The sequence below is a fragment of the Triturus cristatus genome, chromosome 7 (assembly GCF_964204655.1).
Source record: "Triturus cristatus chromosome 7, aTriCri1.1, whole genome shotgun sequence".
NCBI lineage: Eukaryota > Metazoa > Chordata > Amphibia > Caudata > Salamandridae > Triturus > Triturus cristatus.
The window spans coordinates 1,362,811,648-1,363,388,363 of NC_140590.1; the positions used below are offsets into that span (position 1 = coordinate 1,362,811,648).

Genomic DNA, 576,716 nt, shown 5'->3' on the forward strand with positions numbered 1-576,716 from the left:
TCAAACTCCTGGTTTCCCAACTCAGAAGTGGTTTAGGAATCCATCCTCTTTTGGGCCCCTTTAGAGATCCATTTTTGTATTATCGTTGCCTTCTCACGCCTTCTGCAGTAAGGACTTGAACCATCTTCCTTGTGTCCCCCTGGGTACCTTCTTGGACACTCTGGTGCTGAGCCAGAGATCTGCTTCCTTCCAAAGCTCTCTAGGAGCAATGAGCTAGGTGGCTTTCAGGTGCTGGCTTAATTCTCTAAAGCAGTTACTTAAGATGTGCTCCAGCATGATCACATTATACAGTCTATCATAATCTATCATTTATCTTCTCTACCGTAAAATCTGTGGAACAGGTTGCCTATGCACCTTAAAACCAAAAGTCGCATGACCATTTTTCAGAAATCCATCAAAACATGGCTGTTTACAAATACCTGGTCTCAAGTGATATCCTAGAATGATTCACTTCTATTTCTGCTTATTGCAGTCTAATGTTTTCTCCGACTCACTAGTACCAAGACGATTATGGACAGTTGTGCACTTTATAAACTTTTTATTCAGTCATTCATCCTTTACATTACTGCCCTTTAACCAACCATCCATTACCTTACTTCACAGGCCCGATGTTTACCTCTCCTAGGCACTTCTAAATCAGTGCTACTATCATCCCACATCATCACTGGACTCAGATGCTCTTTGGGACTTCAAGTCCATCTTGCACCTACTCCTCTCGTTGGTCAGCAGGGCCTTCTCGTCTATGGCCATGGTCAACCATTTCTCCTTTGCAGCCAAGGTCAAGGATAAGAAGCAGACAGATGCAATTTCAAATCTCTCTAAGCATGTCTGTCCTCTAGCTCCGACAGGGAAACCTGTGACAGGATACATTGCTTTCTGCCCTAGATAACAAAAGTGATGCTCTCGACAACAAAGGTGATGCTGCTCCTTTGGGAGACTCTCAGGTACTGGGGCCTCCTTAACTACCTCCTCATTTTCCTCCAAGGTGGACTGTAGCTGACGGAGTTCTTCCCAGTCTCTGAGAGCAATATGGTAATCCACCTTCTTAGAATCCCTGCTCAACTTTAGCACGTTCTTCAGCTCTGCCATCCTAAGGTTTTCCAATCAGGTCCCTCTCCATGTTCCCCAAATACTTAAGGTGAAAAAATGGATTCCTGGAATAAATTTAGGATATATAGAAATTTAAATAATAAACAAAACAGCCAATTAAAAATGATAAATATATATTTTCTGTCAATTTGTAAAGGTATTTTTAATTTCAACCTAAATCACTGCGTGGTACTGCAAAACACAACTCATGGATCCCACCACTGAACACCAGTGCAAGAAATAATTATTTTAAGTGGGTGGTCATACACCTCATGAGATAACAACACTTGCTTCTCAGAGTGAATCTCAACATTACTAAATTATCATTAGCTCAACCCTCTGGTAGCTATGGCATAGAGCAGATAGATCTAACATGGGGTAATGAGTAAAGTATTCATGCAGTACCAACACAATAATAAAGTCAAAACACCAACCAATAAAAGTTATAAACCGAATTAGAAAAATAGAGTAAAATATAGCAACAAAACAACATCAAATGAACAAACATCCAAGAAGGGGAATCGGAGATATGAATTTTTACATTTTTAAGTAAAAATAGCATTAAAAAAGCACTAAGCACCAACGATAGTCTATGGAAATGATAGGCTGGGACCTATGCATGATTTCAGACAACTGCGATGGAGTGTGGGCCGGACACACGAAGCGAGGATACACCAAGCAAGCTTGTCTTGGTCAAAGATTTTAACTTCTGTCTTTTTTATGGAGCTCAAAACCTTCCAGTGGGTCGAACCTGAAGCTGTATCTAAGGAGGACGGCATTGAAATTGAACAACTCTGCTGAGAGGTTTTTTGACGACTCCGAAGGTCTTGAAAGTCCAAATATTTTTAAGTCCCAACCGTTCAGGGTGTCTGAGCAGCTCTTCTGGGTCATTTCTGAGGCTCCAATGACCTCAGAAACAGCACTTAGGAGCCAGGATTCACACCACCACCAGCCAGCAGCAAGATCAATCCAGATCTACTTGTTACTAGTCAACTTATCACTTCAGGAAAAAGGCCTCTTGCAGCATGCTGTGTCCCTGTAGCCACAGAGAAGGTCAGTCAACTCCAGCCAACTAGGTCCAAAAACTATTCTGAAGAGGGTGCTTTGGAGTACCCAGGGCTTTAAGTGGGATGAAAAAACTGGGGGGGTATCTCAAAGGGGTGTGGCCAATGTAATTAAGGGCTTGGCTTAAAAACATGTAAGCTAAAAATTTGCGCTTAGCATAGTGTGCCACCCAACTTGTATTTTGCTGTTTCTGTAATTGCATCAAGATATATGATACAACAAGTAACATTATACCTACAACAAGTCCGGACTATTGGTTTTGTCAATGGTTGTTAGTTGCATAAGATAAATAAGCAGCAACTATGGCTTGTAATAGCTTCCACTTAAAGCCCTGGTAACACCACAACAATGTTGTTGCTCCTGAGTTTCAAAAAGAGATTGGAAATCCACAGAGAAAATGATTATCTTTATGGGATTTCCCTTCCCCTACAACGCCCACCTGGCATGACGTCATGCCGTAACTTCTCCACTATTAAGAAGTGAGCAGTGTGAGCTGCTGTCACTGCAGTCTGGGAAAAAACAGACCGCCTGTGTCAGGGCACAAACCAGAGCCCGATAGAGACCCTTTTCGAGGCAACCTTTAAAAAACTGCCGGTGCTCAGCAGCGGTGAGACCCGGCCCACTTAAAGCACTGGGAGTACTATATTAATGGTTGGCATAGTATATGGTGCAGAAATATACTCATGTCATGCACAGATAAATGTCATTTGTGGACTACAGCACTAATTGTGCCATCCAATACAGCGATAGAGAAAACATGGCTTCAGGCGTACCATGTGTATCCCGACTGCAGCAGCCTAAAGACTGCTATACATACCTGTCGAAATAATTTGTCGTGACAGGTAGGATATCCTACTTTTAAATATTAGTAATTCACCCATAAATACACCTTGTCATTCACAAGGCAGGGTGCCTGATATTTAAAAGTAGAACATGTGCGAAATTAAAATAGGCATGTCCCTCCTGTGGCTAGGCCCCAAAAGCTATTTTCACTTGCAGAGCTTAGCTGCATCTTAGAAAATGTCAAAGAAGTGATTATAAACTTTAGTCTGTAACTTTTTAATAGGAACCACTACAAAAGTCATTGAATACTATGTTTAATATTTAGTAAAAATCCAGTTTATTGGTGAAGTCGGATTTTTAATATATATTTAGGAACGGTAACTTTTAGAAAGTTACATTTTACGTGTCTGAACTACCAGTAGGCCAATTATCCTTAAGGAGGTGTAAAAACTGTTCCTAGAGTGGAAACAATGACCTGGGTGTGGTGAAATGCTTTTCTTCCCCTTGTAGGAAGACCAGTTAGGGCGGACCGTGGGACATAATTAACTTGTAAGTTGACCTGCCCTTTTACAAGTAAATGTTAGGTGAGACATGGAGAAGGCAATCCTTTGTCCCCCTAGAACAGCTGGAACCAAATCAAATGGGTAAAGAGCTACCCACAGAAACGGTTTTGAGTGATCACAGAGGAGGGAATTGCACATTTTCCTGTGCACTGGCTCTGCACAAGGGAAGAAGGATTTCCCCTCCTTGAATTTTAGGAGAAAGGTGCACTCCAGAATTATTTGCAGTAGGGCCAGCTGGAACTACTTCGAAAGTGGGTAGGGTTATCCATGGGAATGTTTACCCTATAGGTTACGGATGATCCATTAATCTCACTCACCTGCTAGCTGGTGCCGAGATACACATCTACATCTAGAAAAATGCATACATGCTAAGAAGAAATCTCATCTTTGAGCCTGAACTTCTCATTGACCAATGGCAGGGCCCCCTATAGGTGGACACTGAGAAAGACTTCTGAGCTCCAGGTTTGCAGGTCCTGGAATGCCCACTGCTCTTGTCAGGTTTAGGAATTGGAACTTGGCCCTGCACTGTGCAGACTGATTGGCGAGGAAGCATACTGGGGGCCTTGAGAAACAAGTGTCCTGAGGAGTTGTGCAGGAAGAAGTGGAAGATATCTGTCAGTAGCCCAGGAAGGAAGCTGCGTTCTGACTTCCAGCTGTCTTCTCCCTGCACCTTAAAAATAAAAAAAAACGAACCCCTAACATAGCGTTAGGTGATGAAACAGCCATTTTCTGGCAAAAAGTCTTTGCTTTTATCCAAAACTAACAACCTTATCGCATGAAAAGAAATTCAATTATACTAAAAGGTAAATCTAAATCGTATTTGACAAGCACAGACTTGATTTGTTCCACTTGTGTCATCCTTTCTTTCACATAAACAAAGTCTACAATGATATTGAACAGTAGCACACTTTTTAGGTCTCGGCTAAACAGTGCTGTCTTGAAGAGTCTGCTGTATCTAGTTTGTGGGCTTCAGCCCGCCCATAGGCTTCCCATATGCTGGCTCCATCGTTGCTCTCCTAATCTTTCTCCCCATTTGCCCTTGGCTATGCATGCTTCATGTGTCTTCCTGTGTTTAGACCTGCCCGACAGCAGGGACCAATTACTGCTATCCATACACTGCAGCTCTTTTAGGAAATGCTTTCTGGACTACTTTTTTCTTTGCTGAACATCGCTTTTCACAAGTGCTCATGGTTTCAATAGTTTCCTTCTCCGTTTGCCATTCTTGCACATGAAGCCACAGTTGTCTTAGCACTAAAAAAGCTGGGAATCTTTCATCAGAATGTTGTTTTCAAGAGCGAGAACTCCCAACCGATTTTTCCTGCCAGGCAGCCGGCGTCTTTCTTTCAGGCCTTGCATGCGATAACCATCCTGTTCACCTCCTCCTCCTCCCCATTCAGTAAAGGCAGGCCTTCCCGCTGCAGAGTCACTCTGGTACGTCAAACTACAGGGCTAATGCATGCTAAATTACCATTCAGAGGCAAGAACTATAGAGTATGGCTCTGGCTTGCTGAGCTGAGCTTCACTACGTTTTATGTTTACGGCTTACTTTTGCCCCCTGAAATCTTTTTACGATGGCTGTCAAAGAGCACAAACAACAAAATCCACTATGTGCAGTTCCAAGACGTGTCATAATGGCACACATTACTTAAGACAATATCTGCCGGAAACACAAAATACTCTGCAGTTCATTGCCATTTTGCTACCCTAGACCAGATACCAAAATAAAATTCTACATAACAAAGTCCAAAAGTGCCACTCGAATAAAACAAAACTAAATATAAATAGCACAGTCTCTGATTAATCCCAGACCCGCAAGTTTCACCGGTAAAGGCCTGGACTCCTCTGGTACTCTAGATAAATGCAGCAACCCTAACCTGTAATGGCCGTACCAAGTCTGATCAGCCAGGGAAGCTAACTTTTAACAGAACAGGGCAATCTTCCCTGCTGGACTATATTTTAGTGGAGACAAGTATGTGGCGGTGGGTGGTCGATTTCGCTGTCATACCAAGACTTGACAGTTATCATAATGCCCTGTATTTGGACCTTGAGCCTCCAGAAATATTTAATCCCACGTCTTTTGGCACCTCCGCATGTACCAACCTAATACTCGCCAATAATAGAAGGAAAATCAGGTGGGGAAAGTTTAAGCAGTCACCAGATAAGATTGAGCCAAATATCGCTGCAGCAGCATGGAAACGGCATTTCCAAGCTCTCTATACAACCGAGGAACCCACAGAGCCCAAATATGTAACGGTCTTAGCAACTCCAGGGAATCCCAATAAAGACCACCAATGGATTACTTTAAAAGAACTCACAAATGCAATTAGGAAGCTGGGGACTTATTCAGGGAGGAAGCCAACATCTGGGGACCCTATCTCTGGGCAATATTCAACGCCATCCTGCTGGGTATGTAGATTCCGGATACGTGGCTAGGGGCCGAAATCTTCCCAGTGTTCAAGAAAGGCTCACCCCTCTTGCCCTCTAACTACAGGCCGATTAGCCTCATAGACGTCACCCAGAAACTGTTAGCCAGGTTCCTTCTTGAGTGTCTCCATTTCTGGATGGAAGAGCATGAAGTCCTGAGTGCATATAAGGCTGGGTTTAGGAAGAATACCTCCACCATTGATCAGCTCTTTAGGCTCCAACTTTTATACTGGAAGACGGTGTCAATAGAGGGTGGCAGTCTCTATTTGATATTCGTTGACCTCAAATCGGCCTTCATTCTGGTCCCCCGAGCTAAATTGTGGGAGGTTCTGGAGCAGCTGGGTATTCCGCCCTACCTGTTTTCACTGTTCATGCGATTACATACATGTAACTTTTCTCAAGTTAGGCATGGGAAATCCGGAGAATTGACCCCCCGCTTCCCAGTAAACAGAGGAGTGAGACAGGGGTGTGTGCTGTCCCCCACTCTGTTTTGCCTTTTTATCAACGCCCTGGTGGCTCAATTAAACGAGGCAGCGGACAATGATGCCCCGAAGCAGGTGCAAGGCAGGGTGCCAGCAATGATGTTCGCGGATGACACGTTGTTGTTCAAGTCTCCCATGGGCATCCAAAAGATTCTAGACAGTTTCTCTCTCTTTTGTAAAAATCGAGGGCTAGAGATTAACACTACTAAAACCAAATTTATGTTTTTTAATCCAGCCAAAACATCTCGCCCAAACCCCTCCCTAAATGGTACCCTCTTAGAGAGGGTGACTGTCTTCGATTACCTTGGCGTTACGCTGTCCAAAACATTTGAATGGAGCCCACAACTAGATATGGCAGGCTTGAGGTTAGCGCAGCTGGCGGGGGGGGGGGGAAATCACTAAATCTTATAGGAACTCCTTATACAAACCATCAGGCCCTGTTGTCGAAATTTATAAAGTGCAAGTAAGGACAGCTGCAATGTATGGGGCAGAACTATGGGGCCACCGCCCCTCTGGCGGATTGGCCAAAATAGAAAACCAATTTATGAGAAAGCTCTTGGGCTTACCGCCTAGTACTCCCCTCATCCCTTTGCATTTGGATTTAGGAGTCAAACCAATTGCAGAAGAGATTGGTCTAAGACCACTGACCTTCTGGCGCAGACTGTGGGCACCTCCTGAACTAGCATCCTACTGAATTGAACTCAAGGGGGTCTACCAGGGGTGGGAAAATTGCCTTGGTTTAAGCACATCAAAGAAACCTGTGCCAGAATAGGTATACCCAACCTGTGGACTAAACCCGAGGAAGTTTCCCCAACAATATCTTGACTACAACTTGTCAGAGCTTATAGGGCACATAAACTAGTCGATTTGCAGGCGAACACTAAACTCGGGCATTTAACGGCTGAATTTTTTAACATAAAAACCGAGTATCTCTTTGAGTCTTTTTTGGATTACATACAGCCTCCCATGGCAAGGAAGCTGTATGTCCAGTTCAGAACAGGGACCCTCTCGGTCAATGCTTTCATGAATAAAGTCAAAATATCCCTCTGCTGGTTGTCCTGCCTGTAACAGCTCCGACGAGACCGACATTCATGTTCTCTTTTTCTGCCCTGGTTATAAATCTGCCTGACGGCATTGGCTCATACCATTATGCAGAAACATGGGATGCAAACAGTGCTTGGAGGTGTATAGAATGTTAAGATCTGATACGTACCCCCCTATAGTCTTTGCCGTGTCCCGGTTTCTTAATTCTATGTGGCACAAGCGAAGGGCCTTTTTTAACACATTTCAGCAACTGTAAAAAAACTTTTTTGCACTTTTGCCATTTTTAGCCTTAAAATTTTAACAGTTTTTATCCGGTTTTAATCATTCTTGTTTTTAATGGTATAAAGACATTGGACATACTAAAATGTTCTTTTGGGATATATTATGTAATATACAATCAATGAATTGTCAAAATCTGTTTATCAATGCTATACTTGTATATGAATTTCTACTTTTTATAGTCATTTATGTCCAAAATAAAGTTTGTTGAAATGGTAAAAAAAATATAAATAGCAGAAAACTTCCATAAAAAAACTTTTGCATGGAAGCCTGACTGAACGCCAAAACTTGTTCTTATTGCTATCTGACCCTTGGGTTATGATTTCATTCACTATCTGTTTTTAATTCCTACCTATTTCTCCTTCCCTGTTAACAAAACATTCCTATTTTTCACCAAAATATTTATATCTTATTTGATATGAAGTAAAATGGGTGCTGTTTTAGCAGTAGTGTGCAAACTTCAAACCTATCCGACCCTTCAACTCTCATGTTTGCAGCAGCAGAAGCCCTCAGGTAAACAATAGCTTTGCTTTTAATGGCAGTCCCTGCCTGCCCGTGCCTGTGTTTATGACACAAGTTTTTTGCAGCCAGATGCTCAGTAATAGAGTGCGAATAACCCCAAAAAAACACAACAAGGGTTTGCAATATCTGACCGTTTTTATGGTAGGATGGGCTATCATCTGAACACATCTAAATTGGTAACTCAATTGAGCGAGTGATGCTGAGGTTAAAAAGATAACAATGTGAAGAACCTTATGATAACCTGTTTTCGCTATTGTGGTCACTACGTAATATTTTTTGTTTGTGCGACAAAACAGAATATCTGCTTAGTCGACTGATCTCCTCTTTTTTCTTACTCCTATCTAATTTTTCTTATCCTGTTTATTATTGTGCAAGAGAGGTAGTTAATATTGTTAACAATACTATTTGCGCCCATCAATGGTCTAGGAAAGATTAATAACTGTGTCATCCATGTCAGATCTCTAATTTCCAGTTTAGAGAGATGTAAGCTGCTAGAGCTTAACTCCCAGTACTATCTTGCTGGCTGTAGGATAGTAGGTGTGCTTTTAGAAATAGTCTTCATGAGTGACCTAAGCCGTGTTGGTGCACAGTGATGTTTCAGGTTGTCTTTAACGCTTAGACTGGCCAGCTTGTGCATTTGCATGAAATACACTTCAGAGAGCATACAAAATGGGGTTAGGCGTAGGTCTGAGGATAAAGAAGCATAGGGGAGAAAAATACAAATTGCATTGACTAATGGTCTGTCAGGGTTGCAAGAGAAGGCAATTCTATGTGAACTGCAGTCTTCCTTTTTTTATTTTTGGACAGAAGACAAATTGGTATTTTCCATGCTAGTTGCGCTACTGAATATTGACCCACAGAATATTGACCTATAAGAATACTGTGGACATAATACAGAGGGACAAAATATCGAAAGGTTACTATTCCTAATGCCACATCTACATACCTTGAATAAATATATGACCATGGTACATATTTGTGGAGGTAAGTATAGAAAATCAATTAGGCTTCAAATTTGCTGGCCTGGTCCAAATGGCATAGCAAGATGCAGCATGCCTAACGCAAAGGAAGGAAAAGAAAACCTGGCCACCACCAACCTCCAGTAATTGCACTACTGCTATAAAACATGGCTAGAAGACATTTCACATTGGCAACACCAATACACCAGGCATTCCTGAGACCTATTGGCTTTCCCAGTGCTTGCTCTCACAGTAAATTTTCCGTTTCCCTCCATACTGAAGTTATATGTTATAGCAAATGTATATTTTATTTTGACAGTCTAAAAGAAATCCTTTTAGTTTTTTTTTAAACAAAATTTAGAATGTACAGGCTAATTTTAAACCAAATCTGTGAATAATAACCTTTCAAATCCAAGCTCGAAACTGACAAAACATCTGCAAAGATTTTCCGCAAGTTGCGGTACTTTCAACAATACTCTGTTGTATGCAACTAAACTTGCTAATGAAAAAAAACATATCAGCGCAGTGATTGTAACCACAAAAACGTCTTTGTGAATGTCATGTTTGTATGCACCTAACTTCTAATTTCAAGCAGCGTCTTTATAAACACATTTATATAGAACTACATTTGAAAAAGTAATCAGGATGACGTACATTTTCCTTTAAAGTTTGAATTAATATTACTGTATGAATTATTGTATAGAATTAGGAGCCAAAATGTCGACCATTAATTTTTCCATATATTACAGAAGCAGCAAGGTACACATAGCAAAGTTTATTTTGGTACTAGTACACTTCACTCCCATTAAAAATAAATTAATCAGCAAATTCCTACACAGCTAAATCCTCTTTTATGTAAACACAACACAGCTGTAATGAATTACAAGGTGTTATTATCTCACATTTAGTCCATAATACTTCACACATAAGAGGGTTCTCTACACAGCTCACCTTGCAACAAAAGCATCTTAAATAAACTGAGAAAAAGCTGTTTGGTTTGTGATGTTTTCACAGAAGTGGGCTATTCCTAACTCATATAAGGTTTCTTTATATGATTCATTTTATAACAACTTAAACTAAGGAAGTTTGCTTTGCCTTTTTTCTTAATAAAAATACTTTTTTTCATTCTGGGAAAAATGGGCACGAAAACCTTGCTAGTGCTTCCAACACTGAACATAGTGTTCATATAGCCTATTGACATGATGCACCTTGTTTTATAATTGCTTCATTAAATTAGGCACAACTGAGTACGTTTATCATTCAAAACAAGTGAGAAGTGAGAAAGATCGTCCCCAATGCAAGGTTATGCAGATCAAATATCAATTTCCATTTTAAAAAATTAGTTTTTTTATCTCCAAATTAACCTAGCTGAAAACATGATGGTAGTTCAGGTGGTGATAGCAGACAATCTTACCAGGACTTGGACATATTATATACAATTTTCTTTTTACCCCAGGACTTAATGGGGTCTGTTGAGAGTTTATGCGCAATGCTCAAACGCACCTGATCATGCATCAATCAAGTCATCATATATCTAGATTTGAAACCGCTATTACAATTAGATGAGTTCAAATATCTAATGTACGGAATAAGCACTTTCAACACGCCCCAGCAACATTAGTACTATACTAGCAACTCACCTGACATCACATGATAAAATGTTGAAAAAGAAAACAGGTTTAACTTAAAAGGGGAAGCAGCCACGTTAATTTAAAAATGAAATAGATTCCCTGTTCATGCTTGCCCATACCACAAATCAAATAAGCATGATAAAGGTTAGCCAAGAAACTCCCTAAAAAGGACTGTCTTGTATTTTAAATATTGAAGAATGCCAAAAGGCTAAAAAAAATGGGGATACCACTCTCGACTTTAAAGAACACTGTGTACATTTATTCAAATAATGCTCTTACTAATAACAGACTGCGAAATGATTTATTTCATACAGCGCTGAAACCCACATTGCCCGATTACCCCTCTATACCTTTGTATATCTATGCACACACACATACACACAGTCTTCCTCCTTCTCAGTTTCTAGAGTTTTTAGGCTTCCTAACAGATACAGTAAAGGCTCAACTAGTTTCCAGACAATAAGATAAAAATGATAAAGAACGAGGTATGCCATCTAGAGAAAAAGAAAGAGGTGTCATTACAGCGTTGGTGTGAGTAATAGGTCTCCTTTCTTTTTCAATTCAGGCAATTTTTCTAGCTCTATTATATTACAGAGCTTTGCAGCGCCTAAAAGTGTCAGGTGTGTCAAAGCGACTTGGGTACAGAGACTAAGTAGAGATGACGGAGGAAGTGAAGGAGGAGGTAACCTGGTGGTTGTAGAATCTAGAAGCATGGAATGGAAGAGCTGGTTTTGGTATGGTACCGGATTGTGTGATAGAGATAGGATGCGTGCATATTCGACTGGGGTGCAATGTGTTTGGGAAAGGAACAGGAGGACACTGGAGTTAGAAGGAAAGACAGGAACATATAAATACATTGAAAATGCTTTCAGAGCTGTTTGCTCTCCTCAGTTTAAAAAGATCAGGTGAAGTGAGGTACAGTGTCGGTGTGTGAGCTGCCTCCCAGTTGCTGCTCGGAGGCAAGATGGCGACCGCTAGCTTAGCGGTGTGAGCTGCCTCCCAGTTGCTCCCTGTTTCCCTTACCTGAAGAGAGCTGATGCCGAAGTGAGATTATGTGATTTGCTGATTTTGGCTTCATGGATTCCAGGCTTTGTGATACCCGCGGCTGACCTCGGATAAGAATTTACGAGTCACTGGCACGAAAGTTTGTCTGATTATGCTTCCCTCATCTTCGACTTTGTTGTTCGTGCCATGATTGTTACCAGCGTTGTATCCATCTGGCTTCCTCCTCATTCTTGCTGATTTGGGTCTGCTTCATCGTTTGTTTGGCTTTCATTACGCTCAACTTCGTTGGTGCTGGGCTGCTGGGCTGAATGCACTGCTTCTCAGCTGATATCTATGTGGCCTCTTATTATTCGGCTTCCTCGGCTACGTGATTTTATCCGGCACCTCTTGTTCTGCTGGGCGAGACAATCTGCGCTTTGCTCTGTATACATCATGCCGCCAAAAAATGCTAATCAACAGGCGAAGCCTCTAAACACGCGCAGTGGCAAGAACAGGAATGCCCAAACTTTCCGCACAGAAGAACTGGAAGCTGGTAACCCGACTCGAGGATTAGCTAAATCCGGTGAGTCTACATCCACTTCTTTCTCGGCAAAAAAAGGGGGAGAATCTCTGAGTAGAGCTTTTAACCAAACAGTTCCCGCATTATTTAACAAGCAAGCTGCCAAAAATGTAATTAATCTCAGTACAGTATCGGCTTCCTCCCCTGCACCCGCACCTGTAGATACCTCCCCAAAATCTGTTTCCGATCCCGGATCAGAAGCGTTACATTTTCCTGACTCCGAGCATGTGTTTGGATTAATGTCGCACAGCACTCTGGGATCTGGAGTCCTGAACTCTTTAATTACTACCGCTGGAGGTGGGGAGGCGTCAAAACACTATGGCAAATGCTCAGATTACCTCTATTTCTGCTCAGCCCATAGCAACGCCTATTGAAACTTTGTGCCAGGAATCTGCTTCGGAGCCCACTGAAAAAAAAAATTCTATGTCTGATCTCACATCTGACGAAAGCCTGGATAAGGACTGGGCTGATTATTCAGAGGACAGTAGCTTGGGAGAGGAGACGGGAGTAAGCGAGACGTCACCTGTTTCTAGTGTGACCGTAAAGAAACATAAGGTCAAGACTAGGAGGATATCCTCAACCAGGAACCAGTCTAATGGTGTAGAGGACCTTTCAGTCACTCAATTTAATCCTTCAAATGAACCAGCTATTTTTGAGGAACCTGATGCTGATCTTTGCCCGGAAGTGACTCTCTCCATGATATATCAAACAATGCTGGCTCATCGATCAGACACAAAAATGGAGATTGCTCGTACACAAGGTACATGTCAAAAAGTCAAAAATGCCGTTCGTCGCATCACGAAATTTTGTACTGATATGACGACTCGAGTTTCAGAAGCCGAAACCAGGATATCTTCTCTTGAAGATGAACTAGCTATACAAAAGAAGGAACTTGTTTCTATAAAAGCACAACGGGACGATGTTAGTTTCAAGCTTGCTGAGATTGAAAATCAATCACGGAGGAACAACTTGCGTGTGCTTGGGGTTCCCGAGAATCCAGGTGGCACAGACATGCGGAAATTTATCTGTGAACTTTTTTCTGAAGCATTTTCTGAACTCACATCTTGGAACTGGCCTTTGATTATCGAACGTGCTCATCGTTTCCCGTTTCAAACTAAATCTAGACCAAAAGAGGGAGAGCACTCTAGAGCCATTCTGATCAGATTTAATAATTTTTTAGCAAGAGAAGCTATTTTTGATCTGGCCAGACCGGATAAGAAACGCTCCGCTAAAGGCTGCAGTTTTTTCGTAAGACCGGATTTTTGTCAGTCCACTGTCACCAAGCGATGGCAGTTAAGACAATTAATAGCTGGCTTTCAACAAAAAGGCGCTACTGTTTATTTACAAAATCCGGCCAAACTCAAAGTTATTTTTAAAAATCAAACAAGCTTCTTTTTTTCCGAAATTGCTGCAAAAGAATATCTTGACTCTCTTTGATTCAATGTTTATTGTTATGTCGGCTTGATATTGTTGGCTGGATTAAGGTGTTTTTTTAACAATATCTTCTCTTTTCAGGTCTGGGAGGGGGCGGGAGGCTCTCCATGACCCCAGGGGCTGGCTATCCCTGTGCCTCATAGGGTGGGTTGGGGTGGGGGTTGGGGTTGGGGTGGGTGGCAGGTGTCAGGGGTGGGGGGGTGGTGGCGGTGGTGGTGGTGGTGGTGGGGGTGTAACGCAACATCAGTCCAATATGAGCAAGATATAACGATTTTGTTTAGTTACTTGTAAGCCATGGAGTACTGCTCAGTCTGCTTTACTAATGATTTAATACTGGGTAAAGTAATGATTTTTCTTGTTATGGTTGTCTGTGTCCAATTTTTTATGGAACCATGTTTTATAGATTCAAGTTTTCTAATTTTTCTTTATGCTCTATCTTTAAATGGATAAGACAATTAGAATTTGTACCTTTAATGTCAATGGTCTCAATGATCCGAAAAAGAGAGGTATTCTGTCCAAAATGATCCATTTGTTGCAAATTGATATACTCTGTCTTCAAGAGACTTATCTATCATGGGGAAAAAAGGACTTGCTAAAGAACTTGGGGTTGGAAGTGTTAATTGTTTCTAGGCAGACTGGCATTAAAAGAGGTGTCGCTATACTCATGCGTCGGAATTTGGGCATTCTAATTAAGACTGCTGCTGATAAATGGGGCCGCTGGGCCATGGCAGAACTTTCTATCTCTCAGAACAGGCTTTTGATCTATTCAGTTTATGGCCCTAACCTTGATGATTCCGAATTATTTAATTATCTTAATCAGGAGCTTGCTCTTAGTAGCATCCCTATTATTTTTTGTGGGGATCTCAATATTCATATTGATTCTGCTTTCAATATTAGAAAAAATTCAAGGTATAAAGGATCAAAGCCACGGTCTTTTAAGGCTCTGCGGTCTCTGGTATTAGACAATGCTCTATCTGATGCTTGGCATATTGCTCATCCAGATGAGGATGGCTTTACTTTTTTTTCTGCCCCGCACAAGAAACACGTTCGGATTGATTATTTTTTTTATCTCAGTTTTTTTTGGATAAAATTGGGTTAGAAATTCTGCCTAGGCTATTATCGGATCACAATCCTCTTTGTTTAAAGTTTAGTATAACATCAAATGAACAGGGCCATAAACCAATTTGGACGTTTCAACGAAACTTACTTGTACAACCTGACTATATTCAATTTATGTCTAAAGTAATCCAGGATTTTTTTTAATTAAACAATGACTCAGCCCCTGTCCCAGTTGTTTGGGACACGTTTAAATCTGTGGTACGGGGAGAGACGCTAAAATTTACTAATTTTCAGCTAAAGAATAAGTGAAATAAATTTAAAAGGGACTGTGAAATGGTATTTCATGCAGAGTTACGGATGGCTGAATGCATTAAATTAAATAGGGACATAGAAGAAGCCCAATTAGATCTACTGATTAAACGTAGCTCTGTTTATGCTCCTATAGCTGAACAAGTAGCTCTATATTATAATCAACATCGGACTGAAAGCTACGAATTTAGCGAACAAACAGGGAAAGTCTTAGCACAAAGACTACGTCAAAAAACCACTGCTAATGAGATTCTCAAAATACAAGATCTTCATGGGGGCTTCAAAACCTCAAAAGAAGATATACTTGCAGCCTTTAACGAATTTTATCAAGTACTTTATCATCAACCGGATAATGTGTCTCATTCTGCTATAAAATAATATCTTGACAAGATTTACACTACAGAAATGTCAGCAGAATATGTGGAGCGTCTTAGTACTCCAATTACCTGGGATGAGATCGAACTTGCTATTATGAGTCTTGCGGCTGGAAAAGCCATGGGTCCTGACTCTATTCCTCTGGAATTTTATCGAGTATTCAGAGAAATTTTGAAGCCAGAACTAATGAAGATTTTTTTCCCTGGCTTTCGCTGGTAATCCACCTGAGTCATGGTCCCTCGCAACGATAGTAATTTTTAAAAAGAAAGGTAAAAACAGCGAAGAATTAGGCTCATATCGACCTATCTCTCTGATCTCCACTGATAGCAAGATCTATTCAAAAATTCTTGCCAACAGACTTAACCCAATGATGCCGACCCTTGTTTCTATCAGGCAACACGGCTTTATATTGAACAGAGATACCACAGACCACGTCAAAAAAATAATAACATTATTAGATTGGGCTCAGATATCCGAATCCCCGGTCGCGGTGGCCCTGTTGGACGCAGAAAAGGCGTTCGACAGGGTCTCCTGGGAGTTTCTTTGGTCTGTCATGCTCTGGATGGATTTTCCTATCTTATATATTAACGGTGTGAAAGCCCTTTATTTTCAATCTAAGGCTGCCATAATAATAACTAACTCTCTCTCGAAGGGCTTTCCGATAACAAGGGGGACTAGACAAGGTTGTCCCTGTTCCCCCTTGTTGTTTGCTTTATACTTAGAACCATATTTACGTAATCTGTCCCTTGCGGCAGACATTATACCTGTCAAAATTAATACCAATCTATTTAAAATATTTGCCTACGCGGATGATGTCGCCGTAACTACCGTAGATATTGGATCTGCTTTACCAAAAATCACTCTTTTGGCGGAAGAGTTTGGCCAGTTATCTGGCTATAAATTAAATATAGCCAAAACCCAATTGATTCATTCTGATTTTGGCCGACCTAAAGAAATGGTTTTTGATCTTGCTGCTCAATACCTGGGGATAACGATCTCTTCCAGGGTGGACGAGATTGTACGTTTAAATATCGAGCCTATTCTGAACTCATCTAATACAACTCTAGAGAGACTAAACAATATGCACTTTTCTCTTTATGGCCGAGTTAATATTATTAAAATGTTAATTTTACCAAAGTTTCTATATTTGTTTCGCACCATACCACTCCTGTTTCCGGCACACTATTTTACAAAAATTGACAGAATGATCTCTAGATTTTTGTGGGGGTATCACCGCTCTCGTCGAGCTTTGAAATGGTGTTTTTTGCCTAGGCTGAAAGGGGGGTGGGGTATCCCTAATTTTCGGCTGTTTTATTGGCTTATTTCTTTAAAATGTATGGGTACACTTCTTTTTGTGGACTCGGTTACTGAAGAATCCGTCTACCTCTCAGTATATGAATTACTACTAGGCAAGGCTGCTCCTCAATGTTTAGTTAAAATCATTGAACCCAGCTATTATTAAAAAAAACAAATTCAAGACTATTTTAGCCTGTTTCACAATCTGACGACAATTTAGGAATAAAATTCTTGGTCTGGGTGACATCACTTATTATTCTCCAATTCTCAATAACTCTGCCCTCCCCCCGGTGTTTAACGATCAAATCACCAGAGTATGGCATCTTTCCGGAATACAGACTCTGGGAGATTTATACGAGGGAGCTCAATTTTCTTCATTTATGGCTCTTCGCACTAAATATGGATTACCTCAGCATCATTTTTTTAAATATCTTCAGATTCGAAGCTTTCTGGAATTAAAAGGACTTCTTATTAATCCTAGTATGAATTCTCACAAGATATTAGAAATTAATAGGAAAACAAAAAAAATAGGCCCAGTTTATCAAATGATTATTAATCAGCTCGAAGATGACTTATCTGTTGTAGAAAGTAAATGGCAAAGGAAGCTAGATATAGCATACATTGACATAGGAAGATCAATCGAGATATCCATGAAGGTACTCTTTAATGGGCCCCTTCAAAGTCAACACTATATGTCTATCTTTAATCTTTATTATTCACCCGCTAAGATAGCCAAATGGAAGGCCGGCGGCGATTCAAGATGTAATCGCTGCAAAGAGCTTGATGCGGATTCTATTCATATGTTTTTTAAATGTGAAAAACTTCTCCGGTTCATTACTGATATTGAATCCTTTATCAATAATAATTTACGGATAGTTGTAAAACTCTCTCCTGAGGTGGTGATTTTTGGTATTCAAACAGATCAATCTAAGATAAGACCTTTCGCCGAGGAAGTATTTTTGTTTATTTGTATGTCTGTTTTCCGATTTTGCATTACTTCCCGGTGGATTGATAACGAACCCCCGACCTTTCATCAATGGCAATCTAAGCTACTCTCCATTTATCATATAGAAATGGCTATGTAAAAGCTTAAGGGGATAAAGAAAAAACGACTAGGCTTGAAAATTTGGGACCCGGTTACTAAATGGATTTAAAAGACATCTTTTATTTTTTGTATTATTGCTGCTTGTATCTGTTTTCCTTTTTTCCTTGTCTTTTTTTTTCCCTGTTATATTGCTCATTGTACGACTGTATGTTGTTGCAAAACTGTAAATAAAATTTAAAAAAAAAAAAAAAAAAAAGTGAGGTACAGTGTTATTGAGAATGGACAATGTTACTGCTGTGAATTACATAAATAAGTTAGGAGGAAGCAGGTCCAAAAAGCTCTCAGGTTGCAAAAGAGTTATGGGAATTTTGTCGGGCACACAAGATGCAGGTAACAGCACAATATCTGCCAGGAAAGGACAATACTGTAGCAGATTGGAATTCTCGCTATTTGAGAGATGGCGGCGAATGGAAGTTGAGAGAAGATTTGTTCAAGGATCTAGAAGAAAGTTTGGGTCCGATAGAGGTCGATTTGTTTGCTTCGTGTCTAAGGTGTCAGATGAAGAGATATTTAAATTGGAGACCAGATCCACGAGCATTAGCGGTGGATGCTTTCACTCAGAATTGGATAGCTCTGAAAGATTATGCGTTTCCTCCTTTTACGATGATTCAGAGGGTGTTGGTACAGGTGAGGAGAGAGAAGAGCCAAATTGTCTTAGTAACACCTTTTCGGTGATACAAATTTGGTTTCCATGATTGGTGGGAATGGCAATAGAAAAACCTTTTTGAATTCAGTACACAGTATTGTGGGTTTTTTATATAGCGCTAGAATCGACTCCCGGAGAAGTATCTCCGCGCTTCGACCGCTGGGGAACCCGTCTTGGCTCACCCTGAGAGATGGTCCCTAGTGGGTATCTCTAAGGTGCGACCAAGCATCCCCGGCGGTCTGGGGGGGCCGTTGTGAAGATGAGGCAAGCTAATGCCCAGAGTTGCCGAGTGTGGTCCCTGACTGGAGTAGGCACCGAGGCGAGAATTATCGAGCCCGCTGACCCTGGTCCACGACCCTGCCGCATCGGGAATCGAACCCTGGTCCCGGGCCGTCCTCTGCTTACGGGTCTGCCGCCTCTAACCAGTGAGCCACACCTCTCCACTGTAGGAATGTTGACAGAAATAGAAGGGGGAGAGCATACTTTTGGAGTAGGCTTCTGAACTCCTCAATGATTCATGGGAACCAGGGACTAGGAAAAGATACAAAGGAGCTTGGAATGTCTGTGCTCCTTGGTGCTAGGAGAGGGATTTAGATCCAGTGGAAGCCGATGAAGTAGAAGTAGCTAATTTTTTGGCTCATTTGCTTTCAAAAGGTTATCATATAGGTCTATTAGCTGTTATAGGTCAGCTTTGTAGCTGGACATTCTTTGTGGAATGGGTTATCAATTGGAAAGACACCTTTGATTTGTAGAGTGATAACATTAATCAGTATAAATAAAGTAACTACCTAAGTCACGGTATGGGAGTATGTGGGATGTTAGTTTGATATTAAAACTGTTTCAGTCTTGGTCAACAAACAGATATTTTTTGCTCAAAGAAGTTGTCATGGAAATTTGCAACTTTACTTTGTTTAATTTAATTTAGGAGATTATCTGTTTAGGCTTTGGAAATTACCAGCAGATTCTATCAAACAGATGGAGTGTTATTTAAGATATGGAGAAGGACAATGACGATGTCAGACTCCATTTTTTATCCAGAATTTGAGAGTTATCCGACGTTTAGTGTGGTTGGGTGCATGATGGAGTATAAATCCAGAATGCAAGAATTCAGAAATGATGGTGTTAATCACCTATTCGTTTCTTCTAAAAAAAAAAACACATACTGTGGTGTCAGTGGCAACCACTGCTAAATGGGTGAAGGAATTATGGCGTAAACTGGTGTTGATGTTTCTAGATTTAAGGCACATTCAGTATGGGCAGCGATGGTTTCAGGTTTTTTTTATACCAGGAGCACGACTGGAGGAGGCATTGAGTGCATCAGATTGGTCAAATGATGAGCTGTTCAGGAAGATCTAATTTAAGCTTGTGGAGCATGTGTCAAGTTTAGCTTTCAGAGGCTTTCAACATGCATAATGCTAGACTCCTGCCTTGCCATAAAATGATGATTCGCATGGTTTTTAGTGATTAGAGAATCATGATTTTATTAAAGACAAGGAGGCTAGCATTAGCCCATCCTCCCAAACCAAAAAAATAAAAATAAAGGGGTGAGGGGTCGGCCCAGAATAAGCCTGTTGAGTTTATGAGTAACAAAGAGAAAATTAAAGAGATTAGAGATTTGAATAGAGAAAATTGTAATGTTTATGTGGATTTTGTGGATTTTGATACAGTAACATATATAGTAAGTTTTTTAATTGCAAATTCTTAGAAAATGTATTTGGCTGAATTGGAGAAAGACACAGATTGGTTAATACGAGAGCAGCACCAAAAGAGGCAGAAGATAGAATTTTGGGGAGTTTTATGGAATGAATATTCAGAATATTCTTTATAAGTCACACTTTGTTCTAGTATGGAATTGAAGTTTGCTGCTAGGAAGTGTTGAATAAAAGTGACTTTATAATGCATGCCTGCTTGTCTTTAGTAATATCATGATTCTCTAATCACTAAAGCTATGAGAATCTGCATTCTCTACATACACATGCTCTCTGGAGCTGTACTGGATCAGGATTTGTTTCCTCACATTAGCCTCTAACTGGAAGATGCTAATGCTAGTCAATGAATACAGAATGGAACCGTAAGGTCCTCAATGTGAGGCCAGACTGGAGCCAGTGACTTCAGTTTCGTCTGTTTGTCCTTCACCCTTATCAAGGGTAAAGGTACAGAGATGGAGCCTTTAAAAACATAAGAGAAACAAAATACCACATCATCCTAAGGGGAAGCAACAACTTGATACGGAATCTGAGGGAGCTGGCATATCCTTCTGAAAGGATATCACAGAGAGTAAGCAACTTGCTCTTTTAATGCATATTTCTTGAATGAACCACTGCCAAAGAAACTCTGAGGAGGGAGATTGAGGATACCACATGATTAAACCAGAAAGCTTTGAAGCACTGCACTGCAATGGCGCTCTGTTCTGTGCGTCCAGTCAATAATGCAGAGCGAAAGAATGAAATGATGCCCAAGCTGCTGCCTGATGTAAAAGAGCTGAAAGAGGACACATCTGCCAAGAGTAGAGGTTGCATCCTTCCCTCCCATGGAGTGGGCCCAGAACCCATTGTGGGGGAATTTACCAGCCACACTGATTAGCAAAGCTTGTTACACATTCAAACCCATCTGAAGACGTTCTAATTTTTATAATGAATAAAGTTCTAAAAAATCAGTAATCATCTACATGGAATTCTGCTGACCCATATATACAATGGCTGAGTGTGATGCATCGCTCCATAAGAAGCAGTGCATAGAGTGTGGTGCATCGCTTTACAAGAAGCAGAATATTTGGCTGTTGTTGGATGTCATAAACAAATATTTCTCCAATACACCTACCATCCGAAAGACTGTGCCTACCACACCCTAGTTGAGCTCGTATTTGTGATTTAGAGAGTAAAGTCTGGTTTGACAGTCAGATCAACATTCTGCTACCCACCCAATGAGTGGACGGCAGCTTAATGTATTCCTCTGTGCACCATGACCACAGAAGCACTGCTTGTAAAAAGGAACTTTAAAAAAATCTTGCTTCGCTATTTCACATAGAAAATAGCAAAGTGTTCTCCTTGAGAACTCGCACTTGCTATACAGGTAGCCTCAGAAAAAAGCCTTCAAAGGAAGGTGAATTGCCGTAAATTCTAGAAAGTTTAAGGGCATTACTCTCTCTTCTAGTGATCAAAGGGTACTGATCCCCATCACCTAAATGAGACCCCGAACCATGCAATGATGTGCTGCTCATCGGGCTCACTTGAGCCCTCACAGCGACTTCCATTTGGAAATATTTGCAGGACTGGTTTACTACTGAACAGTGGCAGCTCCTCCGCTAAAGCGCAGGAGCATCACCCCACTGCTTGTTGAGCAGTGGAAAATAAAATAGTTATAAGTTATTATTTTATTTTCCTTGGGACCCCGGGCGTGGCAGGCGGGGCTGGCTCGCCGCAGAGGGAGCAGGAGTGGTTTGCACTCGTCCCTTCATGCGCATGACGCGGAGCAGGAGTGGTTTGCACTCGTCCCTTCATGCGCATGATGCTTTGACCGGCCCTCTATGGCCGGCCAAACAGTCATGCTTAGTTGGCATGTTCTCCATTGGGCTGTGTTGCACAGCCACATGGAGAACTTTCCCAGCCTCCCCGGGTACTGCATGAGCAGCCAAAAAGGCCGCTAAGACCAATCACGTGACTGGCTGGCAGTGTCGGAAGCCTGGGTGCTTCCGGTGCAGGCTGCAGGCACAGGCCAGGAAGGAGACGGAGGAGAGGCATGCAGTGGATGCAGCGTCAACGCAGGTAAGTTTATTATTATTTTTTTCATCCTGACCCCCCCAAAGCCCCCCCACCTCACCACCCCCGTTAGAAGGCAGCCGCCACTGTCACTGAAGAATGTGAATCAGAGTTTGTGGAAGATATCGTCCTTGAGGTGAATGCAAAAAAGATTCCAATGTATTCACAGAAACCACTGAAGACCTCTCTCACTCACAGTCAAGTCAACCGCACCGAGAAACTGCAACAAGTAATCAGCCCCCAGATGCAGAGAACCAACATGGCTGAAATTAATTCTGTACAAACTCAGTAACTGTATTTAGAATATGCATATGCTAGTATCTGCTTAGAGGGCTTGAAAGGCTTGTTGGTCCGTCCAGAATTTCCCTAATAGACTGTTTTCTCTGGGATGACTGACGATTTTTACAGAATTAGTGAAAAGTCGACCTTTGCAAAGGGATTATTGCAGCCTCAAGATGCTGCAGCACAGGATTCATGGAGCACCCTTATCAGCTAGTCACTCAAGGATTGGTAGAAGTGCATCCTTTTATTGCATATGTGCCACCACCACCACAGCCTAGAACGTTGTGAAGCATCAGAGAGCTGAGAAAAGGATGTCAAACTGGGAGTGATCACCTCCCACAACAAATCTCAGAAAGTGTTTGCACTCCTCTTCAAAGGTGATATGAAAATGATCATTGTGGATCCTTAGGGAACCACCCTGTTTTGTGATTGGAATGCTTGCAGAATATAAGGAAGGGTAGCCATTTCAAACTCCTCCCTTTTCAGGAGAAACCTCAAATTTGGGATTGGTCATTATTATCTCACTTTCTTTGGGCCTATGAAATACTTGGAAGAACAGCCTCATACTCCTTAGTCCAGATGGACCTTTTGAAGTGCACATTTCGTCAAAAGAGAGGAGATTTGCTTCATCAAGATGGCTGTGAGAGCGTAGGGTGGGGTCTCTTCAAGAAGGGAAGGAAATAACTGCATTTTCTAATCTGGAGGACCTATTTTTCTATAGTTATTTCCTCCCACTGCCATGGAAAGAATGCTATCTGATTCTTAACTGGAAGACTGAATTCCTGGGTGGACAAGTTTTTAGAGTGATTTGTAGTGTTGGATTTTGAAGAGGAAGCAGAGTGCGCCTATTTTATCTGCCACTCCTTCCGCCTCTTGTAGGACAAAAAGTGCTGCCGAGTATGGGTTAAGGATGTTGACGATTGCTGGTAGCTAAGTCTTTGAAATTTCTGATATTGCTGGTGGAATATTTTAGCAAGGAAAGCAAAATCAGGGGCTTTGGATTTCGCCCTGGCCAGTTTGGAAAGCTCTAATGACCAATCAGGTTTGGACATCGCCTGAAAATCCAGTGAGACCAATCCATGTATGTATTCCTTTTAAAGATAACCCCATTTCCCACAAAGCAGAAGACAGCAACCACTGGTGTCAAGGCCAGACTTCGTAGGCGGCTTGGTAACATCAAGCCTGTACTTGACCAAGAAGCAGCAGGAGTCTCTCATGTGATCTGGTAAACTGGGCATGGCAAGTACAGGCATCTCCCAACGTGCATGGGACTACCTGTCTAGGAGGCAACTGCCAATCGTCCTGAAAGACAAAAGCCCATCCAGGTTCTTTCAATCTCTATCTGGTGGGATGGTAGCAAATAAGTTTGCCTTAAAATTGGTGGACCAAACTTGGACCATCAAACTCTCCAGTGTAGGATGTGCTAAGAGAAAGAGTGGATCGGAAAGAGTAGCTATGAGTTATCTAGGTCACATCTGAGACTGCAAGTGCAGATTGAGGTTTATCTAATTCCTCCTGATTTGTACTAATAAAGGCCTAACTAAAAGGTTGGACAGCTCAGATGATAACTAGCCAGGCAATATTACATCTGAATAAAATGGTCGCTAGTTGCTCAGAATGCACAGAAAATCTCCGAGCTGTCTACACCTTTATAAATAACCTCAGAAAAATAAGACTGGCCTGCTGTCATATGGTTCTTATAAAAAGAACACTAATTGTATACAGTCCAAGGAAAAGGGCAGAATCATTATGTTGAAGTGGAAGTAAGTTATCCATCATCCTCATCCATGAGTAGTACAGGTTGAAAGATGAAGGCTCTAGAATCTAGTCTCTGAACCTAGAGAATGCTTTAACTTTTGTATCCTTGGGGATTTGATGTCCCTTTAATCTATTAGGTATTTAGAGGACCTTTCAAGAGTCACTGACAGGATCAAATACATTACTGGTGTTAGGTTCGACTTAGATGCTGCCTGGGCTAACATTGAAGTTGACGTCAAAGTTGAAGAAAGCGGCTCTATGAACCAAAGGCCCACAAACCACTTCAGTATTCCTCAAACTTGAGGAAGGACCCGAGTGAATTTAAGCTGAAACTACGGATACTGCTTGAGAGTTGGCCGGCACAGGAGATGCATTAATATGAATTCAAAATGAAGCCGGTGTATCCAAAGAGTTCTACAAACAAATGTCCAACATGGCCTTCTGGAATGTTGCAATCCGGTGCTATGAAAATCCAGGTGGTGGGAAACTTCCTTGGGGTACAGGCTGAAGCACACGACTTGCTCAGATTAGGAGTTAAATGCTCCTTAGGTCTGCTGTGTTTCTTTTCCCTAACAAATGATGAAGGCTAGCACGTGTATAAGCAGTGTTTCTTGTGCTGTCAATTAGTGGAAGAGCAACTGTAAGGGTGATATTAACCAGATTGCATATCCACCCAGGTTACATTTGCCAAAGGGTTGGAATCGAAAGTCTATGGGGGACATAATGTCCATTGTGAATCTGACTAGAGAAAAGAAGTCTGAGAAAAAAAAAACTCTCAGAAGCTTTGTTACTGCACCTGCCAAGGGGGTAAAAAAAATAAGAGGAACTGATGTCATAGGTATACCAGCACCTTACATGGAATTTCAGAGTTTGGAATTGCATGGATTCTCGGTATCACTTCCAGAACCTTCTTGCTCCATGTGTGGCATTGACAGTGCTGTCTGAAGCCAGTGACATATTATTGCTAGAAACAAATCTGGACCCAGTGTGTTGCCTGGGAGAAAGTTCATATCAGGAATCAGTGTCAGTGAATAACCATTAACATTTAGGTTTTCTTAAAATTCACAGAGTAAATGAGTTTTCCCATAACAGGTGCACTGATTGTGAGGGTCATGGCATGAAGCTTACACTTTGAGCAGCATCACACCTTTTTACATTAATTACTCTATCTCTTGATTAACATTTGTTAAGCAGGCCGAACTGACCTTGTTGTTGCAAAATTAAGCCCCTCCATCGAAGCACATGTATACCACCATATTACTGTACATTCATGCATTTGCATTACGGAAAGAAAAAAAAACAATTTCGGGAATTCTCTTGCGGTTTAATTCCTGTGCAGACCTTTAATCCACTTGTCCATTTGTAATACCATACTGTTTCCATTGGTCATGCAACTGTGGACCTTAACAGCTGAGACACACCCCTGCACAAGTTACATCTTTTCTATAATATACATTTCAGAGTACAATTCTACAAAGGTTGTTCCCACAAAATAAAGAGACTAAAGGTTTAGCGCCCTCTAAGATAGCTTTGTTTTTGTGAAATATTTTCGCAGCTTATCAAGTAGTAAGCCTGTTGACATTGCGGAAATCGGAAACATTTCATCATGCGGGAAATACTTGGTGACTTTCATCAACTTTAATTACGTTTACCATCAGAATATAAGGAGCATAAGGTCGAGGTACCATGTGTAGTTGAACTATTAGTTCGAGTAAACAAGGATCTTTAACGGAAGACCATCTTTACAAAATGCATAATTCTTAAATTCACAACATATTAACTACTGTAAGAAAATCCACGCATTACACCCTTTTATATACCCTACAAAATAATAAAAATATATTATTTTAAAGTTTTATATTTCAAGAGTAAATATGAATTCCTTTTCCCCATCCATAATCCGAGGCAACAGCTTCACATTTATGCACTGAACATTTCCGAATACAGAGACAGTTAATTTCTCAGAGGCCTTCATCGTTGTATGTTGGCAAAGATGGTTTTAAGATACTTTGGGCGTCCGTCTCCACAAGGGGGCGCCAAGTCACATCACCAGTTAATAGGAGATCTTCTCCATTTATTGAATCTAGGTACTGCATCTGAGAAGCAAAATAAAAATATTCATTCTTCCGTTTCATAATAACTGTAATAAAATAGAGTACTTTTTTTATCTTTAGAAGTAATTTTAATAGGATTTATACAATTCTCAAAATCATAAAAACTAAACAAAACACCAATCTGGCATATCGTGGTTTTAATTTGTATTAAACAAAGGATCCCCTGGGCCAAATAAATCCTGAAAACCGAGACTACAAGTTGAATGCTGCTTTAAACCCCATGTGGCCCTTGGAACGTAACTATTTAGAGTCATGATTTACAGGTTTATGGTGAACTTTAGTTCAAAGCCCCTAACTCAGAGCTGTGCTTATGGCATTCGTCATGTTAAACAGATCCACGATTTAAGAAATAGAGTACATTTATAGACCAGGTCCCCAGAATTACTGTACGTGCCTATGTACGTTTCAGCTCAATAAATAATGCATTAACCATATGAACATTACGGGTCATATTAATTGACCCAGGTCATCAAACAAGAATTGCACTGCAGGGAATTTACACAGGATTTTACTGCATGTCAAACAAACCCCGCAGCGTTGATACACAGTGTAAAAATGCCAGCAGTTAACCTGGGATATGCTGCAGGGGCACACGCTGAATAAGGTATAATACAAATGCTATATGCAATCACATTAACAACACACCTAACTTGTGCGATTGGCAAACAAACAAAAAGCAACATTTTAACAATACGAAATTAAGGAAAAAATATTTCTCTAACTGCATGCACTCACCCCCCAAATTAATTGCAATAACTTTAATTGCAGATAGTCTACCCTCTAACACAGCAGGCACACACAACACCGCTGGCACACACATTCTCACAAGGGCACCCTCCAGCATACAAGGTTCGAGGACACACGGGAGGAGCTTAGTTCACCCTTCAGCTCGGCAGGGCCCGAGATCACACTCGTGCTGATGGCTCTCTGGGGGGGAGGGGGGAGGGGGCACTGCAGTGCCTCGCTTGGTAGAGGGTACGAAAGCTGGAGCCATGTCCTCCGGTGCCTGTTGTGTGAGCTCCTCTACTGACTTCATGACATCAGAGGGTGCTGGGTGCATAAACTGTTACTCTGGGACCTGGCATCTGGAATTCTAGCGGAAGTCCGAGCTGTCCTTGTGGGACCCAGCGCCTAGCATGTTGGGGGTGCATGAGTTGCTTCTTACAAACTTGCACCTCTGTTCACACGTGACTTGCAGGCAGGTGCAGATCTCTGTGTTCAAGTGCATTTGCACATATGACTGCCTTTTACATTAATAAGTATTTAGCAAGTAGTCCACCTTGTCAAAACCCCGGGCCCAAGTTATTGCTGCTCAAGGAAAATAAATATGATCAGCCCAATGGCGTAATATAGTAATTCTCAGTTTTGTAAGGCAATCACTGTGCAAATTCACAGGAATATGTAGCACGACCACTGTTATATGTCCATATGGGCTTATATTGAAGTATTCTGACAAGAGCAATATATACAGTGCTTAATTTGAGCTAGTGGTTGCAAGTGGAGCCCAACGACATTCATTTTTGGGACTGACATTTTTCCTCAACAGAATAATTCAGAGCAAGAGAGAAAAAGACGAAAGATGGAGGAAGAGAAAGACGGAAAAACAGTGAAAGAGGCAGAACACAGGGATGAAAAAGACCTAGAAAGAGTGAGATAAAGGGGCAGGGAGTGTCTGGTGAAGGATTTAAGAGGCATGAGGTGGAATCAACACATTGAAGCCATGGTATTCAGCACCCTAACTTTTGATTGAGCTGGCTGCAGGCTTCCGAGCAAAGCTATGGGCACCCACACTTATTCGGTTACAAATTAAGTACTGAATGCATATGCATCTGCAATGGAGGAATTATTGGTAACTGCCTATTGAAGACTCTTGCTGAAGTGACTGGCTCTTGTCCATTCCTAAAACTTCTTCAAATCTTATTGCACATCTGGAATTGGGTTGAGGGTTCATGATCGAGCTTATTTCCCAGGCACCTCTTTTATCATGGAGGAAGTTATGGAGCTCCCTGAAGGCAGATTTTTCAAGGAAGGTATTGTCAGATTGTTTAAAATTAGGTAACATGATTGCTATCCTACGGTTGACTTCTGTGCGAAAACACCTTTATCAACCTGAGGTACCGACATCTGTTTGAGTCACCGCAAAAGTGCAAGTGCTGACCTCAAAATGAAAGTCGAAGGGAACAATGAAACTTATAAAGAGGGAACTAGACTAGAAAAGTCTCTTGATATGCCTACAGTTACAATATATATGCAGATTTCTACATCCTTCGATATGGAGCCTTACTTGAATTGGATAGTAAATCCAGAGCATAGATTTTATCTCACCAGGTTGAGATTAAACACAGTTTACTTCCTTGTGGCTTTCCCACTAGTGGGTTCCTGGTTTGCCTCCCTCCCATGTTGTCCTTGTGAATCTGTTACTGTCCAGTCTGTGCATTTTATGTTCTTTTGTACGCTATATGACTCTTTTAGATTCCACTCTTTTTGCCCCATCCTACTGCATAAGCATTTTAATTTGTATAAAGAGGGTATGATTTATTTGAAAAGTTTACAATCACTTGATGTTTGCACTGCAGTTTAGTTACATCATTGCTGCTATCAAATTGAGAAGAACTTATGCACTTTGATGACACATTGTTTTACAATGCTTTTAAAGTGTTATTTATATATTTAAAGATGTAAATGTTTTTATTATGTGCTTTTATGGTCAAACTATGATCAAACAAAGATGATTTTGATGGACTGATTGGCAGGCCACAGGTGATCTGAGGACAAACGGTTGAGCCACGTTATGACGAGTTTACTGTGATGCGCAGTTGTATGACATGTTCACACCATATGTATTACCGGGTCCCAGCCAGGTTGGGAGAACTCAAGCAGTCGGAGTGTTTGGAGCGGTGACTATCTCTTTTTAAAAAAACGTAATAACATTATTTTAGGTCGTGCATTATCTGTGTGGAATGCGAAAGACATCTTGGGGATTTTCAGAAAGTTGACCTGGGAATGCATTCTGCCCGTTGCTTGCCATTGACTTTGTGGTTTGTAACTCACAGTTTCTTGCTTTCCATGTGCTGGCATAGGCTCTCCAGGTTCACTTTGTCCCACCCATGCCAAAACATTATCTACCAGTATCCTACTGAGAGCTTCCTTTCTGCAAACAGGCCGGTAGATCTGGTTCTTATCTCATCACATTTACTGTGCATTCAGAGAAAGGTCAAATGTCAAGCTGTGTCTTTCAGAGAGCTCGGTGTTTACTTTGACTTCAATCCCCGCATGGAGCCCACTGGTGCCCCTCCTCTGCTCCATTTACGAGGCTGTAACGTAACCCTTGAATGGCACATCATGTAACTTGCAGATGACAGATTTCTTTTTTTAGACACAGAAAGATAAGTGACTTGCCAAAAATCACAGGATATTGCAGCGGGGAAGCTGACCCTGATTGTTAAAATAGACCATACCTGCTTGGGTTTAAACCTACAAATTACACATACATGTGCTTCTGTAACAAGAACTACTCCCCATCATTACTCATTTAAGACCCCCCCACACGCACCTCCGTCTCCTGTCCGTAGCCTTTGCACTAGCACTTCCTGGAGAGTAATTTCTATTCATGCAGCAAATGCAGTGCCACCAGGTCACCGAGGAACCCGGGACATATTGAACACAAGCTATTGCTTCATTTTATATTTTAAACAGGAGGCAAGGAGCCCTTTTTCCTTCCTGGCAGTGGAGGCATCGTACTCTGTCAACCCCACTGCTCACTTAACACACATTGTGTACTTGGCTCCATTGTTTACTACAAAGTATGCTGCCAGCGCTTTAGTGACCTCTCCACTACCTGTCACCATTCTTCACTGATCAGCCACCCCTAACACCCCCCACTTCGTCCCCTGTCCAACATCGTCCCCTGTCCAAAACCGCACTTACTAGACCGAAGCTTTCATTTGTACAGCAGGTGCAGTGCACAGTGCCCTAACTACACAAACCCAGTCCACCCAGGCACTGCTTTATTTCTACATAGCCCACTGCCTTCCATAGCATTTACCCCCGCATTTCCAGAGTTGTAGCTTCTGTTAGTGCAGCAGGTGCAGTGGCTCCGGGACAATAGTCTCTCTCGCATTTGCTTTTCATCACGATCCGCACAAGTTGTGATTTTATGCACCCTGCTACATGTAAACGTAGAAGCCATATTGTTGTTCTCTGCACTCCCTCTATTCACCTCTCTCTCGTCCTGTTCCACTGTAAGGCTCCCCTTCATGTCCTTTAACCTTTTTGCCCCCCTTGCTTCTACTTACATTGTCTCATCACAGGCTGCCTGTCTTCCTGGAATTTACTTTTAGCATTAGTAGAATTCTACTCTGCATCAATTACACTCCATCCTTCATGCCCTTCCAGTCTGTTCAAAAATACAAACTATACTTGTTTAAGCCGTGTCCTTTACTTAAACTCACCTAAGCAAGGTATGTAATTGCCTTACCCCCAAACACGCCTCCAAGTCTTACTTTCCACTCCCTGCCCTACACAACTACACTTACCGGGCTGCAACTTTATGATGTGCAGCAGGTGCAGTGCCACCGTATCTGTAGGAAGCTGGCTCTCTATATAGTGTACTAAAACGAAGTACACTGTGCAGAGAGTCAAGTGGATCCCTTTATGGTACACAGAGGTTGAAGTAGATAATACACACTTTTTGTGGTAGTGTGGGCGAGCAGTTAGGCTTATCAGAGGGTAGTGCTAAGCATTTGTTGTACTCACAGATGCAACACATGAGATGCACACTAAAGAATAAATCCGAAATCAATTTATAAAAATAGTATTGATTTTTATGTATATTTTGAGACCAAGAACTTCGATCTATAGTAAGTACTTTGGAAGTTACGATTTTTAAAAGTTCGGAAAATATATCACTTTTTTGCGCAGTTACGCACCATTGAAGTCAATGGAAAAAAGTAAGGAAATGCATATACAATCAGGCAATTTTTTCACAATATTCATTTTCCCTTTTTTAGGTTGATGGCGGGACCAGGTCCAAAGTTCCAACAGCAGAATATTGGGAGCGGCACGGATTCTGCCGGGAATATGGAGGCTGAAGGTGCTGGTAACTGGTACGCTACGATGAAGGGGGATACCTGGAAAGATACTGCACAGGAGGTTATAGGTAAGTTTGGTGGGTCCCACTGGAGGGAGGAGGTCGCAAGGGTTGCAGGACCACAGGAGCATGGCTGGCTCGTCGGTATCGGGGCCGGAGGGCCCAGTTACAGAGTAGATAGATCAGCCGGGCATCGTGCGTTGAGAAGTCCTCACGGTCAGGAGCAGGCAACTTATAGAGGCGATTACAGGACAGCTGGGCCACTCAGGATGTGGGTCTCAGGGGTTTCGATGTCTCTCGATGGGTGTTTCTTTATGGTGCCATTGGAGTCTGGCACGGACTCTGTCGCTCTGTTTGTTGTTGATGTTGGGGGGGGGGGGGGGGGGGGTCAAGTACCCCGGGTATTGGTACAGTGGGGCTCTGGTAGGTCCTGTTGTCTCCAAACTAGGTGAGGATACAGATCTGACTCACCGGAACTGGTGTACCTCTTTTGGTGCGGATGTTGCATCGAAGTCGTCAGGGCGCAGCATGTTGACAAACCTGGATAGGCGCCTGTGATGGGCAGGGGGCTGATGCCTTCGCTCCAAGGGAGGTTCTTGGTGCTTTTTCGAAGGCTGGAGGAGCTCCGGTTTTCTTGGTGCCTTCATAGGTTCAGGATGACACAACACACCACGAATGTCGAAATGCTAGAGGCAGCAGGCAGGGTTTGGCGCCAACATTCTTCTGCAGCAGGGCTTCGGTTCTCAGGCATCGACTCTTCTTTGACCTGGTCTTTTTCTAGTCTGTCGAATTTAGGTTTTACGTTCTAGGGATGCCACCTAAATACTGAATTTAGGGCCGTTATATGGGGAGACAAGTAGCAGCTATGGACTACCTACCTTTAGTGTGCCCACACCCTCTAGTGACAACTTCCTTTGGGAAGCGGCCCTACCATAATACCCTAACCATGACAGGATGTTTCCCACAATCTCAAGATGATGGAATTTCGGGAGAGAGGTTCACATCGCCTGCCACACCCTAGGGGAGGTGCCAGCTGAATGTGGACACTCCTACTCCTTTAAAGCTTCCCACTCTGGAAGGCCATTCCGCACTGGAGGAGGTGTAAAGCACTTCCACTCACATCAGGTTTTGTTTCTGGGCTCCAAGAGCACAGGCTCTCACCCCATGAGGTCAGAAACATGTCTGGTGGTGGGAAACTGGCTATGACTAGTCAGACACCACACCAGTGCTTGGTAGGTTTTCAGGGGACTCTCTAAAGGGTCTCCTGTGTGCATTTATTAATAAATCCCACACTGGCATCAGTGAGGATTTATTAAGACAATATGTTTCGTACCAAACATCTTAGGGTACAGTGAAACCTTCATGGGGCTAGGAAACTTGCAATGACAAGTATTCAGCCCAAGCCCTCTTTATGTCTTTCCTATGCACTTACAAAATCCAAGACTAGCTCAGATATTGTAGGATCATATCTGCTCATGCAGATATGTCCACACATGGGATATAGTGCACTCTGCCTTAGGGCTGTAAGGCCTGCAGTAGTGGTGACTTACCCATATCTCATGCAGTGTGGGAGGGCATGGCAAGCAGGGCTGTATACCATGTCGACTCTTCAGTTTTCTCTGCACCAAGACATGCAGCCTGGAATGGCAGTTTGCATGGTCTTGGTGAGAGGTCTCTGGGGAGGCAAAATTAGTGATACAGCCCCAGTGGACCCTCTTCAGTATCCATGCCCTGTGTATCAGGGGTACCATGTACTAGGTACTTACGGGGTGGCTGAGGTTGTGCTAATCGTAGTACAATTTTGGGAAAGAGATCTGGCACTAGGAACCTGGTTAGCAGGGACCCAGTGCACTTACAGTTAGAAATCACATCTGGCGTCAAGCAAAAAGTGGGGGCTAGCAATGTCAAAAGAGGCACTTTACTACAGTACCCCAAAATATAACCAATCCAGACGAATGCTTTATTTCACTTCTCTCTATGAAAAGCAGCTGCCCATTTCATGACTTGCACTGCACCCAATGTCAAGCTGGCCATGACGCTGCACTTTTTAAAAATGTACTATGTAGCGGCTGCTGGTATTCTCACCAGAAAACAATGAGGACATTTACTTCTGAAACAAAAACAACAAGCCCTTGATCTTCTCTGGGGCTTCTCCGGTTCCTGCCCTTTGCATCTGCACTTCCACAAGACTACTTTCTATTCATGCAGCAGGTTCAGTGGCACCAGGACATGGTGGCTTCAGGGACCAATTGACCACAAGTTAATACTTCATTTTAGATTCTAAAAGCACCCAAGGAGCCCGTTTTCTTTTTGCACTGGGGCCATCACACACTGTCTACCGAATTGCTCACTTCCACACATTTTGTACTTGGCTCAGTTGTTTACTACAACGTGTCCTCCTTCACGTTTGTGCTATAATAACACCACAAGCAGCTGTCACCCTTTTTAGCTGCACCCCTTCCCCAACACACTTCTCAGTCCTCCCCGTCTGTAGCCTGCACAGCTAAACGTCTTGGCTCTTAGATTCCTTTTGTGCAGCAAGTACAGTGGCACAGTGCCCCAGACAAACCTATTAACCACACACTTCTGCTTCATTTCACCCATCTACATAGTCTATCCAGTCCCTAGAGTTAGCTCCCTATTTCCAAGGGTGTAGACTCCATTGGTGCATCAGCTGCAGTGGTGCCACAACACCTTTCTCTCTCACATGTGCTTTTCATCTCAAACCATGCTAGTTGTGATTTTCTTTTCACCAGTGTTACTTGAAAACAACCACAAAACACAACAATTGTCCTTCTGGAATACCACCCACTCTCCACCTTCCTGTTCCACTTCAAACCTTCACAACCTTCAATCACGTTCTTTATGCCCATTAGCTGCCACCATTTAATTAATTACATTTTAACAACATTCACATGCTGCTTATGCTCCTTGTTGGATTCTGTTCAACACCAATTACACTCCATCCTTTGTGCCATTCCAGTCCATTCAAGAATACAAGCTTTGCTCTTTCGCACACAGTGTCCTCTTCATTCAAAACCAACTACTGAGATATGTTGTTTTTTCCCGCCCCTACCCCACACTTACTTGGCTGTATGTTCATCATCATGTGCAGCAGGTGCAGTACCATTGTATAAATAAATGCAATCATTTACAAACAAACATTAGCAAAGTCAACAGCTTAGTGCTCACAATATAGGGCTGAGACCTGTTGGCTTTGCCAGTGCTTGTTTTCTAACGCACATCTTTTGCATCACTTCAATATCACCTACAAATCCTCTAGACGTAGAAATTCTGACCATTGCACTACTACAAGCTACCAGAAGAATGTTATGTTAATGTTAATTGATTTTTATATAGCTCTAATCACCGGCGGGTCTCTAAGCGCTTATGAGAGAGTTGCCAGAGGTCGTAAACGGGTGCATGGCCGCACAGTAAGGCCAGTTAAACAGTGTCCAGGGCCTCCCTGAACAGGAACGTCTTAAGCTGTTTCCTGAATGGGAGCAGTGCCAGGTTCCTTGCGCAAGTGATCGGGCAGTTGGTTCCATAGTTGTGGAAGCAAGACGGAAAAAGCTCTGCCCCTTTGGAAGCGGTATTGCATCTTGGGGTGGCCAGGCGGCAGGCCTCAGAAGACCGCAATATGCGGCCCAGAATATAGTTCTTCAGGCGTTCCTTAATGTAGGCCAGGGCTTTGCCGTAGATTGCTTTATGGGCTATGCAGAGACCCTTAAATTTAGCTCTTTGCTTGATGGGAAGCCAGTGAAATTTGCACAGCAGAGGGGAGGCGTGGGACCGTCTTGGCAGCCTAATGATCAGCCTGGCTGCGTCGTTCAGTACCACCTGCAGGTTATTAATAAGCTTTTGAGGGAGGCCGATGTATAAGGCATTGCCGTAGTCTAGTCTGGAGAAAATTGTGGCCGATACGATCGTTTGTAAAGAGGCAGTTGAAAGGAGGGGGACAAGTTTCCGTAGCTGTTTCATAAGTCCTATGCAAGTTCCGACCACTGTGGTGACTTGGTTAGCCATGGAGAGCTCTGAAACAATTTTTATGCCAAGGCTTTTCACGGCATGTGCTGGTGTGGGGGTGACACCCAACTCCTGGGGCCAGAAACGGTTGCTCCAGGGGTTGTCTTTTGTGAGGATGACAAGGACTTCCGTTTTATCCGTGCTGATTTTTAATGAGTTGGCAGTCATCCAATTTGCTGTGAATCAGAGGATGTTTTGCGCCGTGTCCTGGGCATAGGTGGACTTGTCAATCCGGCGGATGAGCTGGGTGTCGTCCGCATAGTTGAAAACTCGGCAGTCCATATGGGCTAGGGCTATCACCAGAGGCTGTAAATAGATGTTGAAGAGGAGCAGGGACAATGCGGTACCTTGAGGGACGCCGCAGGTGAGGATGCCTCTGTCTGATAACCCACTCCCCTAACTGGATCCTCTGGGACCACTCTGACAAGAAGGATTCTAGCCACTGGTGTGCTGGACCATGAATACATAGGTCCGTTATTCGATTCAGCAGCCGAGTGTGGTTGATTGTATAGAACGCTGCTGAAAGATCTAATAGAATCAGGGCGCTCAGTTTTTCATTGTCCGCCATAATTCTGAGGTCATCAAGAACCAACAGCATCACCATTTCCGTGCTGTGGTGGGTCTAAACCCAGCTTGTCGCATCTGGAGTAGTTGGGGTTCATCCAGGAAGGATGAAAGTGTTTTGAGAACATGTTCTACCACTTTCGCCAAGAAGGGCTGCTGGGAGATAGGCCTATAGTTCTTGAGACAAGCGGCATCTGCTCCAGATTTCTTTAGGAGGGGGGTGACTCTGGCCTCCTTCCGGTTGGATGGTAGGTGGCCAGTCTCCAAGGAGATATTCAGTAAAGCGAGGAGCTGCTTTTCCAGGCAGGGGAGGGCCATACGGAAAATCCTCAGAAGGCAGGGGTCTGCGGGAGAGCCCAATTTAATGCGATTCATCAGTTGTGTCAGTGACGTAGAATCCAGTATAGGGAAAGTGGAAAGTTGCTTGCCGGGAAGAAGGGGGTCAATCTCAGAAATGATGTCCCTGACCTTTTGAAGGAAGTAGGTCTGGAATGTATTGCAGTCTAGGGGTGCGGCTGAGGATTTCACCTCAGACTTTTGGCTGAGTTCTTTCAGTATTCTGAAAGTCTCTTTCTGCTTGTTAGGCGCGTCTGTGATTCTCGCCTCGTAATATTCAGCTTTCCTGACAAAGATAGTTTTTTTATACGAGGTAAGTAAGGATTCATAAGTTGCCAGCCCTGCTGGGTCATAGGCTTTCCGCCAACGCCTCTCGGCGTGGCGAAGGCTTTGCTTCAATTGCCTCAGAGTCTCATTAAACCAGGGGCCCCCTTTCCCTTTGTCTCTCACTCTATCTATTCACTCCGGTGCCACTTTGTCTATGGCTCCGCGTAGAGTGTTAGGCAGGGCATCACTCTCCTGGTCGAGATTCCCTGCTCTGAATTTAGGGTAGGGGAGCCTAAGTAGGGTTTCTACTAGATTATCAGCTTCAATATTTTTCCAGTTTCGCACCATTCTCCACTCTGTTGACTGTCTGTTGGGACCCAGCAGCTAAGTAGCGCGTGGTCCAACCATGCACAGGGGCTGATGGCTATTAGACTGGCCCCTGGTTGCGAGGTCCAGATAAGATCCAGGATGTGCCCTTTTGAGTGTGTAGGGGCATCCACCAATTGGTGGAGTCCCATTCCTGTCTCAAACTGGCTGGCTGGCGAGCAACTCTTTTGGAGCTTTATCCCGTTTATCCCAGAAGGACGTAAGGAGCTATCAGGTTTTAGAATATATTGTAATGCGTAAATGATCTTGCTGAAAACCTGAGTGGCCTCAGGGTTGCAACTTTGCTCATCTTTACCACTAAACAACTACACAGAGAGGTAGACAGTTTTTTATTCTGATGGTATGAGAAGGTTAGGAGAAGAGCGGGGGAAGGTTAAAATAGGAGAAGAGAGGAGGAAGGCAGGCGAGGAAATAGAGGCAGAGAAGAAGATAGGGAAGGGGAGGGATATAAAGGGGACAGAGGGAAGGAGTGAAGGGAGAGTGAGGAGGGGGCGGTGAAGGGAGAGGAGAGCATGGAAATGGTTACATACCTGTAACCCTAGATCAGTATTGTGGTGAAATAATACTAGCTATGTGTGGCACCTGGAGCACTTTATCAAAATATCTACAAAGAGTGCCAACAATAGCATATGAAATGCTAGAGAGAACAAATCAAGGCTCAGTTTGTTCCAAACAAATTACACTAGTCGATCATTTCCCATTCAATACTACATTGCATGGTCCTAAAGACTAAACTGCTGCCTTATGGTGTACACAACAAAGATAAAAAGGAGGCCTGACAAGGTATAAAGTTAAAAAACTCAAAAAGGCACCCTCTGTCTTTTCAAAGTCAAGAGGTTATCAATCGTAGAAGGCCTTGTACGTGAAGTTGCCTCTCAGAGTCATCTTCTTTTACGAAAATACAGAGATTTTCCAAAAGGAAGCTTTCATCTGGTTTATCCCATTTGTCAGAGAGACAATTCGTGGAGTTGGGAGGGTTATTTATGACTTCAATCAAGACCACTATGATGGAGATCCCGGACTAAAAGTAAGTATCCACTTCTTCTGCATCGTATGATTTTCACTGATATTCATGAATTTTAGAACACAGTAGCAAGCAAAACTCCAACATTCTGTGGCTTTCAGTCATAAGGGATAAAGGGATGCAACTCTTCAAGGCCACACAGAGCTTTGTATGAAGCATTAAGTAAACGTTTTATTAAGTATTAAGTATTGTTTGATCAGTTATAGTCAACTCTCATATCTAAATCCAGACAATAGTGTCTTGTACATGTCTGAACAGATTTCCAAGTGACTGCCTTGGAAATCTCAGCTGCCACAATGTTTCTTAATCTCGTTTTAGTGGTTGCTTTTCCTCTGCTGGAATGGCATTTAGACCTTAATGGCCTAGTGATAACAATAGGAAATGTAAGAAACAATCAAACAAGAAACATCTGTTTTACGGTTGCTAAACCAGGACATATTAGACAAAAATAAAATGGAGTTTCTAACTGATTTGATGTTATCTAGATAAAAAACACAAAATGCTCCAAACACCTAGTGAGAGAAGAGACTGTTCAGCCAATGTAGATGGATGACTTAAAATTACTGCAAGGGTAACCGTTTGATTTATATGAAATTATAAGACCACCTTGGATAGAAAGGAAGGGTGACTTTTTATCACAAACTGATTGGAAGGGAAAACTGTAGAGGATTCGACAGTTAATACAGCTTGCACATCAATAACTCCCTGAGAAGAAGCGATGACCACTAGAAAGACTGTTTTCCATGACAAGTACTGCAATGAAGCCTTGTAGTAGAGTTGGAAAGCAGGGCCTAATAACTAGGAAAGCACAAAAGTAAGCTCTAAAACAGGTGAAGAGGCTCCTATTGGTAGAAAGACTTTCTTTAGTACTTGCAGAAGTTAAATACTGAAGACTTTCAAACGGAGACTTAATTCAGATTTTTTTGTATGTTGTTACTGTTTCAAGGTAAACCTTGATTGTGGAGAACTGTAGCTTTAGATTCAGCCAGGTGTAATAAGTATGGCAGAATCACTACTTCTTAACAAAATATGCGTCTAAAACTAGGGGTGCACGAAATTTGCGATATTTGCTTTGTGTCATAATGTGAAATGACAGCAAATTTAAGTGAAATTACGGGTTATGTCATGTTATAACGACTTGTAGAGCGTACTAATCAATTGAGAGGGTATTCAGGTGCTTGTACAGGAGTAAAGGCGAGAGGGAGGGGAGGATCTGATGTACTGAGGGAGTTTGTTCTGAGTTTTGGGTGTGATGTAGGAGAACATGTGCCTTCCTGCTGTGCTGTTGTGAAAGTGTGTGTGTGGGGGGGGGGGGGAGTTGACAGGGGTGTGTGCGAGTGAGAATGAGCGTATGTGTCTGGTTGGCTGGTGGAAGTGTATTCGGCTGTTCGGGTATGCTGGTCCGGTGGAGTGCAAAGCTTTGTATGTGTGCATGAGGAGTTTGAATTGGTCCATTTGTAGAAGGGGAGCCAGTGGATCTCTCTTAGGTGAGGTGAGATATGGGTGCGGTGTGGGAGGTTGAGGATGAGTGTTGCAGCAGCATTCTTGATGGTCTGGAGTCTGTATGTGAGCTGCTTGGAATTCCAGCGTAGACTGCATTGCTGTAGTTGAGTCTGCTGGTGAAAAGTGCCTGTGTGACTGTCTGTGTGACCGTTCGTGTGGTGTTCTGTAAGTACAGTTTGAAGATCTTTTGCAGCATGCCTAGAATGTGGAAGCAGGCAGCGCTCACTGTGATGACTTGTGCCGTCATGTTGCGCTTGTTGTCCTGAGTAATCCTCAGAGTTTTTGGCATGGTCGGTTGGTGTTAGTCCTAGTTCAGTTGGCCACCAGATGGTGTCCCATGGGGGCGTCTTTTTTCCAAAGAACACTGCCTCCTTCTTGTTTGCGTTAGGCTTCAGGGAGTTGGTTCTCATCCATTCTGCTACCATAGTCATGCAGTTGGTTTAGTTGGTTCTGGTGGTGTGAATGTTGTCTGTAGGGAAGAGGATGAGCTGCGTGTCTTCAGTGTAGGAGATGATGTTGATGCCTTGGGAACGGATAGTGTTGGTGAGTGGTGTCATGTAGATATTGAAATGGGTAGGACTGAGGTACGATCCCGAGTGGACTCCGTAGATCAAGTTCTTGGACTCCGATGGGAAGAGGGCAGAATTACTTTTTGGGTTCGTCCTGTGAGGAAGGAGCAGATCCATTTGAGTGCGGGTCCTTGGATGCTGACCTTGGTGATTATGTTGTGGGAGACTGTGATGAATGCTGCAGAGAGGTCGAGCAGGATAAGGGGCACTGTCTCCCCTTGGTCTAGGATGGTCTGGATGCTGTTAATGGCTGCAATCAGGGCAGTTTAGGTGCCGTGCCTTTTTCTGAATCCCAAATGAGTGTTGTCCAGCAGATGGGGTAGTTCAAGGTGAGTTGTGAGTTGCTCGTTGGTGGCCTTCTCTATCACTTTGTCTGGGTAGGTGAGCAAGGAGATCGTAAGGAATTTACTCAATTGGCTAAGGCCAGCCGACGATTTTGTAAGGAATGTGTTGGCCGAAGCATGCGTCCAGTCTTCAGGGAATGTGGCGGATATGATGGAGTGGGTTTATGATGTGGGTGAGGGTAGTGCTAATTGATGCTACACCTAGCCTGTATATGTGGTGGGGGCAGGGATCTATAGTGGCCCCTGAATGGATGGACCTAATAATCACGGCTGTGTCTTCTCTGGTGAGAGTTTCCCTTTTGGTTATGTGGTCATCTAGGATGGTGATGGGCAGGCTGGCAATGAGATCACTAGTGCTTCGTTGTGCAAAGTTGCTGTAGATGTTTGTGATCTTGTTGTGGTCTAAGTCTGATAGGTTGTTGTAGAGTTTTTGGACGGGGGTTGATGGAGGCCAGGGGTGTAGTGAAGTACTTGATGATCAAGAAGATCTCCTTGCAGCTGTTGTTGCTCCCTTGATGCGTTCAGCTAGCGCTGCTTCTTGGTGTCTCAGTCGCTCGTAGTAGTGCCAAAGTGTAGCCTATTAGGTGGTTCAATCGGTGGTTTTGTGGCTGGCTCTTCCATTTTTTTCTAGCTTATTGCAGTGCCATTTGAGGTCTGATAGATCCTATGTGAACCAGTTGGCTTGCTTGTTGGTTCTTCTTCGCTTGCTGAGCTTGAAGGGTGCCAAGGAGTCTGCACAGTTCCTGATCCTATTGTTGAAGTTGATGATGTCTTTGTTGAGGTTATCCATCGGGTTTGGTTGATCTTTGCTGAGGATGTTGATGCAGTCTGTCTCTCAGATTTTGTTCTAGGTCCTGCGTAGGCTGGCGCTGGTGGGTGTGCTGACTTGTGGTGTGTTGATTTGGAAGTGGATGATGAAATGGTCAGTCCATGTGAGTGGTGACATGGAGTTGTACTTAATGCTGTTGTTAGTGGTGAAGATGGGGTCCAGTATGTGTTCTGTGATGTGTGTTGGTTCTGTGACGAACTGGGTTAGTCCAATGTTGTGAGGCTTTCGAGGAGCGCTGTAGAGCAGGGGCCTTTAATCTTTTCTAGGTGGAAGTTGAGGTACCCAAGGATTATGCAGGTTCTGGAGTCGATGGTGAGGGGGCGATGAAGTCGGTGATGAGGTTGGTGAAGGAAGGTCGTGGTCTTGCTGTTTGATCGACGGGAGTTTTTGGAGATTTCAAGTGCAGGTGTTTCATGAATGGGGTGTGCTTTTTGCGGACGGTGAGAACTTTATGGGGTCTTTGTAGATGACTGCAAGTCCTCCTCCAGGCTTGGAAAGGTGGTCTTGTCATGCAATCTTGTAGCCTGTTGGGATTGCCAAGGTGATGTCAGGTGCCTATGTGGGATTTAGACAGGTTTCCAGGAGAAAGAGGTCTGATGCATCGGTGCTCAGCAGGTCCCAGATTTCAGTTGCGTCTTTGCTGAGAGAGCATGTGTTGAATAGCATGCATGTAAGTGAGTATTAGGGTGCGGGTTTGCAGAGGTATGTACTTGTGCGAAATGCTAATTTAGCAGTTTTTGTTATTCTTTAGCATAAAATGCGTCATCACACCAATTTCTGCAAGGACGCATTTTAATAAAAGCACTGCAAATAACAGCCACTTGCATTCTGAAGTTCCTGACTGCAAATTGCATGTTCGGGGTAAATCTTTACTGCCAATTGGGTGTACTTATGCAAATAGGCATAATTTAATAATTTCAGGAATTTCATATAATAAGCGTAATGTGAAAATCATGAAAGTACGCCTATTATGCCAGGGTGATTTAGTTTCATCCAAGTCAAATTAAAACCTTGTGGTTGACCCCATAGACCAGACCTATTCATTTTGGAATACAAGGCCCTGGTTTAAGGTGTTTTTGCTTTCTTTAGTATTTCTGTGCAAGGCTTAATGAAAATACTGTTTGATTTCAGGAGCCATAATGCCAAATTCAGTGATGCCAGGTTCTGATGAAATACTTGACTTTGTTGCCTGGTCAACAGATTCAGTTTGCACAGAACCCTCTTTGGTAGCGAAAGTGAAATTTGTAGAAAGTGTGTGGGCACCATTATCTGTACTGTTCAAGAGCAATTATTATTGATGTTGCTTTGGAGTTCCACAACTTCAAAATCACAGCTGGAGGCATATAATAAGGTCTCTGACTAGCACATCAAAAGAGCATTGACTAGTGGTCCCAAACTCCTGGCGGTAAAGGTTTAAAATTTTGGATAGGTCTATTCCTACAAACCCTGGTTCAGGAAAGCCCAAGAGTACTTCTAGGTCAAAGACTGACAGCTGGTTTTCTTTTGCTATTTTGGAAATGTTTTGGCAAAATTCACATTGTGGAGTGTACAGTGAGCTTGGAAGGCAAATCTCCTCATGTGCGCCACTCTGTGGCTCTGACTCCTTCAAGCGCGAGGTGACATCCCAAATCAAACTACCATATGCAATTCAGACGCTGCTCTCATACTGTGAAGCAGCAGGAGGGAAGTGCCTGGATTGCCTGGAGCAGGCTGGCTCCGAAAGGCACTGGAAGCCTGTGCCTGCTCTTTAACCCAGCTGCCTAAGACAGCTGTGTTGGAGAGTTTAAATAGTGCATGTCAAGCTGGCCGTAGCAAGCTAGCCGGCCAAACCGACATGTGCACTTCAAACTGAAAGGACCACTCCTCATTGCTGCCGATCAGCAGCAATGACGCACTGGCCCGCCCCGTACATTGGCAGAAAGCTGAAAAGATAAAATGGCAATAAAATCATTTTATTGGCATTTTATTTTTCCAGCTTCTGTTCAGAAGTGTTTGGGGGGGGGGCGATCCTTCGCTGGCATGGTTGAACCGCCACTGGTACTCAGTTCTTTCAGGAATATATCCATAACTTGCTGTTTCATTGTTGAGTTCAGTAACAGAGTTGTGTCCATCTCTTTCCAAAACACTGTGATTTGGGAATAATCTCAGCAGGAGTGTAGCAAAGGCACCTGCCCAGATTGATCGAGGACCTTGTTATTGCTGTAGATTATCCTAACATAGAGTCATTTTAGAGACCCTTGCCAGATTTTGGTAAAGGGCAATTTTTTTACATTATGCTACTTACTGACATAAGAATCAGACCAATTTTCCCCTGTATAATTAGTTTAGGCAATACACCTCCTAGAAACCCGGTTCCACCATTTGCAACCCAGGTAATAAAATTTCCCCATCTCCCCCTCTGCCAGTATCTCAGAAAACTCTGGTTCTTGAGGCAATGCCATTGTTACAGTTCACATCACTGATTCCAGCATCCATTTTAGAACTCTTAGAGAGTGCATTTTTCTTTTAGTTTGAGAATGAAGCATATTGTGGAGGTCTGCTTGAGTCTCAGATTCTAAGATATTTCAACCCCGTCCCACCTGAGATGGCAAAAGATGAGTCCATGTATAGACAATACTTCAAGAGAAGAAAATGCCCAAGCGCATGCTCAAGCAAATACATACCGCAGTTTTCAGCATGAACTACTCAGATGTGTTTTGAAATGTACAACAGAGGTAAGTTTCAATTATTCCCCAACAACTACTGCCAATTAAATAAAACATGTTATGGGCTACATCACACCTATTCAAGTTGTCCATGCTTAAAACTCATTCCTGGTTTGCTAGCAAGTACAACACAATGATAAGCATGAATTCAGAGAACAAATATTACACCGTTCTTGCTCTCAACAACTAGGATAGGTCAGGGAAAACAAGAATGCGCCTAACAAAATGGCAATTGAGAAAGCATGGTGAGTCTGATTTATAGAAACATCCAAATAGGTTTCTAAACAAAGAGAACAAATGTGCCAAAGTGAGTTGTAGGTGGACGGTGTGGAAGAATCTAAACAACAAAAAACACACTGCCAGTTTGTCACTTTCATACTCCATCTAATGATAGCTATTCAAGGGCAAAATTTCTTCGCAGGGTGTCTGTTCGACACATGGGATTTCTACCAATGTTCCAATTTTTTGAGCTAAGGTGATAAAATCCTTCTCATGATGTAGTCCTTTATAAACTAGAGATCTTCCTCTGTCCAAAAACTGAAGACATGGAAGGTGGACCACTACAGGTATGCAAGGGCGAAACTTTATGCATATTTCCGCAGAGGCATGCCCAAGCCAGTCACTACCAGTGGCGGCTTCTCCGCTAAGGCGCGCCTCACTACTCTGCAGCAGTAAAAGAAAGTACAAAATAAAATGATAATAATGTGATGTTATTAGCATATTATTTTGTCCTCCTAGTGTGACAGCTTTGTGGGGGGTGGGGGGGGGGGGGGGGGGGAGGGCTGTGCACCAGAGCAGGGAAGGAGTTGTAGATCCCTCCTAAGTGTGCAATGACTGTTTGGCCGGCCCTCTCAGGTCGACCAAAACAGTCATGCGCACTTTCCCTGTTCTCCATGCAGGCTGCATTACAGCCTGCGTGGAGAACATGCCTACCCCTCCAGCCCCTGGCTGAGTACCGTGTCATGGCGCTCAGACCAAGCACAATGCTGCATTGCAGCGTTGCGATTGGTCAGGGAAGCCTGGCTGTGCTTCCTGCTCCTGGAGTCGGACGCAGGAGAGCAGGAGCAGAGACGCAGGACCAGGGGGGCAAGGTAAGTGTTTATTTTTTTTTAAATTCTTTTTTTACATTATAACCCGCGCCCCAACACCTCCTCCCCCCCGCATCCGCCCCACCACCCGCGAGCAGTGCTGGTCACTACCCTTTATTTGGAATCTTTCCTCTTGCCCATCAGTTCCAAATCTGACGATAAGCTGCCCTAGAGTGCAGCCTGCATGATTTCCTTCTTTGGCAATATTTGACTAGCTAAGTCATTCTATACTCTTTTTGTCCGTCTACTCCAGTCATCTGCTAACATAGCCCTCTTAGGGCACCCAAAACCCATAATGGATTTTTCCTTTCTTCCATTTGTCTTTTCCTTTCAGGTGTTTGATGTCTTTTCGGGTGGCACAGGAGTGAGTGTTTCGGTTTTTGTTTCCGAAGGTTATTATTTGCTGTTCCCCTTTGTTTTTTTTGTTGTCAAAATGGGTTTATTGAAACATTTATCATAAAGTGCTTAATAATCACAATGCGTTTCAAAAGATTCAACGGGTACAAATACCATGCTATAGGTAGCTAGAAACACAGTTTCTAATCAACTTGGTAAGCTCGTTCCCCGCCATAGCATCTCAGGAATCGGCGCAATATATCAAGAGGGAACAACCAAAGGCCCGGTAACTCCTAGAGTCGCCGGGCCCAGTTCTACATATAGAGCGAATACAGGTATACGCCCTTGAGAGATGAATAATGCGCTTCCAGTGCAAACGTGCTGGATGCCTGCTGCAAGCAGCCTCCGGCTTGTAGTTAAGTGTAGAACATAGATCGAGAACAAAAGGAAAATAAGAGTAGAATAATCGGGAAAAAAGGGAAATAAGAACAGTCAAACTACGGTGATACCCAGAGAAGTTAGTGCTGTGGCAGTATGGGCTGTGAAGGGGGGGAAAGGAGGGGGAAGGCCAAGCCCCGACGAGGGCCCCCCATCATCCAAACAGGCCATTGTCGCCTTCAGGACCACATCATTAGTGCTGCTGTCTTGAGGAGGGGCAGGATCCAACTAAATCAAAAAGAGGTGAAGCGCCCTCAATTTAGGACTACACGCAAAAAGGGAAAGGCACTCTGAAAGGTATCTAACCAGGAGGGACCAGATATAGTTAAATCCCTTCCTGGAATCTTCTGCTATGTCAGTGAGTCGTTCCATTGCTATTGCCTTCCACAGTCGAGCATGTCATTGGGAGAGAGAGGGGGCCTCAGGTTTTTTCCAAGCTCCTGCTAATGCCATCTTCGTGGCCCCCCAGGCATACCCACAAAATAGATCTATCAGCGTGTGTTTGGTATTTGAGCAGTGGGTCGCGGAGACCTAGTAGAACTTGTTCCATGGAGTCACCAATTGGATAGCCTAATATGATTTTAATTTGAGATAGAATTTCTTTCCAAAAGATTTTAATGACCGGACAGTCCCACCAGATATGTTTAAAATCACCCAGTGACCCACAACGCCGCCAACAACGATCGGAGGTGCTTGGGAAAATAGAGTGTAGTTTGTGGGGGTGAAGGTACCAGTCATATAGCGTTTTGTAATGGGCTTCCCTGAGGTGCATGGATTGATTGAATTTGACTATGTCCCTATATAGGGATTCCCATTGCTTATCCGAGGGCGGTGTCTGGAGCATATCTCCCCAAAAAGACTCTATGGCGTTGGGTGCGTTGTGGAGATAGTGTGAGTAGATTATATAGGAAGGAAATACATCCTTTGCCCGTGGTGCTCGTCTGTACAAATGTCTCTATTGGTGAATAGTCTCTGGTGGCAGCTTGGCGTATCTGTGACTGCTGGACCCAGTGTATTAGTTGTGTATAGTGGTAGCGTTCAGTAATTGGAAGGCGAAACTGGTTCATACAATCATGGAAGGACCGTATCATGGTGCCTTGAAAGAGAACAGAGATCATGAGGCATCCCCCCTCCCTCCATAAATCAAAGGTCCCCTCTAGGTGTGCAGGGGGGAAGTTCTTGGAGAAGTGTATGGGGGTATAAGGGGATGGGAATGTAGTCAATGGGAGCGATTTGGTTACTGCATCCCACGAGTGGAAGGGGTGGAGGTAGGGACACTAAGGTAAGCATTGGGAGACCTGTCCTCCTTAGCCTGCCAGGGTAAGTCCCAAATCATCCTCCCCGTCACCTGTCTGTCTGTATGGAGCCATAATTTGTCAGATTCTCGTAGCGACCATTCGCTCAGCACTCTTAATTGGGCCGTCCTATAATAGGTCAGGAAGTCTGGCAGGGCCAGGCCACCTTTCAGCCATGGCCTCGTTAGTAAATGGTAGGAAAGCCGTGCGCATTTTCCTTGCCACACGAATTTAAGTAGCAAGGTTTTAAGTTCGGGGAAGTGTGCCCTGTCTGGTTGGATAGGGAGACCCTTAAAGAGGTAAAGAAGGCGAGGTAGTACGTTCTTTTTAATTGTGTTCATCCTCCCGATCCATGAGATATAGGCTGTGCTTCATTTTATGCAGTCTGCCCGTAGTCGACGAAGAAGGGGTAGGAAGTTGGCCTTGTAGAGGTCCATAAGGTTGGGAGTACTTTGAACTCCGAGATAGGTAATGTCCTTATGGGCCCATTGGAAGGAGATGTCTCTTCCAGAGTCTTTTGAGTGTCTAAGGGTAGGGTAAGATTTAAAATGGATGATTTAGAGAGATTCACTTTAAAGCCGGAGACAGCCTCAAATTGCTCAAGTTCCCGACTAATGGCAGGTCGGATTGGTGACTGGTAGAAGGATGTCATCTGCGAACAGAGCGATCTTATGGTCATCCTGTCCAAAGCAGATTCCCGTAATGTGATGGTTAGCGCGAATTCGGGAAGCAAAAGGCTCAATGCTGAGATCGAAAAGGAGCAGAGACAAGGGACATCCCTGTCTAGTCCCTCTCGCCAAGTTGAAAAATGTTGAGGCCACCCCATTCACCAGTACCCGGGACTTAAGGGCACTAAAGTTGGCATGAACTATCCCGATAAAGGCGTCACAGAGACCGAATCGGCGCAGAGAAAGCTCCCAAAAATTCCAATCAACGCGATCAAAAACTTTCTCCGCGTCGAGCGATGAAAGTGCGGCCGGGATCTTCTTCTTTTGGGATTTGTCTATTAAATGAAAGATGTGTCTGAGATTGTTGTGAGTCTGTCGCCCTTTGATAAACCCTGACTGGTCGGGGTGGATAAGATCGGGGAGAAATTTCTCAAGTCGTGTAGCCAGGATTTTGGAACATAATTTGGCATCGAGGTTAAGAAGGGCAATGGGAGGATATGATGAGCATTTCTGTGGGTCTTTCCCAGTTTTCGGAATGATAGAAATCAGGGCTTCGCCCATGCAGGGTGTCACTGCTTGTCGGGTTGCAATGTCATTGAACAGTGTAGTGAGGTGTGAACCTAAGTCAGCCGAGAAGGTGCAATAAAATTGAGCGGTAAAGCCGTCAGGCCCTGGGGCCTTGTGACGTTTTAAGGAGTCAATTGCAGCCTGTACCTCCTCCAGAGTAATATTCCCCCCTAGGCTATCATTGGCGGAGGCCGGGGGTTGGGGTAGGTTGAGGGCAGCTAGATATTGTTTTTGTTCAGATTCCCTAAGAGTATCAGCTTGGTATAAGTTTTGGTAGAAGTTACGGAAGATCTGTGCTTTCTATTCTTCTTGGACGTGGGTCGTGCCCTGTTCATCTATGATTTGTTTTACAAAAGCTTTTTCCTGCTTGATCCTCAGCTGTTTGGCTAGTAAGGTGCCCACCTTATCTTTCCCTTTGTTACCTATAGCCTAAAGTCTCAAAAGTGTCTTCTCCACTCTATTTGTGTATATTGCGTTAAGTTTCCCTTTGAGGGCTGTAACTTTCCGCAGAGATGGGGCTGAGGGAGCGGCCTTATGCTACCCCTCCAGCTCCACCAACTCTTGCTCCAAATCCACATGTTCCCTGGTTTGGAGTCTTTTGAGGGAGGAGGCAAGGGAGATACAATGACCTCTGATGTGTGCTTTAAACGTGTCCCAATTGTTCGCTAAAGGAGTGTCGGCTGGGTCATTAAGGAGAAAGAAATATCGTATCGCTTTGCGAAGATCGTCTCGGTGTAGGAGTTCCCTGCAGAGGAACTCTGGGAAATACCACCTTGTCAGTTTAGAGCGTGGGGCCGGCCAGTCCAAAAGGCAAGTCAGAGAGGAATGGTCGGAGAGAGCAATGGGAAGAATGAGTGAGGTCGTGACTGCGTGAGTGAGCGATTGACTGATAAAAATATGGTCAATACGGGAGTATAATTTGTGGACATCAGAAAAGAAGGTGAAATCCCTTGTGCTCGGGTTAAGGTGGTGCCATACATCTATGAGCCCCGATCTTTGTAATGCTTGCTTAAGTGATGTGAGAAATAAACCCCCTCCTGTTCTGTGGGTGTGTGAGGAATCCAATTGAGGGTCCCAAACAAGGTTAAAGTCCCCCATGATAATTAGGTCCCCCGTTGCAAAGCCCTTTAGGGAATCTGGGAAGGAAGAAAGAAAGTCAACTTGCCCAGTATTTGGCACGTATATAGAGGCAATAGTGCAGGGACTATCCAGCAGTGACCCCTTAACCATGACTAATCTACTCTCCTTATCCTTCTGTGTAGTCTCATGAATGAAGTAGGCGGACGAGTGAAATATCAGGGTGACCCCATTTAGCTTTTTGGTACTGGTGGCTTGGTAAATCTGGGGATAGCGCCTGTGCTTGAGTCTGTTTTCTTCTGTCCGTTTTATGTGGGTTTCCTGAATTGCCACAATCAGCAGGCCCTGATCTTCGATGCATTTCCAGAATTTATGTCTTTTGTTAGGGGAGTTGAGGCCCCTGAAATTCCAAGATAGGAACTTAGCCCTCATCCCCTCAATAGAAGCTGGACCGGCTGTTATAAGAGCCCCCCTCCACCCCCATCGTGTCCCCCCCCAACCCCTGTATAGTCGCCCCTGGGTAGAGCACCTAAAAAGGAAAAAACATAAACAATAGACAATAGAACCTGAATAGAAGTCATCGCAAACCTCGGGGTCTGCATTGTCGAGAGTCCTATGGGGCAGGACCATTTCCGCACCAAACAGTCCACAGATTGCTGCGAGTGTCCCTTGCTAGAGAGTCTCATCCTTTGTTGTAAAGTTATAGGGTTGTCACCATTCCATCATAGGGACTAGTGGGAGCCCCGTAGGGCCTCTTCTAGTGATTAGATGTCAGTGTCCATTCTGCTCGCAAAGCCGAGGTACCCCCGGTGATCTCTGGATCTCGCATTACAAAGAGTGGTTAGGGGGTCCTCTTGCCGCTAGCCGGAACCTTGTGCCATCCTCCATCGGTGTCCGTGCCTCCTTGTGCTGTTGTTTCTTACTTCCATTCCATTTTTTGGAATAACATTGCATTGGCGGGTGTTATTCAAGTTTGCACACTCTTGGTGAATGAAGATATTATCACCATTAGATATGATGGGTTAATTTGGAATCCGGTGCTGTTCTAGAGGGATACCGCTAATGTCCTGTTGCCATTGGTGTCCGTGCCTCCTCCCTGCGCCCTGGGGCTTTCTGAGGGGGTAGTGTGTGTCTGTGTCGAAGCACCGTCGAGGCAAAGTAGGGTCGGGGCTCCTTCAACCTCGGTAAAATGGTAATGTTTGTTGTTGAAAGCAAAGGCGAGGGCGAAGAGGTAGGTCCACCTGTATCTAAATTTGCTTGTCTCGATGAGTGGTGGTGACGAGGCGGAACTGTTGTCGCCTCATTAGTGTGGCCTGAGCAACATCTTGATACAACGTGCATGTCCCCCCTTGATATTTAATCGATTCTTGTCCTCGTGCCTTTCTTAGCACCAGGTCTTTTGTCTTGAAGGAGGCAAAGTTGGTTAGGATGTCTCAAGGCAGCTGATGTTTCCCTTGCTGTGCCGGGCCCACTCTGTGAACACGTTCTAACTGGATAGGCAGGCTGGCATCTCCTATTATGCTAGTGAAAAGACCAACTATGAACTGCTCCAGATCAGCCCCTTCTCGTCCTTCCTCCAGGCTGCGCACTCTGATGTTTTCTCATCTGGAACGATTCTCTAGATCTTTGCATTTGAGCAGCGTGGAATTCAGTTGCGCTGTGAGGGCTTCTGCACCTTCTTCTAGCAGTTGAACACGGTTTTCCAGAGTCTGACATTTCGCCTCCAAGTCAAGAGTGTGGGTTCCCACCGAGTCCACATCAGTGCGCAGGTCACAGATTTTAGAGGCCATATCGGATTTGAAGGCGTCGAGAGAGGCGTTGATGTCGTCGCGCAATTCACGTTTAAAGTCTCTAAGCGTGGCAAGGAGCTTATCTCGCGATAATGCCATAGTACCCTCCGTCGTTTGTGCGCTGCTTCTGACCCTTTCCTTGTGTTGTGGGTACTAAAGAAATTGGAGACCTCAATAGATTGCGCTTTTTTGGGAGGCATATGGGCTTTGTCAAGGTAAGGGCACTCGTGTGGTTTCCGCACACCTGGTCGCGTGCGCTGAGCTTGTGAAATACCAGGTACGTCGCGGGACAGGGTGCTTCTGTTCCGCTATTGAGCTCGTCTTTCAGGGCCTCCAAGCACTGTCTTTTGTAGGGTCGCAGATTACGGCATAGCCCTCATGAGTCCCGACTATCACAGCACGAGGGAGAGGGACGCAATCTTAAAGTCAGGCAATGGGGTCAGGCAGATCAGTTTACAAGACTTCTCTCTCACATGCCTACCTCAGCCTCCAGCCCTGTCTCAGTTGGGCCTACTCAGTGCTTCGCGCCAATGATCAGAAGGTGAGTAACTTGTAAAGTTCAGGGACGAGTCTCGGGCAGTAAGGAAGTAGCGCTGCTCCTCACCTCTGGGTAGCGGTCTCCGCGATTATAGGTGCCGTGGTATCGGACGCACCACCGGTGTTGGTAGATAGTCAGGGCACCATTTGTGATCGCCTCAGGGAGGCTCATGCAACCGCACCAACAGGCCATGCTGCGCAGGTTCTCCCCTCCTGACCAGCTGCCATCTTATCACCACCACCGGAGTCCACTACCGGTCCTCTCCAAAGTGAGTGCTTTACCTTCAGTTGGCGAATCGCTAGATCAGCGCCCCTTTAGCAGGGGGAGAGCTCCGCATTAGCACCTTCGCCGGTAGCTGATAGCACAGCCCAGCTCTGAGGACACATCAGCAGAAGAGCCCGGCTGCCATGTTGAGCAAGCGGCCGCGCTCCGTCACGCTCGCAGATTCATGGCAAGGGCACCTCCTGGACTCTGCTAGATCTTTAAAGTATTCTCTGCGTATTAAATAGTCATTGTATGCTTCCTTCCCACGGTTTTGGCGAGTGGAAAGTCCCGATGAAAGCTAAGGATCGGTCTTTGATGCGGGAGCCGAGCAGTATCACGTCCACGCGGCCATGATGGTTGGCCACACCCCCCTTTGTTTTTCTTGTCATTGGTCTACGACTCAAATAAAGGTAACGTCTTTCATACCTACTAGAACTGTCCCACATCTAGAGGCAGGTCTAAATGTGTGTGAAGTGTTACAACATCATGAAGTTCTCTTCGGATATTTGTAATGGTAGTAATGAAAAATTATAATAAAGACCATTTTAAAATACAAAAATATGTACTCCTTTATTACATTCGTTTAACACAAGAGTTTGAAATTGGTTTTCTCCTGGGAACTCATCTGTGCCCAAGGACTGTGGTCAGCCTACAACTCAAAGGACACAGAATAAGGCATTGCGTTTTTAAGGGTCAGTAAACACACTATAGATTCACCTTCTGCTGCCACATGATTGCAGTATTTTCAAACAAGCATTTGCAATGCAATATGTCTCGCATTTACACGAGTTTAAGCTATTGGCATTGTAAATGACAATTCCTTTTATTTATGTTTTAAAAACCAAAACATAAATAAAACGCATTGTCATTTATAATGCCAATAGCTCAAACTTGCGTAAATGCGAGACCTATTGTATTGCAAATGCTTGTTTTAGGTTTGGAACGGATTGTGCCATAAATAAATAAATGAAATAGAAAGCCACGCAACCTTTCTAATGCCAATGAAACACATTTAACACCACATAAACATACCAAAAGGTGCCAACAATGGCTGCCAAGAATTGGTCAAGTTTATCCATTGTCATCTCTTCCACCGATTACGCCAGGTAGGGAGCTTTCTAGCACTGTGCCATCCTGGCTCCCCAGAGGGGCTCTGGGGGTGTCCTTCGGTGCACTGACCCTGCCCATTTGCAGGAGAAGATGGGGTGGCCACTGCCATATGACTAGCACCTGCATTTTGAGATGCGGCCCACTGTCTCTAGCAGCGGGCCGCCAGACTACCCCTTGAATGCAGCAGGCCCCCCACAATGGACAACCCAAGGAGAGGCATGTAACACGCAAGGTAGCACTCCAGCAGCGCAATCCAGTCCTCGGGTAAGAACTAGGGGGAAGGAGGCCTGAGGGTGACAAGGCTGGAGCCCAGTAGAAGTGGGAGGCGAATGGAAAGCACGACCGGTCAGGCCATGAAGCAGGCAGGGCAGCGCACAGTGCCAGCCTAGTCAGGACCCTGATCACCTGGTGCTTAGCACGCCTCTGGTTTCTGGCTGCATGTTCAGTGCGGTGCACAACTATATTAGGCACTCCAAGCCCACAGATCCCGCGCCTGGGTTCCATATCTCAGGTAACAGAGTGGGGCTCTCACCTGTCCAGGTTCACCTCTATGGAGAGGCTGGTGGCGTCCTAATTGCTGTTCTCTCGGACCGTGACCCTCAAGGGCCCCAGCCACGTGGCCTTGGCCCACTTCCGCTGCTAATTCCTGCTACAGGTACCCCAAACAGCGTCGGGCAAAGATTGCAGCAGCCCCAGACGCCGGTTAGGCAGGAAAGTCTCCCGTTCCCCTGTTGATGATGTCAGATGGTGACGAACTGGAGCTAGGAGCTCGCCTAGTACACGTCCGCCATGTTTGGCAGTTGGCCAGGATCCCCTACCCTGTGCTTCTTTGGGAATGATCTGGGATGAGGTCCTAAAAAACATTTGGCCCTTACATCCCAGACAATGAAGAAATATGGTCTTATGTGTCCCAAGAGGCATCTACAGCCTTCCTATATGTGATGGATATATGTGATGGATTTTTCTTTTCACCTGGATCGTAGATGTTTCCCATTGTTTAAAAAAAGGGTGGTGGATAAAACAGCATTTCCCCCATTTGTTATAGTTAAGGAATATTACAACCCCCCCCGCCCCCCATATAAATGGCCAAAAGACAGTCACAATATAGCAACCATAAGTGTTCATCAACCTCAAGAGAATCTTTAGCCAAGATCTTCCAATAAATAAAATGAGGAATTTGTGTGCATATCACAGCAATGTGCTGCATTTCAGGATATGCAATATCTCTGTGCGCATATCACAGGTAGAAAATTCCATTGATTTGTTCTTATGTTTACATATCACAGACAAGTAGCAACGCCCAAGGATATGCTCCCAACTTGAGCGTGTACCACAGATGTTGAGTCCCCAAAACATTGCAAGCTGAAGAGTATTTACATATAGTTCGGCAAGGAAGAGATGTCTTGCTTCTTTCCTGAAGCTTGCCCAACGAGCATCTAGCAGAGCTTACCAGTCCAATGAATGAATGAACAGCCCAATGCAAGTGCAGCATGCACACACTTTCATATACTTAGCGGGAGTGGGAGGAGCACCAATGTTGCTCTACCATCAGATCCAAGTTGTCGGAGAAATACCACCTCCCAGTTTAGAGCTATAGGAGGACACATCTCTCTTGTCCTCCAATGCGATCCTGCAGGAACAACGAATGCCGCTCCAGGTGGTCACCAGCCTCTCGACATGAATAAAAGTCGGAAGAAAAGGAGCGCTATACAGCAGAGCTGGCCTGGATAGTCCTGCACTCGGGCGGCACACGCAGGCTTAGAATAAAAGCCTGGTCACGAGACCTAGCAGTATGGGCCACTCTACAACCCCCGACATCAAGAGCTACAGGCATTGGGAACCGCTCTGGGTGTATCTCGCCCACCAGCAGACAATGACTCACAGACTTCACCTCACTGTTGAAAACATTGTAAACTCTGACATGGGCAAGGATTACAACAGAGATGAGGGCTAGTCTGTGAAAAGCTTTGCGTGCACACGGGCGGAGCCATCTGCAGTGATTCACCGACAACGTAAATTAGTGGACCACGTTACTCTCGTGTTCACCCATTTCTTCTCCCCCCCAACCCCCGAGATGTGAACTAGGTACGGGTCGATTGTTACAGGAGGAGGGCGCCTGTGATAATAAGCGGTATATGCGTCCCCTTCTGTACCTTAATTGAAGCTGTCCTTGCTTTCATCTGTGATGTACTGAGCACGTGTTAAAAAAGAATAAAAGTTATGCCGGTGCTGACAGTAAAGTACAGTCCAACGTTCAATACCAATAATGAAAACCGAGCACGGAGAGAAGTTGGTAAGTACTTTAATCCGGCATACTCTCCCAGCTGACCCGCCATCGGTACTGGAATCAGTCCAGATACACAATGTAAACAAGTCAGCGAGGCCACAAGACTGACCCGTGCTGCATACTAAAAACAAGCATTTGCAATGCAATAGGTTGGATTGCATTGCAAATGCTTAAGTTTAAAACTGAGTGCTAGTTTTTTTTTTTTACTTTAACACTGAGGGCGGTGTCCTTGAAGCGGACGCTGTGCTCAGTATTAAAGTTAAGAAATATAGAAATAAACCGAGCGCGGTGTCCGTAAAGCAGCGCCGCACTCAGTTTTAAAGTTAAAAAAAACAACACAAACAGAGCGTGGTGTCCCTGAAGTGGACGCAGCGAAAATATAAATAAACAAGAAAAAAGTGCTTAGCGGCTAATTAAAAGACACCATGTCACGCTGCGAGTAAAAGATCCAGTCCGAGTGGGCGCGGCCAAAAGGAGACAGGGCGGTAACAAGTACGGACTAAAAAGCCTCACTTGCAATGTGAAGCCGGCGTTTAGCATGGAGGATGACAAGCCAATAGAAAGAAGGGGCGGAGCCTACACTCCACTTCTAAAACAAAATCGTTTACAAGAAGCCTCGCAGGGCGAGGCAGCGCATATGCGCTGCAACGCTAGGCGAGACCTAAAAAGAGACTAGGGCAAAAACACAAATGGTCGTCCTTTCTGATCTTATCAGCAGCTTGCTAGCTCGCGAGTGGCAGCACTTCCTTTCAAGAAATCTTAGATCGACTCACCCTTGTGGGACAAAGAAACAAATGTAGAATTTCCGCTTTGCATACGTCTGTGGGATAATGTCCAAAACACTATAATCATCAAACTTCTTGGACTTTTCAGGAATCCAGAACAAAAATTACATGGTTGTAACATTTTGCATTGGAAGGAACGTGGGCACCTCTTAAGTAATATTTACATTCATAAACCCATTCAATATTAATTCAGCCCCAACATTATTCCACATTACATATCGTGTTGGATGCAATGTCCTTGAAGTGTACAAAAAACAAAAAAGCAACAAAAAATTTAGAACCATAACCAGGTCCTACCTGCTTGCGCACATATTCTACCATGAGCTCCAACTGTCTTGGATCTTCACACTGCTTGTTGAAAAGGTGTCGCCAAAGTGCTGCACCCAAAACGCGGTCTTCTGACAGTATCCCCTAAAGCAAAGGCATAAAATATTCAAAGCTGTATTCAAAACCGAAAATATGTATTTTTCATCTTCACTTGGGAAAAGATTATTATTTTCAAAACATGATTTAATGGTGAAATCTCATTTTTATAACATTAGAGTAAAAGTATTGTGGCGTAAAACTAGTTCTGCCACTCATCACACTTCCACAACTAGAACAAACATCATTGCCTTGTAAAATTAAACATCCTGGCTCAAAAGACAAGAGACTGCCTCTGAGCCCAGGAAGAACAAAGTGGTGTTAACCACTGGCCGCTTAGAGAAGATCAGCCATCAGGAAGGGGTGTAGTTTGACTGGCAGAATAAAAGTCATCCCTAACACCTCTTCTTCTGACTTGCTGATCCCAAAGGGGACTGACAGGGTTTCCTCCTATTCATCCTCCTAGATGAACAGATTCTAGTAACAGTGGGCCTGAGAACCAAATTGTACCCTGTCAGTGGACCTCCGTTCATCAAAATAGGGGCGCGGCTAGGAAGCTGAAAAAAGGCCTATCTGGAGCAGTTGGTTTCTGCCACTAAGAAACAAGAGCTCCTGTTTTACAGTAAGATGAAGAGGTAATGCTGCAAAAGTTAGGTGGGCAAAGGGAGAGAAAGTTGTGAGAAAGTGCCATCTTTCTTGCATGGTATGCCCCCACCTGTTGCTGAATTGCTGAATGTGCTTTGACTGAGTGTGCCCTGGACTCCTGCCAATCAGCTGCCCAGGGCCTATGTTCCTTTCCTAAAAACCCTGGCCACATGTCAGCCCCTGGTAAATGGTACCCTAGGTACCCAGGGCCTTGTGACCAGGGAAGGCCTCTAAGGGCTGCAGCACTCATTGTGCCACCCTTAGAGGCCCTGTACCCTAACACACACACTGCCCTTGCAGGCTGAGTGTCTGGGTACAAGACAAAACAGAGAGTCGACATGGCACACATCCCTGTGTGCCATGCCCACCACCTACACTGCCCTGGCATACATCAGCCACCCCTCTAGCTGGGTGCCCTATGCCAGTGGTGTGGGTACAGGAGCATGAGCCCTGTGCCCCTACAGTACCCAGGTCCATTCCTGGGCACTGTAAGTGCAGTGCTGCCATTTAAGAGTACATGGTGCTGAGAGCTCGTCAAACATGAACTCCACAGCACCATAATGGCAACACTGAAGACTGAGAAGTTTGGTATCAAACTTCTCAGCACATTAAACCCACACTGATGCCAGTGTGGGATTTAATGTACAAAACACCCCAGAGGGCATCTTAGAGATGCCCCCTGAAACCTAACCTACAATCCACGTCTGGTCTGAGGGGCTGCCTAGGCTGCCACACAGCAGACATGTTGCTGGACCCCTAGGTAGAGAGCCATCCGCTCTTCTGGGCCTGCAACAATGCACATCCTGGGCGAGGTGCTAGGTCTCCTCCCCCAGGATGGACAGGGGGAAGCTTCAAAGGCATGCAGCCTCTGTGAGCTTCCCCAGGCCACTTGCTGCCCCCACTCTGGCGGGAAGCATGGCCGGAAACCCCAAATAAGGACAGGGGATATACCAGCCTGCCAACCCCACCCCTCAGGGGGGGGGAGGCGAGGTGAAGCACATCTCCGGGCCCTTGCCATCTTGAAGATGGGAGGCCCTGCCCAATCAGGACTAGGCTACTGCCCCCCTCCCACAGGAGAGTGGCAGAATAGGGGGTGTACCCATTGGTCCCTACCTGTAACGCCCCTAAATCTAGTATTTAGGGGCAGCCTGAACCTTCGTTCCGCAGATTCCAGATTCCAAAATACAAAGAAGAGCAAGAAAAAAGAAGACCTGCCCTGCAGCTGCTAAGAAGAGGAAGACATCAACTGCTTTGGCCTCAGCCCTACGGGCCTGTCGACCCTCGACCCTGCTCCTGCTACAATCCGGCACCTCTTGTGGCCAGCAACCTCACCAACCCCGGAGGACCTGGCTACCTTTTGGCTCTAAGCACCTGGGACTCCTATAAGCAGAGGCTCTGCTTAAAATCAGCTTCTAATCCCTGGCATCAGCCCGGAACCGCGAACCCTGCACCCGCCAAGCCTGGCCTGTGCCGGAGTGAACAAAGACCACGAGGACGACCCCCCGGCGACTGTGACACCGAGTCCGGCACCCAAGGACTTCCCTCGATGCTCCTGACGATGCCTGCAGCCTCAGAACCAGGTACCCTCCAACCGCGATCAACAGAGGGTAAGATTTCCTGACACCAAAAGGCACACCTGCACCCGGCGCCCTGCGGCCCCCTGTGCCCAACTCCTGGGTACCTACCTATCCTCCAACTACCCAACTTACCTCTCGAAGTGGTGGTGGCACCTGAAGAATCTTCGTCCCCGAGCTTGCAGCCTTTTTTCAACCAGGAGCTTTCCCATTGAAACCCATTGAGCGCCCCAAGACTCAAAAGCACCCTGCACCCAGCCGCCCGAGTGGCCCTGGGAGTGTAACCTCTACACCTATCTACTTCCCCATTTGCCCTGAGCAAGTGGCCAGGAGCCCAGCTCCCACAGCCTCGTGGCCTGCTAGTCAGCAGCCACCAACCAAGGCCCCCCTGCCACCCATAGGATAATATTGGGCCTAACTCACTCTGCACCCGGCTGTCCCTGTGCCGCTGAGGGTGTAACAACTGTACCTACCTGACCCTGGGAGACCCCTGAGTCTGTGCCCAGAACCTTAACTCTGCCAGTCGAGTACTTACCCAAAAGCCGATAACCCAATTTTCTCCATAGGGTAAAATTGACTGGTTTCTTCTGAGAATTTCTTCTAAGTGTGGAGTTTCTAAAACTTAAAATACTCACCAAAAGTCGGCAGAGTAACGAAAACGAAAATACTCACCTGCTATTAGGAGAGATCCCAGTGCTAGATCTTGGTGCCCAGTACTGACCCTGAAAAATATTCACAACCGTACTTACCAGTAACTCATTTTTCTTCCATAGGAAATCATTGACTGTTTTTCTGTGAAATTTCTTTTAAGTGTCGATTTTTGCAAACTTTAAATATTCTTTAAAAATCGTACTAAGTATGACAACGTAATTACTTACCTGTTTTAGATAGAGATCCCAGTACTGAGTCTAGGAGCCCAGTACTGGATTACAAAAGTAACGAGAACCTACTTTACCTGCAACTTGAATTGTCTTCCATAGGTAATCATTGACTTTTTTTCTATGAAATTTCTTCTAAGTGTCAACTTTTAAAATAGCAAAATATTGCCTAAAAATCACAACAGTAACTAAGTCGACTTTATCACTTGTTTCTAAGAACTGTCCCAGGACTGAATCTAGGATCCAGTCCTGGAGTTACAAAAGTAATTCTGGAAGTAATCTATTGCAAATAACTTAAAACTTCCATTGAACTCAATGCATTATTGTGTTTGAAATTGTGTTGCCTATTGCAACAACCTGTAACCAGTATTTACCAAAGTCAATTGCATATTGCAAAAGTATTTACCTAAAGCATCTCATTCTGAGAAAGTATATTTTAATACCTATGGTTGGTTCTAAAATAAAACAGACATATATATTTTATATAAACCATTGGCCTAGAGTTCAGTTATTGAGTGTGTGAGACCATTTGCTGACTGAGTGTGTACAACAAATGCTTTACACTGTCCTCTGATACCGCCTTACTGCTCGACCAAGCTATCACTTTAGAGAGTAAGGTTATATCTAACTTTAACCTCTGCCAAACTTCTGGGGACTGTGGACTCTGTACACACTGTACCTATTTGGGAACAGTATATACAGAGCCACTTTCTCAAAAACGTAGCCAGAGAATATTCTCCTATCGCATGATAGTGCACAGGACAAGACAGGCAGCTCACCAACACCTTCTCACAAAACTCCTGATCCTGGGAAGACTATTCCTGAAAAAGAAGGGATTAATGACTCCTGTTGGAAGAAGAGACCTAAAGACTCCTGATTAGTCCTGGCACTCGGACAGGAACTGCTTTAAAAGCAGGGGCATAGCTCTGTCAATGAGATTCGAGGGGTGTGAATCTCAAAATCCCCAACTAAAAAAGCCATGGGCAGAGGGTGGAGAGGTGAAATGACCAAGGTTTGGCGTGAACTGTTCCCATGACGAGCACGGTGAGTACTAATTTGCATCATGTGGGCCTTTGTCTAGAGTTGCACAGTGGGTGAAAAATTATGGGTTGGCATTCTCCCACAAGTTGTTGACAGAGGTAGACTATTTGGAAGCATTTTTTACACCACACTTTTTGTGTTTGATTGCCAGTTGTATGCTTGGAAACATGGGGCAGCCTTCCAATGTTAGCGAATTCGAAAAAATAGTACATTTGCACGCATTCCAGGAGCACTTCTGTGGGTGCAGATTTACCGATTTTTGGTCAACTGGTCAAAATATAAATAAATATATGTACCTGACAAAAAATAACTACTCAAAGCCTTTGGTGAATCGAGAATGAGGTGAAATAAGGATGATGAGAAACACCAACATAGGCAGTGCAAACTCGACCAAGGGCCCCAAGATCCAACTACCGAGGCAACAATGCATTTATTTCGGGGGTGTCACACCCCAAACAGTACCCCCTGAAGCAACACCACTGTGCCCAAAGGGACTCATTAAAACTGAAGGAATCATGACTACAAGAGAGCCCAGCTGTTCATAGAGGACAGGACCGTTTGGAAGCATTGCCTAGGAAAAGATCTGATGCCTAGAAGCCTGCCCTGAGGACCTGGGACTTACCAAAAAAATACATTGCCAGCTGTTGGAGAAAAGTGGGACTCGGTCCTTTTTTTCCACCTCTGAAGTATCGGGACCAGGCTGCAGAAGCTTGCCCAGGAAGGTCGCCTACAACTCAAGGAAGGCAAGGCACTATGTCTGTCCTGCTGACGCCCCAGTGGTAAAGGTAGCTGGCATCACAGAGCCCTGCCTGACTACAGTTTCCAGCCTTGCCCGCTGGTGGATTTTGAAAACCAGAAAAGTGACTAAGTCTTAAGATGAAACCTTGAACTGGGGCAAGATGGCACATCTATCCAACTAGTCAAGTGACCTTGGCACCTATGAAGTTCAGTTTGTCCCGTTCTGAGCTTCTGGCACCAAAATCAACAGCTTCACAGGGAAATAGACAACATATTCAACTCCAAGGGACTAAACTCAGCATGCTAGTGGAGCTCTGAAACTGACATTTGCGAGAAACTTAACTGATGGGAAAAGAAGATTGCATTTTTATTAAACGATGTTGCAAGCATGTAAGTCAACATGTGCATACAGAGATACCTTTTCAGACTAGAGTACAAAACGGGTACACTTAAAACTGGGGGAAGGTGGGCTTGGCCATGGGGCAGCTTTAGCCAACATTGGTTTATTTATGATCATGTGTCATGACAATAGACACAAAGGACTGAAAGGAGGTGGAAATTAAATGCACTGAGGATGACAAAGTCAGGAAAAGCAGAAAAAATGTGACATGCCAGAATACTGTGTCAATTTTGTTCTGGAGTGTTAAATTAGTGGTGCCAGTGTATCATTTTCACCATGAGATTTTTGAGAGTTGGTGTCACTGTTGGTGTCAATATTAACCAAAAAAATAAACCCTTTCATAGCATATTTTGTACAGCATGATGGCGTTGTTTACCTTATGGTTACAACACTACAGAACTGTATATGTTCTACAGTTTGTATGCATGAAAGGAAAAGGGAGGTAGATTGCAATCATAGGAATCAGAATAAAACTGCTGAAAGTGAAAAACCAATATGGCAGATATAAAATGTTACCCAACTTTGTTATACGAAGCAAATCAACATACAATTTTGTCATGGAAAATGTGATTCAGTTGGCTCACCAAAGGTTGTGATGGCACATATGCTAAAATTGAAATGCTTCCAAATCCATGACGGTTGGATCTTAATGTTGAACTGCATTGTCTGTAGGACTATCTGATCAAAGGTGACAATCCCCGTCATTAAGGCGAGAGATCAACATATAGTGTACCAATGGCTTACATGCAAATGGGTACAGGGTAGACTCCTGTGCAGTGTCAGGCATTTCTCAGATCCTTAAGGTTGTTGAGACCACTCAGGATAAACACTGATGGTCTGAGATTAAAAGATGGGCCTCTAAAGCCTCCTTGATCTTGCAAGTAGCATGGCGCAGCAATCAGGGCCTTGCTCAGGGAAGACAGTGTAAAGGCAGAGACTAGATATATTATCACATAGTTATAAGACATTATAAGGTTGGAATGCCAAGCCAGTGATTGTAGTTAAAACAAAATAAAACACTTTAATAACACCTTCATTTATAAGCCTGTAAAAATTAAAATAAAGAATGAGACACTACCACTTACTGCCCCAAAAAACTGTTAAGCTTCCATCCGCATATCTACTGTTCACGATTGCACTGCTGTGTGCAATTACTGAAAGTAAGCAACATGTTTTAAAGCACTGTCTACAAAATTAACAAGTTACTTACCCTCAGTAACATTCTGATGGAGATGACTACTTCTACAAATTCTTTACTTTGAACTTTCCCCAGAACCGGACTAGATCCAGAAAACGTTTTACACCATGTAGAGTCACAAGCAGAAAGTGGTGCTGCATGTCAGAATCACAGTACAATGCGATCATACAAGAAGAGTAACACAACAGACGCTTATAAAATTCCTCATGTATAGATGAAGTCAGTTTCATCCATTTTCTCTAGATGAAGCAGAGCACATGAAGGACAGAACTGAAAATAAACCTAATCAAACAGTATCAGCTTAAGAGCGGAGGAGAGGCAGTCTTAAAGAATCTGCGGGAATTGTCCTATTCATTAGAAAGACAGTTAAAAGGAAGCGTGTTCTTCCAATAGATACAAACTCCAAAACATTCTCACTTTGATCCACTTCTACAACATGTTGTAATGGAGGAGGGGTGAGTAATCAATAACACTAAAAGAGAAAATAGAAAAGAATCACCTCATTGAGACTTACCACAGTCCTACACATCTAAAAACCATGTATCAGTTCGAGAAATAGTATACGTTTTACTAGGGCAGCGATAGCTGCCATACCTCAAGTAGATTGTGTTCTAAAATAACCCAGCGGAAGAGACTGGCCAGCTAACTGGGAGCAATGATTAATAGTCAACTAAATCTATCAGGAAATTGTCTTTTTTTAAAGCCTCCCCAAATTCAGCCCCTTGAAAACCAACAAACGCATGATGCTGCACCCTAAAACAGGGAGACCTATAAAGATATGAACTAAGAGACCTATGCAGGTCTAGCCCACGAAGCCTTAGTAAGATCTTTAGTAGGATAATATGTTAAATGGTAGCGGCAGTTGCAGTCGATAACCTTTCAAGGATTGCCCGGCGATAATCGCCTCTTATACCATTCGATGATTTAATCAACAAAAGAGGCAGGCGCCGGAGACTGGAAGGCAGGAAACAAAGTTTTATTCCGTCAGAGTAGAACACATCAGATCAGACAGCAAGGTATCGTCACGAGGTGCTCTAACTGCATCTCTGAGGCCTGGCCTCTTATACACACATTTATGGCGATAACACCAGTTTATTGTACATGGCACATTCTTGAGATTGCTTTGAAACATGAAAGAATCCCCAGTTCAGATCCACTCCCACACATGACTACAGTGGAAGTCCCCACCCCACCCGCAGTAGGAGATGGCTATCACACAGCAGGATATTCCGCCAGTTCCCGGGGGTGTGTGCAACCGGTCGGGTCTCAGGGGGTGGGGGCCTTGATCTACCGTAATCCCTTTGATGTGAGGTGTTTCCTTTACAGTAGGGGCAATATACAGCATCCGCAGGGCTAGGTGGTGGTCTGGGATCGGTCCGGACAATCGGGTGCAGAGGAAGGGGGTTATCAAAAGGATGAATGACCATGTACGGGATGAAAGGAGGTGTTGGTCAGGCACGGGGTGCGATTCCATGGCAGGGTTGCGCAGAAGGAGAGGTTTTATGGCCCATGTATGAGAGAGCGGGGGTGGCCAGCGCGCGGGGGATGTTCGCAGCGCCTGAGGGACGTGCTGCTGATCGGCAATGAGCGGGGAGAGAGAGCGGGGTGCCTAAAATGGCTGCCGTGCGTTTTCTGTGCGTGGCGCTGGCGAGAGGCAAGATGGCGCAGATAATGTTCAGTTTGCAAGCTAAATTTCCACAGTCCTCCCTTTTAACATATCTCGCCAGCTTGTTTAGTTCGGATCTATCCCCATAATACTACGAACTTCCACCTCGTACAGGGCTTTCATTCGTTCCGCTTCAAAGTTCAAAGTCTTAGGGCAGATGCAGTTCATAAAAAGCGAACATACAGGTGGCAGACACTGAATCCCCAAGCAACATCCACATAGTATCATGATCGGTATTAGGATAAACGAAAACAACCTCCACCCCCAGCTCTTTATTGTGTCCCCAAACCAACTCCCAAGCGACCATCCTTCCTGTTCTTGATGAATCTCTGAGGAAAGTCTGTGGAGGTGTTCGATCGCCTTGTAGACTGAGGGTGAGTTGTCCGGTACGTAGGTACAACAGCTGGATCCAATGATGCGGCATGCTCCTCCACGGTCAGCCAGAACCACATCTAGAACAAGGCGGTTCTGAAGAGCCACCAGGCGGACGGCCTGTAGCTCGGCGGTGTTGTTGGTGAGGATGCCAGCCGTAATGTTCATTGTTGTTTCGACTGCCTGGGTTAAGTGGCGGATGGCACGCCTATTTGCCATTGGGCCCCAAAGTGGAACAAGTCCTTTTACTGCGTCCATGAACTGTGCTCCGGTGGAGTCGGCTTGCACAATGTCTTTGGCACGTTTTTGTCGGTGATGGTTTGCTGGAGCCACATATGTCGGAGGAAGGACAAAAGCGATGTAGCAGGTGCCTCCCCAACCTTTCGGAAGCCAGGTGTAGGCCTTAGTACCACAGACGAAGTACATATTTGGGGAGGTAACAAAGGAGGGTGGATCAACTGAGTCCAATGTTCGGGTGATGAGGCAGGAGCTGTGGCCCACCAGCTGCGCCCCCAGGCCTTCGAGGCACACAAGTCCAGTGATGTTGATGAGGGATAGGGCCACTGTTAGGGTGGCGGCCGTTCGTTTCCGGAGGTAAGAGAAGGTGGGTCTGGCTGGGTTGTTGAACACCTGCATTTCAACTCGTTCTTTGGCAGGGATGTCCATGTGAAAGGAAGTGTTTGATCTCAGAGGACAGAAGGGAGCAGAAGTTTTTCCAGTTTTGTTCAGCCAGAACCCATGGTAGAAGTGTGACACAGTTTTCCCGGAAGTGGCATTGTCCTTGTAGCTTTCTTGCAGGAGGATTAGCCAGGCGAGGCAGGAGCCATGGACAGAAAAAGGTGAAGGGATGAAAGGGATAGAGTGTCCAGTGGCATGTGGTAGCAATCCACAGATCCAGCAATTAGTGGCATTGGCGGCAAGATTGTGTTGGTGGAGCAACTGCACAAAAGAGTTATTCCAGAACTCCTTACGCCTTTCTCGGAGTTGGGGTGAAAGTGAGATCAGATGGTGTTCTTTCATGGTGGTAGGTTGAACGGTGGTCAGCAATGTCTTATGCGGGTGCGCTCTCCTCCATGATCCAGAAGGTGACCACGAGGAGAAGGCAAAAGAGAAGGGTAATAAAAAGTGCAATAGTCTTTGAGCTGTGCATTTTGTCAGTCTTTGGGTTTTTGTAGTGGATCATCGGACGTCCGGTTGCTTCCATCATCTTCAGGTCGGGTGCTTCCATCATCTTCAAGGGACTCGGTAGCGGGCAGAACCACAGACTTTGTTTAATTTCTCTTCTGGAGGCCTTTGGGGTGATTAGGCTACCGTTTTGAGATTTCGACTTAGTTCGTGGTCTGCTTAGCCGAGGTTCCCTCCTTTCGTCGCAGGTTATACCCTTCCTGGGATGGCACAGTGGGATCGGGATATTTCATTAATTCAAGTGTCTCTGTATCCGGGTAGCAGCTCAGGGATGGTCGGTCTTTGTCCAGGGGTTCCTCTTGGGCGGTGATGTTGTCGGTTACCGTCAGGGTCGGTGATATCTTCTTACAATGGTGTGCGTGCAGCCAATTACGCTTCCCCTCCACTCGAAGAGCTGTTCGGGTGGTGATTAGGACTTGCAGGGGGCCCGTCCACCGGGGCTCCAGACTCTTGGTGCGCTGGAAGTTACGCACTAAGACAAAGTTACCGGGTTGGATGTCGTGCCCGGGGCCCCTGGAAGCATCGAGAATGGCTTGCAGCACCTGCTGATGGATAACAGACAACGTTTTAGTTAGGTTGTACAAATAGTCAGACATGAGGACGTCCGGGACGTCGTGGATGGATGTCGGTTTCGGTGCAGTCCAAAGGTTCATGGGCAGCCCGAAGACGACCTCGTAGGGGGTTAAGTGGTGTTTGGTAGGAGTGGAACGCATTGATAGCAATGCTAGCGGGAGAGCGTCTGGCCATTTTAGTCCTGTGGTTGCAACTATCTTGGCTATTTTGAGTTTCAATGTGGCATTATGTCGTTCAACCAAGCCCGCAGATTGGGGGTGGAAGACCGCATGAAATTTCTGTTTTACACCCAACCCTTTTAAGATGAGTTGGATAACTTCGGCTACAAAGTGGGGGCCGTTGTCGCTCCACAGAATTCGACAAAGGCCGTAACGGGGGAAGAATTCTTTCAGCAATACTTTTGCGGTAGTCATAGCAGTGTTGTCGCGGGTTGGGTAGGCTTCCACCCACTTGCTGAAGGCACACACAACGACAAGTACGTACTTCAAACCTTGGCACCTTTCTAATTGGATGTAGTCCATTTGTAGGACTTCAAAGGGGTGATTAGGAATCCCAAACCCTCCCCGGGGTACAGCAGTTCCTTTCCCAGGGTTGTGTTGGAGGCATACCAGGCATTGTTGGACCAGACGTTTGGCTGAGTCTGGGATTTTGTCATTGTGCCAAACTTTGGAGATGAGTTCGATCATGGGGGCAGACCCTATGTGTGCGGGGGAGTGTGCCATGGTCAGCATGGGGATCAAGTATGAGTCAGGTAGTAACCATTTGTTCGAGTCTTTAGTTCGCCAGCAACCGTCATCGTCCTTCAATCCCACCCGTGCCCATTCAGTCAATTCGTGTGGTGAGCTGGCTAATTGGATGTCCCTAACCGTTTCTCTAGCATTCTTCCACTTCTCAGTTTGTGACCTGGTCACATACATGCGGGTCGTGGACCTATTCTCGGCTGTGGTTCGGGCAGTAATGTCAGCCAGAGCATTTCCCTGTCCTATAATGTCTGTCACCTTCTTGTGTGCCTGGCATTTGATCACAGCTAGCCGTGTGGGGAGGAGGACTGCTTCGGTCAAAGCGGAGACTAGATCTCCATGTAAGATGGGTGTGCCATGTGAGGTCAGGAATCCCCTCTCTTTCCATAGGAGCCCAAAGTGGTGAACTACCCCGAAGGCGTACTGACTGTCTGTGTAAATGTTTGCGGTAGTCCCTGCTGCTAGGATGCATGCTCGTGTGAGAGCGATCAGTTCAGCCGCCTGCGCGGATCGCTGTGTGATGCGGGCTGTCTCTACAACTGTTCGGGCTGTGGTGACTGCATAGGCGGCTGAGGTGGTGCCATCGGGGAGCTTGATGCATGAGCCATCTACCCACAGTTCTCCGTCAGGGTCCGGGAAGGCAGTATCTCGGAGGTCAACCCTACTCTTGGTCTGTTCGTCGGTGAGGGTCACGCAGTCATGTATAGGGGACGCATTGGGGTCAGTGTCAGGGAGAGGTAGTAGAGTAGCTGGATTCAGAGTGGTGCATCGTTTCAATGTGATGTGGGGTGCAAGCAGAGTCAGTTCATAACCAGTCAGTTGTGCGCTAGTCAGGTGCTGAGTTTTGGTCTGGTTCAGGAGGGTGTCAACCGCATGGGGTACTAATACAGTGAGGGGGTTCGAGAGCACGATCCCCTCACTTTGTCGGATAGAGACAGCAGCGGCGGCTACTGCTCGAAGGCAGGCGGGCAAAGCTCTGGCTACAGGGTCAAGAGTGGCAGAGAAGTAGGCACAAGGGCGTTGTTTAGGACCTATGGACTGGGTTAGAACAGACAACGCGCATCCCTCCCTTTCGTGGGTGAAGAGGGAGAAAGGTTTAGTGTAGTCTGGGGTTCCTAGGACTGGTGCTGAACAAAGGGCATCTCGCAATTCTTTGAAGGAGGACTGGCATTCGGGTGTCCAGGGGAGGGGGAAGGGGACGTCTTTAGCCAGCTGGGAAAGCAGAGGTTTTACAATGAGGCTGAAGTTTGGCAACCACTGTCGACAGAAGGAGGTGAGACCAACCAGGGACCGCACTTGCTTCTGCGTTTTGGGGACAGGGGTTTCTAGGATGGTCTGAATTCGGTCAGGTGTAAGTTTCCTCCCGTCTTTGGATAGTAGGTGGCCTAGATATGTCACTTGGGGTTGGCAGAATTGCAACTTTTTCCTGGAGACCTTGTGACCGTTTTCCGCGAGGAAGTGGAGGAGGTGAATGGTGGCTGTGACGGCAAGTGGAGTGGTGTCGGCCGCCAAAAGAATGTCATCGACGTACTGTATTAACACCACTCCATCGGGTAGTTGGACTGCATCTAGTTGTCTCTTGAGGGCTTGGCTATAAATGCTGGGACTCTCAGTGTAGCCTTGGGGGGCCCTACAGAATCTGTATGAACGGGCTTTTAAAGTGAAGCCGAACAGGTAGCGGCTGTCTGGGTGGATGGCGATGGAAAAAAATGCGTTCTTGAGATCAATAACGGTAAAGGTAGTGGCAGTGGACGGAATCAGGGTGAGGATGGTGGTGATGTCTGAGACCACGGGGTACTGAGGTATGACTACTTTGTTAACTTCTCGTAAGTCAACAATGAAGCGGTATGCTTTCTCATCTCCCTCGCCTTGCTTCTTTACAATGGGTAGGATAGGGCTGTTGCAAACATTACTGACTACTTCTTCTACCACTCCTGCATCGACTAGGGACTGGATGATTTCCACCAATGCCTTCTCGCCTTTGGGCGATATCCGATACTGTGGAAGCTTTGGGAGCACTGCGTCCGGTCGGACGGTTATGTGTACAGGGTCGATCACCATGCGCCCTACATCTGAGTCGGTTTTAGCCCATAGATGTGAGGGTAACGTGTCGAGTAGGGACAGGTCAGCATCGGTTATAGAGAACATACATTGTGTGAGACAAGGCCTGAACAGATCTGGGTTATCGTGCAGGATGACTCGAACTCCGTCTGGGGAACATCTGATGGTAGCTCGGAAATGTTTTAGCAAATCGAGTCCCATAATAGCATCGGGGGTGTTGGAGGAGAGCAGAAATGTTGCATCAGTGATGTTATCTTCTAAGTCAAAGGAGATTGGTGCGGACAAGGGATTAGTGGAGGGCGTTCCATCAAAGCCTATTGAGGTTACGTGTGAGCCAGACAAGGGTGCCCTAGGAATCAGTTGTTTAGATAACGCACTACGTGTCGCCCCAGTATCTATCAAAAATGGAGACTTTGTGCCCAAGACCTTAGCAGTGATGTAAGGACCTTGCTGGTCAACACGTAGTTCGACTGGATCCCTCCCTTGCCCCTGGCGGTCCTATGCAAAGTCATGGGTGTTCTCGTAGTCGGACTGCTGGCACTGGTTCTGTCGGGGGCGGTCAAAGGTGTTTGGTCTGCCTGGCCTGTCGTTTGTGGCGTCGTTCGTGTACCCTCGTCCCTGTCCTCTACTTCTGGGGTCATGTGCTATGTCTCTGGTGTCTCTATTTCTGTTCATTTCCAGAAGGACCGGGCACTGGGATTTCCAGTGTCCGAACCCTCTACAGAAAGCACATTGGTTCCCGTCTAAGTCTCTTCGTCCAGCGTAGGGTGCAGGTGTATGGTCTCTAGGGGGTAGCTTTCTAGGAGCGGTCGGTTGGTAATTTCCTTTCCCACACAGACGGTTGCTCCCCTCGCACTGCTGCTGCCTGTCGCCTACCTGCTGGTGCCGATCCCGCTCACGCCGCTCCCTCCTCACCAGCGCTGACCTCTGCTTCTCGCCGCTCTCCTCCTGCTGCTGCTGGCCACTCTCCTCGCCTCCTCTCCGCCGCCACTGACCCAGTCACTCGCCTTCCTGGTTTCCCGCCGCTGACCCCGCAGTCCCGCCTCTCCTCCCTGCCCATTGGCCACCCAGCCTCCTGCCTCCCAGCGGACCCTCCCTCCCGGCTCCTTACTTAAGGTGACCGCGGCGGGCTGGTCAGTGTGACCCCTGTGCCCCACACAGACGGTCGCTCCCCTCGCACTGCTGCTGCCTGTCGCCTACCTGCTGGTGCCGATCCCGCTCACGCCGCTCCCTCCTCACCAGCGCTGACCTCTGCTTCTCGCCGCTCTCCTCCTGCTGCTGCTGGCCACTCTTCTCGCCTCCTCTCCGCCGCCGCTGCCCCAGTCACTCGCCTTCCTGGTTTCCCGCCGCTGACCCCGCAGTCCCGCCTCTCCTCCCTGCCCATTGGCCACCCAGCCTCCCGCCTCCCAGCGGACCCTCCCTCCCGGCTCCTTACTTATGACGCCCCCCCAGCGACCGCGCAGCGGACGCGCGCAGCGGGAGCGCCGACTGAGCGCCGAAGGTGTGCCAAAGGTAAGCCCGCCTGCGCCCGTCCGCGCCTGGACCGCGCCCAGCGCCAGACCCCCTGGCCCCCGCCAGCCCCCCCGCAGGACCTCCGACTTCGCTACGCTCATCGCACTCAAAACCGCCCGAGCCCCCGGATGCTACCGAGCGTCCCCGCGACGCACCCATGGACCCTTCGTCTGCCGATCCTGCAACTTCTCCACGCCCAGCAAAACGGACAACAGCAACCACCTCAAGTGCATCCTGATCAACACCCGCTCCATCCACAGACACGCCGTGGAACTCTGGAACCTCCTCGACACCGCATCTCCAGACGTCGCCTTCCTCACGGAAACCTGGATGAACGACTCCTCAGCCCCCGACATCGCCATAGCTATCCCGGACGGCTACAAGATCATCAGGAGGGATCGCAACAACCAGACCGGAGGGGGCATCGCCATCGCACACAAAAGCACCATTCGCATCTCGACTGACTCCACCGACGCATTCAACACCGCCGAATACCTGCACTTCCAGATCCACACCGACCCCAAGACTACCCTCAGAGGCACCCTCATCTACAGACCCCCGGGACCACGCGCACAGTTCTGCGAAGACATCACGGACTTCATCAGCCCTCACGCCCTCCCCTCCACCGACTACATCCTCCTCGGGGACCTCAACTTCCACCTGGAGAACAACAACGACCGCAACACGACCACCCTGCTGGACAACCTCGCCAACCTCGGACTCCAGCAACTGGTCAACACCCCCACCCACTACGCCGGCCACACGCTCGACCCCCTCTTCTCATCCAGCAAGCACGTCACCTTCAGCCACTGCACCGGACTCCACTGGACTGACCACAGCTGCGTCCACTTCAGCTTCAAGAAGAACACGGTCCACCACCACCCGAAGCAGGTTCCCCACAGAAACTGGAGCAAGATCACCGTCGACCAGCTCACCAACTCCCTCAGCCAGAACCCACTGGTCAGGACAACGGACCCTAACACAGCAGCCCTCGACCTCACGCAATGGCTGACCTCCTGTGCCAACGACCTCGCCCCACTGAAGAACCCACTCACCAGGCCCAGAAGCAAGAAAGCCCCCTGGTTCACCGACGAACTCAAGGACTCCAAGAAGGCCTGCCGCACCCTCGAGAAGGCCTGGCTCCTCGACAAGACCACCGACAACATGACCGCCCTCAAACTCGCCACCCGCAGACATCACCAGCTCATCCGCACCACCAAGAAGAAATCTTTGAAGGAACGACTGGACAAGAACGCCCATGACAGCAAGGAGCTCTTCAACATCGTCAAGGAGTTCTCCAACCCCAGCACCGGCAACAACGACATCACTCCCTCGCAGGACCTCTGCGACTCCCTCGCCTCGTACTTCCACCGCAAGATCGCCGACATCCACAACAGTTTCGGCGCTCCACCCCCGCACCCATCGACCGAACCTACGCACCCCGCCGCTATCCTCCAGACATGGACCAAAGTGACCCCCGAAGACAAGACACGCATGATGAACACCACCCACTCCGGATCTCCGACCGACCCATGCACCCACCATGTCTTCAACAAGGCCGCCTCGACCATCGCACCCCACCTCCGAGACATCATCAACGCCTCCTTCAACACAGCCACCTTCCCGGAGAGCTGGAAGCACGCCGAGCTCAGCGCACTACTGAAGAAACCAACAGCGGACCCGACTGACCTCAAGAACTTCCGCCCTATCTCGCTCCTTCCATTCCCTGCCAAAGTCATCAAGAAGGTCGTCAACAAGCAGCTGGCCGCCTTCCTCGAGACGAACGGATCCCTCGACCCATCGCAATCCGGATTCAGAGCCAACCACAGCACCGAGACCGCCCTCATCGCAGCCACCGACGACATCCGAGCCCTGCTCGACAAAGGTGAAACAGCGGCACTCATCCTCCTTGACCTCTCCGCAGCATTTGACACTGTCTGCCACCGCACCCTAGTCCAACGCCTCAACGACACCGGCATCCAGGGGATTGCTCTGGAATGGATCATCTCATACCTCTCCGGCAGAACACAGAGAGTACGCCTCCCTCCGTTCCGCTCTGAGGCCACCGAAGTCATCTGCGGCGTCCCGCAAGGATCATCGCTCAGCCCCACTCTCTTCAACATCTACATGAAACCCCTCGCTGCCATCGCACGCCAACACAACCTCAACATCATTTCCTACGCCGATGACACCCAGCTGATTCTCTCCCTCACCAGAGACCCCGACGCCGCCAAAGCCGACCTACACGAAGGGATGAAAGATGTCGCCGAATGGATGAACATCAGCCGCCTGAAGTTGAACACGGACAAGACAGAAGTCCTCATCCTGGGACCGTCGCCCTCCGCATGGGACGACTCCTGGTGGCCCCCGGCCCTGGGCACCGCACCCAAGCCAACGGACCACGTACGCAACTTGGGCGTCATCCTGGACTCCTCCCTATCGATGACCAGACAAGTCAACGCCGTCTCCTCATCTTGCTTCCACAACCTCCGCATGCTCCGCAAGATCTTCAGATGGATCCCGACCGAGACCAGGAAGACTGTCACCCAGGCCCTCGTCACCAGCAGACTAGACTACGGAAACACCCTCTACGCCGGTACAACAGCCAAGCTTCAGAAAAGACTTCAGCGTATCCAGAACGCCTCCGCCCGTCTCATCCTGGACGCCCCCCGACGCAGCCACATCTCGAGCCACCTGAGAGACCTGCACTGGCTCCCTGTCAACAAGAGGATCACGTTCAGACTCCTCACCCACGCACACAAATCCCTCCACGACCTGGGCCCAAGGTACCTCAATGACCGCCTGACCTTCTACACGCCCACCCGACAGCTACGATCCGCGAACCTCGCCCTCGCCGTCGTCCCTCGCATCCAGAGAGCCACCGCCGGAGGAAGATCCTTCTCCTACCTGGCGGCTAAGACATGGAACTCCCTGCCCGTCCACCTGCGGCTGACCCAGGACCACCTCGCCTTCAGGAAACAGCTCAAGACCTGGCTGTTCGAGCAGTAGCAGACCCCCTCCCCCAAGCGCCTTGAGACCCTTCCGGGTGAGTAGTGCGCGATATAAATTCCATGATTGATTGATTGATTGATTTGGGAGGCTCCCTCCCTATGGTCACCCCTTGTAACTGAGCTATCATTACTCTTTCCTTCAGTTCCTTTTTCTTTCTTTCGGACGCCCTATCGCTCTCATTCTTTTGGTGTTCGTAGTATTGGGCCATCTGAAGGATAGCTGCGGGTTTGGAGGCTGCCCAACTACTTTCGCTGGTCTGTAGCTTCTGGGAGACTTCTTGTGACAGACCCTTCACGTAATTCTGGACAAAGAGGTGATGTCCGGTTGCAGTGGTCATGTCCTGGCCACTATAATCGGAAAACACTGTCTCGAATCGAGAGAAGTATTCAGACACATCCTCCTGGGGTTTCTGGCGACAAGCCGTCACTATCGACCAGTCTACCTTTCTTTCTGGGATTAGAGTCTTCAATTTCTGTACAATCTTGTCTGGGAGCTCCAATATGGCTTTTGGGGGTTTTTGTCCCGGTTCTCGCTGTTTATCTATGGTATCGAGTTGTACCCAGGTATATCCGAACGGCTCAGCGTGGTCGACTTTCCGGATTTGCTTCCACACATCAGCCGGCAGACATAACCCGAAGAACAAGTCGATATCTGCTAAGGTCATTATTGTTGAACCTAAGGCTGTACCTAGTTCGGTGTAGAAGGCAGTCGGGTTCTTTCTTAAGTCGGGTAGGGTTTTTCTAAAGGTCAAAATGTCTTGTCGGTCCCATGGCTGGTAGACCCAGTTATATACAACCCTTCCCTTCGCATCTTGGTGGTTGATGTCGTCGTGTGTTCCCTGACCTCGTGGGGGGACCCAGTAGGGGGCGGCTTCTTTGATGGGCATCATGGTATCAACTCTTCCTGCCTGGGGTTCAGTCGCTATGGGGGTGTCTGCTTTGGTTGTCTGTCTGTGTTCGTTAAGATGCCGGGAGACCTCGAGTGTACGAGTGAAGAGGTCCGTCACATCGCCCTCTCCTCCTTCCCCAATGTCTACCTTCCTATATAGGGTCGCTAAGCCGTCGGGACCTTTATCGTGGTACCTATCCTCATATGTATTCAGGGCGTGATAACAAAGTCGTACGACGAAGTGCCGTCTGTGGTTGTCGGCATACGAGTTATACATGTCTGTTATATACTCCTCACTTTCCTTTTGCTCTACTAGTGTCCTTACTATCTTATCGATTCCGGCTCGTTCATCCTTTGTTAGTCGATTCACTCTGGCGGAATCTTTCTTTCTCATTTCAGGGTCATCTAACGTTATTGCTAACGTTGTGTTTAGTACAAGAGGCTCGGCCGGCGCGGAGGCCGTGAGGACCGAGGCCCTGGTACTGCTTTCGCTTGCGTTTGGGGGTTGTGGGTGCTGCACTACCGGTTGGGAGGGTGCGTATGGAGGGGGCATGTAGGTGATCGGGGGACCTAATAGCAATTCGTCATTCGTTCGTTGCTTGGAAGGTAACTCAGGGTAGAGCGTAGAGGGGGTCCTAACAGGGTACTGGCCTGATGTTTCAGACTCTTGTTTTAGTTTAGCTTCCTTTCTCTCCTTTATCTCTTCCTCTAACTTTCTAGCGGCAAGGTGAGCTGCCTTTCGTAATTACTTTTCTGCTTTTACTTCTTCCCTCTTTTTCCGTTGCATTGCTTCTTTGCGCCACATGCTGATACTGTCGAGCATAGTAGGCGTCGTTTTATTACTACGTAGAGCTATTTCTAGCGTTTTCATTTTATGGTCATCGAAGGATTCCATCAGTGGCCACTGACTCTCGGGGTCCTTCTTTGTATATTTATGCCATAGCTTGCTATAAGCTACGGCGACTAGTCCGTATTTAGTGAACATGTCCTTATTAGGGGTGCCTTCCAGTGGAGCCGGATGGTTCACCTCTAATAAGCGGTCCGGGCAGAACCAACTACCAATCAGTGGGGAGAAGACAGGCATGACGGGTTACAACGGGGACAAAAGTCTGCACTACCTATCTTTTCACTGCTTGCAAAGACTAGACAGAATATCTACGTTCCACGTTATTTGTAAGCAGAGAATACCTCCAAAGAACCAATATCGAACAACCAGTGTTCAGACAATCAATCAATCAATGGTGGGAAAGAGATAGGCACGACGGGTTACAATGGGGACAAAAGTCTGTGTTACCTACCCTTCACTATTTGCAAAGACTAGACAGAATATTTCTATTCTACGTTACTTGCAAACAGAGAATATCTCAAAGAGCACTATTCTTCAAAACAATCAATATTCGGACAATCAATCAGTGGGGAGATAAAAATAGGCACGACGGGTTACAACGGGGACAAAAGTCTGCGTTACCTACCCTTCACTATCTGCAAAGGAAGAGAGAGTATTTCTATTCCTCCCCGTTTGTAGACAGCGAATATCTCAAATTGAACAATCAATAAGCAATACTAGTATTTTCAATCAATCAATCAATTATTTAGCGATCTGTCGTATTTCACGACCTTACCCGGACCGCGTGGACAGTTTCTCGTCTTCCGCCTCCAGCGCCCGATCGTCCTCTACTCTCCGTTATTGCCGCGGCACTCCTGATGGTTCCCAGTCAGGACCGTAGATCACTCGAGAGAGGTCTGCTCGGAACCAGTGAAGTTCGGATGATCGGCTGCCAGACGAGGGTCTATCGGGCAGGAGCTCTCCCGATCGTTGCAGTCGTTCACTCTGTCGTCGGGACCTCTCCCACTGGATCCACGTGTCGCTGATGGGCCCCACGCTTGGGACGCCAATTGTTAAATGGTAGTGGCAGTTGCAGTCGATAACCTTTCAAGGATTGCCCGGCGATAATCGCCTCTTATACCATTCGATGATTTAATCAACAAAAGAGGCAGGCGCCGGAGACTGGAAGGCAGGAAACAAAGTTTTATTCCGTCGGAGTAGAACACATCAGATCAGACAGCAAGGTATCGTCACAAGGTGCTCTAACTGCATCTCTGAGGCCTGGCCTCTTATACACACATTTATGACGATAACACCAGTTTATTGTACATGGCACATTCTTGAGATTGCTTTGAAACATGAAAGAATCCCCAGTTCAGATCCGCTCCCACACATGACTACAGTGGAAGTCCCCACCCCACCCGCAGTAGGAGATGGCTATCACACAGCAGGATATTCCGCCAGTTCCCGGGGGTGTGTGCAACCGGTCGGGTCTCAGGGGGTGGTGGCCTTGATCTACTGTAATCCCTTTGATGTGAGGTGTTTCCTTTACAGTAGGGGCAATATACAGCATCCGCAGGGCTAGGTGGTGGTCTGGGATCGGTCCGGACAATCGGGTGCAGAGGAAGGGGGTTATCAAAAGGATGAATGACCATGTACGGGATGAAAGGAGGTGTTGGTCAGGCACGGGGTGCGATTCCATGGCAGGGTTGCGCAGGAGGAGAGGTTTTATGGCCCATGTATGAGAGCGGGGGTGGCCAGCACGCGGGGGATGTTCGCAGGGCCTGAGGGACGTGCTGGTGATCGGCAATGAGCGGGGAGAGAGAGCGGGGTGCCTAAAATGGCTGCCGTGCGTTTTCTGTGCGTGGCGCTGGGGAGAGGCAAGATGGCGCAGATAATGTTCAGTTTGCAAGCTAAATTTCCACAAATAGGGCAAGAACCGAATTGGGAAAACACAAAACTCATAGGCCTCTATAGGAAGAAAAATGCATTTGCAATGCAATAGGTCGCGCTTTTGCAAGAGTTTAAGCTATTGGCATTGTAAATTACATTGCCTTTTATTTATGTTTTAAAAAACAACACATAAATAAAAGCATTATCATTTACAATGCCAATAGCTTAAACTCTCGCAAATGCGAGACCTATTGCATTGCAAATGCTTGTAAAAGTGTCCCATGCGAACTTTCACTTTAATGGCGGCTGCGCTCTATTGTTTAGAAAATGAAGAGGTACTAGGCCCTATATCTACCATACCTCTGCTAAGTCAGTGGCATTCAAGAATGGTTGAGTGTTGGATACCGATGTAGTTAAGCACAAGACGTCTACACAGCAGGCATCAAAGAACTGATTGGTGTCGAAGTAAACCCCTAATATCTACTTTTGCCTAATCTAAATGATGTTACATCTTCATCACTACCTGATTGTAATAATAGCTCTGCGTCATTATTGTACACTGGGATGATTATAGTGCACTGGCTAAAACCTTATATTTAGAGCTTCAAGTAGGAAAGTATAGGGAGGGGAGTCCAGTGATCAAATGGACAGCAGGTAGGCAGGTGGATAGAATGTAGAGAGAAACTTAGTTAGCTCTGCCACATAATTTTATTTTTCAGTGTTGCATAATGCTGTAGACCCTGGGGATAAGTAGAAGCATTACAGGTGCAGGAATAGATTGCATGATAGAGCAATGAGATTGAATGGCTCGAAAGTGTTGTTGAGAGCAGATAGTGTGTTAGGGTAAACAGGGCACAAAGTGGAAGTGGTATTGTCTGGGGATTCTTCATAGTAGGACTGTATTGTAATTGCATTAAAATACAGTTTCCTTCCCTGATAACGCATTGAAGTTAATCAGCTGATGGATAGCACGTTACACTGGGGGGGGGGGGGTGCTTGGTTAGAAGCATGCTGAATGAAGTGCCACCCACATTCACAGCACTTTTGTGTTGTGCAAGGGTGACCAGATTGGTGCTCTTTTCAGTCACATTGCCGATGCATGTATTGGTGGGAGGAGAAGAAAAGTGTAGAGAGCAGGCGCTTTACAATAATTTGATTGCTATACACAATTGAGCGGGTATCAATTAAGTCCATTTAATAAATAGCATAGATTTTCATAAGAAACAAAAGTTCAATCATTACAGAATTGCAAAGTTAAGGTAAGACTTTATCTGACATGTCTGTTTCGAATGGATTCTAAGCTTGCCAGAGCTTCTGACTTAAAAGTTAAACGTATATTGGAATAGTATCACCAACTGAGCTTCGAGTAGCTCTTTTCACCTTTGAATAGAATCGAGGCTGTTTGCAACTAGCTGCAGTATTATGACCACAGCGTCCATCTACAATACACTTCATCCAAAATAGACATGAGTACCAATGACTCATCTCTTGGAAACCGGCACTTTAAAGCCACCACTGCACATGCAATGTCCGGATGAACTGTCTATCACTGGATTGAAAGCTTGGTGTCCCTACTTATAATTAGTGCTTTAAAGGGAAATCTAGAAGTACAGATACTTACTCTTAGAGTACCTGTTTGTTCTTGAGAGGTGCCGGTACCCTGTCACTAAAGTCATTCAAGCAGTGCTGAGAAGTGCAGGTGCTCTCCCTTTCACATTAAAGAAGCGCAGGAACTCAGTGCCGGCTAGTAACTGCACATTTAAAGCACTGTGTATAATTGTACTCGTCGATTCCATAGAAATTCTACTTATCTGTTCAAACAGACAACATGCAAGTGTGCAAGGTTCCAGTTAAACCATCATCCCAAGCCACATGTCTCCATAGATTTCCTGAAAACCTTTCTCGTCCCCCACAAATGTTTAATCTTCATTGATTTCAACAGGACAAGCCTCCAAAATCTCTCGAGCTCACCAGACCACATGATTCAAAAGGTTGCGAAGTACGCAATAGGTTTGTCGAGTAGTACACAGACGCAAACTCTGGAAGACAAAAATAACTCTCGTAGACAGAAGAGACGTCATTTGTCTATGGTCACCAAAATAAACAAACAAGATAGTGAACATGTGGTGTGGGCTCGCTAGGGAAAACAAGCGCGGCAGCGAAGCCGCGAAAGTGAAAGCATTTGTAACCTGACCCAAAACAGATGGCAGGCTGCGCGCGCTGCTGAAGCTGCTGACTTTGGAGCTGGAGAACATGGTTTGAGCCTCGGCGTGGGCTGCATTATTTAATTATTAAAAAATAAACATCGATCTCGGAGTGGGGGTGGGGAAGAGACAAATTAAAAAAATAACACACACGGAGGAGAAGACAGATACAATTTTTAAAAAAACACGGTTGAGACAGACAAATGTAGCATCTGAAACCAAGTACAACAAACGGTGCGAGGAGGTGGCTCAACAAATAACGCTGCTGACTTTGGAGCAGGAAAACAGTATTCGAGCCTCGGAGTGGGCTGCATCATTTAAGCGTAATTTAATTATGAATAAATTAAATGTAAATAAATAAACAGGGTCGGGAAGTGCAGGAGGCTGCCAGATGTGGAAATGCGAGCAGCAAAGAAAAAAAGTAGTCCCTAAATAAAAAGATAACAGCCAGCAGCATAAGTTAACTGTAGGTCGATGCTGCTTCCTCCAGAAACAGAAGAAAAAGGAAGTGATGTATCGGACCACAAGCCAACAATGAGCAAGATTAGAACAGCAATGCCAGATTCCACCAATGGCAAGCGACAAAACAAAGACAAATGCAATGGGTGGAGTTTCAGTAGTAATACTGATTACTTGATGCCTCGTAGAGGCAGCGCATGCGCTGCCTATGCGAGACCTAAAAAGGTCTTACTTTTAACCCAATCTCATCTTTAGCAACAGTAATGAAAGGGGCAGGTGCTGAAACAGTTTGAATTTCACCAAAAAGCCTTTGAGTAGTAATAGCCACCTGAAACGCCACTATCTAGGAAAAAAAACTAAGATGACAAGAGGGAGGCATCACAACGAAAGCACCTAACGAAAACCCTTAAATGGACAATAAAAGGGAAACTTGTTCTGAAGCCTCTTTAAAAATCTAGCTACATCTGATCAGATAAATAAAGGACTTTGATCTGGTAATATATAGGCAAATAATCAAAGAGACTGTGGGTTGTGGTGAAGAACCTTGCCCTGATTCTGAGAAAGCTGAGTGGGAACACACAAGGTGCAGTACACACAAGATGCAGCAGCTCTGGTTATCAAGCTATGTGAGCCCAAGCCGGACCTTTCAGAATCACTCGCGCTCTGCTGAAACCAAATCTTTGGAACTATATTCTGTATCAGATTGGGAACGAGGAAAGATGAAATGCTGACAGTAGACCACTCCAGAGAAACGGCCACTTTGACCCTTTCGGTGGAAACTGAATTGAACAGAAAAGATGTCTCCTCGTGTTTCCAACCTTCTTCAGGAGTTTCTATGACTAGAAAATCTGATCTAGACTCTGATGTTTTGTCTCCCTGGTAAAATGATCCTAGCTAATCCGCCTTCCTGTTTACCCTGCTAGGTGAACTGCTGACAGCCCCATTTGCATTTAACCTAGTTCACAAGGAAAACAGCCTTTTCGCAAAGATTTCTTAATTGTACACCACTTAGCTTTTTGTGAAACATCATTACAGCATTGTTCTCCATACAAACCTTAATTAGATGAGATGCAGAAGGAATGTTATTGTGGGCTATTTTACAAGAAAATAGCTGAACCAACAATTCTTCTCGAGTATGGTTCTGTGACAAGTACAAAACGTCTGCATGTGCAGGGCTATACATCTAGGACATGATCCTCAACGCCGTAGAGGCCGACTACAGCTTGTCACATGAATCTTTTATTTTTTTCCACTATAGCTTCATTGAAGGCAAAATGCTCTTTGAAGGATGCTTATTGACGAAAACAGAAATGGCAGTGTTACTGATGGCTTCAGAGATACTTAGAAATGTATCTTGGGGGACCAAATAGTGATTCTATTACCAAAACTATTAACTATTTTTGGTAACTTTTGTGAAACTAATCAAGTGGCCAGATGAAAAAAATACAGCAACGTCAGACTTTGCATTACACTTAAAATAAACTTAATAAAAACACTTTTTCTGGCATGCAGGTCAAAGAGGCTGGTGATGACCACATATCCACGTCAAGCGGCGTGATGCGTAATGGATGCTTTGGAAGTGCAAAGTGGCAGGCGTCCTACACTGTAACAAATGGTTTGCTGGTACAGGGATTTATGCCAAGCAGAATCTTCTCTTCTAAAGGCTCACTTTCCCTTGCTGGCTGGTTCAGCTGTTATGGGGCAGTGAGGACCTCTAAACAGCCTCATTTTAAACTTCTTTGGATTCTATGGGCATGCTGGAAGGACAGCAGCAAGTCGGGCTGACAGAAAGTTTCATGGTCTTCGGCTTACATCCATGCCTTCAGCATATGGGCAGCTCGCACTCAGTGAACAGTGAAGTAAGGTTCACGCTGAGTCCACCAAGCTTTAGTCACGTCGTTCTCCAGCTAATATTCATAGTCCGTAGTATTTGGGCAACATCCCCCAGTCACTAACAAGCAGTGCATGCTCCATTTTTGGAATCCCAACCAGTCAAGCAAATCCTCGGCTTTCTACTCCTGGGAAGTAAAGGGGTTAAAAGTTTCATGCAGCTCAAGGTATACTTGTAATCAAGTGTGGCAGCACAACTAGGTCTGTCCTAGACGTCTCCGGAGAAAAGGAGGATGGACTGGCTCAGTTGTTCTGTCGACCTCCATATATACCTTTGGTCATCTATGCGTAACCCCAAAAGGGGGACTGTGATATTGATTATGATGTCTTGTTTTCAATGTTCATTTCAAGTGTGTATTGTTCTTACACTCCATCTGATGTTCAGGATCAATCTTTCGAACACCCAGAAATAAACAAGAAAGGGGTCCTCCCGTTAGCAGAAGTCACTGGACTTTACTTACGTGCCAGTAGTCATCATCCTGAAAGCAGCAAAGCAAAAACTATGTTATGCTACCACCAATTAGGACCTAGAATAAGTGAGCCTACCCTCTGTTCCAGGAGATACAAAGGGTGCCCTACCCAGAGAGCCTACAGCTGCTGTTCGTTCGGGATTCCTCTAGATCAGGCACTCCTCAAAGACAAAAAAATGAAAAAATACAGTGAAACGTCAACGGACAAAGGAGAAATGGCTTGATGCGACAGCATTTCTGAACAGCTGCAGATTTTCGCCTTCAGAGAGGTGTGGAGTTAGTTTCCTAGGACAGGCTAATGTTCATTCAAAGCGGTGCTTATTGTAAATGAATAAGTGTCAGGGCTCTCGTCAGACCAGTGCAGTTTGCACCACACGTTGTCTCTGCAATAATGCCAGTGATAGTAACAACAAAACTACTAACCGTCACACTCCTGCAAGTGTGACAATTCAGACTATTTGATGTCCCCAAAGCATTAAGAACGGCTTGGCCGGCATTTAATAGTCATTTTTAATGCATATTGAATGAATAATGAACTGTTGTTGTGGTCATCCTAAACAGCGCCACCTTGTGGCAGACTGTCACAAGCGCCGGTGTTGACAATTAAAGGCCGGTTCCCAGCACCAGCAACCATCGGCTAAAATTAAGTACTAATTCAAAGTGAGCGAAGGAGGACGATTATTTCACATTTAACGATGGGAATTATTGTACTTCTACACGTCAACAACCAACACTGCCTGATTTCAAGGGCGCATTTGGGAATAGTTCCAATAGATAGCATCAAAGTAAAACAAACTCAATAGCGGGATCCTTTCTCCAATTTTACTTCCATGTGAAGACTCTACTACACAGAAACTTATGCACTCAGAAACTTTTACACCTGCCTCAAATTTTATGCTTACCTCATCATATCCAAAAATAGCAGCATAGAAGTTTTCGGTCATGGTTCTTATGCTTGATTTGAGGGCTACCGAATCAATCTGAAAAGAGGAAACACTCCAGTTAGTAACATATGACTAGGCCTGGGCACACATTAATATAAATCAGTATTTGCCTGCATTTCAGATTGTAACCTACATTTTTGAACCATTGCAAACGATATAAATTAACTCTCTTATTATACTTTAAAAAACCAATAATCGGAATACTATTTTTAAATACTAATTTCAAGTGTAAGTCATCTGGTTGCATCATTTTTATTTTCTTGGAAGTCAGTCAAAAAATACTCCAATGCAAAGTGAAAAGAGCTCGTTTTAATTGGGCAAAATACTCCTTTGCACTGGGAAATTATTGTGAGTGAGTCTTGAATCACTACCAATGGAACTAGCAGGTTGCTGCAGCAGACAAAAAACATTTTCTTGCACACTGTGAGAAAGGTCCAAGTTTCCTCAATTGATATCTGCTGAAATTACCAGAATGTCAAGGGTTCTCAGAGAAGTGAGATAGGGCGATCACTGAATAGAGGTATATTATTTCGGAAAGAGAAATTGCCACAAACCAGACATACATAACACGGTAAGTCACAAGACCAGAACTCTCATGGAGATTTCTGCAATGCTATCCCTCAAGTAGAATTTAGCCATCAGGGAGAGATGGAGCACTTGGAGAGTGAGCACAAGAACCCTGGACTACACATGAAATCGCAGAACGTACACGCGGATCCAGCAGAAGACTACTCTCTCAAGACAAGATAAAATAAACTAATTAGGGCAACAAGCACACCTATATGGACTAATGTTTGAGGATCACACTATAGCCTACCCATACAAATGACCTCCCTTTGGGCCACTCCATCTCAAGGCTACTAAAATCCAAAAAGTATGTTGGTGCCAAAGTTAAAGGTTGGCCGATTTGCTATATAGATATCTACCAGTAACGAGGGTGCTACAGTCCCCATTGCAAGCTAAATGCATATTGTTTGGTAAAAGGCAGCCATCCTTGAGGTGTAGTGGAGTACTCACACCGTTTGCCACAGAGGCTGAATCACTAATAAGAGCTACGCCTCTGCATGCCCACAACTGTAACATAATCTAAAAACACTACTTAACTAAATATTTAATGACCTCTAAAATAAAGCAACGGCTCATAAAAATGACAAATAGATGCAAAAGCAGTAGCGTTGGACCAAGAAAATAATTAGGAAAAACTGGAAAAACATACAGTTCAAAAACAGAAAAAAAGTAGTACTGAATTATTAAACTGGTCTACAACTGACTAAGATACAGAGAAGGTAACTTTAAAAACGTCTGGGAAAACTATTTTTAGATTCATCACTGAAATTGAGTAAGTATTCCTTTTCCATGTCCGTCCTGAATTAATGATGCATCTGAGGACAATCCACACTATATAATATTTGATGCCTAATCAATGAAGAAAAACGGAATAATTGTTTTTGTATCAATTTTATTTTGTATTGTTTTTGTATTAATGACGGCATTGTTTGTAAATCTGTTGGATCACATGATATCGCTATGTGTTGTACAAAGTCTGATTGCAAAGCAAAATCAGTGAAAAGTAATGCATTTATAGTTATGCGAATGAAGCACTGTAAGGTTGATATGAACAGATAACAAGTATACTTAAGGATGAAGAATAAAAATAAGTAAACAAGCATTGGCAATAAGGTTGGTCCTTGTGCAGTGCATGCAGCAGAGAGGCATAAACACATTAACACATTCAGAACATACGCATATGGTGCAGACCAACAGAAACCATTTTCTCAAAGTCCAACTGATCTGCAAGTACTCTGCACACATACCAACAGGCACACGAGCATCGATACACAAAACACAGTGATTTATACACTGTGCAGCTGAAGGTACAAGATGATGTACAACAGAGAAGCAGGCGATGTTGTACACCACAAGGCACAGGGTGATGTGCAGAAAGGATTAAACAGCGATGCGGCTCATGGAAGCACTGGTAGTGAGCGTCATGGCAATTCAGGGGGTGAGCCTCAGGGGAGGAACGACTGTGGATCAGGAGAACAAGGTTGTGCATTGGGGGGCATGATAGGGCCCAACAGTGGGCACAATGTGACATCCAATAGGATACAGGAGAATGTAGAATAGCATTCACACTTCACGGTAACGTAGCATAGGTGATGTCAGTGAAGACGAAAGCCCTATTTCTATCTTTGAAATTTGGGACTTACAGTATTTTTCATATTATACATGTAGAATTGCAAATCCCAGAACATAAACAAATATATCGCCTGACACACCGCCTGGCTTTTTCTAGTCATTTTCTCTAAGGCATATGAGTGATTTCCCTGAATGAAGTTTTGGTTTGTACAAAAAAAATTGACTTAAGTAACAATTTTACTTATTTTTATAAGTCCTCTCAAATTATTTCCTAGCCATGGTGTACAATTAGGCACGAAGGGACATATGAACGACATTGTTGTAACAGGATTTGGGTACGGTCCTTCTACTTCTATAGAAAGGGATTTCTTTTAGTGCATCAATGTAAACATCAGATGCAGGCTCTACGTCAGTGGCTCCACAAGTACAACACTAAATATGGCCTACTGGAGACCTCCACAATGTGGATCATCTTGGAATGTAAAACATCAGACTATACAAATCCTGAAATTCTAGAGCAGCTCCTGAAAAGCCTGGATTCTACAAACATGCAAACCTCCATGAAAATGCACCACCCAATGCCGAATTACAACCATTGAATCGAGAGGCACACCGGCAACAACAGCAAGATACCAGGCAACCTCGAAGACACTCCAATAAAGAGGGGATAACTGAGTGGTGGAGGCACTGGTGAGGGACAGTGAAAGAGACAAATCAATATCATCACATAAATAATGGAAACATGGACCCAGGATGACAGCCTAAAGTTGATACCGACCATTCTATAACAGCAGAATATATGGTATGACTGATTGTTCAGTAAGCAGAACACATTTATGGCCTAATGATGTAAACCTGATCACTCCCCCTTAGATCCCTAACACTTACATACAAATTAGTGGACTAATGGAGAAGAGCAGGCCTAACGGCGATGTTGCACCCTTGTTCATCGTAGTCAGTTTGTTGTTCTCTTTCTTTTTTGCTACAACCACTTTGCACTGGATGACTGCTTTCTTCTTGACTCACCCCATCACTACTCTATGGATACATTATACCTCCATCCTGTATCTGCTGTCCTTCATTGATCGCAGATCCCCTTTCACATATATGAGATGAAAGATATAAACACAAACTTAACAACTGACTTTAGCCCCCTCACCGGTTCTTATGCTGCATTTCCTTGACTGTATCTTGAGTTCATGCGGTTCACCTGCTGTTGCTTGCCACTGTCCCAATTAGAGAGTTCAGACGTTCTACCTTCTTTTCAAAGTGCAGCTACGGCACTCTGGTGCAGACTCCAATAGCGCATTTCCTCTTGCTTTCCCTCACCTCCCATAAGCCGTGATATATATAGCATCCATATAACATTCTGACCAATCTACCCTATCTTCACACCTGATAATTAAGTCCTACTTGTGCTGCAGTAGGCCTTGTCATATATGGTCCATGCTCTCTAGCACTTCTACCCCTGAGGTGAACCGACACATCTGACTCAGTCAAGGCTTGATATACTTCAGCACTTAATTACATCAGAAGAAATCAGCTACATGGAATTTACAAAACCTACAACGACCTTACTGTTCTCTCTTACTGTCAAAGGCATGAGGAACTATATATACATGAAGAAGGCCTATCCTATATTTCCTCCAAATAAACAGACATTGATCTTCTGCAAGTACTTGAAAATAAGGTATGGGCCACGGAAGGGGCAAACTCAAGCTGGACAGCCTAAAACAAATGAAGCCAGTATATAGAAAGCAATCAAATGTGAGTTACAAACCACAAAGCCAATGGTAAGCAATGGGCGAATGCATTCCAGGAAAGATTTACGAATGTCCCCAAGATGCTGTTAGCAAACTAGACAGCTGCATTGTCTGGTAGGCATCAACCTAAAAAAAATGTCTGTTTACTGAGAAGACAAATTACAATTGTGTGCGACACACCTCATTTAATCTGCTATGTATTTAATCCAACAGTTAAATAATTAGTCTGGCACAAAATGGAAGAGATGTTTTTTTTCTAAGGTGATAGGACTGATGTCTGAAGACAAGGAAAGTACTATACTGTTGTTTAGAGATGCTTAACCGCTTAAGCATCCCATCGTGGCTAACAAATCAACTAGGGTTGAACACTGGGAAACTTGGAGGGTATATAAGGTGTCATCTATACTTGGCTTATTCTGGAAGGATTACAGGGAGTTTGTAATTTTTACTTTTTATGTGCCATTTCATGGGTGGCTCGCAGTTCCAGATAAGGTAGCATAACACATCCGATCACCTTGAAAGAGACAGTGCATGTAAGCTGCTGCACACTCTGGGAATTGTGGTTAATTTCTCCGCATGAAGTGTTTGTGGTTGGCAATATTAAATGTGCCCAATGTGTAGCATCTTTGGTGGAAATACATAGCAGGGAGAGAGGAAGAATGGGCGCTGGGTGATGGATCTCGTAAAGAAGTGAAATACTGTTGCTCAGGATCACCGATACAGAATGGCTGGTCTATGGCCTGCTCCCAAATATGAATGGCACTACCATCAGAGAATGGCTTAATGAGGCTGACTCAATGACCCACTCTATGTATGATGGCCTGTGGGCTGATCCAAAATATGAAAGAAACTATAAGCAAGCACTTGCTGAATGTGGCAGATGCAAAGCACCTGTCTAGTTATTATCATTTTTAGGTTGAGCATTCGAGACCTATTGTAATTTCTTATGTTGGGTTAAAGCCATCCCCCAGCTTTTAATTTGTTTGTTTCAGTGTCCCTCAAAAAGTCTTGCTTGCCAGTGGTCAGTCCTGCCTCTTTGTCCTTCCTTTCTCTCTTCCGTTCCTCCCATGCAGCAGGGATTAAGTACTGTCTCATCACACTACAGTTCTTTGTCTGTTCTCTGGGCGTCTACTTTATTTCTTTGTTTCCCACTCTGTTTCTGTTTGTCTGTGTGTAGTTTCGGCACCATAGCTGATTACATTTAAATATAGTTTTCCTCCCTCCCACCTCCTCCTAATTCCACAGCTTTATTGGGGGTACTTTTTACGCCATGCCTCCCTCTTCGTGGTTATATTTTTTAGGTTTTTAAGCAATTTTCGATTTCGACCGTCATTTGGGCTTCTTTTTAGTTGGATGTTAGTTTGGGTTTGGGCTTTGTTTTTACAGAGGAATGGGCTTGTTTTTTGGTAGAAGAGCAGAACAAGCCTTGGCAGCGCAAAAAGCTGGCAGTGAATGTCCAACTTTTTGGCTTTGTCAGTGCTTGTTATGTATTCATCTCAAAAGGTCCTATAGATAGTTAATGTTGACATCATGCCAGACAAACAAATTACAGAGACCAGCAGAAATGGCCTTTCAAAATAAACCAATGTACATGTGTTGTGGGACAATATCGTTAATGTACACCTGATCAAACATTAGGAGCAACTCAAAGAAATCAGGAGAAGCTCACCATAGTCTATTAAACTGCGCAACACAAACAATAGCAGAACTTGATAATTGTATTTTTTGGTGATTTCTTCGGTGACATGCATGCCACCTCGAGTTGCACAAAAAAAATAGTCTGCACATGAACTCTCACAAGATAGTGCGTTTTTGAGAAAGAAAAAAAACATACATATCCGGCAAGGGAGTCTGCAAATACCTTACACAAATACCAACTGTTTTATTTTGAAAAAACGCGATGCGTTGTGAGGGTGGGGTCTTTGCAGTGGGTCGCCTAATTTTGTCAAAGCAAGAGAAATATTTTATTACATTATGGTCCAATTAAAACTCATCAGCTACATTGCAAATCTTCTAGTGATCTTAAGCCCCTAAAATCAACACTGGTAGCCACCGAAAAAGTTGGACACGGTTATAAATCAGCGAGGTCCCTTACAACAGTTATCATGCCTAGCAACTTAATACAGTTAACTCACAGGACAGCTAATGAAATATTGTTCTTATGGTGGTTTATAGAAGGTATCCTAGACATTCGAGACTGAAACTCAAGCTTTAAGCCTTTTAAGTAAGCCTGGGCAAAGCACTATGCTACGCTCGCGTAGTTTGCAAAGTTTGCGCTACTTCGCACTACGCGAATTGCACGTAGCACAGTGCAAACACGCGTAGCGTAGCATTGCGTAGTGCAGCGGTCATTTTTTGCTTGCTCGCGGTCCTCAACATCAAGTTGGCGACCGCGAGCAAGCAAAATGACATCACGGCGAGACTTTTTCCTTGTTCGCGATCAGCAACATCAAGTTGCCGACCGCGAGCATGGAAAATGAACATCCCGGCGAGATTCTCAATGGGAGGAGGTCAGGTTTCTCATTGCGAGTGGTCGCGTATGCTCCCGACCGCTCGCGATGAGAAACTACCAGTCCGCGTTGAGAAATCTGCCGCTCGAGTAAAAATCTACTCGAGCAGCAGAAAACTACAGCTTGCACTGTGCAAGATGCCGTTTTCAATGATTGCACAGTGCCGGATGCTTGTCCGCACTGTGCAATCATTGAAAACGACATCTTGCACAGTGCGAACAGGGTACTACGCAGTTTGCGAAGTGCTACGCGTAGCTCGCGTAGTGCGAAGTGCACTTTGCGTAGCTTCGCGTAGTGCAACTTCGCTTAGTGCAACTTCGCAAACTACGCCCAGGGTTGCTTTTAAGGGCTCTGTAAACAGGAATGAATGATGTGCTCCACCTTGATAAAAACCAAGTGTCAAATCTTGTGAAAGGCTATGTCAACAGATTTCAAAGTTGCCAGGGTATGAAAAAATAAGAGGAAAACAGATATTACAATTCCAAAACATGAAGAATTTCTATAAAAAAAATACAAACATTTAAATAGAGTGTCACAGTATTTCTGCTAAGGCTCTTGCTATAACCTTTCACCAATTACAGACAGAAGAGATAGGGAGAAGAGGAGGGGCAGAATATCAAATCTAGGAAAGGTAGAAGGGAACTGATGCTGCAGGAGTTATGGAGAAGGGAGGAAGAAAGATGGAAGGGGGGAGTGAGCAGGTGACCCAGTTACAACAAGCACTGGCAAAGTCAATAAATCTGGTTTTGGTTGCCAAGATGCTGTATTAGCCAGTTTGTGTCCACTCTGAATATTTTTTTATTAAAGTATGAGAAAAATCATTCAAAAATAGCCTCCTGTACATGTAGATATGTGCAGCTGCATGAGCTGACATCTTGAATTTTTTTTTATAATAATATGCAACAAAAACCATTACAAAATGGCCACAAACACATCCTCACAAAGGGCCACCTTTTTATGTTTATTCTTATATTTTAAGAAAAAATAATTCTAAGGTAGTTGTGAAAGTGTGTGCACGCACAGGTGAAAAGCTATGAATGTTTCTTAGTACAGAATACCATAAACCAATTAAAGATGGCCATCCATTCATCTGCACACATGCATGAGCACATGCAGACATCTCTGAATGTTTTGTGGCATACTTTATTATTATTGATGTAATGTTCAGACGTGGCCAATGGCCTGTGTTGAATGTTAAGTAGTAGAGTGTGGGTTTGTTCGCGCACAAAGAGAGAAGCAAGTAGCTTGGTAGCAATGAGAGGGCAGCTGGCAGGCCCTCGCAAACTTAAAAATATATATATATATTAAAAGGAGACACTGTCCCTGAAGCATTGCCACAAAAGTGCACTACTTTTATGATGGTTGCGGATACAAAAATGCCATCACTCACGGTGCTGGAAGCCTACGGGTGAAGCATGCTGAGCCTCAGATGTGTTTAATGAATGTTGTGGTAAGCGTAACCGAAATATGAATGCCACTGCAGCAGACCGATAGAGAAGGAGGGCTGATTGAAGCCACTCTATATATGAACATATGTATATATTTTTTAAAGATAAAAAAAACATTTAGTAACACCACATCTAAGTGGGAAATCGCTCAAAGTGATTTGTTGAATTTGACAGGACAACGGAAAACGTGTCAGGTTTAATAAAATACTTGGTTGAACAAAATGTTTATTGGGAAACTGACGATGATCTGACTGTGAGGCAGTTAACGTCTTTCTCTAAAATTAGCAAATGTCGGTGTAGGGTTTTAATAACAAAATAACCAAAAGACTCTTTGGAAAATGTTCTTAATTCCCGTCATTTGTTCAGCACATCCTTGTCTGTTTTGCCTTCTTTGGACTCCCATTTTCTCTTTAACATGTACATGAGAACTAGACAGTGATCAATTGACAACGCATGTAATACTTTTCACATCAATCACGCTCTATGTGAATCGTATTGAAGCCCAAGTTTGTTAATAAATGCAATTCATAAAAAAAAATTATAAAATCACACACCATCGGGAAGATAACGCATTGAATACATAACAAAGAGAAATAGCTCAGTTTGTGACAAGAACGTAACCCAATTAAAATATAAGTCGGTTCTTTCCATGCAAGCTTTGTGAGGCTCGCTGGAGTATATAAAGAAACACAATTTATGGAACCATTTTGACAGAAATAACAACGGGACAAAAAAAGCAGGTATTTATTAATTAAATCTCGTAATGCTGGAGAGGTTTAATAGTATTCAAAATTGTCTGCGCAAGTGTTTCTTAAATCGAACCGATTGTATTGGAAACACTGTACTCTAGGGTTTTTGTGCGCTTTTCAGATAAACTTTAAATCTGGGCTGTTGAAGTAACTGAAAGGCTGAACCTCTGACATGAAGTTTAGCATTTCAGCATTTGTATTTCTCAGAGTAAATGACTTTATAGGTATTACGCTGGCACCAAGACGGTAAGCGCAAGTAGGGCCAGGAACACAGCTGCTAACTTTCATCAAGAATTCACACCAGTTAAGGGAACGAAGGTGAAACATTAACTGGCAATCAGCCGGTTTAATGGGTTTTAAACTAGTCTCTCAGGCCCCAGTGATGTAATCAACAGCCTCCAGAATGTGGATGCAAGAGGTGTTTTATCATTTTGACCATAGATTTATTTCTGTTAATCCCCTAATTATTCCATTAAATGCACCCCAGGAGACATCTTAATTGTCATGCAAGCACTTTGAGGTTAAATGCCCAAAGTTAATTTTTAAAACGCTGTGTACTGTGTGTTAAATGGAAGTAGACAAGCCTTATTTTCATAAAGCATTTCGTTGAAAATCTGATGGTGCTTGAAAATAGTGGTACTAAGCATCATTTATTTAATTTCTCGAAAATGCATGAGTGGAACCATCTTGGATTCTGACCCACTACATTCTTTTTGGATTTGCATGCTTTTCTTCATGTTCTTTTATATTACTAGATGTTGGAGAGGCGCTATATCTACTAACCATTAATGAGTTTCCATCCCTTTCATGTTTGAATTCCTGGCCTATATTTTCACTGCAGTGTTTTCCCCCAACGTAAATATTGCCTCTAACACCTATGGGACTTAAGAAGCACGTTCTCTGGGTAAAGTAAGCTTTAGCCTGCAGGGCAGATAAATCAGGTAACCACTCAAGTGCGATATGCAGTAATCTGCAGGCCTTGCGTTTCAGTCATGTCAACTCAGCCTTCCATCCGTACTCGGTTTGTAAATTCAGGACCACAAAACTGGGTAACAGTTGATTGCGATGGTTAAAAACTGAAGAAAGTGCCATATAAAGTGCTACATAAATACACGGGTTATAATCATGAGTCACGTCAATCCTTAACAATTTTACAAATTATTTATTACATTTATATTAACCAATAACGCTTCTAACATCAACATCTATTGTTTCTCGAAATTAAATAACAACCACCTCTTATCTCTTTGCTTTCATGCTGTTCCAGATGCAATGCATAATTTTTGAAGATAGACTTCAAGACCAATTCCATACCTGCCAATTTGAAGAATAATCTCACCCTCTGAGGAGGGGGCGAGGCCATGAAGGGGGCGAGGTCTTGTGACTAGAAGTACCTAGGAACCACTTTTAAACCCCAGCCCGCCCCCAAACCTCCTCCTCCTTCAAAAAACAAGCATTTGCAATGCAATAGGTCTGGAATTTGCGAGAGTTTAAGCTATTGGCATTGTAAATGACAATGCCTTTTATTTATCTGTTTTGATAATTAAATCATTAATAAAAGCTGTTGTTATTTACAATGCCAATAGCTCAAACTCTCGCAAATGCAAGACCTATTTCACTTCAAAGAAGCGGCCGCCATTCTCCCGGGCCACTTGAAAAGTGGAAGCGCCCATGGCGCGCTGAATGTTGCAGGAAAGCATGTTGTGCCTGCAGTAGGGGAAACTCATTAAAGAAAATAGTGCTTACAGACAAAATAAGACATACGGTGTAGTACAGAAGTAAAAGGGCCAGTCCTCATGCGAGGTTACAAATAAAGACAAGGCGGTACTAAGGAGGGACTAACAAGCCTAATAAAGAATCAGAAGCCAGCATTTACAAAGAACAATGACACAGCCAATAAAAAATATGTGCGGAGAGTGGGAGGAGCTTCAAGTCCATACTCAAATACGGCATGCCTCGCACAACAGTGCATGCGCTGCCCAGGCTCGACCTAAAAAAGGGCTTGCTGAGGCTGGTGTTCATGTCCTGAGGTGTTTTCACACCCCTTAATGGACATTGGCAGTTCAAAGCCTTGAAAAACGAGCTGGAAAACCACTGTTTACTGTGGTTTTCAGCTTTATTTCCCTGCCACCGTGTGATATCGGTTCCTCACCGGGAGACTGTGTGATGGAGCCGATATTGTGTGTCACACGGTGGCACCGTATGAGTTGGCCAGTATGCAATTCATTTTGGCGTTCTCACTACAGTAGTCTGCTGGCGCACAAAGCTCATAGGGCTAAAAGGGCATTAGCCCAGCCCCTCCCCACCTGTTGTGTGTCTCAGCACAGGCTACTGCAACGTGAGTTGCTGTGCGCTCGGGTGGGCAGTGTCTGGAGTATTATATTCGCCACAACCACGTTTTTCACAGGGCTTTAAAAGACCATTTAGATGCCTTTCTGAACTGGTTAACAAGGCCTTGTGTTTTTTAATTGGTTCCATCTAGTACCCTCCTGGGTTTGCACTCTGCCTATTCCTTACATTTGTATTTTATTTGTATTGCCACAGTGGGAGAATGCACGAGTAGGGAGGCCACCTTGCCTAGAGAAAAATACTGGCCATTTGTTGTTGTTTATGGAGTCAGCCAAGGCCTCGCCTTGACGCTAAATAGGGCTGTAAATAAAATGGTATGTATTAATTTATAACACAAACTTTCTGTCTTTGTTTCCTTTAATTATTATTGATAAACAACTTGGACGGACCAGTCTAGCAGGTTGTCCGACACTGTGGTGCCTGTCACCGCAAGGGTTTGTTAAAAGAACCCTCTCACACCAACCTAGTTGGTGTCATGCTTCATCATCGGGTTCCCAGCTGAGTAGCCGAATGCAACTCAGCTGTGCTGCGACACCTGATTACAGTGGAGCTGTTTTTTTTTGTGTGAGTGTGATGAAGTGGTGTTTTAAAAATACCTCTGGGTCTCTAACTGATAATTACTTTATTCCCAGTGCTCCAGGGTATGTCTAAAATTAATGAGTGGATAACGTAAAAGACTGTTAGTTGCGTCTTAGTTATCTGCTGGTCTATGTTTCAGCCTGTGAAAGAATTGGATAGGGCTTTCATCAGGACATTTCTCACAATGAATAAAATCGTGGTGAAAGTGAAAAAAAGTGAGTGGCAAAAACATTTTAAACCACATGTATACGCATTTTGAAGCACGTGCGCTAAGGTGTGCTAATTATGCTCTGTGGACTTACCGTTATTTGAGTCCACATCTGTGTGAGTAACTGGAATGAAAAAGTACAAGACAGGACAATACAACATGTAACATATACAGGCCTGCAATACATTGTATGCATTTTACTTCATTCATTTAGGAAATGGTGGTTACTTACAGCACTCCGTGTCATACGGACGTGTGGCGCCAATCATACACATATCATGCACTCCAAATGCAGTTATGAGTGGGGTATCATGCATGTGACAGGGCTAGACAAAGTTCTGAATTTGAAATATGCCAATACAGTGTCACTCTGCGTGATTGGTGAAATGCAGATAAAACGTGGAGGCTGAGTAATTCTAGCCTACTAATGGCGATCGTGAAACCGCGTGCTGCTGGGTGAAAACGCGCCGTGCATGCTTAGCTTTATCATTGTTATTGGTGATAGGCGTGGCCCGTGACTTTTGTGTGGACCGATAAGTAAGTTGTCTTTAGTTTGAGGAAAGGGTTCTAATTACGTTGTTTACGAAAATACAATGTAGCACTGGTCCCAGGAGGAGAGAGCCCCTATTGTCACTCTCTGTTTGGAGGAGTAGAGCAATAGTCAGAATTAGTACTGTCATGCCGGTTTGCAGCATGTTTTGGAAGAAGGGAGGAAGGAGGTAGCCGGCTGTGCGGGAAGGCAGTGCCGCCCGGTCAGTTTAGAAAGGACATACTTGGTCATGGAGCTCACCCGCACCTGCACCTACTCTGTTCTCCGCGGTAACAGGTACCCCAGTCGGACGCCGGTGCTGATATTTGTATTGCCATTACGCGGGGAAGCCTCCTGGAGTCGGCGCGTCACGTGCAATGCGTGCTCGTGAGCTTACTGCGTCCAAAGACTAGAACGCTAACCTGCATAGCGTGGTGTGCAGGACGTCAGCTTCTTGTGTATTATGCATCACGTGGGATGCGTGCTGGTTCTGAAGTGTTAGCAAGCTATTTTAAGAGCCAAAATTCAATACATATGCTCAGCTTTTGTAGTGACCCTTTATTGCACTAATGTTTTAAGAGACCGGGTGCAATGAGGATACTGATTCCGAATGGTGTGCTTAATTTGTAGGAGTGAGCACTCGGGGTGACCAATTTGCGCACTAATTTTAAAGGGGTCAGGTACTGGAATGTACTATATTATGGATGTGTTTGGAGCAAGCTCCTTTACGAGTCAAAATTCAATACATATGCTCAGTTTATTGTACACGTAGTGACCCTTTATTGCACTAATGTTTACCTACTCTAAGGGAGTTGCAGTTGTGCCCTCGTTACGAGTAGGGTAGCTGGTTATCAGAACCACACACTGATCAGTGTGTGGGCACGATCACTTGGTAAGACTGTTCTACTGAATGTTATCATTTAGCCCGTGGAGATGGGTAGACAGACGGTATATCCATCTTTGTTCTTTTTCCAGAAGTTGTTGTTGAGCGTTGTTGGCGGTGATTTCCAGATGTCCAATAATGGACCATTCCATGTCATTTGTGGTATGGCCCATCTCAAGAAAGTGGTTTGTCATCCGCGTTGTGTTTAGTATACAGCGAATATTACTTCTCTGTTCGCAGATGTGACCACAACAACACACAAAACTAACTAACACCATACTAAATACCTGGGGTAACCCAAGAATAACTGGCCACTTCCCATGTGGGTATTGCAGTGTGTGCCACTTAACCAAGTCCACAAAAACTCTGAATCTGGAACCGGGTAAGGTGTGGGAAATACGCAAACACACAAATTGCAATACTACCAATGCAATATACCTAAACACGTGCCCCTGTAGCTTAAGGCACATTGGTATGACCAGTCGGAGAGTGAAGACACGCATCTGCGAACACAGAAGTAATATTTGGTATAAACGAAACACAACACGGATGACAAGCCACTTTCTTGAGATGGCCATACCACAAATGACATGGAATGGTCCATTATTGAACATCTGGAAATCACCGCCAACAACGCTCAACAACAACTTCTGGAAAAAGAACAAAGATGGATATACCGTCTGTCTACCCAGCTCCACGGGCTAAATGATAACATTCCGTGGAACAGTCTAACCAAGTGATCGTGCCCACACACTGATCAGCGTGTGGTTCTGATAACCAGCTACCTGACTTGTAAAGGAGCTTGCGCCAACATAATATAGTACATTCCAGTACCTGACCCCTTTAAAATTAGTGCGCAAATTGGTCACCCCAAGTACTCACTCCTACAAATTAAGCACACCATTCGGAATGAGTATCCTCATTACACCCGGTCTCTTAAAACATTAGTGCAATAAAGGGTCACTTCAAAAACTGAGCATATGTATTGAATTTTGGCTCTTAAAATAGCTTGCTAATACTTCAGAACCAGCATTCATCCCACGTGATGCGTAATACACAAGGAGCTCACGTCCTGCACACCACGCTATGCAGGTTAGTGTTCTAGTCTTTGGACGCAGTAAGCTCACAAGCACGCATTGCACGTGACGCGCCGACTCCAGGAGGCTTCCCCGCGTAATGGCAATACAAATATCAGCACCGGCATCCGACACGGGTACCTTCCTGTTCCCGCGGAGACCACAGTAGGTGCAGGTGCGGGTGAGCTCCATGACCAAGTAAGTCCTTTCTAACCCGACCGGGCGGCACTGCCTTCCCGCTACCTCCTTCCTCCCTCCTTCTAAAACATGCTGCAAACGGGCATGACAGTATTAATTCTGACTATTTCTCTACTCCTCCAAACAGAGAGTGGCAATAGGGGCTCTCCCCTCCCGGGACCAGTGTTACATTGTATTTTCGTAAACAACTTAATTATAACCCTTTCCTCAAACTAAGGACAACTTACTTATCGGTCCACACAAACGTCACAGGCCACGCCTATCACCAATAACAATGATAAAGCTAAGCACGCACGGCGCGTTTTCACCCGGCAACACACGGTTTCTCGATCGCTGTAGGTAGGCTAGAATTACTCAGCCTCCATGTTTTATCTGTGTTTCACCAATCACGCAGAGTGACACTGTATTGACATATTTCAAATTCAGCGCCCTATGTCTAGCCCTGTCACATGCATAGTACCCCACTCATAACTGCATTTGGAGTGCATGATATGTGTATGATTGGTGCCACACGTCCGTATGACACGGAGTGCTGTAAGTAACCACCATTTTCTAAACGAATGAAGGAAAGTGCATTCAATGTATTGCAGGCCTGTATATGTTACATGTTGTATTGCCCTGTCTTGTACTTTTTAATTCCAGGTACACACACAGATGTGGACCCAAATAACGGTCAGTCCACAGAGCATAATTAGCACACCTTAGCGCATGTGCTCCAAAATGCGTATACACGTGGTTTCAAAAGTTTTTGCCACTCACTTTTTTTCACTTTCACCACAATTTTATTCACTGTGAGAAAGGGCCAGATGAAAGCCCTATCCAATTCTTTCACGGGCTGAAACATGTAGACCAGCAGATAACTAAGAAGCAACTAACAGTCTTTTACGTTATCCACTCATTCATTTTAGACAAACCCTGGACCACTGGGAATAAAGTAATTATCAGTCAGAGACCCAGAGGTATTTTTAAAACACCACTTCATCACACTCACACTCAAAAAACACCCAGCTCCACTGTAATCAGGTGTCTCAGCACAGCTGAGTAGCATTCGGCTACTCAGCTGGGAATTCGATGATTAAGCATGACACCAACTAGGTTGGTTTGTGAGGGTTCTTTTAACAAACCCTTGCAGTGCCAGGCACCACAGTGTCGGACAACCTGCTAGACTGGTTCGTCCAAGTTGTTTGTCAATATTTACCAGGGGATAAGGACGGCCCACACACGGTCCAAGCTCACCCATTTGTTTATCCTTTAATTATTAGTCATGGATCATTAATGGAGCCCTTAAACACATTTCACAGTGATTTTTATATATGTTTTGCAGTGGCGGCTGGTAGGGGATGGTGACAAGGGTTAGGAAAAAAGAAAAATGAAAGAATTTGTACCTGATGGTCGCCGGTTGCCAGCCACCGCCTCTCCTCCATCTCTCCTCAGTCCTCCCTGTTTTCCTGGCTCCTGGCAGCACCCAGTGCCCCAGACTCCCCTAGCCAATCACGACGCTGCTGTCACCAGCATGACAGCAGCATCATAATGTATCTGAGCAGCCTTGTTCGGCGCTCAGACAGGGAGTGGGAGCCTGTACATGTTCTCAACCCAGGCTGTGCAATACAGCAGGGTGGAGAACATGCTAAGTGCGCATAAGGGTTTGGCCGGCCCAAGACGGCCAACCAAACTAGTATGCTCACTTATGGTGCACAAACCACTCCTCCTCCCTCTGAAGCGAGTGCAGCCCTGCCCCGCCCCGCCCTGCCCTATACTGGCTCCGTACTAAAAACAAGCATTGGCATAGCCAATAGGTCTCGCCTTTGGGACCTTATAAGTGTTTAGGCATGCAACACTTGATGTTGTTGCACCAAGGATATTGTGCTGGATAACTTCAGCACAATATCCTTAGAGCAACAACATCAACTGTTGCATGGCTAAACACTTATAAGGTACAAGGTTTAGCCATGCAACAGGTGATTTTGTTGCACCAAGGATATTGTGCTGCAAAACTAAATACTTATAAGGTCCCAAAAGCGAGACCTATTGGCTATGCCAATGCTTGTTCCTGTTTGTATGTTTTCCTGCTCTTGCTCTCTGTATATGTTTGATGCAGAAAAATGAGTGCCATGTCCCCAAAAGTATGTCCTGGTGCCCCCCACCGGCTCAAATTAAGCATTGTTTAGTTCCAACATGGGGTAGATTTGTTCGGGTTCAACTTTCAAGTGCATTAATGCCAATATCGTTGGAGTTCTGAAACCATTGTAAACAGACAACACAACGTGGTGGGCGGAGCTCATCAATGGTCAATGAGGCACCAAACAAGAGTTCTTATGAATGACTTTTACTCAAGGCCCTGTTTTCTTCCGTGGTCACAAAAAGAGAACTGAGTAACGTGAAGGAATGAAGCGGTCAAGAACATTATGTGGTGTGTCTTAGAGCCAGGTTTCTGTGGGAACTAATATATCTATTACCGTCGCCGTCGACCAGCTCGCCACCTCCCTCAGCCAGAACCCACCTGTCAGGACAACGGACCCCAACACAGCAGCCCTCAACCTCACTCAGTGGCTGACCTCCTGTGCCGACGACCTCGCCCCACTGAAGAACCCACTCACCAGGCACAGAAGCAAGAAGGCCCCCTGGTTCACCGACGAACTCAAGAACTCCAAGAAGGCCTGCCGCACCCTCAAGAAGGCCTGGCTCCTCGACAAGACCGCCAACAACATGACCGCCCTCAAACTCGCTACCCGCAGACACCACCAGCTCATCCGCACCACCAAGAAGAAATCTCTGAAGGAACGACTGGACAAGAACGCCCATGACAGCAAGGAGCTCTTCAACATCGTCAAGGAGTTCTCTAACCCCAGCACCGGCAACAACGACATCACTCCCTCACAGGACCTCTGCGACTCCCTCGCCTCGTACTTCCACTGCAAGATCGCCAACATCCACAACAGCTTCGGCGTTTCACCCCCGCACCCATCGGTCGAACCTACGCACCCCGCCGCCATCCTCCAGACATGGACCAAGGTGACCCCCGAAGACACAACACGCATGATGAACACCATCCACTCCGGATCGCCGACAGACCCGTGCCCCCACCATGTCTTCAACAAGGCCGCCCCTACCATCGCACCCCACCTCCGAGACATCATCAACACCTCCTTCGACACAGCCACCTTCCCGGAAAGCTGGAAGCACGCCGAGCTCAGCGCACTGCTGAAGAAACCAACAGCGGACCCGACCGACCTCAAGAACTTCCGCCCCATCTCGCTCCTTCCCTTCCCTGTCAAAGTCATCGAGAAGGTCGTCAACAAGCAACTGTCCGCCTTCCTCGAGACGAACGGATCCCTCGACCCATCACAGTCCGGATTCAGAGCCAACCACAGCACCGAGACCGCCCTCATCGCAGCCACCGACGACATCCGAGCCCTGCTCGACAACGGTGAAACAGCGGCACTCATCCTCCTAGACCTCTCCGCAGCATTTGACACTGTCTGCCACCGCACCCTAGTCCAACGCCTCAACGACACCGGCATCCAAGGGACGGCCCTGGAATGGATCATCTCATACCTCTCCGGCAGAACACAGAGAGTACGCCTCCCTCCTTTCCTCTCTGAGGCCACCGGAGTCATCTGCGGCGTCCCGCAAGGATCATCGCTCAGCCCCACTCTCTTCAACATCTACATGAAACCCCTTGCTGCCATCGCACGCCAACACAACCTCAACATCATCTCCTACGCCGATGACACCCAGCTGATTCTCTCCCTCACCAGAGACCCCGACACCGCCAAAACCAGCCTACACGAAGGGATGAAAGACGTCGCCAAATGGATGGACATCAGCCGCCTGAAATTGAACACGGACAAGACAGAAGTCCTCATCCTGGGACCGCCGCCCTCCGCATGGGACGACACCTGGTGGCCCCCGGCCCTAGGCACCGCACCCAAGCCTACGGACCACGCACGCAACTTGGGCGTCATCCTGGACTCCTCCCTATCTATGACCAGACAAGTCAACGCCGTATCCTCAGCCTGCTTCCACAACCTTCGCATGCTCCGTAAGATCTTCCGCTGGATCCCGACCGAGACCAGGAAGACGGTCACCCAGGCCCTCGTCACCAGCAGACTAGACTACGGAAACACCCTCTACGCCGGTACAACAGCCAAGCTTCAGAAAAGACTTCAACGTATACAGAACGCCTCCGCCCGACTCATCCTGGACGCCCCCCGACGCAGCCACATCTCGAGCCATCTGAGAGACCTGCACTGGCTCCCCGTCAACAAGAGGATCACGTTCAGACTCCTCACCCACGCACACAAATCCCTCCACGACCTTGGCCCAAGATACCTCAACGACCGCCTGACCTTCTACACGCCCACCCGCCAGCTACGATCCGCAAACCTCGCCCTCGCCGTCGTCCCTCGCATCCAGAGAACCACCGCCGGAGGAAGATCCTTCTCCTACCTGGCAGCTAAGACATGGAACTCCCTGCCCGTCCACCTGCGACTGACCCCGGACCACCTCGCCTTCAGGAGACAGCTCAAGACCTGGCTGTTCGAGCAGTAGCAGACCCCCTCCCTCATGCGCCTTGAGACCCTTCCGGGTGAGTAGTGCGCAATACAAATTTCATGATTGATTGATTGATTGTGTTAACAAAGGTGTCCGATTTCTCCATGCATTAACTGGAAATTGGTAAATATTTAGAAGGCCTCGTAAATAGTGGATAGTTTTAGAGAAGGAAATAGCTAGCTCCTTAATAGGTACCTGAATAAGAATATGATGTTCCACCACCTTTGGAAATAGAAAGCACAAATTATCTGGTATTCCCAGATAGTGGAAACAGAAATGTTTAAAGCGGCTTGGAGTAGACCAGGGTTGCGACGATAATCTGGTGGCCATAACATCAATGAGTTGCTGTAATTGTCAGTTGTTGACCTCGCTCTAGTTTGGTCGAGGATCAAAGTTGTCCTTAGGCAGTCTAGCCTAAACATGACTGTCCTGCTCAGGCAAGCAATTACACCTGGTGAGCTGTAGGAGTTTATCATCGTTAGTCAATATCGGATTTACAGACCTGGTTATGCAATCAATTTTTTTCAGCAAGCTGAACCAAAGTAATTGGGTTCACCAGGTTAGAGTCTGTGCTAGAATCGGACTACAAAACTGTCTCAAATCACTCGAATTCAAAACATCACCAACCTTTATGATCCTAAGCTTAGAAGGTTCTTATGTACGGTTTGAGGAAAGTGCAGCACTTCTGTTAGAAGGGGACAAACCTTTAATAAATACAAAACACAAATATAATGCAGATGGTCAAAAAGCCATCTGTGACAGCAAAGAGACCATCACCCACTAATGACGTCTGCCACAATGCAGGTGCGTGTATGTTACAAAGAAATGGGAAAAAATAATAACGAATAATTTTAAAAAAAATCTACAGTTGACGCATCAATTATTATTCTCTCTTTTTTTGCTACTACACTCGGGTGTCCATTTGGCCTCCCTTCCCCAGGGTCGCATTGGGACAGAAAATAGGCCAGGCACCAAAATAAAAGTGCCCCCCCCCCTTTCATCAGTGAAAGTGATAGCTATAAAAGTGGCCCACATTTAAAAATAGGGACGGTTTTAAACTTGTAAAGATGAGTTAGGGGTGTTTTGCAAAGTAGGGGAGACTGCATGCAAAATTATTGGTAATATCAGGGAAATCAACAGCAAACCACATCCCACCAGACCATAAAACAGGCCCATGAACAGTCCACAAAAAAAACAACAATCAGTCACACTGCCCTTCCAGATCAGCTCTTCCTGCACTGCCAGATTATTAGCAGCTAGATTCGGCACTTTCCTGAATAGTGGAGATTGCATTTCTTTTTAAAAACACTACAAAGTAATTACATCAACCATTCCTTGAATCTTGGTAATTCAAGAGATGTTTCTTTCTTTCCCAGAATATATCTTCTCGAGTACCACCCCAAAATGTGAGAAGCAGATCCTTCTTCCGGGCTCCAGAAGCATTTAATATTGTTGTTTAGCCATGAAACTTTGACCACAGAATAAAGCAAGTCAAACTAATCATCTTTGCAATGTTGGCTGATACGGTTTTCCTACTTAGTAAGTTTAAATTGCGACAAGTAAATGCAATCAAGTCTGTGTCTTGTATTTATGATAGATTTGTACCTTTGTCCAAGTGGTTGGTTTGATTTGAAGTGGAAATAAATGCATGTTATTTTAATCTAACATGAGGCGGTTTTGCTAAATTTCAAGAATAGACTTTTGAATTTGAAGGCAGTGAAATGATTTCCGTTTGGCATGATTGACCTCACTATTTTGTGATATGTGATCATTTCATTTCCACACCAGAATGCTGCTGGGGTCGGCAGGCTAACATGAATGTAATTGTAAATACAGCCGGTTTTACGAAAAGGAAAACGGGATGCGTTTAGGAAAAAAATGTATATATTTAAAACTACACTAGGTAGAAGGGGTCCCTTGGGGATCCCCTTCCCATTTGGGAGTGGTTGCCACCTCCTTTGACTTGGTGGTAAAATGGTGTTTTGTGATCAGATTTTGGTCACAAAACATTTATACTCAAGTTAATGAATCAGTATTTGGAAGAGACGCACCACATCCAAATACCGATTATTTACTCAGAATTTGTATTTTGTACATTTAAAAATGCCTTTTCATTATCGCAAAGGCTTCAATTTGCCCTTTGCAAATGCAAACATTTCTTGGAACATGAGGGCCTCGGTTACTTAGTTTGGTGAGCTCTGACAGTGAGCTCTGTACTGTTGGTTTCAGTTCTGAGGTCTGGTCAACTTTCTGCACTCGCATTCCAAAGTATTAACCGATGCGAGCACTTTCTCCTGGACACTGAATCCTACCCCACCCCCCTCCCTCTATAACAAATGTACAATATTTCCCCCAACTAATTTGATGGAGAAAAAGGTTTCAAACACTGTGCTAAATATAATAAAAAACCAAGCATTGGCATAGTCAATAGGTCTCGCCTTTGGGACCTTATAAGTGTTTAGCCATGCAACAGTTGCATAACTAAATACTTATAAGGTTCCAAAAACGAGACCTATTGGCTATGCCTAGCGGCCGTGCGGCCGCGAAAGTGATCGCGATCACACATGAAAGCGGCCGTGTGGCTTTGAAAGTGAAAGTAAATCGCGGTAAAGAGCGGTGCGCGCGCCCGCGCACATGCACTGTAGCTCTAGGCTGGCCTGATAGCACTTTTTGGAGCCCTCTCAATAAGTCTCGCCAGACCAGCGCATGCGCTGGGTCAGGCGAGACCTAATAAAAGGATAATGTTCTGTTATTATCATTTTATTTTTCCTTTGCACTGCTCAGAGAGCAGTGGGGCGATGCTCCTCCGCCTTAGCGGAGGAGCCTGTGCTGGCTGTTTGATGTATGCACAAATAAGTGCTAAAAATACCGGCTTTAGGTGATTTCACTGACTTTTGTACTGGCTGGGACATCAAAATGCCGGTGGTGCTGGTATAAATCCGATCTCTGGCAACCTTTATCACGAGACTGAAAGTTTGTTGCAAGATCAGCATATTATTGATTTCCTCCACCCTACAACCATGATTGATGCCATAATATCAATAGTTTAACATGCATCTGAAACCCTACGCCAGCCGTCAATACAATGCTGAGTCACTCCAGATGTCTGGGAATACATCCTGCATTCAGACAACAACCTCCCCATTCTCACCGTTCACGTTCCCCCTGCACTCACAGCGATCACACTGCTCATCATGCTCTCATGCCATTCACCCTCCTCCTACCCTGCACTCACACAAGCATACTCCTCACCCTACACGCACATGACACTCCACTCACTTTCACCGCACACCCTACATTCACAGCGATCACACTGCACTCCCACTGTTACCCTGCACTCACACTGTTCATTGTCCTCTCACCCTGCGCTCACACAAGCACACCACTCACCCTGCACTCACAGCGACCACACCACGCTTATGCCTTTTGCCATGAACCCACACTGTTCTCCCTCCTCTTACCCTGCTGTCACCTGAGCACACCGCTCACCCTGCACTCAGTGATCACACTGCACTCACACCACTCACCATGCACTCACACCACTCACCATGCACTCGCGCTTTTCACCCTGCACTTACACAAGCACACTACTTACCCTACACTAATATGACACTTTACTCACCTCTCACTGCTCACTCAGCAATCTCACTCAAACAAGCACATCACTCACCATACATTAATTCCTCCAAATCTGCACTTTCAACAGCACTCAAACTCATATGTCACATCACTCACCAGGCAGTCACTCCTCTTACCCTACTCTCACATCGCTCACTGTGCACTCACAAAGGCACTTCTGTTACTCACACAGTTCACCCTTCACTCACATGGGCAAAGCACTCACCCTGCACTCATGAAAATAAGCACATCATTCACCCTGGAGTCACACCACTCACCTGCATGTCCATCTCTCACCCTGCACTCACAGACAAACCTCTCAGCCTGCATTTATTCAAGCACTTTGCTCATCCTGCCTGCACACAGGGACAATAGTCTGCCGGAACTCATAGGGGCACACCACTCACTATTGACTAACTCATCTCACCATGCATTCACCAGTCACTATCACAGATCACCTTTCACTCTTGCCACTCACCCTGCACCACACACAGGCACACCACTTACCCTGCATTTACACAGCTCACACTACCCTGCACTCACTCCTCTCACCAACACTCACATGGGCCTTCCTCTCACTTTGCATTCATGCAGCTCACCCGGAACTCACACCGGTACATTTTTCACCCTACACTCGCACCACTCAAGCTGCACTCACTCACACTATTCACCATCACCCAGGACCTACATGAGCACACCTCTTACTCTGCACCTATAAAAATTACATAACGCTCATGAATATAAACATATTTCTACAAAGACACCCACAGAATACCTGCTCTTTCCGTAGTTTCAGATGCCTACTTAATTCCATCTGCAACAACGGGGCTGGTGCAATGGGGAGAGTGGAGTGAGAATGTGGGATGGCACAACGAGAGAGACTAGGGCTGAGGCTTTGGGGTATGGTGATGGATTGAGGATTGTGTGACATCTTCAGGCATTTCTGGATTTCCATTCACCACAATTCTTCTTTCCATAACTTGTAGTTTTTTTTCACATTGTAAGTTGGGTCTCAAAAACCCCAAAATGCAAAGTGTTACTGGTAGCCGAAGAAGTAAAGCATTTCATAAGATCAGTTGGGACTGTGATATTACATGTTAGAATATGAATTAGTTAATTTACAATACTGTAACTGCTTGATCCACACGTGAAACCAAATATAAGCCCCGTACATCTATTTTAGGGACGTGTACTTTTCATTCACATCATACTTGTAACAAACATTGATGAGGCAATATATTTCTATTTTTAAAAGCGTATAGAGAATATGTTTTTATTAAACTTCACTAAAAGGCAAAGTAGGTATACCAGAAGCATGAGTGGTAGTGTGTCTGTGAGTGAGTGTGACAAATTTCCGAAAAAGTGCAAGAGATATAGTGAGAATGTGTGTGAAAGAGAAACTGTGTGTGTCAGTGTATGTGTGTTATGCATGCAAGTGTGCTGCTGATCAGGCATACAGGAGCTTATTCTTGCCTTATGGACGAGGGCACTAATAGAATATGGATAGGAGGTGTTACCTATGGCAAGCTGCAGGCCCTGACATGCTTCTATTAAGACACCGTCATTGGCTGTGGGGACTCGAACTGTCTAACTGAGAACGCCACTAGCCTAGTCATACCCAGTGGAAGGGGCACAGAACACGCACCACCACACCTGGCCAAAGGCTCTGACATGATGCACATAATGCTTCACATATATGGTGGATCCATAGCAAAATGTTGGAACTAATATTTGAGGTAACTCTTGTCATAAGATTTGCCATACTCATTTTATAGGTGATGTCAATGGCAAAATGCTGACCCTTGTGTATCCATGTTAAATTTCTGGCACTTTCATATTGAATGTACTTCTTGGCATAAGGTGCTCACCATTAAAAACATTATGACCTTGATATAGTAGAAGTAATTTCTGACTTACATTTAAATAAAAAAAAAAAAGATGTACTCCTAGAAAAGGCCAGGCTTCCCTGGTGCACCATGAAAGTACTTCAATATTTCATGAATGGCCTTAAGGGTCTGCAGTGTTTTAGCAAATTTGATCCCAAAAGTTTCAAGCAATTCTCAGGGGTGAAGTCTACTCTCCCTTAAATCATCTACAAGAAATCTGTTAACTTGTTTTGCTTGCTGGAATTTGGGAAAAGTATCACACCCTACCACTTACATAGATCTTTTTCCTCATATAATAGGTATGAGGTTACCTCTCACCCCATTTATGGAAATATTTGTCCTGCCACATTGCTGGGAGCAGGACTGGCTTTAGGGCAGTGCAACAGGTGCAGCTGCACCTGGCGCTGACTTTGGTGGGGGCCGCTGTGTTTAAATATAATTTTTGGTTTAAAAGCACATGAACTTCCTTGTACATCAGGTAGTTTTCAGGCAACAATAAAAATATCAAGATAACTCTGGTGATTAATGTTCCCACTAGTGAGAGTTCTGAATTTTGTCTAGTTGCAGTTTTGGCTCATCGTAAATTGGCATGGAGGGTTAATGTGCCTGCTGCAGAAAACATGTCCCATGCAGGTCACAGAACTGAGTGTGATTGATCTATAAGTAGCACTATAAAAATTGAAATGTACGTCAGAGATAGGCTATGGAGAGATGAGGTGCACTGTTGGAGAGTGGTAGTGAGGGAATTCATGGAGAGGGAAGATATGAGGGAGGACAGTGCCAAAAAAAGCCTGTCATAACGGCCGCTACCAGCGCTCGGGCTGGCCCTGGCTGGGAGTATTAGCCCCCCGAAGTTCAGGTCAAGTTGCACCCCTGGTTGTCTGTAGCAGACAACAATGTAACTAATATTTTACCATATACTTCTTGTGAGCGTTGGGTCTGCCTTTCCTCGTGACTGGATGGCTTTCCTGTTACTTTAAATTACCTAGTCCTAATTGAATTGCGTTCTTCCCTGTTCTTCCATGTTCTTGTATTTGTCCCGACCCTATAGCACTTAACTTTCATCCAGCTTTTTAACTGCTTGAGTGTATCCTTCCACTGCTGGCATCCGTTAACTATTTTTATTTTAGGCTTAATATGTATGCCATTTGAGATTTATCACTCAATGGGAGCGCATGCCCTGTAACTCTCCTTCACTGTTTCTTTTTTTGTCCCATCCTCCACTGTCTCTCAATACCAAACCCCACTCCCTTGACGGTTACCTTGGTTAAATCCAGCACTCCTTCACCACTCCATCACCTTCAGTTGTCTGACACTGAGCACTGCTATGTCCAGATGTCTCTCTACCTCCCTGCATCGCATACCACGCTCCATTCTCTGTTGCTGCCATTAATGGCTAAGTCAATAGCAGTGACCGGCCATCTTGGACATGTAGAAAATAACCTTTCAAGGTATCAGATCGCATCTATTTGTTTTGACTGTGCTTGCAATGCGTCGTGGACAGTCGTTGCTGTAGTACGAAGATCCGAATGTCGCTGAAGCTTCATGCTGGCAATCGTCGTGGGTGGCAGAGTTCCTGCGCAAACACACCCGTTCGCAGTTGCAAGGAGCCCAAAGATTTTCACCCTTTTCTTTGTAGAAGCTTCCAGTGATGCCAACCAAGGGTCCAGTATCTGAGGGGCACCTCCTGGGGATCAGGAATCACTCTAGGAGATCCCAGCAGGAAGGCTCAGTCAGGTTCAGTAGCAGCTGGTCAGAGGAGTGCTTCTGAAGCTTGTTGTGACCCTGTAGCTCACACAGGAGGCCATCCAACTGACCTCTGGAGTCACCCTGGGTAACCTGGGATCAAGACAAGCAGGTCCAGACTTTCTTCTTCAGACAGCAAGACATTCAATCGAGTATCAGGGCAGTCCGCTGGCAGCAGAGCAGTCCTTCTTCTGATCTTCCACAGGTCCAGGAGTGTTCTGATGAGTGGCTTTAGAGATCCAAAATGTATAGCTGAGCCCAGCCTTTGTGTGGGGTATTCCTTGACCTACCCCCAAATTTGTCTCTGAAAAGTTCTTCCCCTTCCCTTAGTCAAGGTTTCAAACTGTCTGGAGTGACAAAAGGCAGTGCAGGCCTGTTGTCAAGTTCCTTTGTGTGTGCTGTTGGCAAAGCCCTTTGAAGTGTAAGTGAGGCTGCGTACAGCCCCTCCCTAGTCATCCTGTTGGGATGGCCCATCCTGTCCACACCTAAGCCCTCTTTGTGTTTCTGTCTGGAAGTAATACACAAACCTCAACAGCAGAGCCATTCACAGTCTTGTGAGCCAGACCATGGCCGAAAGGCATAGCTGGTTGGGACCAGTAAATTACAACTTTCTAAAAGTGGCATTTTCAGAATTGTCACTTAAAATCTGACTTCACCATTAAAGCGGATTTTAAATTACAATTTGTTTGAGTGTAAATAGCATATCTCTATCTGCTCATAATCTAAAAATAGCACTTATTAAATATAATGAGGTAATTCAGTATTTATAATGATGTAATCCACTGTTAGTCAATGGGAGAGATGGGCCTTACTACAGTGAAAAACAACATTAAGAGTTTTTCACTGTCAGGACATGCAGTACACGTCCTACTTTTAAAATACAATATACCCTGCCCTATGCGCCTTTAGGGCATACTTAGAATTATTTAACAAAAATATATCTGTCAAAAGGTTTATTTTGCCAGGTTGAAATGGCAGTTTAAAACTGCACCACAGGCTGCAGTGACAGGCCTGATACATGTTTTTAAAGTACTAATTTAGTTGGTGGCACAATGAGTGCTGCCGGGTCACTAGTAGTATTTAATTTACAGGCCCTGGGTATATGTAGTACCATTTACTAGGGACTTGCAAGTAAATTAAATATGCCAATTAAGTGCAGGGCAATTTTACCATGCTTAAAGGAGGGGGCACCAGCACTTTAGCATGGGTTAGCAAGTGCACAATCCTAAAACCCACAAAACGTTTGGGGGAATACCACACCAAAAACCCAGTGATAAACTAAAATCCTCAAACACAATGCCATTTAACCGAAGTCTTCTAGAACATGCATTTCTCACCGCTGGAGTCTAGTGTGAGAAGTTGGCCTGGCATATGCTGGTCACTAGTTATAGTGGCCACCTTGCACCAGTCCAATTCGACTCTTGGTAGATAGGTTTAAAGACAACCTTTTAAAGAAAGCTATCCTAGTGGTAGCTGTGGAGAGCAGCCTTCAGGCTAGGTCTCTGAGGAATGTAAAGCAGCTTGTTTTACCTTATAATCTCTTGAATTACCAAATGAAAAGACACCACACAGGTATATATATCAAATATATATGTATTTATTTCTAAATATACTCTACTAATCTCTTTATGAGATTAGAGCCAGGTAAACATTAATAAGATCAACAGTTCTCAATAAATTAAGCACAAATATGGCTGTAGCCCTAAGGGCGTATCAGTCCATATACTAAAATAGTGGTATAACAAACTTGACTTGCAAAAGTAAGGGGCCTAGGGCCTTGGGAATCGCTGGGGCTTCACTGCTGCAGTGTTTACAGGTAAGTAATCAGCCCACAGGAGACGCGTGCAGTGTCTAAACACGCACGCGGGTTTCAATGCGTTTCAATGGCAAATGTCGCGGTTTGTATTTTACAGTTCTAGGGCACTTCGGAATGGACAACAAGCAAACAACTTACAGGGTAAGTACTTCGATAGCCAATGCGCACTTGGGCACCGTAATGCCAGAGTTACCTCACCCAGGGAAGCCGGGTGCAGAGGTGTCCTTTGGTGTCGGGTCGCGATGCTGCTTTCAATGGGAATCGGTGAAGTCTTGCTGCTTGTGTCGTCGGGTGAAGTGTCCGTGGAAATCCAACGATGGATTGGAGTTGCAGGCGACCTAGAAATTGAGGGGACAGAGTTCAGAGTCACTTGCCAGTGACCGGTGGCCTTCAGGATAGCTGACCACAACTGTCGAGTCTCTTCACCTCGCTGATGGTGGTTTGTCTCTTCACCCACGTGGTCCAGGAGAGATCGAGGAAGACCAGCAGCTGGATTTGGAGGGTCCCACGACGTCTGCAGCTGATGGCGGTGTCGGCACTCGGATCGGAGCCAACAAACCTTGGCAACTGCAAGTCTCGTGTAGAATGAAGAACTTGGATGGTTCAGACCAGCAAGGTCCGATGGACTTACCCAGCGAGGGTAAGTGAGGGCAGGCCCAGAGCAACCAGGCGAACCCTTGGAGAAGTTCAGAAAGTCTTCGGGTGGGCTACTAGCCAACGGGCAAGCAACCGCAAAGACGCCTTCGCAGGGAAACTTCAGGAGCAGCCCACGGTCACTCGGGACGAGGTAGGCCGCTGATCTTGGGTTCCAGACCTGCTAGGGACTTGGACATTAAGTGGTCCAAAGCACAAGTTTGTAGTTCGTCGTTCAGGGCTTGCACTCGAAATTAGTGCACGGTTCCCTGGTATTGCTGTACCTCGTCACTCGTAGGGTCCAGACGCCACAGCTTCGCTGGGGACTCAAAATGGCCGACGAGAGGTCAGGAAATCAGCTTCAGGGGACGCAGGGACTTCGGGCTCCGGCGGGAGCGGTAAAGTTTGCAACCGTTGTTCAGTCCTTTAGGTGCCTGCCAAGCAGGGGAGTCACTCCTTGACTCCAAGGGAGATCCTTCGGTCTTCTAAAGATAGTAGAAAGTTGAAGGGCCAGGATTCTTCTTCGTTGAGCGTCGTCCAGGTGTAATCTAAATTGCATTGGCAATGTGTGGTATCTTATACTGATAAGATGGGAGGGACTAGCTCTATGGCCACTCCTCTAGGAGGGCCAGGGTAGTGGGTGGTTACACCCACTTCCCTTTGTCCAGTTTCGCGCCAGGACAGGGGCAGGCAGCCCCTGAACCGGTTTGAGCTGGCATATGCACAGAGGAGCCTACGGCTCCCCCAGTGCAGGACTTCAAAGCACTCTAAGAGTGCACCCACCCAGCTCCAATACACTAAATCCTGTCTGGGAGGTGGTGACACCTCCCTGTGACAGGAAACCCTTTGTTGAGCTCCCTCCACTGCGAGTTTCGGTCAGCAGCAGGAGGGCAGCCCGGTGTCTGTGCTGGTGGCATCCATTTTGTGATGCCAGGGCTCTAGATGATTTCTACCGTGTAGTACAGGGTGTACATGTCGTCCCCTCTAGAAGGGTGGGATCCTACTCCCACACCAGTTACTGGTGTGGGTGTAGGATTCCAAGTTGTTTGACACCAAACACGACATGTTTTGATGCAGTCATTCCAAAGTTAGCATTTACCGCGAGGTTATAATGCACTTAAGAGTATATGGTTTAACCGCATCCACAAACAGCAGCAGAGAATAGACTCTGCCAGCTGCAGAGGGTCCCTGCTCAGGCAGGAGCACCCCCTCACATAGTAAACCACGCACCCTGCCCTTGGGATTGATAGGGCCTACCATAGGGGTGACTGATAGGTTTATATGTGTGTGTATGGTAAGATATAGGAACCTATACCTCAGTGAGGAGTGCTAACACTACTACACACAGGCTGCAGTAGCAGGCCTGTGGTGTCAGATTGTGAGTGCTTCCCAGGGGTGGCATAATACATGCTGCAGCCCCTGGTAGGCCTGTGAAGTACCAATGCCCTAGGTACCTAAGGTACCATATACTAGGGGCTGATAAGGTACCACAGTATCCAATCACTAGTGCATCTAATATGCACACCAAGTTGTTTAGAGAGATCAGGTAGACTGGGGCCCTGATTAGCAGGGACCCAGCCAGACTATAGCCAGAAACCAGTGTATACATCAGAAAAAAAGTGGGGGCAACACAAGTGCAGATCCTACTCTCCTACATCTAGGGATGTGGAATTCCTATAGCCCAACGCCCAGGACATATTGTTTGGGGTCAAGGGCAACAGGTTTTCATGTGTATTTTGTCCTTGGTACAAGTAGGCCCAACCCCCTGTATAATACTCCCAGGAATGCTCTCTGATTTGGTATAAATATTTGCAGAAGCTTGAAAGCAAGAATGATGATTCTTTGCTTTCAAAATAGAATGTTCATAAAAAAATGAAAACTGGAAAAAAAGCATTTTGCTAAACTCCTGTAAAATTTCAGGTGCCATTTCTTTGCAGCATCATTTAGTAACGTGTTGATGCATGCTGGTATTTCCCAAACATATTCATAACGGAAAATCAGTGTAACTAGTTTCAATAAGATTATGGGAAACACAAAATAAACAAGCTTTTTAGTTATGTCAATGTGTGACTTGTTTTAGCATGGGTTTTGTAAAACCTTATTGGTGCGGGAGCTGCCAGGCCCTCACCATTATGACAAACATTTGCAAAAGCAAAAATTATTTTTTGGTCCCAAAAAGAACACACTGCCACAGTAGGTACTAGCACTGAACAAAACCACTTTGTGTGTAGATATGCTCCCTGTGAAAGAGCAGAATGCGGTCACTCACAGTGAAGCCAGCCAATACAGAGAGAGAGGGCAGAAGTTTAATAAAAAACACCAAAGGTCACGGTCAAGGCCAGACCAAATTAGTGGCCCAAATATTAACGAAAGTCTCAAAATTGCACCCATGGTATATGTTCTAGCATTAAGTGCGGCTATATGGCTTTCGTGTATTCCCAAGAATTTACAAAAGTAGGACAAGAAATAGTACTCCAAGAAAATATTTTGTGAACTGCATTTTAGCATGAGCAAATATGCATGTGTAGATTTGCTCATGCGGAAATCTAAGTGTTTTTGCAAGTTCACTTTCCACCCAACCACTTTTTTCCCCAAATCTGGAAGAAGATTTACGCCATTGTCAGGAGTAAATTTCCAACATTTCTCAGTATCGGAAAAGAATAGAGAAGAGTTGTTGAAAACCCTTACAACATGCAAGTTAGTTAGCTTACCACTACCTTGAGTCCCAGTATGTAGATCTGCGGAAACGTGGCAACATTAGGGGATTGCAAGTATTCAAACACTACTATGGTATGAGCCCTGGCATAATCAGAGAGGCTATATCAGAGCTCTTATATAATGAGATTGTTGACACAATTTGTCGCTGCACTACATGGTACCAAAGGAGCAAGTGGATTTTGTTACAGGATAATTAAGTCTATTTATGAGGCAACCTGCCCCATGGACAAGTAGAAATGTTATTAAATTCTCAACGAATTTGAGTTTGAAAGACATAATTTCCTTCAATGAATGGAAAATCAAAATGTGAAAAAAGGGTGTCGATGGGCCAAACTGTGTAGCCGATTGCTTATGTTGAAAATAATCTTTACTGGCTTTATGAAAGCATTACATCAAAAACATAGCTGCACTTATAACTCACTTGATTATTAGGATACTCCTAGAGGTTCGCTCACTTTCCTGGGTGGGGTGTTTAATACAACAGTGGAACCATAGCATTAGGAACAAGTGAACACAAAACAGACATTCACCTGGGACAGGAAAAATACTTGTGTGTGGAGGACACAGAAGCTGGTACAGTGAATATTCAGTCACTCGGAACTGAAGATATTGACACTAATATGAGACAGGGTAACCCTGACACAGATGAGCCAAAACTAGATTGCTGTGTCAAAGAAACATGGACAGTCACAAAAAAACAAGATACGATCACACATGCTGGGGTTACGTGACACTTACATAGGGGCAAGGGGCTCAAATATATGGCACATGGGAGCCACCGAGTCAGACGAACAACCACATGGAGGATTGAAGACATGGAAGCATGTACAGTGCCACTAGGAGTGAGATACTCCGAAGGAGAAAATCATATAGCTATATGGAGAATGGGAAACTCAATAACTGGAGAATACGTTTGCTCGAAGGAAACTCACATCCTGTGGATTATAAAACAGTTACTCTGAGACAAGCAGACGTGGACCGGGCAAGGAAAAGACGCAGACATTCTGAAATGGGTTTCACTCTCACTTGACAAAGTCCACACTGATAACACTGTAGAGAAGACAGTGAAACTGAGTTCAAGAACACACTAAGTGAGACTCGTCATGAAGCACAGGCACCATAAAAGAAGAAACCAATCGCTTTAGGATGAGGAAAACATCCTCATTCAGACAGGGAGATGCTGAGGGAGATGCTGACGCAAAGAATGGCTTACTGCAATGTCATTAACACTTGATTAACAAAAAAAACAGATTTCAGAATTAGGCTACCCCAGCATCAATAATAACAACAATTTTGAAAAAGCTTTGGTGGAGTTGAATGAAGTTTAAAACTCCATGCTTTATGCCACGAATCTCTGATCGACTGCTATACACCAACCAGATCCAGCAATTAATTTTCAAATACCTAAAGTACGTCGGGTGTTCACTCTGGATACTGTACACTAAAGTATGGGTAACTCTAGACTCATACTACCAATAGGTGCTTTAAAAACGTCTCAAAATAGAATTTCCGAGCTATCATTTGGTTAAAGTGCTGACCAACAGAAGCATTTTGAGAAAGTTCCATCTCAAACGTCCTCAAATATTATTGTGTACCTATGTTTGTGCATATTCAAGCACTCTGAAGTAACCTCAAGGTGACATGGGGTATTGTATTAAACACCTAAATGACTAAATCAAAATAACCTCACACCACACCTGCTTCAAAACAAACCTAATATTCATATGTCACATCATTTCCATATACGGATACATGTCTCGTATCGAAAACTACACAAGCAGATCGGCAATGCCCTGTTTTTATTGACAGATTACACAACCACTGTAATATCGCTCTCTAATCCTAACTGAAGTACGGCTGCTTCCTACTAAATAAAATGATTTTGCATGATGTCTATTTAATCTGTACTCCTATCAGACAGAGCAATTAATTATCTGAGTCCTGATTTTAAAACAACTCTTAAAAGAGCCATACCCATCTACTGGTTACTTCTCTTAAGCATATGACTGATAATGTACCAATATTATGCCATGCAATTAGAAAAGTTATAAAGAAATATCCTTTGACGCTTATCAAATTATATACGTCTTAGAAAGTGATGCAACCCATAACCCTGCTCACAAAATAGCACCAAGCAACTCATTCCTTCACCGATGGTACCTCAAATGCTCAGAATGTATGTTATTGAAAAAACAGAAGCGAAATATCCCACCCATTAATCTGAATTTCTAAACATAAAAGTAAATAACAGTAATTTAACGTTATAGCTAAGTAACATAAAAAGGTAAAGTAAAGAGATTTAAGTGCACATTAAAGAGGTGGGATAAGCAAATAATCACATTTCAGACCATCGGTACAAAAGAAAATCACGTTTTTCATTGCTAATAGCATCGGGCTTGTTTGATTAAACTATATAAAATGCTTGAGAAAGGAATGTGTTCACCTAACTTTGATTTCGAAAAGAGTTGTGCAGATTTGTCAATGGTCAGAAAAAAAAGTTCTTGAAATCTGAACCCTATTTAAAACCATATAGCAATGTTTTTCATCTGCAAACATTAATTAACAGAATTACACCAAGGGTGGCTGCCTCACTTCCTCTAACTTTATTTTTTTGTGATTTGGTGTAAATTTACAAAGTGGAGATTTTGATATATTCACACAAGAATGCCATAACAATATATTGATAGTTTTGGTCACAAACTGGTTGATGGACTGACATTTGAGAGGAAAAGCAAAGTTGATTGGCACTTTCTTCTCCCATTATTCATTTACTGCTTTGCAACGTTCATAGAATAAATATACCCAAACGAATTTCTACCCTTCTAACTTTATCAGGGCTTGGGCTACCCCGGAGCTTAAAATTCCTGAAGTTCAAACAAAAGAAAAACAGGGGGCAATGGAATTTCCTACAGAAAAGTAGGCACTTGCGATTTCATTTCTAATCCCATCTTTCCTGGGATGATAAACAATGATTCAATTATACTCAATAGAAATACCATAGACATACATCTCTGTTCGGACCTACAGATGTCCTCTCAGTGGATAAATTAATGTCATGGCTGTACTACTATCAGCAAACAGATGTTGAAAATAATAATTCCTTGCTATTTTAATGATGCTATAGATGATGTCAATGGTAATTTTGTAATTGATGTCCCAGTGATGTCTTTGATGATGTAATTTGAGACGTCATCTGTATCATCAATGTGGGATCAAGAGCAGTGCAATGTTGGAAGTATAGCTGTGGTTGAACAGTTCACTTTAACTAGTGAATTCAGTGGTTTTTAGATTAAACAGCTATAATGTATTACTGACAAAGATTTTTCTGTGAATTGTTCTTACAAATGAGCAATATTTAAAGGATTGGTGTAATAATTATTTCTTGAGTAAGTCAATATCATTGAGACTTAGGGCCTGATTGCGATGGCGGTAGGACCGCCATCGTCAGACCATCGGTGGCGGTGCCATCGCCATCCAGCCCATTGGTCTGACTGCCGGATTAGGATGCAGGTGGTCGGAGCTCGGCTGGCAGGGCTAAAGACCGCCACGTCTGACAGGATCAAGGATCCCGTCAGGGCGGCGGTAGGACTCTTATACCCTGCAAAGAGGGCGGCCTGCTCAAGCACTGCCGTAGGGATTAGGATGTCTTTGTCCACCTGCCCTTTGCAAAGGAGGAACTAGACCGTTATGAATTTTGAACCGACTTTGGAGATGGATTTAAAATGTATACATGAAACAGTCTTTTAATTAATGTTCATTTTAAAGATCAAGACTTTTGTTGAAAGATAACAATGTATCTGAAAATTCACTATATTAGGAGTGAAAGAGACATGGACATAGTAATCTGTTCATAAACAACATGCACCTTTGAAGAATGTTTCGTAATGTACAACTGTTGAGGCAGAAAGTATGCAGCTAATAGTTTAAAAAATTAAAATCTGCTTTAAATTTAAGTGTGCGCAATAACAATGTTTTAGTCTGCAAACTTGTTTTATTTTAAACATGGCAATCTTAATGAATTTATGAAGTATGCAAATCTTAAAATAAAAAACAAGTCGAGGCTGAAAATCCAATTGCAATTAATTTTGCAAGAGTAAAAACAACTTTTAGCTAAATAAATCTCCCCCAAAAATGTTTTTGTGAAGTCATTATTTGTCTGAAACACTTTTTTGTGTTGGGTAGGACACCTCTCCTCCAAGCTAACCTGGGTACCGTTGGTTAACAGTAAGGTTCCTAAACCGTGAGCCAGCTTCTTTTGCCTTCGAGGGTGAAGTCTGAAACTTCCCAACCCACGCTCACACGGTAGGTTGCTTCGTACTTCTTGTCCATGCACATCAAGATCACAAAGTGTAATACAGACTGGACTATAAAGAATGTAAATAAAAAGACCCGCACAAAATCAGCGGGACAGTATAATGACTACATTACCACTAATTACTTTATTATATTTTAATTGCGATCATAAACTAAGATGTCACTCTCAACAATAATATCCATACACAAGGCAGATTGCATGTTTTTCTTTGTAAGTTTTAAATTAGTAGAACGTACGAGTTTCAAATAGAGAAAATCTCGTCTCGTGTAACACACTCAATAAATTATGCAATCTTATTTAAACAAACAAATTCCATGGTTTATGATATACTTGCACTACTCTTTATGCCATAATAAAAAGGTTACCTTAAGGATTACTTAACACGTATTACAAAGTACAGCAGTCAAACACAGAGGGGCAAAGTAAACACATGGTAGCAGCTCTGATACAGTCTTTGTTGCTCAAATCCCAGGAGCATAGAACGCCAGCATTAAAACAAAACGTGATTCACTACTGCTCCTAAAACTTGTAAAAAGCTTCAATAAGAAAGTTATAAATATGTTTTATGTACACATACACGGATTTTCTAAAACGAAAAATAGCTTTCTTGGTATACCTGTTGGAAATGACTCATAGTTTGAGGACGATGCTAAATTACAGCCTTAATAAGCCATTTTGCTCTACACTAAGCATAACGGACCAGTGCAACATCCACATTTGACAAACCGAACATTACGTCCTCGTAAATCTTCCTCGCCATCAGAGTTACGCAGTGAGCTTTAGTTCCATACCAGAACCCTCCAAAGCAAATTAGCATTCCATGAGTCCCATCCCTCTCCGTTTAAACAAAACAAGGGAACCCAATAGGTATACAAGGACTTTGGGTAGTGATATTTTACAAAAACAATGGTCCTCGATGAGGCTCAGTATTAATGGCGAAAATAAATATAGAATGAAATCAATTCTATATAACCATTATCCAACCGGATAGTAAGATTTAATCAGAAAACATTTGTAAAGATTTCAAACGACACATGAATAAAGTGGGACACAGTCCTGTATCCAACACATAAAATGGGAAAAGTTAACAAAAAGGGACAAACAATCAGGCAAAATAAAGAGCTTGTTTGTGAATATTAAGGGTTAAACAAGCGTGATAATTAACAACAACCGCTACACATTACATTTGAATAAGTTTGTGTGCACGTTTAAAAAAAAAAAGTTGACGACGTTTCGATCCCTTCTATACAAATAATGGAATGGGATCATCATCAGGACAACATTAGATAAATGCCTGAAAGATATACATCTTATATAGTCAATGGTAGGGCAGTGCTCAGGAGCAAGGGATCCGAGAGAGTTAAGGATCCACGGGGATGGGCATGATGCTCTTGATGAAAAAAATACGGACGGTGCTAATTAGCAAGGAGTCTGTTTCAGCGGGTTTGGGGGGTGACCTTTAGGCAATGCATGCCATCATGCAGCTAGTCCGTCTATAAGCGGTGAAAACCCTCCCTCCTCCCTTTAGGCACTATACGGGCTTGTCCCCGACACGCGGACGGTACCTGCGGCTGTGTCGGTGCCCCACAGCCTCTCTGTCTCCTGTTGTGCCTCGTGGGAACATGCACTGGTCAGGGCTTGCCGACAGCATCCTGGCTGCTGAGCCCGTGCCGCGGGAAGGATCACAGGTCATGCCACAGCCTAGCTCTCGCGCTGGTTCCAAGGCGCTCAGGGGCCACAGGTGTACGTTGGGCCGGGGGGGCTCTGCTGTGCAAGGGACACAGCAGTGGGCTGGGTGCTCTGCGACTGTTAGTGCATGGCACTGCGGCGGTGCGTCCGGCAGCGAGCGGGCCAGAGAGCTGTTCTCTCAGGAGGGTCCTTGCATCTGTTGGGGTTTGCCGGATAGAGTGTGCCAGCTGGCCTCCCTATTGGGGCCTGTTTTTTGGTGTTGCTGCTTGACACTGGCCAGCACTGCACTGCGGTGCATCGGTCTCTTCCTCTTTCCGTTTGTTTCCGGAACTCTTCCAGGCTCACATTCCGCCTCCTGCCCCAGCCCTACCCTCCCTACCTCCTCCTCTGCAGGGGTTTGGGGGTCGGAGTACCCTGCCCAGAATCCCCTCTTCCCACCTCGGTGGCTGCTGTCTGTCCTAGAGGGGGCATTCTAGGCCGGTCTTTGGCCCAAGGTCACGGTGCTGGATCTGGATCGGCGAGTGCAATGCCCCTGGAGAGTAATTTGTCAGGGTGCTGTGGGATAGACCGCCTCAATTTTCTCGGCTTGCCTATTAGGTGTGATGGTAGACGCAGCCACTGTGTAAATCCAGCTGGCTGCTGTTTCTGCCCGGTCTCGGACCAGGGACCTTTCAGTTGTGACCTCACAGGCGGTGTGGCTTCCCTGTGTCGCGTGCTGTCTCAATGGAGTCAGTTAGTGGCGCATGTATTTCCTTGGGGTTTACTCCTGTTAGCTTCCCCTCTACTGCGCTGTTGTTGCCATGAGTGTGGCACCCTGCGCCTGTTCCTCCGTCCTTAGTGCGTGTTGGGTGGGTCCGTGTGGTTCCCGTGGGCACCCGGCACACTTTGGATTTCTGGTGGCGGGGAGGATGGGGTAGCCGACGGGCAATGGTGCGCAGTTCCTCATTTCTGACTCACCCTCCCATTTGTAGGGGTCTTTGCCCTTTTTCTGCCTTTTGTTGCTCGGCTTTGACGTTTTTTGGCTACTCCCTCGAGTGTTGTTATGTGGCTTCGTTTCGGCCTGGCAGCACTCACTTTTCTTCTTTGCACCGTGTCCTGTCTCCTGTACCCCACGGCGTCCGATCTTGGGCTTTTCTTTCCGTTGTTGGCCTCAGTGACCTTTTGTGTTGGGCGCTGGCCTCCTAGGTCTGGGATCATGGTGCAGGGTCTTGTCCTTTGTCTTTCTCTCCCGGTATTGGCTTAGTGTATACCGCCCTGACAGCGCCTGATCTCATCTGATCTCAGAAGTTATGCTGGGTCGACCCTGGTTGGTAACTGAATGGGACTGTGCCTGGGCATACAAGTTGCTGTTGGCTAGGTGCCCCGTACTCAGGTGCTCAGGAGGTCTGGGTTGTGCTATTCTTGCCAATCCTGTTTCAGTGGCTTTCTCTGTTCATGGGCACCATGGCCCAGTGGCATGGCCCACTGCATCCGGTAGGTGTTCCCATACCTGGGCATGGCCAGGTGGGTTCTCTGCATTTTGGGCTCCTACTATGCCAATGCCGGCTTGATGGCTCTGTATGATGCGCTCTGCCTGTCTTTTCTGCTGTCATCTGGAGATCACGATTTGTATCCCGCCATCGCCTGTTTCTATCTTTTCCCCTTTGGTGTTCCTTAATCTTGTCCCCGTGGGCTCCTGGTTCCATGATCTATGGTCTGCCGGTGTTCCTGTCTTTGCGGATTCAGCCTACTTGGGGTTGATGGTTGGTGAGGTCCTCTCCCTCCAAGGGTCTTCCTATCTGGTGCCCCCTTCCCAGTTGGTTTCGGCTATTGCCTGCCTGAGGAACTACGGGGCGACGTTGGATTCCCGATCTGTGCTGGGTTGCTGTTCGCGCCTGCACGCGGGTTGGAGGTCCTGCATCTGGGATTTGTGTGCACTTCATTTGTCTTGTCTGGGGGTGGTCCCAGCCCTTTGGGGACCTCCTGTTCGAGTCAGAATGATTTTGCGGGTGGTGATGGACTTCCTCGTTTCCGGGAGTTTGCAGGGTTCGCTCTCTTGGCTCCTTGCGTGCCGGTGTTATCGTGCAGTGTGGTTTCTCTCCCGCGGTTGGTATGCTCTGTGGAGTTTCACCTGCGCTGGATTTTTTCCACCATAGCTTCCTTCTCCCTGTGTGTGGCCGTGTTTCATCTGTTGCAGGCCCGGTTTGGGTGCCCAACGGTGGTTCTGTTTGGAGATGGGTTGGGTACTGGCCTGCTTCGCTTATGCGCTCTCCTCCTGTGCTCGGGGGGGGGGGGGGGTTGATTTCTTGATGCAATGTTGTTCCATTGGCTGGTTTCCCTGCTTACGCTTTCCTCCATTTCCTTTGCTGCACTGGTTTTGTTTGCAGGGAAAGGTTGTGTGTTCTGTGGTGGTTCCCCGGCTGGGTCCGCCACCCTTGGTTTCCTCTGCTGGGGGTGGTGGCCGGACTGAAGGTCTGGGGGTTCCCGGACCTCCCTTCCCCGTTGTGGGACCCCCTGTTTCCTGTGGGGGTTCTGGCTCATCTTCTTCTTTTGGCTTCTTTGGTTGTTCCTGCTGTCTTGGGGAATGCTCACTAGCAGCAATGGAGTTGCTTCGGTGCTTCCTTTGCCCGGCTTCTCTTCAGTCTTGTGTTCTTGCCTTTGGGGGTCTTTTTCTCGATGGGAGAGGATGTAGCCTTACGGCGTCTAGAGCGATTGTCCTCGAAGCTGGGGTACCAGGTTCGTGTCTCAGCAACGTCGCTCGACATCCTGTGTTTCTGTGCAATTCCCTTAATCTCCCCGTGCCTAACAAAGGGTGTGTGTGTCCATCTGTCTCGTATCTGAACTGGTGCTCTTGTACAGCGCTCTGTTGCCTATTTTTTTCAGGCCAAGTCCGCACTATTGTGTTTCTGGGAGTTTGGACTCTTTTTCGATGACGGGGTGTTTTTGTTTCCTTTCTGTGTGATTTGCCTTGGGCCTGGCCACCTCTGCTGGTGGTTTGGATCCTTTGGTGGTCTGGTTGCTTAAGGGTTGTTTCCTGCTGCATCCTGGAGTGTTTTTCCTAGCGCCTTTCTGGGTTCTTCCGTTGATGTTGCGGGCCCTTCTGGTGGGTCCATTGGTGCCCCTGGGGATCTTCGACTTCTTGTTCCTCGCCTTGGAGGGGTGTTCCTGCTGGTCGGTTGGGGGTGGTGAGCTCTTATGCGCTCTCCTCCATTCTTGAGATCCTGCTGGTCCGTATTTTGTTGCGTCCGGTTCCTGCCTTTTCTGCCTGGGTTCCATCGTTTGTATCTTTCCTGGGCGGGTGTTCTGCTTTCTTGCCCTCCGGTCATTTGGTCTGGGGTGGATTCTGCTCTCTCGCTGTTTGGTGTCCGAGGGGTGGGGTTGCTACGTTTGGGGCTGCCTGTGTCTTCTTGCTGCTTGGTCAGCTTGTTTGTTTCTTTTAGTTTCTCTCTCATCCTGGTGTTGCTGGGTTGCACGGCCTCTCTTGCTGTACTCTGTTGCACCGGGTTCTGTGGTGTCTGCCCGGGTGCCATGTCCGTCTCCCAGGGGTCTGTCTGTCTGCTGGGCCTCCACCTGGTCCTCTCCGCTCCTGTTAATGGATCACTACGGGGTGGTGTGGAGTGGTCCTCCTGCTGAGATCTTTGCTGGGCGGTTCTCGGGACTGGTCCTTCCGTTTCTTGTTGATCTCGCTTCCTCCTGCCTGGTCCGAATGTTGGTTTTGGACTACACCTTCTTGTTTTGCATGGTCCCTTTGTCTGTGGTTTCTTTTGAGTTTTCATGAAGCCGCTGGGCTTGGGTATATGCTCACTGCATAATTCTGGTGGCGAGGAAGACTTACGAGGAGGTAATGCCCCGGTTACTTACCAGTAATCTTCATTACTCCAAGTATAGTCTTCCTCGCCACATGAGTTCCCAACCCTCCCTGTTTGGCTATCGGCTTCATGTGGTTCTTGGGGCATGGTAGTTCTACAGGAAGTGGGATGGGTCGACCCTTCCCTTATACTGGGTCTGGGGTGACTGTGGTCGGCCATGTTGGGGAGGGATGGGAGGCATGGAATGCTAATTTGCTTTGGAGGGTTCTGGTGTGGACCTAAAGCTCAGTGCATAACTCATGTGGCGAGGAAGACTATACTCGGAGTAATGAAGATTACTGGTAAGTAACCGGGGCATTAATGTCTTAGTTCTTTCCTCAAGCACTGGAAGAACTGATTGATTTGGCTTCATTTGTTCTGTCTGCACGAAATTTAACACTTCTGAACCAATTATGAGGCTAAGGAACTTTAGCTGTGTTGGGCAAAATTTGCGGACTGGATTTTAAGCGAGGGACACAATAATGTTGCAAAATTATTTAACCAACAATAGGAAAAAACAACTGCAGCAACGACATAAGAAAAAAAAATGATTGTCAAAGCCAATAGGCCTCTATGTTTTCAAAGAACACATATACATGCTCATGAAATGCTAAAAAAGGCATTTTCCTGAAGATGGCGCTAGTACTTTAAGCCTTTCCCAGAGAATGCTCTAGTGCTTTAAGTCTTTATTAGAGGTCCTTGAGTCAGACATAAATCATCATAGTAGCAGGATGCAGTAACGTAGTCTGTTACTAGTGAGCTCTGGAGTAAGATCCAAATGTCTACTGTTGCAGGCTGTAGTACCTTAGTCTTTACTAGAGATAACTTGAGTCAGACACAAGTGCTTGCTGTACTGGGCAGCAGTACCATAAGCCATTACTAGAGGTCTCTTGTGCCGCCACAAGTCACCCACAGGATTCCACCACTTCCCCCTCAATCTCAACATAGCAGAGAATTGTGGACAGATCACATGCCCCTTAAATTTGTTTTTGTTGTTAAAACAATGGCAAACAATCATGTGCTTTGATTTTGAACGTGCAGATTAAAGGGGCCGTGGGACAGCATATAAATGTTCATATACACTTCAGCAAGTTAAATTATTTTTTTGCTGGTTTTCTATGCTCTGAATACATATCCTAATACTGGGCTATGATGGTGAAAGTCATTGCAGAATCTCGGAGCGTATCCCCTTTATGATTTTTTAATAATGATAGGTGGTTCTAGTGACTTGTATATACAAACTAAGTATATTGATTTCTCCTAAAGAACATTCTCCAGTTCGTTCCTTGAATGTGTAAGGAAATATTCACAAATGTGGGTGGAGACTCTAGAGTTTGCTTGGAACGTATTGCAGAACAAAATTTGGATTTACTAGACTGTCTTTCTGACATAGCGGCGCATATACATATGTTACACACGGCGTAGTGTAAGGGGCAGGAATCATCTAATTGTAACTGCAGGGGAAGGTGGAAAGCTGGAATAATGTTTATGCCACATAGACAATCCTATTAAGTCACAGAACAAGTTCGTTCATTGCAGTTTCTTGGCCACCCTGCGCTAGTAGGGGGCATCTCTTGGCACTCGCTCGTCCCCACGGGAAGTTTCCCTGATGTTTTCTATTGTATGTTTGTGTGAAAGGGGGGGGGGTATGATTCAACCTAATTGGGGGGTTGATGTGGGTGGTTGGGGGGGGCTGGGGATACGGTTAATTGGTTTGAGGATATGGGGAGATGTCACAGTGGGTTTATTATGTGTGGCTGCGAAGCATGGTATTTTCAGACAGGAGGCTTTGAGACAATATGTTTGACTGACATACACTGCACAAGACTACTATCAATTGTCTAACTTGGAACATCCGTGGTCTAAATGATGGGAGGAAGTCCCGCATGGTTCATGCGTATTTAGCAAGACACAATATTGACGTATGCCTGCTACAGGAGACTCACCTCGGTTCCCTAACATCGCCGAGGCTAAGAAACAACAGGTGGGGAAGTAGTTACTCCTCAGTGTACTCGAACTGTGCTAGAGGGGTGGCAGTTCTGATAAAGCGGGGGTGGACTGGAAGGAGAGAGAGGTTCATACGAACACTGATGGTCGCTTGAAAGCTATCAGAACCACATTAGGTACTATAGAATCCAAGATAAATGACCTAGAGGCCCGCATACATGATGGTAGAGGAGATGTCCGGGTTACAGATGTAAAAAGCTTGTTACTGGAATATGAAGAGGAGGCGAACAGAGAAGTAAAATTCTTGGGAAAATACGCAGAGGCACGTAGATATGGTGAGGGGGACAGACCGGGTCGCACACTAGCGGGCCTGATTCGTTCCAGGCGGGCGTCGGCTTTTGTACCTGAGGTAATCGGCGTAGATGGCAATAAAATAAGAGGCTCCCCGGGCATCTTGGAGGCATTCTCCTCGTTTTATACACAGCTCTATGAGGCTAGGCTCGCAGAGTGCCCAGAGGGCATGCAGGAATTCCTTGATTCTGTAGCTCTGGCGTGGTATAATGACAGACACCGCGAGTACATGCACCTGCCATTTACAATAGAAGATGTGACAAACGTCATCAAAAGCCTGACCTTAGATAAGGCACCGGGCTCAGATGGCCTCACTGCAGCATTTTACAAAGCGTACGTAGAAGAGCTTGCCCCCAGACTTTTGGCGGTTTTTGAGGAGACTCACGACACGGGGATACTGCCTCCATCTATGCGAGAAGCTGTTATAATCATTATATTAAAGCCAGGCAAACCTGATAATGACCTGGACTCATATCGGCCATTATCTCTTATAAATATGGATGTTAAAATATTAGCTAAGCTAATAGCCAATAGGCTGCAGCCGATGCTCCCTATGATTGCCCTGCAGGATCAGTCGGGCTTTATTCCCGGCAGATCCACCTCCCACAACCTTCGCACAGTATTTGCAGTACTACACCACCTTCATCCAGACCTGCAGGCAGCACTGGTCTTTTTGGATGCAACCAAGGCGTTTGATACGCTAGAGTGGTCAAACCTGTTTAGAATATTGGAGAGGATGGGGTTTGGCCCTCTGTTTCTTCGATGGATAAAATTGCTGTACAATGAACCATCGGCCCGAGTGCGCGTAAACAACCTTATCTCAGACTCCTTCCGAATCACACGTGGCACGCGGCAGGGGTGCCCGCTCTCTCCGTTATTATTTGCAATAGCGATGGAGCCTCTGGCCGCTAGGATTAGGCAGCATCACACAGATAAAGGGATCGGATTCAGCGCTCGTAGTTTACTGATATTGCTGTATGCAGACGACGTTACATTGTATATTGCGGAGCCAGAGCGAAACCTGGATGCTGTGCTGAGGGAATTCATCAAATTTGGCGGATTGTCAGGTGTATCCATTAATTGGAGGAAATCGGTACTTTTCCCTCTTACTGACAATACCAGAGTGGTGATCTCGGAGTTTCCTCTGCAAAGGGAGAGTGACTCTGTCAGATATCTGGGTATTTGGATTGGTCGGGATGTACAAGAGCTCTGGAACCTAAACTTTGGCAGGGCTGTAAATTGGTTGGAAGATAAGGTAACACTGTGGAATGGGCTCCCACTGTCGGTGGCGGGCAGAATTGCCCTGATCAAGATGGTAATCCTGCCCAAATTTTTATATTTATTCGTGAACCTGCCACTCATACTTACTCAGTCATTCTTTAATACGCTGCGCTCACTGCTACTCTCATTGGTGTGGGCGGGAGGGCAGGCTAGGGTGTCATGGGATCTATTAACGCTGCCGACTCGGCAGGGCGGACTTGGAGCCCCTGATATGAAGCTATATGCTTTATGTGCGCAGGTGCAATTCCTACAATATTGGGTCCACCGGACACCTTTTCAGCCGCATGTAGCGGTTGAGGAGGACGAGGTTGCCCCAGTGCCGCTGTGTGTGGCGGTATATCAGAAGTATAAACGGCCTTCAGAAGGTTTGAATAGTGCCGAAACGCTTAGATGGGCTTGGGAGGGTCTGCGGAGAAGGGCAAACATACCGGTACTATACGCCCCCTCGATTGCAATTCCGCAGAACCCGCTACTGCCCAATGTCCGAGACGAGATAAACAAGAAAACTGCACACACAATGTCATTACGGACGTTTGCAGATCTATACCCAGGAGGGGTATTCAGAGAATGCCCGACGGCCGTGGGAGAGGAGAGGGTACCCTTTGGCGTACTGTTCTTGCATCACAAACTGCGCGCGGCTTGTCGTGAGTTACATGCTGGCTTCCCGTTCCAGCCACCAATATTAAATGCCCTCGAAAACTTGCTGACTACTCCATCGCCACGTAAACTGATAACCCGCTTGTATACACGTATGCAAACGGACGCCCCTGCGGCAGTTTCCGGAGCTCGCCGGAAATGGGACGTCGAGCTACCCACACCTTTGTCTGATACTGAATGGGCCTACTGCTGTGCCCAAATGACTGAGCTTTCGCCTAACTACAAACTCAGACTAATCCACTTTAAATTTCTACACCGGTACTATAGGACGCTAATTAGCTTACAGAGGATGGGGCTGAGGGACAGCGATTGCTGCTGGCGTTGTGGAGCGCCTGCGGCCTCGTTCCTCCACATGGCCTGGTCATGTCCAGACGTTGCTGCATATTGGATAAAAGCTTTCGAAATTATCAATCAGATCATTAGTGTACAGGTGCCCCCATCTCCGCTCCTGGGGCTGCTGGGTTTTGTTAAACATACTCACGTTAAAAAGCGTAAGCTACATGCATTACTCTTACTATTTGCGAGGCGGCAGATTGCAATGGGCTGGGGGAAACGTAGGAAACCCACTGTTAAGGCATGGTTAAGAGAGGTAACGTATGGCCAAGCACAACTGGCGGTGTTCTGGGAACTTGCGCCGCCAACATCGCAACCCAGGGATATTTGGGAGCCTTTTCTGGACTGGGCCCGAGCACAATCTACTGAATCTGCTCAGAGGGGTGGCGACGATGATGTCACGAGTCCCGGAGACTCCCCGGACTGCGGGGTAGAGATGTGAGCCATACGGGAAGTGGAGAGGTTCGAGGGAGGTGTGGGGGGAGGCATACTCCGGGGTAGCAGGCCGAGACCAGCAGAGCTGGAGTTTAAATTGAATTAAACAAGGCGGGACCACCCAACCAGCATTTTATAGCTCATGAATCCTGCCTCAATTTTGGATATCAAATTGCCTATGTTTCGAACTTCAGATATGTGTAAGGATGTTTCTAACTGCTGTGACATTATGCTATATACCGTGGTTTGTACTATTTGTTTGCTTAAATTTAATAAAATTTTAAATTAAAAAAAAAAAAATGTGGGCGGAGACAAGGGAAAGCTGAAAGAGGGACGAGAAGCCACACAGTAAGACTTTGAGACATGCAGGCTCTGGTGAAAAAGTGAGGGCCGCTAAGGTGCAGAAAGATGAGGCAAGACCGATGAGCAGACAGAGAGAGAGGAGAACAATCAATTTTGATCAGGGAGGTAATTTTTGCTGAGGCAGGGAAACCTGGGAAGGAGAAAGTCAACACAGAAGAGTGATCTGGGAGGGTTAGGAAAGGTAAAGCCAACAAGCATTGAAGATCAGGGAGTGGGTGAAGTATCAGCAGGAGAAATTGGGGAAAGAGCAACCCAACACAAGGTCAAATGCCATAGTAACATGAAAGAGATACAACTTTATCCAGAAATCAGCTGTTGAAGGGCAGAACTGATCCAGTGCTAAGATGAGACCAAAACACTTGAGAAGAGGAACAGACAAAAGAAGTGCAGGAAAAAGCATCAAATCAGGAGCAGGGAGAGGAGCAAGACACGAAAGCCATAAAATCAAGACCAGGGGTCTGTTTCCAAGTCCACTCATAGTTTATGTTAGTATTGGTAATAACAGGTCTTCTAAACAGCAAAAGTTACCGTTAGTAAGATCTAAAATGTAACAAATGTACGCACATTTAAACCTCTAGAACTCACAGAAAGCAAAAAAATAACTTTGAAAGAGGATAGTTGCAAACTATCTAAATTTAAGTACCTGGTAAGTTAGGCTAAAAAGGCCACCTTAAAGCCAAGAAGGGAGGGTCAAGGTGAAGTCTCCCAAACTAAACCTTTGAAAAACAGGAAACCAGCAACTGTGCTCACAACTGACCATCAGCCTCCAAACAGCACCACATACACTATTTAAGCAAACAAGCATAGATCAATACAGTATGCAACACAATTCCTTGACTCGTATGAACTCAACAACTTTTCCTTGGTGTTCCTTCCAACCTGTCATTGTAATAAACATTCTGCGGAATTCAAAACTCAAACACAGCACTACTGCCTCCTTCATAGTCTCCCAGACTAGATTTCGCTTACTGAGCAGTACTGAGATAATGTCTTTATTTGGAAGTCTGGTGGGACAACTGTGATCGCCTGCTCTGTCGCGGGTGGAACGATTTTACTGTTCAAGTCTGTGTTTTCTAACAGAATGCAGCCCATGTCTCCTGATTATCTTTTGCACTTCAAATAGATCTATGTGGTTTCAAAAGGATATGAACTATGTCTCTTACCTTTCACTAGTTACTCCCTTCCCACAAGATATCTGCCCAGCACATCTTGCCAGGGAGAGCACGCACCATCTCAAAACATCACAGCCAATTTGCATATTAATTGGCTCTAACGAAGATGCTGGACACTAGTTTGAACTGCATTGTAAAATGACAGAATAACAATTGGATATCCCACAACAAATCCAAGAACCGATTCCTAATATTTGGTCAAAGAAAAATATAGTTTTATGAAACAGTTTTGAACCCACCAAAAAAACCAGTCAAAATCTATCCCCAAATAGAAGGGGACTTAACGATGACATAGTATGGACCAGTTTCACATGACACGGAGTGTGGTTAAATGGACTTTATCAGACAAGGGATTAAATATGGTCAGATAAGGTTGAAGTGACACAAATTGTTAACACAAATGATGTTTTAGAGACCGATTACTATGAACAATGCACACTATGGATATCCTCAGTTTGATATATATGGGAGCACTAGGGGTATTACTGCACCACAATATCACAATAGCACACGTTTGAATCACCCCATACAGATCAGAGACATTTGTTTCAGACAGGCTCAAAACAGATAATGAGGTGGCATGGCAACACAACAATAAGGAGTTGCGCCATACCCCACTTAACAGTTATCAAGGTGGTATGGAATTACAAACACACAAAGTTTCACTGTCCCACACGATCGATGCATATCACGTCATTATTTTGGGATGTGGTGACACTGAACGTCTCATTGACAGGAAGGAGTACCAAAAGCCCCCTCTCAAGCAAAAAAAATCTAAGATGCAGGGGTAACATAATGAACATTAGGCTAAATGCTGGAACAATCCTTTGGAGCAGTAAGAGACTGCTTTATTTTTTCTCACCTCTTCAAAACATATATTGATGGAGTTACATGACAGCATTTTTGTTTCAAAGGGGTCTGCCTGCTTGTAACATTGTAACATCATTTGGGCCATTTTAACCCCAATTATATGCACGTCGTTTCCTGTAGGGAGTAGTTACTAGGCTTGCATGGAGTCGATATAGAAACAAACATCGTGAAGAACCCACACAAGAGTTGTTAGCCTGTCTCTAATTCATAGTCACCACACTATGTAAGGGATTATTCACATATGTGTGGAGTGGTGTGGAGGCAAAATATTTGAAGTGTATGTTTCAAGACATGTCCTGATATATTCACCCACATTTAACTCAAGGTAAAAAATAGAGATAATGGAAGTTGGCATTTTTGACTTTATAGATGAAGCCACACAAAAAGTGTGGTCCCTACCAATCCCAACTGCCTCTATTTTCCCTATCTGTTCATTTGAATCAGTGGCCCCTACTTGGTACAATGAGCTGGGTAGCGAACACTATCTTTTTCTTCTCTGCTCATTTCACAATGTCTGCTGCTGCTGCTCTAGTTCTAAAAAGACTTGATCAGTAAAACAATGTGTTCCTTGCTCAGTAACCTCCACCCTCTATGCCTGCAAGATGTCCAAAACACTGCTGCTAGACTAGCGGTGATCCTGTTGTGGGGAACCTCATGTCGCCCACCCTTAACTATCTTCAGGGCCAACTCCAGTTAGCATCTAAATCCAATTTTAATATCTTTCTATAAAACACAGACCCCTCCACTGAGAGGAACCTGGTTACCACACAAGCGAATTAACTTCTCCCAGTCAGAAATGTCTCAAAGGGACCTAAAACTACTTCAATAAGGACAATCCCTTAATACACTCGAACACTTTCTAAATGTCTGTTTTTCGGTTCCTTTTTATGATGTGGCTTGAAAGTGCAGCTGTCACCAGACAATTTTTTGAGAACACTAGGAGAGGGGATTTGGCTCAGCCCACATGCTGGGTATGTTCTTGTTGTACCCTGCATAGAGACACTGGTAGCCTTGTAGTGTAATTTCAAGTCTTCTTTATTAGATCCACGTCAGGGTATTAACAATCTTAGTCCAGCCAGCTCTAGTCAGGTACTAGCCATGTACCAGCCATACACCAGTCCCACCAGGACCAGCCTGCCTAGCTGTGCAGCCCATCTCCAACTGTCATCCACACATTCACTCAGGCACCCAGGCATTCCACGCATCACAGTCACACCAACATTCCATAACCATCTCTCACACTGGCTGAGCAGCTAAGAGGACCTAGGCTGATGACACATAAATGTAATACTTAGGATATAACAGTGCTATCCACACAACTGGGATCATTTAATTTATTTATCCAGCAGACTGATGTTGGAGAACACTGCAGCTCATAGTACCCTTACATGAACTGTAAAACATTTCAGATCTTCTAGGCTTTGGGCTCCAGAGAGCATTACTAACACCATTTGACTTATTCTGTTGCTTGCAGTGCTCACAGTATTTTCCCACTGTAAATTACTTGGTGCAATCTTTACTTGCCAGCTTCCAGACACATACTCATCAATGGTGCAGAAGTTGCGGTGGCCCTGGGGCTCACGGCCGTGAAGAACCCTCTGCACCCCGATTAGTGATAGTATAATTACCCAAGAGTGGGCAAGGGTACCAATTTTCCATCCTAGCAACTAGGCCCATGACACACGTGTTACAGCACTACTAGTTTAACCCATAATGCTCTCTAGAATCAAAACGTTGACACTTCCTTTGAGATGCAAACAATTGTCTTTAACTGTAGGATATAAACTTGAACAAGCTTATATTTTGAATCAAACTGTTTTCTTCAAATACGCTTAATTGGAGTTAGGTCAGGACACAAGTTGGGGGTACATGCGGGTGAACAGCGTCCAACCACTCTTTTCACAGGGTGGAAACCATCCACCCTGCAATGAAGTCAAGCCCCACTTTAAAATAAGCTGAACTCATCCCTGTGTAATTTTCAAACACTGGGACACATTCAGCAGCGCCTGTCTGTTGTCTGCTTTCCTTCCGAGCAGCAATGTGCAGGAGGGGAGTGGACATAGGGTCTGATTACGAGTTTGGCGGTCCATTGGACCTCGAAACCTGTGGTGTAGGTGCAATGGCAGTTGGGGACTGCCGCACCTGCGGTCTGACTGCCAGGGTTCCGCAGTCCCTGGTGGTTTTACGGTAATCTGGGAAGCAATATGCAGCACTGCCAAGCATATTAATAGTTTGCCCACTGCCAGCCTTTTCATGGCGGGAAGCCTGCCTTAGGCGCTCCCATTGAGATGCCTTTTCAACAGATACCTCAATGAGACCACTGCGCCGCCCGCCTGCCAACCAACAATGAGGAAACTTGTAATCTGGTGGGCGGGCGGCGGTCGACTTTGGCAGTCTGGGAGCGGGGTGCTTGCGTGGCAGCCCGCTCCCAGAACACCAAAGTCGTAATCAAGCCCTTTGTTATTTCAGACTCCAGATGGGCCATAACAAAGGCCGAATTTAAGCAGTCATTTGATCTCCTTTTGTTCAAGTATCTAGCTGCCTGTAACCTCACAACTAGAGGTAAATACAATGGAAGGGAAACAAAAGCACACAGCTTGTTAGCACTTCCAAGGTACTTAAGACAGGCGGGATTTTTATATTTTTCAGAGCCAGTATACAATAGCTATGCATGCACTGTAAGAATGTCAGATGTGTTGCTCTGTCACAGTATTTACACAAAATAACAATCTCAATACCTGTATTTTTTATTTCTTTTATAGCGCTATTCATCCCAATGCAGGGTGTCATGGGCGCTTTACATAACAGGTACACGTTATATAGATAGTATATCATACAAGTTTGTAAATCAATGTACAGTTAATGTTACATAAGACAGTGAGGATTACAAGGTGTAGGAGTCACATATCATCATTCATAGCTCACCGTGCTATATTAGAAGGATTACAGTGCAACTGCAAGTAACAAAAGGATCTCTGTGTCAAAAACAGTAACCTACTTACCTATCTGCATAAAATAAAAATATGTTTCATGCGTGTTACATGATGGGCTTTCCATTAGACGCATTAACCCTGTATGCTATTTTGAGTCAAAACTGAGACTGAACCAAGCACAGGTATTTCCAGCAAATATCTTACTATTATTATTATTCCCTCGGATTTACTGGAAAACACAAAGATCTCAGCAGCAGGTGCCTTAACCCTATAAGATATTTACAATTCTCACTTTGCAACCAGGTAAGCAGAACAAATTTACTGTCACGTTTCTCCTTGTTACCAATTTCATTGTGGTAGTGTTAAAAAAATAAAAGTGTAAATTGAGGCCCAGATTTTGCATCAGTGTTGCGTCAATTTTCTGGCACAACCCTGACGCAACATCTGTTTTAGGAGCTACAGTGCTACACAAGCCTGTTTATGTGACTTTGAAGACCATGTATTTTGATGTACACCCATATGTACAAAGACCAAACCAGTAAGTCTACCTGAGGCTGGTGTAACAAGCAGAAATATCTTTATTTCTCCTAATTATTTCCTCTTTGCATGTATGCTGCAACACACATACAAAGAAGAAATAGCCTCATAGGATAGTTTTTGCGTGGCTTTGTTTAAAAAAAGAAAAATTAGCGCAAGGCAGCGCATACCTTGTGTCATGTAGGGATTACTTGGGTGGTGCATGGACATTCACGTATATCCACCCATTTATTTTGTGTACTAATATACACAGTCTTTTAAAGCAGGGACACTTGCTTTCCCTGGGTTAGCTCTCGAGTCCCACTTCCATGTCAAAGGATCGTGGTTATTCCCTTTGAAGTGGCGATGATGCGCCTTACTGTGAAATGTATGGTCCATTCTTTGTGTGGGTATTTTGGTTGAAATTATTCGAGCGTGAACTGTCAGGTTGTGCTGGTGAATGTGAGGGTGGTTTAGATAGAGTTATACTTCACTTCATGTGGTAGAGTGCACACCAATATAAATGGTTCTTCAGCCCGTTTCAAAATGCTCTATGCAATGTTAAGCGGCGTGCCACCCTGGTTAGGTGCTCCGTCCATGCGCACGAGTATACATTCAATAACTGGAGCCTAATCTGGTTCCATCAAGGATGCATAGCGAATAAATGAATCATTCAATAAGATTCCAAAGTTAAGTTCCATTTCTCTTTGAATTTTATTCCAAAATGTACGCCGTATTATTTTCAGTGTTTTTCATTAATACTTTACAGGTTCAACGAGTGCCGACTGGCTTTGCACATCAGACACGTAGAGGTGCAAAATTCCTCATGATTCAAAGTACAGATGGTAATACCAATGCATTTCGGGCCTTTACTAGCCCTTCGTCAGGGAAAACTCGACAAAATGAAAACCACTAATTAACAGCCATGACTCAGATGACGATTTTTCTGTATCAGAGAATCTGTTTTTTCGTAAAACCCCTTACACCTATTTAACAAATGATACAATAAGAACTTCCTTTTCATAGACCCTTACTCCCCTTTGACAAATTATAAAAGGAAAACTATCTTTTCATAAACCCATTATACCCTCTGAACACATAATAAGGAAAATGTGAGGTGAACAAACATTACACGCTCGTTTTAGAACTGTAGATATGGTGCTGTGTTCGCATTTCCCATTGACGCAAAGATGTGCAGCAACTTTGGTTGCAGCACTGCGTTGTTCTAAAAATGAGTAAATCCGCCCCACAATCACTATGCATGTTTTTACACATTTTGAGCAACAGTATTTTTTGATCTGACTTTTATTAAACTGTTATCTTTTACAGCAATTTACTAACAACATTTTGATAGGTTAATTTCACAATGCCAACACTGCTTTTATTCCACATGTGTACAAACGTTCACTTTCATATGAAACAGCAAGACACAAAGGATTTCAGAGAATTGTGGGATGGATGGTGGTGTAACCATGTATTACTGCTGGGGTAAGTTGAGGCTAATTACTATGCTGATTAATGTCAAGAGTGCTTGCTTCTTGGGTGATAGAAGGTCTCTAGGCATAGATATCTATGACTGCTGTGCATGAATGTAAAATACTCCAATGTGTGACTGGAATCTGATGTTGTGTTTGTGTTCATGTCGACATGTACCATATGAATGTAAAACTGACTGGCTTTCCTAATGCTTATTTATAAGTATAGTGCACTTGTGGATTGTCTGATAGTTGCCGGTGGATGCCTGTATTGCAGATCTTAAAGCATTTATCTCTCTAGCTGGCTAAGTCACATTTTGAATGGGTTGTCCGAAGTGTTCAGGAGCAAAGGAAACAAAGTTGTTTTGTTTTAAGTAAAGGTTTAGTTCTGTCAAAGTAATAAGTGAGAGCACATATATAGTTTGGAAATAGAGTGGGAAGTCCAAGTTGTATAGTTTAATTGAGATCAAAAGAAGATATTGCCTTTAGTAAAAATCATGTGTATGTGACTTAAGACTACCTTGTCTTTGAGAGCTTGAATAAAAAGCTCTGCTATTCTTCATGAAAATGTGTCCGCGACTAGACCAAAAGGTCCCAAGTACATGCTTGTAATAAGCATGAATACGGTGGTTCAAAGAGTGGACCCATGAGTTTAGTTAATACAATACTGAGGTCTCAATAGGCCTGGGAGCTCTATGGGGAATGCCTCTTCAGAGGTCTTTCAGGAAGGTCTTAACTACAAGAATTTTCCAACAGGAAATGAACAGTCTCTTTTTAAAGTACGCAGCTCTAGCTGACAACTGTACACAGAGACAGGTGTAAGCAAGTCCTGCTTCTTTAAGGGAGTACAGATAGGGGACTATATGTAGTGGATCAGTCACGGACAAAATACTTCCAAATAGCAGTCTAACTCGCTTCAGTTGTTTATCAAAATTTCCCACAGAAATTAGCACTCATTGCAGTCTTAGTCTGGATGAGTTCGCGCTAATGAAGACAAAGGAGGGGGCAGGACTGAAATATTCCGCTCTTGTTTACCATTTTTAAAAAAGTGTCCATAAAGAAACGTGCGGGGGCTCCCTGCAAAGTATGTGATGGGTCGCGAACATACCCAGAAAGACCGTCAGGGCGAAGAAGACAGATAGCTGAGGTGGGGTAGGATCAAGAGCTCAGGGGGCCCACACATCAGAAGGGATGCCCTTGATTGACACATGGACAGAAGCAGAGCAGTTCACTACAAAGTCTCTTCAGACGCAAGTGATTTACAATGAGGCAGAAGAAGAGTTTGGGGTGAAATTAACAAGCAGGTGTTGGGGTAGAGATTGTTATATTCGTACTGTTGCAGGTGTATTTGTGTCCTCCCCGATTCTCTGTAGCGCTCTGTGAGATGCACTGTTTTCAGGAGCTGTGTTGCTTGTATACTCTAGTTCAGTGGTTCCCAAACTTTTGACTTCTGAGGACCCCCACTTAATCATTACTGGAACCGGGGACCCCAACTGAAACATTATTCGAATCCAGGGTCCCCCACGATTCATTACTGGAAGTCGGGGACCCCGGCCTAAGCAATGTTGATGATTTGAACCACAAAACAATACACAAAAATACCAAAAATCATTCATCAAACAAATACATGAATAACACATTTTATTTAATTAGAAAACATATAAATAAAGAAGAAATCAAAATGTAATTTTAATAGAATGGTTGGAGCTTTTCTAAATTCAATTGAGGCCGCTCATCATCCATACTATATTCAGTGTGATGCACTTGCACTACTCCCACAAACCAATCAGAGGATACTAGTTTAATTTTTAGCCTCCAGTTTCAAATTCCTTCATATTTACAGTATGTTTTAAAATGTTCAATTGTACATGTATCCTCTTTATATATATCTACACTTTATTGATCTGTTAATATTATTCGATTTTCAAAGTAGTCGCGGACCCCCTGAGGAGGCTTCGGGACCCCCAGGGGTCCCCGGACCCCAGTTTGGGAACCACTGCTTTAGTTTAGTGTCTGTAGCTCAAACAGGCTTCTCATCATGCAGCTGCATGGTTGCACGGTGTGTAATAGAAGCCTCGGTGTGCCCCACCTCTTCACAGCTTCCTGCAAGTGTAGGAGACACGGCAGGGTTCAGAGAGTGAAGGACAGGCCAGGGCAATACTCTACTACAGCTGATGGGTTTAACATCTATGAAAGAGAACAACTCATTCCAAGTATGGCACATGAGGCAACACCAAGGTCTTCTGTCGGATTCAACACCTTTGTCTTTAACTGTCCAGTCATAAATGCCTGCTCCTTGTGCAGCTGCTCTGCTCCAGCTATGCCGTTCAGGGAAATCAGATAACAGCAGGAAGGCAGAGATGGTCTGGAGCAGGTGTTGCTCTCCCATGTACTCTTGTGGAGGGGAGAGAACACTGGGCGGCACTAGGAGTTTCTGGCCAATACTTACTGGATATTTGCCAGGCGCAGCATAAGATAGCAGGCAAACTGCACACACTTCTCACATTTTTCGCAGTAGTCACCTCGGGTAGAGTGAGTACCTAGCAATGTGCAGTGGTTTCTGCTTTGGCACCCTATCCTCCTCATCCTCTTCACGCAGGACTGGGGACAAGACTGCACAGGTATGCAACTCCACTTTGGGTGGTCTAGGGTGCACAGCAAGGCCTGGTCTCAACAGTGAGTCACTGTAATACCAAATCTGCTTCTTATCTAGCATTTATGTCCAGATTCGAACAGAGGAAAAGAGAGCCCCTTAGCTTGAGGAGACCTCACAGTCCTTGGAGTTCCTTCACGTACCACTAACTTCGGGGACTCAGAAAAAACAACATGAGGCCAGGATATTTAATACCAAAATTGTGGGACTGGACTCATGGCCACTTATTTAGCATTTGTGGGAAACTGTTTGGGAGTCCTACGCCAATCAGGGATTACTGACCTCAGTTTGTGAGACTTTGGGCCGGTAATAACTGATGTCCAGAGGCTGAACCATGCCACTAGACCCAAAACCTGGCACTAAGTACACCCCTTTAGCACCTGAATCTCAGTGGGGCTTTTGATGAACAGTCCAAGGTTTACTCAGGGAGGTGATGTGAGGGTTACACAGAAAATAATAGTTAATAAATTGGTGTCCTAATAGTACTCTGCTTTATAAAAAGAAAGGTACTTTATTTCATTTTACCCAAAACTAGAATTATTATGCATAACAGACAAAATGCATTTCCAGGTACTAATGAAAAAGGTATCCTCAGGGATCACAGGGACAGTCTCTGAACATAAAAAGTATTGGCATGTACCCTTGTGAGGGGGGATCTCAGTGATACCAGGGGCCATATTATGAATGCTGTCCATTTTCCTGGATTGCACTGGGCTCACCCAGCGCAATCCAGGAAAATTCTCTGCATTATAGTTAAAGTGCTGCTCCCAGGGCAGCGCATTCAAGTGAAAAACAGAGCAGCTGCTTTAAAGCCGCTCCGTGTTTTCACAGTACAAGCAGCAACCCGTCTGCACTTTTGAAGGGGATTAGAGTTCCCCTGGCAGGTGGGTGCAGTAAGTGACTGCACCCGCCTGCAAGGGGATGTCTGGCGAGGTCCATGGGACCCCCTTCCCCCTGCCAGAGGGCTGCAATTGGTGCACCTCCTGAGAGCTTCTTTGCCTCTGTGCCCGTCTGTGTAGGAAGTGCTGGCGCTGTAAGTGCGCCAGCGCTTTCAGTATAACAGAAGGGGATGCACAAGTGTCTGTGGCCCATTCTGTAATACCAAAGTGCCACAGAAGTGCACAATGCGGGCGCAAATGCCCGTTGCGTCCCCGGACACTTCTATAATATGGCCCCTGGTGAGAGGACTAATCCTGCCACTTAGCTCACACACAGTCACTGGTCATTCCCTTCTGACCACTATCCACTCACTCGGGGATCAAGTTCACAGTGCCTGGCCTGATGTCTGGATACATTTGTGCAGTCTATTTTGCTGGCAGTGCCTGCAAAGTTGCTGTCTAAGGGAATAAGTCAAATTCCGGTGCTGTGCAGTAAATGGCCTGCCATGCACCAGCTGTCTTGTAAGTAACAGGACGACCAGCACCAGATTGCTGATGTTGTGCTGGATGTGATGGTGTTCGTGGTTACGGAGACCTGGCCACTTGGCTCTTCCTTGGTTGTAGTTGTAAAACCTCCTCGCACAAACAAATAGGTGCACACCCCTGGTCGCGGTAGTGCACCTCCTCAGGCTAGTCTTGACTTTACCTTGGCACTTGCAGATTGTTGACAGTTCAACTGCATCAGGTGTTGCAGTCTGGTCTAGCGCTTCAGCACTTTGTGGCACTTCTAATTCCAGTGAAACTGACAACTGATTTAGTTCCAGCACACCCATGAGCACTGTGGCTTCTGCCGGGGAGACATGTCAAAGTTCTGGATCTCACGCTCTCTATACTGGTGTAAGGTGTGCCTCTTGTCACAGTAGTGTTTCCGGCTTACTGCACCTGGGCCCTGAGAAGTCCTTGTTTCTTGTAAATAGCATCTTCTTTGTGCAAAGATACATCCAATTCCACTCCTCAGGAGTCATTTAGCTCTCCCTCAAAGCTGAATCCTCTTGTCAGGGTAACTGGATCTTCCTTAGGTTTTGGTGCAGAACCATAGAAGGGGGGGTCGGCAATCAGTACGCCGTCCATTGTGTTCAAAAGATTCTTCTGGTAGGACCCCAGGCTACTGGTAAAAAATCTTGGCACTGTCTAAGTTTCTGTTCCATCTTTATACCCAAGTTGCAGGTAGACTTTGTGTATTTCAATAGTTTAGTTTAGAGACTGGCTCTGGTCAGTCTGGTATATTTGTGATTTCCATGCAGGACAAGAGATAGTCTTTGTCAAAACTGTGAAAAAGGAGGTGAAGTGGTGATGGGAGTTTCCCCTCAGAAGAAACCAAGAACAATGGGACTGAAGATAGAGTGACTATCCCAACTAGCCACCAGTTAACTGGAGGGCAATCGACCTCCCAGAGAACAAAATGCAGGAAAGGGCAGGGAGAGCCAAAGGGACCATCTGTCTCCTCTCTGAAACACTCTCCAGTGTGGCCCACTACAACCATCCCTGAAATGTATGAAAGGACTGTCCAATTCACATTTTCTATGTGACCATCGTTGCTACCACTAGATTTGCCTCAATTCAGACTAGAAGTAATTCTAACCATAGCCACATGCACCACACATACTTCACACGTATCTATGACTCGCATACAGGCGCACACAATTGCTACTCATCTCACACACAAATGGGTGAAGTACCTGATTTCAGGGACAGGCAGACAACTGAAAAAGGTGGGAGATGCTGGTAGGCACATTCTCTAGCATATTACAGGAAAAATAGGCCTCTCCAGCTTACTAAAATTGGCAGTTCTGTCACCCATGCCAGTCACCTAGAGCGCAGCGAGGTGACAGTAGTCAGTCTTGTGCAAGGAAGAAACCCATGTAGTGCATATCTGATCCCAGACCCCTGCTCTGGGTCTCACTCCTTGTCACAACATGCCTCAGCGAACATGCATGATCGTCGTGAGTTCTGAAGTCGTGGTCCAATCATAATATCTTGCTATGGTGAACTCGGAGCAGGCTGCCACAGTCTCTAAAGCCATTCAGACGGACCTTTTCCCATCCCAACAGTATTCAATTATAGTATAGATTTATAACAATCAAAAAATACAATACACCTCAGAAAATAAAGGCATTCACGACAATGACGTAGTATGGTCTCCAAATCCACATTCCACTTTTTCATTTTCTCTCCAGCCCATAAGAGATGCATCCTACATCCAACTTTATTTATTCCATATGTTTTTGCATCTTCAAGACGTCGTGCTATTCTAGTAGTTTTTGTGGGGTTAAAACGACAAGTCACTTGTGAATTCGAAATTTATTTTATTTAGATAAATAGAGTCTTTGCAAAACGTGTACAAAAAGAGGAAACGTTTCAGCTGCTTCTACTATTGCCTTACTCTTTCCTAACATATACTGAAAATCTTGGCTTCAGACATCCTCTCTGCACAGACTGAAGCATGCTGCGCGATGGCAGAAACCTTAGCTTCGATGTGTGCACAGGTCTTCAGGGACTTTTTTTTACCAGTACTCTGTGGAAACTGTACCCTACCTGCGAAAGCAGGAGCTAATTTCAATGTTTATTTTGGGTTGGGCTTTTCCGAAATTTGTTCTACTTAAATACCGACAGCCTGATGTAATTTGGAAAGTGCCGTGTAAAATCTGTCAAAGTACGGACACATTCCTTAATGAAGTTGTGTGCTCAATCAGAAAGCACAGACGGATTCCTAATTGTTTTCGAAGTATGTATGCGATGTTTTTGATTCAAAAGGCAGCCAATACACATGTTTATTTCAGGCACTTAAAACGAGTTCACATAAATGATATAAACCACCTTAAGCCGAGGACCAAAGAAATGTTAGCAGAATCAAGTGATATGTTTGCAAGATCAATGTTCTCTAATACAGTAATTTCGTCTCGAGACCAATTTTTCAAATGCAATAGTTACCATAATAAGGACTTGTCAGTGGCCTGAAACAACGTATGCATCCTAATCCAAGTGTTCGAGAAAATTATTAAGTCTGTAGTGTGTGCTTTCTAAATGTTGGCACTCTCGTTTCAATACATTTGCTAAGTGAAAAAGTAACACTGTGAATTCACAACTATTTAACACAAAAATCCCCTCATCAGAATGGGGTCAGTCAATAAACTGGGGCCCCCTGGCAACTGTGCTTTACATGCTGGAAAAGTGAAGAAAATACATTCTTTTGGATGTGATTCTGTAGACTAGGACAGGAGGATCCATAGCTCCCATTGTCTCTGTAAGATTTCTGTAGAATATATGACCGTATCAATTTTCAGCATTCACTTAGAGGGTGATAGAATACATAACTTCCTTCATAGCAGAAATGGGACAAGGACCAAGCTAATTTGAGGAATGCAAGGGGGGGGGGAGCTAAAACCGGCTGGCAGCTCACCACTGCTCCTCCCACTTCCCTTCTGCCGCCACTCCTTTATGTCTGCGGGTATCCCATGCTCATAGACTGAAACAGCGAATTGGTAAGCCATACTTCGATCTGCAACCCTGCTTATTCCGTGTCATTGGTTTATACTGATTACTGAAGACGTTATGAAGGTACCAAAGGATAATAACTGTAGAAATCAAATAAAGGAACAGTAATATATTTAGGATGGAGCACGTTAATGTTATTATCTTACGCATTACACTCTTAGGGCCTTCGAATATAATGCACTTGTAATAAGGTGAACGAGATATCCGTCACATTTGTGACACAGTAATCCATCCGCTAACCTCTAAATAAAGCCCTACATTTAAATAATGCACCTATTTGAGGAACCTAATATTTTAGTCCATGCATATGTACTAAGATTGAGAACATCCTATCGAAATCCCATATGCAGTTTTCACCAGGAATAGGTTTCAATATCTAGCACACTGTTGCAGCACACACAATGTGAAGAATCATTTGATTAACAGACTGAGTATAGATCAGTGTAGATCACTCTAGTAACAGCCCAATATATGATATAAAAAATTCCACTTAGAAAAGAAGAAAACATAAAAGGTAAGCATTTTATATACCCCAGGTGCATTAGGAGGCTACATACTTGAACTACTAGGACATTCTTGTGAGCAGTTATGTTTACAGATGGCCAAGTGTATAACTTCATAGGAGAAGTTTTACCTCCTAAAAAAGTCTTAAAATAACAATTAAAATACACTTCCTGATAATTTTGCCTGCGCAGTCAGTCCCTATGTCATGCTGAAAGTATTGATAACATATCCCATTCAGATCTGCCCATGTTACTAAATGTTTGTATTAGAAGGCTTATTTCTTTGACACACCAGAGGAAGTACAGGGACTCAGTGGAGGACAGACCCTGGTGACACACATTGAAAAATAAAAAGCTGCGCCATGGCATCTCAGCCACAGGAAGACCCATCTGATGGGTTTAGAGTGGGTAAGGCAGGAAGTGGCTTCTATCTTACCCTAGCTCTTCCAGGTCACCAGATGGACACCAGTACAGCTGTCTCAGTGCTGAACAATGGGTAATATCTGAAATACAGGCCAAGTGGGAGGCACATGTCAAGGTTAAGTAAATGAGAGGTGGTGGTCAAATGGGCCGATAATTGTCCGATTACATAAATCTTTCAGGGCTGCATAAGACATGCTTTCTGGCTGGGCACTTTATTTCAGCCCCAACTTTTCACTAAGTGTTTTATTGTGCTGATTACAAGGTCAACTTGTTGGGCTGAATTGAAGATGCCTTGGTGTGCCCAGGTGGCAATTGGCAAAATAGGATTCTGAAGTATTGGGTGGTAAGGGGTTGGGTGTTGGCAACATATTTGTAGGGGAGAATGCTAGCTGGAATGTTACTTTCTTTCTGTAAGGTGACATGGAGTGAGATGACGCATTTGAAGATAATGAAAAATAAATACAGAAGTAAAATACAGACAATGAAATCCTCTTAAGTCAGGACTGCTTAATAATGTACACGAAACGAGGCTAGCAATTTCCAATACTTTTGTCTCAATTGCTTTAAATATTGCATTCAACATGTCTCAGGATTCAGAAATTACGTTTGGGAAATATAAAAGGTACACGGATAAAGAAAACACGCAACCTGGGCAGATAGGACCAAATAAGATGGAGAAAGAATTCAAGTAGCCATTATGAGTTAGACAACACAATCAGTCAACATTTCTAAAGACTGCAATATAACACCCTACAAACATTCAGAAGTCGAGGCTCATATGACCATCAGCTCCACCAAATTTAACAGCAAACTGCACTCCTGGGAGCTACCTGAACAATATCGCGGCAGCACATATGAAAAAGCAATAATAAATCCAACAAGACCCCAAATGTTGGAGTACATGCCAACAGCTGACTCGTGCTAGGAGGAGGTTGAGAAGAACTCCACTGCTAGACGCCACACAGAAAACTCACAGCAGAGTTGCGATGCTAAAACTCACAAAACAGCATTCTCCAACCAACATCAAAGATTGTGGAAAATATTACCTGAAGAGCTATGACTCAACCTATTCTCTTTCCAGAAAGACTTAAAAACTACCCTTTCAACTCACTGTTAATGGTTAACACCTACACCTACTCTGCAATTCATGTGGCAATTGACCTCCCTTGTAACCCAACGTTTTCACCTTCCTATAGGTTTTTGTTGATACTCTTAGTTTGACCCGAATGGTACCCCATAGTAAATTACAGAATGCTCTACTGTCCTTGTGACTAGGTCTGTGATATGTAGCTATAGTAAATAAATAAACAAATACATAAATAAATAACACAAAAGTACCTTGTACCATTGCAAAAAACTCTTTATCCCTAAACAACCCCATCGAGAAGATGAACAAAAGTTACTTACCTGTAATCTGTGGTTCTGCAGTATTGGTATCTTTCATAGATTCACATGCCTGAATCATTCCCCGTTGTCCGAGTGGGAGTTCCACGGTACATAAAAATAGCAATATACATGCATATAGAAACCATATCATAGATAACCTAGAACCAGGAAGTAAAGTAGCCAGAAATCAAAAGGACTCGTCCAAGTCATTATATATAGTCCAAACTACAGCCAATCAGGCGACAGCACCCTCCAGAATGTTCTCCTCAGAGGCTCAGGCTCTCAGACTTTCTAGCACAAGTGTGATCCAGAGTGAAAAGAGCATAGAAGAGCCTCTGAGGGGAGGTGGGTGGGTTGCATGTGAATCTATGAAGGATACCTATACTGGGGAACCACAGATTACAGGTAAGTAACTTTTGTTCTTCTCCAGTACTGGGGTATCTTTCATAGATTCACATGCCTGAATCAGAGTAGAGAGCAGTAACTCCATTACAATACTAGTGATATTATCATCACAACATAAACATATGCATAACATAGGCAATATGTAATCACAGATATAGATCTTTCTATACCTATATACTCATATATAGATATATATATATCTACGAATATATATACACATGAACAATCATAGAAGATCTGTATGTCAGAAAATAGCAAAGAGGAGGAGGGAAGAACAGAGGCTCACCTTATTTAAAAAGATTACGGAGAACCGCCTGTCCCACAGACGTGTCGGCATCGCTGGCAGCTTCCAGACAGTAGTGCTTGGTAAAGGTGTGCCTGCTGGACCACATAGCAGCTCTGCAGATTTGATGAAGAGGCACACCAGCAAAGAGAGCGGTAGAGGAAGAGATTGCTCTAGTAGAATGTGCTCTCTGAGTTGTTTGTAATGGTCTGCCTGCGTGCTGATGACAGAAACAAATTGCAGCCGAAATCCAAGGTGCAATGGACTGTTTGGATATTGGGTGTCCTGTTCACATTTTTCCATTAGCTATAAATAGCTGATCAGATTTCCGTTTTGAAGATATCCTGTGTAAATAGAATTTTAGACACCTCTTGACATCAAGAGTATGAAAAGCCCTTTCCGCAGATGATTGAGGATTAGGAAAGAAAGTCTTTAAAATGACCGGTTCGTTGAGATGGAAGTCCAAAGGTACTTTAGGTATAAAAATGGGGTTAGTGCGTAGCACTACCGAGTTCTTGGTGAATTGAAGGAAAGGCAGTTTAATAGTGAAGGCTTGAATATCACTGACCCGCCTAGCTGATGTGAGAGCCAACAGCAGAGACACTTTCCATGAAAGAAACTTCAAATCTGTCCTATGAATAGGTTCAAAAGGGTGTCGCATGAGTTGTGAAAGCACAACGTTAAGATGCCAGGATGGAGGTGGACGGCGGATGGGAGGAAACATGCGAAACAATCCTTTGAAGAACTGCTGAATGACCCTAGAGGAGTAAAGAGAGTTGGAACCATCCTGCCGGAATCTTGAAATAGCCACTAAGAATACTTTAAGAGTAGAATGGGAAAGGCCTGATCTTGCCAAATGTAAAAAGAAAGGCAAAATGTGTTCCGGTTTTGCATGGATTGGATGAATGTTGGCGGCTTGACACCACAGGCAAAATTGTTTCCATTTGAGCCTGTATGTCATTATTGTGGAAGGCGCTCTAGCATTGGCCAAGACTTCCCTACAGTCCGAAGGAATGTTTATGTGAGCGAATTCAAGGTGTTCAGGCGCCAGGCTGCTAAGCGCAGGGATGCAGGATCCGGGTGGCAGATCTGTCCATTCTGAATGGATAGAAGGTTCGGTATTGGTTGCAACTGAATGGGATCGCATTCGGAGAGAAGAAGTTCGGTGAACCAGAACTGGCGAGGCCACCTGGGAGCTATGAGTATTAGGCGACAAGGCTCCTTCTTCATTTTACGGAGAACCCTGTCAACCAACGGTATCATAGGAAAAGTGTAGGCATAAATCCACGACCAGTTCATCAAAAACACATTCCTGCACGATCCTTTGTGGGGAAGCCAACTTGCGAAGAATGGGCATTTGCGGTTCTGACTGGTCGCGAACAAGTCCAGATTGGGTCGACCCCACTTCTGAAAAATACGATCCAAAGTTGGTTGATGGAGCTCCCACTCGTGATTGGAAACTGTCGACCAGCTGAGGGAATCCGCAAGGACGTTGGAAGCACTCGGGACATGGATTGCTGTTAGAGTTATCCGATGTCGGATCGCCCAATCCCAAATTTGCTAGGCTTGCTGAGACAGTAAAACGGATCTTGTCCCTCCTTGTTTGTTCAAGTAGTGCATACTTGTCGTGTTGTCCGTTCGGATCAACACCAATGCTCTGAGAATGATGGTGCGAAAAGACTTTAGGGCCAGGAAGATAGCTAGCAACTCTAAGAGGCTGATATGGCAAGTCCGTTGTTGAGCATCCCATTTGCATCTGACGGTGAGTCCTTGTAGGTGTGCTCCCCATCCACAGAGGGAGGCCTCTGTGGTGATGACAAAACTTGGAGCTTCCACTAGAAATGAGCAGCCTGCTGTCACGTTGTTTTTGCAGGTCCACCAGCGTAGAGCTTCTCGAATCCGAGAATAGATGTCGATGTGATCGTCGAAGGATCCCGAAACCTGTAACCACTGTTTGTTGAGCTCCTCTTGCAGAGGTCTCATCTTGAGACGGCAGTTGGGGATCAGGGGAATGCAGGATGAAAGTATCCCCAGAAGTGATTTGAGCAGCCGGACTGAAACACACTTTCTTGATCGCAACAGTTGGGCAAGTTTGCAAAGTTCCATTTGCCTTTCGTTTGAGACAAAGGCTTGTGTCAGCAGAGTGTCTATGGTGGCTCCCAAGAACGTTCTCCTTTGTGATGGGCCGAGGTGAGACTTGTCGAAATTGACAGAGAGGCCCAGAGATTGGAAAAGAGACAGACATCTCTGAGTAAGGGCGTTTGCGATTGTGAAAGAATTCACCTTGATAAGGCAATCGTCTAAATAAGGAAAGATTTGAATTCCCTCCAGTCAAAGGTGTGCTGCCACCAGTACTAAGAACTTGGTAAAAACACGGGGAGCGGAACGTAGTCCGAAAGGAAGGACTTTGAACTGGAAGTCCCTGCCAGCCACTCTGAACCTCAAGACCTTTCTGTGTCTGGGGAGGATTGGTACATGAAAATAAGCGTCTTGGAGGTCGAGGGTGGTCATGTAATCCCCGCAGTGAGGAGTTGAAGGATTTCTTGACGAGTCAGCATCCGGAAAGATAACTTTTTTAGATATTTGTTGAGGGAGCGAAGATTTAAAATGGGGCGCCATTCTCCCGATCTCTTCTTTATTAGAAAAAATCTGGAATAGAAACCGGTTCCTCTTTGCAAATGAGGAATTTCTTCGATCGCTCCTTTTCGTAACAACAAATTTATTTGGGAAAAAAGCTCTGTGAGGTGACCTGGAGGTGGTCCTTTTGGAGGAGAATTTGGAGGAAGTTTTGCAAATTCTAGAACATGGCCTCTGGCCACAATGTCCAACACCCATTTGTCTGTTGTTATAGCTGACCAGTTTGAGTAAAAACGGGAGATTCTTCCTCCAACTTTTAAAGGGGTAAGTGGTAGAGCAGGTGGCAGGTGTCACTGCTTCTTAGACGTATCACGTCTGCGGTAGGAAGACTTTCTTCTGTTTTGTGAATAAGAGGTAGTTGGTTGTTGCCTGAAGGATTGTTGACGCTGAGAAGAGTAACGTTGGTTACTCTGATAGGACTGGTATTGTTGTTGCTGATTATAGCCTCCTCGACCAGAGAAGGATCCACGGCCTCTACTGCCACGAAAAGGCGGTTTCCGAAATTGAAGAGTACAGAGAGATCTTGCTGTCTCAGTATCCTTTTTAATGGCCTGGAGGGCCTCGTCAACATGCTGACCAAAAAGAGACTCGCCGTCAAAGGGCATATCAATTACTTAAGCCTGAACCTCCTGGCAAAATGATGTCGCTTTTAGCCAGCCCTGTCGCCGCAGGATTGCGGCACCTGTCAGTTGTCGAAAACCCGTAGATGCAACATTCACAGCCGAATCAATAATCTCAGCCGAGATTCGTTCCCCCTCCTGAAGAATTTTGAGCGCCTCAGACTAAGATTGCTCAGGCAACATGTCGATGTAGGGAGAAATGTCCGACCACATCTGTCTATCATATCGACCTAAGATGGCCAGAGAATTAGCTGCACGGACGGTCGTTGCTGCCATGGTCGAAACTTTCTTCCCAATAGCGTCCAGAAGTCTCCCATCCTGATCAGGAGGAGCTGACAGCGGAGAGGAGGGATTCCGCGCTTGTCGTTGAGCTGCTTGGGTGATAACAGAATCTGCCTTTGGCTGACCTATCAGACATGCTGGCGAATTGTTTGGTGCCTAGTATTTCTTCTCGAGGCGGGGCAAGACCGCAGGAATAGAAGCAGGAGCTTTCATAACCTTTAGTCCTTCCTGCCAAATAAAGTCAATAATAGGAATCAACCGTATCTGCTTCCCCGGTTGATCTTTAAAATCGTAAAGGAAACAATCACCCTTCTTTGTTTCCATAGGAAGGAGGAACCGTTGTGTTGCCCTATCCATGAGAAGATGAAAACCTCCGATGTCAACTGGAGGAGAGTCAACCGGAGCAGGAGCAGATGGAGACGGAGTTTGTATCTGGCAGTCGTCCCATTCTGTAAGGAGTGATCTGTCATCCAGTCCTCCTTCCTCCCCATCGTCATCCGTGGTGTGAGTGTCCTCTGAGTGAAGCAAAGGTACCGGAGAATGTGGTCTGGGCGACCTCAATGCTGATGAAGATTGAGGAACAGGTGTAGGTGGTATAGAAGAAGCCGATTCCGATGGAGGGAAACGGCGATAATAATCGTCCAACATATATTGTAGGTTATTTAGAAGAGCCAAAGGCATTTGGGCCATAGGAATTGGATCTGGAGCTGAAGAAACAGTTTCCTGGCACAAATCATCTTCTTGATCCACATCTTGATATTTAATGAAGAGCTTGGAAGGGCTCCTGGCAGTGTAAAACCTATCGCCCTCTTCCGATTCTTCATCATCCTCTTCATAATCCAGCAACTGCTCAGGTAACACAAGAGGAGCCTTAGAAGGGGAGGTGTAAATTGGAGAGAGAACGTCCAAGGAAGCTCCACGTCTTTGTAGCAAAGAAGGCGTTGCTGTCGACGGAGGCAACTGTGTAGACGGTGCCGCAGACGATGAAGACGATTTTGTGGGCGTAGACGAAGACCAAACCTGAAGAGCCGTACATGAAGACAGTTGTAGCGTTGACGAGGTAGCCGCCGACGAGGTAGTCATCGACGAGGCGGACGACGATGAAGTGATCATTGACGAGACAACCCTCGTCAACGAGGCAGACGTCGACAAGGCAGCCGTCGACGAGACTCTTAGCTTTCGTCGTCGAAGGAACGTTGACGGTAGATCTCACCTCCTTCATCGACGAGACTGGCTTCACGGAGACGGATACCAGTGTCGACGGCGATCATGCTGACGACATTATCATCTGCGGCTTCGGCGATGAGAAGGTAGCAGTCAACGTCGTCGTCACGCCGACGTAAGGCTTTGTCGACGAAGACATCGTCGTCGAGCTTGTCGACGAGGGACCCCGTTTCTGAGGTAAATCTCTGTCAGAAACTTGTTGTGAAGCCTGAGACTTCACAGTCTTTCTCGGGGTGTAGAAGGAAGAGTTTTACTCTTAGAAGGTGGAGGAGCCTTTTTTGAAGTAGAAGGCAGCTCAGCACTCTTAGAAGTGTGCTGTTTTTTTCGACACCTCAGCCCCAGGAGAAGATAAATCCGTGTCAGCTGTCCTCGTCCTAGAGGAAGTAGTCTTGACAGAGGCAATACTCCCAACTTCAGATAAGGGATTGTCCTGATCTTTAATCTTCTGTAGCCACAGACGTAGACGTCCTTCTCTGTCCCTCAGAGTCTTTTGTGGGAAAGTTCTGCAGATCACCTGGTGGTCCGGATACAAGCAGTAAATGCACTTCTTGTGGGGATCTTCTGAAAACAGCCGGAGCTTCCCACAAGATTCACAAGGTCAAAAGAGAGATTTCTTTGAAGAAGACATCATAAAATGAAGAATTCCTCAAGAAACCAGAGAAATAGGAAGACTCCCTTCACACGACGTGCAGTAGAAAATCTGAGAGCCTGAGCCTCTGAGGAGAACATTCTGGAGGGTGTCGTCGCCTGATTGGCTGTAGTTTCGACTATATATAATGACTTGGACGAGTCATGAAAGTGGAGAACTTTTTCCTTTTGATTTCTGGCTACTTTACTTCCTGGTTCTAGGTTATCTATGATATGGTTTCTATATGCATGTATATTGCTATTTTTATGTACCGTGGGACTCCCACTCCGACGACGGGGAATGATTCAGGCATGTGAATCTATGAAAGATACCCCAATACTGGAGAAGTGTACCTCTGAAAAAGTAAAATCTGAAAAGAAGACGGATTTATCTTCTATTAATCCAAAGTGCTGGATTATAATTTGATTCAGTCTTCCAAAAGTTATAAATGTTTTTCATAAATCTTTTCACAGTAATTATTTTCTCTCCTGTTCCATAATTTATTTGCTAAATTATGAATTCATTAAGCTCAATGCATTTAGGTTAATGATAACCATGAAAAATACATGCAGATTTTGTATATTAAACAATCTACAGTAATCATTTATAAAACTTGTTGTCAAAAAGTTACCAGTTTGGTTCAAGTCCTTTGTGTTCCCGTCCATCCACCATCAATCATGTTGCCCCATCTATTCAATTTTCAAAGTCACACAGAAGGAAGGTGGAGTAGAACGTGGTGACGCTGCTTAGGCTTCACCATGCAATACTTAGAATACCCCAAAGATTGTCCTTGAATTCACAATAATAAATCCTTAGCTCCGTCCTGGTAGAGTGGCAACGAGCAGTCAGGCTTTACTAGAAGTACATATGTTAAGCATTTTAAAGTACCAACAGGGTGGATAAGTAATTGAGACAGCTCAAAAGAAATCCTACACCAATTTATAAAAAATGAAGCAAATGCTTATATAATTTTAGACACCAAAACAAAGAACTTCATATAAGTATAACCGGAGATATGGATTTTAGAAGCAATATTAAATCAGTGCAAACCACTACTGCAAAACTTTATTTTTGCATTCAAAGGAAAAAAAGCACTATTGACAACTAGGCACTTGAAGGCCAAATTGCGTGGAACCCAAGGAGGGTAAGGGTGATGTGGGTCCCAGGACCAAGCCATGAAAGTTAGTTTGATTTTACCTGGCTGGAGAACCCCGAGTACAGAGTTGTCCTGGCTGACTTTGGTGCTGAAGGTGGTGCTGAAGCAGACCACCTTGTTTTTTAGCTTACACGTTGCTGCTGGGGAGCAGGGTGCAAACAGTTCACAAACAAGCCTCTTCTAACGTCAGATAAATGTTTTACGATGTTCTCCCGAGGTGCAGCGTCGAGTAAAGGGGGTGGTTGCCAGGCGGGTGATCAACAAGCCTTGGCAGCGGTAAGTTCAGTAGAAAGTTATCTCGACGTCCGTAGGTCCCGGGGAAAACAGTAAGTGCCTGAAACTTCGTGGAGGTCGGGACTACATTTCCCACAATGCACTGGACCATCTACTTCTGGGCAATCCCTTGCAGGGCCCGATGGCCAGATATTCTTTGGTACCCATACGTTTGTACCTACAGAGTGCAGAGGACTAGAGCCACTAGTCCAGGGGAGTCTGGGGATGCCTTTGGCTTTAAAAGGGGTCCCACTGTCTGGGGGAACCAAGCTTTGGTCCAGGATGAGTCACAGTCATGCAGTTCCAGGAAGGTTTCCAAAGGTGCAGACTATCATGCCTTTGGTTTGTGCAGCTCCTGTTGTCGCAGACTCAGGTCACTTGTTGTGTTCTATGTTGCAAGTCAGATCAGAACTGAGGTTCTGGTCTCAGGTGTAGACTTTAAATCCTAGATTTAGGGGTGTTAGGAGTGTGGGTGCAAGTGGCCAGTGATCTACTAGCGCCTGCGGCTAACACGCCCTTGAGGTGATCCGGGGGTGTAGGCCACCTTTTCTACCCAGAACCTTCTATTCTACCTCTTTTAAAAATGGCAGAAGTCTTCCTTGGCTGTACAGACCAGGCAGTCCACCCATAGAGGTGTGGCTAGCCTTCTAGGAATGTATACCCCCTTAACACCTAATTTTCCCACCTGCCTGGGAGGTATCCTGTTTGCATATTACAGCAGCCTTTAAATCTCACCGCCTTGATGTGCAGTTCACTAGCCATCCTGTCAGGGGGAGAGGTGTGACTGCTTCCCGTCTAGGCTATTGTTTTTGACTCCTGAGAGAGTTCACACCCCTTGGTAGGGGGGCAGATTCCTGTCTTAGAGGCAGCAGCTGCAGGCTGGCAGCCAGAGAACTGGAAAGGCTGGGGCAACCAGGTGGGCAACCTCTAAGGTAGCCACCTGGGTGCATGCCACATCCACATCGTCTTCGACACAAGATTTGTGCCAGGGGTGATGAGGCACATTGTTTGATACCAAGCACATCATATTTAGGTGGTACCGTAATGGAGCTGCCAACCTCTGGTTTGCCTGGGTGCAAGCCAGTTATCCTAGGGACCGTCTATCACTTATACCTTTAATGGTAAAGGCCACTATAGGGACATATAAGCTTGCACTTACGTATCCACACCTGTAATATAATGCACCCGGCCTCCTGGGCTCAGGAGGCGTTCCTTATGCGTGACTGGCATACATTAAAAATAGTGCATTGACTTTGCCACCCACAGTGGGGGCAAAGTTGAGTTTGAGCAGTTTGCACTGCTCCTGAAGTCTATAATGGCAGACTGCTGTCAGTCATTTACTTGGAGTCACTCAGGGTGGCACAAACAGTGCTTCAGGCCTTGGTGACCCTTTTAACACCCAAACCCTGGGTACCACTGGTACCATATTCTAAGGTCTTTTAAGGGGTTTAAAGGCCAGCTGGGGTTATCAATTCACGCATATCAGTTTTAGGGAGAGAGCACTGGCGCCTGGTTAGCAGTGTCAGAGTCGAAAATCAGCATCTAGTACTCCAAATGGGGGCAAAAAAAAATGGGGGGATATCTGCAAAAAAGCAAGCCTGTGATCTTACACACATTATAAGAGGCCATTTATTTCTGTTTAGAGATGTCACAGTCATAGTTATAAATTCTTTCCATTGCAGTCCTGAAGTCTGTTCTTTATCCATTTTCTTGTATTACAGATACGTCTTACTGAATGTTTTATATCCCTATTCACACTGTACTTTATACAATAAAGCCTTTAATCAAGTTTATTTAACACCTTGGTAGCAAATGTGCTTAACGTTTCTATCAAATAAGCTTCCATTTTAAATAACAACTTGTCAATATAATAGCAACTCTGGAGACATTGGGGTGCTCATTCCATCAACCTCTAACCTGCAGCTTTCTCAAAGTCTTCCCAATATCTAAATGACCACATGGACGTTTTAATGAATAAACACATTTTTCCGTGCCAGATGTATGATGCAGTTTTATCTATCTCTGTCCTAGAAATGCTTGTCTGATTTCATCCTATTCAAACATTTTGAGAAATAAATGCAGTTAAGGAAAAGTTCTACCTTTTTTGTCTTTAACACTGTCTGCTGTTCGCGACCTGTTTTGCCAGTGTTTCTTGAAATAAGACTTTTAATATTCACGGCTTTCTCACATGAAAACAGTGTGTATTCCCTTAAAACGTTACAAAGATCGCCATCATGCACAATTATTTTCCAAGCTTTCACGACAACATTTGTAATATTTCATGAGTGAACTAAATATAAGAAAATACTGCTTTTCTATATTTGCATACGTATGCCCTTCAATAATTTAGCCCCTTTAATATTATCCATCATTAATTGTATTTGCTGAAGTAGTGTGTGTAGGTAGAATCTTTCAATAAAGGCTTCCTTGCAGACAATTCTATGGGAGGAACGGAGGCAAGGATTATGCTCTCTTTTCTTTATCTCCAAACTCCAGCAGTGCTAAACTTTAACATAAAAATTATCTTTCCCAAGAGTCCCAGGGAAAGGTCAACAAGAAGGTGAACCAATCAGCAGTCCCGAGCTCCCTGAAAGGCACTGGGCTTCTGGAATACTTCCTCTTTCTTTCCTTCTCTCCTGCAGTTAAGTCACATATTGTTTGTTACCATTATAGTGTGGTATTTCTTGTTATTGGCTATTGAATAGTAAGTGTATGCATATTTCTCATTGAGGGATGGTCAGCAGCGATAGCCTGTGCCGCGGGAGCATCTCTCATCGCTCCTTTCGCGGCATCTCCACAAGTCTTGGGGTATGCGGTAGTGGGCGTAGAATGCTAGAGAGCGCGCGAGCCGCGTCTTGTTGCTCTGAGGGGGTGGCGCGCGTTTCCTGTCAGTTTCGGAAATCTAACAGTGGTGCACCCCCGCCGAGCCTTTGCACCCGAGTCGCCTGGAAGTTAGTACGCCCGTGTTAATGGGTCGGTATTTAAATAGGCAGCCGACGCTCGCAAAGCGGTTCTGTAGTACTTTGCCTCATTCATTTCCTAATTGGAGCAGGACGCTCCGAGCACGATAGTGCCTGCATCATTAGGCTGCCAGTGGGGCCCGGCCCAGGCATCCATAACACACACTAAGGGTGAGTCCGTGCCCCAAATTCTCGCACTTGTGCAACTAAAGCCTAGGGCTCTGCACAGGCACCAAATTCATAAGGGCCTAAGGCTCGCTGTACTAGTGGGGGCAAGGACACTACTAAGTTCCACCCTTGGTTATCTAGAGGCACCCCCCCGCATTATGATAGACGGGGATTATGTGGAAGAGGAGTCACTACAGGTGCTCCCCCTAGACAACGAGTTCTGTGAGGCCGTGGATGCCTCCATCCAGCAGGTGGTCGCGGTGGCCATGGGCCCATTCGAACAACGCCTTATGGATATCGCTTACAGATTCGCCGACAACCCCCCTCTAAGGGGCCCCCCCCAACACTCGCCCCCAAGCACAAACCAGAGTCGGACATAGATCTTGGTGCCTTAAAAAAGTCCTTCCTCGCACGCCCTTCCCTCAACCCCCCTGAGGCTTTGAGCGAGGTTCCACCCTTGTTCCCCCCCCCGGGCAGGGGGGAATGACAGCGATGAGTCATCCAGTGAGTCAGACTCCATGGATGAAGTGGGCCCTCCCGGCCCTGATGCCCCCCCTGCGAGCAGCGTAGATACCCCTTCGGACATGCTGGTCCCTGAGGACCTTCTGCACCCACGTTCCACGGAATGGATCCCAGGGGATATGGTCACCCAAATGATGGCGAATGGTCTCAGGAAACCCCTGGAAAAAGAGGTTGGAGCCTGCCTTAAGGCGGAATGCCCACGTCCGGCTCTTGCGGGCAAGGTGGCGGTCACGCCCGAGATAGATCCAAGGATGGCCACCTTCTTGCAGAAATACATTTGTAACCCAAAAAAAGGAATAGATAGGTCCTGGAGGGCGTGCCAGGATAAACTCTTGGACTCCTGTGGCCCACTTACCAAGATCCTGGACCTAGTTGAGGAGGCTTAGGCTTCCAATTCCCCCCTCACTCCGGAGAGCGCTGAGCGAGCCATAGTATTTCTGGGCAAAGCCAACTGCGCCCTCTCCATGGAGAGGCTACGCTCCCTACTATTAAAGGTTGACCCCAAACTTGGGGACCTCACATATCAGTGGCAGGTGCAGTGGCTCATGGGGGGGCTCTTCGGGGAGCCGTTTGTCAAGCAGTTGAACAAATTTGTGGCCATGTTTACTACCTTGCTAGAGAGAACAGTGGTCCCATACAAGTTTAGATTAAAACAATATCACAATTTAGTAATCAAAATTGGAATTACAAATGTATTGATGAAAAATGGAGATTTTAATTAAGAATTAGGTTGAATGCAAAAATAATATACAAGAGAATGAGTGAGCAAGACACGACAGGGCAGAGGGAAATCAGCCGATTTCCTTACTGCAGGCAAGTGACTTAAAAGGTGACTTTTCAATATGCGAGAATATAGATTAACAAAAAGTCACAATCTGAGTTACATCTCATACTCCACAATTAAATACAAATATTGGTATAGAGTTGAAGATGTATGTGTCGACGACGTTTCAATCCCAGTAAAGATATAGGGATCTCATCAGGACTCATTGATAAAACAAGTGCCTGGGAAGTTGCCTGGATAAGTGTAAGGGAAGGGGAGGTAATGGGGAAGGGGAAGGAGGAGAGGGAGGAACCAGAGAAAATAAAATAATTAGTTTAAGGTAGAGTATTTAGATTAAAATATAAATAAGGGGAATGCACGGTCATGCATTAAAAGGGGGGCGGGAATGGGGCGGTTGTGTATTTAAGGTACGGAGTGTGGTATGGCAAAATTAGAAATAAGGAAGAGAATTAAACAGTATAAACCAGAGGGTACAGCAAAAAGCAGAATAAATTATTAACAGTAAGAGTGATGATAATCAGTGCATGCTAATGAAAGGAGTAAGGAATGGTGGTGTCACCCACGGTCAATTCCGAGGCCGGAGTTATTTTGCCATAGTCATCGCGCTCCCCTTCATTGGTTAGTACTCCCTTTTCCCGGGCTCCAGAACCCCTCCACCTGTTCTACCTTCCCCTTTCCACCCGTAATGACGATTAGGCACAGGTTACTCCTTCACACCTATCACTGGCTAGTCTACCCCTCACTTTCACATTGCCTTCTTTGGGTTATTGTCACTTCCCTCCGTGGGTGACACCACCATTCCTTACTCCCTTCATTAGCGTGCACTGATTATCATCGCTCTTACTGTTAATAATTTATTTGTGACTTTTTGTTTATCTATATTCTTGCATATTGAAAAGTCACCTTTTAAGTCACTTGCCTGCGGTAAGGAAGTCGGCTGATTTCCCTCTGTCCTGTCACGTCTTGCTCACTCACTCTCTTGTAAATTATTTTTGCGTTCAACCTAATTGTTAATTAAAATCCTGAATTTTCATTGATACATTCGTAATTCCAATTTTGATTACTAAATTGTGATATTGTTTTAATCTTAACTTGCATGGTACCACTGTTCTCTCTAGCATACATTCACCCTTGGTCAATTCAGACCTCCAGGGTCCCCTTGTTTCTTTTTTATGTTTACTACCTTGGCCAAGGCGCAGGCCTCCATTAAAAGGGTCTTCGTTGGGGCCGGTCATAGCAGGGGGCGCTCGACCGGCCGCTTCTACACCCAAGCCCCTGCCAGGAGCTTCAAGAAAGCGCAGGAGCAGCTCAAACAGGGAGAATTCTTCCAATCCTGAAGAAACTTCAGGGGTCGAGGCTCCAGGAGCGACGCCAGAGGTCACTTCCAGACCCAAGCAGGTAAGAATCTGCCTTTCCCCCCAGTTGGAGGTAGGGAGCAGGTTGGTGCTATTCACGCACAATTGGGAGGCTATTGCTACAGATTCTTGGGTTCTCCAAACCATCAGGGGGTTCAGGAGGTTCGCCCACGCCCTCTCATCTTTGCCAAAGCTCAAACCGCCCTGGTGGACAAAGAGGTGACGGGCCTACTGCGTGAAGGGGCGATAACCTGCACCTCCCTCCACCCTCGAGGTTTCCTAAGCAACCTTTTTTTGGTGGACAAAACAGATGGGGACCAACGTCCGGTCATAAAACTACAGGTGTTCAACAGCTGGGTGGTCTACCGCCATTTCAAAATGGAGGGTATCCACCTGGTGCGCGACCTCCTGCGCCCAAACGACTGGATGGTGCATTTAGACCTAAAGGATGCATACTTGGCGGTCTCGACCTTCCCCCCTCACCACCGATTCCTTTAGATACTATGGAAGGATCAGGTATACGAGTTGGCTACCCTCCCTTTCGGACTTTCCTCCGCGCCTTGGTGTTTCACCAAGGTCCTCAAACCAGTGGTGGAGTACCTCCAAGCTCGAGGGTTTGGCATCACCATCTTTTACTTCGACAACCTGCTATTCTTAGTCCAATCTCCGACGCTGCGGGCAGAACAATTGCAGGCGGCAGTACACTTGTGGCAAGGCCTGGGTTTCGTTATTAACGAGAAGAAGTCCCTCCTTACACCAGAAAAACAAACTACCTATCTGTCTTGTCGTAGACTCAGTCAACAAGACCTTAAGTTTACCAGGCAGAAAGATCTCGAAGATTCAGCGAGAGCTCAGGAGAACCCTAGCCAGGCCTACTAGTTCCCTCCCAAAGGTACCGGAATAGTGGGGCTCCTCCATTTAAGCCATATTTCCTGGCTTGCACCACTACAGGGCCCTCCAACGACTCAAAGCTTCCCACCTGAGTAAGGGTATACAGTATGCAGAGCAGGTCCCACTCACAGAGGAGGTGAGGCTAGAAATGAGGTGGTGGTTAAATCATATGGAGGCTAGGAACAGGCGGGCCATATTTTCCTCAGCCCCAGACTTGGTTATAGAGTCAACGCCAGAAAATCTGGCTGGGGGGCTTGCTGTGTGGACAACTGGATCCTTGGGTCTTTCAGAGACTACAATACTTGTGGGGTCTGTTTTTGGTGGACCTCTTTGCCTCTCACCTAGACCATCTACTTACCAAGTTCTTCAGCTGCAAGCCGGACCCTCTGGCAGCAGCCACGGATGCGTTCCTCCAGGATTGGGTGAAGGAGGAGGGTTATGCCTTCCCATCATTTGCCATGATGATGCGCCTATCGGCTCAGGTCCGCAGACAGCAAGCGAAAGTAGTGCTGATCAGGCCCTACTGGAGGTCGCAAGTATGGTTTCCAGTTCTTCTGAAACTTTCCTGGGATTCTCCAATCCTTCTACCCCAAAATCAGAATATCCTCTGGGATCCACAGGGAGGCTCCCATCCCCTGATCCTCCAGAACCGGATGCCTCTCATGGCCTGATGGATTTCAGGCTACGTTGGAGACTCCGTGGCCTATCAACAGAGGCTCAAAGGCAGAGAGCACCAACAAGCGCTACAGATCAGCCTGGTCCAAGTGGGTGGGTTAGTGCCTTAGGAGAGATCAAGATCCTGTGGCGTGCGAAGTGGTCTACGTCCAAAATTTTCTGGCTTCCCTGGCTTCCGAAGGTTTAGCTTACTGCACTATCAATTCCTACAGATCAGCGGTTTCGGCGGGCCATGTCCCTGTCCAAGGGGAAGCAGTGAGCATCCGTTTGTTTGCAACCTCATGAGACGTATCCGTCTATCACTTCCACCACAGCCCAGATACTCTAAGATATGAGACGTTAACAAGGTGTTATCCTTTTTAAGCCGTGGCAAGAGAATAAATATCTCTCAAGGAAAGAGTTATCGGCAAAGCTTGGGGGGAGGGTGTCACCTTCTATATTTCCCGGCGCACAAAGACAGGGCCCACGACAATTTTGTATCCTGCATTTGACAAACACCCCAAACTGTGTGTGGTGCGCTGTTTGAAAGCTTACGAAAGCATGACAGACGGCCATCGCCCGCACGGGGAGACACAGTTATTGATTTCTCTCAGGAAACCTTTCAAAGTGGTCTCTTCTCCCACCATAGCTAGATGGATCAGATGGGTCATGCAAGAGGCGGGCATTGACATTTCGCACTTTGGCGCACACTCAGTCAGGGGTAGCGATGGCCTCTAAGGCATTTTCACTCGGGGCCCGCCTCAAGGATATAATCAATGTCGCGGACTGGTCTTTAGATTCCATGTTCAAAAGATTCTATTTCAAACCAGTTGTGGACATGGCCTCCCTGGTGGTTGACAAGCTTTGAATGAGCATAATCCTCAGCTCCGGTCCTGCCAAAGAACGAAAAATTTCCTAGTACACATGAAGGTAAGTTTCAGTTCTATGGCAGGACCGGAGGCGAGGATTATGCTGTACTTTCCTTTATTCCTACAGCCAGTAATATTCAACTTCAACACATTCTTTTTTATAACAAAAAACTAGCACTCCCATGGTGCTTTAGGCAGTCCATAATGTCCACCAATCAGCTCTCTCCATTACTCCCGAAGGCGTGTGCTTCCTGAGCCATCCTCCTCTTTCTTTCCTGCTGCCAGCTAGTTAAGTAACAATTCCCTTTCTCTCATGGCTTTTGTCTGGAAATGTATGGGATTGTTCTATTTGCGCTTTGTTTGGCAAAGGTATACTGTTGTGGTTTGTTGCTGCCTTAGCTGTGGTTATTACTGCCTTGGTCAGCGCTCGCGCTTTGCGGCATTTCACGGACGCCGTGTCCGCGGTTCCCTAAGTGTTTTTTTCCCCATTCTCACTTGATTGCCATTCACTTTGTGTCTTTGGTTTTCGCCGAGTTGGTGTTTGTATTCACGCGGGGCCGCGGGAGCAACATCGGAATAGCTCCGCTCGCAGCTCCGGAACCGGTGCAGTACGCGTCGGCTCACGGGGGGCGCGGGTGTGAACTCGATGATCCGTGCTGCTCTTGAGGCGGGGATCATCGAGTTTAAGCGTGCTCGCGAGTCCCTTGGTGTTTTTCAGCACCTCCTGCACCGGACAGGTCTGTGGAACCCTGACAACTGCCTGCAGGTCAGACTTCTCTATATTACCACAGCTGAACACCCGCGCGGGTCAGCCTGTCTGCCGTGAGGCAGCTTTGCGCGAGTGATTCTACTTTTGCCGCTTGCTTGCTGTGGTGGGGGCGGGCCCAGACCTATCTGACACCCGGTAAAGTGAGGGTGAGTCGCCCCTAATTATCTTGACCAGCCGCCGGGCGGTACCAGACTCAGCGCTTCACGCCTGTTAACGTCTGCCATTGTTGGCCTTGCGATATTGGCTATTAACGCACGCTATGCGTCAGAAGGGGCCTTTTTACTGTAATGGAGGTGGAATATCACGAAGAGGAAACCCTCCAGGTCATCCCCCTGGATGACAAATTCTACGACGCGGTGGATTCGTCTATCCACGGCGCAGTTGAGCCAGCGATGGGGCCCTTTGAATGTCGCATAATGAAATATGCTTACGCCATTCAGGCCGAACAGACCCAACGCGCGGGAAAGCGCAAATTGGCCTCTACACCTGCACCAGATGCGTTTCAACGTTTGAAGTCAGCGTATCTTGCGAAATCTCAGCGCCTGGAGCAATAATTCCTTCCTGACGCGCCGGAGGAACCGCAGTTCACACACGAAGACGATGACGATGAATTGGCAGGGGATTCCTTGGACGAGGCCGGCCCGTCTGCTCCCTGGTGCCCTTCTGCTCCCCTCTCGGAGCCCTCTTCTCAGCCTGAAGTGCCTTTGGATATGTTGGTCCCGGAGGACTTGGCCACCCCAGGTCCTCAGCCTGGACCCCCTCCGTGAAGGTGTCGGCGTTCGTGGCCAGTAGACTCCGCAAGCCCCTTGTGAAGGAAGTTAGGGCCTGTCTTAGGGCGGAGTGCCCTAGACCAGCCCTCCCAGGCAAGGGGGCCACGACGCCTGAGGTCAATCCCAAAATGGCGACCTTCCTGCAAAAGTATGTACGGGACCCAAAGAAGGGAATCAACCGTTACTGGAAGAACTGCCAGGATAAGCTTCTAGATATGACCGGGCCTCTCACGAAGATCTTGGAATTCGCTGAGGAAGCAAAAGCGTCGGGTTCGTCCTTCTCCCCGGACCATATATTCAACTGGGCCCAACGGGCTATAGTCTTCTTGGGAAATGCAATTTGTGCCCTTTCCACGGAGAGCGGCGCTCCTTCTTGCTGAAGGTGGATCCCAAACTCTGGGATTTGGCCTCTTCGGAGGCGGGCTCGGTGGCCTAGGGGGGTTTACTCGGTGATCCATTCATTAAGGAGTTGACGAAATTCGTCTCAACATTCGCTTCTCTCGAAAAAGCACAGTCCTCTATAAAGAGAGTTTTAAACCCACGTGTTTTAGTCAGTGCCGGTCGTGGCAGGGGGCACTCGGCCGGCAAGCTCTTCACACAAGGCCCTCAGACGGGCGGCAAGAAGGCCACGGATTCAGGACGACAGGAGTTCTTCCAGTCCCGCGGCGGCAGCGGAGGTCAAGGAGGCAGAGGCCGGGGCCAACAGATGGCCGCAACAGGTGAGTGTTTCCGTTCACGATTACCCAGGGTGGTGAGCAGATTGGCTCTTTTTGAGAGCAACTGGAGAACCGTTACTTCAGGCGCCTGGGTGTTACAGACTGTAAAAGGGTTTCAGATAGAGTTTTACGGGACTCCCTGACAGGAGGTTCGGCCCAAGCCGCTGGTTTTCGCTCGAGACATGGTCGCTCTTATCGACAAGGAAGTGGCCGATCTCCTGCGGAAAGGAGCGATAGTTCCCACCTCCTTACACCCGCGGGGTTTTATCAGCAATATTTTCGTGGTGGACAAGACGGACAGCGGTCAACGTCCTGTTATAAATCTGAAAGAATTCAATCAATGGCTGGTTTACCGTCATTTCAAGATGGAGGGTATCCATCTTCTCCGTGACCTCTTGCAACCCAACGACTGGATGGTACGTTTGGATCTGAAGGACGCGTACCTGACAGTACCAGTCTATTCCCCCACACAGACGTTTTCGGCAGTTTCTTTGGAAAGGTCAAGTTTACGAGTTTGCGACTCTTCCCTTCGGACTCTCCTCTGCCCCGTGGTGTTTCACAAAGGTTCTCAAACCGGTTGTGGAAAGGCTCCCGGCGAGGGGTCTATGGCTTATTGTCTACTTAGACGATATCCTGCTCCTAGCGCAGTGCCCCTTACGGTTCGCAGACCGGCTCAGGGAGGTGTCCGATTTGTTGCAACACCTGGGGTTTGTCATCAACGACAAGAAGTCTCTCTTGGTTCCATCCAGACAAGTAACCTTTCTGGTGTACACCATCGATTCAGTAGCTCGTACCATGAGCCCTCCCCCCAGGAAGATTGTCAAGATACGCAGAGAACTCAGGCACACTCTTGCTCGAACCTCCACATCACTTCACCACATAGAGAGGGTAGTAGGTCCTCGTCGATATAAGCCATATTTCCGGGGCCGCTCCACTACAGGGGTTGCAGTGCCTGAAAGCCGCCCATCTCCGCAAAGGACTCCAATACGCGGATCAGGTTCCCCTCACGGATGAGGTGCGCGGGGAAATGCGACCGTGGCTCGACCATATGGAAGCCTGGAACCTCAGAGCCATATTCGGTTGCGAGCCGAACTTCGTCATAGAGTCAGATGCCCGCAAGCTGGGCTGGGGTGCTCGTTGTGGGGACTCCTTTTCCGGAGGAAAGTGGTCTGCCGCGGAAAGCAAACTGCACATCAATTGTCTGGAATTGATAGCGGGCTCCTTCACCATTTGGTGTTGGACCAAGAACAAAGCCTCGTGCAATGTCCTGCTCAAGATGGACAATGTCTCAGCGGTGCGTTATATCAACCACCTAGGGGGCACGAAGTCCAAGGCTCTGGCAGACTTGGCCAGGGATTTGTGGACCTTTTATCTTGCCTACAATATCTCGGTGACAGCGGAGTACCTCTCGGGAGCGTTCAACATAGTAGCGGACAAGCATTCCAGGACTTGGACGGACATGAGTCTGTGGCAGCTTCAACCTTGTGTTTTCCAGAGGTTGAACGATGCATGGGGGCCGTTCTCAGTGGACCTATTTGCGTCCCGGTTGGATCACCAACTTCCAAAGTTTTACAATTGGAAGCCGGACCCTCTAGTAGCAGCGACAGCTGCCTTTCTGCAGGACTGGTCAGTGCACGTAGGCTATGCCTTTCCCCCCTTTGTGATGATCATGAGACTCACGACTCGGATCCGCAGGCAGAAGGCGAGGGTGGTCTTGATAACACCGTATTGGAGGTCTCAAGTGTGGTTTCCAGTTCTTCTGGAACTTTCTTGGGATTCTTCAATCCTTCTACCCCGAGATCCTTTTCTCCTGAGAGATCCTCAAGGTCTCCCTCATCCGCTCCACCAGCGAGGACGAATGCCTCTCGTGGCCTGTTGGATTTCAGGCATCGCTGGAGAGTCGGTGGCCTATCGCAAGATGCTCAATGACTGCTGGGAGCAGCGTGGGCAAATAATCGCTTTGGGACGTCAACAAGGTTCTTCGCTTGTTTAAGTCCTGGCAAGCTAATAGATTCTTGTCACGAAAGGAACTCTCAGCTAAGCTGGCAATGCTCTTATGCTTAGTCTCTTGTGGTAGAGTCTCCGATGTTCGAGCTTTGGATATCTCGGGATGAGTTTACACCCCTGGGGGGGTTACTTTTCACGTGGAATCAGATTCCAGAATCATCTCCTATCCGGCTTTCGACCACTCTCCTAAGTTGTGTGTGGTTAGATGTCTCAAGGAGTATGAGAACATGACTGAAGAGAAGCGGCCGCCGGGCGAGCTGCAGTTATTGATTTCCTTATGTAAGCCCTTCAAAGCATGTTACACCACCGACTATTGCGCGCTGGGTCAGATGGGTGATGCAAGAAGCGGGCATAAATGTCTCGCAGTTCGGCGCCCATTCAGTGCGAGGAGCCATGGCGTCCAAAGCCTTCTCTCTGGGAGCCAGGTTGGAGGATATTTTGAACGCGGCTGACTGGTCATTGGACTCCATGTTCAAGAGATTTTATTTCAAACCAGTCGTTGACGTGGCCTCGCTGGTGGTGGATAAGTTTTGAAAGAGCATAATCGTCGCCTCCAGTCCTGCCATAGAATGAAAAATGTCCTAGTAACCATGACGGAAAGTTTCAATTCTATTAAGGATGCGGAGGCGAGGATTATTCCCGCCCAGGGCACTAGCGAACTCCTGTTTCCTGCCCTGGAGAGACTTATTTTGGATGAGCGAGACCTCGTATGGTGTAAGTATCTCTGACTTTACTACTGTTTTCATGGAAATGTATGTTCTCTTGGTAATCCTCCTTATGTTGGTTGGTTTTTCTTAATTGTTCGTTTCGTTAAGGGAAGCAGAGTCATGGCCTCTGGTTCTTTCTTTCAGGGTCTGATGGCACCAAAAATGAGTGATGAATTGAATACTGGTTCTGGCCGCAGTCTCGAAAGAGGAGGATGACTCAGCAAGCACACGCCTTCGGGAGTAATGGAGAGAGCTAATTGGTGGACATTATGGACTGCCTAAAGCACCATGGGAGTGCTAGTTTTTTGTTTAAAAAAAAAAATATATATTTGTTGAAGTTAAATACAGCTGGCTGTAGGAATAAAGGAAAGTACAGCATAATCCTTGCCTCCGCGTCCTTAATAGAATTGAAACTTTCCGTCATGGCTACTAGGAAATTTTTCATTCTATTAAGGACACGGAGGCGAGAATTATTCCCGCCCGGCGTTTCCTAAGGTTATCAGTCACCTCTTTTTCCAGCTCAGTCTAAGAGAGATAGGGATGACGGTGTTCCGGATCGACGTATTGGATGAGTATACTTTAAGTTGGCTTACAACACTTTATTGACCAATGCTGAAGTTACTAATATAAATCTGTGCATGAATTTCTTCTATGGTTCTGCTTTGCTCGCCTGGACTATAGCTTAAGTGATCCCAGGATGTGCAAGTTCAGGTTTATCTCTATTCCCTCTGGCTTCTTGTAGGCTTAGAACCTGCTAAAACGGACTAGTGGAATTCGATGACGGGCAGAATGTCGCAGTCAAGAAAGAGGAAGTATACCAGAAGCCCAGTGCATTTCAGGGAGCTCAGGACTGCTGATTGGTTCACCTTCTTGTTGACCTTTCCCTGGGAATCTTGGGAAAGATAGTTTTTTATGTTAAAGTTGAACACTGCTGGAGTTTGGAAATAAATAAAAGAGAGCATAATCCTCGCCTCCGTGTCCTTAATAGAATTGAATCTTTCCTTCATGTGTACTAGGAAATATTTTATTTTACTTCATTCATAACCAGAAGTCTCAGCAGAAATGTGCTTGTTTCTCAAAAATTGTGACTATGGTGAATAATCTCTCAAAGACTTTAAGCGAAAAGTTCTATGATGTAGTAAACTAGTTAACAATACGTTCTTAATAATATGTTTGTTAGTGATAACATTCCCACAGAATACATTTAAACTAAAATCGAAATAGCAGATCTTTATATTACTAGTATATGATGTGAATTTCATTCTGTCACTTACTTAAGTTCACTGATATTATTTTCCAATTATTTCTTAGTGGCAGGCTACATTACAAAAATATAATTGATAAATCTAAAAAACGAACTTGAATTCTCATTCCATTCTTCTTCTTGATCTGAATGGGTATATGAAGCACCGTCGGCCAGATGCGTACCGGCAGCATAGTCTCTGATCCCCTAGAGATAGTGAGAGGCACTAGGAATAGATGCCCGCTGTCTTTATTGCTCTTTGGTCTGGCCCAGAGCCACTAGCACTATGTCTTCTGACCGACCTGGCCAACAAGGGCATTCCGGTTGGCAACAACACGCAGTCGTGTCCATGTATGCAGATGAGGTGTTTATAAATCAGTGTCAGCCTGGAACAGCTGCCCCCCTCCTTCTACAAATGATGGACAATTTCGAGGCTGTACCCGGCCTCAGAGTGAATACACAGAAGACTGTTCCCGCTGGTGGCACTGGAGGGCATAGCCAGGGAAGCCCTTCTCAAAGTGGGTGCTCCCTGGGAGGTGAATTCTTCTGATACCTGGGAATCCAAGTAGCTCACACACCAGAGCGGCAATATGAACTCAATATGGGGAGGGTGGTGCAAGTCAACTTGCATCTTGGGAACCTCTGGGCCTTACTGCTGTCATAAAGCGCCTTTAAAAAAGCAATTAATTCAGTGATTGCCAAGATTTCTTTAGTTGAAGAGAAAGATGAGCTCACAACAAGAAGTCACTCATGGATGGTCATATATGGCTGTTTGGAGCCAAAACAAGCTCTATATCTAGCCCACACGTACCTGCTTCATTTGAAGCTTGAACTGCTGCCCTCCAACTCTAGTGGAAAAACGGGCTTGGGTGTATACCGGCGACAGAAACCTTCAGCCTATGCGGCTCAAATAGAGAGAGCCTTATGCAATTAATCTGCATTTGCACTAAAATAGCGGAGGAAAGGAAGTGTTTCCTTAAACCTTTACTAAAGGAGCAAGGGAGCTACACATGCAGGTAGGCCGTTAATTCTTGTCTAGAGCTTGATGACTCTATCCTGATTGTCGCTTCACAAACATTTTAAACATATTTGAAAAAAAAATCTCCTCAACAACCAACTGCCCTAAGGAGTAGCTGGACTTTATTGTCTACCATGTATTTCTCGTTGATCAGTCAGAAACCTGGGTCAGGCTGCTAACCACAGTGGAACCGCCATCACCACAAACTAGAGGCTATCCTGGCCTGTTGTTAATGTCTTGACTACTTCCAGACTGCACACAAGCACTTTTAATGTCGCTAATTTGCACTTTAATCTGCTTTTAACACAACCTTCCTTAAGGAACAGTCAGAACCATGTGCTAGGCTGCTAGCCAGAGTGGAACCAACATTCTTAAAACTATGAGCTATCCTGGTATCCCGTGGTTTTCTAACAACTTCCAGACAGGGCACAATGCACTTTAAAAGATATTAATTAGCATGTTTGACTTGTGCTTAGTCAGTTTTCCATATCTAAACCTTTTAATATGATGTTAAATACTGTCTTTCCTAGTGCCTTTTCTAGTGTACGATTTTAATAATCAAAACAAATAAAGTTACTTAGCAAGTCATTCCAGAAAGGAGGTATCTAGAAAGGTTATGGAACTGAAAACAGGGAATTAATAGTCAACATCATTTTGCTTCAAGTAAATGGGCTTAACTCCTCCAATAAACACCACATAAAGAGTTCTTTTCCAAGGCTGCAAGATATAACTCTCCTTAAGGAATCCTGTTTGCTGACTAAAGACCAATTTGGAACGGGATAAAGATTAGTCCCTAGCCAAAAAGAGTCAGGTGTAGTCATCTGGCTTCATAAAAAGATCTCTATAATGACAATAACAAGTGTGATTGGTCACATCATCAAGCTGGCTTTGGAAAAGACTGATCTAGACAGATAACTTGGATGCCAGCAGGAGACCGCAGCAACAAGCAATAACTACAGTGAAAGAGGACAGGAGTTCAACAGGGGTATCTGCAGTAAAATGTAATTTGCTTAGTGAGAACAAATATAAATCCATGATTCGAAAGCGAAAACACTTTTCTTCACCAACAAAATAGAGATGGCAGCTATTTCCTCCAAGGAATTATTTTGTACACTAAAAATGCTCACACTAGCTCCTCCACCACGGCCTACTGTCTGCAACCAAGCGTTTTGTAACTCAGTGGCCAAAGCCGTCTGCTCGAATGTAGAGGATGTTTTTAACACCTTTTCATCAATCCCTAGTTCATTGGAACTAGATAACTGCTCCCTAAGACATCCAATTTGAGCACTGAATTTAACTTGTTTGTACCCCCTTCCTATTTAGAAGTAATCAAGCTCCTTAAAGCTGCTAGATCAGGTTCTCCTGAGGATCCCTCTCCACCTGGAACGGCTATTGTGGCAACCAATGTAATTGGCTCTAAACTGGATGACATCTAGCTTTTGTGTACTTCAGGTTTGTTCCCTTCCATTTGGAAGAAAGCCATTATCCTGCCTCTGATTAAGAAACCATCGCTCATTAAAGATGACCCAAATAGCTACCGGCCTATCTCCTGCATTCAACTCCCTGCAAATCTTTTTGGAAAGTTCTTAAATACACAATTGGGAGAGTACATTAACAACAACAATATCCTTGACGCCACACAATTTGTCTTCCGAGCTGGACACAGCACGTAGTCTGCACGCATCAAGGCCAGGGAAGAGATTTTGCAGTCCCTGGACATGGGTGGCCGAGCCGTCCCGATACTGCTCAAACTATCAGCAGCCTTCAATACGGTTAACCATGGGCTGCTGGTGGAGCGCCTGAGCGGGATCGTGGTGACTGGTTCAGTTTGAAAGTTACTGAACTTGTTTCTATCTGGACGAGTGCAATCAGTTAGACTAGAAGGATTTTCCTCCCCCCCTTTCTCTGTACCCTACGGGGTTCCCCAGAGGGTCTTCAATCGGCCCACTTTTATTCAACATCTACTTTATCCCTCTTGCAGAACTCATAGGATCATTTGATTTCAAAACAACGTCATACGCCGATGACACCCAAATTGCTGTCTCCCTTGCAGCAGCTGACAGGACGGCGGAAGAAAAATTCAGTGACTGCGTCAGAGCTGTGGGCAACTGGATGGCAAAAAATTGCTTCAAATTGAACGACCCTAAAACAGAGATGATGGTGTTCGGTGCCCAGCCATCTTTTTGGATGCCTGATTGGTGGCCTGTCGAGCTTAGTCTCCACCCCCCTCCCCCGACTCCTGCTAGGTGCGTGAGGAACTTAGAAGTTCTCTTGAATAATAAACTGTCCTACACTGATCAAGTAAATGCAGTCACTTCAGCTGCTTTTTTTACTTTGAAAATTATAAAAACAAAAATTGCACTTCCTACATGAATGACTCCAAAAAATAGTGGTTACCTCCTTAGTCATCTCGAAAATTGACTACTGTAATGGGCTTTATATTAATGCCCATAGTCAGGTTTTAAACAAACTGCAAACTTTACAAAAGGCGGCAGCGTACTGCTAGGTAAAATTCCCAAACGCCAATCAGTGTCCTACTTTATTACCAGGTTTCATTGGCTCCCAGTGAAACAGAGGATAACATTTATAGCATTGTGTACTGTATATAAGGCCCTGCATGGAACGGGCCCTACCTTTTTGAAAAAAATCCTTTACTTGGTGCTCACCTTCCCGTTCCCTTACATTTGCATCAGCCAAACTTATCTTAGTTTTGAGATTCAAACTTGCCAGTTGAGGTGGCAGAGGTTTTGTGCTAGGAGCTGCGAAGGATTGGAATAATCTCTCTTGGCACATTAAAACCCAAGCAAGCCTTCTGGCCTTCAGGAAGGCCCTCAAAACTTGGCATTTTGTCTCCACCTAAATTTCTGATTCATGCACCTTTCACACTCAGCCAGTGCCAAGATGCCCCTTGGTGCATATGAGCACAATACAAAAACAGTTAACATTACATAATCCTTACACCAAAACACATTTCCTGCAAAAGCACACAGATGAAATGGTCTCTTGTAATAAAAAGAAAGATTAAAAACAACAGGAGGGACGCCCTACGTGCTTGGCCTAGTTTTCTGTACCCGCCCAAGCAGATCACTCTATAGTGTTAAAAGGACTCACACTCACTGGGATCCCAAGTGGCATGCTTCATCATAGAGTCCCCATCCAGATTGGGGAGAGGAGTTGGCCTAACGGCAAGGGCGGTCAACTTCAAATCTGGGGAACTTGGTTCGAGTCTCGGCAATGACGCTGAACATCCTGGGATTCTGGGCAAACCACTTAATCTCCCCGTGCCTAACAAAAATGAATGTGTCCTCATGTAATGCAACTGGTGCTATGTAAAGAGCTAAGAACTTCGAGTCAAGTTTGCGCTATATAATACTCTGTAAAAAAATAAAAAATTAAAAGATATCTAGTGTATCTGGATGGACTCAACGTTGATAGCTAAGGGAACTCTTTGGTTATTCTGTGGGATCCTGTCCAGAGGGTTAATTTTATTTTCAAAGGGCACCCTGACGGAGTTAAAAATAGGTGGGGATGCACTAAGGAAATTAGTATCCTCTGCATCACTAGGTTAACATTTTGCGCCCACCACACCAATGCCTCACTGGGCTAGTAGGCTTTCATCAGGACTTCACAAGGATCCGTTAGTATCCTATTTCTGTGCATTCAATTGTGAAACTTACAAACAATATACTCATATAAGATGTGGGGAAAGTGGAACCAAATAGGTTCACAGCTGGGAAGATACCTTTGATGGAAGTTTGACTTCAAGGTCCACCCGCCTCCTTACCCTCATGGAGCTCTAAATAGGATGCTACTAAAGAAATGTGAACATAGAGACCAAATGGGTTGGTATTTATGACATGCATGAGTAGACAACTATTAAGACTTTTTAGGGGGAGATTTGATCTTCCAACATTTCTGAGCTAGCATTCCTCCAACGGGGAAACGTTTCTGTGAATAGAGGGAAATTTAACACATTGAAAAGAGATAAAAGCAAACCAGTGTATAAATGACCTCGTAAATGAATTGGTTTTGAAGGAACCTTTCAAAGATTATAAGAATAGAAGTTACCTCAAAAAATCTACACTCATATGGCACAAGAATGACATAAAAAAAAGTGAATCTTTCCCAGTACTGGTGTATACTGTACTATATTATACCCCTAAAGCACAATATAGGACATGTAGCAAGCTACAACTAGACAGAGTGCTCAATCAGAAGAATGTTCAATTGCAGTGAGGGTGGGAATCTTTTTTGGGTTGCGTGTGAGTGAACAGAGTATTGTTCTTATATTGGCTAAGGTCACTGCCCCTAGGAATGTGATGGAGAGAAAAGGAGTGAGCGATGGAGCACATGCAAATTAAAATGAATTTCTTGCTGTCTCTGATTGAGTGTGTTTCTCTGAAACACATCCACAGGCAACTGTAGAGCAGCCCATGTTAAGCAGTGGGTAAAGACAGTTATGACAGATGCTCTAAACATTCTCAGGGAGAAACAGGTAAGTTGCCATTGGGCATACACGCACAGAGCAAGCCATGGTAACTGATCAATGCTGATCTAGGAATTAACCAGGGACGATATAGAGGAGTGTCCAACACTGTACTGTACTTGGTACAGGCAGCCAGGATAAATACCCCAAAGGGTGCACATAGGAGCAACACAGAACTACCCACATTATTGCCCCTTTTATAAAATCAGAATACCAGCCCACTGAGGAGTGATAGATGAGTGGCTTGCTGGATTGCACTGCAAGCCATCGTAAATGAAGGGAAGAGCGAGTCCAGGAGCGGCAAAGACAAATTCACAGACATGCAGCTAAAGTGAATGCTCTTTACAAGAAACCCAGGAGCAATGGAGAGCAATCCGAATGCAAGCACTGGTTGCAGGTAGCCAGGGCACTAAAGTTACAGTCAGAAGTGCAGGCCCATAAACAAAAAATCAGACAAAAAGACCATCAAATGTTGATAAGTTACAAATCACGAAGGCTACACACTAATGCCAAGTTTGTACAAATAACATGCTCCACAGTGGAGTGCATTAAAGAGGTGCAAAGAGATAGGATTACCAGAGTCATCTCTCTAAGGAACTACAGGGTACAACCATATTGTTGGAGTAATACAGGAAATTCAGATAAATCTTATTAGAGTGTCTTCGGTGTAACAACCAGAAGCAATGAATGCACTGAGAAAAGTTACTTATCTTCAGTAATGACCTTTCTGGTGGATACTCCATTGATCTGCAGAGTCCTTACGTGTTTAATATCCCCAGATAGAGATTGGGTCCAGAAACCTTTTCGTAGCTCTCCCAGGCCAGTAGGAGGTGCTGGTTCCATTTTGGCACTGGAAGCAACACGATGGTGACGTAAATGTATAACTTAATAGGTTAAGAATGTATAAGGCACTATGTTGGCTCAAACCCACTGTTAGTCATTAACCCAACCAATATACACGTTTTCAAAGTTTAAACATTGTTTTCCAATGGGGAGCAAAAGAAAAAAACTATGTGCTAAAAAAACATGAGTTGTCACAATTTTATTTATTACCCAGTTGTTTCATGCAAGAATATCATGGAAAAATAGTAGTACAAGAAGGACAACTATATTTAAAAAAGTATACAAACAGAGACTGTTAAACAATATTTTTTAGAACAGTTTCATTAGATAATAGAGGAACATCAATATTCCAATATTATCCAGACAACGTGTATCCAAACACTGTCCTTGAGCTCCATTCCCATAAATAAATTCTTAAAATAAGTCTTAAGAGGTTGCTTTTGAATACAGCCTACACAAGTTTTGCGGCCTTAAAACCACGTCTTCAGCACTAATAAGTACTGATGATGTGACAACGTTAGACCATATGTACCGGTACTGTACTGTTGTAGGAGTATGGTATAGTAGAATCTCAAATCTGAGATCCAAACATCTACAAAAAAAATCTTACTTTAGTTCGTGACTTGAACTCAACAGTTCAGACAAAATATTGGATTATTTTCATTGGGGTTCCCACCATATTTATCATGTTGAAGTTCCCACCACTCCTGTATCAATAACATCAAAGTCAGTGTAAAGCACTCATATGTGTCCACCTGGCCCAAACTCGTACTACAGTACGGTACCGATGACAATGTGAAAAGCGAAAGAGATGCACTTCGGATCCACATTAAATGGCATGGAAAAAAGGGAGCAGATGTCAATGTCCTAGGGTGGTTACTATATGGCTATGTTCACTTCACCAGGGTGTCACCTCTGGTGCAGAAATGGAGCCAATGCATGGATTGGTGCATAAGAACTATAGAAAAGTTTCAGGATTCAGTCTGGCGATGTTCAATAGGTAAGGAGTTTGCACTTACAAGGTATTCATCAAAACTAAGGAATTCATAGAAGCCTCATCAGAGGGTCTATGTTGTGGCCTGCAACCCAACAATTACCACATACATCTGAGTACAAGGTCTATGGGGCACACCCGGAGTGGGTGGGGGCACAGTTCTAAGACAGTTACAGACCCCTTAGCAGAGGATCAATGGTATACCACCCCAAAATGGTGAGGAGAAAACCCACAGACATTAGTAAAAGGTCTATGGATCCACCAACATGTGGTGGTACGCAGAAGCTACAGTGAAGTGAGATCTGTAATCCAATGGAAAGATTGTATTTTGATTAAAGAAAAAAAGGGGGGAAGAGAGGAAAAGGTTTAAGGGAGATTGCCGGGATAAAAGAAACACCTTTAACCCTATCGTTCCCTAACTAGTCCAAAATAGGAAGATGCCATACCTTAATCACTTCACCCTTTACATGAATGCCCTGGGAGGAAAGGCTTACTGGTCAGTAGAAAGTTTGAGATCATGTGATCTGGGCGGGCAGCTCTATTAGCAGGGACAGAATTGCCAAAAGTTCTCTGGGAATGTTAGAAGCCTGGCACAATAAGATGACTAAATGAACGTAAGTGCACGCTGGTCACAAGTGGAGAAGAATACAAAAGAAAAGAAGAAAAGAATGGGGGAAGGGAAAAGGGAGGACAGGGTCAAAAGGAGACATAAACTCCAAATACAGTACAGAGGTAAGATCAACATCTTAGCAACCACAGAAAACAAAATATTGCAGGACTTCGGCCCAAGAACAAACAAAAACTACACAACGACAGTAGGTGTGGCATCATGGGCATCAACGCACACACACACACAGAGGGCTCAACAAACTCACCACCATTCTCGAAGGGCAGCAGTTGCGATCAGCAGAGCACCAGTGCGATGCTGATAGTTTACTCCTGAAATCGCCCACTGCAATAAAGTAGGAGTTCCTCTGAAAGGAATTGTTTAGCCACACCTTCTGTTTGTTCTTTAATCCAAGCCCCAGCGTTAAGAGGTGCTTCGGGGGCTACTTATAAATGTAGTCAGTGATTGTAATAGGGTTACAGGGGTGATCTTTGGTGAACAGTTGGTGAAGGAACGTTTCTTCTGTAATGACTGCATATCTTGTGCAACATTTTTAAACAACTAACCATATAAGGATTTGCTTAATATCAGCTAAGTGGCTAAGCAGTCGAATATTTTCTTGCCAAACTTTGAAAAGTTCCGAAGGCTCCAAATTACAGATAAAACAAACAAAGGCCGAACTGTAAAAATTCCTGGCTGCCATGTTCTACAAAGCTAAACAAGAGTCTCTTTATTGAAGTAACCTTTCTGAAGTGAATACAAATTATTGCTTTGCCCCAGCTCTGCCCTTACGTAAAACGAGGGTCGGAAGAATAAAGATTAATACCATAATCTCTGGGGTAATGGTGTCGAATCTAAGACTTTTTCACAGAAAGAATTATACTGAGCATAATCTAAGAAAATATTTTTGTTTCGAGAAATTAACGTAATGATTTTGTGCTAATCTTGTTGCCTATGCCAAAGCAATGTTTGCTGAAAAGTTAAATCAATGAAAACGTTATGGCAGAGTGGATATAAAAGGCACTGGATTCCGGAAACAGTCGACTGCCAAAAATGACAACATGAAGGCATAGCCGGGATATCCAAGTTTCCTAACATTTTTCAAAAAACTTAAGTCTTGCTCAATGAACCTGTGCCAATGTTAGGTCTTAGTAAACCAATTCAATTGGCATAACCTGTTTAGTTCTTGTAAACACAGTGAAAACTCGAAATGAATTTCATTATGTTAATAAACAAATATAGCAGAGGCCTTTCTCGTTGGTAGAACTAATCAGTTTCAAGAAGACCACTAAACCTAAGTGTAGGTATGTCTTCAAACAAGCAGCCTTTATGTAAACTCTCTACTCGTTGCCTCTTTCTCATTATCAAGTTTTGGGTACCATCCAAACCAGTAACAGACCTGGAGCTGCTTTTCAGGCTCCTAATTTAGAGCTTTCTGCACAAGAAGAACAAGTTACTTATCTTCAGTAAGGCCTTATGTGGTAGAGACTCTATCTAGCTGCAGATTCCTTCCCTTAGAATTATCCCCAAGTGTCAGACTGGATCTGGAAATTTTTCGTGAGGAGTACCACTCTGTGTCGTGCGGTGGTGTTGTTCGATTTCGCGTGGCTTCGTCCGTTCCGGAAGTGACGTTTGCGGTGCCTATATAGGCTCTGAAGTTAGTTACTTTTCACGACTTTCCACGCCAGAAGCACAGAGGCACGAAGTACACTGACCACTGGTGTGGAAAACTAGGCCTGAAAAAGAAAAACCCTGTCCCTAGAAATCCGTTCATAAAGTGGGGAGGATGGGTGGGTCATTAAGGAATCGGCGGCTAGATAGAGTCTCTATTACATAAGGTGTTACTGAAGGTAAGTAACTTGTTCATCCGACAGAGACTTCTAGGAGCAGATTCCTCACCTTAGAATAGATACCTAAGCAATACCTTCATGGAGGTAGGTCTGCAGACCAATTTTACATGAGGAAGTCCTGCAGGACAAAACAGCCAAAGTGCCCATCCCTATAGACCTGACTGTCCAGTTGACAGTATTTGGTAAACGTGTGCAGGAAGCCCATGCTGCTGCCTGGTAGATGTCCAGGATTGGAACTCCATGAGCTAACTCAGTGGTTGCAGCTTTAGCTCTGGTGGAATGAGCATACAAACCCTGAGAGGGTTGCTTCTTAGCCAATGCGTAGAAGATTTTGATGCAGAGTACGATCCATCTGCACTGCCAGCCCTTTCTTCGCTCTGACATACCCCATGAAGAGTTGGTCGTCCACCTGGAACTCTTTTGTGTGGTCAAGGCAGAATGACAATGTTTTTTTGGGTCCAGACAGTGAGTGAAGTTGCCCCTCCTTCCCTTTAAAGGGGTGAAGGTAAAAAGTAGGCATGGTTTGGCCTACGTGAAATAGAGTGACCACTTTTGTAAGAAAGGAAGCTCATGTACAAAGCACCAGTTTGTCTGGGTAGATGTTAAGATAAGGAGGCTTGGATGACAAGGTCTGACGCTCACTGAATCTCTGGGCAGATGTTATCGCCATGAGAAAGGCAGTCTTGATGGTAAGGGGCCAGACTGGACAGCTGTGCAGAGGCTCAAAGGGAGGGCAAATAAGAAGGTGAGGACGAGATTGAGATCCCAATGGGGCATAACAAAGGGAGAGAGAGGGAACATATGTTGCAAACCTTTCAAAAATCTATATACAATAGGGGATTGGAAAAGGGAAGGTTGGTCAGGCAACCGAAGAAAAGTAAAACTCCCTTAACAGTGCCCAGAGTTAAGCCTTGCTGGGCAAGTGAAAGAACAAACGGGAACAACGGAGAAAGGGGGGGCAGAAAGGGGAATCAATGTGTCTTTCTGCACACCATGCCATAAATTTAGCCCAACGGCAGTCGTAAACAGTCTTCGTAGAGGGACGGCTGGCTGCCAAGGTAACATTACAGACTTTGGGTAGAAGGTCGAAGGCTATCAACTGTCGCAGTTCAATCTTCAAGCAAGAAGGCGGAGCGTTGACAAGTTGGGGTGGAGAAACATCACCTGACGCTGCGCCAGAAGATCCTCCCGATGGGGCTACCTTATCAGAGGACTGAGTCTTTATCTATTTTGCACAGTACCTTTCCCACCCAGGCTTGTGGGATAGATTAAGAGACTTCCTCTCTCCTTTCCTGAGGACCTGATTCATTTGAACACTGCCTCCAGATCTGTGCAGAGTGGACACCGACCCAAGGAACCACCCCCAAGAACCGCCCTAGGAAACCTTCGAGGTCGGACCATCTCTGCGTTACTTCTGCCTTATCCCGAAAGTCCTTGTATCTTTTGACTTTTAAGTCTGTCCAGATGGACAGAAAACTGGTTCTGTTGGACACCAAGACTCCCTGACCTCCCCATGTTTTTAGCGCCCTGAAGAAGGTACGACCTTAACTATAGGTTATTACCGAAATGCGTGTCAGAGCATGTTGTGGAGACCATAAATAAAACAGAATCACTATGTAGGCAGTAGTGACCAAACTACCTCTATGTAGATCTGTATCTGTGTAGAATACTTGTCAAACTATATTAGGATACTATAAAAACATTGTATGGAAAAAACGTTTTATGAATTGGACACTACTCAAAGACGTTGAGACCAATGTATCATTGTTTAAACGGACTTCACATTGTAGGAATTATTTTGAATATATCTGAGGGATGGTTCTTCCAGATTACTTTATTCTTTGTTTTCTGTGTGTGTAAACTGCTTGCGGTATGAATGCGGTATGTATGGATTCGTGGGATCAGATATATTGATATATTTGTTTGTTCTTGGTGTTGTTTTCAGTAACTGCCTTAACCATTGCACTGTTCTTGTGCAGATTGTTTTGATACTTAAAATAAAAATGAGAATGTATTTGCTTTTTATCTAATTATTGTGATCTATCAATGCATTGCATGAGGTTGAATATTTGTATTAACCATAATTGTGTGTCTAGTGAGCATCACCTCTGCTTGGCTCATGTGTGACTCTTGTTGAGCACAATCAAAAGGCGAGTTCACTTCCCGCTTAAAAAAGTAGTTTTCAGGCAGGATATTATCTTTTACAGTCCCGTTAGGGACAGTACCAAAGAACATTATTCCTATGATAGTGAGGGCCCTTTTCGTGCACAGCATTGTGGATGATGCACAAAGATTTGAACCTGATCCTATCCACTACAGGTAACCAGTGAAGGTTCTGTATATCTTTAGTGATTGAGCAGAATTTAGGCACTTTCAAGAGCAGCCGGGCCTCCGTGTTTTGCAATGATTGTAATTTGGTCAGTGCAGCTTTCATAATGCCTAAATACACAGCATTACAATAATCAATACTGGAGAGGATAAGCACAACCACAACGTTTTTTTTGGAGATCCAGAAGGATGAATACACTTTTTTCAGTAATCTAATAATAAAGAAACATGTGGAGGTGATATGATTGATCTGCTCTGAGAAACTGAGCTGGTAATCAAAGACCATACCAAGATTTTTTACTTTTGGGACAGGGGTGGGTAATGGGCCGAAGTTTGTTGGTCACCATGTTGAGTTCCAAAAACTGGCGTTCTTTCCAAACCTTGGTTTTCTTAACATTCAATTTTAGAAAGGTTCTTCGCATTCAGATTGATACCCGAGTTAAGCAATATTTCAGGTTTGAGGCTTAGGACCCTCATCTTCAGGAATGGCGACAATAAATTGTGTATTGTCGGTGTAGGAGACAGCTGACAGGCCACAAGATTGAATAATCTCTAAAAGGGGAGTAAAATAAATGTTATACAGCGTCGGGGATAAAGATGATCCCTGCAGAACTCCACATGGTAGGGAAACAGCTTAGATTTTAAGCCATTCAATTCCAACCTTTGTTGTCTGTTAGTTAGGAATGAGCTGAGGTGGGGCTGAGTTGCGCCATCTACCTCAATTCTCTCAAGCCGCTTGATAAGAACCTCATGGTTAACTGTATTGAACAATGCTAAGAAATCAAGAAGGATTAGGGCCGCTCTTTAGCCCTCATCCACAATAAGTACGAAAGCATACCAGTATCTGGAGAAGCATGCAGTCCAACAGCTTGACCAAGTTCTTCAGCTTAGTCCAGTTGTTCATCATAAAGCTGGTATTCTTCAGGGCCAAGCAACTCCTCCCAACCCTCCCCAAGTCCTAGCCCGTAAGAATAGGCAGGGGTTGAAAAATCCTAAAGATTTGACTAGACCTGCAGGTCTAGTAACATGAAAAATCTCCTCGACCGAACCATAACCTACTTGACCTCTGTCTCTGAAAGCGGAGCAAATGTGACAAGGTAACAAGATTTAAAGGAATCTTTATTGCGTATTTACTTTGTGAGCAATAAAAATGCCTTTAAATCTTGTTTCCTTGTCACATTTGCTCCGCTTTAAGAGCCATAGGTCAAAAGTCAGTTTGTCTTCCGACTCGCCAGAAAGGGCGAGTAGGACCTAAAAATAGCTCATCCTGAATAAATCTGGCTCGCCATAGCGAGTGGGTTTTTCAAGCCCTGATAGGACTCAGGCTCCTGCCTGGAAGGCATGGCTCAAGTCGGCGCCCGAGTCGGACGATGCCCCTTCAGCTCCGTGTTGGAGTCAGGGATGAGAATGGGAATGGTGCCGTCGGTGGTTGTCAAGAGCGCAACCTCTGAACCGGCGTCGGGAAAGGTCGTGGTGGCATGACAGGTGCTGATCTGATCTATCTGTGGATCCATGGGGTCCGACTGGCGCTGGGGCAGGAGCTACAGCGTGGATCCAGTAAGGGGCTCCTTCCAAACCTGTGGGCCCTGAACACGTCCCAGAGGGAAGGGGGAGCCCAGAAAAGAGGTGCATGCCCTCATAAAATTCTTGCAATTGAACGGGAGTAAGACACACAGGAGGCACAGAGCAGGCCCAGACGCTCGCTCAACCACAGAGCCAGGCCTCAAGTGGCGACGCCCCCCTCATCTCATCGTCGGACGGATGAAATGAAGTCGAAGCACGCTTCGACGACTTCTTTTTGTGGGACTTGTACTTACCCAAATGGCTGAAAGACTTTGAATAAGACGACCACCTCAGGCCCCGTGACTGATGCCGGGACCTTCCTTTCGACTGGGACCATACACATTGCAGCGTTGCACATTGAGCCACCATAAGCTTGAGGGATCACTCCCTCAAGGCCTTCGGATGCATGGTGCGACAGTCGGGACAGGTCTTTGGGTCGTGGTCCCGCATAAGGTACCAAAGGCATACAGGGTGCAGGTTTGTCACCGACATATGTCAGTGACAGGTGCCGCATGGCTTGAAGTTGGCCTTCTTCAAAGATATCCCTGCCACACGTCAAAAAAACCTGGTCAAAAAGTGACAAAGGGGTAGCTCCTACTGGATCTGCGCCGGCTGGTGCGTAAAGAAAAAAACTGAAGTCGGTGCGCCTGGGTGGCACCTATATAGGCACCCTAGAAAGTCAATTCTGGCACAGACAATGCCAACCACGCCATGCAAAGCCGAATGATGCCACCTACCGGCGCGCAGAGGTACTGCTCACGAAAAAATATCCGGATCCAGTCTGACGTCTGGGGATAATTCTAAGGTAAGGAATCTGCGGCTAGAAGTCGCCATCATATTTTGCAAGCAAGAGTCCGTCATATGTGGCATCCACCGATCCCTGTATGTATGTACTCCATTGTCAATTCCTGCATTGAAAAAAATTGTATATTTTTGCTGATGGCTAAGGTGTAGGTAATTGGGTGCGGACAATGGTAAAAACCTAAAGGACTGGGGGAAACAGTCAACCATTTAGGAAATTACAAAATGAAAGGAAGAAGCTTGTGAATATGTGGTCTAGGGAAACAGACTGTAGAGAACCTCCTGGGCCGAGGTTGCACTGTTTCAGGTTGAAGTCTAAAGAGAGTAGCATTGTCAGAATGTGGTGCCTCACATATGCTTTTATTACACTTTATATGGAGAATGGCACTGATGCCGGTTTCCCTCACAAAGTGTACCTGGGCACTGGATAAAGATAGGACCTCGTTTAAAGTGTAACAAAGGGTAATGCTCCATTGCATAATCAGGAAGCATGCACTCAAAATTAGCAATATTAGTGAGGGGTCCAACACTCTGCTCTCTCTAAGTTCAGATGTTTTACAGCAGCAGGTCTAAAAACCAGATTTGGTTGGCCAAGTAGGAGTCACTATGATGACAGAGCACCAAGGCTCTCGTAGATCTTTTGGAGGACCACCAGAGTCAGAGAAATTGGAGGAAAGACACACAAGAAAGCCACCATATTACCAAATACAAGCAGCAGCTCCTCCGCTTTGACAGCAGGTGTTGCCCCACCTGCAAGCTGCCAAAAAAATAAAAATAAAAAGATACTAAATCCTTGTTTATTATTGTCTTATTTTTCCTCTGGAGCCAAGGCTTGGAAGCCAGTCCAGAGATGACAGGCTAGTGGAGTGTTTTGCACTGAAGTTTAGTGCGCATGACGGTCCGGCCGGCCAAACCATTGTGCGCACTAAAGCTCTCTCCAAACTCAGCTACATTGCCGGGTTGGAGAGAGCAGGCACAGGCTCCCAGTCTAATTAGGAGTGCAAATCATTGGAACTCAAGCCCATCCTGACACTTCTTTCAGAACCAGGAAAGCAGCATCAGGATTGGTCGCAGTGCACTTTGGAAGACTGTGCCTGCAGATAGAGGGGTGCAATGCGGCGATGCAGGTAAGTATTTTATTTCTATATGTTTCATCTGTCTGCCGCCCCCCCTGCCCCTAGACTCAATTCACACACCGGCCACTACTGCAAAATACTGCGCCATACTCTAGGAAATTGGATGTCTCCCATACAAGAGGTGACGTGATTGAATCTAGAGTTCAGGTAGGTATCAAAGGCATCCATATTTTGACACACCTATGACTAAAAGATGGGGTGGAGTATTTCCTGAGAAATATCCTAGTCTCGTGGGGAATGGGCACAACTGCTCAGGGTGTCTACTCCAGTTGTGTTGGCCAACATAATTTTTTGCAATCAGCAACAACTTACATGCAGAAAAGCCCATGGAGCTTATGCCAGCTGACAAAATGGTCAGGATTGACTGCCTTTTCACAAAGAACACAACTGTGATATTGTCTGTATCTCAACTTAACTCTGGATGTCACCACAGTAAGACAGAATAATTGCCTCCTGCTCCAAAGTGTTTTATGTTTAGGGATGCATATGATATTTCCCAGAAGGAACTGATGATGAGTTTCTAGCAATGGGCACCACCAACCATACTTTGAGGAGCCTGTAGCCCTCACAAAATGCAGGCGAGGTAGGTTAAAGGGGGCATCCACCAACAGGTCAGAAGCAAAAGCCTTTCAGTTTTATGTTGGAACTAGGAATAGTTGAACAGATATAGGTTTGGACCAATCATGTACAGCTTGGCATGGGAAAAAACCCTTATGCAGGATGTTACTTTAGTCCTTGATGACTGGTTTTGCTGGTGAAGAGGTGGTCCACTTTCTTGCTGATGGCAGCTCCCTTCTTTGATGGAAGGATGGTTTTCACTAGACGGAAAACCACATAATTGACACTACAAACCAAATTATTTTGACTAGTACAAAGATGGAATTAGGGCAGTTGACTGAAAACCGAAGACAGTGCTGAGTTCTGAAAGTTAGGGTTAGTCCAGACTCTGCTCCCACTTTCCATGGACCTTTTGTTGGCACAGAAGGCTGCCATTGATGTCAGGAGCACGATAAAGACTCACGGGTAGACAGGAGACCAAATGACAGATCCATCTAGTGGTTACATTGATTCCCATCAACAACAACAACAAAAAGAGATTCTTTCTATGTTCCTGCAGGATTGTAAGTGTAAATCGGTTGGTCCACTGAACATAGCCAGTCACTGTTTCCGTCACCTACAAGGAACTGAGCCTAAGTCACAATATTGAAGTTGTTCAGGGAATTCAACAGTTTAGATCATAAAGGACTATGATAGGATCGAGCCCTCCTTGCTTCTCCACACCAGGACATTGTGATGAGAGTATTTCTGCTCGTATTCTGTGGATGGGACCCACTTGATTGCAAGAAGGAGCCTTTCTAACTTTTGCAGGAGGTCTAGGGCTGATGAGTGTGGTAGAGGTGGCCTAGGTGAAGGATGCTGTGGAAGCTGAAGGAGATTGGCCATTCTTCACCACGGAAAGGACCCCTGAGTCAATGGCTACTTGGCTGAAGTGGTGACAGCGGAGTGAAAGTTTCTTCTGAATTAACAGGAGTTGGCGTCTGTAATGGCAATGAGTATGGTGCTAGTCACCAGAAAATTGAATTGTACTTCTTGGATTCAGGTAAGGTGTTCTGAGCAGGCCTGCTTTTCCCTCTGAGATGCTTTCTCTTGAATTGCTTATTTCATGAGGAAGTGGATGCACCAGCTGCGGGATTGGAATGAACAAACCTCTAGCCTTGAGAGTTTGGAAGGCATTCAATGCATACAATGGGAGAGGGGGTCTCAGCAGCAGCGTTGGGGGAGCACTCCAGCGACTGTCGGTGACTGCACCCATCTTGTACTGCTGGTCAACCACAAACATGGTAGGATTCTACCTGAGGACATAAGCTCATGGATAAACTGGATTGATGATCCTGGCACCAGTATTGATGAATTTTCAGGACATCAAGTTTTATTCAGAAACGTCCTTGCTCCAGTTAAGCATTAACATAAACTCTTAATAAGCATATCTTGCAGCAAGAAGGTGCCAAACGTTGCAACTTGTGCTACAGATGCTGTCAGTAGCTAATCATGATGGCTACTGATGTTAGCCTGTCTCAGGGAAACACTAATATATTTCCTTGCTGTGTTTCCCAATACTTGTTGTACTTTGCTCAGAAGCCACAAGCACAACAATTGACTGAGCTGGAGCTTCCTTAGAGACGAGGGTTGGACATTCTTAGTAGGTCCAGGACTTGTTTTCCCAAGGTCACTAACAGTGCAAGCTCAGGCAAAGGCATTCTCTAGCTCTCTTGATCATGTTTGGCGACATGTACCTTAATAGCAAAGCCAGTCTTCAATTGAGTAGTTGTTGCTGTCATTATTGCAAATATGTGCTCATTCTCCATTAAAACTGTTGGAACTTCAATGGAATCATTTACAAATTCTGGCCATGATAGTACGGTATGGTCTGGTTAGGTGTAGACCTTCGTTGTCACCACAAGTAGACAATGGGATTGTGAGATAGAAGCACAGGATAGCACCCATCAATGAAGCCTGCTAGACCCGTCAGAAATGATACTGGCAGCTGAAGAAGCACCAGCAGTGCTATTTGACTATGGTAGCATGTGCCTGATGTTTGTTCTCAAGTTCTGCTATGTTTTGATATTTTTTGTTGCTATGCTATTTTTTGTTGTGTTTTGTTATGCTATACTATGTTTTGTTATGTTATGCTATGTTTTGTTATGCTATGCTACGTTGTGTTTTGTTATGCTATGCTATGCTTTGTTATGCTATGTTTTGTTATGCTATACTATGTTTTGTTATGCTATGTTTTGTTTTGTTATGCTATGCTATGTTTTGTCATGTTATGCTACGTTTTGTTATGCTATGCTATGTTTTGCTATGCTATGCTTTGTTTTGTTATGCTATGCTATGTTTTGTTATGCTATGCTATGTTTTGTTGTGTTTTGTTATGCTATGCTATGTTTTGTTATGCTCTATGTTTTGTTGTGTTTTGCTATGCTGTGTTTTGTTATGTTATGCTATGATGTTTTGTTTTGTTGTGTTTTGTTATGCTATGCTTTGTTATGCTATGCTATGTTTTGTTGTGTTTTGTTATGCTATGCTATGCTATGCTATGTTTTGTTATGCTATGCTATGTTGTGTTTTGTTATGCTATGCTATGTTTTCTTATGCTATGCTGTTTTGTTGTGTTTTGCTATGCTGTGCTTTGTTTTGTTATGCTATGTTTTGTTATGCTATGCTATGTTTTGTTTTGTTATGCTATGTTTTGTTGTGTTTTGGTATGCTATGTTTTGTCATGCTATGTTTTGTTTTGCTATACTATGCTTTGATATGCTATGGTATGTTTTGGTGTGTTTTGTTATGCTATACTATGTTTTGTTATGCTATGTTTTGTGTTTTCTTATGCTATGCTATGTTTTATTTTGTTATGCTATGCTATGCTATGTTATGCTATGTTTTGTTATGCTATGCTATGTTTTGTTATGCTATGCTATGCTATGTTTTGTTTTGTTATGCTTTGTTATGCTATGCTATGTTTTGTTTTGATATTTTATGTTGCTATGCTATTTTTTGTTGTGTTTTGTTATGCTATACTATGTTTTGTTATGCTATGCTTTGTTGTGTTTTGCTATGCTATGCTTTGTTTTGTTATGCTATGCTGTTTTGTGATGCTATGCTATGTTTTGTTGTGTTTTGTTACGCTATGCTTTGTTTTGTTATGCTATGCTTTGTTTTGTTATGCTATACTATGTTATATTATGCTATACTATGTTATGTTTTGTTATGCTATGTTATGATTTGTGATGTTATGTTAGGCTAGGCTATGTTTTGTTATGTTATGTTTTGTTAAGTTATGGTATGCTATGCAATGGTATGCAACGCTAGGCTATGTTTTCTTATGTCAAAGGCAAAGCTGGCTGACGGCAAGTTGTGTATCCTCTTGAGTGCATACGTGAATGAGAACGAGTCAGGAGAGAAAACAGAGGAAATAAGATGCAGTTTTCAGAGAATGAGATTTGAGAGGAACAGGGAGGCATTCGGCGTCGAGGGAACGGGATCCGAATGCTGTGCAAAAGTGCCATGTGTAAGGATTAGGCTATGCTATGTAATATGTAACTTCGGGCACTAGAGTGTTGCTGCAACTGAAAGAGAAAGGAGTGACGGGTGAGGAACAGAGCAGCAAGCGACGGACATAGGGGGTGACAGATCATAGGGGAAAGGTAAAAGAATAGAGACTAGAAGGGACTAGGCAATCGTCAGGAAACTGTACAGAAGACACTACACAGGAGAGTATGAAAGCGTAGACAGTAGGACAGCGGGGAAGGAGAAACAGCAGGAAAGGGAGGAGAGAAGGACCAAAAGACATACAAGAGGGAGAACGAGCAGGAAAGGGAGGAGAGAATGGCTAGAGGACATGGGGGGGGGGGGGGGGGGGGAGAAATGCAGTTGTGTAAACACGGAAGTATTCCACACATTAATGTCGGTATGTTTAACGCATATCAAAGAACTCGGCTGGTAGAGGGCCCGGTGCTGACAGACCTGTTACCCGCTTTTACATAACACAAAATTAGAACATTTCCTGCAAGTGAAGTAAACTAAAGTAATTAAAAACATTGCGTTTGCGATCAAACATCAAAGCGGCGAAAGTGAAAGTAATGGAGCAGAGCATCAAAGGGCTGGGTGAGAAGGGAGGGGGGAATGCAAGGGTCAAAGCGGCTAAAGTGAAAGTAATCGAGCAGAGCATCAAAGGGCTGGGTGAGAAGGGAGGGGGAATGCAATGAGCAGAGGAGCAGCTGTGCACGTGCATGTGATCGTGCACTCAAGGTTTAGGCCAGCCAAAAGACTGTGAGTAGCACTTTGAAAATCCCACATATAAAATGTCTCTTCGAGCCTTCGGCTCGCGAGACCTAAAAACAGTATTCCTTTAGCTTGATTGTGTGCTACGGAGCCTGTGGGGAGTGGATGTGTGCAGGGGGAAACACGAGTGAGTGACGGAGGTGACTTCGATCGATCTTCTTCAAGATGGCGGTTTTGCAGCGTAAGGTTGCCTAACACATTAGAATATGCACTTCTACACATCATTGGAAACGTGTTTCAAAAGCAATAGTATTAAATCAATCTGCTAATGTGAAGTTGTGTGTGTAAAATGCATATTGTACGTTATTAATGATGCACAAAAATATAAATCTACAAAAAACTCTACATTAAAAACATGCCGGGTAGACTAGACCCTGTACTAACCTCTGGACTCTTCGTCCTAATAATGAAATCTTCTGTTTATCAGGTGCACTCTTACAATACACGCAAACCATCTGGTCTAGGGTAGCCTTGCACCGATATTAGCACTAACAGCGTAGGCGTGCTATTGATAACAGTTTCCCAAACATGGGATGAAGAGGTAATGCAGAGAACAAAAACAAAACCTACCCGAGTTCAAGCGACAAGATTGATGAATGGATGTGTAAATCAGCAACACACAGTATCCCAAAAACTTGAAAAATCACAGGATATAGGAAATAAGGGCATGCGTTAGGAAATTGTGTGTGTGACGCAGGTGTTTGACACAAATATGGAAACTCGTGTGTACAGTGATACAAATGTAACAAGTATGACTTGTCCGTGTCTGTATGTGCCGCAAATCACTGAGTTGACAGCCATGGAAGCCGTTTCGAGTCCTGCCACATGGTAACAGGGTGTCCCCAAGTTCAGCACGAGAAAGAAAGAGCTAGAACGTACAAATATGCAAATTACTAAAATAATATTTTATAACCATGCACTATCTTAATTTCATGGCGTTGTGTGTGTAATGGAAACATACGTAAATAAAGGTTGAAATGTCACAATGAAAAAAGTAGGTTAAGATCAATGTTCAGCCACATAAATGTTCACAGCTGGTGCGTACTGCCCAGTTAAAAAAAAATAAAGTTATTTATTAAATGGCATTTCTAGCGGTATTAGGTTAACCTCACATCTTAAATGTGCCTGAACTCTAAGAACTTGGCCAAACCAGGTGCGCAGACTGTTTCTACAGCTGTGTCAATTTCAGCTTCTCCGTAAAACACAGATTACTGCATACTTGGTCGTAAATACAGGAAAAGGCTCCCTGAATTATTTACCTGAGTTTCACCTAGCATGAGAATCATTTATCCTTGTTCCTTCTCTTCATCTGACCTTTTTTTTAATGACTTATTTTTATTACAATACTGCATTGTTAATCACCAAAATCATTACATTCCACATTTACTCGTAATCTGCCCATGGGCTATCCACAAGAATTACCTTACAATGTGCGTGATACTCCAGGGTTACACACCCACTCTACATTTATACTTACAGTCCATGTGCAGTAATCACAAGAATAAGGTTTGTACAGTATGAGTAAGGAAAAATAAAAACATTATAGCATTGCACAGCAGTGACTGGTAACGGAATTTGCTCACAGGATTGAGGATACCAAAACGTTAATTATCCATTGTCCTGGATCGGGCGAACGCCTGTCATTCAGAGGTTATGTGACCGGTGTAGGAGGGGGCCCTACTACTTAGCTATATCTCGCTCTCCTGCACTTGGGTGTCCGGGCTATCCCCTGTCTCTGTATGTGCCAAAGAGGTGTTTGGTTGTGTTCTCTGAGTAGTATCTGATTCCGAGTCCAGTTGCGAGTCCGGCATTCGCCACCCTTCCAACATATGCCCCCAGTACTCTAAATCCCGTTCTGCATGTTCATCTGTGCGTACAATTTTGAGGCGACTTTCTTCCGGCACCCCCCATTCCCATATATCTGACAGCAAATTTTGAAGGGAGTGTTTGATCCCAGTGTTTCGCAATGCACCGTTTTGTCAATACCAGGCCGAGGAGAGCAAATTTGTGTCTGGCGGATGTCCCCTTTTTTAGTGTCGGGAGTACGCCCAGTAGGCAATGTTTAACCATCTGCTCTATCTGGACTGCTGTGGTGGTCTGGAGTATCTGGATAACTTGATGGCAATACCTTTGTAACCTGTTACATGTCCAAGTCATGTGCAGGAAGGTGGCAGGGTCTGAGCCGCACCTGGGGCGTGGGAAGGGCGCGCTGGGTTAAAGCGTGCTAGTCTCTGAGGGGTCAGATATGTACGATGTGAAACTGGATAAGTTTAAACCTAGCGTAACTAGCCACCTCTCGGACTTGTGCAAATGCCCTTTTCCTTTCCCCTTCCATAAGGGGGACTGCAGTCCACCTGTCCTTTATCCATGATGTCTCGATGACACAGTCCTCTTTAAGGGCCTTATATATGCGGGATATTAGGCCTCTAGTGTTATGTGGCCCTTAGGGTCATTCTTGACATTGCTAAGTTAGCATGAGCTCTGCTGCCATGATGCTGCTTTTGTGCACGTTACTACATGACTTTATTTTGCAAGACTCTGTTTGTGCCTTTCACATGAGAATGGTCTGCTTTCTGTGTTCTCTGCTGTTATTAGTTGGAGTTTAGTCTGAACACGATGTGCAAGGTCGAAAAAAATGCCCCTTGTTATTCTGTTCTGGTCAGTCCCTATTACCTAGACAAAACATACACAGCTGCACTGCTGGAGAGCTTGTACTTTGATATTAAGGGGTTGCATGTTTTTCACACACACTTGGAAGAAAACGTTTCCTTGGAGAAGAGCTATGCTGTTCCTATGATGTAAAGATACCATCTAAGCTCTATGGTATGGGGTCTGCTCACAAAGCCCAGAGATCTTCCTTTATATAATAAATTTTAACTTACCAAGGGGAGGGTGGTTAGGCCTTACAGTCCTTTTTCCACTGTCTACCTATAATGACATCCCCCTTCATATTCTATCGTATGGTAACAATGCTAACTGTGTTAGGTTTCTGCTGAGGCGACTGGCTAGGACCTTAGCCAGTATGTTTAAATCCACTCCCAGCATTGACAGGGAAATATATGATCCCGGGTCTTGCATGTCCCTACCTGGTTTCGGAAGATATACATATATAAAACATATGTAATTTTCAGAAAAACACACATTCACTGGATGATGTCATCAGTGATGTCATTTGAGATGTCATCAGTGATGTCATGAGTGATGTCACTGACCATGTCATGAGTGATGTAATATGTGACGTCATCAGCAGTGCATTGCGGGTGCGCGAGTTATAGTTAGCTGAACTAACTATAACGGGGGAATTTCAATGGTTTTGTACGAGTGAAAAGTCCAGCTAACTATAACGCCCCTGAAACCTATGGTTTTTTCAGTGAATTTCTAAGGTTTTTTTAAATGCTAATTCCTAACTATAACGTGCCTGAAACCTATGGTTTTTTCAGTGAATTTCAAAGGTTTTTTAAATGCTAATTTCTAACTATGCCTACAGAGATAGGACATGTGAAGAAAGAAGAAAAAACGCACAGAAAGAAAAAAACGAAATGCAGAAAGAAGCAACAGAAGTCCTCAAAGACGAAGAAAAGTGAAGGAAGAAGGATAACGTGCAGAAGTTTGTATTTTTAAGAAGGAGGGCTGTGTGGCCCCCCTTCTTTTTCAAATTTATTGGCCCTGGGCACCCCATCCCCCAGGGCATGCACCCTAATTTTTTTTGTTGAAAAAAAAAAAAATTGGCCCTCCCAAGGCCTTAATCGGCCCCGGGGACCCCAACCCTGGGTCATCGGCCTTTTTAAAAAAAAAATTCTTTAGGAGGGGGCTGCGTTGCCCCCCTCCTCAGGCCACTTATGGCACCGGGGACCCCATCCCCCGGGGCCGGCCTTTGTTTTTTATTATTTTTAAAAACAATATATTTATAGTAACACCTAGGACATGCTGGACAAACCGTATGTATCTATCACCATGACGATTTGCGTGATATTCATTAAAAGGCGACTATGCATATAATGAATCCACGTGGAATGTATTTACACCGCTAGTGAAGCTCTGACGTGTCTGACGCCCTACCATGCCTAATCCTGGCGCCCCCGCCGGTGGGTACTCTCCAAGTAGACACTCTTGTCGTTTATTTATACAAACATGGGTGGCTATTGACGGGCACATTTATTACCAAGCCATTCAAAGGGGATTCGACAAAATTGCGACCAAACTATGCAAGAATCCCCCCTCACGGTTAATAAAACACACATCCACCGCCGGATGTGTAATACTTTTTATTTTACTCTCTGGAAAGGAGACGAACCTCACTTGAGAGTCACAGCGTGCTCCTGGCTGACCCCAATGCTGTGTTACACCCACCAGTGCCTGCCGAGTGCCACACACCTCTGTGTTGTATTCCACCAGCTAGGGCGTATGCTATGACACTCTCTAGCCAATGTGCACTGTAACACCACCCCGTGAATATGTCATGCCACAATTGCCTTCGCACGGGTTATATTGCCCCATCTAACGTGCCTTCCTCGATACCTATGTTATAACGCACAGCGCTATGCCATACATATTACAATCTGGGATCCATATCTTTGTTACAGTGCATATGCAACGTTACACTCCCCAGCACATATTTTATATTACAACTTTGAGAGACTAGTTAGGTTACACAACACTGCCCTGTGCATATTACACTCCAAGGCGCATATCGCATAGCATGCGCTAGTGCCTGTGCTATCTCGCGCTCTCCAACGAATCTGTCATTGCGCACAATGTATTGCATATTATATTTCTCGCCCTGGTTCATCTTATATCACACTTTTTGGTGCATATTTTATACCATATACTATATCTAGTTTTCATTTTCAATCGTGCTCTCAGGACTATGTTCTATATAACACTGCATCCACCTACCCTTTTCACGGGCATTACATTTTGCGATGGGGGGTGGAGGGTCAGGGGGTGTTTCTGCCAAGTGAGCCCGGAGTCACAGTCACAAACGTCCTCTTCTTCCTGAATAATGCTGCATACTTTTTCATATTTTACGTAGTTCGCACAGACACACATTTTAAAAACAATAAAGTTCTTAATACCCACCTTCTCTGAACAGTTAGCTTGCTGCCCCATCCACCTCCTCCCTATCCTCTGTTGTCTGAATCCATGGACTAGCCTCCTCCCTCCTGCCATGCATGGCCTGATGTGCTGCCACTGCCCTCCATTTAGCATGATTTACCAGTCCACTCCTCCTGCCCTCCATTGCCCAATTCTATGGCCCATCATTGACCTCCTGCTTAGCCTCTGTGCTTAGCTTGCTGCCCTACTCTCCTTCCCCCTGCCCTCCGATGTCTTTGTGCATGCCCCTGCTCCATCCTTTTTGCCCACCGTGTTCCATGGACCTGCCACTCCTATCTACTCTGAGTGTTCTGTTGAGCTGCCACTCCCCTCCCACCTGCCTAGCATTGTCAGATGACTGTAACATGTCCCTGCCACCTCCACCCTGCCTGTCCACATGCCATGCCCCTATCCCCTATCTCCTGTCCTCCATGGTCCATTTTACTGCCACATCCTTCTGACCTCCCTGGTCTGTTGTGCTGCAACTGCTCCTCCTGCCTGCCCCGCGCGATCTGTTGTGAGGCCCCTTCCCCTGAACTCTTTTGTCTGTGCCCAGGTCCTGACCCTCCCTTCTATCCTCAATGGTCCTTTGTGCATGCCCCTGTACCATCCTTCTTGCCGATCATAGCCATTGTGCTGCCACTAACCCTCCCGCTTGCCATGCATGGTCTTCTGTGCTGCCATGGCTCCTCCCACCTTCCCTGTGTGGTCAGCTAGCTGCCCCTGACCCCCTCCCACCTTCCCTCCATGGTCTGTGTGTATGCAATCATAGTCTCATTGTTGCTCTCCATGGTGTCTCTTGTTTCTAGTGCCCATCCTGCCTGACCTCCATGGTCATCTAGCTGCTCCTGCCCCCTGCCCTCTGTTTCCATGTGCAGACCCCTATTCCCTCCCTCCAGGCTTGTCTGTTCCATTGTAATGCCCCTGATCCGTCACTCCTGCCCGTTATGGTCTGTTATGCTGCAGCTTTCTCTCCTGTCTGTCCATTATGGTCAGCTAGCTACCATTGCCTCTTTCCCCTCTGTTCTCTGTTGTCCATGTGCATGGTCCTGTCCCCTCCCTATTGCTTTCTATGGATTGTTGTGCTGCACTCCCGTCCCGCATGCCCTGTCTGGTGTATTGTGCTGCTGCAAACCCTGATGCCTGCCCTGTAGGGTCAGTTTGGTGCAGCTCTCCATGTCCCTCCTGTCCTCTGTTATCCGAGTCCATGTCCCTACCCCAATTCCTCCTGCCTACCATGATCCAATGTACCATACTTGCGAACATTTTGAACTTGGACGTTTCCTGGCTGAAAAGGGTCTGTTGGCATGTATGGTTGTATTACCACTGCCTCTTCCTTCTGCCCACAATGGTCTATTATATAGCCACAGCTTCTCTTGCCAGTCCTGTATTGTTGGTTTGTTGCCCCTGCCCCCCTTTCCACTGCCCTCCATAGTCTGTTGTGCTGCCATTGCCCTTCCTGCCTGCCCAGTGTGGTCAAATTGTTGCCTATGCACTCTCCTACCTGCCTTAAATTTTGAGAGTCTGTGCCCCTGGTCTCTGCCTCTCAACAGTATCCCAATGAACAACTAGATTGCTAACATTCTATATTTATTACAAAAGTGTGGAACGCCTGACGTCATCTTGATTCAAAACAGTAATACCTAGAGCATTTCCTTTAGAAACTACATATATGAGAGGGTCTTATTTGCATAAACATTATGGTTAGTGCTCTAAAAAACTAAAATGAGGACATATTTTCTGAGTTTTCAAATAGCGACAAAGAACTTTTAAATTATTTGTAATCTTTATGTTTTTTTATCCAGTTGACCACTTGATTAAATGTTGCACCTAGGGGAGAGGATGTGGTGTTACTTCCAGAGCTGCAGACTTTGCAACTGGGGAACCAGGTTGGAGTTTCTGCTTCAGCTCAACATTCTGTGATTCTGGTCAAATCACTTAATCTCCCCATATCTACAACCAAAATGAATTTGATCTCATGTGATGTAACCAATGCTCATGTAAAGCACTTCAATACCTGACAAGTCTGCACTATATAAAGCTGCAAATACACATAAAATAAGTGTTTTGCACACTTCTGTCATTGGGCTACATGTGGGCTACATCTGGGTGATATTTGTGCTGCATTTGGGCTCTTTTGTCTCTGGTGGCCATCTTGGGAGATTTATTTGTTATGAAGTTTCCTAATTTCCTCATTTACTGCAGTCTCCTCAGTAGGAAATACTTTCAGTTTTTTGCTTTGGATCCATTCAGATGTGTCAAAATGTGCCCTAATTTTTCTTTCTGCAGCACTAATCATACTTTCTATGGCAAAATGAACCCCCTCATTTTGTTCCTTTTTAAATTAAATGTTTTAAGAGTTACCACTTTATCCCAATCAAGATGGCTTCAGGTGTGCAATACGTTTGTCATAAGTAGGACTGTTAGCGCTCTAGTTGTGCTTTAGAACACTCTGGGAAGCTGCAGTAGAACACAAAGGAATCAACTGACAGTCTCTGCCCTTGTTGGATGTACATGTTTTACTGAGAATGTCAGACTTCATTCTCACATGACTGAGAAAGATAATGTGAATTTACAGAAAATATGCTCTCAGTTTAGCCTATAGATCACCTTCCAAACCTCTGAGGGGAAAAGCATGAGAAAATAGTTTTCTCTCAAACATGAGTCATGATATCACAGCAGAAGGCTTTTTCACATGGTAAAATCACCTTAGAACACACCACAATTCCTAAAATGAGTATGGTACCATCAACAAATGATTTATAACGTAACTAAAGTCTTAAAACCTTCTATTAACTGCAATGCTTTTTAATGAGGTGCTATCATGTATATCGGTCCCAAGATGGCTGCCAACACTTCTTGGATGAAGTACTGACAGCCAATCAGATCTCACGATAAGATGTGTGGTTAGGCTCCGCCCAGATATATCTATCTTTTTAACTCTAATTTTCTCAGGAACTACTGAACGGATTTACACCATTTAAGCAAAAGGCACGAGTCTGAACTGAGGACTACCTCTTTGCCATATTTGGTGTAATTCCGTTCAGCAGTTCGGGCTGTAGCTGCGTCAACAGGTCCTATGGGAAAATGCATGGGGAAAACGCGTTTTGGGACCCCCCTTTTTTCTCGGCCCCCGCTTGACGAATCACCGTGAAATTTTCAAGATAGGAGCAGACAGGAGCTGGCCAACAATTTGGAAAATTTTGCGAAGATTCGTCACTCTGCGCCAACATTATTCCAAAAAGAATGTTGCGGATTTCCTATGGAAAATAGGTCCTAACTATAACTACCTACTGGCGACTGCCTGGGCGGGGCCGGTGTGAGATACGGGTGCCGGGACAATCTCACATTCTCGGTATTTGAATACAAAAGACTCGCCCTTCAGATTGTGTTCAAGAAGTTAGGTGTATTGGTTCAAATGGCAACGCATTTCGAGCAAAAAGCTCTTTTTCAGAGAACACAACACCTCTTTGTCAGAGCACTTTACATCACACACAATATACAGAGACAATGAATCATATGTGTGCAAATCTGTCTAAATGAAATGTAACATAAGAGAATGAGGATTACAATGTGTAGATGTCACATGTCATCCATACTAGTAGGCAGTATATTTGAAACCTACCACAATGGATGGGGTTGGCTTTACTAATAAGAACCCTTTTTTATCAACATTAGGATAATGAAAGACTGGGGAAAAAAATATAACGCTCTAACTTATACCTTGCGGTTTGGCTGCAGCCTTTTGATGACAGTCCGTAGGTCATTGTGCTATTTTAAGATAGTAAAGTATGTAACAAAATGATGTCTGTGACAAAATCAGTAACCCACTGAGCTATCCACATAAAATACAGTTCTGTGACGTGCATGGTACACATTCTTTGCAGCAGGCATATTAACCCTCTGTGCTACTTTATGATGAGTCAAAACTGCTGCTTCATAAAACTGGATCTATCTCCAGCAGCAATATTAATCACCAAAGTTATCTTGACATTGTTATTGTTGCAATGTGAATGAGCAATAAAGATGCCTTTAAATCTTGTTATCTTGTCACATTTGCTCCACTTTGAGAGACAGAGGTCAAAAGTCAGTTTGTCTTCGTACATTTACTTTTCTTTCTGTGACTGAAGTTAGAGGATTTTGTAAAGTGAACTGTGTGACAATCCCGTTGAGACCAGTTCATGGGTAAAGTACGTTACAGTTAGGTCGAGTAGATTTTTCAAGTTAATAGACCTGCAGGTCTGGTAAACTTTTTATGATTTTTCAAGCCCTGAAAAGCAACATCAGGTACCCAAAGCCTGAGAGCCTGCCAGAAAATCATTGACAAGAAAAGGCTTCTAAAAACTATTGTTCCTCAAGAACAACACTTTCACCAAAGTCTACTCAGTGAATCAGCCTATCTCAGTGACTCATCCCTACCCTCAAGGTTAAAACTTCACAGTTACTTTAGGCTAAATAAATAAATCTTTAATTCCAGAATGAATATGAGGCCAGCACATCCTAAGAGCACCTTCACATACAGTTCTTGCAGACAAAATGTGGAATTCTGGCTCATTCTCAATAGGCTATTTTGCTCTATGTGCCAAACTATCTGCAGCCTGACCTTCACCTCCAACTGACCCCTTTGTTGATCAGCCAAGATCCTAATGACGGAATCACTTTTCCAAACATGGGGGCATTTTGGAGGTTTTAAAAAAAATGTTAAAACTATTTATTCAAAGGAAAAGGCAAACTTAGGGACGCGAAGGGCAGTGAAGGTCACAGTACGTATGACTTATAGACTACAAAAAAGATGCATATGACATGACATTTATTCTAAAAATGAGTAATATGAAATCTCTAAGCAGATGACACACTGCCACATTAATTATCATATCATCTAAACGGAGCAGCACTTTGCATTTGTACACTTAGTTGAATACATATCATCGTCAGCCCAGACCCAACATTATTCAAAGCACTTTGTTGCAAGTATGACTGCAAAGGAGCCCAAATGCCCTTAGGTCGAGATTGGGCTTCTCCAATGAGCAGCTCGTGAGCTGCTGGTAGCTGTTCTGCTACCTGTAAGTAGCTCATATGTGTACAGCGAAGACCACTAAATTAGAAGCTTTTGCTTGGTCCAATTAATATACGTGTGACAAAATTGAACAGTGTGTATGTGATGTATTTCATAACTCATAAGCTGATGTTTGGAAAAAATGGCTGAATTTATTTCCAAAATATATTTAAAGTTGATGGGGAAATGCATTAGCAATAATATTTTCTTGGTGCCAGGGGCATCACAGATATGACTGTTATGTGTTACCCATGATGCACTAAGGTTAGCAATGCTGTAAATCTTGTATATGGTGGCCACTACATTAATCTTGTTTGATGTGGTCATGATTACAACACAAATATTATTGGTAGCTCAGGATGATTTTCACGGAATAGAAGTAGCTCTTATTACAGAACAAGGTCGGAGATCCCTGGTCTAGATCTTGGTGGCTTGAGGATGCTGAAGTTATCTGACACAGTATTACAGTATATGAGGTCGAGCACCCAGTAGTTTATAGTGGGGAAAGGACCACTACCCCATCTCATTGCCATATGCATTTTGACTAGTAAAAGTGCAAGTGCAGTATATTTCCTGAGAGGTCTGGGTATCTCTTTCACATATCCAAGTAAAGCTATAAGGTGGTCCGACTCAATTATGATGTCTATCATTTTACATTTTAAGTTCAGTGAATACAGTACGCCAAAACATTTGTAAGCCAGGACATCCCCAAGCGCTTGAAATCAGTCACCTCTTCCCGGCACATGTGGCATCCAGCCTCTACTCCAATACCATATCAGTGGAGCTTAGGGGGTGTGCAGAAGAATTTCTGAATGCACTTAAATTAAAAAGTCTCTGTCTTCTATTAATGAAAATATTTTTGAAGAGATTAGCAACAAAGCAACCACTGCTCATCAGAAATGTCTTGGTTGATATCATGAGCCATCTCAGACAGGGCCCAGTTATGATCGCATGTACACTATGCCAAGCCAAAGTGTAAAATATAGCAGATACTCTAATAATAGAAAACAATCAGGCTTAGCAGGAAAATCATCAGCCACATATCATGTACTGTATATTCTGTAATAAAGAAAGATGTCAACCACCTTGAGGGTTGGATGTAGACTACAGACCTGGTCTAATGTCTTCAATTTATTTACAGGAATTGGTCCCTGATGGTTATGATTTCCAGTCTTTCCGGCTATTCACGCACTTCTGTCTCCAAGCATACCAGAAACTGGGCACATCATCCCACCAGTACCCCTGGAGAGTATAGCAGTGTATGTTGGTTGTGTCTCAATAACCATTGACATGCACATACAGTAATACATATTGGATCAATACCTGGAGTTTACTTGAATTTGATTTTTTTTTACATAGCCCTGGATGGTGTTATGCGTGAATCACAATAATATACTGTCCACTTTGACAATTTTTACCAATCTAATATATATGTAATAAATAGGAACAGAAAGCAGCAGAAAGGACAAGTGGCACTCCAGCCATATATAAATATATTTTTTTTTTTATTAAAAAATGTGCAAACACAGGGAGCCAGACAGGGGAGGAACGTAAGGGGCAAGAAAAATGGAGAAAAGCAATTAACAGTTGGTGGGTTGTCTTAAAAAAGTTAAAACTAATACTAATAATGACTATACAGAGCAAAGTGAGGAGGAGAGTGAAAAAATGTGCATGCAAGTCGAAGGGGCGAGGAAAGTAAAAACAATGTTAATAGAAAAAAGAAAAGAAAGAGAGCTAGTAAACACAAGCACTTACATGGGGTATTTAAACCATATGAACAAATAATACTCTGAAGTATTGAGTGCAAAGGTAGAACTTATCCAATCAGAACACTGCAAGACAAAAATGCTCCGGGTGGAGCATACATAAATAGGAAGGAACGCCATTGAAACAAGGATAAACAGGAATGCCATCAAGTCATGAGCAAGGGGTTCACCCAAATACTCTGTGTGGATTGGAAATTCTAGATCTGCCCAATCTGTTAAAGCAGTTTGATGTCAAAATCTAAAAATGAAACACTTCGTTTTTAGGAACTTTAGATGTTATCACTCTTCCAAGACAAAAAATCCTTTCGGTTCTTCAGTTACACGAGCCAACGCAGAGCTATTTATAACCTCAAAGATCAGTTCTAACATTTCACCAAAATTCAGAGCTAAATGCATTTTGCGCAGGTATGACCCTTTGCTAAAGGGTGGCCATAGAAGAAAAAGAAAGGTTTGTACTTCTCCTTTGAACGTGCAGCTAACATCAATGCCACATGACTTCATCTCTATGTAGAACTTGTTGAATGATGTATATTTCGAGACTGATGGTACCTAGATAACAGGGCATGTCTATCACAGTCTCAAATCAAGGAACTATACTTCTATGAGTGAATATAGTGTTTTTTTAAGGTAGGGCATCTGACTTCCAGGAAAGTTACCAGAACCTACAGGATGTAGGAAATTCCTTATGGAGCAGCTTAGACTGGACCATTCTTTTGTGGCCAGCGCCATGAAGGTGTTGTTACCGATACGTCGCATGTTGACATCCACAGTATATTTTAAATGGTTTACGCTATTAGACCTATTGGCAGCTTTTCAGATTGGACTGAAGTTTAAGTGGTTTACAGCTAAAATAATGGGGTTGGAATAAACAAGCCTTATTTTGGCTGAAATATTCCCTCAATGACTAGGACAATATTACCAAAATAGGTATTTTCTTATCTAGAGAGTCCTTCAGCTCATACTGCTTCCCTTGCGGCTCTGTACTCTCCTCACTATTTTAAAAGTACTTGTGACCTTTGCATGACCTGATAAGAATGTACTCAACATTAGAAACTGCCAAACAATGCCTGTTTTATTTAATCATTTCGACATAGCAACATACTCATTGAGTGTTGACCTAAGAGGAAAGGGTAAATGTTTCACATTCTCTTTGGAACACCCCTGAACACCATAGCATAGGCTGAAAATGCACATATACACAATGGCAGCATCTTTTATGCATTAAGATGAGGAGAGCTGATATTAACTCAATGTTTACAATTTAATGCAAACACTGTAATGATAAAATATTGCACATAGGACAAGAATATCTGAAAGATGAGGGCAATACTAAATTAACTAATGAATATGGTACCAACTCCGAAAATCTAACTATTGTCCAGCCTGTGGGGACTCATGTTGTGCCTCCTATCAAACCTCCAACCTATGCTATATGCATAATAATATCTCATAGTGACAAAGGTCTGAAAAACATGCTACCAGCCAGCCTGATAATAAACTAATGTTACGCCATAGATGACATTGATGTGACAACATGAGACAATCTTATTGAATTGCTTGATTACGTTATTTATTTTGGGGTCTACTATACTTGTTCTCTTTATTTTTTTTAATTTCCATTTTTTATGGTTCTTTACATTCCTGAGTGATTTAAAATATATTTGTGTATTAGCATTCCAAAACTTAAAAAAAAAAAAAAAAAATTACCTGATACATTTCCCCATGTGTATGAACAACGTTTAAGTATATGGATTTCCATGTATGGTGCTCTAGTGACACATATTAACAACAACAGTCTTAAGATGTCAGTTTGAAAACCATTTCAGCTACCAAAAGCTGCCAGGATGTAATTGCAGAAGGCTTAAAAAGGAATCGCTGAGGGCAACATTGAAACTAATTCGAACAAAGAGTCTTTCTTGTGGTACCTGCCACTGATTTCTTCAAATATGCCAGTACCATACCTAGCTGAAAATTCTTATCAATTTGGCAAAGTTGCAGTAACAACAGCTAATCCTGAGGGCAAGTACGCATGCTGAACATTACAATCACATGGGAATTGATTACAGGCAAAAGGGCACTAATCTATTGGCTATTTGTTATGCTCACAAAATATTCAAACAGATGTAGTCTACTTTTAGTTTAATTGCCCGTGGTACAGGAGTAGTAGGAAACAACTTCTATTACGCTTTTGAAGGCTGCTAAGATATCCACTTGCAGAGAGACTGTAAATCACATTTGTGCAGTTCTGAAAAGAATAAATTATGCAAAATGGCCCATTTTATTGAAAGGGTACTTCATACTAAGAAGCCAAGTTTGGTCAACTTCGGATCATATTAAATTAGATTTGCATTTGAGTTACAAATATTTCTGCTGGCCTACTTTAAATAAATCAACAAAAATTAATAGCACAAGAAATACATTCCACTCTATGGCTCAGGAACAATTTGGTGTGAATACTGATTTACCAGATGCAGTTGTAATATACTATGTGCAGATCAGCATAAAATGAGGGATTTACGTTCATATTAGTAAAGGGTTCGAATTAATTGTTGAGCGAGGAGACTGCATTGATTCCAGGCAGCTTTGCACCCCGTTATGGAGGTAAGTATGCCATAAAGAGGAAGCAGTATGATAGTGTAAAGGAGTGTGATCGGATTGTGAAATCGTTTATGGTATATCAAAAGAAGCTTTATTCGACTATACAAGTCATAAAAGCATTGCACATAAAAAAGTAAAAACAATACAAAAAATTTAAATCCAGGTTAAAATGTTTGTACAAAATGGCAAAAAAGACAGACAGAATAATCACTATATGGTGCATTTCATAGCATGGCAAAGGCAAGAGCATAACATTCAGGCAGTCTCTTAAACATTTGATACAATGTTGGACCCCACATATCACATCAAGCCCACATTCACCTACATGATTGGAAAGATATTCTCATTTTCATTTTTCAGCCATGATTTGCTGGGATCGGATATGCAACATCCACCTCAAGAATTTTGCCACCGGGATTGCATACCTGGGTGATGAGTCAGTACAGAGAATTGGCAGCGCTGTGCTACATGATCTAGTACCCATATTCCTACAAGTCTGTGCCAACCACGCTTTGCGTGGGCCAGCGTAGGCGGGGCAGGCAAACTGCCCATGCGAATATGTTTCTACGTGTTTGACACGTGTGGCATTTGACATTCCCAGTGGAGGACCATTTGGATGTAAAGTACTTTAGGGGCAAAGATCCTGATCTAAGTTGGAAAGAGATTTTACGGTCCAAGGGCTTTGTGATGATATCCCAATAAAGCTCGAGGCTCGGGCATGGTTTTATCTGTAAAAAGGACCATGAGAGGGAAGTGGAGTCGTGGCGCCTAATCTCTTCATGGGCAACCATTTCCCAGTAAGTTTCTTTGAGAATGACTTTTGACGGAAACATGGGCGTGGAAGAAGAATCCCACAAATATGATAAGCCCATTTTGTTAAGAAGACTTCTCAAGTCTCGCAACCAGCTGATTTTATAGAATTGATCCATATTGATAATATCCCTTAGACCCTCCACATATGGAGCCAATTCCGGCGTACACCATATTCTACGCCAGTATAGAATAGGCCGTAACCTGGCAAGATCCGCCAAGGCTTTCCTGCCTGGATCCTTCCTTAGGAGGAGGGTAGGTGTGCTCTGTGGGAGGCTTGCTATCGCACACAGGAACGTGTTCTCGGCAATTGTTCGCTGGGACATGTTCTCTAGGCTCCACAGCTCAGCCCCATAAAGGACTGCGCCGACCACATAGCTATTGTAAATTTGAAGTACCAGGATGAGGGGCTTTGTCTGGGAGGTTTTAAATTCGGCTCTCAGGGTACCAGCTAACCGCTGGTGTTTTAGTGCCATGGCTTCTATATGTGGCTTCCATCTGATGTCCTTCTGTAGTTTAATGCCCAGACAGACAATTGCATCAACCAGCTCCAGGGGAAGCCCAACCATCATCCTTCTCCCATGTAAAGGTTCTGTGCTGATTGAAGACCATGAACCTTGTCTTAGCAGCATTAATTTTAAAACCTCGCAGGCGACAGAACTCTTCATAACGTTCGAGTACATGCTGAAATCCACTCGGTTTATGGTAAATGCTGCCAGTGCTTCGGCCCAGGATATAAATCAAGCTACATCCTCATTCAAACTCAATCTTGCCTCTATATTATATAGAAAACAGCGTAAATCATTTTATTAGCCGTTAGTTTTCCTTCATACTTATGGTTAATGTAAGTTACACTTTATTTAAAGAGAAATTGATATTTTTTTCTGATTTGAGACAACAATCAGGCCCTAGAACGGAAAGTGGCTACCTCATGTGCCTCCAACCAGTCCATCACAAACTTCTGGTAGGTCGCTGACCTTTTCAGAGTTGCTTGCAACCTTGAGTACATTTTTAAATAAGGCCAGGTTAATAAATTATCTTTGTGTTGCATTTTACTTTTAAAGTTAAGGAATCCTGCATTTATTTTAGTCAGGCCTTTTCAGGGGCAGACAGCAGGATGTGAGAATGATCATTGCTCTATATGCTTTATGAACCAGAGTGGGGTACAGAGGTGAAGAACTGAATGGCTGAGGTATTTACCTCTTAAATAAAAATTGAAGTTAACTCAATATTGAGAACAAAATGTTTCTGACTGTTGTTACATGGGAGAACATTAAAATAAAAAGTTAACTTAATGACTGAGTTAACTCTTCATTTCAATTTTCTCGAATTTCAAAGTGTTGCATTTACATACAGCAGGCATCAGCAGGATGATAGACACCACATATTTATAACTGAAAATATAGCTATTTTTTAAGCAGGAGAAATTTAAAGTGCATAAAAATGTTTCATATCATGGAATATTTTTCTACAGTTTAAATTTCTCCCATTCCCCCCGGAAAAAAAAGTATGTTTGTGTTATACATGTACATGTAACGGTTCAATGTCTGGCGAAAGGTATGTCCTGTGCCACAAGTACATATGACACAGTCTCTCAATCACCCATACAGACACATATATACCATTCATACACACACATGTTCATACATCTCATCAGACCATATTTTCAACGACTCAGGAGACAGCCCTGTGCCTCTAGTCTAAGTATTTGTTAATACCAAATTAGCTGGCTCTATGTACATTAGGCTTAAAGTCAATGAAACTGGGAGTGGGTGTACTGGTAACAATGCTCACTATGATTTTCACTGATCAGAAGAAACTCTCACTACAGGAACGGTTGGAGACCCCTGGTCAGCCTTAATTCCATCAAATGTAGGATGAAAAAGTGACAAGTTATGTTGTGAGATTCATTAGTAACCAACACCCATAATTTGCCAACCAAAAAACTTTGGGAGTTCTTACCACACCAGGCAGTTCAATGAGAAGCACTGGTGACACCCTCAACATCACGCTCTTTCATTGGCTTTGCAAGCCACCAAGAATGAGTCATTCCCAATTGCATTGCTTAATGGTCTAAAAACGATATTTCATATCATCACATTCCTACAGCAAGACAAGACTGATTTGAATATAGCAGGTCTCTGCCTACAGTGGCACTGCAGGTGAAAAACAATAGAGTGGAATGCAGCCCGAGCAATCTCCAGTGGCTGAGATTATTTGAAGCATGCAATACATCACCTTGTTATTTGTTTTGGGTCTGAACTACTGCAAAATCGTACAATAGGCCCTGTAGAAATCCATTAAAAAAATTCAGCTCATTCAAAATCATGTCTCTCTCTCCATTCTGAATTAATCTTGATAGGACATACTCAACCCTGGCCTTAAACGTCTAAACTGTGCATTAGAGAATGATCTAATTAGAAGACCTCTGCCTTAGCCATACATCTATCTAATGGAAAGGACCCTCTAACTCAGTTAACAAATGGCAGCAAAAGTAAAAATTGTGATTTACATCACAAATGTCATAAAACATTTACTTTCTCACTCTCACTCTCAATCTCCATCAGCAACAGTCTGCTCTCTTTTGTGAGAGATACACAGCCCTTCTTAAAACTTCTAAACCATTTCACTAATGCCTTCTTAGTTCATTCAACATAAAGAAATGTTCCAAAATGAACACAAAAGTATGGTAATGAGGTTGAAACTTTTACGTTACATCGTGAAAAAACATGTATTCTAAATTAATGAATGCACTGGGTTATAGTAGACCTCGTCATACCTCCCTTTGACAGTTATGAAAGCAATGCAGCCAGAGCTCCTAAAAGATCATTTTAGTTTAGATTGTTTACAAAGGGTAGGTAACCTATCTTTCCTGTAAGATCAATTAACTACCAGAATAACCTAAAAATTAAGGATATTATTTGTGTATTAATTTGAAGCTTTTTACTAATTCCAAACAAAATAACATGTAACAACAGCATTGTGATGATTCCTAAACCACAAGTGAAAGATAAAAGAGATCATATACACGAAAATTGATAGTGCAATCATGTTTTCATAAATATATCCCCAATGTCACAAAAAGATTTAACCATTTTATATAGCGCTACAGCACTAAAAATGATTAGGCTTTTTTACATTTGAACAGCCACTACATGCATTAAAATCAACAAAAAGCCAGGATCAGAGAAAAATTAAGGGGCAGGGAAACACACAAAAAAGACATTCCTATTCCAGGCAGAGCTGGAACAAGTGAGCTGTAAGGTGTCATCTGGAGAATATAGGAGAACATTAAGCTCTTAGATCTATTAAAAGATGTGGATCACAGAATTAAAAATTAAAGACAAGCAATGTATATGATGATTTTTATTAAAGAAGTAATCTTACCCCCATAACTTTTCCACGCTGCTGAACGTCTTCCCACATAGAATGAACTACATAGCGACACATATATTTTCCAGCTCGTCCTTCTTGCTTCAGGCGTACTAGACACATCCTAAAAAAATCCAAAGGTTACATTGATGTGCAGCAAGTTTAAAATTAAAATTGGTGTTTTCCGAGTCCATCCTCTGAGGAAGGACATATGTGGCTCAAATGTAAATTGCAGAGGAAATATGTGAAATAGTCAAAGATTACATTTGCTGATAAAAAGATGTACAAACCAGGCAGAAGACAGGTTTGACCTCCCTTTTTTACAGCATAAGAGAGGGACATTTTCTTTACATCAAAAAGAAAACAGCAGTGTATAAATCCTTTGAACCAATATTTGGTGTAAGAGAAAAAGATCCACATCCTGCTGAAATAATTTATGGAGGAGAAAGCACCATTAAAATAGGTTCCGGTGGATAATGGGCAACATTTTAACAACTTCCAGTTGCTATGAAGATTAGAAATAAAACATCATGCCTTATTGTTTGCGATTTGAAAAGCAAAATTGCACGAAATGCATCATCTTTAAGAGCCTTGATAGCAAATGTGACAGATACTATTCATTAAGAAAGAAAACTTCTCTTGGAGACTTTCAATAACTTGGGGCCATATGTAGGTAGCCAAATACCGGTCAGTAACGGACGAAATTCGGTAAATATCCCGTTACCGACCGGTATTTAGGCATTTGAGATGTAGGAGACATGATTTAAGGATTCGGTAATTTACCGAATCGGTAAAATACCGAATCGGTAAAATACAGATTCGGTAAATTACTGAATCCTTAAATCATATGTAGGGAGCACTCAAGTGAGTGAATTTCAGTATTAAGGATTCGGTATTTATCACCAACTACAGGTTGATGATAAATAACGAATACCTTTCAAAAAGCTATATTTTGCTGATTTAAAAGTGCCATGTGGCAGACATACATGCCCTTAGGGCATGTATGTGCACCACATGTGCACACATGCACGATTCAGGGGTGCAACAGGGTGTCAATGTGACACCCTGCCACCCATGAATATGCTTCCCCTATTACCGATTCGGTATTTACCGAATCGGTAATAGTAAATGGCTTCCCATTCATTCCTATGGGCCTCCAGGCCCATAGGAATGAATGGGAAGGGATGCATTATTACCGATTCGGTAATTACCTATTCATAAATACCGAATATTACCGAATCAGTAATAATTACCGAATGTTTACCTACATACTATTTACCGATTCATAAATACCGAATCGGTAAAATTCGGTATTTATGGATCGGTAAATATAATTTATCTACATATGGCCCCTGGTCTTTTAACTTGGCTACAAACATTCTTAGCTTTACCTCTTTAATCTACAGTAAGTATGCATGTCACTTCTTCTGCATGTTTAATGTTAAATCAACGTGGATTACTCCTAGTATGGGGTCACCAAAGCAGGAAGGGAAGGAAATTGGACCACTGTGATGAATATTCAAAACTTAATTATCTGCCATATAAAATATGTGCTATTTAATACTTCAGATGGAGATACAATAATTGGACTAATGGAGCATAACATGCTAAGATGCTACAACACATTAGCATTTGAAGTCACATGGCTCCTTCCTCAGATAATATTACAAATTAGAGTGTTGAATTTTAAAATACCTTAAGTTGGATAACTTTCTATAAACAAAACAATGTGGACTCAGATAAACAGCTGATGGGAGATATGAACTGGAATGTAAATGAAACAATACAGGAAATAAGTTGTCAGTAGTTGGAAAGTGTATGGGCCTTGGTTACCACAATACATCTCAAGTCTGTGCAGTGGTTATTAGTTCATGTACCTCCAGTGAAATCAGTGACAACCTTCCAAGGGTGTTGTACGTGACAAGAGTTTATGAAGTCTATGGCACTGAAAGAAAAAATTGCCTATACATAAACTTTCGATTCAAAACACTTGTTTAGGCACTGTGTACTATCAAAGAATGAAATTGGTCAAAAGATAGTTCAATAACTTGCATCTCAGGTTCACAGTGAGCAAATTTGGGGTACAAAGACAATAATAGGTGAAACTTTGGTCCTGTACTCTTGGAACACGGTATATCAAAACAAGGGCAACCCAAAATACCTTTCAGGAATTGGGTAATGTCTAATCACTATTAGGTTTGTTTGCATTGCCATTCAGCGAAGAAGCAGCCTAGCAGTATGAGTTACACTGTTCTTTTTTAGTCAAGACCAATTAGTATCATCTTACTTCTCGTCTATAAAGGCACAGAGCAGTTATGCAACATTGAAATATAATGTGTCCAGCGATATTACCAGTGATTCAACTTCATTCAATTTTCAATCTATCACTTTGTTGTGTCTAAATCTGTGCCACACTCCGAGTACATTCTCAACCTGAAAATGAACTGTGTTGTGAGGTTCAATCTGTTATTGGTTAGATGTGCACTAGTGTAGTAAAGAAGTGTGGTTCTGTTAGAGGGCTTGGTGCAGAGGTGTGTGAAAAGAAGATCGATGTTATGTTTTATCTGCAGACCAAGGAAAATATATGCGCTGTTTAGATACCTGCAGACTGATTCTGAAGTTATTTCTTGAGTACAACCAACAGTACAAGTCCTCCAAATGCTAATAATCATTTTAACAAATCAAATGAATAATACACACACACAAAATTACTTCGAATGCATATGTTTATATGGTACAGTCTTCTACATATAGATGAAAGTGTGCAGGAGTATTGGTCAATACTGCTCATAAAGTACACGAGTGCCATATCCACAACACATGCAAAATGTCTGTAAAGATCATCAACAAACAAAGACTTTGATGATTTTTGGTAAGCTGGTTTAGAGAAAAACTGTGAATAGGGTGTTGAGAGATTATGATAAAGTAGTCAGTGCAGGTGCTAAGTCCACTGCCACTGCTGTAGTAGCCTTTAGAATGGGTTGCTTGGGTCCCTTCAGATTGTGAATGCTGTAAGTGTTCCGTAATTGCTCCTAAGTATACCTTTGCAATGTGACCTGCAAAATCTTTTTTTCCCCAGTAACTAGGACAGTGGTAAGTATTTTCTATTGAATTTTCAAAGAAAGGCTATTCGATTGAACTTTTAATACTGGGGTTCAGTTTTCTTCGCATCAAATAAGAAAGTATTTTAAGAGATGTGGTTTTCAGCACAGAATGGATTTCTGTACCGCCAAGAAACTCTGACTTTGTATAATGAAAAGTGTCTGATTGGCCACATGGGTAGGCAAGAACTGGAAGGAGAGAGTAAAAATGCATGGTTTACATTTAGAGGTTGCCACCTCACTTTACATGAGGGTTAGTTCTTTAGAAATGTTGAGGGGGCACAAACCCAATTTCTGTCTTCGCTGTGCGCAGATGGAATTATCTTGGAAAGTTAACTTGGACGAAGAAGAGTTAAGGCTTTCTGTGGAGAGGTTGCAACCTAAAGCCAACATATGTGCAAGTATGAGAAGCAGGGTGCTAACTGACTCATCTGAGAGGTTAGATATTAATAAAATAAGGAGTCTAAAAAAATGTCTTCTGGACTTATACTCTCCTCCTGTGGTGAATGAAAGCTTAGGCAGTGACCTAGAGGTGGCTGGTGGGAAATTTTTGAATTCTAGTTGCACAGTCATGTGACCATGGTTGTATGTCAGACTACTGTATACACAAATACTATGACAAATATTGTTAACAAAAATATTACCCCTAAGGTGTATAGATTTTCGAATATTAAATATAAAGTTGTGATATGTTAGTAAACAATACTTAGGACACAATATTTATGTCAGAAGATATTCTGATCACAACATTCTGGTATCATTCCATGACCAGATAGGTCAGGAACCAACAATGAGGGGCAGAAAGTTGAAGTATGATTCAGAAGGTGATTGAAGTAATAACCATGTTATTTGCATGGTTATTTAATAAATAAGTCATGTTGTCCTGTTGTGTTTTCTCTGCTTTTTCCACGGTTGCTAGGGTTTATGCCATTTTGGGCTTTGCTTCAAATGAGAGAAGTGGATAGTATATAGATATGAGTAAGGTGTATAGGAGTGTGCATGTTGGTGTGATGTTGTGTTTTCTGTGTTGTTCAAGCTTAATTTAAGGTTTCTTCCGTGACATAATTAGAATGAATTATAGAATCCGGATTAGGGTCTCTTGGGGATATGATTGGAGGTTACAGCAAGCCAAGGCCAAGACTGCATTTTCTTTATGTGTCAGGTGTTGTCATTTTGTGTGCAATAAACAAAACTCAAAACTATAATTGACCTTAAAATGATAAGACGTACAGAACTGTAGATAGCAAAACCATACAAAATGCAAAAAAAAGTCTTTCTGTGCAAAAATTCACCCTGCTCTAACTAATTTACAGGACTATTTCAAGTAGTTCATAAATGAATGACTCCAAATCTATTCAATCACTTGATAAACCAGGACAAGATGTGTGCAATCATTTAAGGTTAGTTTTTAAAAATAAAGTGGAAACTGTTAAAGCCAGTTTTTCCAGGGATATGCCACAGGAGAACAACACTTTCACTCTTAGGGGGAAAAAGGTTCCATCATTTCATTTAAAAGCAGTAACTGTGGAAGAGCTGTTACCAGTCTTAAATGTCTGAATTTAATGATTTATGCCCAGCTGCTCTAGCAGCAGAATACGTTAACATTCTGTTGACCCGGGAACTTAATTTATTTATCCTTCCAAAGAACAAGAAATAGTTGAAGATTCTTAAGTTTTCACTGGTAACACGAGCAAAGATGCTAGAAAGTCATTTCAAGTTCTAATTGGGGTGTATGGGATCATTTAAGGGAAAGCGCTGATGATGGTACTCTGGCAATGCAGTTTAAGAATTGGTTCCTGCATGTTGACTCATCTCTTAGTGAAAAAGGTTTCTTTTATTTCCAAACAGAGGATGACTTGACAACCAGCAGTAAGGATAGCAATAGCTACTCAAAACTGTTAATTCAGAGCTTTGCACAAATTTGCTAAAAACCATATGTCCAAACAAGACGCTACATTTATTATGGCATGTACATCACCACATTCCCTTCCACCACAGAGGTGCAAACGCTCACAAATTTTCGCTTTTTAAATGCAGGGCATGGTTGGGGTGCTTCCGAACAATGGCAAAGGGTTGTGCAGAAGGATAGCGGGAACAAAATACACATCATGATTAGGAACAAATGAGTCAACTTAAAGGTAACTTTATGCTGCTCCTATATTCTGGGTCTGTCATATTCACACCAAATGGAGAGTTTCAGCAGCAGGAGAAAAAGTTAGAAGTGGAGGGAAAGCAGCATTAGGCTGTAAGAGAAGTATGGATAACGTGTTCCTAAGTCTTAGACAAATTGTTTCTTGCTAGTGGAAGAAGCACCAAGAGCAAAATCCAGGCAGAATGTGTGTAGGGAGGCCCAACCATGCAGATCTCTCGCATAGGAGTATGCATGGCACAATCATCGCTATGGCGAAATATGCTCAACCATTCAATAGAAGACATTTCCTCTGCAGAGCACAGCAATGGTATATGCTGGGGGCAACGCATATAGCAATAATGATGAAGAATTGATCACTGACAAGCAGACCACCTGTTCTATTCATAGAAACAGTGTGTGTGTATATCACTTCCTCAAATGAAAAGTAGTGTGGTCTCAAAGGGAGAAAAAACTCTCATACTTATAAAAAAAATTGGAAGCATCTTTGAGAAGAAGGAACAAAGTATCCGGTCACGACTAGAACACTGCCAAGCATCTTACAGGAATTGCTGGTCTCCATTGTAAGAGTGGCCGAATACAGAGAGCTCACGCCTAGGCTAAAGTCGCACAGTTAATGTGGGCCAAAGAATTAGGTAGCAGACCGGGATGTAGCCGGCCTATGTGGGCGAAATAGGTGCATGGCGTCACCCATCAAGCAGGCCTTCTATGACTCCAGGGAGTGGTGAGAGACAGCTGCAGAGAGGGAAGCACCTAGGACTTGCAACTTCAAGCATCAAATGCAGAAAATATGCAGTGCATATGGGTTGGTGTACGTGGGATACGCAAATTCAACAGTAGGTTAATGAAATGTTTTAGTACATGAGTGTCGGGGCACAAGGGCCACACTTGGGCATTGCTTAAATAAATGATAAAGTGCTTGAAGATCTGGCCCAATGGCTAGGACAATGAGGGGGGGCCCAATCTCTTACAATGCTGGAAAATTGACATTTTTCAGGAACTGTCCCTGATAACTCTAACAAACCGTAAAAGATGTCTTGTAGGGCAAAAGTGTCAGCTCCAGATGAGGTTATCTATTCAGGCCGATTTTTCCATGTGCATTTTCTTCACTCCAAGAAGACACTGGTCTGCCGCACCTGACAGGGTGGACCTACCATTCATTTCAGAAGAAATGGTACAGAGTCTCACGACCAGAAATGGTTGAGATCACAATGAGCAAAGAAAAAGTAATCCAGTGCCTTCTCAGAATCAGTGGCAATACTGACAGAGAAAAGAAAGACACATGAGATTGGTAACGGGGGAGTCACCAGTTGGGGGTTGGGTCATAGGTGACTTTGGGATACTCAGACAACAAGACGGCAAATGGCAGGGGGTAGCAATGGCAGGGACTGAATGGGACGCTGGATAAATGGGGGTCAACAGGGTGAAGCACCCCTAATGCCGTAATTGCACCAAAGTAGAGGGTAGCTTTGGTGCAATTAATGAGGGGGGAGTGTTTAGAAGTAGTTTCACAGTATTAGGCTGTTTGGTGGGGAATGAAGGTTGAAAGCCACATACTTAAATATCCTTAATATCTTATGGAATATCCAGAATATCCTATGGAAATACCCAAAAGTAAAAATGGGCAGAATAATATTGCAATCTAGCAATCAAGCATTTGATCCTAGCGCCATGAGGGCAAAAACAGAAGAAGAAGTAGGGAGCAGCAAGAGAAATAGGGAAGAGGAAGGAGGAGGAAAAGGAAGGAAAACTGCAAAGGAGAAAGGAGAATGAGGACCTGAATTCTTATGGGACCACTTTAGGTGGGATCCTCCCCCCTGTCCAGACCCTCCCCTGGAAGGGTCCCCTGGATCTTTCCAACCCATTCCCTAGGGTACTTAAGGGCTTACCTGGGTGTAGGTCCCAAGATTCGTCGTGGGACACAATTTAATTTAGACACCACTACAACGTCTATTATCTGGGCACTCTGGACTTCGCTGGACATTGTTTGGACTCGACTTCGTCCCCCTTTCATTCAGCTGCATCGTCTGTGCCTGTGCACCATACAGGATCCTTCCAAGGCCTGTGGGCATCCAAGACACTTGAACGAATCTCCCTTGAAGTGAAGGAGTCACTTACCTGCATCTGCAGGCATCACAACTAAGCTGACCGGTCTGGTGATCCTGAGCTCCTACAGACTCTGAAAGGTTCAACAACACAGGTGGTGGTTCTCCACAGCTCTCAAGGCCTGCCCTGCCCGCTCACCAAGTTTGAGGCCAGTATTCCTCGTGGGAGCCACGGGAACAGAACCCCTGTGCACCGCGTCGACTTGCCGTTGCAAAGGCTTGTTGGCTTCCTTCCATCAAGATCCTCGGGCTCCAAGTAGCCCCAACCTCAAGCATCTCCCGTGACCTGAATCTTTTGGTGAGCTGCTCAAGATCCTCTTGCGACTCAGTGCCGCCAGCCAGTGGGTCCTGTTGAGGGTTACCTTTGTTTCTTTTGGGCTCCCCTGATTGCTCTGGGCCTGCACTGACTCCCCTGCTTGTGGTGAGTTTCCTGGACCTTGCTGGTCCCGACATTGCACCATCTTCGACTTCCATGTTGTTTGCTGTTGCCAAGGCTTGTTGAAGCTTCCGACGGACACCGACCCCTCAGCTCTCGACATCCGATGTGGGACAGCTCATGCACGGCTCCTGGTCCGCCTCAGCGTTGCCTGGTCCTCACAGCTGCAGAGTCAAAGTCACCGTCAACTTCCCTACAACACACAACATCGGTGGGCATTTGTCTTCCAGGTCTCTGGGTCACTCCTGAGTGACATAGACTCTGTCCCCTCTTCTTGCAGGTACCTCTCAAGTTGAATCCACCTTCGGATTCCACCAGACACTTTCTTTTTCTCCAGCAGCGTCACTTTCCTGAAGTCCTCCACTGGGTTCGATGGCGGTTTCTGACACCACTTCACACCTATGCACCCGGCTTCCCTGGTTTAGGTAACGTGGGTACTAAGGTATACACAGGTGGGGTGACTCTCCAACCTTCTGTCTTTCACGGGATTTCTCGAGGGTTCACTGGGAAGGGTCCATAATCTTTAAAGTTGAAACCGCAACTTACACGCCAATTTGTACGGAGAACGCAGTTGTTTTCCCACACTGCACACAATATCTGTGGTGCTCCAAGCCCCTCACCTTAGGTGGTTTCCTTGGGTCCCTGGCACTTCTACATCCTCTGGGCATTGTCCTGACACGAGTCGTGGTTCTTATACCACTTTCTTAGTATATGGTTTGGTTCCCCCCCCCCAGGGGTCCACTGTGTATTCAGTGCTATTTACGTGATTTCTATGCATAGTTTTATGTGCACTGTGCATATCTCCGGGTAGGAGATATTAAAACGTTTTAGTGAGTATTATATAATACATGCATATTTTTATAAATACCTTGCGTGGTTCTTTTTCATTTAATCTATACCTATAAGATTGCATTCTGGTAAAACAAGCTGCTTTACACTCCTTCTGGACTAGGCCTGAAGGCTGCTCTCCACGGCTACCACTTATAAATCTTTCTAAGGTTGTCTAAGACCTCTTAAATCACCATAAGGGTTGTCTGGACTGGTGCAGGGTGTCCACTTACATAAGTGTACATCATATACCATGCCAGCCTCTCACAATCAGCATCATCATCATTAGCAGCAGAAGGCATTGCTTTCAGGAGAAAAAGAAGAAAAAGAGGATCAACATCAGCAGGTGACATTGATTTCGGGGGTAAAGACATGATTTGTTACAGATGGCACAGAGCCCAGAGAGGAGGCCTAAATCACCATCTCCACGACTGGGGAGAAGGGAGTTATGGCATCTCAAGTATAAAGTAACACATCATCCACATAAAACGGATGACATGCTGACCACCCACTAAATTTACTTCACTGAGAAATAGCTCAAACTGGCCAAGGGTATTCCCAGATGTGGGTCACTTGCTATCTGTGCCACTGGATTCGGGCTGGCCTGGCTGATGGGGTGTGGTGCCCAGAGGCCAGTCCCAGGATGCTTGTTTCTGGTCTTGAGAGGATCTGGCCTGGCAGTTCAGGTTCGCCTGTTCCCATGGGGAGCAGGGTCATGACTGATTTGCAAATTGATGAGTGAAAACTGGGGTGGCATGGTGAGCAAAAGAATGATTTAACCCAGATCTCTTGACTAGGAGTGAAGGTTTGAAAAGTTTCAACACTGCGTCCATCATCTTGTGTTTGCTATGTTCGCTCTAAGTGGCCAAGGGGATGCCCAGACGTGGGTCCCTTGCTCGCTGTGCCACTGAATCGGGCTGGTCTGGCTGACGGGGGGTACCACGAAGTTGGTACCAGGATTCTCGTTTCCGGTCCAGAGAGGACTTGGCCTGGCGGTTTGAGCTGGACTCTTCCCATGGGGAGCAGGGTCAAGATTGATCTGCATATGGCCGGGTCAAACTGGGGTGGAATGGTGAGCAAAAGAACGATGGATTTAACCCAGATCTCTTAACAGGGGGTGAGTGCTTGAAAAGACTCACACATCACGGTGTTGTGTTTGTGTTAGATTAGGCCTGTTAATGCTTATGCAGTGCCCTGTATAAGTTAGCATTCGCAGCACCATTTTCTGTTAAGACGCCATTTTAATAAATGATTGAAACTAATCTTTGCTATTTCTGAGAAATGCCCTTTGCTGAGTTTCGTTTCTGCAATGAAGAATTGTTAATGCCAGTGCATAGCTTTCCCACTAGATAGAGGCCCTCTCCCGCTTGTCCAATAGCCTTATCACAGTACCAGGTGCAACGGCCTTGGACTGTGCTTAGTTTCGAGAGTAAAAGTTTTTGGGGGTTAATTTACTGTCCAGATGCATCTGCCTGGAAAATTCCACTAAGGGAATGTTTTCAACTAATCCTGAAATGTACATAATGTATCTCTATGCTTGCTGATCTTCAGTTCCCTCTTTACCACTTCTAGGGACTGTGCGGAAGGGGCTCCGCTCTAAGTGATTACAAATATACAGTTATTGGTGTATATTCTCCACTGTCCCTCCGACTCTTCATTTGGTATGGAAGGCTGAGAGGTGGTCTACTAGTGACCCGGGTGACCCCAAGCGGGTCACTTTCTTCATTTGCTATAGCTCAAACTCAGCTATACAGGTCAGTGGCTTTAAAAACAGTGCAAACAGCTCGGCCACTGGGAGAACCCTGTCCGGTGTCACACCCAATCGCCATTAAGAAAAATCATGCATTCAGCTTAGGGATAGTTCAGAACTAGATCCTGAGGCCCTTAAACATATTTACCTAAACTTTAGCAGGTCAATGGGAGGAAGGTACATCCAATGAGACAAGTTCGCACCCATAGGACTATGGTCAAGTGGACATTTCTCAAACATGAGGAGCTTGTCTCTGGTTCCAAAGTGATGACACGGAGTACCCTGTTGCCAGAAGTAAGACAGGGGTAAATGGGAAGAAGACCACTGTCAAAGTAAGGGTGTGAGAAATGCAGGGTGCTGGGAGCTTCCTGGGTATTGCCCATTAGTACCACGAGATAAGGCTTATATGGCCTGAATTTCGTTAGCTGTGCTCACCAGGGTACAGACTGTAAACCAGCATCCTAATGAGGTGAGGACCATCCTAGAAGAAGAGAAATCAGAAGGAAGTAGGTCTAAAACAGAACCAAGGACAGGCTATGTGAAGGCACCTCTTTTAGCACCCAAACTCCCTGATTCAGTCAGAGAAGCAGTCAATAATCCAGAGGAGATAAGGTGTTGGAGTTTGTGCCCCTGCTGGAGCTGCAGGAACTACTTGTGCCATAAGCACTGTCCCAGGGACAGTTTTGGCACATGCTGAATGCCCTACTTTTGTGGGTCTCTGGAAGATTGCCCCTCGAGTAGTCGGTAAGCACAAACTGACTCAAGAAGATAAGCCTGCCGCCACTGACACATCAGCCAGCAAGAGGCTGATGATGGTTCCTCAGGTGTATAGGACTTTCCTGTAACTCCAAGGTACGCTTAGCGGGGCAATGTGCGAAGTTTTGCTGGACCTGCCTAGCCTGTCTAGTGGCTAGACCAAAGCATCTTTAAAGCCCATAACATGTGGTGGGGGTACCATTTTAGCAAGTCAAGATTGATAGAGTTGAGCCTTTTGACTTATTTTCTCCTTAGGCAAAAAGTGCATTCTTGTTGTGTTGTATTATGTCACCAGGTATCCTGAGGAAGTAGCTTTGAGGAGCAAAACAACAGTGTGGACATGTGGACCAGGGAACATGAGTGATGGAGATCAAGCGGTAATACAACACACCACCTTGTAGCATGAGATTCTATTTATGAAGAATTATGGAATAGGGACAAAATCTGAGACCTGGTTGAATATGACACTGAAATATTGACAACCCTGATGAAGTCCCACAGGGACAAAATGCGTTGGCTGGGCTGAATGGACTGCGTCTGTCAAATTGCATTTGTTGAATAAAATTGGATTCTAAGAGACTCACAAGACTCCTGAATAACTACTGTACAGTTAATCATGATTATTTGATCTATTGATGGAGAAGTGTATGTTCTTTGGGTTTATTGAACGGACAATCTTTTATTGAATTTAACGCTCCTTTTCAACTGTTGTTTTGATCTTGAGTTTTGGTGGCTTCTTGGCAGTGGGGTCATAAAAGTTGAGCGTTTGGAGAAACCGAATCCTAACAAAAAACACACCAGCCCGTCTTTTCAAGCCCACACTGCTAGGGTGGTTTTTTTCTAGCTTTGAGGAGCACTATGACTCTCCTATGTATGTTTTAGAGGATTTCTCAAGACCGTGGATTCTGACAGAGGAATGAATTTCGTCACCATGCATGAAGGCAGTGTAGGGAGAAGTAGGTGTGATATGCCATTTCTCCACAGCACAACGCCGCCATATGAATGGGTTGGTCGAAAGCTTCACTAAGATCTTAAAGAGCATGATAGGGACTCAAGAGAAAGTGGGATCTTCTCTTCCCATTTCTTCTGTTTGCTTACAGGGGAAACTGCAGAAAAGGAAACAATTGATTAGGAAGGGCTTTATTTATTTAGTTAACACAGGTGCTACAAGGGAGCCCCAGAGGCTGACACCATGTGTCCGCAGGGATTATACCATTTCTATACTTGCAATTGCTGAGAAAGTCAAGAAAAGTAAGCCACTCCCTTATTTACTTGTGAGGTGAGGAGAAAAAGGTTTCAGTGGGGGGGGCACCAAGTTTGGTGGGAAATGAAAAGATTTGACCCCTTGAGGTAAACGTCCAAGCAGACAGGGATATGGGCCTTCTTGTGCCATTCTGGTTACTACTGGAACTTAGTGGCAAACTATGGGCCCATAGTTACCGCTCAGAAAGCCCTGACATACAAGAAACAGCCTAGGAATGTGATCAGAACTCAAGTGTTTTAGGAGGCCTTTGATGGCTTAAAAGTCTGCACTATGTAATGCACCTGCACTGGATGCCCCTGATTGAGGTCAGACCTTTATTTTGCAAACAGACATGTCAGGCCAAAGAGTGGGAGCAGTCCTTGCACAGCTGAATGAGAAGGAAAGGGAGCATACTCTGGCCTTTATCACCCGCAGACTGCTCCTTAGAGAGCAGAAAAGGGTGTGGAAACGATTCAACTCTTATTTGTGTCTATCTCAGACTTTCCCTCTGCTGGGATGACCTTCCCCTCCCCTGGGTGATAGTCATTCTTCTATACCCTGGGCCCTCTCAGGAATTAATGTACATTCCTCTATAGGAATAGCACACTTATGTACCAACAGACAGGAGAGGAGGGCAGCAGGCTGACCACCATGCAGAAGGTAGAACTCGTTTAGTGAATGTGCAAGAAACATTCACACAGGAGCAAACACCCTAACTGGATCAGAATGTCCATGAGAAAACAATGAAAGACTAACCTCAACGACAAGTGCATTGTTTAACATTTTACTTGTTTCCTGAAAAGGTCCACATACCTGGCTAGTTGAATAAGCAGAGATTCTGCAATGGAATCCCATTGGATAGCCATGCTCAGATCCAGAAATAGGGTCTGGGTATGATAAGGCTGATTTGTGTGCAAAAAGCAATTTGCAACTCTCACAAGAGACACTGCCCTTGAGTTGACCACCCCAAAGACTTTGCAGCAGCCAAGCAGCAACCAGATGTCTGTCAGGATTTGTCTACAGGGCCTGTGGAAGGATGACCGCTTTGAAGAACAAGGAGACTCGAGGCAGCTGTAGAGATAAGGAAACTTACTGCACATCAACAACAACAAGGGGAACAGATTAGCACCTTGACATTGAAGTTAAGAGTGTTTCCTCTCTCCCCACTCCCCAGTGCTGTAGGAGCCTGTGGGAGCTTCTGGATCCCCTGTGGACTTACCATTTGAACCCTTGAACCATGCACCAGGGTTTAAATAGTCTCCTGCTTTACCCTTACTTGTCCTGTATCAGCAGCAAGTAGCACCACCCTGGTGGATACCCTTCTATTAAAAATTCTAGACTGTGAACGGTGAGCTCTAAGATACAGACCTCTATCCATTTTTGTGTCAGCTGTGGGTATCAGGCTGTACTGACACTTTGACGAGCCACTATTCTACTATGGGTAGAGCAGTGGCTACTGGACTAGTGGGTTCAGTAACTGTGCTTAAGGCGATAGGTACCAATTGTTGTACGGTTCCTATTTTCTCAGTAAAACTGTATGTTAGGTGGACAACATAAACATCAAAACTTTGCGAGACTGAGTCCACATACACTATCAGGATAGGTTGGCCTTAGTTCTGGCTAGCTCACAGTGCACCATATGTACCTCTAACCTAGCAAGTAACAGGTGGTATGTGCAACCTCAGAACAGGACAACCCCAACTCCCCAAGGAAATCATGGAAACAGATCTAAAGCCCTTTTGTTTGGTAACTTATGCATGCCCAAAGGGAAACACAAGACATACTCAAACTAACAGTTCAATTATTTATTAAAGTAATAAGATTCTTTTTTTATATTTGTGCGCAGTAATTATTAATAGAACAAAACAAAACAGAGTAATAAGCATCATAAGACTGGTAAAGAAAATGAACAGTTCAATTATTGTGCTGTCACCGGATTATATACTTGCATATAAGTGTAGTTAAAGTTATTCTCCTACCTAGTGCTCCCTAACCTAGTATGCCTAGGGAGGGTGAATCTGTCAGAATCCCTGAGGGTGATCTAACTTCTCAGTTACCTGTGAGTATGTTTAATCTGGGAGTCAGTCTCAGTGCAGAGCTGGGCACCATCCTTCTCAGGAGGTAAATAGGATTAAGCTGGGCTGGAATTCCGGCATGGGGCGACCTTGACAGTGTCAGTAAAATGCTTCTCTCCCTAGACCAAGGAATGATGTCATTTATATAACAAACTTCACCCATGTTGCCATGCCGAAGCCCAAGTCAGGCCACCATTATTAACTCTTTCCTTACAGTGCTGTTGCCAAGCGGGCAATAACAAACAACAACGTTTTGCACAGTGAACTTTAGCTCTTGAACACAAAGTTCAATCCTCTGATAATACGCCTACGAAGAAGTGTAAATGTAAAAGACACACAATTGATGGACGGAATGCAGAACAAATCAAAACATTCACCCCCAGTCAAGAGATCTGGGTTAAATCCATCATTCTTTTGCTCACCATGCCACCCCAGTTTATACCTGGCCATATGCAAATCAGTCAGGACCCTGTGCCAAGTGTAAACGTAAGCAAGTAATTTCAGAGAATGTTATCTGTTGTAGATTACTTGTTAGCTTTTCTCTACTGCACAGCTCTGTTGGGGATGGAATGTTGCATGACATCATGGAATGCCTGGGTGCCTCTCTAGAGAGGAGTTTGGCAGTTGGTGACTCAGGCTGAGCTGAATGGAGCTTGCTCCTGGTGGGGCTAATCTTGTACTATCTAACTTCCTCCTGTTATCCTGACCACCTGTGATGGAACAAGGCTACCATTAAAGAAGTATCCTACATGAACCAATGGACTCCCGTACTTCTTTATAACATTTTGGCGACGATCTTGAGGACTGACGTGTGCTCTAAGGAGTAAGGACTTCTAGCAACTAAGGAACCTAAAGGAGAGGTGACGTGTGCTCTAAGGAGTAAGGACTTCTAGCAACTAAGGAACCTAAAGGAGAGGAACTAAGGACTTTAAGGACTTTCAACACGTCAATTGAAACCCAAAAGTAACGCCCTGGTCAGCCCCACCAGTGTCCTGTACCACCTGGACAGCCTGCAGCCTGGGCGTTTGTATTCACTTCACTCTGGAACCTGCTGTCATCAGTGAACAGTCTCTCTCAACAAGCCTGCTGTGTTTTCTGCCCTTCCCACTAACGTTGTACCTCTTCAGCTGAGAGCGGGGGTGTATTTTAGGGAAGAGAAGGACTTTGGTGATCACCTTCAAAGCGATTCGTTTTCAATCTTGCCCATCTATGCTGGACAGCCTGCAGCCTGGGCGTTTAGTCTACTGTCACCCATCTGTCTGCTGTCACCTGCATGACTTCCTAGTCTCTTGCTTCAAGCCTCTCTGCGCGTCAACAGTGAGTCTGTCCCAGTGTCTGGTCTGGAACTTGTTTTGTGAACTTTGTGGAGCCAACAACAACGACTAGCACCCTTTCTGTGTGGAGTTCGGGGCAGCGCTTTATTTGGGACAGTCGTAAGGCTTTCAGCAACTAAGGAGCACTTGCTGTGCGAGTTGTGGCACCTTGTGGGACATTGCGCACTTTCTGGTGAAATCTGATCTTTATTTACCAGGATTCATTTTTAAAAAGTGGATCGCTTCGGCAGCGCATCGTTTATTTTCAAAGTTGGTGCTCGCGCTCCTCACCGTTCTCCAGCGTCGCGCGGATCCTCATCGCTCATGGTGACGTCTTCGTTCTTTCACTGCTTCGTGACGCCTGTCTGCAGCAGCGCGCTGTGAGCCACTCGGCTCAACGTGATGCGGCGTGCCGCCATCTTGTGCTTGGTAACAGCACATACTGGGTCTCGTTGTATTCAGTTGTGAAGTCCTCTTTGCCAACCACGTTTTTTGGCTTGAGCGGTTTGAAATACTTTATTCGGAATCGCCATTGACTGCAACGTTTGGACAATGGACAAGGTTACGCTGTGGTGTTGGGTGCAGAGTTTCCAGGACAACCCGCTCGATTTTACTTTTTGACTTGCTTGTGGTCAACGGGCAGGGCGGCACAGAAAGGGGAGGACATTGTGTAATTCACGATGAGGTAATGGAACTTTATGATCAAACGTGTGACTCAGCATAGAGCTTTGAACGTGGGAGCACTTATTTGTAACGGCAGGATTCAGCGAATGTGCACTAGAGGGACTCAGATTTTCTTCATTGAAGGTTGGCAGCTGTGGGAGGTCTTGTGTGGAATTCTCGGGTGATAGACCGATCACCGGTGCTTAGTATGTCTTCTTGCCTTCTCTCACAGCATTGCTTGTATTGGCTTGTGAGAGCCATGGGGAACTTAATGTTTCAATTCATTCAACAAGTCTGTTGTTTTGCTTAGCCTTATTATGCTGTTTTCTACTAAAGTGAAGTTGTGTGTCTTTCTCGTTGTATATTCTTGTCGTGTACCGTGGTGTTTTGTCACTGCTGGCTGGTCAATGTCCTGTACTAGTTCGCTAGACAAGCACTCTGTGGTGTTTCCCACAATACGTAGGGGTGGTGGTGTTGTTTCTGGGTAGTCTGAGTTTTTTTTTTTGAGTGTACCCATTTATTTGGGGAGGTTGTGGGGGTAATTTTTGGCCTCTGATTTAGTTTTCGGTGCTTCTGGGTTAGTACCCTGCGTTCGCTTCCAGGTGTAGACTTGTTAGGGGATGTGGTTTTGGTTGCGTTTGTAGGTAGTCAATGCCTTTAAGTTGTTGTCTTTGTACTTAGAGTGTACCCATTCCTTTGGGGAGGTTGTGGGGGTAGGCAATGCCTCTGTTTTGTTTTTAATGTTTAACTTATTGTGTACTCATTATTTGGGGAGGTTGTGGTGGTAGTTGTCTAGTTTTCTTGGGTCTGTGTACTCTATGGTGTACCCTATTTAGGGGAGGTTGTTTTTTTTCAAGGGTTAGTACTCTGTGTTTTTGGCGTGCTTGACTGGCGCTATCATTGGCTCTTCTTTTCTAGTTGACACTGGGTTACGGTCAAAGTCCACCTCCATGGAACTCGTGGCCAAGGGTTTCATGTTTGGAGGACTTTGAGTGTGCAGTTTGGTGTTTAGATCTCTTTGTTACTCTTGGTGGATCTTACGAGTCAGCATGTCTTCTAGCCTAATCCTTGTTGTTGTTTTTGGAGATGTTGTTTTCTTCCAAGGGTCTGTATTTACATCCACCTGGTTACAGGGTGTTTTCCCTGGGTGTACCCACTTTTGGGGAGGTTGGGTGGGTGTTCGTCTTTCCTGTTGCATTGTGTTTTTCATCTGTTGCTTTGCATTATTTTCCCTAAGGGAGGGGGATGGGGCGTGTAGTGATGTTGTTTGCGATCTTTAACATATGTCTGTTCATGCCAGTCGTTTTGTGATACCTCGTGCATTACTCCCAAGGTTAGGTGTACTTTATTGCTGCACCTTCTTGCCTAAGGTTTATGGGGTATCTTACTTTACTTCTTTTGTTCCCTAAGGGAAGAGGATGTGTTGTAGATTACTTGTTAGCTTTTCTCTACTGCACAGCTCTGTTGGGGATGGAATGTTGCATGACATCATGGAATGCCTGGGTGCCTCTCTAGAGAGGAGTTTGGCAGTTGGTGACTCAGGCTGAGCTGAATGGAGCTTGCTCCTGGTGGGGCTAATCTTGTACTATCTAACTTCCTCCTGTTATCCTGACCACCTGTGATGGAACAAGGCTACCATTAAAGAAGTATCCTACATGAACCAATGGACTCCCGTATTTCTTTATAACATTATCCCATACAGGCATACAAGCAAATGTGTGTCACATGTCAATGTTCATGAAAGATGTTAACTTTAAAAGTGAGCATGTAAAAAGGTGGTGTTCCTGCCTGGCGCTGATGTAACCTTTTAACACCCTGACATCACCAGAGCGCTGTCTTATCCAAGAAATAGTGAGCACTTCTTTTCCTCTAGGTGGTGGAATAGTGGCCTGATGGGAAAATTGTATTTCCTATTAATTGCAGAAGCCAAATAACAAGTATGGGTACAGTTACTCTACCTAAAACAGCTGTCAAGAACCTGGGTGTCTGGGTAGACAGTGCCCTATCCTTTGATGCCCAGACTAAATCAGTAGCAGGCATTTGCTTCAGACTTTTACGGGGCTTAAAGCCCGTTTTAGGACTTTTCGATTCCCACACGCGTCAGATTATAATTCAGTCTACCATACTGGACAGGTTAGACTATTACAATGCGCTGCATCTTGGGTCTAACAAAACAGTTATTAAAAGGCTCCAGCGAGCACAGAACGCTGCGGCTCGGCTACTCTTTGCTCTTGCGAAGCACTGCTCTGTCTCTGGCCTCCTCCACCTGCCGCACTGTATCTCAGTAGAGTAAAGAATCCACTTTAAGGTCCTTTGTCTCTCTCATAAAATCCTAACGGGCTCTGGCCCACCCATCCTGGGTGATCTGTGTATGCCAGAAGACGACAGAATAAACCTTACAATGGGAATACAGAAACTGAAACTTCCTCTTCAGAACGAGATTCTAGAACTGCAACACAAAGACCTACAGTGGAACAACCATCTACTTCAACAACAACACAATCAACTACAGGCATTCCTTTTTTAGGGGTTGGCCAAAAAGACAGCGAAGACCCAGGAGGGGCAAAAGACACTGATCAAACAATAATGCACCCAAAAATACCCACACAAGTGGGCAAACGCAACAGGGGGAAGAAGACTTGAACACTAATCAACTAGTGATCAACATTTCGACATACAAGCTCAATCCAATGGAAATTCAAACTCTACAAAAAGGCACCTCTTTTGTACCTTACACATTACACCAATAAATTGGAATTAGATGTGAGTATATTTAAATGTATGCGTAATTTGAGATTACGTCATTTCTTTGAGAACATTGTGCAACCTCAAGACAAAGAAGAAGACAAACAACTAAAAAATCTAAGGATTAGAAGCACTAACAGGCACCCGTGAGTCACAAGACGTTGGACTCATTTGAAAACCTAGTAAAAAATGACATCATGAAATTAGACTTTAAGAAACGATCCAAACTGCAGAATCTGTCTATGAAAGAACTTAACACACTCAAGAAACTCGCAAACAACCCAACATCATTTGCCAAAGGGCAGATAAAGGAGGAGCTCTTGTGTTAATGTATGCAAGCTTTTACAAATCTCATGTCAATGAACATGTAAAAGACAGAGAGACATATATCCCATTAGGATATAATCCAACGGAAAGCTTTCAAGAGCAATTACATCAGCTCCTTACTAAAGCCAGTGAAGAAGGAACAATAACTGAGAAAAACAAAAAATACTTAACACAATCACATCCAAGAACACCTACCTTATATATGCTTCGAAAAATTCATAAAGACCTCAAATATCCACCTTTTCGTCCGATCATTACAACTAGAGGGAGCATACATGAACCAATAGGAAACATTTTGGATACACACCTACAACAGTTTGTGATAAAGACGAACACCTACGTTAAGCACACTACTGATTTCTTAAATAAGGTTGAATATATTCAACTGCCTGACATTGAGGAAGTATGGATGTGCACCATCAACATTAAATCTCTCTACACCTCCCTCTCCCACAATCTAGGGATTGAAGCAGTCGAAGAGATCCTATTAACATCACAATTGAACCTTGACTTCCAAGTATTTCTCATGGAACTCTTAACTTTTACATTATACCAGAGTTATTTTAGATGGGAAGATGAGTACTACCTACAACTAACAGGCACTTCGATGGGCAATTGTGCTGCTCCTGTCTATGAGAACACCTTCATGAATATTTTTGAGAACAAACACATCTTGAGTTTGGACACTTGGAAAAAACATGCACTTTTATTTTTACGTTATATTGATGATATTTTCGTATTGTGACAAGGTACATATTTGGATCTGACAATGGCTCTGGAACACCTTAATACAATCAACGAACAAATACAGTTCACATTTTCAGATTGACAATACCTCCATTTCATACCTTGATGTATCACTGACAAGAAAAGGGAATAAAATTGAAACTACCCTATTCAAGAAGCCCACGGATCATAACAACTTCTTGCACTACAGAAGTTTTCACCAGCTCCCATTGAAAAATCACTTACCACTCTCGCAACTCTACAGAGTAAAAAGAATAGTATCCGAACACACTGAGTTACAGACACAGACCAAAAATAGGTGAGTCGATTTCAGGAACGTGGATATTCGGAAGAAATACGCCAACAAGCAATAATGAAATGTTCTCTCAAAACTCGTAGAGAATTATTACAACCATCAACAAAAATTGAACAATCTAGAATGGTTGTAATATCAAAATATTCCACCATGAGTTACCAATACAAACAAATTATCCCCACACATTGGCCACTACTGGCAGGCGAACCGGACTTCAAACGTATTTTCGGCAATGAACCAATGTTTGCCTATACAAGAAGTAGAAACATTCAGGAACTTCTCAAACCAACTGTTAAATCAGATTCGGTTACACATAAAGGAACTATTCCCTGCCATAACTGCAGCAATTGCAACAGTATAATTAAAGGCAACACCATCATGCACCCAACGAGAGGTACACCAATAAAATTGAATGTCACAGCCACCTGCGATACCTCAAACGTAATTTACCTCTTGAAATGCCCTTGCGACTTAGTTGACGTCGGAAAAAAACAACCAGAAAAATAAAAACCCGTATATTGGAACATAAGAGCAACATCAGAACGAAGACCATCAAATCAACAGTAGCCACCCACTTTCATGAGAGACAACACAATATTGCACAACTGAAATGTACTATTCTGGAAGTCGTGGAGAAGGTAGAAGGGAAAGACAATAATAAAGTCTTGTTACAGAGGGAGAACAATTGGATTTATAGGTTAGGTTCAATGAAACCGAAGGGACTCAATGATCGCCTGGAATTTGCTTGTTAACTGTGATCACTCGCCGGTATTAGGAACTTGCCATTAACGTACTGATAACCATTAATTTAGCAATTCTGTGTCATATTTTGTTTGTTTCGTTTAAAAATGTTTCCTATGTTTTTTGCACCTCACTTTGAGATCTTACTCCATTATAGCTAATGCTTTAGCGTTCCCTTTAGAGTTATCACTAACACATCACTAAACTATTAGCTTACACGAGCCCAAATCAACATGGCGCTCAAACTTGTTCGATAAATTGAAAAAGCATCTATATAACCTAGATATTTCCTGACAACAGTTAGAAACACATTGTCTCTTCAGATCGTGAGATACTCCCTTTGGCCATAAACAACTTGATGAATTCAGACGATAAGTTAATACACATAACACACTATAAAATGGCGCCTATTTGGTTGCACTAACAAGGAACTAGGTCACAAGACCGCAAGTCCGTTTTCTATATCCTTGACATACGCCCGATATGAATGGCGTCTCACATGAATCCACACACTAAGATACTTGGAACAAAATGCCAAGACGCGGTTTCAATAACCGGAAGGTAAGATCCAAACATTTGGAATCACGAACTGTAATACAATCTCTTCATTTGAGAGACACTGACATGGCATGTTTTTAGAACTCACAGCGGTGTACACCGTGACACTTTGTTTATCAATTAATGCACTGTTCGGCCGGATATGCTGGATATGCTTTAGATTCGATTCTTCAAAATGGTCTATATCACCGCACATACGCATATAATTATTACACCTTTTCCTTATGTTTGGCTTTACGCCATTCACGCGTTCACTAAGAGCACATTTCACAGGCCTGTACAACTGATTTCTCACGCTTCGCTTCACTTTTTTTCAATCATATGGCAAGATAAGAACCACCAACTGAGTGCATGATATTTTATGTATATCATCTCTTATAAATTGACACACTAACCATAACTGAATTTTTGGATCAAATTAATTAGATACATGCATGTTAGGGTGTGGACCCTCATTTAGTTAATTTTTGGTTTTCATTTAGACTTCCCCTGAAGAAGTGCACATGAGTGCACGAAATGCATTGGGAATATCTTTCAAAGAATGTTGAAACATATGATTGAAATTATGCAACATACAAATGGATATATTCATGGATGGAATTAAAAAAATATTTTTTCAACAAACAATTGCTTCAGAATTATTGAGGACATACATCTTGAACTGATATGAATCGCATATGCGATCAACATCGCAGCGCCCAGAGGGCCGTCCTCTAAGATTAGAGGACGCATGTATTGATCTGTGTCTTCCCCATATTCCTGCCTGTGCCTTTTGCTCGGATGACCACCCCGGGTGTGTAGGGCTATAACAGGCGGGCGTTTCTTTTGGGAGATAGTCCCCACCCTCTAGAACTCCCTGCCCCTTTCCACTTGGTGCATCCAGGATCACTGGGCCTTTAGAAGGGACCTGAAGACCTCGTTATTTTCTGACCATTAACTTTTCCTTGCCTGCCCTGCTTTGCCGATTCAGCGCTGGGATGCCCCGTTGCTGGGGCAGCCATGCGCTCAATAAATACAACATAACATAACCTTTGTTGACTAACTCTGAGCAATGTGGACTGTATATTCCAATGTCAACTGTTTTCATAGTGCTTAGTTGTTTGAGGTTAGAAATCTGGCTTATGGAGACTGATTGTTTTCACTATGTATCTTATTTTATCTGTGGTATATTTCCTTGTGAGTTAAAATACCTTACTTTCATAAAGTAAAGCATTAACTGGATGTTGAGCATATTAGTTGGAATTACTATGTCTCACTCACCTCACTTTCTTCAGTAAGCCTTGGACGGAACTGAAACATTCAAGTGCTGAAGAGGACTTCTTGGTTATCCAGTTTGGTGTGAAATTGTACGGTGGCTCCAGGACCACTGGGGTGAACGACTCCAATTGATGCAAATGGAGCCCAGTACCTCTAGACTGCCTTTGTGCGCCAAGGAGAAGGTTATCACGGTCAGTGAGATGCACAACCATCTCTGAAATATTCAAGGATAAGCAGGCCACAATTCCGAATTGTGGCGTGGCAGACTGAGCCTTCTATCCTTCAGAGGTGGACTAGCATTTTATCGAAACTGAATTTATCATCACGATTTGATCTTTCTATCCTCCCTCAAATAGATGGTCTCCTTTTCTTCTTGCTAAAAGAACATCGTTCCTTGAGAAGAAGCTTAATCACCAGCTTATGCCACTCTCTTCATGACGCTATAGTGCCTAAGAAAGTACACAGACCTTGCAGGGTCGGCAGGCCTCACGCATTATGCACCTGCAAAACAGATGTCAGAGACATCCGCCAGCTGACAGTTATAACTGCAACCTGGATCTAGGGCAGCAATATCATGCACAAGGAAACAGCACATGAACGTTAAGTTTGACTACTGATGATGCAGCAAGAACAACCACATTTGAGCCCAGTTCCTGAACTCCCAACAATGCAGAAAGTCCATTCTCTTGGCAGTATGTGCTCTATAAAGATCTATATAACTATTTAATTAAATTATTTCCAGACCGACAAAATGCTAATGGCACAAAGTGGACTAAACATAAAAAGATATGAATGCTTGCATTAACCCCAAAAATCATGATTTTTTTTTTTTTTTAACAAATCTGGATGGCGCCCATTAATATTTACCGTTCTAACATGGCAAAAGACACACAATTGATGGACGGAATGCAAAACAAATCAAAACATTCACCCCCAGTCAGGAGATCTGGGTTAAATCCATCATTCTTTTGTTCAACATGCCACCCCAGGTTAGACCTGGCCATATGCAAATCAGTCTTGACCCTGTGCCTCATGGGAACAGTCCAGCCCGAACTGCCAAGCCAGGTCCTCCCTGGACCGGAAACAAGCATCCTGGGACCGGTTTCGGGGTTTCACCCCTCTTCAGCCAGGATAGCTTGATTCCAGTGGCACAGTGAGCCCAGGACCCACTTCTGGGCATACCTGGCGCACTTAGGGCGAGAAAGCAAAAGACACACAATTGATGGACGGAATGCAAAACAATCAACATTCACCCCCCATAAGGAGATCTGGGTTAAATCCATCATTCTTTTGCTCACCATGTCACCCCAGTTTAGACCTGGCCATATGCAAATCAGTCTTGACCCTGTGCCTTCTCGCCCTAAGTGTGCCAGAAATGCCCAGAAGTGGGTCCTGGGCTCACTTTGCCACTGGAATAAGCTATCCTGGCTGAAGAGGGGTGAAACCCCGAAACCGGTCCTAGGATGCTTGTTTCCAGTCCAGGGAGGACCTGGCTTGGCAGTTCGGACTGGACTGTTCCCATGAGGCACAGGGTCATGACTGATTTGCATATGGTCAGGTCTAAACTGGGGTGGCATGGTGAGCAAAAGAATGATGGATTGAACCCGATCTCTTGACTGGGGGTGAATGTTTTGATTTGTTCAGCAATCCGTCCACCAATTGTGTGTCTTTTGCTTTCTCGCCCCAAGTGCGCCAGGTATGCCCAGACGTGGGTCCTGGGCTCACTGTGCCACTGGAATCAAGCTATCCTGGCTGAAGAGGGGTGAAACCCTGAAACCGGTCCTAGGATGCTTGTTTCTGGTCCAGGGAGGACCTGGCTTGGCAGTTCGTGCTGGACTGTTCCCATGAGGCACAGGGCCAAGACTGATTTCCATATGGCCAGGTCTAAACTGGGGTGGCATGGTGAGCAAAAGAATGATGGATTTAACCCAGATCTCTTGACTGGGGGTGAATGTTTTGATTTGTTCTGCATTCCGTCCATCAAGTTTGTGTCTTTTGCGTTCTAATGTGGCAGAGAAGCATCTTATAATGGTAAAGTAAAATGTTCAAAAAATGAATAGAAATTGGGCGTGAACCACAACAAAGGACACAAGAGAGAACCGAGGCAGGGCAAGAGAGCATGACAAATATACTCAAGTGGAAATGAACTTAGAATCAAAAATTGCTCTTCACATCCTCTCTAAACCGGCTTTTCTCCTTCTCCTCTTCCTACATGCGCATCGTCCCTGAGAACCAGCTTAACCCCAGCTTATGTCACTATCTTGATGACACCGTGGCTCCTAAGAAAGCACACAGACCTTGCATAGTGGCAGGGCACAAGCGTGATGCACCTACAAAACTGAGGTCAGACTAGAGGCATCAACCGGCTGAAAGTAATTAGCTGGACCTGGATCTAGAGCTACAAAATGCTTACTACACGCATTGTACTAAACTTAATAAGATATGAATGTTTGCATCAATAAAAAGCAAACGAAATATTCATTAACAAAAAAGACACACACCCCTTCTTATGCGTAGGGTTCTCCACTACATGCCCAAACAAAAATTCAGATAGGAGGTGCAATGCGAGGCCACACACGTTTTATGAGAGCAAAAGTACAAGCAGGGAAAGCATAACGTAAGGGCAAGGACGCTGTTTATTCCATGCCTTAAATGTTAAAACTTCCAAGAAACTGCGAACTGAAAAGTTGTACAAAAACATTCGGATGCTAGTTTACGACCGACCTGTTCTAAAAGACAAAAAATTGTCTTACAAGTCATGAATTAATTGATTAGGTTCCAAACTTTTCGTAATTCTATATAAACTTAATCAGAACCACAAGTTTTGTATATGCATGTTTTTGTTTTGTATAGGACTCACAATGCCATTCGTCCCTTTCAAAAAGCTAGCACACGGAAGGGGTTTAACAGAAAGGTCTGATGGAGAGAACAGTGAACAGGACCCTTTAAACATTTGTTTCAGGGACAAGTTAACATGCCTGGCTGGGCTTTTAATCCTTTTCAGGAGTTTACAAGCTCTGCATCATGGCAGAGGGGTAGAGGAGAAGGATTTCAATAGGAAGAGCCTTTCCTCGGTTCTCTGTCTTCGGAAAACTCAAGACCCCAAAGTTCCCCCCAAAATAAACACATAACATATGACAGTGCCTACTGCTCCCCATCCAGCAGACCTGAATGAAACTCCATGTGCCATATCCATTTCAACAGGGTCTTCTAAGCAGGTCAACATCCTAATGAAGTAATTCGTTGATAGTCTTTTTTAACACCGTATTCCACCTTGAGATTGTTCGGTAGAAGTAAATCCAATGTAGCCTCTATTTTGCCCACCATAGTGACTGTCACGCACCTTCTCTCTGCCTGGTCATTGTTCTTTCTGGTGGGACTAAAGATCTAACACCTACTTATTTGTTCTTGTTAAATCTTTAAATTTAAAGATGTCATGCTTCTGGAGAAGATGCATATGAAAGAGGTAGATAGTCTCTTATCGTGGCCGTCTTCCCAATTCCCTCCTTAAGCTGCATGTGCCTATTAAGTCAGACAGATTACTTAAAGGCTTTCCTCTCACGTGTGAGTAAGGGTGTAGCTTACCACTGGACTTTCTACAAACATAAGCAATGCATCTTTAGCACTAAAAGTATATTCTGCTTGGCAACTTGAAAATTAATTACTTACTTCCCTAGAGGATTAATGTGTTTGACAGGAGCTGCGGTCCACATATAATTAGAGTCTCCTCTTGTGCCTTTTATTGTTTTTCTAGTTTATGAAATGTATCACCACGGGTTTCATAGCGTTTGATTTTACCAACACTGCAAGCCTTATTACTGTCATGCAACACTATACTTCTCGAATGAGCGATAACCAGTGGGAAAGGTGTATCAGTTTGTTTGAAATAGTTTAGGTTGATTTGTGTGGCGTACACTTACGCACTTTGTCATAATACACACATGTGGTGTGGAGTGGACTAATGCATATCATTTGGAGTGTCTTTATCACTGTAAGGAACAAGCTTGAGAATAAGCAATATCTAGATTTTGAGTATCTGGATAACTCCTCTTGGGCTTTGATTATGAGTGTCCTCAAATATCCAACACCCACGCACACCACTGTTAGCAGGGGTGCTGGAATTAGGAGTTTGTCGAAAAAATACGAAAGTCAAATTCTCCTCCACCCACAATATATTTCAGCAGATCAAACATGCCAAAATGTATTGGGGAGAAACTATCTGGTAAATACGGGCATGTGCTGATTCTGTTGTAGTAAGCAAAAAAGTGCATGCTATTCCCCATTTCAATGGGGAAAGTCGTAACTAATGTTTTTTATCCAAGGATATCGGTATATATGAGGTGAGTTAAATAATAACCAAATACCAAGGCGCTAGTAATTGAAGCCCTGATTTTGAATGGGGAAGGGCTGCAGATCGCAGCGGGCACACACAGACTTCACAAGGCCTTCATACAGAGGCCAAATGTCTCTTAATTTTGGAGGGGCAGTTTTAGAACAATGACATCAATGCTAGGCCTACTACATTTGGGTTCATCAGCCATCGAGATCTATGAACAATACTGCCACACAGGTTTTGCTTTGGTCAACGTTATAGTGCAGGGAGCACCAGCCTAATATTTGTTTGCCTCTGCTGTCTCCTTTGGGCATTCAGAGAATTCTAGATTTTCTTGCCATTTCTGTATTAGAGAAAGGGTCCCGGAATCCACTGGAAGTCAAACTATCCTGGCAAACCCTATCACACAGGACAAAAATACAGGGCTTCAAAAAGCGAAACTTGGAGACGAAAAAAAAATATATATATGCGAAAAAAAAATTTAAAACATCTAACCCAGGAGCAGTATTTTAACACTTTATATGTTCTCAAAAGTCTTTCTTTGTGCTTTTAAAGATGATACAAACTCCTCCCCAAAAATTGAGAAGCATTGTGGGAGATATGAACTAAGTTAAAGTTCACTGATGGGGAAGAAATATTCTCTCTAATTCGCTACCTAACCACAAAAAAAATTCTGCTGCAGACTTTCTTCACGAGACTGTATCCCAGAATCAAGGCACAGTCAGAAACCACGGGTGAGTTTATCTTCACTGCTGAATGTCCAATTCCAAGCTTCCCTGATTCCAAGACAAAACCTTAAAAAATGTCATATTTTAGCCTCAGTGCCACTTTATATGTTAACTTGCCAGCTCCATTACACATTACCAATACGTTACTGAGGGCTGCCGTTAAGAAACACAAAGAAGCATTCATTCCATCCTCCTTACGGCTAACACAGCCATTAGTGCAAGCCACGTCAATTAAATGTAAAGCACATTCACAACCCATAATTCTGTTCAAAACGAACAGATCATACTTTAAACCAAGCCCTTCGCACGGAGAGCATGCTGTCATACTAGTAAAATGTTGGGATGCTGACCAATCAAAACATAACCACAGCCAAGTAATTTGATAGACATGGCTACAGAACGTGCTCAGTTAACATGCAGCTACAGCAATCTAATTTCGAAGATCCTTAGCAAATCTATACGAGCTCATATAACCAAACAAGCGTCTGTGGGCAAATCATATTGTTTCTACATATTACAAGAAGGATGCGCTCAGGCATGGATTAACCATGAAGCAAAATAAGCACGAGCTTAGGGCATCAAGGGAAGGGGGGGAACCACTGAAATCTTCCATTGCCGGATTTAGCATGGACCATATGGTGCAAAACTGCAAATGGTGTAGCTGAACCTAAAAAAAAGTGGAAGTATACAAAATTTCCCATCTTACTGTAAGCTTGACAAATAAAATGCTATTTTACGGTTTATTAGTGTTTATGTTTTGAATCAGATAATATATATGGGGGCACCAAAATCTTTTAAGGGGTTAGGGCTTCTTACAGTCTTAATCCAGCCCTATTTCTATAGAACGTTTACCGCGCTTTGTTCGCCAGGCGTCTTAACATTTGAGCTCATAATGTGGGGTATCACACTGATATGAAAGCCACCAGTCGTCGCTTGAACCAATTGATTTGCAAGGCGTCGGTTCGCACAGGTGCAGAGGCTCTCTCTCTCTTATTCGCAATGATGTAATTCAGAAATATTTACCCCTTTGGTATAGAAGTAGGCACACAAATTATAAAGTGTTTTTTCCAGAACAACTGGGCTTTCGCGTTTGGACCTGCACCCGGGCTACATATCTAGTAGCACAACAGAGGTATTTCTATCACAATAGAGTGCGGGGTTTTGCACTGAGGCAAAAGTGAGCCTAGAATGCAAGCCATGGGGATGTTTCCTGAATGTCGAGAGTCTCGCAACACTTGGTGGTCTCTAGCAGCACTAAGTAACCAACAGCAAACTCTCTGGCATTAGAAACGGTAAGGCAGGAGCAAGTGTTCTTTGGTGCTTTCAGCATTGTGGTATGCCTCTTGTACTCCAGGGCATTGATAGTGGAGGCTCTTCGCTCACCCACCTCGGGGCACCATTTCTCTTAACTGCTCCATTGACAGGGCAACCACCAGAGTGGAGAATCCCACTTGATGAGGGAGAGACTGAGGCAGCGACTGCCGCAGACGGAGCTGCCCTTGACTCGCCCATGGAAGACTCAGAATGAATGCAGCACACTGAGAATGGGCTCCGACTAGATTAACCTCAGTGCTGAGTAGATATGCAGTTGTTTCAGAAGATGGCAAATAAAAGGATTAGGAACTAGGTATCATATTTGGTGGTAAAAAAATTATAATCCGGTAAAGTTACAGGAGCGTTTTCCAAGGTTGGCCCATAGAGGTAATCTAGGGTTGACATTTACAAAACCTAGATTAAGCCTCAACAGGTGCAGTGGAAGACTGTGTGAGCTACACGAGCACTTCAAGAACAATTAATTTTTCACGAGAGTGTATGAGAGTGAATGTTTTTCACTTCAGCTAACCAAAGACTACAGAGTTCTATTCTATAGGGTGAGATGGCACAATGTTTAAAAATAATTAAATTATATTAATCATAGTAGAATTACTTTGGCTGAGTTGTGTGTAATCACAGTGGTCATTACAGTGTTTAAAGCTCGCATCCATCAGGCAAGGGTCAATATGCTTTAGAGGAAAATAGAAGGTGTGGGGAAAGAAGAATGCTGTTCATTCAATATGAGTGTAAGTCCCCTCTCAGCTGATGAGTTGCTGGGATGCAAGTTCAAGCTTGGCGCTAGGCTGGAGCGTAAACGTATAGACCCTGGTGAAGAAGAGGAGAATGAGCAATCACGTTTGAAAGAGAGGAATGATCAAAGTATGTCCAGTAGGACCTTTGATGGCAGGAACAGTATTGCAGGAGTTAGAGGAGAGCTGATTGCAGTGGCTATTAAAAAATATTCAGTGCCACAATGTAAGTAAAACATTTGGAGAACTTTTGTACAATTTCTCAGACAAGTAATTCATTTCAGGTGTATTACTCTGTATGTAAAAAGGGTATGGGGAATATGCTTCAGGAAGAATGACAAGGAAATGAAGGCATATGTAATATTATTTTTTTATTTGCATATTGCCAGCTTACATGTTACGGCCTTGCATACATTCTCTTCCTGGGCACCCATTCGGGCAAATCTGGAAAGACCTTCAATTAAACCAGAGGAACAATCATTTGAATGGTTAATTCTTTTGTTGCGAGTGGTCAATGGAGAGTTTGTGCAGTGGTAAGGTCGCAGCCTACCAAACAGTGCAGATGTCTGGTTTGCTAAAGACATCTTGGGGATATTCATAAAGTTGACCTAGGAATGCATTCCACCTGTTGCTTACCATTGGCTTTGTAACTCACATTTTCTGGCTTTAAATTTGTTGGCTTTATTCGCTTTAGGCTGTCCAGCTCGAGTTCATCAATCCCACTACCCATATCTGGTTTACTGTATTCTTCCACAAACTCACTTTCTGTAAACAGGCCTTTACATCTTGTCATAATTGCTGTGCATTCAAAGACAGAGGTCAAATTTTAGGCTGTGTCTTCCAGGGACCTTGGTGTTTATCTTTCTCCGACTTTAAAATGAGAGGATTTATGTGACAATCATGCTGACTACTGTCTCCGCTTGAGGAAGGCTGTACGTTATTTTTTTTCTAGCACACAACAAAATGTAAAGGTCTGTAAATGAACTGTGGTGACGATCAAATCAATACATTGGGTGATGACATTTCCACACATTATCATTTGTGCGCTGTATACTTTTATCAGTAAAACTATATATGAGTGCAAACGTAATAGCAATTTCAATTGAAGGTGTGTTGTCTGTAATGACAGTACTCTACCATACCATGCATACTCCTGGTTACCCCACTCCACTCTACTTTGCACCAATCCACGCCACTGCACTGTACTCTGCACCGTTCCTCACAATGCCTCGGGACTCTACACCACTGCACTCTACTAAACATGGCAACATTGGCTCATACCCAATTGGCATTTTTCATTTAATTATAAGTTCTTAGTAAAGTGTACTACATGTGTACAGGGCCCATAAATTAAAGGCTACTAATGGGCCTGCAGCACAGCTTGTGCCACTCACCTAAGTAGACCCTAACCATGTCTCAGACCCGCCACAGTAGGGCCTCTGTGTGCAATTCACTGCCACTCCGAGTTGACATTTAAAACTACTTGCCAAGCCTTAAACTGCTCTTTCATAAACATATAAGCCACCCCTATGGATGCCCTTGGTAACCCAAAGGGCAGGGTGCTATGTACGCAAAAGGTAGGGCATGTACTTTTATGTTTTATGAGTCCTGGTAGTGACAAACAGCCTATTTTGTTTTTCACAACTGCAAGGCCTACTCCTCTCACTGGCTAGCATTGGGAATTCATTAATAGACTTTTAAGCTGTATTTTCTGATCAGGGAGGGGTAGCTTTTTCATGTTTCATACGTTTGGAATGGTCTTGAGAAATCCTCTTTACTGGTGAAGTTGGATTTAAAATTACTGTTTCAGAAATGTCACTTTTAGAAAGTGGACCTTTCACTGCTCTGAGGGACTGATACACTTCAATAGGTAGTGTCCTGTCCACACACAAAGCACTGATTTACCTCCAAGGGTTAGCCTGACAGACAGTACTGGGCGGAAAGAGATTTTGTGTACTTCAGAGGCCAGCCTCTGATATCACCTCCACTTCAAAGGCCATTTTGGATATAAGTACAGGGTCCCTGATCCACACAAATCAGACACTTCTGGGTCTACAACTGGACTCTGTCAGAAGAACTGCTGTGCTGCTCAAAGGACTCAACTGGACTGCCGACCATGAATGCCTGCTTTTCTGCTTGTTGCCCTGCTGCCTGCTGCTCTCTGACTCTGTTGAAGTTGAGAGCTGGACTTTGCCTTCTTCCAAGTGATCTCCAAGGGCGTGTTGGCTTGCCTTCTGTTGCTTGAGGCTCAGGGAAATCAAAGTCTCTAACCCTGCACCTGTGCTGGAGAGGATGTGGTGCAGCGGCTTGAGCTAGGGATCCGGGTTCGCGTCTCGGTAGCCGCTCAACATCCTGTGATTCTGGGCAAATAACCTAATCTCCCCGTTTCCATGGACAGCGCCTGGATACCATCACGGGTGATAAGCCACGCTATATAAATCAACAAATTATTTTTATCACTCACCGGAAGTGGCCCAGATACTTGCAACATGGATTTCGACGCATCCCCTGTCTACATGTAGACTACACTCAACACCACTCCTGTTTAGGCCACTCCACTTTGCACCACTCCACTCTACGCCACTTCCACTTTGCAGCAATGCCCTTTACGTCAATGCACTCTACGCCACTACTCTATGCCACTCCACTCTACCCTGCACCACTCCACTCTACATCACTCACTCTACTCTGAAACAATCTACTCTGTGCCACTGCACTCAATACCACTGCATTCTATGCCACTCTACTCGGCTCTGCGCCACTCTAAGCCTCTGCAGTCTACGCTATGCCACTGTACTCTAAACCACTGAGCTCTAAGACAATGCACTCTACATCACTTTACTCAAAACCGATGCACCCTACACCACTGCACCTATGCCAGATACTTTGCACCACTGCACTTTAAGCTACTATACTATACAATATTCTACTCTATGCCCCTACACTCTATGCCGCTACACTCTATGCCACTGCACATAACGTCATTCTACACCATTGCACTCTACACCACTCCACTATACGTCATTGCTTTCTGCACCACTCTACACACCTGCACTCTGAAACTCAACTCTGTACGACGGCACTCTACTCTGCACCACCCTACTGTACTCTGCACCACGGAACTCTATGCCACTGCACTCTACGGCTCTGCACACTACCCTACACTACTCCACTCCATGCCGCTTCAATCAATACCACTCTAATCCACTCTGTGCCACTGCACTCTACACCACTGCAATCAACACTGCATCACTCTACTCTATGCCACTGCACTCAATGCTACTCTAAGTCACTGCAATCTACAACCCTTTACTCAAAACAATGCACTTTACACCACTGAACTCTGTGCCAATCTACTCTGCATGACTGTATTTTACACAACTTAACTCTAGGCCACTGTACTCAACTCCATGATACTCCACTCTATGATGCTCTACTTCATTAAACTCTGCTCCCCTGACACTCGATTCCAATCTATGCCACTCCACTCTACTGCACTCTATGCCATTCTATGACACTAATCCACTCTACGAAAATCTCTACACAACTCCTCTATGCCAGTTTATTCCACTCTATTCTATGACACACTACTCCACTCCACTCTACACCGCTCTACTCTAAAACACTCTACTCCACTCAACACCCTCTATGCCACTCCACTCTGCTCCACACAACTCCACCTCACTCTATGCCACTCCACTCTACGACACTCTACTCAACTCTGACACTGCACTCCACTCTACGTCATTCAACTCTATGACACTCTACCACCTCTACAGCACTTAACAACACAGTACACTACTCCATGACACTCCACTTCACTCCCCGCCACTCAACTCTACTGTACGCCACTCCATAACACCCCACTCTACTCTACGACACTCCCCACCACTCTCCTTTAGCCCACTAACTTTTAGCCATGCTAAACAGCAGCCGCTCTGGTGTACAATATTGCTAAAACATATTGGCAAAGCCAATGGCTCTTGCAAAGGCAAGACCCATTGGCTTTGCCAATGCTGTGTTTTCCAAAGAGACGGTTTGTGTGACACTGTGAAAAAAGTGAGTTTGTACTTGGAAGATCTGTTGTAGTGTTTTGTGCGTATGGGTAGGTGTGTTAAAGTAATTTTTCGTTTTTCTCTCGATTGATGTCAGCTGCCCATTGCTTGACTTGAGTGTAATGTTTCAAATCTATGTATCAAAATCCAAGTTAAGTGTTTTGTCGTGCCTTTTCTTGGAGTCCCAGGGCAGCTAGAGGTTCACTGGTCATCAACTGTGATAGTTACTGTTGTTTACTAATGGAGTCTCGGGCCACAATACTCTTGCACACCAATTCAATAACCAAGTGCTTCCTTTTGGTACCTCACTGTCTCAATGTCTTATAAAGCAATGATGTTCATGCGACAGTTTGTTAAGTTTATGCTAGATGCACGTACAGGTTCCTTTAGTGTATGTAGGTGTACTGTGTGGCAGTACTCTTTAATTAATCGTACTTTTCCAACTAAATGGCTTTGGAGCCTTTGTGTGTGAGGGTGAACTGGTTCTGTTTGGCATGTGCTTTATGAGCATGGCCATTTGTCGGTCAGATCTGAGCAATGGATGGTTGTGGTGGTTGTGGCTTGAAAACTAGATAAAGCCCAATGATGACATATAGGAGTGGTGTTGGATGGTTGTGGTAAGGACAGTATACAATGTCCTGATTGAGATAATGTGTGATGAGTCTTGCTATGGGTGGTATTTGGATCCAGGGACAGGCGTTCTCTGACTTGGAGCTGCAGTATATGGAGGTGTTATGTTAAGGAGCCTCTCCTTAAATAGCTTCTCACTCAGCTGTACCTATTGCCTGGTAAACCGTTTCTCCTGAAATCGAGGTTCCGAATCACTCACCACATATCACCAGTTTAGCACTATTTTCCAGGGCCTGTGTGCCTCACAGTCACTTGCATGGCTCGATTGTAGTGTTTTCTATGTATCATGATTCAGATCAGTATCTTAAGATGTCTTTTCTTGGGAGTTCCATGGCAGCCAGGGGTCAGTGGCCATCAACAGTAACATGTAATGTTGTTTACCAAGTGTCCCCGGGCCACAATACTTTAGTGCTCCAGTACAATAACAAAGTTACTTAAAGGTTTCTACGGTGAATGTAGGTATACTGTGTGACAGTACTCTTGACTTAGTCACCATGTATGAACTGTATAGCTTTGGAGTCTTGGTGTGTGCATGAGGATGAGGGAGATCTGTTTAGCGTGGACAGTATGGCTATGACCATTTATAGGATGGATCTGAGTAATCATGTGTGGTGCTGGTGGTGTTGGATACAGCGTGCTGTTGGAAGTCTGATGAAGCCCAAAGATGATATACTGGAGAAGTGTTGGATGCATGTGGCAAGGGTAGTCTGATTAAGATGATGTGTGGTGAGTCTTGTGATGGGTGGTATCTGCCTCCAGGAAAGCAATTCTCTAACCTAGAGTGGTTCCTGTTCATTAATATCGAAGGTCTAGATCACTCACCATTTACCACCAGTTTAAAGGCTAGCTCTCTGGGGCCTGTCTGGTTCTCAAGGAATCTTACCAATTTATGTGACAATTATTGCCATTACCTCTGGAAATACAAGAACCAGGCACTAAAAGAATCTTTATGAACTCCCAATTACCTCCTTTTGAGGTATTGATTTTCATAAAGGGATGTATTCTAGCCCATCAGTCAATGTTATCTCTTGGAGGGTGGTGTGAGGTTAAATGGGTAGTTTCGGCACCACAATTGTTTCTTTCAATAAATATCATGTACAAATAGCGTTATTGTGAAGATATTTTTGTACTGCAAGAGTCATTTAGTGAGAGGGACAAACCTGGAACACTTGAGGAGGGGACTTCAAGGAACTCCAAGATTAATGAGCAAAAAAAGATCAACAGTAGTAGAGTAGATTGAGAAGGACCAGGAGGTAGGTAATGTGGTACCTTGAAGACTGAAAGAATCTATGTGTAGCCTTTACACTTTACCTTGTCATATACTCCATTTACTTTTGCCAATGTAGCGCTTGGAAGGAGGTAATGTGATAATACTTTCTGAGGCAGTTGTGTTACATTAAGTTTTATTCAAATGTAATTAGATTGTCTTGTAATTTGAGAAAAGAGGAATTTGCTGTAGGGTTATGTCATAACATGCTAGGCTGAGGATGGAATGTTGTGATATCAAAGATAATTTGATAGTTAGGAGATTTTAGTTCTTTGATTGTCAGTTGGAAAACAGCCAAGCAAAGAATTGTTTGTGGGGTCCTCCCTTCAAAGTAAATCTACTTATGGTCTGTGCCTAGAAATTTTAACTAACCTGGTCCTTCAAATGTAAGACATTTAGGGCCAGATGTACGATGCATTTTACCGGCCATTTGCAACTGGTAAAATGCACTTTTCTATATACAAACCCTATTTTGCGAGTCGGTAACCTATTACCGACTAGTAAAATAGGGTTTACGAGGTGCTATTGGGAAGGGGAGTGCCAAAGGTGTCCCTTCCTAATAGCGAGTCGCAAGGGCATGTAGGATTGTTATGAGACCACAATACATTCGCAAAACTACTTCAAGTAGGTGGTAAGCCAGTTGCAAATGGGAAGGGGCCCCCTGAGGACCCTTTCCCCTCTGTGATCGAAAGTGAGAATGTTTTTTTAAGAGCAGGCAGTGCCTACTCTAAAAAAAATTAAACACAAACGTTTCACCTTCCTTTTTGAAACGAATTCCATTTTCCCTTAAGGAAAATGGGCTGCATTTAAAAAAGATAAAGTTGCTTTATTTAAAGCCACCAACACTGTGTTATTGCCCATTCAAAATGGGTCGCAAATTGCAACCTGCCTCATTAATATTGGTGAGGCGTGTCCATTGCGACACCATTGGGAATCGCTAATGTGTCTGAGACACATTAGTACAATTCATTTTAAGAGTCTCTAATTGCGAGTCGCAAAAATTCGCAATTAGAGACTCACAAAATGAAATGGTCGTACATGTGGCTTCTAAATTGATAGAACAATGATGGCTCAAGAGCATTTGCCAAATATTTTTGTTAGATTGTCACATTTTCCAGTTAGTTTCTGTGCTGCAACTTGTTGATGAAAAATGTCATCTTTTCTTAGACATTACCAACATTCATTACTTTTGTTTGTTTATGCTGTTAGAGGTGCAAGTTCATTGAAAGCAGAAACAAAGATACTATCACAACTTTTGATTGCATAACTATTCTCTTTGCTATCCCTTGTCCTGAGTCCCGTCCTACAAAACATAATTTTCACTGCTTTATTATAAAATCTAGTTAAATTCTGTGTATTATATCAGAGGATTTTAGAACATGTTGGTGCTGTCATATCAAGGTTGTAACTATGCAATGTTACAATAGCTGGTAAATATTTAAGGCATTACTAAAATAACAAAGCCCTTACAAAGTAAAAAATCGTACACGCCAAAACACATTTGCCTCTCTCCAGATTTGCCTACTTTGAGCAATTGTTTTCATTTGCTCCCAAACCATGTTTTTATAATGTCGCGGTTCACCTGTGAACCAGAGCCTACCACTTCCCCTCAGGAGGTTTCAAACTCAAATCCGGCCAACAAGCTGCCACTGGTTCCAACACGCGTTCCCGTAATTTAGGGTAAATGTGAAATATTCAGAGCATTTCCCACTTTCTTTTCCAGAATCAACAGGCATCCCAGATGAGAGAACGACTGATAGGTAGCAAAAATGCACTCCCTAAGTACACACTTTACACTCATTGTGATAAGTAGTTGTTCAGAACATGATGTTCTGAAAGACCCAAAACCTCCTCTATGCCTGCGATGGTAGATTCTTTTACTCACCAATATCTAATGCATTTGAAGGTCACAACCCATGCCATTGTTTTTACAAGCAGTATCTGAAATGCCCCATTGTATGCCGTTCGAGAAAACAATACCTACACATCTAATCATAAAAAGTGAAGAATCTTATAAAATCAAGAGACTGATCAGAAATTAATTCCAAACAAACATCCACACCTGAAGGATAATTTACGATTATGATGTTTTTAGTTTGATGTCTAACCAACATAACATTACAAAAAGCAGGGATGGTATTGCGTTTGTAAAGGGTCCCTTGAATGTTTTGTTACACATGAAGAAAATAGAATGAGAAATTAATGGCCTCGAGAATTGCTTGGATAATTGATCACTGGCACCTGACCAGGTCTGAAACCGTGCAAGCACGAGCAGGTGAGAGAACATGGGAGGTTGGCGTGAAGTTTGGGAAAGGCTTCTTTCATGCCGAGGTTGAATACGAGTCAAGTTTAAGAAGATACATTACCCTAATGTCCCGTCATTTCAATACTAGTTTCTTATTGCCAAATTGTGGCAACCCAGTGCCACTTTGTGGTGAGATCAGAAACAGTTCTATAAGCAATACGAATGTTACTCAGCCTATGTTGTGTATCAAGCTGTGAGGCAGCACAAAGCAATTGCAATATGCTAGTTGTGAGCAACTCACAGTTCCCTTACAAAATGTCAGAATGGACGTATTTAAACTAACCTTCGCAAATGTTGTCAGGGTTTCAGGGAAAGGGAGTGAATAACAGAAAAGGTCAATGGATTACTGCTATGATAACACAATGAAGTTCCGGTATTATCTTCAGATTTAGCACATTCTGATTACAAACTCTATGCTCTTCTGTGCAAGTAGCTAGTACACAAAGGGCCATATGTAGGTAGCCTCACATTTACCGATTCATAAATACCGAATTTTACCGATTCGGTATTTATGAATCGGTAAATGTGATGTAGGTAATGATTCGGTAAAGTTTACCGAATCGGAAAAATTCGGAAAATATGAATCGGTATTTACCGATTCGGTAATGAGGCATACCTTCCCATTGATTCCTATGGGCCTGGAGGCCCATAGGAATCAATGGGAAGGTATGCCTCATTACCGAATCGGTAAATACCGATTCGGTAATGGGGGGAGCATATACAAGGGTGGCAGGGTGTCACATTGACACCCTGTTGCACCCCTGAATCTTGCATGTGTGCACATGTGGCGCACATACATGCCCTAAGGGCATGTATGTCTGCCACATGGCACTCTTAAATCAGCAAAATATTGCTTTTTGCAAGGTATTCGTTATTTATCACCAACCTGTATTTGGTGGTAAATAACGAATTCTTAATACTGATATTCACTCTTTAGAGTGCTCCCTACATTGCATTTCTGGATTCGGTATTTACCGAATCGGTATTTTACCGATTTCTTAATTTCCGATTCGGTAAATACCGAATCCAGAAATCAGCCCCCTACATAGCAAATGCCTAAATACCGGTCGGTAACGGGATATTTACCGAATTTCGGCCGTTACCGACCGGTATTTGGCTTCCTACATGAGGCCCTAAGTCACTCTGCAACAGCACAAACAAGTAAAGAGTACTGATAAGAAAGTAGCCTACGTGTGTACGCCCTGCAGGAATATCACAGCAAAGGATTCTATTAAGAAAAAGAGAGTACAACACATGGTCTCAGCGCTTTATTTGTAGAACTCTAAGTGCCAGGGCGCAAGGTGTTTCTCAGGAGGCCACTGTGGTTGGCACTGCCCGCTGTCTCTGTCAGCACTATCAAATACTAAGCATCACACAACACAAGTGCGACGTTTTAGACTGCTCCAGGTTTCCTCAAGCTGAAAGAATAGCCTGGCCCGCTAGTTTTACTATTTATTTGAAGTAGTTAAACACTTTATTGCCGAGCACTGCAGAAACATGGACAAACAGTGCCACCCTTCCTAGAATGATTTAAAGGAATGCCAATGTTTAATAGCAAGTGCTGGTGCCACGGGCAAACAGCAGCAAAAAATTAAGCACTACATTATACCCTTTTTCCATCTCTAGTTTAAAGGTAAAGTCTCAAACTTACTTTATTTGCTCCTGCATGTCAATGCTGTTGCTGCCTGAGCCTTGAATGTGGAAAAACAATGACCTGGGGCCTGATTTCGAGTTTGGCAGATGGGTTACTCAGTGACGGACACCCCGTCTGCCTTATCACAAGTGCATTATATATGATGGCACTTATAATAAAGTGGAAGGGGTATAGAGCATTTTATGTGAGGATGTACCCTGTCTGCCAAACTCTATACCTGTCTACCGAACTCGAAATCCGTTCTATAACATCCACATTCTGTCCCTGTGGTAGAGGCGTATTTATGCCAACAATCTTGCGCCTGCTAATATAAAACTCTACCAAATGAGTGGCCTAGCTTCCAAACACAGTGGGAGTCATACACGGAAGTGTAGCCTTTTTCTACACCAGACATTAAGATCCCCATTTGTTGTAAATTTTTCATCTTTGGTAAAGTAAATTCCTAGTTCTATTTATACTTAGATGGCGTCTCCTTTTTGCAAACAAGCTGCTAGTGGGACTTCTTTTCAATCATCTCAATCTTTTCAATATTAGGACCAAGCATGTTAACAGAGTAAAGTAAATAGCTGTTGTATCTTGATGTTATTCTTGCTCATCTGACTTTGTTATGTCCTGATATGTGGAGAGCACATTTGTTCGTTTACCGCCCCGGGCGTTCAGGATTCTAGATGCAGACTGCTTCGGCAGTTGGTGATCTGGAGTCGGGAGTGAGGGACGTGCCAGATGCACTTTCATCTTATCTTATATTAAATACTTCTTCAACACTTACATGGGGTATTTGGATGTTCTTCTGGAGACCTTTGGATGTGGAAATTAAACACAAGAGCCATTGCTTACTCCATTCAATCTGGCTCTGATAACTTTAAACCATCATGGTGTAATCAAGAGGGAGAGGTGGTAAGGTCCCATCCAGAGGTTCCAGTCAGACGGAATGGTGCTATCAATGTGCAAGCTGGTGGAATTAAAGAGTGTGCAAAACCAAGCAGAACAAATGATATAATGTCAACTGTCTCCAGCCTTTTTGGAAAGCAGAACAGCTCTTTATTGTTCCCCCAGGATGTTGTCAACCAAGATGGGTTGCCGGAATGAAACTCCGACTACGAATGTCACTGTGTCTGCTGCTATAAGAGTTATGGAATGGTTATGGATTTCTGTTAATAATAATCTGAAGTACTCCCCACAGTAAGAAAGTCTGTGCAAGCATTATGAAACTTTAAATATTAGCTAACTCTGTGTTTGTTGTCCTCAAACCCATGTGCTTAAGCCATTGCGAGCCTTTCTCTGCTACTTTTTTGCTGTGGGAAACGCACTTCCAGGCCCCAATGCCCACCAAAGTGTTTGACCTGTCTAAGTCACGCACAACCAATCAAGCCAGAAGACATTCATTTGAATCAGTGGAACTGTAGACTTAGTGCCATCAATATGGTGCAGGAAGTGTTAGGGAACCTGTTATTGGGATAGTTCGAGCTCTCACCTGGTTTAAACCTATTAACCATGTGTTTCCTTGACTGCTTCCTTAATACAATGAATCCAGATTTTCAAGCACAAAGTGAAAATGTTTTTCAACCTATTAGTGCTAAGTTTTTCCACTTGCCTTGTACATCTAATATTTTTTAGATGAGAATTGTTTGACTAGTAAATATTTCCTATGGTGTAATCTCCAGCTCCTCATCTGAAGCGTTGTTTACTGGCCACTATGTGGTAACATCCAAGACTTTCGCAACTCTTTTGGGCTTGGTTTGAGGGTAGGACGAGTTTTGTGCTTACGTGCAGGGATACAGAGTCCATCCTGAGTGCAGGGCAAGGTGTGCGCCTGCGTGAGTGCAGGGTCATGGCTGTGCCCATGTGAGTGCCGAGTCAGGAGGGGTGTGTTTGTGTGAGAGCAGGGTGGGCGTCATGCCTATGTGAGTGCAGAGTTTCAGAGTGTATGTGTATTCAGAGGGAAGTGTTTGCATAAGTGTAGAAACTTACATACAGGTGAGTGTGTGTGTACGGTGATGGGTGCGCCTGTATGAGCGTACAGTGAGGGACATGCCTGTGTGAGTGCGGGGCGAAGGGTGTCCATATGTGAGTGTAGTGTGTATACTGTGCATAACTGCAGGGTTACAATGTGTATTCTGAGTGCAGGGGGTGAGGTGTGCCTGTGTGAGTGCAGGATAACCGTTGTGTTTCTTGGGGGTGCAGGGTGAGCTGTGCAGCCCAGTGGGTGCAGGGCTCAGCACATTATAGCCAGACTTATTGGCACTGCCAATGGTTGTCGTGGGTTGCAGATAGTGTGGAGCACAGGCAACAGCTGCAGGTTTTCGAATTCTGCACGGCATACAGGATGTCAACCATTGGCTTCTTCAAAGTGGATAAAATGGTACACATTTTCAAAGAGGGCCATAACTTAAAAATTCCCTTTCCTTGCCACTGGATTAAAGCTGGCCTGGCTGATGATGGGTGTTACCTTGAAACCGGTCCCAGATGCTTGTTTGCGGTGTGGCTTGGCATTTTGGGCTGGATTGTTCCCATGAGGAACAGGGTCAAGACTGATTTGCGTATGGCTGGGTCTGAACTGGGGTGGCGAAGTGAGCTAAAGAATGATGCTGGATTTAATCCAGATCTAATAGTGACTGGGGGTGAGTGTATGAAAAGTTTAGTGCTCCGGCCATCATCTCCTTGTGTTAGCTTCAGCACATTATAGCCAGACTTATTGGTATTGCCAATGCTTGTCGTGGGTTGCAGATAGTGTGAAGCACAGGCGACAGCTGCAGGTTTTAGACTTCTGCACAACATACAGGATGTCAACCATGGGCTTCTTCGAAGTGGAAGAAATTGTACACATTTTCAAAGAGAGCCGTAACTTAGAAATTCCCTTTTCAAGATTGTAGTTAGTTCACTAAAAGTTAATGGAGTAGCCAATCAAAAATGTTGGAAGATTTCTTCCTGTGATGTCAGTTCCGGTTTTAAGCATATAAAAGACAGCGCTTGAAAGGGCATGATGGTTACAATGCATTTTGTTCCCTGATTTTCCGCCATGCTGAAAGCCCAAATGCTATTCATTTTTATTTTAGTTTTTTTCCACCAGCAGGAACGATAATCTTTGTGTATCCTTTCTGGGATTTGCTTGTGTAGATGGTCTCGTTAATTCTTTCTTATGTTCAGGAGGAGTTTGGCGCCTCGCTACTAGTGCTTTCACCAACACTATCTTTATCTTCAATCAGTATTTGATAAGAGCGCAAAGGGGGACTTTCCTCTTTGTGTATTTTATCTCAAAACTTGTAAAAAGGAGACACTTGTTATCTTTCACATATATCATTCTGTGAGGGTTGCATTTTGGCTATAGGGAGAAGTCAACATTTTGATGAGGTATATATAGCAGGCACTTGACAGAACTTCTCAACGTCCAGTCTTGACAATCTCCTGGCACAACGTAAGTAGAGTAGGTGAACTTGGGAGAGGGGCAGGAGTGTCATTTCCACAGTAGGCCGAATGGTGTAGGGGCATGCAGTGATACAGCTGAATCGATTTTTTAGGGAGGGGTTGATACTTCCTCAAAGTTAAAATAACTCCTAGAATGCATTGTGCACAAAATTTGAGCTATGTAGCAGGGCTCATCAATCACAGATTGGTGTGGAAGAGGTTGCTAGTTTGTCACCACAATCTGCAAAGCACAGCCCATAATGTTGGAGGTAGGAAGAGGACTGGTATATCTACAGCAGTGTCACATACTGTTGGTTCATGGGGTGAAAAGAGTCAGTAGACTAGTTTGGTAGTTGGGCACCACAGTTTACTATAGCTCAAGGCACTCTACATGCACAGTGTGGGGGCTCTGAAGGAGGGGACAATCTAAAGCCGGCCTACATGTTGTTGGGGAATGCGGGGCATGGAATGGTATGGCAGAGTTGGGTCGGTTGATAACTGGTCATAATAATTTCCTATAGCTCTGAGCACATTGATTGCACAGCATGGGAGCTTTGATGGATGAAGCAGACCTACAGCAGGGCTACATATTGTCGGGACATGGGGTGCTATGATGGAGTGCGCTCGTAGTTAGTGACAAGAAACTCAAACAGATCTTAGCATATTGAATGCATAGCAGAACAAATTTTCTTTGGTAATAATTTTCTGATGGATACTCTATCTAACTGCAGATTCCTCACATTGTGACTCACCCCAGGAGCCAGAGTAGATTTGGAAAGACTTGCCATACACCTCCTACGTGCTGGCAAGTGGAACCACTGCCCTCTGTCACTACTCTCTGCCACCTACGGACATGCTGACATGGAGTGACAAATGGATGCTACCTCTGTGCGTTAATGATAAGTTTATTAATTGGTCTTTTTCATGCCCTCAGACATGGAGCATGGCTGACAGATTGGAAATACTGCTAGTGTGCAAAAATTTACCCGGGAACCTTATGTAATCCCAAAAATGAATCCACAGGAGAGGGCTAATTCTATGATTGGCACTTCTAACGCAGATTCCTCACCTTATGAATCAATATGAAAACAGTGCCTCCTTCAAGGTGGTGGGTCTGAGGAAAGGACTGTACACCATGAAGTCCAGCAGGGCCAAGCAGGTAAAATGGCTCTCCATACAGACCTATGAATAAATAAATTAGTGAATGGTGACAGTTTGATGGATACCCATGTGGTTGACGAGCTGAAGTCCAAATAGGGACTTCCCTAGACCAGGGCTGTAGTTACAGCTTTCCCTGGTGGTGGAATGATGAAAAGGTCTGAAGGTCCCTTTTGCCCACAGCATAACACAGTTTAAAGAAAAGATCAATACATCAGAAAGTGGTCTATTACTAAAATTCCCTATCTTTATTTGAACTGACAACTTCGTCCTAGCAATATAGAAGCCTAAGGGCCCACTCTGGATCCAACCAGTGTAGCCTTTTTAGAGGGATGCATGGAAAGGAGAATGTGGGCAGTTCAATTGACTGCCTCAAATGAATGGGCGACATCATATTTAGAAGAAAGTATGCACAAGTTCAAAGCACCAGCTTATCGTGGGAGCAGGTACTGTATGGAAGCTGGGCTAATAATGCCTGCAGTTTGTTGATGTGATGCGCAGAAATGACTGCAATAAGGAAAATGGTTTCCAGAGTTCGAAGCCTCAGGATGCCACTATGAAGAGCTTAACCCCTTCGATGCGTGACGGAGTGGTTCCGTCATGCGCGTCGGTCGAGCTGTGCGGATGACGGAACCGCTCCGTCACGGCCCCGCCCGCGCACGAATCCATCAGCACAGCGCGGTAATCCGCGACGCGCTGAAGGGGTTAAAAGTGGACGGCGGCAAATAGGCCCTCGACTCTCCTCAAATTCTCTCTGGGAGGTATTGTACTACTGAATATCGACACCACCAAATTGTGGCATAGCAATATCGAGGACAGAATATGGAGGGAAAAAATATTGAAAAGGTAAGTTCATATAGGAAAGTTTTACTAACTCCTTCCCAACTCCACATCTACGTACCATAAAGATATAATTACCGTGGCGGGGTGATACCCCACATATGTTTCCAACTCTCTGCTTACCTATTGTGTCAAATACCAAGGAATGTTCTTGTTTAAAACAATAAAAATAGATTTACAAAAAAAAAAAAAAAAAAAAAAAAAAGATATAATTACCGTGCAGATACATATATGTGAAGTTAGGTATAGAAAATCTAGAATTACTTACCTGTTGATATTTTATTCTCGATATTCTGTCCCACTGATATTGCTAATTCAATATTTAAGGGACACACAGTCTGGGAGGCACATGGACAGAAGGAGAGTCATCCTCATACTGAGTTGGAACTCTGTTGATAATATAGCATGTCATAGGGCATGCCATACCCGAAGCTGTTTAACAGTTAGCAATTTAAGTGGGAGCGAAATCCAGTACTGGCTCCTCTGGAGCCAAGATCAATGTTGATAAAGAGACAACGAGCATTGCTTGCAGAATGGTAGTCAATGCTTGACTAGGTGCCAGAAGTGGAGTGGGCTGAAGCAATACCAGGTCAGTCAGCAGCAGGGGAGAGATTACCAGCTGAATCCTGCCTAGTGGCTCGAACTAATCACTGAGGCCCGAAGGTGCATCGGAGGGATTTGGAACCATTTTGTAGAGATGCAGCATGGCCTCACTGAAGGGTGTTGTTAGAACTCTCAGTATTAGGGAGTTCTTCTCCCAAACATTTTGTTTCGCCTTACTTCTCCTTTTTTGCCAATCTCATTTTTGTTGGCCTTAGAACTCTGCGCTTTACACTACTAACCAGTGCTAAAGAGCTGGTGCCCTCTACTTTAAACATGGTAAACATTGACTTATACCTAATTGGCATACTTAATTTACTTGCAAATCCCTAGTAAAGTGGTGCTATGTGTACCCAGGACCTGTATAATAAATGCTACAAGTGGGCCTGCAGCACTGATTGTGCCACCCACTTAGGTAGCTCTTTGAAAAATGTCCCAGGCCTGCCATTGCAACCCACGTGTGCAGTTGGAAACTGCCATTTCGACCTGGCAAAATAAACCTTCTACCAGGCCCAAACGTTCTTTTTGAATACATACAAGTCACCCCTAGACTAGGCCCTGCACAGTCCAGAGGGCAGAGTGCAGTGCATTTAAAAAGTATGACATGTACTTTTTAAGATTTACATGTCATGGTAGTGAAAAACTGTTACATTTGTTTTTCACTACTGCAAAGCCTACATTTCATATAGGATAGCATTGGAGTTACCTTATTACATTTAATAAGTGCTAACTTCCAAATGGGAACAGGTGATAAGTTCATGTTTGGTGTCTTCGGAATTGTAATGAAAAATCCTCTCTTATGGTAAAGACAGATTTTAAATTAAAATTTGGAAAATACCACTTTAGAAAGTTGTCATTTTCCTGCCTTAGCCATTTAGTGCCTGCAGCCTGTTCTGGGTCACATGACTGGGTGTAATTCGCAGGATCCTCGACAACGATGCAGGACCTCGCATCAGAGCCTCACAGCTCCTCGGAATGGGCCCATTGCTTCGGCCTGGACACAGAGGAATCAATGTCAGCGTGAGGTTAGTGCCGATTTCCAGTTTGTGTAGACACATCTAGAGGCAGGATGGAGGCACAACGGTGGTCAAAAGCCACATGCCAGTACACAGGAGTTATGGCAGGAGTTTTCAGGTCCAGTCTAGTCCCTGGAGGGTATTCACAGTCTGAGATATCTGTGGTTAGACGTATCAGAATGTCAGCTTTCCTAGTGGTCACATTTACAACAGGGTCACATTCAGTTGCTTCATGTGTTTGTATACCACCAACATTTAAATTGGATTCTAAGTTTGAAGATAGAAATTTTGATCGTGAAAGGTGCCAAAAGTATCCAGCAGGTGAGAAGGATCCCCTCGACACAAAATTTAACTGTTCCCACTCACAGCTTCTCCTGCCAAAACCCATGGCTTCAGCCAAATCCAGCTAAATGCCTATCACACTTCTAAGGGACTCTGCCGGGTACAGACTGCAGCCTTGCCCCACTGGAGGATTTTGGCATCCATTTCAGAGACTATGTCAGAAGGTAAAAACCTTGACCGTGATCGGCCTGAAATCGCACCTAGGTTCCGGTCACATGCGAGCAGTACTGTCTACTGGTGCTGTACTTTCCCCTTATTGGATTTTTGTCATTTTGGTGTCATTTTGTATAGTTAATTTGTCTCTATTTTTGTAAATTGGAATATGACTTTTTGTTGCGTTGTGCTTTTGATTTTCTAACTGGTTTGGTACTTCTAAATGCTTTACACATTTTCTTTAAGTTAAACCTGTCTGCTCTGTGCCATAGCTACAAGGGTTGGGCTTAGGTTTAAATTATTGAGATCTTGTGTTAAACCTACCAAGTTCGTGGCTTTACTAGTTGTGGTGGATTACCATTAGTAATTAACTTTCTTATATTGGTGTTCACCATTACGATCCAGAACTTGTGTTTAGCAGTACAATCCCTAAACTAAATTATCATCAAAAATTTTTTTTTTTTTTTTTTTTTAAACCGTTTATTACAAATCTCAAGAATATACAATTATGGGCCCACAACCTTCCGGCCGGCCGCTAGGAATGGCAGAAACATACGGCATACGTTCATAGAACCCTTGGCATTACAAAGGAGCATAAGCAGGAGTCATCAACATCATGGGCCACAGCCATAATACGTCACAGTGCGGTTTCATTTTATACAAACAATAAAAAAAACAACACCCACAAGGCTACCCTACAGTCGAAAGTAGCAGCACGTGCTCCCCAATGGGGAACCCCAACTATTAGAGGAGTCCAAAGAGGGGAAGGGAAACAGAGCGAGGACTGGGGGAAACCTGTGCCCGGGGCTAGGGGAAGGGGTCAGCTAAGAGGACGGGGCTGGTGAGGCAGCAGGCAGCAATGGTGGCGCGCAAATACTCCCACGGTAGGCGTTCCAGGGGCCCCACACTTTCACCCATGTCGCAGGCTTACCCCTCGCAACATACACCACCTTTTCTCGAAACATGCACCAGTCCATGTGCTCTTTCCAGGCCGACACCGTCGGGGGGTTCTGGGATCCCCACAGTTGCGCAATGTCACGCTTAGCAATCATATATCCCAGAGTCACCCACCACGTTTGCGGAGCCGAGTAGTCAGTTGGTTCCCACACATTCAACAGGCATCTCCTCGCTTCCGGCAGCAGCGCAACACGCGTAACCACTCGCAGGACCTCGTGCACACCGCGCCAGAGTCGCTCCACCTTCGGGCATTCCCATAAAATATGCAGGAAGGTCGCCACGGCACCACAACCACGCTTACACAAACCATCCACAGTGTAGCCCATGCGCTGAAGCCTTGGCCCTGTCATGTAGACCCGGTGGAGTATTTTGAGCTGGACGAAGCGAAGGCGAGCCGGTATAGCCACCTCCTTCGGAGAGGCCACCGCGGAGATCCAGTCCTCATCGTCCAATTCCAGACCGTCGGCAACCCAAGCCTCGCGAAGGCCAATCAGCAAGCCCGATCGATCATTAATCAGTTTTTTATAAATAAGGGAGATCGTACTGTCTGGGACGTGGCCATCTAGCACTCTATCCTCCAGGGGGGAAGACTCCGGGATGGAGGCGACGTCTGGGAAGACGGAGCCCAGTGCATGACGGATCTGCAGGTATCGAAAGTATTCACTACCCTGCAACTGAAACTCCGTCTGCAGCATCTCGAATGTTTTAAATCCTCCCCTCGACCAGAGATCCCCCACTTTACTGATGCCTATCATGTCCCATTTCGCGAAGCCCTTCGAGGTCCAGAGAGAGCCCAACTTCTCAGACGCATACAGCGGTGACGCCCGGGTCAAACGGTCCTTCCACCCCATAGCTGCATTAGCCGCATGCCATACTCTGACCATGACACGCGTAGGTCCCGTCAAGCGAGCGTCGGGCGCGCCAGAGTAGAGCGCTCGATTGTAGTCGCCACCGGGCAGTAGCATCTTGTCCATCTCAAACGCCGGGTTCAAGGCGGGCCCATAGAGGCCATGGTTAATTGCAGCTAGCTGGGAGGCCCAGTAATACCGTTTAATGTCCGGGAGGGCAATCCCCCCGTCATACCATGGGAGCGTCAACTTCGCCAGGGCAATGCGCGGCCTCCCGTCCCAGAACAGGCGGCGCTGTAAACTCTCCACCTCACGGAAGTAGCGCGCCGGGACTGGGTCCATAGTGTTCTGGAGAGCGTATAAGAAGCGTGGCAACGACATCATCTTAAACAACGCCGCCCGGCCGAGCGGCGAAAGCGGCAGGCACCGCCAGCGCACGACGTCCTCCTTCAAGCGCTGGAGAGGGGGAAGCAAGTTCCGCTCGTAGCGAGCCTCTGGGTCCAGAGTAATGTAGACACCCAGGTATCGAAACCCCTGAGAGGCAATCTGAATCGGACAACCCCGCGGAAGGACAGGAGCCTCCCCAGAGAGCACATACACGCATGATTTAGCCCAGTTGATGACAAGGCCTGAGTTACGGCCGAATGAACGTAAAACATCAACCAGGACTATGAGTGACTTACGTGGGGAGGCTAGGTACAAAAGGATGTCGTCAGCGTATAGGGACACACGGTCCTCATATTCGGGGGTCCAACGGAGTCCACGGATGGAGGGGTGCCACCGCAGCCACTCCGCCAGGGGCTCCAAGGCCAGCGCAAACAGGAGCGGCGACAAGGGGCAGCCCTGCCGCGTGCCCCGGCCCAGCTCGAATGGGGCCGAAACTCTTCCATTCACCACCACCTGCGCCAATGGGCCCGAATACAACAATTTGACCCAACTGATGAAGCCCGGGCCGAATCCAAACTTCGCCAGCATCGCCCAAATGTATGGCCATTCAAGCGTGTCAAACGCCATAGTGGCGTCTAAGGACGCCAAAATGGCCGGCTCCCGCACGAATGGGACACGTGCGAGCACCCCGTGCAAGCGCCGCAGATTAAGGGCTGTATTGCGATGGGGGATAAAGCCGGACTGGTCTTGGTGAACCAAGTCGCCCACCACGCTGACCAGCCGATTGGCCAGCACCTTGGCGAGAATTTTGGGCTCCGCATTCAAAAGCGAGATAGGCCGATAGGATGTGACCCGGTCCCGAGGCCTCCCCTCCTTGTGGATCACCACGATAGTAGCCAGACGCTGGTCCGGTGGGAGGGAGCCCAGCGAGTGGGCCGCCAGGAACATCGCGCGGAGGTGGGGCGCCAATACATCTGGCCGCAACTTATATAACTCGATAGGGATGCCATTTGGGCCCATGGCCTTGCCAGAGGCAACCGAACGTATGGCGAGGGCAATTTCGTCGGATGTAGGAGCGGCATCCAGCGACACCCTGTCCTCCTCCGAGAGGGAAGGCAGCGCGATATCCCTAAGCAGGGAATGGGAGTCCTCCTCCGAGCAAGGAGAGACCGGAGAATACACCTCGCGGAAATAATCCGCGAAACAGGAGACAATTTCTTCTGGCTCGGTGACACTCACACCATCCGTCCTCTCAATCAGCGGGACCACACGATTCACTCTCTCCTTTTTATCCAACCACGCTATCAGTTTGCCCGCCTTATCACCCACATCATACAGTCGCCCCTGCTGCTCCCTACTGAGGCCCCTGGCCGCCTCCGTAACGAGGGCCCTGTAGGCCGCCTGCTTAAGTTGTAGGACATGCAGTGTAGCATCCGTCACTCCGCCCTCTAAATCACCCTCCAATTCAGCAATTTCGGCCTCCACCCGGGTAACCTCCTCCCGCTCGCGCCTCCGGGCATGGGAAATGAGGAACAGGGCCTCTCCTCTGAGAACTGTCTTGAAGGCTTCCCACAAGGAGATAGCCGAAGGGACGGACCCCACATTCTCATCAAAGTATCGCTGCAGGGATTTAATCACAGCAGCGCGAATGGTGGGGTCGCGCAGGTACCAGGCATTGATGGGAACTACCCTGCCCTCACCCCTCGGAAGGACATCAAAATGGAACACGAGCGGGGAGTGATCCGAAATACCCCGCGCCAGATGGCGCACCTCCCCCACACTCCCAGCATAGGCCGCCGGGACAAGGACATGATCAAGCCGTGAGAGGCTACCATGTGCCCCCGAGTGGAAAGTGTACTGCTGCTGCGTGGGATGTTTTAAGCGCCAGCAGTCCACCAATCCCAGTGTATCCAAGAGGCCAGATAGCCACGCCTGGGCCCGGGGGAGGTCCCTAGGGGGGTGACGATCCAGAGTCCCAGAAACCACCGCATTGAAGTCCCCCCCAACCACTAGGAGTCCCCCCGGAAGGCCCAGGAGGAGGCGCCCCAGGTCTGCAAAAGTGGTCGCCTGCAACCCCGGTGGGACGTATACCGATACAAAAACCACCACTTTGCCTTCCATTCTCCCCACTAAAACAGCATAGCGCCCCCTATCATCATGGCGCACCTCATCAATTTCCAACGGGAGCGAGTTCTTCACCATAATGCCCACACCCCGTGAGCCCGACGTGAAGCCCGAATGGGCCACCAAACGATAGCCACGCCGATTCATGGCACAAAAAGAGTTTCCAATAAGGTGTGTCTCCTGCAGGAAGACTACATCGGGTGAGATTCGTTTCAAATACTGCAGGACCACACCTCGCTTGATCCTATCCCCCAGTCCATTAACGTTCCAAGACAACAAAGTCAACTCCCTACCCCCCATAACACACAGGAGCCATCAATCGTCCCCCGGAGAGCACCTTAAAAACAATACAGAAAAGGGTTTGCCTTGTGGTAAAAACGAACAACAACACCCCACCCCAACTCCCTCCCCCCAACAGAACTCCCCCCTCCCTGCACCCCTGCATGAGCCCAAACAGCCCCCCCAAAGTGCAGTGTGCCTGTCGCCCCATAGATGGTGAAACTAACTAAACCCCCAGAGGAGGAGGGAGAACCCCCAAGAGACCCCACACGACCTCCACAGGAGGAGACTTACTCGAACAGGCGAACAGTCAAAAGTGACATCAATTTTGTCCAGAGCGAGGCATAATATTAGTCCCTCAGTCCTGATCCGGCGGGCCCTCTCCCCCCACCGCTCCCCCCCCCACCCCCCCGATCCCGATCCCCAGGCAAAGTATCTAACCAGTCCCCGGCTGCTTCGGGGCGATCAAAGAAGTGCGTCCGGCCATTCAACTCCACCCGCAGCTTAGCCGGGAAAAGCATAGCGTACTTGAGATTTAGGTCCCGTAGACGACGTTTGACTCCGAGAAAGCTTAGTCTCTGCTTTTGGACCGCTGGGGTGAAGTCAGGATAAAAATTTATATCCATATTGTCGAGTCTGACTGGCCCCTGTAGTCTGGAGGATTGCAGGATAGCGTCTCTGTCTCGGAAGTTGAAAATCCGGGCGATGAGAGGCCTCGGGGGGGCTCCGGCCTTGGGCCTTCCCCCGGGAACCCTGTGGGCTCGCTCCACCGCGAAGAATTTACTCAGTACCCGGGGATGGAGGTGGGTGAGAATCAAGTCCTCCACGAATAGATCCGCCGCCGCCTCCTCCCGTCCCTCAGGCACCCCGAGAATACGGACATTGTTCCTCCGGGCCCGACCCTCAGAATCCTCCAGGCGACGATCCATCAGCGCGCTCGCCTGGCCAAGCCGGCGCACCTCCTTTTGGAGGGCTGCCACATCCGTCGTGAGGCCCGATGTGGTGTGGGCCAACGAATCAACCCGGTCATTAGTCTTGGATAAATCGGCCCTTACCAGGCCAACATCCACAAGGACCGAGTCGATTTTCTGCGCCAGTGTATCAAAGCGCTGGTCCACCGAGGCCTTCATCTCAGCGATGGCGCCCATCACGTCTCGCAGGGTCAGGTCTGCGGGCAGAGCAGGAGCATCAGTCGGGCCCTCAGGGGACCTACGCGGCACCTCGGGAGATCCCTTCTGGAGGGTGTAGCGGTCCATGCTGTTAGACTGGGGGACTGCGCCACGTCGGGTCGATTTCACCTTTGCCCGATCTCCATCTTGCTTTGTGGACATGGTTCCAGTCCCACGGCCGTGCCAGGCACGTCGTAAAGGGCGGGCAAGCCGGTTCACGGGATCCGGGGGGGGGGGGTCACCACAGGGCCACGGGGCAAGTCACAGCCGGCGGGTCGGCAGGGCACCCCAACGGGGCCACACTACCTCACAGTGCCCAGCGACCCAACCTCGCCGAAACAGCAAGGAGGGTGCAAAAGCGAAAGTGAAAGTGCGGGGTACGCGAGCCGCCGCGCCCAGCCCGCCGCTGTTGTTGACTTTGCCTCCGGATCACCCCACAATTCCAATCCGGGGTCCGGCGTGGAGAAGGCCGGAAATCTCAATCGGTGCTACCGCCGGAGTCCGAGGTCCAATTTGGAAGCGGAAAGCGGGTGCCACCTCAGCTCGGGCTCACCAACACAGTCCCCTCGTCTAGGACAGGATATTGTCAGGATATATGTAGGAGGTCGCGGAGGTCCTCGGGAGCCTCGCACCTACGCGGCCATCTTGGTTGCGCGCTAGGCTCCTCCCCCATCTTATGTCTTTTTGAGTACATGGTGATGGATCTGTCTTTACTGGAGATCTGAGAACCATGGCCAAGCAGAGGGGACAGAGGTGGACCATGGAATCTAAGAACGAGGAAGAGGTCCGTCAGATCACCTCAGAAGAGAATGATGACGAAAACAAGGAGGCACTAGTAAAGAAGGAGGGTGTTCCTCCAGGAGCAGAATGACCTTTGTTGTTCAGGGCTGGTTTAAGTGTATCCCTCCCACAGCATGAGCCCATTAGAGCTGGCTAAGCTCGCAAGTTGAAGCTGGCAGACAGGAGGGCTGACGGAGCATGGAGACTGCAGCTGGCTAAAATTGACCTGGAGGAGAATCAAGCTTCTTATGCACTGAAGGTGAAAGGATTGCACTAGAAGAAAGGAAGCTGGTGTCACCCCCGCCCCCCACTTGCCCAACAGTGAGGTGCCTAGCTATGTGTAGGGATGTAACATTGACAAATGGTTCACTTCGTATGAGAAGGCATTAGAGAAGTGCAGGATAGACTAGCAGCACTGAGGAGCATTGTTGTGGAAAATGTCACCCACACTTGGGAGGGATAGCCTCCTGGCTATGGAAGAAGAGGTAGCAGATTCATAGACTCACATGAAGGTGGCCCTAGGGCAGGAGTTTGGTTTCACTCCAGATGAGTACTGTAGAAGTTCTGAGAAACATACCAGGGGCACAACAAACCTCTTTTGATTTTGCACACATCTCTTTAAAAACACTGGAGGGCTGGTGAAGGGCAGTATAGTCAACACTTGTTATACTCCATACAATCTGATCATGCAGGAACACATTATGAGAAACTGTTCTTCAGAGTTTCACCAGCATCGAGAGGATTCCAAGTTGACTGACCCGAGAAAGCTTGAAATGGTCGCTGACGTGTGAGTACTCACTAAACTGTCGAAAATATTCAAGGGTGTGATTCCAAGAACGGGGTGGATGCAGGCCTGCACCCTGGAAAGTAGGGGATCAAGAAGTCTCAAAAAGAAAATGTCTTAAGGCCCCAAATAACTGACAAGGGGAAAGAGCCTCAAACAACTTCTGACAAGCAGCAAAGTGGTAATCCTGAGGGTAAAGAAACTTTTTGAGAAGAGTAGGTGCATTGACTGTCTACAGCCAGGGCACAGAAGAGGGGATTCCTCAAGCTTCAAGAGGATGGATAACACCAGTTGACCCTCCACAGTGTGATTAGTGTAGCTTTGGGGAGGACTACTCAGAGGAGGGCCCAGTATCCTTTAGTTGGGAAGTGGATTCAAAGATAGCTGGTGATCCCTGTGTGTGATATAAATCACTTCCAGTCGGTCATCAAGAATGGGGTCCCTGTCACTACTCTGTAGCATACCTGTACCAGCCAGACCATGGTGGAGGAAAGGCTGATTTACCCAGAACAGTATCTGCTAGGGCAGGTTTGCAGGTTCAGGACTGTCCGTGGGCGGGAATCTGTCTGCCATATGGCCATGGAATCCTTAGAATATGAGGGGGGATTTGCCCAGAGAAGGGTAATTGTCTGTTATAACATGCCCATAAACTCCATCCTAAGAAGTGCGCAACTACAGGTAATGAGCCAGGTGGGTCAGCTGCCCAGGGAGCCATACCAACCCACATTTCTGGGGGTACTATTGCAAAGTGGAGGGTACAGAGACCCAGGAGGAGGTAATAGGTAGATGCATCCATGGTGGGAGGCCAGAATGACAGGGGCACCTGCTCTGGCAGGAGAAGTACCCAAGACGGTCACTGTTGGGGCCTATCTACACTGTCACAGTGAGGGGACAATGGAGCCAGATTCCTGGAAGACACACACAGAGTGTGTCACCCTGGGGGTGGACTGTGTGTCCACTCTAGAGGTCCTGGACTGCCAGGCACCTACTCTGTCTCAGGGTAAAGATCCTGAGATGTGCAGAAGTGAGAGTAAAAGGAGGGTGTCTGCAGCCTGAGGTTGAAGCCCCCATTCTGGGAGACCTAGGAGGTCAAAGGGACCTCAGGAGCAAGTAAGCGGCTGCTTGCCCATCCCATCGTCTGGAGGTAAGGCCTACTGAAAGTACCAGGCTGGAGAATCCACCTGTCAGTGGATGGCTAGGGCCCTGGTTCTTCACACTGACAGCTTTGAGTGGTTTCTGTTGGTTGTTTGCCTTGTGGGCAGAGCAAGAATTAACCCAGAAACAGAACCTTGACTTAGGAGGCAGGATGAGTCACTTCACCTTTTTTTCCCATGTTGGTATTATTCACCTGTTGCGATGCTTCTATGGGTAGGCTAGTTTTAACTCCTTACCGAGGGGGAGGGGGATCCTGAAGGTGAGGAGGGTTCTCCATGGGCCAGGTTAGTGGCTGGGGCTATGCTAGACTGAGTGGCCGTACTGACAAAGGAAGAACTTGAGGCTATTCACAAAACTGTTGAGGTGGTCAAACTCCCCACAGGTAGTGTACTTAGCAGTAAGATGTGAGGACCTCACCAATGCAGAGGGCTTTTTACATCCTTTCCGCTTAAAACAATGACAACTATCAAGGGAATAGGTGTTGCTCCTTGCCTTTTTGGCTAGGGCTGGCCTGTGAAGCTTCATGGTCATCAAAAGCTGCAAGAGGGCTTTTTCCTGAAGTGACCAAAGGCCAAACGAAAGAGGACTGAAAACTGCTGGTGGCCTCTACAGAAGTGAGTTGTGACCGAAGTCCGAAGATAGAAATTTTGACTAAGCAAAGGTACCAAAAGTATGCAGTCGATAAGAGGGCTTACCTAGCCACCAAATTTGACTTTTGCAGCTCTGAGCTTTTAATGCAAAAACCATCTGCTTCAGCGATTCCTTGCTCAAAGCCTATTCAGCTTCAAAGGGAGTTTGTCAGATACAGTCTTGCCCTGCTTGAGGATTTCCGCATCGATTTCACAGACTAAGTCAGAAGATAAACTGACTGCGACAAACTTGCTTGGTGTATCTGACCCGCACACCACTGGGGTCGGCCTGAAATTATGCCTAGGTCCTGGTCGATGTGGGCAGTTCTTTCTACTGCCACTTTACTTTTTCTTGGTGCTTTACCTCAGATTTCAATTACTGAAACCTTGTGTTAGATCTATGAAGTTGGTGACTATTCTTTGTGGTGGACTACTATTCACCCCAATTAATAATTCTTACAGCTACAATGACAGCAAAGAAAACTAACTGAAGATCCAAAGGCTTTTAAAGTGAATAGCACTGTATCATTATGACGGCTAAGACATCTAAATAGCTGCACTAAGTACAATAAAGAAACAAAAATCAGTAATTAAAATGTCATTATGCCTGCAATGTAAATACATCAAAAAACAAATCCGGGCTATTATCTACAAACTACTTGTCATGTAGCATCTGTATCTTACAAAAGGGCTACGTGAGGCCCCATCATCCACAAAATATCATGGTCTTAATGTATAGCCCCTTCTGACAAGGGCAAACCATGAAAATACTTAAAAGACAATAGATGAATTGGGCTGACTCAAAGTCCAATCTCTCCCTCACGGTGTTTCTTATTGCATGGTTTTGAAAATTGATAGCATGAGGAATTTCTCTCAATCAAAGCAGTCTCTAGCCAGACCTAATGATATTGATTGAACAAGATTTTTTGTGGAAGTGTAAGCAGGTGTAACCCATAGCCAAAGGGAGAAGAGAATGAGCAGAAGGATACCAGGTTTTATGGGGTTTCTCCTTTTCCTAGGTAAGTGGGTGCAGGTGCTAGGGTGCTGGTCGAAAAATAGGCATTAAAGGAGAATTGCATAGAGACGTTTGGACCACAAACGGAAAGCAAGCTCCATTTTGCCGTCTTAACTACGTGTTCCACCATGGAAACTACGAAAATAGACCTCTTCTCCTTTCAAAGAGACTTGTGGCCAGATGTACAACGGTTTTTAGCAGTTGCATAACGGAGATTCAGGCCGTTTGCGACAGCTTAAACAGCTTCTGGCATGTAGTAACCCTATTTTGTGAGTCGGTAACCCATTACTGACTCGCAAAATAGGGTTTGAGAGTTGCTATTAGGAAGCGGCATGCCAAGGGCATCCCTTCCTAATCGCGAGTCGCCGGGCATGTATGAAGGTTTTGCAACCGGAATGCGGTTGCACAACATTCATACTTTACAGACTCCGTGAAGGCGGTGGTAACCCATTTGCGAACAGCAAGGGGTCCCCAAACGACCCCTTCCCGTTTGTGAATATGGGCGCCAACATTTTTTAAGAGAAGGCAGTGGTCCGTGAAAAAATTAAAAGGAAACTTTTCATTTTTCTTTATTAAATACATCCCATTTTCCTTTAAGGAAAAACGGGTTGCATAAAAAAAAATGCTTTCGTAAAAAGCAATCACAGACATAGGGGACTACTGTCCCCACCAGGCCACCATCGCTGTGGTAACACAGGCGTTACCCAATGGGTCGCCAATTGCGACCTACCTCATGAATATTAATGGGGTCATTTGCAACCCCATTGGAAATCGCTAAATGTGCCTAAGACACAATAGTACATTTCATTTTGTGACTTACTAATTGTGAGTCCCTAAAAATAGCAATTTGCGAGCTGCAAAATGAAATGGTAGTATGTGTCCCTTAGTTCGTCAGGCAGGAATGAGCTGTGACTTTTCAAGGAACTGTATCAACTGAAAATATTCTCTACAGTCGGACGGCTGTATCGGCAGCAAATCAGACACGAAATGGCGGTGGAAATTAGCGCACTGCTGCAGAAAAAGGCAGCCAGCTGTGTGCTGGCCTTATATTAACTGCACGTCAAATTCCTAATTATGCACTAAAAATTAAGTGGAGTTTTAAAAAGAGAAAACAGTGTGGTGACATCCAAAAGACACATGTTCAGCTGACACTCAATTACCTGTTGAAAGTGTTCAAACACTAATCATGACCTTGAGGTCATGGAAACAGCCTGTTGGAAGATTTCAAATTACCTTGCTTACAGACCTATGCGAAGACATTGTCAACCTGAAAAAGATCAGGCCATTTTATTTCCTATGCTTCGCCGAAGTGCATCACGTCACTTTTCAGGCTCTTAGCCTCTGAAGTGAAGCTGTGTGTTTGATGTATGGTGCTGTCATCTACCAATTTATCAGCAGGAATAGTGAGGTAATGGAATTCATTATTTTATTTGAAAATGCTGTAGTTTGTTACTGCACCTGCCTCTGGGGTTTCAAAGACATACGCATTTTCTCAGGCTATAAAGTTCCTACCTATATCAACACACGCTGCAAGACTATATTTGTTTCTCAACAGAACAGGTTTTGTACTACTGTACGCTAACGCACTGACTCATCTCTGTCAAACCGCGAAGGTAACACCACATTACACAGATTCCTTTCACAGAGTGTACTAATGCTTATTATGAAACGAGGCAACTTAAGCCATTTTCCACCGTCTGCACTCAGTTTCCATAATGTTTACATTTTGGATTTGCCTACAGGTAGAAGAATCAGTAAGGGTTGCGTTAGCTACTAACAATTAACGATCCACAAATTAACCACCAACTTAACACATGGTTAAAAGGAAAAATATAACCTTCTGAATAATTTCTAAAACGAAAATTGAGTCCTGCTTCTTCTCTACCAGACATATATTCATAAACTGTTCACTACCAACGTAGTGTGGTGCAGCGGCCAGGGCGGCTGACTCCGGAACCCGGGGTCTCACGGTTCGATACCCGGCGGCAGATTGTGGCGCAGCGGCCAGGGCGGCTGACTCCGGAACCCGGGGAGCTCACGGTTGGATCCCCGGCGGCATATCAGCCCAGCACCGTGTGGCTCTGGGCAATAGCTCGCTTAATCTTCCAGACGGCCCCCAGCTCCTTGACACCCTCGGGTAATTGTTCACGCTTTACACATAATGGACATTTACATTTACCAGCATCTTATTGTCACTTCCTTTCTGAATTGTAGAATCATGCAGAATTAGAACGGTATGGGCTCTCCAGATCAGATGTTGCCTCATCCACTGTCAAACAAAGTGGGACAAAACTGTGATAACCCACATCCTACTCCTTGCTACTCCAGGTAACACCCACAAAGTAACCACCCAACGCTGGAAGATGAACACAAGATCTGCATTCTAGTGAAGTGAAGATAATCCCAGAGTTAACAGAAAATGCAGCATAATATAGTCCAGCTTGTCCAACTGTCAGAGACTCAACCTTTGGCACTATTTGTAAACCATAGGCTTGGTCTTGAAATTGATTGGGAGGCATATGCCAACACACTCATTGGTAATTCTTTTATTTATTATGAGACTATTTCGCTTTACTTTCTGTTGTCAGAAAAAAAGGGTAGGCACACATTTATTATAGAAATTAACCTGTTTGCACACCACTTCGTCCCCGTCTTCCCAATGTTTATTTTTCGCTCCAAATGCAATCATTTCCCCATTGACTTGAAAAGTAAGCATTCTGAAAGCGATTAGTCCATCTTCGATCACGCACAGGTGACAACATTTCTGTTTGGCTAAAATTACTTTGAACTTTTGCTTTATCTTCCAAATTAAAATTACCGGCGGCCAACCTATTTAATTAATTCTTTGCAATTTAGCAAACACAAAATCATGTCAAGTATCCTCAAAGGATAACAATGTATTGTTCATTCACTGTTCTCTTCTCTATATGCAGAACATTTCAACAAAACGGACGAAAGGCTTTTAAACTCAAAAAAAAGTTGTATCTGACATTAAGTTTGAATACCTAGTGTTAGACTGTTGTCTGAATGTATACTGCTCACGCTTACAGCGAATGACCAATCAAGACAAAAATATGTGAAAACAGACACAGAGGCTTAGGAAGCATGGGTGCAACTGCTTTACCAAAACGTGTAGATCTAGCCAACTGACATGGACATTTAAAGCTTTTGTGAGTTTTTTGCCTTGTTGCATATGAATCAATTAATCGTTAGTAGTGACTGGACTGTGACTCCTCAAACCTTAAAATATGAGCAAAACTAGTATCACAGCAGCCAAAGTCTGCAAGCATGCTACTCTCCACTCTGGCACACAGACAGGAGCTACATCTCAGAATCTGTGGCCATTGTCAAATCACATGCTTACTGCATTTATGGTTTGTCCAGGGATCCTCTCCTCAAGGTCAATAGGAAAACGTCTATGCAGGAAAGTTATTTATGCCCTGTCTGCTGCCTATAAGTTGCAGATGATTCCACAAAATCTTCAGAAACATCCTTCTTAGTGCCTAGAATTGATATCCTCTACAAAGTTGTCAGACAGAATGTGCCAGACAGAGGGGTAAGTGAGAGAGCTGGTAATATTCTGTTCATATCTTAAGGTTTTTGCCAGATAAAATGGTGGTGACCAATGTTTTTCACTTATCAGGTGCCTTATTTGTGACAAATGATTTGACACAAAAAGGGGAAAAAAACTGCCTATCCTAATCTTGTACTTGCATTAAATTAACCATTCATTGAGGATATGAAATTGACAGTGTGCTGCTGATTGTGAGACTTTGAAACAGTCCACACACGTTCTGACATATGTACGGACAGAGGTGTAAAGTGCTACCTTGCAGGAGAAGTGTGGATAGGAAAGGTGACATCACCCATATCTTCATTCACCACCACTTCAGTTTCAACTCTGTCCACCCCAGCAGACTTGTTAGTTAGACCTGGGCGATGAACTCCCCTCCGTTTGCGGAGTTTTCCTCACTCCGGGGAGTACGTGGAGTTCATGTAGCAGAGTTTTTTCCTCGCTTGACAACATTAAGTTGGTGAGCACATGCAAGAAAAGTCCAATGCTAGACCACCTCCCAGCGAGGTTTCTCAAAGGGGGTGGTGGCGGATTGTCGCGACTGCTCGGTATAAGAAAACATCCGTTCACGTTGAGAAAGCTGCCACTCAAGTAGAACATCTACTTCAGCGGCAGAAAGAAGCAGCGCCCACTTGCGCTGGTCATTGTGCCGTTTGTGCTAATTTTCTAGCGCAGGACAAACACCCAGGGCTAAAAATCAGCGCAAATGGCGCAACCTAACACATTCCAACACTTGGGGAACTCCGCGTAAAGCATTGGAACTCCGAAAACTCCTCCCATGCCTAGTTTTAGATCAAAGGTGCAGAATGTTTCTGTCTGGTAATAGTTTCTAAATGTTTAAATCACAAGGTGATGCAGTTCTTTTAGTGTCTTTTTGTTTGCATTTTGGAGGTCAGCAACACCTTTGTACATCTCATACTCAATTCTTATGGTCAGCTACAAGGAAGACTAACAAGATGGTAATTACTCGAGTTTACCAGTAATCTTCATCAGTCCTTGTCACAAGCTGACGCGGTCACCCTACATTTAGGGTCGCCTACTGCATGCCATCTTTAGATTTAATATAAAACAGGAAGAAAAATGGGCCTACAGGGAGCTCATGAGAAGAAGGCACAGGACCAATACGTTTAAAAAAGCGAAACAAGAAAAGAAAAACGTGTTTGGATTACCAAGAGATTGTTATATTCATTTATGCAAGGCATAACGTTGCTAGTCGCCATGTCGTGAACTCGCCCTCAATAGGTAAGGGAGAAGGAATATTTAGACTGGGAGTAAAGAAGGTTAATGGTAACTAATCCGTCACTGATAACTTTAGTAGACAAGCCTTTTTCGGGTGCCTGATACTACTTTAAAATCATTTACCTAAGCGGAAGAAGCAAACATGTTTTGAATCTGCTCCCAATATATCAAAATAAATTCTAATTTTCCCGCTTTATATTACTAAGGAAAGCATTCAATTGCTCCCTAATTCCGAATTTAACTAAAATACCACGAGAACAGTAACATGCCCATGGAGGTTTTGCAAATCATTAATTTTGAAAACTCAATAACATGAACAATCTGATTTATCTGTAGTCGCAACGTGGTACCTTAAACCTGGAAATTGCTTTCTATGTGCCATTAATTCAGGCTTCCATTGCCGAAAGATTTTTTGCTTAACCAAGCCTGCTTCGGGCTAATTTATGATGTGCTACTTGTTACAGGGGTTTAAAAAACATTCCGAATCTATTGAAGGTAGCCTTCAATAACTGACATTTTAAGAAAATGAATATCTCCCGACCAATGTTTCTCCACAGCATCCTCTGACCTTTCCCCAAATGTTATATTTAGAAAGTAAAAACACATTTTTGACTATTTTTCTCAAACATGAAAAGGCAAAAAAGTGCTACTTAGGTGTTAAATACTGAAAGTGCAACAAAGCTGACATTCTTCAAACTGCATGCATATATTCCAGGGGTAGCATAAATGTCAATGCTATATTTTGTAAAGGTTACTGACAAGCATCAACCAAAGTTACCACAAAACCTCGCTAAGCCGCGTTTACATAAAAGTAAATGTTTCCTTACGAAAGTAAAAGAGCATTCTATTCAACACTAGTAAATCTGTACTCAACCTATGTGAGCTTCTGAGAGTGGCTGGCCTGGTACTTTAGTTCAGAAATGTGTACTTTTATAGAAACGTGTCTATATATTTATATATAAATATCTGTTTATATATCTAGTTCCCTGGCTAGATCACGATTTTAACCTAAAATTTACTTTAAAACAACTTTAAAAAAAAAAACTCAACCTAAAATGTACCATAACTAATTGTGTAATGCCGTGACATATGTGCTAGCTATTGTTCAGAGATTCAAAGCTTATGGAGGGTATGGAGAGAGGAAATTAATCATTCCTTATCTATGGGTACCCTCAAAGGGAAACGTTGGTCACGATGTTCGCAGTGATTATTAAAAGAACTTCAACAAAATTTCACGTTGTCAGAAAACCTGTGATGTCCTTTTGATTTTAATCTTGGCAATGGCAGAGGCAGCTTGAACAAGCTTTGGCAAAAGTAATAGATCTTGCTTTTCTTAAACATGCAATGACTAAGATAATAGGTCTGGCTTTGTTGTTAGGGGAAGTTCTTGGTAAAAACTGGGCCAACAGTAAAGCTATAGATCCAACTACACAAATGACTTAGCCTTGATGGGCAGCCCATCCAAGCAACGGCAAACCGATACAAAATCCATGAAAGCCAATGGTGGAAGTGGGATGACCCAAAGTTCACTCTTGTGGTACTACTTCTTACAAGTACTTTTTAAAAAATAATGGTAACATGAAGTCTCCCAGACAGCTAACCTAAACAAGCATTGGAAATGCAATCGGTCTCGTATTTGATTGAGTTAAAGCTATTGACATTGTATATTGGCAATATCTTTTACCTACGTGTTATGGAGTGTAAGTATTTGGCGAGTAGTGGAATTATGTGGGTTGTATTGGATTAGTTAGTTGTGTATTTGTGTGGCATGGAATTGTGCGGTGTGGAGTGAATTTGTGTAGTATAATTATGTGACATGGTGTGAGGTGGAATTATCTGGTTAGTAATTATGTGGTATCGAGTACTGAAATTATGTGGAGTGTGATTGTGTGTTATGGAGTGCAATTATGTGGAATGGCATTTTGTGGTGTGGAGTGGTATGTAGTGGAGTTTAATTACATGGTGTGCTGTTGAAGTTTGTGGCACTGTGTATAATTGTGTGGTGTGGACTGGATGTATATGGTGTGTTGTGTAATTGTGTGGCTAGCTTTGTCTTTTTGGTGATGAAAAAGAACAAATAGGGTGGAGCTAAGCTCCACATCTGTGTGTTTGGGTGTTACAACAAAATGAAGGAGAGTTAGTGCTATTGGTGTAGTAAATAAATGTAAATGTCTCTTAACTATGTATTATGGATTGGAGTGGATGTGTGTGGTGTGTAATGGAATTATGTGGGTTGTATTGGAATTGTGCCATGCAAAAAACATGCTTGGTAGGATCTTCCACCTGCAGTAGCAAAATCCCTCAGAGAAAATCCTGCAAGCATTTTGTTGCAATTGACTACTATTGCAATGAGGTTGCCGTTAAAAACTCAGTTTAGACCGGCTGTGGGAGGCACAGCATTATGTTACCATTCTGCTAAGGAGACTGATGCCCGAGACAATAATGTCAGTTCCACCATAATCAAAGCAGCCTCCATTGAAGACATCACAAATAAGATCTGAAATGCTAGTATTTGGGCTTCATTGCTTATTTCCACCAAGAACTACAGAGTGGCTATTGACAAGAGGACTGAAGTGATCTTGAAAAGACCCCCCACAGTATGTTTTCTGTTGATCACTTCTCAACTCACAACGGCAGAGATATTATGCTGCTTTAAGATAGGATTTGATGAGGGGCAACATATACACACCGTATTGTGAGAAGCTACTTAGCCATGGATGTTGAGCCCAATCTTTCGATATTCGCATATGACCACTTTACCATGGAGGACTAATGTGCAGCCCTAGACAGACTCTTTATGCTGACAGGTGATTTTAAATTATAGAAACGGTCATTCATTTACAATCGCATCAAATAGCCTAAACATTCAACGAGTCACACTACATATTTCAATCGGGTTTTGAACACACTGCTGCGAGCGAAAAACCTGGGTTAGATCAGAGTTCAGTCTCATTTCCCCTGCTTTCTTTCTTCTACTGACCTTCATAAAGGTATACCAGATTCTGACAATGGGACGAAAGAGATCGGGAACAGTGCAAGAAAGAAGGTGAATTGCATACAAGCTGATCAGCAGTTCTTCCAGTGAAGTACAAAGGGCGTTTGTTATACTACCCTGGCACAGCTGGCAAAAGACCACCAAAGACCACATGTCTCAAGGCCTGTGAATGTGTTGCCAGTACCATTGTGGAATCAAGCAAACCAGGCGTTATCTTTATCTACGTCTCATTCGTGCTCGAATTTCTCCAAGGTAGAGGATTCCAGCCCCTCCAGAGAACCATCGCAGTGGATTTAGGCAGACCCCTTTCACCACATCTTCACGACATAAAACTTGGCACAGTATAAGGAAACGTACGCATTACAGTTTAGTGACAGAGAAGGGGAAGCAATTGCTCACATATGCTGCAAAATGAATGAATGAATGAATGAAGTAGCATTTATAAAGTGCATGGCTACCCGGAGGCATCCCAGCGCTAGGGTTGAACCGCAGTAGACTTACTCAATCAATGTGGAAAAAGCCAGGTCTTAAGCCTTTTATGAAAAATGGAGTGATCAGATTCTTTACGCAGGTACAGCGGCAAGGTGTTCCAAAGTTTGGAGGCATTATGAGAAAAGAGGCGGCCGCCGCTTCTGGACCTCTTGAGTCTGGGAACAAATGCCAGATGAAGATCACTAGAGCGTAACTGTCTTTGCGCTTTGTAAGGTAGAACAAAAGAGGAGATAATGTCAGGGCCGTTACCTCCAAGTATCTTATGTGTGGTACACAGGGCTTTAAAATAGACCCTTTCCTGAATAGGAAGCCAATGCAGAGATCTAAGAGCGGGTTTAGCTGATTGACGGGAAGGGACACCCTCCAACAACCGGGCGGCACAGTTTTGCATAGTTTGAAGTTTTTTAAAGACCGCACCGGGGGCACCAAGATAAAGAGAGTTACCATAATCGAGGCGGGATAAGATCAACGCCTGGACTACAAGCTTCCTTGCTGAAAGAGGAAGCAGAGGCAGAACTTTACGAAGAAGTTTAAGAACGCCAAAACAGGAGGCGACTACCTTCGTGGCTTGAGTTTTAAGATGGAGTTCAGAGTCAAGCCAGAAACCCAGGCTCTTAATTTCAGGTTTGGGAACTGGCAGAGGGCCCATAGTTTCTGGCCAGATGGAGGCAACCTCGAGGGGAGAGGGATTGCCGAGCAACATAAGCTCAGTCTTATCACCATTAAATTTGAGATGGGAGTGACACATCCACCTCATCACCTCCTCGAGGCAGGGGCCCAGACTGGATGAAGGGCCACTATTATTATTAAATACCACCACTAATTGGGTGTCATCTGCATACGTGATTATATGCACCCCAAAGGGCAAAACAATCTCCACCAGGGGGGCCATATAGGCGTTAAAAAGGGTGGGGCTCAGGGACGACCCCTGAGGCACTCCACAGTGCAGAGATCTTGAACTTGAAATGGCCTCGCCCCCAAAAACCTGATAGGATCTGTCCTCTAGGAAGGAACACAACCAGTTGAGCGCTGGTCCTATTACACCCAACTCCTTGAGTCGGTGAATTAAAATATGGTGATTAACCGTATCAAATGCTGCACTGAGGTCCAGCAGAATCACGGCTAAAAACCCTCCTGAGTCCATGATTCTCCTTGAATCCTCTACAACGACCATTAAGGCGGTCTCAGTCCCTTGCATGGGGCGAAATCCTGTTTGGGTTGGATGTAGGAGCTTACCCTCCTCCAAATGTTTGGAGAGGACCGTGTTCGCAAACTTCTCCGCAATTTTACCGACCCATGGGAAAAGCGAAATGGGACAGTAGTTGGCAAGACAGTCTGGGTCTAAGCCAGGCTTCTTCAATAGTGCTTTGACCAACGCCTTCTTCCATAAGGAAGGCACCACTCCAGAGGAGAAGGAAGAGTTCATCAAGCCCATAAGGAATGGACTGACCGAACCCACGACTGATCTCAGAATTTTAGGAGGGACAGGATCTCGAGGTGATCCACTCCTGACGAGGGCGGAAATATTAAGGAATGTGTCTTTAATCAAGAGAGGAAATGCCTCCAGCAAGTGAGATTCCCTCCTGACAGTAATTACTTCAGGGAGGAAATTGAAGTCGGGTTCAGTAAATGACATTCAAATTGATTGAATTTTATTATAAAAATAGTCCGCAAGCTCATTACAACGTTCATCAGTAAGTTCAGGGGAGTCTAGGGCAGCCATACCTAGAACCTAGTGTGAGTTCCTTAACAATACGAAAGGTTTCACGGGAAGAGTTTACTGCACCGGAAATTTTTCCACTTTTTATTTCGGTCTTGTAGGTTTTGAGCGTGTCTCTGTACTCTTTTTTCCTGGAGGGGGAGAACTCTTTCCTCCAAACTCTTTCAGCCTTTTTACAGGTCTGTTTTAGTTTCCGTAGCAAAGGGGTGTACCAGGCCGATTTATTAGGACCCACCTTCACTTTACAGGTCTTTTTAGGAAGAACTAGGTCTAAAGTGTCTTCCATCCAATGGTTAAATTGCTACACTGTAACAATACCTTACTGGAGCGGAGGGACGAGAGCTCGAGGCCCCTAGCCCCGGTCGGCCACAGACGGGCTTGCCTTAGGTGCGCCTTCGCGTCAGCGGCGCGCCCGCTGCGTGCACCCGCTGCGTGGGCGCTTCATCATTCAATTTATCCCCTGCTTCGGGTTTCAGCAACTAGACCGCTGACCCGAGAATGGCCGCCAAAACGGAGCCAAGTGGAGCTAAAATCCCCCCACGAGCATTGAACACAGCTCGCTACAGGCACAGAAGGGGGAGTGCAAGAATTATATATCAATTTGGCAACAAATATCACAAATAAAAAATTTTTAAGCAACGTTGTCTTTAAGGCGGCGTGAGGCAGCTAGCACACATATGAAGATTAAAAGGCAGGGTTGGTTTTAACACATGAAACAGCAGAAAATGTTAAAAACTAAAACACAATATTTGTAAAGAAGAGTCCGAAGTTACTCGAAGGCAGCTAGCGATTTCAGAAGGGGGCTGTGTACATCTTCAGTGTCCCAGCACATAGTGCACTGAAAACAAAGCTGGGTGGGTTGTGATCCTGTAACAAATGAACACAGAGAATACAAGATCACCAGTCAAGTGTGAAGTGTCAGGAGGAGTTAGTTTCAAAAAGCTTTGTGGCCATGAAACAACATTGAACGGTATTTTAAAGCTGTGAGTCGGTCAACAAGGGGCTTTCCGCGCATTAAAAAGAAACTAAGTTTAGTCAACGCTTGGAACGAGACAAGCAAACCACAATGGAAGATGAACAAGCATCCTGTGACTGTGCGCAAATAATTAAATTTCCCTGTGCCTGAAAATTGAATGCGTCTGTTTGTAAGGCAACTGGTGGTAATGCAAAGTGCTCAGACCCCTTCCAGTTGAGTTTGCGCTAAAAAACACTGCAAAAATAAAATATAAAAAAGCAATGTTGTGGGAGCAGTGAGGGAGGGGGCGGCACGGAGAGATTAAGTGGTGGCAAATATGCAGAAATTAAAAAAAGCTGTGTTGTGGGAGGGGTGAGCAACAATGTGCTCGGGACAAAGTGCCAACAAAGGCTGCATACACCGCCCTAGTGCACAAGTGCACGCGGAGACTGCCACTCGAGCCGGTCGCAGTTCATCCCCTAACACTCGGGATGATCAAAAACCTGCATTTACGGAAATGTGCCCGTGCAATCCAAAAGCATTCGCTATTTTAAACTGAAAAAACATTGTTGTGCTTAAACGTTCTGAGCCTTTTGCTTTAGGGCTTGTAACTGCATTGAATACTATATTACCGCTTTTTAGAAATATTGTGTGTCAGCTGTGTGCCAAATAACAACAAGCATTGGCAAATCATGTGCGTGGCATGCCTAGGAGCGACTACATGAGGAGAAGGAATAAGGAAGGAACAGGAGAGTAGGCAGCAGCGGTCGGATGTGGCATAACGGTCAGGGCAGCCGACCTCAAAGCTGTGGAACCAGGTGCGAGTCTCAGTGTCGGTTCAAGCATCCTCTGATTGTGCGAAAATCATTTAATCTCCCCATGCCTGAAAAATGAATGTCCGTCTGTAATGTAACTGGTGGTCATATAAAGAGCTCCAAACCTTTCGGGTCGGGTTCGCGCTATATGACACTGCAAATAAATGACTTTTTAAAAAGCAGTGTTCTGGGATGGGTGGGGGCATCACAGGGAGATTAAGTGGCGGCAAAGGGGCAAAAAACAAAACAAAAAAGCAGTGTTGGGTGAGGGGGTTTGGTGGACAGCAGGGGGAGATTAAGAAGCAGCAGAGGCTTAATAAACACCAAAGCAAACAGCACAGCAAATGAAGCAGTAGCAATGAGCATTTCATTAATCCCATGCAGTAAGTAAATAGAACACTGAGCAGTGGTCGGATGTGGAGTAACGGCCAGAGCGGGCGACCTTCAAACTGGGGAACCAGGTTCGAGTCTCAGCATCGGCTCAAGCATCCTGTGATTGAGCGCCAAACATTTAATCTCACCGTTTCTGAAAATTGAACGTGTCCGTTTGTGATGCTGGTTATGTAAAGTGCTCTGATCCCTTCGGGTCAAGTTCGCACTAAATAACACAGCAAAAAAATAAAATAAGGTAAAGCAGTGTTGTGGTGGGGTGAGGGGTCAGCACGGGGAGATTAAGTAGCGGCAGAAGCTTAATAAGCACCGAAGCAAATAGCATGGCAAATGAAGCTGCAGCTGCGAATGTTTTATGAAGCCCGGGCACGAAGTAAACAGAACACTTAACAGGAGCAGAGGCAGGCCAACAAGAAAAAAAAGAATGCTCTTGAAGTTTCGGAAATACTCTGAAAAGTAAGAGCACATGTAACAGGGCCAGTCGTCATGGGGGGATACAAAATTCCAAACGGAGGGATTACTAAACCTATTCACCAATCAAAAGACACCATTTATAAAGGACAGTAAGAAGAGCCAACTGAAAAGATGTTTCGAAAAGGAACAGCATGTCTCAAAGAGACAACGCATGGTTTGCCTAGGCGAAACCTAAAAAGGGTATCACTAACATATTTTAAACTTTGTGATCAAGTACTTACGAGGATTAAGGCTGCATCATAGCAGTTGTTGGAGAATCCATGCACCCAGTAGTACCAAAGAACAATAGTTGTGGTGATGTGAGTTATGTTTTAGTGCTTGATTTGGAAAAAGGACCAAGTGTGGGGGCACAAAGTTCTTAGGAGCCAGTTGCCAGCACTGCCGAATGCAAGGGGTTCTGAACAGCAAGACTGTCAAGCCTGTACGGAATCTCTTGGATCTCTCTACCACCACCCTATGCTTTGTATATCTCTCTCACAAGTTATTTTATATCCATGTCTTCTCACCCCTTTGTCTCTGCTCTCCTATCTTTCTCTTCCTTTCTAACTTTTTAGCCTTGCTCCCTTACTTTGGGTCAAAACCTGGTCATCAAAGAGTCCCAGACGCCTAACAGTGGTGCCTGTGCCCCCTTCTGCAACATTGACACAAACTGGTTGAAAAGGGCTTATGTCCCAGTGTGAATTGTTTAACACTACTATACTACTACTATGCATCTACTTACTAAAGCAAGTGCAATAATTAAACAGTGCTAGAGCATTTACATCTGGCCAGGTTCATGCCAAAAAAACTACAAAAATAAAATAAATGAAGAAAGTGATTAAGGAAGCTTGAAGATATTGGATTCCTAATACTTATAGATGTGCTATTAACATGTGATCTTACAACTGCATGGACTCATTGTTTAAATCCCACTTTTGATCTTCCGCACATTTGTCAGGTCAAGATTGTGCTAAAATGGAAGCTGAAGGCAACCTTAATTTTGGAAGATTCCAATGAAAGGGTGAAGTGGTTTTAAAAAATCTAAATATCTTTGACCTAAAAATGGATCCACTGCCCACTTTTGTGGTATCCCTAGTTCAGTCCTCGGCTTCCTGAAACAAATCAGAAGTGTAAACCTTTGAACAGGCTTAAGATTCAAAAATAACTTTGCAATAAATGCAGCTTTTTTTGTAATTTGATAATGAACATTTTGGTGGGAAAAGTCAAATTAACTAAGATATTCATTTTGAGCAAAGTGACTGCCAAATAAAAAGATAGCTATTAGAGTATGTGCACGAAAGATTATGAATTGGAAGTGCTTTTGAAATACAATGCTAAAAAACACAAAACTAGGGAAAACTGCTTTCTCGTTAAAAAGCAGTAGCGATTGAAGCATTAATATACACTAAGATTACAAAGGAACAAAAAATACAGGTCCTAGAATAAAAAGAAATTAACCCCGTGGCTGCTATTCTTCGTTTTTGGTTCTTTCGCCATTAAAAAAAGATTTCCATAGATGATATCCATGCCAAATCTGAGTCCTTTTTTCCCAACATCCTGGGGATTTTAACAGTACCAAGGGTTTGTAGGTTCCCCTGGAGGGGGAATAAAATAGCTACATTTTGGGTTTTTGAGAAAAAATAGGAAAACATGCATCACACAAAAGTGCCTGTTTTTTTCTTTAAAATGGCATCAACAAAAGGTTTGCAATGCTAAAGTCCCCATCTTCCTAGCTTTTAGGAACACACAGAGCTGAATCAAAAACATAAATATTACCACAGTTCGGGCATTTTTCAAAGAGGTAGACAAACCATTTTCCTAATTTTTGTGCTTTCAACCTACTTCCACTTTGTGGTGTGAAACCCATGGGTAATTCCAGAAAGCTATGCATTTCTGGAAAGTAAACAGAATTCTGAATGCAGTAAGGGGTCTATTTTTAGATACCTCAAGGTTTCTCCAAATAAACTAACTATTGAAATTTAAAAAAATGAGTAGCAAAAACAAAACAAATTTGTGCCATGAACTCTCATTGACCCTGGTTTGATGTGTGCCTGTAGTGGGCACTAGCCCCAACCACACAAGCGGGGTAACATTTTTAATAGCCGGGTGGTAGGAATTTTGTGGATCCATGTGGTTTCTGAATCTTTATGCCGCAAAAATGCAAGGAAAATGCAATTTTAGTAAAAGTGTGAGACTTAAAGGGCATTGTGGGTAAGAAAATGTCCTGGGATCCATGCAAGGCACCCCATCCTGGGTTCCCTCAGGTGACTGTTTTCAGAAATGTCCGGGTTTGGTAGGTTTCCCTGTGTGGCGACCAAGCCCTGGCCCAATTATTGCAGATTTTTCCAGGTTGCATTTGGGGCGTTTGGTATCACGGGTGCAGGGCCCAACCAAACAAGTGGGTAGGGTTTTTATCGAGACAAGTGGGGGAACGTTGTGTGGAAGGAATTTTGTGAATCACTCTGGTTTTGGAAGTTTACTCACAGAAATGGAAGGAAATGTATGATTTTAAGTGAACACTGAGGAATGCCCGGCATTGAAGGTAAGAAAATGCTTTAGGAACCACAAGAGGCACACTATACTGGACTGCCCCAGGTGTCTAGTTTTCAGAAATGCCTGGTGTTGGTAGATTTCCCCAGGTGGCAGCTGGCCCGAGTCCGAAAAGAGCAGCCATTCAGCATAGAAGTAGGAGGATATTCGGGGTTAGCCCCACTCTGATACCAATATGTAAACAAGCATTAAAAATGCAATAGGTCTCGCCTTTCATTAAGTTAAAGCCATTTGCTTTGCTGTACAATACCATTAGCAAAGCAAATGGCTTTAACTTAATCAAAGGCGAGATCTATTGCATTTTCAATGCTTGTGTTTTTTAGTGGACACTCGTGGTCCAAACTGTAATGGGTGGAATTGTCCCTGCCTCTGGAATTAGTGGTATCTGTGGTGCATCTGTAGGGTTGCACAGAAAACAGCGATTTCCCAGGCCACTCCGTAATGAGAACGTACATTTGGGGGGGGTGGCGCAAGATGGGTTTGCCCTACTTTGGTACAGTGGTTGCCGATTTTGGGACCCTCCAACTTTACTTAAGAGTCCATTTTCTGTGTTAATAATCTACTGGGTATCTGGGCGGTGATATTTTTTTTTTTATACCTCTATGCCTAGATGTGTGAGCGAAGGTAATGTCCTGGGGGAGGGCTTAACAGTGGTAGCTGATGGATGGGATGGACAGTGGATGAATGAATATATGAAGGGATGACGGAGTGAGAGGATAGATGGATGGGCAGAGTGAATGGCTATGGACAGTGGATAAATGAATGGATGTTTTGACAGTGGATAGATGGATGACGGATGAATAAATTAAGGCATGAATAAATGGATGGACTGATGGACAGTGGATAAATGGATGGATGGATGAATAGAATGGAGGCGGGGTTATCGGTTGTTAGGAATTTGTTTTTGGGTAGGAATGTTTAGCTGGAGAAGGGGAATCGAGAAGTAATTGGGCCATGCCATCTAAAAAGGGCTGGGTTGCTTTTGTGTCTGCCGTGGAATTATGCTTTTGGAAGGGGCCTGCCCCTAGCCACCCTACACATGGTTGACTTATCATTGCGTAGCGCCATATGGGCTGTTAGTGCATGTTTTTCCAAGGGTGATTTCTGCGTTCACAGCAGCACTCCGTAGAAGACTGCGGAGTCAACCCCACAAAGTCCTACGCAGCGATGGAGAAGATCCAAAATTTGAGGTTTAAGTGAAAGTCGCTAGTGAACTAATTTGGAGTAATTGTGGAGAAGTCGAGAGGTTTTAAAACCTGTGACCACCTGCATGCATGCCGGGAGATCATATATGTTGTCGTACAATAGTGTGATACTGAAATACTGAGATGACACAAACTGTTTCTGTGGATATGTACGTGTATTCCTACTTGTATAGGTATAAAATGTATTTATGATACACTGACTACATACTTGTAGTAAGTGGCTGGTTCTTCTAGTAGGAAATAATTTATATTTATACTGCATGTGAAAATAATTAATTGAATTTACCATATTTAAAAATATTTTTGTATACAAATAACAGGCAATTGTTTTTTTTTTTTTTTAGAGGATCAGGCTAAGGAGCGCAGTACATAAATGATGTGTCTGTGCACATTAATAATGTTATCGGTTACTGGAGAAAACATTTCATGTTATTTACCCCTTTTAAAACAAGTAATTTGTGGTTAGAAGCTTCCTGTGCCTTTTTAAAGGATACTTTTCTCACTGTTGTGGTTTGTGCGGCTTGGGAAACTGGTGCACCTTGTCGGTCGCGATGTACATAAAAACAAGCTGTCTCCACGTGCACATCTCCAGTCCGCGCAGGCACAAAGCAAACAGGAGACAGGGAGGGACAGGAGATGTGCACGTGTGCGAGCGGCATTGAATGAAGCCAGAGAGGAGACGCCATGCGCGTGCACATCGAATGTCTGTGCGCACACATGGTTTGTCTCCCTTCCTAACGAAACTGACAACAATAGTCTCGCCAAGGAGAAAGCAGCGCATGCGCTGTGTTCGCCAGGCGAGACCTAAAAATGAAAAAGTCCAAAAGATTCAAAATGTCCCCTCTTGCCATAGGGATGCGGATACTTTAGTCCCCATGAAGCAGAAAGACTGTTGAGGCTTTAGTGGTGGGGGTGAGGGTGGAGCCTGATGTCAAAGAAGGTGAAAACCCACGCCAGTGTATTTTTAGCATCCAGAAGGCTTTCTGAACGAGGGGCAAATTTAGGCAATCTCTCCTCTCTGCCCAACCTGCCACTGCCCATTAAGCCGTCGTCATGTCCTGCTTCTCATATAATGTATTTTAAAAAACTATGCCAGTGTAATTGTTGGGAAATCTTAAGCTCACACCCCCCAATCGTGCTAACCCAAGCTATGCCCCTGAGAGTAATGTAGCATCTAAAGATCTCTCTCAACACCAGACTTGCACTGCCCAGGGTGGCAAAATGCAGCCGTAAAACAGCATAGAGACATCCAGAGAACTCCAATAATAGACTTTCACTCAGATGTGCACTGTACCTTGGTTTGGAGTACTGAGGCGTTCAGAATGCTCTAATACTGCACATACATGTCAACTTGTGATGCAGCCAACTTCTTGTTGACATTGTACAACTCTCAGATAGGTTTGTACCATACAAATACCCCGTACATATATGCATACCTGACTTGATAGTTCCTGCAGTTCTGACAAGATACACTTTTAACTTCTCTGCAGCTTTATTGGACTTCTGTGTGTCTTCACAATTCTTCCTTGTTTTTACATTGCTGGCCTTCATTTCTCATGGTCTCTGCATTTGTAGGTTTTGTTTCAAATGTATAAACTGTTTCTAAAATTTGCGGAAACTTATTTACAACTGCACAATTACATTGGTCCAGTTCACATCGTCACAGTTTTCTTCTGTCACTATTGCTGTTCTATGACCCACTCAAGGCAAAGCATTAGAGACTGGTTATTAGCCGGCTGGGTCACACGGGGGCACACACTCCCTCTTTTCTAAATGCCTTGGACACGATCCACGGGTCTGGCGTTGCACTAAAGGCAAGCCCATCAGCAATCTCTGGCTGACTGCAGGGCGTGAAACTCTACCTTGCGCTTTAAGTTGGTAGGGTCCCTCCGGATCTCAGCCCTGGTAGTGATTAACAAGCATTTGTAAATGCATTAGGTTTTGCCAACGTGATTAATAATAAAACATAGGCAACATAGTGTGCAGTACCTGGTGGTTATATAAAGCGGTCCTGTCCCTTCGGTGAAATTCGTGCTAGCCAGATTTATCCACTGTGTAGAATATAACGGGGATTGGATGGCAATGCGAAGTTGTGAATTCCATCCCACCACATTGAGAGGATTCTGGGACACAATAGCATTTCAACATACTTAAGCAAGTAAAATAAATACCAGTGAGGACATATTAATTTTAAATATATTGCATGTGTTGAATGGTGGGGGTGAAACTGCAATTAAAATAGCAGGCGATAAAACTAATGGTGAAAGCTCAGAAAATAAAGACAGACAAGGCTTATAAAATACAGACGTACCTTAAATAAAAAGAACTCCACTGCCGACCTACAGCTGCACAGTTTTATACAAAGCAGCAACTTAAATGGACTGACAAAAAAAACTACACTCCAAAGTTGGACATCAAATCGGGGCAATTCCATAGACAGAGATGTGGAAGTTGCAGTTTGGTATCTTACTCTGTTTCCGTCTCTTATCAATGCAAAGAAAATGTGAGTGAAAGTAGCAGTGAAGAACAGAAGAGTGAGTTTTAATATGCTAGGCGGTGCATATTGCGGCCCTCTCACCGCAAGGGAATGCAGTTCCCGATAGGTTGCAGCAGTGAAATGGCGGTCCAACCGCCACAGTCGTAATAGGGCAGTCGGACCACCGATGCAACTGTGGCTGGACTGCCACAGCCGTGCCCCACGAGCCTGGCAGTCCTCGGACCGCCAGACTTGTAATCAGCACCTTAATGTTACTTCAGACATGTTCATTCAGTGATGTCGTATGTACAAAATGTACCAGTCATCAAGGACCTGCTTTTCCATGCCGACAATGTCTTAAATGCATGCACTGTGGGCACTGAACATACACCAACCCATGATGAACTATTGAGCAGTTGCAATCTGCACTAAAATATGAGCACAATGTGCTGTCCTTCTAAATTACTGGTATTTGCTAATAGCATTTGCTCCAGTCTTATACTTTGAAAGGGAACCAGACTGCATATTACCAACACAATTCCTCAAATATTCTTTCCTCAGATAAGGTATTTAATACTGCATATAGAAAGAAATGTGAGAAGTAATGCCCCCTTTTGTTTGCAAAATTAACTTAAAGCAAGAATTTACAAATCTGCGACACACATTAACAACAATTTAGTGAATTCTTAAATCCTTGCCACAGACTAAGAGACAGGGAGAAAAAATGGTTTGTCCAAGAACACATAACATCTCTCAGTGGTGAAGGTGAATAACATTGCCAGGCTATTCCTGGTGCCATATTTTTTCAACAGGAAACTAATTTAAATAAAAGGAATAAGTTACATCCTTAGACATAAACAATTGATCCTGAGACTGGCTCAAAGTGGCGGAATGTTTAAACTTAGGAAATTGCAGCTGTAGAACACCGTAACCAGCCATAAGTCTCCCCTAATCATGCAGTGGAGCTGCTCTTGGTTTAGCTTTGGAATGGAAACTGCCATCCAGCACCCTCCCCGTCCGTGTGCAACTGTGACCTGTTCTGGTGTGCACTATCTCTAAGCACTGTGTGATCACTTCCAAATGACCAGCACAAGATATCGATGTGGGCGATTCAGCCACTGTAATGTTCTCTGAAACAAGAGAAGTCAGTTTTCCTGCCGCAGTGACAAATGTTAGTATTGGGGTCTATCACATAAGAAAACATTCATCAGAGATCTCGTGTTGAAATATATCATTTGTTATTGTATTTATATAGTGCTTAATACCCCTGACGAGGCGTCAAAGTGCTTTTTAGCGAGTAGCACGCTACTCCGGACCCAAAAAGGATTAGTGGTGGGTTAGTATAAGGAAATATATGTTAATGTGAGCGGTGGACATGGGAGCCTGTTAGTAGGATTGAATAGGATTATGGAGGGATGGAAGAGGTAGAGCCTAGAAGGTGTTATTTGGGAGATAATAGTAGTAAGACCCCTGACGAGGGATCAAAGTGCTTTTCGGCGAGCAGCACGCTGCTCCAGAACCTGGAGGAAAAAATATGTGTTAATTTGAGTGGTGGACAAGTGAGTCTGTTAGCTGGATGGAATTGGATAATGGAGGGATAGAGGAGGAAAGACTGACAATTTGTTCCACAATCTCAGCTTCTCTTTTTAGCTGGAGCGATGAAAAAGAGGACTCATAAAACTAAACACCCAGCTCTAAAAAGTAAGAAAAATGTATAAGTCCATTACACTGTAAGGTTAATTATTTGTAAATGTAGTCAGTGTGACCAATGGAGGCCTTATTGCAACTTTCTTTACACATAATTTAGGCTCTTTACACAAACTTGTGATCAACAAATTAGGCCGAACAGTGAAATGGATCAGCAATTTAATGCATTTCATCTCAGTCAACAGCTTGAAGTCTAAAAAAATATTCCTTTTAGCAATTAACTTTGTTAATATGGTTGTGCTCACATATAAGCAAGTGCAAATGTAAACAAATGGCTAGTAGTGAGGAAAATAAAGGCACACAGGTGACAGTGCGCCAAATGAATCTCCAGGGAATATTCTACAACAGCTACCCAACTGAGGAAGAGGAAGCTAAAAGCAGATCAATTAGTTCAACCTGTCAGCCTTTCAACAAAACTGAAATGGTTTTTTGGATGTACCAAATCAAACACTCTTCTGGAAAGGCTTGTCATTATCTACAAGCGTTGAACTGCGCCCACAACTAAAAAACTTTAAAAACATTTACATATTACAGTTCTTTATGAAGTCTTAGCTCAAGCACAAAAGTCAGCTATTTAACAGTGGTCATTCCTGCTGTTGTGTACATTTTATAAATGAGGCAGGACAAAAATGTTTTAATAACGCATTTTGTAAAAAATAAAAACCCGCCTACTATGTAAACAAAACCAAGGTTCACAGAACATGAAAAGAGAACATTTCAAAACACTTGTTTACACAGGTTTCCAAAGACCGCTCAACAATAATTAGCATCACACAGGCCAACAACTTCATAATTTCGCCATCCTGCACTGATCAAGAGTAAGATTTCCTTTCAGTTCTAGATAGCTTCTTAGAGCCAGAGGCAGGAGCTCCCGACTACACCATCCTGGGAGACTTTAATTTTTACTTAGAATCCCCAGACAACAAGGACTCTTCCTCCCTTACAACAGACCTACTATCAGCGGGTCTACGACAGCTAGTCACAAAACCCACTCACCTGGCGGGTCACACACTTGATGGTCTCTTCACTAACAATAGCAACATTTCCCTATCTACTGTTATCCCCCTGACCTGGACAACCACTCCGCAGTAATCTTTACTATTCAGATTAGAAAAGCGAACCGCCCGCATACTTACTCCCGTGCACCCAAACAGCTCCGGGCGTGGAGGAACATTGACACCCATCTTCTACAAACAACCCTCTTCTCCACTCAACACAACTTCACACCAGACCCCGATCTAGCTTCTAACAATTACTCACACTGGCTACACAACGCCTTCAGCACCTTAGTACCGCCTAAGAATGTTTCCACTAACCGAAGTGCTCCCTCTTCTCCTTGGTTCTCAGAGGCGCTTTGACTCGAGAAGCAACGCTGCAGAAACCTTGAAAGGCGTTGGCGCAAACACTACGACAATATAGACAAATTACTATATAAGGACGCGATAATTAAATATAAACATCTCATTGTCGCAGAGAAAAGCAAATATTACCTTAGAAAAATAGAGTCGGCCTAAAATTCCACCAAACAGTTGTTCCAGGTGGTAACCAAACTATCCAGCCCACCGACGAGCTCAACCATAGATGCCTCTCAAGTCCTCTGCGATTCCCTCGCTAACTTCTTTGAAAAAAAGGTCAATCAAATTTACTCAAATTTCTCAACCCATGTCAACTCCGACCATTCTAATTGCAACACTTTCACCAACGCCCCTGCCACTGTGTTCTCTAAATTTAGTCAGGCTCCACCCGAGCAGATAACAGAGCTTATTTCTTCCATCAAATCAGGATCCCCCTCGACCCTTGTCCCCCTTCCATTCTAAAACTCATCCCGGACTCCATAAGCCCTATCCTTACCAATATTTGCAATTCAATTTTCCTATCCCTCAGTCTGGAAAAAGGCAATCATCAAACCCCTACTGAAAAAATCCAATCTTGATCCATCAGAATCTAAAAACTACAGACCCATCGCATGCCTCCCCTTTCCATTAAAAATTTTTGAAAAAGTTATGAACATTCAACTACCTCAGTTCACTGACCACAACAATCTTTTGGATGACACCCAATTTGGGTTTAGGAAGGGCCACGGGACCGAGACGGCCCTCATTAAGGCATCTGACGAGATCAGGATGATCCTAGACCAAGGCGGCGCGGCAGTCCTGATTCTACTGGATCTGTCCGCGGCCTTTGACAAGGTCGATCACGCCATCCTGATCAACCGTGTCTCCTCCATCGGCATTCAGCATAAGGCCAGAGCGCTTCTAACCTCATTTCTCTTCAACCGCACTCAGTCAGTCAAACTCGGTGACTTCTACTCCCCTGTATTTACCCTTCCCTGTGGTGTGCCCCAAGGATCCTCCCTAAGTCCGACCATATTTAACATCTATGTGTCGGACTTGGCCAGGGTCATTAAATCACACGGGATGAGACTAACCTCGTACGCCGACGACACCCAACTGGTGCTGGCAGTCCACAATGATGGAGGAGCAGTTGCTGCCAGCTTCCAGGAGGGAATGCTAGCCATCAGCTCCTGGATGGCAATCAACTGCCTAAAATTAAACTCCGATAAAACAGAAGTAATGATTTTTGGCAGCCTATCCCCTGGTTGGTCCCCCACTTGGTGGCCAACCGATCTGGGATCTCCCCCAGGACCTGTCACCAAGGTCAGGAACCTGGGCGTAATGTTCGATGACAAGCTCTCGTTCATCCACCATGCGAACGCGGTCGTCTCTTCATCTTTCTACACCCTTAAAATGATAAGGAAACTCCTACCATTCCTCCCCCCCAGAGCCAGCAAGACCCTCATGTGCACACTGGTTATGTCGAAAGTCTACTACCGCAACGGACTCCTCCTAAACGCCCAGGAGAAAGTCCTGAACAAATTGCAACTAGTTCAGAACTCACCTGCCAGAATTCTGTCCGGCACCCCGAAGTTCAAATCAATCTCACTAGTCATACGTCATCTTCACTGGCTTCCTAACAGAAGTCGAACCAAATTTAAAGCACTCTGCATCACATATAAAGCGATTAACAACTCTGGACCTGAGTTCCAAAAAAAAGTACTCTGCCCATACACCCCCAACAGACCCTTGCGATCCTACTCAGCTTACCTGCTTACCATTCCTCGCACAAAGAAAACATCTTGGGGAGATAAGCTAGGCTATGGAATACCCTCCCCCTTCACATTAAAACCAGTCCCACCCTCCTGACTTTTAAGAAGCTAGTAAAAACTTGGCTCTTCAACCAGTAGTCACCCATCTCTACTGCCCTTCTTTCTCTCTACAGCGCCGAGACACCCTGGGGTATTTGTGCGCTATATAAATTGCATAAATAAATAAATAAGCACAAGACAGACGTGAGTCATAAATACAGAGTCATCAAGAGTCCAGAGTCGAGAACCGATGGGTCAACAATATCAAGAACTCTAATGTACAACTTCGTCTACTTTAGAAACAAAAATGTATGCAATCAAGAACTGCCCACATTCTCACCTAGCAGAACACTGTAATAAACTTTCTGATAAAGATAAGCTTGTGCTGCTAAGCCTGTGTGCTCGTTTACAGGAGACATGTTCGCGTGTTGACCTTGTTTATATTATTAAGTAGAGTCATTGGTCGAAGTGCATTAAAAAAAGTATGGGAACTGTGATGTTGCACGCAGTGGGGCTGGGTGATTGAGTGTGGGGGGGTGGTCAAAGGCGTGGCTAAAAAAAAATATTCTGTAACTTTTTTCTGTCTTTCACCTTTAGATAACTACACATAAAAAAATGCACAGCTTAAATGAAAATTAAAAGCTAATCTATGTTAATCAATGGGAAATGTACTATCGCACATTATGAATCCTCTATTAGTTGATGCACTGCACCAGAGAGACACAACATTGAATCCTGGTTGGTGAAGTGGAGACTAGTGACTTGTGTATGTTTAGAACTACAAGGTCCCAGTCTGTGAGAGAAAGCCATGTGAACCTGTCAAGTTTTAAACTTGCTTTACACACAGTATAAAAAAGGCTGCTACAAAATATGCAAAAAGGTTTAGGATAAAAGAATGCTTCCAAAATATAGATGTTATGCAATGCAACTTTTTTTTATAACTGTCTTTTAAAAGCACACACTTCACAGCTTCGCTGGTAGCTCCCGTACAATAAATCTGTGAAAAATAAATGAGTGCCATCGGGGAGCTTCAAGTGATTTCCATCAATTAAAGTCAGCACTGGCTTCCAATCACCCTTTACATCTGCAGATTAACCAGCTGCGCACATTTACATTTCAGGCGCTTTGGCAAGAAGGCTTTTTTAGCTGTCTGCCCCTCCTTGGTTTCACAGCACAGGAGGCTTCCGGCCTTCCAGTTCAGCTGAAGCATTTCACCTCTCACAATGAACCGATCCAGGACGGTAGTCTTTTCACAAAAAAGTCGGGGAACTGGTTTTCTAAAATTAAAGTATGGGGATGTCGTACCCCTCAGGTCCCCCCCACTTCGACCACTGACTATTGCAACGCATCTCTGCGAAGTAAAAAAAAAAAGCTGTGGAACTAGGTTTGACCCTCAGCAACGATGCTAAAACATTCTGTGATTCTGGGCAAATCACTTAATCTCCCCGTGCCTAACACAAATTAATGTGTCTTTCTGTAACTAAACTGGTGCTCATGTAAAGCGCTCTGATACCTGATTTCTCGGGTCTAGTTCGCGCTACATTAAACCCTTTAAAAAAAATGAAGAAAAAAAATGCTGGCTATCAAACACATAAATGGGTGTGGATCGGACATCACCACTGGTCTCAACACAGCTGTGAAGACCTCACCAGTGTCCCCATTAAAGTGTGTTTTCTAAAGGTAGCAGACCCTCCCTTGACCGCATCTGAGGAGCACAATCACACCATACCATGCGTGCATGTATGAGGATAAACAATGTGCTGAAAACGACCTCTGAGAAACATGAGAGCCAACTACCCAGGGACTGCTGCATCCACTGGCTGAGCCTGGTTGCAACCAGAAACTAAAGGCGAAAATACAGAACAGATAAGCGGCTTGCAGAACAGACACAGAAAGGAAGCAACAGAACTGCCAGCACCAGTAGCGGGCAAGCCCTGGGACACCTGCAGGGGCACCATAACAATCGGCAACTGGGAGTGGCACAGCCTTGTGCCAGGGGAGGGGTTCAGCCATGGCTACTGAGGTTCTGGGTCATGGGGAGATCAAGCTGGAGTGGAAGCACTCTCTCTTTCTCGGAGTAAAGCATGCCTGATGGGGCAGGGGAACAGAGACATTTCAACTTTAGAGCCGGCTTCATGGTCGGGCTTGGGAGGGGTGCAGTAAAAAAGAAAAAAAGTTTATGGGCGCTTCTGCTAAGGGACACCCCACATCAGTGAAGTGGTCTGGAGTTTGTCCACTCTCTCTACCACTCTCCTTGTCGGCAGGATCACTGACTCGCTTTGTGTGTGGCTCCACCACGAGCACCAACTGCCTGCGGCTCCACCCAGGTCATCCCATTAACGCTCGGGCTCATCGGCTCTAATCAGCAGCAAAGCCGCCAAGTGCAGCAGAGGGGCCAGAATCCCCATCCTTCAGGCGACGGTTGGAACGAGACAAGAAATAGGGTAGACGATTGATCGAGTACTTGCTCCCAAGCGGTCGCTCAGTGGTGGTTGTGTTTTTTCTAGGGCTCTGATGCACTTGAGTCGGTCCCTGCTGAATGTTCCCATGTTCAATGTAACTGGTGCTCATGTTGAACATGTTAAGCGCTTCAATACCTTCAATTCGAGATCACGCTATGTAAAACTGCCAAAAAAACAAACAAGAGAGTTTAGGATCATGAGGTTTCCAAAGAAGATGAAAACAGTACTTGGGCCTTTTGGAGACTGATAAGAGAAACACACGAGGAACACACAGGAAATAGTATGCTACAGCCAATAGAAACCTGAGGAAAAGTAAGTGGAAAGCACACAAACCAATGAAAAGCAAGGGGGTGGGATGTAAGCTCCTTTTAAGATTTATATTGAATACAATAGATTTCACAAGCACAGCTCAAGCACTGTGGAGGCGAAACCTAAAAAAGGACTTGAAAAGGGTCCGTATTGGGACCTATATTCATGTCCATACCTTTACCGGTAAAATTGATTTCTGAACAAAAAATGTGAAGATAATCAACGTCAGTGATTTATTCTCTTTTTATATTTCATGTGTTACTTAATCTTGCATTGCCTAAAAGTGTTAGCTATTTCTAGGGTGTTGCATTTATTTTTTTCCAAGTAGCATATTCCAAAATGTGATCAGAATACATAATCATCCAATCCTTTGCTTTTCTGCAGAGCACACAGAGAAATGGTGAGATATTCCAATTGTAACTGTGATTCTGTGCAAATGTGTGTAAATTAGGCATACAGTTGCCATAATATTAACAAGGTGAAGGTAAAAGATAATGCATTGCTTACAGGTGAGTGGGTGCATAGTGTTTTAGTGAGTTGGTAACAGGGCCGGACTGGGAACTGAAAGCAGCCCTGGAAAATTTTTGCCAGACCAGCCCCCGTCGGGCGCATAGCGAGCGAGCGCAGCGACCGAGCCCGACCACTACTAGGGGGTTTGGGGGGATTCTCCCCCACGAAAATTTTGGAAAACGACAGACCAAAATGGTGAATTTTACAGCACATTTTTCATTACATATTCAAATTGTATCAACTATCAAAGCACAGTAAATAGTAGATGATGACCTTAAAGAGCACCAGGTTACCCACCCATAGATATTCTTTCAGAGAGCACCAAAAATAGACACAAATAGTGAATCAGAGAGAACAAAGTAAAAGTGAGACCAGCCCCCACATGGTGTGTAGTGAGCAAGCGAAGTGAGCAACCACTACTAGGGGGAGTTTGGGGGGTTGAACTTCTCCCCCTTAAGAAAATTTGGGAGACAGAAAGGCCAAAACAAAGCATTTTTCAACACATTTTTCATTACATATTAGATTGTATTAACTTTTAAAGCATAGTAAATGAAATTGCATACAATGCTGCCCAGGACTCTTTAAGGGGCTAAAATAGCTAATAAGTGAACCATTATATTAGTCATTGTGCATTTATTGCTCACTTTGATTTTGAGTGTAACTACTGGAACCACAGTCAAAAGCATGCATGTGAGATGGGGGTGTGTGCACATGGTTGTCCCTGGTCATTGGGAATGGGTATGTGAGAGAAATCAACAAATTGTAAACTGGCACCTACAAGCGAACATGCACCGATATGGGATACTGCTGATTTTGGTTGGCTGGAAGACAACAAGCATTTGCAATGCAATAGGTCTCGCATTTGCAAGAGTTTAAGCTATTGGCACCGTAAATGACAATGCCTTTTATTTCTGTTTTGATAATTAACACATAAAGAAAAGGCATTGTCATTTACAATGCCAATAGCTCAAACTCCTGTGAATGCGAAACCTAGTTCATTTCAAAGAAGCAGCCGTCATTGGCCCGGGCTGCTTGGAAAGTGAAAGCGCTGAATGTTGCAGAGCATGTCGTGCCTGCAGTATGAGAAACTCATTAAAGAAAATAGTGCTTACAGACATGCCGTATAACAACAGAAGCAAAAGGGCCAGTCCTCATGGGAGGTTGCAAATGAAGACAAGGCGGTGCTAAGAAGGGACAAACAAGCATATTAACGCATCAGAAGCCACCATTTACAGAGGACAATGGCCAATGAAAAATATGGGCAGAGAGAGGCGGAGATTCAAGTCCATACTCGAATATCGAATATCGCATGCCTTGCAGAGTAGCGCATGTGCTGCACAGGCTCAACCTAAAAACAGGAAGGTTGCACAAGGAGGTGGAAGGACATGCATTAGTCTTGAGCTACCTCTTTCAAGTCTCATGTCTTGTGTGCTGAGTACTGACAATGTTCTTTGAACATAGACAAAAACGTGAAGTATCGCCACTGACGGCAGTGAGTAAAGGCTCATTTGAAACACTGCCCACTTCCACCGCCACAAATGTAAGTTTTCTAGGTCTACTACATGCACAGGGAATACTTGTATTAGCAAGTTTTAATTTGCTAGAAAATAATTATTAATTTGAGAATGCTCTAGTTAGCAAAACTAGACCTCCCCTGACTGGATTAACAATCGTTCATAAAATGCTGCAGAAAAGATAATGTTTATTTGAGGTACACAAGCTTTCAGCATCTTTCTCTCTTTCAGAAATTCAATGTAATTACAGCCTCTGTCATAGTCACCGTGTACAGATTGTATAAGCTGTTTTGCTCTCCGGATGTAAGGGAAAAGAATGTCTGACAGTAACAATGTCAAGGCCCGTTAACCGTGCTCTGCAAGTAGTTGAAAAAACTATTGTATTCCTGTGTTTCATAACACATTATAATGTCATGCCATGAAATACATGTACTGTCTGTCCCCGAAACATTTTAAATTATTTTGTAAATAATGACCTTGTTTTATACACACACAAAGCCCTACACAACAAAGGACCAGAACATCTGAAAAGCTGCCTACACTTCGACCAGACAGCTACGCTCTGCCTCACTCTCAGTCACTCATTCATTCCCCACATCTGAATAAGCAAAGTTGGAGGTAGCTCATTCTCCTACATTGCACCCAAGACATGGAACGACCTCCCTCACCCATCAGAGCCTCCTCCTCACTTCTTGAATTCCGCTAGAAGCTGAAGACCTAGCACTTTGTATAAGCACCTTGGGGACCACAAACCTACACACTTGCCCAAGCACATGGATACCCTCCAGGGTCATTAGTGCTCTATACAAACCAATATAACATAACATTGTTATAAGATAAATTGTAAATAATGTTATTTTGTAATTGCTTCTTTTAATGTAAAACCAATTATATTTTAGTATATTTTCTTTTGTATTTGCTCATATGTTATTATTTAGGGGTTGTTGTGTTTGCAAAGGAATAGGGTGGGAAGTGTTTTAAACAATTAGTTACATGTTTATTTTATTCATTATTAATAGGTGTATAAAACTGAAAAATTAAGCATTTTGTTTCTAATTATTTGAAATGGGTTTGTAAATTAGTGATATGTATATGCTAATATTGATTAATGTATTTAATACTATTCATTATTTGAAATGCGTTGTTAGTTTTGTAAATTAGTGATATGTATATGCTTATATTTATGGATGCATTTAATACTTAATTGATTGTCGCCTGGTCGAGGGACCTGAGGAGAACCACGAAAAGGACACAACTGACGGGACCTTTACACCTCCCCTGCAGGGTGCTGATGGCCCCTTTAACGTGGACTGGATCACTGCGGAAGGAGGTGCGGCTCGGATGACGACATCGGGAGTGGACGAATCAGAATGCCGCGAGTTCCGTAAAGCGGAAGTTCGGAGACCTGACGGCGCGAAAACCCGAGGAGGAGATATCAGAGACGCGGAGGAGAGCGAGGCGAGGAGGGAGACCGAGGAGAAGAGAGGATAACGAGATTCGAAGGAACAGAGAGGAGCGGAGAGAGACGGAGGAGAGCCAGGAGGCCAACGGAACCACTTCTCGCCCCGCCACACCCCCGGAGGAGTGTGGCTGGGAAAGGTACGGGGTCGTATCCTGGGCTTCTTAAACCACCGGGAGGGCGCTAGGGGAGGGAGTTCGCTGTCGGGAGGGCACCCGGGCTGAGGACGTTTTCTTGTGTTCAGAGAATCCCTCACTCACTTACATCGTTATTCTCAAACACGAGTGTTCTTTTGGTGCTGGAACCCCGGTGACCCCTCACACCCCCTTTCCCCCTCAAATTTCGGACGTGGAGGGTTGTATATTAATCCCTGCTTTTTCCTACCTTTTCGGGCCCCATCGGAGGCATTCCCTACCCCGGGCCCTGCCGAGGAGAAGGAGGACAACAAGGAACCCGACCTATCCCTATCCTGGAGTATAACAAGCCAGAAGACCACCTTTCTCCCAAAGAGAACGAGATAACGCTTGTATTAACCTGGAATAAAGCCTGAACCCTGTACTTCAGTCTATTGGCGTTATTGGTCTATGCAGGGGAAGACAGCGCATAGGCGACAAGTGGCGAGCCAGATAGGAGAATTATCGAACAACCACCCGATACAGGATGGACGCCCTTATTCACCAAATGAGGGAGGGGCAGACGAAGATGGAGTGGGCCATAGAACAGAGTTCCTCCCAAGCAGACGCCGATCGGGCCGTCTTTACCTCCGCCATTCAAACGCAAGCAGACAACCTGGTCAAGTTGGCTGAGGGACAAGCCCACCTTATGGTCTCTCTGGGTCAGACTAGAGCGGCTGCCCCTCCTGGAACCGTGGTCCCTCTTCAGAAGTTCACCCCGGGAGAGGACCCCTTAGCGTTCTTTTTGAACTTCGAGAGAGCCGCTAGGGCTAGTGCCTGGGCCGGAGAAAGATGGCCCTTCTATCTAGCCCCCTTGTTGGTGGGGGAAGCCCAAGCGGCCTATCAGACTGTCAATGAAGACGGAACCGCTACCTACGCCATCATAAAACAATATATACTAGATCGATTGGGAGTGGATGACGAGACTCATCGGTTGCGGTTCCGGCAAGAGAGAGGAACACCTGGTGACTTACCGAAGGCATTGTTCTTTAAATTAAAGGAAGCGGCGGATCAATGGCTGAAACCCCAGGACTCCAGCATGGAAGAAGAAATGGGGAAAATATACCTTGAACAGATCCTGGAGGCCCTCCCCTATCCTAGTCAACGGTGGTTAAAACAACATGCCGGCTTGACCTTAGAACAGGCTGTGGATATGGCCACATCCTACGCTCGAGCTCAAGTCCGCCCTCAGAAGGAACCGGAGAGACCGTTCAAACCCACCAACCAGGGGAAGGGAGACCGAAAGAATTTCAAAGTGAACCCTGAGCCAGTACGCAACCGAGGAGCCCGACCTGAGCAAACCCCCTTTTCTGGTCCCCAGTGTTTTGATTGTGGGGAATGGGGGCACATAGCTCGCTATTGCAGGAAGAAGAGGGATAAGGAGGAGGAACCAATGGACGTGAGCTACCTACCCCACTCTCTTCTCTAAGCTCAGGAAACCGGACCGGTATTTTACGTGAGTGTCAAACTTCAGGGTAAGCGTGTTAGGGCCCTCTTAGACTCAGGTTGTAAGCATTCTGTGGCCAGACAGGAACTCATTCTCCCTTCTTGGGTCCTACCAGGTAGAAGGGTTGGTATAAGGTGTGTTCATGGAGAGGTGAGGGATTACCCGTTAGCCAGGATCAAGTTACAAACACCTACCGGGACCGAAATGACTGCAGTCGTAGGGGTACTCCCACAGCTTCCCGAACCCGTCATTCTGGGAACCGACAATCCCTGTTTTTCCTCTATGATGAGAGAAGTTCTTTCTTTCCCTAAACAGTGGCCCGTCTCCGTATTGACCCCCGAACCCTGGGCTAGGGACACACACTTTCGAACGGCCCAATTAAACGATGCAAGTCTAGTTAACGCATGGTCTAAAGCCCGGGCCGAGCAAAACCAAACGATCAAGTCGTACCCCACCTTTGTGGAACAGAAGGGTCTCCTCTACCGCTTAGCCAAGGAAGACGCTGTTCCTCAACTTCTGGTACCCTCAGAATTCAGGGATCAAATTCTTTTTTTTGCCCATGCCCACCTTTTGGCGGGGCATGTGGGGGCGGAAAAAACCGGACAATCTATTCTGCAACATTTTTTCTGGCCTGGGGTATACGCCCAGGTCCAGAAATACTGCCAAGAATGCCACATATGTCAACGGCGTAATCCCTATACGCCTCCGGCGGTCCCCTTGCAACCGCTCCCCATTATAGGCAAACCTTTTGACCGGTTGGGAATGGATCTCATTGGCCCATTGCCCAAATCGAGTCGGGGACATCAGTACGCCCTTGTTTTAGTGGATTACGCCACCCGCTATCCAGAGGCCTTTCCCCTCAGAGCAGCCACTACCAGTGCCATAGCGCAACGTCTGATAGAAGTATTTTCCAGGATGGGCTTCCCTAGGGAAATCGTCACTGATCAGGGCACCCCCTTCGCGTCCCGACTGATGAAACAGGTCTGCCAACAACTCAACATTAAACACATCAAAACATCAGTATACCACCCCCAGACAGACGGGTTGGTTGAGCGCTACAACGGGAGCCTCGAACTGACCCTAAAAAAACTTCTGTCTGGGGATGGGAGAAATTGGGATCAAATGTTGCCTTTGGCTCTCTTTGTGTTACGTAGTCAAAAACAGTCCAGCCTAGGGGCTTCTCCTTTCGAGCTCCTTTTTGGACGACAACCCAGAACCTTACTGGAAATAACGAAAGAGAGTTGGGAAAGTGAGGGCACAAAGGAAGCGGAGGCTCTCCTTGACTATTCTCGCCAACTACAGTCCAGGTTACATAAATTAAGGACTCTAGCACATGAACACCTAGCAAACGCTCAAGTCAAACAGAAACATTTCTACGATAAGGGAAAAAAATGGCTGGGAACCCCTCCGGTTCCCTCTCAAACGGTTTCCTTTTCCACCCCTATGCCAAATACCATTTCTGAATTGCCTATCAATCCCGACCTGTCAGCCTCTCAGAGAAACGCTATTGCCACCCTCCTACAACAATATTCTGGGGTCTTCTCGGACCAGCCCGGCAGACCTCACCTCTCTGTACACACCATACCAACTCCCGAGGGGGTGGTCGTCAAACAAAAACCGTATAGGATACCTGAGGCCCGGCGAACGGCTTTCAAAGGGGAAATCCAACAAATGCTAAAAACTGGAGTCATTGTCCCTTCCCGAAGCAACTGGTGTTCTCCGGTGGTTTTAGTGCCTAAACCGGACGGGAGTATCCGTTTTTGTATTGACTTCCGCGCGGTCAATAGGGTTTCAAAACAGGACGCATACCCTCTTCCCCGGGTGGACGAGTTGGTGGAACGCCTTGGTGAGGCCAAGTACATCACCACTATCGACCTCACCAAGGGGTATTGGCAGATTCCCCTTGCTCCGGGTGACCAGGAGAAAACAGCCTTCTCCACTCCCTCGGGGCATTATCAGTTCACTGTCCTCCCATTTGGGTTGCATGGAGCCCCGGCCACCTTTCAACGCACCATGGATACCCTTCTCCGACCCCACCTTCCTTATGCTTCGGCATATCTAGACGACATTGTCGTCTTCAGTAAGACATGGCCTGACCATCTTCAACACCTGAAGAGTATATTAGACAGCATTTGTCAAGCTGGGTTCCACATAAACGCAAAAAAATCCCGGGTGGCTTATCAGCAGGTTAAATATTTAGGGTTTCTGCTCGGTAATGGAAATCTTATGCCTCAGGAAGAGAAGGTGGCGGCTGTGCAGGCTTTGACCTATCCCAAGACGAAGAGGGATCTCAGGGCCTTTTTGGGATTAGTAGGCTACTACAGACGGTTTGTCCCACACTTTGCTAGAATGGCCAGCCCCCTGACCGATCTCCTGCGAAAATCCCAGGCTTCGCCCCGCTTACCACCTCCCGGTGAGCAGGAAGCCTCGGCTTTTCAGGGCCTCAAAGACGCTCTTACCTCCTCGCCGGTGTTAATCGCCCCTGACTTCCAAAAACCTTTTATCCTTCAAACAGACGCCTCAGGGGTTGGGATCGGGGCGGTACTTTCCCAAGAGGATGACAGCGGTCTTGAGCGCCCCATATTGTACATCAGCAGAAAACTATTTCCTAGAGAGCAGGTATATTCCACCATAGAGAAGGAGTGTCTAGCTGTGAGGTGGGGGGTGGAAAAGCTTCGCTATTACCTGGAGGGCCGGCTTTTCACCCTCTTTACGGACCATGCCCCTCTCACCTGGCTCCAGCGAAATAAAGGCCACAATGACCGTATCCTATGCTGGTTTCTGGCCTTGCAACCCTATCGATTTGAGGTGAAACATCGTAAGGGATCGGAACAGGGCAATGCTGATTTTCTCTCGAGGTACCCTATTTCCCCCGATCGGGAAAATCCGGGGATGGGGATGTGTCGCCTGGTCGAGGGACCTGAGGAGAACCACGAAAAGGACACAACTGACGGGACCTTTACACCTCCCCTGCAGGGTGCTGATGGCCCCTTTAACGTGGACTGGATCACTGCGGAAGGAGGTGCGGCTCGGATGACGACATCGGGAGTGGACGAATCAGAATGCCGCGAGTTCCGTAAAGCGGAAGTTCGGAGACCTGACGGCGCGAAAACCCGAGGAGGAGATATCGGAGACGCGGAGGAGAGCGAGGCGAGGAGGGAGACCGAGGAGAAGAGAGGAGAACGAGATTCGAAGGAGCAGAGAGGAGCGGAGAGAGACGGAGGAGAGCCAGGAGGCCAACGGAACCACTTCTCGCCCCGCCACACCCCCGGAGGAGTGTGGCTGGGAAAGGTACGGGGTCGTATCCTGGGCTTCTTAAACCACCGGGAGGGCGCTAGGGGAGGGAGTTCGCTGTCGGGAGGGCACCCGGGCTGAGGACGTTTTCTTGTGTTCAGAGAATCCCTCACTCACTTACATCGTTATTCTCAAACACGAGTGTTCTTTTGGTGCTGGAACCCCGGTGACCCCTCACACCCCCTTTCCCCCTCAAATTTCGGACGTGGAGGGTTGTATATTAATCCCTGCTTTTTCCTTCCTTTTCGGGCCCCATCGGAGGCATTCCCTACCCCGGGCCCTGCCGAGGAGAAGGAGGAAAACAAGGAACCCGACCTATCCCTATCCTGGAGTATAACAAGCCAGAAGACCACCTTTCTCCCAAAGAGAACGAGATAACGCTTGTATTAACCTGGAATAAAGCCTGAACCCTGTACTTCAGTCTATTGGCGTTATTGGTCTATGCAGGGGAAGACAGCGCATAGGCGACATTGATGTATTTGGTTGATTAAATTAGTTAATTTATTACTTTTAACTGATTATTTATGGGCTGGTGGGTTTGTATGGAAATAGGATGGGAAGTGTTTTGAGTTAAGTAATAATTATGTAAGAAATTAGTTGTATTAATTGATTTAATAATTGGAACAATTAACATAATTTATTTCATTGTTCAATTAAAGTCATTTGTTTAACATTACATTAAAAATGTCATGTTTTATTCTTCAATGATGATATTATGCTACATATTATAGATTATACATTTAATAGCGATATTTAGTTATTTTATTTTACAATTATAAAAAAGTGATCTGTTTCTTACATGTTTTAGACTGTAAGCAAATTATGGATTTTTAATTTAAGGGGGAGAATTATTGGTAGGTTTTTTTTTTAATAAGGTATCTTCATGATTTTTTAAAATATATTACATTTAATTTGAGTACATTTAATTTATTGATAAAACATCACGATTGTTGTGTATTAATGAAACTATAATGTAAATATATTTAAATTGAAGACATTTTATATAAAAATTATAATTTTTGAAAATATTCAAAATATATTTGTTGGGCTTGGTCCTCTTTGCAGGGTGCCCCCAAATGTTTTGCCTCCACCCCGTTTTCTGAACCGGTTTCAGTTGGCTTTTAGGACTCTGCTTTCACCACTGCTAACCAGTGCTAAAGTGTTCAAAACTGGTATAATTGGCTTACACCCAATTGCCATATTTCGTTTACTTATAAGACTCTAGTAAAATGGTACTACATGTACCCACGGCCTGTAAAGGAAATGCGACTAGTGGGCCTGTAGCACTTGTCATGCCATCCACTTAAGCAGCCTTTTTAAAGATGTCTCAGGCCTGCCATTGCAGCTTCAATGCAGGGTTAAACTGCCAATTAGAAGTGGCAAAATAAATCCCTTGCCAGGCCTAAAACTCAATTTTTATTAGATATAAGTACCCCCTGAGGATGGACCTAAACATCCTATAGGGCAAGGTGCACTGTATTTAAAAAGTTGGACAGTGCTTTTAAGTTTTGGTAATGAAAAACTTAGAAATTCATTTTTCAGTACTGTGAGGCCTACCTCTTCCATAGCATAACATTGGGTTGCCTTATTCGATCAATCAATCAGGGTTTGTAAAGCGCGGCTACTCAGCCATGAGGTTCTCAAGGCACTGGAGGGGGGTGGAGGAGGACGTGGCTGCTAGTACGTATGTGCTTGGGTGTACAGTCGAAGAGTCAGGTCTTGAAGTCCTTCCTGAATTACATTTACATTTAATAAGTGATAATATCTGTTTAGGAGCAGGTAGAAATACCATGTTTGGTGTCGAAGAAATTGTAACTTAAAATCCTCTTTAACAGTAAAGTTGTCTTTTGAGTCACAATTCTGAAAATGAATTTTTAGAAAGTTAGCATTTTCTAGCCCTAACTATTTGGTGCCTGCAGCTTGTTTCCTGGGTCACATAACTAGGTGTAGTTGGCAGCTGGACTGTTCTTCCCAGACAGCCATACAATAGAGGGACTGGGTGTGGGCAGGATGGGCCATCCACGCAGGATAGGGTGGAGATGTACACTGCCCTACTTGCACTTCATAGACCCTGCCTCAGCTTACACACATAGAGCTTCACAATAGCCTATTGTACCTTCGAACAGATTGGGACTAGGGCAGAGAAGCAGGAAATTCCAGACCCATAGACCCACTCTTCAGTACACTCCAGGGCCTGTGGATACTTCAGAAGAAGGACCGCTCTGATGCTTGAAACTTGCCCTGCAGTCTAAGAATGAAGACTGGATCTGCTCCCTTCATCCCAGGCTACCCGAGTGACTGCAAGAATCTGCTGAATGACCTCCTGTTCTGAGCTTCAGGGACACAACAAGATCCAGAGGTCTTCCTGCAACTACCCAGCTTAATTGCTGTATTGGACCTTCTTGAGCCCTGCTGGACTCTGCAGAGTGAGTTCCTGATCCTCAAGTTGTGTGTCCTGGGCCCTTGGCTGGCTTCAGCGATAGCTCCTCCTGCCCTAACTAAAGGTTCCATCTTAACCGGTGTGAATTAATGCTAAGCCCTGTAAATACTCGCTGAAGAGCTGCAAGCTTCATTGGAACCGACACCGGGCAACGTGAATCCCTACAAAGCCTCTCCACACAGCAGTCAGCCTCTTCAGAATCAACGCAGAGCGATGCCAAGGCTCGCAAAGCCTCACCACATAGATACCAGCTTCATCAGAACCAACACAGAGCGACCCAAAGCCCTGCCGCACAGCTCATCAGAACTGATGCAAAGTCCCGCAAAGCCCACCGCACAGCTTCATCAGAAACAACGTTGGATGGCGTAAAACCTTGCTAAGCACCGCAATGCCATGCAGACCGTGCACTAAGGACATGAGCTACCACCCTCAGCAGGCAAAACGTGGTCCTGTGCCTAGACTGCACTCCATCGTTACGTACTAACTTGGAACCTTTTTAGATATTAAAAAAGAGGCCATTCCACAGAAAACTGCAGTGAGGAATCTGTGGTTAGCCATAGCATCCACCACAACAAGCGTTACCAAAAGCAATTAACTTGTTCTCCTAATGGATACTTGTAACTGCAGATGCCACACCTTAGAACAGATACCAAAACAGCTCTTGCCCAAGGCGGAGGGTCTGTGAAGGAGGTCAGATCAAAAAGTCTTGCAGGGTCGAGCAAGCAAAATGTCATTCCCACCGGACTCAGCTGTCAAGGTAGTCGTGCTTTGTGAATGCATGCACTGACACCCATGTCACAGCTTGGCAGATGTCAAGGACAGGCACTACGCACCACAAAGCAGTAGAAGCAGCCTTAGCCCTACTGGAATGAGCTCTCAGACCATCTGGAGAGGGTTTGTGGGCAGCACACAGCAGATTTTAAGGCAAAGGACAATTCACCTCGACAAAATCCTCTTTTGCATCAACTTCTCTTTCATCGCTTCAAAAAAAAAAAAACAACAGAAAGCTGATTGTCCACTCAATGATCCTTTGCACAATCAATGAAAAAGCTTACAGCCCTTTCTGAGGATAAAACCTGTGGAGCCTCACCTTGTTGTTTCGTAAGGGGGTAGGGAGCAAAGAACGCGGGTAAAGCGATGGGTGGCACAGGGTGGAAGGAAGTCAAGACTTTTGGCTAGAAGGCCTCTCGAGATAACAGCACCAATCTGTCCAGAAAATAGGTGATTTAAGGTGAGTGGTTCACTTATGTGGCAAGTTGACATAATTGCAATGAGAAAAACAGTCTTCAAAGTCAGGAGACATAGTGAGCAGCTATGCATTGGCTTCAAAGGCATAAACATGAGAAACGTCAGCACAAAGTTAAGGTCTCACTATGGCATCACAAACTGTTTGGGAGGAAACGTGTGGCAAACATTTAATAAACCTCATCTCAACTGGTGCTGTGAACGAGGATGGTTGGTTCAGTAAACACAAAAAGGACAAAACGGCCAACAAATAACCTGTTATAGTTCACAGTGCAAGGCCTTGCTGGGCTGAAGATGACATAAACAAAAGGATCTCCGACAGGTTCACCTGTGTAAGGGGTTCGTGTTGCAAACACTACACAAGGGTACAAATTTGCCCAAAGGCCAGACATAAATGGATTTACAGGAAGGACGCCTTGCACCAAGGATGGCATCCACCACCTCAGGCAGCAAATCAAACATAGCCAATTACTGCCACTCAGTATCCACGCATGTAAGTGTAGATGTCGTAGATACGAGAAGAGGACCCTGCCCTGTTACTGAGACAGGAGGCCCTAGCATACAGGCAGCCTGATCAGAGGACAGATGCTCATGCCAGAAGTTCTCGTACCGCACTTTCCTGGCACAAATCGAAGCCACCAATCTGACTTGGGCTGGGTCATTCTTGATCTTCTTCAGAACTTGGGGCAGGAGAATCTGAGGCAGGAAGGTAGGTGTACATGAGTCCCTTGTTGCAAGCCAGCCAGAATGAATCTCCTAACGAGTATTCCTATGGGAACAAACTTGCTGACACTGAGCAGTCTTGGGGGTGGCAAAAATATTTAGCTAGGGTTCTCCCCACTGCTGGAAGATGCCCTGCGCAATTTACGGATGCAGGTACCATTCGCGCTCTGCCAGATGACACCTGTTCAGTTCATCTGCCTTGCCAGGGGATTTGTGATCAGTAAGATGCTTCAACCTTCACCAGAGATGTAAACTTTCCAAGTACAGCCCCTCGGCGAGTTGCAGTACAACCTGCACCAACCTGCCATTGATGGATGGCATGAAGGCCTTCAGAGTCAGACGAATGCCCCTCACTTTCAGAAGATTGATATGGAGCGGTCCGTCCACCGCAGTCCTCTGATCTCCACCTTCTCCAGGTTACCTGCCCATGACTACTGTTAGCTTCACTGGGGAGGGAAGAGTGGCCTGCCACAGAACCAACTGCAGTCAGTAAACCGCCACTATAGATCTTGAGTTTCCTTCTCCGAAACCTAGATGGCATAGGAAATGCGGCCTTGATGTTGAGCCTATTGGAATGTGAAGTTCCAAAATATGCCTCATATGCCACCTGGTGTGGTTTATAAGGCAGATGCACAAAGCTGAGAAGCCAAGAAGCCTCAGAATCAACGTCACCTGGATCCAGAAGCCATCCTGAAACATTGGGATCATAGCCCAAACATCCTACACTCATTGCTGTGGAAGAAAAGCCTAGATCTCCTCCATATTCACAATCATTCCGTGAATGGAAGTGTATGAGAGGGAATCAGGTTGGACTTTGGATCATTTATGTTGAACCGCAACAATGTCAAGAGTTTCACCGTCATACGGAGGTAGTCCACGACTGACTGCAGTGAGCCTGCTTTCAGCAGTCAGTGGCCAAAGTATGAATAGAGTGTGATTCCTGGCCCATGAAGACAGGCAGCGACCAAGCCATCACATTATTGATCACCTGAGAAGTGCAGGTGAGGCCGAGGAGAGCTGGGGAGCACAGTAAACTGAAAATGCTCCTGGACCACCGTGAACCACAGGTAATGCCTGTGGGACTGCAGGACGTTTATGTGAAAATATGCATCTTGCAAGTCCGTGAACACAATCCTATCATCTGGGTTCAATGCAGAGAGGATCTTGACCAAGGTGAGCATCTTGAATCAGTCCTTCAATAAGCAAAACATTTAGAGGATAGAGGTTCAAGACAACTAGGAGCACCACATCCTATATTGTAGCAAGAAACATGGGAATAGTAACCCCTGCCTTTCTCCAACTCCGGTACTTTCCCTTTTGCACCTTTGGAAAGCAATGGGTGCACCTTCTGTGGAAGGGTGGACAGGCCCTCCTCCAAAATCTAAGTTCCAAGTAACTTCATTTCGGTACAATGCACCATAAAAGTGCAGAATACAAGTATTAAATACATAATAAAATACAAACTAGGCTGTGTAAATTAAAAATCAGAATAAATCAATCAAATAAAATGAGTTCACTAAATATTACATACTTTGATACCTAGGCATATTCCTCCTGTGACACACCTCAAACAAACTTAAGCGAGAGTCCTGGAAAATGGACGACAAAAAGGTCCGCTATGCCATCTGGAAAGTCTAAGCTGATAAAAGGTTATTGTAGCCTTAGGCCAACATATAATAACTTAAGATGGACAGAACAGTAATTCCTGATCATTGTTGTAGGAGTCTGCCATAAAACACACTTAAAATTCACAATTGTATCAAATTGATAAAACCGAAAGTGCCTTTGGTAAGATACATAGAATAGTAAAACAAATATTAAAATAATTCCAAAATTGTTGTACAATGTAAATCATGTCTTAAGATCAGTACACTCTGGCCTCCTCTAGTAATTAGAGTGGTGTACACATGAGGGGCGCTCAGTGCCTCAAATGTATCAAGGAATTGGTGCAGACTCACATTTTGCCTAATCCTCCACACGATTAACAAATAGAGTGATACTGCAAAAACCAAACCCTGCCTCACATCTGATTTCAAAATTCGAAAGGCCTCTGCAAATTTCCTGACTTCTAAGTTCTGACAAATAGGAACTAAACAATTTCGTCTTCCATGCAAATAGGCTGAGCAGAAGAACAGAACCTGCTCTTCAGTTTCCTTAATATACCCACAAGAGGGGTAAGCCCACCTGGCTGGCTCAGGAGTACTGGCCCATTTGGCGTTGAAATAGGCAAGTTGTACTGTACTGTAAAGAAATCGGAGGTATAACTTCCTGGCTGTTGGAGGTTCAATCTCTTTAAGAAACGATTCTAACTTAAATTTGTCCTTCATCAGAGGAAAGGAATTAGGGTGTCAAATGAAGGTTGGGCATGCAATTGAATCAATTTATACTACCTATAGTTTCTCTTAAAAATTAATTTATTGATTGAAGCAGGTAACTGCGGTTCACCCCACAGGTTCCCACATCCCATCTTCCCCAGGGTCTCGTTAATGTACTTGATCTAGGGTATGCTTTCTGAACCAGGAATGTTTAAGACTTCCTTTAACCTCTCATGATAGGAATGGAGCTCATGGGTAGCCCAGATGCGTCTCCAGTATAGAATTTGGGCTCACTCCAGCCCCGTCAGAGAAGTGCCTGAGCCCCATTTCTAGCCTGAGAGGAACAGAGGGGTACTGATTGGTAGACCCGTAAGCTGTCGTAGAAACGATTATCCACTATTACCATTTTGTCCATATCCTTCTGACCCCAAAGCTCCGCCTCACAAAAGACTGCTCCTAAGGTCTGCTGTTTATATATATTTGGATTACTGGCAAAAGTGGGATCCTTGTTGCTCTTTGGCAAGCCCCTGATGCATTGATCTAGTTTAAGCCTACACCTTTCAATACGGTGCCGCCAATTGAGCTGTTCTGTGAGGGTCAGCCCTAGGTATTCAAAGGTGTGCACACGTTCCAGGGGGACCCTTTGAGCTTGGGACTGGATCTTGTAGAGTAGCAAGGGTTTAGGACCATGTATTTCTTTTTTGCTGCCTTTATTTCCAAGCCCCTTTAGGCAACAATTCTCAAAACTGTCTAAGATTTTTTGAAGCCCCATATGTGATTTAGACAATAGCAATGTGTTGTCGGCAAACATTAAGGCAGGAACCCTAATGCTTGCCAAACATGGGGCATCACCATCACAGTGGTTCAGATGTGAGATCAGGTAATTGACATAAAGAGTAAAGAAGGTTGGGGCAAGAATGTAACCCTGTCTTACCCCTCCGCTTACAGGGAATGGCCATGTCAGCTCATCCAGTTGGCCATATCGGACCTGAGCATAGTTTTGTTCGTGGGGCTTCGTTAAGATAGGTAGGAGCACGATGGGTACATCCATTTTCCCAGAACCTGCCAGAGTGTGGACCTGGGGACCAGGTGGAAAGCAGCCCATAGGTCAACAAATACAATATAGAGCCGACCTCATACCAGGACCACCGTTTTCAAGAATATAAGTTGCAGTCGGAAGACCTGATCCACAGTACTGGTGCATTCCCGAAAGCCTGCCTGTATTGGAGGTAGAATCTCTCGGTCGGTCAGCCATTCTTGTAACCTAAGTAGTGTTCAACTGAACAACTTCTGTGAGGTGTCAATTAGGCTTATCGGCCTATAATTGGATAGCTGCGATGGGGGACCTTTATTATATATAGGTATAATCTCGGGCCCCACCCAAGCTGGGGGGACTGGTGCTCCTGACAAAATGGCATTAAAATGTAAAGTGAAATAAGGGCTCCAGATATCAGTCTCGCTTAGGTACAGATCTCCCGGAATCTTATCCAGACCGGGCGCTTTATTTGGGATGATTTTACTAATTGCAGAGCTTTTTTCCTGTATCATGATGGATGGAATTCCTTCACTGATATTCCCTCGGCCCCCAACTGCTAATCTGTTGTACCAGAAAGAAGGCAGGGTATCGCTATTCTTTCCGTTCACAGAATAAAGCTGGGAAAATGAGCGACCCAGTTTGCTGCAGAGACATTAGTATTGATAGGGCAATAGCCCTCTCAGCACCCTGTGGACACCAAGTTCCACAAAGTACACTGGCCACCTTTTCTAACTGCGTCTAGCAGGTCGCCCCACTTCCCTTCTTCCCAGACCCTTTCGCAACTTCTGTAGACTTTTTATAGGCCTCCCTTCTTGCTTTTGTCACACCCCTGTCTTGCTGTTGGATGGTGAATACGAGGGCTGACATTACTTCCTTGCAGGCTTGCTTGCACCACGACTGGGGGCTTTGCCTACCTACGGCCCTTTTTGTTTCCACATACAGTACTTTTTTAGACCCACATACAGATTGCTGTTAATAGTACTAATATTCTCCAGAATTTTCCCCTGGCCTTGGGCCTGAACCAGTGGAAGAAGTCTCTCAATAACTCTGCTACTAAATTGTATACTTTCCCGACCAACTCCTGGCAATGCACCATAGCGGACCACTTTACGCTTGTTAGCTGCATGCAATCTTTGATCAAAGGGTTAATTGTCACTAACTCTCTTACAGCAGACAGGGAGATCAATATCAAGAACCAGTGCATTATGATCACTATCCTGACTGGGTAGAACAATCATATCAATGACTAGTGGCCAGGCCCTTACAGCTACCAATATATAATCAATGAGACTGGTGCACCCAAAATGTCATCACTTCCACAGGGGCAGCTGCCATATGTGAGTTCAGTAACTCTAATGGGTGAATCACAATTATTCTCTCCTGGCCTCAAAAATACATATTATAGATATAGGCTGTTATGTGCAGGAAAGCCAAGGAGACACATAAAATGTCTAGTGAGTGTATCAATATTTCCTGTACCCTACAGGTTAACACTGTCCTGACCCAGGTGGTTAGTAAACCTTGCCTCTAGTTTTTGCCCGTTTGCTGAAATTGACATAACCTGCAGATACACCAGCTTGGTAGACCATGTTTCTTAAAAAAGCCAGAGCACATGCATATCAATAAACTGAACCCAATCTGGGCACTCAAGTTTAGAAGGTAGCCCAGCTATATTCCAAGATAGTAGCTTCAATGAGGGAACAGACCATCTGTTAAATCACTAAGCATGGATTAGCCAGACTGAATGGTCTATCCCGACTATCGAGTGAGTTGGATAGAGCATGGGTTGCAGCGTCTGCCTGGATTTTAGTGAATCTTACACTACTATTATGTTCAGGATTTATCAGGTAGGGTATCTGGTCAGGTATCATGTATTCACTATGGATGGACTGAAATGGGTCTCTGTGGACTAGCTGAGGATCTACATATAATGTCTCCAAAAGCTTGTGGTTCCATAATGGCCCTTTTGGCTCTACTCCCAAGTTCACATTGATTTATGCAGTAACATATGGCCCTGCTATGGGTGCTCGCTGGTTGCTACACACTGAGGAAGCGAATTCATGTGCAACTTCCATGCCAGAATTCTTTTGACTCCAGTGCCCACCATACCCATGTGCTTTGTTGATCCCCCCTATACCCATCCTGTGTTTCAGCAAAACAATGGATCTTTGTCTAACTAATGCATGTACCCCTCCTGGGGCTACCGTTTGGAATAATACCTCCTCAAGGCAATGCGTGCTCAGTTGTGTCACAATTAAATAAATACACTATTATTCAACACAAAGAACTGTAGCATGCTTCACATTCCACATATGAATAGTTATATATATTATCTAGCAAGCATCAAGAATATATTCTTATTCCTTACTCCCCCCTCCTCTTTCTCCTCTCGCTTTTCTTTATCCCCTTTTTTCAGAACCTCGTCCAACAGGCAACTGTCTCAGGCACTATTTGTCTTGTCCTAAAGATGATCCCAGCATTACGTTAAAGGGATCGAAACGTCGTCGAATGCTTGCACTCTGACGTAACCACATACTTCATATTAGTATGTGCTAGGGTGCTCTAATGTATTCTCTGCTGGACTAATTGTTGTATTTTTTCTGGCCACACCTTCTGTATTGCCTGAGCCCTTCTCGCTTTAATGTTATGTATGTTCCCACTTGTCGGTTTCCTTTTACTTTTGCATTAAATAACTATGTCCATGTTCACAAATGTTTTTTTGATAGGGACCGCTGTTCCTTAGAACATTCTGTACCCAAGGTCCCTGACCATCATTTGGGTTCCCTTGCCCATAAACTAGCATGCAGGAGTGTTCTGGCTCTCATGTTTGTTGACGATACTTTTTTATTGTCAAAGTCACAAATGGGACTTGACGAACTACTTGATCAGTTTAGCACGTTTTGTGAGCAGATGGATTTGGAAATTAATATACCCAAAACTAAATATATAATTTTTTAACAGTTGCTATACCACTCGCCCAAACTTGACTCTAGACAATGTTCCTTTAGAACAAGTACACCTTTTTGATTACCTGGGGATTACCCTAGATGAAAAGCTGGATTGGACACATCATGTTATAAAGAGAAGATTAAAACTGGAGCAGCAAAGCGGAGGGATGCTGGAGGGTAGCTGAAGCTACACAAGGGGTCTCACTGCAGATTTGTATTGCTAGTTCTCCAGTTACATACATACCAGGCACCTGCAGTTTCCCCCTATGGTGGGGCGATTTAGGGCATAAAAACATAAAATCGTTGGTAATGGCAGAAAATAGGTTTATGAGGCAGCTCTTGAGTTTACCGGCCAGCACCCCTCTAGTACCGTTGAGAACAAATCTGGGCCTCAGGCCAATTTCTGATAAGATTGAACTCCGACCGCTAACTTACTGAAGACGCCTTTGGGCTATTCTTGAACTTTTGCTCTATTAAAGTGGGCTGGATGAAATTCTTAGACACCCAACAGCGATAAAACTTTCCTGGGCTAAATTTGTAAAATATACTCTAATGGGGATTGTCCTAGCAAACCTTTGGTTTAATCACAGCGAAGGTGCTAAAATACATTAAAAAACTATTAATATAACACATTGGTAATGCATGCACAAGGCACTTTTCTATCTCCTTTTAAGTGGGAAAGGAAAATTACCAGTTTGAAACCTTTTGTGGTGAAATAGAACCTTATTTAGCTAAAAATGGTTTTACCTCAAATTAGTCGGGACCACTAAATAATAGGGTACAGGGGTGCCTGATGTGTGGTTATAAGAAAGAGGATGTATCCCACATGTTATTTTTCTGTCCAGTATATAGAGGGGCACGAGTAAAATGGCTGATTCCTATCTGTAGAAAGCTTGGCATAACTAGGAATGAGGAAGCCATAGGATCCTTCAAACCGACATGGCCCCATACCTGGTATTTGCTGTATCTAGATATTTATTTCATGTTTGGCTGATAAAGAATAAACAGTGAGTTGAAACTAACTAAAGCTGCTTCTTTTAATTGAATTTTATAAAATATGTTGCTACCTCTTATCTCACATTTATATCAATTCTTATTTTTTTAAATATATATATGGATTATGAAAGGACCATTCCCTGTTTGTAAACCGTGTATTTTTATGGTATTATAAATGAGACTGATGTCCATCCTTACTTTAAAAAAATGATGATTAATTTTAAACCATAATTATTGTATTTTTGTATTGTGCACCTCTTTTGTGGTATATTGCCAAAATAAAGAGTACTGGCAATACAACCCTCCTTTAACTCCACTACCCATAGTGCCTTGTGCGCAGACTCCTCTGTGCAATTACTGGAGCTGGGGTGTTCCAAGATGGCAGGTGTTGCAGTCGGGCTAGCCGGAGGGTGTGTTGCTATGGTTTGGTTAATAGTTGTCCACCAAGGTTGTTTAGTGACTCTAGAGGTCTGGTAACATGCCTTGGGGCGCACCCCTGAGGTATGAATGGCACATGGTGATCTCAATGGAGGTACTAGGCACACAGCCGGTTCATGGGGTACAGCTGTGGTGTCTATGGTATCCACACACAGGAGGATTAGAAGGAAGCGTCTGAATAACATCAGAGGTTGGAGGATAACCTACTCCAAAAGACAGTCTCCTCCGGAATCAGTTCTGGTGTCGAAAGGATATTGGGTGGGTAGGAAAGAAATGGTAGAGCATAGATTTTCTGAATATTTTCAAAGATAGATCTGTAGGATGTGACGGATTGCCAACCCAGGAGGACATTATGGGTCCTTCCCTTCACAGGGCGGGCATGAGCTGCTGAGGGCAAACTAATGCATCACTGCTTCTGAAGTGCGCCTTTGTCTCTACGCCAGCCGCCTGGAGTAGCCTCTATATTACTGAAAGCATTGCCGAAATTGTTTTGAAGGAGCCAACAGCCCCAAGCTCTACTATTTTGAAAGAATTACAAAGCGGAGATCGAATTCTCACTGCAGTGACTGGACCCGTCAAAGGGTATGTAGATCAGCAAACCCTACACATCATTGGAAAAGCCAATGGACCTCATCGAGATGGAGCTCCAGATCTACTTCCGAAGATGCAGAAAGAAAGGAACTGACATCAGCACGCAAGGGTGGCTCTTATATGCAGCTCTGCTCTGACCCTTTAAAGGACATGATGCATTTAACACATTAAGTGTATATTTTGTATTAAACATAATTCTAGATTTACATATTCACAGAAATATTAATCGTAGTACTTTTTAATTAAGACATTTAAAAAGGTAGAACAAACTATAAGATAATTGTAACATATTTGCTATTTACTTGCATCCAACATACATACACATTTATATACATTTATTACTTTGGATTTGTACATGTGGAATAGGATTTTTACTTTGAGAATCTTCAGCTACTAATTGTAAGTACCTTTCAAATGTTATAAAAAAATAATAATTTTGGGTCCCACTTAGTAATATTTTATAATTAAGTTATTGTGAGAAATTGGGTTGTTGGTTGACTGGGGTAGTCCTGGTCAAGCAACAGACACAATTCCTTGCAGGAACAGCCACAAAAAGTCACTAAATTAACCCATGCTTACGCTTGGCAGCTTGGCACAAAAAACAGTTAGGCTTAACTTGGAGACAATGTATAAAGCATTTATTCAGCATACAAACAGTATTAAAGTGAAAACACAACATGTGAAAAATACCACACCAATTTAGAAAAATAGATCACATTTTAATAAATCATTTGACACCAAAATGACAAAACTCCAATCAGTCGATCTAGAGTTTTGAATTTTTGTAAAAACTAGCACCTGAAAGACCAAAGCCCCAACCAAGGATACTTAGGGCCTGATTCTGATGTCGTTAGGAAGGCCTCCTAATGGCATTTGCTCCTTCCAAATCGGATAAGGAACGGGTCTTTCCGACCAACTCGGAAAGGTTTTCGACCGACCGAGTATGATGCGAGGCGTTAAGAATATCCCAATCCCAACCCAATGGCATTTGGAATGACCGAGCCATACGGAGCAGAATCGTAAGTCTCTACCGGCCGTGTTTCTGAACGACCGAGTACGATGCTGGATTTGGACAGCCTTTCTGAATCGTGCCCTCCAACTCGAATCAGCAGTCGGAATCATACTTTGGGGGTCCATAGTGGGCCCCCCTGCACCTAGAGCCTTCCCAATCGGGCCTGTGGGGGTATCCATGGGTTCCCCCTTAGCAGCCATGCACAGTGTGGCAGGCACCAGGGGATGCCCGCCACAGGGTACCCGAAGTTACCCAGCCACCCATCTCTTCAATGGGAGCCTATGCATTCGGTCGGAACAAAGGATACCATTGAAGTCAATGGGAGTCCAACCAGATTGTATCTGGAAGCCTCCGGATGCATCGTACTCGGTCGGTTGGACTCTCCCGTTCCAGTTCGCTCAGAAACCATTCCCAAACCCATTCAGTCTGGAAGCTTTCCAAACCGTATCAGAATCAGGCCCTAGTCATACAAGGCCAGGTCAAAATTGAAAAAAAAATGGTGACAGCGATGGAGTGCGGTTCTAGTACAAGAAGTGGATTGGGCCCAGTCAGCGCTTACCGTCAGGCTTGAAAGAATGTTCAAGAAAAATGTACTGAGAAGGTAAGGTTCAGTGGGGCACGGCGGCAGACAGTGTCCACGGGACTGTCGTTATCAGGGAGTCTTGGGTTGAAGATGCATACAAAGTTTTTATGTTCAGCTTTAGTCACTTCTTTTGGAAGCCAAAAATCTCCAGGCGGGACGAAGACAGTTCCAGGGGCTCGGATACCCCTTTGGCAAAGGACCGCTGAACGGGTTTTGCTGCTACAGAGAACAATGTAGCGGGAACAACCGCAACCTCAGGGCGACTGATGATGGACCTTAAATGGATAGACCACCAGGATAGTCCCTGGCTTCTACTGGTTCACAGAGCAGTTTTTAGCTAACATTTTTCAAATTCTCAGTTTCAGACTTTGGGTATCTGGGCAGCTTTAGCACCATTGCTAAGGGTCCAGGATTGGTGGAACGCTACTTGGGGATTCAGGACTCACACAGGCTGTGTCCAGGTGCGCGTTCAAGATGTGGGAGCCTTTAATGTGCCTGTGGCTCTGAACACGAGGCCAGCAAACTATTGCTTGGAGTCACTCTGGTAGTCCTGGATTCAGTTGAAGATGCAGGGCTCAAACAGCAGGGCAGTCCTTCCAGGCACAGCAAAGCAGTCTTGCAGAGTGCACAGCAGGTTACAGCAGCATGCAGTCCTCTGAGAGTCCTTATGCAGGTCCAGGAGTTAACTGGAGGGTGTGTATACCTGTGCCCTTCCTCTGGAAGGTGGGAGCAGCTTCTACAAAGTCTCTTTAAAGTGCATTGAAATTCCTGACTTCCCTGGCTTCAAGCTGGCTGCAGTGACAATATGGAGGTGATAAGTCCTTTGTATGAAGGCAGAGCACAGCCTATTTAGTTGCAAGTGGGGATGTGCTCAACTCATTCCCCCTTCTGCCAGCAGAATGCTCCTTAGGCACACCCAATCCCTCTACTGTGTGACTGTCTGGGAGGAATTCGCAAATGCTGTCAAGTACACCAAGTCATGTGACCCAAGACAGGCTGCAGGAACAAAAGGGGTAGGGGCAGAAGAATGGCAACTTTCCAAAAGAGGTGTTTTAAAAATTGTAATTAAAAAATCCGACTTTACCATTAAAGAGGATTTTTCATTAAAATGTCTTAGATCCCAAACATGAACTGGCTACTTGGTCCCAATCAAAGGTTAGCACTTATTAAAGGTAATAAGGCTTCCCAAAGTTGTCGTATGGGACAGATGGGCCTCACAGTACGGAAAAAAGAATTTAGGTTCTTTTTTACTATCAGGATTTGTAAAACATAAAATTACATGTCCAACCTTTTAATTACAATTCACCCTGCCAGATCGTCTACCTAGGGCATCCCTTACGAGTGAATTATATGCAATAAAAGGGGAGTTTAAAGCTCGGCAAGGAGGATATATTGCCACATCCAGTTGGCAGCTTTAAACTGCATTGAGGCTGCAATGGCAAGTCTGGGACATGTTTTAAGGTGCTACCTAGGTGTATAGCATAATACATGCTGCAGAACCACTAGCAGCATTTAATGTACAGGCCCTGGGTATATGGTATACCTCAATACAAGGGACTTATAAGTACATTAAATATGCCAATCTGGTGTAAGCCAACTAAACCATTTTAGGGGAGTGAGCACAAGCACTTTAACACTGGTTAGTAGTGTAAAGTGCACAGAGTCCTAATGCCAACAAAAACGAATTCAGCAAAAAACTTAGGGGGTGACTGCAGAGAGGGCCAGGTCCAACAGTAATTTATGTAGATATGAGATAAAGTAGTTTTAACTTTTGCTATACATTTTGTATGTTTTTAACAGTAATGTTATATTTTTTTAAGTTGTTTAATTTAAAGAGTTAAGAATGTGTTTAATGTTCTAAAATATTATTTCTTAAAATGTGGATACAATGGGATTTAATTATTAAAAATTTTAATTTATTTTAATTCACCCTGCTGTGTAATTTGGAGTTTTCTTTTGCTAGTTTTTTTTTCTTTTTAAATGATAGATTTTTGTTATAAATGTAATAATTCCAAAAAACAAATGAGGATATGTTTGGTATGGCCTGTATTCTTAGGTTGCTTAAAATGGTGTTTTCATGTGTGTATGGTGGAGTAGGTTATGGTAGCTTTTGAGAAATTGTTCCTTCATAGTGTAATTTTACATTTCTTGGGGAGACTAGGTCTTCGATAGCTACAGTGTAAGGCACTTGGCGGGATACTTTTAGGTATAACTGTTGTGCTGGGGCTTGTCTTTGCCATTGTTATTTATAGTTATGCTCTTGTTTTAATATTTCTATGAATTGGTATAGGGTAGGGCTGCTCCTTCCAAAAGTGATCTCGTAAGAGTTTTGGCACCCTTCTACTACATTATTAGTTTCGTCTTCCTGGAAAAGTGTACTTTGGTACATTTTCCATCAGAATATGTGGATTGGCTCCGGTGCCCTGAACCATGCATGCATCCCACACAAGTATCTTAAAAGTAGAATAGGAAGGGTGTTATTTTTTACTCATTTACTTAATAGAATTGTGATTCTTTTAGTGGGTCATAATATTATGTAAACTCTGTTGGTGGTACATATTCTAGGGCAATTACTTTTAGATTTCAAGGGCAAACGGAGTATGTGAATATTTGGAGTTGCCGCACACGACTTGATTGAAATGGCAATAACAACTGTGTATTCCTGCTTGAGGCTATATTTGAACCGTTTTTGAATAATTGCCAATTTAATTCCATAACTGATGTCTGTGAGTAGTATTTTTAGTTTTCTCCTTCATAATTGATAGTAATTCCAGGTAAGTAGTGCTTTGTTTATATAGTAACAGTGCGTAACTTAGTGGTATATTATTATTTTAGTGCTGTCCGTGAATTTTGAATATTTAAATAGTGTTGTACAAGATTTAAAAGAACCATCCACAAGTCTGATAGTACATTGTGTTAGGACTGGGATGTCATTTGCTGCGCAGAAGAAACCTATGATAACACTCTCATTATGAAGTTCTCTTTTGAGTGAGTTATTTGCTCTTATGTGGTCAGAAATCTCTCTTCTTGGGGCTCCTGTGGCTTGAGTTACATTCTTCTGGTGCTAGTAATCAGTCTTTTTGAATTTCAAATTCAGGGCATCTTTCCATAACCTCCTCTGGAACATTTTGAATACAGTCTTCCTTAACAGCCATAATAGTAGTACTTCCACGGGGCTCTTTTGTTGGTTGGGCTCTCTTTTAAGTAGGATAGAAGGGATTTTCCCTTCTGTGAAGTGTGTATGCAGGTGTATTGGACATCTTGGATTCTGTGAATGACATTTAATTTAGTTAATTTAATATTTTTAAAGGGTTATAATGTTAAGAATTAATAACTTGTAACATTTTGCATTTTAATTTTTTTCTTTTCTATCTTGCTCTCTTGGATTGTGCAGTGCTATTTTTCCCTTTTGTTGAATTGGTTTGGTTTCATACGTTTGGTTCTATACCCCCCCAAAAGAATATTAAAAAACAAAATATATATCAGTGATGTAATTTGAGATATCATCAGTGATGTCATCAGTGATGTCACTGACCATGTCATGAATGATGTAATATGTGACGTCATCAGCAGTGCATTGCGGGGGCGCGAGTTATAGTTAGCTCAACTAACTATAACGGCGGAATTTCTATGGTTTTGTATGAGTGAAATGTTCAACTAACTATAACGTCCCTGTAACCTATGGTTTTTTCAGTGAATTTCAAAGGTTTTTTAAATGCTAAATTTGTAACTATAACGTCCATGAAACCTATGGTTTTTTCACTGAATTTCAAAGGTTTTTTTAAATGCTAATTTGTAACTATAACGTCCATGAAACCTATGGTTTTTTCAGTGAATTTTAAAGGTTTTTTAAATGCTAATTTGTAACTACAACATACCTGTAACCAATGGTTTTTTCAGTGAATTTCAAAGGTTTTTTAAATGCTAATTTCTAAATATTTTCTTCTTTAAACCTATAGTTTTTTTCAGTGATTTCAAATTATCACTTCATTGTCAACCTAGTGAAAACAGCCTATATCCCCAGTTTTCCAGCAATAGCTTCCACACAAAAAAAAATTGTCACAAATGAGAACAACTACTAACAGTAATAATATACAGAGTAGACGTCCCTGTGCAAAAATTAACACAAAAGCACCAGTTCCCGATATTTTCAATGAGCATCCAAATCTGGGGTGCGATCTAAAAACAGGGAATAAGCCACGTTTGCAGTAGGTATCTAACATCTGCATTTTACTGGTGCAAACCAGGACGACTACCTACAATGTGAAAGGGATCGCAGCCCAGAACCACATCTGAAGCACAACATATGATAGAGTTACTGATCACGCAGCTCAAACACCCATGAAGGCCACAACACTCACAGCCACCAGCCTCAGGACATCCCCCCCGGACCACCCCCATCCCTACTACCAACGAGGCAGCGCAAAACAGGACAGCGGACCTTCCAAAAACGGCATGGTCCCTCAGCCACACAATACTTGAATGTTGGCGGATATGGCAAGCATATATGTATGAAGGACACAACTCATCCATCAATAATAATAATGCACTCAATACCAAGTATAGCAGTGATGTGCTGGACAGACCTCACTATACAGATCATAAACCTCTCCATCTGTACATATACTGCTGGTGCTTGTAGTGTTGTGCACAATAGACACAACCATGTTACCTCAGACAGTGGGGAATATCTCGGACATGTAGCTGTGTTGTCCTCCCTTGGAAGCGGAAGCGCAGTGGGCTGGTCTAACGTACACCACTCCAGCATAGGAGTATGAATAAAAAACCCGGGGCTCTGGGCGTGGTTCACTTGTGAACTGTGAAGACCAACGAGTCTGCCAGAGCGGCGGTACTCACCCTGCCACGTGGCTGCCGCCATGACCGCGGGTCTCCTCGACACAGGCCCCCTGCGAACCCAGCGGAACAGCACTGCGGACTTATGTCTGTACAGACAACTGCCTTCGATCTACACTGCGGACAGCAGGCATCACAATTCATATGGAATCGCAATTGCAGATGACGCAGTCCAGTACACAAGATACATTGCTCCCAGTACGGCACTCTCGGACCATGCATCATCGCAGGGTGCACACACGCTGAGTGCTTCAGGTACCACTACCTCAGTTCACCACAAGTCATTGCCACGTGGCCTTATTGAGGCAGAATTCAATACACAAAAGACATTGTTCCGAGTGCTGCCCCCCCCCCCGGACCACGCATCGTCGCAGGGTACATACACACTGAGCGCCAAAGGTACTACTAACTCAGTGCACAATAAGTCATCGCCACATGGCCTTATTGAGGCAGAATTCAATAGACAAAAGACATTGGTCCGAGTACGGCCCTCTCGCACCATGCATCATTGCAGGGTACGTACACACCGAGCGCCAGAGGTACTACTAACTCAGTGCACCATAAGTCATTGCCACGTGGCCTTATTAAGGCAGAATTCAGTAGGCGAAAGACATTTCTCCCAGTGCAGCCCGCTCGGACGACGCATCATCGCTGGCTGCACACACGCTGAATTGCCAATAACTGTGCAGCGCTACTGAATGCCACATGGCTGTGGGCCCTTGCTGACTGCTTCCTCATGCCTACACTGCAGTCAGCACAACTCACAATTAAAATTGAGTGTTTATTAATTAATTACAGAGTCCAGTAGGCAACTAACTACAATGTCTTCGAAACCTAAATAATATCCTTTTAGTATCCTTGCTTCAAGAACTTTTTTTATATCAATTATAGCTTTAGTACAATCACGAAATTCATCTTGCAAGTCCAAAGGAACACTGAATGGCAGTCAACACTGCGGCCAGCAGAGCTCACAGTTCGAATTCTGTCTTGATTCATGAATTTCAGAGTCCAGTAGGCAACTAACTATAACGTCCCCGAAACCTACACATTTCGACAATGTATTCCATACATATTTCATCTTTTGTTACCTACACTACGGTCAGCAGAGCTAACAATTTACATTGAGACATGATTTATTATTTGCAGACAGAACTGTACTCTATGTCCTCAGATTGTGTCAAGAGGAAGTGACAAAAAGCATTCCTCGATGTCTGTGCTGACTACCGCCTTCCATCTACATTGCAGATAGCAGGGCTCACAATTCACATCGAGTCGCAATTGCAGATGACGCAGTCCAGTAGGCAAGAGACATTGCTCCCAGTGTGGCCCGCCCGGAACACGCATCATCGCTGGCTGCGCAGACGCTAAATGCTTCTGATGCCCCTATCTCAGTGCAGCACAACTAATGCACACTTTCTGATACAATAGTCATGAACCCTTTACGATAGAATCTTTTCTGTATGATTTCATATCTGGTAACCGTACCTTAGTGCAGCACAAATCATTGACCCTTTATGATTGAATCTCTGTGTCTGATCCAATGATTACTGTTGTACTTGTTGCCAGCACCAACCATTCCCAGAGGGTTGGCTTACAATCACCCCACACGCATCCACCACAGACGTCACTGTACATGTGACCCTGGTAATAAAAAGGAGTCGAGCGCACGTGCCCGTACCCAGTCCCACTATCTGTCTGTGTCCGTGTGTTCATTATGTATGCAACATGCTGCCCCTAGGCCCTACCACATCACATAGAGCTCTGGACAGCGTATGCAACCATCTTACCTTTGACAGTGGGGGGAAACTTTAGTTTTGTAACTTTGTCTCGGTCATTGTACAAGTACGTACGTAGAGACTGCATCATTGGAGTACTGCAAGCAGAGTGTATAGTGAATTTATAAGTGCGTGAGGATCGTCGCAGTGATTGTATAGGTACATATGCTGGCGCAGCCTAACTCGGGCAAAGAGCTTGTCTCTAATTGGCTGCCCTCCATGTGCCAAAAAAGGAAACTTCAACTTTCCATGGCCCTTTATTGCTTCAGCTGCAACACTCCACTGAATGTGCAATAAACATTCATATCCACACAGATGTCTCATGTCCATCATCTTTCTTGTGTGGAGCTATGGATGAATATAGAGTCAGTAATTCCCCGTACCTTCCATATTGGCCATATTGTTGGACTTGGCTCACAGAGTGACACTTTGGCTTTTGCAACCCAGGTGACGGTAGCACTCCAACACGGACACCAGCATGTGAGTATCAAGGACCCCCTGGTACAAATGGAATATGATTCCTAGGACAGGGTAATATACAATGCAAAATAAATTCCTAGGCAATCTAAGCATACAGTGATACAGTGAACCCATCAATGCGTATCACCTTTACTAATTACAACAAGAAGATCTAGACACACAATATCAGATTTCGAATTTTACCATAGTTGCTTTCCATAAAATGTCTATTCAGACCGATTAAGAAACCACCAATTGGGTTTCACTTATCCTTTTAAAAATTACAGACCGCACGGACCAATATAAGGTCCTTATTATATATCTTCTATTGCCTAAATACATCCATCTACCGCACAGCAAACAACGGGCAGTGCATAAACTAGATCTGTGGCTTTTCCTGGCGAAGGCGTGCCTCACACCGAAACACGTGTCTTAGATTTATTAATTTGCTACTTGTATTATTTTTGTGGATCAATTTTAACCAATATTGTCAAGCCTTTTTAATCTATGATGAACATATTAATTAGATGTTGATTTACAACACTATGATGTTTAGTATGTATCATACTGATCATTTGTCCATTTAATACATTTTGTATTTTTATATTAATTTGTTGCTACACTTATCTTCCTTTTTAGACACACTAAAATTGTTATGATTTATACTTAGATTGCCTAGGAATTTATTTTGCATTGAACACTGATGCCACAGCCACTCGCTCACGGCTGGTATACACCCACACCACACCCATCCAGCACAGGCGTCACAGGACACGTGACCCTACTAATAATAAAAAACACCGGGCGCACGTGCTCTACGCCATTTTAGAGTTGCTCGCAACGCATGAACTGCGGCCGGCACAGTCACACCGCCACGGTGATGGCCTGTCCCGGTGGTCAGGACACTTGATGTTTTGTCTGCTCTGCTGCACCGCAGTGTAGGCCTGCGATGATGATGAGTGCACTAGTATGTCCTCTGCCACAGCGATATCAAGACTCACTATCAAATGTGAGACCTATTAACTTGCAGAATGGAGCTGCATGATGTGGAGGGTGCCGTGACCGCGAAAAGGTGAGCAGTGAGGCCTTGGTGCGCAGCGTCGGGCAGATACCTCTGGGCAGCGGGAGTGGATGGGGCACAGCAGCCTGAATGCAGAAAGACGGCAGAGCGATTTAGGCGTACGCACTCGTATATACTCTGCCACAGCGTCGGATTGGTAACGCGGGCACTGGTGCAATGCCCGAGGACCCGGTGCCAAGTTCCAACTGTGGGCTGCTATAGGGAGCAGTCTGGGGGGCAGATTTGGGCGGTGTCGCTGTTGTTTGGATACAGCCAGCAACCCTCTCTCTCATTCTTTCTTTCTCTCTCTCTTCCTGTCTCACTCTTTCTCTCTCTCTCTTCCTCTCTCTCTCAAACTGTTGCTCTCTTTCTCTCCCTTGTATCTCACTCTTTCTCTCTTTATCTCTCTCTCACTCTTTCTCTCTTTCTCTGTCTTCCTCTCTCTCTCTCACTCTTTCTTTCTCTCTCTCTTCCTCTCTCTCACTCTTTCTCTCTTTTTCTCTCTCTCTCCTTTGCTGGACACATGACACACCATCTTATCTTTCTTTTTATCTTGCAGGCTGTGATTCACAAATTGTGCACTTGTATGTACTCATCCATTACTGATTCCATACTATGTTTCAGATGACTAAGCTTGAGGGCTGCCCTATATCCTGGCACGTGGTTGGGGACATACTGGTGGCACAAAGGTGAGCTTCGAAGATTTTCTCCAGTGTCAATACTCCCTCTCCATCTCTTCCTTTCTCTCTCTCACACTTTCTCTCTTTCTCTGTCTCTTCCTCTCTCATTTTTTCTCTCTCTTCCTCTCTCTCACTCTTTCTATCTCTCCTCTCACTTTCTCTCTCTCTTCCTCTCTCTCTCTATCTCTCTCTCTTCCTCTCTCTCACACTGTTTCTCTCTTTATCTCTCTCTCTTCCTCTCTCTCACACTGTTTCTCTCGTTGTCTTCTTCTCTTTCACTCTTTCTCTCTTTGTCTGGCTTCCTCTCTCTTACTCTTTCTCTCTTCCTCTCCCACTCTTTCTCTCTCTCTTCCTCTCTCTCACACTGATTCTCTCTTTCTCTCTTCCTTGTAGCTCACTCTTTCTCTCTTCCTCTCTCACTCTCTCTCTCTCTTCCTCTCTCACTCTTGTTCTGTCTTCCTCTCTCACACTGTTTCTCTTTCTCTCTTCCTTGTATCTTACTCTTTCTCTCTCTTACTCTATCTCTCATTCTCTGCCTTCCTCTCTCTCTCACTCTTTCTCTGTCTTCCTCTCTCTCACTGTTTCTCTCTTCCTCTCTCTCACTTTTTCTCTCTCTCTCTGTCTCCTTTGCTGGACACATGACCCACCATCTTACCTTTCTTCTTGGCTTGCAGGCTGTGAATCACAAATGGACCAGCGATGACACGCCACGGCTGTACAACGTTTTATTTGTTGTTGTTTTGTTTTAATAAAATGTTTTATATGTAAATCTATACATGACTAAGATTCTTATTTCTCCAACCTCACAAGCATGTTTTTATTTATAGTTCATAGAGGTACACTTCAAGGCCCAAGAAGGTTGTTGGGGGTATGCTGGTGATGTGGGAAGAGGGTGTGTTACCTGCTAATGTGGGGAGATGCAGTGTGAAAGGGGTATCTCTCACAGAAAGAGCTCCGATATGTTTTCAGAAAGGCCTCGGACAGATGCCAGCTGACGGACTAAACCACAAAATGGCTTTTCAATGCTCATATAGTGTCACTTATGAACAGTTCGTACCCAGGCTCGCAGAGGGACAACTGCGGCCCGTCTGCTCGACTCACAGAGGAAGAACTACGAGCCGTCCGCTCCCAAAGGAACAGCAGCGTACTGGCTCGCAGAGGTAGAGGAACAGCAGCGTACTAGCTCGCAAAGGTAGACAGTTGCGAGCCAACGGACTGGCTTCTAAAGGCATAGCTGCGAAGTGGTGATGTTGGGCACAGGGAGCGTGAAAGGGTTATCTTCCTACTGGTGTCCTGGAGTGGAAGTCGTGCTGCCTGGCGCTCACCTGTTTCTCCTTTATTATTAATAAATCTTAAACATTCACTGCGTCCAAATCATCATTACACAGAGCTCCACTATACTAAATTGCCCCTGGAACCTTTCGTTTATATTTTCACTCGATGCGAAGCACAAGATGGCTGCTAACAGTTCCTGGTTTGAAGTGTTAGCAGCCAATCAGAGGCAAGCTCGTGCTCGGGAGTTAGGCACCGACCAGATATATATATTGGTTTTTCCTTTAATATTTCAAAAACTACTGAACGGATTTACAGCATTTCTACAAAACCGTGCTTTCTGGACCAAGACCTTTCTCCCTGCCAAATATGGCGTAATTACATTCTGCAGTTTGACCTGTAGCCTTGTCTAAAGTTTCCTATGGAAAATGCATTGAGAAAACACGTTTTGACACCCCCCTTTTTTCTCAGCCCCCCCTTGACCAATCACCCCTAAACTTTCAAGATAGGAGCTGATCAAAAAAGAGAAACTTTTTGGAAAATTTCATAAAGAATCGTTAAATGACGCCAAAGTTATAAGCAGCTGGAGGGCTCCAGGAGGGGGGCCGCGCAACCCACCTTCCAACATAAGTGAAGCCCCGAGACTGCGGGGACCCCAGCGGGCCCCGCAGCCCCAGCTAATATTTTTAAGAAATGCCCCCGGGACCTAACCCACCCCGGGGTCTCATTAAAATAAAACAAAGGGGAACCCGCGACCCCAGCGCGAATTGCAGCGATTTTTTTATTTTTTATAAATGTTATTTTTTACCCTGGGGGTCCTTCTGGGACTCCCTGAGCAGGTCTAGGGGTCAGGGTGTTTCTACCCTGCCCCCTTCTCTTCTTTTCTACCTTTGTTTCTCCGTTTTCTAGCGACTCGCTTCTACCAAGCCACAAGATGGCTGCCAACACTTCCTGGTTTGGAGTGTTGACAGCCAATCACAGTGGGAAGCTCGTGCACGGGACTTAGGGTCTACCCAGATATCAAAGCTTTTATTTTTCTAATTTCTCAGCAACTACTGAACGGATTTATACCATTTAAAAAAAAGGTTGCTTTCTGACCCACGCATTACCTTTGTGCCAAATTTGGGGTAATTCTGTTCAGTAGTTTCAGCTGTAGCCTTGCACAAAGTTTCCTATGGGAAATTGAATTTTTGACTCTTATTTTTTGAATTTCTCAAAAACTACTGAACGGATTTACACCATTTGAAAAAAAGGTCGCTTTCTGAACCAAGCTCTACCTTTCTGCCAAATTTGGGGTAATTCCGTACAGCAGTTCGGGCTGTAGCTCATCGCAAAATTTCCTATGGAAATTAACATGTGGAAAACGTGTTTTGGTACCCCCCTTTTTTCTCAGTCCCCCCCTTTGACAAATCACCCCAAACTTTCAGGATAGGAGCTGACCTGGATAGACTATTTTTGGGGAGAATTATGCAAAGATTCGTCATACGACGGCTAAGTTATTTGCAAATCAAAATATGCGTTTCCTATGGAAACTAGGTTGACCGCCAGTAGGTAATATATATATATGTATATAAGGAATATGCTACTTACCAGTATGCATCTGTTCTTGGCATGTAGAGCTGCAGAGTTGTACACTTTGCATAGATCGCCATCTGGTGTTGGGCCCGGATGTTTGCAGTTTGTTTTTGTTCTTTGGACAGTCTTTGGAAGTCACGAGTTCGGTGACTCCTCCTTCGGTCCGTACTGCGCATGGGCTTCGGCTTCATCCTCAGATTGTTTTTCGCCAGCAGGGAAATGATGGAGCGTAGTAATAACAGTGAGAAACCCATGTGTGTTGTATCTAAATAAGATAGACTGGAACGGATACAGGTAGCCGGGGAGGCGGGTGGGCATGTACAACTCTGCAGCTATACATGCCATGAACAGATGCATACTGGTAAGTAGCATATTCAGTTCGAGGCATATGAGCTGCAGATTGTACACTTTGCATAGATTATATAGCAGTACCCAACCTTAGCGGCGACCACCGGTATCCGTTGCAGCGGTTTGAAATAGTGTCTTTAGTACAGCCTGGCCCACACTAGCTTGTTGCTTGGAGTGCACGTCTACACAGTAATGTTTTGTGAAGGTGTGCGGTGTTGACCATGTGGCTGCTTTGCAGATGTCATCTAAGGGTATGTTCCCCCTAGAAAAGCCATAGAAGCCCCTAACTTTCTTGTAGAGTGGGCTTTAGGTGGAACAGATAATGTTCTTTTTGCCTTTTGATAGCAAATTTGTATGCACTTTACAATCCACCTAGCTATCCCTGATTTAGAGATGGGGTTGCCTTTATGCGGTGGAGAGAAGGAGACGAACAATTGTTTAGTCTTCCTGAAAGGTTGTGTTCTTTGTATGTAGTACAGTAAAGCCCTCTTAACATCAAGTGTATGTAGAGCCCTTTCCGCAACAGATTGAGGTTGCGAGAAAAAGACAGGTAATTCCACCGATTGATTGAGATGGAAGGGGGAAATGACCTTGGGCAGAAATTTTGGATTCGTACGAAGTATCACTTTGCTGTGATGTATTTGTAAGAAGGGTTACTCTATAGTGAACGCTTGTATTTCACTAACCCTTCTAAGGGAAGTGATAGCTACTAAAAAAGCTGTTTTCCAAGTGAGGAACTGTAGCTCACATTTATGCAGTGGTTCGAAGGGCGGACCCATTAGCCTTGTAAGAACTACATTTAGATTCCATACAGGAGAAGGTGTTGCCCTGGGTGGAATAATGCGTTTAAGGCCTTCCATAAAGGCTTTGATAGCGGGCACCCTGAACAGTGATAAATGCTGTCTGTTTTGAAGGTAAGCAGCAATCGCTGCTAGGTGTAGGCGTATGGAAGAATATGCCAGGTTACACCTTTGAAGATGGAGCAGATAGCATATAATGTGTTGTATGGATGCATCTAAAGGATGGTTGTATTGTTACGGCAGTAAACAACAAATCTCTTCCACTTTGCGGCATAGCATGCTCGAGTGGTAGGACGTCTGGCTTCCTTGATAATATTCATGCAGTCAGGGGGAAGGTTAAGGTACCCAAATTCTAAGATTTCAGGAGCCAGATCGCAAGGTTGAGCTGCGCTGGGTCCGGGTGTCTGATTTCTCCATGGTTCTGAGTTAGGAGGCATGGGGACAGGTGCAGTTTTTGAAGTGGTACCACTGATAGTTGTAGTAGTGTGGTGTACCACGGCTGTCTGGCCCATGTTGGGGCTACCAGAATGAGCGTGAGGGAGTGCTGTTGTAGCTTCCTTACCACTAATGGAATTAGCGGGAGAGGTGGAAAGGCGTATGCAAATCTGCCTGACCAGTTCATCCATATCGCATTGCCTTTGGACAATGGGTGTGGGTATCTGGCGGCGAAGCTTGGGCATTTTTTGTTTTCGTGGGTGGCGAAGAGGTCTATCTGAGGATGCCCCCACTGGTGGAAGAATGGGCGAAGAACTTGTGAATGCAGTTCCCATTCGTGTATTTGTTGCGTTTGTCTGCTGAGCAGATCTGCCATGGTGTTTTGTATGCCTGGGACGTGCTGTGCCAGGAGAAAGATGTTTTGTGGAATTGCCCATCTCCATATGCTCTGGGCTAAGCGGGAGAGCTGGGGAGAGTGTGTCCCCCCCTGTTTTTGAATATAATACATTGCAGTCATATTGTCTGTGCGAATGAGGACTGCTTTGGCTGAAATCTGTTTTTGAAAGGATTTTAGGGCTAGAAAGATCGCCAAGAGCTCCAGATGGTTGATGTGGAGCGATTTTTGCTGTGGCGTCCATAGACCTTGCATTGTGAGGTGTAGGAGGTGCGCTCCCCAGCCGGAGAGCGATGCGTCCGCTGTGAAAATCACCTGAGGAACCGGGTCCAGGAACGGCCGCCCTTTGGAAAGGTTTGTGGTGTTCCACCACTGCAGAGAGTGATGGGTGCGGCCGTCCACCAACACCAGATCCGTAAGCTGTCCCTGGGCCTGGTTCCACTGTCGTGCTAGGCACTCTTGGAGTGGACGCATGTGGAGTCTTGCATGGGGCACTATGAAAATGCAAGATGCCATCATCCCTATTAGCTTCATGAACACTCTTGCTGGGAGAGAGTGCTGAGCAATGAACGTTTGGCGCAAGGCTTGTATGCTTGCGATCTTGGCTGAATTGGGATAGGCTATACCTTTGGAGGTGTCTATAGTGGCCCCGAGATATTGCTTTGTGTGTGATGGTATGAGGTGGGACTTTTGGTAGTTCACCGTGAAGCCTAGCTGGTGGAGCAGTTGGATGGTGCTGTTTGTATGTTGCACACATTGTTCGTAGGACGCGGCTTTTATCAGCCAGTCGTCTAAGTACGGGAAGACGTGAATATGTTGACGTCTGAGGTGTGCTGCTACTACCGCTAGGCATTTGGTAAACACCCGTGGTGCGGTGGTGACCCCGAAGGGGAGAACCGTGAATTGGTAATGCTGACCGTCCACCACAAACCTGAGGTACTTCCTGTGAGAAGGGTGTATTGGAATATGAAAGTATGCGTCTTTCAGATCCAAGGTAGTGAGAAAGTCTCCCTGACAGAGGAGTGGGAGGACTTGTTGTAGGGTGACCATGTGGAAATGGTCTGAATGTATGTATGCATTTAGAGGCCGGAGGTCCAGAATGGGCCGCAGGGTCCCGTCTTTTTTCGGTATTAGAAAATACAGAGAGTAGACCCCTAGATTTTGCTGATTGACGAGGACTTGCTTGATAGCGTGATTTTGGAGGAGGGAGATTACCTCCTGTTTAAGCAGTGTGGAATGTTCCTGTGACATTGGACGGTGCCTTGGTGGGATATTGGATATTTCGGAGCCGAGGACTTGGGTGGTTTCTCTGCGCCATGCTTTTTTTTAGAACCTCCGGTTTTTTCGGCGTCGAGGTAGGCTTTGACAAGGGAGCGTCGGTGCCGAGGGATTTATGCTTGTGTTTCGTCGGCACCGAGAGTCCAGGCTTCGGCACCGGTGGCTTCGGAGTCGAGCTGGGCGTCACTTTCTTCGGTGCCGAACGGTGCTTATCGGCACCAGGAGTAGGCTGGCTTGAGCCCGAGCTGCCGTGAGACTTGTGATGCTTCGACACCGGGCCCGAAGGTGGGGTGATAGAAGCTGCATGTTTGGTTTTCCCTAGGCCCGAAGGCGAAGGTGTAACCTGAGTCTCTTTGGATATGGGCGCGGGGGTGGGAGGGGGTAGAGTACTCACGACCCTCTGCGCCGGTGTGATGTCCTCCAGGTCGGAGTCGTCGGCCTCGGAAGCGCTGACGATGTCTTCCTCCTGCTCGGTGTGTTGTTGCCCCGAAGCTCCGGTGTCGTCTCCGAAGATGTCCGGTGGAGCCGAGGTCGATAAGTGCGCCATGGTGCGTCGAGCTCTTCGATCCCGAATGGTCTTTTTTGATCGAAAAGACTTGCAGGCGGGGCAGTCTCTGGCCTCGTGTTCGGGAGAGAGGCAAAGGTTACACACCTGATGGAGGTCGGTGTGGGGAAATTTAGACCCACATTTTGGGCACTTTTTGAACGGAGTCCTTTCCATCGGCCGGGACCGGAGTCGAGGAGGGCCTGAAGGCCGGTGCCGATGTATGGAATGGAGAAAGTGCCTCTACGAGAGATGAAGAAGATGAAGAATCTCGATGAACGAGGATCTTCCGTCGAGGCTGGAACCGGAAAAGTTCGAAGCAGGAGCACGAAGTATCACATCCGAGCCCGATGGCGGAAAAAAACAATCTGAGGATGGAGCCGAAGCCCATGCGCAGTACGGACCGAAGGAGGAGTCACCGAACTCGTGACTTCCAAAGACTGTCCAAAGAACAAAAACAAACTGCAAACATCCGGGCCCAACACCAGATGGCGATCTATGCAAAGTGTACAATCTGCAGCTCATATGCCTCGAACATATATATAGTCTTTCATTAGTTTTGGTTACCATTTTTTTATTTTAGAAATAAAGCTTGCTAATTTAAGCATTTCTTATGCTTCTTTTATCTGATAGTTTGGATATATTTACAAATTATTTTGTGATGTATGGTTTTTTAGATCGGTAATTTTAAATATTATATGCAATGACATTATAGCATTCGATATTTTGGTATCAATATTTTTGCTGTTTTAATATATTACTGATATTTTGTCTATATTTTATATTTTTCATACTGTTAATTTTGGGATGTTTTGAATGACAATATTTTTTGTTGATATTTTTGTTATTTACGTAATGGTGCAAGAAAGTCGACATAATAGTTATTAATGTTTTTTTACCACAATACGTTTGTACTGGATATTGTGGCAGAGAACATTTGGCTACATTTTCCTTCACCGTGATAAAGGTAAGTCTAATTGCAGGTAGAAAAAGCAAGGGCAGGCCGAGATTCCCCTCCCTACCCAAAATTAAAGTGGTCCTAGGCATTAAATTCACAGCAGGACTGCATTCTGTCTTCAACCTGCGAGCACAGACAGATTATCCTCTTGCAAGGCTTTGCAAGCTTGGATTCATGAAGAGAATAGATATTTAACAGCAAGTATAAAAGTAAAGCAGCTGGATCTAGGAACAATATCGAAGAAGCTCTTAGAAGTAACTAGAACTCAGCAATGCACAACTTCCATTTCACAAAAGCGCCTTCGGTTCAGTGTGATGGGATAATGCAGCTGTTAAGATACTTATTAAAGAGGACGCTTGTTTGCTTATATAACGTTTCTCACTCCCATGGCTGTGGTTTTAATACCATACACGGAAACAAGCTAGAATTACTGTGGTCAAAGTAAAGAGCAAAGGTCATTCAAAAACAAAACAAACATGGTTCCCTACAAGCTGATAACAGGAATTAAAGCTCTGCACAAACACTGGGGTTTTCAAATAATGTCAACAGACTCTTACCAGACATGTAGCTGAGTCACGAGAAACCAGGAATTTAATGTATCAGGTAAACTGCACTCTGAAAATAAAAAAAATATCGTTTAGATTTAAAAATTTGTATTTAGCATTTGCCATGTTTCAATTAGCTAAATGCACAGTGCCAAGAACTGGTAAAGCCCTACATATGTCCTACACCTATTGTTTTTTCTAAAAACAAACTGTAAACTCTCTCCACTGCCCCCTCTCTGATGTCCACAGCATCCTAAAAATAATTCAACGACCTCCCTGGTTCATGAGGACCTTCAGTCGAAGAAATCCCCATAATGCGTGCATAATATGGAAATTAAACATTTCTGGGTGATCATAACACAGCAGATGTAAATTCTGTCAATTCCTACGAACACCAGACTTCTACCTATGCATTACCTCATGCCTAAAGTAAAAAGAAACTTCTTTAACCGAGCCCTGTCCAAAGAAGCAATCACCTACCCTGAAACACACACCACGGTGTCCACCTCTTTTCTCACACACCACCCATGCTGTCCGAGCCAATAACAGTACCATTAAAACCCTCTTGCATCCAAAGCTCAAACTGTGAAAAGTTTGAACTCGCTTTCAGAGTCTTCTTAAAGATTTCAACATCTGCTGCCTTACAAAAAAAATACCGAACCCCTTTTCAGAGGAGTACTCACCTCTGCCGCTCTTCCTACAGTCTGGCAGACTTGCTAACCTTCAGCTGACTCGCATCAAACCTCAACACATAAACAAAATCTGCAGCAGGAAACAGTCTAACCCCAAACTCAATCACTCTCTACAAGCTCCCACCTACTACAAAACGGACATTGTAAAGTTAAGCTAAATGTATAGTCTTCCACACCGAAAAACTCCACAACAAATCTTGCAAGTTCCTTCATACTAAAGAAAACTTCCAAGGTACAGCTGATGTATTCATTTAAAGTCCAACGAACGTTCCACTTCATAATGCTTTGAAAACGGCAAACTGATGATTACACTATTTAAAACCGTAACATGGCCACAGGCACAAAGAGGAAAACAATCAATTACATTCGTCTGAAGAATTCGACACTCTAGACGGATGAAAACTGCATATGATCAGCATAAGGACTGCACGGCAGTCTCTGTTTCCTAACATCACTCCCAGCAGGAAGTTCGGTAGCATTGACGCTGGCAGGAATCGAAGTTGTGCAAAGCTCGCCAGTGTGCCTTCATCAATGATTCCCAAGAAAATGCAGATTTTCAGCACAAGCCAATACTTCCATTCAATACAATACATTCAACATGGGATATAACTTTCAATATTTGTATTGTAATGTATATAATGTGTTGTTACAATGACATTTATTGACGGTCTTTAGGAGGTAAATTAGTTAGTTAGTGGTGTAACCTACTCACTGTGCAAACATCACAATCTTCACATTACATAAGCATGCCCTGCTTTGGAGGCAGCATAAGACGTGGAACGCTACGTCCGAATTAGCACCGAAATTATCCAAACTGAAGGTGTACACCGACACAGGCTGTAGTTGCAATGTAGACAATGGAATCATTTTATTCCCTGCCAAACTCCTGCAATAACCTAAACACAGCAGAGGTCAGCCTTTATATACAAAAAATGGAAATAGCACTTCCACTAAAAATATGGTTAAGATTATCAGTAAAGAGAAACTCTAGAGGGACCCCAGACATGTTTATTTAGAAAATAAATCCACTCAAAGTCCACTCAGGATTTTCATTCTCATAAGGAGGCAGTGTGGCAGCAAAAGTGGAAGCCAAGCCACGGTGTTTCTGGGAGCAAAACGTTCAATTACGTTTTTTGAAATAACTGCAAACTTAAAACAATAAACGAGAAAGCAATTTTCTGTGAAAATAGTCACACGAGTGACTGTACAAAAACGAGAGTAGAAAGAAGGAAGGGGCCACTAATTTTCAGGTCTGGCGTTAACCAAGCCCTTTTGATTTTACTAAAGGATATGTATAATATTCTTTACTTATAGGCAGGTGAGTGCAGCCACCCCACTTCATCCATTGGTCTGCTACTGTGTCCTTCACATTTTTCTTCAGCCCACTTCAGTCACTGGCTTTCTTCACTGTGAGTGACAGCATTCAGCGCTTTCACAAGGACACCATCCACACACATACTGGCTCTGTGCCGTGCCACGGTTACTGCAGCAATGTGTGCTTTTTTAGACCGAAACATGCTTTTGCATTAATCCAATTAATTTAATGGATTGACACAGGCCCATCAGCTTTAGCAACAACACAGTTTTGCAAAAATCATGAAAATCCAAAACAAGCATTGAAAAAGTCAAAAAGGCTGGCAGTCAATGCCAGACTTTTGGTTTTGTCAAAACTTGCTGCAGTGGGTACGGTCTAAATAATACAGCGACTAACTTGTGATAATCCAAAACATCAAAACCAAACATGCCATATAGATCCAATAAGCAGCAGATAAAAATTCAGCTCCAACATGTTTATGTGGTAGGATTGCTCCTTGACGGACCACCGCCCTTGCATCTGTAGGCAATCCATGTGTGCTCCCCATCCCTGCAGAGATGCATCTGTTACCAAGGACTGGGTTGGAACAGGTTGATGGAAGGGGACTCCCATTAAGAGGTTCTGTGGACGAGTCCACCATTGAACGGACGATTTTGCTGCTTGTGAAAGCACAATCCGGTCTTCCCAGAGACCCGATGCCTGGTTCCACTTGTCCTCCAGGTCCTGCTGTAAAGGCTTCATTCTCAGCCTGGCGTTGGAAATGAGGAATATGCAAGAAGCCATTGATCCCAATAGGGACGCCACTTGCCGGACCGTTGGGCGATTTGTCTGGAGAAGAACTTCGCACTTCTGTCGAATTGATAAAAGTCTCTGTTCCGAAGGAAACGCTCTTCCTAGGTTTGTATCTAGAATCACCTGTGTAGGCTGGTGAACCGACTTCTCCATATTCACGTGCAGGCCCAGCCTGCGGAGCAGAGATAGACACACTTGGAAGTCGCTCTTTACCTGCTGAGGAGATGGCCCTTTCAAGAGCCAATTGTCCAAGTACGGGTACACGAACAGACCGCTTCTGTGTAGAGCCACCGCTACCACCGCCATGCACTTGGTAAAGACTCGTGGGGCAGATTTTAGTCCGAAGGGCAACACCCTGAACTGATAGTGACTGCTGCCGACCACGAATCGCCGACATTTGCGATGGCGGGGAATTACAGGAATGTGGAAATACGCATCTTGGAGATCCACTGAACACATCCAATCTCCTGCCTGCAGATGTGGACTTTTTTGGTGAAGTGCCAGCATGCGAAATTTCTCTTTCAAGATGACTTTATTCAGCGACCGAAGGTCCAGGATAGGTCTGAACTTGTGCTCCTGATCTCTTTTTGGTACAAGGAAGAACCTGGAGTACACTCCCTTTCCTCGCTGAGAGTGGGGAACCTTCTCTATGGCCTTTTTTTGCAGAAGAGCCACCACATCTTGTTGTAGTAACTTTAGCTGGTGAGGACGAGATCTTTTTGGAGGGATGTCCTTTGGAGACACACAGAAATGTAGTGCGTATCCATTGCGCAGTATAATGAGCACCCAACAATCTTTTCCTTTGTTGCACCACTCTTTCAGATGACGTGAAACACTTCCTCCCACTGGAGTGGGCAACGGCGTCAGAGGAAGCTCTGGTTCATTGCTTTCCTGCTGATCGAGCTGTGGAGGAGGATTGCTGTTGATTACCTCCTCTACCTCTGTTCGACTTTCGACCTTGAAACTGCGATCTTCCCTGGTTTTTGCTTTGGGACCACTAAGGGGTTTGAACCCTCTGTTGGTATCCCTTGCGCTGGTTGGGTCTGTATCTTCGTCTGAATTCCTTTTTCTTTTCTAACCCCACTGCCTTCAAAGTGTCTAGTTCGGCTTTCATTCGAGCCATCTCTTCATCTGTGTGGGAGCCATACAATGAAGAACCAGAAAAAGGCAGGTTAAGGATCCTCTGCTGAGCATCCGGTTTAAGAGCTGTAAGCCTTAACCAGGCAGACCTTCTTGCGCAAATGCCATGCGCATACGAATGCGCCGATAGAGTGGCACCATCCGCTGCAGTGCTAATCATTTGATTAGCTACTAGGGACCCTTCTGTAATGACTTCCTCAAAGTCCTTCTGATCCTCCTTTGGTAGCTTCTCTTTGAAACGATCCATGAGTCCCATAAGGATCTGTCGTACCGACCTAATAAGGCTGTTGTACTGGAGACTTTAAGTGAAGATGCTGCAGAACCACAAACCTTTCGTCCCCAAGAATCCTGGGACTTACTCTCTTTATCCAGAGGGACCAACGCATGTGCAGAGACTGCGTGCGTTTTACGTGCCGCTGCGACGATCACTGAATCCGCAGGCGGATCCGTTTTCAAAAACACTGGGTCTGCATCAGCAGGCTTGCATTTCTTTTGAATTCTGGCCGGTGTAGCCTTAATCGCTGATGGTGTTAGAAAAATGTCCATTAGTGGTTCCAGAAGTCCAGGAACCAGAGGTAGCAATGGACGCGAAGCAGATCTTGGGTGCAGCGTCTCGAAGATCACAGTCGTTGCGACCTGAGGGGTGGACATTTCAGTGTTCAGTTTCTGTGCCCCTCTCTGCAGCACATCATGATATGTGTTAATGTCATCTATCGGAGACACTCTCGACTGAGGGCTGTTTGATAGAGTAGGCGAATAGTCCCTCTTAGAGGAGTGGGTGGAGGAAGACGACCATGAAGGAGACCTCCTTCTTAGGTGATGAGACGTAGAAGGCCTGCGTTCCTTAGATCTTCCTGCACAGTGCTGACGTACCGGCGAAGGCGATCTATCCACCTCCTGTACCAATCTTTGTAGAGAGGATCTGTGGATAGGGCTTGTGTATTCTTCTTCCCTTCTCGATGCTCCCGCCGGAGTCTTACTCCAGTGATGGACTGGTAAAAGCCATCTTGGGGATAGATGTATAGAAGGAGAGGTCCTCCTCTGATGTGATAGGGACCTCTGTCGTGATCTCCTCTAATAATGTTCTGGGGACGCAGATGGAGAATGCGTCGACGGACGTCTCGAGGAATGAGAGGATGAGTGTCTCAAGGCTGATTCAGTCACTAAAACCACTGAACCCTCTTCAGATCTATGTGATGTGGGTCTCGACGTCGAGCGTATAGCCCGCTCCGACGGAGCCCTTCTCGACATCGATCTAGATCTTCTTCTAGCCGTCGAAGCTTGACCAGGTTCTGGGAGCGGTCTCGGCGTTGACTCCGCTTGTTTCGACGGCGAATGGCACATCGACGACGACAATGCACTTCTTCGTTTCGACGTTGATAGCTGTGGGATCGACGGCGCCGAAGGACTTCCTCTCCTCGATGCTGATCGCCGGTGGGATGACGACGGCGGAGGGCTTCTGGTTCTCAACGCCGATCGTCGCTGGACTGACGTCGGCGGAGGGCTTCTGGTCCTCGACGCCGATCGTCACCGGGATGACGACGGCGGAGGGCTTTTGGTTCTCAATGCCGATCGCCGCCTGGTTTGCGATGGCAGAGAACTCACTCCCCTCGACATCGATCGTCGTCTGAGTGACGGCGACGGAGGGTTGGCAGCTCTTGACGTCGAACGTCTGACCGACGTCGACGGAGGTCTGCTGATTCTCGACGCCGATCGTCGCTGGGTTGACGACGGCTAAGGCTCCCGAATCCTCGACGTCGACGTTGAATGTAGGGATGTACCTTCATGCCTGCGTTCTCTCGACGGCGAGCCCGCCGTCGACGGTCGTTTCTTAGATGTATGCCCCTCCGGTGGCTGTTTTCTCAGCGCCGAGCCCGACGCTAATGGATTCTTACTCCTAGAATAGGATCTGGGCCTCTTAGAACCTTTTCTCACCGGAGACCTGCCTCTGGAAGCCTTTTCTGCCAGCCCATAAAGACGTATACGCTCCCTGTCTTTCAAAGTTCTTTTAGAGAGAGACTGGTAATGAGGACAAGTCTTGGGAACATGATCTTTAGGCAGGCAAAGAATACAGACTGAGTGAGAGTCTGACCTGGTCTTATTTTTTCCACAAGAAGGGCAGGGATCAAAAAGGGATGGCATTTTGAGTGGAAAAAAATGCCAAAATTAGTCAGAGAAAGTAAACACCTTACTTGACTAGATGTAAAACGTCGAAGTAAGATAAAATTTTCCTGAAAAAAGTAGATTATTTCTGAATAAAACCAGAAAAGAGTGGAGCTGTGTAACCAGGGTCCTGACTGAAGGAGTCGGAAAGAACAACTGACCTAACTGTCACCCCTGTGGCATGATGGGAAGCTAGGGGTCATGGCTGCCGTAAAGGCACGGTGCCAGTTTTTTCTATGTTGCTATGAGTTCGCTTTCTAGCCTTTCTAGGCTGTAGTTTTCTGCAATGCAGCCTGTGAGCTGTCAATGCTTTCAGTCCTATCTGAGGTTTTGGACTAAATGCGAAGCATTAAAACAGTTTTCAAACATACTTTGCTGTTGTTTTCTTCCCTGTTTTTATGATATATTGTTTATATTAGATATATTATTTATAATATACAGGGGAGTCCTTACAGCATTATTCAATATATATATATATATATATATATATATATATATATATATATATATATATATATATATATATATATATATATATATATATATATATAGATGCATATATGCGGGTCACATATATGATTATGTTTCCGAGGTCCCGCGCATGGGCGGGAATATTCTAGTGCTTATGACTATTGATGAGGATCCCCTGGAAGAGAAGGTACCATTTTCATTGGGAGACTTGGGGGAATGCTGGATGGCTGGATATTTCTGGCTCTCCGCAGATTCCAGAACTTTCCATCACAGAAATCTGAGGAAAATGTGTTTTTTTTCACAAACATTTGAGGTTTGCAAGGGATTCTGGGTAAGAGAACCTAGTGAGAGCAACACATGTCACAACATCATGGATTATCGGTGTCTAGTTATAAAAAATGTAGAGGTATACTAGGTTTCCCTAGGAGTTGGCTGAGCTCGAGCCCAAAATCCACAGCTAGGCACATGGTAAAAAGGGGTCAGTTTTCAGTGGAGAAATGTGATGTATCCACGTTGCGTTTTGACCTGTTTCCTGTCGCGGGCACTAGGCCTGCCCACACAAGTGCGTTATAATTTTTATCGGGAGACTCGTGGGAATGCTGGAAGTTTCTGACTGTCTGCAGATTCTAGAACTTTCCATCACAGAAATGTGAGGAAAATGTGTTTTTTGGACAGAATTTGAGGTTTGCAAGGGGTTATGGGTAGCAGAAGCAGGTGAGAGCCACACAAGTCACCCCATCGTGTATTCCCCTCGGTGTCTAGTTATCAAAAATTTACAAGTTTACTAGGTTTCCCTAGGTGCCGGCTAAGCTAAGTCAGTTTTCAGTATAAAAATGTGATGTATCCATAGTGCGTTTAGGCCAGTTTCCTGTCGCGGGCACTAGGCCTACCCACACAAGTGAGGTATCATTTTTATCGGGAGACTTGTGGGAATGCTGGGTGGGCAGATGTTTCTGACTCTCTATGGGTGCACTTTATGACCATCAGAGCATGCAAAGTCAAAGAACCCAAACAACACAGGTCCTGAACTGCGACTCACATAGGGTAAAGACAGGAAGACGAAGAGAGACTGACAATGTGAACTTGAACAACCAGCAACAGGATTAACAGAACTGCAAAAGTTTAAAACCAGAAGAACTAAGTCTAATCTGAGGTAACATGGCAGGCAAAAATATTACTGGACTGGGATGCGCCCCAAGTAATTACCAATGAATGAGGTTAATTTAAGCATTCCACCTACCACTTTTTTGTTTACTTCATTAAGAAAGTTAACAAGTGTAAATCCAAGTCAGTTACATAATATGGGATTGAAGCATACTTTTTCTGTAATACCTTCAAGAACCTAGAAACAAATGGCAACTTGCAAATTGATCCCATATCTGGCAGATAAAGACATGCTGAAATGGCAGCCATCTAAAGGTTTACTGGGCCAATACGCACACCTTCTTAGTCAAGTTAATGATGAACCGAATAATATCAGACTTTTCTGCCAAAGTAGAGCACCAAAATGTAAAACCTATCTGCCAGAGTAAACTACTGGTGCATTGTCGACTGCAGAATATCTGATATCTTACTGAGTATGTTACAGAAAAGAGATTTAAATACTTGAGTTCCAGGCAACTTCATGCATTAGGGCTTTCTACTGACAAGTGTCCAACGTCTGTCCTATGCACTAAATCAGTCGGCTGGGCAGCTAATAGGGCTTCTCTTGGTTTATTGAAAACCCTAGCTTGTGCAAAAGACTGCAGCAAACCGAAAGTTGTCTCTCATTAAATGGGCTATCACTGCTGAAATGAAGAATTCCCGAAGACCAGAAAATAGTCGAAACAGAAGTATCACTAACTGCAGATGAAGATACTCCACTGTGAATCTCAAATACTTTAAATACTGCAGGCACAGGAGCACATGCAAATTGGCATCTTGCCAGTTCAACAAGCCTAACCAGTCCTGGGTGAGAAGTGTGCGCAGAATTTGGACTAGGGTCCCAATTTTGACTTTCTACTTTCTGAAAGAGCTGTTGAGAACTAGGAGATCACCGATCACTGTAGGCCTTCATTCTTCTTCAGTAACAAAAACTAACAACAATAACAACCCTTCCTTTTCTGTTTTTTATGAAGATATATGGCCTCTTTCATCAAGGAGGTTTTGATTTGGTAGGGGGGAATTTGGGAAAGAATGATTGTTAGTCTCATCAGAAAATATCTGATGGAACCACTGGTTTTACATCATTATCTGGCTTTGAGGAAAACAGGAGGGCACCCATCTATCCACTGGAGAGACTGCTTCTTCAGGAAACAGCATTCAGGAAGACTTTGTAGTGTGTGCAGAAGAGGAGGAAAATTAGGATTATGACCTCTGCACAATCTCCTCATCTGGAAGAGTAGAAAAAAGTGTTCCTGTTGTTGTTGAAAGTGTTGCTGTATTTGTTAATGCCAAAATTGGTGCCTTTAACATAGATTCTCCTGTACTTCCAATTGAATTTGTTTGGAGGACAAAGCCAATCCTAGAGTGCATGCCATTGCCCTGCTCTGCTTTATCTTCTCAAGGGACAAATCAGCCTTCTCTCTAAAAAGCTGATAACGGTCAAAACTCTTGTCTAAAATCTGGGCTTCAATATTCAGTGAATACCGTGAAGGGCATATCCAAGAATCATGTCTTAGAATGACAGCTGAACCCATAAACTGTTGTAGACATTGAATCTAGTTCAGTCTGAATAGATTGCCTTGCAGCATTCATATCGTTATGAACTAAGCCTGTCAAACTAATGCAAGACAGCAGTCCTAGTGTTTCTTATAGAGAAATTCTAAAAAGCTTTACTTTCTTTGTACATTTTTGGTGTCAGACAGCTTGGCATCCCTTCTTTAAATGCTGCTGACCTCTTAGCACATTACTCCCTCATTCTCAATGAGATGGTAGTTATAAATGTTCCAAACTTGCCTGCGCAAAAAAGGAAATCACGAGGATACATTACCAAACGCTGCTTCCTCTAAAAGAAATACAGACCTATTGGCTTTATCAATGTTTTTTAACCCAGGTTGTGCTGCAAAAAATTATCTCAGTATTGAGCTCTGGACATCTCATGAGTCTGGAGAAAGCGGGACTGGACGTAGACATACAAATGATAAAAGATGATTAAGCAGACAGCTAGAAAAATGCATGCACTGAAAATACATCGGATGCGGTGCAAAAGAGGTAGGACATGCTTAAGAAAAAAGTATCTCAGTATTAGTACTGAGCTCTGGACATCTCATGAGTCTGGAGAAAACGGGACTGGATGTGGACATGAAAATGATAAAAGATGATTAGGCAGACGACTAGAAAAATACATGCACTGAAAATACATCATATGCGGTGCAAAAGACGTAGGACATGCTTAAGAAAAAAGCAGAATGAAGGCTTTGAGAAAGGCTGCATTACTCAGTGCAAAAATAAATCATCCTTTAGAAGAAAATGCCCACGTTTTAAAATTTAAACAAATCCATTTTAGTTACCACTTTAAACAGTAGGAACGTAAAATTTGCAGACTTCAAAAACTTAACATGACGCCTAGATAGCAGCACTATTATTTCTTTTTCTCAGTCGAAATTTTGCAACTTGTTGGGAATCCAATTCATGGTGTATTACATCATACACAAGAATGCTGATGAAAATTCATTACGCAAGACTGAAAAGTACACACATTTCACAATGCATTGTAGTCACCAAAAAGAATAACTTACTGTTGAAGAACTCATCATAGTCTATTCTTTCAACACAACAGGTGTACATACGCAGGGCAGCAATTTTAATTTTCTGTAAACAAATGTAAAATATTGAATTGGTAGACCATTTTAAATATTTCCATCCAACATGTGATGTCAGTTTATTTTAAATACTGATATGATTCCCCAGAGCCCTTTTCTTAGAAAGATTGTACATTGATTTCTTGACATGCTAAGTAAGCACAAGTTGGACAATATCAATCACAACAGCAATGGGTGAGCAGCTTTATCTAGCTAAGCAGCCAATGTCAGTTCCATGAGTTTGAATTCAGCATCAGTGTTTCGACTTTTTTTTAATGTTATACTAGATGCAAAGTTCCATGTGTAAAAATAGAAGAATTTACAATAAATTAATATGTTTACTGCACAGCAACATATAACATTCCACCTCATTAAAAGATTTGTTTTCCCTGAAATAACATTATATAACATATTACTCAATGCTCTCTCAAGCACAATCTTTTTAATATTGCCAAAACCTTTCAGATTTGGAGCCAGCATAATTATAATATCTTAAGATGAAAATAATATTTCAGTACGCATACTTGTGATACTTTGGTTAGCCAGCCTAAAAAAGAGGGAGGACAATCTAATTTCTAAATGGTTGTTTCAAAATATAAAGCTATAACCAAAGCTTTTTTCCTAGAGGGATTAATGCTTGCACTATAGGTATCCCCAACAAAGCAAATTTCGGCTGTAATTAAAAAACACTAAGGATCACATTTACACAGAAAATCAAAGGTAGAGCGCTAAAGTGAAGGTAAGACCAAAACATATGAATTCAAGATCCCATTTGAAAATGTGTACAGAAAGGACAATCAGAACTTTGAAATCATATTTATTTAATAAAGCTGGAGTGTCATAATTATCCACTAACCGACAAATTACATGCAGCGAAGATTACTTCCCTGAATACGTACATGATTTAAAACACAGATCCTCTTCCATTTAAGCAATAATATTTCGATCTCGTAATGTATTGTTATTTTTAAGTCATAAATGGGCTTGTATTGCTACCGCTGCTTCTTAGCCAACAATGCCAATCCCCAATACAGGTGAACACTATTGTTCCGGGAGGAACTCAAAAGATATTTTATGCATGAAGAATGTCTTCTCATACCACAAGCTGAAATGTGATATCCAACTGCAGATAGGAAAATGCAGAACAACTACAGTCTGTTTGATTCTCAACTGGGTAAGTTACAAATGCTGACCTGTCCAAATGAGAAACAATCCCCTACCTTCTTCACTTAGATAACATGTTATCCTTGGAATTTTTTAACTAGTCCAAAAATGAGAAAATGGAAGGGCAATCAAGAAGTGTGGATTGAAAATGAATATCTGGCACCCTAAAATTGCAAAAGATTCCTACTCAATCCCGATTCAGGCAGACAGTGTTATAAAAAGAAAAATGTGTTTGGGGTGCGTGGAATCACCAATAAGCAAGGGAGGTTTGGAATGCTGTCATTTTTAATGCAAAATTAATTTATCAAGATAGAGGCAATGTCCATGCAGGGACATCCACGAAACCTGTAACGCCGGAGCAGCATAATAATATATCCAAAATCAAGATATGATGAAGTTAGTTCCCCAGAGAGGTAACATTGGATGTGGAAATCTGATACACACACAAGTTCAAGGGCCCATAGTTGGACCTCCTCCTGTAGAGTCTGAGGATCTAGTACTGTGTCCAAGGACCGACATGCAGAGTTCCAAGGAGAGCCAGCAAACCTGTCGAGGTTTGCCACTCCAAACTGACCTCTGCTTGACTGCCCAGAGACTGTGTATAGTGGGGCTTGGTCACCTGCAGTAGATTTGGCAGGGGACTGACCGATGGAGAGGCCCTACAATCAGCCCCCACTGTGCACAGCCTTAGGTGGTGTGCAACAGGGTAGAGTATGCTTTCATAGAAGTTTGATGAAATAAAAAAAAAAATTAAAACCGAAAAATCACAGAAATTTGCAAATCATGGTTGGCTCTACAATCCATAATTTGCTCAATAGCCATGCAAACCATAACTAACACACCAATTCCGAAGCTTATACCTCACAATATTTAGATCACATTGAAAGTGAGTTCATAAATACTGGATTTGGAGTGGCAATTAAACAACAGGCGCATCCCACACAATGCATATTAAAAGCACTGTTCAGATCTTGCCTTTCAGTTCACATCCTTGATAAGACAAGAGCCACGGCCCCAAAATCATATTTAATTTTAAGTCAATATAGTAATCAGTGTTCTGACGCTATACAATAGGCTAAGATATCCCCAGTGTAAATGGTGAATAGCAGCAACTATCAAGGCCCAATGAAATTTGTCATTTTGGTATGCCGCCAAACAATAGCGCAGGATGTAACTCAATACTTGGGTTGTTCAATTAGCCGATTCTTCATGACTCCTTAAGGGAGAAGTGGTGTTCCAAGTAAGGTTATCACTGTTTCTGTACACTAATCTGGAGTGCTTCTCTTTGGTCTTAATTCAGGAGGCTTTTTCCAAGAGGCTTTCACTCAGTAGTGTATTTGTTTTACTTTACTGCTCGTAAAATAGCTATGGGACTCTTTCTGCTTTACGAGAAGAAAGGTTGAAGAAGGAGCATAGTACAACTGCTCAATCTAAGTCTTACAAACAAAGATTCCATACATGCTAGCCATTTATTTTATTTAGCCTGGGGCCCACCCTACATCCGTTGCTCCATTCAAAATAACCACAAATGTTTCAGTAATTTTATTTTTTAGAAGGACCTTTGTCCGCCTGCTTTCAAACTGAACAGAAAATTTTGTGATTGCCTTCCCAATAACATACCCTAGTAACTACCTCAAGTTTCCAAAGAATAGTGCACAGAGTGCTGTAAAACCATCATAAAATAATCAAGAACTACAGTAAGTAAATAAATGAGAGGAAGCGCGTTCATGATTTACAATGGTTAGCAAGGAGAATGGACAAGAAGATCTTTCAAACTGACTTCCGTGTGAGTCCTGCGCATAGCGCCTACATTCAGCTCTGAATTCTGGATGTTAACAAGCCCAAATTTAAAACCAAACACACAATGTGTGATGGTTAGCTATATTGTAGAAGCTTTATAAACAGGATGCCACGGTACAATGCACATCAAGTAAGATGCACCACAGTCATGCAGGTGTCTCACAAATATGCCTTCACAAAAAACCAGCTTCAAGGAAAAAGGTCTTTAGTGAGTAGGCTGTAGAACAGCATAATTTTGTGCCCACCCCTTTTACATGCAACATATATACCCAACGTGTGTTTAACTGCATTAACCTGCGTGCATTTCATGAATCAACAGTAGCAAGAGGCTGTATTTTCACTTTAAGAAGAGTCACTAATATAATTAGTAGAATTATAATAAATATACTCGTCATGAAAGAAACTGAATGCCTTTCTTAATTTGCATTTGATTTAAATACTTATGCTAACTGTATTCATTCAAAACCTATTTAAATCTGGAGATGGCTTAACGTGCAACAGGCCTCAGTGCACGTATTACATTTTTCAAGTGCCTTGTTTTTCCTTTCTTAGCATGCGTCTTATCATGTGCCTCGTTAGCTTGGACTAGGTTCATTTTATTAGACTTGCAGACTACTGATCAGTTTAATTAACATTTGGCCTCAGATACACAGACTGAGGAAGGTGAGAGAAACCATCCTGTACCAGGTAGGACGGACTGATGCTATATTCAAGGTCGTTCAAACGATTGCTCCTTTGCTGGAAGGTAGGAAACATATGGAGTCTACCTGCTCCCCGAGAACACTGTTTTTTGATTGGTTTGTTCCTTGGAAGATAAAGAGAAGCCTTCTAGAATCTTCTTTCATGCTTTCATTGTGCACTCTTGAGACTAGCAGACCCAACACGGTCTTGACTTTGCTGAAAACCTCTTCTCAACTGCTGATTTCCTCTGCCTGAGTGTTAAGCTTTATGCTTGAATATCAGACTCTTTCAATTGAACCTTAAATCTGGTTTATATGATGCTGACACCTTCCTCATACAATTGTCCCTTATTAATTTTGATCCTATATTTTGAATAGGGAACCTTTATGGAACCTGGTTGGGTGATATTTCTTTTGATGTATGTAATGATATTTTTCATTTTCTTTTTTAATCATATATAGGCTCAGACTGCATGATCATTTAAATATGTACGCACTTATACTATGCTTTCTTAAATTTTTCTGATTTATATAATTTGTAATCTGAATTAAATTGTCAATAAAACCCTTTAGGCTTGCACACCATCCTATCTCTTGTTTCTGTGGAGCGGCATTGGTTTCACTGTAACTGAGATACACTGCTGATGTTAGCTCCTCTCTTACACTTCAAACCGACAATCAAAGGTCCACACAACCAGTAAGGGATTCTGTTTGATGACTTCACTAAGAGATTGAGACTTAAGAAACCCAGCTTGACCAATTGTGTGCACAGTATGCCAAATGTCTGCTCAATGCTTCTTTTCTCTCGAGCTAGATTTGTGCTGTACAAATACTAACATATACATAAACACTTGTACTTTGAAGAAGGAAGAGAACCAAACAAATTAAGTAGGAGTATTCCAAATGAACTGCATTATTTATTCAACAGATTCTTCCACTGAGTCCTCAGGATTGTCAGTCTCTGCGAGAGACTGAGGGTCTGGCTAGCAAACAGAAGCTCTCAGTGGCCCTGCTGAATGGGACCTGGGTCAAACTGGGTTAGACAGCAATGATCCGGGACCAAAAATGGGAGTACGTCAAATTGGAGCACGGTATTAAGCCTTTCTTACTTCTAAAATGGTACCCTAGTGTTAGGATTCAAGAGCATCTATGGAAGTATTCTTGTGTTCGGCTATACAATAACCCATAGGGCCCTGATATTACATTTCCCCTATGTCTTGGGTATGCGTTCCCTAGTTGGGATCTCCAGCTATTTGTAAAAAAGATATTTCCAGAAATGTGTGAAAAGGATACCCAGTTGTCTCCTGTTTCCTTTCCACAACACTTGAAAACACTCAAGGAGGACAGTTTTCAAAGGAGACGTCAGAACATCAATGCACCCAGCTTTCCCAGGGCCAAAATGCTAATAATCTGCATATTCCACATACATGTATTAGAGGAAGCCAGGAGATAACTCTTAATGCTCTAACAGAAAACACAAGGCAAAGCTTGTAGGTACGTGGGATGAAAGATGATAATGTACAAACATCCATTGACATCATTGGAGAAAGTGGGACTGATCTGTGGTGAAGCCACCTGAGTATTTGAGAGGCGAGCTGCAGTTAGGAGTCAGAACTACTTATCACGCAGGACTCACAACCTTCTCTGGCTATACATTGTTGCGCAAGATCCTACAGATCAGAGCACCTCCTATATCCAATATTTGGCCACTGCTGATCTCAATACCCTATAAAAATACATATCTGCCCATAAATATATTTGGTCTGTAAGCATGGCTGATATGACCTTCACAAAATTAGCCCACATGTTGTACACATACCAAAGCATCCACCATTTTCCTACCCCCAGGCTGAGAAATAAAGGACAAATGAATAAGCACCCAGTCATCTGCCACTGACGGGTTCCTCAAAACCCTTCTGAGGACGGATTGGCCTTAGTTGGCTCAAAATCTGTAAGTTAACTGTAAAAACAAAGATGGGCTAGTAAGTGGCCATCTTAAAAGAAAAATAATCTTAAAACCATTAGACCATGGCAAGCAAGGACAAAATAAAGGGCTGGTCTTGGAACAAAGATATTGGTTTCTAATCCCAACATCTGCTCTTAACCGAATATTGTGTGATTCTACAAAAATCTCTCAATCTTCCTGTGCGTAAAAAAAAGAGTAAATATGTAAATAAAAAACAAACAACTGCACAGTGTGGTGCCTTTACTGTGCCAGAAAATTCTTGCTAGGGCCTTTCAGATCCAATCCTTGTTTCTATAATCCATATTTAAGTCAGCTTACCTCACCACCCACCATGCCCCTCATCATACAGCGCCTACACTGCCAAAGTCAATAGGTCTGGCTTGCAACTGAGAATGTAAGCCAGTCCTATCAGTTTGGGAAACACTTTTTTTGTTTAAATCATTTTTATTAACATTTTTCTTTTGCACATCATTAGAAACGCATACAGTCAGACCAGTGCTCATATAGCGGGTATGGAAGGAGAGAAAAGAGATTGCCAGTAACATGGTGTACAGCATCCAACAGTATCAGGAAAACAGGGATGAAAAGGCATGATGAGCACACCAGACCGGAAGGCAATATCCCAACAAAGGCTGAACAGTGCTGACAACGTCCATAGTATCGGGTAGCATGCGAGTAGCGCAGATATGGTGCAGTTCAAACCTAACCAGGGACATAGGGTAAAACAAAATGAGGACAACATAAGCAAGGTAAGGGGGAGTCGCTTCAAAACCTGCTGCTGTATCCGGTGTATTTGGGGGGCCTAGGGCCACTAGGAGCCAGTGCCAGTGGGTTACAGAGGCAGAGGGGCTAACTCAGTGCAGGTGTCGGTTTCAGTCTGCAATCAGTTTGGGAAACACTTGACCATGTTGCATATTCAGATCCACAATTACCACTTTCATTGTCATTGGTGCTTTCTAGTAACTTTTCCCAGACTTGCAAGAAAATATAGGAAAGAAAGGATTATGTTACTCACCCTGTTAGCATCTGTTCTTTGCATGTTGTGCAGTAGATACCCATGCTTTACATACTCCTGCCATCTAGTGTTGGGTCCGGATGTGTGCAAGTTGTTTTTCTTCGAAGAAGTCTTTCGGGTCATGAGGTAGAGTGGCTCCTCCTCATGGTGATAACGCATATGGGCATCGACTCCATTGTTAGATTGTTTTCCCGCAGGTGGGTGAGAATAGAGGGTAAAGTAAGTCTAAGTAAAGAGATGTCAATGCATATGAAAAGGTAAAGAAACTGCAACGGCCACAGGTGTCTGGGGAGGAGGATGGGTACATGAGAATCCACAGCACCACATGCCAAGAATATATGCTTACAGGGTAAGTAACATAATCTGTTCGATGTGCCATGTGTGGCTGTAGATACACATGCTTTGCATAGACTGTAAAGCAGTGCCCTCCAAAGCGGTGGCTAACCTGTGGGTGTTGCAGTTATTAGCTTGATAGCATGCTAGAACATCCACACAATAATGTTTAGTGAAAGAGTGTTGCTGCTTTGCATATATCAGCTAGTGGAATATAGCCCAGGAAAGCCATAGAAGCCCCTATTTTGTGAGTAGAGTGTGCTCTACAGGGTGTATGTAAAGTCTTTTTGTCTTTAACATAACATGTCTGAATGTGTTTAACTATCCACCTGGCAACGCTTGATTTGGATATGAGCATTCTTTCCAGGGGGAGCGAAAAAGCAACAAAGAGCTGTTTGGTTTTGCGAAAATCTTTAGTTTTGTCAATTTAGTGCATAAGGGCTCCTCTTAACATCTAATGTATAGAGAGCCCCTTGCGCAATTGAGTCTGGTTGAGGAAAGAACATAGACAACTTGGTTGATCAAGGTAGAAATGAGAGACCACCTTTGGAATTAATTTTGAGTTGGTGCAAAGGACCACCCTATATCTGTGGTGCTGGAAGAAAGGCTCTTCTAATGGTTGGTGCCCTGAGCTGAATAGTGAAGTAATGCCAATTTAAAAAGCGACCTTCCAAGATAGAAATCGGAGAGAGGTGTTATGTAGTAGTTTAAATGTTGGACCCATAGGTCTTCTGAAAACAATGTTAAGATTCCAGTTAGGTGCAGGTGGAACTCGGGGTGAAATCACTCTCTTAAGATCTTCCTTCCATAAAGGCTTTGATGACTGATACTTTGAACAGACAGGTGTTGCCTATTTTGCAGATAAGCAGTCACTGCAGCCAGATGTGAGTGTATGGATGTGAATGCAAGGCCAGAGAGCTGTAGATGCAGCAGGTAACAAACATATTGTAGCATTAAATGGATTGACACTTTTGTGACAATAACAGACACATGTTTTCCATTTAGGTGCATAGCATGCTCTAGTAGTAGGCTTGTGAGCTTCTTTGAGAGTGGTCATACTTTCAGGTGGGAGATTGAAATAACCAAGTTCTATTACTTCAGGAGTCAAATTGCTAGGTTGAGTTCCTTGGGATTTGGGTGCTGATTTCTACATGTTTTTGTGTGAGAAGGTCCGGGTTGAGTGAAAGCTTCTTGTGGGGAACTACCGAAAGTTCTAGTAGTGTTGTGAACCAGGGTTCTTAGGTCCATGTAGGAGCCACTAGTATGTGTGTGAGAGATGTTTGCCTGAGCTTCCGAATAAGAAACAGAAGAAGAGGGAAAGGCGGCAAAGCACAGGTAAATATCTATAACAAGTTTCTCCATAAAGCATTGCCCTTGAATAGTGGGTCTGGGAATCTGGAAGCGAAGTTCGGGAATTTTGCATTGTACGCAGTTGCAAAGAGACCTAATTGTGGAAAATTCCACTTGTGGAAATAAGGGAGGAAGACTTGGGTGGAGTTCCCACTCATGGACTTGTTGCCGCATCCTGCTGAGGAGGTCGGTAAAATTGTTGTCTGTTCCCGGGAGATGTTCCGCTAACAGATGAATGTTGTGATGTAGAGCCCAGCGGCAAATGGTCTGAGATAGGGGTGACAGCTGTAGAGAAAGTGTCCCCCTTCTTTTTGTAAATAGTACATGGTTGTCATATTGTCCGTCCATTCTAAGCCAGCCTTGGAGATCAGGTGAGGTGTGAACGCTTTTAACGCTAGCTTGAAGCTGTAGGTATTTGATGTGGCGACCCTGGTGTTTGGTGTCCCAGAGACCCTGGACTGTGAGATTCTGCAAGTGAGCACTCCAGCCTGCCAGTGATGCATCCATTGTGAGGATGATGTGGGGAACAGGCTCGAGGAAAGGACACCCTTTTAACAGGTTGTTTGCATTCCACCACTGCAGAGAGTGATGAGTAAGTCTGTCTATCAACACCAGATCCTCTAATTGACCATGTGACTGAGACCACTGTTGTGCTAGACATTCCTGCAGTGGATGAATGTGTAGTCATGCATGTGGCACTATGGCGATGCATGATGTCATTACACCCAGTAGGCGCATGACTGTTCTGACTGTTAACTGTTGATTGGCTTGGAACTGTGGTAACAGTGTTTGGAAATGTTGAATTCTTGCTGTATTGGAATAGGCTAATCCCACCTGTGTGTTTTGGCTAGCCCCCAGATACAGTTGAACCTGTAAAGGTTGAAGAGGAGATTTTTGGACATTGATGGTAAAGCCTAGTTGATGGAGCAGGTCTTTGGTATTTTGAGTGTGCTGTTGGCACAGAGGAAGAGTGCTGGCTTTGATTAACACAGTTGGCGAGATACAGGAAGACATGGATGTTTTGTCTGTGTAAATGTGCTGCTACCACTGCTAGGCATTTGGTGAATACTCGCAGTGCAGTAGTCACTCCAAACTGGAGGACTTTGTATTGGTAATGTTTGCCGGCTATCACTAATCTTAGGTATTTGCGATGTGCTGGATGTATTGGAATGCAAAACTAGCCATTCTTTAAGTCTAGGGCTGATAGAAAGTCACCTAGCCGGAGAAGTGGGATCACGTCTTGGAGAGTGACCATGTGGAAATGCTCTGACAGGATGTAATGATTTAAGGGTCGTAGATCAAAGATTTGCCTAAAGATCCATCCATTTTGGGGATTAGGAAGTACAGGGAGCATACTCCTGACCCCTAAAGTTGCAGAGGGATGGGTTCTATGGCTCCTTTGAGCAAAAGAACTTCAAATTCCTGTTTGAGTAGCGTTTGATGTTCCTGAGAGAGCGTGTGAGTGCGAGGAGGAATGTTTGGGGTTGTGGTAATGAGCTCTAACCATGTTGGATAATGTCCAACACCCACTGATCTGATGGTATTGATTGCCATGTGGGCAGAAAATCCTGTAATGGTCCCCCGACAGTTGTGGAGTGTTTGGAGGGGAATGAGAAGAAAGTCATTGTTTTGTGGTGGGTGCGGCACCACATGGAGAAGCACCTTTGCCGCTACCTTTGACATTGTTGCCCCTATGGAGCCGGTATAGTAACCTCGGGGAGAGGTATGGTAACCCTGGCCGCACTGGTACAAGGTAAAGGAATCTGAAGAGGTGGTTTTCAAACCCCCATTGTAGATGATGCGGCCCAAAGGAGCCAGGAGGAGTAGGTGTCTGAAGTGCACACACAGACTTGGAATTCGCCGTATCCTTTTTCATTTTTTCCATGGCCAGGTCAACTTGGGGTCTGAAAAGATGTTCTTTGTTGAAAGGGACAATAAGGGCCAGATTACAACTTTGGGGGTGTTGCGCCTTGTCCACCCCGCCGCCACACCACCAGATTAGGATTTCTACCTGTATGACATGCAAGGTCTCTCAAAATGGGCACCACAATGGGGATGCCAAAAACAGTTCCTGCAGAGCATGGACTGAAAAGTCCATGCCATGCAGGAATTGGTGATCATGCACACAGGGGGCTTTCCATCTTCGCCAGGGTTTTTATGGTGGAGAAACCACCATGAAAACCCTGATAGAGAGGAAAGTCCTAATATGCTTGGCAGGACCGCAGCGGTCCTGTCAAGTATATTGATGCCTCTACACTGCTTAAACACTGCCAAGGAACGTGGTTCCCTGGTTGCTGAGGTGAGACTGTGGAGGTCTGACCACCCGGCTCCTTATAGGGCAGTCGGGAGATCGCCACAATTGCGCCCCTGAGAGTCTGGCAGTCCGTGGACCACCAGACTCGTAAATCGGGCCCTTAATAGACTTTGTTGGACTTCTGGCTTAAAGCCAGATATGCTGGGCTACGCATAGGCATTGCAGCAAGATACTAGTATTGATCCCTCAAGCAGCGATATCTGCTGAATCTAAGGAACAATGGATGGAGGTGTTGGAGATGAGCGTACCTTTGGAGACAAGCTCCTGACCTCTTTTCTTGGGCTACTCCGGGAGATACTGGAGGAGTTCCTCAATTTCATCCCAGTGTGCACGGTCATACCTTGCAAGCAAACCCATTGAGTTGGCAATATGCTAACAGTTGCTTGATTGAGCTGCCACCCACTTACTAGAGGGACCAATGAGTTTGCTTTCCTTGTCAGGAGGTGGTGCATCACTGGCAGCTTGGGAATTAGCTTGCTTGCGAGCTTTAGTACCAAGTGAGTCAGGAGGAATCTGTCCCCTGATATAGATGGGTCAGATGGAGCGGCTTTATATTTTTCATCAACCCTGGAAGTGATGATTCTGGCTCTAGCAGGGTCTTTAAAGATGTCTTCTGTATGATAACACACCCTTAAGTAAAGGGAGGTATTAAGTGGCCCTATGTGTGGAAGAGAGTGTTTCAAAAAGAAACACCTCTTTCAGAGATTCCTTGTGTAGCTCGACCTCATGAAAAGTAGCGGCTCTACCGATGAGTTCCTGGTAAGATGTGGAATTGTCAAGAGGAAATGGACAAGGGGGGGGGGTATAGGTCTGGATCAGTGTCATCCCCTGCCCAATGTCCACCTGTGTTAAAGTGTGGAGACCCTTGAAGGGTTATATTCAAGGGATCTCCATCAGAGTGTGTTGGAGAAGGTGGAGGTGGTGGAGGGGGACTGGAGGTGGAGATGGTGGTGGAGGTGGTAAAAGACTGGAGGCTTGTCCGCCTTCTGTTTCTACCAGGACTGGTGTATCAATAGCGTCTTCGAAGGAGAGTTGTCTCTTCGATGGCAGTGGAGTCGGAACCGAACGTTTGGCAAGAATGCGCCTTGTGTGGGTCTGGAAATGGATCTGCTTTTGGTGAGCATCCAATATTCCTTGCAAATTGTGGAGAACACAGGATTGCCAGGATCAGATTTCGGAAATGGTTTCGAAGGTTTCGGAGCAGAAGAGTGTTTCTGTTTCAGTGTCGAATGTCCTCTCGCAGTGTTCCGGTGACAGACACAGGTTACAGTCCAGATCTAAATCCGGAGGTACTTTGTGTGACAATTCAGGCAAAAACGGAAATGCATCCCTCGGCGAGGGTCAGGTTGGGTGGATATATATCAGATGCTTGGAACATAGAGAAGGGCACTAGGCAAGGTTGCCTGCTTTCTACGCTGCTGTTCTCTAGGCCATGGAACACCTAGCAATGTACTTACATGCCAAATTAGGGCGGTGGGTGATACAAGTGGGGGTGGTGGATCGCTTATTTTCTCTATATGGAAATGACACCCTCATTTATCTGCAACTGCCCGAGATCTCAGTGTTACTCCTTAAGCAGGCGCTGCAGCAGTTCGGCAAGGCATCCAGCCTTCTCTTCAACCAAGGTGAATCATTGATATTCTCCTCAGCAAGCCTCAATGGTAGGCCTCTGGAAATTCTGCCGCAGGTCAAGTTGCGATGGGACCTCACATACATAGGGATACATGTGGCGCATATGCCAGAGAAGCAATTCTCTCTTAACATAACCAGAGTACTGACAATACTGACCACTGTACCTGCCCTTTATGCCCCGGAACTCTGACTGAGGGGTTCCGAGTGGTGACTAGGTTACTATACCTTTGTGATTAAAACTCGACAGGACCGCTGCTAATTATTGCCCTGAAAAAATTCTTTTGTAAAGAAGGTAACGCGTTGGCTGATGTTTGACTGCATGTTTTACTATAAGGAATAAAAGAAACTTAAAGAACTTCCCTATTAGCGTTTGGACTCTTTTCCTGGTGCACCTTCCATTGCTTCCAAAAAGGGAACTGGAGATGTGAATTTTTAAAATTTCAAGTAAAAATAGCACCAAGAGGCACAAACTGTCAATGATAGTCAATGGTCGCGGTAGACCAGGACCTAGGTGCAATTTGACACTGATGGAGCTCGGGTAGGATACACCAACCAGGTTCGGACTGGTCAAAGATTTAAGATGTAGCTTTCTTATTTTAGTCCGTTATGTCCCAATCCACCACAGGAGTACACTTCTGAAGACCTGCCCCCCTCCGCCCTCCTCCCCCCCAAGACCTCAGGAGAGGCACTCAGAAACTCACAGGGTGTCAGAGGCTATATAATGTAGAGTCCACTCCAGGTCCAGTTGCCACTTGTCAGCTGGGCAGTTGCACAAAAAAAGCTTGTTGTGTCCTTGTAGCTTTACCAGGAGGTCATTCTTTTGAGCCTTGGGAGTACACTTCTTTGTCTTCTGAACAAGAGATATCAGGTCTAGCCTCTCATGGCTCTTCCCAGGTCATAGACAGCAGTTTCATTCCAATTCTGATCTTCCTCAGGTCCAGGAGTGTTCTGAAATGAGTGCCTGGTGATGCCACATTTATGCCAAGCACAAACTAGCGCTTGGGAATGACTCACTGGCAAGCCTTTACTAATGGGTTAAATGTTTCTTGGAACAATTCTATGCATTTTGTGTATTTTAAAGATGGCAGAAATTTTCAGCCACACTAAACATAGACTGCAAGGGCTGGCAGTGTGTGGGAGTCTACTATTGTAATCCTACAATTCTCCCACATCAAACACTAAAATCTAGTTTGGAACAGTAACTGTAGTCCCAAAAAACTTAGACAGAGACGTCTGGTAGAACAACGCAGAGTTTTCCAGCAACCAGACGGTAGATACACAAAATAATTGTCTTGCATCCAGTCCTCATCCCTTGAAGTGCACCCCTAGTTTTATATGTAAAACCCTAACAGACCTGTCAAGCAGGATGTGACAATCCAGCAGGATCTGATACTGTAATGTCAAAAATGAACGCACTGTGATTGGAGAATGCCTGGCTTGTTGGACAGATAATCCAGAATGTTCTTAGACTTAATTAGTACTGACTCATGCCAGAAAATGTTTTTCAGATCATGTCTGTCTCTTGTTAAGGGCATAAGAATAACAAAACGCATACAACTTCACTGAATGTAACATTTACATTATTAAATGGGTATGGTACCTCTTACTATAAATTTCATCAAACTATCGGCTAAAAATGGCATCAGAAGCACCAGCCTTTTTATGTTAAACAGGGACCAGCGCTGAACCTTCTTGCGCAAGATGCCCAATTATTACCCTACCCTAAGTCTCTGAACTCACTGCAGGTTGTCACAGAAGACCATATGTGAGATGGCTTAGAAACCAAATGTCCCGTATAGGCTTGCACAGACTGACATCATGAATTTCCTGTATGCATAAATATCCAGTAATGTTCAGGTGGGTAGACCTGAGGGAGACGCAGCCGAGATAGGAGAATGTTGCTAATGTTCTTATTTCTTTGAAAAAAGAAAAAAATATTGAAACATAAAAATAGCATCAGCCCTGGAATGAATGTGGCCATCTACTACTGATAGCAGCAATAGAGGGTTAAGAGGCAGACTTACAAATGTTCAGGAAAGGCAATTACCTGGTGAAAGGAGCACGTTACAGTGGTTCATTGAGCTTTTATGCACAAGGGCAGACTCAGATTATGTGCTCTATTGCCTGATTCGGCATACCAATTCAAAGAGTTTATAAAGGTCACACCATGCCAAACTTAAGACCCTTAGTTTAGTTTTCAGTCCTATCAAAGATGAGCTATTCGCTTTTTAAGTTTCTGGAGAACAAGAAAGTAGACCATGCTGTGCTTTACTTTTATCTCCGTGTATGATATATATAAACTGTTGGCAACATTCAACAAAAGCTTCTCTTTTAAAAGTACGGGAGACATACGTGAACAGCAAAGTTAGAAATGTGTTTCCCCTTTATCCTCTCACTCATTGACAATTAGCCACTGTTCTAGTAACAGGGCTTTCAAAAATCTAAGGATTGCGATGGTGTTTTGAGTAGGGACCTGTAAGCACAGACACAACACTTCATACCTAAATAAAGGATGACACCTTCTGAATGACTAAAACCTTGGTCACAAAGTATGACAATATCATAACTTAACCCAAACTTCATTACTACCACCATAATACATATGTGATGATCTTTTTAATCTTTAAATATGTGTTTTACTACTTGGATGTTCTATTGCTATCATGTACTCAATGTGCACGAACGGATGAAACTGGACGTGTTTCAGGGGGCTGATGGAAATTGGCTTGTTAGAGCATGTTATGTTAAAACTATTTGTAGAGCGCACCTACACCGGTTGGTTTCTTGGCGCTATATATAGGAGTAGCCTGGGTCCTGGTAAATTATTCATATGCCTGAATGAACAGCCATGTCTTAAGGAGTCTCCTGAATCTCAGGAGGTCTGTAAAGGATCTGATATCAAGGGGCAAGGCGTTCCAGAAGCAGGGGGCCAACAACACAAATCTGCTGCCGTCTAACAGATTTGATTTGTAGGACGGTGTGACCAGAAGTTTCATGTGGGCTGAGCGCAAATTGCGGGTGGGTATGTGTGTCTGAATAAAATTGGAGACAAATTTAGGGCAGGTGCTATACAAGGATTTGAAAATGAGGCACCCGATTTTGAAGGCACAGCGTTGTGATATGGGGAGCCAATGTAGCTTCCTCATAAGAGGGGAAGCATATTGCCATCTGGGCTGATGAAGAATCAGTCTTGCAGCCTGGTTCTGCACCAGTTGTAGTCTTTTGACTAAATATAGCGGCAGACGGAAGTACAGTGAGTTGGCGTAGTCTATGTGAGAGATGACCAGGGCTAGAACTGCCTGCACCAATGCTTCCCTAGTAAGAAATCTGCGAATTTTTCTGATCTTCCGCAACTGAAAGAAACAGGTAGAGACTACAGTTCCGATCTTGGACTTTATGGATAGTTTGCAATTGATTGTGACCCCTAGGCTCTTATCTGAGGAGGATGGGGTTGGGGGAGAGCCCAGCTCAGCATGAACTAATGTAGCACGTTCCAGAAAGTCAAGAATGCCTGCCTTCCACAAGCAACATGTAATATCCAAGGGCATATGGGGAGAGATGATGGAGTTGATCTCAGGCAGCAAAATTCGTCGATTTGGCATGCCACTTGCATTTGCAGATATCAAAGTGCAGAACTCTGCAAAGCTTTATGAGGGTCAATGATAACACTTGCATTTGACTCTGTAGCTCACACTGACCACGAAAAGACAAGTCAGCAGGGGTAACTTGAATAAAGAATATATTTGTCTCAGCGTCCGAGCAGCTAGGATCTGCACAAACTTCAGTCTCAAGAGTCAAATGCATAGGAAGATCTGCGTATTGGGCATTTGTATATGAAGTCAATGGAAACATATATGTTGACGACTGCGATATCCATTACATCCCAAATAGTCATGCAAAAAGTGCTGGAGTACTTCATTAACAGCAATTCTGTATATTAACAGTGGTCAAACAAAAGATATAAACTGATAACTGAGATATTTCCGTTTCGGATTCTGGAGAGACAAATGTAAGACTTGTCATTTTGATTTGAAAAAAGTTTTCCCAAAGCTCCATGGTGTGCTTTTCCTCCCCTTAGAACAGAACTAGAACTTTTCTCAGAATCGGATTATCAGAAAAAATGCATTCTTTCAACTATACCTTTCAATTACAGATGGAAGTATTTAATGCTGTGAAATAAATATTTACCCATTTATTATATTTCAATGGTCCAGTGAATCCCATTGCTTCTATTATTTTAGTAAAAGCTCCAACTTCCTCTTCTGATGGTTGTAGATTGCCCTTTGCAGTACACACCTAGACAGGAGAACACAAACACTTATATTATAGCCTGAAAACGGAAATGCATCTTCATTGTTTAGCTAACAGCATAAGCAGAGCACACAACTGTGTACACAAGCCTGTGGGTCTTTTAAAAGGTAAAGGTGTCCCACAATAATCACTCATTGCTCATGGTCTACAGGTTCCTAAACTACCTAACCTGCTTAAAGCCGCCAAGTGGCCTGTGTCATGTTTGATACCTTCAGTCCTGACCTTAATGTACGTCAATAGTATTCTGCATGGCAAACAAATAACTTATTCAAGATGAACTTTGTGTAACAAGGGCAGGACGGGAACAGCAGTGTCACATTTACATAGACACCAGCATTATAAGCAAGGTGCCAGTGATGAATGAGAAATGGCAGATACACTTTTAATATATTATGCAGGGGATCTGGAGGAAGGCTTGCACGACGAAATGACGTCTGAATCTTTTCCAAACTTTTTTATCAGCTGTTTGGTATCATTTACAGGTGTTATTTACAAAGCTATCACATTTAAGTTGGCTTTATGCATGACAAAGTCTTCTTGTCAGGCGAATTTACTAGCTTTGAGAATATGGACGAGAACACTTTTCTAAAGTCGTAGTTTGCATTACAAGCATCGAAAATAACTTCGCTTCTGGAAAAAAATGAAACGAATTAGCAGTGTTAATAGAGAGTACTTTAAAATGGCCGAAAACCAGAGTATAGATAAAGACAGATAGAGATAAAGATAGAAAGGGAATGTAAATGGGAAACAGAAAAAGATGGCAAACACAAGGAGATGATGGACGGAGCGCTGAAACTGGGGGTGAGTGTCTGAAAAGTGTCAGCGCTCCGTCCATCATCGCCTTGTGTTTGCTTTGCAGACAGAAAAAGATGACAAAGGTAGAATAAAACAGAGGGAACGAAACAAGCCAGTAAATGATCCTTTTTATTAGTATTTGTAACCACAAATACGTAAGTGTTTCATGACCAGGACTAGTAAGCAGCAAAAAAGATCACCTTCGAAGTGCTGTGTAGTGTACGCAATGGCTGCATTGCTAAGAGACGGCTTTGTGTAAACCCGCAGCATAATTTCTTCTGTTGAGAAATGCATTTCTGGAGAACCTAGAAAGGGACGACAAAAACAAGTTTTACAGTCAAATACTATGATATACACATGTGTGTGGTAATTCTTTTTTGTCACAACAGTGGCAATGAGCCCAGTGAGTGTACTCTGTCGGACTAGAGTTGCTCTTGGAGATCTACCTATGCATCTAGAAGAAGGGCCAACAAGGTTGTAAAAAAAACACAAGAACTGGTACAACAAGCATTTGCAATGCAATAGGTCTCGCATTTATAAGAGTTTGAGCTATTGGCATTGTAAAATTACAATGCCTTTTATTTATGTTTTGGTTTTAAAACAAATAAAAGGCATTGTCATTTACAATGTCAGTAGCATAAACTCGCATAAAAGCAGTGTGTGGAGTGCAGCAGTGTGCGGCGTGCAGTAATGTGCGGCGTGCAGCAGTGTGAGGCGTGCAGGAGTGTGCGGCGTGCAGCAGTGTGTGGCGTGCAGCAGTGTGTGGTGTGCAGCAGTGTGCGGCGTGCAGCAGTGTGTGGCGTGCAGCAGTGTTTCGTGTAGCAGTGTGAGGCATGCAGCACTGTGTGGCGTGCAGCGGCGTGCAGCAGTGTGCGGCGTGCAGCAGTGTGCGGCGTGCAGCAGTATGCTGCGTGCAGCAGTGTCGTGCAGCATGCAGCAGTGAGTAATGCAGCAGTGTGCAGCAGTGTGTGGCGTGCAGCAGTGTCTGGCGTGCAGCAGTGTTTCGTGTAGCACTGTGCGGCGTGCAGCAGTGTGTGGTGTGCAGCAGTGTGTGGCGTGCAGCAGTGTTTCGTGTAGCAGTGTGGCAGCAGTGTGCGGCGTGCGGCAGTGTGTGGCGTGCAGCAGTGTGCGGCGTGCAGCAGTGTGCTGCGTGCAGCAGTGTTTCGTATAGCAGTGTGCGGCATGCAGCAGTGTGCTGCATGCAGCAGTGTGTAGCGTGCAGCAGTGTGTGGTGTGCAGCAGTGTGTGGCGTGCAGCGGCATGCAGCAGTGTGTGGCATGCAGCAGTGTGTGGCGTGTAGCAGTGTGCAGCGTGCAGCAGTGTGCGGCGTGCATCAGTGTGAGGCGTGCAGCAGTGTGTGGCGTACAGCAGTGTGAGGCGTGCAGCAGTGTGAGGCGTGCAGCAGTGTGTGGCGTGCAGCAGTGTGTGGCGTGCAGCAGTGTGAGGCGTGCGGCAGTGTGCGGCGTGCAGCAGTGTGTAATGTAGCAGTGTGTAATGCAGCAGTGTGTGCAGCAGTGTGTGGCGTGCGGTAGTGTGCAGCGTGCAGCAGTGTGTGGCGTGCAGCAGTGTGTGGCGTGCAGCAGTGTGTGGCGTGGTTTGTAAACAACAAGAAAAGCGGACATCAAAGGAAGAGTGGGAGGGAACGAGCATATGGGGTGTGAGTTAATTGTTGTAAGAGGGGATGCAGGAAGTGAGGCCGAGCGCACGCTGGCGAAAGCAGTCTGCTGCTTTCAAGTCCGATGCCAGATGCCAGCTTCGCGCTTGAATGCCTCACATGCACTGGCCATAAACCGAATTCCTAAGGTCTTGTGCCCCTTACTAAATCTCTCTGAATGCGTGAGGCGGCGCACGCGCAGGAGGTAGCTGGTGGCAAATGGAATGCGCGTGGTTATGCGCGTAACCGCCACCCGATAGCCAGGCGAGATCTAAAAATGATAAAAGTGCATCTCAAGGCTAATTGGCTTGAAAAATATAAAAATATGAAAATAGTAGAAATACTAGATGTCATATGAAACACACCAAACAAACTGTGTTATACACCCACTTAAAAAAAATAGGAGAATAAGGGATCAGGGGCAGAATGGGACTTCTGGAATACTCTTTTGCCATCCATAATTATACAGAATTAGTCTCAACTACATTCACCGACCATAAAGTGGGTACTATATTAGACAGTGTATTCTAGAAGGAATTACGTATTTGCTTAGTTTATATATTCAGTTTGTAACAGCAAAGCCAAAATATTTCCACACTGCCAATGTAAGCACATAAACGAACACTCGAAAACAAATCGCATTAGAATAAAAACATTTCAATCAAATCCGTGACAGACTTTCACTGCTAATAATATGCTTTTCTAAAACATATCTCAGTTTGCTGCCGAATGATGCAAAGGACAGTTGAGGAGAATAATCTATATCTGCGCTGGACGACATTTCTGCGCAATTTCATTGACTTTTCTTCTCTTCAAATATTTCAGCCAGGACGTCACAGGGATGTGGGGCAGATTAATGAGGTGGGGACCCTATTTTATTTTAGTTTTATTCCTACTTGATATGATTCAATGTTAATTTACTTCGAAAAATCAATGCACTCTCAAACAAAGAATCGTCCACCTCCCATATTTTTACGAAACTTGCTGGGACCTATTCTAGTAATGTGGTAGGGTATAGTTACTTCCAAGAACAGCAGTACTTACTGGTTCTGAGAATTTGAGTTGTTGGTTGAGGGGTGGTGTAAGCCCTTCTCAAGCAACAGCCATAATCCTTGTCAGGGTGAACCACAATAGTCACTGTGCTTAATCCTCTAGTAGCTTGGCACAAAAGCTGTTAGGCTTAACTTAGAGGCAATGTGTAGAGCATTTATAAAAAAAACCACACACACAGACACACACACACACACACACACACCCCACTCCACCCCACCCCAAAAGATTCCACACCAATTTAGTAAAACAACAAAAATTCAATTAATAGAGATATGCAGTTTTAAAAATTGTAGGTAACTAGCGATTAAAAGCACAAAACACCACTCACAGTGATCTGGCTGTGCAAGACCAGGTGAAAGACACAAGTTCAGGTCAACCGCGATTAGAGCCTGGGCCGGATACAGGGACCAGGTTAGTCAAAGTCTAGCGCAAAGAGTCCAGTTAGCACTAGAGGAGACTGCGAGGAACAGAGAGAGAGATCGCAGATGGTCGGCGCTGAAGCAGGAACATCAGGCTGGGCATCTTGGAGTTGTTGCTGTAGTGAGAGGATCCTACAGGCGTCATGGAGGAGCTTCGCCTTGGGGGTCACTGTGGGCTAGTGATGCTGTTGTGCGAAGTGCAGATCTCGCTTTGCTGGTCAACGCTAGCAGTCGCTGTAGTCAGGTTCATCAGAGCTTTGTACTGGCAGGCAGCAAGATCTAGGAGCGAGTGGGCACATTCGCAATCGCGAAAAGCATAACACTTCTGTGTCCAGAGGGGTGCAGTTTGATGCCAGCCAAGTGCCTACACCCTCGGAAGGTACCTCCTGGGGATCAGAGACTGACTCTTAAAGAGGCAAGCTGGGCCCAGTTGCAAGGCTAGACAGATCCAGTTGCAGCAGGTCAGTTGGACAGTTGCAGGGGGGGGGCCTCTGGAGCTTGTTAGGTCCCGGTAGCTCTGAACAGAAGGTCAATCAACTGACAAGACTAGGACAAGAAAATGCCAACTTTATAAAAGTAACAGTCCAAAAGACACAGACCTGACGCGGCAATCAGGGGAGCGGGGAGTATGGTGGGTATTCCCACAGTATTAATTGCACTAAGGGGTGGAGTGCACTGAATGACAGGGGTTTTATCTTTATTGAGTTTACAAATGTTTTGGGTTTGGATTTAACACAGCTTTTTTTTTGCAATTTTGTCCGCTTATGTTTCGTAGTAGTTAAGGGGCATTATCATTAGGTTCACATATAGATTTCTTTTTAGGGTGTACGCACATTGAGCATGGGACTGGGTAAGGGTAAATCACAGGGGGCAGCACTCACACATATACCTCAATGACTGGTTGCTTTGAACAGATGATTTAGATGTCTTGTTATTACTATTATTTCAGTTACCCGTGATGAAGGGCTCAGTAGTCCGAAATGCATTGGGTGGAATTACATGAGGCTACTGATTATGAATTGTTCATTCCTACTTGTCGCCGTTAAGGCCTGGATGGGCATACAGTGAATATTTGAAAATATTAAATAATTGTGGAATACACTGTCTTCGCAGTGCAAGTAAATTGATGTATGAATTTGGAATAAATACTACAACACAAATGGTGGATTAAAACTTGGATTGAAATTTGGAATACATGATGCATATTTGATTATTGTGAGAATCTATTCCCGCACAAAGCAGTGCGACTGATTGGCACGTTAGGTTTGTGTCTTTTGGACTGTTAATTTCACATCCGTGATTTTTGGGACAAATCACAGCATCAGTTTGCACGCCATCACTTACTTAGAAATGAACACTATCACAAGGAAAGGAGTGCAATCGACTTTCTTCTCTTCGGCAAAGCAACTTCCTAAAAGTGACATTTTTAGAATTGTGACTTAAAAATATTTCAAATTACAATTCCTTAGACATCAAACATGATATTTCTACCTTCTTCCAAACAAAAGTTAGCACATTAAATGTAATAGGTAACCCAATGTTATCCAATGGGAGAGGTAGGCCTTGCAATAGTGAAAAACTAATTTGAGAGTTTTTCAATACCAGGGCATATAAAACTTATAATCACATGTCTCACTTTTCAAATACACTTCATGGGTTGTTTGGGGGCTACCCACGGGGTGACTTGTATGTATTAAAAGAAAGGTTTAGGTCTGGCAAAAGGTTTATTAGGCCAGGTCAAAAAGGCAGATTAAATCTGCACACAAACATCCATCACAGGTCTGAGACATGTTTTAAGGGGTTACTTAAGTGACTGGCACAAGTGCTGCAGGCCCACAAGTAGCATGTAATTCACCTGCCCTGGGTATATGCTATGTCACTTTACAAGGGACTTATAAGTAAATTAAATAGGCCAATCAGGTGTCAGCCAATTTCACCATCTTTAATGGCGAGAGCACGATTACTGTAGCGCAGTCTAGAAGTGGTAAAGTGCACAGAGTCCTACAGGCCAACAAAAACGGATTCAGAAAACAGGAGAGGTCAAGGCAAATATTTTGTGGGTGACCCTGCTGAGAAGGGCAGATCCAATACTGGCTCATTATGTACACTCTTGGATAAGAGCAGTTGTGTCCACTAAAGGCCCAGGAGGCCTAGATTAATGCCAGATCGCAATTTATGAACATATATCAGTTGTGGTTATTCTGATTCAGCCCTTCTGGACACACTGGACACCACTGGATTGAAGTGATAGGAGACTCTTCTGGCTATATGCACAGGACATTAACTAAGTCCTCCACCATTTACTCTAACTATTGACATACACTTAACTTCAAATGATTGATGCCTCAGTTAACTCCCACAATGTATAAAAGTCACATCCAGGGTGTTGTGTGTGGCAGAGCTTTCCTAGTAAAAAACACATGTTATATACAAGCCAGGCGTGACTGTGTGGCAACACAAAAGCACTAATTTCTTAGCGTGTGCATGTGATAGGCTGGAAAACAAAGGAACTGTTTAGAATGGTAGTGTTAAAAAATGTGTGATTGATCGCCATATTTTATTTAGAAGTATATTTAAACATTAGGCACATTAACTGAAAATGAACATGGAAAATGTCCTGTTCTCTTAAAGCTGCAAAGCTACGTTTAAATGTTATAGTTAACGTCTTGGGTGTTGTAAACATGACGTCCTGGCACTGGCCCACGGGGAAAGCGCTGGCACTTCCTCCGTGGTCCGCCCACCTACATGCCCTCACTGGGGAGGGCAGCCAAAGTGCTTCCTCTGCCATCCCCAACCCCCTTTGGCAATCAGATGACATCCGCACCGACGTTATCATAGGCTGCCGGGGACTCACTGGAAGTCACTTGCTTCCAGCATGCCCAGAGACAGGACGTGGATCAGGTGCATTCTTCTCGCGGGGGGGGGGGGTCCGAGGTTCTTTGGGCAAAACACAGGGGAAAAGGAAATAATTTTTCCTTTCCCCCTGTGCCTGTTCCGAATGGATTCCTGCTCCACGATCGCGGGTGAGGCCCACGATCGTGGAGCAAGAGACCATACTCTGGACCACCCAGGGATGTTTTTTTGTGTTGTTGGGGGAGCGAACCCTTAGGCAAGGGCCACTCCCCTGCGGGCATGTGTAGCCGTATTTTGCCCCCCTCCCCCCGGGGGGGGGGGGCAAAACCCACTAGGGGCCAGGTATTTCAATTTTGTGCATTTTGGTATTGACCCCTTGGGTAAGGGCCGTTACCCAGGGGCAATTTCCTTTTTCCGGTTCCCCCTGGGGCTAGATCGTCTGCTTTTTCGGCCAATCTAGCCCTTGGGGTGGTCGAAACCCACTAGAAGCCAGGGATTTATATTTTAATAATTATGGGGAGAGATCCCTTGGGGAAAGAAGCCACTAGACCACCAGGGATTTTTTTGTATGTAGTGAAAAATGTTTTGGGGAGTGGCCCCTTGAGCAAGGGTCACTCCCCTTTTGGGGGTGAATGTTTTGGCCATTTCGGCCTTATATTTGTAGGCACATCTGGAAGCCACTAGACCACCAGGGATTATTTTTGTATTTGGTGCAAAAAGGTTGCATTAAGGCCCCTTGGGCAAGGGTCACTCCCCTTTTGTGGGTTAATATTTTGGCTGTTTCAGCCCCCATTGGGGCAGATAGGCCTTGTATTTTTAAGCCCAAGGGGGGCAGAAGCCACTAGACCACCAGGGTAAGTTTGTGTGTTAAATGTGGTTTGGATAATGGCCTGCGTGTTTTGCCATTATTTGTCATCGTAACCTTTTGTTCCCCTATTCATTTTAGTGCAAAGCTTTTGATTTACTTTGGTGTAACTGGTGCTTGCGGTTTAGGCACTGGTAGGGCTGTAGTTTGGGAAGTCGCAAGCGTTTGGTAAGGAAACGTCTTTTTATATTGTTTGCTCCAAATGAGTATCAATGACCTGCATGAATGTATTTTTTGAAAATGTTGTACTAATAGCAGCATATTTAGCTTCTGTTTGAATGTGTGACATTTTCCTTGTATTTGTGTACAATGTGTATTGTGTTGCCTTGTGCGTAATTGTTTTTAGTTTTCTTTTCTAGTGGGATATTGGTGCTTGCTGTGTCTGTGCAGAGTAGGTGCTGGTGAGTCTAGTGGTTTCTGGCAAAGTGAGTGGTATTGTTTTATAGTATATAGGTCTTTGTGTGCTTTGTATTGATTGACTTTACCTTGCCACTGCTACACTTTGTTTATTACCTTTTTACACAGTTTTGGGTACTGTTGACTTATTTGTCAAGCTACGTCTAGAACTAAGGATTATGGCTAGCCGCAGGATGACCGCTCAGCAGGTTGTTGGGATGCTTTTCAAATCTTCTGACCATGATTATGAGACTGACTCTGCATTTGAAGCAGAGGAGGGAGGCCAGGATTCTGGCATTGAATTTTCTGTCGAGAGGAATCATCTGAGGATGAAGCCACTCTCAGTGCGGATGAAGCTACTCTCAATGCGGGATGAACTGGCTGTTTTAGAGGAGGATACTGATAAGCCGATAGTGCTGCAAGAGGCATCTGGATTTCAGCCTAGGACTGCAAGGCTTCCCACTGGAAGTGCTGGACTCTAGGTTGAACCAAACATGGTGCAGCCAGTGTTGCCTGCCTTTAGTGGTTTGCAGAGTGCAGAGTGAATAGTTAAACATTTTTGCCTATAAAGTTCTTTCATTTGTTTATGGACGACATATTTTTGGCTGAGATTGTTGAGCAGACTAATTTGTATGCTGAGGGCCAGACTTAAGCCCCACTCTAGTGCTTCCCAGTGGACTTCCACAAATCTGGATGAGATGAAGAAGTACTTGGGTTTAACTTTTTTGATGGGCCTGATAAGGAAGCCGTCACTGTCTTAATATTGGTCTACTGATACCTTGATGGCAACAGCTATATTTCATGCAACCATGAGACATAATCAGTATTTGCTTCTTCTTCGGATGTTGCATTTTGTTGATAATGCTATAGTGTTACCACAAGATCACCCTGACTGTGACCATTTTTTCTTTTTTTTACATTTTCAGATTTTTTTTAGAGCAAAGAAGACAATTCAATACAAAAAAAATGAAAACATCATACAATACAAAAGCACAAAACAGAAATCAAGTAATTATCCAAAAAGCATATAATCGGATGTCTAGTCTGGCTCGTGAAATACAATAATCATGAATAAGGAGATGACTATGAATAATGACAACAATACAGGGAAAATATGAAAGGTGGGGGGTGGTCCTTCATGCTAGATATATAGCATCGGGGTCTTGTCGCGGCCTAGTAGTGCTTTTTAAATGGGCATGAGAATGCAAATCAGTGTGGAGGATATGAGAGAGGGGAGACATAAAATATGTAGGTTAGTCAGTGCTGGGGGTTACAGCAGTTGCGGGGGCCGCGGGGGTTGGTCGTGCAGTATCTGAAGGGGCCTGAGAGGCCTGCAGTGTTTGCTGTAGGTGTGCGGTAAATGCACCATATGTCCTGGGCCTGGAGGTTGGGGGCTGGAGCGTGGCATAGATCTCTGTTTGCAGATTACAGTAAGCCAAACTATGCGTCCATGCAGCCCTCTGAGGCCTAGTTTTCGCCCCCCAATGAATTGCTATTTCTCTCTTGGCAAGCAATAAAGCAATTGCTACGAATCCCCGGTAGCAAAGTTTGGCGCGACTGACCAGGCCTAATAGGCCTAGCTTCGGGGAAAGCATGAGGGGAGTGCCTATTATTACCTCTACTGCCTGGAATACTTCGACTGTGACCATTTATTTAATGTTCCGCATGTCCTTGATCACTTTGTAGATCGTTTTTCACAGATTTATGTGCCAGGGAAAGAAATAGCTGTGGATGAGTCTTCGGTCCTGCTCAAGGGTCGATTAGTTTTTAGGCAGTACATTTCTAGCAAGAGGGCACATTATGGAATTAGGATGTATATGCTGTCTGAGAGGAGTACTGGATACGTCTATAATTTCAAGGTCTACACTGGTAGGGGTTCCAGTATTGACTCCCCTGGTTGTTGGAGTTACAGAGAAAATTGTGTGGGAACTTGGCAGCGGACTTTTTAGCAAATGTCACCATTTATATGTGGATGCCTTTTACACTGTTGTGCCATTGTTCAGGGTATTGTTCAAAGTAGACACTGTTGCTTGTGGCACAATCTGCTCTAACCGTAAAGGTTACCCAAAAAAGTGAGTTTGTTAAGCAAACTTGTGAAGGGACAGTGCAGTGCTTTGCGAAAGTTATGGTCATCTAGCTCTGAAATATTCTGACAGGAGAGATGTCTATATGCTGACTGCCATTCATGATGAAAGTACTTCACCTGTGACTGTTTGGGGTCAGGTTGCTGAAGTTTGCAAACTGTGTGCTTTTTAGGCTGCAATAAGCAAACGGGCGGTGTAGAAAGACTACATCAGCGGTTGGAACCACACAGTGCTTTTTGTAAGGCGTATGCTCGGTATAAGAAGTTGGCTGTCCATTTATTCCATTTAGCAAGCTACAAATGCCTTTGTTGTATTTAAGGACTGATCTCCAGAGTCAAAGATTACATTTGTTCAGTTTTAGCAGTCTCTGATAGAGAGCCTTGTTTTAGTGGAACAGGTAGGAGTTCCTAGAGGTAGCAGTGGTGATGGATGTGGCTATATTGAAAGATTGCCACTTTCCTGATCCCCTTCCTCCCACGGCCAAAAAAGACTTTCCCATTGAGAGGTGTGCAGAAGGAGAGTCATATGTACTGCCCCTATTGTCCTTCTAATCCTGGGCTGTGTGTGCCCACATGTTTTAAATTGTACCACTCGCAACTGAGTTTTTGGTTGCAACTGTGAGCGTAAAAATAAACTGACTGATCTGTATCGTCTTATATTTTTAGTTCAGATTTCAAGGTTGGCATTAGTGTAATGTATTTGGTTAGAGCTGTTGTGTTAGTAGTTATAATTTTGTATCTATTGACAATTAGTTTGTGTTTTCTTTTTTGCATAAAAATGTGATGGAGGTGTGCTTGGACTGGCGCTTGGCTGGTGGTGTGCATGGACTGAAGCTTGGCTGGCGGTGTGTGTGGACTGGCGCTTGGCTGGTGGTGTGTGTGGACTGGTGCTTGGCTGGCAGTATGTGTGAACTGGCACAAGGCTGGCAGTGTGTGTGGACTGGCGCTTGGCTGGCAGTGTGCGTAGGCTGGCGGTGTGCGCGGACTGGCGCTTGGCTGGAGGTGTGCGTATTGTGGAGGCATCAAAAATTGTCAATCATAAAACGACCTGGTTTTGCAAGGGGTCACCTATGTTTTTGGTCCTGGGCTCAGCGGCCATGTAGGGAAATCTACCAAGCCCAGACATTTCTGAAAACTAGACACCCGGGGGAGTCCAAGAATGTGTGGCTTGCGTGGATCCCCCAACTTTGTCCTACCCAGAATCCCCTGCAAACCTCAGATTTTGCTAATAAACAAAATCACATTTTCCCCACATTTCTGTGTTGGAAAGTTGTGGGATCAACAGACTGACACAAATTTCTGACCGCCAGCTTTCCCCCAGGTCTCCCGATAAAAAATGGTACCTCACTTGTGTGGGTGGGCCAAGTGCCCGCCACAGGGAATGACCCAAAATGTATGGTGGAGGCATCAAAAATTTTCAATCACAAAATGACCTGCTTTTGCAAGGGGGTCACCTGCGTTTCTGGTCCCACACTCGGCAGCAATGTAGGGAAACCTAACACACCCAGACATTTCTGAAAATTAAACACTCGGGGGAGTCCAAGGATGTGTGCTTACGTAGATCCCCCAACAGTTTCTTACCCAGAATCCTGTGCAAACCTCAAATTTGCTTTAAAAAAAATCACATTTGTCTCAAGTTTTTTTAAACTCAATTTCAATATTTTTTTATTTCAACTGTTACTTTCTATAGGACAACCTTGAACGATCTCAACAAATTACCCTTTGCTGAATTCAAAATGTTGTCTTCTTTTCAGAAATGTATAGCTTTCCGGGATCCATTATTGGTTTCACACCCATTTCTACATTTTCACCTCTAACTTCTTGTAACTTTTTTTTGATTTTTTAAAGCAATATACCGTTACATTCTGGTTACAGGGATATATTGGGGTTGTAGGTTCACAAAGAACCAGAGGTACCCAGAGCCAATAACTGAGCTCCACCTTGCAAAGGTTTTTCATTGTGTACCGGGTTGTGATGGTTTCCGACCAGGTGACGGCGGCAACCAATCCTACATGGCCGCCGCCGAAAACCCAGGAAGTACAGTCAGCGGTCTAGCTGACTCGGGAGGGCGGGCGGACGTGCCCGCTACAAAGAACTGGTGGGAGGCGGAAGCAGGAGATGGTGTGCCGGAATCGGGACCAAGCGAGAAGGAAGAGTGGAGCGCGAGCACCTCGGACGAGGAGGAGGAAGAGCAGAGCGCGAGCACCCCGGACGAGGAGGTGGAAGAAATCAGCGCCGGCAGCAGCAACACAACGCGGGACCTGCCTACCAGTTGGGTAGAAGGGAAGAAAGACAGCGACCGCTCGAGGAGACCTGCCCCCGGGACCACTGATCTCCCCAACGACAAGGAGGCTGGGTCTCCCAACACCACGGCCCAGGAGGGTCGTGGAAGCAGGCAAGTGCCGGGCGGGTATACTTCACTGATTAAGGGGCTGTGGGGACGCATGAAGGGCACCCACGAGCGAGGCACCCCTCCACTGACAGCAGGGCTCTGGTGACGGTGTGCACTTTCCCATCCCTGTCCTATAAGAAAGACAAGCAGAGAGCCTGAGCCTATTTTTTTTCTCTTTGTTTTCTTTGCTTTGGGTCCACGAGTGCCTGCCAGAAGAAGAAGGAACCTGGAGCCCAAAGAAGTCCAAGTAGTAGAACCCACAAGCTACAAGTCCTCTTTCTGTGGCCCTCACAAGCTATTTTTGTTTTATTCAGCGTATGTGGAGCTAACATACGCGGAGCAATAAAGGATGAAAGAATACCCTATCATATCGTGTTGAGCATACTTACCTAGAAAGGGGTGGTGGGGTGGAAGCCCATCGCAAGGGTATCACAACACGGGTATAAAGCAATTTATGTGGTAAAGGAGAGGATGTAGCCCTACGGGTAGAGCGGCTAGAGCGGTCAACATCGAAGCTGGGGAACCAGGTTCGAGTCTCTGCAACGATGCTCAACATCCTGTGATTCTGGGAAAATCACGTAATCTCCCTGTGCCTAACAAAAATTAATGTGTCCTTCTGTAACGAAACTGGTGCTCATGTAAAGCGCTCTGATACCCGATGTCTCGGGTCTAGTTTGCGCTATATAAAACTCTTTAAAACATTTTAATTAAAAAAATATAAAGAGTGAAAAATAGGTATCAAAGAAACCTATGTATTTCTTAAATGGGAACAAGACATGGACCCACTCATTTCTTTAATTTGAGCCCTGAGGAGGCGGAGATCCCCGGGCTGGGGGGAGGGGGTGTGGAGGTTTATTGAACTGGTAAGGTGGCAGTCCCCGGGGCGGGGTTGACCGCGCTGCCCCCTCCCCATCATTGAGACTGAAAGCCCTAGAGAGGTGGTGGTCCCAGGGGCTGCGAGCAGCCACATTTATTTAAAATAAAGCCCCGGGGAGGTGGCGGTCCCCAGGTCTGGGAGAGGTCCACGCGGTCCCACCTATTATAGAAAGTGAAATCCCCGGGGAGGTGGTGGCCCCCGCATCAGTTTACATATGTTTGTTCCGGTAGGTGGCAGTCCCTGGGGCACGGGGGTGTCGCATGGGTACCACCCACATTATATAAACATGCCCACCCATTTGGCCCACCCGGGAGCTTAATGAGGAGAACGGGCGGGAGCCCGCCTATCTTTTTTTTTTAAATTTGCCAAGGATCCAGGGCAACATTTAAAAAAAAATATCTTATAAACCCCAACAGGGTGCCTGTGGGACCCCAATTTCAATATCTGGGGGGTCAGAGTATTCCTATCATGCCCCCTTTTCTTTGTTTTTTACAATCGTCTCAAGCCGAGTCCCAAGATGGCTGCCAACACTTCCTGGTTAAAATTTTGGCAGCCAATCAAATTTTAGTAGGATTCGCGGGTCCACTCTAAGGACTCACATCCACAAATATCTATATTTTTAAAGTGAAATATCTACGAAACTACTGAACGGATTCACACCAAATCATAAAAAGCATGCTTTCTCAACTAACATTTTGCTTTCTGCCAAATTTGGTGTAATTCCGTTCAACGGTTTGGGCTGCAGTTGTGTTCTAAAAATGAAAAATCCCTATAGAAATAACATGGAGAAAACGCATTTAGGGACCCCCCTTTTATATCGGCTACCGCTTGACAGATCACACCGAAACTTTCAACACAGCAGCTGGACCAAAAAGGGGAAGTTTGGTGGCAATTTCGTCAAGTGGCGCCAAAGGTACTGGCAAAACAAAAAATGCTTTTTCTATGGAAACTCTGGTCCTAACTATAACTACCTACTGCCAGTAGGGGATGGATATATATATATCTGTGACATCATTGATAACATCACTGAAGACATTCAAAATTACATCATCGATTACAACACTGTACCTGACAAGTTATATATATATATATATATCATAACTTGAGCCCTTCACAGGCACAGTGTTGTAATCAATGATGTCACAAAACACGTCACAAGTGTTGAAATATGGGAGGTCATAAGCAGCGCATGGTGACGGCAAAAGTTATAGTTACTTGACATAGCTATCACTGGTGAATTTCAGTGGTTTTTAGAATGTAAAATGTTACAATTAAACTGTCATTTTCACCAAACTATACCATCACTTTAACCTTTGTTTTTTTAGTGAATTTGTGAGGTTTTTTCAATGTACATAAAGATATTAACAGACCTAACTGTAATGTTGCTTTAACCTTTACTTTTTTCAGTAAATTTCTAGTTTTGAATTTTTTTAGCGTTAAGTAACAATACAAAGGGGTGTCATTTTAAGTAAGGCAGACCTACTGGCTTTGTCAAAGGGTCACAACACCAAAATATAGAACGTAGACCTACTGGCCTTAACGCGGGTTCCATACATTACCATATATAAAGCAGATCTACTGGCTTTGTTAAAAAGTCACATAAATAATTATAATGCAATGTATTCCTTAATAATACACATATGGCAATACTGAATAATTATAATTGTTTCGAAAATACATAAAGTCAAGTCTGAGTCTGTCTTCAGGTCACATAATTCAGCTATAGACCAACCACCAGGCGTCCTAGCACTTCAGCTGACGAGCATACAGCTCCAGCTTGGAATGCTTTGAAAATGATGGTAAGCTCCATGCAGGCGGTGAGTGTATCGATCGGTTTACACCCCCTTCTCCGGTCATGGGGAGCGGGAGGGTACACCACAATGTGTGAGGGGCTATGTCCCATTGTATGTCAGTCAGGTTCCCAAGATGGGGTCCTGAGCCCCCTACACAGCATCCCCCATAGAGATGGTGTCCCCTAGGGGCAGGAAACACTTTGGGTGGGGGCCCCATGCATGCCTCTTCACTCCCAAACATCTTTGTTAATGTTGACTGCAGCAAATCAATTCTTATCCTTTGATCTGCCAGTCCTGCGGTACTACAGGAGCCTGAAATATATATATATATATATATTCACACAAAAAAACAGAGGTTTTACAGACGTTATAGTTAGAAATTGGCATTTAAAAAACCTTTGAAATTCACTGAAAAAACCAAGGGTTTCAGGGGCGTTATAGTTAGCTGGACATTTCAATCGTACATAACCATAGAAATTCCACTGTTATAGTTAGTTCAGCTAACTATAACTCGCGCCCACGCAATGCACTGCCCATGACGTCACATATTACATCATTCATGGCATGGTCAGTGACATCACTGATGACATCATCCAGTGACTGTGTGTTTCTGTAAAGTTTAAATTTGTTTTATCTATATGCAAAGCTGTAATGAAGAATGAGTGGTTGTATAAGTGTCTGGAGGGGGGATTTAGCAGGTGTGTGACTGATTGTGTAAGTGAGTGATTAAACGTGTCTTTGTGAATGCATAGGTTAGTGACTCAACTGTGTGAATGTCTGTATCAGTCTGTCTGTTGTTGTGTAAGCTGCTACATGGATTGGTCGGTAGCTACATGCATGTCTATATGGGTTATTGATTGTTTGCCTGAGTATTTGTATGGGAGACTGAGTGTGTGTGGGTTTGAGGTGTGTGACTGTGCATAGATGTGTGAGTGGTTCATTAACTGGGTGTATGGGTTCAAGAGTGCATGTGGAAACAGCTGTATGGGTGGGTGAGTGTGTGTATGGGTGTGTACTTGTATCAGTGATTATATAAGAGAGTAAGTGTGTGTTAGTATCTGTCTGAATTAGTGAGGTGGTGTGTATATAACTGTATAGGTGAGTAAATGGGAGTGTGATTGATTCTTTGCATGACTGACTAGGTGTGTGAGTAACTCTATGGTTGAGTGGCGGTGTGTGAGTGTCTGAATAGGTGTATGAGTGCATATGATAGTGTTGTATTGATTAGTGACTGCATGTATAAGTGATTGTATGGGTGAATTAGTGGATGTGTGTGTAGACCTAGGAATCAGTGAGTGCTTATGTAGTAACTGGTATTGGTGTCTCGATGGTTTCGAAAATGGTAGTCTGTATTTTACAGTGGGTATATCAAAGGTCATATTAGACTGTGAGGAGGTGCATCAGCTTTTCATGTGGATGATGTCATTTGAGATGTCATCAGTGATATCACTGACCATGCCATTAATGATGTAATATGTGACGTCATGAGCAGTGAAGTGCGGGGGCGCGAGTTATAGTTAGCCGAACTAACTAGAACGGTGGAATTTCTATGGTTTTGTACGATTGAAATGTCCAGCTAACTATAATGCCCCTGAAACCTATGTTTTTTTTCAGTGAATTTCAAAAGTTTTTTAAATGCTAATTTCTAACTATAACGTCTGTAAAACCTATGGTTTTTCAGTGAATTTCAAAGGTTTTATAAATGCTAATTTCTAACTACAATGTCCCTGAAACCTATATTGTTTTTAAGCAAATTTGTAAAAGATGTGCATACTTTTTGTAGTGAAAAACTAACTGTAACAGTAGTCTGTTATAAGTTATAATTTAACAATGTTTAAAACTTAATTAACAGTAATTAACATATAAGTGTGGAAAAATTGTGACGCAGCAGCTTTGATACCTGACTTCAAACAACAGCGTTCACAGTTCGATTCCTGGCTCCAGCGGCACGTTAGCCCACCACTATGTCACTGTGGGCAACACCTTGCTTAATCTTTCCGATGCCCCCGAGCGCCGGCACACCTTTCCAGGGGTAGCTGTACGCTTTACAAATGCTCAAATTTTTTTAATTTAAAACCATAGTGATGAGAAATATTAGCACCTTTTTTTTCTTCTATTCTGAAAGATATATTTTTTTTGTCTTCTATTTAGAATTACAGCAATTAATAGATGTATTTAGTCATGAGAATGGAAATTACACGGTTTGCCGGGTAACAGTTTTTAAGTTCTCCAACGTATGTATATATGAAGGACCTTATACGTGTTAGGATCGAAACCGAAACCTTTGCCGCTTCACATTTTGTAACTTTTCCCAACAGGTGCACAAGTTAAACAGTTAAATCATGAGCACGTGTCAACTGTAAAACGTGACATCTAAATGGGCGGAGCCGCATCTTCCTTCCATAGACTACTCATTAACCTAAAAGTATTTAAACCACACCCGTTGATTGATCAGTTTCGTTTTTGCAAGTTATTTACGAGTGTCCATTCAATGATGCGGGTGCTCTTTTTGAGAGTGGGATTCTTCTTTTGCAGCCACAAAACATATTCCTGAGTTGTAAGTTGTTTGATTACGGCATAGTAGATATTTATAATACGTAGCTATTTGTCAATATTTAAACACTTGTATTTAGAAAAAAGTGTTATTGGTTGTTTTTGCCATTTATATGTAACGTCAGCTGCTTGTTTTCAGAAACAGACAGAATACAGCAAACGTTGTTCCTTTTCTGGCTCCTTTGAGCTTATATAGTGTGACTTTGTATATTATAATATTGACACTCTACTTCACCTCAGAAGTGTCCGTGATCCGTCGGCGCGAAGACTAAAGATTTATATGTAACGTCAGCAGCCTCTTGGTCTTAGTCTGTTTCCCCCTTGGGATCATATAGTGTGATTACGTATATCATAATAACCACCCATTATGATCTGAGAGGAGTTTATGACCCGTCGGCGCGAAGACTAAAGATTTATATGTAACCTCAGCACCTTGTGGTTCCAACTCTGTTTCCCCCTTGAGATCATATACTGTGAATATGTATATTATAATATTAACAGGCATTGTGATCTCAGAGGAGTTTAAGACCAGTCGGCGCGAGGATGAAAGATTTCGAAGTCCCGGAGAAAAGAAGCTCTGAACATATTCATCTCTGCAAAATATTTCGTTATTGATCGTGTTTTGTATTGATGACTTTATTTTCCTTTTCCTTTTTGTGTGCATCAGTGATACTCTGTATATTGTAATAGAGTGTGATATTTTCACACAACAGGAATTGGAGATTTGTCGCCGCCTGGAGTAAACCATCTGAAATACAGCTTACTGACCTTTATATAAGTTACTTGATCAGAAATGTTTACAGTGAGAATATTTTTCGAAATTGCAGTTTAAAAAAAGTTAGTTTGCATACTTTCTTAGTGAATGCCACCCTACATTTCTGAATTATATTTGGTATTTCTATTTTTCTCTGTTGCGGTTCCTATTCACCTTCTCCCTATAGAATATATAGGACCAGTAGTGTATATTAATATACTACTATCCTATATATTCTTAAAAGAGTATGTGATTTGTTAGCGGAGCAGTGAGCGACCTCTAAGCACTACGACAGAACTTTCCCGAATTCTACAGAATAGAAATTGTAAAAAATGATAAAGCGTACATTTCTATGTAATATAAAGTCATTTGTGTTTAACTGTTTTTCACTTGTTATTGTTCTTGCGACCTAAGATGATGTAGTGCGGGAGTGTTTCTTGTAGCACTTCTTTTCTACTTTATCTAAAAGTAACTCATGCCCTCTTATATTATCAAGAATATGGGGCAACACTTTTACAAACTATAGCAGACAAAAAGGGAGGGTGTGCCCACGCTTGAGGGATATTTTATGAATTGCGTTTTTATTTGTCACTCCTTTGATATATACAGCTTCAGTTTCCGAAGAAAGTATATTTGTAATTGCTTAATAAAAACTGTTTCAAACCTAGACTGAAATTTTTGCTGAGCAACCACAGCTCCCCGTCAGAAAAGTTGACACCACATTATAAGTAAATAGTGCTCCTGGGAAATATCCCACCTGCAAACTCAATCAAAAGAAGACCGCAGCACACTCTGTTATTTTCCCGCCATGATTTGTACACCCCACGCCAATTATATAAATGCCCATTAAAATATATAAAAAACTATTTTTACCTTCACAATCCCTGTCCACCACCTTGTTACCACTTTACAGAGTTAATAGTGTTCCTACCCTCCCCGCTACTACTTTGTTTTCCAGTACTCCATTGAAGTGTGTCACAAAATGGTTCACAACAGTGAACCGTTCCCAGCCAATAATGAGCAAACTTGTACTTGGAACACTTTAGCCAACAAAATGTCCATGGTGTTCCGCACAGGGGGAGGGAATCGCTGCCAACACTTCTACTTTCAATGGTTTACAGCTAATGAACATTAAGCTTGGGAAGGTCCTGCTTGGAACATGTTACCCAATCAGATGTCCCTGATGCTCCGCAGAGGGGGAGGGAATTGCTGGCAACACTTCTAATTTCAATGGTTTACAGCCAATGAACATTAAGCTTGGGAAGGTCCTGCTTGGAACAGGTCAGCCAATCAGATGTCCCTGCTACTCCGCGGACGGGGAGGAAATGGCTGGCAACACTTCTACTTTCAATGGTTCGCAGCCAATGAACATTAAGCTTGGGAAGGTCCTGCTTGGAACACGTCAGCCAATCAGATGTCCCTGCTACTCCGCGGACGGGGAGGAAATGGCTGGCAATACTACTGCTTTCAATGGTTCGCAGCCAATAAACATTGAGCTCGTTGTTGGAACACTTCAGCCAATTAAACGCTAATTTTGTTCCGGGCACAGGAACAGAACATGCCCTCCCACATAATATTAAATTTCGTCTAAGAAAGAGACACTGTCCCTGATAAAAGTGAACACCGCAATATAAGTAAACATTACTGCGCATTATATTTAAAGGAAGGCTGAAATACGGAGCATTGTTATTTTCCCAATATGATTTACACAGCCGACTGAATATTGCCGCTATACCCCACATTCACACTACCTGTGTGTGCACCCTACACACTGCTTGCCGCAATACGGCGCATTGTTTTCCCAACGGGATTTCCAGAGCCTAAGCAACCTTGCACCGTTGTTCTGCGGACTTAATTTCCAAAGCCTACGTAACATTCAAACTCCCTGCCTCTGCACCGTACAGACTGCTTAAACTAAGACCACAGTGTTCCTACTATACCCTCTTATACAATTATTCTCTTTTTTTTTGCCCTACGCCTTTCAACTCAGTCACAAAATGGCTGCCAACACTTCCTAGTTTCAACAGTTTGCAGCCAATGAGCCGCACGCTCGTGCTCGTAACGCCTCAGCCAATCAAATGTCAGAATTCTCAAATATCGATACCTGTAAATGTTGACATTTCTCTAAAACTACTGAACGGACTTAGCCCAGTTAAACAAAAGCGTGCTTTCTGGACCAAGACCTTTCTCCCTGCCAAATTTGGCGTAATTCCGTTCAGCAGTTTGACCTGTAGCCTTGTCTAAAGTTTCCTATGGAAATTGCATGGAGAAAGCACGTTTTGGGACCCCCCTTTTTTCTCAGCCCCTCCTTCACGAATCACCCCCAAACTTTCAGGATAGGAGCTGACCTGAAAAGAGGATCTTTTTGGAAAATTTTGTAAAGATTTGTCAAACGACGCCAAAGTTATAAGCAAATCAAAAAATGTGGTTCTAAATATCTACTGGCGACCGCCAGTAGATTTTATATATATATATATATATCTATATAATTCCAATGTTGCACGTAAACAAAGCACACTCAGAGTCACGGGTATTCCAAAACGGCAGTAGTTTATTCTTCGCAAACAATAAACTACTGCCGTTTTGGAATACCCGTGACTCTGAGTGTGCTTTGTTTACGTGCAACATTGGAATTATACAGATTTTGCCAGTTTTCTGGCTTACCGGCATCGTGCACCAACTGACAACGGGCTCGGTTCCTAAACAAACCCGTCTGGAGGAAAAGAATATATATATATATATATATATACACATTACCTACTGGCGGTCGCCAGTAGGTAGTTATAGTTAGGACCACGTTTCCATAGGAAATCCGCAACATTCTATTTTGAATAACTTTGGCGCCGGTCGACGAATCCTCGCGAATTTTTCAAAATAGGTGGGGCGCTACGCTCCGCTCCTACCCTGAAAGTCTCGGGGGGATTCGTCAAGCGGGGGCTGAGATAAAAGGGGGGTCCCAAAACGCGTTTTTCCCATGCATTTTTCCATAGGACCTTTAAACAGGGCTACAGCCCGAACGGCTGAACAGAATTACTAGAAATTTGGCAGAGAGGTAGTCCTCAGGTCAAGGAAGTGCCTTTTGTAGGTTTGGTGTAAATCTGTTCAGTAGATTCTGAGAAAATAGCCTTTAAATCAATATATATATCTGAGCCAGCTTACGGTGCGCTTACGGTACGCTTACCGTACGCGTACGGTGGCGTGCGCGAGCGCGATTATGATTGGCTCTTAGATCTTAGTAAACATTCGAATCGGCCGAAACCAGGAAGCGGCGGCCGCCATTTTCTCTCTCGCACTGAGAGAGATGATTAACAAACAAAGCACAAAAACATTTAAAGGGGCTGTTTTGACAGCTCCCACACACATAGCCATGTACAGGGAGTCCCCAAAGATCCCCCAAGGCCAAAAACGGAATTTTAATTTTTTCGCTAATTTCGCCGATTACGCTTACCGTACGCGTACGGTAAAAAAATATTTAAAAAAATAAAATATCCACACTAACCCCACCCCGTGTGCAATTGGTGACCGAAGGTCAACATTTGTGCATGGCTTATCACATAAGTAAAAAACGAAAAGATTAAAAAAAAAAATATTAAAAAAAAAAATTATCCACACTCTCTCCACCCCGTGTGCAAATGGTGCCCGAAGGGCACCATTTGTGCATGGCTTATAACTACTGCGAAAAATTAAAATATTACCTTTAAAAACGAAGTGCATCATATGTCCTCCATGTGCGCACGGTGCGCGAAGCGCATCGTGCGTACATGGCCCATCTAGCGTAACGTGGGCACGCGGTGTGCGTAGCGCACCGCGTGCCCACCGTGCGTGCACGGCACTAACTGCGTAAAGTGGGCGCACGGTGCGCGAAGCGCACCGCGTGCTCACTGTGCGCGCACGGTGCGCAAAGCGCACCGTGCGCGCACGGAACAAACTGCGTTAAGTGGGCGCGCACGCCACGAATGGCGTAAAGTAACTTAGCATTTAAAAAACCGTACAAATTCACTGAAAAAACCATAGGTTTCACACACGTTATAGTTAGGAATTAGCATTTTAAAAACCTTGCAAATTCACTGAAAAAACCATAGGTTTCACACATGTTATAGTTAGCGGAAATTTTACTGATAAAAAACCAATGAAATTCCCCCGTTATAGTTAGTGCAGGCAACTATAACTCACGCGACCGCAATCTTCTGCTGATGACATATGTGTCTTTATGAAAAGAAAATATTTGTAATATATGTATAGCTAAAAATGTATGGAAGAAGACATGGGTAAATAAGTGTCTAAATACAGTATTAGCATCAGCAGAGGATTGCGGTCGCGTGAGTTATAGTTGCCTGCACTAACTATAACGGGGGAATTTCATTGGTTTTTTATCAGTAAAATTTCCGCTAACTATAACATGTGTGAAACCTATGGTTTTTTCAGTGAATATATATATATACACATACATACTTACATTTTGAACTTTAATTTCTCAAAAACTTCTCAACAGATTTACACCAAATCACGAAAAGTATGCTTTCTGGGTAAAGATATAGCTTTCTGCCAAATTTGGTTTAATTTCGTTCAGCTGTATTGGATTTCTGCTATATTTGGTGTACTTTCATTCAGTTGTTTTGGCTATAGCACGGTTCGAATTTCCTATGGAAAACTGCAAGGAGAAATCGTGTTTTACTCCCCCCACCCTTTTTTTCGGCCCCTGCTTGATGGATCACTTCAAACTTCAATTAACCTTTTTTAGGTCGAGCATTTGAGACCTCTTGTATATACTTTAGTATATACTTATATGTGTATGTACTTTGTGGGCTCTGGAGAACCACCCTAGGACTTGTCTGCTTCCGCTTAGGGACTTTTTTTTCTTTTCAACTGCCTATTTTAACTGTCTTGAATAAAAAAGACCAGCAGAGGTCAATAAAATACAAGAATTGCTTTCTGCTGAGGGACTTTGTTTTTTTAAATTTTTCTGGCAAATGCCTTTATTGAACTTTCTTGATAGAAAACGACCAGCAGAGGTCAATAAAATACCAGAAGCACTTTAGCATTCTCTTCCTGTCCATAGAAATTGTCTTCCACGAGCACCCGTAGACAATAATATTTTTTCAAAGCTTGTATTTTCAGTGATATGACCACCGAAGGCCCTGCTTTAATATTAAAAACAGAGCTTTGGACTATACAATTTCCAGCTGAAAGCCAATATTTATCTCCATGTGTTCCCATACCTGGTGTGTCACACAGTTTGGTGCTTACTTTCCCTCCATGTTGAAGAAAAGTAGATGTTTCAGCACCCAGGCTAATGGGCTGCATATCTACATACATATAAGGTCCCAAAGGCAAGACTGATTGCATTGCAAATGCTTGTTTAAGAAAGTTTTGTGAACATTCCACGAAAGACACCAAATGTATTAGTAACCAAATAATCAATTTGCTGTGGAAACTGGGTCCCAAATATAACTTACACAGTGTAAACGTTTCCCAAACGCTTTAGAACCACATCCCAATTTTTAGAACGACAAACTTTCGCACCCCAACTAGCGTTAATGGACATGGGGGGGGGGGGGGCAATTTTTTTATGTAACTAAAGCGTCACGCAAGAGAGCACTGTCATTTACAGACAGCACATTTTCCATAGACATTTAAACAGACATACAGTTTTAAACTGTATTGCACACAAACTATAATGTCTGGAAATTGTGTTTCAGATACTAATTTTCATTTGTGCATCACCAAGTAAAGTGTCTTCATTTGCTTTTGATCCTATCTAAAATCTTTAATTCCCTCACACTTCAGTATACCCAAAAAAGTGATTTGTTTCTGCTTTCCTAACTGCTGAATGTGTAAAGTTAATTTACAGGTAATTGTATTTTGTTGTGTGTTACAAAAAGTGATATTCTACAGCCTTTCCTTTCGCACTCCTCGTACCCTGGCAAGATTGTCCCATAATTCATTATAGTTTTCTTTTTCTGACTGAAAAGTCTGATCTTGATTTTTAGAGTGTTCCACTTAACATGTCCTAAACACCTTTCTGATCGCTCGATGCACCATACAACCTGAATCGGGTCTACTGGCATGCATACATTTGTCGACACTGTCCCACAGACTTATGATGCAATTCCCATCTCAGGTACTCCTGGGACACCTCACAGTCAGTACAAATTCTGCAATGAATTCATTATTCATTACCCCCAAACAGAAGATCCAAGGATAACCACCTTATCTTCAGAGGGCTACTCAAGAGTTGGCTCTTTCCTACATGACCACCATACTCAAAACACAAATGTACAGCATATGCTTGTGCATGTAAACATGTATAATTTGGTTATATGTATTTATTTAGAAATGTGCAATTCTTTCTACGCATGTATATACTACTTATGGTTTAAAAATCTATAGATATTCTTATAGTTCTGCTTAACTAATGTATATATTACTTATGGGTAATATATATATATATATATATATATATATTACCCATAAGTAATATATACATTAGTTAAGCAGAACTATAAGAATATCTATAGATTTTTAAACCATAAGTAGTATATACATTTTTAATTAATTCATTTTTATATCTTTCTCCAATATTTCATTAGTGAAGACAATTGTTATGATCATAATTACACTTTGTGGTAAAATATAACAGAGACCCATAAGCATATAATCGAATGACTTAAATGTAAATTGAGCAGGAACCTATACACATGGCAAGCATAAAATTATATATATTTGTGTGTGTGAATGTATATATATATATATATATATATATATATATATATATATATATATATATATATATATATATATATATACATTCACACACACAAATATATATAATTTTATGCTTGCCATGTGTATAGGTTCCTGCTCAATTTACATTTAAGTCATTCGATTATATGCTTATGGGTCTCTGTTATATTTTACCACAAAGTGTAATTATGATCATAACAATTGTCTTCACTAATGAAATATTGGAGAAAGATATAAAAATGAATTAATTAAAAATTAAAAATGAACATAAAATTATCCCAATAATATTAAAAAATAAACAAATTAGCTTTTGTATGGCCACACTTGAAAGCCTGAGTCTCTAAATATGTATCCATGCATGTACATTTGGGACTGTATATAATACAATTATATATCTCTTCATTAGTTTTCATATACGTGTATGCATTTTTTATGTAGTGATGAATCTTTATATTTATTACTTTACTGCCATTGTAGATAGAAAGAAATGATCAACTCTCTCCAATTCACTACCCCATCTCAGCCTATACCTCTTTCAATATATCCTCTACCTCCACTCTTTGACTCATCCCAAATCTCATTTTATGACTATGATCTTCCAAATAACCCTTTCTCAAACCTTCCCTCCACTATCCCTCCTTTGACTCATCCTAAACCTAATTTTACTACTATGATCTCTCAAATAACTCCTTTATCGCACTTAATTCACATGTCCACCGCTCTACTTAACTTATGTTTCCCTATACTATTCCCACCGATAATCTACCGTGCATTCCGGTGTACCGTGCTACTCGCCAAAAAGCACCTCAAGCCTCGTCAGGTGTGCTAGAAGCTATATAAATACAATTACAATCGGGCCCAAAGGACTTTGAGATCTTTCAATTAGAATGTGATAGCTATCCCTTCCTTCTGGCTTAAAACAATAGGAGGAAAATATTTTTCTTTGCTGGATTTCAAAACCTGGAACCAGCTTCCTAGATTATTGAGATTCATAGCGAGTTACTCTTCTTTTAATAAATGTCTTAAAACCTGGATTTTTTCCTCAACTGAAGACTAATGTAAATGATTGACTAAATGCCTTTTAGCCATGAATTTGATCCTTGGTGTCTGGATGTTTTTACTTTCTTATGTTAGCAAATGGTTTTGTTATCTGAAAGAGTGCTAGGATCTTCTGTTTGGAGTGACAGTGCGCTCTAGAAGTACCTAATAATTTATTCATTCAAGGTGAAAGGAGTTTTTAAACAACAATCCACATATTAAAAAATTAAGCAGCAATTTGTCAGAATACACAGCCTGTCATTTGACCTCTGTCTTTGCAGCACAGCATTTGTGACAAGATAAATATAGAACTTAAAGGCATTTTTATTTATTGCTTGGACTTTCATCAAGCACCAAAAATCAGCTCCTGACTCAAAAGCTGATATATATATATATATATATATATATAGCCATACTACTGGCGGTTGCAAGTAGGTAGTTATAGTTAGGACCTAGTTTCCATAGGAAAAGCATTTTTTGACTTGCCTTTAACTTTGGCAGAGTTTTTGACCAATCTGCATGAAATTTTCAAAAAATAGTGTCTACGTAGGTTCTGTGTGTCATGAAAAGTTTGGTAGGGATCAGTGGGGTCCAAGAAATAGGGGCGTGAAATAAGAATACGTTTGTAATGTTGATTCCCATAGGAACGCGTTGACGAACACAAAATTTGGCAGAAAGGTAGATGTTTTTACGCAGATTGTGCTTTTTGTTATTTGGTGCACATCCTTTCAGTAGTCTTTGAGAAATTTAAGTTGAACATTATAGATCTATTTCTGGCCGTGGATATTTAGTGACGATTTTGCGATTAATTGCAACAACGCGCGCTAACAGGAATGCTGTGATTGGCTAGATGCAACCTAAACAGAAAGTTACGGTCGCCATTTTATCTATCTGGAACGGTTCCCGGGGCTAAAATTTTCAGGTACACTGCCCCCATGTTTCAGAAATGTAAGTGTTAGTGACACAAGTTAAGTGTCCACTATTGATTTTTATTAATCGCGTATGATATTCGCGACAATGCAGCGACAGCTAGCGCAAACCCCCTGTGTACTATCGCGGGACATTGCGACTATCATGATGTCATCGTGAATATTGGTGAAAATAGTATATATATATGTACACACTCACCGGTCACTGTCACACAAGCATGTATGCACTCACAAACTCACTCAGACACTTGTACACCCATTCACATACCCACTCACACATTCAGTCACATACCCACTCAGATACTCATGCACCCACTCACATACCCATTCAGGTACTCATGCACCTACGTACAGACCCACTCATAGACTCATGCGTAGTCTCATACCCAGTTAGAGACTTTTACACCCACTTACAGACCCACATGGGCACTCTTGCACACACTCACAAACCCACACAGATACTCATGCACCCATTTACAGACTCACTCGCAGAGTCATGCACCCATGTGCAAACCCACTCAGAGACTCACAGACCTACTTTCAAACCCATTCACAGACTCACGTATGTAATCCCAGACCCACTGAGACACTCATACACTCACTTACAGATCCACTCAGTCACTCCCACACTCAGTCATAGACCCTCTTAGAGACTTATGGACTCAATCACTCACTCATACACTCAGAAACTCACACACCCACTCACTCAGATATACACGCACCCACTCACTCACCCACTTAAGGCTCATGCATCCACTCACAAACCCACCAAGACACTTGCCCTCCCAGTCACAGACCCACTCAGACACTCATGCATGCACCAATTCACTCACCCACTCAGAAACGTATGCTCTCACTCACAGACCCATTGAGACACTCAGATCAACCGCCAAGCATTAGAGTTGGTTTTGGTCACTCTAGTCTAGAATGCCCAATCATGGCTTCCAGGCCTATTGGAATTGACCTGTGATCTTCCTCTTCTTCCCTGGTCTCAGAAGATGCTTCAGGGCCAAGGGAAACTGCATTCAATGATAGTCTCCGAGCAGCTGCCCCTGATATCCTGGAGGCTTTCCGGCAACAGTGGTGTTTGCCTGCAATTTCAGATGCAGCTTCAGAATTCATTAAGCAGGCGTGAGCCCCCTCTACGAGGAAACAATATTCTTCAGCATGAAGGTGCTGGATGGGTTGGTGCCTGGAATGGCATGTGGATCTAGTGGTAATGAAGCTCTCTGACATCGTAAATTTTCTGTCACAGATGGCGACAGAGGGTATGTTGTACAGGTCTGTAAACAATTTCCATTCTGCAATTTCGGCAGAGCATGCACAGATCGGTAATACCTCTGCGGGCATGCATCCCGTAATCTGTAAACTTCTTAAGGGTATCAGAGTGACCAAAACCCCAAAATCTGAGTATTCTTTTTTGTGGGAAGGGAACGTGGTCCTTAATTTCTTTGAAAAGTGGCCATGGAATGAACAGCTGACCAGAAACAGTTGTCAGCTAAACTAGCCTGATTTCTTGTAGACGGACTTCAGATGTGAAAGCTCTTGACCTTGCAGGTAGAGTATTTACTCCAGAAGGAGTTGCATTTGCAATTACCAGGAGGACAAAAACTTTTTCTAAGAGTATTGAGTGTCATGCATTTCCTTTGAATGAACTGTGTGGTCAAATGTTTGAAGGCCTATGAGGCTTGCACTAGTGCATTAAGAACCGATACTTCAGATCAATTATTGATTTCTTTACAAAAAAACGTTTAAACCAGTGTCAACTGCCACCATAGCCAGATGGTTAAATTCAGTGATGGCAGAGGCTGGAATTGATACTCAAGTGTTTGGGGCTCATTCATTCAGAGGTGCTATGGCTTTCAAAACGTTTGTGTGGGTTCTGCAATTCAAGATATTATGAAAACGGCCAATTGGTCTTCCGATTCAACTTATAAACAGTACTATTGGGTGATATTGCTTCAGTAGTATTTAATAAGCTTTAAACTAGCATAATCGGAGCCTCCGGTCCTAACACAGAATAGAAAATTTACTAGTATTCCCACTTTTTAATTCTATTAAGGATTTGAAGGCGAGGATTATCTCACCCAGGAATATCAGTTATTGAGAATTTTGAATAATAAGTGATACCGATGTTGTTAACTTGACATTAGTAGCTCGTTATATATTGTTTATCCCACTCGTATTTTTATTTCTGTTTTTGGTGAACACATATCATAGTGCCTTATTTCTTTTAGGTTCTGATCAGAAGACAGAATGAAAAGGTTTATGCATACCATTTTCCACAGTTGGCGCTTCAGTTACTGGTTGAGTTATGGTTCTTGAATGGGGAGGTCTGATGAGGACTTTGGGAGCAGATTCAATTTCAGTTATCGGTCTTCATGAAGTTATTATGGCCTGCAGTTGTGCAAAGAAAATGGCATTCAAGATAGTGCTGGCAGCAGTTGAAGATCCTAGTTGGCCATAACTGGTGGGTGATGGACAGAGCATCATGGGATGTGTAGTTTGCAAAAGGTTTAAAACTGTTTTGATTGGCTACTGTCAAATGAATAGTAAAGTAGGAGAAGCTTAACCTTTGCCTCCATGTCCCTAGCACCTAAACATTCTGGGTGTGAATGCTAGTAAATTTTTTATTCTCGGAGTTCTGCTTGTTTTTGTCTGTGAAAGTCTAAATAAACCAGGGCATATCTGTGGGTAACTCTGGTCCCTCCTGTGTGGGATGTATGCATCATCTGCCATGCATGCCTCAATTCGGTGCTTGCATAGTGGTTGTTCTGACACCAAATAGTGGACTGTGAAGATTTACCACAGCTGCTTTTATCCAGTGCATGAGTGGGAATTAACCTCTGTTCCAGCTCGCCCCCCTCCACCCCACATGTGAACTCTTCAGATTACTATGGCTACTTATATCCAGTGCATTCCTTTGAATTGCTCCTCTCTTGCTCAAACCTCAAAAAGAACCATAAACGTTACCTTGCATCAAACAGGAGGCGAAACACATGCACAGCTATCTAGCGCCTTACATTGTTTCAGTTTAGGCATAAGTGCAGCTATATGATTAGAATTACATAAAGAACACCAAATCAGTTTCCACATGTCCTACACTTTTAACAAGACATAGCTATAAAATAACGTAAAGCACATGAATTCTATGAACCGCTCCTCTTTACCCCACTACATGCTTAGGTGCTTTGACCCGAGTCAGGACAAGATCAAAGCTCTGGCCAGTCACACACAACATGAAAACACTTCCCGCACAGACAACACTGCAATTCAGCACTATTCCAAACAACAATCTTCCCAGGACGTGAAATGCTATCAGTCCGCCAATGCGCTTCAGCTTCTTGTTAGGGATATGAAGAGCTGTTCAAAAGCAGTTACAATTACAGGAAGATGTAGGGCTAGCAGAAGTCTCCTTGACAACGTTCACTGGGCGCTCCCGGTGATTTGTAAGAGAGTTTGTAGACCTTTAACCGAAGACACTGAATGGTGTTTCAAGAGCAGCTCGATTTGAGGTTTCGTTTTCTTCCAAGATGTAGACAAAAGATATTCAGATTTTACACTCTCCTTTTATATTTGACGTTCACTTTTATAAGTCACTTTGATTCTCTTTATAGCTCTAGAACCCCGTATTTGCCAGTTCTCCTTCAACTATCCTTCCTCTCTATTTCCCCACCGCTCTCGCTCCCTCAATTTAGCGTTTTTCCCTCTCTTTGCAATTTCTCTCTTCCCTCATCACCAAAGCCTCAACTATTGCTGTGTTGTAACACCCCCATTTCCCTCTCTTCTCCATGACAGTTTTTCTGATTCTTACTTTGCACATTTCCTATCACTCGCCTTTTTGCTTGGTTATCTATTTACCTCTCCTTCGCTGTCTACCACTGATTCTATCTCTCCCCTTCTAACTGCCGTTCTCTCCATTTTCACTTTTCCTCCTGTGCTGCTTCCACTCTTTCCCCCCTCACACAGTCCTCCACCTCTCCCTCTTTTAACTCTGTTAATCTGACACTCTGGCATTTCTCCCCCAAATTTCTTTCTTTATCTTTCTATTATCCTCTTGAACAGTTTACCTCTGATTCCCTCTTTCCCATTTTCCTGCCTCCAATTTGCAGTATCTATATTATTTCTTTAACTCTCTACGTTCTGTCTCATCCTAGCTTTTTGCCCTCTGTATTTCTCCCCCTTCTTTCTCACTGTATCTCTCTTTCTCCCTCCTTCTCTTACAGCTGACTGACTTCAGGATCTACACACTAACAGTCAGCTGCTGGGAATTGGTCAGGCCTGTTTTTTTGAAAGTGCGTTATTGAACAGGATTACCTGCTCTTTTTGCTGTTCATTAGATGTAGTACTTTGTTTTAAATATGTATCTCTACCCACATTCTATGGTCTCTCTAGAGGCCTACAAGAACAGTGTGGGCTGATGCGGATAGAGCCGATGGTAGGAGATGGGAAACCAAGGGCAGGAATTCAGTATGCGGCCAGGTGTAGGATGAGTCAGCAATGGGAGCAGAAGCATAACATCGAAGTCTGAACACTTAACAGAAGATAAGGTGATTATATGGGGATTTCCTAGCTAGCCTAACTGTATAATAGCCTGATCAGGTTAGGCCGATTATGTTCTTTTAACTCCTATACCAGAGCACTCTGAGCAAGTGAGTCCCACTCTGCGCAATTCACTCCCACGTGTTCATAACGAACAAGTGTGCACATTTCAAGTATCTCTTGTGTCACGGTAAATTAGGCCGTAAGCAGAACCTACCCATTAAGCATGAAACCTTTACATGAAGACCTCTCAATCGCCTCATACAGAGCACCTCTGTTCAGTGCATACATAGCATACATAGAACTGTAATGTAATCATTTGTGTATTTCTACTTGCTAAATCTAAGTAATAACTGCAGAGTACGCAGACACTTCAGCGATTCTGTGTTTCAGAGATTTTGAACAAATGCAGAGGGTGCAGAACAGCATCCCCTTCACCAAATAAAATATGCACCAAACTAATATTATGCCATATCAAACACACACATCAGACCAAATCTATTGGCTTTGCTAACACCTGTTGCAATATGATCACAGAAACAAGTATTATTCCACTACAAAACTGGAGGGGGGTGTGATGGTGTACTAATTATTGCATTGATGGTGCTGCTTCTTCAACAGCTGAAGCTAGAGAAGGGATATCCGGTTTATCCTACATATTGTCACACAATTGCCAAAGACACCGCAGGAAGTTAAGTTGTTTTTATAATATGCACAGAAGGCAGGGAGATAATGTTCTTCAAAGCACCCACATCTGTTTTTTTTTTTTACAACTAGTTGACCTCTCTTTTTTCATTCTCATTAGTGGCTTACGATTTTACTCCCATCGGAGAGACAACATTTTCTATTTGCTGTGGCTGTTGTCAGATTTTTTTGTATGTTTTTTGGAAAGGGTGGGGGAGATTGTCATGTTTCCCACAGTCAATCTACCAGTTTTCTTTTTGACTAGTTGACATCTCGTTTTCCTTTTATGATGGTGGCTTATAATTCTTCTCACTTCATCCATTCTTTTTAGTCTTTCTTCATTACTAGAGATATATCCTGATATATGCTCCTGATATATGCTTGTGAGTATTTAGTGCTTTTTCAGTACTATCTGATATGTATCGCCAAAAATATAGCATGGCATTTAAAAAATGCATGCTAGTAGGTCTATGTATTTTTCATTTCCTCTGGTAACTACAGCATTTGGGGATTTTGTGTAGTTCTGGTTATTATCCATTAAACACAGAATATGGAGGGACAGTTGGGGAAACATGGCAGCCGGCTGAGGTGGCCAGTCGGGAGCTCGTCCTTGAGAGAGTGCCGAATATGTAGGAAATCAATAGCGCTTACCTCCTTGTGCGCGTGGGAAGGTGTTGTGGAGGTTCCTCTCCCCTTAGATTTGATTGCAGGATGTTGCTGCGGGCCCGGATCAAATGGGGGCGGCAGGAATGCCGCCCTGATTTGAGGTTGCAGGAGCACTTTGGGAGCTCCATGCAGTCGAGAGCGCACTGCCGCAATGAGGCTGTGACACGGACAGCGCTGGCAGATCCAGCACGTGGCATGTCTGGAATAGAATAAGGAGGGCGGAATTCCAAGAATGGAGCCGGCGGTTAGTAGGGAGAAGGTGGCTGACAGGGGGAGAAGCCAATGCAATGTAAGTCAAGGTACATTGATGGATTCTGGTGGCCAGCGGGCAGAGGTCCAGGATTAGGGTAAGTATATATTGGAAACTCAATTGTTACAGAGAAACTGGTGTGGAGGCCAAAGACAAATAGGAAGGAAAATCATAGAAAACCGGTAAACGCTAAGATCCTATAATTGCCACCCATGGGTTGCAGATGAGGACGATTCGGCGGGTGGAAAAGGAGCTTTCAACTACTGGTGAAATTGCAGGTTAGGCAGAAAAGTCCCTGGGATAATACCTGCCCTGTTAAGGATCACCAGCCTAGAAAATCACTAACAAAGCTGGTAGCCTCATCCCTATTAAAGGGGAAACAAGGTTCCTTAGCCTCAAAGTTTCCGAAAATTACGCCTTCATTGAGATCGCATTTTAAAGTCAGGACTGATATAAGGAGAGTCCCGGAGGAAGGTGAGGAAGGAAGTAGTACTACCCCAAAACAAAAGTGTCAAGAAGGTGTTGCGGGTACAATGAGCAAGACAAGGAGTACAGAGTTAGGGCATCTAGATATTCCTTAGTGCACCCAGCCATACCCTTGCTGCAGGAGCTGCCACTGGGGAGAGGATCAGTGGTGTAGATAAAACTCCAATTTCAGAGGATGAAGCATGGGAAGCAGTAGCTCTAAAGGGTGGGATGAAGGAGGAAGTAACTATTCTAGACTAGACTATTTGTTTATGGATAGGAAGAAAGTGGAGAAAGAAGTGGGGATAGAACACCTTCATATACATCTGTCAGACCACGCAGCTATGCTCTTAAAAATTAAGATAAAGGATTTCTACAGTATTAGAGGGTGGACTGTTAATAGAAAGATCTTGCTGCAGGAGGAGATAATGGAAAAGATACAGAAAGGCATAGAAGAGTTCTTTCCCTCAAATATGCCATCAGCACCCATGCATATAAGGGCCTGGTTAAGGGGAACTCTCAAAAATGTATCAGTGAACCGGGCAAGGAAAGAAAAGGCACAACCCTCGCATTTAGAAGAGGAGATGGTGAAATCGGAGGAGGTGCTAAAAGCTAACTTACTGTGTGAGGAGGAAAGGAAGGGGATGTTAGAAGTACTTGAGGATCTGCAATTGAAGTTTAAAGTCAAGTTGAGGAGGTGTTCCAGCAAGGGGAAGTCAGCAAAGCAAGAGATATTATACACAGGGAGTGTTGCGGGAAACTGCGGATCGGAAAGCAAGGCTGGAAAGTAATCGGAATTTTATAAGGTAGATCATCAATGGGGATACAAGGGTGACAGTGGATGAGAGTAATAAGATTATTGATGCATTTAATATTTTTTTTCAGTGGTTATATACAAAAGACTTAGTGGTAAACAAAGAAGAACTGGAATACTAGCTTCAATAAAAACATCTCCTTAAACTGTCTAGCGGCCAACAATACCTGGGTCAAGAAATTCATGGTAGCAAAATATTGGTGGTAATGAGAAAATTAAAATAAGAGGGAAGACTGCAGGGCCTGGTGAGATTCCTAGTGAACTTTATTCCGCAATTGCGGAGGGGATCATCCCAGTTTGGGTTAAGTTATTTAACTCTGTATTGATAGATGATATGCCAATTCCAGGGTCATAGAATGAAGCAGTAATTTCCCTAATTCTGAAGCCTGGTAAGAACCCCTTACACTGTCAATCTAATTGTCCAATCTTGTTACTCAATTGTGACTATAACATTTTTACCAGTTTCCAACACCTCATTTGAATAAAGTGGTGGGACATCTCATACATCCGGATCAAAAGGGCTTTTTACCTGGGAGGAACATGAGAGAACCGAACCATACGCTGATAGGATCAATATATTTAGCTACAACACAAGGGGCTTCACTCGCGAACGTGACCTTGGATGCTGCTAAGGCATTCGATCATGTTAATTGGAGGTATCCCATGATTATTTTAGAACACTTTGGAATTGGTAAAAGCTTGACTCATTGTTTAAGATCTATAATGCCGCAACTGCCAGAATCCTGGTCAATGATAGTTTGTCGTCACCAGTAAGAATTGAAAGGGGGACAAGGCAAGGCTGCCCTCTTTCCCCCATACTACGTGATCTTTATATTGAACCCTTTGCTCAAAATTTAAGAGTGAATGAGGGGATAAAACCCTTTGATGTCTGTGTATTCTCCAGGAAAATCTCTTTATATGCAGATGATTTCATGGCTTATACCTCAGATATAATTTCCGCTTTGCCACATCTTATGACGGAAGCAAGGAATTTTGGTGTGTTTGCAGGTTGTGAGATTAATGAGAAGAAAACAGAAATAATGACTTGGAGCCAGAGAAGTGGGAAGATAACAAGTGTTCCTGAAACTATATTTGGGGATAAAAATAAGCAAAGGTATAGGGAAAACTGCAGGGGTAAATTTTGATAAAGTAAGCTGTGAGTTAGGTGAAATATTAAAAAGATGGCAGAATCTCCCACTCTCTATATATGGGCAAATTAACATGGTGAAAATGTGTGCTCTTCCAAGTGTACTTTTTTGTTGGATAACATCCCATTACATTTCGATAACAAAGGCTCTCCTGAAACTGCAGGGGAAAATATTATCATTTATCTGAGCTAGTAAGGGAATACATCTTTCATGGAAGAAATTGAGGAGGAAAGCTGGGGTAGAGGGTCTAGGACTCCCTGACCTGCAACTTTACTGCTGGGATTTGCAGATAAAAAACAATAGAATGCTTCTTCCATGTCCAGATCAGACCTTGTTAGGGGTAATGTACAAAGCTATGCTGGTGGGCTTGCAGGAGAAAGAATTCTTTTACAAATTTGGGGCATCAAAAGTCTTTAAAAGGGTCAGACTGAAATGCCTACAGGCGGCAAGAAGAACCTGGTATGAGGCTAGATCACTTTTGGGTATTGCCTACTACAGCATGTTGTCCATTATATGGGATTCCCCTGAAACCTCGTAGTGTCTGCTTGACAGTCTTGCAAAGCCTCTGAAACAGAGTGATCTCATTAGATGGAGGCAGTTGGTGGACGATGGGTAGAGGTTAACTTGGGGCTTTTGGAATAACAAGACAAATGGGGCCATTTCCAGGTTTAAAATGTATCAAGTAAATGCACGGGTCAAGAGTCAGGGTTGGTTTGGGCCGAATCCAGGCAAATAGAAATAGATCTTCAGGTCATGAAGAAGGAAGTGGCACACTGATACCAGTATTTACTGATGGTAAAGGAGGATAAGATGAAAGTGCCTTATTCTGTGTGGGACGGATACTTACCAGATGTGAAGCTGGAAGAGTTATGGTAGGCAGTATGGAGAGGCCAACGATATGCATATTTTTGCCACTTGCCTGATACTACAAGAATTTTGGATAGCGGTGGGTAAGACTATCTCACACTCTTTTGGGACTGATACGTAGGTAAGCAAAACTCTCATCATGTTTGGGATAGTGGAGCAGGACGTAGGAGTGCCTATTTTCTGGGTAAAATGTCGTAATCTAATCTTTTATCTAATTTTGTTAGCTAGAAGAGAAATATGTAAGCTTTGGAACCAAACTATGGTTCCTAACTGGAAAGCCTGTAAGAGATCTGTGGTATTCTTTAAAGAATTGGATAGGAGGAGAAATAATGGGAACAAAGAAGGAGGATTTGGGGAATTGCCAAAGATATGATCAGTTATCCCCATCCAATGATTACACCCTCTCAATTAAGTAAGGCTGGGAAATATAGCCCAATAATCTTCAATGAATCTGAGCCAGATGTTGAGCACGAGGGACGTCCCAAATGGTTGGTGGTGATATGAGGACTGGAAAAAAAACCTGAATATGCTATCTGTATGTACTACTGTGTTAAAATGACATGATTGTGTTTATTTCTAAACTAGATAAGGCATGGCCACTGTCACTCATGATGTCTGCATTTCAAGCGTGCTTTCATTCTGACATCCGAAATTCTGCATCATGTGGAAGCCCATGCATGATTTTGGCTCATATCCTTGGTGCCTGGAGGCTGGAAAATTGCACCTGGAAGAAGAAACAACAGCAGAGCAAAGCAAAGACTTGGCGCTATAGTCCTACGGAGATCGATCTGCGTTGGAGGGTGGGGATGGGGTCAGACAGGTCACCGTATGTTGTATGGTACACGGGTGGAAGGCCCTGGATGAGGCTTATGATTCATCACAAGCTTTCAAATGTGGGGCTTACAGCAGGTAGCCAGCACTCTGGAATCCCAAATGCTCTCCCTCGAGAAGAAACACGTACTGGACAATTATGTACAAAACACAAATATAACTGGGTAAACAGGATTAGACCCAATAAACACACCAGCGGGGACATGAGCATGGTGACAAGTGTGAGGTCATACTGCAAAACAACCTCAATGGTGTAGGAACACCAAAACTATGGAAGGAAACCTTGTCTAACAATCTTGGGATCTTGGGAATCTAAAAAAAAAAAAAAGACCACAGCACTCAATCACAACAGCAAAGCAAGCACGAAAAGTACTCCTTACTTTTCAGGGGACCAACCAGCAAGCTGCTAGGAGGTATCCTTGATACCACCAGCAAAGAAGAACCACGGTTGAGAACCAGTAATAAAGAACATATTGACAGCGCTGCGTGATTCCAGAGAGGCCCAGTAACAGAAAATAGAAACAGCAGATATTGATTTGAATCTTCTATGAGCAGACTTCTAAAAAAAATTTAGACCAAGTGAATTATGTTTGGAGGTCAAAATCTTTGAAAAGATGCAGTCCCCAAGGTACATTTGACGCTGCTGCACCTGGCTGCCAAGGAGGAAGATGCAGAGGGAGAAATAATGTGCACTTTGTGGGTGGCCCTGAAAAGCCCCAAGAGCAAAGCATTGAGCAGTCTGTTGACATTTAATTACAAAGGTAGCTCAACCCGAATGTGTCTCTTCTCAGTGGAGTGGAGAATCATGCTCCAGTGCCAATGTAAAAGCCGGGGACGGCCTCCTGAGTGATTTTTGCAAGAAATGTAATTATTGTGAGAGTGATATCATCCTGCCGGCAACAAGGACCAGCAGACCGTGAAGTGGAAAACGAAAAAATGTTGTGTTTTTCCCTGACTTCATACAGGCAATACAGAGAAGACAAGCACATTTGAGGCCGTAAAGTGGGAGTTGCAAAAATTAAAGATCCAATTCATGTTCTGGCAGATGTTAAAACCTCCCAATTTTTTATCCCCACATGATGCCTGGAAAGTGCCTTGAGGGAAGAAGATCTCACCTCCGGGATGAACAGTGGAAAGATACTAGTACCAAGAAACTCATGGCAAAATAATGGTAGACAAGTAGACAGGCCAACCTGAGTAATCAAATAAGAGGAAATAGGCTGACGATGGTGTATTGGGGAGGACCAAACAATCTTACATGCTCCCATCAGATCCCAGACCAGTTGAGTGGAGAAAAAAAAAGAGGACTGAGGAAGGCTCTATGCGACCAGATGAGGAATCCCTTACATGAGCAACACTATATAGCTCATAATGACTGGGGTTGGATGAACATGTAGGTGCTAAATTATCTTTGTTTATAACATCTGTGCAGTAGAACAAAGGGAGAATCCTGATGACTACACCAATTTGAACACTGAAAGATGCAAACTGGCACTGATATCTTCAAAATGGATGTATGGCACAGCAGTTTGGAGCTCATGACACTCGAATATGGGGTGGAAGTATTCGGCATGCTTGTTTTGTTAATGTTATTTGCAATCAAACGGTTTGCATATAAATATTGAAGAGGGCAAATAGAGGTCAGACATACTTCTAGAGATCGGAGATGAGATTCACTGTAAATGCCTAGTGATGGGGATAAGCCAAACTTTTTAATGTGGAATGTCAATGGGTAACAAGACCATGAGAGGAGCAGCATTGCAAATGCTACCTAGACATGAACCAGACATTGTTATGTTCAAAGAAGTCCACCAAGTTGGAAGTAAGTGCAATTTTATTGGACGAGTAAGTTTACAGTACTTGCTCGTCTAGAATGCGCTATCGATCAATCAATCAATCAGAAAAACTTTATTCGGTTTTTGCTTTCAAACCATAAAAGTTGCATTGACATAAAAACAATGTAACTAGAAGTGCATAAGTTAAGATGACAACCAATACAGCAGTTGAAATTACATGAAATAAATAAAAAAAGCCTGAGGAAACACTCTTCAAACATCCATATAACTCCTAGATTTAACAGCGGCTTTTTAAAACCCTACTATAAAAAATATACAGTCCCCTTTCAATAATTGCAGGTACACAAGTGCCAGGCGAGCCTGTCTAAAATTAATTCTTTTTAAAATAGGAACCAGAAAGCGTTTACGAGGAATTTCATATACTTTACATAAAAACAGGAAGTGCAGCATATCCTGCGGAGACTGTCCGTCGCAGCCGCAGGGCGCTATCTCTTGACCTCTATTAAAACCCTTGGGTCCGGCAAATGATGAAAAAGGTTCAACCGCAACCTGGTTAACAAAAATTTCTCGTGTGTGGACAAAGACCCCATGAGGTAGCGTTCCGTTATGGGGGTTGTTTTAAGCATTATATACGTCCACACGCTAGGTTTCAACACCTCCTTGGCTTCCCTTTCCATATTCCTTAGTGATAAAAAGGCTAATTTGGTTGATTCCACATCCATCTTTGTAATAACATCAGGGTTGGCAAATAAGTCTCCCCGCCCTAACCCATCAAAGCTTTTTTTAATATATCTCAGCCACATAATACCAGCTGAGTTGTCAAGAGACATGGATTTTCTTAGGATCAGGTGGGTGAGAGAAAGATCTTTATTCAACCAACATTTCAGCCTAAAAATCAGGGGTCGCAAAGCAAGTGCGTCACTTAAATAGGGAACCCCCAAGTTCCTCGTGGACCACTAAATTAGATGTGCCACGGGGAACAAATAGTAAGCGTTTCAAAAAATCATTTTCCCTATCTGGAGGGTTTCTGCGACAGTGTATCCCTAAATTTCACTGCCATAAGAAGCTATGGCCAGGCTTTTGGCCTGATACACTTGCAACATGGCTCCTGTTGGTTTCTTCCCTATTTTAGATGCAAAATTAAAAATTGCTGAATTAACCCTGGCCAGATCCCCTTTTTTTCTGTAATAGGGGGCCCCATTTGAGCTGGTCAACAAAGAGGACCCCTAAATAGGAAAATACATTCGTACGGGGGATCTTGGAATCACCTACACTAAACTGGAAGTTCTTTTTCCCCGATTGCCCCACTTGCATGACATACGACTTGGAATTATTGTTTGCCAAATCCCGGTCAGTCATGAATCTGGAGAAGGTAGTTAAAAGCGATTGCAGACCCAGTTCAGTCCTGGATATGAGGACAGCGTCGTCCGCATATAACAGGACGGGAATCCCTCGCCGTCCCACACTTGGGTAATCAACTCCTGTTGCCCTTAGTACGCTATCCAGTTCATTGATATAAAAATTTAATAAAAAAGGGGCCAAAATACAGCCCTGCCGGACTCCCTTTTTGATATTAAAATCCTTCGTGACCTGCAAATCCTGTGAGAACCTGACATTAGCTTTATTTGACATGTGCAGGTCCTCCAGAAAATTGACTATACTGTTCTCCACTCCCATTGTCCTCATGGACTGCCATAGCTTGTTCCTGTTGACACAGTCAAACGCAGATGACAAGTCCATGAAAGCAAAGTGAATGGTCCCAGTATGGGCAACAGTATATTTGCTCAGTATCATAAATAAATTAAGACACTGAGCAACGGTGGAACATCCCAGTCGAAAACCATACTGGACGTCTGACAAAATTTTATTGTCCTCCGCTGAAGTTGATAATCTCTGTAGGAGGACCAGTCCCACCACTTTTACCACTGCGTCAATGAGCGAAATTGGTCTATAGCAGTGGGTACTATTTCTATCGCCCTTTTTAAAAACAGAACTATAGTAGAGGTTGCCCAGGACTGGGGACAACCATTCTTTGCTGCAGCATTACAAACTGCCTCCAGTATCGGCGCCCAAAATGAGGGGTCTGACTTAAATAAGTCTGGGGGATCCCATCAGGACCAGGCGCTTTACCAACAGATAATCCTGTGATACCTTCCAGGATCTCACCCCTCTCAAATGTTATTTCTGGGTCCTTCCTGTCCTGCGAGTTCCTGCAGTTAAGCTCAGGCGGGCAATCAAACATAGTTTTAAAATTAAGTACCCACTCCTCCTCTGTGATATGTGAATCGAGCCCCCCCCCTTCGTGGTCAAACAGGGGCCTATTCACAACACTACAGAACCTCGAGCTATTTCTGAGAGTGCTCCATGCTTCTTCCTTCAATGCTCCCTTCCGCTTGGCAAGGGCTACCTTGTATTCACTACGACAGATGGAGACTTCAGATTGAATTCTAGGTTTTAATGACAGGACTTCCCTCAACTTCTTGGCTGCTTTAGAGCAATGGGAATCAAACCATCTAGGACCAGAGAAGGTTTGTCCTCTGGCTGGAGCGCATAGCAATTCAGCCACTTTTTGTGAAACAGACTTGAATGCACCAAGGATCTCTTTTGGAGGAGACCACTCCATTGTACATAGGGATAGATCATCTGCACATGCTATTTTAACCTTGTTATAAAATATTTCTGGGGATACCTGAGACCATTTTAGTCTGCGCTTCCCATCTGTTGGTCTCAGTACACCCTTACTTGGAACATTCCCAGATTTTACTGACAGTGGACCTGTCATGTGAAGTGTTAAGGGGTTATGATCACTAAATTCACTTTCTGCAATATTAAAATTATTGATAAAAAATTGTAAGTTGGACGAAATTAAAATAAAGTCGATAAAAGACCCCCTCCTGTGTCCTTTGAAGGTAGGCACAGGAAAGTTAGTGCGCGGGTCAGTTAAAGTCATTGTAGCCACCAAATCTAGTTCATTTATCATGGTATTTAACAGCTCCCCTTGAGCGGTATGTTCAAAGTGAAAACCCTTCATACGGGGACAACCCAGCTCAGAAATACACAATGTTGTTGGCTCACCACAGGGATGTATATTGAAATCGCCAGAGACCAAAAGGTTATGAAGACTTGGGCCCAGGGATTGTTTTATGGTTACTCCCAGGGCAGTTATGTTACTAGCCTCATGCGGGGAGGAGAATGAGTTGTAAAAGTTAACAATTCCGCAGCTGATTTCCCCCCTTCGGGCCGATAATGCCAGAATTCCTGGGTGTGTGGTGGACATCACCTGCAACTTACAATCAATAGCCACACAAATATATGTGACTAGACCTCCCATTGGTATCCCACTCACAGATGGTCCGGCTTGGACGAAAAAGGCCTTGTAGCCCTCCAGGAATAGGTCGCAATCGTCCAACCACATTTCCTGGAGGCTAATTACCATAAATTGCTTGACATAAGACACCTACCGTGGATCCTGAAGCTTAGTTGCCAGCCCTGCTATATTCCAGGATAGGAAATTATTCGAACTCAACACTGGGAGCCCCACAACTACCTCCCCTAGAGCCTGAAGAGGTACAACCGGCTCGGGTCCAAGGAGTACGGGTCCCCGCAGTCAATCGCATTCCTCCATGCCTATTAAAGCAGCAAATCTATTGTTTGACGCCACTATATGGCCGGTACCAAATTGCCTATCTAATTCTAGCAGTGCTTGGACCAAGGGAATGGACCGGTGTCCAGGGAATGGTCTTGTTGAGCAGCCCCCACGGTGGGGTACCCCATGGCCATCTGCGGTCATGTCGCCATAGGAAAGTGGCCTGTAAAAATAGCCCAAAGGTAATGCCTTAATGACAGAACCCACTAAGGGGGTGATACTGCAATCCCTAGAGAGAATACGGCCTGCGGTGAAAGGGTTGTCAAAATTCATGATAATACAGTCACCAGTCCCTTGTTTGCGTGAGCTCCCAATCCAGCTAACCCTGCATGCCATGAGTATGTATTTAGATACATGAGCGCCCAGGGTGGTGTTATATGTGAACCAGTGGTTTATTTTATTTAACAACTGCCCATAATCTTCACTCTTCCTGTTGGGGAGAGCAGGAACACTCCCCAAAATCACAACATATGGAGTGGATTCGGGTAGGAGATCAATAGTTGGAAGATTCATCACCTGGGGGGCCCTACCCTCTGGTCTCTTGTCCCTCTTGAGGCATAGGGGGCCCTATTCTTAAAGATGACTGCTGTGTAGAAACTGGAGTATCTATACTGGTGGGCCGAAAACTATTAGAACTATTCTTATCTAGCGCCTCACTATTTGCTGTCGGCCTGACACTAGGGGCTACCCGTGCTCCTTTCTGCCCAGCTCTTTCCCCTTCCTTGGCTATTTGAGAATTGGGCGTATTTGTACTTACTGTTGGAATAACCAGCTGAGTATAAACCATCATCCTTTCTAATTTAGATAGCCTGTCTTCTACTGAGCTTAATTTTTGAAAGATGGGGTCTATTAAGGTAGTCAGCATGGTTTCAAGCCTGCCCCAAAAGTCCCCCTCCAACGTACTGACAGTTAATGGCCCTGCCCTGTTCTGATTCGGGGAAGTAGGATTTCCCTCACTACCAGCACTTGTAGTAGGAACAATTAGCTCTTTCCTCCCAGATGTGCCCTTTACGGATTTATTTGGTTTTGTTGTTCCCCGGTTCTTCCTTATTACAACGGGGGATTCGTTAATACGTTTAGATTTTGCTTTTGCTTTCTGCCCTCTAGTTCTCGATTTCGTTTTAACAGGGCTAGATTCCTGCTCCAGAGATGTGCAGGAGACAGAATTAACCAGTGTTGCTGGGACAACGAGTGGCGACTAGCTCAGCCGTGATGGGGATATGTCCTGATTAGACCCAGACAGAGCATCAGGAAAAGCAGGAGTTAGGGAGGGCCTGCCTTGCGAGATGTGAGGCTCCAGGGATAACCTGCACAACGTCGATTTAATTTCAATAATGAGGACAAATTCGGCCCTCGTTAAAAAGGCATCTAAAGTTCCCGCCACACTTTTCCCTGGATTTAGTTTCCGCTTGTTCATGTTTAGAAGCTTATGGACATTCAGGGTTATTTATTCAGGTCCCTTATAAAGTGCAAATTTGCTTATAAAGCTAAAGTGACTTGTGCAATATGGAATGTGCAAAATACAAAGAAGTTACAACAAGCAGCACAAATAACAAGTTACAAATATTCCTTAGGACTTTAAAAAATACTAGATACTTATACTGTGAGTGATTATCATATTAAAGAAACAGTTGGTCACAGTAGGGGCGCTAAGGTGCAATGTGCAATGCAAAATCCTGGCTCTTACGATAGAGTATTGGCCAGATTTTATATAAGTAATATGAGCACTCTTAAACCGTCAGGGCAGATGACACTGAGAGTGTACAAGTAACAATACAATCCTTGAGTTTGTGTCCATCTAAGGAAATAAGAGCGGATAAATCCCAAGGCCAACAGTACCTGCACACAAGCTCCAAAGCCTGCACAAGGGTCCTCACTTGTAGATGAAAGGGGGGTGGCCCTACCCTGCCTCTTCCTGGCGATGACGGGCGCAGGACAGGCCCACCTTGGCCCGGGCTTCTCCCGGGCGCCCCCCCCCGCGCGTCCCGCACTGCGGGAGGATAGGGGCGCTGAAGTACTGCCTCCTGGCACGCTGAGCGGCGTCAGAGGCAGGCGCCAGGCAAAGGCTGCTGGATCCTGTGGTCCCTGTCTCTGGACGCCGTTCCCCTCAAGGCTGGCGAGACCGGGGAGCTGGGTTGATGGCCGTTGCCCTCACAGCGGGTAAACAGGCCCGCCTCAGGCTACAAGCCCCCTTCTGAATGGCACCAGGTAAGTTGAATTGAAGAGCGCGACTAGCAAAACCGTTAGTAGCCTTTGTGTGTTTTATAAGTCGCAAATATACGCTGTACTACAGTTTTGCAAAACTGTCTGTAACCTTTTGTTTCCTCACATTTTTGGGTAAACTTTATTTTAATAGCAAACAATTGCCAATCTTGCTTCCGCTTGTCTGCATGTATCCGCATGTACCAAAGGGGCATTCCAGGAGTATTGTGAATAGACACAGATTATTACATTTTACAAACATGCGCAAACATTTTTACATTTTGTACTGCTCACCTGGCGCATAGACTCCCTTGTCTCCACTTCGCTCGGCTCCCTACCGGCAGGACTCCCTCCTTGCTCGGGACTCCTGCCATTGGGCCGAGCTGAGGGTGGCCGCCATCTTGGGAGTAGGCCGGGGTAGCGCGCTAGTTGCGGCTGCCTCCCGCCCTCCCAGACTACTTAATTCATTATCCAACACTCCCGCACAGATTTTGGTGTGATCACCCCTGAGGCGGAAGCCGGGGGCTGTGTGAGTGCTACGCTGTGTTTGTAACAGATTTAAATCTTTGCTGAGTGCTAGTGGTGCGGCTGTCTGCTGACTTGGACTTGCACTCGCTAGCTCGCACGTTCTGTTTTTAATTGTAAATCATTTTAAATTGTAAATCATTTTAGTTTTGTATTGCTCACCTGGCGCATAGACTCCCTTGACTCCACTTCGCTCGGCTCCCTACCGGCAGGACTCCCTCCTTGCTCTGGACTCCTGCCATAGGGCCGAGCTGAGGGTGGCCGCCATCTTGGGAGTAGGCCGGGGTAGCGCGCTAGTTGCGGCTGCCTCCCCACCCTCCTCCTCCCCGATAAATGGACACCGCTCCAAGACGGCGCAGCGGGCGGGCGCAGAGGGCGCACCGGCGGCGCGCCAAAGGCGCGCCAAAGGCAAGCCCGTCTGCGCCCGTCCGCGCCAGGACCGGGCCCAGGGCCAGAACCCCTGTTCATAATCCCCGCCAAGGACCACTTACCTATTCAAAATCTGCTTTGTTAAAATTACGCACAATGACTAACACCCAATGTGTTCGTTATAATCTATGTAGAGTTCTGATATCTACTGAACTCACTTGCCCTCACTGTGATGTCAATCTACATATAGTCAATGAAAAGGTCAAAAGGAACTCCATGACAACCAGCACCTCTACAAACTTTTCTATAGCACTTATAAACGCTCGTTCTTTGGTTAAACATCGGCAAGAAGTATCTGACCTCATCCTAGATAATAACTTAGACTGTCTCTTCATAACAGAGACGTGGACGGATGAGGCATCTGACCCAGACATGGTAGTTGCTGCCCCTCCAGCCTATTTAGCTTATCGGCAAGACCGAGTCGGAAGGCGGGGAGGCGGGCTAGCCATCATAGCCCGGGATCATATAAATGTGAGAATGTCATCTATCCCTTCCAGCCTTTTCGAAGCCCTCCAATTTGACCTTAAGCTCACTCCATCATTTCACTTCAAAGGAATGCTAATATATCGACCCCCAGGTGCCCGAACTGGCTTCCTTGCCAACCTTGGCTCAAAACTTGAAGCACTGGCGATGGAAGACTCTTTCACACTGATGGGTGATATGAACCTCCACCTCGAGAAGTCATCTGATAGCGACACCCGCACATTGATATCAGACATGGACAGCCTGAGCCTTCGGCAATTGGTTACCACCCCCACCCACAGGGCCGGTCACACCCTGGACGGCATCTTCTCCAATTTGGAAGGTCTAAAAATAATAGACACCTTGCCCATGCCTTGGACAGATCACTATGTCATCCTAATGAGGATCTCAGTCATGGCTAATAGGGCCAGGAGAGAACCTGCTCCGAGACCAGAACCTTTTAAAGTCTGGAAAGATATTGATCATCTGAAGCTCTTTTCTCTTCTAGATAGGACCCGACCATGCCTTTCCACTGATCCGAATACTGCCACCTGCCAATTTCAGGAGTGGCTAGGCTCAGCCACAGACACTCTAGCCCCCACCAAACAACCCTCTAGAAATAGAACAGCACCCTCGGCCCCTTGGTTTACAGAGGAACTGCGCAAACAGAAACAATTCTGCAGAAACAAGGAAAGGCACTGGCGTAGATCTTACAGTCTTGAAGACAAAGCCAGCTATAGGGATGCATTAGGGCTTTATAAAGCCCTTATTGTTGAAACCAAGAAAAAATTCTTCACAGAACAAATCAACAATGCCGAAAATTCGAGTAAAAAACTGTTCGAGATCACCAAGACCCTAGCGGGAAACACTCCAGACTTAGCTCCACCTCCATCCCAATCTCTCTGCGATTCCTTGGCAAAGTTCTTTTTCACCAAGGTGAACGATATTTATCAAGTCTTCTCTGACAAAATTATAACTCAACCTCCTATGCCCGATGGCATTATTCAGGGCCATGCACTACCTCAGTTTACGGATCTCACAGAGACTCAAATTAAGGACATCACTGCCACCTTGAATTCGGGATCGGCTTTAGATCCCTGCCCCTTCAAGGTCATCCGTTCGGTGACGGACTGCTTAGCTCCTGAGATTACCTCAGTCTGTAATGCCATGTTTAGAACAGGGATCTATATGGACTCACTAAAGAACACCCTGATTAAGCCTCTTTTAAAGAAAGCCAATCTGGACAAGGAACAACTAAAGAACTACCGTCCCATAGCCAATCTACCTTTTCTAGCCAAGGTAGCTGAGAAGGCTATGAATACTCAACTCTCAGAGTTCTTAGAGAAGCACCAATCTCTAGACAACACCCAATTTGGCTTTCGCAGGTACCATGGCACAGAGACCGCCTTAATCAAAGCCACTGAGGATATACAAATGATTCGTGATCAGGGAGGAACAGCGATACTGGTACTACTTGATTTATCCGCAGCATTCGACACGGTCCACCATAAGACCTTGATGGACCGTGTCGGAAAGATGGGCATTTGCCATCTGGCACAGAACCTGCTTTCTTCCTTTCTGGCAGGGAGAACACAGGTGGTCACACTGGGACATTTTCAATCTGACAAGCTGTCACTGCCATGTGGAGTTCCTCAAGGCTCATCCCTAAGCCCGACACTATTTAATATCTATGTGTCGGACTTGGCATCTGTCATCAAAGCCCATGGGATGAGTCTTACTTCATACGCAGATGACACACAACTTGTGCTAGCCATTAATGGGGATGAAGAAAGAGTAGCAGGAAATCTCCAGGAGGGCATGCGGGCAATTGGAGACTGGATGGCCTCCAATTGCTTAAAACTAAACTCCGAAAAAACGGAGGTGCTCATCTTTGGACATCTCTCACCTTGCTGGTCGTCTACATGGTGGCCTCCCTCATATGGGACCCCCCCGAAACCAGTCACTTCGGTTAGAAACCTAGGAGTGATTTTTGATGAAAACCTGAACTTTATGGCCCACGCAAATAAAACAGCAGCTTCTGCCCACTATAAATTGAGGCTGATTAAGAAAATTCTGCCATTCTTACCAGCCGCAGCTGAAAAAACTCTGATAAGTGCCTTAGTGCTGTCCTCCCTCGACTATTGTAATGGCCTGTTTGTTAATGCTCAGGCCAGAGTGATCAATAAATTACAAACAATCCAAAACGCCGCAGCCCGTCTCCTGTCGGGAACCCCGAAATTCAAACCAATCTCAGATACAATAAATAATTTGCATTGGCTCAAAATCCACAACAGGATTAAATTTAAAACACTCTGTATCACATACAAAGCACTGCACAACCAAGGTCCTGACTTCCTGAAGGCCCATCTTCGGCCTTCCCTATCCATTAGATCTCTCCGATCTAACAACCTCAATCTTCTGCAGGTACCTCGAACTAGAACAGTCACCTGGGGCGACAGGTGCTTTCTGGTGGCCGCTCCCAGGCTCTGGAACTCGGTACCAATTGCCATCAGAGAAAGCTCATCTTTGATGTTATTTCGCAAAAAATTGAAGACCTGGCTCTTTGGTCAATAACAGCTCCCATTCAGCTTCTGTGGGTACTTCACACCGTTCTCCCAGCGCCGAGACGCCTACGGGCATTTGTTCGCGCTTTATAACTCTCAAAATAAATAAATAAATAAAATATTGGTAGGCTTGTCAATAATGAAGGCTGAGCTTGCAGCTCACTGTAGTCCCTTATATCTTTTGCAGCCGGCGCTCCTCTTTCTCACAACCATAGTGTGGCAGTGTAAACTGGAAGCCAAAGGGATTTGTGTTCTGCAGCATTTGCCCATGGGCCATGAAGGTAAGCTGCACTTGACTTTAAACAAAATGACCTGGGCGTCCAGTGATAGGAATTTCCCAACCCTGTGAACCATAATAAAGAAGGTATGTTTTACCTGATTACTTCCATGAAGGGTCCTGGTCCATGATGGAGCCTTTACACATGAATTCAGCACTGATGTGCTATAAAAAAAAATCCACTGTGTTGGTCCCGATTGTCTCACCTGGAATTTAAAATGAATAACAAAAATGTATTTAGTAGACAAACTGGTCAGTGGCTACACTTGAAATTATTATTCAATCATTTTCATTAATTCCTCTCCTCGTCCCTTTAACCATAAAAAGAAGTTCCTTTATATAAGCAGGTAACATTTCACATTAGGGGTCGTACATAGATGCTATCTTGAGACTTCCCATTAATTAAATTGGCAGTTGAATTAGTCTAGACAAAATTACTTTTAATAATAATTATTAACTAGCAGCTAAAGGGTTTGTGCTTCAGGGGGTTGGGACACCTGAAGCACAAACACTTTGGCTGCCAGTATACAGTACCAATATGTGAAAGGATTGTCTGTCACTAAAGCAATATTTCTATTTCAATGTGTAAATGGTTCAAGCTCACATATATGATGCACTAATGCAAAGGTTTTACTATTAGGCCAGCAAGCTGTGGGCCCAACATGCATAAATGACAGTGGTTCCAGTACAAAAACACCTTCATTTGTTTGCAAAACTTAGCAATTTGAAGATACTTTTAATGCTCACATAATTCTCACTTATTCCACACAAAAGCCAGAAAGTAAGATTGGTGATTGCTTTCAAAATAAAATGTACAATTAAAAAATCTCAACTTTGAAAAAAGATTTGCTAAACTGTTGCAAAAGTTTAGATACAATTTCTCTGTTTTAATAAAATGTACTGATGTATGCCAATATAAAAAAAATTAGGGAGAATCAATGTAAAACCATAATGGCAATATGAAAATAAGTTAGGGTTCCAATTCTTAAAGATGTACACAAAAAAGCACCTGCAGAGGTATGACCTTGCGTTGGTGCAGATGTACGAATTTCAAGCATTCACAAAAGGTTACTGGAGTATGCCAGGAGACAGTACTTCTAGCAAACCTTTTGGAATTCTATTTTTGCATGAACAATAAATATGGTGGCAGGTACAAGTCCCTCCTAAAATAATCTCACTGGCACCACTTAAGTACAGGACAGGTACAAGTCCCTCATAAAATTATCTCAATGGACCACTTCAGTTTGAGAATGCCCTCCAAAATAAGTGCAACTCGGACAAGCATAAGTATGGGTCATGTAAAAACCAAGGCATTACACTGCTGCAGGACAGGTCTCCGAGTTCTGCAGAAGCAAATATATGCTTTGTGTCACTATGTTTACAGTGGCTCAATGCATGAATAGTGACTGCAGGCCTAGCCCACACGCCGCGAGGAATGGACCGAACACACATGGGCAAAGCCTCTAGGGGAGAGCACCATTCAGTGTTGCCAGGCTCCCCCAACTCTCCCTTGAGACCATCTTCCCCTCTTACATCATAATCCTGCTCCACAGAGTCCTGCTTCATCTTCTGAGCTTTTTTTCAGTCAGCATTCCAAATTAGCAAAGGTCACATTCTTCGTACTTACTTCTCTCTGTTTCAGTCCCAACCACCCTGATACAGAAGTATGAGTGCAGTCTTGACTACACCACATTTTTCTCTCCGCAATTTCTTCCAATCATCATGGAGTCTCTTCTTACGTACTTACTCACAATCCCCAACCCCACCCACTGGGAGCAGCCAAAAAACATTGCAGATGAATTCCACCTGATTGTTTTTGGTCTGCAACACCAAGCATCTCTGTTAAGTTCTCATCGCAGCTTAAGTCTTTATGACACGTTGTTTGGGTGGAAATGCCTCCTGCAAGGTGTGAAGTTGTGTTGTCAGCCTTGAGTGCCCAACTGCAAGTATCGGGTATTCTGGGTTTTGGCCTTTTTACCTCAGTTTCATGTCAACATAGAGTGAGAGCGAAGGCCTAGGTGAGTAGGGCCCTGGAACTTGGAGGGATACACCAAGTGCAGTTTTCATAGTGGCAGTGGACTACTACTGTCTCTGTTACTGTTTCGAGCATGTGGAGCAGGGTAACACAGATCTTTGCGCTGACATCTCAGACTATGCATATGTATGCGTGTGGTCTGCCTGTTACACACAGGGTGCATGAGAACAAGAGTGTAGGAGGCCTGTGGGGGCCCTTGACGTGTTCTTGTGCACAAGATGGAGGTGAGGTTTCTTTCACTGATAGTAGAAATATATTACTGAGATTCCCTAGACTGGCGGGATGGGATCTAGAGAATAAAGTCGAGAAAGAGGAGAAAGGCTTCCCCTTAATAATTCAATAAGGTGCTTTTGCGGCAGAGGGCTGCTCATTGGTCTTTCTGATTAGTGGCACATGATAGATGTTGAGGGTGATGGGTGGGGCTGCAGCAGTGTCATTTGAAGGATCGTTTAAAAGAGTCTAGCCTTTTGTCTCCCTTCCTGATCACTTTTGGTGAGGCTGTTGATAGTCAGGGCTGCTAACAAGACTTCTGCCAGCCTGCCACGTGTGCCCAAATGGACATAGAGATGGGTAGCCCAGAGGCATTTGCCAAACTTGAGCCAAAGCTGCTGCCTCGAGACACTTGACCACTGTGTACCCGACTTTTTGGCTGTCCAAGACGCCAGCCAGAAGACAACACAAATGGGTTATACCACCAATGAACTGTAAAGTACCTAGAAGAGGCCGCACTGTGATCACCAGAACATGAAACCAAAAACAGACTGCATCACAGCTTCGACTTCAGGAGGGCTGCCCAGATGAGACACTGACTAACCAATCAGACCCAGTGAAGAGCCAGCTTCCAGCAAACGTGCTGTGGGCCTGGAAGAGGGCCGCCAACCTGAAGACAGCTGCACTCCAAACGCTGCTTTCGGACTATGCCCGCAGGCCCGTGTCTAGTGCCAGGGTTGGAGCAAAGGGCTGGCGCCCCTGCAGCAGGTGCAACTTCCAGCCTTGAAAGAAAGAGTTGGGCTGAATCACACAGAGGTGTAGTTGAATTCTACAGTGGGTTCACAATTGGTGAGATAACAGATCCTGAGAACACGATCCTGCTTACAAGAATGGAGAGGAGCACTGCACCTGTGCCGGAGACCAAATACCCTATTGTTAAATAAAGGTAAAGGGAGGTAGAAGTAGAAACAGAGGGACATCCTTGCCCAAAGGACAGTAGCCCTGTGCCAAAGACTCGGAGTACCTGAACCTTTCTAGTGTGTACTATTGTGAACGAATGAGTGAATTTATGGATTAGTTAATTAAAACTTTTACATTTAACATCAAATAGCTCCATCCTACCAGCGATAACCATCTGAAAATCCATCAATCTTTAATATGCTATTACTACAAACTGTGTTGGTAGGAACACCCTTTACATCAGGATAAAATTTAGAGAGGCTAAAAACGATTTTTTGCTGTATGAGATGCACCTTGAAAAGCGCAACGGTTCTATTATTCTGTGCGAGCAGCATAATAGACAGCAATTGCACCTTTTTATAAGCATGTCCTGTCAAAACGCCCTTACGGTCATTGTTTGCGTCCAGACTGGCAACATTTCTAACAATCATTGGCATAGCCAATAGGTCTTGCCTTTGTGACCTGATTAGTGTTTAGCCATGCAGTACATTACCCATTACAATACATTAGCCATTAAAAACATCATAGTTTTGTGGTAACTCAATGGCAGAAAAATATAGTGGTTTATGGTAAATCAATGGCGGATGGGTATAGTTTCTAACAGGCTTACGTTTTGAGCAACATCCACACAATATTGAACATGCATAAAGCGTGATACATGCTGAAAACTTGTTCAGATGGAGGGAGCAGCCTGCAACTGAGAGGGGCACAGGAAAAGAGGTGTAGGCAAAAGTGGCACAAGGAGATCGGTGTGGGGCAAAAGGGGCATGTGAAGAGAGGTGCACGGAAAAAGGGGCAGAGGGAGAAAGGTGCGGGCAAAAGGGGCACAGGGAGATAGGTGCGGGGAAAAGGGGCACAAGGAGAGAGGTGCAAAAGAAGCTGGAAATGGCAAAATCACACGGGACAAACTCACTTGAAAACAATGCGATGACCAGAAATGTACCAGAAACGTCAACAATAATGGGTCGGCAGCCAATTAAATGAGAATGTAGGGCAGCCGCACAATACAAGATTCAGAGATGAAAGGGAAGCACTTATAAGGTCCCAAAAGCGAGACCTATTGGCTATGCCAATGCTTGTTTTAACTGCTGCAATCTATTGAAGCCTCACGGAGAACATCAAAGCGGCCGTGCGGCCGCGAAAGTGAAGGTAATCGCGGTAAAGCGCGACGCGTGCACCCTCGCACATGCACTGTAGCTCTAGGCTGGCCTGGTAACACTTTTTGGAGCCCTCACAAAATGTCTCACCAGACCAGCGCATGCGCTGGGTCAGGCGAGACCTAAAAAGCACTATTCCCCCAGCTGTGTACATGCTGCAGATATCTGAAATAGCAGTGACGCTGCAACGCAACACCTCTTCACAGGGCTAAGAAAATCGCAATATGCCAATAACCAGTGACACAAGCAGCAACATTGGAGGGGTAGTGGTGGGCAAGCAGTGTTGTGGAAGGGGTGAAGGGGTGGGCGGGACAGCACGGTGAAAAATTCAAATAAGTGGAATTCTAACAAAATATTTCCAAATTTCTGTGAGAATAGGAGGTAAAATCTTCAAGGCATTAGCAAAGAAATAGCACGCCTGTAAGCGGCATGCTTTAAGCAACATGGAGGGCCCAAGTAAGAGGCAAAAAGAGGAAGAATAAATAAATCAAAAGACAGGCGTGCGTGCGTTTGCAAGCAAAGAGTGTGGGGGGCTTGTGGTGACGGGGGCAGAAACATAGAGGATTGTTGGTTTGGGTTTAAAAGAAGCAATATAAGGCAATACATTAATAAAAATGCAGATTACTCATTGCGCGTGGCACCTGGACCGTAGGTGTCTGAGTGTTGCAGGGAGGCTGTGGGTCACATGAAGACCTAAAGATGGACAACCAGAAGGAACCCTGAGGCTGCAGTGCCCAGATGAGAGGAGGGTCCCCTACGCGCTGAGCCAGGAACATGAGTGAGTTGCAATAGACAACCAAAATTAAGAATGAGTAAAATTGTCTGGGAGGGAACCAAGCAGGAAGCAAGCACCCAAAGGAGGGTAATGCGCCAATAAAAAGGAAGTATTTCCACTTGGCACAAGAATGAACCAAGGCACTCAATGGGTGAAGTTACAGCCTATATTGTAGATACAGCATATGTAGCAGATAGCGCATGTGTGCTGCCTACGTTTGACATAAAAAGGATCACAGGAGTTTAAAAGTGCTTAGTTGACAAACTCATCAGTCCTTCAATGCTGCGCCAGTTGTTAATAGAAGCACCCAATACTTCAGGTTAAAATTGTACAGAGCACAAAACAGTCATTCAGGTGCTGAAAGCACATTATGCACGCACAAAGTATCCCACCTAATATTTCGACGCAGTGATGTATGGTATTGTTGTCAGGTGGAAAGTCGCCTGCCTAGAGGCGGGGAAGGAAAGGATTCCTTTTCTTTAAATAACCCTCACACACTCAAATAGTGTCTGCTTCATCATTGGGTTCACCCTGACTCCTAAAGGTCAGGGTGGGCGCGACGTTGTTCCAGGGAGCACTTGAAAGAAAAAGACCACAGGGCATAAAGATAAAAAATCCTCCAGCTTACTCCAAGGTATCCCTTTATTAGTGGAATATGCGTGGGTGTTAAAAAGAACAATGGGTGGGTATTAAGATTTAATGGTCCTATGACCCTATACCAACATGTTTCAGCCCTACACTATGGTGGGTGTTAAAAAGAACAATGGGTGGGTATTAAGATTTAATGGTCCTATGACCCTATACCAACATGTTTCAGCCCTACACTATGGGCCAGAACGGTCCGGGCTTTCATCAGGGTGATTAGAATCACCTCCCTTGTGTGTGCGTGCTGCGCGGTATCTTGTTCATACAAAACAGATGCATGTAACTGACTGCATCTAGGGGCAAAGTTAATTGATGTTAAAATTTCTCCAATAAAGGTTCTGGTATTAGTAGGAAAAGAGAAAAATTAACTCCACTTTGACTGGGCTTCAAATCTCCACCATTAACCTTGCTGTGAAATCTGGGTTTACTCTGACTCAGACTGGCCATAGGGTTGAGTTATGGAGTGCCCTTGCCTGACACAACCTGACTACTGTACACCATCTGTAAATCTCTCTAAAAACGTATTCCTAGCCTCAGAGAATGCAAAACTAGCCAGACAAAATGGCCTTGAACCTTTAAAAGTGTGAGCTTAGAAAAAATTCCATTAACACACTCCACTTGCTCCTGGATAGAAATATGGATCTAGTTCCTGTGCACCATTCAAAAAGCTTACTTAGGGTATAAACCCGGATTATCTGCAGAATGCATAACATTAATTGAAAGACTGCACACCTGAGCAACCAAGGATGCATCATTGGTCTTAAACAGGGCAGCAGATCCTTGAGAAAGCAAAGTGAAAAACTGAGGAATTCCCTAAATTCAAACATGAGAGTGGAACCAAAACAACAACTGGTTCAAAGATATTCTGACAACTGAGCTTTTCACATTTGCATTCAACTGAATTTGGTATGGAGCAGGGCCATAAATGAAGAATATCAGACATGGTGCTCACCTTATCTAAATGGACTATAGTTTTGCCTATCACTTCATAAAGCGTTTTGTGAAATAAAGCAAATGAGAAGTGATGCATACATCTATGCAAATCTATTAACTCTTTGCAGTGTCCACCAGTGCCAGCACCTCACCATAGGTTCTCAGTATGCCACAAAAATACACTGTCTACATGTGTGCTGAAAGCCTTTACCGGGAAATATGCAGACTATAAAACAGTCAATGCTTAGCCTTTCTTCTGTTGTGTACTCCAGTATGCTAATTAGTTTATTTTTAAGCAAAACATTACCTGCATTTCTTTCTTAGGCTCCCTCTCCTCCTTTCTTTATAATAATAGCGTTCTTGCTCCTCCTTCAACTAAAATGATACCCTCTAGTTTATACACTTTATCATCTCTTTTTCGCTTTCTCCATCATCCCACCTTACTCTCCCGATCACTCAATCTGTTTTGTGTTCTCCAGCCTTCATATACCCTCTTTCTTTTCCTTCATCTCTTTTATTATTCCATCATATCTTCTCCCAGCAACAGCACCCTTTTCAATTTAGTGCTCTGCCTGACTCACATATTCCACAAGTCATGAAGCTTCTTGTCCTGCAGGTTATCAGCCGGAGGAGTAGCCAAAGGATGTGTTGAAAGTGCATCAGATGGCACGGCACAACCACCTACATGCCTACTTCATTTCCCTGTGCAACATTCTCTTAACACTACTGACTCATCTTTTGTAGTCTTCAAGTAACTGGCATTCAAGGTCCTGCATCAATTTCCCACATTTCTATTTTGGAAAATTATTACTTGGTTACTAAACGTTACTCCAGATAGACCAATGCATTCTAACAGAAAACATGAATCGTTCTAGCATTTTGCTGTCACTGGAGGACACAACTTTGACATGCTGAGAGCTGATGCCCCTGATCAAGTAGTTGGATATAAAAACGACACTATTTGCTTAGTCATTGCTTGTTTATATAAAATGCAATGTGTGTGTTCCACATAAATTTGAGGGTTCACTATACGAGATGTGACCAGCTCACTCAGTCCCAACTGATCTCTTGTTCAGAAAAAAATATATACACTTATCAGAAACAAAAGCAGATTGGGTAAATTATTCACCCTCGTTATGGGACAAAACAGTTTTTAATCTGTTCTTGGCTTTGTAGGGCGCCTTGGGGACTCTAGGCGCTGTTCCTAGGCATGGGCGATTAAGTGATTTGCCCAGAATCACAGGATGTTGAGCCGACATCGAGACTCAAGTCTGGTTCGCCAGCTCCAAAGTAGGCAGCTCCGGTAATTACGCCACACCTTCAATTCTCAGCCCTTGCCCCATCCCGAGTTCTCAATCTGTTTTTCTGAGCACAATATGCGAGTGGCTAATCTTATGGTACCATCAACAATTGCCTACATTGAGGCACTCCCCCCAACCCCACCATATCAAACTAGGCGTCTCGCATGCAGGTTGGTATGTATTATTTGTTTACCAAAGAGTTATTGCTATTTTACATTCCTCTCTTGTCATCATTATATTACGTTTTTAATTTTAAATCGTGTAATAACTTTTGCAATATAATTTGTGAATTTGATTGCAATGCTTTCTGGGAGATGTTCTGTTCTTGCCCCAAATCCATGATCAAAATCAGTTAAAAGAGCCTAGTCAAAACTAGAATCGAGAATGAGCAAAGTAATGTTTAGATTATTTTACATATACGATACCGCTCTAACTTAATTCCAATGAGATGGGGTGTTTACAAAGATCATTTGATGGTAGAAAGAGCTTCTCGAACATTAGTTGCTGTGCATGAACAATATGGTCTATGTATAGCCTGATTGTGACCGGATTATAGAAACCAGGGTGGAATGAAAGGGGAACACAGCTGAAATAGTACTAGGCCACAATGTATGCTATTTGTTTTCTTCACATTTATAGAATACGTAAGTACAATTTAAAAAGGCAGAGAGTGCATACAATTGTCCCACAATAACAGTTTTTGTGCAAGTGCCAAAACTGGGATTATGATCCTGGTTCCATTATTAAAAATTCAGCCATATCTCCACCCTTCAGTGTAGACTGGTCCAGCTCCAAGCACATAAAATAGTGTGTGAAAAGCCAAAGGTATTCATAACATTTCCAAACATCGGATTTTTGGGCAACTATTTATCTAATACGGCACTCATTTTGTTTTGCTTCAATATCCGCCATGTTCACCAAAACGGGGAGATGTTGTATGAGAAGATAAAACGTATACTTTGGCCTAGCATTTCAATTTGTTTAGAATCAACCCTATTGCCGATTTCGGCTCTTTTCGTGCAAATTAAAAGGTAGCTGGAGATAATCAAGCCTCCCCTTTACTAGCGCTGAGTCGATGTCTGGGACTATTTTCCTAGTGACAAATTTTCCATCAGGAGAAGACAACGGAAGGCAAAGAGTACTAGCTTAAATGCAATTAGTTTATTTTGAAAAGAAATCCACAACATGCGTCTTAATTCTTTCGTTAGTGATGTCCCTTCCACATACCTCGCGGTCGAAGCGTAGTCCTCATCGATCCTCTCAAACACACAGATACAAGCATTTGAAATGCAATAGGTCACATTTACGAGAGTTTCAGCATTAGGCATTGTAAAGGACAATAGCTTAAATTCTCGCGAATGCGAAACCTATTGCATTGCAAATATTTTTGGGTGTTTACAAGTGCCCCATGTCACGCTTTCACGTTAATAGACGGCACACCACCTTCTTTAGACGAGCCGCATCTAACTTTAACACGGAGTGCAGTGTCCCAGAAGTGGACGTCCCGCTCAACATGAACGTTAAATATAAATAAATAAATAAACTGAGCACGCTGTCCCCAAAGTGGGCACCGCGCTCAGGTTACAAATACAAAAAAATAGCATCTGCCATTGTCCCCATAAGTGCCCATAAACAAAATAGTGCTGACCCCTAGGTAAAGCCGACCGTGTAACGTGCCAAGTAAAAAGTTGTTATGGGCAGCAACAGTGGTGACAAGGAGGGACTAACAAACCTCATAATGAATCGGAAGCCAGCATTTACTAAGGACAATGACACCAGCCAATGAAAAATATAGGAGGAGAGTGGGCGAGGCTTCCACAGCATACTCTACTACTGCATGCCTCGCAGAGCGAGCAGCACATGCGCGCTGCCGCTCAGCTCGACCTAAAAAGTGAATAAATAGTAAAATAAAAAAACACATGTGTATGCATTCGGCACTGCAAATAAACCAAAGGCGCGGCCACCAGTGTGACAACCATACTATTAATTGTTTTTTTAAAAAGCCTTAGGGGAGATTTAAGGGAACTTTTCTAAGAATCCTCAGGCATAATAATGAGGCTAGTTTCAAGGAAACCAATCGACATTTGTTCATCACATAACTGGGTAAAAGGTCAGTGCTAGATATTGTTATGCAGAGCAAGGTAGGACAAATGTAGGTGAAAGGTCGTGTAGCTACTTAGGCCTAGATTGGGATACATAACAAAAGCCCACTGAGTAACAACACACGTAAGAGGGCCAGTCCTTATGGGAGGTTACAAGATGAGACAAGGATGGATACTAATATCGAAATAGAAGATTTAATTCTTAATATTATTTTTTGTGAAGAGCCTTTGGCTTGGAGTCCCAATGACAATGATATTGTCCATGAAGTACCTGGGGTTCATAATATCACTATATGTCCTTTCAGGTTTATATCATGGAATATTGCGGGCATCTCCTCAAAACTAACAGATGAGGAATGGTTGCAATACATGAAAACGTTTGATATTATCTGTCTCCAAGAAACCTGGAGTCGGGTCGATATCACTATTGATGGATATCGTTCGCTAAACAAACACGCAAATTCATCACCAGCAGGGAGGGCCAAGGGAGGTTTACTGATTTTTATATCACTTTTGGATGATTCAATTAGGATAGAGAATCAAGGTGTAAGGCTGAAATGGAGCTCGGTAGACTCAACACAGTTTGAGGAGACCATTCTAAAAGAAAATCAAAGTAATTTTATGACCTGCCTAACCTTTGACTCCCCCCTCAGACATGGTAATAAAATCTTTCATATCAATTTGTACAAATGTGGCCAAAAATGTAAATAAGCCTATTAGGAAGCAGAATTTTCCTGAAATTAGATGGTTTAACACTGAGTGTTCCAAGGCGCAAAGAGATCTCAGGGAAGCCCTGCAAGCGGTCCCTCGGAATATGGTCCAGGTAAAGACAGCGAGACAGATTTATAAAAAAGTTATTAATTCTAGGAAAAACGAATTATGAAGAACAGCCTGGGAAGACCTAGAGAGAGCCAGCTCCCTTAAGGACTAAGAGTTTTTGAGAGGTTATAAACCGTCCGCTCTTCTCTACTGATGCTAGGAGCATGGATTCGACCATAACAGGGGAAGCTTGAGAAACCCATTTTTAAAAGAAATTCAATCTTCGGGGCATACCAATACAAGAACAAAGGGATGAGACAGTTATTGATCCACAATCTGACAATTAATTAAGTTTATCCCTTTTCCTGAGTGAGGTCGAAGATGCGATAGCCAAGGGCATATCTCTAAAAGCGCCAGGACCAGATGGGGTTCCCCTAGACTTACCTAAAAGTAATCTTCAATTATGGGCACCTCTACTACTTAATGTTTTTAAAGTGGTAATAGTTGGCCACATTCCATCATCATGGAAGGAAGCAGTGGTAGTACCAATTTAAAAAATATCAGAAACCGGAATGACCCCACATGCTTCAGGCCAATTTTCTTAATAAAAGCCACTTGTAAAGTCATGGAGAGGGTGATTTTGGCACGATTGGAGTCGTTGGCAGATGCCTCTGGTTTGATAGCCAACACCCAATATGGGTTTAGAAAGGGGATGGGGACAAATGAACAGTGTCTTAATTTGTCCCTGATTATGGGCAAGTACATGAGGGCCAGGGGGGTTTCGATTCACCTGGCCTTCATGGACTTGTCAAGTGCTTTTGACACTGTGAGTAGGGGAAAAGCTATGGTCGATGATGGGGGAAATGGGTTTTGAAGAACCCCTAATCACCCTCCTACGTAGGTTGCATGAGTCTACTTCTGTAGCAGTTTGTTTTGGACCAGGAGGAGAGAAAACCAGGCCGATTGCCTCCACGGAGGGGGTTCGCCAGGGTTGTATCCTGGCCCCCTTTCTTTTTCTTATATATACAAATGGTTTAGAGGCATTCCTGATTAAACAGCAACTGGATTTTCCAAAAATAAATGGCAAAACCGTCCCCTTGCTATCATATGCCTATGATATAGTCTTAATGACCTTGCCGGCCAATAGCCTACAAAAGCTCTGACCGCCTTCACTGATTTTATGTTAGCCCTGGACCTTAAAGTACATTTTAGCAAATCATTTGCCATAGTCTGCGGCCCAAAGAAAACTAAAACCAAGAAATTTATGGTAAAGGGAAAAATTATCGAGAAGGTGCCCAGTTTTATTTACTTACGTAATGTTTTTAGCAATAAATTAAACTGGGATGACCTTGTTATGGTAAGGGCCCATCAGACTAGTAGACTAATCGAGGGGCTTTTATGTTTTGCCTGAAAATTGGGACACAAGCCGGTAGCAGAAATGATAACTTTATATACATCAAAATGTTTATCTGTAGCTACCTTCGGGGCTGGAGTATGGGGTCATCATAAGAGCTACCAGATTCAGATTTTAGAGATCACATTTAAAAAAAGATTATTAATGATTCCTAGTAGCTCACCAACATTATTTTGCCATTCTGAGGTGGGCCTGGAATATGTGAAAGACAGGATAAATATTGGCCCACTCATCCTATGGGGGAAAATCTGGTCCTCAGAAGACCCAATATTCTCTATGATTATACATCGGGATTGTCTGAACATGGACAATGCAATGTCACTCCCTTGGCTATCATATGTCAAGAACACCTTCCGTAAGATTGGACTAGAAGAATATTATAATAACTCAGAAATTATTCAGAACAACTGGAAGATGGTTATTAAAAATGCATACCGTATTGAAATAACTATGTCTAACCAGGATCGGGGAATGTTGGATGGTGGGATGCTAAATCATCAGCAATTTTACCTGTCTTTTACTTTGCACGTACAATTGCGTTTTCTGATGACTAGACTAAGACTTGGCACATTGCACTTTTTAGCAGCCTATCCTAAACAGGTTGGTTGGTGTGAGAAACTAGCCCCCTGTCCATGCAATAATATGGACAAACAGAGCACAATGCACTTTATGTTGTTTTGTTCATTTTATGCAGTACCTAGAGCACGCTTTATAAAGCCCTTATTGAAAGCCATTCAGCCTTGTTCCTATATGGAGGGCTTTGATCATTTGAGATCATTATCTACGTATGCAATCTGTAGTGCAGTGCTTAGTTTTATTAGAATAGCACTTTCAATCCGAAAACGCTATGAACTATGAAAGGAATCGAAATTTTATATTTATTGTAGGTCCTTGTAAAAATCAATTAAATGTATAAATTGTGATGTCGAAGGTTGGGATAATTTTTAAACTGATTGAATTTTGCTGGTATATTAATAATTATTGGGGAGAATATGTTAATTTTTTATAAATGTTTTAAACTGTATTTTTATATATATCTTGTATGCAAAATGTAATGATTCACAAGAATCGAATAAAGTTATTTTGATGATGATGACAAGGTGGTTCTAAGGAGGGACTACTAACATATTGACCAATGAAAAGCTACAGTTTACACAGGACAATGACACAAGCCAATGAAAAATATAGTTGGGGAGTGAGCTGAGCTTCAATTCCCTACCTGAATACAACATGCTTCACAGATCAGCGCATGCCCAGCCCAGGCTCGACCTAAAAAAATGCACATCCCGCTTATATGTAGCAAGTTACAAAACACAAAACCAATAGGAAGCACTTACAGAAGAAGCAAAACATAGTTAATTTATCCTGTGAATACCAAATGTTTATTTAGTATATAATTTCAAATGTATAACAAATTAATGCAAACTAACTACAGTATGAACATGTGGCTGCCATGCCAATAAATAAAAGCTAAATGTTGGTTGAAGCCTCTGTTTTCTTCATAAGGGTGACAATGGTTTTTAAAACAAAAGTCAGGGACTGGGCACGTGTGCACTTCAAATCGAGAGATTTGGCAGCCCTAACTGGGATGATTGTTTGTCCTAGGAAAACATTGGTGCTCAATGACTGCTGTATTTGTAGATTACACCAATAAGGCCAAAGATGGAATAGGGATACAGGGGTTTGTTGCAGCAAAAGCAAGAATTAAATTAGCAGGGGAACTGAAGTATGTCATCCTCCTGTGGAAGTGATTATTTCCAAGGAGGGACAAATGTTAAGGCAGCACAGAGCCTGAATTTCTCCAGTGCCAAAAAGGCATCCATTTGTGTGCTGCTTGACTGTATGTTTGTTGTATGTAACTATTGGTGGGTCTGCATGTGGGTTATCTGTATGTGAGAGTCCCTGTGTGTAGGTCTCTATGAATCAATACATGTACATCAGCTATCTCTGTGCTAAGTGGATTGCATGTCTGTTAGTTTGTGTATGGGTGTATGTAAGTCTTCACCTGTGGGTGTCTGTAGATGTATTCCTCTTCTGTAAACGTGTGATTAGTGAGTGCATGTATCACGCAAAAGCCAAATCTGTTGGCTTAGTCAGGGCTTGTTTTACTCACTGTTTTAATGCAACGGCGTCAACCTTTCCTAAGCACGCTTAATTATTTTAAATAGAACCAGGAGGCCATGTGAAAATACAACGATTCGCCAAAAACCACAGGCTCTTGCCACATGAAGTAAGGATAAAGAACTGGGTTGACGGGGGCAATAGGTGGCGCCGGACCAAGATGGCCGCGCTTACGTGAGGCTCTGGCTGCCCGACCCAAAAATACTTTAATTATCCGCTGAAGGACCCCTCGCCCAAAGCTGCAAAACCCGTGAAAACGAGCCTAATGTGAGGTGGAAGACTCGCTGCTGGTTTGACGACGATACGCGTTTCTGCCCCGAAGTTATCTGGCTTTGAGGCGGCCCGGGGAGGAGACGACCGTTGCTGCTGGAAGCGAACGACAGACGCGGGTGCTACGTGAGCGCCGGTGTGGTCATGCAGTGCTGGGCCTGAGACCGCAGTGAATACGCCGCGGCCCCACTGGGAGACCCGCTCGTCGGCGGAGAGCAGCGCGGGCGGACTGCGACCCGCGCTGGGAAGCGGGCGGCCCCCTTTGATGCGAGTGCTGCTGCAATCCTCCGGTGGGGGGAGCGGCCTGGTGCTGAGTCCTGAAGCCAGCGGCCCCGCGTAGGAGTGGTCGGAAGGGATCCCGCTGAGTAACTGGGCCGGAGCCGGAGTACTGAGTCCTCGCTGGAGGCGCGCGGAGCGCATCACCTCTGCAGCCGGAGCGAAGCTGCGGGCGACGACGAACAGGGGGCTGCACCTGGACTGGCTGGCCGCGCAGCGGAGGCTTGTCTCACCGCCTTAATACGGGGCCAGTGAAAAGCGGCACACTGACTGGGCCACGCTTCGGCAGCTGCGAGAAGAAATAGGCGACAGGCGCGGTGCGCTGACTAGCCTGTGCATAGAAGGGACACTGCCTGGGGAGGGACATACGGCATCGCGCAGAAGGCTGAGAAGCCGCCAGACGTGAGGAGATCCTAGCAACTCCACGAAGCAGAGGCTGGCAATAACCATAAGAGGGAAGACCCCTGGTACAGCAAAAAGCATATTAACTGAACTGAGGCGAGTGAGGTTTGTTCTGGGGCCGGAGCGCCGCTGCACCTGGAGAGACTCGTCACTGCTGTGCGGGCTGTGGGGGCGCCCCAGCGCGAGGGATATTGCGAGACTAGCCTCATGGGGAAAGCGGAGGCGCGCCAGTCCAGGTTGCCTTTTGAGCAAAAAAAGGCTACTACGCGCTCCACTACTGATGATGCGGATGGTCCTGCCGCGGCGGCGCCGAGTCCTCCTGAGGCCTGCCCCTTCTGAGGAATTGAAGGCCATGCTAAGTCTGAATGCTGAAAGTCGACAAGCATGAGGAACAGCTTAAGGAAGCGGAGCGGAGGATCTCTGACACAGAGGACAACGCCACCAACATGGCGAAGCAAATGTCGCAGATGGACAAGCTACTGAAGGTGATAGCGGCCAAAAATGAGGACCGTGAAGCACGTAGCCGAAGAAATAACATCCGCCTGATAGGGACCCCAGAGACCACAGCCACGGGGCGAATGGAGGACTACGTGGAGCGGCTACTTACCTCGACACTTGGGGCGGACACCTTCTCGGCTCATTTGATAGTTGAGCGAGCGCATAGATCGCTGGGCCCGCGGCCTCCGGCTGGAGCACCACCAAGACCCATAGTGGCAAAACTGCTTAACTATCGTGACCGCGATGTCGCCCTGCGACGAGCACGGGACATTCCGAAGCTGCAGTATGAGGGGGAACCCGCTCTCCATCTATCCGGACTTCACGCTGGCTGTTCAGGAGGCGAGGCGGAAGTACGTCCAGGTGAAACAGAAACTGTGCACTGCAAACGTCGAGTACGCCCTGCTGTACCCAGCCAAACTGCGGATATGCCATCGAGACCGCACGATCCTTTGCAACAACCCGCAGCTGGCGGAGGAGTTCCCCAAGTCCTTACGACGATCTCCCCAGGCGCACGACGGCAGAGCCGGGCGCTCGAGATCCCGATCGCCCATGGAGGATGACTGAGGATGGAGCATTGTAATCATGGTTGGCTAGTCAAGACTTGCTCTCAAAAGGTTGCGCGCTTTGGGGGCGTGGAGAGAAAAGAAATTTTGGAACAATCCTGAGACAGAGAGGACACTTGGTGGCCTTGAGGACTGCTACCGAATATCACCAGCAATGAAGATGTCTTGAGTCTGCAAAACCACTGACAGATGAGTACCTGGGACTGGGGCTGAAATGTTTTGGGACACTACTGACTCGGGGAGTATCCCACATAGAGAGGCTGGGTGTGATCCACTTTACGTGGGCCTGACTGACATGCCAAATAGATTGGGCTTGAAGGGGTTTATTGGATAAGGGGCGGGCACCCTCCACCCTGACCCTCCTCCATCCCAGATCCAATGGGGAGAGTACAGGGAATCCCGCTGACCGGTGGCACATGAGGGTTTAAGAGGCACACCAGCGCCCCACAACGGGCGGTCCTCAATACTTTCAGATAGGAAGATTTGAAAGACTCTGAAATTCAACTGTTTTCCCTTTTTTTTTTCTTGCTTGATGTTATTGTTCAGTTACGTATACATGTTATTGTTGAGGGCAGTGAGGGGAGGGATCGGGGATGCCGGCGCATTTGGGATGCTGATGTGGGAGGGCAAATCGGGAGGGTTAGGTTTGGGAGAGCCTCACGGAAGAATAGGAGTAGGGCACTGTAAGATTGAATTCCGATGCGCTTTTGGAACTTTGGAGCGCTGCACGACGACAGCGGGAACTGCATTACACTACACACCACAGTGGGAGATTGTATCATATGCCGCGCTTGTGCGAGCATTCACCCCTGACACTGGGTCACAAACATGGAAGGGACGCGACGGGATACAGTGAAATTCCTGTCATGGAATGTGCAGGGGCTACGAGACCCCAGGAAGAGGAGGCAAATCCTCTCTTACCTTGACCGACATGACATTAGCATAGCGGCACTACAGGAGACACACACTGACCCCAGATGTCCCTCGACCTTTGGCAGCAGGTGGGATTCTAGTAGGGTTTTTTCAGCTAACTCCACGTATGCACGAGGCACGGCCATTCTGATCAAGAGAGGGACCCCTTTTAGATGTGGAGGGATGCGAAGCGATGGAGGAGGCAGATTCTGCATGATGTGGAGCACCCTCGGAGCGCACTCGGTGGTCATCATTAGCTATTATGGCCCCAACACCGATAGCCCTGACATTTTGAATGTACTGTGGGGACAGATACTGGACATTGGGGCCACTCATGTGCTCTGGGCGGGGGACTTTAATACGATCTGCGACCCTGTAAAAGACCGGTCTGCACACTTGCCTCATCAATACACGCGCAGCCAGGGAACATTAAAGGGATTACTGAGAGACGGTCGATTAGTTGATTTGTGGAGATATAGACATTCAGAGAAACGGGAGGGAGCCTTTCACTCGTCAATACACGCGTCCTGGTCGAGGCTGGATTACTGGATTGGGTCCCGGGGAATTTGCCCTTGGGTGCGTGATGTTGGCCACCTGGCCCGCACGCTGTTCGATCATGCCCCGGTGTGTCTCACTCTGGACATCCCCAACTTGAACGCCAGCCCTAGGTGCTGGAGACTTGCCCCGGAGGCGCTGCTCGATGAGGTATTCAAGACAGAGCTGGGAGGGGCTATAGCTGACTTCTTCGAGTGGAATAGGGGATCGGTCGAGCGAGTAGGGACACTGTGGGAGACGTTTAAAGTGACCATGCGAGGGATTTGTATGTCCAAAAGTTTTGGGGTACTGAGGGACATCCGACGTCGGCTTCACCGGCTGGAGGGGGAACTCAAAGATCTGGAGGCGAGGGTCGGGCGGTCCGGTACCGGGGAAGTACGGGCTAAGATGCGGGGGCTACTGACTGAGTACACGGAAACGGCGGAGAGAGAGGCGAGGTTCAGAGGGAAATATGCCCAGGCACGACGTTATGGGGAAGGCGGCAGACCTTGGAAAGCCTTAGCTCAGGACATCAGACTGCCCCGGTATGCTAACTATATCCTTGAGGTGGAGGATGGGGAGGGTAATTGCCATCAGGACAGTGCCCGGATATTGCAGACCTTTACTGACTTCTGCGCGGAGCTATACAGCTCTAAAGGGACCAACGCAGCGGACTTCCCAAGCTTTTTTGGGGATATCACGCTGGGGTACCTAGAGGACAATCAGAGAGAGTTTCTATGTGCGCCATTTTCGAATGATGAAATGAGAGAGGCGGTCCTTCAGTTGCGATCCGGGAAGGCGCCGGGGCCGGACGGGCTGCCGAGTGACTTCTATAAACTTTACCTGGATCAGCTTGCCCCTGTTCTGCAGGAGGTATATGCAGAAGCACTGGAGACGCAGGCACCCCCGCCCACAATGAGAGAGGCCCTTATTATGTCCATCCTGAAGCCAGGGAAACCGGCTAACAAATGCGACTCATATCGACCCCTGTCCCTCATCAACGTTGATAGTAAAATCCTCACAAAACTGTTAGCTAATCGACTGAATCTACTGATGGATAAGTTAGTCTTACCAGATCAGGCGGGCTTTATTCCCGGGAGATCCACTTCCCATAATCTTCGCACCCTATTTTTGATTGTCCAACAGGTGGCCCCGCAATTGCCACTGGCGGCTGTCTTTTTGGACGCCACCAAGGCGTTCGACTCGATAGAGTGGGAATATTTACACGCAGTACTCCGTTGCATGGGGTTCCCGGTAGGATTTTCTGCGCGGATCAAAGTGATCTATGCTGCTCCTGTGGCCCGTGTGCAAATTAACGGCCACAGGTCTAAGGCTATAGCACTGTCTCGGGGTACTAGGCAGGGGTGCCCGCTATCGCCGCTGCTATTTGCCCTGGCGATGGACCCATTGGCGGCTAAGGTGCGCCAATATCGCCAGGAGAAGGCACTAAGATGTCTGCTGCGCCCCATCCTGATTTCGTTGTATGCGGACGATGTTACCCATTATGTCAAGGACCAGATGCACAACCTTAATCCGCTCTGGAGGGAGTTTGTGCGATTTGGGGGACTCTCTGGAATACATTTTAATTGGGCGAAATCTCAGATCCTTCCTCTCACTCCGGCTGTCACCCCCTTTGCGGTCGACTTCCCGTTGGAGTGGTGCGATACTTCCGTTCGATACTTGGGTGTTAATGTCACCCTAGATCGGAAGGAACTGATTCGCGACAATTATGGGCGTGCTATCGACAAGCTGCGCGACACAATAACAAGATGGATAACCATGCCACTGTCCATCGCCGACCGGATTTCTCTGGTCAAGATGATAGTGCTACCTAAGTTCCTGTACTACTTTCTGAATATCCCCTACCACCCTGGACGCCCCTTCTTCACTACCTTGAGGACAGAACTTCTGCGACTGGTACGGGCGGCAAGCAGCCACGGATTAAGTGGGAGACGCTGGCCAGTCCATATGCGGCGGGAGGGCTTGAGTTACCCAACTTCGAATTATACTATATGTGCGCGCAGGCGCTCTATGCGTATTACTGGTTTAATGGCCCGAAATACACCGCCGCAATAATTGTCCATTTAATGTCGTTTTCACTGTGTCCAGCGCTTGAAAAATGTTCCACCAATGGTGCATTGGGCGTCTTGCAACGGATACTGCTGCAGTGTTGGCAAATCCTGATGCGAGCCTTCTGGGTTGTTTGTCCGATATATATTTTAGCGCAAGGACATTGAATTACATAGATAACATTGCATGAATTACAGTTAGTGACATTTTTGGGTGTGATCTTGACATTATTGAAAGTGAAATCTTGTCCTTCAATTGTAAACTCACATACACTACAATTCCCACATTTTGCGTGCCCTAGTAAGGGATTCAATCCCCATAGCTAAATTAAGGTAGCTGGTGGTTTAGGTGTAGGGAGGGCTGCCCTGACTAAGTGATCTTTGATGTTTTTACTTTTACGGAAGGCAAACAACGGGCGGTCGATGCTAATGGTTTCAGCATTTAGTATCGTCCAATGTTTGAGAATGGATTTCCGTATGGCATTAGAAACAGGTGAAAAAGTGGTTACGCAAATCATGTGGTTTTGGTCAGTCTTGAGTTTGGGAGATAGAAGGATTTCTCTTGGACAATACCAAGCTCTTTTGCGCGCATTGCGCACCAAACGTTTGGGATATCCACGGGCTTGAAGTCTAGATGAAAGGACTGCTGCCTCATGAAAGTAGTCTTCTTTTTTAAAACAGTTTCTCCTGATGCGGAGAAATTGTGAGTAAGGAAGAGAGTCTCTTAGAGAACGGGGTAGTTGCTACTGTATTTGAGTAGAGCATTTCTCTCAGTGGGCTTCCTATATAGGCTGGTGATAAGTTCCCCATTAGCATGATGGATTGTGAGGTCCAAAAATGGGATGGAAGTTCTGCTATGTATAAGAGTGAAATTAAGACATTGGCAGTTGTTATTGAGCCAATGAAGGAATTGTTTAAGAGCGTCTTCAGTGGAGTGCCAAATTAAAAAAATATCATCAATGTATCGTTTCCATAGGGTGATCCCTGCGTGGAAGGGATTAGGTGGTGTGAGGGTTCTAGATGTTTCCAAATGGTCCATGAAGAGTATGGCCAAATTTGGTGCAAAAACTGCCCCCATGGATGTGCCCTTCACCTGCTGATAAAATTAATTTTTGAAGGAGAAAAAATTCCTTGTGAGGCACAATTCCAAAAGTTGTAATATGAAAATGGTTGGTACATTATGTGGCCGTGGTCTTTGGTCCAGGATTTGTTTAATGATCAACATTGCCTCTACTTGTGGAATATTTGTGTAGAGTGATTCTACATCTAAGGTAAATCTCAATGTTGTAGGGGTGGTATTCCACTAGATTAATCATGGCCATACTGTCTCTGATATAGCATTCAGTACTCGGTGCAAAATCCTTAATAAAGAAATTGACATATTGACCCAGAGGCTCAAGAATAGACCCACAACCCGACACTATAGGGCGTCCTGGGGGTGTGGTTTCACTCTTGTGGATCTTGGGCAAAGTGTAAATCACGGGAGTGCGTGGCGATTTGACATTGAGGAACAAAAACTTTTTTTGGCTCAGGAAACCTTGCGTTTTGGCATCAGATGTGGTTTGCAGAATCAGTTTTTGGAGTTCATTGGTGGGGTTGGTGAGTAACCTGCAGTAGTGGTCTGTGTTTGTGAGCTGACGTAAAATTTCGTCTTTGTATGTGTTCCTTTCTTGTAGAACAATACGCCCACCCTTGTCAGCTGACTTGATTACGAGGGATTCGTTGTTTTTTAGCGTGTCAATAGCTTTTTACTCATCCATAGTGATGTTGTATGGGATATAGCGTCTAGTGTTCTCGAGTGTGGATAGATCTTGAAGTACCATTTTTTCGAACTTGAGAATTTCACTGGGAATCATGTTTGCATGTGGGAAGAAGGTGGATGGCGTGTTATAGATGGCCGTGGTTGAGGGATTTCGCAGAAAAAATGCATGTAAACTTATTCGTCGGAAGAACCTTAATAGCTCTGTTTGGAGCTCGAGAAAGTTGGGTTTAATAGTGGGGACAAACGAAATTCCTTTGCTCAATGAAGAAAGTTCTGGATCAGTCATAACATGTTTGGAGAGATTAAAGATGGGGATTGTCTGTGGTATAATGGTGTTGGTTACCACTGATAGAATTTCTGACGAGTTTGACGTCCCCTGGAGGGTTGTACCATTGTCGCTTGCCTTGTCCTCTGTACGGGCGTTCGCTCTGGCCTCTGCTTAAAAAAGTTTGGTTAGGAAGTCGACTGGATGTGCTAGGTGTCTCACCTTGGTCTGAGCTGTCGGAGGATTCGACAGAAGTGTCGGAAAAACCTACTATGTTGTTGCGCGTATAGAATCTACCCCAGGGTCTTGTGTTCTGAGGGTTGGAGTATGTACTGTTAGTATAGAAATCTTTTTGTAGGTAAGGATATGTTTTCTCTAGTACATAAGATTTTATGTCTTTTTTAACTTTGAGCGATTTTTTATTCTGTTCTAATCTATAGAATTCTTCAGTTGTCTTTTGAACTTGTTCTAGTAGTTTTTTACAATCACGAACTGGGCTAGTGTCCTTTATTTGTTTTTCAATGTCATTAATTTCTTGCTCTAAAGACTTCAAAGTCTCAGTGGCTGTATTAATTCCCAGGACCATCCAGTGCCTGGAGCAGGTGGAGCCTATATAACTGAAATTATTAATGTATTTAGGATTATCAATGAACACACCAGGAATATTGCGTACCTGGAGACCAACTGGTATTATGTTGGCTTTCAAATATTCCGTGAGCATACGGATCAAACAAACTTCTTTTTTCCTTTTTTCAAGTTGTTCAGTGAGTGATAAAGCCGCTACGCTTCCTGTTTCAGAGGAGTCTGTAAAGAGCGAGGGGCCTTCAAGGATTTTTTTAATATAAGCGTCGGTATAAAGTGGAGCGTGATCTGACATATCACTGAGCTAATCAAGGAAGCAGAAGAGTAAGAAGAAAAAAGGAAAAAACACAGGAGCTACCCACTTAGGAAAGGGGAATAGGTATCAAACCCTTGCAATCCAGCGATTGCGCTTAACAGTTTTGGTTAAAGACAAGGGAACCCTACACGGTAACCAAGGACCTAGGTAGGGTATCGATTTTGAAAAAACAGTGGTCCTTGTTAAAGTTAATAAAGGAAACACAAAATGAATATAGAAAGATATCAATTCTATATATATGCTATCCATCCGGATAGTGCGATTTAATGAGGATAATTAATAATTGTCAAGAGACAGAATTAATGAGCAGTGGGATACAGTCCTGTATCTAATTTCACATAAATACACAAAAGGGTGACAATTGACAATGTCCTATATATATTTTAGCGCAAGGACATTGAATTACATAGATAACATTGCATGAATTACAGTTAGTGACATTTTTGGGTGTGATCTTGACATTATTGAAAGTGAAATCTTGTCCTTCAATTGTAAACTCACATACACTACAATTCCCACATTTTGCGAGCCCTAGTAAGGGATTCAATCCCCATAGCTCAATTAAGTTAGCTGGTGGTTTAGGTGTAGAGAGGGCTGCCCTGACTAAGTGATCTTTGATGTTTTTACTTTTACGGAAGGCAAACAATGGGCGGTCGATGCTAATGGTTCCAGAATTTAGTATCGTGCAATGTTTGAGAATGGATTTCCGTATGGCATTAGAAACAGGTGAAAAAGTGGTTACGCAAACCATGCGGTTTTGGTCAGTCTTGAGTTTGGGAGATAGAAGGATTTCTCTTGGACAATACGTTACGACACATTAATGCATGGCTTTGCAGCATCCACCTGCAATTCAATTACACGGCCTTATTTTAACCCGTGCATTCACGGCAATTGTTTCAATCGTATTCTACATTGATGCTCCGTTTCTGTAAATGCTTGTAAATCTCAATGCCTTGTGCTGCCACTATTACGGCTAATGGGAAGCTTCTTTTAACCTGTTATGTTATTTATTTTTTCTCCTCAAATTTTCCTCCCTCTTTTTCTTCATCATGTATATGTATAATTAGTTGTCTAATTGTTCAGGCCAACAATATCACTGTCCTGATGATGATCCCAATAATTTTCTAATAGGGGTTGAAACGTTGTCGACACTTTAAGACACCGTACGCACACCAACAATTCTGTTATTTTGTGTTACGGCTGTAGCCACTTATCATGCTTGTCGTATCTTTTACATTGTAGTACAAGCAACTTTTTCTGTTTCGCCTGTTTGATTTTTGTTCTCTTGTAAAAAATCTATTTTTGTGTAAATTGTCACCCTTTTGTGTATTTATGTGAAATTGGATACAGGACTGTATCCCACTGCTCAATAATTCTGTCTCTTGACAATTATTAATTATCCTCATTAAATCGCACTATCCGGCTGGATAGCATATATATAGAATTGATTTCTTTCTATATTCATTTCGTGTTTCCTTTATTAACTTTAACAAGGACCACTGTTTTTACAAAAAAGAATAGAACGGCATCTGGCTACTTTGTGTATTATGACGATTTCTCATCGGATCCAAGTGAACCTGATCTGCCGACATCGCTTCTCCTTTTTAAGCTTCAAGTTTATGCTTTCTATCGTTGGCTGACAAAGACTTACTTCATTGTTCCCTGGATACATCTATGGATTACAATTGGATTACTTTTCCTGGTACTTTGGATTGGTATAGTAACCTTTTTTTTTTTTACCTACTTCTGAATGGCCCCTTTTCCCAGCATGCTCTGCAGTACAACTTGTGAACTTGGTTCTTAAACAACATGCATCATCACACAGTGAACTGAGAGACTTGTCCCTGGTGAACATTACAGCGTTTCCAGTCCTGAAGGAATTGTTTGGGACATGGGGATCGTATGAGGTATATGGTCCTTCTGAACCTTTGAAAATTCCTCATTTGTTCAAAATTTCTTTAACTGATATCATTACCTCTAGTACGATCTCTGATGATTGGGACATGGAAACTGTGCATACTTTGCTTTCAGATTTAGAGCAATTAGCTGCATTTTCCATTGATGAATTGTATGATGGTACAAGTAATTTTGGGGACATGTTCTGCTACCAGGACTATGGTCACCATTTTTTACATAAAGCTAGAATCCCACGGGCTGCTTATAATTACACACAATGGGAACACTGCCCAACACCGCCGAAAGGTAGCTCAGAGACTTTTGCACAAACGTTTGCTCATTTTTCAGGTTCTGAAATATCAGACCTAGCATCATATTTTATAGGCTTGCACCTACACCTGAAAAGAAAAATATGCTAACAAACACCAAGCACATATACTCTGCTTCCTATACAGGGTTTCGATTTTTGAAAAGACACAATATGGGGGAAAAGATTGGCAGGTTCAAGAGACAGAGGCTTTATTTAGAGTATGCCTCAAACCACAGCAAATGATTTTCCTGAACAAAACAGTGCAACAAACTTCATGTCTGGGTATAGCGAAAACAAAAGATTTGAACGGACCACCTATTTCCTCATTCTCACGTTTTAAAAATTGGCAGCACTTTACATACTTTAGAGAGGATACACTAGATAGCATGATACGCAATGGTTCTTTCAATTCATCAAACTCCAAATGGAAGGGTTGGTTGGTTTGGCCTGTACACAAAAACGAGTGTCAGTCCAGATTCCCTGGTAACACCGATGGGTTTAGGATCAATAGGCCTGATCAATGATATGTGCGAACAGATCACTTGGGGTGGTGACATCATACAGTGTTGGGAAGTTGTGCCTAGATTGGCTGAAAACCTCAACACTCTCCCAGGTGAAACAACACTTGTCCCTTCTTTCTGATAACCTGGATCTCGGAGATTTTTTACTAGGTCCCCGGAACCCATGGCGAAAGCTCTTATTGTATGGAATATACAATGAGCTATAAAAGATTTCTCAACAGGAAACTGCTGAGAGATTGCACAAGACTGATAAGGTTAATTAAGAAAAGGCTTTGGCTGTGACTGACAACAGTATGACCACTTCATCATCCAAAATGTATTCACTGGGCAACATAGTGTCTTCCGGGATTGATATCATGCAACAAGACATGTCTATATTACAAAAAGGGCAGTCACAATTACGGTCAATAGTGATATTAATCTGGAAGTTACAAACATTACGTTCTGGCCACGTACCGTGGCAGTACATCAACAGTACAAATCTGTTTCCAGCATACGTTCAAACAGAAAGACAGATGACAATGGCATGTAGAGATGCGAAATACACAATGTTGCACATTGAAAAGTTAGACCAATTACTTTTCACCGTGGCTGAAACACCATCCACTGACTGGATTATCCATGGTTACATCACCCTACCAGTCACGACATTTCAATTCCAACATTGTCTCTAATACCGACAGGTAGGCAGATATGAAGCGCTAGGGGAAGGATATGTGCACAAGCATTGGAAATAACTTTTCAGGTTTAGATGCAGGAATGAGGACACAGACGAGTGAAGTAGTGGCTCCAACTGTGAAGTTGCCTTAAGCTGCTCCGTGGTTTGCAAGGACATTTCTCTCCACGGGCATGCAATGCTTCAATGGCAAACTTGTCTTGTTATTTGAAGGGTTGCCTAGCAGTGGTGATTCATCCTGTATTCAGGCTGATCTCGAATGGGAGCTATTTGATGTTGAATGATCAAGGTTGCTGCCGAATGGAACTGGGCATCGCTTATCCAGTGACGTTTAATTCCTTAGTCACTTGTTGTGCACAAATACGGTTTCCACCAACCTGCACAGTTAGGGAGGCAGCGCTATGGCTTTCGATAAGTGTTTCCAACAACAAATTTTATTCCCTGAGCAAGCTGAAAGCCATGTTTTAAAAAAAGGATGTGGCCTTTACTTCAGCTAAAGACATGTTTGATCTCCATGTTGCATGGTCCTCATCGGAGATACAGACACTACTCCACACTAACGTCCCGCTGCATTTTGGGGAGATGGTCCATCGTATCTTTAACATGTCTGATACAAAAGGAATAGTGCACCTTTTTTAATGTATCGGCTCTGGTTTGGTTATCACTGTTCAACGGATTTTTGGGGTTATACAATCTTTCATATGCTCTGTGTTGGGAAGCATTTTTAAGGGCTCCCACTTGTCCTGCTCCTTATGGCGGGGAATCTGATTTTATTTTGGAAGGAATCAACTTTGGTCCATAAACATGCTACGAGGTGTGCCTCTGGGAACATCTGAAGATGTCGGCAACAACGTTGCGTCTACCACTTAGAACACACAAACAACTGGTCTTTTTTCAGGTGGGAACAATTTGGTCTCTTTAAACAAAATGTACCAAAACAACTTTTTCTAGTCACCATGGCTTTCGGAGTGCTTTGGATCTCAAATAATATAATGAAAACGTTTTACATATTTTATTGGGAAGCCCGCTTTTAGATGCTTTTAAAGAGGAGTTTTTTAAAGCATTTTTTCTTTACTATCTGCTGGCTTTTAGATAGCTTTTTAGGTTTTGACACTTAGTTTGAGGAGTGGATGTTATATTCCCAGCTTAGGCCCATGTAGCGAAGCAACTTAATTCCTCATTGTCCTAACGAATAACATTTCCATGCTGTGACCTTTTGCATACATTTGCACGCACAACAAATTTGGATTAGTTTCTCTGAAGCTAAACTTGTTTTACATCTAGCTTCGCACAACATTATCACAACGCCATGAACATCATGTACAAGGTCTTGTTCCTTAATACGTACAAATGTCATCACTATCGGGGCGACAGGGCTATCTACATATCCACAATACCACTAATCTATGCGTATATCGCAAGACTACTTTCTATTATAAAAGATGAGCATCCCGATAGATTAGTAGAGGAGATACTTCCGCTGACACAGAGGGTCCCTGCATGTTGAGAGATCACCATGCAGCAGTCCGACATCTCGTGAGGGGTGTCCAGTTTGTGACCAAGACAGGATACTTCACTCTATCCCATCAGGAAATGGGGTTTGGTCGTCCCTTGGAGGATTCTTGGTTTTACACATATACACTCTGGATACACTTTAGAGTAGGGTCCGTACCATAGGAGTACACCTGATTACTTCCTTGTTTTATATGCCTGCATATATATTTATTTTGATTTAGCACCACAGTAGAACTCTACCTACTATTTACGCTTTTGGTGCCTGTAATCACGTTTATCTGCTTCTGTCTCCTAATCATTACAACACACGTATTTTATACAAGAATAACGTTGGTTCAATAAATATTATTTAAAACGTCCCACTGTGTATTCTCTGTATACTTCTCTGAGAATAAGTGAGGACGGGTGACTGAGCGAAAGGTTCTGTACTGTTTCTACGATCCCTGAGGGGACAGGGATGTCATGTTCAGTGGTTGCCAGAAACCATTTGCTCCCTGTTAGGTTAGGGGGGGGCTTATGGTAGCACTCTAAACTAGTTGGTCTATAGGCCAACATATGCTGCGGGGGTGTCTGGAATCATTCTTGACACCAAGCCCTTAGCTTGTGTTGTCTGAACAATGTGCAGGTTCTACCGATCGGTAGGAACTACACTACACAACAGTCTCTTACAGGCCGATGAGGAATCCAGGCATCTCCTATCTTTGAATCATATCTCGATGGCCAAATGGATAAAGCATAAACCTTTGATACAAAGCAGGACACGGACACCCATCTAGCGTAAAACCCAGGGTCAATATCAGTTTCAAATTAACAAAAAACGGGAGTGAAGAGGTAATGCTCAAAAGAGCATAAGAGGTGGATACGTCCTCCTCAAGTCAAATTGTCAAAAAACAAAGGGATCCAACCTTATGGGAAAGTACAGAAGTGTTCCACCAGCGTGTCTCCTACAATGGTGGAAAACACACAGCTTTGTTTAAATGCCCCTCACCCACCAGAAGGACCCTTGGTGGCATGCGTTATCATCGGGGTCTTCCCACCCCGCTGCGGGACGGGGCGTGCTACGACCTACAACTACGTGGGAGCACAGAGTATGAAAAACAATACTGTGTGTGGTGTAGGAGTGTGAGTGGAAGGGTCAGAAGTGAGTGAATGGTGAAAAATTTAAAAATACCTGGCTCAGTGGATGGTGAATTTTTTTTCCACTGAGCCAGGGATTTTTAAATTTTTCACCATTCACTCACTTCGGACCCTTCCACTCACACTCCTACACCACACGTAGTATTGTTTTTTATAATCAGTGCTCCCACATAGTCGTAGGTCGCAGCAAGCCCCATCCTGCAGCGAGGTGGGAAGATCCCAATGAGGAAGCATGCCACCAAGGGTCCTTTCATTGGATTAGGAGTATTTAAACAAAGCTGTGTGCTTCCCACCATTGTAGGAGATACACATAGTCTGGAGGAACACTTCTGTACTTTCCCATAAGGGTGGATCCCTTTGTTTTTTTACTTTTGTCAATATCAGTTTCCCCATCTGACTAAATTGTGTGATCATAACAAAATATTTTATTTCAGCAAGGCTTTTTTTCTACATTACATAACACAGCACCTTAAATTATAGTTCAGTATGTGAGCTGTACAAAAACGTATTGTGTTTGTTTTAATAAAGTATAACGTTACTCCATGTATAATAAGAATCTAGGCGACATGTGGGGTACACATGACAACTGACTTCTGGCTTACACCATTAATGGCATTGTCCTCAAGGTGAGGAGGGGGTCACAAATGTTTCTAAGTTCATGTTTAAAAGCTTTTAATAAATGTGCTTCAATGCAGTGATGTTGCAAGTTAAAAAAAATTATATTTTTTTGTAAAAAAACCCATTAAATTATTTGTACATAATATATATATATATCAACGAACTCCTCGTCAGTTTCCTCGATTCCTTGAACACAAAGGAGCGTAGACCACATCAAATTGGCGGTAGAGTGCGTTTATTTTCCCTCAGTACAGCGATGTAGCAGCCATATATATATATATTCACTTAAAAAACCATAGGTTTCACACATGTTATAGTTAGCTGGACATTTCACTCGTAAAAAACCAATGAAATTCCCCCGTTATAGTTAGTGCAGGCAACTATAACTCACGCGACCGCAATCCTCTGCTAATGACGTCAGATATTACATCACTGATGACATATGTGTCTTTATGAAAAATAAATATTTGTAATATATGTATAGCTAAAGATTAATGGAAGAAGACATGGGTAAATAAGTGTCTAAATACAGTGATGTAATATCTGACGTCATCAGCAGAGGATTGCGGCCGCGTGAGTTATAGTTGCCTGCACTAACTATAACGGGGGAATTTCATTGGTTTTTTACGAGTGAAATGTCCAGCTAACTATAACATGTGTGAAACCTATGGTTTTTTAAGTGAATTTGCAAGGTTTTTTAAATGCTAATTCGTAACTATAACGTGTGTGAGACCTATGGTTTTTTCAGTGAATATATAAACATATAAATATAATCTGCATATCTATATAAATATAAATTCATGCAAACATATACATATATGCATACATATGCATGGTATGTACATGAAAGTTTGAAAAACTCTAATACAAGCAAAGCTAAAAAGCCACCTAATTACAAACAGAATTGCTTTAACTTAAACGAGGGCGAGACCTATTGCATTTTCAATGCTTGTTTACTTTGATTCCATCAAGAAGGCATTCAGATGTGTCCCACATTTTCCATAAATTCTGAATGGTAGCACTCTAGTTGCTCATTAGATCAATGTAGTAAAGCTACTGCTCACCAGGGAAGTCTGCTGCTGGTATTGAAAGTGCACGTTTCAGTCTGCATGTCAGAATTTTTTAATGAAATAGAAGAGGATTTGATAAGTCACTCAACATGTGCTCTAATTTTTCTTTTTTCCTCATTAATCATAATTTCTATGGCAAAATGAACCTCCTCATTGTGGTCCTTTTAAATTAAACTACTCACTCTCTACTACTCACTCGCTACTACTTTCTACTACTCACTCTCTACTACTCACTTTCTACTACTCTCTACTACTCTACTACTCTCTACTACTCACTCTCTACTACTCACTCTCTACTACTCTCTACTACTCTCTACCACTCACTCTCTACTACTCTACTACTCACTCTCTACTACTCTCTACTACTCACTCTCTACTACTCTACTACTCTCTACTACTCTCTCTACTACTCACTCTCTACTACTCACCCTCTACTACTCTCTACTACTCTCTCTCTACTACACACTCTCTACTACACACTCTCTACTACTTGCTCTCTACTACTCACTCTACTACTCACTCTCTACTACTCCCTACTACTCACTCTACTACTCTCTCTCTACTTCTCCACTACTCTTTACTAATCACTCTCTACTACTCACTCTCTACTACTCTTTACTACTCACTCTACTACTCTCTCTCTACTACTCACTCTCTACTACTCACTCTCTACTACTCACTCTCTACTACTCACTCTCTACTACTCACTCTCTACTACTCACTCTCTACTACTCTCTACTACTCACTCTCTACTACTCACCCTCTACTACTCTCTACTACTCTCACTCTACTACACACTCTCTACTACTTGCTCTCTACTACTCACTCCCTACTACTCCCTACTACTCACTCTACTACTCACTCTCTACTACTCACTCTCTACTTCTCCACTACTTTACTAATCACTCTCTGCTACTCACTCTGTACTACTCTCTACTACTCTCTCTACTACTCACTCTCTACTACTCACTCTCTACTACTCACTCTCTACTACTCTCTACTACTCTCTACTACTCACTCTCTACTACTCTCTACTACTCACTCTCTACTACTCACTCTCTACTACTCATTCTCTACTACTCACTCTCTACTACTCATTCTCTACTACTCATTCTCTACTACTCTCTCTCTGCTACTCAGTCTCCACTACTCACTCTCTACTACTCTCTACTATTCACTCTCTAATACTCACTCTCTACTACTCCCTCTACTACTCACTCTCTACTACTCTCTACTACTCTCTCTCTACTACTCACTACTACTCTCTCCTACTCACTCTCTGCTACTCTCTCTACTACTCTCTACTACTCTCTCTACTACTCTCTCTCTACTCTCTATTACTCATCCTCTACTCTCTACCTCTCTACCTTTCTCTACCTCTCTCTCTACTGCTCTCTACCTCTCTACCTCTACCTCTCTACCTCTACGTCTCTACCTCTACATCTCTACCTCTCTACCTCTCTCTACACGCACACATATGCACATATATGCATTTATATATATGTATGTGTATATATATGTATATACATACATATATAAACATATATATAATCTGCATATCTATATAAATACAAATATAAATGCATGCATACATATACAGATATGCATGTTATTTACATGAAATTTTGAAAAACACTAATAAAAGCAAAGCTAAAAAGCCACCTAATTACAAACAGAATTGCTTTAACTTAAACGAGGGCGAGACCTATTGCATTTTCAATGCTTGTTTACTTTGGTTCCATCAAGAAGGCATTCAGATGTGACACATTTGCCATAAATTCTGAATGTTAGCACTCTAGTTGCTCATTAGATCACTGTAGTAAAGCTACTGCTCACCAGGGAAGTCTGCTGCTGGTATTGAAAGTGCATGTTTCAGTCTGCATGTAAGAATTCTTTAATGAAATAGAAGAGGATTTGAGAAGTCACTCAAAATGTGCCCTAATTGTTCTTTCTGCAGAACTAATCATAATTTCTATGGCAAAATGAACCCCCTCTTTTTGTTCCTTTGTAAATTAAATGTTTTAAGTGTTACCACTTTATTCCAATCAAGATGGCTTCAGGTGTGCCATACTTTTGTCATAAGTAAGACTGTTAGCGCTCTAGTTGTTCTTAAGAACACTCTGGGACATTCTGTCATTGGGCTATACTTGAGCTACATCTGGGTGATATTTGGGCTACATTTGGGCTCTTTTGTCTCTGGTGGCCATTTTGGGAGACTTATTTGTTATGATGTTTCCTAATTTCCTCATTTACTACAGTCTCCTCAGTAGGAAATACTTTCAGTTTTTTACTTTCATTCCATCAAGAAGGCATTCAGATGTGTCACACATTTGCCATAAATTCAGAATGTTAGCACTCTAGTTGCTTATTAGATCACTGTAGTAAAGCTACTGCTCACCAGGGAAGTCTGCTGCTGGTATTGAAAGTGCATGTTTCAGTCTGCATGTCAGAATTTTTTAATGAAATAGAAGAGGATTTGAGAAGTCACTCAAAATGTGCCCTAATTTTTTTTTCTTCATCACTAATCATAATTTCTATGGCAAAATGAACCCCCTCATTGTGTTCCTTTTTAAATTAAATGTTTTAAGTGTTACCAGTTTATTCCAATCAAGATGGCTTCAGGTGTGCCATACTTTTGTCATAAGTAAGACAGTAAGCGCTCTAGTTGTTCTTAAGAACACTCTGGGACATTCTGTCATTGGGCTATACTTGGGCTACATCTGGGTGATATTTGGGCAACATTTGGGCTCTTTTGTCTCTGGTGGCCATCTTGGGAGATTTATTTGTTATGAAGTTTCCTAATTTCCTCATTTACTGCAGTCTCCTCAGTGGGAAAACTTTCAGTTTTTTATTGTGGTTCCATAAAGAAGGCATTCAGATGGGTCACACATTTGCCATAAATTCTGAATGTTAGCACTCTAGTTGCTCATTAGATCACTGTAGTAAAACTACTGCTCACCAAGGAAGTCTGCGGCTGGTATTCAAAGTGCATGTTTCAGTCTGCATGTCAGAATTTGTTTATGAAATAGAAGAGGATTTGAGAAGTCAAAATGTGCCCTAATTTTTCTTTCTGCAGAACTAATCATAATTTCTATGGCAAAATGAACCCCCTCATTTTGTTCCTTTGTAAATTAAATGTTTTAAGTGTTACCACTTTATTCCAATCAAGATGGCTTCAGGTGTGCCATACTTTTGTCATAAGTAAGACTGTTAGCGCTCTAGTTGTTCGTTAGAACACTCTGGGACATTCTGTCATTGGGCTATACTTGAGCTACATCTGGGTGATATTTGGGCTACATTTGGGCTCTTTTGTTTCTGGTGGCCATTTTGGGAGATTTATTTGTTATGAAGTTTCCTAATTTCCTCATGTACTGCAGTCTCCTCAGTAGGAAATACTTTCAGTTTTTTACTTTGATTCCATCAAGAAGGCATTCAGATGTGTCACACATTTGCCATAAATTCAGAATGTTAGCACTCTAGTTGCTTATTAGATCACTGTAGTAAAGCTACTGCTCACCAGGGAAGTCTGCTGCTGGTATTGAAAGTGCATGTTTCAGTCTGCATGTCAGAATTTTTAATGAAATAGAAGAGGATTTGAGAAGTCACTCAAAACGTGCCATAATTTTTCTTTCTGCAGCACTAATCATACTTTCTATGGCAAAATGAACCCCCTAATTTTGTTCCTTTTTAAATTAAATGTTTTAAGAGTTACCACTTTATTCCAATCAAGATGGCTTCAGGTGTGCCGTACGTTTGTCATAAGTAGGACTGTTAGCGCTCTAGTTGTTCTTTAGAACATTCTGGGAAGCTACAGTAGAACACAAAGGAATCAACTGACAGTTTCTGCCCTTGTTGGATGTACATGTTTTACTGAGAATGTCAGACTTCATTCTCACATGACTGAGAAAGATAATGTGAATTTACAGAAAATATGCTCTCAGTTTAGCTTATAGATCACCTTTCAAACCTCTGTAGGAAAAGCATGAGAAAATAGTTTTATCTCAAACATGATTCATGATATCACAGCAGAAGGCTTTTTCACATAGTAAAATCACCTTAGAACACACCACAATTCCTAAAATGAGCATGGTACCATCAACAAATGATTTATAATGTAACTAAAGTCTTAAAACCGTCTATTAACTGCAATGCTTTTTAATGAGGTGCTATCATGTATATTGGTCCCAAGATGGCTGACAAAACTTCTTGGATGAAGTGCTGACAGCCAATCAGATCTCACGATGAGATGTGTGGTTAGGCTCCACCCAGCTATATATGTGATTTTACTTTTGATTTTCTCAGGAACTACTGAACGGATTAACACCATTTAAGCAAAAGGCACGAGTCTGAACGGAGGACTACCTCTTTGCCAAATTTGGTGTAATTCCGTTCAGTACTTCGGGCTGTAGCTGCGTCAACAGGTCCTATGGGAAAATGCATGGGGAAAACGCGTTTTGGGACCCCCCTTTTTTCTCGGCCCCCGCTTGATGAATCACCGTGGAATTTTCAGGATAGGAGCGGACTGGAGCTGGCCAAAAGTTTGCAAACTTTCGCGAAGATTCATCAATCGACCCCAACGTTATTCCAAATAGAATGTTGCGGATTTCCTATGGAAAATAGGTCCTAACTATAACTACCTACTGGCGACTGCTATATATATATATATATATATATGCAAATGTAACATCGGTTTGGTCCCACCGAAGAGCGAGGCACCACCAAAAGAGCGCCATCATTGCCCGCCTTGGACTCCTTCTGTACCTCGTGAAAATGTTACAGGGCAATGCGGTGCCGCCGAAAACTATCTCCGGTATTGGATCCCTTACAGCCTTGAAAATGGGTCTGTCTAGGGGGTAGCGAATTGCTGTTCAGGAACAATAAATTAATATTGAAAAGAAATGCAGGTGTAACAGCAAAGAGAAAAAAACACCGCCCACTGGAGGGTATGAATCACGCACCGTGAGCTGAACCACATGTCCCAAAATGCACTTATAAAAGTATCCACTGGAGGATGTGAAAGCAAAATGGACACTAACGTGGGAGCAGCGGCGGTGTGTATGGTGTTGGCTACCTTTCAAAAAGTTCTATGCAGAATGAAATGCGTGAGGATTGCCATGCTGATACACTAATGAATGAATTAAATATCAAGCAACAAGCAACGCTACGAGTGCGACTCATCTTCCTCCCTTGTGGGGAAACATGCAAATATATATATATATATATATATATATATATATATCTATATATATTTCTATTTATTTTACACTATGAAAACCACCCAATTTTCACGGCGTCTCCATGGATATTGCGAAGTCGCTGTGACGAACAAAATTTACAAAAAAAAAACCTACAAGTTATCAATAAACTAAAACAAATACCAAGCACTCATTAATATAAATGCATGACATACTGGATCATTACACACCTCTAATATCCTTTTTTTTTTAAGAAGTAAAGCTTTCGAAATAAACTAAAAAAAACAAAGGTTACACGGACTTTACAGTTAGGAAATAAAATTTAAAAAATCTTTGAAATTCACAGAAAAAATCAAAGGTTACAGGGACATTATAGTTAGGCTTTGGTTTCACTCATACAAAACCAGTGAAATTCCGCAGGTATAGTTACCTGAGCTTATCTTACACCCCCACAATGCCCTGCTTATGACCTCAAATACTGCAATACTCATGACATGGTCAGTGACATCACTGATGACATTTCAAATGACATCATTGATTACATCACTGACGACATCATCCACAGAAGCACTGACACCACTATACAACCTCTCATACACCCACTCACACAACCACTCACATACCCATTCACAGACCCATACAAGTATCACAGTTTATTTATTATGATTTGGGACTCCGAAGAGTTCCACATAAAAGAAAAAGATACATCTACAAATCAACATTACACTTCATAAACAGAGAGGCAGTGAAGTACTAATTTCATCATATCATACCATATAAAAACAAGGAAAAACATATATATGGGAACCATTCAATAAACTTTCAAGTGCCAAGAGGATTGATCTATAATAAATCAGATTACCATTGATGGGTTCTTAGGGGGCCTTTACGAAAAATACAATCTAATGCTATCATAAAAACTTTCAAAATTAAAACCATATAATAAAGTGCAGGGATTTGTCAATTCACAATACAGTACAAGATAACCAGCAGCATAACCATGTAGTGAAAAGCGGGAATTTGTCAATTCACAATACAGTACAGGATACAAGATAACCAGCAGCATAATAACAGTGCAAGAATATTTAAAACTTCACAGAAACTTTTTCTGCAAACAGTCCTTGATAAAAAAAGAAAAAGGTTGGAAAAGTGTGAGTGCTCAGAAACATACGTAGTCAATCAATCAATACTGTTCTAATATATATTTAAAAATTGTTTAAAAAAGCTAAAAAATGTAAAACAAACAAGTTCAGATGGAGGTGCCAGCAGACAGTTACGGGCCTCTTCTCCTGTGGTGATATTATACTTTAAAAAACAATTCCTTAGGTATCTTCGATGTACTGGTTGTAATGTGGGGCAAACAAATAGGACATGATTTAAGTCTGTTATACAGGAGTTACATAAGTGACAAAGTCTTTCCTGTCTAGCAATGCCCTCCCAAGCTCCTGTTACGATTCTTAGAGGGAGTAAATTCAGTCTAAGCAACAGAATAACTCTACTTACTCCATGTTTAAGATTCCATAAAACATATGGTTGGGGTTTTTTATAAATACTACTCCCTACAATACAATCATTATTACTATTCTCTGCGCACATTTTAGTATCTCTTTTGCGAGAAAACCACAGAGATTGTTTTTTTAATTCTTATTTTCAAAGCACGTTTACAAAGTACCGCCGCACTATCCATATTTAAGCCGAACATTGTCATGGCTTTTAAATGATTCCTAAAAAGAGCACTCTTTTCTTTCATGCTGACAAAGATTTCCTCACATAGTGCTACCCGTAACATATTCTCGGAGCTGTTTACTAGTGCGTTGTTCCATCTTAAGCACGCAGCCATAGATAGCACATAAGTGGAGAGTAAACCGAATTCAAGCTGAATCACTCTGACAGGAGCAGCGCAATTCAAATGACATATTTGGCGCCAGATCCGTCCCTCTACTTTCTCAAATTTGTCACACTCTTGTGCATTTATTGTTTCACAGGCATAGCTCAATGCTGGTGGTATCTTTATTTTATAGACTGATAAAATGTGTGTGAAGTGTCTTTTCCCGCAGTGTGTATACATTTGATTAATTGCAAAGGCCTGTGAGATTGCCTTGCCTTTACAATGATCCATATGATTGCTACCGGAACACCTGTTCGTAAAGATTTTTCCTAAATAGGGATAAAACTTTACTACTTGAAGTTTCTCATTTCCCAAGAACCAATGCAAGTTTTTTCTGAATTTACATTTCCTATAACTAAAAATCATAACTTTACTCTTTAAAGTATTTATTTTTAAATAGTATTCTTCTGTATACCTAATCAACTCAGCAAGGCGTCTTTGAAGTCTAATTGGAGTTAAATCCATTAATATGGCATCATCTGTAAAAAGAAACTAGTGACAGTGTACCCTGTAAAGCCTTAGCACCTGACCCGCTATCCCCAATTATTATATATCCAATGGGAATCTCCCTTACAACATGTGTGCACACTGTTAATGCACCCACTGCCACGGTGCAATCCAATACAGGATTATAGTAATTTCAAAACAAAATGCAAAAGTCCACAACTAGACAATAAGACAATAAATCACTGGTCCATGTCCATAGTGTATTTCTTTAAATCTCTTCTTTTATTCACAATATTCTTTTTTGTAAAAAAGCAAAGCACAGCCGACACGTTTCGTTCAGTTATGGACTTCTTCAGGGCTGTAAATTTAACAAACATATACACACACATAAATATAAAAGCACATAAACTTGACTTCTGATTATGAAATGAAGGACTATTCTGTCCCCCGTTTACTATTACGTTATCCTCTATGGTTACTTATACCATGTATTAGTACATCAGACATCAGATCATGGAATTGCTTAGCACAATCCTTGATATTTGTATGTTTGCTGTATGGAATGGTGTACCCATGCGCTGACGGGCCGTAAGTGCTGCAACCGTTGGATGCTCCTTTAAATTTCACTTTCACTGTATTTTGGATTTGTTCCTCTCCTATTTTGGCCTTTTTTACTATGTCCTCATCCTTTATGGTCACTCTTAATATGTATTAGCTCATTCATTTCATTGTGGAATTGCACAGTACACTTCTTTGTAAAACTTAAACACCTGTTTATGATACAATGGGCTTTTTTTTATTTTTGCGTTGGCGAGCCTTGGGTGCTACAACCGATGGATGCCCCTCGAATATGGGGTTTTATTACGTTCACCATAACTTGGTAGCCGCAAATATGAGATCACACTTTTTCGGTGAGATACATAATATTTGACAATAGGTTTTGTGAGTGTTAATATACCGGGTAATTATATGAACACTTTGACATATTATCAGAGGTGTGATTTCCAACCTCTGATATATCGCCTCTTCAGTTATGATATATATACCAGGTAATTATATGAATATATTCACATATTGCCTTACTATCATAAATGTATATTCTTGGCATATTCGTCATGTTTATTAAACATGCCATGCCTATACTATCTATGTAACCAGCTTGGTACCATGGTGGTGAATAAGGTTCCGTACCTATTATGGCACACTGGGTTTTGACCAGCGAATGTTTGATAGTTCCAATATGGCGGCCGTGGTATATATCTTGGCTACTTTATCTCAATTCTAGATGGGAGCGGGAAACCCCAAGCTATTTCTGTTGCCCCATAAGTGGTCTCCCTTTCCCTTTTATATAGACATCTTACATCGGGCTTGGGCATTTAGGTGATGCTGTGTACTCAATTTTTCGGTTATATTGAACAGATATTGCACATTTAAGAACTTAGACAATGCCATATATTTTTGCACACATAGATTTCTTTCAGATCCTTAAGGCTTGGGATATATACACACTTCATTTGTGTGTTTTTGAAGCATTACATTACATTTTGATCATTTGTTATTTGAGGTTTTATTACCTATCCGCCACTCTAAGATGGCGGCCATATTCAACAGCATGTGGGTTCCGTGATGTCACTTCCTGGCTTTGGCACACAATGAGCTCAGCTGTGCCGCATCAGGATGATATCACGGGCTATTTAAACAAGGTGGTTATTGATACCGTCCATACCGTCTTCGCCCTGTGGGAGGTTTTTAAGATTGGATCATAGCCGGATTAATGTAAGGTGTCACTTCGTGTGAGGAACCTCAGCCGTAGGCTTTACATACAGCGTAAATCTTACAACTGCCCATGCCCCAGGGCTCATACTGCGTAACGCATGCTGCTTAATCACTCTAATGCTCCGAGGGGGGACTCCTTTTCACCCCTGGTAACTTATAACAAAGACGGAGCATATCTTCGTTTGGGGGTGTTCCCCTATATATATTTTATACAGAATAGGCTCAATGTTGGTCTATAATTTGAGTATCCTCACTCCTAATATGAATATCGCATGACAACAATGCATATCGGGCACCAGAGAGTATTCGTGTTTGCATCAGTAATTTTATGCCGGACACTAATCGGGGTTGCGAGATCCCCTCTGCATTTAAATGGCTATTACATGCTGTACGAGATAGATGTCTGTGCCTTTTTTATATGGGTTTGTGTGGGGAAACAGTCATTTAATATTGCGGATTCTCAGACTTTTAGATGATGGATATATGCCGGTTGTGTGTCATCTTATCGTAGGGACAGCAGGGGCGATGGTGTTTTATTATCAAATGTTGTTATTAGCCATCAAATCAGCTGCTGTGACAATACATTCTCTTTTAATTATTTCACAAGCTACATTGGGTGATTACCCCATTACTTCTGGCCCACCTTATCGTGGCGAGGCCTCTGAAATATTTCAGAAAGGTGCTATTACACCCTGGATTATCCTTCTCCCTTCAAGAGAAGTGTCTATCTTTGTAATATTTAGCAAGTCAAAATATATTTTTACTTGATATAGTTAAACACTCTCTCTCTTTGAGTTTACATGGTTATAGCTCTTGATTATATTTCTTTGTTTTGGCACAGCTCCTGTTGATACGGGTTTTGTATAAACTCGACTTGTGAAGTATACCTACCGTGGACACCCCACCATTGATATGTTTTAGGAGTGCCCGGCTCCTTGATTTCATGGTGGCTATCTTGGATGGAATGTGGCTAATAAATCTCGTGTCTCTTTCATATACCACCAAATCATAATCTTCTCTCTTTTCTTGCTCTTTGGTGATGGAATATGTGGCTGGTCATTTATGCCAGGCTACTATATTTCCGATATCCTTGACACACTTATTGCTCTAAATTCTTGACATGTTAATGAGGAGGTGGTATTCACGGTACCTCATATACTCAACTTAGGTTTGTCTTACATACTTCTCTGTGGCGTGTTCTTCCTCTTTTCCATCCTTCTCTTCCTATGCCCCTCTCCTTCTTTACTTTCTTTCACTTTCCCTGCCCTCTCTTTCTATATATGCGTATTGCATATATAGAATGGTATATCCTGTGTAGTGATGTATATAGTTTTATTGAAGTAAAATGTTTTATATAAGATGGCAGTTAAGCTGACATACCTTGTAGATTTAGTCAATATGTGGCTAGTTAGTAAGAGATATGATATGTACATAGCAGCCCTCTCTTAATAGTCATATATGTTTGTACTTCTTAGTGTGTTAAATGTAAGTTGGTATTTGTATTATATTTAAGTGCTTTTATATTTATGTGTGTATATGTTTGTTAAATTCATAGCCCTGAAGAAGTCCATCACTGGACAAAACGCGTTGGCTGTGCTGTGCTTTTTTACAAAAAAGAATATTGTGAATAAAAGAAGAGATTTAAAGAAAAACAGTATGGACATGGACCAGGGATTTATTGTCTTATTGTCTAGTGGTGCACCTTTGCATTTTGTTTTGAAATGGCATCATCTGCATATAGCAGGCAGCTCAACTTTAAGTTTCCTAATTTAGGGGAATCCCCTTTACTGAGCCCCACTCTTCTTGGTAAATCATTAATGTAAATAGAAAAAAAGAAGAGGGGCCAAAAGGCACCCTTGCTTCAACCCATTATTAGTTTCTATTTTTCTCGGAAGACCCTGTGTTCCCCCCAATAAAACCTGCGTCCAAGTAGAGGAGTGCAGTGCAATAACCAATCATAATAAATTCCCTGGTATCCCCATGGTAACCAGTTTTCTCCACAACGTCCCCCGATCTACCCGGTCAAATGCCGTAGAGAAATCTATAAAAGCCGCATATAACGGCATTCCCCGGCTCACTGTATATTTTTCGGTTAAAGTTTGCAAGGCGGTAATATTATCCAAGGTATCACTGTTTTTGCAAAATCCTGTTTGTTCTACGGGAATGAGATTGTTTTCCGAATGCCCAATCTTGCAGATGAGTAAGAATGCTCTTAGCAAATAATTTGCTAGTCGCATCCAGCAGAGAGATCTGTCCAAACCTGGCAGAGGAATTTTTTGGACCCTATTTATATAGTTTGAACGAGTGAACACTGAGTTTAACTATAACGTCTCTGTAACCTTTGGTTTTTTTCAGTGAATATATATGTGTGTGTGTATCCTCCATAGCTGCTCCCCTGAACGTTTGCTATCAGGGTTGGTGATCTGCTTTTTCTGAGCCAACTGTCCATTTCAAAATCCCTACAACATCCACCCTTACAAAGAACAACACACACTTACAGAGAGATTAGAAAGTACTTTAATTGTTTAGGACCGTGAGTTTAAGATGTGTGGTAGTACATAATAAAACCAGTGAGCCAGTTACAGTGCACACTGTTCTTTGATGCAAATGATATAGAAGTGCATGAGTAAACAGGGCTGGCCTTTAACATGGACGAGCTTGGCCCATGGCCTGGGCGCTGCTCTTCTGAGGGGCACAGGAGCTGCCTGACATATATTCCCTTTGATATAGAGCCAAAGAAAAATGTGCTAATATACATTTTAAGAAGGCTGCTGGTTACCATGCCCTTATTTGGTTTGTTTTTCTTCTCATGTATCTCCTTAACCTTCCTTGCCTCCTCTTACCTCTCCAAAGTTTTTAACCTAGAGATAATTAAAGGCGAATGAGAGGGAGCAAAACTGTGGTTTTGCCCAGTGTGCAAGGTCGGATCTGTGTGTTAAATATATATGAAAAGCACAAAGCACATTCCCACAGGCCTAAAGATAGATTGGGGAGCATTTAAATATATTCTACTAAAGTGACTTAGTTTTAATGTAAAATCCCAATCTATTGAAAGGCAACAAATTAACGTGGCACAAAAATGCAGCTAAAAGCAAAACAGAATGTCGCAAAAATTCACTTATTGTACCGTACCATTTCCATGTGTATGCATCAATGTGCTTGAGACCTGCGAAACAACTAGCATTGTGCTTGTTCGTTTATCGAAGTGACCGATTTTCTTCGTTGACCAGCAAATAAGTTAATTAAATCGGATCTAATGCTTGCATGGTGTAACTTTAAGGTGGAGCAACATATTTATGCCGGAGGATCCCTGGTGTAACTTTGACAGACTGGTAGAGATTAAGGGGGCGTGCAAGTTTCTGGATCTGATATCCCCTGTGCACAGATCGTGAGCGACCTCAAAGCTGCGAGGAAGGGCAAAACTGGTGTGTGTGCGTGAGCTCCTGGTTTAAGGGCAGCATGAAACCGTATAGGGGCTAAGACTGTCGATACAAATCATTGACTTTCTCAGTTTGGGAAACTCTCCATAAAGCCCGCATAGAATTATCGGCAATCATCCGCACGCCGGACTGGACAATGAATAGACAGTACCAAAGTCTCGTATTCTGTGGCATTTGAGAAAATTAACAGACACAAACTGGTGCTGCGCTCAAATGCAGCTGGAAGTACGAAGACCCTCCGCCTTTATCCCCCATCCCGACCCCTTCCACACTCACCGCTAGGCGGAGCACCGCAGCCATAGCCCCGCTAGATGTTTGTATCACGTGCTTCCCGGCATGCCTGGCTCTGCGCTTCCGGGTCAGAGTGCAGCGCTTCCGCTGTATGTGAGACCTGATCCCCTCATCACTGGCTACTTTTGCTTTGGAACTTATGCGGAAGAATGTTACTGGTGTTTATCTTGGGTCGAGTGCATGTCAGTGCTCTGAATAAGTGATTATTTTCAGACAATGAAAACTGCCGACCAGCGGCTGGAGGCGTTCTGAGAATTAATGCGTTTGGTATATAGCTATTGGCATTTCTGTGCACTGCGGAACGCGTGTTTGAGTTGTCTGCCTCTTTTAACCCTCTGGAAAGATAAGCAAGTCACTCGTTCAGCTCTAACGATCTTCGCAAGGTATACATATAGGTGGCCACAAATGATGTGCTGCAACACAGAAGGTGCCCTGCCTAAAACAGCTTCAGGGGCATGTTCAGTCATAAGGATGCAAATCGAGACATTTGCTAATAAACTTTTGTAAAGTACGTGCTAGGAAAGAAACAGCAGAAATCAGGAGATATTCTTTTAAGGTGGATTATTCCAATAAAGAAGTACCCACAGGAGTGCGTCCTCCCCCAGTGAAGGTCCAAACGCAACTGCCGGGCAGAAGCGTTCCGATCTCCCCAGACAAGCACACAGCCATGGGGTGTATGTACATTTAATTATTAACATGTTTACAACCGTAAGAAACTACTGTGAGCAACTTCATTAGAGAATGTAAGTATAGAATACATTATATATAAAATAAATACTCAATGTGCGTTTGAACACTACATATTCTTCCTATTTACACAAAGAAAACAAATACACATAATAATCTTTAAACCTTGTGGGTAATGAGTAGTTGCGTGATAACCTGGAGTTATTAAAGAGTGTGGAAGAGTTATCTGCGTCGAATTGCCCGAACAACACTATTTTATTATGTTGACTGGGAAATTCAGCTTGAGGTTCCTAAGCATTAGGAACATTAGAACTTACTACTGGTGAAGAATATAGATTCTCCAAGTAGGTGAAAAGGGAACCTTGATTTAATTAAAGACACAAAGGATAGCATTATGCATGTATCTTTATTGCCAGCTCCTTGCAGCACTTTAAAGTAAACATCACCAATACCAGAAGTCCAGAACTTGGAGTGTCCCTTAAGCATATATAACCTTCATCACAGCAGCCATCTTCCTCTTTTAAGCTGCTCCGGTCCCATAACTCAAAAACGTTTTTATCACCAAAAACAGATTAATACTCCTCTTCTCCTCCTTTATTGGGTATCTGATGCACAAACAACATAAGACAAAATATAAAATGTTCCTCTTATGTCCCATCTTATCTCTTCCAGAATGCAGTCTATCCATCATCTACTCCCTCCCAAATACTCACCTTGGAGAGAGGGATAATGGTAGCCTTCGTGTCTTTAATGAAATCCAGATTCTCTCTTCACCTACTTGGAGAATCTACATTTCATGTCAAGACCGGAGGCCAGCATTCTGCATGTTCAAAGCTGTGTTAATACCACCGACAACATGTTCAATTCCCTTTAAATATTACCTCGCAAACACATCAGCATTTGACCAGTCAGCTACATACAGAATCTCCTTCAAATGTCCGCCAGACGTGAACACCGTACTGGCCATAGCTCCTCTCACTGAATGCACTCGATACTTCTGCAAATCGATACCCGCTTCAAACATTCAAGTCCTCACCCAATGGGCAATCGTTTCCAAAGTAACTGGCCTTAAAGGTTTTACATAAAAAATCAACAACTGGTTATTTCCATCCCTTCCATTCTATTCTCATAGTCTCTCATACATCTCACCACACAAAAATTAGGATGGTCATCAAACTTTGGATAGACTATAGTAAAAGACATAGTCTTTGTTCTCCTAGTGATCCAAAGAATGAGCCCATCTGGATTATAAAATCTATTTCCAACCTCTAAAGCTCTAACATCCAAAACTCTCCTGAAAGATTTTGGACACAACAAAGCTGCCATCTTACCTGACAACTGCTTTAAACTCATATTCATTAGCTAACCTTCAAATAAACGAAGAAGTAAACTCACATACAACTGTACCTGGGTCTAGGTGGTCTCTGTAACATAATACCCTTCATTAGTCTACAAATCAGAGGATCCCTACCTATGGAGGAACTTCTTACCAAACCATGTCCTGCTGCAACTGCAGACCTCTAACAATTTCTAGTTCTGTAATTTAAACCTTTCTCAAATAAAGCTGATAAAAAATTTGATAACACTATGGCAGATGCTTCCACAGTATCCGAACCCCTTACACCACGCCCCAACAAACCTATTTTTTTCATCCACCAACTTATCTCTTCCTTGTCCCTGGTGCTAATACCTGAGCCTACTGCAAAAGTCCAGCAAACTGCACTCCTCCCCTGAAATCTTCCAATTAAGAAGACTCAAAGCCCCTTCCACGACCAAATGATGTAAAACCCCTTCTGGCCCTAAGAGAGTGTCCTCTAACTCTGGGATTAAAAAGAGTTCCTCTATTGCTATCGCCAACAGACCTGGAAACCAAGCTTGTCCTGCCCAAACAGGTGTCACAAGAATTATTTGACATCTCTGTCCCCTTACCATCAACAATACCCTCTGTATCATTGCAAACAGAGGAAATGCATACCCCGTATATTCCTCCACTCTTGCTAAAATGTATCCACCCTTTCTGCTAAAGGATCCAGTAATTACGTTCTAACTGGAACGTTAGTTTTGATGCAAGCAAATCAACCTCTAGTGGACCCCAAACCTGAAGTATTCTCTGAAAAATGTGCACATTTAACTTCCAGTCGCCGAAATCCCTGTGATATCTGGAATCCCAGTCTGCTACAAAATACTCTGCCAGTTTTTGTTCTAGACAATACCTCCAAATCTGCTTCCCAATCCGAGTCAAACTCTTAGATCTGCTTCCTCCTAAGCGGTTTAAACACTGAACCACTAAAACATTGTCCATCTTCAGTAAACCATTGAAGTTCCTTCCACTTTTTACCAAAATTTGGTAAAGCAAACAGACCTTTCTTCTCCAAACCATTTATGTGTTCCTAATTCTCCTCCAAAGACCATCTCCAACCAGTCTGTTGATTTTCCAAACACGTCCCCTACCAAAGAGGTTCGCATCTGTTTCAATCACAAAATCCGGGCATACACCAAAAATTACACAGCCATTCCAGGCCTCCAGACTATCCAACCACCATACCAACTCCTCCCGAGCATCCTCTGATAGAAAAATCTGATTTCTGTACCACAAGCCCTTCCTTAAAGCTTCTGTCTTTAATCTCTGCAAAGCTCTGTAATGAAGCAGACCAGGGAAAACCACCTGAAGCGTAGAAGAAAACAAGCCAACCACTCTCACTAATGTCCTCAAAATAACACTTTCTTTCTTCAACAAACCTTTCGCATCCGATTTTTTCTTTACCACCTTTTTTTCCGGAAGACTCGGAGTCTTTTCCGTCGTGTTCACTATGAAACCCAAAAATTCCAAACACTGACTGGGTACCAGCACTGGCTTTTCTCTGTTGATCGGAAACCCTGGTTCTTCCAAAAGATCTATAGCCACAAGCAGTTGCTTTTCCAATTCCTCCTAACTCTGTGACATTAGTAAAAAAAATAGTCCAGATACATGATCATTCTTATGCCTCTCTTCCTGTGAAACTTCGCCACTAGTCTCAGAACCTTTGTAAAACACTATGGTGCCGACGCCAACCCAAATGGAAGGCATGCAAACTGATACAGAACTCCCAACCACCTGAACTGAAGAAACCTGCGACTCTCTTCTGCTATTGGAATTGCAAAATACACATTCCTTCAGGACCAATTTCACCAACCAGTTGTTCTCCTGCACAATATCCCTCAATAGATGGATTCCCTCCATCTTGAAATGCCTATAAATGAGAAATTGATTCAACCCTCTCAAATTCATCATGGTCCTCCAACCTTTGTCCTTCTTTCCGACCAAAAAGATTGTATTCACAAGTCCCTAATTTTCCTCGGACACTCTCTCTATAGCTCCTTTTAGTAACATCTCCTGCACTTCGTTTCCCACTAAAATCTGTAGCTCCTCTTGAAAGACTAACTGCCTTGGCTCCCCCAGTTGTATTGGCTACTTTCTGAACTTTAAAACATAACCCTGAACTATTAGAAGTACCCACCGATCCTTTGTTAAGACATCCCAATTGTTCACAAACCACCTTAATCTTCCCCTACCAATCTTGGGATAGAACAAAAAGAAGTCTTCATACTTACCCTGAAATCCTTGAGCAAACTGTGCTCTTCCTCTTGACTGGTGTGTCCTGCCTGTTCTTCCTCTGGGGATAAAACCCAGTGGTGGACTGAAAACCTCTGAATGTCCCACGTCCCTGGGACTGATACTGGCCCTTGTAAATTATTGACCAGTGTAACGGCCCCTTGCACCGACCTGATCAAAAACACCTCTGCCAAACACTCTTCTCACAGAGGACTAAGCCTTGTCTATACTGGTGAAGGTGGAGACATACTTTCCGATCCCATCACCAATCTTCCCCCAAACAAATAAGCCTAAGGGTCCTCGGAAGGCTCTTCTTTGGCAAAGCCTCCCAGCTTGGGACTTACGCTCAATTAGACTGCCTTCCGTCTCGGCCATAATTGCAGCAATTGCATTTCCGAGGAAACAAACTGCTCTCTGCGACCATCCATGCAGCAACTCATTGTCTACTTGTACAGACTTCATCCTTGCTTCTTCAGCCATGTCAAAAATTCTGGCTACTCGCCCCAAAATATCCAGCAAACAATTCTGACTCTTATTTTAGAGCCCTCTCTAACCCTTTTCTTGGCTCACCACCCATCTTAAACAGGAAACGGATTGAATCAGGATCCAAATCAGGCGTCACACAAGTCTTGTTCTCCACCACCAGCCGAGAGTACTCTGCCCTCTTCACTTCCCTGGCCTCCTTCACTAAGCTTCTCCTAACCCATAGTTTTAGAAAATCTGTCACATGTGGAAATGGCCACCAGTCTGCAATTATGGGATGCCTTATCATCTCAGAACTGAACATATACTCACCTTGAGGATCTTTAACAATCCCCTTCTCCTTTCCTCCCTTATTTTGCCCACATCCATATCCCATCCATCATCAAAATAGTAATCTAAAATTAATTTATCGTCCTCATCTTCATACTCCTGATTGAAGCCACCTCCATGCACATTTTCAGTTTCATTTGCGCCGCTAAGGACACCATCTTTCGTGCTGCTAAGGACACCTTCATTTATGGCGCTTGGCACACCCTTCTCCTTAGTCAGAAATCTGACACCAACCTCATCTTTCTTAGTTTTCTTCCTTCTTTTCTCAAATCCTTTTTATTTCCCTCAGCTTCATCTACTGACCAAAATTCATCCTGTGAACAATCTGCAGCCCTTCTCTTTTTCTTTAAAACATTCTCAAAGCCTCCTTTACAGATGTCCTCTCTTCCTCCTCTACCAACTTCCTCAAAGTTGCATCCTCAACACTCGAACATTCACATTCCTCACTCATTTCTATTGATTTTTTTTAATGGTCCTACCTATATGATAAATCACCCTTTGTCAACACTTCTAAAGAATCAACCTTTTATAACTTTTTATTTTTTTAAATGTATTTTATTATATTTTCCTCACTACCGCTATCTTACCTACACCGCAGACTGTCAAAATGCTAAGAATCAGCTTTTCTGACAGTTGGCCCGAATCAATGATCGTCATTACCTTACCCAAAATGGCGATCCTTTCTTCAATCTACTCTGTACTAATGCAAAAGACAACCTTTTGCAAAATGGCCACTATGCGACGTCATCACACACGTTAGCGTGATAACGTCCCGTTCACTAATTACGGACGCCTCTGAGGAACAAGCTTATTCCTGTGGCGCCCTTGAAAGAACACTCGATAACAGCTGCGCTTGCAAAGTAAGCCTCTCGCAACACTTCTAACCGTTACCGCTGCCAAGTTTGAGTCCGAAAAAGTTGCTCGCGCCCGCAGTAACAGTACTTCTTAATTTATCTAGCAAAAATACCTACCAATCTACGTTGCAAACAGCTGACTATGCACTATGAACCCATAAATTGGGTAAACGATCAGAAACACACATATAATTACTTACTTACATTTACTATTATTAATACCTAAAGAAACATACAGAAATCAGTCTTAATTACCAAATTTAAAACATTTGTAATTAAAAAACCGAATACGTACACTACCGAAAAATACTATTTTAACAATACTTATCTGTCAAGGAGCAGCAGATAAAAGAGGAAGATGGCTGCTGTAATGGAGATTTTATAGTTTTAAGGGACATTCTAAGTTCTGGAATATTGGTGTTGGTGATGTTTACTTTAAAGTGCCGCAAGGAGCTGGCAATAAAAGATATATGCATAATGCTATCCTCTAGTCTTGACATTAAATCCAAATTAGCAACAGGAAGAGCTCTCTCACCAGTAGGTGCCATATCACATAAAATATGAGCATTGTCATCTGTCACGTCACGTCACTGGTAGAATATTTACCTGACGAGATCTTATATGCTTGAACATGAGTCTACTTCGCAAATGCTCTTCTACTCCACCACCCCTTTTTATCTAAAAGAGGGAACCTTTAGCAACTTTCAACACTTGTACAGGATGTGAATATTTTGGATCACCCTTCTTAACCCTAACAGGCTTCTAGAACATGACCCAATCACCATCAATACATTCTTTTGCCCAAGTTTTATGTTTTAAGTCAAAGAACTTTTGATGCACATCTTGTTGCATTAAAACAGTGTTCTTCATGTTTTGCTTATCACTGCAAGCAACACACAATATCCTTATATATTTTTTAATCTTTCTGCCAATCTGAACATAGATGACCACTCGGTTCTCCCTTTCTTAACATCCGAAAAGGAGAAATTCCAGTGGTGGAGTATGGTGTGATTAAGTAAGACCAGATCTTTTTACGTGAAAAAATCATCTACTGATTCATTACAAGCCAATGCAGATTGTATCCCCTCCTTCACAAATCTATTAATTCTTTCAACAAGACCATTAGAAGAAGGGGAATACAGTGCCACTCTAAGATGTTTGGCTTGATATGAAGCAAGAAAATCTTTCATTTTACTTGAGACAAAATGCGTTCCATTGTCTGTAACTAACTGGTTGGTACTTCCTTCCGAGTTAAAGATTCTGGACAAAAATGTTTTCACAAACGATGTACCAGGTAAGGATGTGAACTCAAACTCAACCCACTTCGAGTAGTAATCAACTAAGACCATGATGTATTTCTTTCTGCTTGGTAACAGATCAAAGGGGCCAGGAAAGTCTAATGCTAATTTGGACCAGGCCTCCTCAGGATTTTGGACCACATGTAAAGGTGTTTTTACAGTCTTCCAATGCTTGTCAGAAAGAAGGCAAGTTTGACAATCAGCAATCCAGTGCAAAACATCCTTAACCATGGCAGGCCACCAGAAATGTTCCTCTAATTTCCTGAAGGTGCACCAACTCCTAAGTGTCCCTCATGCGCCGCCTTAATTAGTTTATTACGTAACAACAAAGAAGGAATGCAAAGATCAGACTTCACAAGAATTTCTTTAACTATGAACAATTCACTAGAGATCTTGGCAAACAATTTCAAGGGCTCAGGAAGGGACCATTCTTCGGGCCAACTAATCACAACCAAATACCATATTTTTGGCAGCTAAAAGAGTTTCATCTTTATCCATGGCATCCATCCAATCCTTATCAGAGAAAACCCTTTGAGAACCAAAAATATCCTCAATGTTAGCTACTACACATTCAATCTCATCATCTATATCATCAGAAGCATTGTGGCACAAAGGTAATCTTGAGAGGCAATCTGTCCTGACATTGCTGCCACCAGCAATATATTGCATCAAGAAATTATATTCATGTAGGCGGGATAATATGTGGACTAATCTGGCCGACAATTTCCTAGTCCCATTGCCATTGAGAAGGTTTAACATGGGTTTGTGGTCTGTGAAAATATCAAAATGGGTACCCTAAAGAAATGTATTAAACTTTTCTACCACCCAGGAACAGGCAAGGGCCTCCCTCCCTATAGTGCTATAATGACATTCAGCTTGATTGAGGCCTCTTGACGAACATCCAGTATTATGTTCTTCAATTCAATTCAATAAATCTTTATTCAGATATAAATATCCACAAAAGCACAAATTAAAATACCAGCAAAAGTACAATTATAAGCAATGCACAGTGTAAAAGCAGTAGGCAAGTGGGGCCTTGTAGTTTGTATCAAAGAATAAAATACATGTGTTAAAAAGGGGCTTGATATTCAAAACAGCAGCGTCATGTATAACATTAGTACACGGAGAGTATATAGCCCTTAACAGGTAGCAGCATAGTATTATAAGGTGCAATCAAATGTTCAACGAATAGCAGCATATTATAATAAAGTACAATCAAATGTAAATAGTTTTAGCAGCATAATATAAAGTGCAATTGAATATAAGCTATAGAAGGTGGGTTCTAATATACAGAACAGCAGTTTCTTGCAGAACACCATCCCATAATAAATATTTGTAACTCAAATCAAATAGCTGCATAATGAGATTAAATACAATTAGATGGGTTAAGGGGTGCTCATTGAAGCACGTGAACGAGGTGCCACTCTCAGGAAAGAACTTACACAAAAAATCAGATCATCCCTCTTGAGCTTAAGAATTTCCAAATAGGCTATTCTATGATCAATAATGGCAGTAGCCATAAAGAAGGGTATCAGAAATTGTTTAGTGTATTTTTGATAAAAGTTGCAGAAAAATGAAAAGTGTAGCATAGAATGATAGCTGCGTCTTCCACAGGGGCAAGGCGTTTACTTAAAATTGATATTAAAGCCTATAGCGAAGCAAAGTGAGTATATATAGATTTTACAAAAAATATATTTATTAACATTTTCTTTATTACATTTCAAAGACATTGATTAATATCAACACATGGTGGCACCTTCAGCAAGACATCGGCATCATATAAGAACAATAGTGGTGGATAATCTAGTAACTGTTCTAGAATCTTGTACATTTGTTGTGGGCATCTTTCAGCTGTATAACCCACACACCCGCCACAGGGGATCACTGTGAGTCAGAGAGTGACAATCCCTAATGTGTTAACCATGGCTTCCATATTTTCCATAACTTTTTGGGGTAGCCCAGTGCTTTATACGTCGTCTTTTCTCCCAACATATACATATCCATACTTTCTTCCCTTTCCGTCAGGGAGCAAAGTGAGTATTTTAAGGTTCCAGCCCTGAGGCGAAAGAGCAAACTTCTCTCCCAACGGACTATGTTCTTTAAAAGATATCTGGATGGCAGATGTGATAGGGGGCTGTAGCATTCACCAAAGACATATACCTTACAACTGATGATTTTGAAAGCTCTATAGCGTCTCTTGTGTTGCTGTATTGTTCGTATAGGGCCTCCTGGAGGGTCTTTTTATTTATTCCCTCCAGATCAGTTGGGTTTAGAAAAATATGTTCATTATCCACCACTATTGTTCTTATATGATGCCGATGTCTTGCTGAAGGTGCCGTTTAAAGGATTGAGAGGGACCCCTTATCAACCAAGGGTGTTAATGTTTAAAGGATTGAGAGGGACCCCTTATCAACCAAGGGTGCCACCATGTGTTGAAATATGTTCAAAATTCACGCTGCTCAAGCTTTTTCTGACAGCGGCAAGCCAGGGTATGCTCCCTCACTTATCACATTTAAGGCAGTCTGCTATTATGTCTCTCGTCAAAGTAGCTGCCGGGTTTTGCCAAACTTTTAGCCAAAATATGGCAGGACGAGACCTAATATAGTCTTCAATATAATGCAGTTTTAATTCCTTATGGCACACAAAATCTGAAGAGGAAATTGGGGCCCCTAAGAGTTTCCGGCAGAATCTATTTTCCTCTCCCTGGATACCACTGTATTTTGTAAAGCCCCAAACTACTGCGCCATATGTTGAGGTGGGAATGCACTGTGTTTTATGGATTTTAGTTATGGATAGCACTACCTCAGCTTTTGTGGGTTGTGGGAGGCTCAAAATTGAACTAATGGCATTTAAAAATGTACTTCTGCTATGGGCCGCTTGGGCTGCCCAAGAGTCATTGCCAGAGAATACTAACCCCAAGTATGGGAAAGTGCAAGTGCGTAACAAACGTTCTGGACCTGAGGTAATTGAATTAATAAGGTGCTTTGTAGGGCCACAGGTCATTATGATTTTTTTTTTTAAATTAGTGCAAAGGTCTAAGTCAGCCATAAAATCTACAAAACCCCTAACTAAAGTGCGTAGTGCATTCGGTGTGCGACCCATTAGGACCGCATCATCCGCGTACAGTATGACTGGAAGTGTATTGCCATTGATTCTCGGGACATCATTAGTAAGTTCGGACAATACATTGTGTAGATCGTTAATATATAAAATAAATAGGAGGGGGGCGAGTACGCACCCCTGCCTGACACCTCTACCAATATTGATGTCCCTTGAGACCTCCCCGTCCTTACCGATCCTCACCCGTGCCTTCAAATCCCTGTGCAAATAAGCTAAAAAATTAACTACAACCTCATCCAACCCGTATTTTAAAAGGACCGACCACAGGGGTGACCTGTTAACAAGGTCGAAGGCTGAGGTGAGGCCCATAAAAGCCAAGTAAATGGGCGACATCCGGGCTATGGTATATTTGCCGACAATCAAATTAAGATTTAGGTACTGTTCCCTGGTTCCCAATTTACTTCTAAAATCTAGCTGGCGCTTATTTAAAATGTGTTCCCCCTCAGCCCAAGACCTAATTTTGTTAAACAGGATCCTCCCAAGAATCTTCAATGTATTGTCAATCAGGGAGATCGGTCTGTAGCAGCTAGGGTTGGATCGGTCTCTTTTTTTAATAATCAGGACAATGATGCTGGTAGTCCATGTGCTCGGTATAAAAGTATTTGTTAAATTGTTAAAAACATTAAGTAAAAGGGGTGCCCAGAAATCAGGTTTATGCTTGATAAGGTCAATAGAGAGCACGTCAGGGCCGGGGGCCTTATAACCTACGCTTTGATGAATGGCGTCCTCAACTTCTGACACGGATATTGAAATCCGCGACACAACCTGGGAATTTAAAGGGTCCTCACTCTGGGATGGGGCTGTATAGAACTTGGAAAAATGGGCTTCCCAGGCTTCACTGGTTATGTTACAGCTTAAGGAGGTGAGAGTATGACCCATAGACCTCATATCTTTGACTGCTGCCCAAAAACTGTTTCCGTTGTTAAGGCTAGCGGCACAGGCAAGATTGTCCCAGCGTTCTTTTAGGATCTCATCTTTCCGTTGCCTGGCCACTTGTTTGTAGTGTAACCTCAGAGACTTAACGAGAGTTGCGTCCCTTGGTGTTGCTGTGAGTGCTACACGGAGTTCTCTGTTTGCTCGCAAGCAAACATTGTTAAACCACCTTGGGCTCTGATTAGTTTCTAATGCAGGCCTAGAAATCAATCGTTTAATGCCAGCACATAGATGACTAAAAGTGTTAATTGCCTCTGGATTGGGATCACTAGATGACAGACAAATATCAATGAGTGATGGGTGTGCTTTTATCATTTTGAAAAACACATTTTTGTTATCAATGCCTTTCCAAATCACTCTTAGATTATTGGTCGAGGGCACTAGATTACTCGCCCCAGGCTCTTAGACAAAATGTGGTCTCGGGGCACATCTAATCATAGTTGAAATCGGGTTATAGTCGCCCTGCACAGTAGATAAAACCTCTGCCTTTAATAAAAAGTCTTCAAGTGTGGTGGATATAATAATATAGTCAATGGTAGAGGCGCAGCCACAACCCCTGTATGTAGGTATTAAACAATTATCATTGTGACATACAACTGCAATTTCCATCACATTTAGTAAATTATGATTAGACAAATGATCTAACAATTCTATCCCCTTTTTGCATGGGTGCTCGTAAGCCGGAGGAACCGTAACTAACTAATTTTCCCTGGGAATCCTGGCGTTAAAGTCGCTACCTAAGCAAATTCCAACTAGACTGTGGGACGCCTTTTGACTTTGTAAATTGGCAATAAATTTAAACAAATTGATGAAATTCATATTTGGTAAAGTTAAAAAGTCATTATTATAAAAGTTCATAAAGCAAATTGGGCCCCCGTGTGTAGATCAGGGCTTGAAAGTTATCATTGTTTGTAGGAACAGTCTTAGCGCTACCACCTGAGGAAATGTTAACCCAAATGGATAGTCTGCCAGATGGGCGGCCTACTTTGGGAGCCGGTACGATGTTGTTAAAACATACAAACCCTTCTAGATATAGATCCCTTGTGGCCCAGGTTTCTTGGAACATGAGGATGTCATATTTTTGGACTTTATTTACCCAGTCTTCAGAGCTTAATTTAGAGGCCAAGCCCGCAACATTCCATCTTAGCACATGCATGTTTGAGTCATATGGTTCTGGGGTATCGTGTCCCAAGGAATTGGACAGGGATCTAGTGGGAGCGGGTTCAGCTAGTGTTGGAATGGGCAACAGTCAAGCCAGGCTGTCTAGACAAGACAGGGCGGAAAACCTGTTATGCATTGTATGCGGGGGATGGCAAAGATGTTTAGCGCCGGGGTTGGTTTATAGAAAAAACCTAGGGGCAGTGACCCGATAAGGGTTGGAATGATATTGTTGAGCTCCTGTGTCATCAAAATCGATCTTACCCCTGACAGTCGTTGAAAATTAATGACACAACACAGTCTCCCTCAATGTTCTTTAATAAGGATCCAACCCACCCTACCCTGCGCACCATTATAATATCGCTAATGTTGGTCACTCTGAGCCCTTTGTGTTTGACAAGCCAGTCAGCACTTTTGTTTCGCAATTGGTCCCAAGTTTCAGTCTGATTATTTCTTAGGGGGGGAATACCTGCTAAGACTAAGACATAGGGACATGCTGCTGGTGGTAAGCTAAGAACTTCTCTACTGGCCTCAGCAGACGTTCCGCTATCATGGATTTTGGTAGCGGTGGTTGCACTTTGAGAGTTACACCCTGAAGTGGCTTTATTTATGGGATTTGCGGTGGCAACATAATTAGCTGGATGAATATGGGCGTTTGGGCTATTTGTGCAGCCTGTAGTTGATGATTTTTTCCAGGTAGGAATTGGTTTGGATAAAGGACATTCCTTTGCTTTGCTACACATAACACAAGCACTGTTAGGGAGAGGGGGCATAGGTGTCGGAGTTTGCCGTTGTTGATTCAAATTCACTGCACTAGGGGATTGCGAATTGGACACCCCCCCCTTGTTTGGTGGTTGATTTAAAGATATTAGTGTGTGTTTTTAATTTATTTGTTAATGTCTCCAAATGATCTAAATTTTTCCAAAGGGCAGTGAAATTCTTGTCCACAAGGTCTTTAATATGCTCATAGACAGTTTCCACTATGATATCGATTGAAATGTCACCAGATCTAGGGCAGGTTGGAGGAGCTGCTGTGGAATGATTTAATGGTTGCGATAAAGTTAAGTCGACAGTAGCATCAGCAGTCTCCGCAATCGCTGGGATCGCAGGGTGCACCGTGCCTCATGAGCTCTGGGCTATGCATTGTTGTTTTGAATGGGGAGGTTGTTTCCTCCTAGAGCTGGTCGGTTTAGCCAGTTTTCTTTTTCTTTTTGCCCCTGTGATTACTGGGTTCGGGGAGGCATCCATATTTGGTACAATATCCTTGCTGAAGACCACTACTGGGTGATCCTCAAAGGCTCCGTTGCCCTCATCACCCAGATTGCCCTGGTAATTTTCTATATTGCAACCACCCCCTAGATTTGGTGGGTGCCTAGTGGTACTGTTGAATGCATTTGGCGTCCAGGGGGGCTAATACAATCCTCTTGTTCCTCCCCTGCCAGAGGGGTGGTCTGTGGAGCTGCCTGTCCCAAGGACAATTGCCTCTCAGTTAGCTCGATCTCCGTTACGACAATGTTAACTGCTCTTTCTAGCATACTGTCTATGGGGGTAGAGGAGCGGGAGCTTGTTATGATTGTGCATTTCCTCATGTTGTGATATTTCTACACTCACCTCAGCACAGCTTAGAAGTTGGAGCCTCTCAGGGGGGTGGCCTTGCCCAGCCTCTTCCAGTCTCTGATGGGCACCGACGGGCCCGCCCTTGGCCCTGGCACGCCCGCGCACGTCCCGCGCTGCGGGAGGCCGGAAGAGATCTTCTCGCGCCGGAGGCAGCGTCACAGCAGGCGCCGATACGGGGTTGCTGGGAGATGTAGTCCTGTGTTGGCTGTTCCCCTCACGGCAGGATGGTGACAGGTGAGGGCAGTGATGGCTGTTCCCCTCACGGCTAGAAAGTGGTGGCCGTTCCCCTCACGACTGCAATGCGCGCTGTTACCGGCGTCCCACGCTGAGGGAGGCCGGCAGAGATCTCGTTGCGCCTCCGGGAGCGGGACGCAGCATCACATAGTATGTTCTTTACCAGCTACCCACTGGGATAATACAGCACCTAAACCAAGTTGACTGGCATCACTTGTTAAACAAGCATTTACAATGCAATAGGTCTCACACTGACATTATTTTGAGCTGTTGGCATTATAAATGTTTTTATTTATTTTTATCCTTAATCAAGCATTAATCAAGCGGTGTAATGCCAAATGGCAATAGCTCACTTTGTTATTGTCTAATCTATTGCATTGCATTTGTACTAGTGTGAGTTTTCTATTGTAAATGGTACTGGCTTTTAGTATTGAATTGTTTTTTATCATATTCATTTAATGCATAAAAAATGTTATTTTGAAATAAGGACTCTTAGTGGATATTACATATACTGATGTATTGGTATTATGATTGCAGTTACAGGTGGTGTGAGGTCACTATCACTGCAGATGTAGGTGTGATATTATTATTACTGCATATATAGGTGTGAGATCAGCATTTCTGAAGATATAGGTGAGTGATTATTATTTGTTTAGCTAGGTGTGAGATTACAATCCCTGCAGATGTAGGTGTGATATTACTATTATTTGAGTTATAAGTGTGAGATTACTGTCACTGCAGCTATAGGTGTGATGTTACCATTACTGTTGGATAGGTGTGAGATCATTACCTTTGCAGATATAGGTGTGAGATCACTCTTACTGCAGATGTAGGTGTGAGATTACTATCACTGTAGATACAGGTGTGACAGATTGGGTACTTCTCACCAAGACAAGGGAGGGTATGTCAATATTACTTCCTGGTAATTTTCATTGCTCCTTGCGCTAATTGTCCTCATCCCAAAAGCCTGAGGTGTTGGTGGGTGACGGCGGTAAGCACATGCAAGACACAGTAATGTGGGTACCTAAATATATACCACCTCTACAGTCCACACCAGTGGCGCAGCACAATTTATTAGCACAAGCTGCATCACTCAGACCTAACCAACACTTTCCCAACAGAAAGGACACTGGGGCCCCGCCTGGAGTCCTCCAGTAGTGCGCATGCGTACTACACAGCCCTCCCTTTTCTTTACCACTCTGGCCTTCCACACGAGGCCTAGCATGTCAGGAGAATGCTAGCCCATTTCATGCCACTGAGATTTCTGGGTGGACGTGCTATTCACCTTTATTTACTGAAGTTTATTTATCCTGTCTCAAAGTGTGTGTGGGGGGGAGGAGGGGAGCTATGCATATCACCAAGTGGTGACTGGTGCGCGCGCAGTTAGGACTAGAAGTACTGAAGAATACCTTTGGTTCAAGTTCGTGCTGTCGTGCTAAACAAAAACAATTAAGCTATTATCTCTAAATACAATGATTGATGAAAGGAAATCCCCGACCTGGGAAAGTTATATCGCTATGATGTCGAGTCAACTGGTAGGCCTACGCACGGGTGACGTACACATAAGAAATACACACCACCACAATACACCCGCGTCCCCAGAGAGGAGCCACAAATACAGAGGAGGCATACAGGTGAAACAAGCAACACAAGGTAGCACGCATGCGCAAAACACATAGGTCACACTATATACTGCGCTACAGTTACAGCAGTTTAAAAAGACAGGCGGGAAACACGCACAAGTGGCAACTGTGTGCTGTGTGGAACGAAAGCGAGATCAGTGCTGCCTGCTCTCAGCAGAGAGGGGGAGAGGCAGGGGGTGCATCTGGGATCTCGTCCCTCAATTAGTGGCAGATGGAGCCCTCCGCAGACTGACAGATGGAGGGTATCCGGAGTGTGGAGAAGAAGACAAAGAAGGAGGGGGAAGTGCAGGAATACAGCGCAAGGGGGAGGGGGAAATGGTGAGTGTAAAGGGAGGGGTGCGGGCTTTTAATTTTAATTAGCGCAAATTCGACTAAAAGGTATTCTAGCGCTTACGCGTCCATCATTTTAGGCACAAAGATATGACGTGATTTGCCCAGAATCACAGGATTGAGCCGCCCCTTTATTTCACAACGCCCCAGCCCTCAGGTCGCCTCTTCCATCCAGAGCAGGAGCTCGGGGTCTGCAACAAGTGTCCTTGGGTCGAGCCCTCCGGCAGAGGCATGGAGGTCTCAGAATGCAACCAAATCCCTTCACGTAATAGAATAGAACCAAACATCACCCTGCCCTGAGCAGCATCCCACCCCCCATGCTTGGAGGAGGGGGAGGAGATTTGGGGAGCTGGAAGTTAGACGGGCAGAGTAAGAGTAACCCGCGGAACTAATTCCCATAGAGAAAGGAAGGCTACATACATAAAACAAGCGTGGCCGCGAAAGTGACCGCGCTAAGGCCATGCTAAGTAGAAACAGATGGCCCCCTAAAGATAAGAAATTGGTTCACGACAGTCGAAAGGCAGGCAATCCAGTCCGGATGGGCTGGACGGAAAGGAGAAAGGACGGTAACATAGAAGCCTCTTTTTCAATGGGTGGCCACCGTTTACCATGAATGATGACGCCATCCAATGAAAATGAGGGGCGGGGCTTCAAGCCCCCTTCTGAAATCTACTCTCTAACAATATGTCTCGCAGAGTGTGCAGCGCAAGGACGCTGCAACGCTAGGCGAGACCTAAAAACATTTCTTACAAGGGGTAAATGACAAAAGTACTGGGACATTCACAATCAAATTCTTTATGTTTTTAAATGCTTTGTCTGCATCTTTGTGCCGAGTAAAGGAAGTGCCCTTCTTGGGCAAAGTTACTTCATTGGTTGTAGTAAAGAGTAAATCGCAGAATAGAAAAAGCCCACATGATACAGAAATTCTGTTGTGCCCACTTTAGCCGAAAATGGGCGTAATTTTATCTGCAAAAACAATATTTAGAAAAAGAATTCTACTGTGTATTCACTATATACAAGATAAAAAACGTGACTGATGTGCCCCAGTGTAGTGACCATAACCAACAGTGAAGTAGTTTACAGTGGCAGTAAAAAAAAGCAATTGGTTATTGGAATAGTAAGGGAGGTCCCTTAGGAGATATGCCCATTTTCAGCTGAAGTGGGCACAACAGAATTTCTGTTGTATGTGGGCTTTTTCTATTCTGCGATTTACTCTTTACTACAACTAATGAAATAATATTGTTAGAATGTTATACTTTTTCGCTCTAACTGCATTTCTAATTTAAATGCAAGAAATTAATACTCCTTGCGTAATTTTAGTTTTTTCGTTGTTGTAATGAGTTCCTTAGGAACAAATGCACTTTTGGCTAAGTAGCTATACCCAGTTTACAGGGACATATGGGTCGCTCTTGTTTTTGTCATAACTTCTTGAGCAAAGAGCGTAAGGGTTGCACTATTAGGGCATACCCTGAAAAAAATCTTGAATAATACTCGGTCATACCTAAAAAAGATTTTAATGTGTCTTTATCTTAAGGAACCGGTACCTCAGAAATTGCTTATGGCAGAGAAAATGTGGGTTTAATACCTGAAGCAGAAATGGTATGACCTAAGTATTCAAGACTGTCCCTGAGGAATTTACATTTGTCCAGGCCCAAGGTGACTCCCGCATCCTTAAAAATGTTCAACACTTTTTCCAGTATAGACAAATGTTCAGCTCTAGCTTTAGAAAATATTAAGTCAACATCTTGATTTTTTGTTTGAATATCTTTATTGGTACATTTTTGTTTCACATTTCCTGATACAACATATCCATTGTCTAGCATCAATAAGCATCACTTTCCTTATAACATCTCTTAGCCTATGACTCTGTAGAAAACAATCAGCGTGTGTGACTTTCACAGGAACTTGGTGTCATTTTTAACCATAGCATATGGATGCTCATCCAGCCGTTAATTATCTTGGGCATTAACAGCCCGCACATTCTGTCATCTCCAATCGAGCGCCAGGATGGAAGTGTTTGGTACGTCTATTGCCGACAATAGTCTATAGTGCGACAGAGTACAGAACATCAAATCAGCATACATGAAAAAATAAGCAACTCTTGTATAAGAAGGTTATCCATTATGGGTCCTAACTGTTAAGGTGTACCGTAAAACATGCCTATAATAGATAGTTCCATATATGCATCGTAATGTCGCCTCTGCTCACAAGACAGTTCCGTTCTCTTTGTGTTCAGTGCCTGGTGTGTTTTTCTTCTTTGCGTAGCCATGTCTAGATTAATGTGTCATTAGTGAGCATGGGCTACCACTACTATTGCCGTTGAGGTCGTGTGGCCGTCAGGGTTGAGTCTACTTCAGTTTAACATACTTTAGGAATGCAAGTCTTGGTCTGTTCCAACCAGTCTGGGCGAGATAGCATACAGGTGCAGCACCTCCTCTACTGTCTGGTGATATATCAAGTATTAGGCCCCGCCTGTTGTGCGGGCGGTGGCCGCTGTGGGGCACTGGAGCACACTAACTTTCTGAGCATATCATCCCAGGTCTGTGCAATGGGATGCTTCCTCAACCCCGTTGTCTCTTCCCTGTGTAGGGTGGCGCTCTCTGCCTGCGCCCATACTTCTAGGGACTTCTTCCAGTGTGATACCTCTGGCGGGTCCTTGTACTTCCATCGTTTGGTTATGAGCCGTTTCGCCGTTATGTGTCCCAAGTCTCGAAATCGGAGGCCCGCTCTATGGATTTTGTTTCTTTTGTAGAACCCCAGGATACAGACCTCCCAATTGTCATGTACTTCCATGTTAGTGCATGTAGTGAGCGTTGCCAGTATCGCACGCCAGTAAGTGTGAAGCTTGGGGCAAGACCACAGCATATGCAACTGGTTAGCACCCAGGAGACGGCACCGCGGGCACTCAGAGGTATTAATATTAAAATATTTGTTAATTTTATCCGGTGAGAGATACGCCCTATGCAATATATATGTTTGTATTAGTTTGAATCTTGAGTTACGTGGGACATGTGTGGCGCTGGCTAAAACTAGTTCCCAGTCTTTATCCATCCAAGGGCGGCCTCTGTCTTCAGTCCAATAGGCACGAAGCCTTTGTAGCGGCTTCCATGTATGACTGAGCAGGGCTTGCACCAGCCAGTGTATTATATGCGACCCCTCCCCCATCACATGCATATACTGCAATAATTGATGCGCCGGCGGCTCATTCGTGATATCCCCCCATGCTAGAGTAAGCGTTCGTGTAATAGTTGCATATGTGAGGAATTGGCCCCTTGGTAAACAAGTATCCACTGATAGTGTCTCAAATGTCAACAAGGGACCTTCTATGTACAGATCTTCAAGTGTTTCCACTCCCGCCTCAATCCAGGGCATTAATGTCATGTCAGTTATATAATCTCTGCCCCCAGGTGTCCCTATAAGTGGTAGCGTCGGTGCATATGTGAGTGTGTCTTTTGTGAGGCAAAGGCTCCTCTTGTAGCATCTATGTGCCAATTCGATATATATTTGCGTTGGCCGGGGAACTTTTGCCAGTGGGTGGAACAGTCCGCAGATCTGATTCTGTGTCCAGATTGGTGTCTCAGTCGCCGTGTCCGTTAGATTTTTCCCGCTGAGCCACTTCGCGACCCATTGTAGTTGCGCGGCTATGTAGTAGAGCTCCAGATTTGGTACTGCCAGCCCTCCATTCTCCGAGGGTGCGTACAGTTTCTGTAGTGCAATTCGGGGGTGCCCTGTATTCCAGATCAAGCCTCGGATTAACCCCTCCAATTCTCTAAATAGTCTGACCGAGACATATACAGGGAGATTCGCAAAATGATGGAGTCTAGGCAGTACTATCATCTTTGTTAAGGTGACACGGCTCATCACATTGAGCGGCAGCGTGCTCCAGAATTGCATCTGCGCTTTTATAGAGGAAATGGCTCTAACCAGATTACCTTCCAGCACATCTCTTGGGGATCTGTATATATATATATACCCAGGTATCGGAACGTGGTTGGATACCAGTTTAGCGCAGTCCCGTTAATTACTATATCTGCCTCTGTCACACTCTCACTGAAAGAGTAGGCGCCCGATTTGGCCCAGTTTTCCCTGAGGCCTGACACTGCTTCAAATCTGCGGAACAGCGCTGAAATTGCCGGCGGTACCGCGTGCAAGTCTCTTATATATAAAAACAAATCGTCAGCATATAGTGATACCGTGTGTAATCCATCGCTTAAGGGGATGCCCCAATCCTCGCCACCCTCTCGTAGGAGGGCTGCCAAAGGCTCCATAGCCAAAGAAAAGAGCAGCGGGGACAAGGGACACCCCTGCCTAGTACCTCATCTCACCCTGATTTCATCCGACAGGAGCTTGCCCGTGCGGACTCTCACTGTTGGGCGTTGGTACAACAACTGCACTAATTGTAAATATTCATCTCCCAGTTCATACTTGCGCAGGACTGCCGCCAGATAAGGCCATTCCAATGAGTCAAATGCCTTCTCCAGGTCTAATATCAGGCATCCAGACCGAGGCTAGGTCTCTGCTGCATATCTCTGGACTCTAAACAACCTGCGAATATTATAGAAAGTGCTTCTGTTGGGAACAAATCCGTTCTGATCTGCGTGCACCAGAGACGGCACAAATGGGGCTATACGTTTGGCAAGAGTGGAGGCAAGGATTTTGTAGTCTGTATTTAACAGAGCTAAGGGGCGATAAGAGCCTAAATTCTCAGGGCTTCTGCCCGGTTTCAGCAGTGAGACCAACGTGGCTTCATTTTGTGTGGGTGTGAGAGTGGCACATTCCAGTGCCGCCTCATATACCCGCAGCAGTTACGGTATTAGCACATCTGAGTATGCCTTGTAAAATTCAGCCGGCAGTCCATCAGGGCCCGGTGTTTTACCATTTGAAAGTGCGTAAATGCTATCTCTTATTTCCTCCGATAGCAGAGGGGCACCCAAATCCTCCCGCTGATGGTCCGTTAACTGCGGCAGCGTTGTAGCGGATAAGAAGTCTTGTATGTCGGAGTCCGTGGCTACCGAGCAGGACCTGTATACTGCGGTGTAGTGTTCCACAAAGGCGCGATGTATGTCTTTCTGGGTATGTACCTCTACCCCCTGTGTCGTTTGTATTGTCGTCACGGGTGCGGCTGTCACGTCCTGCCGTATCAGCCACATCAGCAATTTACCAGGTTTGTCACCCATATGATGTGTGCGTGCAGAATGTGCTGTATAGTTTAAATTGCGGAGTCGCTCGAGCAATCCCGAGTGCTCTAATCTAAGGTTTTCTAGAGGTACAGCATTAGCTTCTAGCGCTGTGTCCTCCTCTCGGAGCAATGCGTTTTCTAGGCATGTCAGGTCTGCCTCCAGTTGCTTCCGCATGCCCGCTTGCACTCCGAGGCAGTCCCCCCTAATGACAACTTTGAATGCATCCCACTCTATCTGAGGGGTCATGGCCGTACCGGCATTATCCTCAAAGTATCGTGCGATGTTGGCCGCTAGCAGGTTCCGGAAAGGTGCGTCTAATAGCAAGTCTGGTTGTATCGCCAGCTCGGAAACCGGCGGGTGAGGCTGCTCCCAGAACAGCTCTATTATATGTGGGTTATGGTCAGAATGCGTCCTGCCGAAGTAATAAACCGCTGATATGTGGGGGAGCAGTGCGTCCGTGAGCATGTAGCGATCCAAGCGCACATGCAAGTTGTGAGCCCCTGAGTAATAGGAATATATCCTGTCTTGGGGGTGTCGGTGTCTCCAAGCGTCTTTCAGACGCCACTGTGTAGCCCAATTGTTTAGCGCCTTCATAGTAAGATATGTGCTTGTACCCGGGAGGGGTGGAAATGAGCGGTGTAGTGAGGTGTCAAGTACGCTGTTGTAGTCACCCCCAAGTAACATTGGAATGTCGTGCCATTGCGCCAGGAGATGTGATATCCTATCAAAGAATGTAGCCTGCTCTGTGTTTGGGGCATATAGTGATGCAACTACTATATCTCGGCCATCCAGTGTACCCTTAATTATGACATATCTCCCTTCCGGGTCTATCAGTGACTGCGTGATCTGAAGAGGATTAAGTCAACATCTTGATATGCCTGTACTCCGGCAATTCCCCCCAGTAAGTGATCTATGAACTTCTGAAACACACTGGTTGCGGAGGCCAGGCCGAAAGTCAACCTCATAAACTTATGCACTCCAAATGGAGTGACAAATGTGAGATCTGTGGACTCAGGTGTTGATGGAATTTCAGGGTATGCAGATCATAGGTCTAAAAGGGTAAAGTAATTAGAACCACCAAAACCTGCCAATAAGTCATGGATTTTGGGTAACAGATGACAATCCACTAATATGTTCACATTTAATGTGCGGAAATCCGCGCATAAGCAAATGTCCCAACTCCTTCTACGGACCACAACAATGGGACTGACCCATTCAGAAGAGTCAGTTGTTTGAATGACACCCTCATACTCCAATTTATCCAGTAGCTTTTTAAGATCATCTCTCACACTTAGGTGTATGACTCTAGCTTTATGAGCAACAGGAATGGCATTGGATTTCAACTTAATCAAATGTTGAAACTTGGTTATTTCCCAATTTTATTATCAAATACCTCAGGAAATGCCAATAACATTTTTGCAAATCTTTTTCATCCTTTGAATCTGTCACACACGCCACACTCTCATCATTCAATTGTAAAGGATTTTCAGAACCAGGTACAAGTTTAAGCCCCATCTGGGCTAGGTCCTGCCAACCAACAATGTTTTTGCTTTTGATGGCCACATAGACCTTTGTGTAGACCTGTTCACCTAAACAAGTCACATTTTCACAAAAATAGCCCAACATGTCAATCTCCTTGTCATCACAGGCTTTAGGAGTTATGTCTGTTTTTTTCCAGTACAACATTTAAGACCAATTACTTCATGCAAAGTAAATCAGAGATAGTTACCGGAGCTCCAGAATCTGCCATCATGTCAATGTCAACTTTACCTTAAGTCACTTGATAAAATAAACCTTTAACCTCCTGACCCTGAATTCCACTTACTCCAAGATCAATAGTTAAGTATAACTTATGAAATTCACCCTGTAAGCACTCACTCTGAACACAATCTCCTATATCATTACTCTCCTGAGTTTGAACATTACTGACTTGAATGATACTTTTACCACTGCACACAGATTGGAAATGACCAATCTTGTGGCATTTCATGTATTTTTTTGCCCAACGCAAGACATGTTGGACTGTGTGCATGTGAACCACATTTAAAACACATTGTAGAAGGTTTCTTCTGAAACATTTTGCACCCTTTGTTTTTGACTGACAAAGCACTAATGGACCCATCATCATGAATTGCATTAATTAGAGAATTACTCAAATTGTCTTACAAAATGCATTTAGAGGAAACAATGGCTCTTTCTATACTTTTGGCCATGTCAATCACTTCTGTAAGTGATGGATCCCTGCAACTTAAAACGTGTTCCTGTATTTTCTTTGAATTACAGCTGTAGACACAAATTGGTCTCTACATCTAATGAAGCACCAAAGTTACAGTTAGTGACTAGAAGCAGATTGTTCCATTCGCCGGGATCTGAATAAGGCCTCCGCGTAGCCACAGGTGATCTCTGTCCCGCCCCCAGTAATGGTGGATTGTTCCTGGCGTGCGGCAGGCAGGCTGGCGCTTTCATCATCGTAGCCTTGCTGCGTGATTTCGGCTCTGCGGCTGTGCCTTGAACCAAGCAGTGGAGCAAAACATTTTTTGGTCTCTGCGGTGCTCTTTCCTCGGCTTGGACGCACAAGTGTTTTCGTCTGTGGCGCCTGTGCTCCCCTGGCGGGTTCGGAGCCCATGGCAGGTGAGGGGAAAAAACAGAGAAAGTGGTTGCGGCAGCGGTGGCCGCTTTGGATTTGCAGGCGCATGTTTCCCATCGAAGCCACACAATGTTGAGTATAGCGCATACAGCTATGAGCCCCCATTGACATTGACAGGGAATTCGGTCGTAAATTCCTTTATGAATACCTTGGCAGTAATTTGAGCAGATAAGTGGAGAGAAAAAACGATCTCTACATCCTGCACGGACTGCTGTAACCGGAAAGCAGGATAGATTTTTGCCTCTTTCCCCCTCCCCCACAAGGTGTCTCCTCCGTGCTTTTAGAGACTGTATTAATAAAAGCAGCGTAAGTTTATAAGCACCTTTATGGCATATAGAGGCACAAGACTGAATTGGAGTTCGGGGTAGATTCCTATTTCTTTTTCCCTCCTCCTCCATAATGTGCCTCCTCTGAATCTCCTCTCGGGGTGCCGTTCGTAGTCAGAGGAGTCTGGTGCTTTACTGGATTGTGTTTACACCCATCTGTCCCACACGCTGTTGTCGAGAGAGCGGAACTTTGGCCCTGAATGAACCTTGTGGAAGAATCACTCGGACGGGACTGCGAGGACCAGCAGCCCCGTAACCCTGCTCAGCTGTGACCTCTTCCCGCCCCTGCCGCTGCCAGAGCACTCTTAACGACTCACGGCCCCCGCTTCGCGGGAGCCGTTCGTAGTCAGAGGAGTCTGGTGCTTTACTGGATTGTGTTTACACCCATCTGTCCCACACGCTGTTGTCGAGAGAGCGGAACTTTGGCCCTGAATATACCTTGTGGAAGAATCACTCGGACGGGACAGCGAGGACCAGCAGCCCCGTAACCCTGCTCAGCTGTGACCTCTTCCCGCCCCTGCCGTTCTTTGTATAAAACAAAATAAGCGTCCCGCTAAGCGGTCGCGCGCGGTCCCGCGCCGGGAGAAGCCCGGGACAAGGGCGGGACCGTTTGTGGCCGGGAGAGGACGGGACGGGCCACCTCCATTTATTGATTACTTCTCTGCTGTGCTGAACAACTGGAGAACTCTGCTAACGCCTGCTACTTGCTACCTGCTTCATTTACGCCTTGCCGGAACCGCTTCGCGGGTCCCGCTTCGTCCGTTTTGACTTTCCTGGATTGTTTGTTTAGCGCCGTAGCGCTTCCCTGAAGGACTGTGTGTATCTGGGCTGAGAGCGTGCAGGGTCTTCATTGACCAGAAGTCCCTGCCTGACCACTAACACACCTGGTCCGCTCTCCCTGATTGACTGCCACACCCCCTGTTCACGAGGGGGATTTAGGCGCTTGTACCATCGTGTGCCCCGGGAACACTCTGCTGTGCTGAACAACTGGAGAACTCTGCTAACGCCTGCTACTTGCTACCTGCTTCATTTACGCCTTGCCGGACCCGCTTCGCGGGTCCCGCTTCGTCCGTTTTGACTTTCCTGGATTGTTTGTTTAGCGCCGTAGCGCTTCCCTGAAGGACTGTGTGTATCTGGGCTGAGAGCGTGCAGGGACTTCATTGACCAGAAGTCCCTGCCTGACCACTAACACACCTGGTCCGCTCTCCCTGATTGACTGCCACACCCCCTGTTCACGAGGGGGATTTAGGTGCTTGTACCATCGTGTGCCCCGGGAACACTCTGCTGTGCTGAACAACTGGAGAACTCTGCTAACGCCTGCTACTTGCTACCTGCTTCATTTACGCCTTGCCGGACCCGCTTCGCGGGTCCCGCTTCGTCCGTTTTGACTTTCCTGGATTGTTTGTTTAGCGCCGTAGCGCTTCCCTGAAGGACTGTGTGTATCTGGGCTGAGAGCGTGCAGGGACTTCATTGACCAGAAGACCCTGCCTGACCACTAACACACCTGGTCCGCTCTCCCTGATTGACTGCCACACCCCCTGTTCACGAGGGGGATTTAGGCGCTTGTACCATCGTGTGCCCCGGGAACACTCTGCTGTGCTGAACAACTGGAGAACTCTGCTAACGCCTGCTACTTGCTACCTGCTTCATTTACGCCTTGCCGGACCCGCTTCGCGGGTCCCGCTTCGTCCGTTTTGACTTTCCTGGATTGTTTGTTTAGCGCCGTAGCGCTTCCCTGAAGGACTGTGTGTATCTGGGCTGAGAGCGTGCAGGGACTTCATTGACCAGAAGTCCCTGCCTGACCACTAACACACCTGGTCCGCTCTCCCTGATTGACTGCCACACCCCCTGTTCACGAGGGGGATTTAGGCGCTTGTACCATCGTGCGCCCCGGGAACACTCTGCTGTGCTGAACAACTGGAGAACTCTGCTAACGCCTGCTACTTGCTACCTGCTTCATTTACGCCTTGCCGGACCCGCTTCGCGGGTCCCGCTTCGTCCGTTTTGACTTTCCTGGATTGTTTGTTTAGCGCCGTAGCGCTTCCCTGAAGGACTGTGTGTATCTGGGCTGAGAGCGTGCAGGGACTTCATTGACCAGAAGTCCCTGCCTGACCACTAACACACCTGGTCCGCTCTCCCTGATTGACTGCCACACCCCCTGTTCACGAGGGGGATTTAGGCGCTTGTACCATCGTGTGCCCCGGGAACACTCTGCTGTGCTGAACAACTGGAGAACTCTGCTAACGCCTGCTACTTGCTACCTGCTTCATTTACGCCTTGCCGGACCCGCTTCGCGGGTCCCGCTTCGTCCGTTTTGACTTTCCTGGATTGTTTGTTTAGCGCCGTAGCGCTTCCCTGAAGGACTGTGTGTATCTGGGCTGAGAGCGTGCAGGGACTTCATTGACCAGAAGTCCCTGCCTGACCACTAACACACCTGGTCCGCTCTCCCTGATTGACTGCCACACCCCCTGTTCACGAGGGGGATTTAGGCGCTTGTACCATCGTGTGCCCCGGGAACACTCTGCTGTGCTGAACAACTGGAGAACTCTGCTAACGCCTGCTACTTGCTACCTGCTTCATTTACGCCTTGCCGGACCCGCTTCGCGGGTCCCGCTTCGTCCGTTTTGACTTTCCTGGATTGTTTGTTTAGCGCCGTAGCGCTTCCCTGAAGGACTGTGTGTATCTGGGCTGAGAGCGTGCAGGGACTTCATTGACCAGAAGTCCCTGCCTGACCACTAACACACCTGGTCCGCTCTCCCTGATTGACTGCCACACCCCCTGTTCACGAGGGGGATTTAGGCGCTTGTACCATCGTGTGCCCCGGGAACACTCTGCTGTGCTGAACAACTGGAGAACTCTGCTAACGCCTGCTACTTGCTACCTGCTTCATTTACGCCTTGCCGGACCCGCTTCGCGGGTCCCGCTTCGTCCGCTTTGACTTTCCTGGATTGTTTGTTTAGCGCGTAGCGCTTCCCTGAAGGACTGTGTGCATCTGGGCTGAGAGCGTGCAGGGACTTCATTGACCAGAAGTCCCTGCCTGACCACTAACACACCTGGTCCGCTCTCCCTGATTGACTGCCACACCCCCTGTTCACGAGGGGGATTTAGGCGCTTGTACCATCGTGTGCCCCGGGAACACTCTGCTGTGCTGAACAACTGGAGAACTCTGCTAACGCCTGCTACTTGCTACCTGCTTCATTTACGCCTTGCCGGACCCGCTTCGCGGGTCCCGCTTCGTCCGTTTTGACTTTCCTGGATTGTTTGTTTAGCGCCGTAGCGCTTCCCTGAAGGACTGTGTGTATCTGGGCTGAGAGCGTGCAGGGACTTCATTGACCAGAAGACCCTGCCTGACCACTAACACACCTGGTCCGCTCTCCCTGATTGACTGCCACACCCCCTGTTCACGAGGGGGATTTAGGCGCTTGTACCATCGTGTGCCCCGGGAACACTCTGCTGTGCTGAACAACTGGAGAACTCTGCTAACGCCTGCTACTTGCTACCTGCTTCATTTACGCCTTGCCGGACCCGCTTCGCGGGTCCCGCTTCGTCCGTTTTGACTTTCCTGGATTGTTTGTTTAGCGCCGTAGCGCTTCCCTGAAGGACTGTGTTATCTGGGCTGAGAGCGTGCAGGGACTTCATTGACCAGAAGTCCCTGCCTGACCACTAACACACCTGGTCCGCTCTCCCTGATTGACTGCCACACCCCCTGTTCACGAGGGGGATTTAGGCGCTTGTACCATCGTGTGCCCCGGGAACACTCTGCTGTGCTGAACAACTGGAGAACTCTGCTAACGCCTGCTACTTGCTACCTGCTTCATTTACGCCTTGCCGGACCCGCTTCGCGGGTCCCGCTTCGTCCGGTTTGACTTTCCTGGATTGTTTGTTTAGCGCCGTAGCGCTTCCCTGAAGGACTGTGTGTATCTGGGCTGAGAGCGTGCAGGGACTTCATTGACCAGAAGTCCCTGCCTGACCACTAACACACCTGGTCCGCTCTCCCTGATTGACTGCCACACCCCCTGTTCACGAGGGGGATTTAGGCGCTTGTACCATCGTGTGCCCCGGGAACACTCTGCTGTGCTGAACAACTGGAGAACTCTGCTAACGCCTGCTACTTGCTACCTGCTTCATTTACGCCTTGCCGGACCCGCTTCGCGGGTCCCGCTTCGTCCGTTTTGACTTTCCTGGATTGTTTGTTTAGCGCCGTAGCGCTTCCCTGAAGGACTGTGTGTATCTGGGCTGAGAGCGTGCAGGGACTTCATTGACCAGAAGTCCCTGCCTGACCACTAACACACCTGGTCCGCTCTCCCTGATTGACTGCCACACCCCCTGTTCACGAGGGGGATTTAGGCGCTTGTACCATCGTGTGCCCCGGGAACACTCTGCTGTGCTGAACAACTGGAGAACTCTGCTAACGCCTGCTACTTGCTACCTGCTTCATTTACGCCTTGCCGGACCCGCTTCGCGGGTCCCGCTTCGTCCGTTTTGACTTTCCTGAATTGTTTGTTTAGCGCCGTAGCGCTTCCCTGAAGGACTGTGTGTATCTGGGCTGAGAGCGTGCAGGGACTTCATTGACCAGAAGTCCCTGCCTGACCACTAACACACCTGGTCCGCTCTCCCTGATTGACTGCCACACCCCCTGTTCACGAGGGGGATTTAGGCGCTTGTACCATCGTGTGCCCCGGGAACACTCTGCTGTGCTGAACAACTGGAGAACTCTGCTAACGCCTGCTACTTGCTACCTGCTTCATTTACGCCTTGCCGGACCCGCTTCGCGGGTCCCGCTTCGTCCGCTTTGACTTTCCTGGATTGTTTGTTTAGCGCGTAGCGCTTCCCTGAAGGACTGTGTGTATCTGGGCTGAGAGCGTGCAGGGACTTCATTGACCAGAAGTCCCTGCCTGACCACTAACACACCTGGTCCGCTCTCCCTGATTGACTGCCACACCCCCTGTTCACGAGGGGGATTTAGGCGCTTGTTCCATCGTGTGCCCCGGGAACACTCTGCTGTGCTGAACAACTGGAGAACTCTGCTAACGCCTGTTACTTGCTACCTGCTTCATTTACGCCTTGCCGGACCCGCTTCGCGGGTCCCGCTTCGTCCGTTTTGACTTTCCTGGATTGTTTGTTTAGCGCCGTAGCGCTTCCCTGAAGGACTGTGTGTATCTGGGCTGAGAGCGTGCAGGGACTTCATTGACCAGAAGACCCTGCCTGACCACTAACACACCTGGTCCGCTCTCCCTGATTGACTGCCACACCCCCTGTTCACGAGGGGGATTTAGGCGCTTGTACCATCGTGTGCCCCGGGAACACTCTGCTGTGCTGAACAACTGGAGAACTCTGCTAACGCCTGCTACTTGCTACCTGCTTCATTTACGCCTTGCCGGACCCGCTTCGAGGGTCCCGCTTCGTCCGTTTTGACTTTCCTGGATTGTTTGTTTAGCGCCGTAGCGCTTCCCTGAAGGACTGTGTGTATCTGGGCTGAGAGCGTGCAGGGACTTCATTGACCAGAAGTCCCTGCCTGACCACTAACACACCTGGTCCGCTCTCCCTGATTGACTGCCACACCCCCTGTTCACGAGGGGGATTTAGGCGCTTGTACCATCGTGTGCCCCGGGAACACTCTGCTGTGCTGAACAACTGGAGAACTCTGCTAACGCCTGCTACTTGCTACCTGCTTCATTTACGCCTTGCCGGACCCGCTTCGCGGGTCCCGCTTCGTCCGGTTTGACTTTCCTGGATTGTTTGTTTAGCGCCGTAGCGCTTCCCTGAAGGACTGTGTGTATCTGGGCTGAGAGCGTGCAGGGACTTCATTGACCAGAAGTCCCTGCCTGACCACTAACACACCTGGTCCGCTCTCCCTGATTGACTGCCACACCCCCTGTTCACGAGGGGGATTTAGGCGCTTGTACCATCGTGTGCCCCGGGAACACTCTGCTGTGCTGAACAACTGGAGAACTCTGCTAACGCCTGCTACTTGCTACCTGCTTCATTTACGCCTTGCCGGACCCGCTTCGCGGGTCCCGCTTCGTCCGTTTTGACTTTCCTGGATTGTTTGTTTAGCGCCGTAGCGCTTCCCTGAAGGACTGTGTGTATCTGGGCTGAGAGCGTGCAGGGACTTCATTGACCAGAAGTCCCTGCCTGACCACTAACACACCTGGTCCGCTCTCCCTGATTGACTGCCACACCCCCTGTTCACGAGGGGGATTTAGGCACTTGTACCATCGTGTGCCCCGGGAACACTCTGCTGTGCTGAACAACTGGAGAACTCTGCTAACGCCTGCTACTTGCTACCTGCTTCATTTACGCCTTGCCGGACCCGCTTCGCGGGTCCCGCTTCGTCCGTTTTGACTTTCCTGGATTGTTTGTTTAGCGCCGTAGCGCTTCCCTGAAGGACTGTGTGTATCTGGGCTGAGAGCGTGCAGGGACTTCATTGACCAGAAGTCCCTGCCTGACCACTAACACACCTGGTCCGCTCTCCCTGATTGACTGCCACACCCCCTGTTCACGAGGGGGATTTAGGCGCTTGTACCATTGTGTGCCCCGGGAACACTCTGCTGTGCTGAACAACTGGAGAACTCTGCTAACGCCTGCTACTTGCTACCTGCTTCATTTACGCCTTGTCGGACCCGCTTCGCGGGTCCCGCTTCGTCCGCTTTGACTTTCCTGGATTGTTTGTTTAGCGCGTAGCGCTTCCCTGAAGGACTGTGTGTATCTGGGCTGAGAGCGTGCAGGGACTTCATTGACCAGAAGTCCCTGCCTGACCACTAACACACCTGGTCCGCTCTCCCTGATTGACTGCCACACCCCCTGTTCACGAGGGGGATTTAGGCGCTTGTACCATCGTGTGCCCCGGGAACACTCTGCTGTGCTGAACAACTGGAGAACTCTGCTAACGCCTGCTACTTGCTACCTGCTTCATTTACGCCTTGCCGGACCCGCTTCGCGGGTCACGCTTCGTCCGGTTTGACTTTCCTGGATTGTTTGTTTAGCGCCGTAGCGCTTCCCTGAAGGACTGTGTGTATCTGGGCTGAGAGCGTGCAGGGACTTCATTGACCAGAAGTCCCTGCCTGACCACTAACACACCTGGTCCGCTCTCCCTGATTGACTGCCACACCCCCTGTCCATCACCTTTTCTTTAAATAGAGTGATTGCCATCCGCGTCGCGGGAGCGTCGCGGGAGAAGCCCGGGACAAGGGCGGGACCGTCTGAGGCCGTCCGAGGTTGGACTCGGTTGGGTTGGGCCAGGGACCCTGCCTGAAAAATTCTTTTAACTATTCCCGGACATATGAGCAGCTCGGACTATTCAGGGTAATCATAACAATTACTGATTCTTGTGTTCCAAGTGTATTGTTCACCTTATTCATGCCTGGGAAAAAACAAATCCCAGCTAATAACACCATAGATAATTATCTTATTCAAGTTGTGGCAAAAATTAACAGCGACAGGAGATCCTCACTGGGATTAGATTCATCTAACCAATTTCTTATGGCCGATAAAGAGTTAGGGGATTCTTCGGTTTTACATAACAGTAGTACATCTTGTGTGGCTCATGATTCTCTTCACGATATAAATACCATCTTGCCTAGTCGCGTAGTTGCTCTTACTGAAGCCATTAGTGATAGCGAAGGGGTGTCAGTGATATCCACCAATATTGAGTCCCCTATCCCTATTGTAACCCCTGTTCCAGCTCCGAGGGTTACTAGGGGCAAAAGTAAGGTTATCCCAAAACGGGGGGGTTTAAGATCTGGTAGAAATAAAATTGCAACCCCTCCAAGGAAAACATCTGAGGATGAGGAGGATGATCTGTTCAGTGAAGCTTATGTAACCCTCTCCAATGCTCAATTTACTAAACTATGGAGCATGATGGACACAAAAATTAAAGGTATAGTTAAACCTCTGGTTAGTAAAATTGATAAATTAACCGCTGAGGTTAATAGATTAGGAGGTTTACTAGAGAAAACTCTGGTGAAGGCAGGAAACATTACTGAAGTCGCTGTGTCTAGGGTAGAGCCAGTAACGAGTAAAACACTATTTGGCGAAAATAGTGGATCTGATTCTATTCCTGCACCACTGTCTAATGTACCTAGTGGTGCCTCTGGAGTTGTACCCCCTATTTCCACCACTAATAATTCTAATACGGGGAAAGGGTCTTTCGAGCTTGTAGTTGAAGCCTCTCCATTAGTTCTTGTCCTTGCAAATGTCCCCCCTTTGGCATCTGGGGAGGTTGAATCAGTTCCATCTTTATTAAATAAATCTTTATCGTGGCTTACAAACAACATGGTAATATCCCCCTGGGGGAAGCAGCAACTATCTGAAGAACTTGTTAATGCCAGGAGGTTTGAGTGGATTGGTAATAGAGTTAAGAGGTTCAGGGGGGATTGTGTTGTTCTTAACTTCACTGACCCCGAGGTACTATCAAACATCCTGCCTAACATCTTGCCTCCACAGCGAAGGTCAACCTCAATTGTTCCACTGACCCTGGACTTTTTTTATCCTCGGAAAGGAAGAGGTCCGAATCCTAGTATTCTAAGAACCAAATGGAACGTTGTGACCAATAGGGGTAGTAATGATGTTGGATTTCGCGAGTGGGGTCTAGGTGTGGAAAATAGATTTTCTGCCCTCTCAAACTTGGATGCTTGTGATTGACAACCATTTCACCATTCATTTGATTCACGCTCTACCGGGGAGCTAGGTCATCTAGTAGGCACTCGACCTGAGACTGTTAATCTTGAGGCCATAGCTGGTTTAATCATTGAAAATGCTAATAACAACGGTATAGACGATATTGTGTTGAATGGGCTCGTCTCTAGCCCTAAACCTGTAATGGCACATGATCTTGGGAATTTATTATCCTGGAATGTGGCTGGGCTATGTTCCAAGCTGGATTGTGGTGATTGGTTTGGGTTCGTTAGCAAGTTCGATGTTTGTATCTTTCAGGAGACATGGGCCTGTGACCCCGTTTTTGCTTTGGGGTACCTAAATTTCCATGTACCAGCTTCTAAGGGCCCTAAAGGGCGCCCGATGGGGGGGCCTTACTATATGGGTCAAACAATCCTTAAAGGTTGTAGTAAAAAGCGTGGAGATTGGTCAAAAAGATATTCAGCTCATTAGACTCATGAGTAATTTATCCTTATCCATCGATATTTATAATATATATGCCAGAGGTGGAAATGCAGGAAAATCTGAGGTTCTTCTTACCCTGTATAATCTCCTTGAGACACATTCTAGTAGGAAAAATATAATAATTGCAGGGGATCTAAACCGCACGTTTGAACCTCTAGACACTGGTGAAGCTTTCCTAGGTGTAGAGGAAGACAAACAATGGGATATCCCCTTACTAGATACTATCCCAGTAACTCGTTGGACAGAGGATATTTTGGGTCTGAATGCAATGTGCCTCGAACAAGGGTTAAGAGCTCTGAATGGAAGGACAAAGTCAGATAGAGTACCAGCTATGACCTTTAACAATGGGAGAAGCAAAAGTCGTATTGACTATATTATTTGTAGCTTTTCCCTTTGGTCAACTGTTAGTGATATGGTTGTAACAGAAATGTTAGAGAGTGACCACAATCCACTATGTGTTACTCACAAATGGTGGTCGTCCGAATCCAATGCTTTTAATCCTCTGGATGATCCCCTACCCCCGCTAATTGTACCAACAAATGATATGCGTAGGCTAAGATGGACAAGTGTTAGGACAGACCAGCAAGCCATAGAAAAAATAGGAGTTGCGACCGATAAGGCTATTATGGCCCTAGAATGTGTGGCAGGGAACATTACGGGTCAAGTCAATACTATCAAAGTACATGAGTTTCTCTTCCAAGAAATTAAAAGTTACTTCTTGAAACCAGTAAATCCAAAGACGACACGTGTTTATAGAGTAGCTAAATGGTATAATCATGATTGCAAGGTGGCACGAATTTCTCTGGGAGTGGCAATTAAGAGCAAAAACCTGGGGGCTATTCGATCTGCCAGAAAGTTCTACAAAATTTGTATTGCCAAGGCGAAAAGAGACTGGGACGAAGCCCATTGGGATAAGTTGAAGTGTGCTAGTGATCGAAAAGATTCTAGATTATTTTGGCATATTGTCAAATGGGGACAAGAAAGGTCTGAAGAGGCAAGTAATAACAATGTCCCACAGGACGCCTGGCTAAATTTCTTTAGTGATCAGTATGCTATTAGGGACCAGATTGTAAATAGTACTTGCCCTATTTATACATTTTCTGAAGACATTGTCTTCACGCAGGGTGAAATTCTGTCGGCCCTTAAAACCGTACACAGTGGTCGAGCTCCTGGCATAGACGGGGTCCCAGCGGACGTCTTTTTAAATGACACTGGAAGGTGGTGTAAATATATTTACTTGTTAATAAACCACATTGCTAAGGGTGCAGCCATCCCGGTATCATGGCGGGGTGCTGTAATTATTCCTGTGTATAAAAAGGGAGATCGTGCCCAGCCTTGCAACTACCGCCCAATTAGTTTAATTGATACAGTGCAAAAAATTGTTGGGCGAGTGATTGTTAACAGATTGCTCGACTGGGCGGAAGAATATAACATTCTATCTCCCTTCCAGGCTGGGTTTCGCAGGGCTACTAGTACTGTGGATCAAGTTTTTCGGTTCCAGCTGATTCAGTGGAGGACCGTGGTGCTAGGTGGGGGCAGCCTTTATGCGGCTTTTGTCGATTTGCGAGCTGCCTTCGACCTGGTACCAAGGGCGAAACTGTGGGAAGTACTTGTGGCCTTAGGGGTCCTAGGAGTCTTGCTGACTTTGATCATGAGATTACACGAAGGTACCTACGCTAAAATCCAATGGGGTGGATACGGTAATGATACAGCCGAATTTCCTGTTGAGCGTGGGGTTCGGCAAGGGTGCTCAATGGCACCAACTTTGTTCACCCTTTTTATTAACGGCATCGTCCCCCGCATTCAATCACAGGCAGTGGATGCTCCCCCTCTTGCAGGTGTAAAAGTTCCGATCTTAATGTTCGCCGATGACACGTTAATTTTATCTAAAGCTCCAAGTGGTCTGCAAAAAGCATTGGCCATATTCGATAAGTTTTGTGGGGACCACGGTCTGGAGGTGAATGCGTCTAAAACAAAACTCATGGTTTTTAACACGCATAGAAATTTTAAACCTAATATTACCATGAGTGGACGCACTCTCGAGGTTGTAAAATCATTCACATACCTGGGGATCCTTATCTCTAACGATAATAGGTGGAACCAGCATCTAAATATTGCAACATTAAGGCACAAGCAATTAGCTGGTACCATTATTAAGGAGCATAGGAAATCACTGACCAAACCGATCAAACCACCCCTGATCATATATGAGGCAAAAGCAATTGGGTCAGCATTGTATGGGGCTGAGTTATGGGGGCATGAAAATTTGCAGGAGCTACAAACCTCTGAGAACAATTTTTTTAGGAAACTAACGGGTACTCCACAGAGTCCGTTATTGCCTTTGAGATATGAGCTCGGCAGGAAAGAAATCTCGGAAATGGGCAAACTACGACCGATTTTATATTGGCGTAGGCTATGGACCACACCTGAGCTCTCTCATTATGCGGCTGGGTTCATTGACGTTATTAAAGCAGATTGCTTTAATAGAATTAGATGGTTCAAATCATTAAAATTTGCACTATCTGAACTGGGTCTAAATGCATTATGGGCTGACCCAGCTGGGGCATTATTTCCCAATAAGACAACCCTAAAAAATATTTTTGGGGAACATGTTGCTAATAGGAGATTGCTCAGCATCAACTGTGGGTCCATGACTGCTAGTTTCCTTGAGGTTAAATTGTACCCCATATATGAACTGTATTGGGATTATATATCCAAACCTTTGGACAGGAAACTGTTTTTTCAACTAAGGGCGGGCTCTCTTCCTCTTCGTAATTTAACATCTAAGTGGAGGGAAGGAGACCCAGCTACCTGCCCAGTTTGTGGGGAAGGTAACAAAACTCTTGGTCATTTTTTGTTCTCCTGTAAACTATACTCTACTCCAAGGCGAGTTTGGCTGGCACCTATGTGTAGGAATCTGGGTACTAAAAGTAGTATGGTAGCTTTGCGTATTGTTAGATCGACTACCTTAACTTGGATCATAATCGCCACCGCAAAGTATTTGGGGTGGGCGTGGATAATAAGGCAGAGATTGCTAGTGGGGTGACTACTCTCTGCCTAGACGTTCAGAGACTGCTAGATTATTGTCTATTCTCTATTTTAGTGTAATTTATCGTGTCATCTGGAAATGAAATCTTAATGGGTTTTTTTTTTTTTAGTATAAAGATATTATAATTTGTACTTAACTGTATTTTTAACACCAATGAACTTTATACCTGTGATTATGTATATTTCTTTTTTGAAAATAATTGGTTCTTCTAAAGATATGTGCTTATGTCAATAATGACTATTTAGATTTAATTGTTTTTTATTATATGTTTGTATGTTTGCTTTTATGAGTAATACTCGAATAAAGCACTTTTGACTTGACTTGACTTGATTACTTCTCCTTTTGTGCATTTCATTTGTTCGAGACATTGTGTCCCTATTGCCTGAACTCACAATGGGCAAGACGGGCAAAGTGATCCCTGTAAGATCTCCTCATGCTGTAAAACACAGAGTTATGCCAAACCAATCATTACTCAGTTTGACTGCAATTGACCGTATGCTTCAGAAAACCATAGGAGTGGTGGCGACTGCCATAGAAAACACTGAACGCCGCCTCTCTCTTCCTGTTGGCATGTTGCCCCCTCTACCTCCGGTCAATACTTCATTTGTCACTATTAACTCACAAGACTCGATTCTGCTTCCATCTTTTGTTGCACTCCCAGGTTCTCATCCTATTCCTTCAACGGGTACAGTCCCCATTTTAGATAACGTATCCCCCCAACCTTCATTAGTTCCTTCTAGGTTGTCCTTAACTCCTACCACCTTTATGACAGTACCTTCCCCTGACTCCTTAGCTCAGTTAGGGGATCGTTCGGACCATTTCTCTTGTCAGACATCTACATCTCCAATTTTGGTCTCTACTTTGTTGCTAAACTCAGATACGCATACCCAGAGGGTAACAACAAGAGGGCAGAAGGCTAGGAGCAGTTTAAAACAATCTAATAAAGTCGGAGAAAACGCTAAAAATGTAAAAATATTAAAACGGGCCCCTGGTGGCCGTATTTATAAGAAACCTGCCCCTAAACCTCCTCTTCCAATAAGGGAAAACGTTGACAATAACCTACACAAGCCAGTTTCTACCCTAACTTGTGAAAACGGTTCCCTTGTTTTACCCCTAGAGCAATCAGCTAGCGTTTTGCCCGCTGTTTTATCTACTGACGGGCTCTTCCAGGAAATTGAACATCTAATGAAGTCCCTACTGGCCCCATTACAAGAAAGGGTTAGATCCATAGGAGAAGAAGTTGACAAAATCGAAACAGCTATTAAGGATTCTTTTGCAACTCAAGGGGCTATGTTAAATAGAGTACATTCAAAATGCCTTCTCATATCTCCAAATATTAGGCACAAAACCATTCGCTCTGATAACATCACAAAGCTACCATCTGCCCCTACCCCTGTATTATCTATTACATCTGAGAATATTGATCCTAGCGCTAAGCCTTCTTTGAAGGCACCAGAGGTTTCTAAACCCTCGGACATAGCAGGGGATGATTTACACGGGCCTCTTGAACCTATACAGCAAACGACAGTTACTCCAACCCCCCTTAAGGATCCCTTTTTGCCAGCTGCGCCTAAAACGCCATTTCCATCTATCGATTTACCCCCACAATCATTACCATACACAATAGTGCTTGTTGGGGTCCCAGAGTTACCAACAGGGAAAATCGAGACCTTCCCCGAGCTAAGAAACAAAGTTGCATTCTGGCTTAATAGCAATAGGCCACTCCCGGTAAACATTTCTGGTGAGATATTGTTTTCCAGAAGGACAAGTTGGCTGGGTAGTACAAGAAAGGTTATCTTGGGAGATTGTATTGTAGTAAATTTCAGGGACAGGAGAGTTGTTCGTCATATATGTAATTGCTCCCCCTATAGCACCAATACTGACATTCAAGTCAGGGACTTGACTTTTTTCTATCCCCAATTTTTGACCTGCCGGCCATCTACCATCCCTAGGGGTCTACCAAATGGAAACTGGGAAAAAAGGATGGATTCACGATATAACATCCCGACTTTTAATCACTTTGAGCACCTCTCTGAATTGGAGAGAGTGGACTGACTCCTGCCGGAGGGTCAGAAAGAAAACATTGGCAGTATTTTACCAATCCTTGGTGCGCATTCAGACGATCTCCTCCGGGGTGGCGCAGTGATCGGTGTTACATCTCCACAACCCATACAATTTCCTAGCTGTGAGGATTCTTTGGGTATAGCTTTGAAACCTTCGTTTAATAAGGATGACTTTTTAATTAAAATTCTTTTCTGGAACGTGGCCGGTCTTCGATCAAAGGTAACTAACGATATCTGGCTTGCCTTTATACGCAACTTCGATATCCTGTGTTTCCAGGAAACATGGGCTCCATCTGCACTTCATCTTGAAGGCTTCAAGACTTATTTTTCTCCAGCATTACCTTCCTCTTTTGGCAGGGCAAAGGGAGGTATGTCTATCTTCATATCAAATACCGTGCGATTATCATCAATAGTACCATTAAAACTGTCCACAAACTTTCAAATTCTAATTCTGCACCTGAATCGAAATAGGGCGATAGCACTTGTGAATTTTTACAATAACCTCTCTGTGGACGAACTTACGAAGGTAACGAATGAAATATACAATTGCCTTCAAGAACTATCCACAAAGATCCACAAGGAATTAACCTTAATTTGGGGTGGAGATTTTAATCAAAATTTATGTACTCAGAGTGGGAAATCAGTTTGTGGAATTGAGGATGAAAACGGGGATTCAATAACCCACTTTTCCCACACCTCTTCGGGCCATTGTCTGAATGAGATTTTGTTTGGTCTAGATCTCGCACTTGTAAATGATATGGTCAACCCTCCCATTCCTCTAGCCCCAACTTTTTTTGGCAGAGGCAGGTCAACTACAATCGATTTTATTTTTTCTTCCACTCTATGGGTTAAAAATCTACTCACCTGTAAGACCCACGATATCGCCATCAGCGACCACTATCCAATTAGTCTTACATTAAAATTGTTTAAGAAATATAAGAGCCCTGATATTGAGTTAGCTTTAACTCAAAACAAATTAACAATAGATAGACTAAATGGATATTCCTTAAGGTGGGAAAAAGTGGACCCGAAGGGCATAACTGTATCCATTGTTACAAGAATGGCCACAGCGATTAATAACTGCCTTGATCCCACTATTTCCCACGAGGAAATTATGGAAAACTTCGCTCTGTTGCTGGTTGCGATAAAGGAAACGCTGTTCGTAGAGCTTAAGAATAGTAAGGCCAACTCTAAGGGCTGGTTTGACTCTTCCTGCACAAAGGCCTATCAGAGTTTGAAAGTAGCCCTCCGCAACAAGCCAAGAGATAGAAAGGAGATTGCAGCCCTTAGAAGTGATTACAAGCAGGCTCTAAAGTGTCGGAAGGACAATTTGAAAAATGATCTCTGGGTCCAATTACACAAATCATGTGCTTTCAGAGATAGTGCTGCCTTCTGGAAGGTCGTGAAGTCTCCCTTTTTCACGGAATCATCTGTAAACCCTACTGTTGAGATGGCGATTGATGAACAAACATGGCTTGACTATTTTGAGCGAATATTCAGCCTTCCTTCAACCACCACACTCTCAACCTCTACTAGGTTAAATACAGCTGTCTTTCCTTTGCCAATAAGTATTTCCCATGAGGAGGTGGAGCACGCCCTAACGACTAGTAAAAATGGTAAAGCCCCGGGCCCTGATGGGGTCCCAGTTGATTTTTTCAAATTCACTATGGACCTGTGGTCTCCAATACTAACCAGGGTCCTTCAAGCATCTTGTGCACTGGGGCCTATAGACTCTTGGTCCCAATCAACTCTTGTCCCTATTTTTAAAAAGGGGGACCGTCATTTGCCATCTTGTTATCGACCGATCTCCCTATTAGACTCCTTAGGGAAAGTCGCGGGGCGTGTAATCCTGGAGCATCTTCAACTCTGGGCTTTTGATAACAAAGCCCTCTCTGATCTTCAGTTTGGGTTTCGTGAGGGTTTGGGTACCACCGAGCAAGCCCTCAACTTATCCCTAATAATTTGCAAATATGTTAGCGCAAAAGGGGGTGCACTCTACCTAGCATACGTAGATCTTTCTGCAGCATTTGACTGCGTGAATCACTCTAAGCTGTGGGACATCCTAGAAAGTATGGGTATAGAAGCGCCTCTTATAAGTTTTTTGCGCGAACTATACTCAGACGCCACAGCCCGTGTGAGATACGGACTGGGGGGCGAGGTGACAAAGTCTTTTAGAGTAGAGCGCGGAGTAAGGCAGGGCTGTGTCCTGGCCCCTTTTTTATTCAACCTATATACCAATGGCTTGGAAAAAGCCATGTTAAAGGGGGCTCAGGACATTCCCTGCATAAACAACCGTCCTATACCGGCACTACTCTACGCTGACTATGCCGTCATCCTAGCACGCACTCCCAATGAATTACAGCGTGCTCTCACGAAATACCATACTTTTATGGCTGACCTTGACCTAAGGATTAATACAAAAAAAAACCTTTGTAATGTCCATAGGATCAAGGAAAAAGAATATTAAGACCTTCACTATCGATAACCAAAAAGTAGAGAGCACTCTTCAATATCCATATATGGGCATAGTATTCGATCACAAATGCTCATGGAAACGTGCCATTGAGTCTAGGAAACTTACCTTCATAAGATCCACAGCTGCACTGATTAATTTTGCGAATAAACTGGGTAGAAGGCCAACGGTTGAATTCCTGGAGATTTACAGGGCAAAATGCATATCTAGTGTTATTTATGGGGCTGGCATTTGGGGTTATGTAAAAGTTGAGGAAGTTCAAAGGGTGGAGAACAGCTTCTTGAGATTTCTTCTGGCTGCCCCCCGGGCTACATCGACTTACGTTTGCCACTTAGAGTTGGGTCTGCCCTATCTCACAGACCTGATTAGGACTCAACCCTTACTTCTATGGCATCGTATTTGGACGTCGAATGCCACTACTTTTTCCCAGGGGTTCATTAAGGACTGTATAGCTCTAGACCATGCACATAAGATTGGTTGGAGCTCTTACATAAAGAGATTCCTCGATGATTTGGGCATGGCACGCTTTTTCCATTCTCCCCTGACACTGGCCGAATTACCGAGGAAACAACTTAAAAAGATGTGTATGGCTCACTTAGAATCCCTGAGAATGACTAATGAGTTTGTCAAACCAACTGTACAACACTTGTTGTTGGTCCAAACAACCCTGTCCATCCAGCCCTACTTAACTTACAACTGCACGGATTTTGAGAGACTCCTTCTAACAAACTTTAGACTTAACATTTTCCATCACTTGGTCACTTTCCCAAAGTCTAATATCTGGGAAAATTCACTTCAACCTTGCCCTTGTGATGAGATTTCCTCTCAATCCACGATTCATACAGTATTGTTCTGTAAATTTTATCACGACCTGCGGAAACGTTGGCTTGGCCCGCTTCTAAAGATCTGGGGCCTCCGCAGATGTCGTCCTGCCTTTTTGGCTCTACAATTCTTGGACACTGAGTTATCTGCCAATTTTGTAGTCACTTTTTTTTAATTAGTCCTGAGGCATAGACAGAATTTGTAGATTCCACTTATCCTTTATTTCTCATCAACTGGAATTCCTGTTAATGATTAATAATTTAAAAAAAAAAAAATTCTTTGGATAAAGGAATTGCCAATTAGTTTTGCTTTTGAATTGTGGCTAGCTTTCTCCATGTTCATTCTATGGCTGTATTCAATATGCTCTGCTATATTGTTTTATTTTCTTCATTTTTATCTATAGATTGAATTGCTTTGTACTTTTATGGTTGTTTGTCTTCAACCGAATAAAGTTTGATTTGATTTGATTTGACTAGAAGCCTTAAGGCAGAGATGTATTCCTCAACCATGTCATCAGGATCCTGTTTCCTTTTCATGAAATGTAATCTCTCCAGCATGACTCTGGGCTGTTCCATCCATCACCATCTCCTGCAGGTGGAATTCAAATGGGCCAATTGTCAAACACTTGTTCCCCTCACTACCTAAATAACTAAAGTGAAGAGCCAATTTCCTTCTGGGGTAATAATTCTTTCTGTCAATAGCCACTACAAAGTTTTTGAAGGAATGGATCCAAATCTTCCTGGGAGTTTTTGGCCTTCCAGGTGTTGGTAAAATTGTAGCCAAATGAACAACTTGTTGAGAGTTAGCCATGCTGAATATAAATATAAGAATTTAAGGTCTTACCAAATATCCTGTTATGTATTATAAAATACTGATAAGCAATGGCTGATGAGCATTTAAACTAATGCTTCTAAAATGAGGACATTTGCTCCAATCGAGTGAAATGCTTCTTGAAGAAAAACGAGTGAAATTAGTGAAGAGACGGCCTATCCAAGATGGCCACCACAATGTGCAAGCCGGGATGACTTCACTTCGTCACCCGTTTATGGAACAACGTGTCCTGTTCAAAGGACGCTGAGAGGAGTCTCGAGACAGTTGAGGTTGTGCGTGATCCCAGGAGACGACCAGCACGCTTAAAAACTGGTAGTCCACAATCTCTGATCCAAATGAAACTTCGGTCTTCCTGGGGATGTCAAACCAAGCAAAGCTGACTCCAGCGAGCCAAAGGAGAATTTCCGAGGTCCGATGAATAATGACAAAATAGAAAATTTATAGAAAAGCACACAAAAAGATGAGTATCTGCTCCGCTCATCAGTAAATGTAAACTATGTGCCAGGAAAAAAACTGCAGAAATCAGGCAATTTTCTTCTAAGAAGGTTTTATCCAATAAAGCAGTACACTCAGTAGTACATCCACCTCCAGTGAAGGTCCAATTGCAACTGCCTGGCAGAAGCGTTCTGATCTCACCGGACAAGCACACAGCCAAGGGCTGTACATTTAATTATGAAGATGTTAACAAATGTAAGAAACTACTGTGAACACACTCCATTATAGAATATTAGTATGTAATACATTAGACATAAAAGACATACTCATTGTACCCTACAACAGCTCTGAATGTGCAAAGGAAAATCATGTTAGTAACCTGTCCTGGGAGCATGCCCTTCATGTCTATGTCTTTCATTAAGCCAGTTTCAAAGTGCCGCCATATTATCAGATCGGTGGTCAGAGGCACAGGAACAGTATGATTTGCGTAAGGTCAAACAGTTAGTTAAAGAAGTAGACCCAAGACTGCAGAAAATTGCTTCTTTCTGCAAAGGTTACACATTTTTCACAGTATTGTGTTTTGCTGACCATATCATGGGTCTGAGTACTTCTCTATCCTCAAAGATAATATCAAGACCATTTATTTTAATCTCTGGAAAAACAGGCGTCGCAATGGGAACGGCAAAAAAGTTCCAGCACAGCAAGGACAGTGACATCCATGCTGTGCTGGAACTTTGGGGAAATACAGACAGTGGGGCACAACATGTGCCCCCCTGAATATTTCCCCATTGTGAGGGCAGGGCATGGGGGCCCTCTTTGTTCTTACACTGTCAGCCTTTTCATGGCAGGGCTCCCGCCATGAAATGGCTGGCGGTGGCGGAACTCGTAATGTGCTGAGCTGGACTGGGCCAGTCCCACTCAGCATGTTACATTGTGGCGCAGCTCTGCCACTGCCAGGGAACAACTTCCCTGGCGTAGCCAGTGATTCTCCACCGCAACGACTTTTGAAGTCGTAATGTGACGATCGGACCACCGCCACCCTGAGTCTAGCGGTCTTACGACCTCCATACATGTAATCAGGCCCTTAGATTTTACAATGATTTATACAATATACAGAATTACATCAATCAATACAAGTTTAAAAAAGAACTTAAAAAGTTGAAAATTTTACAGCACATTATTTCACTAACTGGGTGATTTTTCATCTCCATTGAGACTTTAGTTGTTAAAATACTATCTTTTTAAAAAGTGATTTTAAAAATCTCCAATACATTTTTAAAATTGGACAAATATTAAATTTTGTATTGATTTGTGCATCATTATGACATAAGATGCCTATTCTCTCCACCCAAACTACATTCTGCCATTTATTCATCACAGTTTTTAGCGTTAAATATTTCTGCCCACATAGCATTATACATCTTCGCACCTTATGTTCCAGGTTCCAACACAAATACACTTTAGGGACTGCTGCCTGACATGATTGAGTAATACACTGGAAAGAGATTTTTCTTTACATACTTCTATATCATTTTCCATAGAGCAATTTTTCATGGTATGTTTCAAATGTTTTTTAAGGTGAATATAGCTTATATTCTGGATATCTAATCTAGTCAAAGCTGCTGAAGTGCAGGTAAAATATTAGTTTAACCTCTTCTATGCCCATGACGAGATAGTCTCGTCATGGAGCACGGTTGCGCTGTGCCCATGACGAGACTATCTCGTCATGGACCCCGCCCGCTAATGAAAGGCCCGGCACAGGAGGGAGAAAGGGCGGGGCACTCAAGGGGTTAAAAATTATCCAGCCTTAAATATCTTGAAATCTTTATCTCCTCTGATGCTATATTCCGTTACGAGCGTAACCTCCTCCCCCCACTGCAAAGATTGAAGCGCAACGCAGCAAGCTGGAAGACGCTACCGATCTCATTGCTGGGCAGAGCTGCACTCTTTAAAATGGTGTCCCTGCCGCGCTTCCTCTATGTCCTGCAGAACTCCCCGGACCAGGTCCCGGACAAATATTTCAGCCTAATAGAGAGCATCCAGAGAGAACTACTGTGGGACGGTAGACCCTGAATAGCCTTACACAAACTCACAGGTGGTTGGTATGATGGCGGTATAGGGCTCCCAGATATCAGAAAGTACTACTGGGCGGCCCACCTGGCAGCCGTAAACCACTGCACTTACTGTCCTTGGGACGATCCAGGGTACAGAATGGGCAGATGGATACTCCCCGGAGGCAACTTCAATAGAGCGCTCTACTCCAAACCCCGCAAAGACTGCCTAACAGGACCAATAAAACACTCAGTCCAAGTTTGGCATGCAGTGAACCGTAACCTAAGGTGGGACCGAAAACTCACACTGGCCGCCCCGCTCTGGGATTCGATACAACTTGGCACCCTGGGAAGGTCAAAGGGGTTTGATAAACGGGACCTCATTGGGTTATCACAGATCAGTGACCTATGGGAAGTGGGCTCAGTGGTGGCCTTTGCCTCACTCCAGCGCACACACCAGTTGGCAGACACCGAATATTTTAGATACTTGCAAGTTCGACACTCCCTCCAATCAAACCTAACAGGGGGAACATCCCTTCCAGACTCATCTCCACTGGAGGACAGATTGTTTGACGGTTATCTGCCAGATAAAATAATCTCCCTTACATATAAAAAAACTCATCAATAACACTGCAGACCCCCTTTTGCCGCTGCGGGAACGTTGGGAGAGGGATGGGTTGGAGCTGGACGACGAGGAGTGGCAGGAGGAAACAACCTAGCCTCAGGAAGTGGCGATCTCGTCTAGATTATAACTTGTTCAACAAGAGTCTACATCTCTGGACCCAGATTAGCACAAACGGGTAGGGCGACGGATGGATAGTGCAAGAGACTATGTGGTCACAAGGACTCCTTTATGCACATTATATGGGAGTGTGGTACATCCAGCGATATTGGAAGAGGGTACATGATTGTATGAGTGAAGTATTGGAAATCGTGATTAGGCCGGAGGCGAAGAGATGTCGCCTAAATGTGTGGGAACACAGAGATCTTAACAGTAAAGAAAAACTATGGGCAACCCTGTGTCAAATGCTGGCGAAGAGAAACATTGCATAACTATGAGGGCAGCAACACCACCAAAGCTTAATGCCTGGAAAGTAGATATGGACTGGTACATGATCAGGGAAAAAAACTGTCTACGTTGCACGTGGCTGCCTAAAAAAGTGGATCTATATTTGGGGAAAATGGAATGCATATCGCAGATATATATGTGAGCCTCCTGTTCTTCCTTCACAAGACGATCCAACGACACCATAATTAGAACAACTCACGCTGTCTTAATGGAAAAGTGTCTTGTAATGTGTAATTGTAATCGCTGTAACCCTAAAACCCGTACCCTGAAGTACGTGGTTATGTGAAGATCTGACCATCTAAGGTTTAATAAAAAGAACTTAAAAAAAAAAATCCAGCCTTTATAGTAGGAATGAAACATTCTGAAGCCATAAAACTCCTTAAATACATCTTTAGCATGTACTATACAATTGTACCATCGTAAAATAGCAGCTAGTCCTCGTATAAAAGTGCTCACCAATCCTATTTTTAACCTTAGGGCTTCTATTGGGGCCATAGAATTTAGAGTGCAGATAGTGCGAATAATCTTCCCCTCCACCTTATGTATAAAGTGCCATTGATTAATATTTACGGTCTCTATAGCATACACAAGTGTAGGTGAATCTACAATTTATATACTGTTCAGAGATGATTAAAGTGCATGTGCCCTGTTGCTCTGTAAAGTGCTTTTAGCGCATTCCCATGGGCAATCGCCTTTTTTGATATATGTGCAATATGTTCACTGTCAGCCAAGTTTGCCGACATCATTCTTCCAAGATAAGGATAAGATTATACTACTAATTAATATAAGACCCACTTATACTTTGTTTTAATGTGACACCCCTTTGGACGAAACCTCATGACCTTAGTTTCATTTATATTTACCTTCAGGAACTGAGCATCTAAAAAAGATGCTAATGTATCAAGACATCTTGAAGACCTTTAGAAGTCAGGACAGCCAGGAAAATATCGTTCCCATAAAGTAGTGTACCTAAAGAATAAGAGCCTAGTTTTAGGGCATCACCAGCCACCTTACTCCAAATTGCACCGCCCTTCTCCTGAATGTGAAGCATCTAGGTTCCACTTAGGCTGCCGCACTCAGCAGTTTTTTAAAGGCATACTTCTATATCGCCTACCCGGCACCAAAAGCAATTTTATAAATAATTTTCAGTCATTGTTTGAATAAAGCCTTCAGTCTGACGATTTCTCTATTTTAGGTGATTTCAACTTCCCCATCTGGAAGCTAAAGAGGATAAATATACAGAAGCCCTCTCGGAAATTTCTATGGGCCAGATGTATCAAGATAGTTAATTGCGATTCCTTAATTGCGAATCACAAGGATTCGCACAATGCAATGTATGAAGGTGTATAGTATACCTTTTGTGATTCCTAGGGGGTCGCAAATGACCTACCTCATGAATATTAATGAGGTAGGTCGCAATTTGCGACCCCCCAGGAATCGCAAAAATCACTGGTTGGTGGCCTGCTGAAATCAGCAGACCACCATGTCTGTGATTGCTTTTCAATTAAGCAATCTTTTTTTTTTTTTGCAAAGCAGCCCGTTTTTCTTAAAGGAAAACAAAATGCTTTACAAAACGAAAAATGAAGTTGTCTTTTAATTTTTTAAGGGCAGGCAGGGGTCCGTGGGACCACTACCTGCTCTAAAAAATGTTTTAAAAAAATTCACAAAGGGGAAGGGGTCCCTTGGGGACCCCTTCTTATTTGCAAATGTGTTACCACCTACTTGAAGTAGGTTGTAACATGCGAATGTTTTGCGACCGCAATTGCGGTCACAAAACATTCCTGCATACCGATGCGATTCAGTATAAGGAACGGATGCCCTAAACATGCCCCTTCCTAATACCGAATCACAAACCCATTTTGCAATTCGGTAACAGGTTAGCGAATCGCAAAATTAGGTGTGCTGCATCGGACAAGCAATTTTTGCGTTCGCAAACTGGCAGATTCGCAGAATCTGCCCGTTTACAAAAGCAAAAATGCATGATACATCTGCCCCTATGTCTCTAGGACTTAATCAGCTTATGCTTATAAAGGAAACCACACACTTAGCAGGCCATACTCTGGACTGACTCTTCACCAGTCACCTTTGCATCAAAGCTACAAGCTTTGCTGGTCCGACCACCATGCCATCAATTTTGACCCCAACATTCCATATAAATTCTATCAACAATCCAAGTCAGTCGAGCCCTCTGTGTGCAGATCCTGGAACAAATTAGATTCAGACACCTTACTCCAACTCTTGGCACAAAATCAGTCTATCCCACCAGATGCTGAGTTAACATCCAAGTACTATTCAGACTGGCTCAATGCCACGTTTCCTAACCTAGTCCTTCCCAAATCCTCCCACTTCAACAAGAAGGAACCTTCATGGTTCACTGAAACATGTGGCTTTAAAAAAAAACCTGCAGAAGGAAGGAAAGGATGTGGCGAAAGCACTGCAACACCCAAGAGATAGTTTCATAATATCTAGCACTAGCCAAAAACTAAAATCTAGAAAAGTAATTACTACACACAGATGATTGAAAAGGCTTCCAACTCCACCAAGGAACTTTATCAGGTAGTCACCAAGCTTAATTCTGCCCCCCAAAATAATGAGACAACTCCTAACCAACTGTTCTGAAAGACCTTAGCCTTTACTTTTAAAGATAAGATTAATCAAATGTTTAATAAACTTGTCAGCTCTAGTCACACAGCCTTTAAGGAGCAGATACCTCAGTTAAAGCATGTTTACCACCCATCTCTGAATTCACTCCCACTTCTCCCAGCCAAGTGGCCTCCCTCCTTATGGGTGCTAATTCTGGGTTCTCATATGACTCTTCCCCCCCCCCCCACCCCCAAGATAATCACACTAGCACCGGATATGATTGCCCCCACTCTCTCAGTCATCTTTAATACAAAGTTTTCTACAGGTGTGGTTCCTTCCGGATGGAAGCAAGCTTTCATCCTTCCCTAAAGCCCAATTTCTTCTTAACTGATCCCAATTACTACTGCCCCATATCTCGCCCCCTCACCCCTCTAAAATTGTTGAATAAAATTATGAACCTAGAATTTTCCAAATGTATCCATGACAACCACATCTTGGACTCGACTCAGTTCAGGTATAGACCAGGGCACAGTACAGAAATTGCCCTGGTCAAAGCAACGGAAGCGATAAGAGTCTCGTTAGACAGAGGGGGATCTGTCGCCCTCATTATCCTTGACCTATCCACCGCTTTTGATACAGTGGATCATAAGACTTTGATCCACCAATTAGTGGCAATAGGATAAGGCTCTCTCCCTGCTCACCTCTTTTCTCTCTGATAGGACTCCAACTCTGGCTTTAGCAAATTTCATTCTACACCTTTTCCTCTGCTATCTGGGTCCCACAGGGATCATCGCTGAGCCCAACTCTTTTCAATGTTTATGTGTCTAAACTGGCCCCCCTTATCAAAAGCTTTATCCTTGATCTAACCTCCTATGCTGACGTCACCCAATTGGTAATAGCGGCTCCAATAATGAGTCACTCTCTATCCATGTGCTTGGCCCCCTACCAATCCTCGTGCCCAAAGCTAAAAACTTGTGAGTCATTACTGACGACAAACTGAACCTAGGTGCCCAAGTCTCTGCAGTAGTATCTTCATCCTATCACACCCTTAGGATGATTAGGAAGATCTTAGCAAAACTTTTGGATAATGCCAGGAAAAAATGTGATCACAACATTAGTCATTTCAAAGTTAGACTACTGCAACTGCCTCTATATGAATCGACAAGAAAAGTATGCTAGTAGAATTTAACTAGTTCAGAACGTCACAGCTAGAATGATCTTGGATCTCCCAAAATTTCACTCAATTTCCCCTGGTCTCCGAAAGATACATTGGCTCCCTGTTCCCAGCCAGGTCAGATTCAAGGCCCTCTGCCTGGCACATAAAAATCTTCATCACTTGGAACAAGCGTTCTTAAGACACCCCAAAAGACCATTACGTTCTGCAGGATCCAAAACACCTGTGATCCCCATAGTCAGGAAAGGCAACTGGGGAGGTAGGAGTTTTGTTGTTAGTACAGCTAAACTGTGGAACAGCCTCCCGGCCCACATCAAAACCATCGCCATCAGGGCCATCGCCATCCATCTTCGCATTCAGGAAATCGATCAAGATCTGGCTTTTTAACAACAAAGTCGCTCCAACTTCTGGTGTCTGGTGGTCATGTTCAGTCAGCCCCAAGACATCCAGGGGTATTTGTGCACTTTACAAATCACCTTAACATAACATAACATAACATCGGGAAGATCTGCCATATATAGTGAAAAAAGGAGGGGCGCCTGTTTCAATCCATTTCAGGTAGGGAATATCGGAGTCATACCCCGCCTACCTCCTGATACATGACACCAGGTAGCTGTGTGAAGAGCAGTGGTTTGTTTTAGGAGACCGCATGGCATTCCTATTGCACTCAACTTCCTCCAAAGAGTCTGACTGTCTACGCAATTAAAGGCAGTTGAGTAATAAATATAGGCCACATAGACAGGCAGCCCCCCCCCCCCTGTTTCACATATTTCTTCAATATAAGATATGTTGCAGTTAAATTATGGGGAGGCGAGTGACCTGCTCTAAACCCTGCCTGCTCCAGTGGTATAATATTTTTTTCCTTCACCCATTCTAGTAGATCAGATAAAACACATTTGGAAAAGATCTTCCCTGTGGCGTCCAACAGGGTAATCTGCCTATAATTGCTAGGTATGTTTAATGGGCCTTTTTATGTAACAACAACATAACACTACCCGTCCACGAACAAGGGAGCACCCTAGTATAATAACAGTAGTGGAAATGTGCCACTAAGTACGAGGCCCATAAGTCTGGATCCAATCTTAAAATAGTGATAGGTTATTGGTCTGGACCTCTTGCACCGGTTTTTCTAGCAGGGTTAAAATAATGCAACACCTTCTGTCTAGAAGGAGGGAAAGAGGAGAACATCTCCCAACTGATGCCTCATCTAGAGACTCTGCGTAGAGACAAGTTATGTATAATTGCCGTTCCATGCTAGTAATATCATTTATCTTAGGTTAAGAAAAGTAGCGCTATTCTCCCCTATAATTTTCCACACGACTTTTTGACTTTTACATTTTACTGCTTCTGTTATTTTTACCCAGATGTTATGAGCAATACGGTTTTTTTGGTTTCTTACCCACCAAGTTCTTTTTCTTTTCAAACAAGAGATCCACTTATGTTCCTTAGAGTAAAAGGCGAATTGCCGTCTTTGCAAGTGAATAATAAACTTGTTAAAAACAAACAATTTAAGTATTAGACTGCCTTATGGATTTATTTTACATCGGCTACCTTCCAAATTTGGAGTGTCCCTCACAATGTTTTTCATATGCTCCTCAAATACGTCTACGAGTAGCCAACCTAGTGAGGCAAGAATTTCAGGAATTTTTCTTAATTCTACTGATAGTGACAGCTTATCTTTCTTAGTCCATAATACCTTCCCATTCACAGCACTAAACAACACATCATCACTATCAGGAATCTGCCATGAATGTACTTCATCAGGTTTTCCATGAATGGAAAGATTGAGAATATTGTATTCACTCCAAATATTATTTATCACATTTAGATCAGATAAATAGGGAAAAACCATGTACGAACTAATGACATAGTCAATTATCATAGTTGATATTGCTGTAAGTCGAGTGGAATGAGCTAGAATATCACTCTGTAATCTCCCATTAAAGGCAATTAAATCATATTCCCTGCATGCCTCCTGGAGCATTTACCCTTGTTTATTTGTCCAGAATCAAGGAGGGAATATGGTGGCTGGTATGTTAACAGCCTCTTCCCATTCTTTGTACACAAATAGACCGAGTGAATGATTAGAGACAGAAGCATTAGGCTCTCCCATAATTAGGACCTTAGCATTACCTACTTTACACATGATCAGGTTGATATAATGAAAGAATCCACTTAACAAACGGTTATGTTCTTGACCTGGTAAGGTATGCAGATTGACCAAAATAGAAGGAAAAACAGAGCAGTGACCCGAATTGTGCTGTGGAAATACAATACAATATAATACATTTGATTGATGCCAATACCTCTGATATGTCCAGTTTGTGGACAGTAGTGTGGCTATACCACCACTTGCATGGCTTCTCTGTACCTTAATAGCAGGACAGCTAATCACATAATAATTTTCAACCTAAAAAGCAGAAGGGTCCCACATTTCTTGTAAACAGGTTTCCACAGGACTTAACACATCCAAATTCCAGATTTTCCCCAGGTTATTCCAGCAACCAGTTATATTCTATGACTCAATTTTAATGGAGTGGATCTGTCGCAAGGAGGGAGCGTGCCACACGTATGTTGCTTGAAAGGGTGTTATTTATTAATGAATTGGTTCCCACATGAAAGTTCGGAGGTTCGTAGGATAAGGGAAACAAAACAAATTGTAGGGACAACTCCCACGTGTTCCTTCCGGGGATAAGTTTCTCCACCAGGGCGCTGTTCCTTGGGGCCTTTTCCTTCAGTGCGCAGACCAGGGCAGCCGGACCAACATGGGAGGATATATGGAAAGCAAAGAAGAAAACAGCACGTTTTAGGGCTACGGTGCTCTTTGTTTTTTTTTATTAGGAGAGGGTGTGGGGGGAAAACACCAGGTTCACTCAAGGCGGCGTGAGGAGGGAAACTACCACCAAGGTCGCGCAGGTATCCGGGGCTGAACTGCATTCACCCGTCACCACGCGATCACTCCAGCAGCGCCCCTGTTCTGACGGACCCACCGCCCGTCTCCTGGTTTCCACGCAAGCTCTGACGCACCTGATCAAGCCACGTCCCTCCGGGAATGCGGCTGGACGGATCACAGAAACGTTGGCCTCCAGGCTTCTCGTCACCAGAAACTGCGGGCGTCTTCGGGAACTCCGGTTCGTGCTGTCTCCCGGGATCGGCTGTCACGGCGTCTTCCTGCTTCCGGGTTTCTTCTCCTACGGGTTTGGCTGCCAGACCTTTATCCAATGGCGATGTCGCTTGACTCCACCCCCAGAGGCTGGATGTAGGAACTTCCATATCCCTGTTAAAGGGCCAGGCCTATGGAACAGCAGAAGGTGAGGATTCGGCCAGGGTGGGCTCCGTATCCGGTGGCAGTAAGGGAAAGAAAGGGGCGGCTGCCTCAGGTAGGCTCGGAGCTGGGCTCGCACAGTCCAGACTCCGACAGGATCACACTACTAAACACCCCAATTCAACACATTTGGGGCAGCCACTTTTTCCCTTTTTTGTAATTAAAAAAAAAATTCCACTCCTTTTCATTAAACGTTAGATAGTCACAGCTTCACATAACTACATACATCAGGATGCAGACTTTTGGAGAGATAGCAGTTACAATTACATTTTACAAAAAACCTTTGCAGTGAGACATGATAAGTTATACCAATCATGGTGACATTGGATTGTCTAGGGAAGGGAGAACAGGAGGCTCACTTATATGCCCTCGATAGGCATTCCATTTGCCCAAGAGCCCAAGATCATAGTCCACTTTTTAGGGCAACGTAGACATTTTTTTTCCCTTACCATGCACCAGTCCATATCTGCTTTCCGGGCGTTGAGCTTCGGTGATGTTGCAGCCCCCCATAGACTTGCGATATTTCTCTTCACTACCATTTGACCCAGGGTTGCCCATAATTTATCTTTACTGTAAAGATCTGTGGGTTCCCCCACATGTGAAAGACACCTCTCCACTTCAGGCCTGATCACGATTTCAAATATTTCTGGATGCACCCACACTTCCATATAATGTGTATAAATGAGCCCTCTTGACCACAGTCTCTTACACTGTCTATCCGTCGTCCTACCCATTTGTGCTAATCTGGTTCCCGAGACGCAGATTCTGTGCAAAAGTTTTTTGTTGGACGAGGCGCAATCTAGACAAAATCACCACTTCCCGTGGTGAGGCTGTTGCGTTCTGCCACTCCTTGTCGTCCAGCTCCAACCCGTCCCTCTCCAATCGCTCCTGTCGTAGCCCTAGGGGGTCTGTAGTGTCATTTACAAGTTTTTTCATATGTAAGGGATATTATTTTATCTGGCAGGTAACCGTCAAGCAATCTATCCTCCAGTGTAGAGGATTCTGGGGTGGATGTTCCATCTGTAAGGTTTGATTAGAGGGAGTGTCGGACTTGCAAGTATCTAAAATATTCAGTGTCTGGTGACTTTTTCCCTTTTTAACCAAGCATTCCACCAAGCCCATTGAGATACAACATAATATTTTGACTTCAAGGCAGATTTGTAATCATTGCATAATGTTAATTTTACACTAGTGGCTATCTCTTCCTGTGAAACAGAATATTCCTCAATGGGACGTAAAATTAGAAAATCATTTTTCTCACCCACATGCAAGACCTTATTTTAAGAGGGGATGGTACAATATCAATTACTTGTGGCATAAAACATTCACAGTTCAAAGTGAGATTCACAATAACTGGCGACTTAAATGTAACCCTTGTGTTTTTTCTCTAATCGTGTGTCTAATAGTTCCACCAATTCCAGATCACTACTCCTTACCAACTTAAGTTGGTCTACCTGAGACAAGAGACATGGTGCAGAAAACTGGTAACTCTATGTAAGCATGATGTAATGCAGAGTTGTGTGAGACTCGAAGCAGTAGCACATATTGGCAACTACCAATTAATTCATGTCTGTGTCATGTGATTACTGACATGTCTCAGCTTAATGATGCCAGAATGAAAGCACAGACACACAGGGTTATGCTTATTCTTCTTCACTGGTTACATGGATGCTGAGGGACATACAACATCCTTTGTTGCTATGCTATATTCCTTCATCAAACACAAAAAGCAAACATCAACATAACACTGTTTAATTTCTGCAAAATTACGTAGGCCTCTAAAGAAAATGTCACTGATCAAAGTCTTTGTATTTATGAAATGGCCTGGGATTTGTTTGAAGTAAGTACCTACCACTGTTCTGACCTGGCTAATGAATGAGTTAATGCTGGCAATACATTACTAGGAATATGAAGATCTGAAACATGTCTCATAGGCCCCCAAACTGCCTAGTGTCTCCCTCAAAGGCACTGCATGAAAGGTGGTCATCTTCGGTAACAGTCGTGTGGTCAGTCCAGCCCATCTGTAACTTTGTAACTGGACTGCCGCAGAGGAGTGATCTACAAACTTTGCCTGCCCAATTCTGATAAAACTACTACATCAGACATGCTTTATTACATAACGCTGCGTAGGGCTTCTGTGTTAAACAAATTCGAGTTTATTTCAAAACAATTTCCAATCATGTTGTCAGAATTGTGTTTGAAATTACTTTCACTGGATTTAGTACTTATTTGAATCAACTTTACCCCCTTTTCACCCTGTCCCTTGCAAGCAAAGGAGTGTTTCTTGCAGCAGGGCTCCAGTTCGTAAATATGCTTATTTTCTTCAAATTGGGCTTAGCCAAACAGTCTTTTTTTCCTATGCTGTCATAGGAGCAAAGTCAACTGACAACTGAGGCGTGCCCTCCTACTTAAACAGATACTTAGGACATCCAGTTGAAATTTGATAGGTTCAGTGAGTGACCTGTTTCTTTTTTTAGAGCCTGGGAAGCATCTAGAGCTAGAAACCCTGCTAAGACGCAACTTGCCACTACAGAGGTTAACTACTTTTTTGCTCTAGAGGATTAGCACACTGAGGTAAAAAAATCTTATACAACCACATATAGAGGATTGCTGATAATGGGCTTTCGGAGACTTTCAACCCTAGGTGCTACCCATCTATTGGGCTGTAAGTGATCATTATTTTCGGTAAAGCCTGCCTTCTGGGCTGTAAGTAATTAGCACTCCAGGCTGTAGCCAGCCTACTAAAAATCACCAACTTGAAGCATATACCCTGGGTACAGCTTAACCGTAGATCAGCTAGGCAGTTAGCCACCCCAGGTACTCCTTCAATTCTACAGGAAGAAGACAGTCACCACTTGGACATCAATTTCCTGTTCAGACACTAATGCCAGAATGAACCCACTTCTGACCACAAGAAGCATGACAGTGATGCTAGTCTTTCTGACGGTCCTCCTAGTCTCAATCTGATCTGATCTGAAATGTATGGAAGGTCTTGTGGTACTTGAGGGCACAGATAGAGGATATACCAGCCTCATAAGTGTAACCACTTAGTACTTACAAGAAAGGTCTGTGAAGGCTGGGGAGATCTGCCACATGCTTGCCATCGGAGGACTCTTTATAATCTGCCCTGCACAGTCACAAATTGTGAACACTAATATTCTATTATGAGAAACTGATATAACACAGGGTGTCTTTTCAAATCTCCTTAAGTGATGTCTCATAATGACATATGCCACTGACAAGCACTGCATTCCCGTAACACGACAGCCACACCTCAATGGTCATCCCGCAAAACAAGCAAGCAAATCCTACATAGGGTCTAAGCAAAGACAACACACTTCCAACTGCACACTCATATGGTATAGAGGATTGTCTGTGTTGATAAGTGCTTCAGCGCCACATATAGGGGTAGTAAATGCTATACAAATCCTGCAATATAATACATTAGCTCAGAATCATGACCAGACACACCATGGCCTGATGTGATGCAACTGAATGAGGTATTGAATATTATTTTAACAGGCCTAGGCACAGCCAATAGGTCTTGCCCATGGGAGAGCTATTGCACTTTAAATTTCATTTAGCCATGTTGTACAGTTGTGCAGGAGCTGTGTAGCATGTCTGAAAATTAGAAAAAAACACTGTGATGCAGTCACTGCAGACTGGGAGGGGTAGTAAACCATTTTCTTAGTATTGTATTATTCTATGCTTTCAGAAAAAAAGTTTACTTGTCTTATTTCCGAGCTAAAGTTCGCCATGTTGGCCTTACTTGAAGACAGCACCAAAAAAGCCATGTAGAGCAGCGAGTACAGTTTTGTTTGCATTCTTTGTAGGATTTTGAAACTCGTTGGCATAACTTTTGGACACTTTTTTTTTTCCTGTCGGCACTGAAAGGGGCAAGAAACCAAAAGTTAGGGGGTGGACACTGATTGGAGCAAGCAGCAAATGGGGAGGATTGAACTGGACTAACAACAACATATGAAGAGGAGTGTTAGGAGCAGAGCAAGCAGAAATGCTGAAGGGGTGAGGGAAGAATGAGGTGTAAGTAAAAGGGAAAAAAAGTAATTTGAAAGTGGCAAGCAGTGGAAGGACACTGTGCAAGGGATGCAGTGTTTGTGCCATGCTCCAGGGTAGGAACAAACACACAAAGATGAAGTGAGGCCTGCAGTCACTGACCAAAGAGAAGCAAGGAAATGATAGTGACGAAGCCAACCAATGGTAAGCAATAGGCTGGCTCTAAGCCACCCCCCATATGTAAACAAAATGTCTTGTAAGCAACAGTGCATGCACTGTCTCAGGAGAGACCTAAAGTATGGGGTGGGGAAAACTGTCAAAGAGGCAAAGGTGTTCTCCAATCATACTAAAGGGCATAAAACAACTGACAGTGCCACCAAAAAATGTAAGGGTACTCGGGTGAAGGCAGGAGAGTCATTAAGGAAAGGTCACGCATGTGTCCTGCATGAGGGGAAACAGCCTTTATTACGAGGGTAAGTACCACACAGGTAAGTATTTGCACATTTACCATGCAGGTACTTTTTAAAAAAGAATACATACTTTTTATGTTATATGAAAAAAAACTGATTTTAGGGTTTAAAGATGGGTAGAGATAAGATTGACTTTTATGTTCGTGGCTGGGTAGAGGTAAATGGAGGTGAGGGTGACTTGAGAGTTGAGCAGTGCGTAGAGGTAAAAGGAGGTGAGGATGACTTGCGGGTTCAAGGGTGGGTAGAGGTGAAGAGGGGCAGAGGGTGACTGGAGGGTTCAGTGGTGGGTACAGGTAAAGGCAGGTGAGGGTGACTTGAGGGTTCAGGGGTGGGTAGAGTTAAAAGGAGATGAGGGTGATGAGGGCTCTGGGGTGGGTAGAGGTAAAAGTAGGTGAGGGTGACTTGAGGCTTCAGGGCAAGTAGAGGTAAAGGGAGGTGAGAGCGACTAGGACTCAGGTGGGTAGAGGTAAAGAGAGGTGAGTGTGACTTTTGGGCTCTGGGTGGGTAAAGGTAAAGGGAGGTGAGGTTGGCTTGAAGTTTCAGGTGTGGGTAGAGGTGAAGGGCGGTGACAATGCCTTGAGGGTTCAGGGATGGATAGAGGTAAATGGAGGTGAGGGTGATATGAGGGAGTGTAGTGGGTAGATGTAAAGGAAGGTAAGGGTAACTTGAGGGCTCGGGTGAGTAGAGGTAAAGGGAGGTCATTGTGATTGGTGTGGGGGTGGATAGAGGTAAAGGGATGTGACGCTAACTTGAGAGTTATGGGATGGGTAGAGCTAAATAGAGGTGAAAGTAACTTGAGGGTTCAGAGGTGGGCAGAAGTAAAGGGAGGTGAAGGTGACGTGAAGGTTCAGTGGTAAGTATAGGGAGGTAAGGGTGACATGAGGCTTCAGGGTGGGTAGAGGTAAAGGAAGGAGACGGTTAATTGAGGGTTCAGTGGTGAGTAGCGGTAAAGGAAGGTGAGGGTTCTGGCCTGTGTAGAGGTGAACGGAGATGAGGGTGAGGAGTTGGTAGAGGTTGAGTGTTTAGTTGTGCGAAGAGGTAAGGGTCATGAGCATTCAGGGGTGGGTATAGGTAAAGGGAGGTAAGTGTGATTTTAGAGGTTATGAGTTTGTAGAGGTTAAGGTAGTTTTGGGGTTCTGCATTGAGTAGAGGTATAGGGAGGTAAATTTAGGGTTCAGGATGGGTCGAGTTAAAGGTAGATAAGGGTGATTTTAGGGTTTTGTGGTGGGTAGAGGTAAAGGGAGGTGAGATAGACCCGAGGGTTCAGGTATGGGTAGAGTTAAAGGGAGGTACGTGTGATTTTAGGGTTTGATGGTGAGTACAGGTAAACGGAGGTAAGGGTGATTTTAAGGGTTAGTGGTGGGTAGAAGTAAAGGTGAAACATAGGCTTTTTGAAATCACACTTTTGCTGATGAATAAAACATCCCCTAAATATATAAGAGATATCCAACAAATAAGTAAATGTGAGAGCGGCAAATGTTAATTCAGAGAAACCCATAATGTGTTGCAACGGTCTTAAATGAAGGGAGTATGTTTTCAGCTTCATCATCAATAAGCGCAACAGGGTGCCCGAAATGTATGTTTAGTTAATGCTAGTTGTTTGCCTTCAGCTCTTGGAAATACTGGGAAGCGCACGCTTTAAATCTGTTTGTTTCAATTTGCCTTGCAAGCAAAAGCAAAAACATAAAATGTTCCCACAATCCAGTGCAAGTGGAAGAACACTAATCAAGTCACCAATGAATAGGAAGAAAATAAAAGCAACAATGAAGCCAACCAATGGGAAGTAACGGGCGGGCTAACAGCTCCTATTTTATCTTTAGAAACACTTGATTGTCGCAAGTGTCAGCACATTCCCTGTCTCAGGCGAGACCTAAAAATGACACATTATGGGTCACTGTCTCAACCGATTGTCGACTGGCACTAAAATATTCTGTTTTCTAGTTATTTTACATTGAAACCGTTTGAAAGGTATGCCAAACTTGGAGATAGTCACCCTCCATTGAGAAAATTGGCAGTGTTTGACTAATACCCAAACTCCTGCTTTAATGTCAAATTGTGAGGCTTGAGGACAAGAATTTGTGCTATTTGTTTTTCTAATTTCTGCGCACTAAGGTTGCAACCTTGACTGGATCACACTATGAATGATTGGGGGGGGGTAGTGTCTTCAACTACCCATCCTATGCACAACTAAGCCAAAGTACATCCTACAGTTAGATGGGGTTTTCGACATTAGTCTCTCAAGAAGGTGTATACAACTCCTTTAATTTCTGGGCTGCATGAGCAATTTAGGTGATCTTAGTAATGGTGTGTATAATCCTTTCAACCTCCTTAGTGGTTGGGGTTATTTTGATGTTTTATAAGGCTAAGTAGTCAGATAAATCCTACTTGTCGAACGGGAGGGGTGGGGGCTGTTAGTCCATATATGCTAGTCGATCAGACCATATGTAGCCATTATTTTTTCAAATTGGAGATGCAATCTTGTGAGTCGTAGTGAGTAAATCAATTTCAGGATATTTTTAATAGTTACAGCATGGAGGTTGCACTGATCCGATAAGCTGACTCAATCGGAATTGACTAAAATCAAGGGTGGTTGAGGAATGCCTTCATGATGATGATTGGTGGAGGCGGATTGCTAATGCCAGTAGCTTGACAGGTATGCACTCTTTTCCTAGAGCATCAGAAACCTCAATTTTTTCATATTCTGGCTTTTTTTAAAAAAAAAATTTTATATAGTCCTCATCTCACCATTCAGTGTCTGCAATTCTGACAAGAAGCCATCCATCCGACCTGGGCACCCTAAGCTTCTGCAACTGCATTGGCTTTAGGCCTAACCAGGCCAGCTTCTTCGTGTAAAGCTTGGTGTAATCATGGGACCAAGGGGCATTCAACCCGTTTCATCTCTCTGCCCCAAGATAAAAACTGTGACCAAATATTGAAATTGTTATCATTTAAATGCCTCTGGTCCAGGCGGGCCAGACCCAATGAAACTTTCAACCAGTTATCAAAAAGTAGGGACCGAGGGTCTTTCCATAGTTTGCATATCTCCCTTCGGGCGATAATAATCAGGTACAGTAACAAACCTCTTTGAGTTGGCCACAGCAGGTCCATCGATTCAAAATCCATACCAAAAATTACTATAGAAAGATTCAGATTGATCTTAACTTTAAAGATGTCACCAACAGCGCGCTCCACATTCTGCCAAAACCCGCTTAGCTTGGAGTACAAAAAAATCTGTACATCGTCAGCAGCAGAAAAGTCTCATCTTGGTCATTTGGAGGAAAATAAAGGGGCAAATCTATTTATTTTCACAGGGGTATTGTATAATCTATTAATAACATAAAAATGATTATTTTTTAAAGATGCCGGTTTAACACACTTATATAGAATTTGAAGTGATAAATCATATAGATCTATGGCTTTAGAGTCCAAGGGTGGCTGGTTCCAGGCTACATACTGTGGAGGGAGATCTGTGTTGTCAGCATCAAGGAGTTTCTTGAAACAATATGCAACCTCCTTTTTTTTAGGGTTAGAATTCTGAAGAATAAACTCGATTTCCCAATCACCACAGATAGACTCTTTTTCTGCTGTGTACCAGGAAGCCAGCTGTAGATATTTAAATTTAGAAAAAGAGCTTCCTATTTTAGATCTTAAAACTTCCCACGGATGTACTCCATCTGAGGATACAAGGTCCGACCAAATCGCAATGCCAGCCCTTTTAATAGGCAACGCAAGACTATCCTCTAAGCAGGCAGGCAGCCCTGGGGAATCCCAGATGGGAGCAAATTTAGATTAGTAACCAATCTCCCATCTGCATCTAACCTTATACCACATGTTAAGTGCAGTTTTTAAAACTTTCAGGCGAACTTTTACAAAAAAACCTTGGTGTCCCAAACTTATATAGGAAACCTTCTCCCCCACCCTCTAGTGTGGTCATTTCTCTCAATATCTTCCCCCAATTAGATTCCTCGGTTATAGTCAACAGCATCCGTATGTTTTTAAATTGAAAAGCAAAAGAATACCAAGCTAAATCCGGGAGAGCAAGACCTTCCTTCAGAAGCTTACGTCTTAACTTCTTCCAGGAGAGTCTAGCGCTCTTATTGGACCAAATAAAACTACAGATTTTACCTTGAATTTTGCTGATATCCCTACTGGGGAACTCAAGGGGAATGGTACTAAACAAATATGTCATCTTAGGTAAGATGACCATCTTTACTAAATTAACCCTGCCATAGATAGTCAGGGGTAGGTTTTTCCATTTTGTAAAAAGGTGGTCTACCTCCTTAGACACCTTCTTTAAATTGATCAGAGGTATATCCTCTAGATCTTTAACTATAATGACCCCCAGGTATTTAAATTCCTTACTCAATCTGCCGACCCAGTTATTAATGTTCCAGCACATCACCTCTGTCTTGGAGGAGTTCGCTAAATATCCGGAGTATGAACCAAATTCCTCTAAAAGGGCTTCCACTCTTGGTAATACCTCCACTGGATTATTAGTATATAGCAGCAAGTCGTCCGCATATAAGGCTAACTTGCTGCTATATTGATGAAAGCTAAAGGGGGTAATTAATTTGTTCAATCTTAATGCTTTGGCAAGAGGTTCTATTTACAGATCGAACAGCAAGGGCGAGATGGGACAGCCCTGCCTTGTTCCCCAAATATGCTAAAACTTGCTGTTAACATGCCATTTAACAGAATTACTGCAGAGGAACCCTTGGAGCAGCTGATCAGGGTCTGCATAAAGATTGGTCCAAATCCCATTATCCTTAAAACTTCCCAGAGGAAGACCCAACAGACCCTGTTGAAAGCCTTGGCTGCATCAAATGCCGACACAGCCAAGGGTTCCGACCGGGCCACCGCCAAGTCTATGCTACCAATTAATTGGAGCGTCTGCTCCTTAATGTACATCCCTGGGATGAAGCCCTTTTGGTCCGTATTGATCAGCTGCGGTACTACCTTGACCAATCTCCCAGCCAAAACACTCATAAAGATCTTATAGTCCGCATTTAGCAGGGAGATTGGTCTATATGAGTCAACTTTAAGGCTTCAGAATGAGAATAACCGTGGCCTCCTTCCACAACTCAGGGATTTTACCTTCCGGACTGTATATATAATTAAATAATTAACACAGTCTTGGGGCTAGCTCCTCCTGGAGAAGTTTATAAACCTCGCCAGGGAGGGCATCCGTCCCTGCAGCTTTATTCTTCTTGATATTATTTATATGGAGTCTTATCTCACTCTCTGTTATAGGGGCATCGAGAGTATCTCGACAGCCCTCTATTAATTCAGGTAGTTCCTTACGCCGCAGCCATTTTTGGATATTTTCTGAGCAGGGAGTGATCTCCTCTCTAATCAGATCTGAAAACAAGGAGAGGAGGCGCGTTTGCATCTCCTCTAGTTTACAAGAGGTAGCCCCGTTCTCATCTATTATTAATTCGCTAATATTATTTTTAGCTCGATCCACTCTTGCCTTCCAGGTTAGAAGGGCGCCCGCCTTTTCACCATATTCATAATTTTGCATATTATGTGATGTCCACTGGGCTTTTACCTTTTGCTCTAATTTTCCCCTATATTCCTGGCGAAGGCGGTCGAGATCACTGAGAACTTGTGTCAGTTTTTCAGGATGGACCTGTAAGCATCTTGCCCTTTCGTCCTCAAGCTTAGTTATCTCTCCTTCTCATTTATGGAATTCTTGGGCCTCCTCCCTATTTTTAGAACAAATCAGGCTATGTAACTGGCCTCTCGTGTGAGCTTTAAAAGCATCCCGAACATAGTCTAAAGATGTTGATCCTATGTTAACAGCGAAATAGTCCAATGTGGAGGCTTTAAGTGTCCTAATTATTTCGGCATTGAACAAAATTGCCCTTTTCAAGATCCATCTTGGGTTAAGGCTATACCTCCTCCCTCAATACGATAAGGAGATGGGGGCGTGATCTGATAGAATACTGGGTAAAATGGAGATATCAGGTAGATTTTCTTAACTCAACCTGTCAGCTAAAACATAGTCGATTCTAGATGAATGACCATGTTTTTTACTGAAAAAAGTAAATCCCGATATATCTCCCATCTTAGCCCTCTATACATCGGCTAACCCAAGATCATGAATCATGTTTTTCATTGCCCGACGTATACGTGGGGCTCCAACATAATAGCTCTGATTTGATCTATCCCGTAAAGGGTCAAGAAAGACATTGAAATCCCCTTCAATTATTATAGGAGAAGTGGTTTCTATTAATTTAGATAGCATTTTATAAATGTGCGCCGGATCGTCAACATTGGGGCCATAAAATGAGGCTACAGTTAACTCGATCGCTCCAATCTCCAACTGCACAGTAATCCATCTCCCTGTCTGATCGGTTAATATTGATGTAATATTACCTCTAGCTCCTGATTTAATTAAAATAGCCACCCCTTTGTTATGCGATGCCTGTTCCGAGGAACAAAAATGTTCATCCCAATGGTATTTAGAAAAGATAGCCCTGCATTCTAAATGGCTCAAGTGTGTCTCCTGTAGGAGACAGACTTGAGCAGGCGATTGTTCGAGGTATTTCATGACCAATATTTGTCTACCTGGACATCTCAACCCATTGATATTCCATGAAATTTTATTTCACTACTCATTAGGGTTGCTGCATCCACCTGATAACCAAACTTTATGCAGACATTATAAGGAGGAGTTAAAATGTAAAATAAGTTTGAGATTGAGGACATTTTTTTGATTTTCTCCCACAGCATCCCCACCCGTGCTCCCCGACCCCTCGCCTTCCCTGCCCCCGTGGCCCCTCCACCCCCACACCCCCCTGGAGAACCCCCCCTTCTTCTCTGAGCATGAGCCCTATGTCTAGATCCCTGGACATGACTATGTAGAAAGAAATGTTATTTGAGTATTAAACCAGTCTCTCCCGGGAAGCCCAACTAAACAATAAGTAACAGTGAATAGCAAATAAATAATACCCCCCATTCCCGCCTATTCCCCACTCTCGTTCCTTATTTTATCAATAAGGGCATCTACTTCCTCGATTTGGCGCAGATTATGCATATAATTATTCCACATAATGCGCAGAGATGCTGGAAATCTCAGTTGTGTCTTAGCCCCCAATGAATTTAGAAATTTTCTTTCTTTTACCAAGTTCCCATTGTTTTGTAGCAGTAATGTGTGAGATATCTGACCTAATGGTAAAAGAGAACGAGTTGGATAGGGAGATGCTTTTTATCAGACCTTCTTTCAGAGCCAAGGATAAGATTCTTTCCTTTATAGAGTACGTAAGAAAATTCACTAACATTTTTCTTGGCTTTTGTTTTGCAGGATTCCTCTTATATGGGTCCCGGTGGGCTCATTGGAGATCGTTAATCAAATCTAGCTCCGGAGAGTCCTTAAGGATTGTTTCTTTTAAAAGAGAAATCACAAAGGTTTTAATGTCTGCTCCCTTCAGATCTTCGTGGACATTTAGCAATTTTAAGTTATTTTTTCTAGCATTGTTCTCAAGGTGCTCTATATCTTCCTTTAATTCCCTGTTTTGGAGGGCTAATTTATCCATATCCTTGAGGATGAATGTAGTGCTTCCTTAATTTTAGGAATTTCAGACTCTATGGTGTCTGTTCTCTGGGAAACTTCTTCTAGTTTCTGCGCTAATACCTCGCAGGATGCTTGGATTGCTGCTTGGTTTGATTCAGAAACAGAGAATCTTTTCCCAATATCCTCTTTTAGGGCCAAAAGAATATCTGCTAATGACCCAATCTCCAGGCTGGTGGGAGCTACCGCTGGAGGTGGTCCAGGTGTTTCAGGAATTAAAGGTGTTATAAATGTGTCTGCCTTCTCCAGTGCGGAATATGAACCCGACCCATTCTCTTGGACCTCCAAGGTTGAGTACCTGTTTGAGATTTCCACAGAGGAATGAATAACTGCACGCTGCTCAATGGGTGCTTCAGCTATTTCAGTTATTGCAGCCACCCCTCCTACAACTTTATCCATTGAAGCGGAGGGGGCAGAGGACTGCATACAATTCTTGAACGGGGGGAGTTTGATCAAGAAGCCGACTGTACACAGTTAGACCCCAAAATGCTGCCTTTATTAGGCTCCTTTTTCATTGGAGTAGATAACACCTTATAAAATGTCTTCAGGGAGGGTGTAATTCTAACTTTGGAGGACAGAACCTTCTTCGCCCTCCCCTCCCTTTTCCACTCACTGGAGATGTATTCTCCGTGATAGCTTTCCCCTTACCCTGCCTGGCAGTGGCCCTAGCCTCCGCAACCGGGGGTGAGACACGAGTAGATTTGACAGAATCAATGCCTGAATCAAATTTAGTAATCCTAGTGCGTAGAGTGTATCGGCAAGTGTTCGAGTTAATGTTTGCACTGCGGGAAGCGCTGCAGGGAGCACTCTTCACACTGTTCTCCATACAGTGTTGAAATCCCACCAGCTGCGCTATCCTTGCTAGGCTCACCTGCACTCCAGAAACTCCACTACACACCGCCGGGGTAGACAAAACAGTCTGTGGGACCTCGACAAAGCAGCAGCAATCAAGGCTCTTACCCTCGGCTTCACTGGTGGCAACAGCGTTCACAGGGGGAGAAGGGACACAGTCTCTTACCTCGCTCCAACTTTGCAACAAGCTCTCCCGCCACCGCTCTCCAAACCTCAAGGAGATGCAATCGCAGGTGCTGACTCCGCCGGCATAGACCCGGAACTGCAGTCCGGAGATCCGCCGCCTCCACTCCGGCGACCCACCTACGAACCGCAGCAAAGCTGGCTCCTGCGGTGCCGTACTGCCTCGGAGGTCGTACAGCATCAGAGGGAAAAGAGGCCATGGTCGGGGAGAGAGGAGAATAGAAGATCAAAACCAACAATACTTTCAAGGTAGGAAGATAGCCAAAAGAGAGTAAACTCCAGGCTGGGGTGAACGGCGGGGGGTGGATCTGCTAATATCGCATTATGGAATCATCCAAAGTACTCTTGGGGCTCCAAGAAGAGACTTGGTAACACACGCCAGGGGCACTCGACCGCAACCGTTAGCTTCCAGCCGCCATGTTCCCCATCGTCCCAATGTTATCTCACTTTCTTTGGGCTTTTCTTTTGACCTGATGGCCAGTATACCCAAACTGAAAGGCCCTCGCCCTCAGAGTTTAAGTACTCACTAGCAGGTTCCTCATGAGCAGACAGCTGTCCTGCGTGGTGGCAAATGAGTGTTCAACATGGTGCAGTGAATTACGAGCCTTTGAGCTTCTGGGTTTAGGTTGTGTGTTTTTGCATGAGAAGCTTTCAATTCCCAGTGTGTGTCTTTGATTGCCTGCTGCAGACATTCATCTTCTGCTATGGGTTTGGAAATGTCAGCCATGGAGAAAGGCAGAGATTGGGATTTCTTGAAAACTAGGCAAACATACTCTTTGGTTTCAGTTGCAGATTGGGCCTCTGAGGGTGAAGTTGTTCGGGGGTGTCTGAATAGGTAATTGGCAGGGTTTCACAATCCAGGTTTGTATACAGTGGTGAATAAGTATTTATAAAGGTGGAGGATCAATTTCTCTTTCCTTGGTGGAGGTTTAAGATCACTCGAGATCTGAAACGAATGTCCAAACACATAGGTATAATTGAAAATGAGGGCACCCCAACAGAGGGCGATAACCTACTTCTCTATTAGTGGGCAGTTCTGGTTCTTTGGGATGAGAGCATGACTATTGTAAGCAGCTGGTCACTCCTCACAGGTTCATTGTTGCAGTAGGACAGTGCCCAGGCTTGTAGGGCTAGCTTTGCCTGGCAGTACGAAATTCTTTGCAGGGTCAAAGTATTACAAAGTGGTTGAGCAAATAGGGTATGCTTCATGGTTTGAAATGCCTGTTAATCCTTTTTGGACCAGTCCCATATAGAGTTCGGTTTGATCAACTTTCAAGGAGTGTGAGGTTTTTAATGGGCTTTCCTATTAAAAGGCCATTCTAAGGAAGCTGCAAACTTCCAAGACTGAGGTTGGCAGATGAGCTTGCTTGACATCTGCCACTTTGAGAGTTTCTGGGGTCACATAACTCACAGGAATGTATCCAAAAAAGTTTATGCTTGGCTTCAGAATCTCACATTGATTGAAAGCCTGAGACAGAGCGTCACTGGGACACAAATTTGTGTTGGATGCTAATTTGATGTTTTCTTCTTAAAGTAACTTACACCACGACATAGAGTCATGTAGCGGGGGGTCAAGATCCCAAGTATAAACACTACAGGCAAACTGTATTAAATGTAGCAGTACCACAGTTAATTAGTGTTCCATAGCCTACCTTTGTCATATGGAATTTTGTGGAGACCTGCTGGTCTTCATGGGTAATGTCCTACATGAAAACTCAATGCAGCGGGAGTTGGTTGACTTTGCCACCCTTCCTTGATTCTGCAGTGCATTGTCCGTACCAGAAAGGTTGATCTGGCACTAAAGTGTAGCAGCTGTAGGTGAACAAATCACCCTGAACCAGCAGCTATTATGCATATCCAATGCTAAGGCAGCAAGGATCATTTGCATGGTATCTTCGACCACCCTCGTTGCAGGTGACATGTTTGGCGAATGATGCAAGAATGAAAGTAATGCAAGAATGCACGCCAAACAGTTCACATGAATGCCGTGATGCATGCAAACTCTTTATCCTTGGCTCACATCATGGTCGGATAAAAATACTAAGTTTGGAGTGTGTGAACACTCCAGAGAGGATTCAGGCCTCAACACACACACCACAACTTTGCTTATGGAAAATTACAAGTGATGGTAAATCATACTTAGTCTTTCCAAAATCAAGGGATGTAAAATTCTACATACTTAAAATCTAAGAGTTATCCTTAATGTAACGGAAAACACATTTTATTTGTAGGGGTGCATTATAAGCACATGTGTAGAGCGCAGCTGCATATATTCCTTTGTCTTTTTAACGCAAAGTGTTAGAATTTGGAAACACATCACATGAAATGTGATGTGTTTAGGCCATTGAATAGTAACCTGGAGAATCAACGTAGAAAACTAGCAGAAAACATTAACGTGAAGAATTCGTATTGTGAAACTAACAATTATTCATGTATTAAATGTGTTTATTAATTGTGTAATTTTAACATAGAGAAACGCATTAATCAATTGTGCCTTATTTCCTTATGTAATTTTTGAAAGCTCACATGCCATTTTCATATTTTAGCCGATTCTTGTAGGACTGAAACTCATTTTCTCTCGAAGCTCTCGCTTTAGAATTACCAGTTTGAATTTAATGTGTGCTGTTGAATTTGTTCTTTCTCACGTTTTGTGTTGCAGGTGAAAGATTGCTCTTGTTAGCTAGAATAATGTCTTGTTTTATTAGTCAGGCAAGGAAAGAAAAAGTTACATCGTATGGTCTGAATCGATAAAGGAAGGCCATTGTCCTTTGCACAGGAGAAGGCTTGGGAACCAAGGGTAAATGTGGTGAGAAGAAGAACATTGCTGTCCCAGGAAAACTACCTTTAGGACGGTACCCAGAGTAAATGGTGTGACTTGCAACAGATCTTGGGAAAGCTCTCTACAATATTGTGTTGTTGGGAGTAGAGAAAGTGCCTGCTTCTCCTTCTGACTTCGGAGAGATAGCACCTTAGAACAAGCTCTGTCTCAATAGCTTTATGCTATCTGACCCATCGATAGTAGAGAAACTTCTTTGGAAGACTCCACTTGCTGACATCTTTTTATTTCTTGTCCCTGAAGATGCTTAAGTATGGATGTCATTTTAGCTTTAGTGTAGGGAGTATCCTGCTTCTTGAATTAATTGTTTGTTTATGCTGCACCGTTCAAACTGAATGCGCAGATTTGGCTTTACGCTGATTCCGATGTATTTCTACACTCTGATCTTGAGGTGTATTTAGGTCCAGTTATTTTTGGCTTTGTAATTAAATCAACTAACCCTACGTAGTTGTCTGTGGTTACTATGTATCCAGAGAAATTCCTGTTGAATTGATTGGCAATAATATAAATTTCCTCCCCTCTACGTTTACATGCTGCTAAAAAAGACCATCGGATTGTGATTTTAGAATAGGTCCAGAACTTATGGGCCCGACCCTTTCAGTTGGTAGCAGAGGATGGTTACCACATGAAGCGAGGAGAGAATTCAGAAATAGTCCAGAACAGTAGAACCCCAAAGTCCCAAAATACAGACCAATGAGCGAGAACGGAGAACGCCGGAATTCGGCGGAGACTGAATTGATTGTGTAATGTCTGGCGGAGCTGGTGTGAGAGTCGAGTGAATGTGGTTTAGGGCCAGACGTGGTCCAAGAATTGAGATTTGAGTTTCAGGTCCCGAAGTTGGCCTAGGATCCTGGGATATATTAAATGGTGCAGAAGACACCAAAATTGATTGTGATTGTCTGACTGAAGAATTGAGGAGTTGTCTTGAGACGTCATTGGCAGCTCCACCTAAGACAGGGAGATTTTTGTGAATAGGACATATGGGAATCGTTTGGTAAACCTTGTGTACAGAGATGAACTATACTGATTCAGCTGATCAGAGCAGGTCGAGGAGCATCATCCGTGTATGTCCTTGGATGTTTGTATTCTATCGATCTTTTAGATAACAGACAATTACAGACTTTAAGACGATTATGTGAGTGAATGTGTACGAAGGAGGGTGAGCTGTTGTGAGGCGCGAATGTGACGTCGGAGTGTGCCACACTGCACTGGGATTGGACACAATTACACGCACAAGTACTGTTACAACACCTTAAAAGCAACACCATTCCAGCTGGGTTACAGGTAAAGAACATACCGTAATATTTGTTAATGATAAGCCATATCTGTTGGATTTTAGTGGGGTAGGTACCAAGTGTTCACGAGATTGGATAGTATTATCAATTCAGACTGCATTGAGGATAAGCGAAGAGGAACTAAATGAAATTAAGAAATTGGAGGACGAAATTGGCACTGATACTGCTATCACTGATGCTAAGTCCCTTTTGGAAACCATTGAAAAAACTATAGTCGACTTTTGTCAGACTCAGTGCTCTTCTGTTTCGCTCGGGAGCAGAAAGTTCCCAACGCCCCTTCCCAGCTCTCTGGGCCACTCGTCGATCGACACAAGTAAGCCCAAGTGAACCGGTGGGGGGAAAGGGGAATTGGACAGAGAAGAGACAGCCACTACGTCTTTTTCTTTCTTGAGTGTTTTCGCTCTTCCTATCTTCCACTGCTGTGGTAGAAGCGGACGTACTGTGAGGAAAAAAGGTAATGATTAATTGGTGCCCTACTCTAATCTCTTCTCTACTAAGCCCTAAGTGACCTTTCCAGGTTGTACCCACCCTAACGTTAGTGACCGATGCTCCTCTTCTGTTGTGTGGTGGTGTGTCGCCTTGTGGTGTAGCTTTTCTGCAATACAAAAGATCTTTCTTAGTTATCCTACTCTCTCCCTCAACCTGGCTTTTATTTCTTGCTACTACTGACTCGCTTACCCTAAAAAACCTCTGACGGCGCCTCTAACTGGATTCTGTTGGGGAGTACTTCATCTTCTTCTACTTAATGTGTACTGCTACCATGTCTTTTCGTTTCTTATTCCTCCTCGTGAAGTTGCTCAACTGGAAGGATTCCCCAGAAGCTTCTTGGGAGTCTTTTATCGCTACTCTGTAGGGTTCTGCCCCACTACATTGACTTTGCGCACTGCTCTATTATTTCACTACCCTGAGGTGATCTCAGTTCAAGGCAATCCCCAGTGGGTTGAAAGTCGGGTTCCTTCTCAGACTGCTGACTGGACTTTTTACTGAGGTATATAAGAATTACATTTCTCGTTGTCACTGAAAATTCTCCTCACAAACTTTTCTTCAGAAACAGGTACTGATACTATGACAGATTATTCTAGTATAACAAGATAACATGAGCTCGTCTTTCTCCGCTAAGTTCTCTCTTGCAGGTAAGTAACTCTCACTAGTTAACTCCGAGGGGAGTTACGGAACAGTCTTACTTAGTACTCTGGAAACTTATTCTCCTCTCAAACTTGACGTCGAATTCTCCTCTCAGACTTGACGTCGAATTCTCCTCTCAGACGAACGGCACAAAACTACGACTCTCTCTCCTCACGACTCCGGTGAAGTGCGCCTCTCCACCGGGCTGACACCTGGATCCTATTGATTGTCCTGGAACGCTAGAGCGCTAACTTGCTGCCCAAACGTTCCAACAGCGGCGGCCATCTTAGATTCCAGTCTTACTCCTTTTAGCTTGGGGATCACTGTTGCGCCTGCTCTGCTGGTCCTGACAGTACCCCCTCTCAAAGGGCGTCCACCCACCCTGGGCTTATTAGGAAATCTCCTGTGAAATTCCCTAATCAGACGAGGAGCATGGATGTTTGAAGAAACTTCCCACGCTCTTTCTTCGGGCCCATAACCTTTCCAATCCAATAAATAGTACATTTGGCCATTTCGTATCTTGGAATCCAATACTCGCTGTACCTCAAATTCTTCCCCCAATTCAGTTTGGATTGGTTTTGGGGGTATTTTAACTCGTAGGCCTCTTGAAACCTTTTTCAATAAGGAGACATGAAAAACGGGATGCACCCGCAATCCTTTGGGTAACTTCAACTGATAGTTTACAGTACTTAGTTTTTCTCAATTTCGTATGGCCCTATAAATCTGGGTTGGAACTTCCTAACCCCCTTGAGCCTAAGGTTCTTTGTGTTTAGCCAAACCTTTTCTCCAACTAGTAAGTCAGGTTCCTTCCTTCTTCGTTTATCAGAATAGAATTTATAAGTCGCCTTTGCCTTGGTTAAATTGTCTGTGGCTAGTGAATGCACTCTTGTCATGTGATCAACTAAATTTGTTACTGCTGGAACATCTACCTCTTGAAAATCTACAGCTTGATGGGGATGTCTTCCTGTATTTAAATAAAAGGGGGAATAACCTGTGGACATGTTTTTTGCATTATTGTGGGCAAACTCCGCTGCCCACAGATAATCCGGCCAGTCTCCTTCCTGTTCTAATAAGCAGAGTCTTAGATACTGCTCTAACTCCTGGTTTGTGCGCTCCGTTTGGCCATCTGTCTCTGGGTGATAACTAGTCGTGTACCTAGAGTCAATACTTAATTTTTTAGTGAAGGCCTTCCAGAAATGGGATAAAAATTGGGATCCCCTATCGGATATCACCACCCTGGGTATGCCATGGGCTCGAACTATGTGTTGGCTAAAGGCATGCGCCAGAATTACTGCCGTGGGTACTCCCTTCAATGGTACAAAATGTGCCATCTTAGTAAATGCGTCTACACACACCAAAATAGTATCATAACCTTTACTGGATGGTAAATCTACTATTAAATCCAAGGTTATCGTGTGCCATGGGTGTGGTGGTGTGGGCAAAGGTTGCAGCAACCCTTGCGGAGCTTGTCTTTCCGGCTTTCCTCTAGCGCAAATGTCACAAGTGGCCACATACTGTCGCACATCCTTTGCCAAACTGGGCCACCAAAAACGTCGCTCCACAAGATCTTCAGTCTTAGTTATTCCTTTATGGCCTGCCAACAGATCATCGTGACTTTCTTTCAAGGCCTGTTGCTGCATTTCGGTTGTCGGCAAGTAAAGGACTCCATGATGATATGGTAAGCCTTCCCGAACCTCTCGACCAGAATCTTCTCTCACCCATTCTTCCAGTTCCTCTTTGGTCATAGAGAATTGCTTCTTCTCGTCCTGTGATTCTCGCAAAACTGCTCCAATTATTCTCTGGGAAGGGATGATGGTCTGATCCTTAACCTCCTCCATGACTTCTTCAGTTCCCCTCCTAGATAGGGCATCCGCCTTACCATTCTGAGCCCCTGGACGGTAAGTAATTATGAAGTCATAATCCGCAAAATATAATGACCATCTCAATTGTCTTGGTGTCAAAGTTCTCGCAGACTTCAAGAATTTCAGATTTCGATGATCCGTGTAGACGGTCACCACGTGTCTGGCCCCCATTAAGTAGTGTCTCCAGTCCTTGAAGGCATCCTTGATGGCCAACAACTCCTTCTCCGTGATGGTATAATTAACTTCTGGCGCCGTCAACTTCCTCGAACGATAGGCCACTGGGTGCAGTTGACCAGTTGTTTTGTGTCTCTGTGATAGCACTCCTCCCAAGGCCCAATTGGAGGCATCTGTCTCTACAAAAAATGGCTCTGATGGATCTGGATGCAATAGAATTGGGGCAGAAGTAAAATCTCTTTTTAACTGTTTGAATGACTCTTCTGCCTCCTCTGACCATTCAAATTTGACGCCTTTCCTTAGCAGCCTTGTCATTGGAATTAACTTCTGAGAGAAATTTTGAATAAACCTCCTGTAAAAATTTGCAAATCCGATAAAGCTTTGGATTTCCTTCACGGACTTCGGAGATTCCCACTCCAGCACTGCCTTGATTTTACTCTCGTCCATAGTCACCCCACTGGGGGCGAGCACAAAACCCAAGAATTCCACGGATGATACCCCAAAGGCGCATTTTTCCAGCTTGACATAAAGACGGTGCTCTCGCAGTTTCCGCAATACCTTCTTGACATGTTCTTCATGCACTTCCACATTGTTCGAATAAATGAGGATGTCATCTATATACACCAATGCATGCCGATCGATAAACTCCTTCAAAACATCATTGATGAAATGCTGAAAAGCTGCTGGGGCATTACATAGGCCATACGGCATTACTTGATATTCAAATAGGCCATGTTTTGTCCGAAAGGCCGTCTTCCACTCATCCCCTTCCCGTATTCGGACCAGGTGGTAGGCCCCTCTCAAGTCTAATTTTGTATAGATTTTTGCTTCCTTCACCTGATCCAGTAATACAGAAATTAAGGGCAAGGGATACCGATTCTTCACCGTTATTCTGTTTATTGCCCTGTAGTCAATGCAGGTTCTTAATTCCCCACTTTTTTTTGGAATAAAAAAAAGTGGCGACGACACGGGAGACTGTGACGGTCTTATGAAACCGTTCTCCAGATATTTATGCAGATACTCCTTCAAGTGCTCATCCTCCTTCTCAGTTAGAGCATAGATTCTGCTGCATGGAAGATTGGATCCGGGCTCCAATTCTATCTTGCAATCGAAGCTTCGATGCGGAGGGAGTCTTTCCGCCTCCATTTCACTAAATACATCTTGGTACTCTTCATATTCCTCTGGTAGTTCTACAGTGTTGATCACACAGATGGTGGAATTTCCTTCACTTAAAAGAAGGGCCTGGGTCTTTTCTGGATGTCCGGGACCTCCCAAATAACAGTGCTCCTTGCAATACTCAGAGTTCAAGGACACCGTTCGAGCTCCCCAATCTACTGTAGGGTTGTGTTCGGTTAGCCAAGGTAACCCCAGGATTAGTTGGAACTGCGGAGCATCAATCAAATTGAATTGGATATCTTCTCGATGACCTTCTTCAGATTCCAACTCCACGACTTCAGTATGACTCACTATGGGTCCAGATGAAAGATTCGTGCCATCTACTGCTCGAACAGCCTCACTTCTTTCCTTCTTGATGGCCCTCAATCCAATCTTTCCCGCGAACTTCAGGTCACAGAAGTTGCCGGTTGCTCCCGAGTCTAACATCACTGCGACTCGCCGTAACGTTTGTTCTCGGTAACGTAGCGTCATCATTAAGATTAAGTGCGGAGCTGCTGACTGCAAGGTATTCGCCAGGGTATGCGCATTTGGAGCTGTTTCTTCATCTGCATCCACCAGTCCAACTCCGCCTACTGGTGGTGCGAGGCGTTTCCCGCCGGCTTCTGCTTGGGCTTCTTCTGGCAATCCCGAACAAAATGCCCAGATCCTCCACAATATAAACATTGCTTGTTCAGCCTCCTTCTTTCCTTCTCCTCCTTGGTAAGTGGACCTCGGATTGTTCCAATCTGCATGGGCTCTCCCCCACGGGCAACGTCACCTTCCTTACTGCCTTCTGTTCTCACCCGATCAAACCGAGGCACACTTGGACGATAATCTCGCCTCCTTTCTCCTCTTCTCTCTCCTTGGCGGAAGTCAATTTCTAAAACTAGATCGATCAATGCTGATATCTCCGTGGGTCGATTGGGTACTTGAGCTAATGCGTCCTTCAACTCGTCCTTTAGACCTCGATAAAACACAGCAGCTCTCTTGTTGTCTGGCCATTCCGTTTCTACCACCAACTTATTAAATTGAGCCAAGTAAGCTACTAGGTCTCTGCTTCCCTGTCTAATTTCCAATAGTTCATTGTCTGTGGCCTGGGATACTCTTCTTCTGTCAAAAATGCGAAGGAATTCTTTCTTGAATTCATCCAGATCGTATAACAATGGAGCGTTGCAGGTGACCAGAGGCATTGACCAAGACGCCGCATCTCCACTTAAGTACGACAATATGAAGGCCACTCTAGACTGCGCATCAGGAAATAATGCCGGACGACACATAAAATGTAACGTGCATTGGGTCAAAAATACCTGTGCCTTCTGGGGATCTCCACTAAAACGCTCTGGGGGAGCCAAGGGAATTACAGGTGACAAGGAATGGATTACTTGTGTCGTTACTTTAGGCTGAGTGCCTGAAGACTCACTGGTAGTTCCTTCTGAATTAACTGGGTACCTAAAACTCGGGTCCGAGACTATGCCACTCATTTTTAAGTTTAAATCTGTGGTTTCCTTTCGCAATTCCCTATTCTCCTCCCTAACGGAAATTAACTCTCTTTGAATTCCTTCTAAAACCTCTCCTAATTTTTTCAAGTCCAAACTTTCAGCCATTCTGCTCAAGAGCGAATAAAAAACGTGGGCACTTCACTCTGTCAGACTCAGTGCTCTTCTGTTTCGCTCGGGAGCAGAAAGTTCCCAACGCCCCTTCCCAGCTCTCTGGGCCACTCGTCGATCGACACAAGTAAGCCCAAGTGAACCGGTGGGGGGAAAGGGGAATTGGACAGAGAAGAGACAGCCACTACGTCTTTTTCTTTCTTGAGTGTTTTCGCTCTTCCTATCTTCCACTGCTGTGGTAGAAGCGGACGTACTGTGAGGAAAAAAGGTAATGATTAATTGGTGCCCTACTCTAATCTCTTCTCTACTAAGCCCTAAGTGACCTTTCCAGGTTGTACCCACCCTAACGTTAGTGACCGATGCTCCTCTTCTGTTGTGTGGTGGTGTGTCGCCTTGTGGTGTAGCTTTTCTGCAATACAAAAGATCTTTCTTAGTTATCCTACTCTCTCCCTCAACCTGGCTTTTATTTCTTGCTACTACTGACTCGCTTACCCTAAAAAACCTCTGACGGCGCCTCTAACTGGATTCTGTTGGGGAGTACTTCATCTTCTTCTACTTAATGTGTACTGCTACCATGTCTTTTCGTTTCTTATTCCTCCTCGTGAAGTTGCTCAACTGGAAGGATTCCCCAGAAGCTTCTTGGGAGTCTTTTATCGCTACTCTGTAGGGTTCTGCCCCACTACATTGACTTTGCGCACTGCTCTATTATTTCACTACCCTGAGGTGATCTCAGTTCAAGGCAATCCCCAGTGGGTTGAAAGTCGGGTTCCTTCTCAGACTGCTGACTGGACTTTTTACTGAGGTATATAAGAATTACATTTCTCGTTGTCACTGAAAATTCTCCTCACAAACTTTTCTTCAGAAACAGGTACTGATACTATGACAGATTATTCTAGTATAACAAGATAACATGAGCTCGTCTTTCTCCGCTAAGTTCTCTCTTGCAGGTAAGTAACTCTCACTAGTTAACTCCGAGGGGAGTTACGGAACAGTCTTACTTAGTACTCTGGAAACTTATTCTCCTCTCAAACTTGACGTCGAATTCTCCTCTCAGACTTGACGTCGAATTCTCCTCTCAGACGAACGGCACAAAACTACGACTCTCTCTCCTCACGACTCCGGTGAAGTGCGCCTCTCCACCGGGCTGACACCTGGATCCTATTGATTGTCCTGGAACGCTAGAGCGCTAACTTGCTGCCCAAACGTTCCAACAGCGGCGGCCATCTTAGATTCCAGTCTTACTCCTTTTAGCTTGGGGATCACTGTTGCGCCTGCTCTGCTGGTCCTGACAACTTTAGAACACACACAGTGAATTTGAAAACCTCTAAGGTCACCAGAGATATAAAAAATTTCAATACTGAATTGGTTTATCCATATTTAAAGGAGGATTTCTTTAAAAACAATAACCCAAGTACTTTGGATTTACAATACCGGGGAAGATCCCGTAGAAAATGTATTACTTTCTCTGATTTCGCTTCTGATTCAGACCAGGGGTCAGGAGCTTATTTTCAACCTTACCCACCGTATCCATCTTACTACCAATACCCTAGAACCCTTCCTTTGTTAGGTAGAGGAAACAGGGGGAGGGGATTCAGAGGAGACTGGAGACCCCCAATGCCAGCCCCAGAACAAGGAGTTTTCAGGACACGACGGAAAACATACAGGCGATAGGACATGAGCCGAATAGGGATAGGGACACTAACAATGAGCTGATTCCTATTTACAACCTATCAAGGCATTCATTGACAGATGTACAAAGGCAGGTATTAGGTAAGGGGTTATCTTTTGTTCCACTTACTGTGCAGGACCCGGTGAACACCAAAACAGAGGTCCTCCAGTTCTTACGTAAAATAGGACTGAAAACGTTTTTCACAGACCATGATGATGTTAATGAAAAAAACACAAGTGGATTGCAAAACAAACCATCATTCTGCCCGGAAAGTGCTTCTATGCCTGATGAAATTCGTTTCTTCGAAGATCAAATATTGAGAGACATTGATGACCTCAATACTAAAAGAATTTCCTTTAAACCCAACTTTTCTAAAGAAGAACAAATTGCTTTGAAAGAATTGACTGATAATCTCTTACAGTCATTAAACCGGCTGATAAGGGGGGTGGCATTGTTTTGTGGGATAGCAATGAATACGACAAAGTGATAATGAACCAACTAAACAACTTACCGTCTGATCATTGATAACCCTACTTCACGCTTGAAAGCACAGATTTTACATCTTACTACACAGGCTTATGATGAGGGTTATATCTGTAAAAAAAAATATGAGTTTCTTAACACCACTACACAGAAAATCCCTAATATTCATGTATTACCCAAGGTTCATAAAGATGCTGAGCAACTTCCAGGACGGCCAATTATTTCGGCATGTGCTTCATTTCTGGAAACTTTGGCAAAATATATAGATGTTTTTTTAAAGCCATTTGTACCTCAGACTAAGGCTTACATTAGAGACACCATGGATTTTATTGCGAAGATTGAGAATTCAATATTTGTAGGTGACCAGCAGTTGCTGGTCACCTTCGATGTTGAAAGTCTCTACAATAATATTCCGCAAGAAGAGGCGCTTGTAGTTCTCAAAATGATGTTCGACAAAAGACCAAGACCACATGCGGTACCTACAGATTTAATTTCATCTTTGGCGAGGATTTGTCTTAAAAACAATTTGTGGGCATTTAAAGAAAACCTGTATTTACAGGTTAAAGGTGTGGCCATGGGGTGCTGTTTTGCGCCGGAAATTGTGAATTTAGTGATGGACTCTTTTGAGACACAATATATATTCCAGGACACCACCCCTTTTAAAGCAAACATCACCCGATGGGTCCGATTTATTGACGATATCTTCATGATATGGACCGGTAATCAAGAATCACTACAGCATTTTCATAGCTGGTTGAATTCTCGCTCCCAAGATCTTAATTTTTCTATTACCTATAGTGATTCGAAATTTAATTTTTTGGATGTTTGGATACTCAATAATAACCGCACTTTAGAAGTAAGTCTTTACACCAAACCGACCGACCGCAACACTTTGTTGCATTTTTCAAGTGGTCACCCGAGAAATCAGATGACATGTGTGCTTACTTACAGCCCCAAGGCCAATAAGATCAAACAAATTATCCTACGGAATTGGAGGCTGATAAACCATTTGAACGTTCCCAAACCTTTATTGGCATTTTGTAAAGGTAAAAATCTCTGCCAACATTTAGTCAGAGCAGCATGGACTAACCAACTTAAGGGAGACTTGAGGAATATGTTGGGCCTTCCGCCCGTGGTAGGACATTTTAAGTGCAATGTTTGTGCAGTTTGTCCATATACCAGTAATTCAAAATTTGTGATGTTGAATGGTAAAAAACATATTCAGAATAACTTTTTAAATTGTAACACGAAAAATGTTGTGTACTCCTTGACATGTCCATGTGGGAAAGTATACATTGGACAGACCACACAAGCAGTTAAAATGAGAGTAATGCAACATCAATCAAGAATATGTTGTGGGACTCAGGGAGCGCCGTTGGTTCAACACTTTATGGAGTGCAATCATAATGAGAATGAGATCAGGTGGTAAGTCTTGTTAGTTGTGAAATTGACAAATAAAACAAACTTAGAGACAACTCTGAATAAGTTGGAAGCTCACATGATTGAGAAATATCATACTGCAAATGTTGGTCTTAATGATCATGATGAGATCTGGGCACTGATTTAAATGCATGCTGTTGTATTTCATTATTTTCGAGTGACAAATCCATATTAATACCAATGTGACAGAGAATTTCTTGGGAATAGGTATATATGTATATACTGTATAGGCTTTGGATATACACCCTACTAGTTTCGTTGTCAGAAATTGTGAATTTATTTATATTTGTTTTTCTTTTATTTATACTTATTGGTATATCGACTATTTGGTTGTTTTTAATATGTACTTCACACATCATAACGTAATTACTTCTTTGTTTATTATGTATGGATAATTGTAAAAATATGTGTATAACAAGAAAAGAATGTAAGCTTGTCTCTGTGCTGGCCACCACTTTGCAGCGCGTCACTTAGGTGTACATGGATGTTGTTTTTCAATTGAGAGGGGAACTGGTGATTTCATGCTTGAAGATGGCGTCTAGGGTTCTAGGCGGTAGTGAGGCCCTGACACACTCTTGTAACGGTCCTTTTTTCATTTTACTTGGATGATGTTGGAGAGCGAGTCCTTCTTCAGTTTTTTCGAATAATGGGACCGTACGCGTAGTCCGTCGATTGTGTTCGTTACTATGTCACAATCACATGACACGCCGAGTCGCATTTTTAACACAAACGTGCCGGATTGAGAACGCTTAGTGCCGATTGAATAGCAGGAGGTTAGGAAGATGGAAGCTCAGAAGCGGATTAAGGTACTTTACGAGTGGACCAGGTATTGACTTGTGGCTGTGGGATATACTAGGGAGACACTCGAGTGTTACAGTTATATCCTCCTTCTTTCCCCAGGCTTTATTAAAAAAAGAAAGGGAGTGGTGTAGAAAGCCCCTAGTGGTTCGTATATCTGGAAACATTTTTGGAACAAGTTCGAACAATAAATATTGAAGGTAAGCCAGGGTCGAACTTTCGTGTTTTTCTGCTTCCACTTTTTGGGATAAGTGACATTATTAGACTTTATACATCGCGGTCCTGACCGCATGGCAACTGGATTTATATTCATGATGTGAGTGTTATCCTGCAGGCGATTAGGTGTACACTACGATAGTTTAGCAAGAATCACAAGATGAAATGGTGTAATGGTCTCTTTTTTGTTATCTTGCCTACAGTACCGGTCACTATTGGTCCTGTTTTTCCTATGTATGACCCGAGCTCAGTGGGAAACCCTGGTCAGCGACAGTCCGTTCAGGTGGAAGGAACTGGATTAGGAAGATCAGGGAGCACGAGAGGGAATAGTCCATCTCTAGTGCCTAGTGAGTCTAGTACCCCATTACCAGGTACTGCTAATCCTTCGGGAGTACGTAGGGGTTTCAGTACTATACAGTCTATACCTGTGGCAAGCACTAGTGCAGACCTGAGGATGTGGGAAACACCAGTGAGAGGACCAATGGGCACAGCTTCAGAAGTAAGGGCAAGCCAGGGAGCCGCTGGAAATCAACATGTCTTAGATGTTGCAGACTAGAGACCTGGTTGAGAGATCACATTATTAACAATTTTCTCCTCTCTATGCTTACATGCTGCTAAAAATAACCATCGGATTGTGATTCTAGAATAGGTCCAGAATGTATGGGCCCATCCCTTTCATTTGGAAACATAGGAATGGGTAGAGTAGTACATCAAGTCAAGGAACCATCAAGGCTGCAGTAAAAGTGAAACTTTTGGATGTGGTGAGGTTGAAGGCTGGGGTAGACAAGATCATCACTGGGAATCTACCTTTGGGAAGAATACCAATGAGCCAGATGACTTGTTGTTTGTAGCAAAGGATGTTACCGTCAAGGTGAGAAGTTATCAGAACTAGCTCAGAGGTATGACGTTGACCTGTCTTCAACAAAAATGTTACAGGGCTTAATTAAAGACTCTCGCAAGCCTTTAAGCAGTACAGTGGGTTGGACACACTCGACCTTAAAGACATGGGCCAATTAGTCTCAAAATTTGTTACATCACTGAGGCCAGAAATCAGCCTCATGACCCAGCAACATTTGATCTGCTGTCAAAATAAGTAAGTGGACGAAATTCTACGGTATGCCAGGTATTGCATTGATGTGGTGGATTCCAAACATAGGAGTATAAAGGAGGAGTTAATGTTGGTTCAAATGCGATATGCACAGAAGGTAGACAGGTACAGGCAACTGGAGGAAACAGCCAATATATCAAAAGGGAACCCCTGAAAGACTAATATAGGTAGAGAACCAGGGGAAAAAGACCAAAATTTACATAAAAGATTTTCTCTACCTATTTTACTTCAATATGTGCTATACATCATATGTTCAAATATGACACTCTGACTGGACCATACGTAAAACAGTTAAGACATAATAGAGGATATATTCATTCTTTAATTATTTTATTTTTCATATTTTTTAGCAAAACGAAACGTTTCTTTAAAAGATGTACCAACAATATATAAATAACAATACATAAAATGACGGAGATTGACTACATAAATAATCTAATCCAACATGTTTGATCCCATTACACAGCCATACATTCACAGCACTCACTCAGCTACAGACTCAAACCATAATCACTCAGCACCACAGATACATACATCACATTTATACCAAAGAAAGGCTAAATATGCATAGGGGCCCCTCACAGCGTCTGATCAGTTTTCAAAAATTAATTTGCAAATCCTGAAATTATATACGATTATAAATATTGCATCTTAGTTTCAGAAAAAACATTATTCATAGAATTCAAACAGGAGGGGCCTCCTTCGAAGCGCCGACGCGCGTTTCGGTAAACAACCCCTACATTGGGGTGCCACCTTCTTCAGGGCGCATGTGGAGTATATCGAAAGAACTACAGATGTAATGGGACCTGTCAAATGCAAAATGTAAATGATAACTATTTTGTGAAATAAGTCATACAAATTCCAATTGTGTCTATTTATTTAAATACAAAATTTGGCACAAGGTCAACAGCACAGAGTGTCATACACCAATTTTAATTAAGAATTTATATTGCACTAAGAGCAATGCACTTAAAAGAGAGACAACTGTCGCACCAAGATAGAAAGGTAACAATAATCATAAACCACAAAGTAAGAACAAAAAAATAAGATGGGATGCTAAACTGAAAACAATGAAAGGGAAAAACGGAAAAAAGAACCAACATAATAGGCACCTTATTTCAACTTAGGCGTCACACAGAGAATTTTTTTTTTGTTAAATATTCAAAGTGTTCAGGTCGTTCAAACAGGACATATATGGCCAATACAGCGCTGTCAGTCAAATAAGTAATGCATAATTTTACTGATCAATTATCTGAAACATTTGGCTTCCTTTCAAACTTACCCATCCTAGTAAAAAGGAACTATTCAACGCTGCTGCTGCGGCGGGTGCTGCTTACAGCACCGCCCACCGCAATGTAAAATATGCGGGATGCGACCACCAGGGTGGCGGTCGCATCCTAATGGACCTAGCGGACCGCCGCACCTCTGGCGGCCGGTCCTGTTTACCGTTGGCGGGCAGACAAAGTCCGCCCAAAATCGTAATGGGGCCCTATGTGTCTAGAGAAATTCCTCTAAATTGATTGGCAATAATAAGGATTTTCTACCCTCTACGCTTACTTGCTGCTAAAAAGAACCATCGGCTTGTGATTCTAGAATAAGTCCAGAAATTATGGGCCCGGCACTTTCACCCTACAATTACACAGAGGAAATGAGCTAATTCTTATGGCATTACATTAATGAGTGGTTATCCCGCCATCTATGAAAATTTCCTGGGATATTTCAGGATCCCAAACATGGCGTAACAAAGGCCCCCTCAGTGCAGGAGGGGCCCAAGCTCCAGGGAGCCCCCTCAGAACAGAACCTTGGCCTGAAAGCTCCTGAGTGAGGCCCGACGGGGGCTCCTTTATGTACTATGCAGGGGGGGCCCCTCAAGTTTCGGTACGCCACTGGATCACACCTTAAAATCATGGCCATTACTCAGATTTATAATAGCTGGGCAAATATTCTGCCACAGCATCGTATGCTCCTTTTCTGATTTGCACATTTCTTTTAGACCAAAATATGAGTTTTTCAAGTACCTGCTCATACGTCGCTTTTTTTGTCAGCAAATTGTATAATATTTTAATTAAAGAATACCGTAGAGGTTAAGAACTATGAATGAACCACTGGTCTGCTACACAAGTTGGGTGATTGCCTCTATAGGATGAAAGCCCTCACCCACTGCCCAGGTGGCATGTTTCATTGTACCACCTGGCCAGTGTCCATTCAGTCGGGTGCGATGTGCTTTCTTCAGGACCTTGAAATGGAAGCAGTTACTACGTGTTATGGGCCCCTCACAGGTCTCTATTAGTTGTTAACTCCTTGACCATTTTATCTTCAAATTCACTAATTTCATCTTGTAGCATCCTCTTGGTAGGTAGCAGCTCCATGTAGGGTCTGTTGTAGATCCTCTGCTCTGTGGGGGTGACTGTTAAGGGGCCAACTTAGATGTAGTCAGTCTTCTCCATAACAACAGCTCTTGGAAACATTTTGGGTTGAAATATGTTGACTTATCATAGGGTTGAATTATTCCCCCATTTATTTTAATCATATTCATCAGGGGATAGGAATAAAAGTAATAAGTCCATCTGAGAGGTATTTTTAATATCTTTCCTTGTGTCTCAGTATATCATAGCAAGAGATACCAATCGTCCCCCTTTTAGCCTACCCCATAAAGCTCTCTCATCATATGACTTCTGAGTGAACACTCCTAGAACTCCCCTGCAGAGCAGAGTTGTAACACATATTCATAGGCGTGAGCAGAAGCTCAATGATGAACCACTGGTTGGTGCCTGAGGGCTTTCGTAGTATTAAGGGAATTCTCACACTTTTGCAGGAGTACTCTTGGGCTATTTACCCTTGTGGGTTTCCCTACAGCTCCCATTGTGTTATTTGCTAAAATTTGTCTTGACAAGAAATAATTTCTTAATGTAGTGGATTATAAGGATGGCAAATCCAAAATCTGAAATTGTTAAAATACGTTCATAGATCAGGTCAAAGGTTATTTAGAACCCATTTCACAAGTGTTTACATAAACTTGAGGAAATTAGAATTAAGGATGCGATAAAATCGATAACAAAGGGCTTTGATACATTTTGAGTCTCTGAATTGAACTATTTAAGATTCTGACTAAGATATACCATACTCCACAAAAAAATTATAAATGGAAGTGTTGTGAAGGCTCTAGATGCCACATATACAAAATAGAAGATGCTGATGAGTTGCATATGGTTGCAGTGTCAGAGCTTTACAGAATTGTGGACTAAAGTAGCAGGTGTATGCGCTGACTTAAATAATTTGGATATTATTTTAACCAACAAGATGATTGTGTTTGGCTTTGATGATGATTTGACGCAAGGCCACAGTCATTTTATCTTCAGTGCAGTTGTAGTGACAAGATTATGTATTGATCTAGAATGGATTAATCCATGCGCCCCAAGCATTGAAAAATGATGGAATTTAATGTATCATACATATGAACTGTAGTTAGTTTACAATTGGTTAAAGGGGGACAGTGAAAAATACTTTAAATTAAAAACTGGGGGACTCTGATTACAATGGGCAATTATGAAGTTTAGTTTTCAATGTAGTTTATTCTTTTTGTATATCCATTGTTGAATGTTAGGTGTATATTTTATGTATATATTTTAATATATCTACTACAAAGTTGCCCATTTTGTATATATGTATATTCTTCTGCCAAATAAAACAAGCATTGGCAAAGCCAATCGGTCTGGCATTAGGTGGTCCACTTTTTGGCTCTGTTAAGTGAAACGGCCATCGCAACATGGGCTCAGCCACGCATGCTGTTTCCCGCAAGCCAAACCATGCATGCCTTAATGACACACATATGCCTTAAAGACGCATTTGCATGGGTAAGGCAATGTATAGTCTAGTTGCAGAGCGGATGGGCGGACACGGGTAGACAGGAAGAGGAAGGATCAGGAGAGGACGCTGTGAGGTAAGTGGGGCTGAGGCTGGGCATTGGGGCAGTGGGGGGTAGTTCTTTGGAGTGAGAAGTGGTTTTTAGGGATGAGGAGGGGCCTCAGGCGGGGAGGAGCTGGGTCAGGGTACTTTAGAGATGTGGGGGACAGTTTTTAGGGCTCGGAGCTGGGAATTTTTAGGGCTCAGGGCAGGACAGGGGGGAAAGGGACAGCTTACAGGACAGTGGGTAGTTTTAGGCCTTAGGGCGGGGGGCTGGGTTGGGGTACTTTAGGGATGTGGGGACAGTTTTTAGGGCTCAGGCCAGGGGAGGCTGGCGTCAGGGTACTTTTGAGGCATGGTGTTAATTTTTAGGGCTCAGGGCAGGAGGAAAGAGGACAGTTTACAGGGCAGGGGACAGTTTTAGGCCTCAGGGCAGTAGAGGGCTGGATCCGGGGAGTTTTTAGGGCTCTGGGCAGGAGAGGCTGGGGTCGAGGTAGTTTTTGGGGTGTGGGGTTAATTATTAGGGTTGAGGGCAGGGCACGGGGAAAAAGGACAGTTTACAGGGATGGGTATGATCTTTAGCACACATGTCTCTTAAACCATCATGTCTTTACCACTAAATTGCGTGGTAAAGGCATGCGTGGTAAAGTACGTATGGTGAGGACGAAGTCGTGGTTGAGACTGTGTGGTACAGGCATGCGTTGTTCAGCCATGCATTGTACCATCATACAACCCTTTGTTAATGCTAGCTTTGCTTTGCTATGAATTTTATCAAACATTGTGGAATCTGTAAGACCTTGCTAATATAAACAAAAAATAGAAAAAACTAAGATATTTTTCTGGTCTCAAAAAGCAGCCAATGTCATAGTAATCCGTTGGCACTGAAGGAAGCTGCTTTTTGTGTGGATATGCTGATGTGGAGGGGCATAATACTGTCACTCAAAGTGAAGCTAGCTGATGGCTGAAATGGCCTGACCCACTGCCCCATGTCGTATGCTGTAGTGGGCAGAAGAAAAATGCAAATGGCACAGCAACAGACGAATAATTGACGGGGGCTAGCTGAAAGCCCCTATATGTAAGAATATTTTATATCTAATTTTACTAAAATCAAAAGGTCTTCGCTAGTGTCAGATCTAAAACAATCTGTGTTGTGTTTCCCACCATTGTATTGGCATCTAGGTGTTACAGAAACTCCCAGCCAGGACGATACTTGACCAAAAGATGGGTTGATGGCCCTTCTAATAACACCTTTGTTTTGGTGCCAGCCGGAAGTTAAATAAGAAAGCCAGCTTACAGCCTAAAGATTGCTGCATGGAAAGGCAAGCAGACAACATGTGGGTGCTGCTGACTGTGTCCCAGTGTCTGCAAAGAACACCTACAATCTGCAATACTTGGGCCAGCAGTGAGTACTACGCTGGGCCAAACCATTTGCACAACGGTGCTAACGAGTAACAGTGTACATGTTGCTCTTGCTGTAGGGGGGTGCATTCCTCTGGGTTGCCTAGTGAGGTGAGAGCGTTGTGAGCTCAACGCAGCCCGGACCGCACGCAGCAGCGATCATCACGAATTCAGTACTTCGGGGATAACTATATAGTGCCAAAATAGGAGTCTTACATATACACAACAGTGTGATTAACATATATTATGCACCATTATTAGCAATGAACTATCCCAGAAACCCATCAGTGGTTTGAGACATGATAGTGCTGAACAATGTTATACTGATCTCTGAATCAGAGTGGACCGAAACGTCCTCCGATGAGTCCGAGAGGATTGAATGAGTTTCATCTCAGAACCTGCTGGCCATCTCCAGCACCTCCGCCCGGTCCCGTAGAGCCTGCTCCGGCGTGGGATTCCCAGTCTTAGCCGCGTGACCTGGTTTTGAGGCGTTTCGATTTACAGACCCGTTTTGGCTTCGGGGACGTAGCAACAGTCTGCGAAGAGGGGCCGGACCCCCCCGGGGGAACAGTATTTCAAGCCATTCTTCCACCTCATCTGGTGTGTCAAAAAACGGAGTCTTATGGTCGTGGATTACTTTTAACTTGGCCGGGAACAGCAGCGCGTATTTAATGTTCAGTGCCCTGAGTTTTTTCTTTGCGTCTTGATAGAGGATCGCCTGCATTGGACCATAACAGTGTAGTCTGGGTACAGGGACACCAGCTGGTTCTCATAGTGTATTTGAGACAGTTCCCTTGCCTTCTGCAGTAGGGTGTCTCTATCTCTGAAGTTCAGAATCTTGACTATCAGTGGGCGGGGTTGTGCCCCTGCTGCCGGTCTACCAGATGGAATCCTATGTGCCCTCTTTACACAGAAAAAGTCAGATAAGCCCTCCGGGGCCACGTAGTTCCTGAACCATCGTTCCATGAATTTGGTGGTCCGATCCCTCGCAGCGCTCCGGCAGGCCTATGACATGGATGTTATTGCATCGGGCACTCCCTTTCACGTCGTCCACCCTCTCCTGCAGCCCAGTGACTTGTTTTTGAAGTTGTGCAAGCTGTTTTCCATGTTCCTTGTGCTGTGGCAGCAGCTCACTCAGTGTAAGTTTCTTATCTTTAACAACAGTGGCGAGTGTGTCATGGTCGGCCTTGAGTAGGGTGAACCCCGTTGTTAGGGAGACAAGTTGCTGTTTTATGGCCTTCCTCGAGTCTCGCACTTACCTCAGTATAAGATCCAGTTTGTCCAGGGGGGCCTCCACGTTAGTAGGTGGGACGCTGTTTGTCATTTGTGAATTATGCTCCCTGTCCTCAGTCACCTGGGTGTCCGTAGGGCAGGCATCCGGCACCTTTCCCCTGGGGTTCCCCATTGCAGGCACACAGCTTGTGACACGATCCAAGTGCTCCACGGGGGGAGAGCCAGGCCCCCAGGAGAGGCAACGCAGGTCCGCAACGGCGTCCCAAGGTCAGGGCCCCAATGGATCACTCCCTCCACACACCGCCCAGGCCCGCAATGTGGACCTCCGCGGCACTGTTAGGCTTCCCAGGGCAAGGAGGGCAATTGTGTGTGTGCTGCCAGAATGGCGACGACGTGCTCAGTCACTCTCAGCAGCAGTGCAGCAATCCCGGTCCAGCACCTGTCAAGCAGCCTCAGTCATCAACCGTGGTGCACAGGCCCACGTTCCGGCACCAGTACCTCCATGCGGTCCCCCCGGTTCACTCAGTCTCTGGAACATCAGCAGTACAGTGTATTAAACAAGTGGGTCTCACCTTCTTCATGTTCATCTGCGGCACAGCCCACGATGTCTCGCCATTAGTGCAGCCCCGAGGCTACCATCAACTAGCAGGTCACACTGTGCCAACGCCACATAGGCACGGGGCACCACACTGGGCATGCAGCAGCGGGCACGGCCGCCGCTCAGTGCAAATGACGCCACTAGTCTCGGCCCCCACCGCTCAGCTCAGGGCCGGGTTCATAAAGGGCATGCTGCAGATAATGGCTCCACAGGCACCCAAGCAGTGCAGCAATGAGGGGGGAGCAGGGGGGCCCTCAGGCACAGTCCTCAGTTGGTCCGTGTAGAGCGCGGGCTGGCTCCTCACCGTCGGTGGATTCGGCTCCCCTGCGGTCCCCACCAGTCGTTTCCTCAGGCAGGAGCAGCCACCGGAGGCGCCAATCACCACAGGCTCCGAACCCAACTCCGCCCCTCCCTGGGGATAGGCAGTGTCGCGGCCGCTCACCAGTTCCAAGTTCAGGCCAGCTCCACCAACTTCAGCAGCAGTGTCGCATGGGGTGGCTGGCAGTGCGCCCACGGTATGCAGGTCGGGCCCTCTGCAGTCATACAGTCAGCTCCGGGCCGGCGTGGAAGCAGTCAGGCTAATTATCGGGAGCAGCGCTCCGCAGACGACCCTGGCAGCAGTCAAGCTCGGGTCCGTCTGCCGCCCCATTCACGCCTTCTCTATGCCCCCGTATGGTCGCAGGGTGCAGCGGATGCTGGAGCAGGGTTTTCTATTGAAAATTTATTGAGATTCAAACTCCAGTTTATGTTATATGTCATAATTGAAATTACTGATAATTAATTGTTAATTATTAATTTTGTTGAAGTTTCTGATTAACCAACATTACTAATGAAAGAATTACACGCGGGAATGCATTTATGTTGCTTTATTAATACGTGAACTAAGTCAGTGAGTGAATTAATTAAATATGTGTGGCTAAAGTGCTATTTGTTTCGTGTTTGCGCTTTTAAAATAACGTGCTTTTAATGCTTGTTTATGTTGCAGATAACTAGATAATTACATACACATAAGGGTATTAGTGGGAATTAACACTGTTTAATCATTACGATGAAGTAACGTTGTTTTGTATTTCTTTTAATTAAGATGGTCCGTTTTGGCCTAATCCAAGATGGTCGATATTTACAGCCTGCATTTGAGTTGCTGAAATGCGAAGAGAGGCCTTGCTGAATATGGTTGAAAATCACCTGACTTCGGCCTCTGACTGTATTAAAAGTTTCCGTGAGGACAGCAGCTCCAGGCATGCTGCCAGTTGCCCTTGGAGAAGAATAAAGCCACAATGAACTCTGATAAACTTGCGGTGGCTTCACTATGATTCCGAGGAAGAGCATTCATGGATGTAACATTTTTTAGCTTGAGCTTCCTTCTTTTGTGTTTTTATTTTTGTGATTTTCGAGAGCGGAGATTTTCTAAATGTTGCAAGTCAACATCCTTTCCTGCTCGCTCTGCTCAACGGCTCAACGGACGTTTAGAGTTTGTTTGTTGCTTTCAATTTGTTAGTTTCCCTATAAATATTGTTAGACTAGAGAGGGTCTAAGGCCACTTCTTCCCGAACCTATGCTCGTGAGGATCGACGCTGATTGAGAGGACGGCGACTCGGGAGACTTCACTGAGAGACCTGTCCTGACCCAAATGACACTTAGCTAGAATAGGTAACTATGAGAATAATGATTTCGCTATTAATTGATTTTCCTTTGAACTAATTTAGATAAAAGATGACCTTTGTTTGAATCACAGTGTCGGGTGGTTATTTCTTTGTCATTTATTGAGTTTCAAATGTATTTCCTATGTTTAAAATCATGACTCAAGACAGTTTCTTTAGGTTGCATTGACCTCGTTTTAGACGCAGATTGTCTAAGTTTTCTCTCATATATTCAGTGTGGATAGAGTAGTAGAATGAATGTTAGTGTGATGGGCCCTAGCGTATGATAAGTGTATGTGTGCATGACTGTGGAATTACTCTGTCCGTGGAAGTAGGGAGAATTTATATGGGAAAAGAACAAATCCACAGAGACTACACCTGAATCAGATGAGGAGGTTGAAAATCCACCTGAGATTACTCCTGAAGAAGTAGGGTCAGAAGGAGATAGAGAGGGACAGATTGCGGAAGACCCCCGAGGAGGTGTAGGGAACATTCCTGATAAGCTAGGTGAAGGGACAAGTAGACAGCAAGAAGATTGCATGTCGGAGACCCGAGGAGGGACAGTAGCAGGGAAATCTCAATCGGTGGAAAAAGAAGTCTGTGGAGCAAAAGAGAATTGTTGAAGAACAAGAGGCAAATGAAAGTGAGAATGAGAAATCAGAGGGTCGAGTTCTGAGAAAGAGAACTTGGATTGGAGAAAGAAATAATAAAGAAGTGAGACCAAAAAGGAGTGTAAGAGGAGATCTTTGGCCTAACAAGATAAAGAGGCTGAGGTACAGACTGACACGAGCAAGTGCAAGTTCAAGTTCATCAAAAGCTGAACAGGTGAACGAGGTGTCGAGTCAGAATCAAGCAAAAGGTGAAAAACGAGAAGAATCAAAAGAACCAGAGGAGATCAAGAGAATCAGAAAACCTAACCAGAAGTATAGGTCACCGGAATGGACGTACGTGGCACTGTCTGAAGGTGAAGAGGCAGAAAGTCAAGGAAATCCAGAGGGGACCTTACGAGAAGTGGTTGAGGGGGAGAAAACTGTTGGAATCCTGAAAGTTATCTTGACTGACATTGGAGAAGAGTCAGATGCTCAGGATGTTGAAGATCTGATACAATTTGATGTTGCTGAAGAAGAAGTAAAAAGTGATGAAAATCCAAATTGATTGAACTAAAGGAGTCACTTGGAGAATAGTGAAAAGAAGAAAATCAAAATTAGCTTTTTGAAATAATCTAGTGTTCTAGTGTTTCCAGTAGTGGAGTAGAAGAGGCTAAGTCAAAAGACACTGCCAAAGTAGTAAAATGGCTAACACAGAAAATAATCAAAGTAGATGTGCCTTCTTGAAAAGATGGTGTAGAATGTGCTGCTGCTGTACAGGATTATTAATGCTGTTATGGGGTGTACTTGCTTTACTAGTTACCTTTAGGGTTACAATGGACACTTTTGGAATACATACTGAGAATATGACTAATATGGATGTATGACATTACAACGCATGCTTTTACAACGCATGCCGTTACAACGCATTTTTTACAACGCAAAATCTGTTACAACGCAAGTCTTTACAACGCAAGTCTTTACATCGACTTGCAGTAGATGGCGTGCTGACATTAAAAAAGGGTAATTTACTATTCTAACTCCAGTCCACGTTGCAGTAGGGAAGGTGTTTGGATAGTAAACTACTCTATTTTTAATGTTAGCACGCCATCTAGTGCAAGTCGATGTAAAGACTTGCGTTGTAATGGCATGCGTTGTAACAGATTTTGCGTTGTAATAGTTTCGTTGTAATGGTAGTGCGTTGTAAAAGTTGCGTTGTAAAGGTTGTTCCCCAACTAATATAGGGAAGAGTTCACAGAAAGTAATGCCAACTAGAATTAGTAACATTTACATACATAAGGATAGGTCAATTAATGATTTTTCTAGTAATGTTTTTTCGAAGTTGTTGTACGAATAATAAAGACAATGGAAGTAAGGGATTGCTACGTCTGTATGCAATTGCCTGCATCCGTTTCATAGGGTGTTACCTATCATAATTTACCAGCTACGTATGGGATTTCATGTAGTGTGCTAAGTAGTTTTTTTTATCTGTTAGAGAAAATAGATTATGAGATGTCTAACAAAGATAACATTTTTGGGCAATTACCTATGAATAAGAAACTGAATCCAGCTAAAGAAGCTAACATTTTTGGTGAGATTTTTATTGAAACAGAAGAATTAACATTAGATTACATTTTTAGAAACAATTTAACTTGCAGTTTGAAAGAAGAAGAAAAAGCTTTCCTAGACATGGTAGAGAAAAGGAGAGTGAGCATGTATGAGAAGGCAGGGAAATATAAAGTGAGTGAGACAATATGGGATATTGAGATGGGAAAGGAGTTGAGGAATGGGGCCAGTCCAACTTTGGCTTTAGACGCACCACAGAAGGGTAAACTATGCATTACCAGAAAGAAATCCCAATATGATAATTATTTTGTTGGGACTAGTGAGTGTCATGATACATACTTTATTGCAACAGGATGGGGTTTTAAAGGTGGAGAAGATCCAGTTTTCCCGGGAGTGTATTATATTTGTGGGAATAAGGCTTATTACAGGTTGCCTGACCATTGGTATGGCACGTGTTATGTTGGCCTGGTCTTTCCAAAGATTTTTCATATAGATAAGATAGAAGATGTAGAACACATTAATCTACTAACACGCTTTAAGAGAGAAACTTGGTCAGAAATTGTAGGTGATATCTTTGGAGCTTTAATTCCAGCAGTGGGAATTTCATTAGATGCATATGGAATTCAGAAGCTGTCAACAGTGGTGGATCGCTTATCGACAAGCACCGCTGGAGGGTTTCTTTTGGTAAATATGGAGATGATTGCCGTACGTGCCATGTCTATGCAAAATCGACTTGCCCTTGATATTCTATTGGCCAAAGAGGGTGGAGTCTGTGGAATGCTGAAGGTTCAACATTGTTGCACTTACATTCCTGACGAAAGCAAAGATCTGAAGATCTATATAAAAAATATTACTGATTTGCATGAAGAATTAGTACCACTGGAAGCTGAAAGTATCTGGACTAAAATGACTAATAAGCTACTTGCTGTTAAGAGTTTTATTGCTAAGATAGGTAGTACCATTATTGGTAAAATATTATTTCCTTTGACATGTGTAATTGTTGCTTTATTGATGCTTAGATTAGGGTGTTTGTGTTGTAAAAACAGGGGAGGGAAAAAGAAAATGATAAGACAGAATACTGAAAAGAAACAAAAGAGGTCAAAGAGAGACCCACAAGAAATAGAATTGGAAGAATTGAGGGAGAGTGTTTATTTGGAATCGAAGAGGGATGATGAAAGAGAGTCTGGTGTGTAGTGTCGTAAAAAGACATTTCAATTTCTCCTAAGAAATGGGGACTACATTTTTTTTTGGGTTGGTTTATGTGGTGATATATATCACCAAAGGGGGGATTGCTGGAGCAGGGTTTTCTATTGAAAATTTATTGAGATTCAAACTCCAGTTTATGTTATATGTCATAATTAAAATTACTGATAATTAATTGTTAATTATTAATTTTGTTGAAGTTTCTGATTAACCAACATTACTAATGAAAGAATTACACGCGGGAATGCATTTATGTTGCTTTATTAATACGTGAACTAAGTCAGTGAGCGAATTAATTAAATATGTGTGGCTAAAGTGCTATTTGTTTCGTGTTTGCGCTTTTAAAATAACGTGCTTTTAATGCTTCTTTATGTTGCAGATGGCTAGATAATTACATACACATAAGGGTATTAGTGGGAATTAACACTGTTTAATCCTTACGATGTAGTAACGTTGTTTTGTATTTCTTTTAATTAAGATGGTCCGTTTTGGCCTAATCCAAGATGGTCGATATTTACAGCCTGCATTTGAGTTGCTGAAATGCGAAGAGAGGCCTTGCTGAATATGGTTGAAAACCACCTGACTTCGGCCTCTGACTGTATTAAAAGTTTCCGTGAGGACAGCAGCTTGCCCTTGGAGAAGAATAAAGCCACAATGAACTCTGATAAACTTGCGGTGGCTTCACTATGATTCCGAGGAAGAGCATTCATGGATGTAACATTTTTTAGCTTGAGCTTCCTTCCGTGTTTTTATTTTTGTGATTTTCGAGAGCGGAGATTTTCTAAATGTTGCAAGTCAACATCCTTTCCTGCTCTCTCTGCTCAACGGCTCAACGGACGTTTAGAGTTTGTTTGTTGCTTTCAATTTGTTAGTTTCCCTATAAATATTGTTAGACTAGAGAGGGTCTAAGGCCACTTCTTCCCGAACCTATGCTCGTGAGGATCGACGCTGATTGAGAGGACGGCGACTCGGGAGACTTCACTGAGAGACCTGTCCTGACCCAAATGACACTTAGCTAGAATAGGTAACTATGAGAATAATGATTTCGCTATTGATTGATTTTCCTTTGAACTAATTTAGATAAAAGATGACCTTTGTTTGAATCACAGTGTCGGGTGGTTATTTCTTTGTCATTTATTGAGTTTCAAATGTATTTCCTATGTTTAAAATCATGACTCAAGACAGTTTCTTTAGGTTGCATTGACCTCGTTTTAGACGCAGATTGTCTAAGTTTTCTCTCATATATTCAGTGTGGATAGAGTAATAGAATGAATGTTAGTGTGATGGGCCCTAGCGTATGATGAGTGTATGTGTGCATGACTGTGGAATTACTCTGTCCGTGGAAGTAGGGAGAATTTATATGTTCTGATCTGCAGCACGGACAGGGATAGGCAGTGTTATGATGGTCAGCCCCCGGCCTCGGCGCACTCGATGACACTAGCCCCAATCTCGCCCCTCCTCTAGGGCAGGCTGTGGCTCTTGCGGCCTACACTCAGCTCCCGGGTCACAGTATCGATCGGGCAGAGTGGCCGAGTTCCAGCACCTGATGGGACAGTAAGTGCCTCTCGATCTTGAAGCAGGGTCACATCAGGGGGTTTGATGGCCGATAATAGTTGATTTGTCAGGATAACGGTAGGATGTCACGGGTTCGGGCGCGGAGCTCACTCACCGTGCGTCCGCCATGCTCATGATGACTATTGTAGGTCTGTAACTTAGCGCCTGTTTTTAAATGGTAGTTTTCGATACAACTGTTGCAAAAATTCATTTTCGAATATCATAACAATTAATTAATTTTGTTTGTCATGCATATTAAGGGAACGACCTTTAATTTTTTTATATTTTGTCATTTATATTAGGACCAACTCCTAGGGCCAGTGGACCACCATCTGCAACTGAAGACACCTCCACTCCAGGTCAGGCCAGGATCAAGCCTTCAGTCAGGACAGCACTCCTGCAAGTCCGAATGATGAGGGGATGCCCAGTCCATCTGGCCTGTCGGGGCAGAGAGCCCCAGAGTCACACTGACCTACAACTTCCCCCCCAGCTGCTACAACAACTACGCATATTGATACCTCTACTCTTTGTGTCCAGGAAACACCACCCCCATCTTGTGCCCCCCAGTCTTGACTACTGTTGAGCAACCACCACAAACACCACTTCCGCCAGCACCCAGAGGAATGGGCCACACTACCTCAAGGGGACAGGGTAGTGGGGGTGGGCATCCTGGGAGGGAATCAGTGCGACAGGAAAGTGAGACCCTTCATTTTTGTCACCCAGACTACCATTGATGAGTCTTGGGAGCAAAACAACAGTCCCACAATGTGATGGGTAAGGTCCTAACCTAGATCAGTGACCTTAAGCAGGTCCGCGAGCTGCACTTTAGTTTGTTTTCCTTGACTGGGGTGATACGTGACATTTATCAGCACATGTGCAGGGCTTTTCCTGTACCATCTACCCCTGTCTGTGGTGCTTCTACATCAGGACACAATAAACGTTCCACAGACAGGGAGGCTCTGCCACAACAGGAAAGTGATCCACACACCCCAGTCCTTGTACCTTTGCCCCTCTCCACCCTCCTCCGGAGGGGATGTTCACCCGGACCACCAGGAAAGGATGGCAAGACATCCACCTCCAAGAGACGACAAACATAATTTCCACCAGCCATGGCACAACCAAAATTCAGTGATGTCCTAAAAAGAGACCTTCCATTCAATCACAGTGCAAGTTGTTCCTTTACAAGATCTGTCCATCCCAGGTGGGTGTCTGTCCCAGGATCAACCCATGTTCCCTTTCTACTTTCCAACAGCAGATGACATGGTGAAGGACACTGAAACAGAATAGGAAATTAATGATTTCACATTTACAATTTGACTCAAATTACAAGTTAGCAGGGCACATACTTAGCACAAGCAAAGTTAATCTTTGTCAATAGACACAGTAGTCATTGGAGGGATCCACAAACATCTTTGCTTTGGACTTTCCTAAACTAACCATTCCTACCAAATTCCCATCCCATACTGATATGTCACATATCCTTCTGACATCAGGTGCGGCCCGTGCAGGTAAGATCGGTGGGGCTAGGTAGGGGCGTATTTGACAGACGACGATGAGGAAAATTAATCATCGAATCACCCCACACCCGGCCCCACCGCTCTTACCTGCAAGGGCGGCTCCTGTCTGACATTGGATTTCACAATATGTAAGGGTACAGTTACACTCAGGTGAAGAAGGTGTCCATGTCGTCTTGAAGCAGGTCAATTCCTTCCTCTTCACCACTGTCATCTTCATTGGGCATTTCAACATCGTCACCCGTGGCTCTTAAAGTTCTCCATCCTTTGGGATGATTGGGATGTTATGTTGCAAGGCAATGTTGTGCAGCATGCATCAGGCAACTGTGATTTGGCACTCCTTATCGATTGAGTGAAGGAGGACTCCACCGGTCTTGTCCAGACACCTAAATCTGGCCTTCAGGAGCCTAAAAGCCTGTTGTGTAGTTCCTATATTACCCATACAGGACCGTGCGTTTGGATAACATAAACTGTAGGATTGGTGGCAGACTGACTCTGAGCACACCCACCGAGAATGTTAGCCTTTCTGTTTTAGCTAGCTCGCAGTGCCACTAGACTCTCCTCTTATCGGGAGGAGAATCGTTTTTGGCAACCTCGGAACATGACAACCCTGATCACTCAGAATCGTGGAAACAATGTACTACCTTTCCCTCAGTCACTTCATGCTTACTTATTCGGTCTCAGAGAGTTACACTGAAGAAACAATAAGGCGTGTTACAATAAGAATTTATTGCACAGTTGTTCTTCTTGTGTAAAATAGATGTGCTGCAACAACCGTTTGACAGTAGCAGATATATATGATTAGTAGTACAGTGAAAATAAAAGGATAGTACAGTTCTTTTAGTTAAGTAGTTTTTATTGAAGATAAAAGCACACAAGATAAGCAATACAAATTAAGCCAGTAGGAGTGAGTAAATTGTAAAACATGTCGGCAAAAATAGAGGATGTCTATACGATAAGATAATACTACGGAGGGAGGAAACAGAGTTTAAGCAATATAAACAGTGAAAAAACTTAACAATTGGCTAAGAATAATCAATAATATGTAAAACATAATAAAACACCAAGAGGTATAAAACTCCTAAAAAACGTAATAGTGCAGATATACAATTTAAGTAGGCGAGTGAACATTTTTATGAAAAAGGGGAGAAGGAAAAAGAAAAAGAAAAAGGATAGGAAGAGAGAGAAAAGAGAAGTATAGGAAAGAGAGAGGACAGAAAAAGAAGAGAGAAGAACAAGATGTTAGAATAGATAGAAACTATGATGATGCTGATAAGAAGGATGTAAAGGGTAACCATAGTAGGTCGGACTTAATTTGTACATGAATGGAGGACTGACGGATAGAAGCAATTCTATGTTCATCACAAATATAGTTCCACCAATGAAGAGAGGATAGTTTAGAATTATCTTTCCAGCAAGTGAGAATGACTTTAAAGGCCACAGCAAGGAATAAGTCTAACAACGGAGAGGAGGGAGTGACTAGATCAAAATCTGGTGAAACAGTGCCCAAAAATACATTATGAATATTAAGTTGTACATTATTAGAAAAGATCTGAGTACACTTTGACCAAATCTCCTTCCAAAAGGCATAAACTTTAGGACAGTAAAACAGTAAATGTACTAAGGAGCCTTCAGCATTAGAGCAAGACCAACAAGATGGCGTGACAGAGTGATTAAATTTATGAAGTAAAAGAGGAGTAATGATGACTCTATTAAAAATAAAAAAGAGGGACTGTGTGATATTTGCAGCTTTGGAGGTTTTGAAGAGTTTCAGCCAAAACTTATCCCAATGTGATACTGATAGAGTCAAGGAAAGGTCATGTTCCCATTCTAGTTCCACCTTAGATTTAACCCTTGTGCAGATAGAAGTAGATAGAGATTTATAGATATAAGAGGCACTAGGAGTAGTATCGAAAGAAGTGTGAAATAATGAAGAGTCAGAAGGAGAAGAAGGAGGAGTTGGGGGAGAAGAGAATTTCTGTAGACACTCCTGCAAAATTGGGACTAGTGTATCATATTGCAGAATACAGGAATCAGGAAGATTGAAGGTAACTTGTAGCTGATGGAAAGAGAGAATTACATTGTTGACAATTAGCTGATGTACAAAAAGAAGACCCTTTTCTTTCCATTGTTTGTAATAGAATGACTTGTGGCGAAATTGAATGTACTTATTAAACCAAAGGGATGACGCTAGAAAAGATTCATAGTTATTCATGTTCTTAAAGAAAAGTGTATGCAACAACATATGGGAATGTTTCAAAATAGGGTATTTAGAAATAAAAGTACAGTTAGACATGTGTACAACATCTCGTATTGAAAATTCATTAAGCAAGGAGCATTCAACATTAACCCACACAGGCTTAGGCAAGTCTTGATAATCCCTAGACAAGGCAAAAAATTGACGAATCAAGAATGCATTATGATACAAATTAAAATCAGGGAATCTTACACCTCCTTCATTTTTAGGCCGAATCAATTTAGCTAGAGCAATACGTGCATGCTTGTTATTCCAAAGAAACTTTGTGCATAGCGAATTAATCTGGGGAAAATAATATTTAGGAATTTTGAAGGGTAACATAGATAATATAAACAAAATCTGAGGAACAATTATCATTTTGATTGTATCAAGTCTGCCCCACCAAGAAAGGAACAATGGAGACCATAAATTCAACAAATTAGTAATTTTAAGTTTTAAGGCAGAGAAATTCTGGACAAGTGTATCACGAATGGTGGGGGTAAACCATGTACCAAGGTATTTTATTTTCTGGGGACACCAAGTGAAATTAGACGATTCAAACATATCTGTAACATGAAGGATTTAAGGGTAAAATCTCAGTTTTAGAGAAGTTCAGTTTGTAACCTGAAACCTTAGCGAACACTGCAATTTCCTTCAAAAAAGGGGGCAGGGAGGATACAGGATTAGACATATAAATAAGGACATCATCAGCATATGCGGACAGTTTAATTTGTTGAGATTTAAGATTAAAACCAGTAATGAGAGGATTACTTCTGATACGCTCCAGAAATGGTTCTAGACATAATAGGAAAAGTAATGGTGAAAGAGGGCAGCCCTGGCGTGTACCTCTTTGAAGGGAAAAATAAGGGGAAAAAAGACCATTAACAAAAATACAAGCTTTGGGGTTGATGTATAACAACTTAACATAAGAAATAAACTTCGGACCAAAGCCAAACCATCGTAAGGTGTGAAGCAGAAATTCCCAATTAACACGGTCAAAGGCTTTTTCAGCGTCCAGGGATAAAGCCGCTAATGGGGAGGGATATTTTGTACTAAGAGCAAGGATATTGGAAAACATTCTGGAATTGTCAGAGGCCAAGCGACCTTTAACAAAACCAACTTGGTCAGGATTAATAAGATGGGGAATAATTTTCTCTAAACGAGAATCCAATATTTTTGCAAAGATTTTACAATCATAATTAAATAATGAAATAGGACGAAAATTTTTACAATAGGAGGGATCTTTATCTGGTTTGGGGATTACAATGAATAGAGCTTCCAAAAAAGAACCACAGGCTTGGGAATTGGAGATAAAAGAATTAAAAAGTTCTAATAATCTTTTTTTTTTTTTTTTTTTTTTTATAACTCTTTATTTAACTTTTCTTGTCATACAGTGCATCAGCATTACACACTTATCCGGACATTGGCAATATGGGTAAATGAAAAAGGCACCATCAGCAAAACAGAGCACAGTGAACAGTCTAATCATTGACAAGTGGCAGCCCAGAACCCTCCTCTCCAGAGCTTCCTCCATTTTCCCCTCCTAGTCTGCATAGAGCCACTACCCCTCAGCGCGTACTTATATACCCTCCCGTGCCGTACAGGGCACCCCTGCAGACACATAGTCGTGCCGTCCCATCCCCATTCGCGGAGAGCCCATACGGGCCATAGCGGCAGTGTGCCAGCACGTCGTGGGGGAGAAAGATCGCAAGGCAGCCGTCAGGGGAACCACCAGAGCCAGCAGCGTCCACCCCTCCCGTCCGCAGACTGGACGACCCTCCCCAGGGGAAACCACACCACATGCAGCCCCCCTAGCCGGAGCCACCCGCCGGTGAGTCCACCCCTACAGGGGCAGACGGCGATCGCTGGGCGCTGTTCGCCGCCAGGTACTGTGACAGGGGTCCCCAATGGTCGGGGGGACGGGATTTGGGTGGGAGCAGCTCTGAATACAACAGAACATTCTCCTGACAAGTAACCATATCCCGCAGCCATTCCTTAAATTTGGGCCGCCTTCCCCGCCCCCATCGGCACGCTATGCGGCGCTTGGCAAGCAGCAGTGCACAGGTTACAAAACGGCGATCCGGCTTCGGCACATCCCGAGTATACCCCAGAAGAGCCTGTATAGGAGAGGGCGGCAGCGGGGATCCCAGCATCTCCCCCAAGGCCTCATACACCTGATCCCAATATTCGTCTATGCTGGGGCAAGTCCAGCCCAGGTGCAAGAAGTCCGCTCCAGGAGAATGACACCTGTCGCAGCGGTCGTCGTCACGTAGACGGAATCTGTGCATCTGGGCAGGAGTACAGTAAAGGCGATGGAGAAACTTGTAGTGGATGATGCGGAACCTACTACTAGACGAGATCATTTCAGTCTGCGAACAGCAGAACCCCCACTGTTCATCCGTGAGCTCAGTGCCAATCTCGGCCTCCCAGCCCGCACGGGACCGCAGCACCAGGCCCCCGTCTCGGTCATATATCCTCCGATACAGTGCAGAGACAATATGCGAAGGCGAAGGAGAAGAAAGCATATTATGAAACGGCTCCAGAACTGGAGGTTCATTCGGATATGCCGGCAACACTTTCTGTAGCCCGCTTCGGAGGCGAATAAAGGCAAAAGTTTCCAGGGGGTAGGGACAACGTCCCCGTAGAGGAGCGGGAGATCGCGAAATCTACCCGCATGGAAGAGGTCACCCCAGTTAGCAAACCCCATCTTCAGCTTGATTCTCCGGAACAGTTCTTCTCCTAGAAGCGGAAGAGCCGGGTGGTACACCAGGGGCATCAGAGGGGAGTAGAGAAACGACGACCCCAGACGATCCGCAATCGCGCCCCAAGCATGCGCCGTGGCCTGCACAGGGTTGCGATCCGCACGGGACGATGGCACCTCCGCGAGGACTGCCCCCTCAAGCGGCACCGGATCCGCCAACCAGTGTTCCACCGCCGTCTGCGGCATGAAGGGCAAAGGTCGATACCAGTAGTACGCATAGTGCGCCTGAGCACAGTTATAATAAAGTTGAAAGTCCGGTATATCGAAGCCGCCCTGCCCATAGGGCCGAGTAAGGAACGACCACCTGAGCCGAGGTCTCTTCCCCCCCCACACCAATCGGATAAGCTCCGATCTTAATTCCCGGAAGAAAAAACCGCCCGGGTGAAACGGAATATTGAGGAAGAGGTAGAGCAGCTTGGGGAGCACGACCATCTTTATAAGGGAAACTCGACCCGCCATGGTTAGGGGCAGGGTCAACCACCGGGCCACATGCGAGCGTATGATCTCGAGCGCCCTGCCATAATTCATACGCAGTACCTCCTGCCGGTCCCTAGAGACCCAAACTCCCAAGTATTTCACGCTCTCATCGCACCATTCCAGCGGATAGTCAAGTGGAATTTTCTCTATACCATCTGTGAGGGGGAAGACCGTGGATTTGCCCCAATTGATGTGAATTCCCGAGTAGAGCGCAAAGCGGACAAACTCTCGAAGGATGGGGTTCAGATTATCCCTCGGATGCTTAACGTAGAGTGTGAGGTCATCTGCATAGAGCGACAGCAGGACCTGCCGCTGCTGGCATCGCAGGGAGGCCGCGAGATAGTTCTGTCGAAGACGGGACGCCAGAGGTTCAATTGCCAGCGCAAAAAGAAGAGGCGACAGCGGGCAGCCCTGTCGGGTACCCCTAGTCACCCGAAATGGAGCTGAGACTCGGCCATTGATAAGAACCCTCGCCTTGGGGCTACAGTATAGTATCTGAACCCACCTAGAAAACGCCACAGGCATACCCATATTTTGAAGGATCAAGTGGAGGTAATCCCACTCGACCGAATCGAACGCCTTGGTGGCGTCCAGGAAAACCGCCACCAAAGCAAGAGAGGGGTCCGCATTATTCAGCACCGAGAAAAGCGTCCGCAGATTGTGGGATGTGGAGCGGCCCGGGATGAAACCCGCCTGATCCGGCAGTATCAACCCCCCGACCAGAAGGTTTACCCGGTTCGCCAGCACCTTGGCCAGGACCTTCACATCACTGTTAATGAGAGAGAGCGGTCTGTACGAGTCGCAGCTATCCGGGGGTTCCCCCGGTTTAAGGAGAGAGATAATGAGCGTCTCCGACATACTGGGCGGGAGGGAGCCAGTCTCGTTTGCCTCTTCAAACACCTCACGCAGAACCGCTGCGAGCGGGTCGATGAAAGTTTTATAATAGTCAATTGGGAAACCGTCCAGGCCTGGGGATTTTCCCGACGCAGTCTGCATGATGGCTTCTTTGATCTCATCCAGGCCTATAGGGGCCGCCAGTAACTCACGTTGGGCATTCGACAACCATCCGAGGGTGAGCCCAGACAGGTAATCGGTCATCTCCAGGGGCGCTACCCGTTGGGACGTGTACAGGGCGGAATAATGAGACACGAAGGTAGACAGTATGGAGGGTGTGTCGCGCTGCAGGGTGCCATCCGGAGCCCTGACCTCCAATATGTGATTAGTGCCGCAGGGGGGGCGAACCGCTCCCGCCAGGAACCTGCCGGGGCGCTCACCCTCCCATACGCGCGTGCCTTAAAGTGCTTACCGCGGAAGCGCACCTCCCTCTCAGCCGCAGTCTTGAACTCAGTCAGCTTAGTGCGGTAGTCTAATTGGATCGCAGGATCTCGCATGAAGGCAGGGTCAGTTTCCAGCGTTTGCAAAGCCCGTTCCAAAGCCGTCAGCTCCGCGCGAAGCGAGCGGAGCACGCCCGAGCCCTTAGAAATACACACACCCCGCATGGTGGCCTTAAAGGCCTCCCATACTGTCGCCACGCTATAGTTCTAATAATTTGGGTGCAAAAATTGAGGAGAAAGCAGAAAGTAATTCAATTGAAAAACCATCCGGGCCTGGAGCTTTTGCTTTCTTCATAGATTTAAGTGCATCAGATAATTCTTGTAAGGACACTTCATCTTCAAAGGGTTGAAAAATATCTTGAGAAATTTGAGGCTTAGGGATATTCCTGAAAAAAGTAGCAAAATCATCTTCAGAGGGATTGGTGGTTTCCGTGTAAAGTAGCCTATAATACGATTGAAATGTGTCAATAATATCTGAATCAGATGAGAGGAGAGAGTCGTCAAATTCTGAATGGATTGGGCCAATGGCTTTTCGTTCTGATTTAATTTTTAGGTAGTTTGCCAACATTTTCCCGGCTTTATTTTGGCCTCCATGATACTTCGACTTAACCTTGAGGAGAATATTACAGGCCTCCGTTGTGGCAATCTTATTCAGGGTGGATTTGGCTTTGATTAACTCTTGTAGAGATGATGAGGATTTGGAAGAGTAATACTTATGCTCTAACGCTTTTATGTGGGTTAAAGTTTCTTTATACTTAGCATGCAGCAATATTTTCTTCTTTGAGGAATAGGCAATAGTAAAGGCTCTGAAAGATGCTTTAAAAGCATCCCAATTGTTGTGTAGGGAGGTATCTAAGGATTTATTAAAAGAAAAAAATTCCTTAATAAAAGCAGTCGCCTCTGAAATAAAAGTGCGATCTGATAAAAGAAAGTTATTGAAACGCCATCTACCTTGTTTGAAAGTGGTGAGGGATAAGTCAATGTGGGTAGAGACAGGAGCATGGTCCGAAATAAAAATAGATCCAATCTCAGATGACTGGAGACAAGGTAGCAGTGATTTGGAAACAAGAATATAATCAATACGAGATCTAGTATGATGTACAGGTGAAAAGAAAGTGAATTCTGAGGTATCAGGGTTACAAGTTTTCCAAGTATCGAATAGCGGGCGAGAGGAAATGGCTGTTTGAAAGGATTTGTGGGATTTGTCAGGTTTGAACTTGCATTTGGATTGCCTATCAGTGAACGGGTCTAACCAATTATTAAAATCACCACCAATCACAATATTAGGAAGTGACAATAATTTCAATTTGACAGAATTCCAAAACTCAATGTCTGGTTTAACAGGTCCATAAATATTGAAAAAAGTCAATTGTCGTTTATTAATGATAACCTCAGCCAATACCCAACGACCATTCGGATCACTTTCAGATGATAGTATTTGAGCATTAATGGATTTATGAAATAAAATAGCGACACCACCGTGTCGGTCATTGGCAGGAGAGAAAACAATCTGATTGACCCATTGACGTTTAGGTTTAAGTGATTCTTTATCATTGCAATGAGTTTCCTGTAAAAAAGCAACCTGGGTGTTAAGTTTAGCTAGATGAGACAATACCTTTTGACGCTTGACGGGGTGACCCAGACCACGAACATTCCACGACACGACATTAACCATATTTCCGGGACCAGGGGAAGGTACGAACATAGGACCATAAAACTGCAGGGTTGACAAGAGGAAAAAAGGGAAGACATGTTACAATCAGTAAAACATGAAGACAAATCTTATGAACTAAGCCAGACCTAGAAAACAAGAGTAGAAATGAGGGAGAACGAAAGAAAGAAAAATAGAAAGGAGGAAAAGAAAGAGGAAGGGGATGAGGAAAGGGGAAGAAGAGAAAAGCAAACAGACCAAGGACGAACATCCAGATCTGAAAAAAGAAAAAAGAAGATCTAAGAGCAGGGAAACGTGGTGACACCGAAGGACGCGGACCACAATGAAAGCAGTAGCAGAGGACAAAAATAAGAAATGGGCTATAAGCCTCACAAGAATAAAGAAGGACAGGGAATCAACATAAGAAAAACAGGCAAGTCAAAGAAAACAATTAAAGCAGGAACAATCCGACAATATAAATGAAATCAGGAGCCAGTGTCCATGCCATGCGAAGAAAAGTTCTGCAGGAAAAGTCTGAGTTTATCCGGATCCTCAAAAGAGCGAGAGCGACCCTCATGAGTGATTTTGCAGAGGCATGGGTGAAGAATTCCATATTGAATGTTGAGTTGTCGCATTTGAGGCCGAAGAGCAAGGAATTCTTTGCGTCTGGCGTTAGTAGCCTTAGATATATCTTGAGAAATGAAAATGTTATGACCAGACCAAGTAAGGCGACGTTTAAATCTGACAGCCTTCAAAACTTGCATTAGTTCGGTGAATTCCAAGAACAACATTATAATACCACGAGGTTTATTAGCAGATGGCTGAAGCCGACCCAAGCGGTGCGCTCTTTGTATGTTGAGAGGATGAGACAATGACTGAAGGTCCAAAAGTTCTGGAAGAAATTTCTGTAAAAATGAAACCAAGTCAGACCCTTCAACATTTTCTGGCAGACCAAAAAGGCGTAGGTTGTTTCTGCGATTGCGATTTTCAAGGTCCTCAGTGTGGAGTTTTAGTTTCGCAATTTCTTGTTCAAGATGAGGAATCTTAGCAGAGATATCTTGAATGTCACTAACTCGTTGTTCAAGATCAAGAACTTTACTTTCCATAACAATCCATCTTTCCTCAATTTGCCTAAGCTTGTCATTGGTGGCAGTCATGAATGGCTGAAGGCCACGAACCTCATCCAAAATAGTATCCAGGATCGGATTTTGCGATGATAAAATTGGTGAAGGTGGATCATTTTTGTGCCTTTTCGGTTTTGTGCCAGAGACCGATGGTCTGGACAAGTGGGATTCACTAGCCATCATCAAACACAACAGCCAGTCAAACCAAAAAAGAAAAACGAGAAAGTGAGACCAGAGCAGCAAAATTTTGACGGAGCTGCACTGCAGGGAGGTAAGTGCGCCACTCACACAGGTGCACTGAATCAACTCAGGGAGTGACGACTGGCAATGGACTTGAGCTTAGGCTTGAACAGGACCGAGGTACCCCAGGGACCTTGCACTGATGTATAAAAAACAGTGTACCCAAGACTGAATGCAAAAAGTCCATCAATTATAGACAAAGAGCACCTGGTAAAAGCAGCAGCGGTTGAAACACTGCATATTGAAGTAGGAGGCGGGCCAGAACATTGCAGTATCAGGTAGAGGCGAAAAGAAATTAAAAACGGTTAAAAATATCGATAAAACATCCAGAGGTGGGCTTCAGGTATCACAAAGGAGCTGGTTGAAGGTAACACAGCTTCATTTGAGCAAACGACAAAGATTGATGAAGAGAAAGCGAGCGCTGCAAAAAACGGGACAAAATGGCGGCCGCTCGCATCTCTGATGAGGAGAAACCGCCGATGCGAGTAAAAGTCTCAAGGTGCATAAAAAATAAGAGCGGAAGCGGTTGAAAGACTCACCGCGATGTCCTCATCACTCCGCCGTCCCTCAAAGCAGCCCTACTGCCAGAAAGACGACAATAATTGATTCCGAGTCCCGCGACGACGCGGAGCTCAAGCCGGGTCCGCCATCTTCCCTCGGCGTTCAAGCCACGCCCCCTAATAGTACAGTTCTAACATCTTGCAATAATCATGAATACATACATGAATATAAAATGCTTGATAAAAGTGCGCGTACTCCTACGATTCCTATATAGATGTACCTAAGTCAACCTAGCATGTGGGTAGGTGTGAAGCCAAGAATCCCTCTAGGATTTAGTCTAACCCCATTACCTGTAGTGAGAGAGTATGGGACCCTGTCCTGGTCTCGAGTTGGACACCCCACGAGGGATGTGTTAGACCACTGTCAGCTGAAGCATCTGCATGCAGGCCCCTCAGTGTTTCTGGTCAGTGTGTCGGCCTGGAAGTCTCGGTCCCCTCTGCCAACCCTAGCAAGATGTGGTGTATTTATACAGAAAGCATCTAGGGTTTCTTTGTCCCTTGCTTCTTGTATTAGCCATTGTTGGATTTGAGGATGACGTATGGGATGAACCTTGTACGTAGATATTATGCAGGTGGTGTAGCCTCTGCCTGGTTTCCAAGAACCCTTATGAATATTCCTTCATACTGTATGAGTCCATTGATGAAGTTATAGGGTGCTATTGTTCAGGGAAAAACCATCCTTCTGCGCCCAGGACTACAACTAGGTAAAGGTTCAATCCTAAAGGCTCGTTACTGTGTAGTAGTAAGGGAGATAATGTAGGTGAAGGTGTATGATATTACCCGGGCCTATATATACCTATATGAAACATTACATCCACTCCTCTTCCGAACAGTCAACAATGATAAAAATGCTAATGAACTACTCTTTTTACTAGGGAGTAGCGCATAAAATTATCAGTGAGCTTCTTTAAAACCATTTAAAAAATAGTCTAATGGGGGGGAAAAAACAATTTAGTATTTGAAATGTCACTTTAAGCCAAAGTCCTAGTTGAGTTTGTTTATATAAATCGAACCACTACAAGCGTCAGAAGGCCATGCTTTCCTAGCGAAAGTGTCAATTAAAGGAAATGTTCCAAATTTAGTTGTTTCAAACAAAAAGGAAAAAAACAAATTATTTCACAGCACACAATGAGCCAATTATAGATTAAGTATCCTGGCTGGGAGACGTAACATCGCCGTCGCTCGCTTTTGCAGAGGATGATTCCTGTAATACCTTGCAGAGCACATCTATTGAGCACAGATGATACTCCGAACTGCCAATAGCTGGTGCAGAGGCAGCTGATGCTGTAGTCGAGATATGAGTGTTAGTGGAAGAGCTGCTGCTCAACCCAGTTGTAGCAAAAGTCACCTGCGGGTTCTCGAGGAATGCAGCCATCAAGATAGGAATACGCTGGGGACATTGCCGAGCATGGACCCTCACCGGTTCCAGCATGGTATTTATGTCCGATGGCGTTGCCGATGGAAGTGTCAGACAGAGATCTAACATGCATTCTTCTCCGCAAAACAGGCATCGAAGAACAGGTAAGATGCAATCTATCCAGACTGGTCTAAACGATAGGAACCAAGAGGTGCTCAGTTCCCATAAGTGAGGTGTGCCCAGATGTTGTACCATCCGTTCACGGTATTTACGCTCCAGGAGTGCTTTTGCCATCTCATTGGTGATTGGGCCGTCCATTGCGTAGCAGGAAAATAACAATCAGGATACCTGCTATTAAGAGCAGGATCAGCGGAAGACCTCCAAAAATGCTTCCCAATATGGAGTCTATAAAGTTTGGAATAACTCTGAGGACTGTCTGAAAGGTGCTTGGAAATCCTGACCCTATGGTCTTAAATAGATGTACAATACCACTCGTATCAGACATATTAATGATACGTCCCACCATTTCTGTGAAATGAGAGGGGCAGTTTGTACGTGTGAGTGCCTGTATCTCAGACGAGGTTATGTTATGTTATGTTAACAGGTATTTATTAAGCGCACGGCTACTCCAAGGAGGGTCCCGGCGCTGAAGACAAAAGACCCACAACACTGAGCCATAAGTGCTCCAGTTTAAGGCTGCTATTAGAATAACCAGGTTTTTAATTTCCTTCTGAAGGTGAGGAGATCCTGGGATTTCCTCAACTCGAGAGGCAGGCCAAGCCAACACTTGGAAGGATCTACCGCCCCTCCGAGAGAGCTGGACACGTGGGGTGAGGATCAGTGACTGGACAGATGACCTCAGAGTTCGACACGGAATATAGTGTTGGAGTCTATCCCCCAGATATGGGGCACCAATTTTATGAAAGGCCTTAAAAACCAGCTTTAATGATTTAAAAGCGATCCGTTTCCTAATAGGTAGCCAGTGCAGGGAGGCTAGGAGAGGTGTGGAATGGATTCTCGGCCCGTACTTTCTTGTAATATTCCTTCAAGGCTTGACTGTAGATTACTTTATCTGCAGGATTATAGTGTCTACGCCATAGCCTTTCCAGGTGTTTACAAGTGCTTTTACTTATTTTTAAGGTTGTAGTGAACCATGGGGCTGACACTCTAATGGCTTTATTCACCTTCATTTTGGGTAAAGCTCGGGCCGCCACATTTTGGATCACCTGGAGGCGAACAAATAGAAATTCAGGAAGGCCAAGATACAGAGCATTTGCATAAACCAATCTTGATACCACCAGGGCTTGGACTATCGTCTTCCGGTGGGGGACTGGGAGAAGAGGCAGAAATATCTCAGCATCCCAAAACAGGTCCCGGCCACTGATTGAATTTGGGCCTTTATTGAGAGAGAGAGTCATCAAATTTGACGCCCACATTTTTTACAATCTGGACGGCTGCAGTGGGAGGAGACATGTCTTGCGGCCACCAATGATGCCAAAGTTCACAGAAGAACATCATCTCTGACTTCTCAGAGTTACACTTCAGTTGGTTATTCCTGAGCCAGTGGAAAACCTCTGATAGGCATATGTTTATTTCCTTACTGTTAAATTCTGAGTTCTTTCCGCAGGTGAACAGCAATTGTGTATCATCGGCATATGACACTATCTTAGCCCCATAGTTCTCTGTGAGACACGCTAAAGGCGCCATATAAACATTGAACAAAAGTGGGGCACGGTATCGAAGGCCGCAGAGAGATCCAGCAGTACCAGAGCTGCCCTGCCCCCCTTGTCCAGAGTGATTTTAATAGTTTTCACGACTTCCAGAGAGAGAAGTCTCCGTGCTAAAATTGGCTCTAAAGCCCGATTGGCTTGGATGGAGGAGATGGTTGGCCTCAACATAGTCTGTGGTCACTGAATTAACATAGCTCTCCAGAACTTTAGAGAAGTATGGTAGTAAAGATATCGGCCTATAATTGCTGGCCACCGAGGAATCAGCCGTAAGTTTTTTTAAAAGAGGAAGGATTTTGGCATTTTTCCAGATCTTAGGCATTTCTCCCCCCTGGAGGGCAGTATTCAAAACTGCATTGACTGCCGGATTAATTACCTCCGCAATGGTGGCCAGAATTTTGGTCGGACAAGGATTGGAGGGTGACCCGGATTTGAGGGCGTTCATCAGTGCCAGGGACTTATCCAGTGATATGGGGGGGAATTTAGTAAGTGCAGGGCCTATGACACAACGACTGGGACAGGGCAGAACTCTGTCCCATCCAACTACTGGTAGTTGAGCTGCAAAAGAGTCTTGGATGATCTTAATCTTGTCAGAGAAGAAACAGTCCATCAAGTTGGCCCAGATCTCACTGGGGACGAACGGGCTGCTAATAGCTTTAGGGGAGGAGAAATCTTTAACAATATTGAAAAGTTCTCTGCATCTATTCCCCGCATGTTCAATTTTAGCAGCTAGAAAGAGTTTTTCCCCTCATGCACATTCCTATAGTGCTCCTTAAGGGTATGTTTGTAGCCAGTTTTGTCTGTCAGCTTGTAGTTAGTGCGCCATGACCAGGCGTTTACAAGCACTCTTACTTTTCCTAAGTGCCTCATTAAACCAGGGGGCTGAGGCTCTATTGATTTTTGACTTCCGCCTAGTAAAAGGGGCTAGTTCTAGGGTAAGAAGTTGGAGCCAATTCTCCAATGCCAGTACATCCTCTTCCAAGATCCCATTGAGGGGAATAGGATGGAGACAGAGAGCCAATTGCAAAGCCTCTGGAGTGATCAAATGAATGGGCCTGTAGCTGATCTCCTTGGGCAGATTGTGTGGTGGAAGGCTGTCACAGTCCCTGTTAATTCTAAATTTGAGCAGAAAATGGTCGGACCAGGCTAAAGGTAACGGGGTGTCCAATTTGATCTGTTTAGAAGAAAAAACCTGGTCCAGCGTGTGGCCTTTATCATGGGTCGGGAGATGAACATATGGAGACATGTTAAGAAAGTCTAAGGCTTCAAACAGCCCTCTAGACTCGGGTTCCGTCAAGTTATTCATATGGATATTAAAGTCCCCGAGTAACAGGCAGTGACTATATTTCGCCGCAATCGGAGCAATGATGCGGCTGATTAATTCCAATAACATCCCGGCGGGCCCAGGGGGGGCGTTAAATAACTACCCCTACAATGGACTGTTGGGCAGAGATTGTAATGAGGAAGCTTAGGCTTTCAGCCCCCTCTATCTTCCCAATAGTTAGTGGAGAATAATTAAGAGGGCTCCGGACAATGAGCGCAACTCCCCCTCCCCATAGGGTGGTCTTTCCTAATGATCTGGTAGCCCGGCGGGACCGCAATAGCAATCGTAGGGTTGGAGGCTTCTGTTAGCCAAGTTTCTGTTACAAACACTAGGTCGGGGGAGGAGTCTGTTAACAGATCAAATAATTCAAGTTGGTGCTTCTTTATTGAGCGAGCATTGAGAAGGAGCGCATTCAATTGCCTACCTTCCCCCCACGTTCGGTCTAACAGTGTCTTGGTATTGTAGCTCGAACAGGGCTCTGAACATGTCTGCGATGCCGTCCAGTTGCAATAACTACACACAGTGCCCTTCATAACCATCCAAGTTGGGAGGTGAGGGGTACAACTGGCATTCTTACTCATATTCACAAGTTCTTCCCTATTGTATATCAGATGTCCCTTTATCTCCATTGTCAGGCTGGCAGCCTTTCCGGCTCCTGCCACTTCCGGGACGCTGACGGGCGCAGACGGGCTTGCCTTAGGCGCGCCTTCGGCACCTTGCGATTTGAAGATCAAGGGTCTCCCGGGAGGTGGTCAAGAGTATAGTTTTCTGTAAAAGCATGGCTTTCATTCTGCTCAAAGTATCAAATTGTATAAAGGAAACATTTAGCGAAGGCCATAGCGGCGCCTCCCTGACTGTACTTGTTGGGGAAACCCTGGAGTTCACCGTGACCAGATAGGCAATCCCCGGAAGCATCCCACAAGTATCAAGTAACTCCCATTCGAGAGCAGCTTGAATACAGGTGTAATCACGGCTGCTGGAGTTCCTTTCAGGTGGCAGGACAAGTTCGCTTCTCAACCATTACAAGCTCCGATTAGTAAAATATCCTGGCACATGAGAGAACCACTCAAAGCGTTCTTGCAGTTTGTACCGCTTAGAAACACTTCTCGATCCCCACTCCGGCATCGAAATCTGTACGGTAATTCCCAAGATTCCCTAATGCATTCCTTACCCATTTTTTCATATTTGCCTGCCTGCTTTTGTTCACGGCAATATTGAAACTGAAAAGTAGTGACCGGTAGAGTTATGTGGCCATGGATTAGCCATTCCATGGATGGTGATTCCGCTACCATAAATGGTAATCTATCCAGTTTTTCAATGCGAAGCAATGTATATTTTGCTCCCCTTTGTGCCATTTCTATCTGTTTATCTGTTAGATTGTATTCAGAAAACAGAGACATATTGTTGATAAAACGCCAAGGCTCATAGCCTGCAGGCAAAGATTGCAGCGTCCAGCTTAACAACATGATAGAACGTAACTGAGATTGCCCTTGTTGGAATATGGCCAAATCTTGTTCTTGCATGTCTATTGCAGAAGATACAATGTTGCTTAAAGAGTATATCCTGGAGGTCAAAGTTGTTAACCCATTATCCACTTCGCTAATGCCTTTTCTAAGTTAATACGGTCTATTTCCCGTATTCTCTCTGCAGCCTCTTGTTGGGATATTTTCCAAATTTAATTGGAGGCAGCATAAATGCCAGCTTATATAAAATGTTTCTGACATGACTTCCTGGGACCTAGTAAAAAATCCCTAAGATCCATGTCATGTGTGAGTAAGGATGGTATACAACCTTTACAAAGCAACTTTTACAACGCACTACACTTACAACGCATTCTTTACAACGCAACATCTACTACAACGCACTCCATTACAACGCAGGACACTACAACGCATTTTTAAAAACTACCTTTACAACGCATTCCATTACATCGCATACTACCTTTACAACGCATACCATTACAACGCATAATATTACATTAAAACCCTACACTATCCAACACTTACCCTACTGTTGCACCCCCTGGAGTTAGAATAGTAATTTTTACCCCTATACTATCCAACACTTACCCTACTGTTGCACCCCCTGGAGTTAGAATAGTAATTTTTACCCCTATACTATCCAACACTTACCCTACTATTGCACCCCCTGGAGTTAGAATAGTAATTTTTACCCCTATACTATCCAACACTTACCCTACTGTTGCACCCCCTGGAGTTAGAATAGTAATTTTTACCCCTATACTATCCAACACTTACCCTACTGTTGCACCCCCTGGAGTTAGAATAGTAATTTTTACCCCTATACTATCCAACACTTGCCCTACTGTTGCACCCCCTGGAGTTAGAATAGTAATTTTTACCCCTATACTATCCAACACTTGCCCTACTGTTGCACCCCCTGGAGTTAGAATAGTAATTTTTACCCCTATACTATCCAACACTTGCCCTACTGTTGCACCCCCTGGAGTTAGAATAGTAATTTTTACCCCTATACTATCCAACACTTACTCTACTGTTGCACCCCCTGGAGTTAGAATAGTAATTTTTACCCCTATACTATCCAACACTTGCCCTACTGTTGCACCCCCTGGAGTTAGAATAGTAATTTTTACCCCTATACTATCCAACACTTACCCTACTGTTGCACCCCCTGGAGTAAGAATAGTAATTTTTACCCCTATACTATCCAATACTTACCTTAAATGCAATGTAATATTATGCGTTGTAATGGTATGCGTTGTAAAGGTAGTATGCGATATAATGGAATGCGTTGTAAAGGTAGTTTTTAAAAATGCGTTGTAGTGTCCTGCGTTGTAATGGAATGCGTTGTAGTGGATGTTGCGTTGTAAAAAATGCGTTGTAAGTGCATGCGTTGTAAAAGTGTGCGTTGTAACGACATACATCCAGTAAGGATAAGTGCTGTTTCACTTCTGTGAGTGTTGAAGTTTCTAGCCAATCAAGGCACAACTTCCCAACACTGTAGGGTGTCACTACCCCTGGATGATCTCTTTGTACATAGCGTGTGTCTGGCCTATGGATACTGAACCCTTTGGTGGCCCCAGAATCTTTGCTGACATCTGATCGTGTCTATGGGCCACACCAACCATCCTTTCCTATTAGGGTCTGATCTATTGTACCGAAAAATGTCATCTACTTCTACCTCTTCTTGCGAAGATGAATTTTGCCACCCCTCCATCTGTGATGGTGTTTGAAGCTAAGGTGTGTTCAGGTCCTTGTTCTTGGCTAGTCCAAGACAGGATGTCTGTTGCACAGTGTCATTTAGAAATATCATCTGCTGTGGAATGAGGCATGCTCTAACTAGCACTTCTGTTCCCTGGACTTGCCAGTCTCTAGAACCCCAGACTGATTTTAAGTCTATTGTGTCCTTCCATAGGTCAAAACCTGTTCAGGCAATCGGGTTATAAAGGAAGCAGAGTAAAGCTGTTTGGTGTTAGTCAACATAATTTTCTGTGCCGATGTGGATGCCACTTTATAATAAAATTACTTTGGGTCAGAAGTGTTAAACCCTGAAAAATATGAGAATTTCTGTGCAAATGTTTGAAAACTACCTTTTGGTGGTGTAGGGCAATGTTCCCTCTGGTGGTAGTCAAAATCATTTCTAGGTGTTATAGATTTGTGCAAGAAATGATGACCATAATGTTGGTAACAGTACAAAGTGTCATAGTCTGAAGTACCTTCTAGCATTTCAGTGTTTGGAAATGCGGCAGTTTTCTCTAAATCAGACAACATGTTAACAGTTTCAGAGTCAATTATCAGAAAATGGACTGGAGGCAATGATATCACTCAATGAAATTTTAAATACATGAGAAATTTTTTAGAGTTCAGTTGGACAAATATATATCAAAATCAACCTTGTCCCAAACTATACCATCCGGTATAGGAACTGCTGTAATGTTAATGGCTCCCCTGGGTCGGGAGGGACGAGCAGGCTCAGCTAGTTCTGAGGCCACCTCTCGCGAGTTGTGTATAGAGGCCACTAGTTCTGATCCCGGGATTACAGGTTTAACCCCGCCAACTGGATCTGCCACTGGTAGGACTGTAACCTCCATCTCACCAGTGCTCCCGGGCTTCAGTGCCGTAGACCATAGGATGATAAATCCACCACATCAAACAGATTCCATAAATTCCCTTACTCCGCACGCTCTGGATATGAATGTGGGGGTCTCTTCCAATTTGCATTTAGCAGATAATAAGGTTGTACATCTGGTCTCATGGAATGTGGCCGGGCTGCAAAGAAAGTTGGCACTCCCTGAATGGAACTCCTTCATCGAGAAATTCGATGTATGCATGTTCCAAGAAACTTGGAGCACTCTTCCAATACATAAATCTGGATACACCACTTTTTTTCTACCAGCCCAGAGTAGTGGAAGGGGTAGACCAGCCGGGGGTTTACATGTATGGATAAAGATCTCTCTGAACTGGGTAATAATTACTCATGATTCTGGGTGTTGGGATATTCAACACATTTCATTGGGGGGATCAAACAAGGGCAGCAGGATAAAGTTATTTAATATTTATGTAAGAGGGAACACAGGGGATACAAATTTAAGCACTGTATCGATCTTAGATCAGGCACTAGCCAACTGTCCCCCCAACTCTAAAATCATTGTGGGAGGGGATTTTAATTGCACCTTTGAACCCCTAGATGGTGATGACCCTTTGGGTACCGAGGAGGCGGACTCCAGATGGTCTATTCCGGCCCTGTCCTTGGCCCCAATTAAAAAATGGTCAACAAAGGTTATACAGATCAACTCCCTCACCGTGGACTATAACCTCAGAGCTCTTAACGGTAGGACTCCCTCCGACCCCGATGGTGCGATGACCTTTAATAGGCTCAGTAGTCCATCAAGAATTGATTACATCTTAATAGATGTGACACTGTGTTGCGACTTAATAGATATGGAGGTGATCCCTTCACAGGATAGTGATCACAACTCTTTATGTATGACGTTGAGATGGGGGAAGCGTAATGTCAACCGGAGGTTATTGCACCCGCGGTCCACCAAAGAGGTGGTACCAACTCAGGGTAACCGCAAGTTGAAATGGGATAAAGTTCAATCGCAGGTTTACAATTTGGCAAGGATTAGAGCGCATGTCGAAGATTTGACCACAGAATTGGCGGCGCTCGACCAGGAACCAGCGACCGCCCAGGGTATGTCTTTTATACAGGCGTATAACAACACGGTTGAGGAAGTTGGGAAATTCTTTTTAACTGAAAACAAAAAGGGCAGGGGAGATATTAGGAAAAATAATATGACAATAGCAAGTAATCCATGGTACTCGGCTCACTGTAAGGCAAAACTAAATGAGATTAGAATTGCCCTGCGTAAAAAGAGTCAACCCCTGTTCAGCGTAGCCAGGAAAGAATACGCAAGGGCTCTGGAGCAGGCCAAACGTGAGTGGGAGGAACAACACTGGCAGGATCTCAAAGCAGCTTCTAAAAGGAAGAATTCACTCCTGTTTTGGGACCTGATTAACAAAGCTAAGTTGAGTAGCTCTCACCCCCTAGATAGCCACATAACCAGTCAGCAATGGCATTCTCATTTTTCTGCATTATATGGTGGGTCAGAAGTGCCCTTTTCCTCCCCTGACCATGTTTCCAGGGCCCCTCCCTTACAACCGGTTAAGGACCCCTTTTTGCCTTTTGAGGTGGTGCTGGCTATCAGACACCTGACTCCGAAAAAAGTTGCTGGCCCAGATGGGATACCAGGAGACCTCCTTCTGGAAGATCCGGAGTTATGGGCCAAACTCATTGCAAAAATAATGAACCTGATCTCCAGGGGATTCCCCGTCCCAGACTCATGGAAGGGAGCGGAGGTAATCACGATCTTTAAGAAGGGTGCCAGAGATGACCCTGCCAACTACAGACCAATCAGTTTGATTGATGTGTTACAGAAGGTGGTCGGCAGGGTCATCATTATGAGGGTAGGCATCTGGATGGAAGAGAAGCATGTTTTGTCCCATCTCCAAGCTGGGTTCCGCCAAAAGGTGGGCACGATGGACCAGGTCTTTCGCTTTTTTGCGATCTATTGGAAGACATTTACCATCAATAAAGGTAGTTTATACCTGGCATTCATAGATCTCAGGATGGCCTTCGACCTGGTCCCTCGCGATAGGCTGTGGGTAGTTTTGGAGCAAATGGGTTTCCCAGGTTCCCTTCTGGGCTTCATTGTGCAACTCCACGAGGGGAACTATGCTAGGATCAGGTGGGGTACCCAAGGTCAATTGACCGAGAAGATACCCGTGAAGAGGGGTGTGCGCCAGGGATGTGTTATGGCTCCAACGCTGTTTTCTCTTTTTGTGAATGGAGTGGTGGACCATCTGAGAGGGGATCCGGCTGATGCTCCATCCCTGGCAGGTGGAAAAATCCGCACTCTCCTCTTCGCGGATGACACCATCTTGATCTCCAAGTCCCCGGCAGGTCTCCAAAAGCTTCTGAATCGTTTTAGCTCATTTTGTAGAGATAGAGGCCTTATTATCAATACTTTAAAAACAAAGCTTATGGCCTTAGCACCTTCCACTAGATTCAGGAATAATTTCCTGCTTAAAGGGGAGCCCTTGGAGTTGGTAGATTCCTTCGATTATTTGGGCATTAGGGTTAATAATCGCATGAGTTGGAAAGACCATCTGGCCAAAATGCTGCTAAATCATAAAAGAGTCTCAGGGGCGGTCTTGAGAGAACATCGGAAATCCAAGAGCAAGCCCTTAGCACCGCTCCTTGCTATCTATGAGGGCCAAGTTCTTCCATCTGCTTTATATGGCTCTGAATTATGGGGGTTCGAAAACACCACAGAGCTAGATAAGTCGGAAAATAAGTTCCTGAGAGACGCGGTTGCCCTTCCGGCCTCCACCCCGTTAATCCCCTTACGGGCAGATATGGGCAGGCGTCCTCTTAAGGCCCTAGTGCACTTGCGCCCGTTACTCTTTTGGGTCCGCTTGCGAAGGACTAGGGAGCTACAGGCATATGCCGCCGCCCTAGACAAACTAATCCTGCTCAATTCTAACAATAGGATTAAGTGGCTGAGTAATCTGAAGCGGATGGTTGTCCTTTTGGGTTTAGGTGACTCTTGGGAAAGTCAAACACCACCACCCAAGTTAGTGATTAAACAGCTGTACTGGGATCTAGTTCAGAAGGAGACCCTCTCCAGTAGTTTGGGGGTTCTCTAACAGAGCGATTCTTGTCATTCAAATGGGGTAGGAGTTTTGAACCGTTCCTGGACTATATTGAGTTACCCTTGGACAGAGCTCTTTATCTGAAGGTTAGGTTTGGGATCCTCCCAGTCAACGATTTCACTTCGGGATGGAAAAAGCAGAGTGGCCGATCGAACTCATGTCCTGGTTGCGCAGCACCTACAGAGTCCGTGGTGCATTTCTTTTTTGCCTGCCCAGCATATAGGGTAGCCAGGAGGACCTGGTTAAAACCGCTATGTAAGGGGATGGGCCTTAGATGCCACCGAATGGCTCTGCGGATACTCAGCACTGATACTTCTTCTATTGCTATGGTTTGCGGAGTCGCAAAATTTTTGGGTAGTGCTTGGCGGTCACGCATGAGGCGTTGTAAAGCCTCCCCCACTTCCATCCAACAGTGTAAAGACAATGGTTAGGACTTCCACCCTGCCCGACATTGTTCTTATTGTCTTCATATTCTATTCATTTATGGTGTAATGGGAGTTGATGGATGTATTTTATGCCGATGTTTCCCTGTTCTGTATATTTTATTGTATTGTATTGCTTATTGTCTTCTTTTATGATAAAACTTTTTATCGAATAAAGAAATTTGAATTTGAACTGCTGTAATGTTCACTGATGACAAGTCTCTTTGTTCACGATGAGAAGATTGATGTGGCTTCAGAATTAAATTAACTTTTTCAGCTTCAGGTCTTTGTTGAAGGTATCATCCATTAATAAGCATGCTAAAAATTATAACTAAGCCTGGCCAGAAAAGAAAGAACAGTATCCCAGTAATTACCCAGAGTTCTACCCAAGGTGATATCTGGTAAGTCTTTATGAGAAAGTTCAGAAAGTCCGTAATCTGCTGCTTGCGTGTTTATTGGGCTGGCATCGTTTCTGGTTCACTTGGATGCAAAGAAAATGTATCAAAATCAATAAAATAGCCAGATGCAGTTCAATCAATCTTTGGTATTTCCGCAGGATTTATGGAAACAGTAGCTTGCTCTTCTCGAGCCATGTTGATGTAGTCATCAGTGTTTGGTCGAATTGATATTTGAGTTTCATTTTGAATTACTATTTCTTGTTCAAGTGGAACAAGTTCCATAGCATTGTTGCTTAGTCCTTCATTCTTTTGAGAGGACTCTTCAAACGTGATGGGTCTTTCTGTTTGAACTTCTTGGATTGTAGCTAGAGGAGGGCGTCTGCTACAGCGGATTCCACAAGGCCTACTGTTCAGTATTGGCCACACAGTGTGGTTTGATTAAGTCGATTGTGACAAATTGTTTCTCCCTTTTTCCGGCAAGAGGCGGTAGAAGTACAGTTCTTGTTCCTTGAATTGCTAGGACACAGGCTTTCTGTATGATGGTCCAAATTCTTTTTTATCCGTTATTTTCTCTCTGACCAGATCCCCGACTTTTGGGATCCAGACAGGTCTTGCCATGACTGCCTTGACTTCCCCAGTGGCTGTTCCTTTCAACTGCAAATTTCTGTGCAAGGCTCTAACTTCATTTAATTCCTGTAAGATAGCCAAACGGTTATGGATGTCAAAAGGTTTCTCATCCGCCACTGTGCCTTCACAATCAAGATCAGGTATCCACATTCTTGTTATAAACCAACAAGGAATCCGTGGGTCTAGAAAGACAGAACTAAATACTGATGCCAATACGACCAAGTGCTCCAAGAAAAACAGTCCTCATAAAGAGGACGAAGTCCCATCGCCCACCGAAGTGGCATGCTTCATCATCTGGGGCCTCCTCTTAACCACACCTGGTGTGGTTAAGGAGCTACAACTCCTGTGTTGATGAAAAAGGAGGAGCTCGCGGATGTTTTCTTAATACTAGCACCCTGGATGGACCAATCTAAACAGAGACTGAAGCTACCTAGCGTGTGGTGAAACAACGTGTGAAGTGCAGTGTAAATGAACAGTGTATGAAAATTAACTATCTAAAGAAAATTATGTTTATTGAGTATCTTTAGATGTCAAAGGATAAAAACATGGTCAACATGTTTCAGCCAAAGATGATACAACTATTTGATCATGGCTTTCATCAGGACCAAATGATACTACTGCAACAAAAAATTGAAATAGAAGCAGGGTGAGATAAATCCCATCCCAGACTTAAATGGAACGATACCACCAACAGATATACCTACTCCTCGAGTAGTAAGCGGAACTGCAGCGGTTCAAATAAGTCACCTGTTCAAGACAAAAAGGGGGGAAGAGGGCAAGAAACAGGAAAACATATCAATGAAACACATGGTCTTGAAGCACAGCACTCAGTCAGAAAAACAACTGAGAAAACGGTAAACAGTTGATATAGTCAGGTCTCTAAAAGACCTTCTTACCCGTAATAAATCGGGGATAGTCGCCTCCACTCCTGGTAGCAACTCAGGGCGTGAGGCAGCGCTCTGTTAAAAAAAAAAAAAAAGCGAACACAAACTAATATAAAGGAAAGATCTAGTAGATAGTAATGCGATCTTTTAACAAACTAGCAGCCTCATGTATCAAGCCAAAATCCAGTCGGTAAAATACCGAATCGCTAATAACACCCGTTAGCGAGTAAATAAAACCTAATCCCAATGCATCAACCCAAATACAAAAATCGCTATTTAAGGAATCCTTAAATAGCGATTCCTTAAATTGCGATTGCATTTAAGGAATCCCAAATTGAGATTCCTTAAATGCAATGCATGAAAGTTAAAAAATTAGCGAATTCGCTAATAGGGGGAGCAAATTACCATGAAGATGAACTGCATGGTAATTTGCTAAAAGTTTGAAAAATGCTCTTTTGTGCATTTTTCAAAGTTTCATGTTGCGCACACACATGCCCTTAGAGCATGTGTGTGTGCAACATATGTGCACATATCAATTTCAGGGGTGCAATAGGGTGTAATTTTACACCCTTGCACCTTTGAAATTGCATGAGCAATTTGCGAGAACCTACTGGTACTCGCAATTTGCTCATGCAATCTCCAATTCATTCCTATGGGCCTGGAGGCCCATAGGAATGATTGGGACGGCATTCCTTAATTGCTACTCGCAATTTGCTAGTCGCAATTAAGGAAAGTTAAGGAATCGCTATTTGAATAGCGATTCCTACATGCATAGCCTTTTGCTATTCCTTATTAGCGATTCCTTATTTTTCGCTAATAAGGAATCGCAAATGGCATTGTTGATGCATGTGCCCCAAAGGGGGCTTGGCTCATGGCCTTGTGCGTCTTCAAATCACTAAACAACACTGACTTAGCCAGAAACACAGACTGTAAAATTAGCATACAGCCCTGAGCATGGTCCACGGTAAGGGTAGAAGAACTCAAAACCGCAAATCAAGGGCTAATGGTTAAACCCAAGTTGGCCATGGAACCGCATCTGAATGCGCTAAAAGACCTGAGAACTATAATTAGAGTCTCAACCACGGAAAACCCTAAGTTAGAGAAGTCCGAAACATCGGACCGTGACAATATGGTGCCACCACTGTATTCGCATCACTATGCCAGATGGCACAGCGACCGGGTCCGAGCTGCCACCTTAACCGGTGTGCACATAGTTTTAAGATGGGAGTACATCCAGAGACAGGACGAGGATATAAGCTTAGAATAATATACACAAGCATCCGGGTGCTCAAAAAGATGGTAAGTACCAGTCGGGGTCTCGGATACGAGGCTGACTTGAAACTGGGCCCGGTATCTGTAACCGGCTGAACAATGGCCAGGACGAGCAACAACTAGAATCAGGTGGCCACAAAGTTGTATGTGCTCTACGGTACTTAACGTGCAAAAGAAAAATCTGCTAGTTAAATATACAAGGGTGCGCATACAGATTAACACACTTACCTGGCCGTCGCTACCCCAGGCGGTCTTCCTGATTGTACCGAGCGGTACCGAGGCCAGGTAAAGCGCGTCCTAATGAGACAGGCAAAAACCCGGAAATTGAAGTGAGAAGCGTGACAGCAGGAAAGGCCTCGTCACGTGATCAGAGTATCACGGGCTTCGGCTAGCAATGCGCTCCATCCGGTTCTAACGCATCATGGGATATGAAGTCTAAGCCCAGCGCCGGTTTTGATAGTACAATAATTAGATTTAAAGATGTTAGTAAATATCAGTAAATGTACCTAAGGATAACAGTAAATCGCGCAATGTTCAGAAAGCGCCAATAAAAATCGGGTGCAAAATCGTAACCGATTTCCATTAGGACATACTGATAAAAAGATACTAGAATAAGCCAGGAAAATGTTAATCACTGGCGAAGTGCAGAAAAAGGGGAAACAAATGCAATACCAAAGCAAGGCTAGGTGTTGCGGGCTTTGGACTTAAGAACAAACCCTGATGTAAAGCGGGGGGCCCAACGATGAAAGGAAACGAAGGACTGGGCCAGCACTCACCAATATTGGGGGTGTGAGTGTAAAACGTCTGTGTGGCAGACTAGACAAGTGGACCCTATCTGTCCATAGCAGGAGGGGGAGCAGACTTGAAAAGAAACTCCCCCGGGACACCAAATCAAGCTAAAAAGCCACCGATGCTTAATGGTGCAAGGTATGACCGTTACCCTCTGAGCTACGGAGGGTCCTAAACAAAATTCCCATAGCAAGTTTCAACGTAGGGAAGTCCAAGGGATGGCGTCATTCAACCCCACTGTATCGCTGTGAATCTTATAAACCCACCGCTGTTCTATTATGAAAAGAAAAGTTGATATGTCAGTAACGTGGTGGAATGAAGGGTTGTTCAAGAATTGTCCAATTGATTTCGTCAGGTTTGTGATTAAGTTCAACAAAATGGTTGGTCAAGCGAGTCGATTGCTTTTTGGCAGTCGATTAGAACATTTTTATTTAAAGTGAGCAAGTCCGCACATAGACGGATGTCCTCCCCTTTATTTCAATCTACCACTATGGGACTGACCCACTCTGAAGAGTCAGTGGACTGAATGATGCCCTCTGAAACCAATTTTCAAGCAATATCTTGAGATCATCCCTTACGCTCAATGGTAAGCTTGGGCGTCCTTATTTATAATACTCTATCAATGCAGGACCATGTGCGGGTCCTATGCGGAAGAAGCTTTGCGCTTTTAAAGCTATTAAAAAGGCTTTTTCAATGGATCCCACTTGAATGTAGAAGAACAATTACGCAGGCCCTGCTTATCAGTAGATTAGACAATGGCAATGCACTGTTTGTAGGCATGGCAGACTATCTCTTTGCGCGTTTACAGGTGGTACAAAATACTGCAGCCAGGTTGCTCTGCAATAAAAGTAGATTCAGCTCAGCATCCGAGTGTATGAAACAGCTTCACTGGCTACCCATCCGTCAAAGAGCAAGGTTTAAGATGGTTAGCCATGCACACAAGGCTCTGCACCATGGGGGGCCT

At 44.1% G+C, this 576,716-nt stretch overlaps 1 protein-coding gene across 1 annotated transcript; it reads right to left on the minus strand.

The window, feature by feature from the left end:
• Positions 1–25,730: 25,730 nt before the first annotated feature.
• On the minus strand, positions 25,731–452,011 carry UQCC1 (ubiquinol-cytochrome c reductase complex assembly factor 1). Its single transcript, XM_085619075.1, has 10 exons — positions 451,876–452,011; positions 408,348–408,455; positions 359,879–359,983; positions 358,761–358,868; positions 342,256–342,328; positions 331,976–332,033; positions 208,026–208,134; positions 83,918–83,995; positions 56,725–56,838; positions 25,731–26,523 (listed from the first exon to the last, which is right to left on the minus strand). The coding sequence occupies exons 1-10, from the start codon at positions 451,897–451,899 to the stop codon at positions 26,389–26,391; spliced, it is 912 nt and encodes a 303-aa protein (XP_085475201.1). The 5' UTR covers positions 451,900–452,011; the 3' UTR covers positions 25,731–26,388.
• Positions 452,012–576,716: the final 124,705 nt, after the last annotated feature.

Bases quoted from the DNA above. Each gene is read 5' to 3' on its own strand.
- UQCC1 (XM_085619075.1), bottom strand. From the start codon at position 451,899: ATGGCTGCGGTGCTCCGCCTAGCG. The intron at 359,984-408,347 runs GTAAAACATACC...GTCCCTTTCTAG, and splicing joins CCCTTCATGGAAGTAATCAG to GTTCTCCAGAAATGCATTTC. The intron at 83,996-208,025 runs GTAAGATTACTT...TCCTCTTTTCAG, and splicing joins AGCGTGGAAAAGTTATGGGG to ATTGATTCGGTAGCCCTCAA.